This window comes from Alligator mississippiensis, chromosome 1, assembly GCF_030867095.1.
Source record: "Alligator mississippiensis isolate rAllMis1 chromosome 1, rAllMis1, whole genome shotgun sequence".
In the NCBI taxonomy this organism is placed as follows: domain Eukaryota; kingdom Metazoa; phylum Chordata; order Crocodylia; family Alligatoridae; genus Alligator; species Alligator mississippiensis.
This window is the reverse complement of record NC_081824.1, coordinates 621,957-1,029,670: the sequence shown is the minus strand read 5'-3', so window position 1 is coordinate 1,029,670 and position 407,714 is coordinate 621,957. Positions and strand designations below refer to the sequence as shown.

At 54.2% G+C, this 407,714-nt stretch overlaps 2 protein-coding genes and 1 long non-coding RNA gene across 15 annotated transcripts; 2 read left to right on the top strand and 1 right to left on the bottom strand.

Annotated features, from left to right (window-relative positions):
• Nucleotides 1–5,721: 5,721 nt before the first annotated feature.
• DTNB (dystrobrevin beta) lies at nucleotides 5,722–302,239 on the top strand. 13 transcript variants are annotated; one of them, XM_019497679.2, is made up of 24 exons: nucleotides 5,723–5,836; nucleotides 7,047–7,125; nucleotides 16,576–16,709; nucleotides 17,885–17,999; nucleotides 38,877–38,944; nucleotides 47,422–47,502; nucleotides 49,396–49,609; nucleotides 54,761–54,846; nucleotides 72,091–72,245; nucleotides 75,818–75,923; nucleotides 93,070–93,236; nucleotides 116,522–116,646; nucleotides 177,937–178,014; nucleotides 204,366–204,455; nucleotides 215,755–215,842; nucleotides 226,004–226,089; nucleotides 227,889–228,002; nucleotides 234,391–234,487; nucleotides 240,717–240,737; nucleotides 283,891–284,050; nucleotides 293,582–293,671; nucleotides 296,809–296,859; nucleotides 299,256–299,291; nucleotides 301,770–302,239. In XM_019497679.2, exons 4-23 carry the CDS (start codon nucleotides 17,992–17,994, stop codon nucleotides 299,258–299,260), a joined length of 1,890 nt encoding a protein of 629 aa, XP_019353224.1. In that variant the 5' UTR covers nucleotides 5,723–5,836; nucleotides 7,047–7,125; nucleotides 16,576–16,709; nucleotides 17,885–17,991; the 3' UTR covers nucleotides 299,261–299,291; nucleotides 301,770–302,239. The 13 variants fall into 13 exon arrangements, 12 of the variants coding, with proteins under 12 accessions (XP_019353232.1, XP_019353235.1, XP_019353224.1 ...); XM_059727618.1 differs by having other exon boundaries at nucleotides 296,806–296,859; XM_059727619.1 differs by lacking the exon at nucleotides 17,885–17,999 and having other exon boundaries at nucleotides 296,806–296,859.
• LOC132250633 (uncharacterized) lies at nucleotides 268,435–276,719 on the bottom strand. Its single transcript, XR_009462226.1, has 2 exons — nucleotides 272,663–276,719; nucleotides 268,435–272,568 (listed from the first exon to the last, which is right to left on the bottom strand). It is a non-coding gene; the product is annotated as an uncharacterized LOC132250633 (long non-coding RNA).
• A 55,838-nt stretch (nucleotides 302,240–358,077) lies between the features above and the next one.
• Nucleotides 358,078–404,526, top strand: DNMT3A (DNA methyltransferase 3 alpha). Its single transcript, XM_059727617.1, has 23 exons — nucleotides 358,078–358,269; nucleotides 358,652–358,904; nucleotides 363,965–364,011; nucleotides 364,885–365,031; nucleotides 366,220–366,393; nucleotides 367,199–367,231; nucleotides 383,565–383,777; nucleotides 383,873–384,031; nucleotides 384,116–384,223; nucleotides 384,993–385,149; nucleotides 385,517–385,666; nucleotides 388,002–388,046; nucleotides 388,624–388,703; nucleotides 388,882–388,994; nucleotides 389,156–389,339; nucleotides 389,513–389,597; nucleotides 397,513–397,658; nucleotides 397,779–397,869; nucleotides 397,961–398,109; nucleotides 398,421–398,506; nucleotides 399,436–399,505; nucleotides 399,647–399,765; nucleotides 400,044–404,526. Exons 1-23 carry the CDS (start codon nucleotides 358,204–358,206, stop codon nucleotides 400,183–400,185), a joined length of 2,817 nt encoding a protein of 938 aa, XP_059583600.1. The 5' UTR covers nucleotides 358,078–358,203; the 3' UTR covers nucleotides 400,186–404,526.
• Nucleotides 404,527–407,714: the final 3,188 nt, after the last annotated feature.

The following is a 407,714-nucleotide window of genomic DNA, read 5'->3' as shown; positions in this document are numbered from 1 at the left end:
CAGATGGGAAAAACCTTAGGAGAAAGTAAGTTTTTTATTTGATTACTGTATGCATGAGTTTAGCAAACTTCATGTCTTGCAGACTACTCATTCTTTGGACATATATTAGACTGGACAAAGCAACATTAAATATTGTAGAGAACAAGCAGGTAGTTGCTAGCAGGAGTAGACAAGATGGTGGTGTGATTATTCTATCACTACACTTAAAATGGAGGTATTTTCCTAGTGAAAATTTTCCTAAAAGCAGCAGGAAAGGGGTTCCTCCACAAGAACATGAAATGGAAGAATATATGTTTGGGAAGTAATACCTGCCTGAGTTAAAGATAAAAGAAAGTGATGAATTAGTAGAGAAAACAGATTCCCTTTACAGGAAAAAATACTCTTGTACAGAAAGGAGGGGAAGGCACTCTACCTTAAAAAAATGTACAACACTGACAGATCTCATAGGCAGCTGCCCTCCTTTCTCTTCAGTTTATCCAAATGTAAGTGGAAAAATGTTTTCCCTTGAGGGTGGAGAGGAGGGAAAACATCCAAGTGTAAGCAATGCAGAACTGCTTTCCTGAATTTACACATAACCTGAAACAAAAATTGTAAGGGCCCAAACCTGTGACATGCTGAGCACCCTACATTTCTATTGATTTCACTGTGGTTGAAGTAGCTTAGCCTTCTGCAGTCAGGAGTGTGAATCGTTCCTCTCCCTTCTGAAGCAGGGGGAATTAAATTTATTCAGTCATGAACAGTCCTTTGTCTGTATCAATAATGTTTGGACCAACAGTCCTCCTTACCCACAGGAGATCTCTCCCTGATAACAATGGAAAATGGTACAAAAGACCAAGGTGGAATACAGACCTTATATCTTCAATTACACTTCTAGGCTCTGCTCCAACATTGAGATGTGCTAGCATGAACCTCTATTCGCATAGAGGCCATCCATAGGTACATCCATTTTTGCACTGGCTTATGCTTTGTTCACATTCAGAAGGATTATTTCACATCTGTGACGTCTAATCTCCCGTTACCACTTCCTTTTACTTTGTAGCCTGGTAGTTAGGACACTCTTCTAGGATGTGGGATACTCAAGTTCAAGTCGCTTCTTTTTCTGAGAGGACTTGATTCTATATCACCCACTTCCCAGGAAAATACTCTAACAATCAAACTATAGATGTTCTGGTGTGGGATGCTAGGCATGAGTTTAAATCCTGTCAGGTAAACCCCAGCCTCTTATATCCCATATAAGTGCTCTAACACCGGACTATTAGGTAAAAAAGGGGACACCTCCTCTTCCTCTGCCTTTTTTTTTTTTTTTGAAGAAAGGCTTTGACACCTAACTCCATGAGAAATTACAGCTGTGAATCCTAATCAGACATATACATTTTCTTGCAGCCCACAATTAAATGTCTTAAATCTCTTGAGAAGAACAGCCCTAAAGCCACATCCCAGTCATTGGCATTCCTTTAAACAACTTAAACTTCGGAAAATCTCTTAAAAATAAGACCACCATTCAAACTGCAGCGTCTAAATCACCAACAAAATGCCTCAATACTAATTTAAACAACAATTTCAGATGGGGATGTCTGAAAATTGGCCCAGGTTCTCCGTTTGGAGAAAGTATGAATTTGATTGCTTTGCCTTCTACTTCAGCAAATTAATCAGGCCTAGGGTCAGTGAGGATCTAGTCAGGGGACTTCTGGAGGGACTGGACGTATTTAAATCAGCTGGTCCTGATGATCTCCACCCCAGAGTGCTGAGGGAACTGGCAGAAGTCATTGCGGGACCCCTGGCATGGCTTTACGAGCACTCGTGGTGCTCTGGGGTGGTGCCAGAGGACTGGAAAAGGGCCAATGTGGTTCCCATTTTCAAAAAAGGGAGGAAGGAGGACCCAGGAAACTATAGGCCCGTTAGTCTTACTTTGATCCTGGGTAAGCTTTTTGATGGAATTATTCTGGAGCATGTCCATGAGGGGCCGGCAGAGGAGGTTATGCTTAGGGGCAACCAACATGGGTTCATTAGAGGCAGGTCCTGTCAGATCAACCTGGTGGCCTTCTACGACCAGGTCACAAAATCCTTAGATGCAGGGGTAGCAGTGGACGTAGTCTTTCTGGACTTCAGGAAGGCCTTCGACACCGTCTCTCACCCCATTCTCATTAAAAAACTAGGGGACTGTGGCGTCGACACCTACACAGTCAATAGGGTCGCTAACTGGCTGGAGGGTCGCACCCAGAGAGTGGTGGTGGACGGGTCGTTTTCGACCCGGAGGGATGTGGGCAGTGGGGTCCCCCAGGGATCAGTCCTCAGACCCGCGCTGTTCAACATCTTCATCAGCGACTTGGATGAGGGGGTAAAAAGCACCCTGTTCAAATTTGCTGACGACATTAAGATGTGGGGGGATGTGGGCATGCTAGAAGGGAGGAATAGGCTGCAATCAGACCTAGACAGGTTACAGGGGTGAGCAGATGAGAACAGGATGGGTTTCAACACTGACAAGTGCAAAGTGCTGCACCTGGGGAGGAAGACCCAGCAGCAGACCTACAGGCTGGGGAGCTCCCTTCTCGTCAGTGCAGAGGCAGAAAAGGGCCTTGAAGTCATTATTGATGCCAAAATGAACATGGGCCGACAGTGTTGGACGCGGTCAGGAAGGCCAACCACACCTTGTGCACCCACAGATGCATCACGAGCAGGTCCAAGGAGGTGATCCTCCCCCTCTATGCAGCACTGGTCAGGCCGCAGTTGGAGTACTGCGTCCAGTTCTGGGCACCGCACTGCAGGAGGGATGTGGACAGCATGGAGAGGGTCCAGAGGAGGGCCACCTGCATGGTCAGGGGGCAGCAGGGCAGGCACTACAAGGAGAGGCTACGGGACCTGAACCTCTTCAGCCTCCACAAGAGAAGGCTGAGGGGGGGATCTAGGGGCCTGTTACAAACTTGTCAGGGGGACCAGCAGGCATTGGGGGAGTCCCTGTTTCCCCGAGCACTACCAGGAGTGACTAGAAATAACGGTCACAAGCTGGCAGAGGGCAGATTCAGACTAGACATCAGGAGGCGCTACTTCACAGTCAGGGCAGCTAGGATCCGGAACCAACTTCCTAGCAAAGTGGTGCTGGCTCCTACCCTGGGGGTCTTTAAGAGGGGGTTAGACGAACACCTTGCTGGGGTCGTTTGACCCCAGTACTTTTTCCTGCCATGGCAGGGGGTCAGACTTGATGATCTGCTCAGGTCCCTTCTGACCCAACCAACTATGAAACTATGAAGTTGCCACTGTGATGTGACGTGATGGACTAAAACCTCTCAAGACCAAGAAATACCAAGTTAAGGCAATGCAAATTTAGATTTCAGAAAACCAGAAAAGAAAACACCTGTACAATGCGAACTTTCCTCTGCCTGCTGGAGCTAACAATAATCATTGGGAATGATTCAGTAAGGAGCTGACATCAAAAGCTGGAAGGAGCTGATTGCCAACTGACCCCAATGACACCTTAACCTCAACCAAGTGGCAGCCCACTTTGAGGTAAAGTTTTTTGCTCTCAAAGCAGAGAGTGCAGAGAAAGGAAAAGGAGAGAAATCCTTGCCTGCAGCCTACTCTCCCCTGTGGAAAGACCTGCAACTTCTGTGGATGGATTTGTGGCTCAAGCACTGGACTCTTATGTCACCTCAAACCCGTCAATGAGCCATGGTAGAGATCATCACTGAATCGAGGAATTGCTGCTGATGACAACCACACGTGATTCTGACCACTCCAGCACCCATGTGCTGCTCTGTGACCACCCAACCAGACCTTTCTCCTCCATGATCCATTTTCCTGTTAAACTTGAAGGAGCCATGAGAAAGTGATGGTGCTATTTTAGGACACGTACCAGCTGGGGCTGGATCTGTAAAATTCCTATGCCAAATCTTGCCTTAGCACATAAAGGAATTCTACGTTTACATCTGCAGCATCAGAGGCTCAAACCAGCATGAAGTGGCCCAGTTACTCCAGGGATTTGTTCTCTCCTGAATAACGCCCCTTTGGAAATGGAAACAGAATGAAGAAGTTGCTTAGGGACGCAGGAATTGAATCATTCGTTTCAATGGGAGTTCTTGTGCTGCCTTTCATTCTGTGTTTGGGCCCTGTATCAGATTTCCCCTTTTTCAGTTCCCAGCTGTGATCTAAGCATTGTGTACCATCAGGCAATTGACATGCCCGTTTGCAGCCCCTCGCTCCATCTCAGCACCGAGTGCCTGCCACGTTCCCATTCCCATTCCTCACTGGTCTCGGCACTTCAGCTTTTGGAAGGGGGACTGAAATGCAACATACAGGTGTGGGGGCAGAAATGAAGTCCTCACACCTCGCTCTGCCCCTCTTCATATCCTTTTGAACACTTGTGTACTGGTCTGACTTATCAGTCCTCCTGCCACATCTGACGAGATTAATTCCTTCCCTCACTTGGCCCCGTTGTTCAAGAAGAGTGTGAAAAATACAAATACTTACCTGAGGCTTTTATCCTCATCTATTTAATGCTTATGTCTTCAACGCTACTTCTAGAGTGAAACTGGAGCCTGCAAATGGGTTTGAAAGTGCTTACAAATACCCGTCGGACCATCAGTTTTAGCCTTGAGGCAAAACTTGCAAAACGTAGCTGGGGAAACTGCGGGCAGAGGCTATCGAACAGGTGTGTAACGTGCTCCGAAAGCTGCCGCGGGCAGGGCTCAAACTCAAACACGCATCCGTAGAACGCTAATGCACGTAGTCCTCACGGCGCCACAGTTATTTTTCATACCGAGGTCATAAACCTGTGCAGAAATAACAATAATTCATCTTAAAATGTCACGAAGATCCGATTTCGTGGATTATTTTTATTGTGCGGGGCCTCTTCAGAGGGATGTCGCTTAGGGCCTCCGCACGTCATCGCGATCCGGACTCCCGGTTGCCCGTCAAGCCTCGTTTTAGGCAGCAAGCGCGTCTTCTTTCGTCCTGCGCAAGGGGCGACATTGACCCCCGGGCTTGGCGCCCCGCCAGCCTGCGCCGGGCCCAGTTCGGAGCTGTCCGCAGGCAGGCCGAGGCCTAGAGCGCGCTTTGCCCTCAGACGGGTCCTGGCGCGACCCCGGGAGGCAGGTGGGAGAGGCTCGGTGAAGCACGACGTGGCCCCCACGGCCTGGAAGCTGAGGGGAAACCTCCATTTCAGCACTTGCCAAATCTCACAGTTTTTGGCGTTGTTCTTAAATTCTGCACTTTGCGGATGTGACTGACTGAGGTCTTTTACATACATGTATATCCCTCTATGTATGTATGTATGTATGTATCTCTCTATACGTGTACATCTATAGGTATCCACGTCTCTCACAGCCCACAAACACTCAAGGCCTGTCCCCTCAGAGCCACGCCCCCCTACTGCGCCTGCGCGCTGCGGAGGAGGCGAGGGGGCCGCAGGCGACTGTTGGGGGCGAGGGGCGGCCGCCGATGATTGGCTGGGGGCGAGGGGCGCATGGAGGTGCTCGCTGATTGGCCGGGGGCTCGCGGGAACGCACGCGACGCACGGAGCGCGTCGCCGATTGGCCGGAGGAGCGTCACGGGGCGGGAGGGAGGAGGAGGAGGAGCAGGAGGGGGAGGGGTTGGGCCAGCGCTGCCGGCGGATTGGCTAGAGCGGGCAGAGGGGGCGGGGAGGGGCAGGCAGCCGCCGCCCCGGATTGGTCGGTGCGCGCGCGCCCCTGCGGAGGCGTGCCGCGATTGGCTGGAGCCCGCGAGGCGGCCGGGGACCGTTGGAGCGCAGCGCAGCGCAGCGGAGCGGCTGAGGCGGTTTCCGCAGAGGACGGGGACGGCGCGGCCGCCTGCTCCGCTGCCCCCGGGCCGCCGGCCGGGGAACGTGAGTGCGGATGTGGGGCGGGGCGGGGCGGGGCGGTGCGGGCTCGGGGCGTCCCCTTGCGCCAGGGGGGGTGGGGGCTGCGGCCTGGGCCCCCCCCCCAAACCCGTCCTGCCCCTCCCCTCCCCCCGCCCCGTCCAGCTGCCCTCTCGTCGTGCAACACCATGGCGGGACGGGAAGGGACGGGACCTGCCGGGGCCGCCTTGAAGCGTCTGCCCGCGCGCCAAGGGCAGGGCGCGTTGGAAGAGAGCATCTCCCTGCGCCCTCGGCGGCGAGGCCAGGGGCTCCCCACCTGTATTTCGCGGTTTGGGTGTCATACAAACCTCCGAGCCGCCCCTGAGGCCTTCCCGCGCGCCCCCCCCCCCGCTTCTCGGGAGAGGGTGGAGCGGGGCGCGGCGGGGAGCAGCCTCTTCGGGGGGTGGGGGGGTGAAACTTTCCGAGGAGGAGCGCGGTCAGGCAGGAGAGCGGGCGGCTAGAGGTGCGGGGGGGCGGGGGCTGGTAGCAGCGCACGGCCGCGCTGGGGCCACGTTGAGGGCTCGGCGAGTGGGCACGCGAGGGGAGAACCGGGGGTAACGGCCACTAGCTCCTGGACCATCGATTCGGGCTCAACGTCAGGGAACACTTCTGCACGTTTGGGGTGTCCAGATGTGGAGACTGGACGGTCCCGTCGCCGGGGTTGCCTGACCCCACGTGTCTTCCCTGCCGGGTTCAGGGGGCTGGACCCGACGATCCTCCGAGGTCGCGTCCGCCCTGACAAGCTGTGCGCCTCCGTCCTTGGAAGCTTTGAGGAGCAGGCTGGACGGACACGCGGCTGGGATGATCCTGCCTTGAGCAGGGAGCTGGACTGGATGCGACCCCGGGAGGTCCCCTCCGGCCCGACGTGCTATGGTTCACCTTAGCCGTGACCGGGTCCCGTGGCGAGAAGCAGACGTAACGTTCGTGAGACTTCTAGAGCAGCGGTTCCCAATCTGCGGCACGCGAACGCAGACAGCCCGCCGGTGGTACCTGTTCACAGACTGATTATAATGACTTTATATGACAAAAACGTGCCGGGGGGTACTTAAGCTTGAACTGAAAAGTTTGCTGGCGGTACTTCAGGTCGTATCGTGCGCAGCCTGTCGGTTTGGGAACCGCTGTTCCAGAGTGAAAAGTGAGCTGGGAAAATGGCGGACCTTGTTTATAGAGGACAAAACATTTCTTTTTCCTTTTTTAGGTTGCCTTTAAAAGTACAAAGAGGAAATTGTGTATAGAAAAGTGAAAGTTGTCCCTAGAAAGCTTCCTGTGTGATCCAGGTAATGCTGACTGTTGTAACCAGCCTGTGATATCAAACATATATGCGCATAGGTGCAGATACATTAACGAAATTATTGAGTTAGTGTCTCATAATGTATATTTAACAATTCGTCCAGGGCAAATGCTTAGTACAGAGCAGTGACTTGTACATCTAGACCTGTGAAAAATTCTTTGTAGAATGTCAAAAGTGCCTGCAGCCACATCCATGGTAGGGAAGGTTAGGCCTGATGAATATTGATATAGGAGACCTGCAAAGAAAACTTTGATGGTCTGGACAGTGTTGATTCAGTAGGTGGCACTCTTCCCTTTGGAACTGAACCATTATCCCAACATTGCACCCTTTTGGGTAGGACTGTGCTGCTGAAAGTACCGTTTTCAAGTGTTTAAAGCTAAATCTCGGCATTACCAATTGACTACATTTCAGCTTGGACTACCTCCCTCCAAAATATCCTTAGTAGTTTCAGATGGAGAAGCTTTTCTTCATGTCTTATGTTCTCAATTTTTCTGCAAAGTGTGACTGCTGATACTGGCTACCGTGATCTATAACAGGCCTGTCTAACTGGTGCTCTGTCTCTTAGTGGCTGGCCTCCCCCCGCCATTGCTCTCCTGTGCTGGTCTCTCCCTCCCTCTTCCAGCTTCCATTTCCTGCCCACAGCTTTGAAGGTGGGGCATCATGGGGTGGCCCTCGTTGCATGTTCGGTTGGCTCCTAGCTACTTAGAAGCACACCTGATCTCCAGCGGTGGGGACAAATATCTTTGTCAGGCGTGCCACAAAGTAAGCCCTGCATCCACCCTGAGTGTCACCCTTATCTGTTACCCCTGACTGATCTGTTGCTCTGCTTTCTCCCATTGCCCTGTGCTCCCTGCTTGACCTGTTCCTTTGCTTTCTATTCTCTGTCCTATCTGCTGTTGTGTTCCTTGGTTTCCTCCCTGATCTGTGCACTACACAGGAAGGCTTCCCATGCCATTTGTGGCATGCGCGCTGCAGGCTGGGACACCTGGACTTGGATGCAATTTTAATTATAGGCCAGTAATGCAAAACATGTATACATATATATTTCCAGACAAATCTTTGTAAATAGGGAGTTGAAATTCAGAGTTCATAATACTGAGTTGAGGGAGAGTAAAACAAAAAGGACATGGATGTTTCAAGTATCCCCCCAAAAATGTTACAAACCCATTTGAAAAATTCAGACTAGTATTATCAGGTAAGAGATGTAGAAAACTTTTGTTGTCATGTAATGACATCAGGCAAAAAAACCCCATACAATTAGGATCTTATTTTAGTTTTTTGTGATCCCAAATCATATTAGTCCAAACTGTAATAATTTTTTTAAAACATTTTTTATGTGGTTCTGTCCTTACTGTGTTACAGAGTTTGTTGTTTGGGAGTCTGACTGATGTATTTATATACCTTAATATTTCTTTTTAATTAAACTTTGAATGTCCTGGGTATGTAAAGCTTATTTTTGTTGGTTGTTTTTGGGGTTTTTTGTTGTTGTTGTTAGGGGTTTTTTTTAAGGATAGCTGTATAATGTTACGGACCATCTTGAACATAGAAAAGTTAGGAATTGTGTGGAAAAGTTGAATACTATCATATGAATAATTGGCTATTGTGTAAATACAGGCAGTGTAATTAATTGTATGGATGGTCTCATTTGTGACATTTCCTAGCTGTTGAATTGCCATATTTACTCAAGTAGAAGATGATCCAGATGATAAGACAACCTCTGCCCTGTGATTGGATCCTATATCTGGAAAAATTATATATTTATTATACTTCTAGGTATAGAATCTAATTCTTGGAGGTTTCCCTTGCATTTGTCCATTCCCACAGCTACAGCAGTGAAAATAAATCTAGGGAGTCAGGTAGCCCCTTTGCTCTGTTCACCTCCCCAGCTTTCCCCTCTGGCAAGCCTCTTCCCCCCTCATCTTACTGTCAGACCCTGCTCTCCCTGAGCACATGGAAGTGAAGGGCAAATTTGAAAATAATAACCTTGAAATTCAACATGTCTGTAGTGATTTGCATATAGTACCCATGCACTTGATTCATCCAGAATTGATGCATGTTAGCTTTTTTTAAAAAACTGTTGCAGTTTTTAGCACAAACACCTACTTTTATATATTACAAACTATGCATGGTATTAGTCCAAAGCCAAAGACTCATGATTTACCATGTAGTTCATTGTGCTGGACCTCACCTGAATCAACAGCATTTCAAGCCATGGTGACCCTAGAGCTCATTATATGTGTGCACTCCAGATTCCCCCCCCGCAAAGGAGCCATGCGCTAATTAACCACCACTTATGACTAGAACTGGGTGTTCTTGTCATGAGTCCTGGGATTCTCCAAAATGTATATGTAGATGACGTGCAAAGGAACTTGGTCTGGTGTTACCTCATGCAGGGCAGGGCTGCACTAATCATATATAGGGACGTACCTAAATCGCGCTGGAAGTGCAATGTTCAGCGGCTCTTTTAACCTTGCTCTTTTTGCTGTGTGCCCCCTTAGCCCCTTCGCCGATGGCTGAGGGACCCTGGTAGCCCTGTCGCTTGCTCCTGATTAGCCTTGCTTCCCAATCAGCGACAAGCAGTAGGGCTGCTGGGGTCCCTTGACCAATCAGCAGTGAGAGGCAAAAACCATGGAATATTTAAAACTGGTTTTTGCAGGGTCCTCTCAGCCAAACAGCGTGGTAGGGAAGAGTGGGAGAACGCCTCCAAAAGAGCAAGATTAGAGGAGTCTCTTCCTGTCAGTTTTGTGGCAATGCAGACTGCTTTCGTGCTTTCCCCCTAGCTGCTCCTCGGCCTTTTGTCTAAGAGCAAGCAAGACAAGGGGGGATCTGAACTCAAGGCCTCTGAGACTGGGGCTTACACATAGGTTGCCACCCAAAAAAAAAAAAAAGATTCCCATCAGCACGTTTACCCAGTGTGGGCCATGTGTTTTATAGTCATACTTGGTGCTGGCTGTCTTTAATCAACTTTATAGTTGGTTTCCATTGCTGAGCACATGCTGCTTTTGGCAGCAGTTTAATGACAGACAATGTATTTAATGAGATTTCCTTGTGTGCATTTATAAGACGGGGTGCTTTTTTTACCATGCCAGTTGGAGGGGGGGGGGAACCTTGTCGTGTAGTCGAGTAAATACAGTATTTACTTTCCATAATACTTTTTCAGTATAATTTGATTTTTGTAAATTTGTTTTTAACAAAATCAAATTCTGTCATGTGTAGATATGATGTGCAAAGCTCCTTATAATTAGGTTTTGAACTGTGGGTTTTCAGCGGTCTTCTATTCACTGAATGAAAGGATTAATTTTAGCAGCCAACAATAGGAATGTAATGTTATTTTCTATCTACTAGAAGAGGAAGTGGGATACTCTGTAACAGTAGGTTGCACATACATGAGAAGCCTCATTTTGGTATTTTAAGTTAATGAGACGTGGTTCTGTTATATTAGACATCTGTAGGCTTGTGAAATTTAGAGTATTGGCAACAATTTGTAGTTAAAAAAAGACAGTAGAATTCATCCAGTGATTCCTGTACCAGTACATTTTACTCTGGTAAAAGAATATTTTGCTGAAGAAGTGATCTATTGTGTGGCATGCTGAAGCTCATATACAGGAGACCCTCGCCATTCACGGGGGATATGTTCCAGAGATCCCTGCGAATGGTGAAATCTGCGAATACGTCAGGAGCACCGCGGCAGCAAGCTCAGAGCTCCTGCAGACGCTGCCAGCGCTGTTGGTGGCAGGGGCTGGAGAGGGGTGGGAGCATGGCAAGAGCGTGCGGGGAGTTCATATATTCAAAACTGCGAATGGCGAATCCAGGAATGGCGAGGGTTTCCTATAATAAAGTAGTGTTTCACTGATGCTAGTAGAATTGGGGGTTTTACCATCAAGCCAGTCATACGTTATATTGAGCAAAACATGGTTGCAAAGAGGTGATTCTCAGTGCTTCATAATCTGCCTAAATCTAGTGTGGTTTTCACTGAGCCCTCTAAAGTTGCCTCCTTTACAGAGTTTAAATTACTGCTGAATACCACAGAAGCACTGGAGTTCTTAGGCAAACTTGTTTTTAATAGAAAATTTTAGGTAACATAGCAGGCATTTCCCTCCCCCTGTAGAACATTTCCAAACAAAATATTTAGAGCAGGGATGTCAAAGATATGGCCTGCAGCCTGGATCTGGATCACAAAGCCCTGTCATCCTGTCTGTGGTACTTACTTCCCATGTACTGGACCTGGCTTCATACAGCACATACCTGGACCAGCCCCATGGGCTGGACCAAAGCAGATCCAGGACACATGGGGCCAGACCAGTATGCACACTGTAATAGCCAGCCTCACGTGCTATATCCAGCACGCAGGGCCAGTCTTTCAGACCTGATTTAGCCCACAGTTTGGCCCCTTACTAGTCATTTGTCTTGTGCACTGTCCCCATGCTACTCGTCTGGCTCTAGGGCCAAATTAGTTTGACACCCCTGGCATCAGGGGTTGATGGTGTATATCTGTAGAGTTGTGGTACATCTTCAGAAATATTCAGTTATTAACGATAAAATGAACAGTACAGGGATACAGGTAATTCTCCCACTGTCATAACATCTTTTATCACTCGCTTTTGCCTAGCTAAACTTGCAGCACTCATTCTTCATAGGGACAATTAAGTGTGGTTAAAATAAAAATAGATGAGTAGCAGCCTATAAAATCACATCTTCTATTCAGGGGCTTCAGTTATTTGCAATTTATTTGTCACTAGGATGACAGCATTGCCCACTAAAAAAACTGGTTGTATTATACAATATAGCTAAAAATGGAAATTTGCAACCTCCACAAATTTGTACATCAGCCTGTAACACCTTTTATAATCAGCTCATTCCACAGTCCCGAGTAGCTGTCATTTAATTTCTCTCAATAAAGTTGTTCTGCTCTACTAACTCACCTTGAGCGTTTATAGAATTTCAACATAACTTATTCTGGGACTCTCTTCCTTTTGAAAATTTGGAAGCAGTCTGGGTGTTGTTTTTGCAAGTGCTGGAGTGATTTAAGAGCATAATTTTCATTTCTAAGTCAGTAATCTGCTTTGGAAAATTCTGCTCCATACTACAAAACTCTTTGGGTAGGTTTCTTCTGGTTCTGTGCTGCTCTTGAGGTTGTTCCCAAAAAATAAATTTTGCCTGCTAATTCTTGCTCCCAGTGTCATAACTATGGCAGGGCAAAGGGGGCAACTGCCCCAGGTGCCAACTTGGAGGAGGGGGACAGAGGGCAAAAAAGCAGCTGCTACTGGCACCTGCACAAGTGCAATCATGACAACTGGAAGTCGCCTCTGCTCCTCTGCCCTGAGCATGCAGCTGTGCTTCTCATGCCAACTTTCAAGATCTTGAGAGAAATAAATGGCAACGGCAGTTCCCCAAGCATTATTACTGCATTTTGGAATCTTCAGGATTTTTTTGGTAGGTGCCTTGAGAGCAGCACTGTGCCAGTGTACAGATCATTTTCCTGAGTTTTCTTATCAACATTCCAGATGTGAAAATCTACAGAATTTTCTTTTTGGGAAAGTTACCTATGGTTAGAATTCTAATATGTACCTAGCTTTAATCATAATGGAAAATGGCTAGTGCTGTTGCCCAGTGGAGGCCACGCAATGCATAGAGCAGGGGTGGGCAAAACGCAGCCCGGGGGCTGGATGTGGCCTGCCAGGCCATTCTATCTGGCCTGCAGGGCCCCTAAGAAATTTAGAAAATTAATATTAATCTGCCCAGGGCTGCCTGTCATGAGGCCTTCGATGGCTTGCCGAAACCCAGTAGGTGGCCCTCTGCCCAAAATAATTGTCCACCCCTGGTGTAGAGCATTTCTTTTAGCCAGGCCTCCAGTAATAGTCTATCAGAGTAAGTCTTAGATTGTCCCCAGTTACGGCATTGAAATGCAAATCCCTGTGTGGCAACCTGTTTGTTCTTGTAGCTCTAAGATTATTTTATGTGGTTGGTCATTGCAGTGTGTGTTCTCTATTGCTGATTTTTCATACTTGCTTGGCCTTTTTTTTTCCTTAGGGAAAAGCTTATGATCATGAAATTGTACACATTCTATATAAGGCGGTCTGAGATGGCATAGGCAATCTTAAATATGTTTGTTCCTAGCTCTCAGACTTACGGTTTTTTGCACTACAGGTCTTTCCATCTCATAAAAGATGCTGCAGAATTAGAAAGGATTCAGAACAGGTTAACTCAGGGGTTGGCAGGGTTTTTTGGGCTGAGTGCCAAAAACCCGAGCAACCCAGACTCTGAAGATATTGGCATGCTGGGGTGGACAGCAGAGGAATTGTGAGAGGCCTGGTCCTTGTGGCAGCGCAGCCCCTGCCCCTTCCCTGCTGTCCACCCCGAGGTGCACGTGCAGTTGCTGCCAGCAACGAGCAGAGCTAGGCCTCTGACCCCAGTGCAGCCACCTGTAGGCTCATTGCTGCCTGCTGTGAGCATCCTGGGCTCTGGGCAGGCCCCTGCTGCCTGCCGGGGAGCCTGGGCTGATCACAGCAGGCAGCTGTAAACCTGGAAGCAGCTGCACTGCAGTCCGGAGCCCTGACCCTGCTCATTGTTGGTGACGGCTTCAGGCAGGCCCCTGGGAACATGATGGAGAAGGGGTCAGGGCACAGGGCATGGGGAGAGGGGCTGGCCCCTTCCCTACTGCAGCAGGCTCTGGCTGCACATGCAGGGGCAGCACAGATCCTTCTGGGATGCTCCTGGGCCATGATGGGGCAGGGGCTATGACCAAATCTGTGCTATCCTGAGGCAGTGGCCTGGCTCCCGGCTCAGTGCAGCAGGAACAAGAGCAGGGGTTGGGGCTGGGGCTGGCAGCACAGATCAGCCTGGCCTGCTGTTGCTTGGGCATGGGAAGAGGAGCCTCCTGGGCCCAAGGCAGCCACTGCTCATGAGCACCTTCCCCCAGCTCCATTGCCTGTCCCCAGGGTATGCGAACGGGGTGGTGGGGGCCAAAGCAACCCAACTGGAGCCCTCCTATGTGGGACTGCTGCACTCATGCAGTTCACCTTGTCCTTGGCACCTGGGCCCAGCAGGATGGGGATAGGAATAGGGATATGCCCTCTTGCTCCCTCACCCCACTCCCTTTCTGCCTCCCTCCCCTCCCCTGCAGGGATGCCAGGCTTTGTGGCCGCACAGCCCCTGGCAGTGGAGCACAGCCTCAGCCTCGTCCCTGCAGTAGTCCCTGAGGTGCACACAGCAACAAGCCGGGCCAGGACTCGAGACCCAGGTGTAGCCACTTCTAAGCTGGCTGCTGCCTTTTGCATGCTGCTGTGTTCTGGGCAGCTGCTGCTGATCATGGAGCCTGGGATGCTCACGGCAAGGCTTGCAGCCTTCTTGCCTCCTGCTGCAAGCCGCCCGAGCTCTGTGGCTGGCAGCAGCTGCCCAGAGCCTGGCTGGCTGTGGCATGCTGAGTAAAATAGCCTCACATACCATGCTCCGGCGTGCGTACTGGGGGTTGCCACCCCCTGGGTTAACCAAACTGTTTAGGAGCATGGAAAAGCACCCATTTAGCGTGGGACTGGAGAAAATGAGATTGTATTAGTCCCAGACCTGTTTCCTTCTGTCAGAATTCACTTTTTGGTTGGTTTCTGCCACTGGTGTCTGTTTCTCAGCTCAAGCTCAACATATCTAAAACAGTTATTAATCTCTTATCTGGCTGCCACCTGCCACTGATGACAGCAGTGAAATCCTGTCTGTCTTTTGGGTTCATAAGCCAGGCATCATCTTGACTTGGAAATAGTTTAGATATGAGGCCCAAAACAGAAGTCCACATCTTGCAGGTACTTTCTGCACAATGCCTCTAAGATATGGTCTTTTCTGTTCATTTGACAGCTGGCACTCTTGTCTAAGCTCTGATAATCTTGCATCTTGATGCTTGCAGTAGGCTCTGACAACTGCAGTTTTGCTTTACTGATACCAATTCAGAATGCTGTTGCAAAGTGTATTTGCTTAGCTTGTTGCTTTTACCGTGTTATCCCACATTTCAGTCTCTCCACTGTCTCCTCTTTCTCTATCGAATCAAATATAAAATGCTTGACTTTGTTGTAGAGGGTAGAGATGGTTCATAAAGGGCCTGTCAATCTGCCCAGGCCCAGACACTGCATTCAAGACCGCTGTTCCTTTGTTCTTCTACATAAGATATCTGTGCCTAGGTTTCTGTTCCCTGACACCCAGCTCCTAACTCCAACTTGAGTCCCTGGTTTCTGATCTGCTGGCTCCTGACCCTTGGCTTGGGGCTCCAGTTTAAACCCATGCTTCAGACCTTGACTACTCCTGGTCCAGTGGCTTGTGACTGTGCAGACCCTTGCTTCCTAACATTTCCTTCTCCTGACTCTTTGGTTCAAAGCCCCAACTACCAGCAGTGACCGACTTAAATATAGAGGGAAGTCTGGGTGACAGCGACCATGAAACCATCATGTTCACTGTCCAGCATAAGGCAGACAAATCTGATAGCAGGATTGAAGTCTTGGACTTCTAAATGCAAATTTCAACAAGCTCAGGTCACTCGTAGGGCAAGTGCTCTGGGGCCAGGGACTGCAGGCGAAAGGTGCGCGTGAAGAGTGGTTGTTCCTTAAAGACACGATCCTTGAAGCACAAAGGAAGTCTATTCCCATGCAGAGAAAAGGTAACAGAAGGGCTGGGAAGCCCTCTTGGCTAAACAGGAAAATCACCGTCCTCTTAAGAAAGAAGAAAGAGGCTTATAAACAATGGAAGCACGGGGCGGGCCCCAAGAAGGACTATTCCACAATGGCCCACATTTGCAGGGAACAGATAAGACAGGCTAAAGTGGGGACCAAACTTAAATTAGCAACAAGGACAACCAGAAGTCCTTCCTTAGGTACATAGGAAACAGAAGGAGAACAAATGGGAGTGTGGGGCCATTGCTCAGCAACTTGGGAGAGCTGGTTACCAGCACCCAGGAGAAAGCTGAATTTCTGAATGACTACTTCACTTCACCTAGGTCTTTTACCAGACCAAAGGGAATACTGTGCCAGGTAGAGTAGAGGATGAGCATGGTAGGAATGATCGCCTTCCTACCATTGCCGTAGATTGGTGTATGACCAATTAATAAAATTAGAAGTATACAGAGGGACTGGATGATCTTCATCCGAGAGTGATGAAGGAGCTGGCTGAAGTAATTGTAGAACCCCTGGTGAAACTCTTCCACACCTTGTGGTGCTCTAGAGAAGTCCCTGAGGCCTGGAAGAGGGCCAATGTGCCCATCCACAAGAAGGGCAGGAGGGAGGACCTGAGTAACAATAGGCCAGTCAGCCTAACTTCCATCGTAGGGAAAATCCTAGAAAAGTTTATCAAGGAGTCTATCTGTGATAAGCTTGCAGAAGATAAGATCCTGAATGGCAGCCAGCATGGCTTCATCATGGGCAGGTCTTGCCTTACCAATCTCCTCTCCTTCTGTGACCAGGTAACTCACCACCTGGACGCGAGAGAGCAGCTTGATGTTGTATACCTTGACTTCCAAAAGGACTTTGATTTAGTATCCCATGACGTCCTCTCGATACAATTGGAGGATTGTGGGCTTCACTCCAAGACAGTCAGGTGGGTGAGAAACTGGCTGCAGGATAGGACTCAGAGTTGTAGTGAATGGATCTGTGTCATCCTGGTGAGAAGTAGGCAACGGTGTCCCACAGGGGTTGGTGCTTGGTCCAATACTTTTCAACATCTTTATTAACGACATGGATGTAGGGGTGAAGAGATCACTGGCCAAGTTCGTGGGTGACACCAAGTTATGGGGAAGCATGGTCACACTTGAAGATGGGCGACAGATACAAGCAGACCTAGACAGACTATAAAGTTGGGTGCATCAGAACCTGATGAAGTTCAACGTTGAGAAATGTAAAATGCTCCACCTCGGGATGAGCAACCCCCGACACACCTACAGGCTTGGTGGCACCAAACTGACTAGCGCCATGAATGAAAAAGACCTGGGGGTAATAATAGACTATAATATGACTCTGAACCAGCAGTGTGATGCTGTAGAGCCAGTAGGGCAGATAATACTGTGGCATGCATCAATCAATGCATCTCCAGCAAAACCAAGGAGGTGATTCTTCCGCTCTACTCAGCGCTGGTGAAACCGCAGCTGGAGTACTGCATTCTGTTCTGGGCACTGCACTTTAACAAGGATGTGGGCAAGCTTGAGAGAGTCCAAAGAAGAGCTGCCCGTATGATCAGAGTCTTACATGGCAGGCCATATGAGGAAAGGCTGAGGGATCTGGGACTCTCTAGCCTGAGGAAAAGAGGGCTGAGACTGGACCTAGTAGTAGCTTACCACTACATTAGGGGAGTACATCAAAGGCTTGGTGAGCAACTGTTCACCAGGGCACCCGAGAGGAGAACCAGGAGGAATGGCCACAAGCTCCTGGATGATTGATTGAGGATCAACATAGTTTTAGGCTGCATCAACAGAAGTGTTAGGTGCAAGACACCAGAGGTGATACTGCCTCTCTACTTGGCACCAGCTAGGCTTCATCTGGAGTACTGCGTGTAGTTTTAGGCTCCATATTTTACAAAGGGCTTGGAGAATTTAAAGAGGGTCCAGAGGCAGATGACAGAAATGATAAAGGACTTTGAAGGCAAGTCATATGAGGGGACGTGGAAGGAAATAGGCATGTTCAGCTAACAGAAAAGGGACTTAAGAGGAGACATAATAGCAATTTTAAAAAATCTGGAGGGCTGCCATAAAAATGAGGGAGAATGTATTTTTTCTCTAGTTGCAGGAAGCAGGATGTAGACCAATGGCTTGAAGTTGCAGCAAAGCAGATTTCAATTAGATATCAGGAAAAACTCCTTCACCTGTTAGAAAAGTGGAACAGATGCCATGGGAAGGTATGGACTCTCCATCACTGGACATTTTCAAGAAAAGGTTGGACAAGCATTGGCTGGGAGTTATCTGGTATACTATGGGAATTCCCACATTTACTAACTTCTGGTGGCCTGCCAGTAGCCCAGTGGGCCAGAAAGAGCAGGTCCGCTGGCCAGATTCAGCCTGCAAACCATGTTTGACACCCCTGAATGACCCAGCTAGCACGGTGTACTGAATGGTCACAGATGTTAGTGTCTAGGCTTGTTTGCAGACAGTAAAAACCTAGCTGAGCTTTTATTACTAAGAACCAAACTAGTCTCTTTACTGTAAGAAAAAGGGCATTAGGAGTAGTAGTATAATATCACAGATGGTATCCTGACAGCATACGCACAGACTGTCTAAAGTGAGGGAGCCTGACTTGACCAGTGATACTCCACTCCTGACAGCATTTGACAGAGTTCAACACTAAGCGAGTCCTACAGCAAGCTTAAACCTAGAAAACAGAAGTATTTTTTAACAGTACATAATTAACCTAGACATTAATTTCAACTGTGCAACTTGTAACAAGGTAAAGCAGAACTCAGGAAGCAAGAGAGGATAAAATACTTACTTGAACAAAAGTGCCACTCACACTTGCAAGGAATTAATATGCAAGCAATGCCAACCCTTGTAAGTCAAAATAGACATATCCTGCAAAATTCCACTTGCCTTGGTACAGGGCCCATTTGTCAGCACCTTCTAGAGACATCATGTTTATTCCTAAAAGTTTATATCTTTCTTTGCCCCCATTTTCCTGAGCAGGGACCAGATCAGCCCGTCTGCCAGGACCCCCTCAGGTGCCGGGGGAGGGTCACCCAGGCCAGGTCAGTGAGGATCTAGTCAGGGAACTTCTGGAGGGACTGGATGTATTTAAATCAGCTGGTCCTGACGACCTCCACCCCACAGTGCTTAGGGAACTGGCAGAGGTCATTGCGGGACCCCTGGCATGGCTTTACAAGCACTCGTGGTGCTCTGGGGTGGTGCCAGAGGACTGGAAAAGGGCCAGTGTGGTCCCCATTTTCAACAAAGGGAGGAAGGAGGACCCAGGAAACTATAGGCCAGTTAGTCTTACCTCGATCCTGGGTAAGGTTTTTGAGAGAATTATCCTGGCGCATGTCCGCAAGGGGCAGCAGAGGAGGTTATGCTTAGGGGCAACCAACATGGGTTCATTAGAGGCAGGTCCTGTCAGACCAACCCGGTGGCCTTCTATGACCAGATCACAAAATCCTTGGACGCAGGTGTCGCAGTGGACATAGTCTTTCTTGACTTCAGGAAGACCTTCGACACCGTGTCTCACCCCATTCTCATTAAAAAACTAGGGGCCTGTGGCATCGACACCTACACAGTCAATTGGGTCACTAACTGGCTGGAGGGCCGCACCCAGAGAGTGGTGGTGGATGGGTTGTTTTCGACCTGGAGGGATGTGGGCAGTGGGGTCCGCCAGGGCTCAGTCCTCGGACCCACGCTGTTCAACATCTTCATCAGCGACTTGGACGAGGGGGTAAAAAGCACCCTATTCAGATTTGCTGATGACATTAAGATGTGAGGGGATGTGGGCACGCTAGAAGGGAGGAATAAGCTGCAATTGGACCTAGACAGGTTACAGGGGTGGGCAGATGAGAACAGGATGGGTTTCAACACTGACAAGTGCAAGGTGCTGCAGCTGGGGAGGAAGAACCAGCAGCACACCTACAGGCTGGGGAACTCCCTTCTCGTCAGTGCAGAGGCAGAAAAGGATCTTGGAGTCATTATTGATGCCAAAGTGAACATGGGCCACCAATGTGGGGACGTGGTCAGGAAGGCCAACTGCACCTTGTTATGCATCCACAGATGCATCTCAAGCCAGTCCAGGGAGGTGATCCTCCCCCTCTATGCGGCACTGGTCAGGTCGCAGTTGGAGTACTGCGTCCAGTTCTGGGCACTGCACTTCAGGAGGGATGTGGACAGCATGGAGAGGGTCCAGAGGAGGGCCACCTGCATGGTCAGGGGGCAGCAGGACAGGCCCTACGAGGAGAGGCTACGGGACCTGAACCTGTTCAGCCTCCACAAGAGAAGGCTGAGGGGGGATCTCATGGCCTGTTACAAACTAGTCAGGGGGGCCAGCAGGCATTGGGGGAGTCCCTGTTCCCCCGGGCACTCCCAGGAGTGACTAGAAATAACGGTCACAAGCTGGCAGAGGGTAGATTCAGATTAGACATTAGAAGGCGCTACTTCACAGTCAGGGCAGCTAGGATCTGGAACCAACTTCCTAGCAAAGTGGTGCTGGCTCCTACCCTGGGGGTCTTTAAGAGGAGGTTAGATGAGCACCTTGCTGGGGTCATTTGACCCCAGTACTTTTTCCTGCCAGGGCAGGGGGTAGGACTTGATGATCTGCTCAGGTCCCTTCCGACCCAACCTACTATGAAACTATCCACTTTGCAGCTGAGAAAAGCTTTAAAAAATATAGCTTGTGAAACAGTTTCCTCAACTAATATTTGGCTTATCACAATCATACACAAGGAGGCTACTGGCTATGATTACAAAGAATGATTCAGGTAGAGACCAAAGACTGCCACATACGAAAGATCCATGTATTGTAAGGCTGAAAGGGACCTTGGAAGATCATCAGGTCCAGGTCCCTGCACCAGGCAGGAAAGACAGCTGGGGCTCAGGTGACCCCAGCGAGGTGACCATTTGGTCTCCTCTGGAAGATTTCCAGGGTAGGCGATTGCATCACCTCTGGAGGGAGCTTATTCCACAGTCTGGACACCCTGACTGTGAATAAGTTTTTCACTTTTGGTGAAAAAACATTCACCTTTGGTATAACTGTATCACGGAGGCTTATTGAGTCTATGATCCACCTAGACTCCTAATTCCTTTTCCATAGTGCTGTCATTGCACAGCCACTGGCAGTAATATTTGAACACTCGTGGCGTACGGGCCAGGTCCTGGACGACTGGAAAAGGGCCAGTGTGGTCCCCATTTTCAAGAAGGGGAGGAAGGAGGACCCAGGCAACTATAGGCCAGTCAGTCTCACCTCCATCCTAGGCAAAGTCTTCAAAAAAATTATCAAGGCTCACATTTGCAAGAGCCCGGCAGGACGAATTATGCTGAGGGGGAACCAGCACGAGTTTGTAGCAGGTAGATCATGCCTGACCAATCTAGTCTCTTTGTATGCCTAGGTTACAAAACACCTGGACGCAGGAGTAGGGGTTGATGTCATATACTTAGACTTCAGGAAGGCCTTCCATGCGGTATCCCACCCCATACTGGTGAACAAGTTAAGAGGCTGTGACTTGGATGACTACACAGTCTGGTGGGTAGTGAATTGGCTAGAGGGTCGGACCCAGAGAGTCGTAGTGGATGGGTCGGTATTGACCTGGAAGGACATGGGCAGTGGGGTCCCTCGCTCCTCAGACCAGTACTCTTCAATGTCTTCATCAGCGACTTGGACGAGGGAGTGAAGTGTACTCTGTCCAAGTTTGCGGATGACACAAAACTGTGGGGAGAAGTGGACACGCCGGAGGGCAGGGAACAGCTGCAAGCAGACGTGGACATGTGGGTGGAAAACAACAGAATGCAATTCAACAAGGAGAAATGTAAAGTGCTGCACCTAGGGAGGAAAAATGTCCAGCACACCTACTGCCTAGGAAATGACCGGCTTGGTGGAATGGAAGTGGAAAGGGATCTCGGAGTCCTAGTGGACTCCAAGATGAACATGAGTCGGCAGTGTGACGAAGCCATCAGAAAAGCTAATGGCACTTTATCGTGCATCAGCAGATGCATGACGAATAGGTCCAAGGAGGTGATACGTCCCCTCTATTGGGCGCTGGTCAGACAACAGTTGGAGTACTGCGTGCAGTTCTGGGCGCCGCACTTCAAGAAGGATGCGGATAACCTGGAGAGGGTCCAGAGAAGGGCCACTCATATGGTTAAGGGCTTGTAGGCCAAGCCCTACGAGGAGAAACTGGGGCACCTGGACCTCTTCAGCCTCCGCAAGAGAAGGTTGAGAGGCAACCTTGTGGCTGCCTATAAGTTCATCACGGGGGCACAGAAGGGAATTGGTGAGGTTTTATTCACCAAGGCGCCCCCGGGGGTTACAAGAAATAATGGCCGCAAGCTAGCAGAGAGCAGATTTAGATTGGACATTAGGAAGAACTTCTTCACAGTTCGAGTGGCCAAGGTGTGGAACGGGCTCCCAAGGGAGGTGGTGCTCTCCCCTACCCTGGGGGTCTTCAAGAGGAGGTTAGATATGCATCTAGCTGGGGTCATCTAGACCCAGCACTCTTTCCTGCCTGTGCAGGGGGTTGGACTCGATGATCTATTGAGGTCCCTTCCGACCCTAGCATCTATGAATCTATGAGTCATCCAGCCACGTGTCACCCAGTTTGTATCTGTATTTTCAGTTGTTCTTCCTGAGGTTACTACACGGAAGAACAGAGATAGTTTGGCAGAATTTGTTCGTAGTAAATCCATGCTGCCTGTTTGTGATTGGCCTTTCCTTCTCCAGATTGTTGTATTTCTTTATGATGTGCTACTGTATCTTCCCAGGTACTGAGGTGATGCTGACTAGTCTATCGTTCCCTTGGTCCTCCTCTTTTTTAAGAGGAGTACTACATTGCCCCTTTTCTAGTCTGGCCCTTTTCCAATGACTCTGAGGTCTCTTGGCCAGTTCCTCCAGTACCCTGAGGGTTGGGAAGTACTGTATGTGGCGCATGGGGCTGGTCCACGCTCACAAGCAGCACTGCAGGCTGAATGTCAGTGGTCTGTGGGTGGGATCTGGCTCATGGAGCTCTGTCTTTGACACTGTTGGGTTAAGAACATGGAGAAGGCAGGGTAGCTTTTAGGGATGTGCAGAGCTTCAGTCCCTGATTAAGTTTGGCAGAGATTCAGCCCGATTTGATGGCCGAATCTCTGAATCAAATTGGGAGTCCCTTTTAATCTTTCCAAATCGAATCAGAACCCTCCAAATTGATTCGGAAAGATTCGGCGATTCGGACATAGATACAGCTTTAAATGTTTTCTACATACCTCATGGGATCAGGTGGCACATCAATGCTGCGATGGTGGGGCAGATGGAGCGTCCCACAGGAGCGCAGGGGGCTTCCCAGCGCACTGAGCAGCAGACCCAGAAGTGGACCAGAAGCTCTTCCGGTTCACTTCTGGGTCCACCGGGGAGTGTGCTGGGGGGCCCCCCTGTGCCCCACTGGCTCGGTGACTGCTGCCTTCTGGGTCTGGGGCAGCACCCAGGGTCCCCCACGGCCAATCACCGAGCTGGGGAGATGCGTTGCAGGGGGCCGACAGTGTGCTCCTCGGCGGACCCAGAAGTGGACCAGAAGTACTTCCGGTTCACTTCTGGGTTCACCACCGAGCACGCAGGGGGCCCTCCTCAGGGATGCTCCATCCGCCCCAGTATTGCTGCGTTTATGAGCTACACCTGCTTGGTAGAAAAAACATTTAAAGTTCTGTCTGTGGCCAAATTGCTGATTCTCTGAATCAGCACTGAATCTTCAGATTTGGATTCGGCTGAATTGAATCAGAACAGTGATCCGAATCAACGAATCGCATCACTGTCCCCGATTCAGGCCGAATCCAAATTGAATATGGCCCGTTTCGAACATCCCTAGTAGCTTTGCACCTTATAGACTATATAAGAGATGCCTAGGTTTTCATAAGCAACATCTTACTTAAGAGGCTATGAAGGGACTGCAGGGAGCAGACCTGAATAGAAAGCAGTGATTTGAATACAAAACATGGAAGGGGTGAAAAGAGAAGGGAACACTGCTCAGAGTTAACAGTGGATAGGAGAGAGAAAAACGAAGCACTTAATCCCCATGTCCTCCAGTGGGTTATAAAAGTTAAACCAGGTAATGGGATAAGGATCCATAGTCTTGGTTTTGTGCATGGGTGCTCAGTCCTAGGCCAGCAAGCCATATCTGGCATATGTTATCTGGCTTGCGGGGCTTCCCATGGGTTTGACGTTTGGGAGGAGAAGAGGGGCACTGCTCCCTTACTGCCAAATTTCTTGACCCACGGGGAGCCCCATGGGCCAGATAGCACAGCCCTGTGTCCTACTTTGGGCTCACGGGGCCTGATCTGGGCATGCAGAGGAGACAAAAGATTGAGCACCACTGGTTTACACCACACCTAACACATTCCAGCTCAGGGATGATATCTGTTCTTCAGTTTCTTGGTTAAGTTGTTTTTTAAAGTTTTGCTGTGTAAGAACAGCTACTCTGAGGTCAGCAGCGGTATATCTTGGGAAGGTAGTGTTTGGCCACGGGTTTGCGTATCTTTCTAGAATTGATGTCAAATCAGCATTCGTTTATTCATTGATGTCTAATGTAGACAGCAGTGGGGTACTGAAAGCAGGAGATGGCATATGTGATCTTAGATGATAGGTGAATGGTTCTTGGATGTTATAATTAGTGTTATTTGGTCCAGTGATAATATGATCTGTGTTGATGGGGCACAGGTGGCATCTAGGTCCAGAGAAGGTCTGGTGCCTTGTATAGGAGGAGTTAGGTAGTCTGTTGCTAAAGGGCCTTGTTACACAGTAATTTTAGGCAGCTTCTGGAGCTCTTAATCCCTTGACCGGCTACACATTAACACCTTTGAAGTGATTTAAAACGCTTGTTATTTGTCTTAGTTACACCGTTCGGGGCAGGATTAACTCTAGTTGCCTAATTTTGCTCCTATTCCATTAAGGTGTGGCCATTCTCCACAGCTATTCTGCCCAAGTTGAAGTCCTCCAGCATCCCAGGATGCTGTGGCCCCTCCTGAGTCAGGGTGGGGATGCTGAGGCACAGCAGGTCTTGTCATATATGTGTGTACTTTGTTTGATAAATCGAGTTAATGAAAACAGGTTTACATACGATTTCCTTTCTTTTTTATCTAACACCTTTAAACCACCTTCACTTAAAAATTTCATCAGTGACCTGGAAGCTGAGATGTAGTTTGCAGAAACACCAAGCTGTGGGGAGTAGTAGTTATGCTGGAGCTCAACAAGGGCACATGCAAAGTCCTGCACTTAGGAAGAAACAGTTCCACGTAGCGGTACAGGCTGGGGGTGACGGGCTGCGCAGCAACTCTGCAGAAAAAGACCTGGGGGTGACAGTGGACAAGAAGCTGACCAGGAGCCAGCAGTGTGCCCTTGTTGCCAAGAAGGTGAATGGCATCCTGAGCTGCACTGGTAGGAACATTGCCAGCAGATCGAGGGAGGTGATTCTTCCCCTCTGTTTGGCACTGGTGAAGCTACATCTGGAGTCCTGTGTCTGGTTTTTGGGCCCCCACGACAGAAAGGATGTGGACACATTGGAGAGAGTCCAGTGGAGGGCAGAAAAAATGGTTGTGGGTCTGGGGGACAGGACTGGTGAGGAGAGGCTGAGGGAACTGGGCTGATTTAGTCTGCAGAAGAGAAGACTGAGGGGTAGGGGTGCACCAATAGAGATTTTGGGGGCCAATACCAATAACTGATATTTAAGAAGGCATATGGGTCAATATAAATCCTATACAGCTGCCTTCAGGTGGTAAGTCCAGTGTAGTGGAAGGGGAGGGAAGGGGCATGGGGGGGGCAGATCAATGCCCCCTGTGGTAAGGGAGGGGGCAGGGGCAGGCGTTGCCAAGGAGGAGTGGGGGGGCGTACAGGACAGATCTGCAGCTCATGGGGTGGGGGTGGTTCCCGCTGCTGCTTACACCCTGGGAGGGTGGGGGGGAGCGTGTGTGCCCCTGGATCTGCCCGGCACAGGGCGGGCTGCAGCTGCGGGTTGGAGCTGGAGCCAGTGCTGTGCAGGGCTTTTCTTGCCCGGGGCTGGGCTCGGAGCTGGCTCCAGCGGCCCTGGGAGGAGGCTGCAGCCACAACAGATTTCACTGCAGCTCCGCTCCCGGCCCTGTGCTACTGCCTGGCACAGCCGTGGCTTTTCCCGGCAGTTGAACAGAGGAGGGGCATTCAGCCAGGGCTGTGCTGGGTGGTATCATGGGGCTGGGAGCAGAGCTGCAGCAAAATTTGGGGTGGTTGCAGCCTCTTCCTAGTGCCGCCAGAGCCTGCTCTGAGCCCAGCCCCTGGCAATTTGAACCCTGTACAGCCCTGGCCACCCCACAGCTGCAGCCTGCCATGGAGATCTGGGGGCACACTCCCTCCCCTCCCCTCCCCCCCTCCTGGGGTGCAAGTAGTGGTGGGAGCTGCCCCCACCCCATGAGCTGCGGCTCTGTCCCACGCCCCCCTCTTCCCCCCACCCTGCCCTGGCTGGGCAGCACCAGCCCCCTCCCTCACTGCGGGGGGCATTGATATGCCCCCCCACACCCTTTCCCTCTCCCCTTCCCTTCCAACTTCCCAGCTGGAGGCAGCTCTCCGTGCTGCCAGCTCTGCTCTGTGCTGTGCTGCAGCTATGTGCAGCATGGGCATTTATCGGCCAAACGATCATCCCCATAGGGACAATATCCAATATAGACAGTTTTCTTCATATCAGTACCAACCTGATATCGGACTAATGTATCAGTGCATGTCTACTAACAGAGGATTGAATAGCAGCCTTCAATTCCCTGCAGGGTGGTTGCAAAGAGGATGGAGCCTGGCCAGGGTCTCAAGTTGCAGCAAGGGAAGTTGAAGGTAGATGTTAGGAAAATCTTTCTCACTAGGTGGGTGGTGAAGCACTGAAACAGGCTTCCCCGAGAGGTGGTGGAGTCTCCATCCTTGGAGGTTTTATAAATCCTGGGTAGACAAAGCCTTGGCTTGGATAATCTAGTTGGAGCTGGTCCTGCTTTGAGTGGGGGTTGGACTACATGTGACCTTCTGAGGTCCCTTCCAATCCTAACTTTCTATAATTGTATGATTACACTGAAATGCCATTTTTGTACATTTTCACTGCTCTTCAATTTATAATTAAATACTGCTTGTCTCAGATAATTGAAAATTTATCTTCAGTAAATTGGAAATGAAATATTTACTATCTACTAATAGTAAAAATGTGTGAAATTAGTAACCTGAATAAATGTAAATTTAAAGCTAATTGCTTAAATAAGAAATTAAATGCGTGCGTTTTTGGATTCTTATATTTCTAAAATACTTCCATTGATGGTCTTTGAACTCAAATAATATTGTATATTATATAAAATATGTGTATATTATTTGCATTGAGATAGCTGGGAAAGTTTTCCTGAGATTTCAAAAATGTCCCCTTCCCAATTGTGAAGAAACTAAGACCAGAGAGAGACAAAGGGAGAGGCACTTTCCCTTCCCTTCTCCACAGAATAGCCATTAACTTGGGTGAAAGAAACCAATTCACTTCCCAGCTTTGCCAGTCTCCTGGATCCTGGGTAAGTACCCTGACCTCCAAGCTACTGGCTATTCTGGAGTGAGTCTCTCTTCCTGCTAAAACTGTTCCATGCTGTAAACATGCTGTTTTCTGGGGGAAAGCGAAAGGGAATGAGAGGGAGAGACTGAACTGAAACACTGGCTTGCATCCATAAATGCTTCTCACGTAAATCCCAGGATGTCATCCTCCCACTGTACTTAGCCTTGGTGAGGCCGCAGCTGGAGTACTGCATCCAATTCTGGGCTCCACAATTCAAGAAGGATGCTGAGAAGCTTGAGAGAGTCCAGGGGAGAGCAACGCTCATGATCAGAGGGCAAGCGAATAGGCCTTATGAAGAGAGGCTTAGAGCCATGGGACTCTTCAGCCTGGAAAAGTATAGGTTCAGGGGTGACCTCGTGGCTGCCTATAAGTATGTAAGGGATGTGCATCAGGATCTGGGGGAATGCCTGTTCACCAGAGCGCCCCAAGGGATAACAAGGACCAGCGGTCATAAACTTCTCCATGACCGTTTTAGGCTGGACATAAGGAAAAACCTCTTTACTGTCCGAGCCCCCAAGGCCTGGAATAGACTCCCTCCAGAAGTGGTGCAAGCACCTACTCTGGACTCATTCAAGAAACAATTGGATGCTTATCTTGCTGGGATCCTTTGACCCTAGCTGACTTCCTACCCCCGGGACAGGGGGTTGGACTTGATGATCTTCAAGGTCCCTTCCAGCCCTAATGTCTATGAAATCTATGAAATAATGTCTGTGAAAAGTAGTACCATATTTTGTTTTAAGGATACACATGCACACATACTACTTGTGTGTGTGGGTATCAGCATGTGTTAATAAGCACCAAACAACCAATGAGAATCAGTCTTTCTTTAAAAGTCTTAAAATTCAAATGCAAAATGAATTCAGAATTGATCAAGTTCTGGTTAAAATTGGTTCATCTGACCTCAAAGTAATTTAATCCGCAATCAAATACAATGAAAAGATGAAGCCTTGGGGTTAAAACAATGAAGAAATATTTAATTTAGAAAGTCGTAGATGTATATGGTAGTCAGAAAAGAAGCAACACCTTTGCAATAGTCATTATAGTTCTTGGGTTACTTTTTCCAGGGGCACAAAAATGGAAAAAAGCCATGGAAGGATGCAAGTGGGATGCTTGAAACATTGGGTACTTACTAGTGCAAGGGCTCCAGACCTTCACAATTATGCTCCTTCACTACAGTTTAAAGAGTGAAAGTACTTAATTAGGCCGTTACCTACAGCTGATGAGCTCCAAGAAGAGCGAAACCTTTTAAAATAGGTCCTGTAGTATTGGCCTAACAAGCTTTCCAAGTGTTTTGTTTTCATTTTTGTGATTTAGTAAAGGAAACCAGAAACCAATGGAATCCCCCAAAATAATCCAGACTCAGCAGTGACTAAAATTGAAAACAAGGAAGGGGGAAATAATTTTTTCAATTATTTTCTTTCAATAGTTTCTGTCTGGAGAAAATGAAGATGTAGAAAACTAACTGAAGTGGGGAGGAGAAAAAAGATGAGGGTAAGAGAGACACAGGGCAACAGTAAAATAGAAAGCAAGGAGGGAAGAGAAGAAAGAAGTGGAAGAAATGAAAATAAAAGAATTTGCACAATTGTTCTTACTGTTTAGAAGTTCTCTATCCTTCCCTCTACACAGTTTTGGATACTAGATTTCATGTGAAGTCTGTCACAGGGTTCATCATGAAATAATTACATATAGTTTTATTATAGCTGTTGCAATTTGCAAAGGGCTTTGAGGATATATGTAAATAGAATAGTGCTTCACATTTTATCAGTTTTTCAGTTCATTTCATACAGCTATAATTTTGAAGGTTAAAAGGTGCTGAATTAAAAAAAATCCGTGTTCCTGGATGTTTTTTGTAATCAGTGGGCATGTCTACATGTGCACTAATGCACTTTTTCTAATGCGCATTAAATTTAGTACTTCCAAAGTGAGGTACTAAATAAACGTGCGTTAGGCAGCCCTAATGCACATTAGCACATTTGCATGTTTTTTACTGATGCTTTATGTGCAGTAAACTTTTACTGCTCATAACGTAATGTCATGGTTTTTTACATGATGTTTTAAGGCACAGTAAAATAGTCTACTGTGCATTAGAGCGCATGTGTAGGTGTGTCCAGCATGTCCAAATTCTAGGTAAAATTTTTAACATGTCAAATGAGAGGCCATTCATCCAAAAGTGGTGAGGAGTAAGGATTTCTTTTCATGCTTAAATTCCTTTTATAATCCACCTGATTCACATTCTGTTTTTTAACACACAACACTTGAGTCCTTCAATACTTCTGTTCTTCACAAGTACATGGTATGCTTAATATTGTCAGTAGTTACCTCTTTTCTGTGTGAAATTTGATTTTCTTCCGGTAGATTGAGGCAAGCTCCTTAAGCTGCTAGCATTCAGGTGATGAATCAGGGCCTGATAGTATGGTTGTTATTGTTATTTACTCAGTTCCACAGTAGGCTTAATTCTGTTGATATTAGAGCTGAAATTATTCAATTACTATGTAATCCATTTGATTATTCATAGTAGTAATACAATTCAACCGAATACCCCCCACCACCCCGCACTCCACTGCAACCCCTCTGCCAAAAGACAAACAAAGAAAAACAAGCCCAGAGCTCTTTGTATACCACAGAGATTTGCTAATCATCCTGATTTCAAAACATCATAGGAAAGATTGTTGGTAAGAGCAACTATTTTTTCCTGTTCTCTAAGGGTAGGAATTGGGTACGAAGAAGGCCATTTTTTAGCTAGAAGATAACCAGAGACTAGTATCTCTGATAAGGGGTCTTCCAGCCTACTGTTCCCTCCTCTGCTATCACAGACAACCACATTATATAATCACTTGTAAACTGAGCCTGCTCTACTTAAATAGTTTGAAGTCTGTTAGCTTGGCTTCAACAGTAGTCAAGATCTTAGGGAAGGTACTGAAGGAAAGAACAGTGAAAGATATAGAAGGAAATAGAAAACAGGACAAAATACAACATAGGCTTATTATCAGAGGATGATCATACCAGATTGATTAATACAGGGCTGTCAAACTCATCCATCCCCATGGGCTGGCTGAGTGGCATGGGGCTGGTCTGTGGTGTGGATCAAGCCCACAGACCCCCTCCTTCTCCCCAGCATGCCTGATCTGGAATCCACTCTGTGTGCAACACGGATCCTGGAATGGGCACCACATGTGGCACAGTCTGGCTGGAGCGGCAGTTCTGCTGCACGCGGTGGCTATCCTAGCTGGCACACGTGCTGCTTATGGTGCCTGCTCCTGCTAGTCTGGGTCTGCAGCGCTTGTCGGTGCTGCGTTCAGCGCAGGTCCCAGACTGACTGGAGCAGGTTCTGGGTTGGGTGTGTGGTGGGAGAGGGGTCTGTGGGCCTGATGCAGCCCATGGACTGGCCTCATGTCATGTCCCATGTGGGTCTGATCACACCCAGGGGCAGCACCAGGGCTGGACGGTGGGGCTTCATGGGTGAGATCCACCCCATGGGTTGTATGTTTTACACCCCTGATTTAATATCATAACTGTGATGGCATAAACTTTTTGTATAAGGGCAGTGCAGTAGACTTGATTTACCTAGATAAAAGCAAAGCTTTTGGTACCATACCTGAATGGAGACCAACTTTGTTGGCAGGAGTGCCACAAATGATCTCTGCACCCTCCCCAAGTGCCACTCCCCTTCCCCTTCTGCACTGCTTTCTGTTCCCAGCCCTGTGCTCCCTGCCTGATTGGCTGCTTTGCTTTCTGCCTTATCTGCCACTCTGCTGTCCATCCCCTCCCCAGTCTGCTGCATGCCACACACACGGGCTGCCCGTGCCACTTGTGGCACTCGCACCACAGATAGGGCACCTCTGCCCTGCCTCTTGGGGAAATTATTGGCCAAAGAGAAGAGGACAAAGATCAATACTACAGCCGAAGTGGATAAAGAATTACCTCAAAGGGAGGCTCGAGCAGGTAATGTTGGAAGGGAGGTATCTGACTGGAGGGCAGTTACCAGTATCGTTCCTCATCTTGGCATGGCAGGTGGGAATGCCCACACGAAAGAGCCCATTGAGAATACTGAGTGCAGGCCACCAATGTTCAAAGAAATGAATTTAAATTGCTATTAACTCTAAAAGGGGCCACTATGCTGGTGAAGGGAATAGAGACCTTTGTCTTATAAAAGAAGATCTTCTGGTTTAGTTTTGCATTGTGGAGACTGGGAAAGGACTATGAGCACTCTTGACAAGTACGTGTGAGGTGACTATTGGGGAAGGAGGAAGAGCTTCTTAGGTTGAAAACCAGCACTGGCATGAGGTCATGGCTACAAACTGGCTCTGGATCCATTTAGATTTGATAGCTAGAAATCTTTTTTCCCAGGAGGGGCAGTTCTGAAATGGTGTAAGCAAAGTGGTGGGAGCACAGGGCCCGCATCTCTTAGCCTGAACCGGGTACGTTTGTGGAAGGGCTGGTCTCACAGGACAGAGGCGTCTGGCATGCCAATCGGTGCGTGTTACGTGGGTCGTGTGCGGTTCCTGGGTGAGGTACAAAGATGGCTCTTGTCATGGGGAAGGTGTCTGGCAAGCCCATGCATCAGGGCTTTTGCTGGTTGCCATTAGGGGCCAGGAAGGAAATTGCCTCCCTTCCTGGATACTGCTGGCTTCTGGGGGATTTCTCCCCGTCCCTCTGAAGCAGCGGGATGTTGGCCGTGGCTAAGGCTGTGGGGTTGTGCCTGGGCTGCAGGATGCTCCTGCTGGTACTAGACAACTCAGCGGTTCCTGGCTGGGGGTGGGGGTCTTGCTTCTCTGCTCAGGATCATAGCAGTTGCCAGGTAGGACGAACTGGAATGGACTGAGGGGGTGGGGAGAGGTGCAAGGCTTTGCCTTCTCCTGGATCATTAATTTTCCTTGTACTTCTGACCGTATATCAGTTAGCCACTTTCCAGTTGTTGCAGTGTCAGGATCTTGGCGGTGCCCTACTTCTATTCCTTTTACCTCTGGCATGTTATTAGGGTGTTCTTGACATTTCTTGTTCCATGTAGCTGTAGGTGAGGGCTTGCAGTGGCTGTTTAGGGGATTGCTTCTGTTAACAATTACCTGCAAATGCAGGGGTTTGGCTTGGATGGCCCTGCAGGCTCCTTCCAGTCCTACATTCCTGTTTGTTGCCCCTTTGGGATTCTTTTGTTGAACCTTCGCTCCGTGTTGTATGTAAAACACGACTCCTCTTAGAGATTGTTTCAGACTAAGCTAAGACCTGCAATGTAGATTACAACTTCTAAGTTTTCATAAATAACGTAAAAATGTCCCTAGCTTGATGGTTCTCAACCTTTTAAGGTCCATGGCACCCCTCCTTAAGCTCAAGACACCCCTTGGAAAATACTGGGTCTTAGTTTTCACTCATTTTTGACTACAGAAGTATAATACAGAAATCCTTATGTTGCAAAGAACTCAGAAAGCTGCACAACAGGTCAGACTGTTTTTAATGCTGTGAATTCATATTTGAAATCTCTGGATTTATCTTGCGAATCATGTTTTCCTTGCATCCTGGTTGAGAATCACTGTTAGGATTTATGATGAGCCAGGCCATTATATGTAATTCTTCTCAAGTGCAGTAAAAAATGAGGCTTTGCAGGGAAGCTTTGGTACCAGGCAAAGGGAAACTGGATTTCTTTAGTGATGGTCATCAATCCAAGACCGTATAACTGTGATAGGGCAGGAAGCAGAGCAGAAGACACATGAATATGTTATCCATTGAAGAGGTGCAAGAACTTGCATCTGTGCAGAAGTCAGTTCAGTGGTGAGATATACAGGGCCACACAGGTATTAGTCATAACCAGTCCAAATGCTGTGAGCTCTATAATAGATTTAGGTTGAATACAAAACGTTAAAAAAATCCTAGGTTTGGAAGAGACCTCAAGAACATGCATGTGACAATGTCAAACACTTGCTATGAGGAAGTGTGGGGTTTTAAGGTAACTAGTGCTTCCTTAATTGCCCCCCTTTGGGTATATACGTTATGATCTAGTGCTTTAAAATAGTTTTTGATGTGGCATCCTAGGATTTATAAATGACATCATGTAGAAATATATTGATTACCACTTGAGTCATCACCAAGAGTTAAATGTTTAGATCCATGCTGCAGATTCATAGATTCATAGATGTTAGGGTCGGAAGGGACCTCAATAGATCATCAAGTCCGACCCCCTGCATAGGCAGGAAAGAGTGCTGGGTCTAGATGACCCCAGCTAGATACTCATCTAACCTCCTCTTGAAGACCCCCAGGGTAGGGGGGAGCACCACCTCCCTTGGGAGCCCGTTCCAGACCTTGGCCACTCGAACTGTGAAGAAGTTCTTCCTAATGTCCAGTCTAAATCTGCTCTCTACTAGCTTGTGGCCATTGTTTCTTGTAACCCCCGGGGGCGCCTTGGTGAATAAATCCTCACCAATTCCCTTCTGTGCCCCCGTGATGAACTTATAGGCAGCTACAAGGTCGCCTCTCAACCTTCTCTTGCGGAGGCTGAAAAGGTCCAGTTTCTCTAGTCTCTCCTCGTAAGGCTTGGTCTGCAGGCCCTTGACCATACGAGTGGCCCTTCTCTGGACCCTCTCCAGGTTATCCGCATCCCTCTCGAATTGCGGTGCCCAGAATTGCACGCAGTACTCCAACTGCGGTCTGACCAACGCCCTATAGAGGGGAAGTATCACCTCCCTGGACCTATTCGTCATGCATCTGCTGATGCACGATAAAGTGCCATTGGCTTTTCTGATGGCTTCGTCACACTGCCGGCTCATGTTCATCTTGGAGTCCACTAAGACTCCAAGATCCCTTTCCACTTCTGTGCCACCCAGCAGGTCATTTCCTAGGCAGTAGGTGTGCTGGACATTTTTCCTCCCTAGGTGCAGCACTTTGCATTTCTCCTTGTTGAACTGCATCCTGTTGTTTTCTGCCCACTTGTGCAACCTATCCAGGTCTGCTTGCAGCTGTTCCCTGCCCTCCGGCATGTCCACTTCTCCCCATAGCTTTGTGTCATCCACAAACTTGGACAGAGTACATTTCACTCCCACGTCCAAGTCGCTGATGAAGACATTAAAGAGTATTGGTCCAAGGACCGAGCCCTGCGGGACCCCACTGCCCACACCCTTCCAGGTCGAGACTGACCCATCCACCACGATTCTCTGGGTGCGACCCTCTAGCCAATTCGCCACCCACCGGACTGTGCAGTCATCCACATCACAGCCTCTTAACTTGTTCACCAGTATGGGGTGGGATACCGTATCGAAGGCCTTCCTGAAGTCTAAGTATACGACATCCACCCCTCCTCCTGTGTCCAGGCGTTTCGTAACCTGGTCATAGAAGGAGACTAGATTGGTCAGGCACGATCTGCCCGCCACAAACCCATGCTGGTTTCCCCTCAGCATAATTTGTCCTGCCGGGCTCTCACAAATGTGAGCCTTGATAATTTTTTCAAATACTTTACCAAGGATGGAGGTGAGACTGACTGGCCTATAGTTGCCCGGGTCCTCCTTCCTCCCCTTTTTGAAAATGGGGACCATGTTAGCCCTTTTCCAGTCCTCCGGGACTTGGCCCGTGCGCCACGAGCGTTCGAATATTCCCGCCAGTGGCTCTGCAATGATGTCGGCCAGTGCCTTCAGCACCCTCGGATGGAGCTCATCCGGGCCTGCCGACTTAAAGGCATCCAGTTCTTCCATGTGACTCTGCACCACCTCAGGATCTACGCATGGCAGTCTGGCGCCTTGCTGCTGCCTCTCTACAACCCCAGTGAGAGACTTGTCGTGCCCCTCGCTTAGGAACACTGAGGCAAAGAACTCGTTGAGGAGTTCAGCCTTGTCCCCCCTATCTGTCACCAATTGTTTCTGCCCATTTAGCAGGGGTCCTATTCCTCCCTGGGCCTTCCTTTTACTCCCTATATATCTAAAAAACAATTTCTTGTTGTCCTTTACTTGGGTTGCCATCCTCAGCTCCATGGTAGCTTTGGCCCATCTAACTGCCTCCCTACAAGCACAAGCAGAGGAAGTATATTCATCTTTAGTGATCTCACCCTGTTTCCACTTTTTATGTGCTCCCCTTTTGGCCCTTAGGCTGCCCTGGATTTCTCTGGTCAGCCATGGAAGCCTCCTGGCCCCTTTACCTCTTTTGCCTCGCTCGGGGATCGTCTTGCTTTGTGCCCGAAGGATCGTTTCCTTTAGGCACAGCCACCCTTCTTGGGCACCCATCCCATCTCTCTCACTCGAGCTGATGGAACAGTTATCACAGTTCTTGCTCATGTCCAAGAAGCCTGTTTCAAGCAGACATATGGCATGGAAAATGTCAAACCAAATTCAGCGAAGTTCTGTGGACCTGAAAAAGTGTCTTACAATCAGAAGCGTTGGGCCACTTTCTGACTGTCTTGTTACTTATTCATATTCCCATAGTGCCTGGGATTCCTAGTTGTGGACCAGGCATCTATTGTGTTTGGCCCTATACAAGCAGAAGAAAGACTGTGTCTGCCTTAGAGACCATTGGGGAGTATAAGGACTCAATATTGCTCAGCACCATGTGCCTTAGTCTGCACACAGCAGCTGCCCTAGCCACTGTCAAGTTTTTTTTGCTTTGTTTTATTTTGTTTTGCTGTCAGTATTATGCAAAAGGAAAGTTTTAAACAAGATGTTGAACAGCAAAGTGATTTTGTAATTATTTATGGTGAGTTCCTCCCAAGTGTGAGAGAGAGAGCACAGGGCAAAGCGAACGAGACAGTGGTTCAAAATGGAGCCAATATTGGGGAAATTCTGATTTTTATTTTTTTTTTTGTGTGTGTATTCACACACACAAATCATAATGCATACCATATTTACTTGAATCTAAAACAAGGCATCTTTTGCCCCTGGTTTAACATGCCTTTCCTCTGCCATATTTCCTTTACCATCACAGCTACAGCATCACTCCAACACTCCCTGTCATTATGAAGCAGTATAATTTTGTGCAGGCTTCTACTTTGAGTGTCCTTTTTGTAGAGCAGTCCATATTCTAACAGGGCTCTGAGCACCCAGCTCCTCATGTATGACTAGCCAATTGCCTATCAAGAATGACAGGGGGGTGGTGGGGAAGGGGCTGGGATGGAGTGCTGCTACCTAACATCCCATGCTGCCACTGTTCTGCCTCTTGTCCAGTCCTCGGCGCGTCTTCGGAATCATGGCGGCGCTCCCCCACACTTGGAGCACTCTGATTGGCTGTTTCCATCAGCCAATCAGAGTACAAACAAAGCGTTACGGACAGACAGACTTGGGCTTTTATAAGATTAGAATACTGTATGAGAGTTCCCTATGGTTTGATACATGGAAGGACAGGTAGTAGGGCTGTGCCAGGCTTTGGTTGCTGATTCGATTTGGCAGACATTCGGCCCAATTCAGTGGCCAAATCTCTGAATCCGAAATGAATCAGGAGTCCCTTTAATCTCTCCAAATTGAACTGGAACCCTCCGAATCGATTTGGAAAGATTCAACAATTTGGACGCAGACACAGCTTTAAATATTTTCTACATATCTCAAGGTACCAGGTGGCTCATGAATGGTGACACGGTGGGGCAGATGGAGCATCCCACAGGTACGCAGGGTAGGGGCAGGGGGTCCCTAACGTGCTCAGCAGCAGACCAGGAAGTGGACCAGAAGCACTTCTGCTCGACTTCGAGGTCCGCTGGGGAGCATGCGGGGAGCTCCCCAGCACCCCCTTGGATCAGGGACTGGTGCCTCCTGGGTCGGGGGGGGCACCCAGGGTCCCCCTGCGGCCTATCACCGAGCCGGGAAGGTGTGTGGAGGGGTGCCTCAGTGCGCTCCCCAGCAGACCTGGAAGTGGACCGGAAGTACTTCTCGTTCACTTCTGGATTTGCCGCTGAGCACACGGAGGGCCACTCGTGCTCCTGTGGGACGCTCTATCCGCCCCAGCATCGCAGCATTCGCAAGCCGCTCCTAGTACCTCAGGTTATGTAGAAAAAACATTAAAAGCTGTGTCTATGTCTGAATCGTCGATTCCCCGAATCAGCATCGAATCTTCAGATTTGGATTCAGCCAAATCAAATCGGGACAGTGATCTGAATCAACGACTCGAATCACTGTCCCCGATTCAGGCCAAATCTGAATCGAATATGGCCTGTTTCGCGTACCCCTAGTACCAAGAGAAGAAAGAAAAGTTGCATATTGTTGTGGTACGCTACTTGAACTTTCCCTCTGCTCCCTATTGTTCTATACTTGGGAGCGTTCATTGTCAAGAAAGAACAGGTCATGGTCTTGAAGACCCCTTTCTTATAATTATTATCGGTGCACAAAGATAACAACGGCTAATATGCAGACCAAGTGGCATAGGCAGTGGGAGAAGATATTATGGGGGGGTGGGGGGAAGGCTGACCCCCGCCCCTCCCTCCCGTGGGGCTGGCGTGGCTGGTGCTGTGCACGGGTGGCGGTGGAGGAGCACACTGAGGGGGCTCTGGGTGCGGTGCTGTGAGATGGTGGTGTTGTGGTGCTGCTGCTGTTTCCGGCGGCTGTGAAAGTAGTTTGGCGGGGCTAAGCCCCGTTAGCCTCGGCCTTCCTCCGCCTATGCCAGGTGGACTGCTGGCAAAGGTTCTGGAGCGTAGGTATCGACCTTTTAATGGCATGCATCTAGAACAGGACATTTTTGAACTCCTATTGTAGAGGTAAATGTAATTTTTCCCTGGGTACATTTGATTGGTAAAATTGATTCCTTTTAGATTGTTCCCCCAACCTGGAACCAAGAGTTCTAGATTTTTGCATTAGTAAAATGACAAGGTACTTGTGTAAAATATAATCTGTAGCTTGCATTATCAGTTGATAAGTACAGTGCTTTGGGATCCTTCAGAATGAAACGTTATATAATGTAAGATCTTTGTCAGAAAATAAGCTGTGGAAAGAAGCTGTCAAAAGTCTCTCACTGAATGTATTTGATGCCAAGGCTAGGTATTAGGTTGGCTTATAGGTATAATGAAATCTGTCCTGCCATGTTGTATGAGGATGAGCTAGATGATTCCATGAGTTGTCATGGAATAACATAATTGCTGCTTTTCTTTTAAAAAGTATCTTTTAGTTAAGCTCTACTTAAATAGTTGGTGACTGGTGTCGAATCAGAACTTTCATATGGGCAGATGTTTTCAGCGAGACATTCAGCTGAACCACGTGCATTGTTTTAAGGTGATTGAGGAGCAGCAGAGGATGAGGAGTCAGACCCTTGCCTCTTGCCCATCTTCCTTGTGCCCCCCAGTGTCTGTCTTGCCCTGTGTCCCCACTTCCTGCCCATTGCCCTCCTGTGTCTGCCCCACCACTCCCTGCCTTCCCCCACCCCCTGCTCCCCTTGAAGTCTGCCCCCCTATATCTGTCTGACCTCTCCGCCTGTCCCCGCTGTGCCTGCCCTCTCAACTCGCTGTCCCCCCTCCTTTACCTTTGTCTTTTGACCAGATGTGATGAGAAAAGATCAACATTTTTCAGTTGAATCAAATAACTTTGCTCAAAGTTGGCTGTGTAGTGGAAGTTATATCATAAACTATGCATTTTTCATTCTTAGAATGATTGAGGAGAGTGGGAAGAGAAGGAGGACAATGGCGGAGAAGAGGCAGCTGTTCATGGAAATGAGTAAGTAACAACTTGAGGACATAATGTCATTAATGTGCTAGAGTAGAAAGTACAAGAATGTTATCATATGCCTTTTAATTGAATAAGGTATTAGAGCTGTGAAAAGTTATACATTCATAATTTTGGTACAAGAAGCCTTTATAACCAAGGCTACATAGTGAAAAACAAGTCAGGAATGCCGAAGCTTGTTTCCATGCAAATTTAGCTCTTTCTTTTACTGTCTATATGCCAATAAGCATTCTTTTATGTGCTGATCTTACAGTTTTTGTTTCCACAGGATCATTGCCTCATTCAGTGCAAAGTTTACCAAGTGCTTAGTGAAAGTGGCAGCTGATTTTCGCCATCATTTTAAGGGCAGGAATAGTAGCACATAGTAGCACATAATGTGTTTACACACAGGGCAGAGTTATGATTACATCTCTGATTTAGTTAGTTCATAAATGTGGAAATCTACCCTGCCTTCTACCTGATTTCAGATGAGCATGGCTATCTCCCATGGAGACATAACTTTGACATTTCAGGCTTCGTGGGACTATGCTTTGCCTTTCAGCATCTTTTTAAATTTTTTATAGGAAGGTATTGCTCTGGGGGTTTTGAATAATTAAAAGCATCTGTTCTGTTTGTGTGACGTCAAGCTAAGAGCAAGGGTCTGAATTGCTGCCACAATACAAATAATACTTTTTTGCAGAATATGTGATTTGAAGGGATGAAACTTACCTGTTCAGTGTATAGCATTAAAGAATAGGAACTGTTCTTGTATAGTGCTATCGCTAGTGAACATAGGACTGGAAAGTAGCTCCTGGGTTGAGACCAGTCCCCTGCTACCTTGAGTAACCAAATCCTAAAAATCCTTTCAGAAACTGAAACCTAATCTTAAAACTAGCTAACTGTTTTGCCCTCCATCAACCCCATTGCTAGAGGAAAGCTATTCCACAATTTCTTTCCTGTGAAGTTTCCTATTTTCCAGACTATTCGTGATCATTTGTTCTTTTGCCATCCTTTAGCCGAATTAATACTAAGACATGCTTGGATTAGAATTTAGTCCACACCCTAAACCACCACTCCATTTATCCCCTTTCCTAAATAAGCAAATATCTTATTCCACCCCAGCATATATTCCTAGTCTCTCCTTTTGGATTGAAGTTAGAGACTTCTCCAGGAAAGCTGCTACAGAATATCTTCAAGGATTGTCTTGGAGCTGAATCTTACATGCCTTCTGGGAAATTTGCTGAGCACATGAACTGGACAGGTATCACCAGTGCAGAGGAGGATTAGGTTTTCCTACAAGATGATAATAGACCTTCAGGACTAGTAACATAAATGCATTACAGAATTCCAGGATCGTGCACTGAAGGACTGATAACAAGAATTTCTGCTGTAAGCCAGAGACTAGGGAGGAGTAAGGCCTCAGTGTACTGATCTATCACATGGTGATTTTGAGTTACTAATGTGATACACCCATGTAAAAAGATCAGTGCACTTCTAGCAGAGGTGGGAAAGTAATTCCATTGCGCAAGGTACTGATGAGACCTTATTTGGAAATACATATCTGATTCTAATCACCAGGGATCCAGATGGGAAAATGGGGATTTTTCTCTTCAAGGAGAAAAACACGTATTTTCTCCTCTTCGTGAAACAGCGGGTTTCCCCTTGTAGGCTGGTAGAGTTCCAGTTCCTTGGGGCTGGGGGGAGCAGGAGGTGGGTGATCAAGCAGGTGGTGCCACCTGCATGAGCACTTGTACGCATGCACATGGCAGCATGGAGAGCAGCTCCCACAGCTCCGTCCAGATAAGTCTATGGGGGGGAGGGGAGGGTAGGTTGAGGCCACCAATGGGAGGGAGGGGGCCAGGGCAGGGCAGGGGCTGGGAGTGCTACCCAGTAGGGCTGTGCAAAACAGCAGCGTTCTGCTTCGATCAGGGATCGGGGCAGCAGTGGTTCCCCACATGAACTGATATGCCCCTGGCCCCCGTACTGGAGCTGGCCCAAGGAGTGTGCGGGGCCCAGGGCAAATCAGCTTGTGTGGGGACCTGCCCCCACCCTGGGATTGGGGTGGGGGCGGGTCCCTGCGCTAGCTGATTTGCCCTGGGCCTGCCTGCCGCTGGCCTCAGGGGCAGCACCAGCCTCCTGTGATCCCGGAGGCAGATCGGGGGCCCGCACCCCTGGGAGCAGTCCAAGAGAGCCCCTGCAGCCATCCGGGGGGTGCAGGCAGGCCCTGATCTGCCTGCTGGATGACAGGAGGCTACTGCTGCCGGCTGGGACCGGCGCTGAAGTCAGTAAGCCTGGCTTTGAAACTTGAAACATTTTGAAACTTTCGAAATGTTTCGAGTGCCTTTGTTTCGTTTTGAAGCTGTTTCAAAGGCTTTTGTTTCATTTTGATTTCGCTGTTTCGAGCTCAAAATGCATCAAAACAGCTTTAAAACGAAACACTGGGCAAAATTTTGCACAGCCCTATTACCCAGCCAGGGAGGTACATGGGGGTTGGGACATGAATGCATGGCCATGCGGGGGCAGAATGGAGCCATGGGTGGCTTGCCCTGGGGGCTGTGGGGGGGGGGAGCAGCTGCCTGCCTGCCACTGTGCACATTCCCAGGGAGGCGACATGGGGGGGGGCATGTGCTCCCCAGATTTGTGTGTGGTCTGGGGGAGGATGCAGGCTGCCCTCTGCGGGCTTGGGGCTCCCTGCACTGCTGCCAGCGGGTGGGACCCGGTGCAGGAGGGCAGAGTGAGACAGGTGGCAGCTGGGGCTCAGGCACTCCTGTGGTCCTTGGCCCTAGCCCTGTAGCCCTGGCAGCTGGGGGCCCCCTCTGACTGGGGTGGGGGGTGCAGGGGCCTGTGGATTGTGAGTGAGGGGCACCAGCAGGGCTGGTAGGGTGGGAATGAGGGGCGCTGGCAAGGGCAAGGGGCTGTGGAGTTGGTTCTTACCTGATTCGGGGACTTAAAAGGCCTTGGCTGCTGCTTCTGCAGCATGGTCTAAAAGGGGGAGTGCAGTTGTGTTTACTGAACTCCCTCCGGATCCACCCCTGGATCCACCCCAAGGCAGTACCTAGGATCTGCCCTTTGGGCTTTCTACAGCATTTGAATGTCTGTGAAATTCAGAGCAGTAGCAGCAGTCTATTTAAGAGGTCTTAGCATTCGTGTACGCTGGCACGTAGCTGAGAATCTCAACAGAAGAGCGCGCAGGTTTTGGATACGTTCTTTCCCTGTTATCTCAACCAGGAGTCCTTGTTAACGACGAGGAGAAATTGCCACTCATACCACCCTAGAGAACAGGAGCTGCAGCCAGCTGGAGAATATTACTAGAAGACAGATTCTGATCTCTTCATTTGGTGGTAATGACTTGAAGGTTTAATATCCTAGAAAAATAAAGAAAGGACCTCAGTAAGCCATCTAGTCCTTCCCCTGTCCCCACCATATCCAAGCCATTTCCATAAGCAGTTGTCTAATCTGCTCTTAAAAACCTTCAGTGATGGAGGCTCCACAGTGTCCTCAGTAACCTGTTCCAGTACTTAACTCAGTTTACAGTTAGAAAGTTTCTGTTACTGTCTACTCTGGTCTCCCTTGTTGTAGTTTTAAGCCTGCTAGTTCTTGCCCTGTGTTTAGAGGAAGTGATGGCTATATAAACTCTTGTTCCTCTTCACAGGAATCTTTTTACGTATTTGAAGATTGCTGTGTCTCCCCTCAGTCTTGTCTCCTTTGCACCAACATAAACCCATCTTTTCCCATAGTTCATGTTTTCTAGATCTCTGCTCATTTTTGTTGTTCTCCTCTGGACTCTGTCTAACTGATCCACATCTTTCCTGAAGTGCGGTGCCCAAAACGGGCTAAGTGCTCTAGCGGAGGCCTTACCAGTGCCGAGTAGAGCGATGGATTTACCCCGCAGTTTTTATATAGGACATGCCTGTTCATGTATACCAGTGCAGTGCTGATTTCTTCCACAAAAGAAGTACATTGCTAATTCATATTTCTTTTGGGCTCTGCTGAAACCCCTGTATTGAGGTCAGCATCCTATGGTCTCTGGGTCACATCCAGCCCGCCAAATGTTGTCATCCAGCCTGTGGAGCTGGGACATTGGTGGCTATTCTGCGTTGAGTCAGAGAGGCTGCTGGTTGGAAGCACAGTGCCAGGTCGGAGTGGCTGCTGGGTCGGGAGGCTTGCTAAAATGGAGATGCATCACAGCTACTGCTTCTCCACCATCCACAAGGTCTGTTACCCCGTCCCAGTAGTAAGTTTGATTGGTTTGACCTGAGTTGCTAATGACAAATCCACTCCGGCTGTTTACTTATGTTGTTTTCTAGGTGCCTATAAATAGATTACAAAGATTACAGTTCAGTTACAAGCAAGATTAGAGTCTTATACATTGAACTCGGTGACTGTACATGTGCGGGACTCAAGCTGCATGTCAACATGTACACATGATACTGCTCGCCAGCCTTCACTTCCACACTTTAAATGGTTGAGGTCCACGTACTCCCTGTCCAAGCACAATGCGAACAGGAGGCTTACTGTCCTGTGCAAGCTGCTTTCCGTCCAGTAAAAGTATAGAAAGAGATTTCTTTTTGTTTTCTTGTCTGATGATATTCATGGATGATACAGGGACAGGCTGGGACATCCACATGAACCATCTGAAAATGGAAGGGGGTGGATGTCATGAAGCTGAGAGCTGTTGCACTAGCCTGTGTAGTATTCCTGTCTATTTTATGGATTACATAGTGCAAATCATTTCAAATACAGTATGTCCATCATGCTATGTGGGCAACAAGATGTTTGATTATCCACTTTGGCTGCATACACACATTCACATCATCCAGGACAGCTCTCCCAGGTTTGTTATCCTGAGAGAAAAACTTACCTCTACAGAAGTTCAGATGGAGAAGCAAAGAGCCAGCACTGCAGATGCTGGGCTGCCCAGGGTCCCTAGTGCATGTGGCCCAGACTGCTTTGCAGGCTTCTTCTTTTTTTAAATGAATGTAGGCAGAGATTGCCAGGGTCAGCGACAGTGGGGGTGGGGTCTGTACCATGTACAGAAAGGTCCTCCAGCCTTTCCCTTTCCCATGCACTTTGCCACGAGTGCTGTGCTGTGTTGGAGCCCAGCTAAGGGTGAGCGGGGCATATGCTTCCCTGCACTGCACCCAAGTGCTGCAGCGTGAGTCAGGCAGATAACAAGCCAGGAGCAGAGTACACCCCTTGGCGGTTCAGCGCTGCACTTTTCCAGCCCAGAGCATTCGGTGAGACCGGTTCTGCTCCCTGCTTCGCTGGGACTGGCACACACTTTCCCTCCCCTGTGGGAAGAGATAGAAGCAAAGCACACTGGGATTGCAGAGGTCAGTTTTATGTCTGCTGCCTGTACAGAAGTTCTGTCTCTTGAGACATATTCTCTGGCAAGCCCTTTCACTCGGGTTGTTCCCAGGTTATTTTTCTCACCAAGTGGCCACTTTTACGCTGGGAGAGAAATTACAAAGCTCTGTACATTTGTAGTTTGTCCAGAGAGAGCAATGAAACCAAATATCTGTCCAAGCCCTTTGTCAGGAAGCCATCAAGTTTGAGAAATGGTTTCACAAAGGCAGGATAACCTCACAACCTATACTCCTTCCAGGGTTTATCAGTGTCCTAGAAGACTTAAGCAGGCATGCACAGGTGAACAATTGCAAGTGGTCAGTTAATTGATCTGGGTTAAATTCATACTGTCAACAAGTCATTCCCATGATAGACTTGTTTATAATGCTAAGTGAGCATTTTTTAAGAAGGCTTCATTACGAGGTGTCTTTGGTTGGTGTTGGTCATTCTTATAGTCAAAATGATTGTAAGTCAGAGGCTAGGAGACCTGGTACCAAAATCTATGCAACTATCCCCAGTGCTTTTTTGCCTGCCTGCACATAATGGCCCAGAACTAGAATCATAAAGAAAATGAGGGTTGAAGGGACCTCAGGACATCACTTCTAGTCCAACCTCCTGCTGAAAGCAGGACCAGCCCCAACTACATCATCCTAGTTTAGGCTTTGTCTACCTGGGTCTTCAAAACTTCCAAGGATGGAGATGCCACCACCTCTCTGGATAACCTGTTCCAGTGCTTTACTCCCCTCACTGAGAAAGTTTGTCCTAATCTCTAACCTCAACTTCCCTTGCTGCAGCTTGAGCCCATTGCTCCTTGTCCTGTCATCTGCCCCCACTGAGACCAGCCCAGCTCCATCCTCTTTGCAGCCCCCCTGCAGGGAGGTGAAGGCTGCTATTCAATCCACCTCGGTCTTCTCTTCTCCAGACTCAATCAGCCCAGTTCCCTCAGCCTCTCCTCATAAGCCATGTTCCCCAGCCCCACAACCATTTTTATTGCCCAACACTGAGCTCTCTGGTACACGGGAGGATAGTCCTGGCCAGTGTCACTTGTACCAGGGACCTCCCGGACTTTGCCAGGCTGAGATGGGCCCATCCCTCTGTGCTGGTCTGCACATGGAGCTGCCCATATTTCATGTGCTCAACCTACATCCTTTGCCTGCATCCAGTAGGTCTTATGTAAGGGCAGTCCCTGCCTGATCACATCCCCCAGCCCTCCAGAGCTTGTTGTGGGGTCCTTGCCTTCCCAGGCGCCCCAGTACTCTTTACTGCACTACTTCAGTCGGATACTTCACTAGGGTGGGAGATGTGAAACCAGTCCACCTCCAGACAGCCCATAGTCTCCAGGTCTACACACTCATGCTCCATACCAAACCACCCAGACACCAAATGGTGGGACACTTTCACTGAGGGTGGTGAGGGTCCCTGGTGGACCTGCCTATCTCTTTTATCCCGTGAGTCACTGGGGATCTAGGCTGGCAGCTTGTATGCAGAGGTGTCAGTGCAAGTATGTACCTGGCACACTTTACAGACTCTTCTGTGGTCCGAGGGAAACCCTGGAATACAGCTACCTCAAGTGCACCAGGCTTGAACCATTAAAAGTCACAGCCGAGATGGTATTAGTGGAGGGAGTCTTTGGCATCAAGTACAGGATGGATGGGAACCTTTACAGTCTCTCCCACCTCTGTCCCAAAACCAAAGTTACTTCGGCCTCGATTGTAGAACTTCATTATGCCGACGATCGTGCTGTCATTGCACGTGCTGAGGAGGACCTACCAACAGCCCTTAACTGCTTCTCTCAAGCATACCAGTGCCTGGGACTGAGCCTTAGCGTTGGCATACTCGAGTCCTCACCAGTGCTAACACCACCCGTATGGAAGTGTTGATTTTTCAGCATCAGGCGCTGTGGACGGGGCACTGTGTGCACATGTCTGATGTTCATATACCAACACAACTGCTTCACTCCCAACTCGGCCAAGGACAGAGGACATGCGGGGGCCAGAGGAAATGCTTCAAGGACACCCTTAAGGGGAACATTAAGATGTGTGGCATTAATGCCACAAATTGGGAAAAACTAGCTTGGGACAGGGCCACGTGGCAATGCCTTGTGAGAGAAGGCACATCTTATTTTGAGGAAAACCATTTTCCCCTGGAGGCAGAAAAATAACAAACAGAAGGAAAGGAACCAAGACCGAGAAACCTGTGGTCCAGCCCTCCCTTTAACCACTACCTGTGGCATCTGCCAGAGAGCCTGGCCTTCTTTGCCATCAGTGCACTCATTTAAACCCTTTATTTGACCTGTGGGAGTGATCATCCTCCACTGTGAGGGACTGCCACTGCCAAGTGGGTGCAGTACTTAGGAGAAGACTAGCTTGCTATCTCTGCTGCTTCATCTCTACAGTCGTTAACTAGATGTTCAGTGAATGGAGCTGTAGAGAAGGCGTCATGTAAATGAGATTTTAAAATGGCAACACTCATCACCATTGTCGCCCTGCTTTACCTCTGGCAGGTGAGGGGGCCGTGCCTCCTGGCTGTGCAACAAGGTTGATTGTGTAGTGCTAGGTGGTTCAGATAAGAGGTTAGGTAATAGATTGGTACAGGATGGTTTGGATAGGGATGACCTTGTCTTAAGCAGGGTGTTGGACTAGATGGGCTCTGGAGGGCCCCCTCAGTTCTACTTTTCTATGATTTACAGGGGGGAAAAAATCTAGATCATTTTCCTAACTCTTAAGATGTTTTTATTCTAATCATTTGTCACTGTGATGCTTATACAAGTTAATCCTTTTTTCTTTAAAAAAAAAAAAAAATGTAGTCCTCGTTCATTTATAGTTAGATCACTTTAATCTCAAAACTCTTGTGTCTGGCAAGAGAGACCTTACAATTGTTCACTTCAGCTGACTTTTATATACACTCATGGGTTTGCTAGGTGTGAATTATTAAGCTATCTTAAAGTCACGCCAGTTTATATTATGTTATTAATGTTCATGTCACTTAAGAATTTTCCTGTTCTTATGGGTGGGGAAGTGGGAAAATCTAATGGAGACCATTGCTTCACTACAGACATTTATTGAAATTATTTTGGCAGGTGAGTGGAATATTAGAAAAAAGATTTAAAAAATAAATGTGAATATTTTTATTGTTATTTAAAGGGGCCCAAAATTTTGATGTCATCAGACTTTCAACATATCGGACAGCCTGCAAGCTGAGATTTGTGCAAAAGAGATGCAATCGTAAGTCAGAACTATGCCATGTTTCATAAGCAGCTTGATTAGTACCTATGTTCTTTTTATTTTGACAATATATCACCAATATGAACTTACTGCTGCAAGATTGTAGACTGTATTCCTGTTTGTAAATCCAATTCGTCCTCTTTTGAAAGCCTCAGCTACTGTCCCTGGTAAGTTTGTCCTGGGTGCCTTTTTGGGGCAAATCCAAGTATGCTGCATCTTTAATTAACAGTTCTGGTGCCTCAAAGAGGAATCCTGGATTCTCCAGTCCCTACTTCACACAGGATTATGTGCTACGTTAAGAACTGTGTTCTTTCCTCTTCGCTATTTATAGTAATATCTGTAGTTGTCTGGTTATTTTTTTTTTTATGAGGACTGAAGGAAAGAAGGCAAAATCATCTTATTGAGCCACACTTCTTTCCTAAATAATCTCCAGCTTTCGATCTCAGTTACTTTGAAGTAACTTTAAGTCCAAATCACAATGAACACATTTCCCAAGAAATGCTTTTTGGCAGTAGTGCTTTCTTTTTCAGAAGACTCAGCCAGACATTATTGCCTTGTTTCACATTTAAGTGAGAGAGTTATGGCTAGGAAGTGTGATAAACCTGAGAGTGTGGGTCAGGATTTCATGCATTGTAGAAAGCTTATCTTTGGCTAACGGCTTTATCTAGCTCTTTGTTAAGGATTCACTTATTGGCACTTTTGGTTTATTACAGTTAGAGCGGTAACAAGTCGGTATGTGTATAATTTGTTTAAAAGGTTTATGAAGGATCCATGCAATCTGTGCCTTCTGATAAAGGACTGGGTATCTGTGTAAGGTCACAATTTGGTCTTAATTCAACTTGTGAAGTAACCTTTTTCGAGCTCTCAGCAAAATGTTCATGCTTTTAGTTGTCTATTCAAGAAGCATTTATAGTTGGTATAACTTCAGGTTGAGGGGTTGTGAGATGTACGCTATTCTGGTACATTGATAAGAGACCTGATTGTAGACTTTTACCTTAAATACATCGAGCTCCATATTAATCAGATCATAAAGTTATTGGTTTCTTCCTTGAATTTTCATTAACATTGATATGATTTAAATGTGAAAAGATTATTTTCTTTAAAAAAACAAACATTTAAGAGTTTTCATCAATCATTTACCTGCTTTACTTTGTACGATAGGAATTTATAGATGGATTAAACAGTGTGTTCAGAAAGATTTGTAAGTTATCGGGCAGATGGTCCCCTAGATTGCCCTCTGCTAAGCTAATGATTGCATCTCTGGCATCCCATAGATGTGTCAAGATATTTATTGTACTGCAACTTGGAGGTGTGGATTCAGTCACAAAGCATTGCTTTGACCTGGTTAGATCTGATACACTTCAGCAAAGAAGTCACTGGCTGTCCCTCCATACTCTGTCATATTTTAATTAGGATATCAGGTCCCTTCAGTATTGGGGTACTGCTAGCCAAACTGTCCTGTGGGTAGACATGCAGAGGATAGGTGAAGAAATGAAGGCTTCTTCTAATTGAAGTTTTTCTGGTAGACTCTGAATATTCATACTCGCTGCCCACCTCCCTTTAACAACAATCTCTCTAACATGCGAGAGAGAAACTGAGGGGTTAGAGGGTACCAAGCCCACTTTCTTAGTCCTGCCACCAATGCACTCAGGAATACTGAGGGAAGGGTTAGTGGATGTGAGACCACAGTAATGGGCACTACTTGGAGAAGGTGGTGCTACTTAATGCATGCTTATGATCGTGACTATTCGGAGGTCATCTGGAACTTTGGTTGCAACTAGCCTTTGTTTCTAAAATAATGAAAACTAACGTGGTATCTAAAAGTTGTGGCATTAAGAGTAATCTTGACATTACAAAATGTAATATTTACATTTCTTTCTCCTTTATCTTTAGTTCATCTAGTTGATATCTGGAATATGATTGAAGCCTTCAGAGACAATGGCCTTAACACATTGGATCACAACACAGAGATCAATGTGTCTCGACTGGAAACAATCATTTCATCAATCTATTACCAGCTAAATAAACGCCTTCCTTCTACTCACCAGATCAGCGTGGAGCAATCCATCAGCCTTCTTCTTAACTTCATGATAGCAGCATATGACAGGTTAGTAACACACGCACGCACGCGCGAATACACCTACATAATTTCTTAATTAAAAATATGGGCCAAAGGGACCTCTTAATGCTACCTTGTTTTGATATTAAGCCTTGATGCCACCCTGTAACAAAGAAGGAGCTGTTGTCGGTTTATGCACATTCACCTTTATGCTTGGTTCGGCATGCCTTTCTTCCTCTCTCTCGCATTTAGAGGTTAACCAGCATCTTGTAAGACTAGTTCACTGTCTTCTCGGACAGAAGATTTTATTTCTGCAGGATCTCTCAATCACTACAGAGTTAGTGAATTTAATTAGTATCTTCAGTTTCTTTTGGCATGTCATCTATAACCTTTCACATCATTCTTTGACTTGCTTGTTTTTTGCCATCCTACCTTTCCTTTTCTGTTCCCTTTTTTTCTTATAATAGTGCTATGACTGGGGAGCTAGTTGATCCTGTTGTGGAGTGGGTTCTCCCACTAAAACACAAAATGTAGCTTCATTTTAGACTCTCCAGTGCCTAGATTGTGTGCATGGTTCAGGCTTTGACCCTTTCTTTGTCTGACACAGAGTTCAAAAGTTCCCCTAAAGAATTAGTTGCAAATATAAATGTAATAGAAAGAATGGGAGGAAATGTTCATGATGTGATAGATATTCATGTTTCTAAGAAAGGGAGAAGAGCAAAACAAGGATACTGGGCTTCAGATAAGTGGATTTCAACTGAAAATAATAGGTAAGATCCTAGTAAGTAAGGCAGATTAAAGATCAGGGGATCTAGGGCACTTCCTAAAGGATGTAGCTTCTTGTTGAGCCTGTAGTACAGCATGATGGAAAGATATGAATAACCGAAGGAAACTGATGTGGCTGCATGAAGTGCTTCTTAGTTACCCACACTTCTAAACAAAAACACAGACAAAGGAAAGAAGGGCAAATTACTGAGGAGGTAGACCAAGGAATAGCAAGAAACTTTAGGGACAAAATTAGGAAGGCAAGGATGAAAAAGGAGGTGCAACTGGCAAGGCATATTAAAAGGCAATAAGAAGCAGCTTCATAAATATATCAGACAAAAAAGAAAGATCAAGGAAAGTGGGTCCATTGCTCATTAGTGAGGGTGAACGATTTAATGGAAGACACAAAGAAGGCACAGCTGCTGTATGACTACTGTGCCTCAGTCTGTGTACCTGTTACCAGATGGTTACAAAAGTGTATGTCAGCAAAAAAGAAGGGCTGCAGATCAGGGTATGTAAAGAGTGTGTCAGCTTTCGACAAATTTTAATGAATTTAAGTCAGCAGTGGTGTTTCCCTTCAGCGTCAACAGGGGTTTCCAGTATTCTGTGCCACTTGTTGCAGTCCTGTAGTTCTCTGGCCCTTTCCCAGAGTTGAATTGCTTCATTGAGTCCTTTCCCTTCAGGACTGTGCTTTGTTGCTGGAGGGTTTTGATCACCATCCCCCGTGGAACCTAGTTTAAAGCCCTCCTTGCTGGCTGGCCAGACAATGCCCAAAGATGCTCTTCCTGAGTCCCGTCTCTTGATGGCAGTCCTCCTCCCAAGAACAGCATCCTGTTGTCAAAGAAGCTGAAGCCTTCTCGTTGACCCACTGTCTCGGCCACACATTAACTTCCAGGATTCAATGGTCTCTGCCTGGACCTTTGCCTCCCACAGGAAGAATTGACAGAAATACCACCTGTGCTCCAAGCTCCTTAATCCTCCTGCCAAGACCGTGCTTCCACATACTGCATGGAGCACACAAGACCGGTCCAGGCACATGCTGCATTCAGTGTCCACGTGCTTGCTCTGGGGCCAGTCCGAATAGGGCCCACAGACTGTTCTTGTGTGCCAGAGCCTACGTGCAGGACTGGTCTGGTATGGGCTCCTCATGCAGTACATGTTCAGGGCTGATCCAGGGTGTGCACTGCATGAAATGCTCATGCCAAAACAACCCTGTGCACTGGATCCGGCGCACGGAGCCAGTCTGGGCCTGATTTGGCCCACAGACCAGCCCCATGCCTTTGTGGCCTGGAAGAGTTTGACATCCCTGATCTGAGGATATAGTGAATTACAAACTCAAATTGAGTCATTAATGTGGTGCTGTTGATAAAAGAAATGCAGTTTGGAGTTTGCATTAACAGAATCATTGCATGCAAGATATGGGAGGTGCTGGTACTATCATCCTCCATGTCTTGGATACTCATTCAGTTAGTCTTTAAAGTGCCATCCAGTCCTGCCTCATCCCAGACTAAGGTGGCTGACTACTTCTCTCTACTCAAAGAAGGATATTGAGAAACTGAGTGAGGGTACAGAGGCAAGCAATAGAGATGAAAAGGCTTTGCAATGCAAACTGTACAAGGAAAAGCTGAAGGAACTAGATGCGTTTACTTTGGAGAAAGGAGATGATCTAGACAAAGCAAAGCCTACGTTCTACCGTGGGTGTGTCCCATGCTTCTGGGCTTTGATGGTTGCCTCATGGAGCTGGGGGGGAGTTCCTCCCCTTGCCCATCCCTCTCTCTCTCTCTCCTTGGTGCTACATGCCAGGATTTTTTTAAAATTTTCCTTAGAGGTATTGAAGGTTGGCTGCAGCCAAGGCTGGGGATTTTGACTGTGCTGTGCCAATGCTTCTACTGGGACCAAAGCCAGCTCCTGCTGGGACCAAAGCTTCCTGGCTGGAGGACATTGCTCCTTTGATGAGGGTCAGACCCATCATCATGTTTGGGGTCAGGAAGGAATTTTACCTCCAGTCAGATTGATAAGGACTATGGAGATCCTTGTCTTCCTCTGTAGCAGGGGGCATGGCCCTCCACCCGAGATCGTTTGAGTGTATATTGACTACAGTTTATAGAAGCAGGACGTTGCCTGCCGTGGTTCCCCTGCTTTCTCTGTGGCAGGTTAGTGTGTTATGTCCATGTTGTGTCAGGGTTGATGGTAATCTTATGTAGAATTTAGATTACAGGTTGTATGGGATGGTTTGGATAGGGGTGATCCTGCCTCAAGCAGGGAGTTAGATGAGATGTGACCTCTGGAGGCCCCTTCCAGCCCTGCTTCTCTGGGATGTTCTTTCATTTCTGAAGCTTGGTGCTGAGGACCCCTTGGCTGGCACTGATTTGACTTTCCATCATCGTGTTCCTGTGTCCTAGCTCTGGGTGAAGCCTCAGACTTGGAGGAAGTGATCAGTGCCATGTTAGAAGGCCGTAACCTTCTGTTCAGGAAGCTATCAGTTGTTAACAATGTTATTAATATTTTTTCATTTTATTGTGGTAGCTTGGAGGACATGTCATGTACTGGAAGCCCACTCTGCTAGGTACTTTAGAAATACAGAACAAAATAACAGTCCCTGCAGCCAGAAATGGCTTATTTACACTGAGCCATTACAGTGAAGTTAAGCGAAGGCGTGCAATTGCAGCACACCCAGCTGTTTTGCAGAAACTACTCATGTTGACACTCAGTGCACAGTAATAGTGAAGTAGCTTACTTGACTTTACTTTAATGTCCTCATATACACAAGTCCAAACTCACAATCTAAAGAATTGCAAAGAACCCACTTTTGAAGATTTTAGTATTCCATTGGTAGAGGTCATTTATGATCTGATAATGTTGCCTTTTCATCACAAAGCATATTCATATGATTTCATGGAGAACAAAGCTCATGTCTCCTTGCAGAACTTCTCTCCAGGATTCAAGAGACAGTGCTAGGATCGGGAATGTATTGATTCTAGTCAAATAGCCCAGACAACCTATCATTGCCTCTGACTAAACATCTGTGATGCAGTCTTTGAGTGTGGAGATGAAGTCTCTTCTATGGAGTAACCTAGGTTGCTCCCCTCTTAAAACAGTTCCGCAACCTGGCAGTTGACGTGCTTAACCTGCAGCTCTTCATCTGGCTGCTCGCCTCTCAGTTACTAGGCCACTACCTAGCTGTTGTAATGTATTATAAAGTAGTGCCTGTTTTGGAAAATTATTTCTTATTGCTCCTGAAACTTGCTTTCATCCATGAGTTTCCATCCTGTTCAGATATGCTTGATTATCCCCAAGGACATTTCCAAGGTACAAATGGCAAGTTGTCATTTAACTCTCATTGAAAATCCCTTGTGATTTTGAAAATCTCCCTCTTGGCTAGCACTAATTACATTTCATGTACTGTGTCACTGTACTGCCCATCTTGTTGTAACTAATCTACATAATTTATTTGCATCATTGCCACTGAAATTTGTTTTTCATTTCCTTTTCCCTTTGTACATTAGCTTATGTTTTGTAAGCTGCTGTATCATATCTATTAAGTATTGTACTTACTATGGAACAGAGATTTCATATTTTTATTTGGGATTAAAGAGTTCAATATTCACACCTTTGTCATCCACACTTACATGCCTGCCACTGGTACTCTATTTATGCTCACTTGCTACTAAAGTAATTCCCTGTAACACTTCACACTAGTAGTGGTTTTGTTCTTAGACCAAACTGTGTTGTGGAGCCTGTTTAATCCTCTGAATTGCAGATTATTGCTTGCATTTCACCTTTCTGAAAAACAATTTGTGCCTTTTTACAAAGGATCCCTTATGTGGTTATTTCTAAATGCCACGGCTGGGCAGAATAAAATCTTTTCATACTTTTTCTATAGGAAATTAATTAATTTCTCATGCCGACATTAGGAAATGGTTGCCTGATTGTGCCATCTGTTCCCAGTAATATAACAGCCTTGGTAGCTTAAATTAGAAAAACGTACCATCCATGTTGGTTCCTGTCTTACGTGGCGTGCCCAGAACATCCTGGAACTTTCACCAAGCAATGAGTTACTTTACCTCCTGTTTCAGCATATTAGTTCTTGAGTATCCTTATTCTGGGAAGTAAGTGTTGAATATTCCCGACTCATTATTCCCATTATTCTTGCCACTGGTAGAAGCAAGAAACCTGTCGTAATGAGTGAGCATATTCTGAACTGTTTCAGAAATGTCGCAGCAGAATACGGTTTATCATTAGATACCTATTAGCTGTTCTAATTTATTTAAAATACCAAGTGTTACTATTTTTATGCTTATTAAATATTAAATACTTTAAAAACTAATGGTATTTAGAGCTAACACTAATGTGTTCCCTTCATGGCTCTTAAAGATTTTTTCTGTTTGTTTTCATTCCATATAGTAATTATTTTATCATGTAATTTCTTTACAGTGAGGGCCATGGGAAGTTGACGGTATTTTCAGTTAAAGCTATGTTAGCAACCATGTGTGGTGGGAAAATACTGGACAAACTAAGATGTAAGTATTTCTAAGCAAATCAAACCATTATTTGAAAAATTCTGTTTCTAGTGTGGATCACACACACTTTTATATTTCAACTGTTTTAAAACTTAATTATTCTTGCTCTGAACATTCAGCATTTGTTATATTGGAGTGAATTTTTCTTACTTTTTTTGGTAATGTATGCCATCTGCTGGCCATAAAAAAAATACTGAGGGTTTTGTTTTCATTGCAGAAGTATAGGTTTTCAGTGACCTTAAAATATGCATTTCTGTAATTTCAAATACTTTTGCGTTTCTTTAAACTAATAATTTTGAATTTTGTGAATATTTCTAAATTAAGCCTTGCCTCATGCTGCCCTGTGGATGGTGAAGCCACTCCTGGCTTGGCTGCCCTGTCAATCCTGCCTTCCTGGGATTTCACACATCTCCTTTTTTTCTTTCCATTGCTATTCTTTCTCTTCATTTTCCATTCCTTGCATTCGTGACCTCTAGTTCTGTACAAAAAGAATTGACACCATTTATTACTATTCCACTGGTACCTTGCTGTAAGGGGCGCAAACTAGTCCTGCATCCTCCCTGCGTCCACTCCAATTCCTTTTCCTTGCCCAAATGGCTACTTGCTTTCTGCTTCTTGCCCTGTCTGCCACCCTGCTGTCTGTCCCCTCCCAGATCTGTCATGTGCCATTTGTGGCACGTGCTGGAGGTTGGCCACCCCTTCTACAACTGAAGCTCGACTCTTTTCTCCTGACTCTTCCTTAATAACAACATAGTCATTTTAAGTCATTTATTTTTCTTTCCTTTCCACCCTAACTACCTGGGGAGATAGTAGTGTAGGCAATGCCAGGCTCTTACTCTCCCAGTTTAAATCTATGAGCAAATCGAGTTCACCTTCTATACAGTTCCTGTTTCTGAAGGGCTCGAATCTTCCTTCTGCTGTTTCTTCCAGTTCTGTTGATGACTATTCCCTCTGCCCAGGTTTTCCTTTATTCTTTAACTCTGGACTAAAAATTCTTTTCTCTTCTCTGGACAGGTTCTTCACCTTGTTTTCATCAAATGCGGTTTCTATTTTTTTTTCATGGACATGCCCATATTTTGATATCCATCATTCCTCATCTGATGCTCTCTGCCCTGGCGTGCATTACTGCTTCTGTGAACTTCACTCCAAATCCTGGCTTCCTTATTCCTTTCAAATAGTGCGTTTCCTCTCAGATGTCACCCATTCTGACTTCCTACCCACGGGGCATTATTCTCAAAAGTGCCTGCTTACTTATATGGTTAACTCCTTAAAAATCAACTCCTCAGCTTTCAAATACGTTGTCTCCATGCTAGGTTCTTTCGCGTCCCTGCTTGGTCTGTTCAGGCCAATCCCAAGTACTGATTCTTCCTTCCATCTGTTTTTCTCTTGTGTTTTTTTGAGAAATTAAGAAAATTCAGGGACCATCCTGATTTCCTTTGTTATTCCTCCATCATTCCTCTTTCCTTCTGTTCTGTCATATACCATATCTTTCTAAGCAAATGCTATTTTCCATTGCAGTTGACTCGTATCACAGCTCTCATGCCCCCTGCCCCTGCTCTTAGCCCAAGATCTTGCCAATATCTCCATAGCAAATATTGATGCCATCTGGCATGAACTTTCCTCCTTTCTATCCCCATCTGCTCCACTTTTTCCCTTTGCTGATCTCCATTTAGTCTCCATTCTTCCCCTTCTGTTCATTGTTACTGTTCATCACCTGGATCCTTTTCTTCAACATTTAGATACTCCACTGCCTTATCCAGATTAAAATATCTTGTTTCCCCTCTTTTATCCAACCCAGACTTGCCTCTCTGTTTACCCGTGCCCTTCTTGCTTTTGCTGTGGCTCTCCAATGTGCAGTCTGCTTTTACTGCCTTCGAGTGTTTTTGCAAGTGAAAGCATTAAGGAAACAAATCGACTCAGTCCTTTCAGAGGTCCAGTAAAAATCATTTTTGATTTGGCTTAGGTGCAAACATTTAAAAACATATAATAACTTGTAGCACACGTATAGATTCATAGATGTTAGGGTTGGAAGAGACCTCAGTAGGTCATCGAGTCTGACCCTCTGCCCTGGGCAGGAAAGAGTGCTGGGGTCGGACGACCCCAGCCAGGTGCTTGGCCAGGCTCCTCTTGAAGACCCCCAGGGTAGGGGAGAGCACCACCTCCCTTGGGAGCCCGTTCCAGACCTTGGTCACTCGAACTGGGAAGAAGTTCTTCCTAATGTCCAGTCTAAATCTGCTCTCCATCAATTTGTGGCCGTTGTTCCTAGTTACTCCAGGGGGTGCCCTGGTAAATAGAGCATCTCCTATTCCCTGCTGCCCTCCCCCGATGAATTTATAGGCAGCCACAGGGTCACCTCTCAGCCTTTTCTTGCGAAGGCTGAAGAGCACCAGGCCCCTCAGTCTCTCCTTGTAGGGCCTTGCCTGCAGGCCACTGACCATATGAGTGGCCTCCTCTGGACCCTCTCAAGATTCTCCGCATCCCTCCTGAAGTGCAGCGCCCAGAACTGGACACAGTACTCCAGCTGCAGCCTGACCAGTGCCGCATAGAGGGGGAGGATCACCTCCTTGGACCTGGTTGTCATGCATCTGCTAATGCATGATAAAGTGTGGTTAGCCTTGTTGATCACTTCGTCACACTGACGACTCACATTCATCGTGGAGTCAACTATGACTCCAAGATCCCTTTCTGCTGCTGTGCTGCTGAGAAGGTCCTCCCCCAGCCTGTAAGTGTGTTGGTGATTCTTTTTGCCCATGTACAGCACTTTGTATTTGTCTTTGTTGAACTGCATCCGATTTTGTTCTGCCCATTTTTCCACCTGTCCAGATCCACCTGGATCCGTTCCCTACCCTCTGTTGTGTTAACTTTGCCCCATAATTTTACCCCTCAGCCAATTTACCACCCACCTGACCATGTAATCATCTACATCACAGCTGCTCAGTTTATTTACGAGAACCGAATGCGATACCTCATCGATGGCCTTCTTAAAGTCTAGGGAGATGACCTCTACCTCGACTCCTGCATCTAAGCGTTTTGTGTCAGGCAGGATCTACCTGCAGTGAACCCATACTGATTTCCTTTCAGCATTAGTTCCCCTGCTGGGCTCCCACAAATGTGATCCTTAATGATTTTTTCCAGAGTTTTCCCGAGGATGGGGGTGAGGACGCAATACACGTCCTCAACAAACAGCACGGGGTCAGAGGAGGGGCAGACTGAAGTGCTCTGGGTCAGAATACAAGGGGGTCGGAGGGGAAAGGAACTTAGTGGTGGGGGTCTGCTACAGACCACCCAACCAGGGGGAAGAGCTGGACCGGGAATTCTCAGGTCAGCTCACAGAGGCAGTTAAGTCAAGGGACGTGGTCGTCATGGGTGACCTAAACTATCCAGATATCTGCTGGGAAGAGCAGTCAGCCAGGTCAGACCACTCACGTAGGTTCCTAGCCGGGATACAGGACCTCCATCTAACCCAGAAGCTGCACAGTCCCACAGGGGAAATGCCTTGCTGGACCTGGTCCTGGCCACAGGCGATGACCTGGTAAGGGAATTGCGGGTTCTTGACCACCTGGGCAATAGCAACCATCGCCTACTGGAATTCACCATCCAGCGCAGGGTGTCAAAGGCCTGCAGCAAGGCAGCAGCCCTGGACTTCAGGAGGGTGGATTTCAATGAGTTAAGGAGACTAGTCAGGGAGGAACTGAGGTCCCGGAGGGGAGGGGAGTTGGGAGTCCAGGAACAGCGGTCGTTCCTTAAGGAGACGATCCTCCAAGCCCAAAGGGTGACAGTCCCAATGAGAATCAAAGGGGGCAGGAGTGCTTGGAAGCCCCCATGGCTCACCAAAGGCATTCAGGAACGCCTGAAAGATAAAAAGGAGGCGTACACCCAGTGGAAGGGAGGGGCTATCACCAAGGAGGATTACACCTCCATTGTTCGGGACTATAGCGGGGCTATTAGGAAGGCTAAGGCGGAGACAGAACTGGGACTAGCGACCCAGATCAAAGATAACAAGAAGTCCTTTTTTAAATACAAAGGCGGTAAAAAGAAAGCACTGGGTAACGTGGGGCCCCTGCAGGACATGCCTGGCAATCTGGTGGTTGCACCAGATGGTAAAGGTGACCTCTTTAACAAATTCTTTGCCTCCATTTTTCTGAGCAGGTACTGGGACATCCCTGCCACTGGGATTCAGGATGGACTCAGGAGAGGCACAGCCAGGCCCAGGGTCAGTGAGGATCTAGTTAGGGAACTTCTGGTGGGGCTGGACGTGGTCAAGTCAGCAGGTTCAGATGATCTCCACCCCAGGGTGCTGAGGGAATTAGCAGAGGACATTGCGGGACGCCTGGCACGGCTTTATGAGCACTCGTGCTGCTCTGGCCAGGTGCCAGAGGACTGGAAAAGGGCCAGTGTGGTCCCCATTTTCAAAAAGGGGAGGAAGGAGGACCCAGGAAACTATAGGCCTGTTAGACTTACCTCGGTCCTGGACAAGCTCTTCGAGAGAATTATCCAGGAGCACATCTGAGAGGGGCCAGCAGGGGGGTTATGCTTCAGGGCAATTAACATGGGTTCATTAGAGGCAGGTCCTGTCAGACTGACCTGGTAGCCTTCTATGACCAGGTCACAAAATCCTTGGATGCAGGTGTCATGGTGGACGTAGTCTTTCTGGACTTTAGGAAGGCCTTCGACACTGTCTGTCACCCCATTCTGATTAAAAAAACTAGGAGACTGTTGCATCGACACCTACACAGTCAGATGGGTTGCCAACTGGCTGGAGGTCCGCATCCAGATAGTGGTGGTGGATGGGTAATTTTTGACCTGGAGGGATGTGGGCAGTGGGGTCCCCCAGGACTCAGTCCTCAGGCCTGCACTGTTCAACATCTTCATCAGTGACTTGGACACAGGGGTGAAAACACCTTGTTCAAGTTCACAGATGGCACTAAGATGTGGGGAGAAGTGGGCACGTGAGAATGGAGGGACAGGCTACAACTAGATCTGGACAGGCCACAGGGGTGGGCAGATGAGAACAGGATGGGTTTCAACACTGGCGAGTGCAAGGTGCTGCACCTGGGGAGGAAGAACCAGCAGCACACCTACAGGCTGGGGAACTCCCTTCTCATCAGTGCAGAGGCAGAAAAAGATCTTGGAGTCATTATTGACTCGAAGATGAACATGGGCCAGCAATGTGGGGACACGGTCAGGAAGGCTATAACCGCACCTTGTCATGCATCCACAGATACATCATGAGCAGGTCCAAGGAGGTGATCCTCCCCCTCTACGTGACACTGGTCAGGCCGCAGGTGGAGTACTGCGTTCAGTTCTGGGCGCCGCACTGCAGGAGGGATGTGGATAGCACTGAGAGGGTCCAGAGGAGGGCCACTCGCATGATCCGGGGGCAGCAGGGCAGGCCCTACGAGGAGAGGTGATGGGACCTGAACCTGTTCAGTCTCCACAAGAGAAGGCTGAGGGGGGGATCTCGTGGCCTGTTACAAACTAGTCAGGGGGACCAGCAGGCATTGGGGGAGTCCCTGTTCCCCCGAGCACTCCCAGGAGTGACTAGAAATAATGGTCACAAGCTGGCAGAGGGTAGATTCAGGTAGACATCAGGAGGCACATCCCTCCTGAAGTGCCGCGCCCCAAACTGGACGCAGTACTCCAGCTGCGGCCTGACCAGTGTCGCATAGAGGGGGAGGATCACCTCCTTGGACCTGCTCATGATGTATCTGTGGATGCACGACAAGGTGCGGTTGGCCTTCCTGACTGCATCCCCACACTGTCGGCCCATGTTCGTTTTGTAACTAGTAGAGTGGAAGTGCTAGACTTTAGGAAGGCTGACTTCAGCGAGCTCAGGCGTGTAGTCAATGATGCACTGCCGGGTAAGAGATTTTGTGAGATGGGAGCCCAGGAAGGGTGGCTGTGCCTTAAGGAAGCGATACTTCGGGCACAGAGGGAGACAATCCCGATAAGGGGGAAAGGGACCAAGAGGCTTCCTGGGCTGACCAGAGAAATCCAGAGCAGCCTAAGGGCAAAAGGGGGGGCATATAAGCAGTGGAAACAGGGCGAGATTACTAAAGAGGAGTATACCTCCTCAGCTTACAGTTGTAGGGAGGCAGTTAGAAAGGCCAAAGCTACCATGGAGCTGAGGATGGCATCCCAAGTTAAGGATAACAAAAAATTGTTTTTCAGATATATAGGGAGTAAAAGGAAGGCCCAGGGCGGTATAGGACCACTACTGAATGGGCAAAAGCAATTGGTGATGGACAGGGGGGACAAGGCTGAACTCTTCAACGAGTGCTTTGCCTCAGTGTTCCTAAACGAGGGGCAAGACAAGTCTCACAATGGGATCACAGAGAGACAACAGCAGGGCGCCAGACCACCAAGCATTGACCCTGGGATGGTGCAGAGTAACTTGGAAGGACTGGATGCGTTTAAGTCGGCAGGCCCAGACGAGCTCCATCCAAGGGTGCTGAAGGCACTGGCTGATGTAATTGCACAGCCACTAGCAAGAATATTTGAACACTTGTGGTGCATGGACCAGGTCCCGGAGGACTGGAAAAGGGCCATTGTGGTCCCTATTTTCACGAAGGGGAGGAGGGAGGATCCAGGCAACTATAGGCCAATCAGTCTCACCTCCATCCTTGGCAAAGTCTTTGAAAAGATCATTAAGGCTCATATATGTGAGACCCCAGCAGAAAAAATTATGCTGAGGGGAAACCAGCACGGGTTCGTGGCAGGCAGATCATGCCTGACCAATCTAGTCTCTTTCTATGACCAGGTTACAAAACACCTGGACGCAGGAGTAGGGGTAGGCATCGTCTACTTAGACTTCAGGAAGGCCTTCGATACTGTATCCCACCCCATACTGGTGAACAAGTTAAGAGGCTGTGACTTGGATGACTACACAGTCCGGTGGGTGGCGAATTGGCTACAGGGTCACACCCAGGAAGTCGTGGTGGATGGGTCGGTCTCGACCTGGAAGGGTGTGGGCAGTGGGGTCCCGCAGGGCTCGGTCCTTGGACCAATACTCTTTAATGTCTTCATCAGCGACTTGGACGAGGGAGTGAAGTGTACTCTGTCCAAGTTTGTGGATGACACAAAACTGTGGGGAGAAGTGGACACGCCGGAGGGCAGGGAACAGCTGCAGGCAGATCTGGACAGGTTGGACAAGTGGGCAGAAAACAACAGGATGCAGTTCAACAAGGAGAAATGCAAAGTGCTGCACCTAGGGAGGAAAAATGTCCAGCACACCTACAGCCTAGGGAATGACCTGCTGGGTGGCACGGAAGTGGAAAGGGATCTTGGAGTCCTAGTGGACTCCAAGATGAACATGAGCCGGCAGTGTGACGAAGCCATCAGAAAAGCCAATGGCACTTTATCGTGCATCAGCAGATGCATGACAAATAGGTCCAAGGAGGTGATACTTCCCCTCTATCGGGCGCTGGTCAGACCGCAGTTGGAGTACTGCGTGCAATTCTGGGCGCCACACTTCAAGAGAGATGCGGATAACCTGGAGAGGGTCCAGCGAAGGGCCACTCGTATGGTCAAGGGCCTGCAGGCCAAGCCCTATGAGGAGAGACTGGGACACCTGGACCTCTTCAGCCTCCGCAAGAGAAGGTTGAGAGGCGACTTTGTGGCTGCCTATAAGTTCATCACGGGGGCACAGAAGGGAATTGGTGAGGCTCTACTCACCAAGGCGCCCCCAGGGGTTACAAGAAACAATGGCCACAAGCTAGCAGAGAGCAGATTTCGACTGGACATTAGGCAGAACTTTTTCACAGTTCGAGTGGCCAAGGTGTGGAACGGGCTCCCAAGGGAGGTGGTGCTCTCCCCTACCCTGGGGGTCTTCAAGAGGAGGTTAGATGAGTATCTAGCTGGGGTGATCTAGACCCAGCACTCTTTCCTGCCTATGCAGGGGGTCGGACTCGATGCTCTATTGAGGTCCCTTCCGACCCTAACATCTACAAATCCATGAATCCTTTTTTACCTCTGCACTGACGAGAAGGGAGCTCCCCAGCCTGTAGGTGTGCTGCTGGTTCTTCCTCCTCAGGTGCAGCACCTTGCACTTGTCAGTGTTGAAACCCATCCTGTTCTCATCTGCCCACCGCTGTAACCTGTCTAGGTCCAATTGCAGCCTATTCCTCCCTTCTAGCGTGCCCACATCCCCTCACATCTTAGTGTCATCTGCGAATTTGAACAGGGTCCTTTTTACACCCCCTCATCCAAGTCGCTGATGAAGATGTTGAACAGTGTGGGCCCGAGGACCGAGCCCTGGGGGGCCCCACTGCCCACATCCCTCCAGGTCGAAAATGACCCATCCACCACCACTCTCTGGGTGTGACCCTCCAGCCAATTTGCCACCCACCTGACTGTGTAGGCGTTGACACCACAGTCTCCTAGTTTTTTTTAATAATAAAAATGGGGTGAGAGACGGTGTCGAAGGCCTTCCTGAAGTCCAGAAAGACTACGTCCACTGCAATACCTACATCCAAGGATTTTGTGACCTGGTCGTAGAAGGCCACCAGGTTGGTCTGACAGGACCTGCCTCTAATGAACCCATGTTGGTTGCCCCTGAGCATAACCTCCCCTGCCGGCCCCTCGCGGACGTGTGCCAGGATAGAATCATAGAAGTCGGGTCGGGCGGGACCTTGTAGATCTTCAGGTCCGACCCCCTGCCTGGGCAGGAGGGAAACTGGGCTCAAATGACCCCAGCCAGGCATCGAGCCACTTCTTAAAGACCCCCAGGGTTGGAGCCAGCACCACTTCCTGTGGAAGTTGGTTCCAGATCCTAGCTGCCCTGACTGTGAAGTAGTTCCTACAGATGTCTAATCTCAACCTACTCTCCAACAACTTGTGGCCGTTATTCCTTGTTATCCCGGGGGGCACCGGGGGAAACAAGGTCTCCCCCAAACCCTTCTTGTCCCCCCTAGTGAGTTTATAGACAGCCACTACATCCCCCTTCAGGCTTCTCTTGTGGAGGCTGAACAGGTTCAGGTCCCTCAGCCTCTCCTCGTAGGGCCTGCCCTGCTGTCCCGAGATCATGCGGGTGGCCTCCTCTGGACCCTCTCCATGTGGTCCACACATCCCTCTCGAGGTGGGGTGCCCAGAACTGGACACAGTACTCCAGCTGCGGCCTGACCAGTGTCGCGTAGACGGGGAGGATCACCTCCTTGGGCCTACTCGAGATACACCTGTGGATGCATGATAGGGTCCAGTTAGCCCTGCCGACCGTGACCTCGCATTGTCGACCCATGTTCATCTTGGAGTTGGTGATGACTCCAAGATCCCTTTCTGCCTCCGTGCTCTCAAGATGGGAGTTTCCCATCTTACAAGTGTGCTGCTGGTTACTACTGCCCCGGCGCAGCTCCCTGCACTTGTCCATATTGAAACACATCCTGTTTTTGTTAGCCCACCCTTGCAACCTATCCAGGTCTTGCTGCAGTCTTTCCCTCCCTGCTAACATGCCCACCTCACCCCAAATTTTGGTATCATCAGCGAATTTGAACAGGTTGCTTTTCACCCCGTTGTCCAAATTGCTGATAAAGAAATTGAACAGCACGGGCCCAAGGACCGAGCCCTGGGGGACTCCGCTGCCCACTTCCCCTCAGGTCGAATATGACCCGTTCACCACCACCCTCTGAGTACGACCCTTCAGCCAATTTGCAATCCATCTGACTGTGTAGGCATCGATGCCACAGTCGCCTAGTTTTTTAATGAGGATGGGGTGGGAGACAGTGTCAAAGGCCTTGCTGAAGTCCAGAAAGACTACATCCACGGCGACACCTGCATCCAATGCTTTTGTGACCTGATCATAAAAGGCAATCAGGTTGGTCTGACATGACCTGCCCCTAATGAAACCGTGCTGGTTGCCCTGGAGCATCATCCCCGATGCCGGCCCATCACAGATGTGCTCCTTGATGATCTTCTCAAAGAGTTTCCCCAGGATTGAGGTAAGACTGACCGGCCTATAGTTGCCCGGGTCCTCCCTCCTCCCTTTTTTAAAGATGGGGACCACATTGGCTATCTTCCAATCATCTGGCACCTGGCCCGAGCGCCACGAGCGCTCGTACAGCCGTGCCAAGGGCCCTGCAATAACCCCTGCTAGCTCCCTCAACACCCTGGGGTGGAGAGCATCTGGACCTGCTGACCTGAACACGTCCAGCCCCTCCAGAAGCTCTCTAACCCAGTCCTCCTCAACCTTAGGTCTTGAGGCGTTCCCCTCGAGTCCGTCTTGAATCCTGGTGGGGGAGTCCCGGTCCCTGCACAAGAAAACGGAGGTGAAGAATTTGTTAAAGAGGTCTGCCTTCTCCTCTGGCACAACCACCAGATTGCCCAGCGCATCTTGCAGGGGCCCCACATTTCCCGGTGCCTTCTTCATCCTCCCTATATATTTGAAAAAGGACTTTTTATTATCTTTGATCTTGGATGCTAGTCCTAGCTCTATGTCCGCCTTAGCTTTCCTAACAGCCCCCTACAGGCCTGAGCAGTGGAGGTATACTCTTCTTTGGAGATAGCACCCCCTTCCACCAGGTGTACGCCACCTTTTTGGTAACCAGGCATTCCCGGACGTCCTTGGTGAGCCAGGGAGGCTTTTGGGCACTCTTGCCCCCCTTGCTTCTTGTTGGGATTGTCACCCCTTGGGCTCCGAGTATCGTCTCCTTAAGGAACGACCACTCATCTTGGGCACCGAGTTCCCTGCCCTCAAGAACCCCAGCGCCTCTCCCACCAATCTCCTCAACTCGTTGAAGTTGGCCCTCTTGAAGTCTAGGGCTGCCGCCTTGCTGCAGGCCCTTGTCACCCTGCGCTGGGTGGTGAATTCCAGCAAGCGATGATCGCTGTCACCCAGGTGGTCCAGGACCTGGAGCCCCCTTACCAGATCATCGCCTGTGGCGAGGATAATTCTCTCAAAAAGCTTACCCAGGACCAAGGTAAGACTGACTGGCCTATAGTTTCCTGGGTCCTCCTTCCTCCCTTTTTTGAAAATGAGAACCACATTGGCCCTTTTCCAGTCCAACCACAAGACATAACACCCAAACCTGCCACAGGTAAAGCAAGGGGACTACACCAGCCAACAGGCTGTTGTTGCCAAGATTGTTAAGAAACGTATGAGAGATCCAAGAAGAGAGCCATGCCCCCCGGCTACAGAGGAAGGCAACCCCCCCCCCCCCCCCAAGGTCATACCAGTCTGACCATGGGGTAAAATAACTTTCTGACCCCAAATATGATGATAGGAGCAAGACCCTCCAGCCGGCAACTTCTGGGTTTGAGACCCAGAAGCAGCATTGGCACGTCCCAGTCACCACCCCCATCCTGGGCTGCAGCCAACACTCAATGCCTCGGAGGAGGGCTTAGCCCCTCAGATGCACTTAGCAGCAGGAGGGGGAGCTATTCTCTCCTGGCGCCGTGTGGCAACCAGCTAAGCCCAGTAGTGTGGCAAATTCCGTAGGAGAACATACATTCATAGAGAAGTAGGGCTGGAAGGGACTTCTGCAGGTCATCTAGTCCAACCCCCTGCCTGAAGCAGGATAATCCTTATCCAGACCATCCCATACAAACCTTACTCTAAACTCTACATAAGACTGCCATCAACCCATGCTGGGTGCTTGTTGTTTTCATTGCTGCTGTCCTTGTTGGGTGTGACTGATGTGTGACAATGTTGAAATCTCAAGAACTGAGAAAGAATCACAGACAGTGAGGGTGGAAGGGAGCTCAGGAGGTCACATCTAGTCCAACCCCTGCTCAAAGCAGGACCAGCCCCAACTACATCATCCCAGCCAGGGCTTTGTCTAGCCGGGCTTTGAAAACCTCCAAGGGTGGAGAGTCCCACCTAGTGAGAAAATTTTCCCTAACGTCTAACCTCAACTTCCCTTGCTGCAACTTGAGGCTGTTGCTCCTTGTCCTGTCCTCTGCCCCCACTGAGACCAGTCCAGCTCCATGCTCTTTGCAGCCCCCCTGCAGGGAGTGAAGACTGCTATTAAGTCTGTTTTCAGTCCCATCTTGTCTAGACTAAATGAGCCCAGTTCTCTCAGTCTTTCCTCATAATAAGTCATGTTCCTCAGCCCCCTCACCATTTTCATTGCCCTCCACTGGACTCTCTCCAACTTGTCCACATCCTTTCTGTAGTGGTGGCCCACAGCTGGACACAGGACTCCAGATGTGGCCTCCGCAGTGCTGAATAGAGGGGAAGAATCACTGCCCTCAATCTGCTGGCAACGCTCCTACCGATGCAGCCCAGGATGCTGGTAGCCTTCTTGGCACCAAGGGCACACTGCTGGCTCCTGTTCAGCGTCTTGCCCCGCGTCACCGTCAGGTCCTTTTCTGCACAGCTGCTGCCTGCAAATTTGCTGGCAAAAGTTGCAGCCAAGAGATTCCAGTACTAATCTTGTCTTAAAGAATGACCACAGGCTCAGTTTGTGGCAAAGATTCAGCCACGTTTATTGTTTACAGCCAGAGCCCTAACCCGTTTTGGCCTAGCCAGTATGTCAGACCAGGCGTTAATGTATTTGTGCCTGTGACAGAGTAGTTGGCACGACACCGCTCAGGCTCCCCTAGGCCACTGCAACAGTCCCAGTCTTTCCAACCCTCCTTTTATACAGTGATCAAAACAAATGACGTATTATATTCCATTTATATCTTGATTATCTTAAACCATCCTGTACCATGGGCTTGTTTTACATCCTGGTCTGGGTGCTCCCATTCCAGCCTTATTATCCTGGTACTTGGCTGTCCTACTCTTTGTACAGCCATCTGCCCCTCCTCGATGTTCCAGTGAGGCCTCCGTTCCCCTTCTTTTTGTCGTCTTATAGTGGACGATGGTCGTAGCTTAAGGGGGCGATCCTCCAGGCCCAAAGGATAACAGCCCCTGAGAGAAGCAAGGGGAGTAAGAGTGCTCAGAAACCCCCTTGGCTCAGCAAGGGCATCCAGCAATGCCTAAGGACTAAAAGGGGGCGTACAACCAGTGGAAGGGAGGAGCTATCACCAAGGAGGAGTACTCCTCCTCGGCCCGGGAGTGTAGGAGGGCTACTAGGAAGGCCAAGGCAGAGATGGAGCTCAGGCTAGCGTCCAGGATTAAGGACAACAAAAAGTTCTTTTTCAAGTACATTGGGAGCAAGAAGAGGGCACCAGGCAATGTAGGGTCCCTGGAAGACACAAACGGTAATCTGGTGGCCACGCCAGACAAGAAAGCTGATATTTTTAACAGTTTCTTTGCCTCTGTTTTCCTGAATAGGGACTGGGATATCCCACCTACCAGAGGTAGGGACAGTCTTGGGGATAGCTCTTATCAAGCCTTCAGTCAGCGCAGGTGTAGTTAGGGATCTTCTGGAAGGGCTAGACATTTTTAAATCTGCAGGTCCAGATGCCCTCCACCCAAGGGTGTTGAGGGAGCTGGCAGGGATCATCGTGGAGCCCTTGGCCCGGCTGTATGAGCATTTGTGGTCATCTGGCCAGGTGCCGGGAGATTGGAAACTGGCTAATGCGGTCCCCATTTTCAAGAAGGGGAGGAAGCAGGACCCAGGTAACTATCGGCCTGTAAGCCTCACCTCGGTGCTCGGGAAGCTCTTGGAGAGGATCATCCAGGAGCACATCTGTGGGGGGCTGCAGGGGAGATCATGCTCAGGGGCAACCGGCATGGGTTCATCAAAGGCAGGTCCTTCCAGACCAACCTAATTGCCTTTTATGACCAAGTAACTAAATCCTGGATGATGGTGTTGCCATGGACGTAGTCTTCGTAGACTTTAAGAAGGCTTTTGACACCATCTGTTACCCCATCCCCATCAATAAATTAAGCGACTGCGGCATTGATGCCTGCACAGTTGGATGGGTAAAAAACTGGCTGATGGGGTGCACCCAGAGAGTAGTGGTGGACGGGTTGTACTCAGCCTGGCGAGATGTGAGCAGTGGGGTCCCCCAGGGCTCGGTCCTCGGGCCCGCACTGTTTAACATCTTCATCGGCGACTTGGACAGGGGGGTGGAAAGCACGCTGTCCAAGTTTGCTGATGACACTAAGATGTGGGGCGAGGCAGACACACTTGAAGGGAGAGAGAGGCTGCAACAAGATTTAGACAGACTACAAAAGTGGGCAGATGAGAATAGGATGGGGTTCAACACAGACAAGTGCAGGGTGCTGCACTGGGGAGAAGGAATCCACAGCACACATACAGGCTGGGGAGTTCCCTTCTTGAAAGCACAGAGGCGGAAAGGGATCTCGGAGTCATTACTGACTCCAAGATGAACATGAGCCGCCAATGCGAGACTGCAGCCAGCAAGGCCAGCCGTACCTTGTCATCCATCCAAAGATGCATTTCGAGCCGGTCCAGAGAGGTGATCCTCCCCGTCTACGCGACTTTGGTCAGGCCGCAGGTGGAGTACTGCGTCCAGTACTGGGCGCCGCACTTCAGGAGGGATGTGGCCAGCATGGAGAGGGCTCAGAGGAGGCCACCCGCTTGGTGCGAGGGCAGCAGGACAGGCCCTACAAGGAGAGACTGAAGGACCTGAACCTGTTCAGCCTCAGCAAGAGGAGGCTGAGGGGGGACCTGGTGGCTGCCTACAAGCTCATCGGGGGGATCAACAGCAAACAGGCAGAGTTCTTTTCTCCCCAGCACCACCTGGGGTGATGAGCAACAACGGTCATAAGCTGATGGAGAATAGGTTTAGGCTGGAGATCAGAAGGCAATATTTTACAGTTCGGGTGGCCAAAATCTGGAACCAACTTCCCAGGGAAGTGGTCCTCGCCCCTACCTTGGGCAAATTGAAGAGGAGGTTGGATGATCACCTGCCTGGGGTCTTGTGACCCCGGCATTCATTCCTGCCTGTGGCGGCAGGCCAGGCTAGGTGATCTGTTCAGGTCCCTCCTGACCCTAGCTAGTATGAAAATATGAAACTACCCATCATCCTGGAAAAACACAATATACAGGCCAAAGGTAACTCAGTGGGGTACACACTGTGTTGAGGTTATACCCTTTTATACATTCATGCCATCTGTCTACACTTGTGATCAGCTTTTCCTCTTCCAGATGCCTGCAAGTGGTCTTCCTTAGGATATGTTGCAGTAACTTCCTGGGTACTGATGTGAGGCCAGCTGGTTTGTAGTTCCCTTGTAATCTTGTTCCAAAAAAATGCCTGAACTGTTTTAAAAGAAACTCATATCACTCCCTCCCCTGCCCCCCCCCCAAAAAAAAAAAAAAAAAGGCCTGAAGCAGGTGCCCAGCATCGAAAGCTTGAAGTTGAACGGTTAACGCTTGGGGTGCAGTTATGAGTAGCTGAAAAGCAGGTTGCATGGGAAATGCCAGGCATCTTTACCTAGGAGGTAACTGTCAGCGCAGTCTGTAATGATCATCTAAGTGTTGTCATGTAGAATGAGCCAGTTTAGGTTGCACGAGCTGTCTTTTTTATTTCTGTAGTTGCTGGCTTCCATGCTTTATTTTAAAGGCATAATTTACTCTTTTTGATTCAATCATAGATAAAATAGAAGAAAATAGAAAATAGATGGTCACTCCCCTCCCTTTGGTGCAGTGCAACATCCCCCTTTTCTTCCTCCCACTCCTCTGCCCAGGCTGTGGGCTCCCTGGAGCAGAGTTGCTAACTGTCCATAAATTTAGGGACACTCAGTAAAATATGAGGCTAAAAGCACCTGTCCCTAATGTCCAGAACAGCTTATCTGTCAGACTGAGCATTATTTATGTTGAAGAAAGCTATGTTAGGCTGCAAATTTTTAAATATTTTAAGGCAGGGGTGTAAAACACATCTGGTGCCATGGGCATCATATCTTGATGCTACTTCGTTCTTATATACCAGATAATTTTTACTGCCTCACTGATTTCCCTGTCCAATTTACCTCACTGTTCAAATGAAAATGCAAATCAGACCATGCAGATTTGGACCATGTATATAATTCTTCAGTTTAGTTCCTGCCCTGACCAAGCTCTCCCATTTATCCCTTACTTTTCCTTGCATCATAAGTGACAAGGCTGCACCTTCTTAGGTTGTCCTTTTCATGGCCTCCTGTGACGTTTCTCAGCTCCAAGCGCAGATTTCTTAGCGGTGGTGCTAACCTCCGGCCCCCGGGCTCAGTCTGCTTTATGGACCATGTCATCTAGCTCACAGCGTCTCCCACAGGGCCAGAAATCTGGCAGTGGCTGGGGGAGTGATGGCAGCCTTTATTGCCATTGCTTCTGGCAATTAAGGCTGCAGCTTCTCCCCTGCCACCCATGGGACGCTGGGCAGGCCGGATAACACAGCCCTGCAGGGTCACTCTGTGGGTGGATCAGACCTGAAGACTGACCCTGACTCTGGGATCTGGGCTATGGACTGGCCCCTCGGGGTTGAAAAGTTAAGCACCGCTGTCTTAAATCATGGCTTCATGAATGTGAAAGCAAAGCTTGGGGCATAAGCCTGGAAAACATCATATTATGGGGGCTGCAGGCAGAGAAGCAGGCTTCCTGCTGAGAGAGAGATGTGAGATTGTGAGATTTCCCTGATTTAATTCAGGGATGAAATCTACCATTGGTGGGTCAGGACGTCTAGGGGCCATCAGGTGTTTCTAACTTTTCCTAAGTTGCACTGCTTGACTTTCCATCACCTTACAGAGCTTGATTGTGGTTCTCATTTCATTATGGAACAAAGGGTGTGTTATTAAGTGTCGTGAGCGTACCCGAGGTAAAAGCCTAGTTAAGACAAAGCACTTTGTATGTTGCACATGAGTTATAGCACTCTGAGTTACGAACTGAGGGAGCCTAGAGTTTACCTGAACCTCTTTCTTCCTACTGAAGATGCACCTTGTATGGCTAAGAAGTTCCTTTGCATTTCTTTGTCTTTCCCAATGGCCCTCAAATAAAGGGCTTCTTAACCCACCTTCCTAGCCGTGGGGGTGTGTACTTCAGCCTCAAGCAATTCCAGTCGTCCCAAAGTTGTTTTCAAGTGTTATTTTCAAAATATTTTGAATAGTTTACCTTTTGAGGAAGCAAATGTTGAAGTGGAGTTATTTTTACTTAACTCTTTTTATAATACCTTCTGGCTTCTGCCTTTTTGCAGTTGGCATGTTAAGTTTTGAAGGTTTTCAGTACACTGGAAACATCTTTTGTATAAGAACAATATACAAAGTCCAGACATTGTCACTGTATATTTTATCTTGCAAACAAATAGCAGAAATGTATGTCCATTGTAGAAAGACAGTGGAACTAAAAATTGTGTTGAAAAAACAATGTTTTCCAGTAAGCTTGTATGTACTCTAAAGGTTTTACTTTTCTTTTGTTCTTCTTGTAGATGTTTTCTCCCAAATATCCGATTCCAACGGATTGATGATATTTACGAAGTTTGATCAGTTTTTGCGAGAAGTGTTAAAGCTCCCTACAGCAGTATTTGAAGGGCCTTCTTTTGGATACACGGAGCATTCTGTGCGGACGTGTTTCCCCCAACAAGTAAGATAACAAAATGGCGTTTTTATATTGCATGGTGAACTACAGGAAATCAGTGGATTTCAGAAAGAGGTGCTATTATAGCCTGCATGCGTGTTCTTTTTAGGGTGGTATACTGTGTGTACTAAAAAAGTTTTAAGTGGACCCAAGTAATTAAAAGGAAGGGCCAACCCTTTAGACAAGACAAGGAATTGGCACAACTTTAGTGCATGATTTAAATTAGCTACTTGCAAAGGAAATTACTTTTTGTGTACTTTGATCAGAGACTTTTTAAGGGGGAAAAAAGGGAGAGGGAAACCAGCTGTTATTTTAAAGCAACGATGTTCGAGCTTTTGGCCCCATGGGCTGGATGAGTGGCATGGGGCTGAACTGCAGACTGGATTGAGTCCCATGTACCAGGATTGGGCCCTGGCGACACCACCTCCCACCCTCACTCACCAGGATTGGGCCCCGGGAGCCTGGCACTGCCCCCCTCAGCCCCACACACTGGGATTGGGCCCTGGGGCCTGGTGCTACTGCTGCCCATCGCTGCACGCTGGACTTTGGCACCCAGTCTAGCACGCTGGGCCTGAGGCTCCCTTCGGGTCTGGAAGTTTGGTAGCACGCGAGTAGTGCCACTGCTCCCCTGCCGTCAAATTTCTGGGCTCATGGGAAGCCCTGCGGGTGAGATGATGCAGCTCCGCAGAGCGTGTCTGGCTCGTGGGCTGCAGGTTGAGCACCTCTGCTTTAAAACATGAAGGAAGGATATTTTACTTCTCTCTTCAGAATTAACTGATGTGCATTAACTTCAGTGAACTGATTGTCAGTTAACTGCGTTAAGGTCTGGACCTGAGGTTTTTATACCACTTTAATTAGTTTGCTTAAAATGTGATTTAAAAAAAAAATCAAAATAATTAAATTGATATAATTAAAGGTGTGCCCACCTTGGTATTTAGGGTTGACTGAAGGTCACTATCAGTTAGTCCAAGCTTGTCTTCCCCATATTTTCATGTCACTTGTACCTGTCTTTAACAACACAGAATATTAAAACAGCAGGCAAACGGCTACTGAATGATTTTTATGGATATGCTGTGCTTCGTCTCAAAATCCCAAACTGCTTTCCCTGTACCAGTGCAGATGGTTACTGTCCCAGCACAGAAGGAAAGGTTTTAGTTTCAGTTACTGCCTGACCTCTGTAAAGAAAGATGGACTGCAGGCTGCTTTCGATGTCAGACAGCTCACTTCCTTCTTTCACCATTTCATGTTCAGAATAGTTGTTGTGTCTTCAGCTCCTTTGCTAGGCAAAGAAAATTGGATTGCAGCTGTTGACTTGAAAAACGGGTATTTGCCCAGACATACAGGGAACACAAGATTTCTGAGATTTGTTATCATCCGGAACAGTTATCAGTGTAGAGTGCTACTCTTCAGCCTCTAGACAACAAGATTATTTGTTAAAGTCTTATCGGTGCTTGCTAAATAATTTCCTATATCTAAAAGACTGGATAACCAAGGTGAGGGCTTATCAATGATAAATTTAAGAACAGAAAAGCACACACCATCTTTTCCACACGCTGGTGCTGCAAGGACTCTGAGGCTAGGGCTCACACCTCTGGTAAGCCCTCAGCGTGAACCTTTGGCCTCCTCTCATTTGCCCACATTTCTGTGAAGGATTCCTTCTCTGCCGCCAGTCGCATCAGCTGTGAGGGTGGGAGAACTGGGAGCCCCCCAAAAGACCCTTTGTGCACAGCGTTCTTTCACAATACATTTTTGCTGAGATTGTACCCCAGACTTGTACCTTAGGTAGTTTGAGGGCTCCATGTAAAACAACCTTTTCCAAATCACAGGCTGTTTTTAGAGATTCAGTTAATATACCAGGTAGCAGGAATGGCTTGGCCTTTTATTTGAAAAGGGAAAAGCCCTTGAGACAATCTCTTAAACTGTTTCATTTGTTGAGACAATAAGAGAATATGAGACTAAGAATGAGAGCGAAGGGTGGTGTGGTTCCTAGGGATATTCTAAGTAGATTTCTGCTTGTGTTGTACTTTGCCATCATTGATCTAAGACACAAATATCTGGCAGTATTTACGGCACTTTTAACCCAGGCCTGTTCACATACCGTGCATTGTGTTAAAACTGTTCCCATCATTGATATCCAGGGCAGTAACATGGAGTTCCTTTCACAACTTTCCAAAGCCGTAGGCCTTGATGGGGGCATCTGCTTCCCTTCCCTCTTAAGGAAGGGCAGTCCTTTGCTCTGCATTAGGATTGGGGTTTCCCAGCGAGTTCCACTTGGACAAGCGCTTGAAGGACGTTTGGTGTTCGCTGACATTATTTGTGAAGTCTGAAGTAAATGACTTTAAATACCTCAGAACTCATGGTAGAGGTGAATACTTTATTAAATACTTCAGCCTTCTTCACCAGCTAGTGTTAGATTGCCATCTGCATTCGGTAAGGGATCTGTACTTCTCTTGGTTTTCCTTTACTTCTCGAGTCGCCTGTCTGAGAGCAGGGAATTTGGCTTTCACTGAAAAACGAGGGAGTGGCTGGGCAGGAGCAGCTTCTTCCCTTTCCCATGTTTTTAAGGCAATCCCTGTTTTGGGCTGTTTTGTTTGTTTGCTCTCCCCCAACCCCTGCTTCCCCCACTCTGGAAGCCCAAAGCACTTTTTCCTTTTATACAGTTTTCTTAGCCCTTCTTCCAGCCTGTTGTCTCCATTTGAACGTATTTTCATCGTTTCTCTTTCATTCTTTCTCCTTTCCTAGCTTGTTTGAGTTCAAGACTATCTACAAAACAGCAGGGCCTCGGACAGGCTGTTTTCTCGTGAAATGCCATGTTATTCACCTCTCCCCAAATCTTCAGCGTTGTTCTCCACTTCCTGAGATCTTAGCACAATTCTGCCCTGCCCCATTTTCTCTTAACTTTGTCTTCTGTCTCTGGCTTGAAGAGTTCTTTCGATTATCCCTTTCCTTGTCCTCTCTTCTGGTGCTGCCGGACTGTGTTTGGATTACCTCTCTTCAGTTCTAAACAACCATCTGTCTTCAGACTCAAATACCCCCTTAAAACACGCTCTTTACCGAGACTTCCTGCTGTAACTCGCAGGGTGCATCCGGACGAGCGCGCCCATGCAGTATGCGACATTGCAGACCCGTCTGTGGCGCCACAGACAACACGTGCCATGCATGCAGGTGTTTACCACACTTCTGATTTGCAGCGTTCAGGCTTTTGACACCGGGAGATCCTGGTGTTAAAAAAAATCCCATGCCTGAAAAAAGTGGGGTGGCACACCTGGCAGCAGCGTGCGCCACCTGAAAGTGGAGCCTGGCTGGCCAGAGCCGTGCTCCAGCTGCCAGCCAGGCTCCACGCGCCAGATTGCCACCACTGCAGCCCCAGGAGGTGAGGTCCTCATCTTGTTTGTGATGTACTGTCTATTTTAGACTGAAAATCCATTGGGCAAGGCACGTGGTGGTTTGTTCTCTACAATAGTGAACATACACTAATGGTACTCACTAAAAAAATACTGAATGACTCTTTTTTTTTTTTTTTTTTTAAAGAATTGTTCTCTATCATTAATAGAGTCATGCTTTTGTCTCTCTTACAGAAAAAGATAATGCTAAACATGTTTTTAGACACATTGATGGCTGATCCACCTCCTCAGTGCCTTGTATGGCTACCTCTCATGCACAGACTTGCTCATGTTGAAAATGGTAAGTTAAACTTTCATTATGTTCAGACTTGTTATTTAGAAAAGATTATATATGCTGTCCTTTTCAATGGATCTCAGCATTTGTCTTCCTTAGTACCTAGATTGTTTTCATTGTAAATGGTCTCAGTCCCAACAGATTGTTTGGACCTACATTTCAGAGGTGCTTATCACACACAGATCCCAGTGATTTTAGTGAGAGTTGTGGGTATTCATCACTTCTGCAAATCAGAACACATAGCTAGACAGAAAATATAGTGGTACGCCAAATCAATACTAGGTAATATTGTTTTCAACTTTAATTTACAGTGCAACTTTAAAAATACATGCATATCTTCTCAAAATGAGCAAGCTCAGTCTCCATCTTTTGCAGGATTTACACTTGCATCATACTTTGCACAAGTACTATCAAGTTATGATATTGGAGGATTTCTGGATGATAATCCAGGCTGTCCTTGCTGAGTGTCTCCTAAATGTTCCAGTTATTTTCTGCTTCCCACAGTGACCTGTACGAGTGTTGAGCTCCTTCATGTCCATACAAGTTTCTTAGCTAGAAATACCAAATTGTGCCTATATAAGGAGGTATTCCTCTGAAAATTTAAAAAGGCCTTATAAACTGAGGAGAGCTTAAAGGATAGTAAGCATGTTTCTTGTAACAGGTCTTTTGATGATGTGCTTTGAATGTCAGTCCTTGTGATGTTCTGTGAGGCATGGAACTAGCCCTGCCTTTTTAGCAGTCAACTTTCTTTGGAGGCAGTCATCTTCTACAGACCAAAGCAGACCCCACGAGAAATCAAAGCTCAAAGTACTTCCTAATGATGATACTATTCTGCTTTTCATCCAGATGTTCAGTTTTCAGATAAATGCTATGATTTGTAGAGAACAGATGAGTGGTCCTGTTGCTGTTTTAACTTGTTGTGCATTTATGTATGGTAGGTATGCATGGATGATAGCTTTTTGTCCAGATTTAAACCCTGCCCTTTCTTCATCCATAATCCATAATTTCCAGCTCTTTGTCATTAGAATGAGCATCTTCCTGTCCTCTAAAAAATAAAATTAATAAAAATCCTACCCCATTCCCTATTCATCCTTTCCAACTCTCCACTCCTTGAGCTACCTACAAGAGCTGTAGTAACTTCTTCTCTGTTTGTTCCATACTCATAACCTTTGACATTTTTGCCAGAGATACTGCTGAACACTTCCTTGGGTTTAACATCCTTCTCTCCCTTGGCTTTTGTTTCACTTTCCTCTTGCTAAGTTTATCTGGACTTGTCTTGTAATCTGTATTTGGACAGCACAGTATGAGGGAGCCCCAAACTCGATGAGTCACTTCAGGAATTACTGTGATAGAAATCATTTATGGTGAATTCTCCTACTGTTGCTCCAGTTACTCCTCTACTTACTTCCTCTGTCTTGTTGAAGTCTTAGATGATTATTTGGCTGACTCTTTTTTTTTTTTAGGGTACTTCTTGGACTTGCAGAAATTTAGCCATCGATTCTATGGTGATGACTTCCAAATGTATTTCTCCACCTTGTACGCATCTCCTTGCTTTCACTCTCCTATATATGATATTTCATTTTGAAGCTTTGCTCTTCAATAAAGAAGACATGGGGACTACTATTTCTTCATAAAAGTTTGGCCATCCATTTCCTGTAACCTGAACCCCTTATTGCCCCTGTCTCGGGTTAATTCATTTTCTGTTTTGGTTTTTTTTAATCCAAGTAATGATCAACTCTGACGACTTCTACCTCAATAACATGTTAAAAATCTTTCTATTTTTCTGATCTTAGCAGATAAACTGCTTCTCCCTGCCCTAAAGATCTGTTGCCTTCATTACTACACTCCCTTCCTTTTCACTCCGTCTGATACCTGCAGCTAGCCCTCTTTACTCGCTCTGTCCATATTTTTGTGGCAAAATTTTATCTTCCTTGTCTGTCAGAAGGACTGCAGTATCCCTTTTGTGAATCCTTCCATGGATTATACCTTGAAAGCTATAGCTAAAGTCAAGCTTTTTAGTTTGACATGCAAAGTCCTGAAGACTCTACCCCCATTTATCTCATCCTTTCTCCAATGCCTATCACTTCACCCACATTGCTTCCTTAGTAGTGCCAACCTCAGTACCCTTTCCCCTCTTCCAGCTTTGTATGTTCTGCCATCACTAAACTGTTAACATCTATAGTGTGCGTACATAATGCACACGTTCTTGCTGCAGTATAGAAGCTGTGCCCATGCCAAGCTAAACTACCGTGAGAGTCTCATCCAAACTCATAGTGAAATCTCTTTCAGGATTGACCATCTGATATCTTTATGACATACTTGATATATGTTTGGTATTGCAAAAAAAAACCCCAAACCAAGAAAAAACACAAACTACCGCATCCCAAGGGACTTGCAGCTTACATTAGATTTAATATGGAATGACAGGGTGAAGAAGTAGATGATAGTTTTGTGATTAGAGATTCATCTAAAACTGGCCTAAGACTATGGATCTGGGTTTAATTCTTAGTTGAGACGGATCTATTCAGGGATTCAGATTACATGGCATTATATATTGCTATGTAATCTGAATCCTTGGCTCTGCTGAGTAAAAATGGATCATATGAGGAAGAACTACTTGAAGTGCTCAGATACAACTAATCATCAGAATTCTTGGGGAAAGTCTGGAGAAGTGAGGTAGATGAGTTTTTTAAAAAGGTAAAAAATAAGATACCAGTGAAAGCTATAATACAGGGGTTCTCAACTTTTATGTGCCCAAGGGCACACTTGAATTTAAAAGAAAAAGCAGCGGGCACCAATATGAGTATTAAAGTTTAGAATTGAGAATCCTGGATATGCGCATGGGCATGGTGTCATTTGGGGAGAGAGTAGTAAGCACCACTCTGTCACTGCATCAGTCAGTCTCATTTTGCTGGCTGTTGCGTACAGCCTGTGAAAATTTTTTTTAAGTGTTGCTGTTCTGAGTTCAGTCAGCAATGACAGCATTTTTTGGTGGAATAATGATTTTTACTGATCATGAAAATGTGTGTGATCACCTGAATAAACCTTGGGGGTGCCATGGCACCCATGGGCACCATGTTTCACGTAATCTGGGCGAATTCCCCAGGTGTTTTCTCCTGGTAGAGAAACATACCCAGAGTTGTGTGTATGGACATTTGAATGCGAAAACCCTGAATTTTGGAAAGCTTGCAGCTGAGGGGGGGCGGCTTATGCGCATATCTGTGTTAGCTCTGCAGGCTCCCTCCCTCAGTCTGCTTGGCAACAGATGGCAGCAGTGCATAGACAGCCCTGATTGGCTGACTCAGGCTACCCACAGTCAGTCTGTGGTTCCCTGTAGCACAATGTGGAGATGGTGAAGGGAACATGTTCTGTTCCCTGCTGGAGTCCAGGAAGCAACACACTGTCTTCAGGTGGGGGTGGGGTGGGGTGGGGTGGGAAGGGATGCTAGGGGGACTGCGTTTTCTTCTGAGAGAAGCCACAACGTGTAGGCATCCAGTCTCCCAGGAGAAATTCTCCTGGGAGTGACTTAACCTTGATTGCTCCCAGGTTAGCTTTCTCCAGAGTGGCTCTTTTTACTCTAGGAGAAAAAGGCTGAGTATCTGTACGCTTGTGATTTCTCCTGGGAATGCAGTGACTTTCCCAGGAGGAACTGAATGCCTGCATGAGGCCTGGGTTGACTGATTAGGCCCATTTGTGCTAATGAAAATATAGAAAGCAAAAGACTGCCTATGCCTAAAAGGTTAATCTAAGACAAGTTTCGAGAGAAAAGAATAGAGGCGGCGGCAGTGATGGCAGGGTAACAGTATTACAAGCCCCTTTTCTCATAGACTGTTGGTACGTTGTGCACTCTTGGGTGATTTGTTAAAGAGTAATCATAGCCATAGTCTCGGCTCCCGACATGCTGGTTGGCTTTGTTCACCAAGCATTGGGGTATCAATGAATCCTCGAGTATGTTTAATTTTCCAGGGCTTTTTAGATGTGGTTGGGGCAAAAGGAGGAACCGGGATTACTTCCTATGACAAGAGAGCTAGGCAAGGGTCTCGTGGGAGGATGGCATTGCCGTGGGGTGGAGTTATGGTTCTGGGGGTGGTTAGGTTTGTTGCGGTAAAATGTGTGCCTCTGAGTGAAGTGGGAGGTATATGCCTTGACTTCTCAATTACTGGCTTTTGCGGTCGTTGTATGCGTTGCGTTGGGAGATGTAACTGAGATGCAGCGTAGGGTTTTTTTCTTGCATTACTATTTATAGAATTGTATTTTTGTCTTACTTTTTTAAGCATCATGGGCTCTGGCTGGCATTGTGTATCAGCGTAGTGCAGGTCTGGGGAGCGCGCCGTGCAGGAGACAGGCAGCCGACTCGATTCCAAGACGACTCCTAACCAGCTCCTGGTGAGCCAGGGGTGCGCTCAGCCCTCAGCATGGCAGCTAGAGGTGCCGCTACCAGTAGGGTTGGGAAATATTTCTTGAGGCTAGTTTTGCAAACGTGACATTTATAAACGTGGCTCCCTGAAACACAGTCTTCGTTGGCATGCTTCTTTCTTCAGTGCTTGAAGAATGATTCTGTGTCTTTCCGTTTTATTATGGATAGAGGCATTTTGTATAGAGCTCGTTCGCTGTGGACTTGAATTCTTCATTTGGCGCGTAGATAATGTTTCTCTGATAAAACAAGTCCAGTGCACAGTGACCTAGTCTTCAGTTCTCTGTCTTGCTTTATTGATTCTTTTTCTCTACTGTTAACACTTAATTTTTCATCCTTGGACAATGTGACTCTGCAACCAGTTTTTCATGATCCCTTGTTGGTTGGCAGTATGATGCAAACTCTCTTCTTGATTGCACCTTGTCACAGTAGAGCATTTCTGTTTCCTAACTTATCCTTCCAACCAGACATTTATCTCCTTCCCTGTTTCTGCCTATTCCAATTAAAGTCCTGTAGCAGTCCTTGCTAAGGTACTTCAGCAAAGCTTGATGACATCTGGAACTGTGGAGTTTCTGTGGCCATCTCTGACTGCTCAAGTGTGCTGTAAGCGAAAAAGAAAAAAAAAAAGGTGTGGACTGAGCTTGTTCCCTTGGAGAAATCCAATTTGAAGGTAGGAAAAATCCTCTTCTCTTAAAAGAGATCACATAAAGCTTACTTATTAAAGAAATGCTATTCTAAAGAAACCCAGAACATTTATTTTGAAAAGGCATGCTTCAGTTTTCAGTTTGATGTGCAACTTAAGATGAGTATTTTGCCGTACAGTTGGCCTTTGAATCCATTTTGGTAAAATTCCAGGGAACTAGGGCCTGTGCAAGAAAGTAGAAGATATCATTACTAAAGATGACTCCTGAAGTGGAAAAAAAACTTAATGCTTATATTGTTTCTCCCTCCCTCCCTCCTTTTGTCCGTGACAAAAGAAGAAATACAAGAAAGTGTACCTAATTGCATTAAAAGAAATGATCTTCCCCTTTCCTTTACTTTCCTGTCATCCTAGCTAGGCATTGTTACCTGAATGACGAGTAAACTTGCAAGTTGGCTACTGATAAAAGAAGCAGGAAACAGGTCTCCAGCCCAGTCTTTTATTGTTTTTGCCCCAAAATACAAAAACAAACAGTTTTCCCAAAGTCTCTCTGGCTTCCTGTGACAATATAGCACAATATAGGTTCTTACCTACACTGGCTGGGGAGATCAAGGTGGGGAAGGAGAGTGGCATGCAGGTAGGCAGCAGGTCGTCTTGAATTTCGGAGTTCTCCCAATTTCCCTCCAGCCAATGCCTTATATCTGTAGAACATGAGAATAAGCCATCTAATTTGGTTTTTTTCAGCTGTCTTTGTTTCACTTGGGAACTGGATTGAACCAGACCTCTTGTGGATTTGGAAGATGTCGCTTACTTGGGATTTATGTTCCCGTGAAGGTTAGACTTCTGAAAGGAAGGATTCCTTATCGCCTTCCTGCAGCATCAGGGAAGGCTGCTTGCTGTCAGCCAGTCTTTCTCTTCTCCAAAGTTTATGGTCTTCTGTAAAGAAGGCTATAGTTGTTTTCACAACTGATCTAGAAACTTAGCAAAAAGATGTCTATTATAGCAAGACAACATCGAATATATTTGGTTACACAGATTATTACTATTAACATTTTAAGATAAAGCTACGTTGTGGTAGATCTGTATTATTTAATGTATGATCTTCCCTGACAATGCCTCCTTTCAGGCTTTGTGCTTTAATTGGATCTCATTACTGGTTTAGCTGGACATGCTGATTGCTGCTTTTACTTTGCTGACCAAGCTGATGTCACGTCTGCAAAGGTTCATTCTGCGGCCGCTCAGAAGCAGGCTTTGGGGCCGTCTGCTTAGCCACACTTCTGCAGCTTCGCCTGGGCCCTTGAAAATGGCCAGCGCTGGCAACAGGATCAACATGGCTAGAAAAGTTTTCTTTTTCACCTGTGTCTGCACTGTAGGCAACAAATAGGTTCTCTGTGAACATTAACAGTTTGGGTTGTTAAACTCCAATTTCTTTGGTTTTATCTTTGAAGGATCATAGGAAAGTAGGGCTGGAAGGGATTTCATGAGTTCAGCCTAGTCCAGCCACCTGCTCAAGGCAGGGTCATCCCTGGCTAAGCCTTTCTAGCCAAGTGTCTGTTTGGTCTGCTCATGCCAGTCTCCAGGGATCACAACTCTCTAGGTGGCGTGTCCCGATGCCAGACCACCCTCGTACTCGCAAAGCTCTTCCTACCTCCAAATGAAATTTCCTCTGCTACAGTTTGAGGCCATTGAATCTAGTCCCATCTCCTACCCTAAATCATCCTTATGATTGCCCTTCAGGTATCTGATAAGTCTTCAACTACTTGAAGGGCAGTTATAAAGAGGATAGATGTTGGGCATATTTTATCATCCTGTTCCTTTGCAAAGAAGCTTCATCTGGTATTGGGACTTATTCCAACCACCCCCACCGCCCCCAAGTGAGGAAGATGTATTTTCTGTCCAGGGCTCTGAAGAAGCAGTTGGATTTTCAGCTTCTCTTAGGAAGAATTATATGATTTGTGAAGCATGCTTAATCTCCTGCTTAAACATTTCTGACTAGTTTGAGCTGTCCTAGTCAGGAGCTATCAGTTGCTCCTATTCTTCACATCGGATGACCTTTCATTGGAATGAATTTCGGTGCCTTTTTGGGGAGAAATGCCAGTGAGTTTCATTCTTCCTTCTGCCTTACAGAAGGATTGTCCCTCTTTTTAAAAGTGAGAGAGGTAATTTTGTCTTCTTGGGGTAAAAGATCAGAAAATGCTCTGATTGCACCCCTGAAACTTATAAATGTATTGATGTTTCTGCTATCCAAACTGTCACCTTGCTTCCCATTATCAGGGCACATTCAGAGCTGACCAAGATCCTACACTCCAGGAGCACAACTGGATTGCTTACGTCTTTGGGAGCACATCTCTCAGGGGCAGGCACTAATTTCGGGCCGCATTTTGCCACCCCGATGTATGTGGACCAGTGTTGATGGCTTGATGTACAGCCCCTTTTACTCTCCTTCCTCCCCACATGAGTAAGTTGGTAGCTGAATAATATTTGGGGCATTAGGTTGGATGGCATTCTTCACTTCTTGCCTCTTCAAAGAGTTTGTCAGAAGCAGAAACCACTCCATCTACTGCTCTTACTCCTCTCATTCGAGGCCTTTCCTGATTTATGGTTATGGTGATGAGCTTCCCCCTGAGAAATATGGACTTTCAGTTCTCCCACTCCCTTCATAAAGGTCCTAAGATAGGAGTCCAAAGGGCATGAAGACAGAGTGCCTCCTGTCACCTTCTCACTGCCCAGGTTTGCTCTCTGCTTTTCTACAGGGCCCCTAACTGTGGGTCTCATGTTTTCCTTCCCCACAGTGCGTCACTCATGCAGACATTAAGGTCCTTTGCTCTCCTGCTCTGGCTAAGAGAGCGAGTGTTCACATGAACCTGTGGCCCAAGGGGAGTCTGAAGGTCTCCGGGCCTGTTGGTCTTCAGCATTCAGAAACCTACATTCAGGGATACGGTAGTGCTGACAAATGCAGACGATAGAAAAATGTGGAGGTACTTTTCAAAAAGGCTGTCCCTAGCAAATACATTTTAGCCAGTTTTGCTTGGCACGTTAGGTATCAGAAATCAAGGCATACCTAAAAGCCAGAGCAAGAAAGATGGTGGAGAAAGTTCTTCACTGACTGATTTCTGGCATAACATAGTTCTGGGGTTTGTTACCTCTGTTCCCTGTGCCTTGACCAGGAGGATGATACTGCTTAAGACCAGGTAGCGTGAATCAGCAGCCAGAGAGAGCCTGCTTGCTTGCTCTTTAAAAGCCACCATCGGCTTTGAGAAATGGTATATGAAACTATACAATACGATTGGGCCCGAATGTTTTCATTTTTAGCATTTAGGAAGATTTAGTCACTGTTTTGGTGAAACTGCAGCATCTTTCTTGCTTCCTCACTTAGCCCTAAATTCTAGACGTCTTTCTCAACCATAGTTGTTACTAGTAGTTGGTTTTACAAGGATTAAAAACCCAACAATTTGGGTGTCATTTTTTCCCCTCAGCCTACCAGAGGAGGGTGCATTTGAATGTAGACCAGGTTAATTATTGGGGATTGATGCTTGAGACTGTGCTCTATTCAATTGTGATGGCAGTGAGGTTTGTGTGAACAATTCGATGTATTCCAGGAGTTCCTCTTTCCAGGGCTACCGTCCAACAAGTCTGTTTCTAATGTACACTAAACCCTTGTGCGTGACGACCCAGTTGTTGCAAAGGAATGCAGGAGGGAAGAACGAGGCTGCTTCTCTTGTAGTTTGGGCTGTTTCCATAAAGAAATCTAAGAATTGGAACCAAAGCCTTGAACCTGACTTTGGGTATGAGGGCTGATAGTGTACACCATGAAGCCTTTGGAGTGGTAGGCTCTTGCTTGCATGCGTTGTGAAATAGGCAGCTGCATTTTAAAAGCTTTTTTTAAAGCCAGCAACATCATTCCTAAGTATATTATGTTACAGTAATCTAATTTCCAGGTCATGAATGGGTGGATTACTGTGGTCATCTGGGGTTCTTCAGGGTAAAGTGAAGTCTCGTAGCTATATACAGCCTGCTTTACAGATTTAACTGTTGGCGTGGTATCTAGGAGGGCAATCTTAGAATAAACACATGAACAGAAATCGGTGGTGGCAAGTACTTCAGTATACGTTTCTCCCAACCTCACCTCTGTTTTCCATAGTTTCAAGCAACTGCTTTTTCTTAGGTGCCAAAACCTTCTTAAGAATGTTTTCGCACTAAAACCTCGAATAACCTCCTCTGACCTCATTCTCAAGACTTATTCTGTCCTCATCCTGCTTTCTGTTTACATTCTCTCCTTTGACATTTTAGCTGTCTTCTGTCCTTCTGCTTTTTCCGTTCTTTTTTATTACTAGTTGCTCTTAGTGTCATTTGACAGCTCTCTCCTGTGCAGTTTCTTAAAGGCTGTGTTTTAAAACTCTGCTCTTCTCTCTGTACATTGTCTGCTTGGTTATCATAGGACTAGAAGGAAATACCACGGACAGTCCAGTCTCCTGCATTTGGAGGGGATGAATTCAGAGGTGACTAGTAGAATCCTTGGCGTATAGGGTAATGTGTGATATAGGGCTCAGCAAACATACCAAGATACAAATATCCGGGGGGTGTGGATCCAGGCGGGGAGCAGTGGTGTGCACTCACCACCACCTGTCCACCACTCTTGAGTGAGCTGGATGCAGGGGGACCCCAAGAGCTGCTTCTGCCCCGCTCCATCTGTGGGCTACAGGGAGCAGCTGGGGACAGTGGCAGTGGCACACAGGTTTTTCCTTTCAGCCCCAGTTTCTGGTCATTGGGGGATACCTGGGACCAGGGGGGTGGGTAGGGAGCAGGTGCTGGAAGGAGAAGCCCACCCCCACACTGCTGTCACTGTCTCCAAAAGAGTACAGCTCCTTGCACAGATGCTCTCAGCAGCCCTGGCAGGAGCAGCTCATGTCTGCGCCAGATGGGCAGGGATGGCAGCGGTGGCGCAGGTCCCTCCTTTAAGCACCTGATCCCTTCCCAGCTTCCCTATGTCCCTTGCCAGCTTGGGGGCTCCAGGCACCCCTTTCCTTGCCATGACCCCTGTAGTCTGAGGGGTGGTGTTCCTCACCTCCTTTAAGACATTATAGCTTTGTTCATTTCTTCTGCATTTATATAGGCGTGACTGTCATGTCTATGTGGACCCTACTACTTGTCCAATCTGGATTAGTCTGCTGTCGTTTGGTCTTGTACCTCTCATTCTATCCTAGATATCTGAGCCTGTGGGATTCACCATAATCTGAAACTCAATAAAGTGGAGTGATCCCAATATTTTTATTCATAAACACCTTACCACTGTTTTCATTAATGTTATTTGTATTATCACAGTACCTAGGAAGTCCTAGTCATGGATTGGGACCCTATTGTGATAGATGCAATAGAAGTATAGAATGAGAAGAATTGCTTTTTGCCCCAAAGAGCTAATTATTCAAGAATCAGAGTAAAGACGGACATAGATGGCCAAGTGAATTCAAGATGATTTCAAGAAATTTAGCATGCTTAACTTTTTTAGGTGGCTATAGACAAGCTGAGGAGATGAGGACAGTATGTAATGGTTTGAGTTTTGGTTGGGAAGAGGTCATTAAAGCACAGGAGAGTCATAATCTTAAAGTGGAATGCAAAGGGCAGAAACTGGGTGGAGAAGGTTTGGGATTAAACTGGGGTAATTGTAAACAAGTCTATTCAATAAGCTGTTGAGGCTGGAGAGACTCATATGCTCAATGGTGGCTTTTTCTTAAAACTAAGGAGATTACAGTATACTTGTATACAGGAAAGAGTCAGAGAGGTGTGAGAAAGTTGAGAGGACGAGAGGTAAGGTGAGTGAGAGCGGGCATGAAGTAGATCAGGAAATGAGATGGGACACAGCTCACTGGCAAAAATGTACGGGTTCCAAGAGGGGAGCAGATGAGAAGCTTTTGAATCTCTGATAAGAGGAGAAGAGAATTGTAGGAAAGGACGAGGGAAGGGAACACAGAAAGTCGCATCGTATTTGCCAGTTTTCCCACGGAAGAACTTGATGAGATTGTGTGCAGAGAAAGAAGTTGAGGCAGGAGGAGGAGAAGCTTGAGAGGTGAGTCAAAATTAGCAAAAACACAGCTGCGCTGGTTCATTTTAAGCTGGAAAAGCAGAATTCAGCTAGATGGATGCCAGAAGTGGAGGAGGAAAGAATAAATTCGTGTAGTGGAGCACGTCAACCTGGTTCCATGACTCTTGCTGGAGATCTTATACAGTGTAAGAAGTGGAAGGGAGGGAGGTGGTATTGGGCAAGAACAAGGATAATCATGGGCAGGGATAAGAGGGGCAATAGGAAAGAGGGGCCAAAGGGCCAAGAGTGGAGGAGAATAAAGCATGGAGAGCAAATCAACAGCCAAATGAGTTGAAGAGAGAGTAGGAAAGGTGTCCACTGAGAGCAGATGAGAAATCATTAATATGGTTGGGCTAGAACATGTGGAATGGCTGAGAAAGTGGGTATGAGAAGGAGCCGATGGAGGCAGATTGCAGATAAATTCATATTCAGCTTATGGCCCCCTGTAGCCCACAGGTCCTCTAGTACTGCAGCCAGTCATTCCCCAATCTGCATGTGTGCGTGCATTTATTCAGTCCGAAGTGCAGGACTTCACACTGGTCTTTGTTAAATTTCATCTGACTGTGGGCTCATTGGAAAGAGCCCAGCAGAGGGCAGCAAAAATGATTCAAGGTAATTTCAGAAATGTTGGCTGTCATCTTTGAGAATTCATGAAGTTTTGTAGTACACACCTTTAAGAGAAGTAAGAAAAAGGATCCAAGGAATTACAGATTTACCTCGATAGCCAGAAACATTATGGAGCAGGTCATCAAGGCATCTATTTTGAAGCATCTGGAGGTGAACAGGATGTTCAGGACCAGCCGGCATGGATTCATCAAAAGCAAATCATGCCTATCTGACCTGACTTCCTTCTATGATAAAGTAACAGACTCTGTGGAATGGGGGGAGAGCAGTGGATGTGCTATACCTGGACTTCAGCAAGGCTTTTGACACTGTCTCCAATGACATTCTCATTAATAAGCTGAGGAAATTCACACTGGATGAAAGTACTGTGAGGTGGGTGCATAATTGGCTGGATCATCATACTCAGCGAATAGTCCCAGCGGAGGGCAGCAAACATGGTTATGGGGTTGGGGCTCGTGACTTCTGAGTAGAGGCTGAGGGACCTGGGCTGATTGAGTCTGCAGAAGAGAAGACCGAGCGGAGATTTGATAGCAGCCTTCATCTCCCTGCAGGGGGGCTGCAAAGAGGATGGAGCTGGACTCAGTAGTGGCAGATGACAGAACAAGGAGCAATGGGCTCAAGTTGCAGCAAGAGAAGCTGAGGTTAGATATTAAGAAGAACTTTCTCATGAGGATGGTGGTGAACCACTGGAACAGGTTACCCTGAAAGGTGGTGGCGTCTCTGTGCTTGGGGGTTTTCAAGACCTGGGTAGACAAAGCCCTGGCTGGGATGATGTAGTTGAGGCTGATCCTGCTTTGAGCAGGGGGTTGGACTAGATGTGACCTCCTGAGCTCCCTTCCAGCCCTCATTTGCTATGATTCCTCAATGGTTTAATGTCTGGTTGGAAAGAGGTATCATGTGGGGCTCCATAGGGATCTCTCCTGGGTCTGGCATTGTTTAATATCATTTCTAAAGATTTAGACCATGGGTGGGCAAAATATGGTCCGCAGGCCAGATCTGGCCCACAAGGCCTTCTGTCCGGCCCATGGGGCCCCCAAAACATTTAGAAAATTAATATTTATCTGCCCTTGGTTCCTGTCAAAAATGACAGGAACCAAGGGCAGTAGGACCCAGGGGAAGCCCGGCGGGCTCCCCCAGCAGTAGGGCCTGCCTGGCCCTCCCCTCCCCAGCCGGAAGCCCCAGGCTGAGACCGCGTGGCTGCCCCGCGCCGGCACCGCAGGTAAGGGGGAAGGAGGGCGGAAGGGCAGGGGTGGAGCCCGGGGAAAAGTGGCCCAGGGAAAAGCTGAGCGGGGGGAGGAAAAGTGGCTCTTCGCCCACCCTGTGCCTGGCGCCGCGTGTGCAGCTGCTCACACACAGCCCCCCTGGGGCTGCCTGCGCCTGCTCCGCACAGCCATGCACGGGCTGTGAGCTGCCCACACCTGCAGCAGGGGGTGCCCCCTCCCCACGCTCAGCTTTTCCCCGGGCTCCTTCCCGGCGCAGAGGAAAGCGGCCCCTCCCCCGCCCTGAGGCCAGCACCCCGCGCTGCAGCCGCTCGCAGCCCGCGCGGGGCTGTCATGAGCAGGCACAGGCAGCCTCAGGCGGGCTGCGAGTGGCTGCAGCTCGGGGCACGGGGCAGGCGAGGGGCTGCTTTTCCCCTCTCCAATGCTCAGCACCATCTTGTAACCCAGCCCCGCTGCCAGCCTGGGCCCCGCACCAGCTCCAGGCTCGCCCGTCAGGGCTGCACGTGGCGACATCAGCTGCGGCACCCTGCTTGCCGCATCAGGCAGTGTTTGCCACCACCGCCTCTGCGCTGTCCAGTGCGCGAGCTCCGGGCAGCAGCAGCAGCCAACACTGCCCAGCGTGGCAAGCAGGGGGGCCGCGGCTGCTGTCGCCACGTGAGCCCGGGGCCAGCGTGGGGCCGGGTTACAAGTTGTGCTGAACGCACGGAAAAGCGGCCCCTCGCTCACCCTGTCGCCGGCGCCCCGTGTGGGGCTGCCTGTGCCTGCTCCAGACAGTCTCGCGTGGGCTGCGAGTGGCAGCAGGGGTGGGCGAGGGGCCACTTTTCCCCGCGCTCAGCACCAGCTTCTTCCCTGCCAGCGAGCAGGGGTTGGGGCTGTGCACTGTCCCCTGCCTGTACCACGGGGCTGGGGGGCACTGGGAGTGAGTGGGTGGGGAGCCAGTGGGAGCACAGGACCTGCACTGGTGTCCCAGGGCTAGTGCTGGCAGGGCCCGGAGCAGGGTGGCAGGGGCGCTATGGAGCCAGGCCAGCTCCCCCCTCTCCCGGCTGGTGCAGTCCAGCCTGGCTCCACAGACCCCTGCCAGCCCGTGCCCCACTTTGGGCCTCACCGGTGCTGGCCCTGGGACATTAGGACATTGGTCCCAAGATGGTGACCAGGGGGTGGGGCACCTGCCAGGAGGCGGGGCACATGTCAAGGGGTGGCACTACCCATGCGGCCCTCGACAGCCTGCCAAAACTGGGTAAGCAGCCCTCCGCCCAAAATAATTGCCCGCCCCTGATTTAGATGGTGCAGTTGAGTGCATGCTTAGCCAACTGGTGGATAACACCAAACTGAGTGGAGTTGTGGATGCTCAGGAGGGGAGGGCTAGGATCCAGAATTACTTGGACAGACTCAGAAATGGTCTACGATCAATCGTATGAGATTCAACAAGGCCAAGTGTAAAAGTCGTACACTTGAGATGGAATAAATGCATGTACAAGTACAGCCTGGGGGATGGCTGGCTAGGCTGCGGTATGGCAGAAGAGGACCCGGGGTTACCGTGGAGCATAAGCTGCAAGACAAGGCTTGTTGCAAGAAAAGTCGACAGCAAACTGGGTTGTATCAGCATGAGCGTTATTTGCAAATCAAGGGAAGTGATTCTTCTACTCTCTTTGGCACTGATGAGGTCTCATCCGGAGCAGCGATCAGTTTTGGGCCCTCCATGTCAAGGAAGATGTGGACGCAATGTAAAGAGTCCGGCAGAGTGCACCAAAACATTCGGAGGCCTGAGAAGCATGACTTATAAGCAGAGGCTGAAAAAACGTGTGGTGGCCGAATCTGGAGAAGAGAACACTTTGAAAGAATTGAAATCAGTCTTCAGATACCTGCAGGGCGATTACAGAGAGGAAGGAGCTATACAACTCCGCGTCCATATGGAGCACGATTAGAAGCGATGGCCTCTGACTCTAACAAAGGACATTTAGGTTGGATTTTAGGAAGAACTTGCTCGCTGTGAAGGTGGTTAAGTGTTGGGACAGGCTACCTGGAGAGCTTGTGGAAACTGCCCTTGGATGTTTTAAGAGCTGGTTAAACAGACACTTGTCTGGGTTGGTTTTTATTGAGAGATCCTGTCCTGGGTAGGGGGCTGGGCTACGTGACCTCCTAAGGCCCCTCGCAGCCCTACTTTTCCTATGATCCTATTAATTTGGCAGCTGAAATCAGAGAAGGAGCAGTGCTTTCTGAAGATCTAGTTGAGGGAGTGCCCCTTTTGGTGAGTGGAGAATTGAACCAAGACTTCAAGTTGAACGAGGATAAGTGGGTACCGGAGATGTTGGATTGGTCATTGGTTGGCAAGCTGAAGTCACTGAGGACAAGCGTGGGAAGCTGTGCAGAGAAGACGTTAGCGGCGAGGAGGAGGAGGATGGGGAAGCATTGGGAGGAGAGTAGAAGACAGTAACATGAAAGGGAAGAGAGGAGATGCGTTGTTTCTCAGAAGAGCCGGGGATAGGGGAGTAGAGGGCTCCGAAACGGACAGTGCAGGCAAGGGGTGTAACACCCCCCCAGTCTGATCCAGGAGACCAGACCTTGAGAGATGGAAAGGGCGTCAGGAGACAGCAGCTGCAGAGACGGTGCAAAGGAAGAGTGCCAGATCTCTGAGAGAGCCAGGAGCTGGAAGAAATGAGATCTAAAGAGGTGGTGTGTGGGTGGCTGTGATCTTTTCAGAGGTGTAGCAAGAGGAGAAGAGGAAAGCGTGGCCAGGATAGGTGGAGGAGGAGAGGGTACAGCAGGAGGGCAGGTCAGCATTGCAATAAATATCCCTGGAGATGAGCAGATGGCAGCAGCGAGCAGATGTGAAACGATGTCTTCTGGTACAGAGGAGAGCAGAGGAAACGCTGGTAGACTGGCTAGCAACAGCAGAGGCATGAAGTTAAAGGATGGGGCGAGTGAGTGACGGTTACAAGAGATGACACCGTCCTCCTCAGTCATCCAAGGCTGTAGGCTCGTTTGCAAGTCAGATTTATTTATCCTATGTTTAGGCTGCAGCCAAGTCCTGTCACTTCTTATCAAAGTGCTGCAGCACCAGTGTCTTCCTCTTTCTTTCTCTCCTGACAGCCAAAAGCTTGTTCATAATAATCACTGATCCTGGGAATTGCCCCACGCAATCTATCTGTAAAAAGTTTTCTCATCTATTTTTATTAAAATATCTCTCCATCTATTTATTCATGTTTTTACTGGTTTTCATACTGTCAGGAAATCAACTTTAAGTTCCTTATCTTTATGAGTTCATGACCTTATAGAGCTTGGCCTAAGTCCATATCAGTGATGTGTTTTCCTTCTCCGTTATCTCCACTCCAGCAGCGATGCCAGTCGTACGTTTCTTCCGTTTCCATCTACGCGCCTTCCTTTTGCTGTCCCTTTTCAAACTCACTGTTTGCCAAATTACTGTCTTCACCTCATTTACATATTGCTCATTCCAGCTCTCCAAAAACCTCAACTTTATCATCTCCCATAAGAAGAATGAAGGATGAGACTAAATAATCCCAAAGAGGAAAAAATAGGAGTGATTGCAAGCTTTAGTGTACTCATACCTCCTTCCTTCTATCTTCTTTTGTCTTTTATGATCTTCAGTATTTGGGGTATGTCTAATTTAGATTGTAAGGGATGGCATCTGTACTTGTTTGAGGCTGCTAGCACAATTCTGAATATTCAAAAATTAATTCATGCTTTACATGTAGGTACTGGCTGGGTTTGACAGTTTGCAACATCTATTATTTTGTGATGAACTCAGACGACATAGATGCAAAATTCTCTCTGACATTGCCCAATTGTTTCCTTTTGTGTATTTAGTAGTTCAGTCGATTTAATTTTAAAATATCTTGAAGAAAGAATTTCACTGCCTTGTTTGGTAGATTGCACTGTTAGATTTGAAATCTTTTATATACTACGTGGGCTCCAGAAATTGTGTACAGTCTTCAGGATAAGACTGCAACTAAATAGGGATAAATTTAAATGGAAATAATTTTAAAACTGTGTAATATAACTGATACCTGTAAGTATTCATTTTCAACTTCTATTTTGATATTCAGGAATTTGAGAACTCAAATTTACTTTTATGGTTGTTGTTTTTCCAGATCATGGTAAAATCAATAGTTTTTTTAAGATTCTCTTATTGCTTCTTTCTTTTTCCCCCCCTAAAGTCTTCCATCCTGTGGAATGTTCATATTGCCGGTGTGAGAGCATGATGGGTTTCCGGTACCGATGCCAGCAGTGCCACAACTACCAGCTCTGTCAAAACTGTTTTTGGCGTGGCCATGCAAATGGCCCTCATAGCAACCAGCATCAGATGAAGGAGCATTCCTCTTGGGTAACTCACATTTGTTTGTAATGCTGACCCCACCATCTCTAAACACTTTTCTTTCGAAAGCTAGAAACATTTTCATAATGGACTCAGAGCCCCATGGTAGATCTCTGAACGCTGTTCACATAAGAGGTTATAGATAGGTCCATTGTACTTTTTATTGTTCATTTTGAGTAATTCTATTTGTCTGTTGAATGTTGTCATAGTCCTTGGTGTACAGAGTATAGAAGATGACACAGTCCCTTCTCTGGCAGAACTCATAATCGGATTTGCAGAGAATAAAGCGTTTGCTCTCCTTCTGTTTCCTTTTACTTCATAGCCTTTCCTAACAGCCTAATAACTCATTGTAGTTCCAGTGGCTTTGTAGACAAGAAAGCCAAATCATTGAGGGTGCATCCTATGCAAGGGAGGTATTTTTTCAAGACAGGTGTAATCCTTGGGGGGGGGGGGGGAATATATATATATATATATATATATATATATAAAATTCAGTTATATAGATGTATCAGATAAATTAGTTATATATATATATATATATATATATATATATATATATATATATATATATATATATATATATATATATATATGATAACTAATTTAAATGCCATCATCATGTGTGGAGCTGTATTGTAGATATTAGAGGCCCCAGACAGATGTTACACTTCAGAAATGATTAGTCTGTTAATTATATCTCGGGTAGTAACCCAGCCACACACTCAGGGAATTAATAGCACCAAAGAAAGGGAAATCAGCCACAAAAATATTGCACAAAAATGTGTAATATTTTTGTGTTTGCTTTCCATCACACCTTGAACTGAATGCATAGCAGGGTTAGGATTACACCAGGGTCTCAGACTAGCTCAGCTATGGTCCTGGCCAAGGATCAGGTGATTGCAGCAGGATTGGGACCCTTAATCCAAGAATCTTATCTAAGATATACAGGCAGTAAAGTTGAGATGGGTAACTAGACAATGTTCACTTCTCAAGGCATTACAGATCATCTGAGGACTGGAGATGCATACCTTATAGCAGTGGGAAGCCAACCTTTTTTGGCACGTGTGCCACAAATTAAGCCTTGCACTCTCCCCGCCTGCCAGTCTTCCCTGCGCTGTCTACTGCTCTGCTTTCTGCTCTTTGTCCTGGACTTCCTGCATAAACTGCTGCTCTGCTTTCTGCTTCCTGCCCTGTGTAGCTGTGCTCCCTGTTCCCTCCCTGACTCGTCACGTGCCACACACACAGGCTGTCCTTGCCACTTCGGGTGCATGTACTACAGGCCAGCCACCCCTGCCTTCCAGGGAGAGACTTAAAAAGCTCCATGTATTTAGTTTGTTCAGAAGAAGGTTGAAAAGAGTCTTGACTGCAGTCTACAGTTTCCTACATGAAGAGGAGATTTCTAGTAGTAGATTGCTTTTTAATCCAAAAGACCAGGTATAATGAGGTCCAGTGTATGGAAGTGAAAGACAGACAATTTCAAACAGCAAATTAGATTATTTTAATGGCTAATTCTTGCCTTAAAATCTATGCATTAATCATAGTTTATTTGGTATCTTATTCTTGGTGGTTTATATGGAAGAAATACTTTTTAAAGCATGATTTAAATAAAGAAAGTGAACATGTTAAAATGCAAGATAGCTACTGATCAGGGATGATCTAGGCATAGCTTTGCCTATGTTCTTCTGTGGTTATTTCTCATGCTTCTGGACCTTGCTGGTTGTTGCACGGGGCTGGGAGAGAGGGGATTTTTACCCTTCTGCTGCTACATCAATTTGGGAGTAAACACGGAGGATCCTGGCTAGAGGGTCTTGCCCCTCCGCTCAGGGTCAGACCAGTCACCATAGTTGGGGTCAGGAAGGAATTTTACCCCATGGTCAGATTGGTATGCACTGCAGGGGGGTTTGCCTTCCTCTGCCTTGGAGCTCGCAAGTGTATATTAACAACCTTTGCAGCAGCAGAATGTGGGCCACCGTGGTGCCCCGGCTTTGCCTGTGACAGGTTCGGGTGTTATGTCTTGTATTGTGTCAGAATTGACTGTTGTGTTGCTAAGAGTTAGACCGTGGATTTGTATAGGATGGTTTGGATACAGCTGATCCTGCTCAGGTAGGGGGTTGGACTAGGTGACCTCTGGAGGTCCCCTCCAAGCCTGCTTCTCCATGGCTCTGAGTAGTGTACGTGTATAGGAAGCATAGAAAAAAGCATAATAAGGATACAAGTGGATGAAAAGCACGTGGAAATAAAGCAAGCAAAAGGAAGTTTGGCAGAGCAAATGGAAAGATGTGCATGGGGGAAATAATGATGGATGGGAGCCTTGGAGGCGAAGAGAGAAACCCGAAATGTACTGTGTGATGTTGACTCTAGTGAAAGAAGAGTAACATGTCACAATCCCCTTCCCCCCACTTTCTAAGCAGTAGCACGGTGGATAGACGGAGGAAGAACAAGATGAGAAGCAGATTGCTCAAAGAGAAAATTGCAGCATTATTCGAAATGCATTAACAAATAAGCAAGGATTTCAGCTGTGGGTGTGTAGAGAAAAGGGAGCTTTTAGATGTGGTGCTAATAGAAAAACAAAGAATTAGCCACTGCCGTTTGTAGGAGAGGTACCCAGTACGATTCTGGAATTGCGTGCCCGTGTTAAGCAACCAAAAAAAAGGTTTGAAGAGGAGAAAGTGCTTTTTGTATTTGTTAGTTGTTCAGGTTAGTAGTAGTCACCATCAAAGGGACTTGAAACCTGGAGGCTAGATGAGCTCATCCAAGGGTGCTAATCCAAAGGGAAAAAAGGAGGGCAAGGAGACGAGTGTACAAGTCAGGGAGATTCCAGCAGAGTCAGAACGCCAGCCGGGACTGGGCTGGGTTTCAGTGCTGGCTGTGCCGAACTGATGTACGTTGCTGTGAGGGCCCTATCTTCTGGCCATCTTATTTCCAAAACTCTTCAAGGGTTTGTGTTTCACTTTGGTTTTTGTGGGCAGAGAAACCAGGAAAGTCTGGGAGCACTGTCATAACAGCATGGCTATTTTTTCATAAACTGGGAACAAAAAAAATAGAACACCCCAAAAGGAGACTTCTTCCACCAGTTCCTGCGAGCAGGACAGAGTCGGAAATAAAAAGGTTGAGTCTTGCATGTGGTCCAGCACTATCTTACCTCCGATGGACCTGGTTCAGGAAAGATCCACACAACTTCAGGCTGAGGCTCATAATCAAAACCTGTGCATTCCTGCACCATTTCAAATGAAAACCACACTTTTTGTTGCTGCTGGTTTTTTTCCTTTGTGTTTGATTTGATTGGGAGAAGTGATGTGGAGCTCAGGTGAGGTCCCAGGTGACTGGAAAAGGAAAAAAAACACAGTGCCAATCTTTAAGAAGAGGAAGGAGATCCATCTGGGGAACTACAGGCCAGTCATCTTTTCCTCACTACCTGGAAAGATCATGGAGCAGGGCCTCAAGAAGTCCATAGTCTGCAGAAGAGAAGATTGGGGGGGATGGAATAGCAGCCTTCACCTCCCTGCAGGGGGGCTGCAAAGAGGATGGAGCTGGGCTGTTCTCAGTGGGGGCAGATGACAGGACAAGGAGCAATTATTTCAAGTTGTAGCAAGGGAAATTTAGGTTAGACATTAGGAAAAACTCTCTCACTAGAGGGTTAGTAAAGCCCTGGAACAGGCTCCCCAGAGAGGTGGTGGGATTCCATCACTGGAGGTGTTGAAGACCCGGCTACGCAAAGCCTTAGCTGGGATGATGTAGTTGGGGCTGGTCCTGCTTGGAGCAGGGGGCTGGACTAGATGTGACCTCCTGAGCTCCCTTCAACCCTCATTTTCTGTGATTCTGTGGTTCATCAAGAGTAAGTCAAACCTGACCAACCTGATTTCCTTCTGTTATAAGGTGACAGGCTTCGTGGGTAGGGGAGAGTGCAGTGGCTGTGATATACCTTGATTTTAGCAAGATTTCTGACACTGTCCCTCAAAGCATTCTCACTAACAGGCTGGGGGAGGACCTTCTCAGCAGCACGGCAGCGAAAAGGGATCTTGGAGTCACTGTTGACTCCAAGATGAACGTGAGCCATCAATGTGATGAAGTGATCAGTAAAGCTAACTGCACCTTATCATGCATTAGAAGATGCAAGACGAACAAGTCCAGGGAAGTGATACTTCCCTTCTACGCAGCACTGGTCAGGCCGCAGCTGGAGTACTGCATCCAGTTCTGGGTGCCGCACTTCAAGAGGGATGTGGTTAACCTGGAAAGGGTTCAGAGGAGGGTTGAGAGCCCATGGGTAAGATACTATGAGGACAGATTGAGGGACCTGAATCTCTTCAGCCTCTGCAAGACAAGTGATCTTGTGGCTGCCTACAAATTCATCAGGGGGGACAGTAAGGGCTAGGAGATGCTCTGTTTACCAGGGCAGCCCTTGGAGTGACTAGGAGCAATGGCCACATGCTGCCAGAGAGCAGATTTAGGTTGGACATCAGGAAGAACTTCTTTATGGTACGGGTTACCAGAATCTGGAACGGGCTCCCAAGGGCGGTGGTGCTCTCCCCTACCCTGGGGGTCTTCAAGAGGAGACTGGACAAGCACCTGGCTGCAGTCGTCTGACCCAGCACTCGTTCCTGCCCAGGGCAGGGGGTCGGACTCAATGATCTCCTAAGGTCTCTTCGGACCCTAACGTCTATGAATCTATGAAACAAGATTGGACAAAAGTGCTGTAAGATGGATACATAACTGGTTGGATCATCTTACTTGGCAGGTAGTGATTCGTAGATCCATAGATCGTTAGGGGCTGGAAGGGACCTTGCAAATCATCAGGTCCAGCCCCCTGCACTAAGCAGGAGAGAAAACTCGGGTCAGGTGACCCTAGCGAGGTGACCGTACAGTCTCCTCTTGAAGATTTCCAGGGTAGGTGATTGCACCTCTGGAGGGAGCTTATTCCAGTCTGGACCCCCTGACTGTGAAGAAGTTTTTCCTAGTATTAAGCCAGAAATGGTCTTCCAGGAGTTTATGGCTGTTACTCCTGGTTTTCCCCAAGGGTGCCCTGGTGAACAGTTGCTCACCGAGCCCTTGATGTACTCCCCTGATGTAGCGGTAAACTGCTACCAAGTCCTCTCTCGGCATGATCAGTGGCTCAATGTCTAGTTGGGAGGAGGTATCAAGTGGGTACCCAGGGGTCTGTCCTGAGTCCAGTACTGCTCAACATCTTCATTAATAATTTGGATGATGGGATCAAGTGCACACTTGGCAAATTGATGGATTGCACCAAGTTGCGTGGAGTTGCAGACACTCCAGAGGGCAGGGCTAGGATCCAGAATGACCTGGATAGACTAGAGAAATAATCCTCAGTCAGCCGGATGAGATTCAGCAAGGGCTGCAGGTCCGGCACTTGGGATGGAATAAATTGCATGCACGAGTACAGAATGAGGAATGACTGGCTGGGCTGCAGTTCTGCAGAGAGCAACATGAGGGTCACAGTGGACTGCGAACTGAATATGAGCCAACAGCATCCTGGATGGTATCAACAGAAGTGTTGCTTGCAAATCAAAGGAAAAGATCTTTCCACTGTATCCAGCATCGACAAGGCCTCAACTGGATGGTTTGACACCCCTTATCTAACAAGTGAGATAACCAAATATCAGTGTTACCCTGTCACAAGTGTCCATCAGCCCAATTCTTACTGACAATGAGAAATACATGAAACTGTTTTTTCCCAGATCGGAGAGATCCATGTAGGATCCTCTGCAGATCGAGGCCTTGCTCCAGCTGTTTAATGTTATGAGCTAAAAAAGCTTTTATGAGGCTGAAAGCTGAGAAATTGATGGGGTCAGATAAATCGCTTGTGTTGGCCCGCATCTCTTTGGTTGCCTATGTCCTGTTCTGGTCTTTCTTCTCATCAGATTCTGTGTTTGTGGGAGAGGGCAAATGTAGCTGACATTGTTAAACCTAACAATCCTCCGGTAACGCTGGTCACTATTGCCAGTCTCCTTGCTTTCCGTTCCACTTAAACTCTTGGCACCTGTCATTCTTGGAAAAATCAAAGTAACAGGGAAAAGCATCCTCCTAAACAAACAGGCCAGCTTTTGCCCACACTCCTCCAGCTAAGATCAGCCACTGTCTGAGGCAAATTACATTGGTTTGGCCTCTGAAGTAAAGGGAAAGTGTCTGGAGATCTTGCCACAGCATCATGGTTTGATTTACGAGATTTGCCCACTTGTACTTTATAAAGGAGATTCTCCCCCATGGGTGTTTCTGCATCCGTCCCAACGGTAGGCAGAGTTGAACAGTCTCAGTCTCCTGGGCGCTCTACTTGCTCTGGCTTTATTCCTTTCATATGTTGTTAGCCTGCTGGTAATACCACAAGAGCTGCCATTTACTGGGTCAGACCCTGGGTCCATCGTGCCCAGTCTCCGCGCAGTGTTGCGCAGTGGCAGCGTGGATGCTGAAAGGGAGAGCGAACTGGGCATTTTCCACTGTTTTGCTGTCACTTGCAGCCTCCAGCATTTAAGGTTCAAAGCTTACATCTGCTTCACAGGCAGGAGTTTTGAAGCGGTGGAGACTGCACTCCTGTGACCTTGTGCTCCTGGAAATATGTTATCATTGATGCACTTACAGCTCAATAAGCAGAAAAGAATTTTCTCAGTGTTTTTACTTGGAGAATCATCAGTAATCATGCCAACTTTCCGTGCGCTATTCTGATGGAACAGCAGTCTTTCTCCTCCTCTCCCACCTACCTGTGCATTCAGCTTGATAGGACACAAACACTGAGACAGCTTGCAGATGAGACTGCAGGGAAAATAGGTGCATGAACGAACGTACTCCACAGGCTTTGCTGACACCTCCGGCGAGGCTAATTTTTTATGTGTTCCACATGTTTTTCCTGGCCTTGCTATACTCTCCTGCTGAATATCGCATCTCTGGGGAAGATGCCTGCATACAAAGAAGGTGGATCCCTAGCTCAGCACTGGACTGCACATTAGCATGGGCTGCCCTCATCCAATACCTGTTGACTAATTGTTGTCGGGCTTTCTCCCCAGTATATAAAGTGAAAATCTTTTAATAGACAGGTGGCACTTGACATTGTATCCCACACTGGTACTCTCATCATAAGCTAATAAACGACCACTCCCCATCAGTACCTCAAGTGTTTTTGTGGCCAGACATCAGCACACCATCGCCAAACAGCGAGAGGGAGGCCGAGATACTGCACATCCTTACTGCCTCTCAACTTTATGCTACCTGGACATAACCTGTCAGTCTGTCCTGCAAATACCAGGGCACTCTAAATAGGCTACCTGCTAGCATTGCTCATTTTCTTGGGGCATGCTTAATTCGGTATGTTATGTGAATGTGGGGTGGGGCAGCTGTCCAAATGGCTAGTCACATGGTCAAAAGCTGCCCTCTTTACTGTATGTTGGATTGTTAGAATAAGTTAAACATCTTGGGTATTTTGGCAAGAAATTGGCTGGCCGTTGTTGCCTGACTAGGTGAATTGCAGTGGTCTACTGGTTTGTTTCCATCAGGATACAGAACAACGAGCACATGTGGGAAGATGTTTTTTAATAACATTTTATGCTTCTCCAATACCTTTCCCCGAGAATCAGAAAGTACTTGAGATATGTAACTTGTCTCCCCGTTCTAGTTTTGAAAGAAAAGAGGTTCAGAGAGGTTTTGCTTGTCTAAGGCACGTTGGAAATTGGTGGCAAAACTGGAAATGGAACTCGCAGCTTCTGGTTTTCAGTCTGGTGCACTTCCAGTGGTGCTAGGTGGGTACGTTTATTTAGTATTAATCATGCTTTTTATGGCTCCGCTTAAAGGCCAACAAAGGGGCTTTATTTTACTAACCACCGTACAAACTGTAGCTTATGGTATCTCCTCCAAGCAGTTTATGCTATAAATATAGACAAGAGAGCCAAGGGATAGGAAAAGCATATAATGCACAAGCAGAATGAATAATATAATTGCAGGAAGCAATAAGTTAGTGTAAGAACAATTTAGTTTTTCTTTTGCTCATTGGCATACTCTTAAAAAATGATAGCATTTATGATGGTAGGCTTCTGCTATTCCCATGTAGGGGTATTAAGATCATGATAGAAACCAGGTTGCATAGTTTAGGACCTGTTCTGTCTGAGGCTGCCATGCTTTGTCATCGTGGTTACCAGCAGTGCCTGGTGCATCTTTGAACGACCTTTCCTGCAGCATTGCTTTGTGTGATGTTGTTTTCTAAGTGCTCTCAGGGGACAAGGGGCGTGAGGCTGAACTTCTTCCTGTTGAGACATCAACACAGGCCTCCGAAGTGGAGGTTTAAATAGGCCTTACATGATTTAATCTATCTCTAAGTCTGTTTTTCTGGTGGCCATTACATCAACTGGGAGTCGAGAAGAAATTTAGGGCTTTATGGCGGATTCCATGTATACAAGGACAGGGTTACTTAAAGATTTCACCCCCAGTTGCTGCCTAAGGTGGTCTAAGAATGCCCTAGAGATCGATTCATTCACCTCCCACTTTTCTTTCCTAAGCCTTTTATTTTTGTGGGGCAAGCAGAGCTTCACATAGCACAAGTGAAATCCATTTTATTTAGATAGAAAATAGTATTCAGCAACACAGGGTATTTGGGGCATTTTCAAGGGGCAGCAACTATCCGCAAAGATGGGCTGCTGACTAAGGAAGACGCTCCCTGGAGTTTGTTCTGTTACAGCTCAGGAAGACTCTGCTGCTTGTTCGGCACACTTTTTATCCCTGAAAAATATAGAGGCTCCTTCACAGATCTGTCACTCACTTTTCCTTAGCCTGGGCTTCCAGAGTGGTTGCCACTTTTACTACGTCTTTTAGGTACCAATTAGTTAAGTGGAACTCAGATACCTTCTTCTGAGCAAATTCTTGTTAGTCACCAAGCATGGACTCTGCATGGACAGTCGCTCAAAGAAGATGGAAGGGTTATTTACCCACAGTACATGAATTCTTTGAGTGTTTAGTCTCATAGAAAATTAGGGTTGGAAGTGACCTTAGGATGTCATCTAGACCAAACCCCATGCTCAAAGCAGGACCATCTCCAACTATACCATTCCAGCCAAGGGTTTGTTGAGCTGAGCCTTAAAAACCTCCAAGAATGGAGACTGCACCACCTCTCTGGGTAACCTGTCCCAGTGCTTCACCATTTTCCTAGTGAGAAAGTTTTTTCCTTATGTCCAGCCTCAACTTCCCTTGCTACAGCTTGAGCCCATTGCTCCTCGTCCTGTCATCTGCCCCCACTGAGACCAGCCCAGCTCCAGCCTCTTTGCAGCCCCCCTGCAGGGAGGTGAGGGCTGCTATTCAATCCCCCTCGGTCTTCTCTTCTCCAGACTCAGTCAGCCCAGTTCCCTCAGCCTCTCCTCACATGTCATGTGCCCCAGCCCCCAAACTATTTTTGTTGCTCTCTGCTGCACTCTCTCCAATGTGTCCACGTCCTTTCTGTAGTGGGGGGCCCACAACTGGACACAGGACTCCAGATGTGGCCTCCCCAGTGCTAAATAGAGGGGAAGAATCACGTCCCTGGATCTGCTGGCAGCGCTCCTCCCAACGCAGCCCCGGATGCCGGTTGCCTTCTTGGAACCAAGGGCACACTGCTGGCTCCTGTCAGGCATCTTGTCCCCTGTCCCCCCAGGTCCTTTTCTGCAGAGCTGCCGCCCAGCCAGTCACCCCCAGCCTGCACCAGTGCTTGGGATTGTTCTGCCCTAAGTACCGGACTTTGCACTTGTCCTTGTTGAACCTCATGAGATTTCTTTTGGCACAATCCTCCAATTTGTCAAGGTCTCTCTGAATCCTAGTCCCAACCCCCCAGCATATCTACTACTCCCTCCAGCTTGGTGTCATCTGTGAACTCGCTAGGGGTGCACTGTATGCCGTCTTCCAGGTCGCTCATGAAGATGATGAACAAAACCAGCCCCAGGACTGACCCCTGGGGCGCTCCCCTTGATACCAGCTGCCAACTAGACCAGTGTTTCCCAACCTTTTCCAGCCCAAGGCACACTTCCATTAATAACCATTTTCTGCAGCACTCCTGTTAAGGCATTCCCCATCCTCATGCCTGTTGTAGCTCATTGCCAGGGCAAAATTCTGCGGCACACCTGTTCATTTCTGACGGCACACTTTTGTGCGATGGCACACCGGTTGGGAAACACTGAACTAGACATTGAGTCATTGATTACTATCCATTGAGCCTGACAATCCAGCCAGCTTTCTATCCACCCTACAGTCCGTTGTTTGTCTCTGTTAATCCCCTGTAGGTGTGTGGTTCCCATACTGTAAATATGTGTATGCAGATCTGAAAAGTTCTTTAGCCAGAAGTATCCGTTGGAAACTGTGTCCTGCATTTCATATAATATAAATATATATCTGGTCAGTATTTCTGAAAATGAAGCCATTTACATTAAAAGGCTTATTAATATTTACATGTTTTTTGTTTAGCATGCCGATGGGGAATACCAAAGAAGTTATCCCTCTTTCACGAGACTGTTCTCATCAGGGCATTCTACAAGAATGATTTTTTTTAAAAACCACCTGGAAAGTTGTGGGTTTGCAAAACCTGTTTTCAGGTGCAGATATTTCCTGTTCTTTGTGGAGCATTCTTTCCATTGTAGACAGGAAATAGAGTATTTATGATTTATAAAGAGTTTTAATACTGTGGCCAAGCACCTGTTAAGAACTAACTAAACTTACTTTTAGCTATTATTTGTATTGTGCTTGTGTCCTGATTTAGGCCCTCATTGATATTTGTTCCTCAAGTAGGGATCCACAAACGGTCTGTTGAAGGTCTGGTGCTTTATATGATTTGAGTGCAGGCGTGCTGAGCTGACTGATCACGTTGGCAGATGACACAAGACTGGGAGGGCTTGTAAATACTTTGAAGGACTGGATTAGGATTCAGAAATATCTTTGAAATTAGAGGACTAGGTTATAGAAAATAAAATTCAATAAAGACAAATGACGGTTCTTTAATGTGGCAAAAGCTGTCTCGTTTCTGTTTGGCATTGATGTCATTCTGCCAAGCTTTTCAGGCTCTCCTTTTTCTGTCAGTGAGAGCTTGAAGTTCGGTATCACTGTCATGGACCCAGTCCTGATGTTTCTTTGTGGAGAAGCCCAGAGAGTCTTCACGCACTTCATGGATGCCTTTCTTGAGGCTCTCCCAGTGATCAGTGGTGTCAAGATCATCAGGAAAGTCAGAGTTTCTCCCTGAGGCACTCTGGAGATGATTATTTTCAGCAAGATCTTCCACGCGCTCGATACCGAACCTCTTCCTTGGCTGCTACTTTCTTTTACGCTGTTTTGGAGTGATGAGCATGGACCTGGCTGAGTATCGGATGACGATCCATCCCACTTCGATGATACAGACGGCGCGCCAGTCTCAGCCGTTCACCGTGCCGTGGTCGGTCAGGTGCCAGCGGTTTGAGCAGGGGTGCATCCATCGCGTCTTCCATGCGTCGCTCTGATGCAGTCGGGGGTCTGGGAGGAGGAGACCATGTTCCAAACACCTTCTCAGGAGAAGAAATTCATTTGAATTGACTTTCCGCACCCCTTCTTTTCCGCGTGGTCCTTTCCAGCGCTCCGAGTCCCTGCCCACTCTGGCATTGAAATCACTAAGGAGAGTATCACCACGGAGAAATACCTTACCGTCTTTGGGGACACACGACAGGCAAGAGAAATCTCGATGACCAGAGGTTTTTGTTCCTCTGCAGCCATTATGAAATATTCCTTCTGCGTCTGCCTGCTTCATCACTGAGGACTTTCGTGTTTGTTTTTGGATTGCTGTTAATCTGGAAACCTCGCTCTTGACCTTGCCACCACAGGTGACCCTACCCGGAGTACAGCACTCCAGATGGCATCACTCTCACAGTCATTGGTGGCATATCAGCCTCGCCACCACGTCAAGGTTGCGATCCGTGGGGGGGGTCGGTCAGCAGCGCCGCCGAGAAGAATCTGGAGGTTACGGCAGATCGTAAACTCAACGTGAATCAGCAATGTGATGCCGTCCGTCACTGAAAAAACAGATGCAATTTCTGGCCACATTAACAGAAGCAGTATGTGCAAGACAAGTGAGGTGATAGTACTGCTCTCCTTGTCAGTGGTTAGGCCACAAGTGGAGTATTTCTGTCCACTTCTGGGCACGGCGTTAATGAGAAGGATGTAGAGAAATGGGAGAGGATCCAACAGCAAGCGAGGGAGGATGCTACGAGAGCTGGAGTGCAAGCTGTACCAAGAAGAGTTGAGAGATTTTAGGCGTATTTAGTCTGAAATAGCACATCCTTCATCTCTTCAGGGGGTTGGACTGGATTGGCTCTCAAACTTTAGGCTCAAAGCACCACTTGTTAGATTGTGCATCTCCCCATAACTTTTGTGAACTCAGCAGCACCCCATTTAAAAAAGTAATTTATTCATTATAATGCTTACCTCCTTACCGAGGGGTGAGACAGTGGGGGCTGGAAAGCAGCCAGGCAGGGAGACCCCTTAGCTGCTTATAGAGTCGTAGAGAAGTGGGGCTGGAAGAGACTCCGGAGGTCATCTAGTCAACCTCCCACCTGAGGCAGGATCTTCCCTATCCAGACCAGCCCAGACAACCGTGATCTAAACTCTGAGCCCCGACGCAACACAGACCTCACACCCTAACCTGCCACAGGTAAAGCAGGGGAACCGGGGCAGCCACTGTCCTGCTTCTCACTCCTCTTCACACTTCTTGGAGCATCTTTCAAGGGAGTTCACAGCACCCTGATGGAGAATCGCTGGACTAGATAATCCTTTAGGTCCCTTTCAGAGCTGAAATTTGGTAGTTCCGTTCTGACACATAGCTGAAAGCCAACATCCACCCCAAAGAGCAAGGGCTAAGTCAGGATCATTAGCATAGCTAATGCTATATGCTGGACTATTTGCAACTGCAAATGAGCTATAAATAAGCTTTTTTCTCTCTCAGAAGCTGTTTCTTCACTTTACTGATTCACACACACTCTCAGTAGAGCGAGTACTTTTAAAAACATAATAAAGAGGGGTACTGAGTGCTACCAGCGTGCTCATTATCCCTTTCCACTTAGCTATTTGTGGTCATTGGGCTGCAGACACAGGAACTGTATTTTTTTTAAACAATTTGCAGGTCTAGTCCATGTTTCCCCGGCAGAGGGCACTCTGTCTACGGCCAAGCAGGCGCAGGGCTCTGGTAGCGATCCCATCAGATGGGGAAGAAGAATCTGCTGAAAGCCAAAGGGCAAATGCATGTGCTTTTATCTGCCTCGTCCTTTGCCTTTTGTGTAGGGTTTTGCCCTCTCTAAGGACAAGTTTCTTAGCTTTCACTTAGTTTGGTTTCCAGGAAGAACTTCTGTAGTACCAGTGGAGGCACAGGAGATTGTCTGCTCATTGTCTGACGTTGAAAGTTTCTCTACTTCCTTAATTTTCTGTCTGCAGGAATGGTGGGATTGTTTAGCCACTAGAATATACGGCCCCTGTGTCATTTGCACAATTATGGTGTGCAGAAGAGTTGTCAGAACAGACGGCAAGAAAAGAGAACCTATAACCTCAATTTTCAGTTAGCTTGTCTTAGTTTCTCAGTTCTTTTTCCTTTTTTTCAAACAAACTTAATGTTTATGACATGGAGGATCCCATAACTTGTGTTACCTTTATTTGGCATCGTCAATATGCTGGCTGCTTTGGAAAGAATTAAAGATAAGTGTCCATGGCCCCCAAAAGATTCAGTTGCCACAACATAAAATGTGGTGGAGGGAGTAAGAGTAAGTGCTAAAAGCAATGAGCTTGGTGCAGTTGCACTTGCATCTTGTTAATTCACCAATTTTACTTTCTTTGTGCACAAAAACGTTTGGCAAAGTAGGGGTAGGCAGAAGAAGGGTTTGTTAAACCAAGAAGTGAGAGAGGCTTAGGAAACCTGTACAGTAGGTAAAATGGGTCTCTGGGTATGTAAAGCACCAGTTTTATCATAGTTATATATTATTGATAACTTTCTCATAGTAAGTCTACTAAATACTTTCTAACTTTTAAAACATTTCTTCATTGTCACCAGTAGCTAGCTAACTTTTCTCCAGAAGAAATTGCCCAGTGACGTTTATATCCATCATATAAACTTTGACTATATTTTTCTGATTAGATACTTGCAGTAACCCTTATCACTTTTGTATCTGAGCAGCTGGTATGATAGATAACACAGGGACGTGGGATCTACAGCACGTGTGCAGGCGCATTGCAGACATGAGCAGATATCACTTCATTGGTTATGCTCATCTTACATTTCAGTTTTTTGTTATGAAGGCCAGAAACATGAGGTTTTTTTTTAATGAAGCTTAGAGTCTAACAGCACATACCTAGGATCCAGGATCCTAGATTAATGTGCTGACGGTATACCTGGAATACGGAATAAACCAGGGCTTCACGGAGTTAATCGCTGTTACTCAGTGAGGATAGGTATCTCGAAGTCATTGAAGGGACAGTAGAAAAGGTATTCTGACTTTACCTTGGGGCTTTGAAGCTAGAATACAAACCAACTGAAGAACACAGAACACAGAGCCAGGGCTGGTTTCTCCCTTCTTCTCTTTATGCTGTAAAACTGACCAGACATTTTGACTTCTGGTGAGTATTTATTTGCCTTTGAGTTTTCTCAGGAACCAGGAGAAGCCAGATGTACTTCTGGGTAGGCAGACACTACTGTAGATCATGCAAAGCTGGTTGATCGCTGCTCTTTCGAGCAGATGTCATCGCTGCTCATACAGCACTGTCGTAGCTTGGCACTGATACAAGTGATATCTATACCATATACATATGGCTGATGCAGTGCCTATATAAAGATAAGGTGTTGTTATAATTCTGGTTTCACTTACTATTACCCCAAGCTGCTGGTTCAATGGAAATTTTAATCAAAAAGTAAAAATACATGCCTTGAATTTGTGGCTGAAACCAAAGATGGCAGAAATATAAACCAAGGATCTAAGGCCCGCTCTACACGTGGAGGTAAAGGCGCAACGACCTAACACACGATCCACACAATCATGCCTCCTGCCATGTCACATACTTATGTGTGATCCAGCATAATATCCTATCACACCTTATTGTCGGTACAGGGGGAGCTTGGGATCGCCATCCTAGGCTCCCCCTGAACCAGCAAATGGGGGACTTGCAGCCTTGGCTGTGCCCCACAGGCAGCCAGGGCTTCAAGTCCCATCAGCTGACAAGACTCACGGTCCTGGCTGTGCCCTGCGTGCCACGCGTGCATGTGGAGCAACTGAGAGTGAAGCTGAGAGTCCCATCAGCAGCAGGACTGCGTTCTCCCAGATGTGGAGAGCATGGTAGGCACCCACATCTGGGAGATGGTAGCTGCTATGATCTCCCAGCTGCGGAGTGCATACCATGATCCCTGTGGCTAGGAGATAGCAGTCCCACAGCTGATGGGACCAGGTACTGTGGTCCCCCAGCTGTGGGGACACACCGTGCACCCCTGGGGCTGGGAGCTTGTAGCCGCCAGGACCCGCAGCTTCCAGACTCCCAGCCCCCGCCAGGCATGGTCCAAGTAGATATCAGAGAGAATGTCCTGAAGAAAGGATCTAAAAAAAGACCAGAAAACGTGGTACATCAGTATACTGGGAAGTAGGGGTTCCACAGGGGATTAGAAAGTGCTGATATTGCTGCCTGCTAGTGGGCAAAACGGTAGAGATATTTTGTAGACGTACCAAAGACAGGTTGAGTAACAAATTAAATACTGTGCTTAGATAGAAACAACCCATCCTAAATATCCCTCGTGTGAACCTTTTGGAGAAATGCAGACAAAGGATACTCAGAGTGCCTTATTGGTGAGATGCACAGTGGGAGAGATGGAAAAATGCTAACTTAGGGGATTGGAGGAAGATCAAGAGCAGGACAGCAAAGTCTTGGAGAGGTTCCTGTGGCTACTTTAAGCCACTTTATAGGAATGACCCAGGTAAAAAGAGAGACAAGGATTTTTGTGGTATCTTTATTAGACCAACTACACAGCTGGGAGAGCTGTTGGACAGCCTTTCAGGCATCAAGTTCCCCCAGCACTTAGACCTCAAGAAGGGTACTTGATGCCTGAAAGCCAACAGCTTTCCTAACTAGACAGTTGGTCCAGATACAATAAAAGATATCACAAAAAGTCCTTGTCTTGTACACTTACTGGATCATCATGGCTACAACACTCCCACCCACACTTCCATCTAGCAGTGTCTTCATTTAGTACCTGAGTTCAGGGGGCTACATCTCTGAAAGGATACATGGGAATTAAACTTCTGCATAATGAATGGTGGCATCTAATGGATGTGATGCCCTAAAGCTCTTATTATGCAGGAGACATCCTGCAAAATATCCAGAAAGCAGGATTGGCTGTCACTTCCCAGAAGAGTATGGAGGCAAAGCTGGAAGCAGAGTATCTTGGATGCTTGTTGGAGAGAAGGATGTTAGAAAGTAAGTAGATAAGTGGTAGCGATCAGGTTGTACCTGAAACCAGACGCACGCTTAGGGACATTTCCACATGTAAAACTAAAGATGAATTAAACCCTTAGTTTGGAATCCAGTGTGCAAAGGCTTTTCTAGATCAGAAACGCCATATTTGTTCTCACCGTTTTTCGGGGTGGTCTTAGTGCCTGTTGTCTTAATCCCTCCTGTTATGCAGGTGTGAAATGAAAAATGGCTTGCCCCCCAGAAGCTTACAAAATCTAGATCAGTTGAAAGAGAGAGCAGCTAATTGAAACAAATGGGGAAGATGAGGTTTAACATATTTTTCATTTTTCTAGCAAAGAGTTTTCCTTGTGAGTAGATGGTTCTCAGACAGGGCTAGTCTTACTGGAAGGGGAGATAAGGAAGCAACTGCCGTCTATATCAGTAGGAAGTTGTTTTTTTGGGAAACAAGATAGTCGAGGTATAAAATAACAGCTCTTTCATGTTGCTTTGCTTCTTCCAGTAGCAGCTACGCTGGGAAGCAATACTGAGGGAGCTGAGGTAGGTGGAAACTACCTTCCCTTCCTGGGGTTTCAGAGTGAGACTGCTGGGGCGGTTCAGTTGTGTGTGCAGGCAAAGAGGGCGGGGATGGTGTCACGATACCACACTGACTGATGTCTTCTTCTAGTGTCTTCAAGCAGGGGTCAGCAGTCTGGCTCAGGCTGGACCTGGCCTGTGGGGCCTCCAGATCCAGCTGCAGGAGCTGTGGCAGCATCTGGGTGGGCAGCAGGCTCTGGGGGGGGGTGTAGGTGAGGGGCAGCATACTTGGACCACCCTGCACTGCAGCCAGGGGACGGGTCCTGGCCGGGTCCCAATTCCCACCAGCCTCATATCCAAGCTGGGTCATCCTGGCCTCCTGCCGGAAAACACTGCCCACCCAGCCCTGAGGGGCCTGCGTAGAAGAGGTCACGGCAGAAGGCACTGTCTGATCTCAATAGGACACCTGGGCAGAGCAGGGTCGGGGGAGCTAGGACAGGATGAAAGGAGCACGAAGTGACGAGGGCAGTTGGGAGCACTAGTCCCCCAGCGTTGGCCCCGTCCAGTGCTTGCTCAAGCACAGAAGCGATCGATGTCCTTGAAAGTACAGAGCTCTCCAACAGGCTTCGTCTGAGTATAACCACCACGTCTGAGTTCGTGACATAAACACATTGCAGTCTAGGGAAGCCGTAAACAAGGTGTGTTTCCAAAATATTATTTATAGCCTCATGGAGAAGAGATCCTGTCTCAAGACTGAGAGCAGATTTTTATCATCAAAGCTGTGAGGTAACATTTTTGCATAATTAATTTCACCTAACCCACCTGAAGCACTCGAATAACTATTTCAGTGTGCAGGGGCCTCCTATAAATAATATATTAGAGCATAAGTTTTACCTAGCTCATTTTCTGGCTTGCGGTATCTTTTCAAGCTGATAATAAACACTTTGTTTGATCCAGTCTGCATTGAGGTTTGATCGCTTCATCGCAGGGAGTTACCAGCTGAGACTACCAAAGGACCCAACTTTCTGAATTCTCAAGGGAGGCAGACTCCCATAACCTTGAAAGTGTGCGTGGGTCAGGCGCTGCTTCAGGGTGCAATGCACGTGCATCTCCAAAAGGATGCAGTCGAATTGGAAAAGGGCAGCCAAAATGATCAGGGGTACACAGCAGTTTTCATACCAGAAGAGTCTACAAAGGCTAGGAGTCTTCAGTTTGGAAAAGAGCAGGCTGAGGAGGGGTATGTATGATAGAGGTCTATAAAATCATGAAGAGCGTGGAGCAAGTGCCCAGAGTGCTGTTGTTCACCAACGCCCTAGAAGTGTGTGTGGGGTGGGGTGGGGTGGGGGGGGCACCAGTGAAATGAGTAGGTGACAGGTTTAAAACTGACAAGAGAAAGTACTTTTTTACCCAGTCTGTAGTTAGGCTGCAGAAGCCATTGCTCTGGGGAGCGGTGGGGGCAGGCAGCCTAGCCAGGTTCAAAAAGGGACTGGACAAGTTTTCATAGATCCATAGATGTAGGGTCAGAAGGGACCTCAGTAGGTCATCGAGTCCGGCCCCCTGCCCCGGGCAGGAAAGAGCGCAGGGGTCAGGCGACCGCAGCCAGGTGCTTGTCCAGCCTCCTCTTGAAGACCCCCAAGGCAAGGAGAGCACCACCTCCCGTGGGAGCCCCTTCCAGATTCTGGCAACCTGTACTGTAAAGAAGTTCTTCCTGATGTCCAACCTGAATCTGCTCTCCGTCAGTTTGTGGCCATTGTTCCTAGTTACTCCAGGGGTGCCCTAGTAAATAAAGCATCTCCTAGTCCTTGCTGTCCCCCCCGATGAATGTATAGGGAGCCACAAGATCACCTCTCAGCCTTCTCTTGCGGAGGCTGAAGAGATCCAGGACCCTCCATCTGTCTTCGTAGGGCTTTGCCTGCAGGCCCCTGACCATACGAGTGGCCCTTCTCTAAAGTTCATAGATGACAGATCTCTTAACAGTTGTTGAACAGAATGGTTGAAAGGTTTCCTTGGGCATCTCCAAACCAGCAGTGATGGCTACCAGGGAGGGTAGTGAAAAGGGGATGCACTAAACCTTTTGGCTCTGTGGGCCAGGGGAGTGACGTGGCACCCATCTGTGGGCTGTATTGCTGCTGCCCCCTCCCTGCCTTGCATGCCGAGATTGGGTGCTGGGGGCCTGGCACTAACCCCCCCTGCCCCCCGTGTGCCAGGATTGGGCCCTGGGGCCTGACACTGTCCCTGCTAATTCCTGCATGCTGGGGTCGGATGCCAGATCCATCCTACGGGGCCCAGATCTCCCCGTGGGTTCAGAGATTTGGCAGCAGGAGAGCCGAGGAGTCACTTCCCTGCTGCCACATTTCTGGGGTCCCGTGAGCCGGATGGCACGGGGCTGCAGGCCAGAGGCTGAGCACCCTGCTCGGGATCAGTTCAGTTCAGCGCTGCCACTCTTGGAGACGGGCCTCTTCGCTATGCCATGGGAAAACAAGGGCTTAGGCCCACAGGGAAAGCTGTAAGCCCCTCTAATCAGGGAGGCATAGCAACTAATAGCTTGGGGCAAACAAAAGAGAAAACAGAGACGGGAGCGACCGTCATAGGTTATAATGAGAGATCCAAAGGGGACCACACTGGCCAGCTCCCACGGCCCCCTGAACCAGTTGCAGGAGCCTGTGGATGCAAACCGGTGAAACTCTGCCCAGAGGTGTGAGAAGGGGAGTCGCAGGAAAATAGCCCCACGCTTGCCCAACTTCCCTCTGGCCAGAGCTTTTTTCCTCGTCTGATAAATGGACAGCTTGGCCAGAGCCCTGTCGGAGACAGGATCCTGGGTAGATGGACCACTGGTCTGCCCCAGTGTGGCACCTCTTCTTAAATGACTGTTATTTCTGCCACTGGATCCTCAAATAAGAGTGAGCAAGAAATCTTAAAAGATCATTCGTTCTGCAGCTGCCAGCCGTCCGACGTTCCCCTCCCGTAGATAATATCGTCAGTCCCCAAAACTGGGATTCTGGAAAGGAACCTAGAGCTCTGCCGAGAGGTAATTTTCTCGGAAAAGGGGCGTCCTCATTTAACCCTTCGGATTGCTTTAGGTTTTGGGATGGGAAAAGTCCATCGCACACGTTGCTGCAGCATGCGAGTGGGAAACCCGCATGCCATAGGGAAGTGGAATCGATGGTTTGACCAACAATGCTCAACTGCTAAGTGCCAGTAGATGTAAAGCAAAAGTCTTGGCATTTTGTGTTCATTAGCTACACTTCTGACTTTTTCTTTTTTTTTTAATTGAAGGACAGCAGTTGTAATGTGATAGCATTTCAGTTCACGAGGGGACCATTAGCTTATCTCTTCTGACCTCCTGCCTACCACAGGCCATTATATTTCAGTTTTTTTTCTCACAACAAAATGACAGTTCATAATTATCATGAACGGCTATTACTTACAATATCTCTGTATCCAGTTCTCTAGATAAAAATATTCAATTTATGTGGCAACAAAACCGCCTCAAAATGGTGCAGTAAGCAACACAAATAAAGAAGAGGCCATACCTGCTGTGGAGACTGTAGTGCTAAAAGCAGGCACAGGGTAGCTCTGCAGCTCAGGCTGCAGGGTAGTGTAAAGATAGCTGAGTAAATGAGCTAGCTCGGGGAGGAGAAGCCACCGAGCTGGAGAGCGCAGAGAGATAACTTGCCTACTTTTGGCCCCTGGGCAAAGGGTTGGCACCTTGCACCAGTTCAGGTGTTCCTGGGGACGGTGATGCAGGCTGCAGAGATACCCCCGCAGCAGCTGGACACGAGGGAACGACCTAGCCAAAAACACAGCACCATGACAGTAAACAGGAGACGGGGTCTTGGGCCGGGGCGTCATCAATGCTTTTGTAACGAGCAGGAGGAAAGCACGGAGCAGAGACTACCAGACCCGGGAGAGAAAAGCATGGTTGCAGACCGTAAGGCAGCAGGTTTGGCAGAAGGCAGCGGCAGGAAAGGGTGGTTCGAGGGCACAGAGTTGGTGGGTGCAGATGGATGTAACAACAGTTTCAGCAAAATTGGACAGGGATATAAGCTGCTAAAGTGTCGTGGTTGGGTCTGCCTGCATCTGCAGTGAACAAATATGGCAAAAAATGTCGACGCTTTAACTCTTGCATTCAAGGTTAAAACTAGAGGCTGTAAGCAGATGCCTCATTTGAGGCAGTCCCGATTGTCCTGGATCAGACCACGTCGCCCTTCCAAGCTGCATTGCTGCCCTCGGCTAGCAGCGAGACGCAGCCTGACAGGCATGTTCCTGAGATGACTGGCAATTAGCTCGAATGACCGGCAGTTAACTAAGAGGGACACAGCGCTGTCCGGGGGAAAAGTGTTGGTGTATTTTATCTCGCATACTTCCCTGGTGCTTGAAGTGGTGCTCAGCCTATCCAGTCCCGTCGGCTGGGTGCATGGGGTCGGGCCAGGGGCCAGAAGCTCGTCTGGCTGGGCCACGCACCTGAGCTACTGCACCTGCCCCGATCCCTGGCTCTGCAGCCGGATTGGCTGTCGCACGTGCCGCTCGCCCCTTGTAAGCACACCTGCAGGCCGTCACGCAGCCTCGGTCTGTCTGCCCAGCCTCTCATTCACGGCTCTCCTCTTGTCCTGGCTCCTGAGACTGCTCTGACCCCGGTCTTGAATCGTTCCTGAACCTCCGCGCTGGCTCTGCTCTCTCTGGTTTCCCCGGCATCCCCGCCTGGCCTGGCGTCCTTGGCCCTGGATCTTCCTTGGAACTCGGCACTGGTTCTCTGACCCCGGCACCTGGCCTTGGCTCACGTCTCGGGTTGTCCCTTGCATCTCCCGTCAGCTCTGGGAACCTGTGCCCCCCAGATCACCCTAGTCGCCTACTGCAGGCCCGGCTGCCTACGTTCCAGCTGAACCCTCATGCATGTGATTTGTGTGGGGTTGGTCCGTGGACCTGATCCAGCTTGCAGGGTCAGTCTGCAGGTGTGATCTGGGGCGCTGGCCGGGCCCCGTGCTCCAGGTGTGGCTCCAGGTCTGGCTGCTGCACCGTATGCCAGCCCCTCCCCAGGTGCTGGACCTGGCCAGGGCATGGCCCAGTCTGCCAGCACACGAGGCCGTGCCATCTCTACTGCTGCGTTCCTCACGGGTCCAGGGGTTTGACAGCGGGGGAGCAGTGACATTGTTAATTGCCGTGGCTCCGGGAGTGATTAATATTGCTGCCACTCCCCCTCCACCAGACTTCCAGACCTACGGGGAGCCCTGTGGGCGGGACGATGTGGCTCTGGGCTGCATTTGGCCCACGGGCCAAAGATTGAGGACCAATCGACTAGTACATGTGTAGGCTCCTGAAGCAAGAGGCTGCCTTCCAGGAGACATCTGCACTCGCTGGCTTACTTCAAGTACCTGTGAGATATGCCGGATAAAATGTGCTGACAGTTTTTCCCTGAGACCTGGCTGCACGCGCCCGTAAGTTAATTGTGGCTCGTTTAACTTCATTGTGGTTCATTCCAGCGATAAGCCTGTCAAGCCGTGTGCTCTCCCTGGTCGCCCACTGGCAGAGGAACAGCAACGCGGCTTGCAAGGGCTTGTGTTGTAGGCTCTTGGTGCGCGTGCATTTAACGGCATGGTGCAATCTGGTCTCCAGTCCCAATAATCGTGCCTCCTGCCATGCATGCATACTTGATGCTAGCAGATCACAGCCTTTTCCTCTGATGGACTGAGCTTCCGCTGCTTTGGTACATTCACTTTTCTTTTGTTTACTAAAATTTGCCGAGTGGAACTGGTGACCTCATTATTTTAATCTATTTGCGTTGTGGAGAATTTACCTGCATGTATGCTTTTCAGGAAAAAATCATATTAATTTTTATCCTGCATTACTATCCATCTCCAGTCTGTACTAGCGAAAGCTTTCCAACTGCTAAGGAATCCTTAAGGATTTCTTTCCTTCCTCTTCTGCTTAAGTAGAACCTGCTCAGTTCTGGGGGGAGCGGTTGGCAATTCATAATGAAGCAGTGCATTGAATTTCAACAGGGCAGCTCCAAAAAGCCACTAAAATAGCTGAAATCCCATAACAGGCCGTGGTGATCTTTTGCTGTGAACTCTGATAGAAAGGTCAGGAATCAAATTTTGGATATTGCTTAAAGTTGGAAGGCTATCACCTTCAAGATCCCATCTTAAAGAGAACATGGAGATTAATTCAGTTGAGGCCCTTTCCACACGACTGGTCTTATATGACGTGCATGAAGTATTAACTTTGTACTAATCCGCTAGCCACAGTATAATTTAAACAAAGATGTTCTGTATTTTTAAAGCTGCACATTTTTCACTTCTGTGTTCTCTCATTCGACAGATCGCCAGTTTGAAATGTTCAATTTATTGTTTTATTCTTTTAAACAGAAATCACCTGCAAAGAAGCTGAGCCATGCAATTAGTAAATCTTTTGGTTGCGTACCAACTAGAGAGCCGCCGCATCCTGTCTTTCCTGAACAGCCAGAGAAGCCACTTGATCTTGCTCATATAGTGTGAGTAGCCATTTGTATGCCCGTTCTGTTTCGGCAAGCTTAAAACTACACGCATGATGCCACACAAGATGTATGTGGATATGTTTGATTACTGTACTTGGCTCCTTTAGGATCGTTTAGATTTACCACTGATTGTTTAACTTCTGTTTTTTATCATGGAGAAAGGGCCCAGCCTTGCAGGGTACTACGCAGCTTCAGCTCCCACTCAGCTCGAACGGGAATTGAACCTATTCTGCATCTTGTTAGCTCCGATCTCAGCTTCTATGGATTTTGCCATAGATTAAACGATATAAACAAAGCAATGTCTTTTATAGGTTGTATCTTCTTCTGTATTCATATTTTATGGAAGGGTTTTAAGATACCATTACTGGTCCACCTGAACTTCATGTATAACTCTCTATGGCTTTCTAGGAGTCTTGGATTTATAAGTTATTCATTTGTTTGTCTCCAACTTGTATGCCATGTTTTCCTGCTCAGTAGTGTTGTTTGTTCAGGTTCACTGTGGCCTTTTGTGAAGCTGGCAGAAGGGTTATAACAAAGAGCCATTGTGGCACTGATGCATTTGGACAGATCAGTCTGATATTTCTACTTCTTGTACTCATTAGTTTTGGGCATCAAAATTTAGACCCCAAATTCTGGCATCTCTTATGTGTGATAAACAAAACCTCCAAGAAGACAATCAGTAACTACCACCCTGCTTTCTGAAAACCCTTTTTTTCATATCAGCAAAAACTAAACAAATAGCTTGGAGAAGAATAAGGGGAGAAAGGTAAAATGAGGGGCTATAATTTAAATAAACTCACTAGTTTTGTGCACTGGATCCAATAAGGATACCAACATTGCAGTTTCAGGACAGAATTAAGCTGGTATGCTTCCTGTTTTCATGTCATGATTGGGATCTACCGAAGTTGCAACGAGCAAAAGGGATTTTTGTGGGCTGCTCACAGTGCACAGAGCCATTTTCACCGCGAGCCTGCCCCTTGCAGCTGATCGGCCAAGGGGGTCCCTGTGGCCCCACCCTTTGCCACTTATTGACGGCCAAGAGTGCTGTCCGTCATGTGGCCCCACCCCTCGCAGCCCTCTCAACCAATCTGGGGGGAGGAGGAGGTTGCCGTCTTGGCGGCTGCTCCCCTTCGTGCCAGCAGCCCCCCCGCCCCATCCCGACTGGCTGCAGGCTGGGCCGCACCAGCCATGAGGACTGCTGGCTCCCACTGTGGAGCCAGCATTTTATTTTTAGGAAGTCTTTCTTATTTTTGATTTTTGCAGATTTTACAGACGATGCCCAATTTTTCAGTTTCCACAAAATAGCAAGGTCCCTAGTAGGTCTCTAGTCATCGTCACAAGGAGCACTCTCTGGAGGGGTTTTCTCTGTTTTGTTGCACTTTCTGCATTGAGAACTAGGCTATCAGAGTTTTAATGTCGTTCAGTCCTTGATTATATTAATGCATGCTCTTTCCCTTTTCTAATGTCTTGTGATTTTGATTGACTGGCCTTTTATCATCCCCTTTTAACAGTTTTGGCAGCCATTGAGGAAGAGCTGAAGTGTATGTAGCCTGTCAAAATACAGACTATGGAAAGGTGAGAGTAGTCCAGTAGCGAAGGTGATCATAGCATAGTGAAATGCCAGTGCGTCGTCGTCGTCATAGAAAGAGCACAGAAGATACCGTAGCATGATATTAATAGAAGTAGGACTAGGTAATGGCACAGTAGAGGCATGTAGTCTATCGCTGAGCTTCTCGAAAGCTACAGTTTTGAGTTATGCTAATTCTGTCTTGGCCACGTGATTGGTTTTTCAGTGTTTGCATCACTGAACAGTTGTTTGCTTTTACCGTTGTTATTTAATTCCTATGCATCGGGGGTTGTTGGATCTGATTTAATGGAATATAATTGGACTCCTTTTCCCTGTAAAATTAAAGTCATAAAAAGAAATTTTCTTTTAATGCGACTGTTCATTTCCGAGCTAGGAGTGGTTTGTTCTCTTCAGTTAATGACTTGTCATGTTAACAAAACAAGCAGGGTATAAATGGTCTATAAAATTAAAAACGAATAGATAACTATGTGCCCTGGTTGAGGCATGTTAGGAAAAACCAGCTTGAGTTATTGAGCTTTTAAGGCTGGATTTGCTGCAGTGGGGATGCTGCCCGGTCTGATGGCAAGCAGGACTTTCTTCAGTGTTTATTTTTTCCTGTGACTCCAAGATCATCAGTAACCAAAATTTGCATTTCATTCTTTGGGTTCTTTGGGTTTCCTTCATTCTGATTGATGCATACAAGTTTTTAACCAGAGAAAATCAGGATAACTTCATTTGAAAAGGGCGAACCTTATTCCATGACTGTATGTGTGTATAACATCTGAGACGAGAGCGGTTCTAGTGAAGTCAGGGTGACTGCTTGTATGACCAAAAGCTGACGGTTCTGATCCCAAAACTACAAGAGGAAGAAGTTTTATCTCATGCACGGATTAACAAGAGCACTGAATCGCTTCATTTGACTGCTAGGAGATGTTACTTCAGTAATGGGTCAAGTGAATGTGTGCCAAGAAGACCAGCAGTGGTCAGATTTCCCTTTCTTTAAATGTTGACACATTCACCATTGAACCACTCTGCCTCCAGCCAGGCCCTGCGGCCTAGTCCCCAAAACCGCTGTTCCAGTAGTACCCTGCCAGTCAGGTGGTTTATTATGCTGCGGAACAGCACAAATGGAAACCCTCGCACCAAGGCTGGGCTATATGTGTTTTAGCTGAAATTCAATGAATATTTCAGGGATGCTTCCAAACCATTTCAGTTTCATTTTAGGAGGATTTTCAAAGCACTGCCACTGTCTGTTAAAATGATTTCTCGGCCACTTCAAAGGTTATTTCACTGGGTCTGGTTTTGCTCATGACAACCCAGTGGTGATATTTAATATTGAGCTCTAATTCAGATTAGTTTGTTTCCATCTAAAGAATAATATAATCTTCAGAGTCACTTAGTGAACTTTTGTGCATGCTGCACATCTTCTCTTCACACCTTCATCCTCTTGTATAGTTTGCATTTTGGGAAAATCCAGAGTAGTCCTGTACAAAAGGACGCTGTGCTGGGAGTCAGGACCTGTGGATTCAGTTTCCAGCTTTGCTTCCATCTGCCGTGCAGTTTTGGGCGAGTCATCTCGCAGCTTTTTGCCGCTTTCCATTTTCGTCCTTTTGATTTTTGCCTTTTTAGATTGCAGCTTTTCAGGGCAGTCGTTGTCTGTTACTACGTCTGAACAGTTTCTAGTACAATGAGGGCTCTTTATGTGGTGTTGCAATAGTAAAAACAGTGCATTCAAGTAAGAGAGCTAAAAAGTACTTATCTTCCATATTTCTTCAGGGGAGTATGATTTTACATTAGGGTATGAAGACATGTTCTATGTCCAGTCCACGTGGATGAGAATGTGCTTTATGGTGAAATACTAGCTTTCAAGGCTGTAAACGCTGTATTCAGGCTCAGATCAAGGCTACGAAAGCCGCAGCTTAGGTTGTAGCGACAGTCTGGAGGCGTTTGTGGAGTGATCGTAGGGTCCTTGCCCTCCACACCCACTAAAGAGGACCAGAAGGCTGTAGCAGCGGGATATTAATAAAGGTCAGAGAGACCTGTATGGGGGCCAGATTACAACCCACACTACGGTTGCACATCTCTCTTCGCCCCCTCATATTACATGGTGAAATGTGATGCCTGATCCCCCTCCCTAAGAAAAAAAAGAGAGAAGGGTCCCCAGAGTGTCAGAGCCAGGAGAAAGCCTGCATACGTTGCACCGGAGAGGAGACAGGCTGAGCTCCCGGTGTAGCAATGAAGGCCGTAGCACAGATGGCTCTGTTAGAGAAGTTTGGCTGCGGGAATGCAGGCAGCTGGCCTTGCTGCATTAGCTGGTTTGAGACACTCCAGACAGCTTCAGACTTGTCAGCAAGCACACAGGAATATGAGGACCCTCTGGCCAGTCCACAGGGCTGTGAGTCTGTAATAGCTCCTAGTGAAATTACCTTATTCAATGAGAATCGTCCCTAGGGGTCTGTTGAAATGGTGCGGCTCTCTCCCATTTGAGTGTGCTACCTGTGCCCCGCCCCCGTGGTAGGTCAGCTTCTCTGGTGGTGCCAGGAGAAAGACGAGCATAATACCATTCCCTTGAAGAAGGGTTGAGGTATCAGTTATGAAGGCAGTTGAGTTCCTAATGAGAGGGCTGAAGTGTTTAATAGCTTTTTTTTACTTCGGCCTTCATAAATAAAGTCAGGGACCAGATGATGAATACAGTTGTCACCAATGATAAGGGAGGTGGCAAACAGCCTAGAGCAGTGGAAGAACAGGTTGATTGTTTAGGGAGGCTGGATGATTTCAGGTCAGTGGGGCAGACGAGATGCACCCCGGAGTAGTGGAGGAGTGGACTGCGGGGATTTCAGGGACGTTGGCTGTCCTCTTTGAGGACTCCTGGAGCTCAGGGGAGTCTTGGATGACTGGAAAAGAGCAAATATGGTGCCCATCTTTAGGAAGGGTCAGGAGGAGGATCCAAGGGATTACAGATCAGTCAGTCTGATCTTGATACCTGGAAAGATCACTGAACAGGTCGTCAAGGAATCCTTTGAAGCGTCTGGAGGAGAACCAGATGATCAGGGACAGCCAGCATGGATTATCAAAAGCAAATCATGCCTGGCCATGTTTTTTTCCTTCTATGGCAAAGTGACAAACTCTTGGAATAGTGGAGAGCAGTGGATGTGGTTTATCTTGATTTTGTCAAGGTTTTGAATACTGTCTCCCATGACATTCTCATTAAATAGCTAAAGGAATACAGTACTTCCATCCACTGTGTAAAGTGGATACATAATTGGTTGGATCATCGTGTTCAATGAGTAATAATCAATGGCTCAATGTCTAGTTTGGAAGTGGTTTCAATTGGGGCTCCCCAGGGTCTGTCCTGGGTCTGGTATTGCTTAAAACAGCAGTTATTAACCTTTTTAGATGCAAGAGCTCCCTCAGAAAATGGCAAATGCCAGCTCTTAATTATCACTCATTTTTTGACTACAGAAAAATAATAGAGGAATTGTTATGCTTTAAAGAACTCAGAAAGCCCGCAGCAGATCATAATGAACACTGTGAATTCCTATGTGAAATCTGTGGGTTTATCTTGTGAATCGTATTAGCCCAAGTGTAAAAAAACAAAAAGTTGTGTGGCCCGTGTACCTGGCTGAGAATCACTGGTTTAACATCTTCATAAATAATTTGGATGATGGGATCGAGCACGTGTTTAGCAAATCTGTGGACAACAGCAAGTTGGGTAGAGCTGCCGACACTCTGGAGGATGGGGCTAGGAAGCCAAATGAGCTGGATAAATTGGAGAAAAGGTCTGAAACCAATCAGATGAAAACCAGCAAAGATAAATGCAAAGTCCTGCCCTGAAGACAGACTAGCCGCATGTACGAATACAGTGTGGGGGATGACTGGGCAGGCTGCGATACTGCCGGGAAGGACCTGGGGCTTACAGTGGACCATAAGCTGAGTATGAGCTGCCAGCGTAGCCTTGATGCAATAAGAGCCTACAGCATCCTGGGTTGTGTTGATCTGCAGGAGTGCCACCTGCAAGTCAAGGGCAGTGAATCCATGGCTCTCTCTAGCACTGGTGACACTTCATCTGGAGTATCGCGTCCAGTTTTGGGCCCTGGGAAGTCAGACCGTGTGACAAAAATGATGAGAGGTATGGAAAGCATGACTGACGATGAGGGAAGGCTGGAAGAACTCGAGTTATTTAGCCTGGAGAAGAGCAGGCTGAGGAGGGGTTTGATAACATCTTCAAATACCTGAAGGGCAATTGTAAGGGGGATGGAGATAGACTTCTCTTGTCACTTGTTGGGGACAGAACCAGGAGCAAAGGCCTCGAACTGCAGCAGAGGAAATTTAGGTTGGAGACAGGAAGAACTGCCTCGCTCTGAAGGTGGTTAATTGAAACCAGCTACTTAGAGGAGTTGCGAAATCTCCATCCTTGGACATCTTCAAGAGCAGTTCAGACAGAGAATTGGCTGGGTTCGCTTAGCCAGGGATGATCCTGACTTGGGCGGGGCCTGGGCTAGAAGACCTTGTTAGGGCCCTTGCAGCCCCACTTTCCTATGTTCCTGATGCTCATTTCCTAAATACCTTGGGCAGCATCCTACATTACATGTCCTAGTCCTGAGTGTCATGTAACTTTTATGATCCTGCTCAATTGCCTGCTGCGCACTACTTTCACTAAGGGAAGGCGACAGACACCAGCTTCTTCTGCAGTCCTCTCCAAAGCAGCGACTGTTTTCCACCTTGAAAGTCAGTCAGTTCACGTCTGATCATACGTACAAGCTCTTCCTGCTGAATTCGTATTCCACAGTTGCAGTATTAGAAAGCCCATACGTTTTTACTTGGAATAGAAATTAAAAGAGCATCCGGTCTTTCTTTTTTTTAATTTGAGAGGAAAAAAGATCGTGTCGTAAAAGGATCGTGTCAGCATGGCTGTTAGGTTGCACGGTTTCCTTGTGTTACAGCTCATTCAGTTCTTTGTCTTTGGTTTCCTATAAGATTTCCATCAGTATGGTTTTGAAATTGTGAGCCGGAGTTCTTGTTCTTTTCAAATATATAAAACATTGCGAAGTGTTTTTAACAGTGCTCTTGTTCTTGTTCGTCTTCTGCCAGAATCTCGGTTTGCCGTTTTGGATGCCCCAGAAATTATCTCTGAAGTTGGGAAGCTCAGATCCGTCCTTTCGGGATACTTATTACATGACAGCTAGAAGTGCAAAGTGTTATGGATACTGCCCATTTTGATGTTTTGCTGTCCTTGTCTTTGCACTCATGCTTGTTGAACCGCATGAGACTGCTCTTGGCCCAATCCTCCAGTTTGTCGAGGTCTCTCTGAATCCCAGCCCGGCCCTCCAGCATTTCTACTACTCCGCCACCTGCAAGATAGCACCAAGCGGGGGGGAGCGATGCATATGAAGACTCTGGATCTGATCCCACCTCTCCTCCAGGGTGCAGAGGTCTGAATGCTCCCTGGATGTGATGCTTTCTCTTTCTGTACTCATTCCCATTAGCTATCCTAGCTTTGTCTCCCCATGCTGAGGCATCACCTGGAGCACTGTGCCCCGTTTTGGGACCCAGCCTTAGAAAAGGATGTTGACAGATCGGAAGAAGTCCAGTGCAGCGCCTGGGAAGGATAATGTATAAGGAAAGGCTGCAAGAAGTAGGGTTATTTAGTCTGGAGAAGAGAAGACTGAGGGGGCAGCGTTGATAATACTCTTCAGATACCTGAAGGGCGATGTAAGGGAGATGGAGATCCACGTTTCCCGTCAGCTGTTGGGGACAGGATTAGGAGCACTGGCCTCGAACTGTAGCAGAGGAACTTCCGGATGGAAATGAGGAGGCGCTTTCAGACGGAGGGTGGTGAAGCGTGGGTACAGGTTACCTGGAGAAACTGGGGTCTCCATCCACGGAAATGTTCAAAGACGGGTGGGGCAGACACACGGCCGGGGTGATTCAGTCAGAGACGGTCCTGGGCTCCAGCTAGACCTTGTAAGGTCTACTGCCCTGTGATCTTGTGTTCAGCATCACCATTCTTACTTATTGGGTCATACCTAAATTCCCTTTAATCTCAGCCCTATCGTCATGTTATTACTTGCTTTTTCGTTTCTATCCTCTGGAATTGTAAGAGGAGAATGGGAGGCATGCCGGGGAGATAAGAGGTTGTAATATTTGGTTATCAATGTCATCTTGTGTAGAGAGACAAGAGAGGAAGCAGGAAAATGGACAGGTTTCAGGAGGGAATTAAAGCTGGTAAAGACTCCAGCCGTGAGAGTGTGAGATTCAGTCGTGTTGGGGAAGTCGAATCATTCAGCTCCGAGGATGGCAAAACTGAAGGGAGAAAGAGGACAAATGGTAGTGGAGGAAGGAAAACCTGGTTATGGGATTTTCTGTGGTGACATCCCACAGTGCCAGAGCACGGCCTGACTTGGGGACCGGTGGTGAACCTCAGCTCGAGTTTGACAGGACAGATATTGCAGTGAGTGAATGGGAGGAAAGAGTGACGCCTGGGGTGAATCCAGGACTGAAGGGACGAGAGAGCAGGACTGGGAAGGGCCAAGAGCCGATGAGACGTCTCGGAGAAGGGATGCCATCCCATTACACCAAGCCACCTGAATCCAGCAGGATCCGGTCCACTGTACAAAGTTCAGAGTCCCCTCCTCTGCCATTATTTGGTGCATTGGGATTTGCTGGTCTGAGACAAGCTGGGTCCCCTGTTCCAAAAGCAGCGATCTTCCATTTTGCGCGGTCCTGCGAGGATGCTGCCAGCGGTGCAGATGCGAGGACGTGGCGCGCGTATGAAGGCGGGTCGTCGCCAGCGCTGTTCTGAACAGGTCGTAAGCACCGGGAACGCTGGTCAGCCTTGCCTTCCTCAGCCTGCTCCGGGAGCAAGGCCAGAGTATTGGGCCGTTTTAGTGTTGCTCTGACGTTTCTGGGCGTTTGTGAACTGAAAGCATAGCCTTAATTCATCTTGCTTCGATGTAGTCCGCTGGGAATAACAACATTTACGCTTGTTTGTATTAATTATGGGATGGAGAATATTTATTACAGAAATTAATGATGACTTTAACCTAATGATTAAAGGGGATCGAAAAGCCAAAGAAGGTATGCGCGCAGATTATTAAATTAGCATTTCTGTCTGACAAATGGGAGGAAATGTTCGTAGAATAAGAGACAAGTAAGCAATGGTGAGACTAATTTTCCGCTGAACATGCATCAGTGGTAAATGTTGACAAAGTCCAAGCTTGATGAGAAGTTCGTGTTCATTTTAAAAAGTCTGCCGCTATGCACGTTTTCTTTTCGTGAAGAACAACCCAGTGCTTTGCAGCAGAAAGAAAATGCGGCTGTGAATAAAAATGTCTATTAAATGTTAATTGTAACCTAATAGTTTTGGAGCAAAATATTACATGAAAAGTTAATGTGAAATCCTAGTCCTGACACAGTGATTTATGAAAAATGGTATCTTTTGTCCGAGTGTTCCTGAACTGGGAAATATCAAAATATTTAATTTTGAGCCAAGTAATTGTATTGATTTTTCTTGTATAAGTAAAGAGGCAAACTGGATCTATTTAAAACCTGCAGAAGAGTTAGGCTCTGCCCTTGTGGTGGAATTGAAGCTAACGAGGCTCCTTTGCTAGTGGAAATTGAACAAGTAATTAGCTGACACAACAAACAAATAATGGGATGTCAATGTGACATTTAGTGCCAGATGCTGTAATAAGCTTTGCCAGCCTAGGAATGTGTTTGTGCAGTTAACATGCAGCTAACCACGACGTGATTGATGGTTTCAGGTAAATAGTTAGTAAACAGGAACGATCCCTTGTAATTCGGACTGCCAGCTGCAGCACCCAAAAGAAGCTCGTGCCTGACCCAAGTAGGAGATGATAAAAATGAATCTCATTTCAGGACAAAGCAAGAAAACAAGGGCTAGACTTTTTCAAAAGCTGTGATGGAGGAATCGGGAGCAAGACCTGATGGCAGCGTCGGTACGTGAGAGAGGAGAGGGGGGAGGCAGCTTGTGTGTGATCGTCAGTTGTGTTCCTATCGAAGGTGAAAGAACAGAGCAGACTTGGTCTAAACAAAGCTGCTTATTTTTTCCTAACTCTTGGCTTGAACCAGAGGCAGATCGATCATGGTGATATCCGTGGTAGTGATACTGCGGGGCGCGACGAAGGGAGATGAGTTAGGTGTGGAGACCCCCGTACATTTCGGAATAAATCCCTCCTGGTGAAAACTGCTTGTTCAGCCTGTTTTACTCTATTCTTTTTCAGAGCACCTGGGTTCTTTCTTACAAGAGTCACCATCCATCATTCAACTAGTAAAATCACTTTCCCCCCGCTGCTTTAGGATGTTCAGTTCCTTTTTCAATATGCTTTCCCTACAGTTTTCTGAATAAAGATGAAGCCCGTTGTCTTCACCTTGAGGTAGAGCCGTACTGCTGCCTACACCTCAGCTCACACATTTCCCTCTGACAGTGGCTCTCAACCTTTTCAGATCCAGGGGCACCCCTCCACAAGTGTCTTGAGTTTGGCGGCACCGTTCGAGAGCCCAGCGCTGCCATCGCTGCTGCGGCCAGGTGACACTTCCCCATGCACGGTGTGCAGAGCCGGGCTGGGAAGGTCTGGAACTAAGGATTGCATCCCGCCGCCTGGGAAAAACGCCCCTGTACCTGCTCTTCCAGGGCAGGAGGATTGCCTTACCTGGCCCAGGTGCCCCGCATCCAGCTCTTCCAGCCGTGCAGCGAAGGGCTGTGTGGCAGTCCCCACGGCTGGGCAATGCGAGCCGCTCTAGCCCTGCTGCTGCCGCTGGCCACTGAAGGGCTGTTTCTGCCATGCAGAGATCGGGGCTTGTGCCTCTCTTGCTCCCTTCTCCCCCCGCTTAGGATGCTGAGCACAAGGGCACTCTCCTGCCTTTATTAGGGTTATCTGGTAAACCTAAAGCAGACAGGAGTGCTTCTTTGCCTGCAGCCCTTCCCCGCGCGGAAGTAGAGGTGTGTGGGACAGGTCCACCTGCCCCGGGCACGGCTCTCTCCAGGAGCAGCATGCAGGGTGGACGGGGAAGCGCTGGAGCAAGAGGCAGTTGCATCCTGCACACGGGGAGGGCAGATCCCCTGGTTGCAGCAACAGCAGTGGGTGCTGCCACGTTGCAGAGCCCCAGGTGAGAACCTCTGCTTTATGGCTGTGACTTGCCCTGCCTCCATCTGCCCGGGGCGGTTCATTTTGCCCACGCCTCTTGCCTGGCTACCTGCGTTGTCTTTCTCCCGCTCTTGACTTCACGCTTCTTCCAGGATGTCTGCAAGAGCCTCCCGTCTTTGGTGCACCCTTCATCTGCCCCCTGTTTTTCAGTTCGTAGTTCTCTGTCGTTTTACTATATACTTTTCATGTTTGTTCCCATTTCCAAAGTGAAGAACTTACGAAGTTTGGACCAAAGCCGTATTCGTTATGTTTGCACCAGAAATTCTAGTGTAACCCAGAACGCTTGAATCAAGAAACACTTAGATATTTTTGTGTGTTGATTAAGATTGCTAACCAGCAGCCATCTTGGTTTTCTCTGTTAAAAATCCAAAATTATCTGATTTAAAAACCCCTAATCCTAATTTTTTCCATGATTATAATGAAACACTACTATATACATAGGTATCAATTGAACACAATGTTTTATTGATATATTTACAATTTTAAAGCACTTTGAAAGCCTACCAGTGCCTCGATCATTATAATCAAATAAATTCTAAATACCTATATATTTTGGCATTTGATTTTGGTTATTTTATCATGGAAAATCAGAGCTCGCCCTGTCCCCCTTTCTCCTTTAAAGGAGAATGTCCACATTTTTCCACGGCAAATGGAAAACCTGAGTCCCTGCTAATAACATATTAAAATGCTATGAAAAATTAAACAAACCATTTTGTGCAGTAGAACGTTTCAGTGTTCTTCATTCAATACATTGTAAGGCTTTATTAAGGGGGAGGCCTGTTGGCAAATGCAGTGAAAGCTGGACAGTCATCGATGAGTAGCTCCAAGTCTCCAGAGTGAGGAATAGACCCCCCAGACGTGGTGCTGGCACCGACCCTACACACTTGCCGGGGTGATCTGCCCCCAGCTGACTTCCTGCCCCTGGGGCGGGGGGTGGACCCGATGATCTTGCGAGGTCCCTTCCAGCCCAATTGTCTGTGAAATCTATCTATGAAGCATGGGGTTTTTTCCACTATTTCTTGTATTCTTCCAGCCTACATCGTGCCCTCCTCAAGTCTAAGCTCTGCTCAGACAGCAGACTTCTAGCTCTTACAGAGTTAATCAATAAAATCCTTATTGAAGCACTTCTTTAAGCCGTGAGTTTTCTGACCAGAAGCCAGAGTGTTTGATTATTTTTTTAAACAATTGCCCACTTGTATTTCATAGCACAGCTGTTGAGGTGAAATGTGCTGAAGAGGCGGTTTCAGACGAACTGTTTGTTTTATGTAGTCTGAGGGTCTCGGCAGAATGACATGTTTAGACCAGTTTACATCAGTTTGAAGAAGTAGTGGACAGATGTGGCAAGCCCCCAAATTGCATAACTTCACCCAAGTGAAAATTGCCCCTGAAAAAATAAGCATAAACCGTACCTATGTAAGCTGCATTTTTAGGTTTAGTCTGTCTGCATTCATCCTAGCGCAGCTGTTTGGTAAAGGCAAGGACTAATGTGCTCCCCTGCCACATAGGAGCAAGGCACAGCAACAGCCATCTACTGTCAGCACCTACCCCAGCATTGCTGCGTGTTTGTCCAGTCTTGGTTGTGCTGTAATTCATACTGATACACACCTGTTTGTGTTCATCCGTTCATCCCACTGCGACCATTTCACCCTCAAAACTCAGAATATTATTATTAATGTGTATTGGCTAGGCAGGGATCAAAGTACCTGAAGCAAAGAAGGTGACCCAAGGAATCTGTTAATTGTGAAGAACGTGCTACGCAGTAGGCAAAATAGAAAATTGTCCATTCCTTGAAGAATCAATGGCAATTAGAAAATGGATGAAACTCATTCAGACCCAGAGAAGATTTGATTTCTTTTTAAAGGCATCTTCTCAAGTTGCATAACGATGAAATGATGTTTGCAGAAGTGATGGGGATTTTGTGATATCTTTTATTAGATCAGCTGTATAGTTGGGAGAGAGGTAAGCTTTCGGGCACACGCTGCCCGTGCTCAGGACTTTCAGTCCAATAAAAGATATCGGAAAAAAGCCTTGCTTCACATACGTTTGCTGGACCACTGCGGCTACAACAACGCTCCACGCCCGCTGCAGTATTTATAGATTAATTTTTTGTGTGCCCATCTGAAGAAAACTTTACGCGTTTGTCTTCTCTGAAGAGTTAACTCAGGTCATGACTCGTGTCACCCCTAACCCTGGTCCCATCCATACACAAAAACCATTAACCCATATGTTGGTAGGGGAATGGAGGTGCGTAATCCTTCACTGTATCAGCAAGAGATCTTGATATTGGTCAACATACTGGCAAAACTGTTTTTAGGATTTGAACGTGTGTGTGTGTGTGTGGAGGGGCGTAATACATGTCAGCATTGAAGCGCAGCGTTGTTGAGATAAGCTGCTTGTACACCAGGAGCACTGTGCTGATGCAGTACGCAGGCAGCGCGCTCCTAGTGCATTTGGCCCTCGCTGAGTTAGCTGGCCTGGCAGCAGATGTAGCCGGAGGTACCAAAACCTGGCAGCTGCTCGCACGAATCCAGTCACTGTCGTGCAAACGTAACGTGCACAAAATGAACTGTTCCGAACAGGAGATTTTACCACACCGTCAACTCTCTTATGAAATCTGAACTTTCATTTCTTCCTAGGAGAACTTTTACAATCTTTTCTCCTATGCCTGAAGAAAGGTGCCTGTGCCTGAAAGCTTGCAAATAAAGAATTTTTGTTTGCTAACATCTAGTTGGTCTAATCGAAAATATCACCTCTACCACAAGTTCTGATTCCTTTTGCAGTGTGACCGCTCTCACTAGAGCAAGACAAGAGCATGAATCAGCAGGAGGCCTGTCGCAGACCGTTTGAGAAGTAGTCATTTCCAGTCTGTCTAGAACGGTGGTTTTCAACATCTTTTCATTTGCGGACTCCCTAAAAATTTGAATGGAGGTGCAAACCCCTTTGAATTGTAAGTGCGGGTATTCACATACTTTTGATTGAGTATAGTCATCTCTTGTGGACCTCTTAGACATAGTCTGTGGACCCCAAGGGACCACAGGTTGAAAACCACTGCTCTACAACTAAGTTGCTGTGGTTTTAGCTTTCATGTACCGTGGGATCCAGAGGGCAGATGACCAGTTGCCACATGTCAGCTGTCCCTTGGTAAGTCCCATCTCCTGTTCACTGATTATAATGTGATCATTTGTCTGTGTCCTCTTTCTAGGAAAGATAAAACTAGATAAACAGAGTTAATTTATGCAGTAAAGACACAGCCAGAATTGGGTAAAAATGAATATATTTCAGTTGTGGGGGTGGTGTCACAATAGGACTTTTTTGAGGCAAAGGGATGCTTTAGCAATAGAGATGCCATTGAAGTCAATAAGATGTAGAGAAATCACTGCAGGGCTCCTCCCGTGTGGTGACCCAATGTTAACAAGGGTTTTATAGCTTCTTCAGCACTGCAGTGATGAAATGTCAACACATACAAAGGAGTCTTTCTTTAAACTGTAAAAGGTTTTTAACCTCCTTGTTTTCAACTTGTACATGCAAAACAGTGTACCACTATCTTCCTTCCTCAATCTGTCATGGGGTGACATCAGTACACCAACTTCTGATTGCAGTTAAGCTACAATGTGTTTGTATTTTTCATAATCTTTTGGCTGCATCATCTGCTGAAGTTGGATCACCTCTACCACTAGCAAATCATAGAAGCGAAAGGCTGGAAGGGACCTCCAAAGAGAGAGTCCAACCCCCCTGCTCTGAGCGGGAATACTGCTGAGATCACACGCTCCCAGCAAGGCGTCTGTCCCGTCTCCTCTTGAAGACTTCCAAGGTTGGGGGCTGCACCACGTCCTTAGGAAGTCTGTTCCAGATCCTGGTCACCCTTGCTGTAAAGAAGTTCTTCCTTGCATCCAGCCTGAAACCATCCTCTGATAGTTTATGGCCATGGCTCCTTGTCCAGGCCTGCTTGGATCCACATCCTATCCCCTAATGTGTGTAATGCAAGCCGTTTCCCAGGTGTGGTTGATTTCAGGATCGCTTATTTTGGACCAAATTACTCACTCTTTTGCAACCCAATTTTCTTCACTGTCAGCTGGAAAAGAAGAGATGCCTATTAACATATCTCACTATCAGTCTGAAGAATAATGCAAGTAGAAGTAGTTGTAGGGATGATGCCAAGTCAGTGATGGAGAAAAAGAGGGAGATATTGAGGGGTAAAATTATTTGCATGGACAGACTAAAAAGAAAGGATGATAAAACAGCGTTATAATTTAAAGAAAAGGGTTTCCACCACACTTTACTCAGTGGTGTGCTGGGGGGACTCCTGCAAGCCCCTTCAATCCTGTAGCTAAGATTAGAGGGATGCTGGAGGCAATTTTTCTGGTCCAGGTAGCGTTCTAGACTTCCCTCTGGTTGATGCTATTTCATCCATAAAATACTTCTGAACAGTACATGGCTTTGCTTTTGGAATAGGCCTGACTGCACCAGCTGGCAGGTGTTTTCAAAGCACTTCCCTAGAACAAGCAGGCCAGATCTAGCCAGCGGACCCACGTCCTCCAGCCTGCTGGGCTCCCCGCAGGTGTGTCCTGGCAGCAGGGGAGCAGCGGCAGTGTCCACTGCTGTTCCCTTGCTGCCACCTTTCCAGACCCGTGGGGAGCCCAGTGGGCTGGGTAGTGTGGCCCTGGCATGAGCTTGGGCACGAGGGGCTGGGCTGAGATAGCATGGGGCTCAATGCAAGCATGCAGGGCTGGGCCAAGGTGACACAGGGCCTGATCAGGGTGAGATAGATAGGGCCTGGTCTGGGTACGTGGGGCCAGCCCAGCCCCTGGCCCCATGAAGCAGCCCCATGCCGCTCATCTTGCCCGCAAAGCTGAAAGGCTGAGCATCGCTGCTCTAGAAGGATAACCCAGGCTTCCCTATGCGATCTTCATCCCCTTATATTCTGCATGTCGAATGCTTTACCGGCTGGGTAATGAAAATTTCACAGGAGCAAAGTATGAATGATTTGAACCAAGGGTCTCTAGCGTCGGTAAATGATGCTGCCCTCCTTCCTTGGTTTTCATGAATGTATTTATTATATGGTTACGAAAATAAGCAGCCCCTCCTGTCCCACCTATCTGAGCAGTCGTAACCCTGTTACACTGGCGTTATCAAAGATTTCGAGGGACTTGTTGGGAGCCTTCCTTAAAACGTGTCAGCATGTCGTTTTTCTTTGTTCAAGGAGCCTTCGGTCTTAGTAAAGTGAGAGGGTCTTTTGGCTATCTGCGGTTCGTCCAAAATCAGCGTGACCTTCGCTTTTCCACGGGAAGTTCTGTCCCCTTAGATATTTAACACAAGAAAGTTCAGGGTACTAGGACATGTCTAGCGAGGCCTGGCTCACAGAATTTACCTGCTCGCTGCTGATCTAAACATATTAACCGCAAGGGGGGAACTTCATAAACGAGGTCCAGACATAATATCATCTTACAGACCCAGCACGCTCTCTCAGCTGGTGCAGAAGGGACGCTTGGAGACTTCACAAGAGTCTCTCCTTGGATCCCTTTTACGGTCCGTTTTTGTATCCTCCTCTGGCGAGGTGTCTCTAGCAGGGTGGTCTGAGCCTTTACGTGGGGCAGACAGCCCAGGAGTAGGAACCCAGCGGTGGGCGAGCAGCTGGCAGTTAAAACCCACGGGAGAGAGAAGAGAGCAAGCGGCGTGCGGTGGTTTGTAGCCAGGAGGCAGACTGCAATTCAGAGGCGCTTGCTTCTGGGACTGGCCAGAGCTAAAGGCCCTCTCCTGCCCCTTGGAGAAAGGTGAAAGGTTTTTCTTTGCTCCCTTTTGTTCGGCTCAGGGGTCGTTGCCTGTGTTCGGGACTACCGTGTGGACTGGCTCGGGGAGCCGAGCCCGCGGCGTGGGAACCGGTGCACCAGCCTGCACACGCAGCAGCTTTTCTCTTTCACTTCTGCGGCCTTAAAGGATGGATCATTCTCGTCAGCCTCTCTCCCCCCAGAGCAACAAACTACTGCTGTCTCCCACGCCACGTATTACTCTCCTCTTTTCCAGTGGTTGTCTCCCGAAAGGCTCCGGTACCCGCTTCTGCTGCTGCTCGGGGCTTTCGGCGGCAGTAAAGGCGGGAGGCGGTAGGATTTCTGGCAGTTCACCTCTCCCTGCGGGGTTTGAATAGGAGCGATGAAGCTGACCAGGCATCTCATTAATCTCACTCCAACCTTTCCTCCAAAAGTGTTCGGAGAAAAAAAAATCGGTACCTTGCTTTTCAACTGTCAGACGCAATAAAATTCCTCTCTTCCCTGGTGGCTGAATATCCGGTAGTTCCCAAGCGTGTTCCTGTCCTGCAGACGAGCCCTCTTGCCACAGCTTCTGACAAAGACCCTGCGTGATCTTTCAGCGTGTAGAGAGGAGCTGTCGATGTCTATCCATTTTCATTGTAAGGTGCCTGGGAGCCATTTTGTGAAGAACTGTGACGGTTTCCAGCTTGGCTCCCTCTGGCAAACTGGTCATCCTCGTGTTACTGGCCTGACGGTAGCCAAGAGTGCGCACGGTCATATCTTTCTTTTTTTATAAGCAGGTGATGGAAATTGTACTTTACAAGCCAAGTTCTGTTTAAAACGATCTAACTGATTCTCTGGGTTTGGGATTTAGTTAAGTCTATTTTAACAGGCAGTTTTCAGGAAACAGTAACTCAGTTTCTAACCTGATCTGGTAGGTAAATGAAGCTATATAATCATGAAGAATTGGGAGTCTTCCCTATTCAGGTAGCACCTCTGCTCCGCATCCATCGTAAAAGAAACAGTATGTTTTTTTGTCCAGACAGAGGAACCACCTTGCCGTCTATGGCAGCGTCCTGGCGTGCCTGCACTGCACAGCCCTACGTGCCCATCCTCTAGATGCATCGCTCCACGCTGGTACATTGGCAGCTTTTAGTTTGTCACGAGTGCACGTGGGAGCACGCCCAAGGGGTCTTAGCTCCTCGCCCGCTGGAGAAACTCCTAAGAATTGATCTGTAACGTACAATGTGAAGACTTACCCATCTTTTCTGGACGACTGTGCAGAAGTCATTTGAGCCTGCTAACCCCTTTGGTTTTGGTATTTCTCATTCTGTATGCTTCTCACTTCTGTTAAGTCCTCCTGCACACCATGCCATGGACTCATCAGATGAGCCGCTTCTGCTTGGGGCTGCAGAAGAGTTTACGTGGCAGGGCAAGGCTCTGGGTGGTACTTGTACAGCAGTTTCTGAACAGTTGCGGGTCGCTGGATTCAGAGGGCTAAATTCATAGCAGACCAGAGAGACTTGTTGCATGCTATAATAGTTGTGAATTCCCCAAATGTATGCATCTAGCAAAGTCTAGGAGAAATGCATTATCATAGAGACATAGGACGAACAGCTCCAAAATTTCCATAAGAGAAAGAAACGCATCCCGAGAGCTGAGTGAAGTTTGCCCCAGCCCGCTCTAATGGAGCCCATACCAATCGCGAAGCGTGTTGCATTTTCTCCCTGTTAGCCGACTACCAGAGATTGCTGCAGGTCCATAGCTAATCAGAGTAGAGTTGTCAAATTAATTGTTAGTGACGTGGTGATGACGTTCTATGAGGAAATTAGGAGTGTGACTTATCCATGGGTGGCGGACTTAACAGATGTGCCTGAAATAATCGCTTTCAAAGAGCAGGGTTCCTTCCCATCAATGGTACTTATGCCCATGGTGTGCTTGTAAGAAGATGCGTGTAAATATGTCAGCTGTAGAGGTTACCCTGCATCCTTAACCCAAATGCAGGCTCTTCAACACCAACCTAGGATGCATTGGAAAGGCTTCTGATTTCCAGGTGCTGAGGAGATCTGGCATTTACTGGTTGGGATAAGCAGGGACGTATTTCTCAGCTAACGAACACGAAGAAGGGAGGGTAGGGTGGCACTAGGGTAGGGAGACTAACTGCTTTAGACATGTATATACTTTTGCAGGTGACAGCCAACTTGTTGAATGCTATGGGTGGAGTTGCAGAGAACAGGGATAATAAATAGAAAGGAATTTCAATACAAAATATAGGGAAAGGGGGAGAAAAGGGTAGTGATAGTGATCAGTAGTGATACACAAGGCAATGAAGCCATTGAGGGACATACATAATGGTTATAAAAGCTAGTCCAGGTAATGGGACAAGAATCCATAATCTCTGTTGTGGTCTCAGTCCAGTCTATGGATGATTTCTTGTTCTGCAATCTCATGTTCAAATTGCTTTTTAAAGTCTATTGTTTAAGAACAGCTAACAGAGAGGTAGTTAGTGGGAAGTCAGGTGGAAGACGGTTACTCTGAGCTCAGTGTTAGGTGTCCAGGGCAGTCAGTGCTCTGCCGCGGGCTTTTGTAATTGTCTGGTACTGATATCAAATTGGTGTCCATTCATTCTTTCATATAGGAGTCAAATATAGGCAGCAGAGGGGCTCTGTAAGCATGCAATGGTGTACATGACAACGGTAGAGAAGCAGGTGAATAAATCCTAGATGTTATAATCCATTTTGCTTGGCCCGGTGGTGATGTGACTTGTGTTGATGAGGGAGCGCAGCTGGCATCTTGGTCCCTTCCAAGATCTGGTGGCGTGGTGGGAATAGGAGGTAGGCAGTCTGCTGAGTGTGGGGCTACCTGTGAAACAGGACAGGCTTCTCCCTCCCCAGGGCAACCCAGAGATGGTTGCCATTTTCCAGGAGAGGTTGGAGGTCATTAATGATATGTTGAAGATGTCCAAGATAAGGACTGTAGGTGATGATCAGAAGGGTCTGTTGCCCTTGTCTTGGCATTGGTGTTGTCGCAGACCCAAGTGGGGTCTGAGTCTGGCTATGGGTTGGGGATTGTATTGTGAGCGTAGGAAGCCCTGCTCCATGTAACTTGGGTGTGCATCCTGGTCCGTGAAACCGGGGCAGATCTTGGCTGTGGAAGATGGATCTAGTGACGATGGATCTCCTAACGATGTGGTCATCATTATGGAAGGTGTGTCCATATCTACCATTATTAGAGAGGACTGTGTCCACCCTCTAATGCCAAGGCTTATAACACCTTGAAGGATCTGGCAGAAGACATTTTAATTATGCACTTGACATTTGCAGACTGGTGGTGGAAGGTGGAGTTGGCGGGATGGCTGCCAACCTGGTTGGGTGTGTTGGCGTGATTGTGTCACGCTGCTGCCTGCACAACCTCTGCAGGGCAAAGGGCTCAAGTCACTGTTGGCTTGCAGGCCTCGTACAGGCAGCTAGAAAATGCCCCTGTCATCATGGGCCGAGTCCAGGGGATACTTTGGTATACCTACCACCCTCGTATTGCCAGGTGACTTGGTTGGCAAAGGATGGACTGTCATATTGTGACAGAGGAATGTAATATTGGTTACTTTCATATCAACCTTATTTGCTATCGATTGACTTTAGTACTGCTTCTCAGATATAGGCGTCATCCTTGCTTCCCAAGTTACTGTACAACCAAATCAATGTATTAGCAAAGGCAAAAGTGGGAGAGTATTAACACAACCACTGCAGACACAGCAATTGCCTGTCAGTGTCTGCACAATGCAAGTAAATGTGCAAAGTGAAAAGTCCAAACGTACGCACAAGAGGGAATACCGACCATCTCCTATCCAACACTCGCCCTTTCCCGTATTAATTGAGGTTGAGTTTCACGAGAGTCTCGAGGACCAGAGTGATGCAGCTGAGGGGTAAATAGCTGCTATGAGAACGGAAAGGCATGTTACCTTTTTAATGTGGGGACACTGCATTACGATGGAGGCACAGTGAGAGACTTGCGTCAACCATGCGTGCTTTTATTCCTATTCAGAAGTCCTTGCAGCAGAGAAGTCCTCCATAGCAGAAAATACTGAACTGAAAGACAAGCTGCAGTAAGAATTGCACATTTGCTTTATTAAAAAAATGAATCTGGTTATGACAACTACTGGGTGTGCGGTACGTTCCTCCAGCCAGCTAGTCATGCTGAGGATGACGGGCATCTTGCCATTTGGCTGAGATGAGTTGCTGTGTCCAGGAGCTGGAGCAGGCTCTGTGGAAATGAAAACTTAAACACTGAGCAAATGTACATGACCCAGCAGGTAGCTTCCCATACACGTGGGCACGAGGAAAGTGGATAAAGGAAGGGCAGGAGCCTCCAGATCCAGTGAACTGTGAGCGTGTTGTACAAGAGCTCTCTGAACACAAGCCTGGGTACCTGACCTGAACTACTTCTTTCTCTACGCTGCAAAATCAGACAGGCTTGTTTTGGGGGAGAGGGGAGAAGAAGCTCTCTAGTCATTACACACTTTCTCCCACACCCCTGACTGAATTTGCTTACACAAGTTCTGTGCACACCTAGGCATGCATTAAAGGTTTTGGGTGTGGGTGTTAGAGGGCTGCATGGGCAGCAACTTGTATCAGCCTTATGGAGCAGGGCATAGCCTCAGGGACTGTTTGGCTGGTCCGCGCTATTCATGCCAGCTACTCTTTTCACTCATTGTCTCCTGCAGATTTAGAAATTGAGGTAATCAAACGTCCCACGTAATCCTGTGACCACAGATGATTCTGGACCTGCCAGGATCCCTCAGAGTAAGACTCCCTTTCGCTGAACCGTTGCAAGCCTTGCGTTATTCAACCCATCTTCCATAAGTCACTGGTGGAGGACAGAGAGAGAGGAAGAAAGAATGACTTGCAAATATAACGTTTGGGGTTATGGCTCAAAATGTGAAAAAATAATCAAATTCCTGATGTTTCAGTAAAACTCCTTTTTGCTTTTAACTGTTTCTCTGGTTTCTGCAGCCAGTCTGCAGAATATTAGGGTTCTGTGAAGAGCATGTCTCCTCTGCAATTTTCAAATAAGCAGTGGGAAGAAAATTATCCAAAGGTAACGTGAACTATTTGAAGGTAAAGTCTCTTGTATGTGAGCAGTGCAGGGTGCTTCTAAATAACACTAAGGATAAGAGTTCTTTTTTTTAGGCTTCCCAAAAAATATAAAATAACATTTATATATCTGTTAAGATTCTGGCTGGAGTAGTCATTGTCCAGCTATAAGAGCAGCTCTGCAAGCCTTTAGATTAAAGAAGAGAAGTCATTTTCAGGCCCTTCAGCAGAGCCATAGTTTACATATTATCAATGTCATTTATGTAGGATCCATGATTCTAAAAGATTATTTGCCTCTGAATTGCTAACTTGTGCTATATTTGTAGCTGCAGCAGGTGGAAGTATTACAGAAGGATTAAGAGATGGCCTTTACAGTGAATAAGGGGCAGATCAGGTTGCTGGAAACAGATTTAACTACAACCATAACCCTTCTGAAGTGTCCCCTTTGCATCTTAAACTAGGCATTGTATTGAGCATCAGTCGCTTCCAGGGTCCAGGTGGCGGTCAGTACTGAAGCAATGAAGCCTTCTGCAGCATCGATGTTCGCAGAAAATGTTGTGCTGCTGAAGCTGCCAGCTTCTGAGTGAGAGCTAAAACTACCTTTATTGTCATTAAAGTTTTTATAATCCCCGCATCTCTTCTGCTACTATTAGAGGCAAGCGAATCGGAGCATTTTTTGCAGCTGGGACCATGCACTTTTCTGGGAAGCCGTAATTTCCCAGTTCAAACCTGCTTCTTGAACTTGCTCTGTTTTACTATGGCTTGCACTAAGCTGAAGGCTAGCTCCGCAGTGCTGAGGAGAGGCTAGTTGGTTTGGGGTGGTGGTAGTAGTTGAAGGAGTCATTTTGGCCTAAATGAGCACTTGGACTGAGTCTGGGAGAAGTAAAGCCGGGGGCGAGAAGTGTGCGCAGACCGTAAGGCACGAGTGCGGTTACACATCCAAGATGACCAGTCACAAGTCCAAATCTGAGCTCACCTTTAGACAGGTGAGTAGCACTTATATGGCTAAGTTAACTATGTGAATGGCATTTTGGGCCACCTACAGAGATGCTTTGATCCTAATTTTCCCACGAGGAAACACAGTTCCTCGGAGTTGCAGACCAGCGGAGGCGGAGGACCCTCCTGCCTTCTCGCCTGAGCACATCACGGCGAGGGCACTTGTCCAGGCAGCGGGAGCGCCAGCTTCTGGCTCTCCTCACCCAGAAAGGCCTTGATCCTGCATTTCCCAGCAAAGTGTTATGACCATCAGGCCAGGAGCTAGGCATCGTTGAAAGCACCCTCCGCCTCTTCTTCGAGCTGCTGCGCTGGGCAGCCCTGACGGGGGGAGCACTGCCTCCGGGGAGATGCCCTTGGATGACTTCAACGTCCGATGCCTCTCCACGGCTAAAATGTGGGAGCTGGGAGACGCGGGAGCCTGACCCGACCTTCTCCTCTCCGCACAGGAAGTGAAGGGGACGGGGGCCTTCAGGTGCAGAGCCGTGTTTTCTCCACGACAGACAGCAAAGCAAAGGGGGTGGAAATCGCCACATCCGATTCTTGGGCTGCAGCCACACGTTGGTTAGCAAAATAATGAGAATCCTGGGATTTTCTGGGCATACCCATTTTATATAAACGTTTCGTATCAGTTCACACGTGTCCACTGCCCTTTCCGCTTTGCTCCCAGCCAGGGTATCTGGAACAGTTTCTCTGAACGCCCGACCGAGTCTGCTTTCACGCGTCGTTGCAGTTTCTCATAAGTGTGCAGTTAAAGGTGGGCATCGCTAATAAGGACCTAGCCGAGATCAGATACAGGGCCTCTGTCTCTTCCCGTGTCCTCGCGAGCAGCGCTCCTGCAACGCTTTTGTGAGCAGCGGGATTCTCGTGTTTTCTAGGCCCCTAGACCTCGCAGCAAGGCAGCTCCCTTCCAATAAAGAGGTGAGTTTATTTCATTTTTTTTCTCTCTCCTGGTGCCTGTCAGCAGCCGCCCCAAATGTGTCTCCAAATACAACTCAGATGTCTTAAGCGGCCAAATAATTTATTTGTATAGATTTTGCAAACAGCTACAGGAGCAGCTTGCAGCTACAAACTGCCAGGACTATATCACATGGCAAAATGTACTATTAATAGCTCTCTTGGGGTGCAGCGCCATAGTATCTGAGCCTCTGAAGCATTAGTCTCTTTTCCCACTTCTCCAGCAGAGCGCAGTTTATCAACACTTCTGCACAACAAGCATAAGTGACTTTTCAAGGTCATACAAGGACTCTAGAAAAGGAGAGAACAGAACAATCTCTTGACTCCCCGATCAATACTTTAACAAGAATATCCTTTCAAGTAAAAGTCCTTTCACTGTTCCAGCTAAAAGTCTAGCTGTCTCTTTTTGTTAGTTCAATACATCCTGTTTTCAGGTCCCACAAAGGATTTGTAGATAAAACCTTTGCATTTGCTTCTCAACCCCTTCCCCTTCTGTGTGGAGCCTTCCTTCCTCTAAGCAAGCCGGATGATTATGTCGTTTCACTCTCATGTCAATTAGCCGGCAATTAGATAAGAGGCCAGATCCTATTTTACCTGTTAGACAAGAGTGGATGGTTCCTCCTTGTCCCTGGAGCATTGTTTTGACACCGTGTTAGGGCTGAGATGATGGCATGCTACAGAAATGGGTGTGTTAACATCTTTCCAGACTTGATCGTGGTGGGGTGGGATCTGGCAGCAGTGTTTTGTTAGTGATGTTTAAAAATTACAACAACTCAGTTTCAAGAAACCATCGTGTCAAAGCTCACATCTACTGGAGCACGAACCCAGGCTCCTGGCCAGCAACAGGTAGAAGAAAGCATTTTTGGCACTGGATGCTATTTGGGGATTTCATTTCAGCAGAGAACACGTAGAGGACTTACGAAGCTGTATTCATTAAACCCTTTTGGTGTAGAATTGCCGAAGCGCAGATGAAGCGGAGGGGCTGGTAAGCCGTGCCTTTGTTTAATTTGCACGTTGCAGTAGTTGAGAGGTGGTTTCTGCAGTTGACATGGAGAAAAAAAATCAATGTTAGAATCTGAGATTCTCTACATCATGCTATTTTTTTTTTTACTGTTATGTTACTCCAAGCTCGTTTCACCTCCTCATGTCATCCAGATCTGGCCTGCCGCGGTCTGATCCCATCCTCGTTTTACTGGCCCTGCACCAGTCCCCTGCTGTTGCCCAGCCATCCGACCGGGCTCTGTGTTTCACTAACGGCTGTCCGATGCCGAGCTGCCACCCCAGCATCCCAGCTCTGTGTCTTGATCCCCGCTGCAGCCAGTGCTTAGCTCGCGGCCAGATTACACAGTCCAGATCCTTGCTTGCTGGGGGGGGGTTTCTGTTATCATATTTTTTTGGTGGAAGTTTATAGAAGAGTTTTAAAAGACCTGTCGTGTGCGTGCAGGCTGGTGAGCATTTGGAGTCCTCTGAAAGCCCTGACCCTGTTTCTTCCACGGTCTGTGCATTCATTTTGGGTGATGTGGATGTGTCTGACCTGTCCGGACGGTGCCAGGTGTTCTGGAGCCCTGCGCGGTTCTTGGCACGGTATTTCTGAGGCTGCGAGCCGTCCCCTCTATCCCACTTCACCAGGGAAATAATAGCACAAGAGAAATGACAGCTACCTTGCAGCTGGGGCAGGCAAGGAGCAGGCAGGCGCCGGCATATTTGGAGCACACCGTTCTTCTCTCGCATCTCCACCCTCTCCTACGAAGAGACACTTTTTACGTCCCACCAGCTCTCTGTGCTGCCCAGCACTCGCCTAACGCTAACCCCTGGCCAGATGCAGCTTAACCACACACTATCTATTCAGCATCTCTTGATGGAAACACCGCCAGGAAAAACATCTGTTAACTACTTGCAGATCCCCGCAGTTGTTGTTGGTCTGTAAACCTGGGCTTCAAAGTATTTCCCGCTCTTGAAAAGCTAGTTGTGACAATTCATTCCTTAGTAATTCAAAGGGGAAGTGCACGGATGGCCTGAATTTGGAGGTAAATCCTCCAGCCCGCGAGAAGTCCTGCGGTGCATTTGACTCCCAGGCTTTGCAGCGACGATGAGGTGCTGATAGAGCGTTTACGTGGCTCCAGGGCTCCATCTTGTTAGCCCTTCTCCTCCACGTGTCCGTGAGGCTGCTAGGCGAGATTGTGCAGACATGTGGAGTGAGGCGCCTTCATAGATTTCGTAGACATTCGGGCTGGAAGGGACCTCGGGAGGTCATCGAGTCCAGCCCCTGCCCCAGGGGCAGGACGTCTGCAGGGATCGGGTGATCCCAGCAAGATAAACATCCAAACGCCTTTTGAAGGAGTCCAGAGTAGGTGGTTGCACCACCTCGGGGGGAGTCTGTTCCAGACCTTGGACTTTCAGACTGTAAAGAAGTTTTTCATTATATCAAGTCTGAATCGGCCTGCTAGAAGTTTGTGGCTGTTGGACCTAGTTGTCCCTCGAGGAGACATGGTGAGCAAGCGTCCTCCCAGACCCCGATGCCCCCTTATACACTTATGGGCAGCCGCCGAGTCCCCCCGAGCCTTCTCTTCTCCAGGCTGAAGAGTCCCAAGTCCCTCAGCCTCTCCTCCTAAGGCTTGCTCTTTTGGCCTTTGATCATACGGGTGGCTCTCCTCTGCACACTTTCAAGCATATGCACATCCTGAAGTGGAGGGCCCAAAACTGGAGGCAGTTCTCCAGCTGCGGCCTCACCAAGGCCGAGCACAGCGGGAGGATGACGTCCTAGGTCTTGCTGGAGATGCATCAGTAGATGCAAGCAAGAGTTTGGTTGCTCTGCCGGCCACGCATTGGTGGCTCATGTTCATCTTGTGGTCAATCAAGACCCCCAAGTCCCTTTTGGTTGCAGTGCTAGTGAGCACAGCACCGCCGAGCCTGTAAGTATGATGCTGTTTTTTTCTCCCGAGGTGGAGTACCTTGCATTTCTCTACATTAAATACCGTCAGGTTTTGGTCTGCCCACCTAGCAAGCATGTCCAGGTCGGCCTGTATCCCCAGCCTGTCCTCCAGTGTGACCGCTTTCCCCCATAGTTTAGTGTCGTCCGCGAACTTTGCCAGTCCGCATCTGTTGCCTGCAACCAGGTCGTTCAGTATGCTGATGACACCCCACTTCACCTCTCCTCTTCTGACCCTTGCCCTCCAGTCCCAGTCCTTTCCCAGTGCCCGGCTGCCACTGGATGCAGGTGAACCAAATAAAACTGAATCCAGACAAGACAAAAGTGATGGTGGTGGGCAGACCACTTGGCGTGGGAAGGGCAGGAGGGGGACTGAAATACCTGTTATTGATGGGGTTCAGCCTCCCCTTGCCTTAGGCTGCACCCGGATCTTGAGGTGGCGGCTGTGGCTACCGTGCACCCCCATTTCCAGGTCATCGATGAACATTTGGAACAAGAACGAGCCCAGCACAAGTCCCTGCGGGACCCCACACCGACTTCCCAACATCCTGAAAAGTGACCGCTGAGCCTTTGCGTCCCCGTCCACAGAAGAACCTTCCCCCCAATCCTGCGCGACACCGGGGTTTTTTACAAGCCTTTCACGCGCTCCTAGCCTGGGGATACAGGCCGACTACAGAGCAGCGCGTCTCGCGTCCGGCCCTGACAGTCGTATCTACAAGGAGCATAAATCAGCAGTCACGTGGGCAGATATGACCTGCTGGGGAGAGTCAGCGTGGGTTTTCTAAAGGGAAATTCTGCCTCTCCAATCTGCTGGAGCTCTCTGAGGTCGTTAGCAAGCACGCGGACAAAGAGATGCAGTTGACGTAATATATTTGGACGTTCAAAAAGCTTTTGACAAAGCCCCTCGTGAAACCAGAGCAAAAGTACTTTTTTACACGGTACGTAGTCCACTTGTGGAATTCATTGCCGCAGGCGGTGCTGGACACGGGGCACAGCCAGGCTCAACAGGGGACTAGATAAATTCGTGGGTGATGAATCTATTAATGGCTGTTGAACAGAACGGCTGGAGATGGTCCGTGGAGGGTCAAGACCCTCCGGCTTTGGTCCCAGCAGGAGCACGGGCATCCCCCACCCGCAGTCTGCAGCCTTGGTCGTAGCCAGCACCCACCCAGCGCCTCTGAGCAAGGCTTAACCCCCCCGACACGTAGCAGAAGGGGTGGGGGCGACCAGCAAAGCCCCGAAGCCTGGGACATCCCCATGGTAGAACAGGCATCGCTATGCCGAGATCATCCCGGAGCAGTGGCCTCCAACCTCTTCTTGACACCTCCAGCAATGGGGAGTCCGCACCTTCCCTGCCAGCTATTGCACTGCCTCCCTGCTCTGCCAGCGAGGCGGTTCCAGGTATCCGAGCTAAACTTACTTTGCAGCAGCCTCAAGCCGCTGGTCTGTGTCGTCCTCTGCAGCCAGAGAACGGGGGCTTTCCCTCTTCACTTCCGGCAGCCCGTCAGGTATTTGCAGGCTGCTGTCGTGGCCCCTCTCAAGTGCCTTTCCTGCAAGCTGAACCTGCCAGCTCCTTCAGCCTCTCCTCGTGGGCTTGCTTTCCAAGCCCTTGAATACCTTTGTGGCTCCCTCTGGACCCTCTCTGACCTCCCCATGTGCAGAACTGCACGCAGTATCCAGATGAGGCCTGATCAGTGCCACGTAGAGAGGCGCAATCACCTCCCATGTCTTGCAGCTAATGCTTCTGCTGATGCCGCCCAAAACCGCATTCGACTTTTGCATGCCTGCATCTCACCGAGGACTTGTATCGAGTCCGTGATTTGCTGAGACTCCCAAGTCCTTTTCCACGGAGCTGCCACCCAGCCAGGTGTCCCCCATTGTGCATTTGTGCTTTTGATTATTTCTCCCGAGCTGCAGCACCTTGCATTGTCTGCGTTGAACTTCATCCTGTTGCTCCAGCCCATCTTTCCAACCTGTCGAGATCCTTCTAAATTGCGCTTGTGTTTGTGCCCCTTCCCGGTTGTTGTCTGCAGACATGCTTCACAACTCGTCCGTGTCGGCATCCAAACTGGCAGCAAACACGCTGCGCACCACCGGGCCCAGGACGGACCCCGCGGGACTCCACGCCAAACCTCCTGCCATCCTGGCATGGGCCCGTTAATCATCCCCTTTGCTTGCGGCACATTGAGCCACTTGTCTGTCCGCCTTACAGTCGTTTTGTCCAGCCCGCGCTTCTCCAGTCTGTTTAGGAGACGGTCACCTGGGATCGTGTCAGAAGCCTTGCTGAAGTCGATACACGATCTCCGCAGCTTTCCCCTCATCCACCCGAGTAGGTACTTTGTCAAAGAAGCTGATCAGGTTTGTCTGATGTAATTTGCTTTTCATTAATCCATGCTGGCTGCTTATGATTAATCTTGCTTCCTCCGGATGGTTGCAAATGGCCTTCCTTAGGATCTGCTTTAAAAATTTCCCAGGTACCGAGCTGAAGCTAACTACTAACTAGTCTGTAGTTCTCTGGGTCCTCCTTGCCTGTTTGTTTAAAGAGGGGCACTATCCTTGTCCAGTCCTCTGGTACCTGGCCCGTCTCCCACACCTTCATGAAGATCATTGCCAAGGGCCTTGAGGTCTCCTCTGCCCGTTCCTTCAGTACCCCGGGGTGAAGTTCATCAAGTTCAGCTGCTTTGAATTCATTCAGGCCCATCAAAAGCTCTACGACGGTCTCTTGTGTTATCTTCTTCCTCAGCTTGCCACTTCCTTACCCAGATAATCCCTATTAATTCTCTGCTGCAGCTTAATGTTTTTGTGAAGACCGAGGCAAAGCAGCTGTTGAGCAGCTCTGCCTTCTTTGCACCTTCAGTTAGGTGTTCCCCCGACTTGTTCGCAGGACCTGCAGCTGCCTCGGTCCTTCTTTTCTGGCCAACGGACATATAGATCGTACCCTTATTATCCTTAACCTCCCTTGCCAGGTGCAGCTCGGTCTTCATCTTCCCCGTCCTGGTTTTGCCCCTGCAGGTTCTGGGTCTGTTTTCTTGGTGACCTGCCCGCTCTTGCATTGCCTGTGTGCTTTCCTTTTGCATTTCAGGTATTTTAGAAGCTCTTTGTGCAGCCGCATTGGTCTCTTGCCATTTTTCTTGTGCTTCTGTTGTGTCAGGACAGTTTCTTGTTGGGTTTCCAATCCTGTGCCCTTTAGAAGCTCCCAGCCCTCCTGGGCGCCTTTATCCTTCGGTCTTTCTTCCCACGGCACCATGCCTATTAACTCAATGAACCAGGTGGACTCTCCTTTTTGAAGTCTAGTGTCCTAATTTTGCTGTTTCCTGTCTCAGGATCTGTAATCGTGTCATATCATGATCACTTCCCCCCAAGTTGCCGATTGATCCCCACTATCTCCAGTTTACCTAATAATTTCCTGTGTGGCAGCATATCAAACGCTTGATCTAAGTCCAGATACGTTAGACTCTACTGTGGCTTGTCTAGAAAAGCAGTTCTCTCTTCTTGTTTTTTGGTTTTTATTTGTTTAAAGCATGGGTTAGTTGGTCATGCTCTGCCTCTTCTTAACTCACTTTGCAGTTTATCCTATTTTTCATTTGCTGGCACAATATGATGTGCAAAGGTCTGAACAGGGTAAGACTATATAGAAAATTGCATGTGCAATTTTAATGGCAATCCTTCCCTCAAACAGTTTGCAGTCTAAGCTATATTTGTAAAAACATGACAAATGTTAAAGGAATATCCTGTTCAGTGTTTGCACATATGCAGTGTCTCGGCACAAGAGTCTCTTTACCCATTGCGATTAAGTGGCTCCTACTGCACTTAATATTGACTTCCAGAAATGTTAGTGTTTGTGAACAGCTTTCGCTTACCGTAACATGCTTGTATATATGCAGAACTATCTTGATTTAGTCAAATGTAAAATATTTATCTGGGTGAATAGATGCACTTTACTTTGCGGTTTACATCTGCAGATAGAGATATGAAAGCCTGAAAGATGTGTCTTAATTACTGGCACTGGTACTACGCTTGTATCCAGTTGTGAGTTCTTGATGGCCTGTTGATTTTTATCTCTGCTTTTTTTTACACAATTGCAGCACTTCCCCGAGATCAGCATAATTATCTGTTCTGAACTTAGTTTCTTAGAAGATGATGGTTAGTTTCCTGGAAGGAGGCTCTTAGTTTTGTAGAGGAGACTCGACCTGACCCCAGGTGTCTTTCCTGCCTGGTGCAGGGGCCTGGACCCGATGATCTTCAAAGGGCCCTTCCAGCCCCTGACAATCTCTGTATCTGTGATACTTAGCACCCATACTCATTCCACTACTGTTGCGGATTACCTCTGACTACTATGACTGTTTTGACCTTTATTTTATAATACTTGTATCTGTAAGTGACTTAAAGCAAACTAATAATGAAAAATGAAATCAAACATACGTTATTCATAGCAAGATCTTTTCCATTATGAATTTATGACCGTATGTAACTGATGCATATATCCTTTTTGGTTGTTATGTGTTGTTTTTTGGTTTAAGTGTTGGATGTAGTATGACATGCATAGTATTTTTATTATTTTTTCCAAAGAGGCGGTATCAGTTTGACAGTTTTTTTATATTCATCATTTTCTTTAGGAATGATTTAATACTTATTAAGGTATGTCCATGCTGGTGGCTTTATTTAATTGACATAGGGCATGTCTACATGTGCATTAATGCACTTTAACTAATGCACATTAAATTTAGTACCTCCAGTGTGAGGTGTGGGGGGTGAGGAGGGGAAGGGGGGGCACTTTTAATTAGAGTGGCTGTCTGAGCTTGTTGAATGAGCTTTAGTTAAAGCACCCCTGATGCACAGGATGTGGAGGCTGGCTGGAGCGCAGTAATTACCACGCTCCAGGAGACTCAACTGATCGAGCCCTCTCCAATGCACCGTAATGACAGCACGTCAGCACAGCCTCCAGGCTCGTGTACTTAATTAATGCCGTGAGGCCGCCAAACACGCGGTAGCGCAAGTGCACGCATTTTAGGTGACGCTTAATGCGCAGTAGACTATTTTACTGCGCGTTAGCATAATAGCATGGCTTTTTTATGCAGCACTTTAATGTGCAGTAAAACAGGCTAGTGCGCATTAAAGCGCACGTGTAGATGCGCCCATGTTCTATGTAATCGTTAAATAAATCATCAAAACATATTTCCAGTTTGATCTGTTGGGTGATCACTGATTCCAACAATTTAATGGAGAGAGGATAAACTTTTCAATGTGTGTGAGGGTTTTCTTTCATGCCAGTGGTGTGGCTCTTAATGGGTTTTCATACCCTTTCCAAAGGAATACTGGGTCATTTATTAATATTTAGCTCTAAATTTCTTTGCTGCTTCAGAAAGCCCCGGTGCTTATCTGGGTTAAGTTGAAAACAATCCATCACAGCTCTTATCTGGCAAGAGTCAGTGCTCTGGACTCCCTATACATGGAATTAATACTTATTCTGAGTTCGTGTTTTTCTGAAGCGTGTCTAACAGCATCAGCGAAGCGTCTGCAGCAGGAAGATGTAGGCAGAGAGCTCATTTGGTTACTGCCATCCTGCACCCCCCAAACTAAAGGCTGCTAAACTAATTAGTTACTGTCTTAAGGGAGTTGTGGGAGTCCTCAAAATGCAAAATAACATCGTTAGCATATAGTGCAGCCGTGTGTCAAGTATCCGCTGTTTTTATTTCTTCAGCACCGTGGTTGCATAAACTGTTCCAAGGCCGACCCGAAAAAGCCCAGAGGAGACAGAAGACGTATTTGACTGATACCCCCCAGAACGAATGAAACTTCTGATTTATATCCATTAATGCGCATCTTCACTGTGTCAGACATAGCAAATTATATCTAATTCTGTCTTGTTCCAAGACGGTCATCCAGGAATCCTGCTTTAGTGAGTTAAAAGCTTTCTTACCACATAAAATATATATCAGCCCTTCTTTGATCAGAGCAGACCATCATCCAGCAGAACTCAGACCTGTTCTGCTCCTTTAATAAATGTTCCAGCGTCCCTAATGTTTCCTGCTTCATTAGGGAGTCCTTAATGTTACTGCTAATATGATTCTGATTATAAATTGTGGCACTGATTAGCGAGAACTCGCTTAGGCTCACGTCCCTGCCGTTCCACCTATTCCAGCTTCTGAGCCCGGTTGGTTTCTTGCATTTTCCACCCTTTGGGAATCCTTTATCTATTTTTTTTTGGCTGACTACCTGTGGTATGTTGTTTGTTCTTAATGCCTTGTCTTGACAACGTAGGCCCCTGGCAGACATTAATATAACGGTGCGACTGTATATGTATTCGTCTTGGGGTGCACAGCCCAACTGCGGGGTGCTGTACTGGGGCCTGTCACTGAAGCACCTAGCAGCAGAGTACCTTCCCGGACGGGGGCTGTAATGCATCACGGATTAAACCTGAAGCAGCGCTGTAACGCTGCTGCAAAAACGGCAAGTACAGTTTTATGCTGCATTAACAGAAGCATCGTGTGAAAGACGTTATAGCTCCACTCAACTCGGCGCTGGTTGGGGGCTGCACCTGGAGCGCTGCGGCCCATTCTGGGCACCGTGTTATACAAGGGAAATAAAGAAGTGAAGGTGATCCGCAGACAAACGATGAGGCTGATTCAGGGTTTGGCATCCAAACCAAACCAGGAAAGGTTGAGACAATTGAGCACTAGCGTGACTAAGGCAGTGACTGGGTCAACAGCCCTGATTGCTGGCGTGTGTGTGTGTGTGTGTGTGTGTGTGTGTGTGTGTGTGTGTGTGTGTGTGTGTGTGTGTGTGTGTGTGTGTGTGTGTGTGTGTGTGTGTGTGTGTGTGTACGGGGCGGGTAACAGTCGCAGCTGCTGCCAGCTGGCCGCGTGGTCCGCAACAAGACCCAGAGCCACCAAACTGCCCCGTTATGCCTCTGCAATTTTGGCATGTTTAATCTGGAGAAGAAAGGATTACTATTGGAGGGTTGCCATCAGGGAGAAGGGGAACCTTTTCCCTTGCTACAGAGGGCAGGACGCAAGAAAATGGGGTTGTACTGCAGAAGAGCATAGAAATATAGACTTGTAGAAAATTAGGCCTGGAGGGGACCGTGGAGCTCAGGAGGTCACATCCAGTCCAGCCCCCTGCCCCAGGCAGGACCAGCCCCAGCTACATCATCCCAGACAAGGCTTTGTTGAGTCAAGCCTTAAAAACCTCCAGGGATGGAGACAACACCACCTCTCTGGGGAGCCTGTCCCAGTGCTTCACCACCCTCCTCGGGACAGAGTTTTTCCTAATATCCAACCTCAACGTCCCTTGCTGCAGCTTGAGCCCATTGCTCCTTGTCCTGTCATCTGCCCACACTGAGACCAGCCCAGCTCCATCCTCTTTGCAGCCCCCCTGCAGGGAGGTGAAGGCTGCTATTCAATCCCCCTCCGTCTGCTCTTCTGCAGACTCAGTCAGCCCATTTCCCTCAGTCTTTCCTCCCCAGTCCTGTCCCCCAGCCCACAACCATTTTCATTCCCCTCTACTGGACTCTCTCCAGTGTTTTCACATCCTTTGTGTAGCAGGGGGTCCAGAACTGGACACAGGGCTCCAGATGTGGCCTCCCCAGTGCTGAATAGAGGGGAGGAATCACGTCCCTCGATCCGCTGGCAATGCTCCTACCCATGCAGCCCAGGATGCCGGTTGCCTTCTTGGCACCAAGGGCACACTGCCGGCTCCTGTCCAATTTCTTGCCCCCTGTCCCCCCAGGTCCTTTTCTGCAGAGCTGCTGCCCAGCCCGTCACCCCCAGCCTGCACCGGTGCATGGGGCTGTTCCCTCCTCAGTGCAGGACTTTGCACTTGTCCTTGTTGAACCTCATGAGATGTCTTTTGGCCCAGTCCTCCAGTTACACTAGGTCTCTCTGAATCCTATTCTCCAACCTATCTCCTGCTCCCCCCACCTTGGTTTCACCTACACAGTTGCTGAGGGTGCACGGCATCCCATCTCCCAGGTTGTTGATGATGATATCGAACAAAACTGACCCAGAGAGTCCAGCGGAGGGCAATGAAAATGGTTAGGAGAATGGGGCATGCCACTGGTGAGGAGAGGCTGAGGGAAATGGGCTGGTTGAGCCTGCAGAAGAGCAGACCGCGGGGGATTGAATAGCAGCCTTCACCTCCCTGCCGGGGGGCTGCACAGACGATGGAGCTGGGCTGATCTCAGTGGGGGCAGATGACGGGACAGGGAGCAACGGGCTCACGTTGCAGCAAGGGAAGTTGAGGTTGGATATTAGGAAAAAAACTCTCACAAGGAGGGTGGTGAAGCACTGAAACAGGTTACCCAGAGAGGTGGTGGCATCTCCATCCTTGGAAGTTTTGAAGACCTAGTTAGACAAAGCCTTGGCTGGGATGATGGAGTTGGGGCTGGTCCTGCTTGGAGCAGGGGTTGGACTAGATGTGACCTCCTGAGGTCCCTGCAACCCTCACATGCCGTGATCTTGGGGTTTGATGCCTACTGTCACCTTTGTGTAATGGCCGTTTTGGCAAAGTAGTGCTCCAGAGTGAACTGAGTTCTCACTTACCAGGCCCCGGCACAGCACTGCTTTCCTGTCTACTGCCAGTGGGAATGCAGAGACCCTTACAGGAGTGAATGTACTTGTTTCCCCTCCTCTTGACAGCTGCATCTAGCATCAGGACCCTGCAGTTAGGAGAAGGACCTGAGGCAGTTGCTGTGGCACCTGAGGGCATGTAAACCAGGGCAGGATGTTCCCCTCATACAAGATCTCTTCCCTTTAGTGGGGGGAAATGAAGAGCTACAAGAAAGAAGGGATTAAGTCATGGACTGGATTAACATTTCTCGAGAAGGCTAAGTTTAGAAGAGATCCAGGCGATAATAACCGAAGACTCGATGGTGATGGTTGTTGGAGGAACACCAAGACATGTGAGTGACATCTTTCTAGTCCTCCCTCCTCACCAGTTGGGTCGTGGAAACGAGTGCGAGTGCCGTGTCCCAGGGGAGCGTGTTGAGCCTATCGCTGAGTTGCAGTATCGTCAGGGATAACGTCGGGCACCGTGCAATGCATAACGATGGATTTGTTTAATTCATGCGAGTGATCCCACTTAGTAGAAAGGTAAGTTGTCATCCCCTCTGTTTCGATACCAGAGAAATCAAACACTGATTTTGATTCCTCTGCTGTCGCGAAGGTAGACTGGTAAAAAGGTAAAATAATTCTTCATCTTAAGTTACTCTGACTAGTACAGTGATGAAGAACTGTTGTACCACTTAGCCAGAGTCGAAACCAATATATTTTGGTTTTGTATATTCATAAATTAATTTTGGCCTCATAACATTTCTGTTTAGGTCATGACAAATCTAACACACCAGATGTTGTGGATTTCTGATGCATTGTTTCTAACTGGCAATGCTTTGTAGTAGTTGCCAAAAAAAATCTTTGCATCCTTCAAATATTTAGACTATGAGCTCCATTGTAATGAAATGCTGAGTGTGTTTCTCAGCAAATGCAATAAGGTGCGTTTTAGGCCAGCTTTAACTTGCCCTAAGTCATGAGATGGATTTCTGTGTACTTACATGCTTAAAATAACTTTGTTATATGTTACACTAGTAGGAAAAATCCAAATCTGACAGCACCTAAAGACTGCTGAAGGCTTCCAGGGATCTGGATCATTTCAGACATCTTCCTTTTAGGAGCTGATGTTAGGTTATCAGTGCCACTGAGCTGTTTTATCAGCAGCAGCATGGTGTATTGCTCCAGAGCTAAAACGAAATCCATCCTTTTCACTGAAGAGAAATCAGTTGATATTAATATGTAGGTATCGTTCTCTAATGTGCGTGTATTCTTATTGATGCCGTTTGGATAAGTCCCTTCTTGACTTACGACGGTTGGATACTAGGCACAGAGGCGTCTCCGTGAAGACACCGTTACTTTAGATGTTCACAACGTTATATCTGTATACGTGCACAGGTATTACATTTCCGTAGCTTCCTTGATGTGTTTTGTCTGATCCGGTAATGATTGCTTTCGTCCAGCGCTTCTCGCCCGTCGGAGACTTGAGGCCCCCTCCGCGGCTGCTGGGACGTGAGCGCCACCCCGCCCATCTCAAAACCAAGTGCATCTTGGGGCGCCCTTCGTAGGATCCCGCGGCGCGCCTGGGGACCCCAGCACCCTGGTTGGGAATCGCTGCTTCTCTTCTCACAACTATAGTTTGGGGCAGATGGTGGACTAACACAAGGGGCCTAAAAAATAGGTTATATAAAGTGAGAGTTGAATACTAACTTGAACGCTGCATAACGCCGTCACATCCTTGTGTGTCAGCAAGGTCTAGAAATAGTGACGTCGTTCCGGGTCAGTCGGAAAAGGGAGCGCTAGACATTGGCTCTCCTCGTACTCCAGAAAAGTAGCTGTAGTATCAAAAACCAAACCAACCGACCAAAAACACCAGCAGTAAAAGTTCATATTTTAACGTGAGCCACATTTCAAGCCTATACCCATTGATCTTGTTTTCCGTTTAGTTTTTTTCATTGTTTGTGGCTGAAACAAATGAGTAGGTTGAGTCAATAAATGGTTATTAGCTGGGTGGCTCTCTAGTCTAGCAGTGAAAGATATACCAAGGACTGATGGCTGAAAGCCAAAACCAGACAAATTTGCAATAGAAATAAGGCACACATTTTTAACCACAAGTGTGAGTAATCGCTGGAACAACCGACCCGGTGAAGCGGTGACTGTTTATCTCAGGGTGTCTTCAGGCCAAGCCCACATTCATTTCTGGAAGTCAGGCTTTCTCTCAGCACAACTTTGTTTTACTACAGTGGTAACTAGGTAGACACGGTTCTTTGGGTAAATCCGGTATCTTTTATGAGACCGAAAGGCCCTGGTGTGCCTGTGTCCTGAGCCCAGCGCGGCTGCAGCCTGCACCCCGAACTGTGGGAACTCGGCGAAATCCAGCGGTCGCTGGCGTGCAGGCGGTCGGGTCGGGCTGCGATGCCCTGGGCTCCTCTGATCTCGCCCTCTGCAGAGCAAACGTCAGCCCTCCCATGGAAATCATTAAAAATACACAGGAATTTACATAGCCTTTCTTATACACCCGTTTAACTCTTCTAGTGCTGCTCCATTTGCAGCACGGCTTAACGCTTCTCTGCGATTGCATCCCTAGTCGTTCCCTTTGATGGTTTTCTCACTCCTCGCAGCTTCCCGCCTCTCTCATTCTTCTCTCGCCTCTGAATCGCAGTTTTGTTAGACATGAAAACCAGCTGCCTGGTGGCTCGGCGGATTAGTTAGTGCATCTCATTCAACTGTTTGCACGCAGTCAGTGGGACGGCGTCTCTTAGTTCCAGAAATATTCGGAGTTACGTGCTCTGCTGCAGCGGCGCGATCCCCCGTGAAGCGCGGCGCTGCGTGACCCACCGAGGACAACAAAGACCAAATGTCCGAGCCTCAGTCGCTGGACGTCTGGAGCGCCGCGCGGCTCCTTGTCAGCGCCTTTGTAGTTCAAGTAACGCATTAGAAATCATGTAGGCAGCCGTTAATGAAAGGGGAGCCCTGAAGGAGAAACTGGGTGAAATGACTCTCTCTCCAAAAGTCAGCTCTGTCTGCATATCAGTATGGAAAGGATCGTATTCTGCATTGTACGCTTGTATTTTCCAGAAAGAATGACATGTTTTGAAGCATAACTATTGAAGGTACTCCTCCTGCGTGTGAGAGGTGCAATACATATCTTTGATTGTGTAGCATCATTATGCGGCTTTAAAAACTTTATTTCTGCACCTCCCGGTGCTGTTTCTAACTAGCAGGATACAGGGCACGCTTGGCTGCTGCTTTTCATTCTTGACTGTATTCAAATATTTTAAATTGCCTTGACAAATCTTCAGCTGTGTCACAGCAAAACAATTCATTGCCAGGCGCCTTATCTTACCTCAAACATTTTGTAGAATAAAACACCTTGTGAACAGGAGATCCTCGGTCACGTGGCACTTCTGTTTCCTTAGAGACAACAGCAGTGTAGTGCATTAGGATGCCTATTCAGTAGAGAAAGGAAGAGACATTTGCTACAGAGCGCAAAGGTTTGGTGTGTTTGCTTCCCTTTCTGTTTTGCTGCTTTAGCTTAAAAGGGCGTGTGGGATCCGTGCATGCTGTCCGGATGCAGGAGCTCGGTGTCAAGGCAGAGTCAACTTCCCCGAATAGGCTTTTAAAACGCGAGGCTTTTCTCTGTGGGTTGTGGTGCGCTGTTACAGGGGAGCGAGCGATGCCAATAAGCAAGGCTGGAGCAGGACCGTGCTGTCAGGTCGCGTCGTCTCTGTCCGCTGCAAACAGATTGCAGTCGCAGGTCGCAGCGGGCCGGGGACGGGCTGCTTTATTGAGCAGTCTTTCAATTGGGAACTTGCCGAAGGGTCCGTGCCCCTCGGCTGCCCCTTAGACCTTCCTAAAAGCGCAAGAACAAAGTCTGTATGAAGTAGCATCTCGCTGCGTGCCTGGTTCGCAGTCACAGTGGCTAGGGATCGAGCTTTCATCCAAGCGGTATTTTGTAGAAAGGAGCAGAGTTTTCAGGAACATTTTACCATGCCAAGTACTGCGATATCGTCTTCCGCGTTCCTAGGAAGAGAGATGTTAATGAATCGTGTTTCTGTCGATGACTAACTAACAATACTATCTAGTATTCCTGCTTGCATGTCGTTGCAGGCAGCAGGCAAGCGTTCCCATATGTCTCCGTATTTGCTGGCGTGTGCAAATAAATGGTATAACAGAACTAATTCATAGCCGAGCACGTCGCAGCTGTGCGCCGGGGCTCGCTGGGCTGGGCGCGTGTTGGTTACTCGCCGGCGTAGAGCCGAGCCGTTCTTCCCAGTACGTTTCCCTCGTTAGCACAGATCCTTTCTAAAACCTGAGCAAACTGTTTATACTACAGTTCCGTTGCAGACTGTTTGAACTTCTTAGCATTTGACGTTCTTGCTGATTATTTTGTCAGAAGCAATGTGTCCTGACCTGTACTTCAGGTGACTCAGAAACGTGGTGTTATTAAAATCGGTTTTCTAGTAATCACTTCAGTCAAACAGCTGCTTTTAACTTTACAACTTTTGAAGAGGGACAAAAATATCCAGACCCTTTCCCATTTATTCCGGTGACAGATGGTGATTCGAGAGCGGGGTGAGTGGCAGGAGCTGTTCTCCTGCCCGTGACAGCGAGTGAGATCCACCGCCCAGAGACGATAAAAATATCTCCTCCTGCCAGAGAGGCTGAGGTTGATGGATTATACACTGGTAACCTAAATTGTTAAATTATTCATTGCTAATTGTTTCTGCCTGCTTCCCCACACAGAGAGCTTTGGGCTGTTACTTAGTAATATTAGGAAAATTAGATATAATTAAAAAATAGATATAAGCCTCATAGGGACTTCTGGGGAAGTTACCTCAAACGTGTCTTGTGGGGGAGCCGTGACGGTCTTTCTCAGCCCGTTATCTGCGCCGACTACAAACCATCCAACTTCCTCCCACCCCACAACGCACACTGAATAGTTTAGGAACAGGTCCCTAGCAGGTTTGGGGGTTTTTTTTACTGTTTGTAACAAGAAAAGGAACAAAGCAATAATCATAGATTCATCTGACCTGGGTCACAACTGGGGAAGCTGTTAAAAGTGTCCTGGAGCCGACGTGATTTGCACCGACACGAAGGGCTGTCGCGCACTTCCACGTGCCGGCGGTTGTGCGGTGGGAGGGGATCGCGGCTCGGCGTAGGATTAGTTGTGCTTACTTTCCGGTGCTCCGCCGCGAGGAGCGTGAGCGCTTCTTTAAATTAATTTTCCTTTCCTTCTCATACATACTTGGTCAAACAGTTGCGGTCTCCGGCGAGGAGTTGCTGACTGTCCTCTTAAAGCTTGTCCGTGGCATTGTACAGCAGGCCCTCTCTCTTCCGGGAGCATAGTCACATCCATTATTTTAATACCGTATAATTCCTCAGAAAAACATTTAAAACGGGCAGTCTGGTTAGCTCAAGGAACTGGAAACAGGCTGTGAAGCCTCTTGCATCTCGGGCTTTGCCGTTTCAGTAATGACCCAAAGGCACTGCTTTGTGAAGGTCGTTGCAACAACGGGACGTATGTCATAAAAGAGACTCGGTGCTAATTAACCTTCTTGTTGGCGCACGCCGCAGGGAAGTGGACTAGTGAATCAGCCACGGAGACTTGTATTTCTTGTCGGCGGCGGAGGCTGCCTGTTCGGACCAGCATTTCGGGGATGGCTGCGATCAGGTTAAGACCGTCTGCAGCGTCCACTCCTGAGCCGTGCTCCACCTGCGGATGGGGAGAGGATTTGAGTCTAGAGTTCAGCTATAGTCTGTCTTCTGCCAAAAATAATTTCAGGCTCAATTTAAGAAAACTACTGGGAAAAAACGACACGATTCTGCTTTTTCCCTTCTCGGCCCCTCTGAAATGAGTAGGAGCAGCTCCTGGATGGGGACCTGACGGGAAGAAAGCTAAGGAAACAGTTTGTTTTAGGACTTCCTCCGCTGAAAGCAGTGCTCTTTTAATCTGTCTCTCTTCCAGTGCCATACAAGCTGGGCCTCAGGAGTCAGCACTGATGATGAATAATATTACAAGTTCACCTCTGTGCGTCTTCCTGAAAATGAAGTTCCCACCTTGCCGTAAAACTGTGGCACGATGCGTCAGCGCATCCGTTTGGCTTGAAATTAATTTTCAAGGTGAGCTGCGAAGAAGCATGTTTGCCCTCTTTCTCCTTGGCAATAAATAGATGGCCTGTTTTCTATTTTACATGAGAAATGTGAGCTACCGATTTCCCAGTTCTTGCTGGAGGATTTTGGTCAATGTGTGGCGGATCTTAACGGCGACATCCGTGGTGGGGACTGAACCCGAGGAGCTGCTCTCCCCGCTTCCCAGGTGAGAGGAACAAGAACCTGAACAGAACAGAAATGAAGTGGGAAGCGGTTTGGGTCTTTAGTCGCCCCGGGCTGCGTCTACACTTGCGTGGAAACCATGTTTGAAAACCAATGTGGCTCTACTCCGAGAGGTGACTGTGTACGAAAAAGGACGCTTCTTTACTTCAAACTGATCCCCAGGCTGACGTACGTAACAACAATACGTGTTGACGACTTTTTTCCTCGTTAATTCTGCGTCCGGGGGAGAGACCGTCAGGTTGTGTTCGGACTCGTACGTCACCACGAGCGGGGTTGCTCCCGAAACACGTCAGGAAACCGTTTACAGTCTGTCGGCTGCGGTTCCCCGATCCGTGTAGATCAGTGGTTTTCAACCTTTTTTCGTTTGCAGACCCCTAAAACATTTTGCACGGCGGTGCAGACCCTTTGGAAATTTCAGATGGAGGCGGACCTGTGAATTGTAAGTGTGGGCATTCACGTACTTTTGATCACAGTCAACTTTCGTGGACCGCTTAGACATGGTGGTCCAGGGGCCACAGGTGCAAATCCACTGGTGTAGATACAAGTCCTCCCTTGTTACGTGGGATGAGGAGACCTGCAGCTTTTGGCGCAATCATTTAAAACTTTCAAACGCTGGCTGAGTCGTCCTGCGGCTGGGGGCAAATCAGAGTTACGCTGCCTGAGTATCGGATCCAGCTGAGCTCTACGTGGTATAAGACTCAAAAACAAGAACAAAGGTGGTTTTCTGAAGCCATGGACAGCTGTTACATGTGCAGTAAGAAATATTCCCTTACAGTGCTGTAAAAAATGAGCGTACAGCCATATCGGTGGCTTGCCACGGGGGAAAAACATGGCCATTTTGCAATGAAATGTTAGCTGTTTTCAACAGCAACGTGTCGGCAGCACAGTGATTGCTAGCGCCAGAGGGAAGGACGCAGTCCTTCAGGGATCTGGGGAGCCGTGCCGGACCGCGCTGCCCCAGAGCGGCTGAGCCCGGGTCACAGGTTACCAGGTGGACTTGCTGCTCAGCGATGTCTTCCTGCTGTGATCTGGATGAAATTCTTCGTGGCCAACAGCCATGGCAGGAGCCCACCTCCTAAACCCTCCTGCCATGAGCAGCATACCTGTTCCTATCAGCTCAGGAGCATCCAGGTCGAGGGTGGGCACAGAGCAAGAGCTCTTCGCGCCGGCCAAGGGCGGGCAGGTGCGCGCGTGCTTTGCATGGTGCTGTGCAGTCCGCACTTCCCTCTGTCCTCGAGACGCTCCAGGGATAGGGGCCGCTGCAAACCGTGCTGGGATCCCTGCACACCAGCCGCCCCGGCCGTGGAGGGCTGGCAGGACATGAGCTCGCCGGCCTCTCAGCACACCAGCTAAGTAGGCCCTTGAACGGCTGTACGCACATTTCTCGTTGCATTTTTGTGGCCTTGAAAATGTCCTGGAAATTCTTAGCATTTGAACCGAACACCTGTCCACACCCGCAGGAGCCGCGCTGGCAGCCAGAGAGCGGGAGCGTGTTGCTGCTCCTGATCCGTCTTCCACCTTAAGTTCACTTGGCCAGATGTTGCTCCTCAGCAGCTCTGCTAGAGGGGCGGCTTAGGAGCGAACTCCTCTTTCAAATGCATATGTCCTTAACCAGGGGGGATGAGCCAAAAATGTCCAAATCCTTTTAACAGCAGAGGCTAAAGTAATCATTTTATAGCGTATAGACACGGTTTTCTTCTTTTGTGTGAGTTCTGCACTGCTGTTCGCCCGAGGTGATGATGTATGGCGTGCAGTGATATGCTGAGACCAGCTGGTGGTACTGTGTAAATTAAATTGTTCTGAGCACTTGTCTCCCAGTACATGCAGAAGCATGGTCAGGTACAGCTCATTTACCTTTTTATAAGCACAATATTAGCTTTCTTCCACTCCTTGGAAAATTCCCCAGTGTTCCAAGACTAATTGAAAATCAGCATTAATGGTGCGGAGAGCTCCCGGGCTAGCCCTTCCAAAACTCCTGGAGGCACGGCGTCTCAAGCTACTAATTTAACAATACAGCCGCTGCTGTTTAGCGCTCTCCAGCTACTCTTGGAATGGAAAGTGTTTCATCATCATCTTGTGATTAAAATATATCATTCAGCTTTTTGTTTCTTACAGAGCAAAATAGTCATTGAACACTTCTTTCTTCTGCATTGCTATTGAGAGCTCTACCTTTTCCATCTGATAATGCACCAAAACCTATGGGGGAGGATTCCCTTTGTTTCTAATACACCCAAATGTGCCCTTAGCTGTGCTGGCCATAGATTTCTCCATGCATCCTCTTGGGTTTTTATCAATTTAATTCCCATGATCTTCCCTTCTTTTTTCCATTTCTTACTTCTTTTTACATAGCAATAATGTCCTCCACTTTTGCCTGCTCGATCCTTCCTAAATAGATTTTAACCATTGATTTTTAATGCTCCATTTGTATAAATCTTTCTGCTCTCTCAGCTCTTAGAAACCTCTAGGCTGCATTTTCAGAGTAGTAAATTCATGATTCAGACAAAAAACCCCAGAGGAACTGGTTTTGCTCCAAGCTCCTTATTTGCATCCTTTCCAATCTCAGCGTCCTCCTTTAATTGTGAACCCCAAACTGGATGTAGTATTCCAGTCCTGCGCCTGTCGGACGCAGACGTACTGCAGCCTTCTCTGCCCCTTCTCAATATTCTCCTATTTATACATCTCAAAATTGCATTATCCCTTTTGGCCACAGAATCACGCTGGGAGGTCACGTTCAGTTGATTAACCACCACGACCCTCGCATCTTTTACAAAGTCATTAGAATCAGAAAATTCAGGGTGAAGGGACCTCGGGAGGTCACACCTAGTCCAACCCCTGCTCCAAGTAGGACCAGCCCCACCGACATCATCCCAGCCAAGGCTTCATCCACCTGGGTCTTCAACACCTCCAAGGATGGAGAGTTCACCAGTCGTCGTTTCCCAAGTTAGAGTCCCTGTCCTTTAAATATGCATGCATTTGCTTATTAGATATTTATTGCATTTATTATAAATAATGCTATTTATAAATTATTTAATAAAATTATAATTGTATGACACTACATATAGTTGTAAATAAGTATGTATAAATGGGAGAATATTTCCATTGTGACTTTGCTTTCATTAAAATACAGTGTTTGCTTATACCGAGCTTACCACGAGTTTCTTATCCTTCTGTATTAGGGTCCTGTTTTCCTCTGTGCCAATGCTCCCGTCTTTTAACCTCTTGCAGACTTGGTCAGTAATGATTCTTTGTTTTCTTCCTGGTCATCCCTTCATTGTTCAATAGCTTGGAACCAAGAACCAATCTCTGTGGGCCCTTACGTCAACGTTCAGCAGTGATTCCTCATTGACTATTACTCTTTGAGACCTCTCCGCTGGTTTTATCCAGTTAGCGCGTGCCATGTTCACTTAGTAGTGTCCTGGTTTCTCTCTCAAAACTTCGTGAATAACCAGTCCAAGCGCGCTACAGAAATGTGTTACGTCAGCAGTAACACCTACAGTCTAGGCTTCCGCCTTAGGAAAAAGGCCGTGACACTGCATCCCTCTGTCTTTCACAGGCAAGCTTGTCTGCTGGCTGTGAACTGCTGGTTTTGAATAGGATTCCCTTCTGTTTGCCCTCCCTCAGTGCTAGGTATTGAATAAATATACTGCACCAGTGCAACCCAAACCCCTGTAATCTAATTAATGTATTCAGGCTGGCAGTCTGCAGAAGAGAGCAGAAAATCAATATTTAAATTGGAGCAGTAAATAATGGGTCTTATTGATAAATAATACTCTACTGAAAAGGAAAAGTCATCCTTTTGACTTCCTCCTACCTTGTGATAAATGTTGCAGTAATTAATGCACAAGAGCTCATAGGATTGGGAGGGCTAAGAAATGTATCTCTTACACAGAGGATGCATCTACACGTGCGATTAATGCAAAGCAATAAACTCTGGAGCTGTTTGAGCTGCAGTACGCTGCTCCTGGGCACACTGTCTGCTTACCTGTGCCTGCAACAGCAGCAATTTGTGCAGGAGCGGGGCAGGCCCAGGATGGCAACAGGCTCGGGGGGTCAGCCCTGGGCTCTGTGTAGTGGCAGAGGGGCTGGCTGGGGCACGGGAGTGCTGAAAGCGCGGAGCCGTGCGCCTAGGTGCTGGGCAGGAGTCCACCCCCCGACTGCGTGGCTGGCCGGGCACAATTGGTGCTTGCGGTCACCGTCCACGTGTGCATTTCATCACAGTTAATTTTCCTGCCACAAGATAGTACTGTCCCCAATGGTGCTATCATACGGCAGAGTTAATTAATTTACTGCGCCCTAATAGCAGCGCACGTGTATACGGTGATGCTTTACTGCAGAGTTAATTAGTCTACTCCTCAGTAAAGCTCATGTGTAGATGCACCCCGAGTAGAAAACATATAAGTATAGGAAATGCTTGAAAGGAATATTCACCCTTCAAGTTCCTTGTTAGCAAGCAGTGTTTTCAGCTGACCTACTAATGTCCAGGTTGATCCAGTTCAAAGTGAGTGGCTGACGGGATTAAGGCAAGCATTTTTTAAAGCATTTCAAGCAGTTAACCTCTAGTTATCCAGCGTGGGTAAGAGAGACTGTTGGTTAGGAAAATCTGAAGCCTTTTTCTTTTAAAAGCTCTTTGCATTGCTGTAAGCCCAATAGGCTGCATTTCATGAATCTCTCTGGGCACGTCCACACCTGCAAGCACGTGCACTTGCAGCAGCTCAAATAGAAGCGGTGCAAATTTGAGCCGGGGCTTTTTGCCTCAGCGCACGTGCTCAGACGTGCAAACTGTGCCACTTGGGGCAAAATAACCCTGCCTGGCTCCTCCCAGCTCTGTACCCAGCGGGAGCTAGAGCCCGGAGCCAGCACCTGTGCTGTCCCCAGCAGTATAAAAAGCTGCCCTGGCAAGTAGCTCAGGGCTACTCGCTCTCAGGAGCTTCTGGGGCCCGGCCAGTTGGTACCTGGGGACACGACCCCTCGTGCCAGCCGGACTGCTGCAGCAGCCCTGAGAGTCCCCTGCCCCCTCTACCCGCTGCAGGGGTCTGGCAGTGGGGGCTGCTGCCAGGCCCGGATGGGGACTGCACAGCCAGTAGAGACGTCCGCCCCTCTGGGCCAGCTGCCACTGGGCTGTGGCTGCAGGGTTGGCCTCTGGGCAGCACTGCTGCCATGCGTGCCCCGTGCCCGGCCATCTGGGCAGCTATCGCCCAGAAGATGTGCTTGATAACCATAGTATTTGCAGGGAGTGAGGTCCCAGTGTGTCCAGGATGCTGGGTCTTCTCAGCACCTGGCTGTCATGTACCGTTTTGGTGCGTCTTGCACCGGTCTTTGTGAAATTGCCTCTGGCCAACCAAGGCTGTATTAAGGGAAGTAGTGTCTCTTGTGGTTGGCATTTATGTGCTTCTTCCTTTTCATTGCCCACTGGGGGTGTGTGGATGCTTTCAGAAACTACTGCACTTTCTGGAAGTCACACTAGTTTGTTTCCTGTCTGTGGGTAAGCCACAGTATCAATAGCCTCACAAAACACCACATCAAAAATTAACTCGGCAGCACCAAGCTGGTGTGCCACAGGCCCGGAGCAATGTTGGCTAAGCAGGCACTGAGAGCCAGGGGATAAGCTCCTGGCAGGCCTAGCAGCAAACCCATGCAACGGCGAAGTCTGCGCACAAAACTACGGGAGCAGGGGCGTTTGCAGCGTGCATGTTCAGGGGCCAGGCTTGGCTACGTAGATGAGCTCAGATATGGGTACACAGCTGTGTGTCCACGCACGTGGGGCAGTCGGAGGCTGAAGAGGCCAGGGCTTTATTGCATAGCACCTGCCCGCGTGCGTGCTCTTATGCTGACAAGTGACAGCGGGCCTGCAGTAGCACAGCCTGCTTTCACGGGGCGCTGAGCTGCCTTTTTGTAACGCAGGGCTGTCAGACTCGCCCTGTGCCCCGTCCTGGACCCAGACCGTGGATCGCCGGTGCTCGGGTTAGCAGCCCCTTGCAGCGGCAGTCGGCACAAGCCGCGGTGGCAGCAGGGCTGGTTCAACACAGCCCTCGCCCGCGCCTGCCTCCAAGAGCCATGCCCGAGTCTGTGGCAGGCCCCCAAATTCCCTGGGCGCCAGTACCCCCATCGGCCTGATGGAGGGGCTTTGCAGGCCAGATCCATCCTCTGGGCCGTGTGTTTAATTAGCACCCCTTGTTTAACTCATTAAGCACATCGGTGCGCTGTTAAAGGGGCGCTCTCGTTGTGGCCGGCCGCTCACAAACTTGTTCTTTACCCTGAAACAGCCAGACAGCATGTCTGCTAGATGGGGATATTCCTCCCTTTTCGTGGAGCTTAATTAACTCTTACCCTTGGGGGAACTTCTTTTTGTACTCTCTTGCAGAAACCAACCGAAGGCACGTGATTGTACCTTGTTTATTGTAAAAACAGATTGCCTAGCGTTCCCAGAATAAAACATGAGAAACGGGTCACGGTCATATTCCTTATGAAAAGGGCTGACACATCAAACTGGCAAGGGATAAAATTTCACATGATTGTTCATACAGTTGTCCCAAAGGACTTCTAAGAGCAGCGAAGTTAAGAAATATCATTATTCTGTATCCATTAAATATGTAGTAGAGAATAAAGTTTTAATTTTATCAGATCAAATTTTACAACCGATGTTTTTCTTACCTTCAGGGAAGGATTTGAAAAGACCATAAAATTAATATTGCACACATTGCTAGGCACAAACAATGCCAAGCGAGTTGTAATGAGTTGCTCCTTTCTTAAACTGCTGTACTGGTAATCAGAAAGAGTCCTTCGTATTTTAAATGTTTTTCCAGCTGACCGTTTTACTGGAAGAATTTCCGTGGAATATCCAGCTGTTTGCAGGATGTTTTTCCTTTAACATTTTATGCATCCAGGCTGCGATTGTGCGTTTCCCCCCTTTTCTCTTCCTTTCTTCCTTTTTTTTGTTGGTAAAGGTCTTGGGGTTAAGAAACCGGGGTTCAGTTTGGATTTCAGTTCTGTCAGATTTCCTGCGCAACTTTAGGCAAATCTTCTAATTTCTCTCCTCCTCTCTTTCCTGTCTGTAAAAGCAGTGAGAAAAATATTAATCTGCCTGCTGGGTGCACGTGTGAAGGCGCGCTCACCGGTGTGTAGGGGGCTTAGGTACTGCCCTGAAAAACAGACAGGTTCGCGTGAGCCAGGAGGCACAGAGATGTCTACAAACAGCAAACCGACCCAGATCAGCAATACTGTGCCCGAATTCAGGGTCTGGCTGGACCGGGACCTGGCAAACAAAACCCTGGCCTGGCTGTTAGCTGAGTTGCTCATTTCTCCAGGCACCGATACTGAGCCACCACCTAGAAACTCATCCTTCGTTATAAGTATTTTTATTTCCTGTGAGCCTTTGAAAACATTACTCATCGTGCTGTTAAAGTTATTGGAGTTGGGTTCCCAAGTCATATAGGCACCGCCCAAATTTTTACCTTTATAGTCTTAAGCGCCATGATGACTACCTAGTGTGTGCCTAGCCAGACACTGTCGGCGGAGGGGGGTCCCCATAAAGACTGTGCCATCTCTTCCACTGGGCGCCAAAATGGCACCAGGGGAAAAAGACAGTGCAAGCCCGCCTCTAAGCAAGCCAGGATTTCCCTGGTCACCTGCCGTCGTGCCGCGGGACACGACGGGACTCTTGGTATCGTGGATTCAAGAATATGGCTCAGCCAGTCTGAATGCGATCCACCGCACTTGGTGCCTCCTTTCATGTCCGCAGCATTAGACGGGCGCTGTTTTCTCCTCCGGAAGAGTCTGCGGGACGACGGGGTAGTTGCTTACAAGCACGTGTGCCTCTGACCCCTGCACAGCTGTTGTGCACAGCTGGGCGAGGGTGCGTGGGTGCCTGGAGCAAGAGAAGACTTACCTGGCTTCGGGGAGCGTGTATGTGTGTATGCAGAAGGGATAATCTGCTGTCTACGGACACCTTTGTGCCTTTGCTCTGTGAGCGAGGAAGAAGGAGAGCACGCGAGAGAAGGTGTATTTGAAAAGGGGAGATGGTAGGGGGGTTGGAAACAAAAGAAAGACAAAGAGGAACTAGAATGGGTGAAAGAAGGAAGATGGGTGCGTGGGTAGTAAAAGGAGAGAGGGGTCACAGTACAGAATAACCCTTTCCAAACTTCACCCACCTTAGACCTTGTCCCGGCACCGTCATCTCCACAGACACAGCTCTCCTCCGCCTCTCCGTCCTGACCTGCCTCCGGGAGCTGCTCCCAGGTGTCCAGATGGCGGCTTACGTTCAACGTGGCCAAAGCAAAACGCTCTTAGACTTTGCCCTTAAACAAGCTTTCTCTCTTCCTCATCCACTGATGATGTGGAGCTTCAGTACACCTCTCTTTCTTCCTCGGGACCCCTCACACACACACACAACGCTAGCTCTGCTCACCATCGCCCTTCAGATTCCTCCTTGGGATTCCCCTTTGTCACGATGCCCGCAGGAAGGTGGCAGTGGCCGGTGGGACGTTACGAGGCCACTGGCTATAATGCTGACCGGCGATGCTTGTTCTGCTGTTCCCTGGTAGTCCGGACCCCGCTGCGGTGCCTTGTCTCGTGCGTAGTTTCTAAGCTCTTTGGGGCAGGGGCCGTCTTTTTGCTGTTTGTGTAATGGAGCCCCGGTCCCCGACTAGCGGTGCCGGGCGACGATCCTATGAAGTATCCGCTGTCGGATGTCGCTGGCTTAGCACGTGCCAGGTTACTGCACCAGGCCCAGCCGGGTTTTCTATGCCAGCTTAGCACTTCAACACGTACACTGCAGCTTAAAAGCAAGTAAGCAAGCTTTTCTGCACATCCACCACATGTATACGTGTATAGATACAACGGTCAGCCTTCACGATCACCAGCTGACAGGTCTCATGCAGTCACCACAGTCATTTTCCGTTCTGACTATAACGAGGAGCAGTGGTATTTCAGACCCTGACAACCAGTGACTCCGAGCAAGCGTTGGCCTCTACTCCAGCAGTGACCAAAGTACGTGCAGGGTATTGTTTCCTTTCTCAGCGGTGGCAGTGGGTAGAAGGTGACGTAATATTTGTCGTATACGTGGTATTTTATGTCGCATGCACTCTTCGTCTCACCGGTGGGACAGAATCAGGACGTGGAGGTGACGTGAGCCACACTTCTCACGTGGGCAGACCCCTGACTTCTCCAGACTGAAGTCCAGGCCTGACCTTTGTCCCACTCCTCAGCCTCCTGGGGAGGCTCACAGACACGTTTTAACGGTGGGCGGTGTGCCCAGATAAATTTAACAGATTATTTTGCTTTTCTGATTTAGTAGAGTAATGTGACAGCCTTTAATCGGCGAGCATGATGGACTGAAACCTACGTTCTCCTCCACTTTCGTATCGTCCTCAAACATCAGTGATCTACGTGCGACCAGCACCTGGCGAGCGGCAGGTGAGGGAGCTGAATGACGGCGATGAAAGCCTTGCTCTGAGTCCGTTCAGTTGCACTTCGGGGAATTTTTCGTTTTCTCGACTGTGCTGGCCGAGGCGAGTAAGGAGTTTTCCTTGCCTGCCGCCAGACCAGCAGTGTCGCACAGGGAAGCGTTCAGACTGGGGAGCTGCCGGGCGAGCTCTGTTCGCATAAGGACGTTGGGCTGGGAGGGACGTCGGGAGGTCACCCAGTCCAGCCCAGTCCCCGCTCAAGGCTGGACTCTCCCAGCCACGCGTCAGTCTCACCTGCTTCCGGGAGCGCCTCCGGGAGCAGGAATTTGTAGACACGCGCACCATGAGACCTGCACTCTGCCAGCATTAAACAGATGACATTTTCCTCCTGGACTCGCTTATCGACTTCCACCACAGGCTTAACAGCTTTCACCCCTCAATCAGATTTTCTCGGGAATATTCCCGTACTAACGTCAACGTTTTCAATACCAGGTTCCCCATCACCCTACAAACCACCTTATAGAGAAAACCCACGGGACCACCCTAATCACCTCCATCAAACCAGAAATCGTCCCAAGCACGCCAAAAGAGCTGCAGTCTGCCCTCCGATCCTTAGATGCCACCACATCTACTTTGAGGAGACGCTTGCAACGCCTACCTGGCCAGCCTGAAGTCTGTCTTGATGCCCAAGGGGCACTCCTCTAGAGACCTAGGTTGTACCTTTGAACTGCCACCCCGATACCCTGAAGGTAACCTCCTACAATACAAAAAGAAACCCCCTGGGACCAGACTCCGCCGGTGGGTACCTGCAACCCTGCGCTGGAACCGATTAGAAGAATCATCAAACAATTACCGCCCATACTTAACAGAGATCAGACCTAGGGAGAGAGGTCCCAGCCCCTTCTCTCCTGGCTGTCAAGCAACCCTCTACCCTTGTCCAACTCATTAGGAGCAAACTCCCTGCTGTTCAACAGGCATCAAGAATCACAGTCTGGTCTTAACGATAGATGCAAAACTCGTCAACACCTCTTCGCTGCTACAGTAATCGACACTTCCTACCAGGAACCCAGCAATCCGACACATACCTTTCCCAAAATGTGACATATCTGATCCAGTGCACCACATACCCTCATATTCGCCCATCTGGGTGAAGCAAGACAGAAACCAGAATGAAATTTCACAGGAAAAAATCGAAGGGAGAGAGAGACAAGCGGCAGTAGGAAGGCATCGCGCGGGACAGCCGCTCCCTTGCTGACCTCGTTATCCTCGTGCTCAAGGGAAGCCTAGCCAACGCCTCCGAAAGGGGACTCTGGGAACAGAAATCCATAACTGGCTGGACACTGAGAGCCAAGGACTGAACACGAATTGACTTTATGGCGTACTATAATGTACTTGATTCCTGAAAATCTGTCTTCACACTACAGGTGATAATGACCCTCTTTCCTTTTGAAAGGTCTTGGTCTCTCATGAATCAAGCTATCCTTTTTTCTGTTCGTCGTTTTTTTTGCTACCCTTGAAATATCTTCTTCTCTCCAGTTTCACAGGCCTCGACATTGTTTTTAATCATTGCTATGCGCATTTCTTCCTTCAGGCCTGATGCTTCACCCATCACCCAAAGCATCCTTGTGGGTGGTAGCTTCACCATCACTTCCATGCCACCATCACCTGCTCTACAAAATGTCCAGGGATGGCAATTCCACATCTTCCCTAGGTTGTATTCACTGTACTAGGGTTGTTTGGGGTTTTTTTAACCCATCTGCTATTCAGAAAAGGTCGGTCAAATTCAGGCTGATTGGCGAGTGTGAAGGTATTATCAACTCAAAGTTCCTCTTATTAATTCCGGTCGTAGCTGTATAGATTTGACTGCTGTCTCTGTGCTGAATCCTGATCCCCAAAGGCTGACTGAAAGCCGAAAGGCTGGTGAAGTACGTACTTGGAAAACTATCTGCGGACATTCACAAGCAGGTATTGATCAGTCTCCCTTAGATTTCTCACTTAGATGGAAGATTATTGAGCACGGGCGAAGTTGCAATTCAATCACATTCAGACCTCATGAGCGCCCTTTATCCCGTCTGTTTTTAGATACACGTTTAATACAGACGCAGTGTTTTCGGTGGATAGCCGTCTCTTGCTGGCAGTACACAAAGAGAAGGGGTCATTGCTGATTTTATTAGGGCTACAGCAGTCGATTTCCCTTTAGATGTTGTTGACTTGTTATCAGACATTGGTGGGAGCACGTGGGAAAGGCAGTAGTGGGAGTCACTCTTCCAGCTCTGCCGGGTGGCCCAGGGATGGTACCGAGTACCTAACCTTTTTCCCCAAAGCTCTTGCATGTACGTGGAGGCTTCCACGTGGTCCCTGCTGGTCACGCTTGCCTTTGATTGACTCTTGCTAATGTATTTTCTAACCAGAAGCAGAGGGTTTTTTGAGATTTGTTTTGAAAAGGTTATTCCTTTGCTTCTGGGTGTTTTAGTAATGTGCGATACTAATGTGATGATGATTGTTAAGATACCACAGCAAAAGGAGCCTTAAACGTGTAATAGGAGATGGCAGGAAAGATGAAGGCCATAAATCGTAAACATATAGTTAGTTAAAAAGAAAGAATATGGACAAGGTTAGGGCTAAAAAAAAAAAAGAGGTGTAATATCCCTCCACTTATTTGGGCACAACTCACAGTCTTAACATTCACGAAAGAGAAAGATCCATTTAAAGAACCAGCCTCATGCATTTTAATGCATATATTATGGAGTTAAGACAACAGCAACAGGACTGGAAAACCTGCTTCCGCAACATCGGGCTGAGAGCTGTTGACAAGGAAGCGCTATACACGACCGGACACGGAGCAATGGACGGGCTCAAGCTGCAGCAAGGGAAGTTGAGGTTGGATATTAGGAAAAACCTTCTCGCGTGGAGCGTGGTGAAGCACTGACTGGGTTACCGAGAACGGTAGAGGAGTCTCCATCCTTGGAGGTTTTCAAGGCCCAGCTTGACAAAGCCGTGGCTAGAATGACGTAGTTGGGGCTGGCCCTGCTTTGAGGATGGGGTTGGACTAGACGTGACCTCCTGAGCTCCCTTCAACCCGAATTTTCTGTGATGCTACAAAATGGAAAATTGCTGAATCCTGGCTTTCCTGAAACCTCATGGACATGCCCTGCTAAAGGCGAGTCATTCTTGTGAGTCCTAGTTGCAGGTTTCTCTCTGAGCGTGTATTATTTGTATTCTGATGGCATCTGCGAGGTACACGCGCGCACAGGGAGGCGCAGTCCCTTCTCTGCAGGTGCACACGTCCATGTTCTGCATCTCTTCTCCCAGGAAGCTCAAGGTAACTTCTCTTCTGGTATTTCACCTTCCGGATATTTAAGTAACTCCTGAAACTGTTAATGGGAAACTTTTTTGGCTTGGCTGGTTTGGATGTGTTTGTTACCCGGTGGGACCCGGGTTGGTAAAGCTCTCTGCCCCCCGACTTCATCTTTCCAGACAGGAGATCGGGCAGGGTGGCGCTGCAGGAACTCAACCGATTCAGACAACCGTCTGAGGCGCTCTCGGAGACCGCAGCCGACTTCAGCAGATGCTATGAAAGCACTCGGTGAAGCAGGATCTGCATAGGAAAGCGCGTGGCTCTCTGAACCAGTTAGTCTCTAAGGTGCCGTCCGTCTGCCTGACTTCTGACTAGCGTGGCTCGCCGCTTGTGTGACGGTCCCCATAGTTGGCCCAGGAATATTTTTCTTTCTTCTCTTGTCCTGACAACTGAAGCAGATGCACCTCAGCTTCTTTGAACTGAAGCTGTATTATAATAGGGTTGACATGACGTTGCGCGTTTTGAGGCCGTTGTTTTCTAAACCATCACCTTGTTTTCCTTCCTGCATTAGCGGGCCCTTCGAAAGGCATCCTTCCATTAGCATTGTGCGCACAGGACTGCACAACACCGATCCCTCCAACAACATTGCTTTTCTATCTCGGTTATATAAGGAAATGAACTGCCACCCTAATAATGTTCATGTTTATTGGCATATATTCAGTAAAATGTCTAAATGGCCCCAAGAAAAGAGCTGGGCTGGAAAGGTTTTATTGTGTCTAGTAAAGAAGACCGAATTCTGCCAACAGAGATCTCTTAGCCAGATGTTTGTATTTAGTGTTTGGGTTTTTTCCTGTGCCTTGATCACTTTGAGTGGGGATATAGATGGAAAATTGAGGACAGTGATATTTATAGATCTGGAATGAACTTGTAGATAGGCCCCTTAATCATGCTGAAAGCAGAGTGGAAATGGCGAATTGCATCTGTTTTATTAGGAGAGGAGTTGTCTAACCGCAGTATTGTAATAAATAGTGGTGGCTCTGTCACAGAACAACAATACAGCGTGTGTTTGAACTCGTAGAAGATGGAAACAATTTCTATTCCTAATAAATACGGCTGGTTACCTTCAATTGTTCTGATTTAAATGAATTCTGCAAAAACGTTGGGTACCTCAGGGTATCGGGGATGTCACCATCTTTGTAGATAACGAGAGAGAACATTTATGCCTCCGATTTGGATTTGGGGCATCGCTGTCCTCTGTTCCCAAGTCAGACCCTCGTCATTGTTCGGTCGCCTGCGGAAGCGCGCTCGAATTCCTCCTGCCTTGCGTTTTGATACGCGCAGTTACTCGTTATTCACCCCACGTCGTGCAGATGAGCACTGTTACTGAGACAGCACCAGAAGTGCATATTGCACGTCACAAAAGTGGAGTTCAGAGGGAAAAAAGTTTTGGCCCAAAAGCGTGCAAAATCTGTTCTACGTTTCCTGATGTGTAGACACAGATATTCACTAAAGGGAAAAAAAAAACACCCTAATTTATACTGTTTATGTTAGGTCATTTCTTGCTAACTCTAGATTGACGTCATCTAGATTTCATGTAGTATTGCACAGCGTGCGTAACCAGAATGAAGTAGGAGAATGCCGAATTGATCGAGAATGAGCTTTTTCGGGACCTGGGAGAGAACAGAAGAGCCTGGCATGCTCGGCTCTTGCTCATCCTAAAACGTTGTCAGCAGAATTTGTCGCAAGTCGCAGCAGCTGGCAGCCCGGGGCCACGAGAGCACGCACCCAGCGTGGTCCCTGCGTGCGCGCTGCACGTCCCCGGGCAAGCAGCTCTCAGCTGCGTGCGGCGTGCACCCTGCGGCTCTCCCACCAGGGTCTGGTGCAGCGCACAGCGGGAGCGGTGCATGAACGTCTCCTTCTCCCACAATGCCATTCTTTGCTGTCTTGACTCTTCTGCTCGTTAACCCGTTAGTGTCAAGCGTCTGCGGTCCCCTGCAGTTCCTTTCCACGCCACCAGCATGAATTGCAAAGGGCTCACGGGCATAGTCAAGCTCTTCCTCATTATAACCAGTGCCATTCGTCTGTGCCGGCCCTACCTCAATGGCAGGGGTAGAAAGCAGAGATGCCTGGGCAGCTGCGGAGGAAGAAGTGCTAGGCGAGAGTAAACAGGGACCGGCACTTGCAAACTACCTGACCGCTGTCGAGCACCGGCTCCAAACTCAGGAAGGCGCAGCGGCAGATCACTACATCTCAACGGGAAGTCAGTACGGGGCCTGGAAGGCCACCGTCAGGGTTGTTGTCACCAAGTGTGCAGAGCCAGCAGGCACATCCTCCAGACCGAGAGGTTTGGTGTACTAGGATCCCAACCTGCAGTAGGGCAATCGGACTCCTGCTTATTGTACCCCCCAAAAGATTGGGGTACAAGGGGTGCTTCTTCACAGGGTGTGGGCCTGGCGTGCGAACATTAGGACAAATGCATGGTGCCTGCATGCCCCCGTACAAAGGTCTCTTTGAAATGTGGGGACAACCGTCCCTGACCGCCATGGAAATGCCTGGTGTCAATTCGGGGGACTGCTTTTACCCTCCCCTCCTGCAGCGTAGGGGAACCTAGACAGCAGCAAAGTGAGTAACACCTGAGAGAGCACCAAGACAGCTACAGCGAGCAAGCCGCAGGGAGGCAGCCAGGCAACACAAATCTGCCAATACTGGGAATTGCAGTCTCAAGAAAAGAGAAAGTGCAAAGTGCATCTTGGAACACGTCTACTCACTAATGGACGTGAAGCCGTGATACTCGTTCCCACTCGCCACTCCTGGGTCAGCTGGCACGCCGGAGGCATAGAAGTGTCTGTGCCTTTGGTGGTGCGGGGTGCGGGGCTGGAAGTAGGGGGTCACGCACTGGGCTTGGTATCTATCTGTTTCTGCAGCATCTCTGTCTGCCACCTCAGTCCCTGTACTGCTTTGCCCCCCTCTCCACCTGTCACTCTCACAGCATGTTCTCCTTCCACTCCAGCTCCCAGACTGCCTGCCGCGTCCACCGCCTCGCAGCCACGTCCATGCATTTCAGCAGACACACAGACACGGCCTCCCTCAAGCACCTCGTTCAGCTCCTCATCACTGTCAGCCTTGCTGCTCCTGTCGAGGGTGCCCTGCTCAAGGCCAGCGTGCTTGAGGATACTGGTAAAAAAGACAGGGAACTTGTGGGATTTGCACAGAGGAATAGACAGCTGTAAACACTCCCTATACACTTTCCTGGGCAGCAAGACTGCTCGTTAGGGGAAGGCATTGCAGAACCTTTCTGCTGCTGCCACCGTGCAAATATAGCCTCGCCGGATCCTGCTGGAAGGCAAGGTGGGGCTGCACCTCAGGGTAGGTACACACATACTAAGTCGACTTAAAATAAGGCAGCTTAACTAAGCCAACTTAAGTTAAGCCACATTGGAGCATAACACACATACAGCTCCTTGACATGGTGGCAGCCATTTTGTGAGCTAAGTCGACTTAGTTAACGAGGCTCGAGATAATACACCTCGGAGGTGCCACATTTAAGTCGACTCTGCTCCACATACATGTGTATGCTTTGACAGTTAGGTCGACTTTAAAAAAAGTTAAGCCGGCTTAACTGTCAGAAAGGTAGTACATGTGTACACACCCTTAGAGACTAACTTGTTCAGAGGCATCAGCTTTTGTAGGCAACAGCCGACTCCATTCTCCAAACTGGGTAGGGGAGTTCCTGCTAGAGGAACTTCAGGAGATTATTCTGGAGGATCGACGTACGTTAAATCAGCTGGCAGGAACCTAGAGTTTTGAATTAAAGCAGTGGTTTTCGACCTTTTGGACTCAAGTCGCCCTCTGCAACTTTTGTGAATTGAGAAGCACCCGATTTCAGAAACGAATGTATATGTTACAGTGCTTGCCCCCTTGCAGTGGGGGTGAGCCTGCACTTATCTGCCTAGCTCCTCACACCTTGGGGCGTCCTTCAAAGGATCTGGCAGCACCCTAGGGTACCCCGTCACCCCGGCTGGGAGTTATTGAGTTAAGAGCACTGTGTACGTGAAGGCACCAAACTTCTGTTAACAGGACACATTTTCTGTCACCAAAGCTTTTTAATGTAGGCCATGCTGGAGTTGGGGAAGGCACTCCCAACACTGGGTGGGGAGAACACTGAAACCTATATTGTATTCGGCATTAATTAGAAATAGCAGAGAATGCATTCGAATGTTCAGTAGCAAACTGAATGGTTCTGAACGTACCACGGTGTATCACTCCCAGCTTGTTACATTATTTTTCCACAGTGCTAGAATTGTTCTTCTGCTTCCTGGTCCAGTCCAAAGTTCCCTCTTCCAGACCGCTGCATTTGTCATTCATGTCAGGAAATGTTTCGGTCAGACAACATATATCGAGAGCAATGTGAGCAACTGAGACTTGCAGTATGCGTATTGCTGGAAAATCCTGGAAACTTGTCTCGGAAAGTTTCCATAAAGGCAATCATAATTTGCAAACCAATGCCAAATGAGAATAGTCTCTATAAGACGTACCAAGGGTAGAGTCTTCACAAGCTTACATCTTTGGCAAATAAATGATGCTTTCATAGTTGGGTCCGATTTCCACAAAAACTGGTAGTTGCTGAAATTTGGTACGTGCATCAGCTGGGGAGTCTGTCGTTTCCTAGTCCAGATCAGAAGCATTTTGTACCATTGAGTGTCATTTTGCTGGCATGAGGGGGCCACTTAGGCTGAAATACATCCTGCACCAAAATTTGCAGTTTGCAGGTATTAAAGTGGGGCTGGGGTGGTGTTGTCACCGTGATGCCGCAGGAGCTGTCTGAGAGGCAAGGTCTCTTTGTGGCATCTTTTCCTGGACCAGCAGCATCGCTGGGAGAGCTGTTGGACCAGCTTGTCCACCAGCTGTCCCAGCTACATGGTTGGTCCAATAAAAGATAGTACTACAAAAACATTCTTCCCTCTGACTGCAGTGATTTTCTCAATGAAGCCTAAGTATATCGTGGCCATTGCATTCAAATATCCGTTAGACTTGGACGAAATCATCAAGATGTTAGGATCACATTTTCCAAAATGCATGTATAAAAGTATGAAGGTCATTTGCAATATGTCTGTGTGTGTAGCTCAGGTATTCGTAGATCACAGACTTCATTTGAGTCTGCAGTGTGATGCAGCGGCACAAAAATGTGGTTTTGCTCTGCATCAATAGAAGCATCAGGTACGAGACACAGGAGGCGACCGTGCCTCTCTACTCGGCACTGGTTCGGCCTCATCTAGAGTACTGCGTGCAGGCTGGGGCTCCGCACTTCAAACAGGACGTACGTAAGTTCGAGAGAGTCCAGAGGTGGGCAAGAAAAATGATCGAGGGCTTAGAAAACACGTTGTGCGAGGAGAGGCTGAAGGAGCTGGGCATGTTCAGCTTGCAGACAAGGCACTTAGGCTGCAGGGGAAGGGGAAGGGGAAGGGGGTCTCGGGGAGTCCAGCTGCTGCCTGCAAGCCTGCACCTGGTTTCCGCTAGCAACAGCCCTCCTCCCTCCCAGCCCAGGTGCTGCTCTCCGAGTGGGAGGGGGGAGCAAGGGGAGCTCCTTCTAGGGGTTTCCCAGCCAGCGTTTGGGGGTGGGGGTGGGTGGATAGGGCCCCTCACTTCGGGGCGGGGGCTCCAATCCACCCACCCCACCTTCCGGCTGATAAAACCCCAGACCGAACTCCCTCTTCTCCCTTTTCCTCCCTCCCGCTCTGAAAACAGCACGGGCCGGGAGGCAGCGCAGACACAAGTTACCGAAGACACCGTGCTTTGAAACGTCTTCATCTGGACCCTCATGCAGATTTTCGCGGGTTCGGGCCCCTCTACAGCACTTGGCAGCCGTACGCTTGTGTCCGGTCGTGGCTGTCGAGCGCTCTCGGGGGCCAGATCCAGGCAAAGATCGTCCCTTCTGTCTGCACCCGGGGTGTCGGCTGCAGCCCAGGCTGGGGGCGGTGACGGTGACGGGGCCGTGCCAGTGCTCCTGCGGGACTTAAAGCCAGACCGATCATGCCCTTTGGGGTCAGGAAGGAATTTGACCTGTGCTTAGACCGTGGGGTTTGCTGTCTTCCTGCGTGGCGGGGGCCTGGCTTCTTCCTGGCATCGCGCTGGGATTCCTTGACTCTGTCCATGGAGGGCAGGTTGGCACACGCGTGTGAGAGTCAAGTCCTGCGTGGTGTACCGTGGACACTACTGGGGGGAAATATTGTTAAACGTGACTTTTTTTTTCTTAGTGATTTTTGGTGACCTGACTACATTATTAAAGCCATAGTGAGGGAAGCCTTCAGTGTGACATTAATCCACTTTCTGTCTCGGGTGTTGACATGATTTGCGTGGTCCCCGTCATTCACGTGCCTGAGCAAACTGCAAGGGTATAAAAATAGGAATAACTAATATTTTCCACATATCCTCATATTGTATTTATTCTCTGGATAAAGAAATTTGGTTTCCAGCATTGTCAGTCTGACAGCTGACTACCACCATCATATTCACTTGAAAACACGAGTGTAACCAATTTACACAGTACAGCATATATATATATATATATATATATATATATATATATATATTAAAATCACTTCAATTCACATGTTTTCTTGGTTACTTGTGGCACTTTTACATGTGCTCCAGGGATGACGGGGGTGGGGTGGGGTTGGTGCTTTAATTAGAGCAGCTCTGATTAAAGTGCCACCACATCTCACGTATCAGCACCCCCACACTTAAAAATGGTGGCGGGGCGCTTGAACTAAAGCTTGTTCGATGAGCTTTATTTAGTTCAAGTGCCCCCGCTGCTATTTTTAAGCGTGAGGACGCTGACACACGAGATGCAGGAGCCTGCTGGAGCGCGGTAATCGCAGCACGCCGGAGCAGCCTCCGCGCTTGTGTACAGGCACCCTGAATTGCTAGAAAATTGCAAATCTCACTAATGGAGTTATCAGTTTTCCAGAAAGCTAGATGCTCATTTTAACCTGATGCTTGAGCTCTTGAAAGCATTCTGCACACGGAGCAGCAGGACGTATAGGTCCCTCCGTGCACGCCATTCGCTGCTGCGGTTAAATATTTGAATAGCGTTTTACTTGAGACCTCGTATTGTTACTTATGCGACTCCCATCTATCCCCAATTATTTGAAAATAGGTGCACCAAGAGCATTTTCCCCAGGATGTACTTTTGTTGATACCTTTATCTGTATTACTTAGGCTTGTTTTAAATAATTAACCGGAAAAAAATATTTCTATTTTAGTCCTCCTCGGCCTCTGACTAACATGAATGACACCATGGTTACCCACATGTCCTCTGGAGCACCAACTCCAACGAAAAGGTCGGTATCCATTGCAGCAGTGGCTGTTTTTCGCTTCACAAGAGGTAAAAATAGAGAAAATGAATTTTTCATCACTGGTATTCTTCTAACTTGTTTCAAATGGCTCGATTTCTAGTTGGCAGCTGGTATCAGGTGGAGTGTCCCAGGAGTCAGTCCTGGGGCTGGTTTTCTTCAATGTCTTCATCAGTGACCTGGAAGATGGGATGCAGCGCACCCTCAGCAAGTCTGCAGATGCCACCAAGCTGGGGGGAGCAGTAGATATGCTGGAGGGCAGGGCTAGGATTCAGAGTGACCTCGGCAAATGGGAGGATCGGGCCAAAAAGAATCACATCAGGTTCAGCAAGGACAAGTGCAAAGTCCTGCACTGAGGAGGGAGCAATCCCCTGCACCGGTGCAGGTGGGGGGGACCGGGTGGGCAGCAGCTCTGCAGAAAGGGGCTCGGTGCTGGTGTTGTCCCTTGGGAAGAACCAGGAGTAATGGTCACAGACTCCTGGAAGACTGTTTCAAGCTCAACATCACTAAAAACTGCTTCACAACTGGGGTGTCCACACTGTGAAATAAGCTCCCTCCAGAGGTGCAATTGCCTACCCTGGAAATCTTCAAGAGGAGACTGGACAGTCACCTCGCTGGGGTTGCCTGACCCCAGTTGTCTTCCCTGCCTGGTGTAAGGAGCTGGACCCAATGATCTTCTGAGGTCCCTTCCAGCCCCTAACATCTATGAACCTATGAAAAGGACCTGGGGGGACAGGGGGCAAGAAGCTGGACAGGAGCCAGCAGTGTGCCCGTGGTGCCAGGAAGGCGACCGGCATCCTGGGCTGCATTGGCAGGAGTGTTGCCAGCAGATCGAGGGCAGTGATTCCTCCCCTCTATTCAGCACTGGGGAGGCCACATCTGGAGTCCTGTGTCCAGTTGTGGGCCCTCCACGACAGAAAGGATGTGGACAAGGTGGAAAGAGTCCAGTGAAGGGCAGCAAAAGTGGTTGTGGGCTGGGGGACAGGACTGGTGAGGAGCAGCTGAGGGAACTGGGCTGATTGAGTCTGGAGAAGAGAAGACCGAGGGGGATTGAATAGCAGCCTTCACCTCCCTGCCGGGGGGCTGCAAAGAAGATGGAGCTGGGCTCTTCTCAGGGGGCAGAGGACAGGACAAGGAGCAGTGGGCTCAAGCTGCAGCAAGGGAAGTTGAGGTTGGATATTAGGAAGAATTTTCCCATGAGGAGGGTGGTGAAGCACTGGGATGGGTTATCCAGAGAAGTGGTGGACTCTCCATCCTTGGAGGTTTTGAAGACCTGGATGGATGGGATGATGTATCTGAGGCTGGTCCTGCTTGGAGCAGGGGCTGGACTAGATGTGACTCCTGAGCGCCCTTCAGCCCTCATTTTCTGTGTTTCAATGAAATGTCGCTGCCACTGCAACGTGCGTTTCCAGTGCTCATAGAACAAGTGGTTGATTGCCAATGCTGGTTTTTCTTTGTTCTAAAGTGCAATTTCCTTGTATCCATACTTTTCACTACATAAACGTGACTAAGGAACTACTAGCCAACACTAACTTTTTTATCGAGCGTTACCTCTAAAGACGTTTTTGGAAAGGCTGGTCTTCTGGCAGCGCCGTTCGGGTGAGGGGACCTTGAGCGTGTTTGTCCTGGCTGTCAACATTTCATACAATCAGTGCGTTTCATTGCCTTTGCTTTTGCCTGCTCTTCCCACAAGGCACAATCCAGCCATGTAGTATCTTTTCTGAGGTGCCTGTATCTCTGAATTGAATTGGGGTTGATATTCAGTAGCTTTTGTATTTTAAATTAATATATGCATGTAAAGACACAAACGCATGCAAAGTCAACTGAACCTTGTATTTCTTTCATTCTTGCAAAAGTACGTTCAAGCAAGACAGGAAAGTCTCCGGTGAGGCACTGTTTCCTGTTTGTCCCAAACTGTACGGCAATTAATGCTCCCTGCAGGGAGCGAGAAACTGGACTTGAAAGGCTGTTTGTATGTTTTATTGAGGAGGTGCACGAAAGAGGCAAGGAAACCCCCTCGGGTCAGGGTTGCAGTCCTCATTCGAACTAAACAATATAGAAACCCCAGAGTAGTCCCTCTGTAACTTCCAGGACAAGATCAGTTGGCTGCACGTGTGAGCTAGCTGCACTTAGATGATTTCAACATTTATTTTTCTGAATACTTCCCCATTAAGTGTATGCATGGTGCAGACCCTGCACAGCATGCCGGACACGTTTGGGTTGACAAGGACAAGGACGCCGTTTAGCGAATTTGGGGGGAAGAGCGGGCTTGTCCAGAACCTGGGAGTTACAGACCGACTCCGCTCCTTAAGACAAAGATGCCCAAAGCGTAGCCCGTGGTGCTTCTCACTTCCTGGATTGAACACTACTTTGTGAGCAAAGTCTCTCGCATCTAGCCTGACTGACCTCTTGCCTCACGGGGCACCAAATGTCTTTCTAATAACAGACAACTTTTTCTTTAAGTGCGCAGGTTAGCATCTCCTGAGCGCAACCTCCCAGCCTCTTCGAGCTGCGGCCGGCGCCTCCTTGGTCTCCCATGCGAGAAGGCGTAGAGGGCAGAGCGCCCGCACCCTCCCGTGCCCTGTCCGGCACAGCGTCCAGCCTGCAAATCACCTCTCACCTTCTGCTTTGACATTTTTGACTGTCTTCTTTGAAGCAATACTTACCTTTCCCATTTGTTCCAGCCACGCTGGCCATTTCAAAGTACGTATATACACGTATATTCCAACTCGTCAGTCCCCTACCCGTCCACACTTGCAGTAGGGTGAAACAGGATATGTGACAGTCATCAGGCAGATTCCCAGCTGTCACGGTTTAAGCCCTGACCATCACAGATTTCCTAGCAGAAATAGAGCGGGCATAGCAGATGCCATTGCTGCAGCAAGGATATGTCTTTTCCTGAAAGCTGTTCAGCCCAGCTTTCATCTCACAGCCAAAAATCCAGACACCGGGCCTTAAAGTACATTAGTTGAGCGGTCTTTGAAAGCCGGTGTTGTAATGCAGAAGGAGAAAGAGCAACCAATTAAGATTTGAGAAGATTAGTCCTTGCAAGTGCCCCAGCAGGCAGGTACCGTATCGTGGGCTGAACCAGAGAACGAATGAGGAAAAAACCCAAATGGATGCAGCGTTGCAGGCTTCCTTCAGCCTGGGATTCCCCACGAGTTCAAGTCCCTACAGGTGAAGGAATACAACGGTCACTGTTGATAAATCAGCCAAGTGCCAGCATTGGTATCGAAGTCTGACATCTCCGTGGGTTAGGGCCGAGATGGGTGAGGCAGACCCTGCGTCTCCCCCTTCGAAAGGCATCGGGAGACTGCCCGAGCATTAAGTGGGGTCACCTCAACAGATGTCTGCCATGCCAGCAAGTAGTGATGGGACAGCCTTCCAAAAAATAGCAGCTGGGGCACAAATCTAGTGTTAGGATGAAGCTGGATCTGCTTGTGAAGTGGAGGATGTGATGCCAGAGGGATCGCATACTGGATTGGTTTATGAAGGGGAGTGCATAATGGCATAACCTATGCTAGCACGGACAGAGAAAGTCCCTTCCAGTTCTGTGTCCGGCCATCCCGCTGTGTTCGGGAACAAGCCTTACTGTGGGGGTCTCGATCGCTGTTAGCATCGGCGGGCTGGACCCTCGCGCCCAGACCTAGAGAGGGTCATTGTGAGCAGGCAGAGGCAGTCCTGCAGGCGCGGCACCAAATGGGTCGGCATCTGTCCCTGGTTTAGCAGTCACGCGGGCCCGGGCAGTCAGTCCCCATCAGTGACTTCAGGGCCTCCCAGGACTCGTCACAGGAATATGAGAAATTCAGATATCAAAGCTATTATGATTGAGTGCAATGCACAAGCTGTTCAACATTTTCTGTTCTTCAGCACCATCAAGCATCATTTCTCTGATTGTAGTGGAGCTTGGAAAAAGATTTCGGTCCGCTCCAGCCGCACGTCTCCCAGCTTCACAGCAAGCGCCGAAGCTCTCTCTACCAGGTGCCGTCTAAAGGCTTTGACTGTCGTCTGCCCATCAGGCCTACGCCTTTCTAGCAATCTGTAGAGCCCAAGAAAAGATGAGGGTCTATCAGAGGTACTCTGAAAGTGAAGCTCCTCAAGATATTTGACCTTTTCAGACATAAAAGCATTTTTATCTGGTCCTTTCCAAGTTGGAACTGCACAATTTCAGGCTTTTCCCCCCAATGTACAGTTTCTGACAGAGAGTAACCCTATTCCAAGCTCCAGCCGGAGTATATGAGATGCTGAGGGAGACGGCAGGGAAGTTTAAATAGTGGCAAAAGGCGCCCACGGGACATGCCAGCCTGGCCCACGACTGCAGGGTTTACAATACAGTGAGTCACTTGGTTGCGAGGACATCCAAGCAGCTGTTGAAGAGATGCCTTCCCAGGGGAGGGAGCTCTTCCATGCCCGGCGGCGATTCAAGAGCTAGCCTCAGCTCGCTCGGGCATCTGCAGCCCAGGCCCATACCGTAATCCTTTAAGGTACCAGCACTAGCGCAGGCAGCTGGACTACCCAAAAAAGTAAACGGCCTCCCTATTTCAGGACATGCCCCTTGCATCTGTGGCACACCTGGCTCCATTGGCGAGCGCGTTGAAATCCCTGCCGGCTAAAATGGTACAGGCTTGCCATTATTAGGCCCCGTGTCCCTCCACGATAGCACTTGCAGGGTCATTGCAGTTGTCCGTAGGCCGGGCAGGCCCCCACGAGAGACCGCTCCAAGGAGGGGCTGTGCGTCGGGAGGACGAAGGCCAGCGCGATGCAGCGACCGGAGCCTGGGCGAGTTCGGCCCTGGAGAGACGCAGGTGGGAGTCAACAACGCCTGCCCAGTCAGCTGCTCCGGCCAACTCGCTCTCGCTGGGAGCCTTTCGTACGAGATGAGAGATCTTCTTAAAAGACGTGCTTTCTGTGCCCACGGACATCCTTGCTGATCGTCGGCTCTACGAATAAGCACGTCACAGAGAGCCGGCTTTGCCCCATTTTCCATCACCTGAACTGGTCTCCTGTCCTGACAAGGTGTAATATTCCTGAATATTAATACTGAGACACAATAAGAAAGGCAAGGAAGTTTAGGCTTTGAGTTTTCTTGCATTTCTGTTTGGTCAGTTCGTGTGTATCTGCGTTTTTTCCTGGGCTTTATTAGGACGACTGCTGCTGCAGATTAAGGCACCATGTAGAAGAACATCTTTCATTAAAATCAGGGCCTGGTTTTCCTAGCTGGAGGCTCAGTCGAGTGTCAAGTCTTGTGAGAGCAAAATGAAGACTGCGAGTAGTAATCAATGAGATGTCTGTTCAGAGCCGAATTGGGGCCCCCAACTGTATTTTAATGTGCTGAGGCATAGCAAGTCATCCAGATTTTCCACGGCCCGGCCCGTTTTGCAGGCAGAATTTGTTCCTAAACACGGCCACATTTCTAGGCATCTGCAATGAATTACAAATGCAAATCTCCAAACTTAAATCCCTACCGCGACACAAACCATTCCCGAGCCCAGGGAGGCTCAGCACGCCTGAAAACGTGGTCCACCCGGAAGCCGTGTTAAGTAACATGAATAAATCTTTAATTGCACGTGTTAGGAATCTGTCTGACGTTTATAGTAACGACTTTCCCGCAGGAGAACATGGTCGTTGTGGTTGCTTAAGTGTTTCCACTCTAAAGAGATTTTTACAATTGCTTGTAGCCGTCACCCTTTGAACCGCCCCGCTAACATGCTCCAGGTTTGGTCTCTGCCTGAGCAGGATTTTTTCCCCCCAAAATGTGGAGCCAAACCGGATCGGCTGTTTTTGCAAGTAATGCTGGAAGCTGTACAAGAGGGATAATCCACGTTTGCCATTATAAAAATATAGCTAAAATCCTTTTGAACATCTCCATGCACCTTGAGGGAGTGGGTTCGAAAGCTGGAGTGCATACGGGTGCATGCCTGTGTGTGTAGGAGGCTGTTTCCAAGGACAGAGGTACGGCAGTTCAGTGCACGTTGCTTCGACTGGGTAGATTTTAAAACCGTGCCTTGCACGTACAGATGTAGTCATACTTTTTAAAAGAGGTGGCAGGCTCCGCTGCTGCGGTCCATTTGTTCATAACACTTCGTCCTCCGACTACCGGCAGTGCTTGGGAGGAGCCCGTTACCAACTGCCCCGCACAGCTCTGTCCTTGATGCTGTTATCTTTCTTTTAGCTCCCTAGCCCGCAGTAATCAGATTTGCTCTGCTGGCTTGACTTCCCTTCCCTGCACTGACCACCGAGCGTGCCTGTCCTCTTTATTCTCACGTCTGCTCTTGTTTCTTTGGCCTTTCCTGCTAGATGGCCAGCCACCCACTTCAGCTGAGCCGCCTAGTACAGGGCTCCTCACCCTTCCCGTCTTGTTCTGCCTCTCCTCCCCTGCCCCGTCTGACGTGTCGTCCCCATTGCAACGCCGTTGTTGCTTATATTCTGGTAGCAGCTCGAGGTGCGAGTTGGACCCGGAGCGCCGGGATGTGACCAGCCGAAGCAGGACGGTAAGACCGACAGCAGCGTTCAGCTGCGTGGTCTAGCCAGCGCTGAGAATAAACCCTATTTCACCAGATTTGCATGTTGGTAACTGAGGCTTGCCAGTGTTTCTTTACCTTGCGGCAGCTTTTCAGTTTCTAATTTGGGATATCGCAGTGCTTTGGGGAAGGGGGTATGATGAAGGTGGGAGGGAAGAGGAATTAGTGGGGGAAAGGGAAGGGAAGCAGGAGCACGAGGTAAATTGAGGGAAAACAGCTGCTAAGACGTGGGATCAGAAGTTAAATGCTGGGATTTAAAAAGAAGTTTGCCTCTGGCGTCTCGCTTCTCGCGGCCGTCCCGGGGCTTCTGCACAACTCGAGGGATGGAGGGGGCGTCGGGGGTAAGTCGCGGCCCCTGAAGTCTCCTGCGAGCCGTCACAGGGTCCGCACGGCAAGGCACGGTGGGAACCGCTGTGTTTGTGCACAAGCATTCACACATAAAATGACCCCGGCCCAAGTGTGCATAGGAGTGCTGCCAGGCTGGCCAGCACGGGAGGAGGAATTGGGAACCTACGGTGCAGCTATGCATTAATTGCCAGAAGCAGATTTGACCCAAAGCCCGTTACGTTCTCGCGTGCACGTTCAGTACATCTCCCAGGACTGCGCACCTCGAAGTGGCGCCCGGGGGGGCAAGGCCTCTGCCGCCCTGCTGCAGAGGGAGGGCGGGCGGAGGCACGGGCTGGCTGCTGCCCAACGCTGCAGCTCCTGAGCGAGATCTCCGAAATCTGCCCCCGCTGCCAAAACCGCGCTGCCTCTTGAGGTCTTCTCTCGCTCGGCTACCGCAGCCTTCTCTCGGGTGGCGTTTTTCAGGTCGGTGTCGCTTACTTCCTTTCCAGCAACGTTTCCAGCTCATCGCTTTGATTGCACGTCCCTCCAGGTCCTGAGGCGCTGCCTTGGCTCCTCATCTCTTCTCTCATCAGATTCAAATGCCCATCTTCTCTTTTTGCCAACACCTCTAGCGTCCCGATCATCTCCTGCCCTTCAGCCTGGATGATCCCAAAACTGATATTTTTAAAAGGAGCTAAGCAGTTTCTCACCGTTTGCTTTTGCACCCATTATTCGTCCGTACCTGCCTTCACTCGTTCTTGGTTTCCTATTGTTCCTCGCTCTGACATCAGCCGTGGATTGAAAGTTTGTCAGGGCATACATCTGTCATTTTCTGTTGCCTCTGAATGGCTGCGCTCTGTGCTGCTGCATAAATAACTGCAGATGTTGGCTTGGGTTACATCTTGCGATGCAGCCTCGTCGTGCGACGTGTCACTTGGGACACGTGCCCCGTTCTCCTTGCTCCCTGCTGACCTCTGTCCGGAAGCATCACGCGGAGAGGTGTAAGACGTTATACAAGCATTCTCCATTCCTTGAACTCTTCAAATGTTGGGTGTCTGTCTCTGTAAAAGGTATGCTGTTGTTCAAATGGAAGTTATGGTTTGGATGCCGGCACTACCGAACCGAGTCCCTGGCCCGTGTTCTGCGGGAGGTCACACCGGGTTATCATCACAATCCCGTCAGGCTTTGAAAGCTGTTAATACGTTCAATCTACTGAGAGGAAAAACCTGGGAAGAAAGATCCTTTATGGTCAGTGGAGCTGGTCGTGGCAAATCTCCCAAATGACGAGAGCTTTCCCCACGATCAGGCCACCGATAGGACGCTCCCTGAAGATTTACTTAAATTGTAAGTCCTAGGGTCAGAAACATGCAGGGATTCCCTCGGTCACCTCAGATGACGGGGTTTCTCAACGGGCTTTCTGTTTTACTTGGCCTGCCTCTGATACTCATCACAGGTATTCGTTTAGCATCATTGAAAGTACCGTCGTGTGTTAAGCTGGGTTGTTTCCACAGCTGCAGAGCCAAGTTTCATAGCAAACCCGTAAAACCTTGCAAACAGCAGTTCAGGATTAAAATACTGGACGACTGGATACGTGCCCTGGGATGTCCCTGTAAATGGTTGAAGTTAGGGATTGATAAGCTCTTCATCCATTCTTCATCCATGTGCATGGAGCACGTATATCCCATGCATAGAGGATGCCATTCCTCTGTCCACTGTTGTCCCCCGAGGCCAGGCCTGAGCCGTGGTGACCCACGTACCAGAGGCCGTAGAGGGCCGGGCAGTCCCTCGGTTCCTTCTTACAGCCGTGGCAGCGCCAGGAAGGTCCGGCAGCGCTGGTGGCCGCTGTCCCGGAGCGGCTCCGCGAGGCGTTCGGTGCTGATGGCCCGTGCTGCATTGCACCTTTCTGAAATAGTTTCCTTGCGACGTATCAAGGTCCTACAGCACATGAACGGTCTTAATTCACTGTGATGGTAACAATTACAAGCGGTTCATGAAACCAGATAGAGTCCATAATTGGACACGGACCTGTTCCCTAGGCTGTCACGTCGTTTGGTCATCAGATGATGCACACCTCAGAGTTGTAACCGCTTAGAGATATTCATGGATTTCTCATTAATTTAACGTCCAGAAAATATCCAAGAAGAATAAGACAGACTTGAATTCCTCCGGTCTCAGAGGAACTCAAAGAAAGACATCCACGTTCAGAAATATTTCCAGAGACGATATTTTCCCAAATGAGGATTTCAGATCATCTTATGCACATTTAAATTCTCACAGGGTTTTTTTTCTTGTTTTTTTTTTTATGTAACAACTTAATCTGTAGCTGATTCTCTGGTCTATATTATTCAGTGTCAACACACCATTAATGCATCCTTCAAAATCTCAGCGCCATAAAAGCTTCCCCACCCTGACCTTCAGCCATTTCCCCTGATCATATATCTCTAAAAAATATAGGCCAGGGAGTTAGCTTGCAGAATCAACATTTCTCTCGCAGCCCAGCCCTGTTTTTCCCTCGCCAGAGGGCAGGATGTTGCGTAAGGAAGCTCGCTCGCTGATCAGAAGAGACTGGATGTGCGAGGAGGCATTCAGCAGAGGGTAGAAGTGGAAGCACTTGTTTGAAAACCTAATCAGGGAAACACATCCACTGCCTGTGACTGACAAAGCAGGCTTGAGCTGGACCTTGCCCTTAAAACGAAGTATGAGCTAGCCCGTGTTTTTGTCTCGTTGCTGGCGGTACCTGCTGGAACAGGCTTCCAGTGAGAAAGTCCACTTAATAAGTGAGCCAGTAGCTTCAGCTTGAACGGTCTCAGCATGCATCTCGCGGGGAGCGCGCGACGGCCTTGCAGCCTGAACGGAACAAAAGCATGAATAATTTATTGAGTTCATTTAGGAGAAAGACGCTTCTTGCGAGGCACATGCCAAAAAAGTGCTCTTAGCTATGCTTACTGCTGCACATCTGTGAACAGCCGCCAGGATGCAGTAGCACGTCTGAGCTGTTGGCATGCTTCGCGTAGATCGCTTTCTCGTTCCTTTGTTTAGTGGCGCCAGTGTGGTCTTTGCCAGCTCTTCTTGTTACTTGTCCCGACCCACCGACCATGCATCGGTGTTATACCTGGACTGAGTTGCCACCGGCTAAACGCCAGGGCTGCTCAAGCGTCGTATGGCTTGTTCTAGTCCTGGTCCTTCCTTGCCCAAGCATGACTTGAGCACCAGCCTAAATGTCTCAAGCTCGAATAGACAAAACTAAGAGAGAGAAATGCGTTCTGGTAGTCCCGGTGACCAAGTCTTTCTCTTCCCCCACGTAACCGTGGAAAGTGCCACGTATCAGTGCCATTTGCATTATGTCTCGAAGAGATTCAAGGCATTGCTTGGCGGTTTGTTTCGCAGGAGATGGCCAGGCAGTGTATACGTATAGCCCACAGCAGACAGTACCTTTGGGAACAAAGGAGGATTATTTCAAAAGGAATTACTTACAGCCAATTTATCTTTTATTTTTAGTTGTGTATTCATTTACCCCGAACACTTTGAGCCCAGTAGTTACGAGTGGCAAGTACCAACTTGTCTATTCAGCGTATCACCGTTGATTCAAAACAACCCTTCCAAAACGTCAGAGGGACGGCCAGGTAGCACTTAAGTAGAGAGTGCTGGAGGCACGCAGTAGCGTCCTGGGCATTTTAAAGGACCTTTGCAGAATGCAGTCACAGCATGTTGCTCGTTTAGGGACAGGGAGATATTTTGTGCTTGACATCACTTGATTTAGGCTGAGTTTCTGTGTTTGCAGTATAATTGAATTTCTGCTTTCAGGCACATATTCTTTAATCAACTAAGTATTGCATTTAATTGCTATTAGATTTATGCCAAAATAGGCCATAGAATCATAGGAAATGAGGGCTGGAAGGAACCTCAGGAAGTCGCATCTAATCCAAACCCCTGTTCAGAGCAGGACCAGCCCCAGCTAAATCGTCCCCGCCCAGGCTTTGTCTAGCCAAGTCTTAAAAACCGCTAAGGATGGAGATCCCACCACCTCTCTGGGGAGCCTGTTCCAGTGCTTCACCACCCCCCTCGTGAGAGCCTTTTCTAATATCCAACCTCAACTTGAGACCATTGCTGCAATGGAGCCCATTGCTCCTTGTTCTGTCATCTGCCAGCACTGAGAGCAGTCCAGCTCCATCCTCTTTGCAACCCCCTTCGGGTAATTAATATGCAAGTGATATCCCTATCTCTTCATAAGGGCTAACTACAGACAGTCAGGAAGCCTGAGGCTGGATTTATTTGATCTCTGCAGGTTCGTCTAAGCTGCAAAGATTGAACCAATCAGCAAATGAACACACATTCACTTATGATTCAGGATATACAGCCACATGCCTGTAGTGACTGAAGCCAGATTCATAGATTCATAGATTCATAGATGTTAGGGTCGGAAGGGACCTCAATAGATCATCAAGTCCAACCCCCTGCATAGGCAGGAAAGAGTGCTGGGTCTAAATGACCCCAGCTAGATACTCGTCTAACCTCCTCTTGAAGACCCCCAGGGTAGGGGAGAGCACCACCTCCCTTGGGAGCCCGTTCCAGACCTTGGCCACTCGAACTGGGAAGAAGTTCTTCCTAATGTCCAATCTAAATCTGCTCTCTGCTAGCTTGTGGCCATTGCTTCTTGTAACCCCCGGGGGCGCCTTGGTGAATAAATCCTCACCAATTCCCTTCTGTGCCCCCGTGATGAACTTATAGGCAGCCACAAGGTCGCCTCTCAACCTTCTCTTACGGAGGCTGAAAAGGTCCAGTTTCTCTAGTCTCTCCTCGTAGGGCTTGGTCTGCAGGCCCTTGACCATACGAGTTGCCCTTCGCTGGACCCTCTCCAGGTTATCCTCATCCTTCTTGAAGTGCGGCGCCCAGAATTTCACACAGTACTCCAACTGCGGTCTGACCAACGCCCTATAGAGGGGAAGTATCACCTCCCTGGACCTATTTGTCATGCATCTGCTGATGCACGATAAAGTGCCATTGGCTTTTCTGATGGCTTCGTCACACTGCCGGCTCATGTTCAACTTGGAGTCCACTAGGACTCCAAGATCCCTTTCCACCTCTGTGCCACCCAGCAGGTCATTCCCTAGGCTGTAGGTGTGCTGGACATTTTTCCTCCCTAGGTGCAGCACTTTGCATTTCTCCTTGTTGAACTGCATCCTGTTGTTTTCTGCCCACTTGTCCAACCTGTCCAGGTCTGCCTGCAGCTGTTTCCTGCCCTCCGGCGTGTCCACTTCTCCCCATAGCTTTGTGTCATCTGCAAACTTGGACAGAGTACATTTCACTCCCACGTCCAAGTCACTGATGAAGACATTAAAGAGTATCGGTCCAAGGACCGAACCCTGCGGGACCCCACTGCCCACACCCTTCCAGGTCGAGACCGACCCATCCACCACGACTCTTTGGGTGCGACCCTCTAGCCAATTCGCCACCCACCGGACTGTGCAGTCATCCACATCACAGCCTCTTAAATTGTTCACCAGTATGGGGTGGGATACCGTATCGAAGGCCTTCCTGAAGTCCAGGTATACGACATCCACCCCTCCTCCTGTGTCCAGGCGTTTCGTAACCTGGTCATAGAAAGAGACTAGATTGGTCAGGCACGATCTGCCCGCCACAAACCCGTGCTGGTTTCCCCTCAGCATAATTTGTCCTGCCGGGCTCTCACAAATGTGAGCCTTGATAATTTTTTCAAAGGCTTTGCCAAGGATGGAGGTGAGACTGACCGGCCTATAGTTGCCCGGGTCCTCCTTCCTCCCCTTTTTGAAAATGGGGACCACGTTAGCCCTTTTCCAGTCCTCCGGGACTTGGCCCGTGCACCACGAGCATTCGAATATTCCCGCCAGTGGCTCTGCAATGACGTCGGCCAGTGCCTTCAGCACCCTCGGATGGAGCCCATCCGGGCCTGCCGACTTAAAGGCATCCAGTTCTTCCAAGTGACTCTGCACCATCTCAGGGTCTACGCATGGCAGTCTGGCGCCTTGCTGCTGCCTCTCTACAACCCCAGTGAGAGACTTGTCGTGCCCCTCGCTTAGGAACACTGAGGCAAAGAACTCGTTGAGTTCAGCCTTGTCCCCTCTATCTGTCACCAATTGCTTCTGCCCATTTAGCAGGGGTCCTATTCCTCCCTGGGCCTTCCTTTTACTCCCTATATATCTAAAAAACAATTTCTTGTTGTCTTTTACTTGGGTTGCCATCCTCAGCTCCATGGTAGCTTTGGCCCGTCTAACTGCCTCCCTACAAGCACGAGCAGAGGAGGTATACTCCTCTTTAGTGATCTCACCCTGTTTCCACTTTTTATGTGCTCCCCTTTTGGCCCTTAGGCTGCCCTGGATTTCTGTGGTCAGCCATGGAAGCCTCCTGGCCCCTTTCCCTCTTTTGCCTCGCTCGGGGATCGTCTTGCTTTGTGCCCAAAGGATCGTTTCCTTTAGGCACAGCCACCCTTCTTGGGCTCCCATCCCTTCAAAACTCCTACTCTGCAGTGCGTCCTTGACTAATCGCCTGAGTGCAGTGAGATCAGCTTTCCTAAAGTCTAGCACTTTCACCCTACTAGTTACCTTACCCACTCGCCGTCTTATGTTGAATTCTATCATAAGGTGATCACTGTCTCCCAGATAGCTACCGATTTGGAGGTTCCCTATCATGTCATCTCCCGTTGCCAATACCAGATCCAGTATGGCATTCCCCCTAGTGGGACCATGCACCTCCTGTGTCAGGTGGAGGTCCTGTACACAGGTTAGAAACCTGCGTGAGCGATGGGACCTTGTTGTCTGCGTCTCCCAGCAGATGTCCGGGTAGTTTAGGTCCCCCATGACTACCGCCTCTTTAGCTTTTATGGTCTCCGAGAGTTGCCTCAGGAGCCCCACATCTATTTCTTCCCCTTGGTGTGGGGGTCTGTAGCAGACCCCTACCACCAAATCCCTTTCTCCTTGCCCCCCATGTAGCCTAACCCACAATCCTTCTACTTCCTCAGCCTCGGATTCTGTCTTGATGAGGGTTGATGTATATTGCTCACTGACATAAAGTGCAACCCCCCCCCCTTTCTTCCCCGACCTGTCCTTTCTGTACAATCTATAGCCCTCAATATGTACCGCCCAGGCATGGGATGAATCCCACCAGGTCTCTGTTAACCCCACTAAGTCATAGGTGTTTGGTGCAAGCAGGAGCGCTAGTTCATCCTGCTTGTTCCCCATGCTCCTAGCATTAGTATATAGGCACTTGAGCCCTGCGACTGGCGCCTTTGCTGCCCCCCCGCTCCCAGTCCCATGGGGCCCATTGTTTCTTACCTTCTTGTTCCTTACCTTCTTGTTCCTTACCTGTTCTGTAGTGCTGGTCTCCCCATGGCTTTCAGGTTCCCAGTGTTCTCCTTCTTCAGGCTGGGCTGTCCTTGTGGGTGCCACATGGTTTGGTGGTCCACAGCTTCCCCTGCCCTCGTACTCCCCTCCCCCCGACGAGCCTAGTTTAAAGCCCGCCGGAGGAGATCCGCCAACCTAGTAGAAAACACACGCTTACCTTTGGGGGACAGGTGAAGCCCATCCCAGGGCACTAGAGCACAGGGGCACTAGAGCACAGCTCTCTGGCATGTAGCCAGCATGGGCCGTGTGCTCACTTCCTCTTCCTGCTGCCCCTGAGGTCTCTGAGATTTGCAGTCCAGAATCACAGCAGCAGGACTCTGCAGGGTTACTCATCACTTCCTCTCCCTGCTTCCAAGTGCCTCTGGGATTTGTAGCCCATAGTCACAACCAGCACTAAGTAAGCCAGAGGGGCAGGGTAGCTCTATACTCGGGGGAAGGTGAGTTTAACCACCCCCCCGGCCCCCGACCCCAGTTGGGGTTTGCCTGGGGGGGCAGTGAGCCAGCCCTCACTGCTTCAGCTGGGGAGCAGAGGGGCAGGGCCAGTCCTGCTCTCTGGGGCAGACGGCACAGTCCAGCCCAGGGCTGAAAAGCATGCTGGGATGCTGGGGGACTGTAATTTAACTTGAACCAGGAAGGGGTGTGGGACAGGAGTTTCATTAACCAGTTTGACCTAAGTCAGTTAAGTCTCACACGACATTCAACCAGGTTTATAACATCCACCCTCGACTTTCCTTGCTGCAGTCTTTTCCCCAGTGACAGCGGTGTCTAGCAAGGGTGTTTTGCTGTATTTCCAGGGCAGCAGAGCCCAGCTGAGCGCTCCTTGCTTTGTGTGTAAATAGCAGCATCATTAATAATTTCTGGCGCGCCGTTCACAGCTGCGCGCTCGCTTCGGGTGCTTGCTGCAGGGCTGGTCAGGGAGCTGCTCTGTTGGTTTCTTTGATGTGTTTCCTTCGCGCGAATATTGCGGGTAGGTTCACACGTGGTTAGTAGAGACGTGCTGGGGTTTGGCAGCCAACGTCTCTAAGCCTTCTGTCAGGGCTGGGCATCTTGTATCCAAAGCTAAACTGAAAGCAGCTGAAGGCCACGGGCACAAGAGCTCACAGCGGGGAGATTCAGGCTGCTTTGTTCTCTGGCCGCGCGAGAGAAGAAATGTCCTGGTTAAAATGCAGAAGAGTGACGAGTTGGACCCTGGGGTGGAGGGAGCAGATTGGCACAAGAAGCATGCTGGGGCGGCAGGGCGCGACGAGAGGGGCCGCGGAGACCGGGACCAGCGGGACGAGCCCAGGCCTGGCGGGGAGGTGGGCTGGGGGCTGCGACCTGAGAAGGAGCCCGGGGAGGGGAAACGGCACTGGTTCGGCTCGCGGGTCTCCGCATGTAGTCTCAAGGCAGCCCTTGTTAGACTCAAGGCACCCCTCGGAAAATGCCGCCCTTTCATTTTCACTCATTTTCTGACTACAGAAACATGCCAGAACAATGGTGGTGTTGCAAAGCGCTCGGAGACGGCAGCCGGGCAGAATTCCTCATCGAAATCTCTGGGTTTATCTTGTCGGCACACCGACCGGTGCTGGTGTCGCGCGGCACCCTGCGGGACCCCGAAAGGATCGCGAGGCAGCCCCGGGGGCTGTGGTACCCTGGTAGAGGATCACTGCGTTAGGCAGAGCGACTAGGAGGAGGAGAGAGGAGGCGGACAAGACTTTGCCAGGACCCAGGCTGGGAGAAAACGTCGGGGTCCAGCGCGGGGTTAGAAGTATGAGGGGTGAGGAGCCAAGGCCGTGGGTAAAGGGCAGGGCTGGGGCAGGCTGGCAGTGACGGGGGAAGAGACGGCAGAGTGCAAAGCACAGGTGTGAAGTGCCGGGGAGCGGGATGAGGAGCCAGGGATGGGGCAGAAATGGGACTGGGTTCGAGCAGGTGGTGCAAGGGCATTTGGCCATTGAAGCACGTTTCCCCCCAGAGCCCGGAGGACGCCCGCCGTTCCTCTGCTGCCAGCGAGTGCTTGTGATGCCTACGGGCAAATGTCACGCAACCCTCTCCCCGCAGGGCCGGGCCACAAACCCCGACAGCCTCCAGCAGCTGCCGGGTCTTGTGTCAGCTCGCGCGCTCCGGATCCAAACACGCCGGCCTGCTGATCGCTGCCCGTGTCGTGGCATTGCTGGGGGCTGAGCGTGTGAAGATAGCTCGTGCACAAACAGCACGTGCTTTTGGTGCGACGTGAGCCGCGCACGTAAACCCAGCTGTTCCCAGGTGCGCAGTCGCTGTTTGTGGATTCCCGGTTTTCTGGGTCCTGGTTTGCGACTCCGGGGTCTCGTTTGCAGCGCTGCTAAGTGCTCACAAGTGCAGCGGGAGCTGTGCTCCGACCGTGCAAAGTGCCGTGTACTGCCAAGTGCTCTGCAAACTCGGGTCCTACGCACCTCGCGTGGGGCTTTCCACATGAGCGGAGGGTTTTTATTTTAATCTCTCTGTGCCTCAGTTCTCCATTTGTAAAACCAAAATAGAAAGAGCTCCTCACCTCCGCAGGGGGTTGTGAAAATAAACTCGTTAGTGTCTGGGAAGCGCTCAGATGCTGCAGCGACAAGTGCCATGGAAAAGCCCAGGAGGAAACGAATGATCCTTTATTCAGAGCTGGTGCTCAGTGAGGAAAGGGGGCCAAACGTTGAACCGCGAGGATAAAACAAAATACTGATAGCCAATTACTTCGTAAGCACCTTCTATCCTGCGTCTCTGAACGAAGAAGCGAGTACCCTGTGGAGAACATAACATGTGACCGTGCCATTAGAGACTGCATCCGCGCGCATGTGCTGAATTTAAATTGGTCTGTGAGCTGGAGGCAGCTCTGTGCTGGAGCCCGCTGCGCGCGCCGGCTCCCAGGCTGCAAGGGGAGCGCAGCCGTGTTGGACTGCAGCACTGCACTAATGCGGCTGCAAAATTGCTGTATTGGGAGCCATAAGCAAGGCGTGTCTCAGCCCGTATAGACATACCTGCTACCTTGAAGGCTTGATTTTGGCATCGTCTAACTTTTGCATGCATGATTTTATAACCTTAACACTCTTTGGGCATAGCTTTCTGTCTACTCTGTGTGCATATGTGTGTGTGAAGCATAATTAGCAACCTGTAAGAGGTGCATAAAAGTGGCTTTTCCAGAATAGCTTATTTCTGTCACTGAATGTGTATGTACAGTACTACCAAAGGCATTTTTTGCTGATAGAGTAGCCACGGCTATACCTGCAAACCTTTTAGGACAAAGTGGAAGTTGCGGGCGGGACAGTTCCTCCCAGAAGCATAAGGAAGGCAAAAGGGATCACCTAAAGAAAGTGTAGTGTCCTGCCCAGTCTCTGCAGCTAGCCGCCCTTGAGAGGGAAGCAGCAGCATCTTCACATAACTTGTGTGATCCCTGTGCACATCTCGGTCCAGGGATGCAGAATGGGATCACACCCTTCCATGCCTTTAAACATGCATACAGGAGCAGGCAGTCTTGCTTAGAGTTTGTTAAAGCGACATTGTTCCCCAGTTACCGCAGTTCCTAGAGCCCCGTGGTTTTCCTTTCACCCAAGAAACTGTGTTTTGGAGTACATTAGGGTATAGTTTCATTGCAATAATACTCTATCTGGGAATGAGGAATGCGAAACCTGCGTTCCAGAATAGTTGTAAAGTACAAGATTACATGCTAATTCTCCAGTTATATCAGCCATTAGCTATTCCGTAATCTTAGCTACACATGGAGGATGCATAGAGTTTCACACAAGCCTGGTGCTAGAGCTGAGATTGTATTTTACCTTAACTTTCACATTTCTTCATTTCTAGCTTGAAGAACAGTGCATAACATTACATTTACCTTTTTTAAAGAACATTTCATCTCCCTATTATTTTAAATTAAAAGTAGGAAAGCTCCCAGCTCTGTAGATTACAGGCACCAGTGGGCAAAGGTCAGCAGGTGCCTCCCGGCACGGTCAGTAATCTATTTACTTGGAAACTTCAAAGGTATGAACTGTCCCACAGAAGATTTAGGTCGGATAATAGGAAAACCTTTTTCACCAGTCAGGTGGTCCCTGTTGAGTCCTGCAGGCATGTCACAGGGATGTACATATCCAAAAAGCCTTAGAGTAAAATTCTTCTTGTTTAGTATGTGCGCAGCCCTCCCACCTAGACCTCTAGCCGCGGGGCCCAGCTCTGTTGCATGAGGCACCATAAAGACACGGACACGAGGGCAGTTCCTGCCCCAAAGAGTAATTTCAGTGAAGGGCAAGAGAGGACAGATGGGCACAGAGAAAAAGCTATTGAATTAATCAGTACGCGACATAATGAGCATCTTTACATGTACTCGGGGTGGGGTGGCTCTCAGGAGCCGCTCTAATTAAAGCACCTGCAGCGTCTTGTGTAGTCAGCATCTTGCACTTCGAAATGGTGGTGGGGGCACTTTGAACAAGCTTTACTTCAAGTGCTCCCACTGCCATTTTGAAGCGCAGAGACGCTGAACGCATGAGACGCCAAGGGTGCTGGAGCGTGCTAATTAGCGTGCTCTGGCAGACTCTGTTAATTACAGTGCATCGGAGCAGGTGTCCCACATGTCTGCAGGCAGCCCGTGAGGGCCTAGGTGGATAGCAATGGCCATAGTTGGGAGGTGTTGTTATGCTGGATTCAAGTCTTAGACATAATTGGGATCTGAGGACCTAACCTGGTGGTGCTCAGCTTGCAGGCCGGAGTGACACGCTGGATGGGAGCGTTCGCTGGAGTGACCGAGTAGGGGAGCGGCGTTGATGAGGGGCATGAAGAGCTGTTTTGGACCTAGTGAGTTTGAGCTGATGGCTCCATGCCCCCAGGAGGTGTCAAACAAAGGATCAAAAATGCATCTACAGCCCAAAGGTGCCATTTGAAGGGCATGTCAGCAGACCCAGGCTAACTTTAAACTAGGTGGCTTGCCTATAGATAACAGTAGCATAGATCTTAGTTCTGCTTGGCTTGAACCAACACTGAAGACATCACAAAAAGCTTTCCAATATTCATTCAGACCTTTGAGTATTAGCCCATGTTGCTTGTGCATGTGAATATAAGTCTGAACCTGAGGTCTGGGAGCATGGATGAAGAAAACAGGGACATGTATAGTCATCTCATCACCACTTCCAGCTGAGAATAAAGCTCCAGGCAAGGACACATGATTTTTGGGGGTGAACATATAGCTTTGCAGAGTGTCGACCGGAGAGCCTTGCTACTGTGTTCCACAAAGCAGGAATCCTAGGAAGAGACCACGTTCACCTAATGAAGAGGAGAGGGAGCATTAAACATTGACTAACTTAGCCAGGACAGCTCTAATTTAGGTTTGAAGAAGGCTGATGATAAAATCCATAAAGTAAGCAATTATTATTATTATTAATACATTCCTGGGGCTGGAGTCTGGGGGGAGGGGAGTGCAGTAGAGCCATGCATGAAATGAGAGTGAGGATAACAGGCTGACCTACCAAATATTTGAGATGTGTACACACACATGCCCACAGGTTGAGAAATAAATCAAAAGAGCCAGAAATTCTCATTGCACTACCAGAGCTACCACATATCATTGTGTAGCAGAGACTTGGCAGGATAAATCATACGACTACAGTTTTGATATGGACAATAATGACGGAAAAAGCAGTGCAGGAGGCCACAAGCAGTCCACTGAGTTTCACTTCCCTGCTGGGATGTCAGCTTGAATGGAGCCTGGCAGGGCTCTGTCTTGGGCCTGTTTCCATTCAAGATTTTCATTAGCGACTTGAATGGTGGAATAGAGAGCGCACTATCACAGTTCGCAGACGGCAGCATCCTGCAAGTGCTTTGGAGGCCAGATCAGAACACAATTATCTGGACAAATGGGAGCGAGAGTCTGAAATCAACACAGTGCAGTTCAGTAATGACAAATTCAGAGTGCGGTGTGAGCAGGAAGAGATCAGCCACATGCTCAGCAGGAACGATCTGGGTAGGCAAACGCAACAGCAGGAAAGGATCGGGGTTATAGTGCATCACAAATGAAATAGGAGCCAACAGTGTGGTGCTTTTGCAAAAAAAAAAGGAAATCCTGTTCTGAGACTGTTTAACACCAGTGTTGTGTGTAGACACAGGAGGTGACTATACCACTCCACTGCAGCTTGGTGAAGCCACAGCTGGGAACACTGGGACCAGTTTCGGGCACCACACTGGAAGAAAAATATAGACCAACCGACGTGAGTCCAGAGGAGAGAAATGAAGACAGGAAGAGCTTTAGAAAACACGAGCGATGCAGAAAAGTTGTAGTTGCATTTTGGTTTTCAGTCCAGGGCTATCAAACTTGCCCTGCCCCCGGGTCAGATCAGGACGCCGTGGCGGGGGAAGCAGCGACGGCAGGGGTTAACACGGCCCTTGCTCCCCTTGCGCTGCCGACGTGTCGCCAACGGGCCGCAGTGCCCACGATTTTGGCCGCAAGCCCCACTCCGGAGCGCCTGGCTCCTCTGCAAGCCCCGCGGGCCGGGCGGCGCAGCTCCACGGGCCCGATCCCTGAGGCGTATGTCGGCACTCCTGGGTTTGTCTGAGACGAAGAAGAGTTGCGGGGAGGAGGTGGTGGCAGCGGCACACGCGCACGGCCTTCCCGTGCTTGGAAGATTGCTATACAGGGGGTAGTGACCACGTGCGCTGGGAGCAGTACAAGAAGATGCCAGCCTTAATTTACATCAAGAAAGATTTAGGGGGGATATTAGGAAAGCCTTTTTAACAGTTATGCTGGTAAAACACTGGAGCAGCGTGTCTAATGAAGGCAGAAACCCCCCGTTTTCAGAGGGTCTTAAGAACAGGTTAGACAGTCGTCTGTTCTTGGTCCTGCCTCAGGGCAGGGGGCGAGATAGATCATCTCCGGAGGTCCCTCCTGCATTTTTATTTTTCTGTTTTCTGCAAGATAATGAATCACACAGACAGTTTGCAAATGTGAGAGCGATTGTTTGGCCTGGGAAATGCAGACCCGTCATTCTAGCTTTGATATTCAGAAAGGTATCGGAACAAATTATTAATCGGTTTGTAGGCAACTGAAGAATAAGCTGATAAAGAACCAAAAAAGCCCGGATTTTTCCAAAGCAGATCCTGGCAAGGTTATTTCCTTTTTCTGACAGGATACTTGGCCACTTCCCTAGTGCCTAAGGGAAAAGCAGTAGGTGTGAGATACCTTGACTTGGTAAGTTTTTTGACACTTTCCCATGTGACAGTTTTATAAATTTATAAAGTAAATTAGAGAAATATTACACAGATGCCATAAAATGAGGGTACAAATGGTTGAAAGGCCGTGCTGTGCTGAGAGTAGTTTTCAACAGTTCATTGTCAAACTGGGAAGACGTATCCAGTAGGATCGCACAGGGGTCTGTGCTGAGTTCAGAGCTATTCAATATTTTCATTAATGACTCAGATGCTGGAATAGACGGTGTGTGGACGGTACCTAGCTGGGACAGATTGCAAGCCCGCTGAAAATAAGAGTAGGACTCAAAATGATTGTGATGAATTGGCAAAATGGTCTAAAATCAATAAGGTGAAATGCATAAAGTTGGCTTCCAAGCGCGCTGCGCGGGAAGGGAAAGAAGCAGAAGAATACAAGGCAGAAGAACTGCCTAGACAGCAATACTGCCAAAAAGCGTGTGAGTGCTATAGTGGACTCCAGACTGCGCTGGCCTCAGCGGTGTGATGCTGTTGCAGCAAAAGGAGATGTTTGTTGTCTTAGATGGAGAGACAGGAGCATCACGTGCGAGACACAGGGAGTCGTTGTTCGGCGCTGGTGAACACTTGCACGGAAAACTGGGCCCAGTTTTAGATCCCACATTTTATGAAAGATATGAGCCATTGGAGAGCAAAAGAAAGGTAAAATTTAGAAAACACGACCTATGAAGAAAGATTGAAGGACCTGGATTTGTGAAGCCCGGTGCGGTGCCACGGCGGTTTTGTGGATCCAGCTTTTTGTTTCCTCGCTTTTATTGCAAGAGCCTGAAAACAAAGCATTTTGGGGACGTCAGATCACAGCACTGGTCCCTGCCGACACGAGCTGTTCTCGCCTTCCCAAAGCTTTTTGTCAGTTGTGTTTGCGGTCTGGTGAATTCGGTCCAACTTCGCCGACAGGTTGGGCTGGCTGGAGCTGCCTTTTGGGCAAATGCTCCCCCTCCGACCCCTTGTCTGTTGTCCCCTTTCCACGCGGCGGGTCCCACTGCCGTGTGAGTTGTCCCTGGCTCCGCTCCTTTAGCAGTTTCTAAAGTGCCAGTGGCTTAATGTGACAAGAAGTGGGAGGCTTAGCTGGCAGGGTTACCCTCCGCAGGCGGCAGTAGGGATCGGGGGCGGAGAAGGAGACAGACGCGTCGGTCTCCTTGCTCAGGCTTTTACCGCAGGACCGCTCTCCGTGCTCCGCTGTAGCGGAGGGTGCGTGAAGGCAGGCGAGCGCTTGGGGATCGCGCAGCTGCCTTTGCCTCTATCTCGCCACGGTAGTACCTCCGCTGCCAGCCGGCGCGGCAGCAGGCTCCTCGGGGGGCTGTCTCCCACAAAACCCTTGCTCTTTTGCTTCCAAACCTACTGACTTCACTGACAATAAAATATTTGCCCAGAATGAACAGTGCCCAAGTCATAGATCATAGAAAATTCAGGGTGGAAGGGAGCTCAGGAGGTCACATCTAGTCCAGCCCTGTCCTCAAAGCAGGAGCAGCCCCAGCTACATCACCCCAGCCAAGGGTTTGTCCAGCCAGGGCTTAAAAACCTCCAGGGATGGAGATCCACCACCTCTGGGGAGCCTGGTCCAGGGCTTCACCACCTGCCTAGCAAGAAAAGTCTTCCTAATATCCAACCTTAACTTCCCTGGCTGCAAGGGAGCCCATTGCTCCTTGTCCTGTATCTGCCCCCACCGAGACCAGCCCGGCTCCACCCTCTTTGCAGCCCCCCTGCAGGGAGGTGAAGGCTGCTATTCAATCTCCCTCAGTCTTCTCTTCTGCAGGCTCAGTCAGCCCATTTCCCTCAGTCTTTCCTCCCCAGTCCTGTCCCCCAGCCGACAACCATTTTTACTGCCCTCCACTGGACTCTCTCCAGTGTTTTCACATCCTTTCTGCAGTGGGGGCCCACAGCTGGACACAGGACTCCAGATGTGGCCTCCCCAGTGCTGGATAGAGGGGAAGAATCACTGCCCTCGATCTGCTGGCAGCGCTCCTCCCAACGCAGCCCCGGATGCCGGTTGCCTTCTTGGCGAGAAGGGCACACTGCCGGCTCCTGTTCATATTGACCACTGTCCCCCCAGGTCCTTTTCCTCACAGCTGCTGCCCAGCCCGTCGCCCCCCACCTGCCCCGGTGCAGGGGATCGCTCCCTCCTCAGTGCAGGACTTTGCACTTGTCCTTGCTGAACCTCATGAGATTTCTTTTGGCCTGGTCCTCCAATTTGTCAAGGTCTCTCTGAATCTTAGTCCTACCCTCCAGTGCATCTGTGGTGTGCTTTGCCCTGCTGCAGCTTAAACCCCTGAAAATTGGGAAACAGAGTCAAGGTATGCATCAATACAGCCTTAACGCTGGCCTCTGAGTAGCCAGTGCTTCCACAGCGCACGCTCACTGAATAGGGCACGTGGGCGCTCCCGAGCCGCGGCTCTCAACGTTTTTGTACCAGGACCCATTTGTAAACATCCGTGCCCAGCCCCGACCCGCTGCCCCCAGGCTCCAGCCCCCCATGTGCGGGGCGGCACGGGGGGCCCCAAGCAGCTCGGGGGAGCTCTGCCAGCCTGCACAGGAAAACCCACGCTTTCTCACGCTCTTCTTCTTGAAAGGAGAATCCATTTTTGAAGTTTGTTCGTGACCTTTTCATATATTCTTGCGACCCACTTTTCAATCGCAACCCACGGGTTGAGAAGCGTTCCTCTAGACAGGCCCGGAGCCGCTTTTTGGCTAAGATGAGCCTTGAATTTAGATGAGAGAAGGAGCTGCCTGCGCCTGCCCCACACAGAAACACGGCCTTACCTGCGCAGTTTTACATCCCGTCTCCCTTTGCACACCAAGCGATCTAGCCCTGAGCTCTCGCCTACCGGTCATCAAACCCACCTGGCCGTGGACCGTCTCCAGGGCAAGACCGCCCCGGTGCAGGGCTGCCGGCCGGCCCGTGCAGCCGTACCTGTTAACGCACGTGCCGTCCCCGCAGCCGCTCCGTCCTGGAGGGCAGACCGCTGTCAGGTCGCGTTGTTGTGCCCCTGAACGCGGGATGTCTGCTTTTCCTGAACTTGGCCTTCTGGAGGGGCCTGAGAAGTTACCAGGCAACCTTGAGTCTGTGTTAATGAAACGCTTCGTTAGTGGATTTTGTGGCGTGGACGGTCTGTCGTGTGCATAAGAATTCGGCCCTTTCTGCTGCATTTTTCACTGGGGCAAAAACGTGTGAAATGTGCTACAATGGAAACCGCCCTCGCGGTCTTCAATACTGTGGTTGCAGCTCGATGCTTCCTAAAATGGGATCTGAAGTTAAGTTTTTCTGTACTTTGCTGTAGTCAGGCTTCACAAAGACACAAAAGTAGATTGCTTAAGTGTTCGTCTGCGCAGCTTTTAATGTTAACTCTCTTTCTCGTTACAAACCCATTGTTGCAAAGGTTGATTGCTGCCCACAGGGGTTTACGTGGGTAATTCCGTTTTGCTTTTTCATTATAAGGTCTCACTGTGCTTCAGGCAGATTTCTATACTAACCAGCTACACTTTTTATAAAGAAGGAAAAGAGCCTGTGTGTCCAAGAAACGTGAGTTTGGGTTGCAGCATATCCAGTGCCCTGCTACTGGAAAGAATAGCTGTCGTGTTTTAAAAGATCTCTGCAAACAACTACTCGAGTAGGAATGATTTGGGATGAACATGCTGAAAGAGCACTTTAAGCGTCTGGAGGAGCAAGAACTTATTTACATTTTTGGGGGGCGTTTGGGAAGAATGATGGTCTTGCATGGTCTCGTGTCTGCAGGGTATCCCCCATCCCCTGCACAGATGTGGCCTTCTCCCCGCACGCAGGAAGGATGCGCGGGGGGGAGCAGATACCGTAGACGGCGCGCTGTCTATAGAGACAGGACGGGATATCAGATCTAGCGCCTGCCTCGTGAATTTGGGAGCAAAATGTTGACTTTCTTGGCAGTGCCTTTCTGCTCTATACTTTCAGGGTCTCTGAGACGCTGCTGTGGTGAACGTGGTCTATAGGCAAATAAATACGTTTGCTGCTTTGGTTGTGAAGTTTGCCAAGTAGTTACTCGAGCAGGCTATTTTGGGTGGTTTTCCAACGATAAATCTTCTCGTGCTTGGTCTCCATATTTAGAAAAGGCAATTTGGGAACATGGAAATTACTGTAGGTCTGCTTTAAGTACCATAACAATGCAGGATTGCTTTACAAGTGCCCATTAGAGGCCGGTTCTGTTCAAACCATTCACTACGTCTTTTTCCTGGTTTCCCCCGTTTTCATGCTGTAACGTGCTGAACATCTCCTGTGTGCTTAGTGCTGCCACTTCCTATTTCCCAGGACAAAGCCAGGCCCCAGCTTTGTCATTTCTTTGGTTGCGTTTGCGGCTGTTCAATACCGGGGAATGGGTGGATGTCGGTTCGGTGCAGAGCGGAGCGGAGACGTCCAAGGACGACAGTAGTCAAGGTAAAGCCATCGCTGCCACGACCCGACATCCTCCCGTTCTGGTCCAAAAGTGGCTCTCCCAAGCTGACGGGTTGCAGCCGTGTTGGTCTAAAGACCTAGGCAGACGAGGTCCTTTGGGTAAATCCGATATCTTTTATTCGAGTTGGTCTAATAAAAGGTATCGGATTTACCCAAATTACCTTGTCTCTGAAGGTGAGTGAAAAATAGCACAGCCGCAAGCGCTGCCGTTTGACCGGGGCTTTTGCTGGTGCTGTCATCCACTAATGCAACTGCTTATGCCCCGGGGGGCACGGGGGCACGGCGGGACATTGCTATTAGCGCCCACGGGTTCTGTGTCAATCGTTAACAGCAACAGACCCCGCTTCCCCGTGACCCTCGTTGAAACCCATTTCCCTTTTTAATTGGTCATCGATTTGTGTTCATGTTTAACTGTGTGTTTTGTTAACGCTCATTAATTTTTTGCTTTGTATTTATTTTTGTTTTGTTTGCTCTTTTTGCCTTCGTGACGACTAGGTTACAGTACGGCCTGGATGCTGGCAGTCGATTAGCTGACGAGCATGCACTGATAGCGAGCTATGTGAACCGGCTGCAGAACGGTACACGGTTAGTGTTAGGAAAGCTTTCCGGGAGCGGGGGTGGCAACGATTACGCTGTTTCCTGTGGGAGAATTTACTCATGGGGTGAAGGTCGCTCCCGAGCAGCTGAAGCCTCTCGTTAAGGGGTTAAATGGGGCAATGTGGTGTGAAGGGCTTTTTTCACCCATTACTCCAGGGTGCATTTATTCAAATCCATCTCCTCCTCCCACTGATTTCAGGCTGGGTCCAGAGTTTTTTCTCAGGTTTCTCTTTTTGCTGCAATTTTGAACGTGCAGTTCTGTAAACTGGACGTCTTTGCTGCTGCCAACAACGTACGTGTAGTTCTAGACAAACGCTGAAATGTTTTAAAGCCTTGTGAACCATGGACACTAGACCCTCCCTTTTCAGATCCTATATAACACTGTACTCGGTCAGACGACGAGAAAGGAGGGTATCTACAATCTGTAAATGCTTCTGAGAGCAGGCCGGCCCGTGCCTGGGAGCGTAGGACGAGTGGAGACGTCCTGGGCGCGCTGTCGCAGACGGCTCCTTCCAGAAACTTTCCAAGAGGCGTCCTAGAAACATTAGATTTTATCCCCTTTTGGGAGACTTTACTGCTCTGCCGATGAGAGACGGTCTGCTAATTTCCAGCTTAAATTTATTCACGGCCACTTTGCACCCACTCGTTCTGCTGCCAGCTCTGCCCTGCGATTTACAAATCTCTTCTCCCTTCCTGGCATTTACCCCTCCCAGGTATTCGCAGAGAGTGAATACAGAGAGGCCCTTCTGGCCTTGTATTTTTTTCTAGCGTACGTAAGGTAAGGTCCTTTAATCTCTCCTAGATGGCATGCATCAAATGCCCCTGTCACTAATCTCCATTTCCGTATCTTTCCCAGAATTCAAGTGCTTTGAGAAGGTCTCCTGTTTCTCAGGCCCTGACCCAGTCATGCCTCCTGCCGTGCCACACGTGCATGGCAAGACACGCGGGTTTGGGAATCGGGCATAAGATCCCGATCACGTCCTGTCAGCACAGCCAAACGCGCCCTTTCGACTTGCCGGCGCACGAGGAGCTTGGGGTCACGCTCCCGGGCTCCCCGTGCACCGCCAGTTTGAAAGCGGGGCGCAGCGCAGCCCACGGGGAGTCAGCTGTCTCCTCGCACTCGGTACGCTCCCAGCCAGGCACGAGGCTCTGCAAGCGCCGGGCAAGGGATGTCAGTGCGATCCCTGCCTCTCCCCCTGCCTCCGGCTCAGCAAGTTCAAAGACAGGAGCTGGAAGCATGCGGGGCCGCCAGGTTCCTCGCTTTGACCTTGCTGAGTGATGGGAGCTCATCGGTTCCCTCTCCCCCCACACGTGTCCGGACCCCGGGCAGCCCCGGCCTGGTTTGGGCTGCCCTGTCCGCATGCTGACAAACAGCTATCACTGGCATCAGCCCAGGCAACCTGAGCTGCCGTCCCTTGCCTGATGCCAACAATCGCTGTTCGTCGACGTGAGGACTGGGGCATCCCACACACTCAGTGTACGGTGCTGTTACGTGTGGAGCATCTTTGTGGTGTGTCATTTTCTGGCACCATAAGTTGACTGAACACACGGTGCGTTGCCACTCGCAGAGTGCTGACAGTGTTAATCACACCATAAATGTAGCATCTCTCCGGGCTCTCGCTTGGGTTGAGTCTGCATGTCCGTGTAAGTTTTAGATTGGTAAATGCACATAGAGCCAGAGAAAAAGGGTCACCTCAAAGCCCTAAAAGATGGTGACGTCGTGCCACCATGATTTCAGTTCTGCCAGCTCAATGCTCCGGCCTGCAGGTCATCTTTGCCCCACTTTTGAACCTAACTATCTACCGAGGCAGGTCTCCGCTCCGCAGTGCCCGGAGCTGTGCAGCGGCCTGCCCTGCCGTGCCCTCTGGCTAGGATTTTCAGAGGAAAGGCCTATTCCATCATTCGGGGAGGGGATGAGCTTCCCAGGTCATTGAGAGAAGTCGGCTGTTCCTTGAAAGGTGGATCCCTTTTCTCTGCTAATGCCTGAGGAAGTCCAGTCACAACCCACATTTTCTGGAGGGCTCTGAGGTTAAAACTGAAGCATAATAAACCCAACAGCAATAGGAGCAGAGTGGAAAGGGGCTCTTCCACATCCCAGCGAAGCCTCTGCCCCGGTCCCTGTGCTTTGGGCCTGTTGCTGCCAGCCCAAATCCCACATGCAGATCATGCCTGTGTGAGCCGGGTGGGACTCTGCAGTACCACGGCTAATCATAGCCTCTTAATCAGCGCACGGGGGAGATGCTTTGCAGTGGGAGGATACACATGGGCAGTGATCAGTTCATAGTAATAACGACCCCCTCTTTCCTGAGGCTCCTTCCACATGTTACAGGTATCATGCAATTAACTGGTTAATTGCTCAGTCACCTTGAGACCAGCTACAGGTACTTACCACACAATAAAAAGCTCCAAGCAGCTATAAAGTCAGACCTCAACCTTTATAGCTGGTTGCTTCCCAGCTCTAATTTGCACGTGCAGCAGGGCCTCCCCACCAGCCGACCAGACTCCCGGGTGCGGGAGTGCACCGTGCCCAGCTGGGGCTGGGACTCCCACCAGTAAGGAGACGTCCAGCTCTGGACTCTGGGTCCTGCAGACACTGGGCTCCCGCAGCTCGCCTCCCAGTGCCACCCCGGCAGCCGCGAGGGGTGTCTGTGAGCTCCCGGCCCGGGGGCAGGAGGGGAGGGAGCAGAGGCAGCTTCCAGCCGTGGGAGTTTGCTTCTCGCTGGTGCACCGGCAGTAAGGTGAGGTGGGATCTGATGTGCGATCCCACAGTCACGCCTCCTGCTGTGCGTGTGTGGATTGTGTGGGTCACACATTGGATCCCATCGCGCCTTTACTTGCACGCGTAGAGGGGACCTGAGTGTCATAAACTTTAGGGCCAGAAAGTCCTGTGTAATAACCTAGTCAGACACCCTGTGCATCGCAGGCCCTCAGAGCCCGTCTAGGTTCCCTTGTATTGAGCTCAGTAACTTGAGTTGGGGTGAAAAATCTCCTTCAGAAAGACATCTAGTCTTGACCAGGAGACACCAACAGAGAGAAAATCCTCCTTCCCTTAGAAGCTGTTCCAGTGATTAATCACCATTAAACCACCTTAAATCCAGGGTGCTCATTTCACATTTTATTGCTTTTGGCTTCAGCTTCTTGCCCTGGCTTCTTGCACCTTTCCCTGCTACCGTAAAGAGCTGTTTTGCCCTTCGAAGCCCTCCCACCCCACCACGACCACCACCAGCTCATCTGGGGAGCGAGACGGCGCTGCTGCTGGAAAGCAGATGAGCACGGGCTCAAGCTGGTCCCTGCCCGGCCGATCCCCCGCACCCACCGCCCAGCCCCTCTGCAGGGAAGTAAGCACTATATCATACACCTTCGCTTTTGAAATTGGGTGCCACGGCATTCACAAAGTTATGGAGACTGCCTCGAGTCCAGCGAGGGGCGTCTAGAGACCCGAAAGGCTGAGAACCACTTCTCCAGTTGAACGCTCTCCCTCTAAGGCATCTCCTGGGCTGGAGGGACCGTGGCGCTGACCCACCTTGGCACTTCTTATGCTCTTTTATGTAGCCCAAAGCAGAGCCCAGATTCACGTTTAGGTGTATGTTTCTTCCAACATTTGACCCCTTCCTGCACCCGAACGAGATGTTCGTTCACAAGAAAAATGAAATAACGTGGTATGTAATGTTGTCTCTGCACATGATGTCTAATCACTGCTGTGTTTCCTGCAGGAGACAGAGAAGCCTCAGGCTGGGGCTTTTGGGGCGGCGGGGGGATGTTTTATTGGTTTTTTCCCCCCTTTAAAACTCTAGCTTCGTAGAGATTCAGGTGCAGCGTTCCTGGTTTAGGACGACACAAAGGAGAGTCTCCTCTTCTTGAAAGACTGCATCTCCACCGGATGCTCGCCGTAGGGTCTCCCGCTGCTAGTGGAAGACCCCCAGAGTCCGGAGCGGTGGGCGCTGCGGGGAGAGACATCACGTGCAGCTTCCCTCCCGGTTGCCGCTCGCGTGGTTCCCACCTCGTTGCTCATCGCCTCTCGTGTCGTGCCGCTCGCTTCTTCCTTGCTGCTCGTTTGGTTCCCCAAATCCCCTTGTGCTTCAGTGCTTGACCTGGGAGCTTTGGGATCTCTGCTTCCTCTGCCACGGCGCCTTTGTTGCATTTTTCCCTATTTTAGAGCCTTCTTGCATCCCACCTTCATGCCTCGAGTTTAGCATCCCTTCTCTCCTTGCACCCTGCTACCTGGTCTTGGTTCTCTCCTGATTCGTTCCACTTTGTTTCGCTGTTTCAGTCTGTTTGTATCTCGCTATGTCCCCGGATGGTCTGAAGTCTCCTCCTTTCTTTCCAGCACCAGGGTGTTTATTATACAGCTGTGTCTTAAAAGAGGAAGTGAGAAAGTTTCGAGTCAAAAGGTTTCCCCCAGAACAGGAAAACAGTGCTTCCCCTGCACGCATTAAAGAGCGTGACAAGGGTCTTTGGGTAAATCTGATATCTTTTATTAAACCAGCTAAATAATTAGCAGACGGCTACAACCAAAGCCCCGAAACACGGGAGGTTAAAGACCGTGGGGTGTTTGTATGATGCAGTGATGGGGGCCATGTCGTTACTCAAGAGATGTGGTCTTAGTAAAGCTGATGAAAGATGCGTACCTTTTCCTACGTGGAAGGTCGTTTCCTCTGTGGCAGGACCCATAACTTACCGAGCAACTACCCTCCCCGTATGAGGCTGTACAAGGCAGGGTGCTGAACAGACTCGCTAGAGCTTCCTCCCTTAGATGGTGTCACATCTCTGCTTTAACGAGTCTACGTTCCCGCCAGCATTTTCCTCACACCTGCATGCCCGTCTCTGCAGACCTGACATTAGGAGGTCTTTGAAATCCTCTTAGGAGCGGATCAAAGCCCTGCAAGACCGGCACTGCTTTTTCTTGCCCAATTAGTTTGTCAAAAGCAATGTTGTTATCAAAAGGGCCTCCTCTCAGCGGGTGTCCAGAGACATTTTCTCTCGTGCTGACCTAGCCGGTGCGACACTGAGCACGCGCACCAGGTCAGAAGCGAGCTCGGCCCGAATTTTTATCAGAGCCTCGTCAGGAAAGACTTAACCTGTCCCAAAACCAGAAAGCCCTGTTTGAGGTCAGGGTTATATCACTGTTATCTGTTTAAAAAAATATCAGTTATCAGAACGCTTCAGTGGCTGCAATGGAGTTTCTGTAACTATTGACAAAAATTGCAGTGTGTTTTTTTTCCCCTAAAAAAGGTCTGCCTTGAAATCCGTGAAATGGAAACGGTTGAGATTAAGAAACCTTGAGATTTGGTCTGTTGGTTTTTGAATCAGCACTGTTTGCTACTTACTCCCGTTTGCAGGCCCTTTGCAACCCACTGCAAACCAGCATCGCTACCCAAGTAGAGCAGGGAAATGCTGGTTTTGGCTTTGCGCACCCCAAAGCCTATTCCCCCATTCAGACAGGCCTCCTTCCCCCCGCTGCGGAGGGATCCTCGTTTATTGAGCTCTCTCTGAAATTACCTTCTTCTTTCGGTTGCCCGGCCTGTTCGAATCTGTCCCCTCATATCTGGCATCGGGATTTGGGGCTCTGTCTGTTGCTGCTGCCTGCTTTTTTCAGAGCTCCCCGATGTCTTGCTCCGCCGAGCTGCCTTTCTTTTCCTTCTGTCCGGGGCTACTTCTTCCTTGGCTGTCACTCTGGTTGCTTTTTGCACACCTGGTAAATGATAGGCAATATGGCTTATTTAGGCAGGGTGAAAGCACACAGTCTGTACTGCTGCTGCTGCCGCTCTCACGGGCCAGAGACGCCGAGCTGTAGGAGTACTGCCGTTCTTGTATTAGAAGAAATGCTCAAAAGAGTGAAAACCCCTTGATATGGCTTCACTCGCCTGCACGTCAATGATGTTTATGGAGCGAGTTGAAGGATCCTGCGCCTCTTCACAATCGCTATGTAATACGCTGCATTGTTCTTGCAACGTTGTCGTGTGATCCCGCTTGCTGGTTCATTCCCAGCGTGCCTTCTGCTTCCATGGGTTAAGGCTGAAATCTGCATCAATTGGCCTGTGGAAGTCTGAGGAACAAGAGGCACGCTTGCAACGTGGAGCGCTTGCACCTCGATGGATAACCGAGACAGCAAACAGCCAGAAAAACGAAGTGCCGTCGTCGTCAGGGAAGTAGGGAGACGCAGCACTGACGTCGCAGCTCTGTGCGAGACGAGATGACCGGATGAGGGTGAGCGGAGGGAAGAGGATGGAGGCTACATCTTTTTTCTGGAAGGGGAAACCAGCCCAGGGCAGGTGCTTTCACAGCACCAGCGCCTCCGTCGAGAGTCAGCTTATCAGTGACCGTATGGAGCTCCCTGCGGGCATTAACGAACACCGTCTGACCCTTCATCTTAAGCTCAGCAACAGCCAGTCGTCAGTGCATATGCCTCAACGCTTGACGCTGATAATGGTGGCAAAGAACAGTTTACTCCAACCTTGACTACATTTGGACTAAACCTGGCAAGGGGGACAAGGTCATTCTCCTCGTTGACTTCAGCACCCGACTCGGATGTGGCCTGGCACCCCGGAGTGGCACCCTTGGGAAGGAAGGAGTAGGAAAAGCCAGCTCCAACAGCATCCTTCTCCTGGAGCATGTCTTGTCATCACGAACACCGCCTTCAGTGACGAATACAGGAGCACAAGGATACACCCTCACGTGGCACCTCCTCGACTGTGTTGTTGTTAGAGCGCGTGACGGAACGGATGTCCGTATCACACGTGCCGTGAGAGGAACCGGTAACTGCTGGACGATGCCCACCTTGGCAGACCCGCTCTCGAACGTCCAGCTTGCTCTGAAACGCTGAAAAAACACATCGAAACCTGAAGGTCTGTAAGGGTCTCCAGCAGTGTCTCCATGTGAAGCTCTCTGCCCTGTCCACAAATGAAGGCGACGTTGAGGAAGGGGTTTTACACTGCCGTTCACGTGGCCTGTGCTGAATCCATTCGCTGCGCTACCCGTCAACACCAAGATTGGTCCGGTGAGACTGACACCAAGATCCAAGCACTCCCCGACTGGAGGAAAAGGGATCATTCTCCTGGGCAAGATGTCATCTCATCTCAGCGGAAGGAGGAGACATGTCCGTTCCTCAAAGGCCAACTCAACGGAGGATCTGGGAGATCACAAATCAGTGGTGGCGAGATAAAGTCAAAGAGATGCGGTTTTCTGCTTACAAACTTGACGTGCGTGGCCTTTTCCAGGCAATGAAAGCCATCTGCAGTCCTGCTTTCCTGTGATCACAGGTTGGCTCAGCGCTTCTCAAGGAACACAAATCTCTCCAGGGAAGATGGAAGAGCACTTTGAGGCACCCCTGAGCCGTGAATCATTCGTGGCAGATGCTACCGCTGAGTCCATCCCTCAGCACCCTGAAAAGGGGTTCTTCACCAGCCCTCCTGTCCTAGAAGAAGCACGGCGTGCCGTCCAGGAGACCGAGAACCAGGCTGCTGGATGAATGTCATAGCTGCTGGCATCTGCAAGGCTGGCAGCGAGGGACCAGTACTGAGACGCAACAAATTTATTCTATGAATTTGGACCAACAAAGAGATCCTGGAGACTTGAGGATGCCAACATAGCGACTGTCTTCAAGAAAGAAGACTTAGATTGGACATTAGGAAGAACTTCTTCCCAGTTCGAGTGGCCAAGGTGTGGAACGGGCTCCCAAGGGAGGTGGTGCTCTCCCCTACCCTGGGGGTCTTCAAGAGGAGGTTAGATGAGTATCTAGCTGGGGTCATCTAGACCCAGCACTCTTTCCTGCCTGTGCAGGGGGTCAGACTCGATGATCTATTGAGGTCCCTTCCGACCCTAACATCTATGAATCTATGAAAGGAGATGTGTCTGTGTGAGCACTATTGAGGTATCACCCTCCTTTCCACCGTGTCTTCCTGAACCATCTTCTACCTCGTGCTCAGGAAGATCTGCGGTCAGACCGTCCCATGGGCCATCAGGTCTTCGTTGCCCACCAGAGCCAAGAAAAGTGTCAGAAACAACATCAGGACCTTTTATACGTCCTTCATTAACCTCACTAAGGCCTTTGATTCCATCCATTGCGAAGCCTTGTGAAAAGTACTGCCCAGATTTAGATGTCCGGAAAGGTACATCAAGGTCCTGCGGGTTCTTCACAACCAGACGATTGCAACCGTCCTGTGCAGCAGGTCAGAGACAGATTTGTTTGTCATCCAAACTGGGGCCAAGCAAGGACGCATCGTTGCCCCAACTCTGTTCTCCACTCTTTTTGACGCTCGTCTTGGGTCTTGCTAAGGACTCCTTCCGTCTGGAGTTGACATGGAATAGCAGACAGTGGGTGGGCTCTTCAGTCTGGGGTGGTTTCACTTGAAGACCAAAGTACCCAAAAGAACCATCCTTGACCTTCAGTATACCAGCGGCTGCATCGTCCTTGCGCACAGCGAGGAAAACCTCCAGACCACACTGGATCTCTTTGGGGAAACCTTCCAAACTTTTGACCTGTCTCTCGCTCGACATCGAGAAGCCTGACGTGCTCTTTCAGCCTGCCCTAGGCCATGGGTGTGACTCCCCCTCCCCAAATTACCATCGAGGAAAAGAGCCTGGAGGTAATCGAGCACTTCCCTTACCTCGGTAGCCACCTCTCAGAAAGCGAAGATGGACAAGGAGATCCAGCTCAGGATCTGAGATCCAGTACGCTGTAATTACAGCTCGTCGGTGCAGGCGTCTGACCGGCCTAAATTACAGATGAAACCCAAACAGATATGAAAATAGGGAAGATGGAACTACAATAGAAATGTGCCACGGTCCAGAAAAATGTGTGATTTGAATATACATTGCCACCGGGGTGAGAGGAAATGAGGAAAACGGGGAGGGGACATTGGCTTAGTCCGCTGGCCTATTTTTCTGTTTGTCTTCATCTCTTTAAAACCACTTTCCTAGTTCTTCACATGACTTTCCAGGTTTCTCCTTCAGGTACGTCTAATTCATTGCCTTTGTTCAGATTATTCTGTTTATAGACACAGGCAGCCAAATTACGGTGCAAATCTAAGCCAGCATGACCTGCACCCAGCTTTACCCATTAAGTTCACTCACGCTGCCTCGGCCCGTAAAATACAACCTCTGACATACTGCCTTTGACTGCCCTCGCGGTCCAGAGACGTCCAAGGTAGTGAGTTTATAGTTACAGGTTGAAGAAATCCACATTTTAAAGTAAAAACTGCGTTTGGTTGGAGCTTTGCTCTTCATTCAAAATGAGCATTTCTCCGAGAAGTTACAGTCAAACGAGTGCAAACGATTGTGCACGGTGAAACAGGAGTGTAGGACTCCTGGCACGTTACACTGAGGACACGATTAAGCAGTTAATCACGTCTCTAGTAGTTACCCAGCCACACGTTAATGCAATTAATGGCACGGTAGAACGAGGAGTAAGCCAGACGGTTATTACACGTCTTTTGTGCAATAACCTTGGGGCTCACGCCTGCAACGCTGATACGTGGACGTGTGGCCAGACTGGCTGGAGCATCCAGCCCCCCGGGTGCATGGGAGCCCTTGCCGCCCGCGCGGTCCCGAGGCTGAGGCCAGGGTCCCATTGAGGCCAAGGGCTCCGATGGGCTCCCGCAGCTGGGAGCGGTGGTCCGTTGCCAACCCCAGCCGCAGGGCGCATCGGAGCCCTTGATTTTGATATCCCCCGCGACTGGGAATAGCGGCGGAGCAGGGCTCCCAGCCTTTGGGCACAGCTGGAGTCGAGGGCTCGGCCGGTCCCCACAGCTGCAGGCTCCCGTTGCATGACCCAGGCTCCGAGCCGCGGGCACTTGCCGGTGCAAGGGGACCCGAAATCAGGAGCCTGAGCTCCCCTTGCACCAGCAACACGGCGTGATGGGCTCAGTCCCAATCCCACCGTCACACCTCCGGCCGTGCACCTGCGGCGTGGCGGGAAGCAGCCTCGTGGGGATGGTGCATCACAGCCCATCAGTTTTAATTGAGCATCTGCCGGGGGCCTTGCTGAGCACCCGACAGTTGTTTCCTTTTCTCGCTGCAATTTAGGGAGTGGATTTTGATCCTGGGTTTGATTGCTGCCCATCACTGCATGCTTCCCCGGCCCGGTGCCGTCTGCGTGGACTCCACGTCAGGAACCAAGCGCTTCTCACATTTAAAACGCTGCGTGGTGACACGGAGCCGTCTCACTTCTCTTGAGACTGATTTTCTCCTGTTCCTTTTTTCCTTGTTTAAATAATTTACAACTGGTGACAGCAGCGGCTCTGACAAACGTTTCAGCTTGCCGCTGACGTGAGAAGCTGCTCTTTCAAATGGCTTTTTGCTGCTGGTTCATTGCACTGGAGCCTGTGCAACACCTGGTCGGAGCTGATAGCAGACCTTTCTGTTTTGGCTCGTTTAAATTCATTTTGCTCAAAGCTTGCAGTCTGTCTGCCAGTGCTTGGACATTTCAAAGGTGTTTGTGACGGTTTTTAGAGCTCGTTGCATGCTAGGATGCGACAGGCTGACCAGACGAAAAGTCCCGAGGACCGACCTCCACCAGCATCTTGTGATTTCTTTTCTTTAGCTTTAAACCTCCAACTGCTACCATTTCATTATGCTGTTTCTGTGGCCAGGAACTGCTAGAGCCGGGGTCCTTGAGCCCCTGTGTCCCTTGCGCTCCCAGTCGCTCCGCGCTGCGGGGTGCCCCTCTCCCCATCTGGCCTCCGAGGACCCGCTCCACCTCTGGCCGAAGTCAGGGCGGGCGGACCACGTCCCAAGGCCACGTGCACGCAGTGAACTTACCGTGAAGTTATGGTCCGAGCACTGCACGTCAGGGCAGCGGGGTTCGGTCAGGTCTTCTTGGAAACCATGCTCAGTTTGACACTGGCGGTCGCAGGTCCCACAGGCACGTGGCTTTCCCACCATCACTGCTCTGCTTTATCGTCCTTTTTAGCTCGCACACACTGGAGAGGCCTATAACAAACATCCTTAGGGAAAACAGAACAGGTTTCGCTAGCACCCTCTGTATATAGGTCTTGCTTTAAAAGTCTGGAAGATGCCCTTACTTGGAGCATTTAAGACTAAACTGGACAAAGCCCTAGGAGACCTTCATTTCCCGCGGCGCGGGGCATCTTGACCTGGCCCTGTGTTGGGGAGAAGGTGGGAGAAGGCAAAAGTCTGCATGATTTCTTACCAACTTTTCCATTTCAAATGACTGTGATTCTGCCTAACAATACTCCTTTTCCCCTTGCTGTCCACTGCTGTCTGTGCTGTCTGGTAATGAAGGTGTGCATGCTGATCGGGATATGTCGGCTTTGTTTTCCCTCGGCAGTGTCTTGGACAGCCCGAGCAGACTGGATGAGGAGCACAGACTGATTGCCAGATACGCCGCCAGGCTTGCTGCAGAAGCTGGAAATGCAGTAAGTAAATGAGCTGACTCTCATTCGAACTTCTCCATCTCCCTTCACGTTGTTTAAGATACCCAAGCGTTTTCAGAGCTTTACTTGGCATCTTCACGTGGTACGAGACTGAAGCAGGCTGTCGTGTTTTCTCTGCTCAGCTGATGTAAATCGAAACGTGGCTAGTAATATGGAGACAACCAGCTCGAGACGTAGGAAAGGAAAACAACAAGGGTAAGATAGTGGAAGTTATGAGAAGCGTGGAAAGACTGCCACAGCAGAGAGCAAATAAATTATAGATTCATAGATTCATAGATGTTAGGGTCGGAAGGGACCTCAATAGATCATCGAGTCCGACCCCCTGCATAAGCAGGAAAGAGTGCTGGGTCTAGATGACCCCAGCTAGATACTCGTCTAACCTCCTCTTGAAATTAGCCCTACTTCATCAAGAGTAGCAAAAACTACCAGTAGACGGAAATGCGATAGAGACAAAATAACGAGTTCCAGAGAGAATAGAAATCAGTTGCTGTTTCCGTTGGCTAATTATATAAAGTAAAACTTTAGGTGTGTGAATGTCACCCCTGTCCTGTAACAGCCCCAAGGTGTGGATGGATATCCCCTCGCACTCGTGGCAGTATTGGTTTTCCCTATCCCCGTGCAAGGTGGCTCGAGGTCCATAGCAATGCAAACACCATTGCCCTGCCTCTCCTTCTCCAGTAAAGAGAAATATTTTTTAAAGTCTCAAAATGGAAACCTCAGCGCCAACTGGGATGCAGATTCCAACCCGTTTTGGGGGGGGCAGAGGGCCCGAGTCTGGATCTCAGTCCCCAGGTGAGTGCAGTGAGCACGAGGCTGTTAGGCCAAGGGGCGGGAGGGCCACTGTCCTCCTCTCCTCTGTCTAACAGCCAGCACTCGCACCTTTTCTCTGCCTAGAGCCTCAGGGACTCGCACAACGTGATGTGATCGTGCCCGGGCAGCCCTGTTCCCTCCCAGGCCCGCATGCCCGCAGCGGACCCTTCCGGACACGCTTAGAAGAGAGGCACGGGCCGGTGGAGCTATGCCGCTGCAAACAGACTCGACGCTCTTAGTTATGTCCCCAAAATATACAGATGTGGAAGTGCTGCTTGGGCACAGAAAGGTGAAATAGGATTTAGCCCGTAGCATCTCAGCATCTCGCTCTGCAAGAAAGCATTGCCACCCAGTTGCAAATGCATGTTTAGCAATGGGAACAACTTCAGGAAGTTCAGATGAAAGTAGACGGGTAATCATGGAAGTCCTAGAGAAGAAGGGCCGGAAGGGGCCTCCAGAGGCCATCCAGTCCAACCCCTGCATGCTAGGCACTGCCCAAAGTGCTCTCCAGCCTCCTCTTGAAGCCGGCCACGAAGGGCCGGGAGGAGGAGGGAGGGCGAGCGTGGCTCAGTGAGCAAGCCACTGGCCTGGGAAGGAAGGGCCCTTGGCTTTGAGCCCTGATGCCTGCCTAAAGTGTAGTGGAAACCATCCCACTGCTGTTGGCCCATTTTAATCCAATGCCTAGTCAAAAGTCACGTCTTCGGCACAGTTCATTTAGACACTTCAAGGCCCTTAGACAAGGTGCCTTACAAAGAGCTGCTTAAGAAGCAGGGGCATGGGCAGCACGTCCCCACGAGGCTCACCTGTGGGCTGCCCAGTGAAGACCCCCTTGCAAAGAGAGCTGAAAAGTCAGGGCGCTCTTGTCTGGGAGGGAGACAAGTGCAAGGAAAACAGTATGAAAAAATGCATACAATAATAACTTGTAAGGAAGGACGATCGTGGGCTTCTCTCCTCCCTCGTAAACCTCCAGAACAAAGGGATCTACAGCAAAACATAAGAGAAAAAAGAGAACGTCAAAATCAACGGAAGGAAAGATCTTTCCACCGAGCGTGAGAGTCACCTGGAGCTCGTTGCCCCGGGGTGTTATCGAGGCCAAAACCACAGCAAGGTTGAAAAAGGGTTTGGACTTGTTTTTATGGAAAACAAGAATATCCAAGGTCATAATGGTTAATGGCTAATCAGAATTTGGAAGAGATTATAGTTTATGTTGGTATATTTAAAACAGGGGCGGGCAATTATTTCGGGCGGAGGGCCGCTTACTGAGTTTTGACAAGCCATCGAGGGCCACATGACAGGCAGCTGGGGCAGATAAATAGTAATTTTCTACATTTTTTAGGAGCCCCGCGGGCCGGATAGAGCGGCCTGGCGGGCCGTGTTTTGCCCACCCCGATATAAAAGGTTGTTATACAGAAGACTGATCAGTTCTCCAGGGCAGGACAGGAAGAAATAAGCTTATCTTGCAGCAACCCAGGGTCGGGATAGATATTAGGGAAAGCTTTCTAACCGCGAGGTGGTGGCGGACTGGAGCAGCCCATCCAGGGAGGCGCTGGCGTCTGGCCAGCGGGTTTTTCGGGGCAGGTTAGACAGACATGTGTCGTGTCAGGAACGGTGCGAGTATCCTTGACCCCGCTGCGGTACGGCAGGAAAGGCTGCGTGATCTCCGAAAGCCCCCGACAGTCCCATGCTTCTGGGGCCAAAGCAGCCTCTGGTAGTTAAGGATTAGGAAAACCAAACGCACGGTTGTTGCACTCTTGACTGAAGCGCCTGGGTCACTTGGGAGCTCGCGGGGCGGGATGGACCGAGGATACCACCTCGCCCCGCAGTTCCTGTGCAACGTCAAGTTAGTTTACACACGTAAAGCTCAGATAAGCGAAGTTTGGCTTTACCAAAACTTCTTTATTTACATTTTTCTTAGTCTTTTTACAGGGGGCAAACTTTGCTTAAACCCTGGTGTGGATGGTCGTCCATCGTTTCATAGGAGGAAAGGGTTCATTTTATACAGGAGCTCAGGTTTTGCAGTTAAAATCCACTTCTGTTTCTTCCTAAAGTGAAGAGCAGTAGGCACGAGGAGAGAGAAGAGCACCAGCGACAGCAGAGCGCGCGTCCTCTCGGACACGTGCGGCAGAGCTGCTGGCATCCTGCAGGCATGGCGTGGGACATGTGATCGGCCCAATTAGACATTTTAGACGTGGCTTTTATCCACGTTGGCTCTGAACAAGCTTTGGCTAAGTTACTCTTCATTTTCCTTTCAGGCTTTGGGAGGCAGATCCCTTTGCCCGGAAGCAGGCTGCCCGTGCTGCGTTTAACTTGCCAAACTCATCGCAGCAAAGGTTGTCTCCTGACCGGCTGAGCCAGACGTCTTCGACAGAAGGGAAACGAGGAAAAGGGAAAGTGGCAGGATGAATAAAGTGAGAGGATTAAGTCCGAGTGGAGTCGGGGGGGGTGATAGCATCCCTAGCGTTATTTAAGACGAGCCTTCAAGATTGTGCTGCCGTCGTACCTGATTTGGTCGGAGCAGCTTTGCGACTCCGGAAAAGGAAACCCGGCAGGTCTCAGTAAGCCCGGCCCTTGGGAAGGCAAAGGGGTGTAGATAGGATAGGCGCACAGGGCTGGAAGAGATGTCCTGGCTCATTAAACCAGTGCCCTGCTAATGCTGGCAGCTGCCTCAGATAATCCCTTCCACACATTTATCACGCCCTGTCTTACAGCTTGGCAGGTGTCTTGCCTGTGACGCTCCTCGTGGAAGGCTGTCTGCGCTCACCTCTCTTCCCCTACCCTGGGGCCAGCAGTTTCCAGCTGGTGTTGGGAAATACAAGGAGGCAAAGCTGCCCCCGGCGGCTCGTCTTGCTCTGAGAGGTGATGACTCGGAGCCCGTCTTCCCAGAACTGCAGCGGTGTCGGTGTCGGTGTCGGCGCGTGCTCACTAGCAGCAGGAGGGTGCAAAGCAGGGCTAGTCACGCCGCCTCTGCGCTGGGAAATTGCACGTTTCTATACTTCTGTGTCCCAGGTTAAATGCCCAGACTACTTTGGAGACACTAGGCCTGACCCCCAAGCACCGTAGTGTTGCTGTTCCCTGGGATATAACTGAAAGCTTATGCTAGGGGTCTGTGGCACATTTATATCAGAGGGTCCCAGTCCTCCCAGTAAGGGTTCACTTCCCGGCTCGTCTTTCCACCCACGACATAGCCATGGCGCAGCTGATCTACAGAGACCTTTGGAACCAGTTTTTCTCCATGGTATCGCAAGCTAAAGGCCAGCTTACAAAAAGGGCCAGGAAGAGATCCCCAGGACGTCTCTCTATCGTGAGGACCGGCTTCTGTCATTGCTGAATGTCTTCTCCAGCTGAGCTGCATGGGTTTAATTAGTTGAGGAGGAAAGTCCTTATGACCCTAGATGCTCTGAACAAACCCCTGCGTGCACGCGCACGGGACTGGTCTCAATGGCCAGGAGGCTCCCGTCTGTTTTACACTCCTCGCTCCGTTGGGCTGTTTCCTGCGTGCAAATAGGGTTTTCCTCTTCCTCTGTTCTGCAGAGAAAGTATTTGAGAGCGGACAACTGCTGCCGCTGCACTTGATTTCTGTTCCCTTTATAGTATGCTTGACCTCTTTTGTAAATGGGAAGCCAATGCAACAAGTGGAGTGCAAGAGTGATGTATTCGGTGTAACGTGCTGCTGAGCAGACAGGGAGCTGCAGCTGGTAGGCTTCGTCCCCAGATACATGAGTTTCTGTAATCAAGCTTGAGGGTCTACAATCACGGGCAGATCTGTGTTGAACAGGATGGAGCGTAGTCTTCTGACCAGCAACGAGCAAGCAAGCGTGGTGCTGTTTTGTTTGGCCTTTCTAAGTGCGATCAGAGGTATTGGGGGGCTGCGTGCATGCCGTGCAATCAGTGGGCAGATGCCTTCCGGCAAGGAGGAGAGACTGGGCTGGGACTTCTCCGCCTGCAGAGGAGATGATGGGGGGCATGGGTGTGAATGAGGGCTATACACTAATGACTGGTGTGCAGAAAGAGAATAGGGCTAGAGCAAGGGGACATGCAAGGACATGGCTGGGAGCACGTGTGTAACAAAGCACAGCTCTCTTCCCCACACAGCATCAGTAACTCGCAGCACTCGCTGCCGCAAGGTGCTGTAGAGGCCGACGGCTTCGCCAGGGTCAGGAGAGGATCAGATACAGTCATTTAGGATCAGCCCGTCAGTGCGTGTTGAACGCAGCACTAGGGCTGCAGCCTCCACGTTGGGCCTTCCTGGACCGCCGGGAACCTGCCTGCCCGCCCCGTCCAGCGCCCCGGCAGTGCGTGCGAGGCGAGCAGGTCAGCGTGCCCAGGCACCGGGGCAAACGGCATTGCACCTCGCCTCGTCTTTGCATCAGTCACTTAAATGAGCCGCTCGCGAGGGACTTTGGGAGTCGTTCTCCCTTCTACACGGGAACAAGAAGGAAGTAAAGGAAGTAAACTAGATCACGATGGTGCATGCACATCGGGGAAGCGGTGCTCTCCTGGTTTTCTGTGCACACCCCTCCGTGTTGTCAGGTCAAGTCCCCGTAGATAAAAGGAAATGAAAGCACCAATGTCATCTGTAATGGCACAGATTCATTTTCTAGGGCTGTAATGATGCCAGGAGATTTAGAGATGCAAAATAACGGTGTTGGAGAAATGAAATGCAACATCGGAAGGAAGTGAGGACGGTAGCATTGGTAGATTTGTTGTGTGTGTGCTGTGAGCACCAAAAGGAGACTAGCGCCTGCTTCTGATTCGACTGCCACCCACGCTAGACTGGCCGAGGTATTGCCTTTAATTCCCACTCCAGCGCGTGGGGACGGCCACGTACTCGAGCATTTCGAAACTCAGCGCAGGAGGAGTATTTGTTCTGGACAGAATGACTATAAAATATTATTATTGGGCTGCAGAGATTATGCTGGATCTGAACGCGGCGTGGGTAATCATTTTAGCACCCAGAATTCACAGAAAGGCTGGGCAAAATCAAGCCGTGCGAGAGTTCATGGGAATTGAGATGAAAAGCGATGCTGTGTCCCCAGAGGAAAGTTCGAAATATTTTGAACAGTGAAATTCAGTCATCTGTTCAGTCCCATGGTTCTTGCACGGCTTTCTGTAAAACCAGGCTTCTTTCTCATTAAGGTGGTTAGTTGGTGTCTTTGTACGGGTTCGGTAACAGACAGGGCTCCGCGAAGGAACACGTTTTCTCCGAATGCATTTTGAACCTGATAAGACAAGCAGGAAGACGGCCCAGAGACAAGCGTAGTACAAGAAAGCAGAAGTGACGGCGAGGCTCGTAATGACCGAACTTGAGGACAAGTGTGGGATGAGAGATGAGAACAGATATTTGGGGTGGCTTCATCCTCCTCCATCTGCCGAAGAAGCGGTGGCAGCCGCCTGCCCGGTGAGCTTAAACGTGGCTCGGTCGCCTGAAAACGAACGAGGTGCGTACTCTCCTCGTCTCTGCCGCTCGGGATTTCAGCTGCTCACGAATAACGAAGGCTGTTGAAATCCCCGAGTCAGTTTTAGAGCAAAGATCACACATCGCAGCCTTCAGAGAGGAGCGCTTGCAGAGGGGGAAAAGGTGCTGGGACATTCGGATCGTGACGTGCAGCACCGAGGACAGAGCCGGCGGAGGAAACATTTCCCAGTAAACGCCAGCCCGGGCCCTGGCGACTGAACCAGACTGTGTTCTCGCACAGCGAATTTGCACCGGCAGAGGTCCGGGCTCCCAGAGCCCCCGCCCGGCCGGCGCCTTCACCCCTTACGTAGGAGCGCCCGCCGTTGCTGTCGCACGTGGAATCGAATCAGTGGCGGCAGCTGTGGAATATTTTAGGAAAAAAGCCCGGGTCAAACAAGGCCGGGTAGGCTGATCCTGTCGGAAAGCGTGCCGCCTCTCCAGCGGCGGGATTGGGAATTGGGTGCTGCGCTGGTGCCGGGCTAGCAACGACATGAACAGCGGAGGGGTTTCTGTAAGAGCTCCCAACTATGAAATGCTGCAAGCGTCGAAGGCCTGGTGCGCGAGCGGTGCAGAAGCTCGTCTGTTTAGGGACCAGGCGGGGGATCGCATCGCCACGGTAGAGCAGACTCTGCCCTCCGCGTTGTCCCTGACCGGCCCGCAGGCCGTGCGCGTTCGCTGAAAGCACGCTCTCTGCCTCCGCGCAATCTTTGGTAAAACGGGAGCGAGGCTTTCCTCCGGCGCGTGGGGATGGATGAACAGAAGGCGCGAGCGGCGTGGGAATGACAGCTGCCCCTACAGACTAATGTGGGGCAGCACCGGTTCCCGGCACGGCGCAGGCACGGCTCGCCCCGCCACAGCTCCAGGCAGCCGACCGCAGCGTGGACGCGAACGGCTGCGCCAGGGCAGGGAGAGCCACGGCTGCCGGCTCCACGGGACGGATCGGGCCCGCGGGCCTTTAGACCGAAACGCTAGCTCTCTAACCTGTCAAGCAGCTAGGAACGTATGATGATCAGTCATTGCCGTTTATTTGTTAAGGAAACGAACGGGCTTGGCTTCATCCTCGCTGTTTTCCATGAGAGATTAGTGCATGCATTAATGCTTGCACTGTTTTTATAGACCAGTGCTTCATCAATCCAGGAACCATTACCATGCCCTCTGGTGTCCGCACCCATAAATATAGAGCGTGTAAGTAGTTTGTCCTACTGCTTATTAAAATGTAAAGTCCCTGTTGCAGTGTCTGTGGCTAAAGGAAAAAACGTACAACATCAATTCAAAGAACCGGGGGAAAGATTTGGATGACGAATGGCACCAAATCTCATTTGTCCACACGAGGGATGGGTAACCAGTTTGAGTGAAATGGATCCGGGAGGAAATCAAGTCTGCAGATGCACAGAAAAACGTGACGCGGGCTGTGTCGCCAAGTCAGCTGGGAAGCAACAAAGCCGTGTTAAAATAGCCTGAATAAAACAGTCGTGCAAAGGATCCAGCAGGCTGCTGCCAAAACTTCTTCCACGCCGCCTGAGCAGGGAGGGCGAGCGGCACGCGGGGCTCGCGCGTGCTCGGGCAGAGCACAGACCGGCGTCCGTGTAACGGTCTTGGGCTGACCGCGCGGCGTTCCTGGGGAAGTGTCGTCCTGCGCCGAGCTGCTGCGGGCGCCAGGATGGCTGCAGGCTCGGAAGGATTGCTGAGGATAGAGATTAGGGCTGGATAGTGTTTCACTGACACGGCCGGCAGCGCAGAGGTCCGTGTGCCTCAGCGGGAAAAGCAAGCAGCATTTGGCGTCAGGGAGCTGCCGGCGCGGTCTCTTTCGGGGGCTTGGTGCCGTGGCCCTGCTTGCACCCCGTCCTCTTTGGGGGTTAGGGAAGCTCAGAGGCTGTTTGCTGGGCCCTGCACGCTGGCGCAGGGCCAGGAGGCGAGCTCTCGCGTCCTTCCTTGTGTGCAGACTAGGCACGCTGTGCCCTGGAAGGGCTGCTAACGAGGAGACTTCAGCCCCGAGTGCTACCGGGAAGCCACAGCCCCCCTGCAGAAAGTGGATGTCCTGATTTGTAATGCCCGGCGCACAGGACGGCATCGGTCCGCAGGGCACGAGGAGCGCTCTCAGGGCAGCGGCTGGCTCCTGCTCCTGCTCCTGGACGTGCCGGGAGATCTTCCCGTGGGAGCGGGCCGGAGGCAGGCTTGCAGGCAGGGGGATGAACAGGTGCTGGAAGATCCAGGCCAAGAACTGAGGCTGCATGAGAGCTGTGGCTGCTGCCTTCCTGGCCGTGGTCCCACCAGAAACATTGCACAAATCCCGGTCTAGGCACATCATCTGTCTGAGCAGCCAGGTCACACACCACATTCCTGACATTGCCTGCATAGCTGTGTGTCCACCGCACCTGAAATCCCATGCTCTGCACTTGCTAGATCACATATTCTTCTTGTCGACCTTGGCTGAACTCCTCCAGGTTTTCAACATCCTTTTTAAAGCGCAGGCGGGGGTGCGTGCACGGCACTCCAGAGGCCGTCTAACCAGCAGTAGAAACAGAGGTAAAACCGCCTCTCTTTCCATTTGATAATCTTGTTTATACATCCAGGTATTATTCCTCTAGCTCTTTGTGCCACCACACCATGCCGGGCGGGCATGTCCTCTTGACTGTTCATAGTTTACAGCCCTCTTCACTATGACTTCCATTTCTCGTTCTTAAACGGCGATGCTTTTGTCTCTACTGAAATGCATGCTGTCTGCCCCCAGCGTATCAGTAATCTGGATCACCCCGTATAAATGGATTGCCATTATTTACCACTCCATCAGGCTTTACTGGTAAAATGTGTAGGTAGCACAACGATTTCGTATTTCCAGATCACTGATAAAAGTATTAAATAGAGTTGGCTTGTGGTCTGATCCCTGAAGATCTCCCACCAACTACACCCTGCGTTAGTGAAGGATTTCCCAGTAACACGAGAGATATAAATTATCCACTTTTAATCCCCTGGATGAGCGCTGTGCTGGTTTTGATAGTACCAGGATTGCAGCTTTTTTGTGCTGAGATGGCACCCGGTGCCGCATCTCCTCTAGGACCAGTCGGCGCGCTAGCAGGGCGGCAGACAAGGCTCTCTGGGTAAATCTGATATCTTTTATTGAGTTGGTCTAATAAAAGATATCAGATTTACCCAAAGAACCATGTCTGCCTGTGTCCTTAGACCAACACGGCTGCAGCCCACTCCCCTGAGACTTAGCAGGGCGGCAGCGTTTCCAAAGCTTTCTCCCTGCTGCTCAGGACCGTCTCAGCCAGCGTTGTTCCTTACCTTTTCTGAGTCTCATCCTGTTCAGTCCATTGCTCTGGAAACATCAACTTCTGCAATGTTAGGGTTTGCTCTTACAAAGACAAACGCACGCTGACTTTACACTCAGTGAAGAATTGCATTCACTTTAATGGGACTGCTCATTGGGTATAGTGTTAAGCACTATATATATAATTATTTGCATGAATTGGGACCTAAAAGACGCGCACTTTTTATATAAAAGATTCATGTTGGATTATACTTGAGAGACTCAGAGACTTTCCACAACACACGCGTTCAAATGCCTGGACATTTTTTCTCAGCAGAATGAAACTGCCGCAGGCCCGGGCAGGGGAAAAGGGGCTGTGGGGTTGGGGTTAGGGCTTGCAGCAGCACAGAACATTTTAACCAGCAAAAGTGTTCGATTACCATGTTCTTGTTCCACGTCAGTCTTTCTTTGCTAATAAACTAACTTGTATTCATTACTTGCCAGACGTCCCTACACTAAAGGATATCGTTCTGTCTCTTCGCAAGCTAACAGTACCCCGGCACTTCTGTACCCTGTTATGAAGCAAGGAAATACGTCGCTTATGCACTGTGTTTTTTTTATCCCGTAGCCTCGTCCACCGACAGACTTGGGATTCAATTTTGATGCCAACAAACAACAAAGGCAGCTGATAGCCGAACTGGAAAACAAGAACAGGTGAGAAGGCAGACGCTGTGCAGGGCTGCGTGGGGGACCCGGTTCGCTCTAGGCCTACATCGTTGTTTCTAGCAGCTTTACTGGCAACAGAATTAACCTCACGAGCGAGGCATCCAGTTCGCGGGGCAGTCGCTTCCCGCTGACACCGCTGCTCTGCTGTCGGTACCCGGGCTCGCTGGATTAAAGTCGGGCTGGGTATGTTTACGTGAGCGGCAGACGGGAGCCTGAGCTCCTGCCTTTAGCGCCTGCACTTGAAAACACTGACCTGTCTTACAGGAGAATTTGCCCCAAACGATTTATTCTATTTATTGCCCTCAGATGGAGCTCTCAATTCCTGCTGATGTGTTGGGAGCAAAATGGATGTAGCTAGGGGCCCCCGAGCTCGAAAATGATGACCCAGACGACAGTCTGCCCTATGGTCTGTGCTCCCAGGAGGCCCTTGGCTGTGTCCTACGTCCCGTGCTCCTGCAAGGTGCATAGAAATCACTGAAGAGGCTTGTTCTTCGAGCTCTGACAGCGTGCTCCCCGCTGCACAGGCAGAAACGTGCCGTTCCCGCCCCGTGGCGCTTGTGAGCTCGAATGCACGCTTGCAAAATAAACTGCTCGGACAACAGCAGAGCAGTCAAATCACGCCGGGGCCAGTGTGTGCAGGAATTGGGTCACTTTGAAAGGCTGCAGGGAGGGAATGTAATCTGAGAAAAGCAGATTTTTTTGCCTCGTTGGAGGGGCGTTCCAGGCCAAATAGGAGGCATGGCAGAAATCACAGCCCGGCAGTCGCTGTACGTGTCTGTCTCATTGTGGTGTCTTATTCCTACTTGGGCTCTGTTCCTGCTCCCCGTCCTTACCCTCGTGCCCCTCAGGCAGCTAAATGCTGCTCTTTGCAGAGTGCACTGCTGAATCGGTCCCAATCGCTAGCGCAGGTCCCCGCACGCGTGTCACCGCCGGTCCCCGCACGGCCAGGGACGTGGGCTGCATCTGAGAGGGGCACAAGGAAAGCGGGTGAGCTGACCGGTGGGCTCAGCGCTCTTCTGAAGTCTCCCCCAGCGAGAGCAGCTCAGGATCTGGAAAGTACAAGAGGAAGGGAGGGAGGAGGACTGGAGAGTCCAATCCTTCTTTCCAAACCAGAGGGGCTTCATTTACATTTTAATAAATGACTTCTTAGCAGTTAGTGATATGTTCCCTAACCTCCAGCAATACCGAGGGTGACAGCAGCTCAGAGTACACAGTGCGGTGGGGATGCTCCTTAATTGCCTTTCCTCTGTGAGACCTCCTGACAAGTTTATCTCCATTACCACGAGCGGCTGCAGCCAGGAGCTGTTATTTTTCACATTCCTGCTGACCTGCCAAGAAGACCTTGTGAGGGTGAGCATGAAATTAAACCAGTGTCATCCGCGCGCTGCGCGCCAGCCAGGCCTGTTCACAACCCCTCCTGCCGCAGAAACGGGCTTTGATGAAAGCCGAGCTCTGCCCCTTGGAAAGCTGAGCTGCTCACGTGGCCCAGCTTCAGGAAAGCTTTTGCAGGGATATTGCCAGCTGGTGCAGTAGCGGGGACACGGGTTAATCTTGTCCCCATCACCTTCTTGTTATCATACGTTTCCTAACCGCACTGGGGCAATATTTGGGACTGTCGCACGTGTCTGTTGGATTTGAGTCTTCGCCATTCATACCTGGCACAGAGGTGTTTGCACTTACTACCGAGCGGGCGAGGAAGCACGTTTGCAGCTTTGCTGTCGGGTGTTAAGGAGCAGTGCGCGTTCTCACCTCACTCCTCTTTTGTCCTCCCTCCCCTGTTTAAATAGAGAGATACTGCAGGAAATCCAGCGCCTCCGACTGGAGCACGAGCAAGCCTCGCAGCCCACCCCAGAGAAAGCGCAGCAAAACCCGACTCTGCTCGCAGAACTCAGGCTCCTACGGTAAAGGAAATATCTTACCCTTGTTTGCATTTGATATCTCAGCTCTTCAGCCAGCTTGGCCTGTTCTCTGGCACAGGTGATCCTGTCTGGTCCTGAGAAGGGCGTGATATCACCAAATCTTTGCAGACTCCGAGGAGCCATTTTAAATGCTAATGCCCGTTGCACTTGCTCCCTCTTTCGTAAGATGGATTTCAGAGCAAATAAAAAAGGTCACGCAAAGTGTGCTTCTTCTGTCTGCATAATTCAGGAAGTTGTTAGCAAAGGGGGCGGTAAAATTGGGACCAGCTGGTTATTACGTATGGGACATGGAAATGTCACTGGAGAGCGGTACCAGCGACTTGGTTAGTCACGGAGGTTTTGAAAGTGCCTGTCTGTGAACACGCAGCCACGCTTCCCGACTCGGGCAGCAGTCTGCAAAGCCCCTTTGCTCGCGCCTGCGTTTTGAAGTGACAAGGGAAGAGCTGTCGGTATTCACAGAATAAAGCATGTCACCGTCTGCGTCATCACAAGACAGTTCTCTGGCAGTATTTTACTTCATCCTCTTTTCCTAGCTAAACTTTACAAAAACACCACCTGAAACATAATGTGCGTCCTAACAGTTCAGCTCTGGCAGCTGCAGCCTGTGGAGAGCCGCCCCGTGTTTCTCAAGAGAGGCCCCGTGGCCGTGCTGCCTGCGCCCGTCGAGGGCTGTCCCCGAGGCGCAGTGCGGCACCGCGGGATGGCGCCGCTCTGCCCCCGGTCGAGGGCAGCAGGGTCCCAGCATCAGAGCCTCTCGACTTTTTGCATTTGCTTTTTCTGTGGAAGTGCCTGCGCTTCCGTGTCTTGCTCACCAGCCTTTCCTTTCTCTTGCTCAGCAGCCTCCCTCTAAAACAGCGGTGCGCGAGCTGGGGCTAGAGCCCGAAGGGGCTGGCTGTGCTCTCTAATAAGACACCTGTACTTGGAGGCACATTGAACTAACTGCATGATGATAAGAGTGGAGTGGAGTGGACTGGGGAGAGCCAGGGCCGATGGACATCCCCACACCTCCCAAGGAAGCCTCTCCCCTGCAAATTGCTCCATATTTTCTAGGCTGGTCAGAAGCTCTCCTGAGCAATCTCTATTTAATATCAAATCATCGCTGGTAAATTTGCAGATGACAAAGATTGGCAGAATGATGAATACTGATGAAGACGAGGCAGTCGTGCAGGGCAACTTGACTTTATAAGCTGGTCCCGTACAAACACTATGTGTTTTCATACAGACAAATGGAAAAGCACACCTCTATAAATCAAATATGAATGTCTAAGAGATGCTGTACCTCATGCAGAGGACATGGGCTTCACCCAGAGGTTCAGACTGGGCCGCCCTAGTAGTCTAAGCTGGCCTGCTGCAGAAGGCAGATGAGAGAGCGCCAGCCGCTGGCACCTGGGGATGCCCGTGCCCTCCGCGTGAGGTGCAGCGTCCCTTAGACGCTCGTATTTGATTTATAGACCCTCAGGCCGGGGCATCCGTCGTGTGCCTTTGTAAGGGGTGATGTCATAGCTAATTAATTTCACTGTTAAAAGTGTGCCTGATTGCTAGCCTTAATCTGTCCTGGTCAGTTGGTTCATTTTCCAGCCACTGGATCTGTCAGTCCCTTAGGCAGGTACAAATCACTCTCAGTGACTGCCTGATGCTGGGGGCGCACATAGCATCATAGAAAATTGGGGTTCGAAGGGACCCCGGGAGGTCACATCTGGTCCAACCCCTGCTCCAAGCAGGACCAGCCCCAACTACATCATCCCAGCCAAGGCTTTGTCTACCCGGGTCTTAAACACCTCCAAGGATGGAGATCCCACCACCTTTCTTGGCAGCCTGTTCCTGTGCCTCCCCACCTTCCTCATGAGAGAGTTTTTCCTAATATCCAACCTCAACTTGCCTTGCTGCAGCTTGAGCCCATTGCTCCTTGTCCTGCCATCTGCCCCCACTGAGAGCAGCCCAGCTCCATCGTCTGTGCAGCCCCGGCAGGGAGGTGAAGGCTGCTATTCAATCCCCCTCCGTCTGCTCTTCTGCAGACTCAATCAGCCCATTTCCCTCAGCCTCTCCTCCCCAGTCCTGTCCCCCAGCCCACAACCATTTTCATTGCCCTCCACTGGACTCTCTCCAATGTGTCCACATCCTTTCTGCAGTGGGGGCCCACAGCTTGACACCGGACTCCAGATGTGGCCTCCGCAGTGCTGAACAGAGGGGAAGAATCACATATGTACCTGGGGGCCCCCAAGCTTGAAAACGCTGACCAAGTTGACAGTCTGTCCTATGTTCTGTGCTCCCAAGAGGTCCTTCCCTCCGTCTGCTGGCACCGCTCCTACCCATGCAGCCCGGGATGCCGGTAGCCTTCTTGGCACCACGGGCACACTGCCGGCTCCTGTTCAGCGTCTTGTCCCCTGTCCCCCCAGGTCCTTTTCCGCACAGCTGCTGCCCAGCCCGTCGCCCCCCACCTGCCCCGGTGCAGGGGATCGCTCCCTCCTCAGTGCAGGACTTTGCACTTGTCCTTGTTGAACCTCGTGACATTTCTTTTGGCCCACTCCTCCAGTTAGTCGAGGTCTCTCTGAATCCTAGCCCTACCCTCCAGCATATCTACTCCTCCTCCCAGCTTGGTTCATCTGCAGACTTGCTGTGGGTGCATCCATCGCACCTTCCAGGTCATTAATGAAGACATTGAACAAAAGCGGCCCCAGGACCAACCCCTGGGGCTCTCCACTTGATATCAGCTGCCAGCTAGATCCTGGGAATTGCCCCACACAATCTAGCCATAAAAAATTCCCTCATCTATTTTTATTAAAATATCTCTGCATCTATTTGTTCATGTTTTTACTGGTTTTCATACTGTCAGGAAATCAACTTTAAGTTCCTTATCTTTATGAGTTCACGACCTTATAGAGCTTGGCCTAAGTCCATATCAGTGATGTGTTTTCCTTCTCCGTTATCTCCACTCCAGCAGCGATGCCAGTCGTACGTTTCTTCCGTTTCCATCTATGCACCTTCCTTTTGGCGAGCGGCTCTGCAGTCTCATCAGCCAACTCCCTCAGCACCCTCGGGTGCATCCCAGCCGGCCCCAGGGGCTTGTATGTGTCCACCTTTTCTAAATAGTCCCTTACCTGTTCTTTCATCACTGTTGGCTGCTCATCTCCTCCCCAGACTGTGCTGCCCTGTGTTGCCTGTGAAGACTCGGGTGAAGACTTCAGCCTTTTCCTCCTCATCCGTCACTAGGTTGCCTCCCCCATTCAGTAAGAGACCCACACTTTCCCTGACTTTCCTCTCGTTGCTGGCACGCTTATAGAAACTCTCCTTGTTCCCCTTCACATCCCTCGCTAGCTGCAACTCCAGTTGCGCTTTGGCTTTCTTGACTTCATCCCTGAGCAATGCTCTTCTACTCCTCCCCAGTTGTTTGTCCAAGTTTCCACTTCTTGCAAGCTTCCTTTCGGAAAGCTCGTGGCGATCAGGAGAGTTCCCTGAGCAAGTCCAGATGTGCTTTGCTGAAGTGCAGGGTCCTCACTCATCCTTCCTTTCCTCGGCGTCCTGAACTCTGTCATCTCGTGGTCGCTGCTGCCCAAGTTGCCGTCCACTACTGCATTCCTCCCAATTCTTCCTGTTTGTGAGCAGCGGGTCAAGAAGAGCATGGCCCCTACTTGGCCGCTCCAGCACTTGCACCAGGACGTTGTCCCCAATGCTCTCCAAAAATGTCCTGTGCTGCCTGCGCACGGCTGTGTTGCCCTCCTAGCACGTGTCGGGGGGATTGAAGTCCCCCGTGAGAGCCAGGGCCGGCGATCGGGGAAACACCCGCTACCTGTTTGGAGGAACCTCATCCACCGCTTCGTCCCGGTCTGGCGGTCTATAGCAGAGCCCACCACAGCACCACCCTTGTTGCTCTCCCCTCTCATCCTGCCCAAGAGACTTTCACCATGCCCACCTCCATGCAGATATTGCAGCTCTGAGCAGCCAACGCTTCACGGGGCCAGGAGCGGACAGCAAGAAAGAAGGGAGCGTAGCTTTGTGGTGCAGCGAGGAGGGGGCTTCTCGGGAAGGGGGTCCCGGGGTCCAGCCCCTGCCGTCCAACATCGCAGCAGGCAGTCTTTGGTAAAAACCAGAAGCGACCCTGGCAGCAAGGACCAGAGCCCAGGCTACAGCATTGCATTGCCTCCGGCTTTTGACCTCTTGGAGGAGGAATCCGCCGAGCCCACAGGATCCGGCTGTCCCCTGCATACAGAAATATCGCCTTCCCGTTCTTATCAGCATTCCCGCTTGTAAATCCAGGGATCACGTTAGTCCGCTCGCTCTGCACCGGGAGCTCGTCCTCACTCGGTTATTTCTTAACTCTTCTGCAAAGTCTCTGCCTTTTAGGATGCAGCTGCCAGTCCATCTGGCCTGCCGAGCTGCTTCCTAGACGTTACCGCCTGACATTCGACCGCATTAAAACACGTGTTGTTTCATTGCTTACCACCGGGCTTAGCCGGGCGAGCCCAGTGAATGGCAGATGTGGGAGTAGAAAATAAAGCTGTCATTAGTGATCCTACACGCGAGCCTGCTTTCTCCCACAGAAGCAGTGGGTGATCAATAATCGTATCCGTGCCTCACGTGGCGGGCGCACAGACCTGACGCATACGGGGCAACTTGAAGAAACCGTGGCACAAGAACGTGCTTTAAAGAAGCGATCGGACAGTAAACGACTGCTCGGTGTAGTCCTTCCCTGCAGGAATAACACCATGTCCTCTGGTGTCTGCTGCAGTCTGGACTTGTTATCAAAACTCAGTCTTAACACGAGAGAGAGACCAACCGATGCAGGGCCGGCCTGTCCACATCCATCTGCCAGGATCTTGTCATCTGCAAACTTCACCAGCTTTATAAATATTTTCTTGCTAATGAAGCTGAATAACACAAAGCCGAAACCAGGTATCTGTGGGCACATAGTAGGAGCACACGCATTTCCATTAATAATGTTTTGAGATCTGTCACCTGGTTTTTAACCTATTCGATATGCGCTGCGTCGCAGAATGTCAGCTCGTTTCCCGAGCGGTGCGTTAGCAAGTAATTATACGTACACAAATGAAAACCAAAGAGCTCAGGGAAGAAAGAGAAACCATCTCAGCCTCCAGTGTCAAATTAGGCTGGATTTTGTTAATGCATTTTGGGTGACCGCCCAAGCGCAGCCAACTCTTTATCTTCCCTTATTTCCGTGATATGCCAGTTCACCATCATTGTCGCGTACTCTGCGTATACGAAGATGCTGGCGGGGGCTGGCCGGGGTGCTCTGCGTTAGGCGGTCATCTCTCTCGGGAAATGCCATCCAGAGGTGCCCAGCCAGCCTCAGCGTTACACCGCTGATGGTCTGCCTCATTTCCAGGCCCTTGCTATCACGTTTTTCAGCTCCTAAAATGATTTGCTTAGTAAGATCCTTGTTCCGTTTTATCAGAGGGTACAGATGCAAGAGGAAAATTGATAGATTCAGAGCAAAGTCAGCCTGCGGTATAATTTATCTTGTCTCTAACCTTGGACTGGAAATCATCAGATAGAGGCAAGCCACCACACATGTATAAAACACAGCTCTTTCTGCCATGGACATTGGTTAATTAGTTATTTGATCGCTAACTTTGCTCATTATTATAGAGCCATGTCTGCTCAAAGAAAAAAGCTAAATGCATCTTTTTATCATACCAGATATTGAGCCTAATAGCATTTGATGCTGGTTAATCCTAGATGTGTCCTTATAGTAAGAAACGTCTGAATTCTTTCTGAAAATGTAAATGCAAACCACAAGGCTGATTTGTCTCTCAAATCTCTTAAAAACTAGCGTTCGTTGTCGGGAGCGCTCGCCACGTAACGATTCGATACCCCAAAAAGAGACACTTGTCCGAATGAACGTGAGCTGTGTTTGCGCAGATGTTTCGGGGGTCACGCGTCTGACGATCGGGTCGGCGCAGCTCTGCGGATTCGGAGCTCAAGCTGCTGACATCCCGTTGCCTCTTTCTTCCAGCAGTCTGCAGGCTTTCCCCCTTTTTTGATAATTCGTTCTTACTTGTCTGAAAGATCTGCCGGCTGCCCGTGTCTAACGGCATCATTAGAAAGATGCTGCCTTTCTTTTTAAAATGCAGTGGTAAAAAAAAAATAGGCTCCCCACTACCATAGTCCTGACTGTAGGTCCTTGGATTTTATAATGAGAAGCCTGGCTGTTGTGTCTCATGATATAATAGGCTGGATTATGGTCTCCGTGTTATTTTTCCCTTTAATTTGTTAACTGGAAGGCGGTAGTATCAAGTAAAGTGAAATATAACAACACGGTTTATGGCAGGCAGTCGACAGTGTGGGTTTCCTGAAGTGCCTTTGAAACGCCCGGCATTTCTCTTCTGACACTTTCTTCCATTAATTGAAACAGGCAGAGGAAGGACGAACTGGAGCAGAGGATGTCGGCGCTTCAAGAAAGCAGGAGGGAGCTGATGGTGCAGCTTGAAGGGCTCATGAAACTACTCAAAGTAAGCAGTTTTGTGGCAGAAAGGCAGCGCGTCCTTCCTGTCCGCGCGCCCGAGCTTTGTCCCTGTTGTATTCGACGGCTCCCGCAGCGCTGGCTTCGTCACTAGAGAGAGCCTGTAAACCATGGGATGAGCGTGCAAAGCGGAGTCCGTACCGGGAAGGGTGGCTACTCCGCTCGCTGCTTCCCATGTTGAAGCTCTTGACTGCCCGCTGGCTTGGGAGAGCTAAAGGGAGGAATGGTAGATTTGCTCGTGGTCCACGACCTGGGTAATGATGACACTTGTCCAGGCCAGATCTGAAACTGGAAGCTGCGGATGCTGCATTGTAGAGAGCGGCCTCCCACCAGTGTGGCAGGGGAGCTGCACGGGAAGTTGCACGCTCCTTCGCCAGGCCCTGCACTGGCTCCCGAGCTCTAGCGGTCTTCGTTTTCTGGGTCTTGCCTGCCTAGCGAGGGTCCGCTGTTCTCCCCCCATGCCCCCGTCACAGCTGAGTCCAGCACTGGACATTGAAGTCCTCCTCGCTGGAAGTGTGAACATTATTATTTTATGTCTGGATCGGGACCAGCCTAGTGGAAAACATAGCCCATGCTCCCGAGCTGGGGAGAGGTAACACGAGGTCATCTACATTAGCTATAGACGCAGCTTGCTCGCTCCTGAGCATTTAGGGCTTGTCTGCATCTGGAAGGAATTTCGTTTTAGTCGCAGTGATTCCTCTGCGCAGCGGCAATGCCAGGACAGCTCTGCAGACAGATACGAATGCTCCGGAAAACACGCGTCTTTCCTGGGAGCCGTTCGGCAGCACGTGCAGTGAGCTAACCTCCCCACGGTGACAAGCCCTCGTTGGGATGAATCATTTCTGGGGCACAGATTATCTTTGACGCGTGTGTGTACGGTGCCTAGCACAGTGCCTGTAGTTGTTAACACGATGCAAATCGTACCTGTACGTTTTCTCCGTGACGGGCGATTTCACACACCGCAGCGCGCAGGTGCTCAGCTTGGCTCCTGGCGCATGTTATGTTGAGCAGAGTCGAAGACGCGCCGCTGCTGTGGGCGTCAGCCAGACCCCTGGCTGCCCTGCACCTCTGGAAAGCAAAGCATGAGATCTCTGAATTGGGCACCCAAGACAGAAGTGAACGTTTTTGGCCGTGGGTTTTTATTCATTAGATGTAAACAAAATAAATTAGCAGCAAGTGCCGCTGCACGGCTCCCAGGAACTTGGAAGGGGAGTGGCAGCGTGCTCTGAGCGCGGGACCTTGCATCCATATTGGTCTCGAAGAGCACGCATACACCCCACCTTATTTTGGGGGGTTTAGCCTAGGGGCTGATTATGGGGATGTTATGCAGATTAGTGGTAGAGAGGAGTTTTCTAGTGCTGACTCTCATCAAGAAAGGTCTACGTTTTATTTAATTTTGGTATTTAGGGACTCCTGTTAATCCACTCATCTTCATTCTATGCTTTGAAAATGTCCATTATAATTTATTTATAGGAAAATATAAATTAAAAATTGACAAGTAGAATTCCCTTTTTTCATACAGTGCTTTGATTTTTTGCATTTCTAAACGGCCAACTATTTGAAGTTCATTTTTTATACATGCGCGGTAACCTTTTCAAAACAGGCTTAAAATTTAAATCTCCATTAACATCATAATGGGCCTGTATGCTGAGTTCATCCTTCGAACGTTTATCTTCAAAGCACTTTATTTACCCTCACTAATTAATTCTCCCCATAACCCCAACTGTAAACGTTGCCATCTGCATCGGATGAGCCCAGTAACTTCCATCAGCGGCAGCAGCAATCCCTCCATTTGAGGCTCGTCTCGACCGCAGCTCGTTGATGAGTTGAGAGTCCAATCCTTGAGCCACGGACGTGTCTGCAGAAGTTGCAGGTCTTTGCCCAGGGGAGAGCAGTCTGCACGGTGGGATTCCTCTCCTTTTCCTTCCTCTGCTCTCTCATGTCTCAAGGGCAAGTTGCTTTACCTCGCAATGGGCTGCCGCGCGGTTGAGGTTGCAGCGTCGTGGGGGTCAGCTGGCAGCCAGCTCCTCCCAGGTCTTGAGGTTGGCGTCCGTCCGTCTGCTAGAGTTTCCTCGGGCTGCTGCGGGATCTCAAGTCACAGCTAAGCTGGGAGCAGAGCGCTTGTTTTGGGAGTCAAGACCCACAACGTCCAGTCTGGGGAAGTTGGTGCTCGAGGATCGCTGGCTTGGTGCCGGTAACGCCGGGTTCAGGAAGGATGCTGGCGTTTGTGCAGCGATCTTCCCACTGGATGCAGAGGGTTTTGCAGGAGCGCCGTTGGCGATCTCGCTCCAGGCTCTCACGAGCAACCTCCGTTGGGCTGAAGAGTCCTCCAGCAAGTTGTCCAGTCTTGGCTTGAAGACATCCAGCAGCAGAGAATCAGCCACCTTCCTTGGGGAGTTTGTAGCACTGGTTTCTTCCCCTCACTGTTAGGACTTTGTGCCTGGCTTTAATTTCCAGCAAGTGGCTTTTGTTATGCCTCTCCTCGCTGTATTGCAGAGAATTCAGGGCTCAGTTTTCCTCTCTGTGGAGGCACTTATACGCTGTAATCAAGCTTTCTCTCAGTCTTTAGTAAATTAAACAGATGGAGCTCCCTAAGCTTCCCACAGCGACGTATTCTGTTCACCCTTGAATCACCCTGGGACTCGGTTCTTCATCCTTTTCAATTTTTCAACACCAGTTTTAAAATGCGGAGACTAGGATGATATGCAGCATGCTGGTTATCAGCGGGTGCGTCTACACGAGACGCTGAAAGCGCAGTAGACTAAGCCTGCTGTGCATTAGCAAGTCACAGCGAAAGCCAAGTCCTGTGCATTCAGTGAGTACCTGTTGTTACAGGTACGAAATTTAATGCACAGTAATTGCAGTGCAATAATGCACATGCAGACGTGCCCGGTCTTACCAGTGCCCTGCTCAGAGGCTTCCTATTTATACAGCTCGTACTCATTACCATCCTATTTATACATCTCCCCACTGATGACTGCTTTGCAAGATCTGTTCATTATCCAATTCTTAATCCATCTTAGGATGGACTGCCAACTCAGTTATGCGCTGTTCTCTGTTTGTACGTTTGCTTTTTCTTCTTTATATATTGCACTTTACATTAGTCTTTGTTGAATTTCATTTTGTTTTCTCTAGCCCAGTTCTCCAATGAATCGAGAGTCCTTTGAATATTAATCCTCTCCTTCAAAGCCTTTGCAGCCCCTCCCATCTGCAGATTGGATCAGTGTGCGGTGACAGAGTGATTAAGGCATCTCATTCTGGCTCCAACGGGGCAAGTTCATGCTTTGCTCTGGATTCAGACCAAAGGCAAGCCCCAGGTGACTCAGCTGTAAATGGGTTGGTTCCTAATCATTTGGACTGGGATGTCCACAGGGGCCAGAGCTGATAGCCTTCTGGATGCTGGCTACAGGCGCCAACTAAGCTTTCTCTGAGGACAGTAACCTTGAGAGGACTTTTTATCTTTAATTTTCTTCTTCTGTATCCAAGCCCTTAATGAAAATGTTAACAGCGAACCCAAAACCAGCTCCTCTGGGGACCCCACTTAAGGCCTCTGACCTGTCTGGCATCCATCTATTAAGGGTCACTTGTTGCTTGCGGTAATTCAACCAATTATGCAGCCGCATAACGGCAATTCTACCTAAACCACAGTTCTCCCGGTTACTTACGAGAATGGCACAAGGGACCGTGTCAAAAACCTGAGTCCAGGCGTAGCATGGACGCTGTATTGACTTTACCCACCAAATGCATTTCCCTGTTGCAAAAGAAATCAAGTGGTTTGGCCTGATTTGTGCTTGGCAAATCTCCGCTGGCTGCGAGCAATCACCGCTTCCTCCTCCAGATGATACCAAGCGAACATTTTATCCTTTTCTCCAGTCACTTAGCAAGTACTGAAGTCACTGGTCCTGAGTGTGACCGTAAACCGCATCCGACTGGAGGGCCTGGTGGCAGCGTGGTGGGGTAGCTCCGATAACATACCAGTGTTGCACCCTCCAGAGAAAGGCTAGTCTAGGGCTCCTCAAGACCTAGCCCCCACTGCCCGGGGGGTACTCCTTGGTTGGAGAAAGGCCAAGGGACGGAAATGCGCCCTTGCTGGGGTGCTCGGCGGTCAGCAGCAGTTCTGACCTGTTGCTCTCTGGCAGAGGCGCTCAACGCCTGGGCTCGGTCTTGGTGGGAGACGGAAGGTCCTGGGAGCTTCTGCTCCTCCGTACCCTTGTCTAAAGTCGTGGTGTGATGGTCGCACAACTTGGCACAAGCGGATTCATCAGGCACCCGACTAGACCTCGGGCATACGCCGTGATCCAGCGCATCGATGCTTGCCTACTACTATTGAAGTCGGGCTGACGTGTCTGTATTTCCCCAGATCCTCCTTTTCCCTCTTTTCACAACCGGGCGCTGTGTCAGCCCTTCTCCAGATCGTTGTTCTGCCTTGATGCTACACGGAGATGATAGTTGTGCCTCCCAGCCTCGAACCTCTTCTTCCAGTGCAGCCACCGGCTTGTGCGTAGCGAAGACAAAGCTGCACGTGTCCGCCAGGAAGCAGATAAAAGAGATGCATCCTGCGCAGCTCACAACACCTGCTCCTTCACTGCCCGTGCTTTCTTGGACCACACAAGAAAACCTCCTTAGACACTTCAGCAACAGCTCCTGCCTCGTGCTAACTTCAGAGTGGCACGGCTAGCTACCTCGCTCCCCCACCCCTCTTGGATGGGAAGGGAAACTGAAAACCTCCCGGCTCCCAGGTGAACTCCCAGGCAAACTTGTTTGGTTTGCTGCTCCTCTGTTCACAAATTGGCTGCCTTTTATAAGAGTGTGAGCATAAGCTGTCGCCCCGAACAAAGCCCACCTGGCTCGCACTCCAGTCAGCCACAGGACGCTCCTCCAGATCAAAGCACCGGTGCAGACAGACCCCCCCGGGCTGCGAGAGCGTCCCCCCCACCGCGCGCAGCACCCCCACTTCCCTCGCCGCCTCGCCTGCCTCGCCTCGCCTGCCTCGCCTCACCTCGCCTGCCTCGCCGCAGCTCCAAGCAACCCGGCTCTCCTGCTTCTCAGATCATTTCTGCTCCCCAAATACAGAACAAAGCTGCCCGTTGAGCCCCTCTGCCCTTCCTCGCCTGCGAAGGGTCACGGACCTTTGCTGCGCTGTCTTGTGGTCCTGTTACACTTTTAATAAAATCCCTTCTTCTTGTCCTTTTCCCTGCCAGCCATTCATTTCTCCCCACTGTTTTGAACTTCCCCTATCAGTTTGCTATCCTTTGCAACTTCTAATTTATATTTTATATTAATCACTATTTCCCCTTTTGCATTTTGCATGCATCCCTGTTTTATCCTAGTGCTGCCTGCACTTCAGCACTGAACTAGAGTGAGCTTTTAGCCAAATTTGTGTTCTTTCTTGATTCGGGTAGCAGGGCTTTTTGGCCATCAGAGAAACTCTTTTTAAAAACTTCTACTTTTCATTCTCACTTTTTTCCATCTGCATTTTCCTTTCAGTTGGTTTTGCTCTGGATTTGCTTCTGCTTTGGGGGACCTTTGCAAGCACCTCTTAATGACTACGGCGTGTTGCTGGGCGGGACTGCCCTTCGTTTGCTCATGTTGAATATATTTCGGTCACAGACACCAGCCCTTGAAACCACCAGCTTCCAGGCCTGGGATTAATTCCTATTTGTACGTCAACACACAGCTACCCCATGTTGGGTGCAGTCCCTTTTTTGGTAGAAAATTCTGTCGTTTTTGGAAACCTAACAATGGTTTACAGTAGGGGCGCTCCACCCCCGGCCCGCAGAGCTGTGTCATCGGGCCCGCGGGTCCCGGGGGCACGGGGCCTGATCCAGGCCTGGGAGCCGGGCCAAGCCAGCACGCTGGGCTGAGTCGAGCCCCACCTGGCGAAATGATTGCAGGTCTCCAAGGGGGGTGCAGGAAAGCAGGGTCCTCTGAGCTCAACATGGGAGCCAGCGCGAGCTAAGGGAAGGGCAGGTTTGCCACGAGACCCGCTCGGTGTCTCGCCCTTCGTGAGCACGGCCGCGGCAAACCGCATCTCCGCTTCCCCCCAGCTGCTGTTTCCAAGTCCCCCGTTTCCTTTTGTGTCTACAGATGTTTCTGCAATTTGCCACGAGCCCGTTGTGTCATTTGAGCTGTGGTGTGTGCGTGTTTATATTTCCTTTAATGTGATGATTAACCTCTCCTGTTTCTCTCTTCACCTTTTCTCTTGCCGACATTTGTAGGAAGAAGAGCAAAAGCAGGCAGTAAGTTGACTTGAATGTGTGGTCGATTTTTTTTTTGTTTCTGCATGAAAGCACAGTGTTTTTTGTCCTGTTGGGTTGTATGCAAATACACCGTGCGGCAGGGTTTGGTTCTGTTTGCTGCTAGTGCAAGACATCTTTCTCTCTCAAAAATTTCCCAGCCAGATTCATTGGTTCCCAGTTGAGCATGTTCCTGTCTTCTGCCAGCTTATTTTCCTCCTCTCTCCAATTAAGTAGCTTATTGCCATGCGTCCATGACCAGTGAGCGTGTGTCTTGGGGGGGTTTATTTTTTTTGGTGGTTTTTTTTTTAGAAATGTGCATGATCACCCCGACGGAAACGCAGATTCTCAGCTTGCTTTACTCCTGATTCGGGGGCAGTTTCTCTGGAGTCTTTCCACACGCTGGGACCAGCTTTCTTGTCTTTTCGGGTAACCTTTCATTCGCCTGTTTGCCACGCACAAGTCCATGCATGAACACTAATTAGCAGTGCCATACTCGAGGCATGGCTTCGTCATGTAGCCCCGATGCGGTCTCACCGGACTCGTGTTTTGTGCTCCATGCACGCTAAGGAGAGACGCAGATGCATCTGCTGTGGTATTGATTTCCATTTCCATTACCCCCCATTAAAATGTCCATCCAGTGTTACGTCTGCAATCCACTCCAGAGGGAGCCCTCTGACTTCCTAAGGAGCCGCCGTGTGCGCCGTCTCGTTTTTCCGGCGGATCGGATCGGATCGGATCGGGTCGGGTCGGGTCGCCAGCGCCTCCCTGTACATTCTTGTGCCTGCACGGGGGGGGGAGGGTTAACCCTTTGTTTGCACGGGGGGGGTTGTGCATTATGTGCCACCTTCCTTGCCGACATTAAAACGCTCGTCATTTATTTTTTGTAGGGAGATGTACATTTGGGCCCCTTCCCACCCCTGCAGCCGCCGGCATCGGCTCCCGGGGGGCCCCTCATTAAAATTCTGCCATTAAATTGATAGGAAGGTTGCGGCGAATTCCCTCTTTCTGCTGGAGTTCGCTCCCTCTTTGGATGCTACTAAATCACCTTTGTCAGAGAAGGCTCTTCCCCAGGGCTCATAAACATGCCTCTGAGGAACAAATTGTTTGCCTTAGGAACAGACCAGATTGCACCAAATGGCAGGTATTTGCAAAGGCTTTCCTGGAGGAAGATGACCCCCAAGGCACCCATACAAGGTCTTTGCTCTCCTCCCCCTTCAGACAGAGCAAGCTGAGCGCTGCGGCTATACATCATTATCTCGCTGTGGCTAATTGTCAGGAATAAACACGCTCAGGGAAGTGCAGCATCATGCTAATTTGTTTTCCTGCTGCTGCTGCTGCTTTCATCCTGGGGACGGGGTTTGGTTTAAGCACAAAAACAAATGAAGAGCTTCCCCGGTTGCCGTTCCCTCCAGCCCTCACTGCATGTGCCTTGGGACACGATGTTTGTTAGAGGCTCTGGGAGGACATATTTGGAGGAGTTCTTGCTAAAACATTGGCAGCACATGACTGCACGGCACAGGCCTGCTGCCTTGGAAAAGGGCTTCTGAGGAGAAGCGGATGTGGAGCAGGGGTAACCAGACTCAGACCAGGCAGAGACCACAGTGTTATTACGTAGGAAATAATCTGTGCGCTGTGCCTGGCTCGCATGCGCTGGAGGGGATGGCAGCTGCCTCGCCTTGGACGCAGCAGTGCAGCCTGAAGACACTGCGGGCCCCGGTCTGCGATGCTTTCCTTGGCGAGGACCCGGCGTTTGGGCTGGATGCTGACCGCGGCAGGGTGACGGTGCCTCTGCACCGAGAAGGGCAGATCTGGTTTGCATCTGAGAGCTCGCTGGGCCCCGGATTGGCCTCTCCAGCTTGCTTCAATACTTCTGCCTTCAGCCATTCATTCCAGTACATATAAATAGTCACATAAGCACGGGGGCTGGAAGATAGAGGGAGGGAGATGCAGCTGACAGACTCTCGTCAGCACCAGAAAATCAATTTACCGCGCTTTACAGCCCCAGAGACCCTCTGCTCGGCGTGGTGGGTCTGCAGCCACCTTGTCTTTCCGCGAGGGGTGCACGGACCCCTGACAGCCTGGCGAGGGTTAAGGGCTGGTCTGGACTCGGTGGTCCCCAGCGACTATGCGAACGGTTTTGACTTCCCACCTGGCTGGGAACCCAGCATCGGCTTGTCCCAAGTCCAGAGCTTGGGTGGCGAACGGGGAAAGCGATCCGAGCCACGCAGAAGGGGGGGTCCCAGAGGTCGGGAGTCACCAGCCCTGCAGGGCTTGGCAGGTGATTGCCTGCGCTCTAGCAGCAGGAATTGAGGTTGGGTTTTGGAGCCGGTTGCGGGGGACCGTCGGGCAGCTCGGCAAAACCGCAGCAGCCGGAGCCGACCCAGGACACCCTGCCAACTCCACTGGTGCCAGTAACACTTGGAAGATGGTCCCAGCACGTCGCTCTGCATCCTCCTTGCCTATTTGTACGGCTTTCAAGCAGTCGCCTACAGCAGCCCAGTTACTACCTGAGCAATGGCCCGTCCTCTTGGCCATGGACGGCGCAGGCTGCACACAGACGGCCCAGGACTGTACACAGTTCAAAGTGGCCATTTTGGACTGCGTGGGTGTCCCCATGATCTACCGCCCCCAGAACCTCTGGAAACAGCTGGATTCTTGCAGGGCGCGGACCAGCGCTGTGGCCTCGCAGCTGCGGCAGTGCGGCCGAAGCCAGGAGTACAACCCGGGTGCATCACGTGGAGCTCCTGACGGAGCACTTCGCTCACATATTCATGGCCAGCAAAGAGAGAGGAGCTGCTCAGAGGAAAGACTCCAAAACCAAACCTAGGATCAGTTGGCCATGATAAATAGAGAAACGATGGATCCTTATCTGGTGGCCAACTTGCACAGATTGAAATCCAGGCCTCCTATAGACGGGCAGCCTGACAGGAAAAGGACGGACCAGACTCTTAGAGCTGCAGCCCTATCTTCAAGAGGAAACCCTAGGTCATGGTCTTGACCCATATTTTCTGGTCCTAAGATTGCCGAGGGAATCAATCGTATCTCTGCCTCGTGTCCAGAGCATTGAATAGTTGCTCCTAAAACAGTCTCAGAAGTATTGAATGGAAATGGCTGGGCTCAGCCAGCTCCCTGGAGGAAAATGCTGTGTCGGTGTATTCCAGGGATATCAAAGGATACCTGCATCCTGCTCCCCGCCAGCACTGCAGCCAAGCTAAGGAGGAGGTGTATTGTGGTAGATGCTAACCTGCACATCCGCCTTCTTCACGTCACAGCTGTTGAAGGCGTTAGTTAGCCCACTAAAGATTAAAAGCATTTGGACCCCTGCGTGCTACCGTCAGACTGGCAGTCATGTGGAGCATTTCAGCAGGGCACTGAAAGTCATGGCCTGGGCAGCCAGCGCTGCGATCAGCTGTACAGTCCGGTCCCTGCTCCAACCCCGGGAGGAGGCCAGGACCGGGGCACTTTCACCGGAGGGCATCCCTTTAGTGCCCAGAACCGGGCACACGACAAATGGGCTCACTCCTGGGTGTTTGAGCCAGGTGTTTGGGTCCTCCTGTTACCCTTTGGGGGGATGCCCAAGCATGTGTTCACATGGCTGGGGCCCTGTGCAGCAGCGTGGCAGGCGAGGCAGTGCATTGCACTGCAATGAGAAGCGAGCTCAGGTTTACCCTACAAACCTCCCAGAAGCCTGGAGTGAGTGCCCAGGCACTTTGCTCATACCACGCGCCCTCTTGAGCTGGAGCTAGGGCCTCTCTCTTCAGTCAGCAGGGCTCGTGTAGCCTCCAGTTGGCACAAAAAGTCCCAGCACAGTGACTTGCTCCTGTCTTCTCTGCAGTTCTTGTGCCCCCGTTGAAGTGAACCAGCATAACCCACCGCTGTGTCAAACCTGAGCCAGGGCAGCAAGCCAGAGAGATGCCTCAGCCTGGCCCTAGGAAGATGCTGCAAGTTGTGCAATGGGAACACCGTGCTGTGTTTGAGCGGGGAGTTGCGGAGGCATCCCGAAGCATTTGGAGAGTCCTATCATGCTCGTATCCAAACCCAATGGCACCTCACCCAGTCCCGCGTTGCTGCCAGCTGCATGCCATCTCCACGTGTGATGTGTGTGCTGCGTCTGGCATGGATGGCTACTCGATGGACCTCGCCACCCTCGACCTTACCGAAGAGCATTGGCAAGTCCTTCTTATGCCTGAATCCTTGAACAAATTGCTTCCCCTGCTGTGCATAGTCCCTGTCAGTTATAAGCCATGCCTTTCAGCAGTTAATAGGCCACGTCATCCAGCCACGTGGCCATATGCCCCAGCTTACTCGGGTGACCGTCATTTGTAGCGTGACCGGGAGAGGAAGTGGGGCTCATCCTCGGGCCACTAAGGTTTGCAGCCAGCAGCAAAGGCAAAATAAGGAGAGGCAGAGCTGCCTGCTTTGGGTACGTGCCGGCGAAGCGGTTGCTCATCACTTAAGTGCGAACCTTGAACATCAGACCCAAGGAAATGGGCACCGCGGTCCTCAGGACCTGCAGAGCTTGCACTTGCATCGTAGCAGCGCGGAGGACGGCAGCCCCGGGAAGCGCGGCAGGTTGGGGGTTTGTGGAGCAGCCATCCAGATCTGTAGGAATGATACGTGCAGGCAGCCCGTCTCAGAGGAGTTCATCCTGCTGGGCTGGAGGCCATGTTGTTGCAAGAGATCAGTGTCAAGGAACACGCCGTCCTGTTCATGAGTCAGGAGCACTTTTCCTGGGAGGCGGCTTATTCTGTATTCAAGGGGATGGCTTGGCTGTGAAGTCGGCCACGGAGGGTACCCCGTTACCACCGTCTCGGGTGCCTGTTTGCTGTCATCACACTGCCATGCAATATGGCTAAGTGCCATAAAGGGCACAAGCCCCCGAGCAATGCCGTGGCACCTGTCCCCCCACCCAGCCCGGTCGGTGGGGCAGCGTAGGCCCCGAAACGCAGCCTGCCTCCCTGGGAGCGGGAGAGCTGATGTCTCCGGACTGTGCTTTAGGTGCTTTCACAAGGGGAAATCTCTCCTTACGCCGTCCAGGAAAGAGGTGTGAGCGGAGGGTCAAAGGGGGGTGGTGGTCTGTCCCGCAGCAGGTGTCAGCCCCGGAGGGAGAGGAGAACGCAGCCGGGAAGGAGACAGACCTCGGGCCGGCCTGCTCTCCGACTTGTCACCAGGGGCTTACCTGCAAGCGCTGCGGAGCCAGCCGCCAGCGGCCCGTGGGAAGGGGACAACGAGCAAATAATAGACCTTCTCCTGCAGGGAGCTGCAGCCATTTGCTCCGAGCCCCGAAATGACCCCGGTCACACTGTGGCTGGAGACGCAGACAGCAGGGCCGGCTGCCCCCGCGGGAAGCGCTGTCGGGTGCACAGCACGAAGCAGGAGGGAGGGAATTCTTGCTTCCCTCTAATCCCGAGCTGCCGTCATCCTAGATGGCGCTTGCAAAACGAGGAGATGAAAATGCCAGGCAGAAGAGCGATTTCGGAGGCAGCAGTCGTAGATCAGAGTCGCTCTTGCAACGTGCCCCCTTCATGTGTGTCCCTTCTGAATGACGTGCCTCTCTGCTTCACGCCACGGTGGGCTGCGTGCTCCCAACGCAGCCGGTGACGGACACGACTTTGTGCGAGCCTGGCCCTCCCTGGGAGCGATGCCCATGCCAGGCTCCAACGTCCCACCTGCAGCCATTTTGCACAAAGCTCTGCACAAAAGCAGCGTGGCTGGAATTGTTTTATCCTTGGGCAAAGCACATTTGTTCATGCTGGTCTAACTCAAAAACAGCTGGAGGAATGGCTGCTACTTTCAAAGCAGATTCACTTTCAGGAGGGGCCCAGCATGGAAATGCTAATCCCAAAGAATTTTTTTTAAAAGCATAGGTATGTGCAAACAGGTTAGGAATTGAAGCGGCGTCAGCGCTTTCTCGTTAGGATTCAGTTCTGTGCAAATGGCAGCAGCACCGTAGCTCAGCCGCTGTCAGTGTTATGGAAAATCATGGGCTGATCTTGCTAAAAGGGGTCGCGCATCATCAGAGAAATAGCAAATGTCACGAGGCTTGTTTTGTACTATTATGATGCTAATACATTTAAAAAACCCATATAAGAGCAGCAGGAGCCCCCGGAGTAGATGAGGGTGTCTTGTTCTGGTAAAGGATGTTGTATGTTCCTGCATTTCATGTTACTGTTACCCTTGTTCATCCCGCAAGACGTCGATGCAGTGAAAACGATTACTCAACAGAAGGTATCAACAAGCATCTCATTAAAACAGAATAGCCACTTACGAGTCCTTGAAAATGCGCATAATTTGGGGCTCAATTATTCCTAATGGAAGCCAGATCTATATTGGCGGCTGTGCGGAGCCACCCTGTCCTAGTGTGAACTCTGGCAGGCCGGCATCCACCCCTGGGATTGCTAATGCCCGTGGCAGCGCTAGTGGGGAACAGCCCTCTGCTCTCAGGGGAGCACAAGACCTGCGCCCGGCCCCTGCTAGTAGAGGCGCGGCAGGAGAGGGACAGCTTTGAGCCTGTGTCTGGAGCCTGGGTGCACTCCCGCGTCGGTACGCATGGAGCCATAGCGCTGCACGGGACCGCCGAGGGGATGCAGACCAGCCCCTGCTCAAGGCAGGATTCTCAGTTTAGCAATAATGTGAAAACCTTGGTAGCAGCAGAGGTTTTGAGGGGTCTGGGAGGTGTCCAAGCAGCTTGGACCACAGCTATTTCTGCCAGATGGGGGTTTAAGGCCACGAGAGACTTGCCATTTTTGCATAGCTGGGCTCACCCAGCTGTTTCATTTGCAACCCCCAGGTTTCCCTGAGAGAGGGCTGTCACTTTCTGACTCAGTCACACGTCCAGGGGGATGCACGTGCTTCTTGGCAGCAGAGAGGAGAGAGTCCTGCCTCGGCGTTCGGCCGTGGGGAGGTGCTCAGCTGCGGCAGCGGTGACGGGCTGGAGCGTAACGTGGGGGTTGCATCGTGGGTCTGCACTTCTTACACTTCCTCACCCGCTCCCTTCACTTTCAAAACAAAGCGTCTCTTTTAAAAACCATCTTTTAAAACTTTCAAGCAGCAGCTAAGCGGCCTCCTGCCCCCACCTCCCCTGGAACATACCAGACTTACCAAATGTTGTTTGACAATTATATCTTCCCATATGGACTGCTACTTGAGCAGGTTCTCGGTAAACTGTGCAACCCCCCGGCAGACAGACGCGGCGGCGCCGGAGCAGTGCACGGCGTGTCCTTCTGGAGTAGCGTACGGACAGGTGGGTGAGCAGGGCCTGAGCCCTGGGCCCTGTTTTGGGGGGAAGCACCCCCAGGATGGACTGGGGCACCTCCCTCTCCTGTCCCCTGCACTTCCCGGCTCGATCCCCGCCGCACGTGGCAGCAAGCGGGGCTGTGCGTCCGCGAGCGCAGGGCAGGCTGGCAGACGTGTCTGCAGAGCAGCGGCGGAGTTTGCTGCTGCTGGGAGGGGATGTCACCTTTGTTTTTGGTGCCAAAACCATGAGTTTTTTGCCCACTCAACATGCGCATCCGCGGCAAAAAATGAGGTGACATCTCCCGTCCGCAGCGGTGAACTTCAGCCGCTGCTTCTGCCTGTTCCCGGAGCCAGAAGGTGCAGGGCAGGAGGGAGGGCGGCTGCTCCAGGCGCAGGCCTGGCCAGGTGTGCCTCGGCCTCTGCAGAGTTTGTGACCTGTGTGTCCTGGGCCTGGGGACGGACGCTCGGTGTTTTAGTGTAGCCTCGTTGCATAGGTCCACGTATACAACCAGGCTCGCACTCCCAGGAAGAACAGGCCTTTTACTGCTGGAGCTCTTGGCGGGGTAGATGGCGCTTGGTGGAGGTCGAAATACAAGCTTGAAAGAATGATGTGTCAGCTGCTTTTTGCAAGAGCGGTCTTTGCAGAGGGCGGTCTGCGTGTGCGCCTGCCCGTGTCCCTGCTTGAGTTGTTTTCCGTGCGCGTCCCTCTAATCGCTCGGTCTGAACTTAAGTCGGCTTGTGGCAGTCGTGTGCAAGTTGCACCGACCGCATTGCTATTGATGGTGGGGTTCGGTACCTGCTTACACCCAAGTGTTCACCACCACCACGTGGGGAGTGGGACTAGTACCATTTCTTGGGGTATGCCCTAGCTGAGAGGAGCAGGCGAGGGAGCTGTGGTGCTCACCAATTCAGAAACAACCCAGGCCGATGGTAGCGAGGAGACAGCCCCCTGCAAGCCTGCTCCCCCGCGGGAAGGTATTCATGTCACGGACGGGCCGTTGCAATCCGCTCGCGTGGCTGTCTCAGCAGAGGCCACAAATTGAATTAGGTCGAGTGCTGAACCTGCACTCCTTAGGTATTGCCCCTTCTGAAACTGAGCCTTTTATTACATGCAGTAGTAGAAAAATGAGGATCTCCTGGTCTGGGCTCGCAGCCAGTGAAATCCAGGGCGAGGCAGACAGCATGCGGTCATCCTTTAGGCACATGACCAGGTACATAGTCATTCCCTGGGAGCGTGAGCTTCTAGCATAGGGTTTGTGCGGAAATACCGCTAATCACAGTATTACAAGCTCCATACGCAGATATTGGTTCTTCTAATGCAAGTCCTCGTGTCTCTGCGAGTTGAGGACCGGGGTGCTGTTCTTCCCGCTCCAGAGAATGGGGAAACTGAGCCTGAGCGATGGCCGCAAGGCAGCGATGCAATTAAAATGAGACTTGGAAAGGTCCTGGCTTCTGACCCAGCGCTTGCGGCATTAGACCGGTGATTCTCAACCGGGGCGCGGTGGGCTCTTCGGAAGGGTGCATCAAGGTGTGAGGAGACGAGCGCAGGATCCGGCGTGTCCCTGCCTGCAAGGAGGTAAGCGCTGCAATACAGGAGCATTCAAAATGAGGTGCTGCCTAATTCGCAAGGCACCTCGAGTCGAATAAGGGTGCCTCGTCTCTCAAAAGGTTGCGAACCCCTGCACTGGACAGTGTTTCTTCTCACCCCGGGCAGAGACGAGTTAGTGGGAGAGCGCGGAGGAAGCTCCCGCTGCAGCTGCCCGAGCTGTGATTTCATGCTCGAGTCCTACTAAACCTCCAATAAAATGGAAATTTTGTGAGGCTGATGCTGTGCAGAGAAAGCCGTGCGCGATGCGCCTGAACGTGCATCCGTAATACCTTCTCTCCTGTCGTTATCCAAGCATGGAGGGGTAATCAAAGCCACATGAAGGACATCTGGATCCAGCACAGGGTTTATATGGCACCTGGCCCATATTAATAGTGATGAGGAAATGGAAGTTTGGGATTTCTTGACCTCACATGAAATCCATTTCACTGGGCAAAGGTTGCTAGCACATGGCAGCAATTTGGGGCTCATTTCATCATCTTCTACACAGAGTTTATTGCTCTGCTTTGGCTTTTTCCCCTGCACGAAGTTCTCCCTCTCTTTACCTTCTTTCTTTTCAAGCGCTGTCTTTTCCTGGAGCATCTTCCTCAAGCACCATATATATATTTAGCAGAAGCACTCACGTATCTTCTAAGGCAGCAAAATCATCCCCTGGAACAGAAATTGCTCTCTTACTTGCTGTAAAATTAGATCTTGTTGAGGTAAGCGGTGTCCTCCACAATCACCACCTCCACCCCGGTTTGTCCTGTGTTCCCTGCACACACATGCTTGCACACACCCAGCCCCTGATTATATTAAAGGGATTTGTACAGGTACAAAGCACAGCCTGTGCCCACATAATTAGATTGTATAAAATATCACAATGAGCTGCATTTCAGGTAGCTCAGATGTAGGCCAGGGCAGTCCAGCTCCTTTAGGAGTTTGCATTAGGATATCTTCATCGGTGCTCCCACATCAGGGCTACACACCAGCCTACGTGGGGCTGAGCCGTTCTCCGTGGGGCAGGTGGCAGAACAAGGAGCAATGGGCTCAAGCTGCAGCAAGGGAAGTTGAGGTTAGATATTGGGAGCAACTCTCTCACGAGGACGGTGGTGAAGCGCTGGGACAGGTTACCCAAAGCAGTGGTGGCATCCCCATCCTTGGAGGTGTTGAAGACCCAGGTAGACAAAGCCTTGTCTGGGATGATGTAGGTGGGGCTGGTCCTGCTTGGAGCAGGGGTTGGACTGGATGTGACCCCCTGAGCTCCCTTCAACCCTCGTTTTCTATGACTCTATGATACTTTTCCTATCAGAAACGAAGGTGTCAGACCCCGTGCTTGTCCAACCCAGCGTAGTAGTGGATGAAGATCACAGTTTTCTTGACTGTTTTGTAATTATGGCTGATTTGAGCGGTACAGACAGAAAGGTAAGAAAGCGGCAGTGATTTGTGTAACTGTTTCAGAAATGGTATGTATAGAGACCCTGGAAACGATGAGAACGCGCTGGTGATGAGCAAATATAGTTTCACGCTCGCCATTGTGACAACGCTTCCCCGTCGTACGCAGCGATGGATGCTGTACCGAAACAACCGATATTCAAAAAACACGTGCACCGAAAACCCAAACAATTGTACGCGTGCAAATATTGGCACAAATGCTACCGTATATTAGGAAAGTGAAGTCATACCTGGAATCGATTTGCCCTAAGTGCTAGGTAGAAATACTTGTACCTAACAGTCGGATTTAATATAAGATCAGCTCCAGCTGTAGACTTGGCCTTTAATGGTTTCTTTCAACTGAAACCTCTTGGGGGGTTTCTTTATCAACATGAAACGGAGGTGGTTCTGCTCTATATTAAAAATGATCGTGTAATCCAAATTATGCTGAAATGCATGTATTTTATCTATAGTTTAGTCTGACTACTGTAAGTGTCCCTACAGTTTTGCAAAACTAAATCAAACTATCAAGAAATATTTTGCTGAAATCCAAGATCAAGTCAAGCAACACAGAAATAGAAGATTACAGTACATTGGCTTCCCTCGGTTACCCACGCTTTTGTCCTTTTTGAAATGAAGTTTCATGTTCTTTTGTCTGAACTTCTCCAGGTACAGACAATATTTATTTAGTGGAAATACTTCATCAGGAATGCCTTGATGAAGGATCTAATTTCCAAAGGCACCTTGGGGCTGGAAAGGAAGAGAGAGGAATCCGCTCCTACCAGGGCCAAGCCTCTCGCAAGAGATTAGTTTGAAAAACTTGCATTCCCACTTCCAGCAACCTCAGTTCTGCAGATCACGAGTGTTTCTGTACTCCGTTTCCGATAAAATCGTTTACAAAAGATACCGAGACACGGACGCAAATACAATACAGACGTCCAAAGATCTCCACCTCGGAGGATGCCTCCACGTGAATCTCACAGGAGGTGTTAGGCAGGCGCGACGGGACTCTGGGATAGTGGCTCGCATCCCACCAACGCCTCCTGCTTCCAGACAAGGCATAAGGAGTAAGGTGACCACAGCCCTCCCGGGGCAGGGAGCTGGAAGGTGGGGCTGTATCTGTCCCATTCGTACTTAGCTGCAATTAAATCCCTCCCAAATCTTCACGACACGTCCAGTCTCCTGAAAGATGACCGCTCTAGACATCTTTTACCTCTCTGCTCCCAACGTGAATAATTTGACATGCACGCATGCACCTCTGAGCACTCCCATGCATTGGTCTCCTCAACAGATGCGCACCCTGCTAGCTCGGAGCCTGCCCGTCCCGCGAAGGACTCATTTCTTTGGAAAGACGGACGCAGCAGGCGCGTCTTCGGCTTGAAGAGCCCCACGTACCACACAGATGTTCGGCAGGCCCGGCTTTCTATTCAGCAGTGTGCGATTCATGAGACGCTTGAATGGAGCTGTGTGTCTAAGGGAAGGCCTTGCACGCGGATGAGCGCCGGCTTCGCTGGCTCTGCAGGCTCTGGTGCCGAAGCTGACGCCAGGACTTCTGGTACCAGAAGCTGGTGTCAAGAGGGGCCATGTCGAACACGGGGGACTACAGACGAGCTCCCCGTAGCTTCAAACAATAATTGGCCATGTCAAATATAAAGCTTCCCAACCAAGTCCGTTACACCAGCGGGTCTCAGTCTTGCCAGACTTGAGGCACGCCTCTGCAACCCCATTTAAAAAATGAATGGATGCATTGCAGTGCTTGGCTCCCTGCAGAGGGACCAGGCGCTGGGGGCAGGGAGAGCCCGAGCCTCCCCTTATCTGCTTATCTCCTCACGCCTCCTGCGGCATCCTCCAAAGGACCGTGCGGCACCCTCGGGCGCCCCTGAATCCTGGTTGAGAACCACTGCGTTACACCCGGGAAAGCACCGCGGACTGGTGATCTGGGACAGCCTGTGGCACGGAGAAAGGCTTCAGCAGTGCTCACCCCAAAGTCTCTCACCTTTTGATGGCGGCTAGTAGCAGGAGGCAACCGTCAAGCCTTCTGGATCGTGAGAGGTCGCCAGGCCCTTCAATGCATGCACCGGTGCAAGAGCGGAGGCTGCGCGCACGGTCCAGCCCCCTCCGGGCCACTGAGACAGGACCCAAAGGCCAGACCGCGTCCGGACGTTCGGGGTCCCCGATGGGGCCGGTAAAGACTCTGCCGCTGAACCGCAGCCGCGGGTGTTGACGGCAGGTGGCTGCTGAGCAAAGGAAGCGGCAGCACCCTGCTCCCCTTTACAGACATCCCGAGCTTTTTGGGGATCTGTGCCCCGGGTCCACGTTGCGAGCCACAACGTCAAGACAGCAGACCGCCCTACGGGTCTAAGTACCGTGCCAAAAACCCCCTAAGGTTGCCAGCGTACCTCCTCCATAGCTAGCAGTGTAGACATCTGCAGATGTGCTGGGCCTGGGAACGGCCACGTAAGGTTAACAGAGCGTGACTTTTATGAAGCCGCCTTTCCCCAGAACAACACGAGACATCTGGGTGCTAGAGATTACGGCCCATGCCTTTCCTAATGAATTTCACACTTCCTTTCCTAACCGCACTCTTTTCTTGTTCCTCTTTGCTGACCCCGCCGAAGAAAACCTGTCCAAAAGCCGTGCTCTTTTTGCTTTGTCCGAGAGCCCTGGAGTAGGTGCCAGCAGACTTCACAATACAGTCTTTTATTCGCTGTTTTTCTCAACCCGGAGAAGAAAGGGGGTTTTCATCTTTTTCTGGGCCTGAGAAGACGCAACACGTAAATATGCCGTCTCCAGTTCAGGATGGCAGCGCTGGCCTCCGGGATCTCGTCTCTCGAGGCTGGGGACTGGGGCGCGGCTCTCGGTTTGCAGGCTGGGTACGTCCATCCGTCCATCAGACCCACGAGAAGTACGCGGGGTGCACGGCAGCGCCGGGCCGTCACCGGTGCGGGACCCGGGCCGCGGCCCGCACGGGAGGGAGCGCGCAGAGCGTCGTCGACAAAGGAGGTTCACGTCTCCCCTGCCCCAGGCGACTGGTTCAGGACGCGTACGAGGCTCGGAGCACGTCCTCTCCACCGGGATTGCTAATGACCTACGAGGAACCGTTCCTAATTAACTTGGAGATGACATAACAGGGGAGCCCTGATTGACTGTATTTTGGCAGCCCGAACATCCACAAAACCGGTAAATATCTGTCCCGTTTTTACCAGGAAGCCGTCACACTGCGTACGGTGTCCTCAGTGCCGGGAAACCCCACAGGCCGCATCTTCCAGGTACCAGCAACGACCGGGCAGTCGTCTTCAACGAGCACAAAAGGGGTCCCTGCATTTCATCAGCGGGTGCTTTCCATGGCAGACACGTTTAATATATCTCCTGACCCCTGACATGCTTTGCTGTTACCCGTCCGTGGTCTCCACGCCCTCGTGGCTGGACCTCCGTAGGCATCCTTCTGTAAGGAGGAGGTCGTTTTGAGACCTCGCCCGAAATTCAACGCTAACCTGAGTAGCTCAGACACCTGCGAGCTTTCTCTCTGAAAGTGCAGCGAATGCAACTGCCTATTCTGGACATTTCTAGAGGGTTTCTGTATTGCACTGACAGGACGATGCTCTCGATTTGCCTCTTGATGGAGGCATGTGGCTCAGTGACGCGGTTTGGGGAGCAGATCGCTCTGCATCGCCGCCTGGTCTCTCTCGGCTAGTCGGGCTTACTCCGCGGTGCTCTGTGAGATCTCCAGACTAGCAGTCCGGAGCAACTCGCCCGCTCGCGGCAGCTGGGTTTGGTGCTGGATTTGAGGGAGCGCGTCGTCAGTCTCCGGACGATGTCTTCACGCCGTGCAGAGCAGATGCTGGGGATCCCGTGACCCACCTGCTTCCCCGCTTGCCAGTGTCTTCGGGTAGCGTGTGCCTTAAGTTACGCCGGAGTTTGGGCTCAGATGGTGGTTTCTGGTGCGACCGCACTGTTTCATTGCCCTCACCGCCGTCCTCCCCTTCCCCGTCCCTTCCCTGCAGTCCCGCGCCTGCTCTTCTGGCCTTTGCTTGCGGCAGTTCTGCACGCCAGCACCGAATCGAAGTGCCGTTACCGACAGGCGCAGAGCTATCCGTACCCGTAACAGCAAAGACTGGAAACTCGGGCACCTAGCCTGCTTTTTTATGCAGAGTCAAACACGTCCGGGGAAAAAACCCGGGAAATTCTATAACCAATAGACTTCGTTTTAAAAAGTGGCAAAAGTTGCTAAGAAACAGAAAGGTACGTACATACCTGGCACATTTGCAAAGCATTCAGAGGCAAGGAAGTGATGAGTTAAGGATATTGCAACCTTTTACTTCCCATATTAACATAGGTGTTACATTTATCCATTGCCAAGAACTGCATAAATCAGCAGCCTTAACTCTGCCCCCAACTAATTATTCAACATAAGCACAAAGTGTTTCAGGTTCGTAGAAATAGAAGGTGCCCGTTGATCAGGTTCCAGTGGACAGGTGTAGGCATGGCTTTACATTTACAAACTGGCATCTTTTTTTAATCCAACTATAAATAACATTATTCTAAAAAAAGATCGTTTTAAATCTTTAACAAAAAATCTTTTGCTTGATTAATGTATTTATATTTTCCACTTTATTTTCTTTTAAAAAAAGCCTTTGAATTAGGTACAGAAATGAAGATAAATACATTTTTTGAAAAATGATTTAAGGTTATTGTGCTGCGATAAAAGATGCATGCCCATGTCCTTGAGAAGAAGCTGATGCGTGATGTGGAAGGTGTAAATCGTGTGCCTTCAGCTATTCAATTATTTCTTTGTGCTGCTTTGGTTTCGTTGATGCCGCGCAAGCGCGTCGCTCTCGATGAGCAACCTCGACGGGTTCAGGAGCGAGGGGCCGGGCACGCGAGTGGCGTGACCCCGGGCGCGCCGGTGGTTTCGCTGCAGGGACGTCCGTATTCCCCCCGGCGTGTTGGGAGGGAAGAGTCGACAGTGCAGTTCTCAACCAGGATGTCTCTGATCCTGACGGTTATTATTTATGTCCGTGAGAGTTACTTTCCTGCCTGGTGCAGGGGGCCGGACCCGATGACCCCCGGGGTCCCTGCCAGCCTCGCAACCTGTGAATCTGTGGGTCTCCAGGGCGGGCCGGCAGTGTTGGCGACCGCGGTAATGCACCCCAGGCAGATCCATCAGCACGACCACCTCTCCATCAGCTGACCAGGACAAGGGCATAAATAACACTTTCCATGCTACATTAGCTGCCTAATCTGCAGGTCACGTGCAGCCCACGAGCCCCTGTGCGGACACGGGAAGTCTGGGCCCGAGGGATGCGGGCGCCACGTTAGCTTGAAGGTCGCCGTGCCTCCGACCTGCGTCTCGGGAACTTGCACGCCGTGGCATTATCATCACCTCCAGGAGAAGCGCCGCGGCCGTGCTTAGTCCGTGGACCAGACAGCTTGCTTCAAAGGCACTTGCCTGCGTTTGAGGCCGGATGACAGTAATGCAGCAGCTGAGCAGTAGCGTTAACTTCCCAGGTCTGGATTGCTGATGTACTGGTTACTCTGGTCCCCACGCTGGTTTTCCCCCCGGCTTTGGTGTCCTCCTTTTAGAGACAGGAAAGACATGGTTAAACACTGATTTTAGCTTCTCCCAGGCAGAGAAGAGCCCACGGGTCTTAGCTGTTTGCTCTTTTAACTTCCCGGGTGAGGCAACCGGCCCGTCCTTCCCTCCACAGCTCCTCGGCTTGTTTTCGGTCCGCGCCAAATGAGAGAGAGATTTACAGCCGCTTTCCTCCTGCCACTTCTGAAAGGCCTTCTGCTCGTCGACAGCATCTCCTCCAAAGGGAACAAAGTGCTCGCCCTGCAAGAACACATCGCTTCCTCAAGTTCCCGGCGGATTTGGACTTCTGCCCTACCGAGCGGCACGCTGCGCTAGCATTCATGTGCTCTTTGCTAGGGCTGGATTCGAGGCCAATGTATATGTGGCTGCAATGTATGCTTCTGGCTTCAGCTGTTGACATGGCACCAACACTGGATTTTTTTGGCCCCAACCCAGACTACAGCAACACCTGCCTCGGCCGGGGACGCTGATCCAGTGCACGCACGGCTTCCCGGGGAGACGCCCCAGAACCCGTCAGGGCTGCACACGAGCGTGGAAACAAGTGCTCCAGGAAATGACGGCAGCCACGAAGTATTTACATACTTTCCTGAGTTTTCCACCCTCGCCCACATTCCCTCCGCGTTGGCCTCCTCTCCCTTTTCCCAGGAAAAGCTGCATCGTTCAAGCCTGGCAAACCTCCGCTCATCCTAAATCTTGCTGTTACTTCTGTGCTGCTTCTTGGACTCAAACCAGGACTGAGCTGGTCCCTATAGGTCTTCCATCCACGCTGCGTGTGCAAGCCATCGTTTTAAGTTCCTACCCTGCCGCCTGGCGTGTATCTCCGTTTGTGGAGCTCGAAGCAGCACCTTCGCACGCTCTCCTCGCTTCGTCCGCGGCCCCTTCGGCAGCTGCCGTATGTTAGACTCATCGAGGGGGTGGCCCACGTAGCTGTTCCCACGTGCTCGGGGGCTCAGCTAGGAACAGCACTCGTCAAACTCTCCTCCACCAAATTGCCTTTGCAGAGCCTCGCTGCCGGAGCCTGCTCCGCTGCTCGCGAGGCGGAGCATGCCTTTCCAGCTGCGGGGACCTGCCGAGGGACTCTGGCGAAGAAGTCCTGACACGGATAATTAACCTCCCCTCTCCCCCATAAAACTGATTCTGCAGAGCCCCACTGTGCGCTTTGCATGTTGTGCCGGGCTTTGGGGCTCGTAAGGCTGGGCGCACGGCTTGTGCACCGACGAGGCCAGAGGCAGCTTATTGGCATGATGAATAACCATCTGATCTAAGCTGCTTGGGCTGGGAGATAGTCAACCATTTGTTGAATTTCTGCTCTCCTGCGGCAAGAGCCTTGGGTGAAGAAGCTGGTCGTGGTAGAGGCAGCCTGTGTGGGACCAGCATCCTTCCTGCCCTTGTGCACGTGGACAAGTCTGTCTCCCGGCTGGGGCGTAGGAGGGTCGGAGCGGTGTTATAGCTCTGCCAGTCCAGGAAGCATGTCCGAAACAAGGGCTTTTTGATGAAAAAAATGATGAAGGGCTTGGAAGGCAAGAATGGAGTAGTTGGAGATGTTTCCTTTGGCGTCTCCACCCCAATAAATGGTGGATGCCAGGGGCGTGTTGAATAGGGGATAGATCTCTCTAGGGAAATCTGGTTCACTGTCACCCTTTATAGCATCCACTTCTGCCGCCGTCAGAGACGGGCTGCTGGGCTCGATCGCTGGTCTGGCACAGTACGGCGCTTCTTGTGTTCATACGAGGAGAAGCTGAATGAAACGGGCATGTGCAGCTTGCGGAAAAGGCGATTAGTAGAGGACATGATAGCAAAGAGCTATGCATTACCACCCCTGCAGAGGTGGTTTGCAGCAGAGACGAGTGTCTCCTGCACCCCCATCAAAGACGACCCTGCAGACATGCTCGTCCGGTGGGCATCACCCATCGGTGTGCCCAGGAGCGATCAATGGGCATCACCCATCGGTGCCCAGGAGCGATCAATGGGCATCACCCATCGGTGTGCCCAGGAGCGATCAATGGGCATCACCCATCGGTGTGCCCAGGAGCGATCAATGGGCATCACCCATCGGTGCCCAGGAGCAATCAATGGGCATCACCCATCGGTGCCCAGGAGCGATCAATGGGCATCACCCATCGGTGCCCAGGAGCGATCAATGGGCATCACCCATCGGTGCCCAGGAGCGATCAATGGGCATCACCCATCGGTGTGCCCAGGAGCGATCAATGGGCATCACCCATCGGTGCCCAGGAGCGATCAATGGGCATCACCCATCGGTGTGCCCAGGAGCGATCAATGGGCATCACGCATCGGTGCCCAGGAGCGATCAATGGGCATCACCCATCGGTGCCCAGGAGCGATCAATGGGCATCACCCATCGGTGTGCCCAGGAGCGATCAATGGGCATCACCCATGGGTGTGCCCAGAAGCGATCAATGGGCATCACCCATGGGTGTGCCCAGGAGCGATCAATGGGCATCACCCATCGGTGCCCAGGAGCGATCAATGGGCATCACCCATCGGCGTGCCCAGGAGCGATCAATGGGCATCACCCATCAGTGCCCAGGAGCAATCAATGGGCATCACGCATCGGTGCCCAGGAGTGATCAATGGGCATCACCCATCGGTGTGCCCAGGAGCGATCAATGGGCATCACCCATCGGTGTGCCCAGGAGCGATCAATGGGCATCACCCATCGGTGCCCAGGAGCAATCAATGGGCATCACGTATCAGTGCCCAGGAGCGATCAATGGGCATCACGCATCGGTGCCCAGGAGCGATCAATGGGCATCACCCATCGGTGTGCCCAGGAGCGATCAAAGGGCATCACCCATCGGTGTGCTGAGGAGCTCTCAATGGGCATCACCTTTCCCGGGGCACCGTTCCTCCTGCGCTCTGGTTGAGATGAGGCAGCACGTGTGGGCCCCGATCTGTGCCCGGATCATAATGACAATTGGGCTTTAGTTCCTTTAGATGCTCCCAGGTTGATAAAACTTTATCGGCGCTTTGAGGAAGGCATGACAGCCTTTGGGGATCTGACTGTGACATTTGCCTGGAAGGAGAAAGCTGCTTTCAGCCCAGCTCCCTTCAGATGTGCAGCAACAGCGCAGAGTCGCAAGCTGAACACCTTCAGGATTTCTGCGGTCCTTACCCAGAGTAATTATAAAGTCGGTATCATAAGAAAGCATTTTCCCTCGGAGAGTAACACAGCTTATTATTCCACCTGTAATGCTTTTCTGACATCCATCCTTCCTGTGAGGCAGGGTTAGCTTTGAGGAGCAAATCCCCTCTAACAGACTGAGCCGGTACGACTCTCTGGGTTGGTTCAGTCTATACTACGTGAGCAAACAGCCTTGCTCCACGTAAGCATCTCCCAGTTCGCATCGTCTGTCGCTAGGAAGTTCTTATTGTTTAAAAGAACAAAAACGATTCCAGGAAATTGGATTTTTAAATGAGCTTGGGTGTCCCGATGTTACTCCGCCACCTGTGCTGGTGCATTGCAGTACAGTCTTGTATCACGCGGGCGTGTGCTGTTTCTTTACTAATAAAATATAACATACACATTGGCGAGGTCCAAGTGTCTCCGGAGAAGGTCCTCCTACTTCCAGGCACGTGCACTGCCATCGTGGAGGGACCTCCAGAATGAGAGACGTTCCCAAAATAAGGCCGTTCGCAGCCCAGCCAAGCCCTCATCCTGTCTTTGGCTGGATGTGGCACAGAACGATCCTACAGTAAGATGATGAATTAAATCTTCCTGTCAAGCTTTCGCGGAGCTTCATGCGCTCCCTTCGTAAACTTCAGCCACTTCACCGATAATCCAGATCCTTGCTTGGCACCAGACTGTCTGGGACATAGTTTCATAGGGGTTCAGGCCAGAAGTGATTATTAGGTGACCAAGTCTGATGTGCATCTGACGTTACCTTTCATCTTTTTAGCCACATTGAGCCCAGCTCAATGTGGTTTCTCTCTTGGCTACCGCCTATCATACAGAAAAGGCACCTGGTCCCAGTTTTGAAGACATCAGGAGACGGAGAATCTAGTGCTTCCCTTGGCAATTTGCCTCAGTGCTTAACTCCCGCTGTTCAACATCTTTCCTGCTTGAACTTGTTGGGCTTTGACTTCCAGCCACTGGTTTTTATTACGTCTTTCTCTTATTATGGATCGTGGAAGAGCGCTGCAGGACAGCGAAGTCCCCAGGACGGCTCTGGAGGTGCTTCCAGTTGCAGTCCCAAGAGCGAGAGAAGGCAGAAAGCACGCTGAGATGAGGCACGGGGCGCGCAGGGGCAGGACAGCCGGAGGTCTGGTTTAGCAGAAAGCTGGACCCTCTTGCAGTGGGGTAGAGGGGTGTACGGACGGGACGACCCGCATCTCAAACGCAGAGACTAGTAGCCAGGAGGATTTTAACCTTGTACTGCAACGGGAAGCCACAGGCCGTGCCAGCTCAGCACCCTTTGACTGCTGCAAGGAAACGGAGCCAACACAGCGCAGAACCCCGCGCGGGGGCAAAACCTTCCAGCCGCTTCCATGCGGCACCGGGGATCTGAGCGGGAAGCCAGAGGAATTGGAAATTCTAATTAAGGAGGAGAAATGAGATGCAACTGGCACAGCTGAAACCTGGAGGGATGGTCTGCACGACCAGCATGTTAACATCCCTGCTGATTCCTGTCTTGGAAAGACAGAGCGGGCAGAAGGGATGTGTGCATGGCAGAGTTTTCTTTTGCATTATTGATACCTCCGAGCTGCAGGGTCTTGAATGAGCGTGGATCCATGTGCTGAGCGACAAAGCCACTGAGGGTGCTGGTGGGGTCCCGCAGACTAAATCAAACGAGACCAGGGCAAGTCACTTCTTCACTGCTATGTGCAGAAAGAGAAACCGGATTGTTCTGGGGGGTGTCCCGTCAGGCGGTGGAGGCTGGACGGCCCATGCAACCTGGGACATCACTGTGAGCTTTCTGACACACAAAAGTTTTGCACCCAGCAGAAGGGACCTCTGTTTTGACCCTTACTTGGTTGGACGAAAGTAAGGGTCAAAACAGAGGTCCCTTCTGCTGGCTGCAACACTTCTGTGCGTCAGAAAGCTCACAGTGATGTCCCAGGTTGCATGGGATTGAGCATGAGATTGAGCATCGGTCACTGGAATAGAAGTTGGTAGTTGTTTAGGGACAAGTGCCTGTGGGGTGATTAAATTAAACTAGAACTTCTCCTAGAAATTAACATTTTAAAATCAAAAGGCCTGACTAAAGTGCAGCCAGGAGTCCTTTAAGAGAGAGCTGTGGGCACGTCTGGCCTGCTGACGAGTACAGGTTTGATAAGAGTAACTGCGCAGATGCCGCAGCCTTAGACTCCTGTAAGACATTTGACTTAGTATCACATGACCTTCTCATTAAGAAATTAGTACTGTGCACCATCAATAAAGCCCATGTTAAATGGACTAGATAAGTGACAGGTCTTAAAAATAATTATTGAAGGGATATCAGTAGTAGACCCATCATTATTCAACAACTTCATCAATGGCCTGGAAGTAATATAAAATCGCTCCTGATGAAATCTGCCAACGACACAAAAATGCTGGTGAAACGGTAAATAATAAGGAGAAGAGGGCACCCTCACGAAGTGATCTGGATTGCGTGACAGGGTAGGCCCATTCAACACCGGATATAGTGTGCCCGTGCTGCCTTTGGACATCTCTGAAATCGTGTCTTTGACAATCGTGACGTCAGGACCCAAACTGAACTGCTCGTCTGCCAAGCTGTTGTCATCCCTGCCCCATTGCATGCACTATTGGGGTCAGAAGAAATTGGAAACGCCACTCACTAATATTGATAAGCAAGCCGTTGCCATCCCTACCCCGTTGCGTGGGTGTGAAAATTGGATGGCTTATCGGAAATACGTGAAAGCCTTAGCATGTTAGCAGCAGGGATGTCTTCATACAATCCTCCGTGTCAACTGGAAGGACAAGAATGAACACCTGTGCTCTGACTCGGACACCACCAGTCTCGAATCCACGTTCACGTGGCACCATGGCATCTCATAAGGGTGCCTGACAACCCGCTCCCAGCGGCACAGGGATACACGACAGGCATTGATCACCTCGAGCAAACTCGCCTCACTATCGAGGCAGATAGACGGGAGAGACAAGGGGAAAGAGCTGCGACCCAGCATCACCAGGACCCACTCCTTCCTCCCGGAGCTATCTGCCACGTATGCAGCAGAAAATGTGGCTCTCAGATCAGCCTCTTCAAGGTGCATCTACAAATGCATTAATGTGCTTTAGTTACTGCGCATTAAATCTAGTCCCTCCGGGCACTTTTACACGTGCTCTGGGGGTGGCGGGGGTGCTTTAACTAGAGCAGCGCCAAGAGCCGCTCTAATTAAAGCGCCGCCATGTCTTGTGTGTCAGCGTCCCTGTGCTTAAAAGTGGCAGTGGGGGGTGCTTGAGCAGGAGCTCGTTCAATGGGCTTTAGTTCAAGCGCGCCCATTGCCATTGTGCAGCGTGGGGATGCCAATACACGAGACGCAGGAGGCTGCTGAAGCACAATAATTGCCGCGTCCAGCAGACTTGATTAATCAAATCTGCTCCAATGCACTGGAATCCCAGCACCGTGGAGCAGCTTCCACACGTGTGTCTAGCCACCCTCCACTGGGAGGTACTAGGAAAATGTGCATTAGCCTGTCTTAATGCGCATTAACTAAAAAGCACGTTTTTTGTGATGTGATGTAATGCACATTAAAATAGGCTAATGCACATTAAAATGCATATGTAGACGCACCCTCAGTCATCTCCAGGCTCACCAATGACTTCCCTATTTACTGGAAGACTGTCCTTCCCATACTGAGGGATTTGCCACCAGCATCGGCACCATTCAGATGGTGCTTTTTAATACTGCCAATGGAAATGCGTGCGTCTAGGACTAAAAGACAGGCTGTACTTACAGCAAGGGGAATTATATCTTGAAAAGCAGGAAATCTGGAAAGGATTTAGGGGTCACAGCAGACAAGCAATGCAACAGGACTTTCTTACGTGACACTGGGCTTATCTACATGTGCATTTACGCCGGCTTAAATTTACTGTGCAGCAGGTGGGGATAGGCTACCGTCTACACATGCAGGCATTAAAGCACATTAATGCTGTGTGTGAACTGACTTGAGACTAAAGTTTAGTCCCAAGTCAGTGCAGACACGCAGCGTTACTGCGCAGTAACTAACCAGGCGCAAATTTGTGCTGAAGCCGGCGTAAGTCGCCATATTTACTGCGCAGTGCAGACTTACACCTGTAGGCGCGTGCCCATGCTGCGCAGTAAATGTGCACGTGTAGATGCACCCACTGTGTCTGTATGAGCAAACATGACCGGTGGACGTGTAATCAAGTGTATATTGACCGGGAGCACGGAGGTGTGTGTTGTAATGGAGCTGGGGAACTTCTCAGCCTTGAGGGTGGTTTGGCATCGGCGCAGGCACCTGGAGACAGACCCCGGGATGGGATTTTTAGTGAGGGATGATCTTGGCTTGAGCAGGGGCCGGGCGCAGGTGACCGGAGGTCCCTTCCGCCCCGACGCTCCTCCGACCCCTGCTCCCGCTTTCGTGGGGAAGTCACCAGGTACTAGAGGCCCTTTAAAAACAGGGCTTTTACTAAAAGGCCCCTTAAAAGCAGGGATGTTAACATGCTGGTCGTGCAGACCATCCCACCAGGTTTCAGCTGTGCCAGTTGCATCTCATTTCTCCTCCTTAATTAGAATTTCCAATTCCTCTGGCTTCCCGCTCAGATCCCCGGTGCCGCATGGAAGCAATTGGAACATTTTTCCCCCACATTCTTCGCTGTGTTGGCTCCGTTTCCTTGCAGCGCAAACGGTGCTGAGCTGGCACGGCCTGTGGCTTCCCTTTGCAGCGCTGGTTTAAAGTCCTCCTGGCTACTAGTCTCTGCGTTTGAGATGCGGGTCGTCCCGTCCGTACAGCCCCCTACCCCACTGCAAGAGGGTCCAGCTTTCTGCAAAACCAGACCTCCGGCTGTACAGCCCCTGCGCGCCCCGTGCCTCATCTCAACGTGCTTTCTGCCTTCTCTCGCTCTTGGGACTGCAACTGGAAGGACCTCCAGAGCCGTCCCGGGGACTTCACTGTCCTGCAGCGCTCTTCCACGGGTAGCTTTTGTCTCTTCCCTGGCCGTGTCACACCGGTCTCTCACACTCAGCCTGTGGCGACTTCCAAGTCTTTTTCCTCTAGTATCGTTTCCAACTGACCCGGCCGGGGAGCTTATAGGAGAAGTTTGTATAATGACCTTGCATCGTCTTGTGCCGTTCAGGTTCGTCCGATTTCCATTGCTCCAGTCCTTAGGGCGGTCACCTGGCTCCTCCTGTGCCGGATTCCTGTCCTTTTCTATGTGAACAATTACCTCCAGGTCTTTAATTATTCTCTCCTTCAAAATTTGTGCGAACACCTTGGCTGCTCTTGACGTCCATCTGGCCGGCCTCTCCTTAGGACAGAGTCGGAGGTGAGGCTTCGTTGCCTTCGTAGGATGGCTCATAGCCTCTGCTTATAGCCACTTCTCTACTACACGGGCGCCCGCCAGGTACATCCCCGTTTTCCACAGCCACGTTCCTTGATGGCTGCTTTGCTGAGCATCACATGTCCATGCCTAATTGCTTTGAACGCCCCTGGTTCTCTCTCTCATCTTAATCAAGAATCGCCCTTATAATCCCAAGGCCGGTCCCAGGGGCCGTGGGGGAAGAGCTGAAGGGGTGCAGCGATGCTCCCGCACCCACTCGGGATCCATCCCCGCTTCCCGGTCGCTCGCTACCTTCGTGGTCTCCGGCAGCATGGCGCATGCACCCGTCCCAAGAAACAGCAATAACACTATTTCTCTTTTTGCCATCTCCAAATAAACCAGTTTAGCAAGCGTGAGGGGAAAGGGCTGTATCTTTGTGAGCGAGGGCGGAGAGGTGAGCGAAAGGGGTTCGGTTTATAATTAGTCCTCTAAACTCGCGAGGCCCGCGGTCGTCTCAGGAAGGCTCCTACGCGCGGGGCCGGCCGGCTCGAGGAGTCGCGGATCTCCTCCCTTGTCGGCTGTCAGGCGGAGACTGCAGAGACCTCTCTCTGGGTGCTGGCGGATCCTGCTCGTGCGCGGGAGGTTTGACCAGACGGCCCCGCAAGCCCGTTCCAACCCCGGATCCCAAAACCGCCGTGATTTTCCCCTTCTGAAAGCGGGTCCATAACGTCGTCTGGCTCCTGCGAGAAGCCTGTCTCTGCCGTGAGCAACGGATGTAGGATGAAGCTGCTGCGGGTGTTTCTGGGCTGTTAGGGCGGGACAGTGTCCCGGGTAGCCTGTGCCAAGCCCGTGGAAAGTGTTTTTTGGATGCCGGGACCGAACCGGCGAGCCGGCGCAGTGCAGTGCAGTGCAGCGAGCAGACGTGCCCGCGCGGCGAAGGACCAGCGCCAGCTGGAGACGTCCCAGCCTGGACGGCTCCTTTCCAGGGGTCAGTTACAGGACCCGGCGTGTCCGGCCCATCGCGGCGCTCGTGCTGCGAGCCGGGTGGAATCGCGTCGTTCCCCAAGCACGGCTCCCCCGTTCTGCTGCCGTCTGCGCTAGGACCCTCTCGGCCTTTTATTTCTCTTAAATGCTTGAGAAATTCAAGCTGCCAGGCATTAATCAGATGACTTAATGTATACCCCAGGAATCTATTTTTCCTTTTTGGCAAGGACTAACCGTATTTTTCTTAGCGGCCAGAGCGGGCACAGGTCGGCGGATGCAGCTATCTCTTTACACCCCTCCCAAGGGCAGGCCTCACAACATGCCCCTTCCCAGACCCTCGCCCGGGACCGGGGCCTTGCGACAAAGGCAGGGGGGTCCTTCTCCGCGTCTCCTCCGTGGCACAATGGGCGACAGAAAGGCATCGCTCGCTTTGGGAAACAAGGTGGAAAACTTTTCAACAGCGCCGGATTGTTAACGAGTTAAAAGGATGAAAGTGTCAATTGAGAAGCCTGAAAACAAAACGAAGATAATTTTGACAGATAACAGTGGCTTTCAGTCCTGTGTAATACAAGTCAGCTGGGGGACCATATGGGAATTGAAACTGTAAGAGGCCTGGGAACCTCAGCAAGTGAGGGAGCAAACCCAGAGGAATTTATGAGGAAATACTCGAGATGGGTGAAAAGAACAATCTGTTATATATTGAGCGCAGTTACCGAATCCCCCGATGAGGCCCTGCTGGAAGGGAGACAGCACATGCCCCACAACTGTGGAAATGGGGGATGAAAGCAAGAATGTCAGGCTTTCAAAAGAAGCCAAGGGAAAAAAGGCCCTGTATGTGGTAACTGAGATTTTAGTGTTTCCTGATCCCTGCTCTACATCCGACAGCCGGGATGGAGGAGAAAGGAATGAAAACAAACACGGCTTCACAAATGCAGGGGTCCGCGCAGCGATGGTGTCCGCCAGAGCCGCGGGGAGGAGCGGCCCCAGCTGCCGCCGCGCGCGAGCGAGCGTGCGAGCAGAAGTGTCTGGAGAAAGTCCCCGTGCGCGGAGAGCGTGCAGCGCGTCGGCCGCACCGAGGCTGCCGTGAAAACAGCTGTCCCCGCGGCTTCCCGGTCGCACGCGCGGGTGCCACGCGCTGCCCGGTTTTCCGTGAGCCCTCGCGGCACGGGACGAGCGAGGATCGCCCCGGGAAAGCCAGCTCTGGTCCGTCTCCTGTCCTGCCCCTCCCGTTGCGCGTCTCTCGTCCGAGGGCCGCCGTCCGACTCGGAAAAGCGGGCGCGCGGGTCTGTCAAATTCCTCACCCTTCCCTACGTGGAAAAAAGGCAAGGCAATGTAAGAGTTGTTTTGTGTCTGCTACCAACTAATGGTAACGAGCGCTAATTGCTGTCCTCTCCTCCTCCCAGAACAGAGGCCAGCTTCCTCCTTAATGACTTACCAGCCTTGGAATATGAATTGCATTTCAGTGCTGTTGTTTTAATCTAAAAATTGCCTTTGATTATCTCTGGTATTGATGAGACTCATATATTTTTTTTTAAAGTATATATCTAAACTTGAAAAAATGAATGACGAGAGCAGCTGAGCAGTAGGATGCGGTGCCCAGGGGAGCTGTGGACACGCTCAAGGTAGAGACGTTGCGCGCGGTAGTAGGTGGTCGGGGGACGTGGACTCGGATGCCTCCGTTGCTGGATCCCCGTCCAGATGTTGAACGGAAGGACCTCGTCTAGCCCTCGTGGACCTGCAGGTCCTGAAACCTAGCAAGAGATCTGTCTGGGGCTTCAGTCGGGTGCGAAGATCAGAGTCCGCTCCGTCGTTCGCCATGGGCTGTCGGGGCAGTTGGTCAGCACGGAGTTTGCCTCGGGGTTGCCTTGAAACCCCACCTCCCTTCGCAGGAGCCCGATCTTCTTCCTTCCAACTTTGCTCTGGCCTGTAAGATGGTGGGCTGGCCCAGGGCGGGGGATGAGGCGCACAAGAGCCAAATCTTTTAAAAGCAAATTAGCTGCTTTCCTTTCACGCTCGAATTTGCAAAGCAGGTCTGCAGCTCAGCCCGTCACGCACACGTCATCCGCCGGCCTCCCTCCCCCGGCGGGTCCTTCCTCCGCACCACGTGTGAAGGTCTCCGCAGCAGCCCTCGTCTCCCCATCTCCCGTCACAACCCAGGCGTTATTTAAACGTATTTTTGTGCATCTCATTTAATTACGTGATCCTGGACAATTCAATACGAAAGCGCGGCAGACAGCGTGCTGTCTAACGTTCCCATCAACTCGCCTGCTCTTTTCGCTCCGACATTTGATTAGACAGCTGTGCTTTTCTAAAGAAGCCGGTGCCAGCAAAGGCCCAAAATAGTTCATTGCTGGTTACGGGGTTTTGCTTTGCTTTTTTGTTTTTTTAATGTGCGTGTATATATATATATATATATATATATATATATATATATATATAAATGCACGCACGCACGCATGCACGCACACATGCGCGGACCGTACCGTACCGTACGTCACTGTCAGGATCCCGGGAGCACTTTCCACACCGCGCTGTACCTTTCTCACGCTATTTTCCCCAGCAATATGTGAGCAGTGATTCTGCAAATCGGTAATGAAGAGGACGGAGCGTGTTTTATTTAAACATGCTGCCACAGAATGAAGGTAATTGTCCACACAAGCCATCTGCTACCTGGCTGCCTTCCATGTGCTTGGGAGACAGAAATGTATGGATAAAGTGCCTCTTTCATTCGGTTGCCATGATAACAGCCCTGCTTTAGATTTTAGTGGGGGATTTTATTAACGCTTCACAAAGGTTATTAGCCTACTGAAGTAATAAGCTTTTTATGTGTTCCTTTATGTGATTGTTCTTGTAGATTTTACTGTAATGCATAAAAAGGAGACAGGAAGTGCAAGGCCTGTTTGAAGAGATAGCCATGGCTAATGTGCCTCAGAAGACAATAAAACCTAATTTTCATACAAGAATAAGGTTAACAGGACTGATTTGTTAGGGTCCCCGAATATTCCCAGTCCGCTGACCGTCGTTTCAGTTTTAAACATTTGCTTCAAAGGAAGTTTGCGAGCTGGCCTTTGGCTGCGAGCTCGGCTCAGCCCAGATGAATTCTTTGCAAGTTAAAACACAGGCCGGGCAGATTCACTAGTTGGAGCAGAAGAAAGATTTTCCCCCTCCCTCATTTCTGGCAAACACAAGGAATTAACCTTTTTGTTGTAAAATGAAGGAGGAAAACCACAGGTGACATCACAGAGCTACACTGACGTTGTGAAGTCACCGGGGAGCAGCCTGTCGCAGTCGCACCCCGGGGCCCGGGAGCCCCACGCCGGTCCTGGTGCTGCCCTGCCGCGCGGTACCGCGCAGAGCGTGTGCACGTGGACAGGGCTACCTCGGTAAGCGCTCTTTCCCAGATGAGACGAATCCAGAGTCCCGTCTGCCATGTGTAGGAAGCTGCAGAGCTAAAACGTGCAGTTCCCATGGCCCTTTTAAAATACTACAGGGATTACTGCACTGCCCTGGCCAGCATGAGCTTCCAGTAAAATAAATTTGCATGTGTGTGACCTGCTGCTGCATTTGCTGGCCCAGCTGCTGCGTTCCCAGGATCTCTCGGGTTTCTCTGCGGAGCACTTGGAGGACGAGGCATCGCATCCAGCTCCCTTGACGGGCTCCAAGTTGTGCTTCCCTTCCAACAGTTTAAAAGCATGCGTACTGGAGTGAATGAGAAAGTGCAGGACTCTTCTTTTTCTCATTTCTCCTGAACAAGCAAACCAGTCTTCGTTGACCCAGCTTCCTCACCCCTGGCCTCTGTGTCTCTAGACAGCAGGAAGGGGACTCGGGACCTTGTCATTTCTCCCCCCTGCTCAAGACAGGACTATCTCTGTGCAAACCGTGTTGGACAAGCGTTTGTCTAGCCCGCTCTTAAAAGCTTCCCAGGGTGGCAACTCTGCATCTGTTCTGAGTTCGGGCTCCAGCGCTTACTAATCCCCACGTTAGACACGTCTTCCCCATCTCCAACCAGTATCTTCCTTGCTGCTATTTCAGCCCAATACTCCGTGTCCGGTGCCCCGCGCACACAGATAGTCTCTCACCATCCTCCACATCACAGCCCTTGCGGTATTCGAAGACTGGTCCCAAGCCCAAGACGCATACAGGGTACACCGTGTGTGACCCATCACCGACAGACGCCTTCGATGGCGGACATACCACCCCTTCCCCGGGCGACTTGCTCCATTATCCGGTAGTTAGGGATATACCCAACTCGAGGAGGGTACCGTTTTCGTGGGCTGGGCCCATCCAAGCCTCTGATTGGCCCGGGGGGGGGGGGGGCCGGTGGCTCCATCCCCCACTGCTGATTGGTTGTGAGAGCTGTCTCTCATGTGGCCCTGCCCCTCATGGCACCTATCTCGGGCTTCCCTTCATGCTGGCAGCCCCCCACCCACCCCCAGCGGGGTGCACAGCTGGGCCACAGCAGCCGTGAGGACCGCCAGCTCCTTCTGGGTAGCCACTGCTCTGTTTTTGGCAAGTTTGTTGGGGTTAACTGCGCCTTTGCTGAAGTTCGTCTTGCTGCGTGTAGCCCCGGTCTCCGATTTACACCTTTGGGCTGTAACCTTCTCCTCCCGAGCGTCTGCATCCGCCCCTGGCTCGGTGCTGCCTGCAGATGTGACCGGTGTCCTTCGCAAAGATGGTAAACCACGGTGGGCCCTGCTTGAGCTCGGCTGCCATCCTGGCACCGGTCCGTTAGGGGTTACTTTTTGCTTGTGGTTATTCAACCCATTATACATCCACCCAGTGGTCATCCTGTCCAGCCTATGCTCTTATTATAAGACTGGCATGTGGGACTCTGACAAAAACCTCCGTACGTCCAAGTATAATCTGTCCGCTGCGCTCCCCGTCACCACCACAACAATGACCCCGCTTAAGCTACAAAAAACCTCAGTGTTCGTGGGGCGGAAGCTGGCAGGGGACGGCTGAGATCGCAGTAAGGGAGGGGAAAGGACTGTTAGTCCATTATCTTTTGCTCCTTTTTGTTCCCATTGTTTCCCTGGCACTGCCGTTCCCCTTGGGAAGGCGAGGCAGAGAGGCCTGTGCGCGGCGCAGGCCAAGAGCAAGGACGTGCGTGGGCAGAGCTGCAGGCTGGCAGGGTTTGAGAACGGAAAGGATGTTACAGGCCGGGGAAACACAAGCTGCAGGTGAACTTGAGATGGGTTTTTGTAGCTTGTCACGATGAGATGATTTGAACTAGAAACCCGTCGGAGGATGCTCTCAGGGACGTCCAGGTCCCATCTGGCCTGTAGATCGCAGCCTGGTGCCCTCCAGACACCCCCGCACTGAGACCACGCGTTGGTGCCGGGTACAGCACGCCTCCCGGCGAGACAGCCGGTCTTGACCCGAAGGCACGACCCTCCCTTCGGGGGCTTGTTCCCGTGGCCTGGTAAACCCGTGCGCCTCCTTTCTCCTTTGGCCCCGTCTGCCCGTGACTTACAGCCGCCAGGGCTCGTTAGGTCTTTCTCAACTATGTTAAGGACTCTTTCCAGGCCCAATATGCTCTCCTTATGAAGTTTCTTTTCCAGCGTAATCAAGTAACCTCTCAATCCTCTTTGTGATAAGCTAAGCATGTTGAGCTCTTTAAGTCTCTCGCTGTAAGGCATTTTCTTCAGCCCTCGAGTCGTTCCTGTGCAGCTTTCCTGCCCCCTCACCAGTTTTTCAGCATCCTGGTTAAACTGTCAATGCCTTGACACCAAAATTAATCCCCAGGAGAGCTCATGAGGACTGTGGGTGAATTCTCCGTCAGGGGCTATTTTTAACTAAACGTTGGACTGTTTTCGAAAATCCTGATAAGGCACCAGGCCCGACGGCAGCCGCCTGCGCTGCTGGAGGATCGCAAGGGGAAATGGAGGACTGCTGGCAATAGCAGATACCCCGTCGTTGCAACGGGCGTCAGTGCCAGAGGAGTGGTGGGCTGCCACTCTTCAGAAAGGGCTCCCGAGGGGTCCTGGCTAGTACGGACCACCGCGTCTCCCTTCCTGCCAAGCCGGTGTGATAAAGGATAAAACCAGCAGGCACGTGGACAAGTGCGATCTGCTGGGGAGCGTCAGCACGGTGTTTGCAAAGGGAAACCCTGCTTCTCCCTTCTTCGAGGGTGTTAGCAAGCACGTGACAAGGGGGATCCGGTGGACATAATATTTGGGGACTTTCAGAAAGCTCGTGACAAGCTGCCAGGTGCCCGGGGTGCAGGCGCAGCACGGGAGGGGCGGGTGAAGGGAAGTAGGCACGGGCGGAGGGGGTCAGGCAGCGGTATATACATTTAACACGTTTTTTACAGAAGTAGGATGTTCTCTTTGCTTTACCTGAGACGGGTTTGGGTGTTGTGCCTTACGTGGCGTCAGGGCTGACTGTAGTTTTACTACGAGGTGAGATTATACATTCGTACGGGGTGGTTGGGATAGGGACGATCCCGTCTCGCTGGACTAGATGTGACTTCTGGAGCTCCCTGCCAGCCCCGCGGCTCTGCGGTTGCGAGAGCAGCGTGCCGTCGTTCCCGACCCTAAATGAGCAAAGGAATCCAAAAGCATCATCAGCCACGGACGCAAGTGAAATCTGAGATCAAGGTAACGTAAATTAAAGGGATGACCTCGTACATGAGAAAGTAGCAGAAGAAATGTCTTGCGCCGCATCAGTGTGCTCACACCTGGTGTCTGGCAGCGGCGGTGTCTGTCGTCACGCTCGTTGTGGTCCCACCAGTCCAGGCCCGTTGAAACGGGGGAAACGCAGGGCGAGAAGAATGGCGCCGGCAGACAGGGAAATGCAGGATCGTCTTGTGCAGCAAGAGGGTGATCCAAGTGCACTCCAGCGTCTGGAGAACACAGCACTTCGTGCCCCATTCAGCCATCTTCATGCTGGAAACGCCCGGGAAGGAGAAGAGCTTTCTGTTTTGTTGTGAAGAAAGGCACTGCAGCGTGAAGAGGGGCTCCAGTTACTTGTAGTGAATTTAATGAAACATCTTCAGCTTCAGCCCCAAGATACTTGACATGAACAAGCCAGACTCAAGAGCCATTTCAGGAGACTTAAACACAGATGGAGGAAGCACGGGAAATCTGAGTAAGAAGCCGAACGCGGATGAGAAACCTGCTCCCTCCGCTCCTCCATTACACTTCCTCCAGTGCTTCCTCTAGCAGATCCCTGCTCTCCCGCAGATGCAGTTTTGCCTGGAGTGACTTGCTTTCCCCCCCTAAAATAGGATTCAGAACAAAAGGAGATATTATAGGCTGGGTTTTATATAACCGCCTCCGTTTTCTGCCTGCAACACTTTCAGGAGCAGTTTTCTCATCACGGCTGCGTACCTGATGTGCAGGCGCAGCCAGATGTTCACATGTCTAAATGAATGAAGTTGCACGTGAAGTTACCGTATCCACAGATTTGCAGACGCAGAATGACAGCTACGGTCCGGGTGGATTGCGGCTCTCTCGTTCGTGCGTGCGTGCGTGCGTGCGTGCGTGCACGTGCACAAGTGTGTTGCAGAACAAAACTCGTGGCAGTTGTGCAGGTTAAAAAGTCAGATATCGAAGCAGTAGAAAGAAGGAGCCTCCGCAAACATCTGCCTGGGTCTCTTTTGCCCTTTTCAAGTCCCTCCTTCGACCTCTTGTTGGCCTGGGTGCTTACAAGACCTCTCCCAGACCCGAGGAAGGGCGTTTCGTGCTTGCACACTTGACTGACCTTTCTCCCGACTGCATGGTTAGTCCGATAAAGGTATCCCCAAATACCGTGCTTCCCACGTCCGGAGGACCTTGCCGGCAACGAGCTGCTGCCCTTCTGTTGTAGGGGACAAGAGAAGTGTGAGGCCACGTTAGGTGTGCACCACTGGGACGCTCCCCTTCTCCCTGCACCTCGCCGAGCCCTTCGCCAACGCCCCGGGCAGCGTGCACGCAGCTGGACGAGTACTTGCCTTTATCCGGAGCTGAGCAGGTCCTGGGGCCTAGTCCTTACAGCCTACACATCTCAGTACTACACTAATTAATCATAATCAGCCCCTGAGACCACAGGGCAGCCTTTTCACTGCTGTGTCTATAACCTGAGCCCTTTCCTTCCACGCTCTGGTTGACTCAGCCCTTTAGGGGTAACTGGGTGCATCTTGCCAGACTGCATGCCTGCAAAAAAAAACCCTTTCCCCTTCGGCTTCAGAAACAGTGAGTGTGCACACCGACTGCCACCCCCATTCCCGGGGGCCCGTGTGCCCGTGGACCCCCGGGTGCACGGCACGCGTGCAGAGGACCAACTCGCACTCAGCCTCCGGCGCTCGGCTGCTTTCCCTTTCTGCAGCCAAGCAAGGTCGAGCGCGGCGTGCACGGCTGCAGTGTAACCACCGCCCTGACTCATTCGGTTTCCCTGCGATCTCCTCCCCACGCCCATCTCCTGTATCTTTGCATGCACGCAGCTTGACAGAGTCCCGGGGCAGGGGTGCCGGCCCCGCTGCGTGGCAGCAAAGCACGGCGCAAGCACCGCCGGCGCCGGCCGAGCTCGATTTCTGCGCCTCGCGCCTTCCGTTCAAAGAGCACGCTTGTTCACGAGGCTGCCCGCCGAAAGAGTAGCCGCGTCTGCATATAAAACTGCACGTGCGCGCGCACGGCACACAACGTCGTAGGGAGAAAGATCCGTGCCTTCGAGCTGGTTGTCTTTCTCTTGGTGCCTGGCATTAGGGGGACGCAGCGTGTCCCCGTCGCGCTCCAGCCCTGTTTCTGCAATCTCGTGTGCACTTCTGCAGGAGCGAGGCCTTGCTCTATGCCCGAAGGGGCCAGCGGTTGCTGTACCGGCGAAGCTCGCCGTGCTCAGGCATCCTCCCGCGTCGAAGAGGCGGTGGCCGTGGCCCAGACGTGGCGCCGTGGGGCCTGCCGCAGTTCGGGCGCTCTCGATTTCGAGCGAGGGCAGGAGCAGTTCAGTCGCCCGGGCTCTCGCTTTTGCTTTTCCGAATAAAAGCGTCTCTAAGAAGCTGCTTATTTTTAATCCCTTTCCCAGCTGCCGCTATAAATGTGTCTCGAGTGATTAGCGGTGACCTGTAGTGAGGTCCCATCGTCGTAAGGTGTAAGCCGAAGACCCGATTTCAAAGCATCCAACACCCCCCGCCGCATCCTTCTTTGTTTGTCTTCAAGGGAAAGGTGAGTTCCCGCGGCTGCAACCGGCTGCTCGTGCGGGAGCGTTTGGCGCCTGGCTCGTTTCTGCTTTTTAATTCGTAATTTATGTGGAACCGTTTCTTCCTGTCCTAAGTGGCTGCCAAGACTGACACTTCACCTCTGCCGGGGGGGCGGCGGGTCCCCCCCGGGGCCGTGGGACCGTGCAAACCGCGCGATGCCTTCCCTTCCCTTCCCTTCCCTTCCGCTTCGCTCGGCCCCTGGGGCCCGCCGCTCCGTTTTCGGTGTGAATCTCCGACGAGCGGCGCCCCGCCACCCCCACCGCGCCGTGCCGGCTGAGGACATTTGTGCCTTTTGCCGCGCGGATCCAGCTGTTCTTTTATTGATTTATTTATATTTTGGTGGTGCAGAAAAATGATGAAATCGCCGAGGCCTCCGGAGTATTTTCTCTCCTCGCTAATGATTTTATCTTGGATCGTCTCTCCCTGCCCCCACCCTAAGTCACAGCGCCGCAGCAATGTTTTCTGACTCTCGTTTTAAAATCCCCTATTAATTGGGCCTCAGAATTATAGTTTTCCACATCAGCAGGATTACATGTTGTTCTGAGCAACAATAGCAGCTTCAGGCCTCTATTCACATTTGCAACGAGACGCAAATTAGGGGCCAGACTCTTCCACTTCCACCGCGCCGCGAGCAGCATCTCGCCCCTCGGGGAGACGCGGGCAGGCCGTGGGGGCTGCGGCAGGAGCGAGGCGGTGCAAGGGCGCTCCTCCGCTTTCCCTCGTGCCCTCTCCTCTGCGAGCCCGGCGAAAAACATTGGCGTTGGTTTGGGTTGGAGCTGGCGATGTTTTGAAGTGTGAAGGCACCGAGCAGCGAGTGCGAGTCCCGAGTCCTGCCCTGATCTCGCGGGCCGGCCCGGGGCCAGGGGCTGGAGGGGTCGCAGGGATAACGTCGCGCCGCGGGAGATCGGGGCCTGGGGGGTCTGGCCCCTGCCAGCTGGGCAGCTGGCGTGGCGTGGCGTGGCGTGGCGTGGCGTGGCATGCTGCAGTCAAGGACTGCGGTGACGTGGGAGAGATCGGGGAGCGGGGCTCTCACCCCGATTGCGCTGCGCAAGTGCTAGGCGCTGGACAGACGCATTGGAGGCACTGTCCAGTCTCTGCCCCCCGAAAAGCTCCCCGAGCTCTCACTCGTCTGTCACGGAGCCGCGGGGAAGTCAGCCCTCGGGAGATCTAGTCCCGGCGGGATCGGGCCGTCTGACCCAGCCCGGCCCAGTGTCCATTTCTCCTGCCCTAAAAGCTTTGGGGGCCGGCCCCTCACGTCGCGCCCAGGACACCCCGATCCACCACGGGCAGAGCCGGGGGCGAGGGCCGAGAGAAACAGGCTTGTCGCGGTAGTGGCCGTGTGCCGCTGCCCGGGCACCGCCGGCGTCCACGGTGCCCGGAGGGAGGGAGCCCACAACGTGTCGGCGAGCCCGAGACGATCGGTTCAGTCGTGGAGACGGGCCCCGGGAGTTGCGGCAGCAAGGTGGGCATGGGCGCTGCGCCGCGCCGAGCCGAGCCGAGCCGAGGCCGGTCCCACGCCTGCCGCAGGCCCCAAACCACAGCCTGAATTTCAGCCCACTCCAAAACCTGACTTTACACCGCGCTGCCGGGTGTCACCACGCTCCAGTCGCTCCAGCGACATCGTTGTTTCCCTGGCAACGAACGCACTTCAAAGGGGAAAAAGGCGGAGGGGGCTTAAACCAGAAGACAAAGACGGAGCGAACGGCACAGGCAGAACAGGTGGCCGTGCGGAGGGCTGCAAAGTTTGAACGCCGGGCATGTGTCGTGACTCGCACGTCTCCTCCCAGCCGGAGGCCGCGTCGTCTCCAGACGGCCGACATCGTGAACGCGTTTCAAGGGCAGAAATCCGTGCCCGTTACCTTGAGCCACCCTCCTCTGCTGCCAGGTGGGAGCTGGCAACCGGGCGCGGAGGGCCGGACTGTTCCTAGCGCAGCGCCGCACTTCGCGTCTCCCAAGCACGTCCCCACGCGCGATGCTTTTGGGACACTAAGGCGCGGCGGCTACGTGACTTGCCCAAGGTCATCCAGCACCTCAGTGGCAGTGCCAGGATCTTGTTCCCTTTTCACTTCCTCTTTATCAGCACTCATGAACTTGCTAAGTCAGTCTTAACTTCCAACGCAAGTAAGAGCCTGCCGGGCAAGGCAGCGCTTACGGCTGGAGCGGTGCCAGCCTCAACCCACCGGCTGTGTCCGCGACCCGCTGGGTTTGGTCGCTGTTCCCGTTGCCCGTGTGCTTACTGTGTTCCCACCCCGGCGTTATCAACTCTGCTTGGCTCTCACGCGCCGCAGAGAATTTCCCAGCCATCGTTTCTCAGCGTGACCGATGGCGGAGGACCGAGGGCGACGACGAAACTAGCTGCGAGGAGCGACTGCGTTGGCCGCGGGCCTTTCCGAGCTCGCAGAAGCCCTCGAAGAAAAGGAGCGTTTTCGGGAGGAGATGGCGGAGGCGTGCGACGAGCTCCACTGGAGCGTGCAGGCAGGCCGGGAGGAAGCGCTGCACGGGAGGTCACAGGACAGGAAATAGTTTGCCAAGCTCGCAGGCAGCCAAGTGCAAATATTTTTCGATACCAGCTGCGCGCCGTCATCCTGAGAGCGGCGGTCCCTGTCGTTCTGGGTCACGCGGCTCTCCTGCTCGGCTCCGGGGGTTTGCCCAGCAGCAGCATTTGCACGCCGTCCTCCCTTTCGAGGTCCCAGGCCACGTCCACACCTGGCCGACCTAGCTGCTGAGAGGGCTGGCTTGCACATTTCCTCTCCCTGACTTTAATATCGTCCTTCTGTCTTGGACAGAGTCGCCACCTGGTCCTTGTCACCGAGCTCCTACATGACACAGGCGTTACAGTCGCATGCTTGGTGGCTCTTCGGAAACGGGCTCAGTTCAAGCCCTAAAGATAGGACAACTGTATATGACTCTTCACGCGGGCGTTGCTCAAAACCAATACCCAGAAGAGTCTCAGACCTCTGCCCACGTCTATATTTTGCAGTGGCTTTGTTTCTAGGTTCCCCTTATCTCCTGAGGAAGTAAAACTTCGAACACTTGGTGCATTGAGAGACCATTTCTGCTGTCTCTGCGGGGCAGGATCTTGCCACGTGTCGCGCGGCTGTCTCGAGCTTTTGGAGACCGGTCCGGTGGGCGGGCAGTTTCAGTTCAGAAGTTCCTGAAGAGCCTGTCACACTGTCTGGATCCCCTGCAAACGTCTTCGTTAGCTCCTCCTCGGCGTCACGGCGCACGGTGCTGCAGCGAGGACGGCCTCGTCAGCCTGCGTGGGGAGACTTGCTCCACTGCCCATCTGCAAGGCAGCTGCTGGGAGCGTGACTCGTGCTTCCTACCAGCCAGGCTCTAGAGCCCATGCCCGATTTGGCGGCGTGGCTCTGCAGCCCCATGTTAGCATCCTTGGTTTGGGAGGGCAAAAGGAAGGCCGGGAGGGGAGAGGATTGCACGCCGTAAATATGCCCGGGGATGCAGATGAAGGAGGGAGAAGGACTGGTTACAGTGAAGGGCGGTGTCGACGTCAGAGCAAAGGGAGCACAGCCTGTCCACAACTACATGTAGTCTGGAAAGGAGAACAGTTTCAACCGTCAGAGAAGCAAGATGTTGCAACGGCTTCCCAATCTGGAACAGTGGCGAGAAAAACCCCTAAAAAACCTGAGGAGGTCACATCTAGTCCAACCCCCTGCCCCGAGCAGGACCAGCCCCAACCACATCATACATCAAGGCTTTGTCTACCTGGGTTTTCAAAACCTCCAAGGACGGAAACTCCCCGTCCTCTCTGGGGAGCCTGGTCCAGCGCTTCACCACCCTCCTCGTGACAGAGTTTTTCCTAATATCCAACCTCAACTTCCCCTGCTGCATCCTGAGCCCATTGCTCCTTGTCCTGCCATCTGCCCCCCCTGAGACCAGCCCAGCTCCATCCTCTTTGCAGCCCCCCTGCAGGGAGGTGAAGGCTGCTATTCAATCCCCCTCGGTCTTCTCTTCCCCAGACTAAATCAGCCCATTTCCCTCAGCCTCTCCTCACCAGCCCTGTCCCCCAGCCATTTTTGCTGCCCTTCACTGGACTCCCTTCAACGTGTCCACATCCTTTCTGTAGTGGGGCCCACAGCTGGACACAGGACTCCAGATGTGGCCTCCCCAGTGCTGAATAGAGGGGAAGAATCACTGCCCTCCATCTGCTGTCAACGCTCCTACCCATGCAGCCCAGGATGCCGGTCGCCTTCTTGGCACCACGGGCACACTGCCGGCTCCTGTTCAGCGTCTTGCCCCCGTCCCCCCACGTGCTTTTCTGCAGAGCTGCTGCCCAGCCCATCGCCCCCGCCTGCCCCGGTGCAGGGGATCGCTCCCTCTTAAGTGCAGGACTTTGCACTTGTCCTTGTTGAACCTCAGGAGATTTCTTTTGGCCCAGTCCTCCAATTACATGAGGTCTTACCGAATCCTAGCCCGACCCTCCAGCGTATCTACCACACACCCCACCTTGGGGTCACCTGCAGACTTGCTGAGGGTGCGCCACATCCCATCTTCCAGGTCGGTGAGGAAGATACTGAACAAAACCTGCCCCTGGGCACTCCGCTTGAGACCGGCTGCCAAATAGACATCGAACCATTGATCGCTACCCTTTGAGCTTGATGATGCAGCCAGTTTTCTGTCCACCTTACAGTCCGTTCATCCAACCCGAACTTCCTCAGCTCGCCTGCAAGTATGTTGTGGGAGACGGTATCATCCTTCCTCCCTTCCACACCACAGCAGCAGCAATCGGGGACTTTTTAAAGTGTCTAAAGCGGGTGAAAACTTCCACTCCTTCCCCTCCCTGCTCAGGCACATCTCCCCTCCCCTGCCCTTGCCCCCTCCCCAGCCCACTGTCCTGGGGTGAAGGGAGCTCCAGTGCTGCTCAGGCCCAGCTTCCACCAGGCTACGTGGGGGTTGGGGTCAGCGTGGCAGGCAGCTTCCCCATCCCCGTGCCTTCTCCCAGGCTGGCAGGAAACACCCAGGGGGGACCAGGCGGGGGGGGAGCTCGCCTGCCACTGCCCGTGCACCGCTGCTCCTACGATGTGGTCAGAACGAGGGTGCAGCCGCGCCGCTGCATCCCCCACGCTCGCATGCATGGGGCACACGTTCGAGAAAGGGGTCCAGGTGTGCAAAACTTCTCCAGGAGCCTCGGGGTGTGCGCTGTATGACCTGTCTTAAAAAATCTTCCAGACTGTGGTTTTCTCAGGGCATTGCCACTGCAAAAGCAGCAAAGTGGAAGAAGCTCGCATCGATAACATAGGCTGTCGTGGCTCGTTATGCTGTTAGTTTGTGTAATCTGCTGTATCCATTTGATAACGCGTGGTGCTTCCTCCAGGCATTTCCCCACGGTTAAGAACCTTTTCCCTTTATGGTAGATTTATCTTCCAGACCCATCGGTGACACTTCGTGGTATCCCGTGGAGAACAGGTTCTCTGGGCTGGCTCTTCCTTTAGTTAACAGTTAACGTGTCTGTTCTCAGCAACAGTCTCCTTGACTTTAGGTTTGCTATGTGAGAACTTCCTAATGGGATTTCCCTGCCAAGGTACATGGAAAGGCCTTCCCCTTTCTGACACAAGCTTCATCTTTACCCTGGGAGCCGTGCGGTTCACCACAGCCCCAGTCCTCACTGCAAACATTCGCTGTGGACTGTGGGAAAGGAGGTGCCTGCGTTTCTCCCTCTTCTGCAGCCAGTTTTCTCACACATCGGTCTGGAGGTCTCTGTGCTCCACTGAATGTTGCACGGCTAGTGAGAGCCCCCAGCACTGAATGTGGTAGTGTATACATGGTACAAACTAACATGTTTCTGGCCATAGGCCGGGTACTTCGTGGTGGTGGTGGTGAAGAGGAGCCTTCCCTGACACACGGGTTATGCCAGAATTGGCTCCTCTGGGGTTTTCTGTACTTGCCTGTGAAACGTGGTGCCGCACTACTGCGTTGTGCAGGTCACGGTGCTGGAAAAGGAGCAAAAAAGGCTGCTCCGATGGTTAAGGAAATGGAGAGCGTCTCTCATGAGGGGAGATGAAAAGAGCTTGGCTTATTGGCTTGCCAAAATGAAGAGGGGCTCTGCTTGCATTTTATACATGTGTTTGCTGGGTGAGTTTGAGGGATGGAGAAGAACTACGGGAGTGTATTAACAACATCAGCACAGGATCAGATGGTCACAAACTGGCCACGGAGACGTTTAGATTGGTAATCAGAAGTTCCCTAACGATCAGAAAAATGAAGTCTCCCAAACAACGCCGCGGGGAAAGAACCAGGGTGGTTTCCAGGTAGATCTCCCCAAGTTCCTGGCAGGGGTAGTACGGTGAGATGAGCGCGCTCGTTAATCAGTTATCAGTACACATGTGGTATGTGGGCCCCTGCATTTGCAGTCTCCACGCTGGGGTTGAGAGCTAGCTCTCTTTGGGCACGGGAGGTGTTTGGTGATGCTAAAAGCGTCTCTGATCATCTCTCGGGGCCAGGAAGGGATATTTTCCTCCCCTCGGGACTGCTCCACTGGATTTTTTTATCACTTTCCTCTGGACATTGGATATTGGCCGCAGCTAAAGGTCGACGCTTTGACTGGCATTTATTGCTGCCTCCACTCGTATCTAGAAGCCTTTCAGGTACCTGGCTGGAGGGTCTTGCTCCTCTAGTCAGGTTCAAGCCCAAGGCCAGAATTGAATTCAGAAAGGCATTTTCCCCCCGATCATATTGGTAGGGCTTGTGGGAGGCTTTGCTTTCCTCTGAAGCCTGGTCCTCTCCCTAGGATCCTCTGAATAGATAGTAACCAAATGACTTTTGTGCCATTGAGGTGCAGGGCGCTGGCAGTGCCCACATCTCCACTGCTGGGCGTGCTGTAGGGTGGGTTTGCTTTTGGTTTCGTAATGGCTTTTTTGGCCGTGGCACAAAAGAGTTGGAGTAAAGGAGCTGTAGGAAGGTATCTCTGACACTAGAGCCGTTGCACAACCAACCGTTGCCTGAAGACACAGGAGACTGCGCTCGGTGACATGCAATTGCAGCACACGAAAAGGCAAAAAACCGTGGTGTGTACAAAGGCCCTTCCTGAGCGACTTAGTCTTTAAGGTGCCACCCTGCCCCGCCTTCTACCATCCTTTTTAGTGGCCGTCAGAAAAAAGATACCAGGCCCTTTAGGCAATCAGCTTTTCTTGTTTCTCTGCCGCGTTTGTATGCAAATAAAAATACATCCCGTGAGCGCTCTCACTTGTCAGCAGGCAGTTCCTGGTGTAACACGAAGCTAGCCAGCTCGGCACTAGACGTAGATACTGCAAATTTCAGGAGCTTAAATGTCAGTCATGGCTCAAAAATTAATTCTCCTTTGTAAAGTGACAGTGCGAAAAAAAGGGGAAGATAAACAGATGTGAATGCACCGAGGGAATCTTCTGGAACATACTGCCGTGAAGGCCGAGTCTCTGCTTTCACTTCCTATAACGAGAAATTGCAGAGCCCTCGAGGCTAAAACGACCCTCTCTCGTCAGCTGTTGCTATTTTGTAACTCAGTGTCTGCCCTAAGGTCTTCAAGAAGGAGCTGGCTAAGCATTTGGCAGGAACCGCACATCCTGCAGTCACTCAGGGGGTTAGATGAGGTGACCCTCGGTGCCAGGAAGGCGACCGGCATCTTGGGCTGCATCGGTAGGAGCGGTGCCAACAGATCGAGGGAGGTGATTCTTCCCCTCTATTCAGCACTGGGGAGGCCACATCTGGAGTCCTGTGTCCAGCTGTGCGCCCCCCGCTACAGAAAGGATGTGGACACATTGGAGAGAGTCCAGCAGAGGGTGACAAAATGGTTGGGGGCTGGGGGACAGGACTGGGGAGGAGAGGCTGAGGGAAATGGGCTGATTGAGTCTGCAGAAGAGCAGACGGAGGGGGATTGAATAGCAGCCTTCACCTCCCTGCAGGGAGGCTGCAAACAGGATGGAGCTGGGCTGGTCTCAGTGGGAGCAGACGACAGGACAAGGAGCAATGGGCTCCAGCTGCAGCAAGGGAAGTTGAGGTTGGATATTAGGAAAAATTATCATCAGGAGGGCGGTGAAGCACTAGAACGGGCTTCCCAGAGAGGTGGTGCAGTCTCCGTCCTTGGAGGTGTTGAAGACCTGGCTAGACAAGCCTTGTCTGGGATGACGTAGCTGGGGCTGGTCCTGCTTGGGGCAGGGGTTGCACTAGATGTGACCTCCCGAGCTCCCTTCCAGACCTCGGTGTCTGTGGCTCTGTGACCCTTGAGGTCCCTTCCAGCCCCATGATCGTGTCGTTGGATATGGTGGCCCTGTCACATGGAGGCCGTCGGTCAGATCCACGTCATTCCCATTAAGAACACAAGGCATGCCATACTGGGTCAGACCCGTGGTCTGTGTAGCCGAGTAGCCCGTCCCCGACAGTGGCACGACTGCCTGCTGTACAGGGAGAGCGTCCGGCTGGGTATCTGAGGGAGCTCCCCGTTGAGCCGCATGTGCCGATCCTTCAGCTGCCCTAGCTCGACACAAAGGCTGCTGAAGCCAGTGGAAGGATCTGTATTGATTCCTGTGACCCGTGGATCCCGCCCCACGGCCTGTCGGTCGCGGGCAGACGTCGTCCAGGTTGCGGGCGCTCTCGCAAAGGTCCCCAAGGGCACAACACAGCATCGCAGACGCTGATCCAAAGAGAGTGCATTATTGGTATGGCAACTGTGCGTTGTTTTTCTTCTCGCAGGCGCAAGCAGCAGGCTCCCCGCACTCCTCGCCTACCCACGGAGCAAGTCGCTCGATGCCAATGCCTGTCAGATCCACGTCGGCCGGCTCCACCCCAACGCACGTGCCTCAAGACTCGCTCGCAGGAGTTGGGGGAGACGTGCAGGAAGCTTTTGCACAAGGTAAGCGAGGTACAAATTAAGACACCTGGAGGCACGGCTCGTAGCGTGCGTGCGCGACCCAGCGGGTTGGATAAAATAGCTCCTGACGTCATTTCCTTTGCATTACGCCAAGAGCGAAAGTGTATTTTTAGTCTTGACAACTTCAAAAAAGTCGTGGTGTGGCCTCAGTCTGCCGTCCAGCTTTGTCGCCACGATTTTGCACCTGCAGTTAATTAGCCACTCAGATTAAATACCTGATTGCACTCGCAAGTTAGTTAATTAAACTTCACCTCTCAGAGCTGTGAATCGCTGATGTAAAATCGGAGGCCGACTGTCAAACTCTGACCCAAAGGAGGCGGCAAGGGACAGAGCAGTAGCCGTAAGGGAAGAAGCTAAAATAAACAGTCCTTGCAATCCGTGTTAGCTAGCGCTCACTTGGCGCTCAGTCAGTTACCAGGTGAGAGGAGGATGGCATTTTGCAATGCAAATAAGCGAACATCAACCTGAATGAAGCCCTTAACCAAAATGCAAAGCTCTGAACCAGCCAGCTCTCTTTGATACAAACATAAAAGTGTCATAACTGTGTGAAGAGTGGAGGGAAAAGAGGAAAACAGCTGAAACATGAGATGAAAAGCAGAGAAAAAATTAAAGCGTGGATTGATAAAATCCACCTCTCGGGAGGCACCGCTCTCCTGAGTATCATCAGGTGGGATCCCCGGTTCTGGGACCCGCGGGCCCACCAGGCGCTAACGACCCCCTGAGCCTGGAAGTGCTCGGGCCCGAGCAGAGGCGAGGGGTGATCTCGCTCTTCTCTCCCCTGTCGGCTGCAGGTCGGAGCCTGCCGTCACCGTCACCGTCACCTTTCTTGCCGTGATTTCCCTCCCGGTCTGAAAGCCGTAGCGCTGAGCTGTGTTTTACAGCGTGCACCGCTGGCACGCAGGCCTGCCCCGGCGCAGTTTTACCAGTAGGCTTCGTGGCCAAAATCCAGCTCCACCTTTAGGTGGTTATTTAGCAGGTGCGGTTAACTTGAGCCCCCGCACCGAGAGCACGCGCGCGCGGCAAGCTAAGAGGGCGGTGCAGGGGACCGGTCACACGGGGATTGCTCCTTTCTCTCGCCTCTTCTCGTTCTCCTATTCTTAGGCGTCCAAAACTTCCTTTCATTTCTCCTAAAGAAGCCAGGGAGGTGGTACTCGCCTCAGCACCACAACTGTGGGCCAGATAGCTCGTTAGCGAGGCTCGCTACTACGTCAGACGGAGCCACAGGCTCGTTCCGAGGTCCGGTCATCCTCGGGGAAACCCTGCGGTCTGCTGCTCCTTGTGCATTAGCGTCCCCGTCATTTGAGAAGACATCCGACTCTGCCTCATGCATTTCTTGTTGACGGGGAAGGAAGGAAGAGTTCGTGCCTTCCTGAGCGCTTTGCTTGTCTCCAGGACCTGGCCACCAGCATGGCAGTGCCTCTAGACACGGCGCCGTCCGTACGTCACTCGCTGTCTAATGACTCGGAGCCTAACCAAGTCTCCATGCTGTTGACCCCTTGGAAGTGGGAAAGGACCTCATTCATGCCCTTTTATTTCCTACAAGAAATAGCGAGCCATACCGAGCACCAATAGGTTTTGCCCATCCAACGACCACTGGTTTACGCTCTTGAGAGGGTTGCCTTCCTCGCTTGGACTAACTGATGCCGGCGGGAATGAAGAAGGTGGCAGAGGAGCAGAAAGTGGCTAAACTGCTTGTTTAGTGGTAACACTTCACGAGGAAGGTACTGAATGAAGGGCTCCGTCCCCAAGCGTCCCCTCAAAACTTGAGACTGTTTTACTTGAATCAGAAAGACTGGCGGGGGCCTGCGGAGGTCACATCCAGTCCAGGCAGGATCGTCCCTATCCAAGCCATCCCAGACAAGAACTTGTCTAACCGGTTCCTAAGGTGACACACTCAGCCCTGTCGCACAAGCACAGGACGCTGATAACACTCGACGCTGCCCCAGGTAAAGCAGGGAGACAAAGGAAGCCAGTGTCCTGCTGCTGCAAAGGTTGTTAAAATATGCTCGAGCGATCCTAGGAAAAAGCCATCGCTGCGACGGAGGAAGGCAAAGCCTCCCCCCCACAAGTCCATACCAGTCTGGCCACGGGGTAAACTTTCTTACGTGGCAATTGGTCTGAGCCCGCACGGAGGGGCCAGACCCTCTCGCCACGGACCTCCGGGCTCTGGTCCCAGCGGGAGCATTGCACAGCCTGGGCTGCAGCCAACACCCGGTGCCTCGGGGCAAGGGGGAAAACCCTGACACCTGTATCAACAGGAGGGGGAAATCTTCTTTCCCAGCCCCGCGTGACAGCCAGCAAAGCCCGAAGCAAGGGGACATCCAAGCACCCTTCACCGTGCTCTGCAACCTGGGGTGGGAAGCACAACTCCGCGTCACCCAGAGCTCCCCTTACTGCATCCTCTCCAGGGACTTTCTCAGCCCTTTTAATCTTCATTCATCGCAACCAATCTTCCTTCTTCTGCTGCTGAGCTTGTCCTGTCCAGTACTCACCTGCTCAAGGCAGCACAGCTTTTCCCATGGTCTCCCAGCTCTGTACAGCACACTACTCCTCGATCCCCCCGACCCGTGCTTGCCCATCCTCTTCTAGAAACGCCCCCGTGATGCAGCTCCCCCAGCTTCCCGAGGCGGCCTGTTCCCATGTGTCGCTGCTCTAATGGTGAAGGTGTTTTTCCCGATACGCAAGCTACTTTGCTCCAATTTGAAACCATTGGTCCACGTCCTGTTCGCTGCGGCAAGAGAGGAAAGGTGTTCTTCTGTCATGTTTCCCGCACGGTGAGCGTCCCTGTTTCCTTCGACCTCACACAACTTGCTGTCCAAGCCCTTTATCACGTGTCACCCACCTCCAGACCTCTCGACCTTCTCCGTGTCCTGCTGCAGGTGTGGAGCCCCAAATGGCACCCAGCGCTCTAGATGAGGCCTGAGCAGCGCCGAGCAGGAGGGGCACCGTCCCGTCCCGCGTCTGGCACCTGATGCCCCTGTCGATGCAGCCCAAAGCCCCATTGGCCTTTTGCACGGCTGCATCGCTCTGCAGACTCGCAACGAGCCTGTGAACGGCAGATCCTCGTCCACCCATGCACAGAGGAGGCATCGGAAAAGCTCTAGCGTGCACGCCCTGGGCCTCTGCGAGCCCCTGACGGGAAGAATGCCTTTGTCCGATTCCAGCAGTGGAGATCCACTCCTCGCCCCTCCGAATATTTCCAGAAACAACAGCAGACGCGGCATTCCCATGGAGGCAGCGTGCCAAATACCGGAGGCATAGCACTCCATCTGCTGCTGTGGGTGGTCCAATTGCCTCAGCTGAGGCTTTGCAGCAAGTTTGACGGCCTAATCAAGAGCACCCAACTGATTTGTTGGCAACCGTGTTTCTTTCCCTTTTGTGCATTGACTTGCTTTCTCCCAGGCTGCGTGAAGGAAGAACTGCAACGCAGCGGGTCCAAGAGGTCATCCGGGAAGCCTGCTCCATCCCGTTCCCCCTCGCCCCTGTCCTTTTTCAGGAGAGGAAGTACCGAAACCATGGGGAGCTCCAAGCTGCCTGTGGCCCTGCTAGCGACGTACCGATGCCCGTGAAGGGCAGCGTTGGCTGGGCATCCGCTCGTGATGGCGGCAGCATTTCGAAGACTCGCCGAACGCTCAGTCTGGTGTTGCTGGTGATGTGCTATCGGGCATCCCTCAGGGAAGACGTATCAGCACCTCCGGCGCACGTCCCTTCTGGAAGAGCCCTGGGTGCCACGCCAGCGGAAAGATGGGAAAGCTCCAGATCCTAATGGTCTTCCAGCAAAGTTAGGGTATGTAGCCTTGAATGGGAGTCTACACAAGCTCTTCTGCCAAATGTGGGAGGATGATGTTGTCCCTCCAGATGTGACCATAACTAAAATCTACAAGGGCGAGGGAGATCTCATAGATCGCATTGCTACTGGCTCGGATACTGCTTAACTGACTGATTTTGGACACGCGAGATGGCAAGTTTCCAGAGCCCCATTACGGCTTGAGAGCGAGTCGGGGCAGTAGACACGGGTTTAGTTGTGCAACAAATCCAAGAGCTCCGTTACGGGCCACGACATCGATTCACCACCAGCGATCACAATCGGTGGAAAGGTACTGAACGTTGTAAGTGAACGTCCATGCCTTGGCTCCATGTTACCAAGAGCCTGTCACTGGAGGCTGGACCGAATACCCGTATTGGCAAAGCATCAGGCGTCACGAGCATGCTGAGCGAGCGAGCGTGGAACAACAGCGAGCTGACTGTTAAGACCCAGGTCAAAGTATATCACACTCGTGTCACTGTACGGGAGCAAATGCAAAACCGTGTCAAACCAGGACCACGTACGCAAGAAAAGCACCTGGACAGCAGCTTCCACTTGCATTGCCTTTGGCGCCTACGCCGAGCTCTTGGAGCGAGCCTCCCTTCCAAGCATCCACCCGCTTCTCAGTCAGCGTCGACTTCCGTGGCCAGGTCAAGGCAGAGAAGGGCCGCTGGCCACGTACCCAGCGAGCTCTTGTATGGAGGACTCTTTACAGGAGGAAGCCAACCTGGGCGTCCTTATCTCTGGGTCAAAGACGCTTGCGAGGAAGCTGGGAAGGTAACGAACATCGAGGCAAACAGCCGGGAGAAGATCGCTGAGGGTTGAAGCTCTTGGAAGCAGTCTGTTAAGCGTGGGGTGAAGGCTTTTGAGCCTGACGCGCAAAGGGAAGACGAAAGCTCAGGAAGAAGCCCAGAGCCTGTTCAGGACTGTTCAAGACAAACTTCACATCTGATCAGCGCAGAAGGGAGTGTGACTCAAGGACTCGCAGACGTTCAACGAGCGGATGCCTCGCTTGGCACAAACCTATTGACTCGCGAGACAGACAGATGCCTACTACTCAATCCAAGAGAGTTGTCATGATGCAACAGAGATTTCCATACGGCTTCCACCGCCACCGGGGAAGCTGTGATGCAGTCAGTCGACCGAGCCCCCGGAGCGGCACGGACCTGTCTGCAGGGACACGGGTCGTGGTCTTGCACCCACCCTTCCTCGCCCTGCGCGGCGCCGAGACCCTGCGCCTCCGGAAAACCCTCCCATCCTACGAGGCTGCGGACAGGTCGAAAGCACCACGCCGCCGCTCCGTGCAGCGGGTTGCGACTCAGTGGCATATCCTGAGCAGGACTGCGGCGGCAGACACAGGCAGTTTAACAGAGACTGAGGTCACGTAGCAGCCAGCAAGACCTATGTTGTATCCAGGGCTGAAAGGCAGGGTAGAGATGCGCCTTTATAGACTAACTAAATAGGATCTAGAGAGAGAGCACAAGGTTTTGTGAACCCAGATTCACTTCATCAGATGCTGTGAAAGGCGGTGCAGAAAGCAGAGTATGAGAGGAGAGGGAAAGGTTGCCAAGATGGAGCTGTGGGGGCAGGATGGGGCAGAGGCATCAAGTTAATTGTAGAAAACGAGGGTTGAAGGGAGCTCAGGAGGTCATGTCCAGTCCAGCCCCCTGCTCCAAGCAGGACCAGCCCCAACTACGTCATCCCAGACAAGGCTTTGTCTGCCTGGGTCTTGAAAACCTCTGACGATGGAGAGTCCGCCGCCTCTCTGGGTAACCTGTTCCAGTGTTTTACTACACTCTTCATGACAACAATTTTCCTAATATCCAACCTCAACTTCCCTTGCTGCAGCTGGAGCCCATTGCTTCTTGTCCTGTCATCTGCCCCCACTGAGACCAGCCCAGCTCCATCCTCTTTGCAGCCCCCCTGCAGGGAGCTGAAGGCTGCTCTTCAATCCCCCTCGGTCTTCTCTTCTGCAGACTCAAACAGCCCATTTCCCTCAGCCTCTCCTCACCAGTCCTGTCCCCCAGCCCACAACCACTTTCGTTGCCCTCCGCTGGACTCTCTTCAACTTGTCCACATCCTTTCTGTAGTGAAGGGTCTAAAATTGAACACAGGACTCCAGATGTGGGTTCACCGATACTGAATAGCGGGAAAGAATCATGTCCCTCGATCTGCTGGCCATGCTCCTCCCAATGCAGCCCAGGATGCCGGTCGCCTTCTTGGTGACAAGGACGCACTGCTGGCTCCTGTCCAGCTTCTTGTGCCCCAGGTCCTTTTCTGCAGAGCTGCTGCCCAGCCCGTCACCCCCCGCCTGCCCCGGTGCAGGGGATTGCTCCCTCCTCAGTGCAGGACTTTGCACTTGTCCTTGCTGAACCTCATGACATTTCTTTTGGCCCAATCCTCCAATTTGTCTAGGTCACTCTGAATCCTAGCCCTACCCTCAAGCATATCTACTACCCCCAGCTTGGTTCATCTGCAGACTTGCTGAGGGTGCATCCATCCCATCTTCCAGGTCACTGATGAAGACATTGAACAAAGTTGGCCCCAGGACTGGCCCCTGGGCACTCCACTTGATACCAGCTGCTGACTAGACATCAGCCATTGAGTACTACTCTCTGAGCCCAATGCTCCAGCAGTTTTCTGTCCACATTATAGTCCATTCATCCAGCCCGTACTTCCTTAGTCTGCCTGCAAGAATATGGTGGCAGACCGTATCAAAAACCTTGCTAAAATCAAGGTACACCACATCCACCGGTCTCCCCACGTCCACAGAGCCAGTCACCTTGTCATAGAAGACAATCAGGTTGGTCAGGCATGTTTAATGGTTAAGGTTTTCCCTAAGATTGCATAAAAAGTTTGCAGATTGTCAGTAAAAAACACTTCTTGGGTTGGTGACCCTGGTTCCAACGGTGCTGTACATGGATGAGGGCTGTTTCCTGCGACTGCTACCTGTGCGGTGGTCTGACGTAGCATTAGCATCAGCGAGGAAGAGGTCTTCCACATCCTGAGCGGTCTGGAAGCAATGGGGACTCTGAGAAAGTGAAGGTCTTCACGGCTGTGGGTTTGACTGGTGAGTTTTGTGCCTGGGAAACCCAGACAGTGTACAGGCTTTGTACACTTCCAGCAGCTGGAGGAGGCTTGCTTGGGGTGCAGAGACGAGCGACAAAGATGATCAAGGGCTTGAGAAGCAAGACATACGAGGAGGGGCTGAAGGAGCTGGGCACGTTCAGCTAGCAAAAAAGGCGCTCAAGAGGGGACATGACAGCAGCCTGCAAATCCCTGAAGCACTGCCATAAAGAGGAGGGAAAGCCCCGTTCTCTCTTGCTGCAGAGAGGAGGACATGGGCCAGTGGCCTGCCGTGGCAGCGGAGGAAGCAGCAAATCTTAGCAAAACGTGTTCACTGTCAGAGCAGGGAGGCAGCGGAGCAGACGCCAGGAACCGGTGGACTCTCCGTCACTGGAGGGGTTGGAGAAGAGGTTGGACAGTCACGGGGTGGAGATGATCCAGGTGCAGCGATGCCTGCGTTCGGTACGGGGATGTCCCAGGCTTCTGGCCTTTGCTGGTTGCCCCTCTCCTTCTGCTACACGCGTCGAGGTGTTTTTAAGCCTCCCCCAGAGGCATCGGGTGCTGCTGCAGCCCAGGCTGGGGACGGGGACTGGGCTTGGCCAGCACTTCTGCCGGGACCAAAGCCAGAGGATCCTGTCTAGAGGGTCTCGCCCGCCACTCAGTCAGGCTGGTTGCATGTTTGGGGTCCGGACGTTTTCTCTCCTGGTCCGAGCGGTATGGACGTGGGGCAGGGGAGGAAGGGGGCTTGATCTTTTCTGTAGCAGGTGCCCGGCCTCTGCCTGGATCCCTGCAGCTTCGGTTCTTCGACCTGAAACTTGCTTTCCTGAGGTCTCCAGAACATCCTGAGCATGCTTTGCAGCGCACTGGGCGCTGGAGACAGCACTGAGGGGCGACCGGGGACTCTGGAGTCTGCAGTACAAGGGCTTGGCGTCACTCGTGGCGATGGCTCCGTACAATCAACAGCCTGCGGTTGTGCCCGAATCACCGCCACTAGTCCCGCCACCCCCTGCGCTGATTAGGCCTCAGCTGGAGCGTCACGTGCCGCTCTGGGTACCACATTTTAGGAAGGGTGTGAAGATAAGCACGTGGCAGACATGATAGAGATGGGACCACGAAGTGGACGTGGAAGGGTATGTTGAGCTTGGAGACCAGGGGATTAAAGGGGGACATGATGGCACCTGTCAGGTTTTGGAAAGGCTGCCCTCCAAACGAGGGAACCAGGCGATCTCCCCGCCTCGGAGGGCAACGGGGTGCTACTGCAGCAAAGCAGATTTAGATCAAACCTCAGGGGAAAAAGTGATGAGGATGAGGAAACAAGAGAGCTGGGTTTGGCTGGACCCTCCTTGGTGGAGGTTTCCCAGGAGCCGTGCAGCCTGCGTCCGTGCGGGGAGCGGGACTAGACAGCCCTGGGAGTCTAAGTCCAACAGCGCTCGTGGAAGAGGGCCGTGAAATGAAAGGGTTTCACTAAACTTTGAGGTTAGGTTATTTTTGCTGCCGCCGGTTCTCCCAGAGGGGCGTGCAAGGGGTTTGCTTTGTGAGGGCATTTTTCTCCCGGCAGCACAGTCGTCAGGACACACCAGGCCTGGCCCACCTTTGCACGCCCTCGGCTAGGACCTCTGCTTGCTTTGCTGACAGACGCTAGCACCGTCTCTCTGCCCCCGCACGCAGCGCTCCTTCTCGGGGCCTGCGGGGCCCAGAGAAGGACGTTTCTCCTGCAGTCGGCCACGGCGGGGTCTGCCAGCATGGACCTCAGACATAGCTCCTCCGTGGGCAAGCTCCGCTTCTCCCGCCCCGAGTCGAGGCACAGGTGAGGTCCTGCTCATAGCACTGCTCAGACTCGCGGTGTCGCCAGCACAGTCTGTTGAGCCCCGGGGGCACGCACGTATGCACGTGTGCCGTCACCGATTCCTTCTGTCCTCAGCAAAGACAGAAGTGAGCGAGAGCAGACAGCGGTGCCCTCTCGGCATCGCCTGGCCCCCGCACCGGCAGGATCGGGCAGGCGAGGCTTGCCCGGAAAGCAGTCCCTCGCCTCAACTGCTTCCAAAGCCTGTGGCAAAGGTTCACATCGCCCAGTGAGGAACAGGGGCTCGCCAGCGGTGCGTGACGGGACGCTGGTTTCCAGAAAGCAAGTCTGAGAGGCAAGGACATTGCCAGAGAGGGAGCCAGCAATGCCAGTCTGGAGCTAGGCAGGTCATTTGCAAGGGAGCACGGTCCCCTGGGGAGGAGAGCTCCTCCACCAGCTTGCAAGCGTCGCCGTCCCTTGTCCCTGCCGTGCTGCGCGGGGCACGACGGACCGTGCGTCCGCAGCAGCCCGTGCCAGCGCCGAGGGGAGCACCGCGGCAGCGACGCCAGGGACAGATGCAAAGAAAGGATGAGATGGCTGCAAACCGGCCGAGCGGCCTGTCCAGCCGTCCAGCGGAGCAGGGCCCTTGTCAGGCCAGAGCCGGTCTCCCCGGCGGCTGCACCACAGCTGCCGTCAGCCTGGCAGCTCCACGGGCGCGGGCGCGGGGTTCTGCTCCCCGATCCCTGTCGAGAGGAAATAAACACCGGGTGCGAGTGCCCGGCGCCTCGGATCGAGCGCCCAGTTGTGAGTAGCGCGGGAAGCTGCAGAGCTGTTCATTTCCCACCTCCTTTTCTCCTAGGGACGAGGAGGAACCTCCGGAACGACTTGCTGGTAGCAGCGGATTCAATCACGAACACCATGTCGTCTTTGGTGAAGGAGCTGCATTCAGGTAAGGGTTTGGCTTTGCCACGCCTACACCTGCAGGGACGCAGAGCGACCAAAGGCAGGGACCTTAAAGCCAGGGGCAGAAGAGTTCTCCCATGGGTTTGATTTTCGGAGGAAAGGCGTATTTAAAAACCGTGTCGCAACATGACGCTCGGTGCGTCTCAGTGAGAAACCCAAAGATAGTTCTGGCAGCCTTGGAAACTCCACGTGTGCTCTGAACGAGCGTCTTGCTTCGTCACCAGTCGTAACGGCTGTCCTGCGCACGCAGAGCTGGCTGATACTACTGCGGATGATTCAGGACGCGGACGGGAACGCAGCTCGCTCACTCCTACTTGTGCCGATCCCCCCAGCCCAGCCGTAGTAAAAGCTATTCTGTGCCAGTCAAGTAGGCAGCTGTGACTCAGAGCACTTGCCAGGAAGCAGAGATGCCACGCTCGTCGTCACGTTTCTGAGAGCGGTCGTTCTCCAAAGACACGTGCTTCCAAGGGAAGGAGTTAGGATGCGTTTTTGAGCCAGTTCTCGTGCTCCCCGTTACTTAACGCGTCTGCAGTTCACCTGCCAGCCCTTCGGAGCGCATCTGAAAGGAAGTCCCGTTAGGTCAAGCCAGTCACAAATATCAGAGTAAAATATCCAAGCCCCTGTACGAAGAGTGCTGATTTTCCCGGCGTGCCTTTCACGTGACGGGCATAGTGAGTGTCGGTGAAAGCAGCCGAACCACAGCAACCCTACAGCAGGGTTCATAGTTTCATAGGAGCGAGGGTCCGGAGGGACCTGAGCAGACCATCTCTCCTGACAGGTGACCCATCCCCGGCCGGTTCAGCCTCATGGTCTTAGACACCTTGCGCTGCTTTCGAATGCATGGTCCATTTTCACATGGACGTGGGCCTGGATCACTGAATCCGGCCCTGGCTGTATCAGCAGCCACCTCACCTAAGCCCGCCATAAACTAACCAAGCCCCATCTCAAACAAGTGCGGTAGTTTCCCCGCGCTCTTCCTATTGGAGCAGCTCTCCTTATAAACCAGAAGCCCTGGTTATAAACCAGGTTGATATTTTACTGCCGGGCAGTAAATTCACCCAATCCAAAGCTTGTGTCTTGGCTGCAAAGGCAGCGGTGTAGTTAATAAAGTCTTTCATGTATTACAGCAACAGTCACTAGCGCTATTATCGTTAAGGGGTCTTGTGTTTCTTTAATAAATCACCCTGCACAGCAAGACACGGGTCTGTTCCCTTCAGGCTGAAACGCAGCGGACAAACTCTGAGCCCGAAACAGATGTCTGCAGTAATTTATTTTTCCCTCGTGCCAGTCATGCATTTTAACACTGGTGTATCCGCGAGCAGAGCCTGGCCCGCAGTGGCTTGTCTCAGGGGCCGAATCTCAGCGAGGCATTTTGATCTCCTGGCCCCTTTTGAAACCCAGGAAATGTTTGACAAACACAAACAAAGCAAGGTTTGTGCTGCCGACAGTCATCATGGCCGTGCCGTGCATCGTGCGTGGCATTCGCGGTGCACAAGGGACTGGCGATAAAATTAATTACAGGCTCTTATTTGATCATGTGCAGATACTCAAAGAGAAGGGTCCCTTGAAAGTATGTGAAATCATTTCATTCGTGTAAATTTGGGAAAGTATGAGTTATACTCGGCTGACGTGATTCAGTGGGATTTAACACACGTTGGCCAAAAACTAAACAATGACAACATACACCTCCTTCAAGCTGAGCCCCTGCCAGTCACCACTGCAGGCGTTATGCTGTGCGGTGTTGTGATCCACGGATGGGAGCCACCCTACCTGCCTTCAGAAACGGGTGTCCCATGAGAAGCACCCCACTTCGCACGGTCTTCATTAGCCAGGAAACAAGGGGTGCAATCCTGAGCTACAATGAGCAAAGTCATTCGAAAGCAGCGCAAGGCGTTGTGCGCCCAGTGCTTGCGGGCCGGGCGGCCCGGGCCAGCCTGAGGAGCAGAGGAGAAGCTCACGACCCAAGTGCTGAAGCTCGAGCTCCTCGCTCACGCTTGGTGCACGTCGGTCGGTGCTTGCTGCCCTCGGCCGCGAATGATGCCGGCAGCCGGGTCGGAGCCGCCGAGAAGGCGGCTCGGTGCAAACACTTCTGACTTCCAGCATTTATCCCAGGCCAGAACAGCGAGGGCGGCACCTGTTCCTACGACTTCCCTATCCAGGGCTCCCTGTGGCCGATTCACAATGCTCAAATTGCCCCTTTTATTGCAGTTATATTTTTCTCTTTCATTTTTCTCTGGGTCATAAATAAAACGGGCCGAGGGGCCATCGCCACCTGCGATAACCGTTGCCTGTTTACACAGTTCTCAGCAGCGATGCTGCACGCAGAGATGTGACCTGCCGCACGCGCAGGAATGTGCCTGTCTGCTCACATTCCCTGCAACGTAAATACAAGCCTTGCCCATGCGTTTTCTTCAACTTAACTGGAGTTAAATATAATTGAGCCATCTGCAGGCACGTCTTTTCCGTCGCTGAGACAGAGCGAGGAGCAGAGTCCGCTCTCGCTCACAACTGTGCCCCAGTGACTTCTGCGAGCGCGAGGGTCAGCGGAGCCTCCATATTTCCCCTCGGGTCGCCTGTAGCCTCCTCTAGTTTCCGTTTGGTCGTCCCGTGCTCAGCATTGACCTCTGCCCCGGTCCTCTCACAGCTGGATTTTGCAGCTCTGAGTTTCCAAGGGGGCTCACACGCGGGTGCACAAGAGAGTCCAAGGTGTTTGTGCACCACGTTGTACGGGGCCAGCACTGGTCCGTGGGAGACCGCAGGCACTGGCTCCTGCTGGCAAGCCCGCAGCGGGCTCCCTGGGCAGGGTGACGCGGGAGGGCAGGGGCATCACAGCGAGCCGGGGCAGCGTTCAGAGGAGCTGCCACTGCAGCACCCCAGAATTGCAGCCTCCAGGAGACCAGGCCCCGCTCCGGCACAGCCCCTCCGGCCCCTCTTTCGAGTCCCAGAGCCACGGGGATGCAGGGAGTCACATCGAGTCCAGCCCCTGCCTGAGGCAGGATCGTCTCCATCCGAACCAGACTGAACTGTGCCTCGCACTCCAGTTTGGGATGGTTTCCTACAGAAAACCTTCCCGAACAGCCCTCCCCCTGACCGCTGTCTTCTTTTTGTTTGTTTCTGAAGCAGAGGAAGGCGAGGAAGAAGAAGCGGAAAAGATGCAGAATGGAAAGGACAGAGGTAACGAGCACGAGCCGGGCGCCCCGCTGCACGGCGCTCGTGCGTGGGGAGCGTGTCGGCGAGCTCGCCACACCAGCAGGCCGGGATGCAGGGGCTTGCGGCACGCAAGGCTTGGGTTTCGACAGCCTAAGGAGGGTCATTTGCTGTAGCCCCCCACTTCCAGCCAGGCCGGGAGGCATGGTCGCCTCCCTGTATGTTATACAATTGCTCTCGCCGTTGCCCCTACTTGGACAGTGTCCATGCCCCCGTTCCTCTTGTCTCCGGTTCTGGTGCATCCGCGTATTTTCTCTGGGCAAGCAGCCACGTCCAAGTACTGGGAAAGCATGAGAGCGAGGGCAGGGAGTTAGCAGGTTAAAGAGCTACGGTACCGGGACCGCATCCCGACTGTGAGCATCCCAGTCAGGAAAACGCCACCCCAGCTCGGGCCGCGACCCTTGCTGGTTGAATCACGGAAATCAAAGTGTTCAGAAATAGCCTGCGGATAGCCCCGTGCAGGCGGCGCGATGGGCTCCTTCCACATCTAGCATGTGTGGTTCTGGGTGTAGGTAACACCAGCGAACCCTCCCTGCATGCCTCTTCTCTGCATGCAGAAGGAGCCTGGCCCGTCGCCGGAGTGCCATTCAGACACGCTCACCTGGCAGGACCCGGCAGAAGGAGCAGGTCTAGCTGCCGCTTCCCCACTCCCTCCCTTAGACGACCGGAGGAAACCCCTTCCCGGTGCCCGTGGCGGTGGGAGTGTTTCAGACGCAGCCGTCACGGGGGGCAGAGCTGCAGGCTCGCGCCTTCCACATTTCTCATTAAGGCTGGACAAACTGGGATCGCACAAGAACATTTCTCACCTGAGCCAAACGCTCTCCGAGCTTTAATGAATTTGGACGAACTTCCTCCTTGTGTCTCCTTCCACACATCTCTTCCCTCCTTGCTTCTGGCTGAGATGAAGCACAAGGCCCCGAAATTTCATGTGAGAGGCAGTTCTGCCAGGATTTCCAACCCTAATAGCTTGTGAGAAGCAGTCAGGGCCTGAGGAGCGCTCCTAATCCATCACCCTTGGAAACAATAGGCTTGTAGGGCTTTTTTTTCCCCCCAGCATGATTCTAACCCCAATGAAAACAACATTTTATGGTGTCATGTTGGCTTTAAACCATGCAAGTCTCTTATCCTTGGAACCATTCTCCTCAATTAGGTATTTTGGATGCTTAGCAGATGTTCGCTCTTCTTTTTCCAAGTATGTAATGTATCTTGCATTGGAAATGGGGAAGAGGGAGCTCGAATAGGTGAAACGTGGGGGATAGAAGAAGGCGTAATAGGGCCGGTTCTGTTCCATTACTCATTGCAGCAGCAGTGAAATTAGTAGAAAGGGAGCAGTGTAATTCATCCCCATGATTTTCATGCGGTAAGTATGCCACAGATGAAGTCATTTATTCATGTCCCCCAGTCAGGCAGTGACAGAGCTGGAAAAAGGCAAAAGACGGTGAGAGCACGAGAAGTGGAAAGGCGCGGTTCTCCTTGCCAGTTGCGATTGCTGGGATCGAGGTGGAAATCCTGGAAGTTCCCCTGGAAAAGCGTCATGGCCCGGGTGGAGGGATCAGGGCTCTGCTCCCAGCAGTCGCTGGCTGACGCTGTGCCCACGACGGAAGCGCTCGGGGCCTTTACACCCCTGGAGCGACCGCGGCGATGGCTCTCCTCATTCACGCGGGCTCCACGTGCGATGCACAGGTGTCCTGTTCTTCCAGCCGGCAGCGTCCAGATCCCACACCTGAGCCCTGGTATCCTTGGGTTTGTCAGCCTGCAGCTAGCTAGTCTTTCTGCCGTTGGCATGAGAGAGCAACCAGAGTTTGATCCTGGCCCGCGCATCCCCGAGCCACGATGGCTTGGTAGCGCTGTGCGGGTCGCCTGCCCGCTTGGGCAGGGCCATTGCAGGTGCTGCTCTTCTCCGGCCCACCTCCGAGAAAGCAGACAGCTGCTTGTTAGTCACCAGGACGTATCCACAAGGCCGGTCCCTCGAGGAGATGTGTTACCTCCGCGGGCTCGGCGGCATGCTGTCCTCCTTGCCTATGGGGTGCTGCCCTGGGGAGGTGCGCTCCTCCCTTTCCCACGGTTGGCGTGGGGAGGAGGGGAACCGTGAGGACGTGCAGTTTGCACGCGCAGACCTGGCTGGCCAGAAGGATCTGGTTTCCGGTGCACGGGGTGCACGTGGGGGCAGCCCACATCAAAGGTGACAGCCACGGGACTTCCCGCACATCGCTGAGGGCTTCGTTACTTGTCCGTGCATGTGCTCGCAGCCCGGAGAGGTGCCCAGCACAGCAGCACAGCGCCGGGGTTCGGGTTTTCCGCGTCGTTGAAACCAGCCCGTTACCTGCCTTACAAGTCTTTCTTTCCCCCCATGTGTGTTGCAGGTTAGACGGGAGGACGCGAGCTGCACAGCCGTTCAAGTGAGTACGGAGATCTGTCCCCTTCACGCTGACCCTGCTCTGGTGGTTGCGGCCGAGTCGCGTCACGCTCCGCTCCCATATCGCTCCTCGTTAGCGAGGAGGAGAGCATGCACCGCCAGCCTGTCCTGCCGCGGCCCTCTTAAAGCGTATCAGGCTTCTTTCGGTGCAATCAGTGGAAAATCTCCCCTTTGCTCCGGGGAGAGCAGGAGCATCATCACAGCCCTCTTGTTTTCATTCATAACGCACGGCAGGCCCATGCTAAAAACATCGCCCTGTCCCAGCGAGTCTGCCGCCGAGGTTACAGGAGGGCACAACAGGTAGGCAGATGAGCAGGTGGTTGGACCACGAGAGAGCCGCAGCAGGAGCAGATCAGGGCCCGTGTCTCGAAGAGCACGGCTGCGATCCCGGTCCTCCCGCACGTGGACGGGCTGGCTTGTGTTTCTGCAGTTTGCTGATCCGCTCCCGTGGTGTTCGGCACGGCCGCACGAGGTGATCTCTCGCCCCTTTGTCAGGCGAGTGGGGGGCCTGGGCCAGGGGGATGCAGACAGCGAGCCAAAAGCACTTAGCTCAGCGGGCTGAGGAAGGAGCGTGTAACATCTGGTCAGGATTTCTCAGGCCACACAGCGCAGTCCACTGCAGCTGCCACCCAAAACGGACTCGCTACCGAGGGGGGAAAGCGGACCTGTGTCGCTGCCCCGTCCTCGTGCTGGGCACAGCCCACCTGGGAGCCCTCGGGGAGACTCGGAAATTCATTAGGAATTCAAGTCTCGTCTGTCCAAGGAAACGATGTGGCAGATAGAGAGCCAGCAAAACGATCTCATGGGAGGGAGGGCTCAGCAGCGCAGGGGGGAAGATTTTAAGCACGCTGTTTAAAACCCGCTTTGTTTCTGTTCGGGTTTCCTTGTGTTCAGTTGGTTGTGAATGCCTTTTAACTCCAACCGCGGGGCAAGCCCGTGGAGAAAAGGACAGCCGCTCACCTGGGGTTAGGAGGGGATGGTCGCTCAATGCGCCAGCTGGTTCTTCCTCCAGCAAAACCAAGGAAGGGCCTGAGTGCACACCAGTGCACACCAGCCCCTTCCAGGTTTCCTGTATCCATCACGAAGTATGGCACAAGACAGAGAGCCCTTTTCCCAAAGGTCCTTCCCAGTCACTGGTCATTTCCCAGGCACAGTCTCGGCCTTTTCTGCCTTGTGGGGTCGCAGTCCCTCTGCTGCGACCTAGAATCACAGACAAGGGGGGCTGAAGGGAGCTCAGGAGTCACGTCTAGTCCAGACCCTGCTCCAAGCAGGACCAGCCCCGACCACATCATCCCAGACAAGGCTTCATCTAGCCGGGTCTTCGACACCTCCAAGGATGGAGACTCCCTCACCTCTCTGGGGAGCCTGGTCCAGTGCTTCACCCTCCTAGGGAGAGAGGTTTTCCTAATATCCAACCTCAACTTCCCTTGCTGCAGCTTGAGCCCATTGCTCCTTCTGCCATCTGCCCCCACTGAGACCAGCCCAGCTCCATCCTCTTTGCAGCCCCCCTGCAGGGAGGTGAAGGCTGCTATTCCATCCCCCTCGGTCTTCCCTTCTGCAGACTCAATCAGCCCATTTCCCTCAGCCTCTCCTCACCAGCCCTGTCCCCCAGCCCCACAACCATTTCCATTGCCCTCCACTGGACTCTCCAACATGTCCGCATCCTTTCTGTCGTGGGGGCCGACTTCTGGACTTCCCAGACCATCCGCTGAGCCGGTCCTCTCCGTCCCCTCGTGGGGGGCATCAAGGGGATCACTAGTCGGCGAAGGGTCACTGAGGTCAGGATATTCAGGGATGCCTTTGTCAGCCCCCCGGCACTAGCTCTGTGCGTAGTTAGGCTGCCGTCCACCCACTCTTCTCCGAGAAGAGGAGGAAGCACACGTAGGCTGGGCGTCCCTGGGCAGGTGAGGCCTGGCTGGCTGCGGTCGGTCACGAGCCTAGCAGGCTTTGGAGAGCCACTCAGTCGTGGCTGTCCGGTCAGGCATGAACACCCCCGGGGCCGTCGGTCAGGCAGCCCCGTGCCAGCAGCGAACACGCTTTCACGCCAGAGACTCGGTCTCCGAGCGGGAATGCCCCTGGCCCGTCCGAGCGGATGGCCCAGAGGAGCCGGCGCACGGGCGCAAAGCGGTCCGTGGATCTGTCCGGGCCAACTCAGCTCGGTCCTGGCAGCAGCGTCGCAGGAGGATTTGTGTGCCCCCTTCCATGTTCCCCGGTTCTCCAGTCTAGACCGCTGCGAGAGAGCTGTGCACACTGAACTGGTTGGGGATGGGGATGGGGATGGGGATGGGGATGGGGTGGGGGCGAGCAGACACGCCTAGCCAGGCGGGCCGGGAGCTCCCGGTGCAGGAGCCATGGTGCAGGATGCTGGAGAAGGCGAGCGGCCCGTGAGTACCTCTCGGTGCCCGGCGGCGCGCCCGCTGCCCCGCACCCGGCTAACGGCTGTGTGTTTCCAATGGTGCAGGCACAGAAGGCCATGAAACGAGCTCGCGTGCTAGAGACGTCTCCACATCCTTCGGAAGAGGCATGTTTCAGCCAACACATTCGCCATCGTGCAGCCGTGACAGATCACAACCCACCGCCTGCAGACGGGGCAGGGACCCGACCGAAGGGCTTTCTCCGGGGGCATTTTCTTCATAGATCCTTGCATGTGCGATTTTCCCTGGTGTTTAACAGCGCTAGCCGGACAGTGCCCCGTCGAGCCCTCGCCGGGCCGCGGGAGGCTGAAAGCAGCAAGCTGCGCTCCCGTCAAGCGTGCCAGCCTCCGACCCGGACGGTGCCATCATCTCATCACGTGCTGGTTGTTCCCTCGTGCTCTTTGACCCCCGGCATGCATGTAAAAACGGATTTAGCCCCATTCGAGCTTTCCTGTAACACAAAGGGAACTCTGAGCGCGGAGCCTCCAAAAAAAAAAAACCACACTTTCTAAAAATACCCTCTGTCTACTGCTGTTTGGTTGCCATAGCATTTGCCGTTGCACGGGTGTGCGAGCGAACGGCAGGGCCGGCCGAGGGGCGAGAGATGCGCGGCAGGCCGCCGACCCGGAGGAGATTCCCGGCTCCGTCTCGCGACTCGCGGACGCTCTGGCGTAAAAAGGAGGAGGAACGGCAGTGGCACAGGCCGAGGGCTGCCTCTCCCGTTGCATTGCAATCACTTCCCGTCACTAGAGGTTTTAATTTCTACCCCGGTGCTTGGGAACGGCATTTTTAGCGGAAGGCGCCGAGAGCCCGAATGCGTCCATAAATATTTCTCGCAGGTGACGAGCGGAGCGGAGCGGAGCGGAGGGAGAAACCCCGAAACCGAGTCCCGGCTTTTCGTCCTGCCTGGGCCCACCCGCGACGCCGGCACTCGGAAGAAGGGGCTCGCCGGGCACCCGCAGCCCGCGGGGAGAGGAAAACCAGACGGACGTGGTGGCTGCAGGTGTAGCCGAACGTATAAATATTGTGAGCGAGCTGTCGAGGAGGAGAGAAACATGACAGTCGCCTGGGCCCGTGCGTTAGCTCTAGCCTACCTGGTGCCAGACGCTTGCAGGGACGCGCGTGGGCACTGCACCCTCTCCGAAGGATTAGCCGAATCGCGCCCCGGGCTAACGGGACTAGCTGCCCGAGCCGGGACGGGACGAGCTGGGTCAGGGCTAGTGGCCGTGCTAGTGGGTAGGGACCGAGCCTGCGTGACTCCAAGGCTCGTGTTCTAGCTACGCCGAGACGTCTTCCTTGCCCCTTCCTTGCCCACGTCCTGTTCCCCTTTTGCCCCCCAGTGCCAGCGGTCAGGTTAGCAGGATGCTGCCCCCGAAACGTTTCCACAGCTCCAGCTGGGACTGCCAGGGCTCACACAGCAGAGCCCTTCGTGTCCCCTCGCCGCACCCTCCTCCAGCTCTGCAAAGACCCCGGAGGTTGGACCCCGGGAGCATGGGCAGGGGGCCGGCGGGAGTCTGTGTGCAAAGCAGCACGACTCTGGGGCCAGATCTGGGTGGGTGGGTGGGTGCCAGGCAGGTGAACAGCCTTGCTTGCACGCTCCCAAATGAGCCCCCAGGCTGCTTCGCCACCCCAAGTGCCCGGGCCCAAGGTGCAGCAGAAGGGAAGGGCGCAGGGCTGGAGGAGGGCGAGCTGAGACGCCGTGGAGAGCCCACCCAGCAGCTGCCCAGGGTGTATTCCCCCCACGTTCGCTCCCGTTGTCGGCCCAGCGCGCAAAGGCAGAAGCAGCTTGTCGGATGTGGGGCGCGGGGGGACACAGGTGAGGCTTGTCCAGGACGCTCACGGATGGGACGGGCAGCGCCAGACAGCTCAGAGCAGCCCTGGGGCCGTCTCCAGCCCACCACCACCACCCGGTGCGCTTGGCCAGCCCGCTCCGTTGCCACCGACTAGAAAAGGCATCAGCTCCCGTCTCTGATTTGGGAGGAGACGTGTCTCGTGCCCACGGAGTCGCTGCAGGCACGCCACGCTGCTGTAGCGTGTGCTATAGTGCTCCGTCCCCTGGACGCTGCCAACCCAACGTGCGAGGTCCACGCTGCGTGGCCAGACGTGTCACGTCGTGTCGTACGTATCGTGTCGTGTCGTGTCGTGTCTGCAACGGGCCGAGGCGTCTGCTCCGTGTTCGTATGTTTTTGGACAGATCAGCGGTGCTTTGCAGCCAGCGCCGGGACGCGGTCCGTGTACGTGCAGTGTGACCCCATGTGCCACGGTTCTGGATCACCTCACCCGCAGCGCCACGCGTGTTCACGGACTGAGCCTTTTAGCACATGCTCTGCATTACGGTGACCCTGGCGTCTGCGGGTCGGTTTTCAGGGGGCCGTAAGCCTGTTTCCTGCGGTGTGACGTTGAGAGGATGTCATCGATGTAGCTGGCTATCGCTTGCCCGGAAGGGAGTTGCGAGCCCATCGTTCTCGGTCAGCTCGGCGAACGCGGGTTGCAGCGCGCCCTGCAAGTCGCGGTCGTGCCCTGAGGAGTCAGGTGTCAGGAGCAGGCCGTTAACAGCCCCCGCCCGCGTCCCCGTCCATCGCTACGGCCTGAACTTCAGTTGCGCCTGTCCTCGTTAACCCGCAAACTGAGGAAAGCTTCGCTTTGCCGTCCGCACCCCGGTCAAGAGAATTGTCCTTCAACGTGGCCGGCGGCCCGGCCCGGCCCGGCCCGGCCGTGCGGGGTAGGGCCAGGGGGCACTAACGAGGGGTCGCTAAAGAGACTCTGGTGAGCTGGTTTCCGCGCACCTGTGATGTCACAGCGCAGCGTGATGTCACACGGGCGTGTCACCAAGCGCGGGGGCAGCTCAGCCTCGTTACTTGGGACTGGGACTGGAGGCTTCTACCAGTCGCCTGATTATGTGAAAGCCTCTGTACTGGGAGGAGCGCGCCGCGCCGCCTGCACCTTCCTCCCGCCACGCTGCGCCGCGCCGGCGCATTTGTTCAATGCAAACGATGTCACCAACGAGCAGGGAGGAGGGAAGGTGCAGCCGGGTGCGTCGTGGGTGAGCCAGGCCCCTGCGCCGGCTCGGAGGGGGGGTGCCGTGCAATGCAGCAGCGCGCTCCCCCACGCCGTGCCCTGGGAAGAGCTGCCTGGACCGGCCTGCGTTCATCGTCCCTGCGCGCCCGACCGTTCACCCGCGGTAGCAACGTCCTGCCACGCCATCCACGTGCGCCGGGTCGTAGCTAGGTGGGCTCCCGCGTGTGCCCGTTCCGAGTGTGCCACGTACACGTGCCGCTCAGCCTGGACCCCGGGCCCCGCGCCAGGGCCGCGTCTGGCGCGCCAGCTCCCAAAGCAACTTCTGAACAAGGCAATCCTCAAGAAAGACGCTTCCTCTTTCCCCTCGGACACGGGGTTTTCTTGTGCACGGTTTTTGTCAGGGTGGGTAACGCTGGTCCCAGAGTCGGTGAGAGACTCCTCGTGCCTGCAGCGGGCCGCGGCGCCCATTATGGGCTGGCGTGGACAGAAAGAAGCTGGCTCGGTGTTTGGAGCGGATCTGGGGCTGAACCGCCCTTGCTGGGTGCCAGGATCGTGGCTTTCGGAGAGGGGCGAGCGCGGGCGTCGGGGCCGCGTGCCAAAAGGCCTGCGTCCGGCAGACGCCCGTCGCGCGCGGCGTGTGCAGAGAGACGACTCCGCTACGTGCAGACAGGTGCCGCGGAGGTGACCGGGTGGCGTGGCCGCAGCGCGGGGAGTTGGCTCAGAGACGAGGATGGCAGCAAGGCCCCGGCTCCTTGTTGCGTGCTCCCGGGCTTGTTGCCCCGCGTTTCCCCCTGACAAAACCAGCACTTTGTTTTTGCACCAAATAACCATGTGGCCGGAAACCCAGGGAGCGGCTCCGGCTGCGGCCCTGCGGGAAGGAGGCGGTGAGGGGCTTTGGGAGCCCCTGGGCGGGCGTGGGGAACGTCGGGCTCCGCGCCACAACCGGCTGTGCCCATCGCCGTGGGAATGGCCGGAGGAGCGCGGCACGGGCCGGTCCACCCGAGCGGTGCGGTCAGTTTGCAAAGCTGGAGCCGCGCGGGCAGCCTCGGCGAGCAAGAAATCCCACGCGGCGACGGAGCCGGGGCTTTCAAAGAGAAACGCCAGCCACGTGGCACCGGCTGTTGGTGGCATCTCGGCACATGGCAGTGTGAGCAAGGGAGGGCCTATGCCAAGGGCTGATGCCCAAGCCACGCGTGGTGGTGCCGGGAGCCTGGGAGAGCCGTACCTCCGCGCCGTGTCCCCGTCACGGTGCTTCCCTGCAGGGTGTAGCAGGGCAAACGTTGCTGCACGTGCCCAGCTCCTTCCTCCACCCCTGCTCTCTTCCAGCCGCGAGCCGCAGGGCGAAGCCGGGCAGGGTGCGGGCAGCGCAGCGGGCACACACCGCCTCGACTCGCCCCTCCAGTCTGTCGCGGGGTCGGTGCCCGCCGCCGCATGTCTGTGCAGCTCCGCTGCGCGCGGAGCAGGGGTGCGGGGCACGGGAGCCCGCGTCCGTCTGGGGGTCTCGCCCCTACGTGCTAATGCACGAGGCTGTGGGCGCGTCGGGAGCGCACCTCTTCCGGATCTGTAACCTGGAAGCCATGTTGTGTCATCTGCCATGTATTTAATAAACAAGTCCCATCCCGGAGGGTCTCTTGTCTGCAGCGAACGGGCGCGGCAGCCCTGTCCCCGGCCAGGGCGCGCACCGGGGACCCCCGATCGAGCGCTGGATGCTGGCGTCGCGACGCCACGAGCACTGGTGCAACGGCCCCTGCCCACCACGGCCGTCCTGACCCACAGCCCTCGGGCGACGTGCCCTGACCGCGACCCATGGCTGGGTCTGGTCCCCAGGGCGCAGGGCGGCAGCACCGTGCGTCGTCCAGGCCCCCAGCATGTCCTCCCCTGTGCCACGGACAAACCCACCCAGACCAGAGCTGCGCGGGGAGGGGTCTTCGGTCCCCGCGGCGGCCCGCCGGGCCTCACATTGCAGAAGAAGAGGCACCGGCGGTGGTTTCTGGTGCAGGGCGCTGACCGCAGCCCGTCTGCTGCCCACCAAGCGCTCTAGGGAACGGGAGAGACTGTGGGAAAGATGCTGACCCCTCTGCAATTTGGGAGGAGACTGCTCCCGGCGGCGCTGCCCCGGCTGGAGGCAGGAGTTTGCATTCCTCGTCTCACGCAGAGCTGCCCGCGGGGCCTGGGAGCGGAGGTGGCTTCTGCGCCCCGCTCCCCGGGAAGAGCACCAGGCCGCGAATACCGGTTCCCTGCTCCCTGCCGGTGCCGCCGGCGTCCCCGCCGGCCCTTCCCGCCTCCCAGTTGCACCCCCGGGGACCCTCCGCTCACAGCCGCGGCCAGGAGGAGAGCGGAGAACGGGCTGGCCCGCGTGGGGAGGCCGGGGGCCGTGCTCGGGACCGTGGAGCCTGGCACATCACGTTCGCCGGCCCCCGGGACCTGCTCGCGCTCAGCCGCGTGGCTTCAGCGCTCGCGGGCCAGGCCTGGCTTCACCCCGCCAGGTCCACGGCCCTCCACGAGCCACGGCACGCAGCAGCACCGGCGTCATTGGCGCAGCGAGACCTGGCCCCGGCAGCCCTGGCGCAGGAGCCTGCACCTCGCCACGACCCATCTGCAGCCGTGGTACGCGGGCAGCGCGGGACCCGCTGGGGCATCCCTGGCAGAGCACCACGACGCCGGCCTTCGCTGCCCGGGCTGCTGCCTCCACCAGCCTCACCCCGCAGAGGAAAGGGGTGCTGCGGTGAAACCGGGCGCGGGCGGAGACGGGACCCCACGGCCCAGGCCACGGGGCTGCCCCTTCCCCGCCTCGTGCCGTCCGGTCTTGACCCCGTGAGCGGAGGGAGCCCCCCCAGCCTGGCCGGCCCCAGCGCAGCCATGCCGTAGCGCTGCCGGCTCCAGGCGGGCCGGGGGGCTGCGGCTGCGGCCGAGTCCCCGCGGGATAATTAGCACGCGCGACAAAGGGCCCCCGCGGCGCCGTTTAGCACACGCTGGCATCTAATGAAGAGGCGCACGCGGCTCTCCCGCGGGGACGGGGGTCGGGGCAGCTGCAAGAGGCCGGCGGGAGCATTAGCGCAGCACTGAATGGGCAGGGGCCGGCTCCCGCCCCAGCCCCGCGGGGAGCGGGGCCTAGGCAGCTGCTCAGGCCGCAGCCGGACCCCCCTGCTTTCCGCCCCGGCTGGGATGCTGCGGACGGCCCTCGGGCCAGCGTGGGCTCCTGGCTCCCGCGCCGGCCGCCTTGCCCTCCCCTCGCCCTGGCCTCGCTGGCCCCAGCACCTGCAGCCGGCCCAGGCTGGGCACCCCGGGCCGAATCCTGCCCCTGCCTCCATCCCCGCTGATGTGCCCCAGCGCCTCGTCCCGTGTCTGCACAAGCCCGGCGGTGCAGGCCCTCCGCCGTGCCGCCCCGTTGCTCCACGGCCTTCGCCGCTGTGCCTGTGTGCACACGCGTGTGTGTGTGCATGCACCTCCTCTCCCCCCCGGTGCCCCCGGGAGACCGTTCGAAGCAGCCGTGTGCTGAAAGCAGCCCGGGGCTGCCCTGGCCGCCGGCGTGACGGAGCCCCCCGCGCCGGACCGCAGGCCTCCGGACGCCTCGCTTTGCAGGGGAAACACGACTGGTCTCGGGGCTGTGGGAGGTGGGAGGCCTCCTGATACCCCGCTCTGGCTCCCTGTATAGCCCCTGGGCTGCTCCGTGCCTCGGTTTGCCCATCTGTAGCAGGGGGAGGATGCTCTGGACTCTTGGAGACTGGGACAGGGCAGGGCGTTTGCAGCCCCCTCCCTGCCCCTGCCCACAGCGCCTGGGTCTGTCCAGCACCGCACGACTGGGCCGGGGCCGGAGGCAGAGCCGGGCTGGGCTGGGGGCAGTCGAGGCGCGGGGGGGGCTGCCAGCTCACATTAGCGCCACTGGCTTGCATGGGCTCCTGGCCGGCGGGGGCTCCGGCTCCCCGGGAGAAAGGTTAATAGGGCAGGTCAGTGCTAATCCAGGCCTGGTGCGGGGGGATGCTGCCGGGAGGGGGGACCGACCCCCGCTCAGCCCCTGGCCTGCGAGCGCTGGCACCCACGGTCCCAGCCCCGGCTGCCCCGTGCCGGCCCTGCATCTCCAGGGCGCAGGCAGCCGCAGCCCCAACCCGCAGAGCTGACAGCGCTCCCGGCCCGCCGCACAAACAGCCCCCGAAACGTACAGCTCCGAGCGCAGCGGCACGACGCCAACTCCGGCCTCCACCCCCCGGCTGCCCCGGGGACACCGGTCGCCTCTCCTGCCTGCAGCCAACGAGGGGGGGCCCGGCAGCCTCCCCAGCACTGGGCGCATCCCACAGCCAAGGTAGGAGTCGTGGGCCCACAGCCACGGCGGTCAGACTCGCTGCCACAGGACTCGCGGCGCAAGCAGTCATGGGGCGGGGGGGGGCAGGAGCCGGGAGTGGTGCCCCCTCGGGGCAACGAGCCTGGCACCCCCGGGCCCAACTGCATCAGTGCCTCCATACATGCATGCACATGTGAGCAGACACGCACATGTGTACATGCACACATGAATGCATGTGCGCACAGTGAGCTGCCCGTGCTTGGCGGGTCTGGGATCGGCCCCCCACAGTCACGGGCTGGATGCCTTAAGCCATGCGTGGGGCTGCTAGATGGCAATGAATATTGTGGATGCACACAAGTGTGTATGCACGCCCATGTGAATGCAAACATGCATATACACACATCAATTCATGCATGCATACCCATGCGCACACACGTGCAAACGCATGTGCCGGCAGACATTCACACTTGTACGCCCACACAGACACACGTGCAAACATGCATGCACACAGATTGACATACATGCACAGCCCTGTGCCTGCACAAACACACATGCACATGTACACACACAGGCGCATGTGCCCCTGCTGCCCAGAGCTCACCCCAAGGCCCTCGTGCCCCACGAGCTGCCTGGGCCACGTCTGGGTGGGCGGCAGCCAACTGTGGTGCCCAGCCTGGTCTTCTGCCCCCCGTGCGTGGGCGTGCGAGGCACGTTCGCCGGCACACGGGCACTTGGGGCGCGGGGGCACCCGCAGGCCTGGCCGTGGCTTCCAGCCCCGCAGCCTGGCGTGGGCACGGGGGCAGGCAGGGCAGCCGCGTAGTGCCAGCGGGCAGCTCTGCCTTGGCAGCTCGTTAGCAGGCATGAAACGTGGAAGATGACGAGAGCCGTCCTGGCACCCCTCCCGGCACCGCCTTAGCTGGGGTCCCGTCGGGCTCCTGCTGCCCCCAGCCCCTCCTTGCCGCCCGCACGGCTCAGAGGATGCAGTGGGTGCCCCCTGGCCTGCGCCCACCCTTCCTGGCCTTGCACCGTGGCCCCCATCCCCTCCCCGCAGGGCCGTGGGGCAAGGGCCAGAGCCGGGGTGGAAGGGGACTGCACCAGGGCCTCTCCGGCCCCCAGCTGCCGTGCTGGAGCCGGCATGGGGCTGGGGGAGCGGGGCCAGGAGCCTTGGCGGAGAGGCAGCTGGTTTGCCAGGCCGCGCTCTCTGCAGAGGCCGGGGGCTGGCTGCCTCCACCTCCCACCCCCCGCGGCCCAGCGGCTCCCAGACGTCATGGAAAACCCCCGCGAATGCCGGGAAGGAGAAGGGAGCAGGCCGCTGCGTCTGCGCTGGGGCTGCACGTGATGCCGTGCACAGCCCTGTCAAGGCAGCCCCTCGCCACGGCTCCCACCGCACGCACACAGGCCTGCTCACGCCTGGGCGGCTGCACGCAGGGCCCCGACACACGTGTGCACACACAGCCGTGTATAGCTGTGGCTTCCACATGCACATGCAAAGAACCATGACACGTGGAGGCGCGCACAGCCCTGGCGACCCCGTGAACATGCATAGAGCCATGGCGCACAGATGCACACACACAGCCGTGACACTCAGATGCACGCACGCACTGAGCTACGGTGCACATGCACATGTGTGCACACATACATACACAGCACACAACCCTGAAGCTCCATGTGCATAGTTGGCTTGCATGCATGTGTGCGCACGTGCACGCATTTGCATACATATACATATGCACACATTCAACCACGCATGTGCACAGAGCCACACTACATGCCTGCCTGCGTGCACACGCCATGCATACCTCGCCTTGAGAGACAGATGTGCATACACCCGGTCACCAAGGGACACTGCTGACACCAGTGAACAGTTGTATGCTTTCGCTGTCACGTGTGCATGCACACACACGCTTGCACACACACATACTCTGTCGCCTCCCAGCCCCCCCCCCCAGCACCAGCTTCCCGGCAGGATCCCATTTCCTTCCCTCTTGTATTATTCAAGTGTCTTCCTGTGCCGGCCGGCGGGGACCCGTCAGGGCCTGCGCGGGCTGGAGGACGGGAGAGACGCGCGGGCCTGGCTCTCTCGCAGGCTGCCAGGGCAGCGCCAGCCCTGGAGTGAGCTGGCCCGGGCTGCTGTGGGCAAAGCCTCGCGTGATCGTGGCATGTGTGTTTGCCCACAAGACCTTGGACCTTGGGCAGAGGCAAAGGCGAGGGCAGCAAGGGCAGGCCCTGCCTCGTGGGAAAGGGCAGTGCCGAGCTTGGTCACCGGTCACGCCAGGACTCAGGATCCCGTCCTGGGGGTAGGGCGAAAAGTGCCCGGGGTCAAGGAGACCTAGGATGAAGGAGGTGGGAGGGGAGGGCAGCAGAGGACTCAACTGAATAATACAGCACCGGGCCCCTCGCGTGTTAGCAAAGCTTCCAGTTTCTCTACCTGGAGAAAAAACGTGCGCCGTGCTGAACGTGATGATGCCGCTCCTGCTCTGCACCCCCCTTTCCAAGACCCTCGCTCCACCCGTGGCTACACGGGGGTGCATTAGCAAGCTCCGTGGTGGGGGTCACTCGTGGACGGTGTCAGGCAGCCCCACGCCGCAGGGTTTCGCGGGGCAGGCCAGAAAGGAGTGGGTTTCCAGGTGGCTGCTGGAGGGGTTTTCACCTCCCCGTGAAGCACGGGGATTTGTCCTCTGCGATGGCCGGGGTGGCAGGGGTTGCCCAGGCCGTGCCGATGCCCTTGTGCTCCCAGCTGGGGGGTCTCGCTCCTCCTCTCAGGGTCAGACCAGTTGCCAGACGGGGTCGGGAAGGTCCGATGGGCACAGCCGGAGGGGGTTTGCCTGCCCCTGTAGTGCGGGGCCCAGTTCATCTCCTCGGACCTTTGCCCCGTCCCTGCGGTGGCCCGGCCCTCATCTCCCTGGCCTTTTCTGGGTGCGGGCTGTGCCGGGGCGGTGGTGTGCAGGCCCTGCCACTGCGCGCAGGCTGCGAGTGGTGAGTCTGTGCCGGTCACGAATGCAGGGGTGGGCCGTGAGACCCCTGCCAGCCCCATTGGGGGTCCCTCTGTCCTCCCTTCTCCCCCGGCCGTGCCCTGCAGCACCTCCCTAGGCGATGTCCAGCGGTGCTGAGCACCGCCACAGCGGGGATTTGACCTGGGCGTCTCCCAGCTGCGGGTGCCGGGAGCCCTCGGGCTGCGATTGCTCCTAGGACATCGCCCGATATGAGGGTCCCGGCAAGGCTGGTGCAGAGGCCGTGCCCCCGCTCCCTGCTCCGCAGCGGGCGATGCCCCGTCCTCCAAGCCTGCCATCGAGTTGCCCATTCACTCAGTCATGCCAGATCCTGCTGTAGGTCCCATTTTTTTTTTATATTTGGCCCGTAATTAACCTCGGCCCTGGTCTAAGTTTTGGCCCTAAGTTTGTGGCTGGGACCCACCAGCCTGGGGCCGTCCCCTGCTTTCCCTGGGGCAGAGCCGGGGGTGACGCCAAGAGCCATGTCAGGGTGACAGCGTTGCTTTTCTAGGAGTTTAGATGATGGGTTTGGACGGGGCTGATCCTGCCTCGGGCAGGGGTCGGACTGGAGCTCCCTGCCAGCCCCGTGGCTCCGGGATTTTCTACGGCGCTTTCATAGAGACCAGGATTTTGGAGACGGGGCAGGGGGTGCTGGGATTGGGCCAGGGGGCTCAAAGCTCTGGCAGGAGCAGGACACGGCTGTAAAATGTCTCTCCCCCAAGAGCTGAGTTCACCCTTCCCTGGGCCCCGAACGCTGCAGTTTCACAGGGTGAGTGAGCGAAGGTCCAAAGCCCTGAGTGCAGTGGTGGCTGCAGGGTCAGGGAAGGGTTAACTGGGCCCTTGGTGGCCACCCGTGACCCCTCCCCTAGGAGTGGAGGTGGGGGGTGCTGACCAGGGCACCCCGAGCCCCCTCTACTCCATGGGGCTGGAGCTTGACCCGACCTTCATTGCAGCGCCCCCTTTCCGGAGCACCTGGATCTCACGGGGGCTGCTCCAGGCCCGTCCCCAGTGCCCACTCCCATGCCCCGAGGGCTGGTGCTGGGAGTGAGCCGTGGGCAGGTTGGTGGCTGCATTTCTGGCTCTGCAGCACGTCAGTCCACTTGGGGAGGACGGTTAAGCTCCCATCTCCGCTCCCGGCTCTCTGGGGCTTCAGATAGGAGCGTGGAGGGAGCCCGGAGGGAAGGGCTCAGGTGCTGTGAATTGATTGGCCCCTTATGGGGAGCGTGTAGGAATAAAGGCGATGCCCCGTGTTACACGCAGCCCGTGCCGAATCCGTGCTGTGCTAAGAGCGCCAGGTAGACTGCATTGTGAGCAGTCACACGTTAAGGGGTTAATATGGTTTCTTCCCTGCACTGCTCCGCCCTGCCACTAGAGGGCCGATGAGCCGGGGCGTGGCCAGGAGCCGGGACCCATAGGCTCTGTCCCTGCTCTGGGGTGCGGGGAGACCGGGAGCAGTGCATCCTGGGATGCTGGAGGATTTCAAGTGACTCGTTTGATCTCCATGCAGCAGAGGGATGTTACCCTAACACGAGCTGGGTAGCGCGGCCTAGAGTTACCCCTGGCCTGATGGGCGTCGCTCTGAGACATTCAGAGGGCGCTTTGCACGTGTTAATGAGCTTCCATGTGTGGATGCTTGCATTCGAAGGGCGTTTCATGTGGGCTAAGTGTAACGTGTAACTTTGCCCTGAAGTAAAGGCTCTTGAAATAGTGTGCGAGTGCTCCAGCAGTGCTCCCGGCGCTCGCCATAAAGCTGCTGCTGCTCCTTCGGCAATCCCGCGCGGTCGAGGATGACCATCTTCCATGACCTGTGGGTCCAGACATGGCTGATGAGGCCGATCCGGGATCGACGGACTCTGTTGCAACTCAGACGCGTGTTTCCCCGTGGGGTGGGCGGCTCCGGGGTCTTGGTTCGGTCTGCAGCACGCTGTTTCTGCTGCGCCCGCTTCTCCATCCATGAGGTTTTCAAGCACTGCAGATCTTCCTCCATTTGCGGTGGCCCCGGGCGATCGTCTCCCACAAATTGACGTCGATGTTACATTTTTTCGAGCTGTCCTTGAGGATGTCCTTGAAGCGCTTTCTCTGCCCTCCTCTTGAGCGTGCCCCGTGGAGAATGCAACTTGCTTCGGGGGATGTCCAGCTGACGTGCCTGTCCCAGCGAAGTGATGCTGGAGGATCCTCACCTTGACGCTCGTGGTGTTTGCTTGTGAGATGATGCCTCCGTCTTCCCACTGGATTCAAAGGATCTTCCAAAGGCAGCATTGACGGCTCTTCTCCAAGGACTCGAGGTGTCTCCTGTCCGTCGTCCACGTCTCAGCTCCGTACAGCAAGGTGGGGATCGCGCCTGCTTGATAAGCCATGAGCTCGGCTTCAGATCTGATGTCGCGATCTTTGAACACCCATTTCCTCCAGTGTCCGAAGAAATCCAACATTTGAGGCGACGTTGGATTTCTTCGTCCGCGTCCACCTTCCGCGAGAGATGGCTTGCGAGGCACGGGAAATACTCCACGTTCTCCCGAGTCTCACCGGGAATCTTAATTACTGGAGCTGGGGACTGCTCGTTAAGGGCTTGTTGGAGGACTTTAGTTTTTTGAACGGTGAACGTCAGTCCCGTTCTCTTGTGCGACGGCGACGATTGCCTGAAGGTCTGCTTCCGAGTCAGCACACACTACAGCACCATCAGCGTGCCCGGGCTCGATGACCGAGGTCGGGGTGGTCTTCGTTGAAGACTGTCACGATCGTGGTATCGCGGAGGTCATCTGGCATCTCCTCCTCACTCCTGACCCTCAAGATTAGGGCGTGGAGCGGCGATGGGAGCTCCTCTCCCCCTGCTCGAAGTCCTCCACATGCTCCAGGTGCCGTTTCTTTCTTCATCTGCTCGTCACCTCGGCAAGGGTCGGAGACGGCCTCTGACCGGGTGTCATGGGATGGAGTTGAGGACACTTTTTGTAGCGGGGAGCCGGGGGCAGTTGTCCAGCTCCAGGGGCCTGGAAACCATCTGCAGGCTGCAGGGGCTCCAGCCCAGCTGCAAGCGGCGACCCTGGGCGCTTGCACACGTGATGCATTGTTTACACACACGCTACGAAACGGGACGAAAAATCGCCATTTCACTAGGTTACTCGCATGAGCAAATGCACGCGCACAATTCTTTTTGGTGGTAGATTTCCATTTATAGCGGCGAGTTAGACCGCCTCCGACACGATCCAGGCTGCTCAGGAGGACTGGGCCGGCTGAGGGAGATGAGGAGCGGTGGCGGGAAGTGCAAAGTCTCCCAGGGAGGGAGAGGCTTCCCGAGGGGAAGGAGCCAGGAAGAAGAGCGACAGGAATTGGGAAGAGAGAGACGCAGCTAGAGGGAGGGAGAGCAGCGTCAGGCCCCGGGAGGGGGAAGCTAGAAGGTGGGAGCCGAGAGCGGGGCCGCAGACGGCCCGAGGAGGACGACCGCGTGCGGCCCGAGCAGCGGAGAGCGGGACGCACCTTCTCCGGGGCTGGGAAAGACCCTCGAGGGACCGGGTGGATGGGTGGTGCCGAGTACAGATGGGTGCTTGGTGTCTCTGCAAAGCACGTGTGCTCGCGGAGGTTCGGGACCGTGCAAAGCATTAAAGACTTTGGAGCCGAGCAAATCCCCGAACCCGCTACCCTCGTCAGCAACAGTCATGATTAAGGTCTTCAAAATGCTCCTTGCAATGGGCATTGCTGGCTCCCCTTCCCTCGATCGGGTCTCCTCCATCCTTAGGTCTCGAGGGAGCTGGTCCCCGAGTGCTCGGACCGTAGACGGCTTGGGTGGCATCAAAAAAAACGGCGCCTATCGTGGATGTCAGCAAGACGTCGGCTCCTCTTCGCCTTGTCTCCCCGCCGCCTGGTCTGCGTCTCGTGGGTCCTCCTTGGCACCTCTGCCTTGGCTCGTGGCAGCTTCCGTTTCTTTTCCTTGGCGGGGTGTAACGGGGACACGGCGCACGGGTGCACGTCCTCACTCCCTGGCCCAAGCTGCAGGCTGCGGCGGCCCGCCGTGGGGCTCGGGGCCAAGGAGGGGAAGGCAGGCGAGGAGCAGGTTGGTTCGGGAAGTAGCAGCTGGGCCTGGCCCCGGGCACTCACTGGTCCGGCTCCTGTCGGGCTGGAGGCCAGAGCGGCGCCAAGGGGCCGGTCTCAGACTGTCCCGTCTTCGGGGTTTCCCTACTCCCCTGTGGTCCTGGCTCCGGGGCTGGGACTTGCCCCGGATGGGGAGGCACCACGTCCAGCCATGACGTGAACAATCGTGTGCAAGGGTCCTCTGCGCACCGCGCTGGAGATGGCCGAGCCACGGGGCACGCGGGGTCGAGCGCACTGGTCCTTCAGCGGCGCCGGGCTCAATGTGTCGGCCTCCCCGTGCCCGCGGATGGAGGGTGCCCCGTATCCGAGCATGGGTTTATTCCTGCCCGCGGACGTTGCATCTCTCTGGTCGGCGCAGGCCTGTCCGGGAGGTCGATCGACCAGCCCTTTCTGCTGTGAATGATGTGGGGTTGTGTGGCTCAGTGGTTAGAGAAGTGGGCTGGCACTGGGGACACTTGGCCACGCAACCTTGGGCAGGACAGGTCCCCGTGCTCCCTTCCCCTTCTGCAAAACAGGGGCAAGGGTCCTGGCCCCTACAAAACGCCCCAGGAGCGAGGGCTGGGACGTGGGGTAAGAGGCAGAGCGGTTCCCCCGGAGCAGTGCGTGCCATCCTGATGACGTCAGTGTGGGGACAGCTAGGAAATGGCCTTTTTTCCCCCCAAAAACCCCGGGAAATGTGAAAGACACTTGTGCAAAATGCATTAGCTGGAAACAGCAAAGTTCTATCAAGCAGCAAAATGTTCGTGGTTTCAGCCCCAAACATTTGCAACTGAAGGAGAATTTGCTTTTTTTGCTGGAAAAAAATATCTGTTTGGCGATTTCTGTTTCCATCAGAGAAGCACTTCAGCCCGGCCTTGCCCGCTGGAAGGGGCTGACGGACGGGATTGCTAACGAAGTCCCCGAGGTGCTTGGAGCTGTACGAAACGCAGAGGAAAGTGGGAGACGGCTCCTTCGACAGGACGAGCATTGCTCTCCTGCGAGCGAGCCGCAGCCGCACCTGTCGCCGGAGGATTAAACCCCCCGACACATGGGGTGGGAGAGGTTTTGGATGCCCAGACGTGGGCAGGGGCAGGGAGCACAGCCGGGGCGGGCGCTGCAGGCAGGTGTGGGGAGGGGGGTGTAATTGTGGGGCATCGACGAGGGGGCCTGCAGTTGATTCGTGTCCCGTGTGTTGCTTGTCTGTTAGCGTAAGCTCCCTTTCTGGGCGTACTATAATAATAATATTTATTATTCCATGTCTAATAATAGCAACAGCAACGACAAGACAGCATTGTTTATTATTGCTTTAACACGGGTATGTTAAGAAAAATGTGTTTTGTTGTTGTTATAACAATAGCAACAATTATGAATACAGTTAATATTATTAACAATAATAATAATAATATCATGAATCGTGTTACGAATAGTGTTGTTATTAATAACAGTATTATTCAGCCCTTAGCACAGCTTTGTATTCATAATTTGAACGTGGTTATATTCAGAAAAATGCGTATTGTTATGAGAATAACACTTATTCGTGTTACAAAGCTGTGCTAAGGCCTGGATGGATTTGGATTCAAAGGAGACACTAATAATAAGAAGCAGCATGCGTTTGTGGCGGACGTGTTGAAGACCACCGGGTGACTGGGCCGTTCGCGGACGCCGGGGGCCGGGGCTGCGCGTTTGCAGCGCTGCGTCGGTGCTTTGACGCGAGGAGCTTCTTCCGCAGGTGCAGGGGTTTCTTCATCTGACTGTATCAGACAGTCGGTTCAGCCACAAGCTGCTTCCAAACCGAGTACTCGCGCGGCGCTGGAGGCAGGCAAGCGCGTCTTCCTCTTCCAGCCGACGAGAACAAGGATGAGATCCACTAGCTCTAAAATCCTGACGAACCTTGTAACCGGGAGCGTGCAGCTCCCTCGCCGCGGAGAAGACTTCCTTCGTGCGCTACGTGGGCTGGAAGGATCCGTGTAGATCTGGTGGATATGTGAGGAAAGAAGGTGGGTTTTAATTCACCAATAAAAATCAAATGTAAATGGCTGTTTTGGTACATTTTCTTTAAAACCTTCGTTCCAATTTCCATCCGAATTAAGCACGATGCAAACCACGTTTCTAACCCTGCTAAGAAGAAATGCGTCGTTCACGATTTTCCGACAGACGACTGAGCGCCGGGAGGAGCCGTCGCCGGTGAAACGTGCAGCGACGCAGAGTCTCTTCCTGGCTGGTCTCTCGGGTGCGAGTTACCCCCTGTCCTGGCCCGCGGTCCCTGGCTGTACCTGGGGCAGGTGAGGGCAGGGGCTGGTGTTGCGGGCTTTGGCCCTGGTCCTTGTGCAAGACGGGTGTTTGCAGCAGCCTGGAGAGCAGGTTAGACCCTTGCCCGGGCTCGTGCAGACAGGGTTGAGCCCGCCTCGAGCAGGGGGTTGGAGGAAATGGGACCTTCGGAGGGCCTCAGCCCCAACCCCAGCATGTTTGCTTCAGGCAGGGCTCAGACCAGATGCCCGCTGGGCCCCTCCCCATCTGGGGAGTCTGTTGTGGTTACCTGTGTACCCCTATCTGCAACCTGAGCTTACCTGTGTACCCCTACCTACGGCCTGGGCTTACCTGTGCACCCCTACCTGTGGCCTGAGCTTACCTGTGCACCCCTATCTGCAACCTGAGCTTACCTGTGCACCCCTATCTGCAACCTGGGCTTACCTGTGTACCCCTATCTGCAACCTGGGCTTACCTGTGCACCCCTACCTGTGGCCTGAGCTTACCTGTGCACCCCTATCTGCAACCTGGGCTTACCTGTGTACCCCTACCTGCGGCCTGGGCTTACCTGTGCACCCCTACCTGTGGCCTGAGCTTACCTGTGCACCCCTATCTGCAACCTGAGCTTACCTGTGTACCCCTACCTGCAACCTGGGCTTACCTGTGTACCCCTACCTGCGGCCTGGGCTTACCTGTGCACCCCTACCTGTGGCCTGAGCTTACCTGTGCACCCCTATCTGCAACCTGAGCTTACCTGTGTACCCCTACCTGCGGCCTGGGCTTACCTCTGCACCCCTATCTGCAACCTGAGCTTACCTGTGCACCCCTATCTGCAACCTGGGCTTACCTGTGCATCCCTACCTGCAACCTGAGCTTACCTGTGCACCCCTATCTGCAACCTGAGCTTACCTGTGTACCCCTACCTGCAACCTGGGCTTACCTGTGTACCCCTACCTGCGGCCTGGGCTTACCTGTGCACCCCTATCTGCAACCTGAGCTTACCTGTGTACCCCTACCTGTGGCCTGAGCTTACCTGTGCACCCCTATCTGCAACCTGGGCTTACCTGTGCATCCCTACCTGCAACCTGAGCTTACCTGTGCACCCCTATCTGCAACCTGAGCTTACCTGTGTACCCCTACCTGCAACCTGGGCTTACCTGTGCACCCCTATCTGCAACCTGAGCTTACCTGTGTACCCCTACCTGCAACCTGGGCTTACCTGTGTACCCTACTTGCGGCCTGGGCTTACCTGTGCACCCCTATCTGCAACCTGAGCTTACCTGTGCATCCCTACCTGCAACCTGGGCTTACCTGTGTACCCTACTTGCGGCCTGGGCTTACCTGTGTACCCTACTTGCGGCCTGGGCTTACCTGTGCACCCCTATCTGCAACCTGAGCTTACCTGTGCACCCCTATCTGCAACCTGAGCTTACCTGTGCATCCCTACCTGTGGCCTGGGCTTACCTGTGCATCCCTGCCTGCGGCCTGGGCTTACCTGTGCACCCCTATCTGCAACCTGGGCTTACCTGTGCATCCCTACCTGCAACCTGAGCTTACCTGTGCACCCCTATCTGCAACCTGAGCTTACCTGTGTACCCCTACCTGCAACCTGGGCTTACCTGTGCACCCCTATCTGCAACCTGAGCTTACCTGTGTACCCCTACCTGCAACCTGGGCTTACCTGTGTACCCTACTTGCGGCCTGGGCTTACCTGTGCACCCCTATCTGCAACCTGAGCTTACCTGTGCATCCCTACCTGCAACCTGGGCTTACCTGTGTACCCTACTTGCGGCCTGGGCTTACCTGTGCACCCCTATCTGCAACCTGAGCTTACCTGTGCATCCCTACCTGCAACCTGGGCTTACCTGTGTACCCTACTTGCGGCCTGGGCTTACCTGTGTACCCTACTTGCGGCCTGGGCTTACCTGTGCACCCCTATCTGCAACCTGAGCTTACCTGTGCACCCCTATCTGCAACCTGAGCTTACCTGTGCATCCCTACCTGTGGCCTGGGCTTACCTGTGCATCCCTGCCTGCGGCCTGGGCTTACCTGTGCACCCCTATCTGCAACCTGAGCTTACCTGTGCATCCCTACCTGCGGCCTGGGCTTACCTGTGCATCCCTATCTGTGGCCTGGGCTTACCTGTGCATCCCTGCCTGTGGCCTGAGCTTACCTGTGCATCCCTACCTGCGGCCTGGGCTTACCTGTGCATCCCTGTCTGCAGCCTGAGCTTACCTGTGCATCCCTGCCTGCGGCCTGGGCTTACCTGTGCATCCCTACCTGCGGCCTGGGCTTACCTGTGCACCCCTATGTGCAACCTGAGCTTACCTGTGCATCCCTATCTGTGGCCTGGGCTTACTTGTGTACCCCTACTTGCAGCCTGGGCTTACCTGTGCACCCCTACCTGCGGCCTGGGCTTACCTGTGCATCCCTATCTGTGGCCTGGGTTTACCTGTGTACCCCTATCTGCACCCTGGGCTTACCTGTGCACCCCTACCTGCGGCCTGGGTTTACTTGTGGATCCCTATCTGCAGCCTGGGCTTACCTGTGCACCCCTACCTGTGGCTTAGACTTACCTGTGGATCCCTATCTGCAGCCTGAGCTGGCTCTTGGCTCTCCCCAGGCCTTTGCATCCTTCCTGGCTTCTCGCTGGCACCTTTGGGCATTGCTGCAAAAGGAACGATTTCTGCTAACAGGAACCAGCCCCCAGCGCGGTCTCTGCCCTTCTGAGCAAGGATACCGCCAGCGCACGATGCCCTCGATACAGCTCTTCCCTCGCTCGCTGCCGCCTGCTCGGGCCGTTGCTCTGCGGTCCCTTGTTAGCGCTGGGCGATGCTCCGTGGCGGCCTCCACAGAAACCCGTGCAATAAAGTTCCCTGCTCCAGCAGCGAGGCCGGCCCCTCCCTCCCTCGGGGTCGAAGTGCGAAGCTTCGGCCTAGTTAAAAACGCCAGAAAAGTGTTAATTCCCAGATGGCACACATTAAATAATGGCTGGCAGGGACACGCAACATTTAGTGTCTTCAAACCTCATGTGTGCCCGGCCAAATGTTGCTGAAAAACTTTAAGCAGGAAGAAGTATCCTCGTTGTGTCTACCAAAGGTGACTCTCGGCAAACAAGTGACAAATGGACGATGTCTAAACCTATTAAATGTTTAAAAAAAAGGTTTAAATAGTTCAAAAAAATAAACCCAACGTGCTGGGTACGTGATCAATATGTGAATGAAGTAGCAAACTCCTCGCTGGAAGAGCTCGCGCCTGCCGTGAAGTGTGTATTGGCTTGTAATTAAAGTATTAAAAAGCCCGATGTGGGCATTGAAGAAACGCCTCGATTTCCACCCAGCGCCCGGTCCCGGGAGCCCCGCGCGCATCCGCCCTGTCCGTCAGCTTCGGCACCTGGCTAATCGGCACGAAAACTTACTCTAACTTCTGGCCTGCGGCCCCGCGGTGGCATACACGGTGCGGGGGCCGGGAGGGCGCCGGAGCCAGGTCCCGTGGCAGGGAGAGCGCTGGGCACCCGTGCACACGCGTGTAGGCGTGCGCTGTCACATCCGGCGTGGCGCAAGGTGACTTGTCCCTGCTGGTATCGGGCTTTCCTCCTTCGCCTCCCGTGCCTCTGCTCCCCCTCTGATCTGCTGCTCTGCTTTCTGCTCCCCCTGCCACTCCGTGCCCCATCTCCTGCCCTGCTTTCTGCCCCCAGCCCTGCTCTCCCTGCCTGATCTGCTGCTCTGTTTTCTGCCCCACCCTGTGCGCTTCCTACCTGACCTGCTGCTCTGCTTTCTGTTCCCTGCTGCATCCAAGGGGCTGCAGCGTGCGTCAGTACGTGTCCAGACAGCTCGACCTCCCTGCCCGGCCCTGCTTCAGGGGATGCTCAGACCAACACTGCACTGGAAGCAGGCAGGGGTTTCCCCTCTGCTCAGACTGGTGCATACTGGGGGCCGGTTTGCCTTCTGCAGCGGGGCACGGGTCTGCCTGGGGTCTCCGGAGCAGCGATTAACAACCCTTTATAGCCTCCGGTGCCTGGGGCGGTCAGCAAGGATGCGTCACCACCGGCGTGCGAGAGCAGGCGTCTGCCCTCCTAGCCGCGTGGCTCATGAGTGAGGAGCGTGGCACCGCTGGGACGTGGTCTCGAACGGGCACAATGGGCCCCGCCGCTGTCGGGGCACGGCTGACCCACCCCTCGCTCTCCCCCGTGGAAACGGGGCCTCGCAAGCCGGGGGACCTCGCCACCGCTCCCGCCAGGCCCTTTCCGCAGCCAGGCTGCGGTGCCACGTGCTTTCCCAGTGGCGTACTACGCCCCAGGCTGCCGTGTTATCCGGTAATGATCTTGCCACGGCAGCGCGTGCCCCGCTTCTCCCTCCCGGCAGGTCTCCTCCGTTGTCTTCAGTCTGTTCCAGGCACGCAGAGCGTTTGCTTCGGGGCCGTGGCGATCGGGTCCCGTCGTGCCCGCCTGGGGCGGCCTGGGAAGCACCGCAACGGCGGGATTCGCAGCTCTGACAGTCGCGGGCCTCCGCTCCCTACGGCTCCAGCTGCGTCCTGCCGAGACGCGGCCCGTCGCTCGGGGACTTGGGCTCCCTGAGAGCTCGGCTTGACCCCCAGGCATGCTGGCCAGCCTGCGGCACGTGGGCAAGCAGCACGTGGCACGCAGCAAGCCCCACGGCCTTGTTTGCGGGAGCCGCGGCAGGGCACCGAAGTAGCTGCAAGCCCCGTGGACTCGGGGCTCCCCCTGCACAGCCCAGCCGCAGCGCGCAGCCGCTCGCGAGCCGGCACGCAGCAATCCTCCATTTCCCTCTTGCTCAGAAACACCGGCGTGCGTGCAAAGGCTGGCAGAAGGAGCAGGCGTGCGAGGGAGAGAGGGAGCGGGCTTCCCCTGCAGCTCCGTCGTATTAAGTCAGGGGAATGTAGCATTAATTATTATTATTAATTAATGACTTATTTCACCGTGCCCCAAAGCGCGCGGCGCGCCTTCCAGCACTGATTACAAGGCCAGGTCCCAGCCCAAAAGAGGTAATTGTCGGCTGGCAGACGTGACGTGACGTGCCAGCACAGCAGCGAGCCAGGGCCAGGCGACGGCCACGAGCTCCCCTGGCTGCTTCGTGGGGGGCGGGTGACTTGAAGGCCCCGGGGCAGACGCCAAAGCATGGCGTCTCGTGAACATAAGAGTAGTCAGAGAGACTCAGCCCCACGGTCCACAGCGCCTGGGCGCCGGCGCCAGCCAGACGTGCAAGAGACCCTGCTGCAGCCACGCGTGGGACGGTCTCCTCGTAGCACCCGCGAGCCTGATGTGTCTGCACACAGCGCCTCGCGTCTCGAGTGTTTGCCGTCATTGCTGTGGCCGGTCTCATCCCCCATTCAAACGCTGGGTCTGGGTTATTTTCTTCTCCGGTCCTGCTGTGCTCTGGGCCCGGATGAGATCTTTATTAGATTTACAGGCCAGCCTTCCCCAAAAAGGCTTCCAATAAAAAGCAAAATAGCGCCTAGAAGAGGATTCAGAGTTAAATAAGATACAGCCTCGTGTTAACAAAAGCTCCCCGAACCGTGCTCCAGCTTGGCCTTGTTTGCGAGATGCCTGCCCAAATGCAGAGCGTGCAGCGCTCCAGGAGACGTCCCGGCTCCGGCTCCGGCTCCGGCTCCGGCTCAGGGAGGCCGCGAGCAGGAGGGAGCTGCGGGGAACGTCGCCCCAAGCAGACCTGGTGCACGGGTGCGGGTGGCAGGCAGTTGCTCTTGGCTGACCTTAGGGATCGAGGTAGGGTGCTGGGGAGAAGGTGGACCCCTACGTACATCAGGCCCAGGCCGTTTAGGGCCTTGTAGGTCAAGAGCCGCGTCCTGAATTGCACCCGATGAGACTGTGTCTGGCATTAAACGGGTCTCCCCTCCAGGATCTAGTGGCTGTGCCCTTGGTCGGCACACCCGGTGTTCCTGACCCTCATCCTTGGTTGCCTTCTGCCACGTCCCCTCTTGTCCCCGCCCTTCCCAGACAATCTTCCAGTCTCACGGTCCGGCCAGGCCTCCAGTCGTCCCTGCCGCGCATCTCTGAACCCTGCTGTTTGTTTCTCCTAATTTCTTTTGGGGTTACTGGGAGGACCGCTGCGGTGGGTGGATGTGTCTTCTGCCCCATTCTCCATCCCCTTCCTATAGCCGCCGAGCACGGCGCTTGCTTTCCTGCCCGCTGCTCTTCCCTGGCCAAGCTGCCCCAGCCCCTTCCCGGGGGCTCGTATTCACGGGAACCCGGTCAGGTGTTGGATTCGCTCCTGTTGTTGCCTCCAAGGTGGGTTACTTTGCATTTGTCGGTATCAAGTTCCTTGTCCGCCGCGTTGCCTGGTTCAGGCTCGGTGAAGTTCACATCTGTCTCCTCCAGCGTTGACTGCTGGGTCATCGGCAGCCGTCCTCCCACCTGCTCTCCCCAGGCATCGACAACCACTTGCAGTCCTGCTCTGAGGACCCGGTTGCCAGTCCTAATCCTACACAAGCCACGATGCTACCAAGCCACAAGCTTAAATCCCCCCTGCTCCCCAGAGAGGTGGTGACGTCTCCATCGTTGGAGGTGTTGGTAGACGAAGCCTTGTCTGGGATGATGGAGTTGGGGCTGGTCCTGCTTGGAGCAGGGGCTGGACTAGACGTGACCCCTGAGCTCCCTCCAGCCCTCCTTGCCCGTGGCTGTCTGAGACGTGACCGCGGCGGAGCGCAGGGCGCCGGGGGGAGGCCTGGCAGGCTCGGGGCGAAGGAGCGAGGTGCTGGGCTGTAGCTCCGGGTGGAGAAGGGGCGTCAGGGCAGGGTTTGAGGGGTTTCCCCTTTTCCGGCTAGTCAGAGGAGGGGCTGGATGCGCTGCGCCCGGCCCCTGCGATGGGGAGAAGGGAGGCCAGTGGGGTCCCCCCACGGCAGTTTGGGGAGTCCCGTCATGACTACATCCCCTCCCCAGGGAAGCAGCGGGGACTAGGCCGTCCCCGTCCCCGTCCCCCAGGAGGGCAGCCGTGACCAGCCCCCCCAGCCTGAGGACGCCCCTCGGGGGTGGGGGCAGATGTGGGGTGCAGACAGGTGGGTGCGGGGGTTCACTGGTGGAGGGCAGGGCTCCGGCTGTGGGGGAGATGGAGCCGCACTGGGGACCTAGCGGGGAGCAGTGCAATGCAGTGCAGGGGCGTGGGCGCTGGGGGGCCTGCAGTCCCTGCTGCTGGGAGAACCCCGGTGTGTGCACACGGGGCTGGGGGGTTCCTGCTCGGGTTGGGGGGGGTCCTTGTAAGGTGCAGCCAGTGCTAAAGGGGGGCCCTGCCTGGCTGGGGGTCTCTGTGTAGATGCAGTGGATGCTGCCTGGGGTCCCTGCCAGCTGGGGGGGGTGCCTGGGGGCCCCTGGGTGATTGCACTGCCCGCTGCATCCGGGGGTCCCCCCTGGCTGGGAACGGGGCTCCCCATGTAAATGCAGTGCCTGTGTCTGGGGTCCCCCCCTGGCAGGGAGGAGGGTCTCCCTGCATAGATGCAGTGGGTGCTGGGGTTCCCTGTGTGAATGCACTGCTCACTGCATCTGGGGGGTTACTGGGGAGTCCCCATATAGATGCTGTGGGTATTTCTGGGGGTGCCTGTCCAGTTGGGGGGTTCTTTGTGTAGCTGCAGCAGCTGCTACTGGGGGTCCCTGTCGGCTGGGGGGGCCGGGGGGTCCCTGTATGAATGCTTCTGTGTGCCTGCTGCATCGGAGAGTCCCCCTGGCTGGGGCCACTGGGGCTCCCCTTATAGATGCAATGGGTGTTTCTGGGGATCCCTGCTGGCTGGGGGGGTCCCCATGTAGAGGCAGCGGCTGCATTTGGGGGTCCCGACCCAGCTGGGGGGGTCTCCCTGTAGATGCAGTGTGTGTATCTGGGGATTCCCATGTAGAGGTAACATCTGCATTTGGGGGTCCCTGCCCAGCTGGCAGTCCCCGTGTAGATGGAATGGGTGTTTCTGGGGGATCCCTGTCCTGCTAGGAGTGCTGGGGGGACCCCAAATAGATGCTGTTGCATTTGGGGGTCTCTGACCAGTTGGGGGTCCCTGTGTAGATGCAGTGGGTGTTTCTGGGGGAGTCTCTGCCCCCCTAGGGGTGCTGCGGGGGTCCTCAAATAGATGCCACTGCATTTGGAGGTCCCTGCCCAGCTGGGGGTCCCCGTGCAGATAGAAGGGGTGTTTCTGGGGTGTCCCTACTTCACTAGGGGTGCTGGGGGATCCCCAAATAGATGCCACTGCATTTGGGGGTCCTCATGTCAGTGCAGTGGGTGTTTCTGGGGGATTCCCACACAGATGGAAGGGATGTTTCTGGGGGGTCCCTGCCCCACTGGGGGTGCTGGGGGGGGTCCCCAAATAGATGCTGTTGCATTTGGGGTCCCCTGCCCAGCTGGGGGCCCCCATGTAGATGCAGTGGGTGTTTCTGGGGGATCCCTGCCCGACTAGGGGTGCTGGGGGGGTCCTTAAATAGATGCCTCTGCATTTGGGGGTCACTGTGCAGCTGGTGGGTCCCCGTGCAGACGGACGGGGTGTTTCTGGGGGATCCCTGCCCTGCTAGGAGTGCTGGGGGGGTCCCTAAATAGATGTTGTTGCATTTGAGGGCCCCTGCCCAACTGGAGGTCCCTGTGTAGATGCAGTGGGTGTTTCTGGGGGAGTCTCTGCCCCACTAGGGGTGCTGGGGGGAGTCCTCAAATAGATGCTGCTGCATTTGGGGGTCCCTGCCCAGCTGGGGGTCCCTGTGCAGACAGAAAGGGTGTTTCTGGGGGATCTCTGCCCCACTCAGGGTGCTGGGGGTGTCCCTAAATAGATGCTGTTGCATCTGGGGGAACCCTGCCCAGCTGGGGAGGTTTCCGTACTGGTGGAAGGGGTGTTTCTGGGGGATCCCTGCTCCACTCGGGGTGCTGGGGGGTCCCGAAATAGATGTTGTTGCATTTGAGGGCCCCTGCCCAGCTGGGGGTCTCCGTGTAGGTGTAGTGGGTGTTTCTGGGAGATCCCTGCCCCACTGGGGGTGCTGGGGGGGGTCCCTAAATAGATGCTGTTGCATCTGGGGGATCCCTGCTCAGCTGGGGGGGTCCCCGTGCAGACAGAAGGGGTGTTTCTGGGGGATCCCTGCCCCACTCAGGGTGCTGGGGGGTCCCTAAATAGATGCTGTTGCATCTGGGGGATCCCTGCCCAGATGGGGAAGTGTCTATACTGACAGAAGGGGTGTTTCTGGGGGATCCCTGCCCCACTGAGGGTGCTGGGGGGATCCCGAAATAGATGCTGTTGTATTTGGGGGGCCCCTTCCCCACTGGGGGGTCCCAAAATAGATGCTGTTGCATCTGGGGATCCCTGCTCAGCTGGGGGGTCCCCGTGCAGACAGAAGGGGTGTTTCTGGGGGATCCCTGCCCCACTCAGGGTGCTGGGGGGTTCCTAAATAGATGCTGTTGCATCTGGGGGAACCCTGTCCAGCTGGGGGGGTTCCGTGCAGACAGAAGGGATGTTTCTGGGGGATCCCTGCCCCACTGGGGGTGCTGGGGGGGGTCCCTAAATAGATGCTGTTGCATCTGGGGATCCCTGCTCAGCTGGGGGGTCCCCATGCAGACAGAAGGGGTGTTTCTGGGGGATCCCTGCCCCACTCAGGGTGCTGGGGGGGTCCCTAAATAGATGCTGTTGCATCTGGGGGGGCCCCTGCCCAGCTGGGGGGCCACATGTCGATGCAGTGGGTGTTTCTGGGGGATCCCTGCCCCACTGGGGGTGCTGGGGGGGGTCCCTAAATAGATGCTGTTGCATCTGGGGATCCCTGCTCAGCTGGGGGGTCCCCGTGCAGACAGAAGGGGTGTTTCTGGGGGATCCCTGCCCCACTCAGGGTGCTGGGGGGTTCCTAAATAGATGCTGTTGCATCTGGGGGAACCCTGTCCAGCTGGGGGGGTTCCGTGCAGACAGAAGGGGTGTTTCTGGGGGATCCCTGCCCCACTCAGGGTGCTGGGGGCTCCCTAAATAGATGCTGTTGCATCTGGGGGATCCCTGCCCAGCTGGGGAGGATCCGACACTGACAGAAGGGGAGTTTCTGGGGGAACCCTGCCCAGCTGGGGGTCCCTAAATAGATGCTGTTGCATTTGGGGGGCCCCCGTGTAGATGCGGTGGGTGTTTCTGGGGTCCCCGCGCAGGCGGACGGGGTGCTGCGGGGGGCCGAGCCGCGCGCGGTGCCGGGGTGCCGCAGGGCGGCGGGCGGCGCTAGGACCGCGCGGGCGGCGGGCGGGGCCGGCGGGCGGGGGCTCAGTGCTGCAGTGGAGCGGGCGGCGCGGGCCTCGCCGGGCAGGGCAGGGGCAGGGGCAGGGGCAGGGGCCGGGGCAGGGGCTGGGGCCGGGGCCGGGGCCGGGCCGGGCAGGGGCCGGGGCCGGGGCCGGGGCCGGGCAGGGCAGGGCAGGGCTGGGCCGGGCCGGAGGGCAGGGGCCGGGCCGGGCCGGGCCGGGCCGGGCCAGCGAGCGGCGGGCACCGCGCTGCCCAGGTAAGGCCGGGCGGTCCCCCCCCGCTTGTTGCATGGCTGCATTGCACGGGGGGGCATTGCACGGGGAGGGGGGCACTGCATTGCACGGGGGGGCATTGCACGCTGCGTTGCATGCGGCCCCCCCGCCCCGTGCATGGCGGGGGGCTGCGGGCGGCGCTTTTCTCATGCTTTTCTTGCATGCCCCCGTGGGGGGGCAGGCACAGCTGTACCCCCCCCCCCTGCACAGCTGGGCGATGCAGGAAAAATGGCAGCCTGACATGACCCCCCCCACCCCACCCCACCCCACCCCACCCGAGGGGGGAGCATCCTCAGCCCTGGCCCCGCACCCCTCACCTGTGGCTTGGAGGAGATGCTGCCAGCTGGGCTGGGGGCCCGGGGCCCTCCAAGCCCGGAGCCCCCCACCAGGTGTGCACGGGGGGGCACACAAGGGTCCTGAGGTCCCCTGCAGAGCCAGGCCCCGGGGCAGGGCGGGGGGCACAGCAGGCCGTGTCCCCTCAGCCCAGTTTTGGGGGGCTGCAGCGTCCCCGCTGCTAGGACCGGGCCCCCCCGCCTGCCCGCGGGGAGCCGGGTGCAGACGTGTCCTTGAGCGCGGATGAAGGGCGAGGCGGCGCGGGCACGAGTGGGGGGGCTGGGGGTGCTTTTGGGCGACCCCCCCGCGCCGTGGCAGGGGGGCACCACAGCGCTGGGGCCATTTAATCGGCCCTAGAAAACCCTCCCGCCGGAGCCTGCTTTTTTCCCTCCTCCTCCTCCTCCTCCTCCTCCCTGCATCGCCTGCTTGACTGGTTCATCATCCAGGCCTGGCACCCGGCCAGGCACAATCTCCTCCCCGCCAGGGCTCTCCTTTCTGCAGGGCTGGGGTCCGCCGGGGGGGCGCCGCGCCGCCCGCCCGCCTTCCTCCGCCCCGCGCCCGCTCCTCTTTTTATTTAGGCATTGCTTCCCTCCCCCGCCCGTCCCAAGCCGGGCCAGGGTCCGCGGGGCTGGCACGCTCCTCGGTCTCCGCGCACAAGTGTCATTGACTTCGCCCGCCTGTCAGGGCGCGCGCGCGTCTCCGCGTCCCCCCGCCGTCGCTCGCTCGCTCGCTCGGGAGTCGCCGCATCCTCTGGAATTCGCATCGCACGCTCGCGGGCTGCAGGATCGTCGCGAACCGATTGTATGTGCCGACGCGCTCGCCCCGCGCCGGGGTGGGGGGCCGCGGGGTGTCGTGCGGGAGGTGCAAGGCCGTGCGGCGGCCCCGTCCCTGCCGGGGGTATCTGGGCAGAGCGGCGGGATCCCCCCTGCCTCCCCCTCCGCGAGCACGGGCAAGCGGGGTCCCCGGGCGCCCACCCCCTTCACAGCGCCCGCCCGAAAGTTGTCTGCAAAAACCGGGATGCACAGAGGCTTTTCAGTGGCTCGGGATCCGGGCCTGAGACCGTGACGCATGCCGTGATGCTTCCCTGCCCGTTACCACAGACTTCCCCCTCGATGTTTATTGATGAGTTCGGGGGAGTGACGCCAGATGCGTGCGTGCGTGCGTGCGTGCGAGAGCGAGCAAGTGAATTTTTCCTCGTCGCCCCGTTCCTCTCTCTAATTCTTCCCTTTGTAGCGCGGCGATGGCGTCACCGCTGGATCGGTTTCCTGTATTTGCATTGCTCTGCTAAGTGGATGATTGTAGAGTTAGACCCGGTCAGTGCTGGGCCCTGGCAGGCGGCTTCCACCCGGGAGGATCCAGCCCGTGGACGGATCCGGCGCGCTCGGAGCCTGCGCGTCGGCTCTGCCGCTTCGCTGCGCCTGGAGCGCCCTTCAGAGAGGTTTCTAGCTGAAACCCTCCGGGAGGAGAGAAAAGGCCGGGACGTTTTTAAGCAAAGTCTTTGCATCCAGTGGCTGTGAAGATCTTGACAATAATGGAAGAGGATTTGACCTTTGTGTGTTAAGTAACTGCTCTCAATAACTCTCCTCGCAAGCAAGAGCCTTTCACGCTGAGTCAGCTCCAAACTTCCTAGCAGGAGTCTTTTTTTCTTAAAATGAAATGTCCACAAACATCTCTGGGAAATAAAGGCGGCCCGTCCCGAACCCCGGGCGCAGGGCTCACGAGCGGCACCGCTGCGGAGCGAGAGGAGAGGCCAAACCTTTTCTCAGCTGCTTAAATAATCTCTAAATATGTAAGTGCCTGAAACAGATCCCCCCGGGTGGACTGGAGCGACGGCCGAGTTCAGAACTTCGTTGTCAGGCGAGGCCGGGGCTCGGCGCTGCCCCGCGGGGATGTTTGCATTTAAAAAGTTGGCAGAATCCCTTCATTTGATCCAGCTTTGGAAAGTTTCTGGAGGGTGGGCGCCACCCCTTCCCCAGCGCCTCCCAGGCCGGCCAGCTTTGTTCCTAGCTCACGCCACGGCGGCTGGAAGCGCCGATCCTGGCCGTGTTTTGGGGGCCGCGCTGCTCGGTGCGCGAGCGTCGGATGTCTTCTGCGCTGGGCCTGGTCGGGATCCTCTCCTTGCTCCCTTTGGAGCGTGCTGGATCACGGGATCCCTGTTCGGCTCAGCGTCCGGCTCCCTGACCTTAGCGTGGGAGCGGTTTGGGAGGTTTCACTCGGGAGTCCCTCAGCGTGCCCGGGGTTCGTCGGGGAAAGCCGCTGGCGTGCGGGAGGTGCTCGCGTGCAAAGGGGGGGGTTCGCACCGCTCTGCGCCCGGGTAGAACGGGGAAGGAAAGGTGATCGGGAACACGGCGCCCTTCCCTGCCTCGTTCGTTCTCCGTGTGAAATCTCCTTTTCCCGCCGTGGCCGTGCCGCTGCCAGGGCGGTTTGCTAGAGCGCAGACCACGGGGACGAGGGCCACGCTGCTCCGAGGCGCCTGCGTTTCCTGCGTGGTGTTGGACCGCTCGGAGGGTCTTGAAGGGACGTCCTCCCCGGTCTGGCGAGCAGGGAGGTTTCCGGAGGGCCGGGGGAGCGGGCAGGTTTCCAGAGGCCTGTGCAGCAAATGTCGCGTAGCGTCTAGGGCTCGACGGGCTCGCGTGGCCCGGCCTTCTGCAAATCGCAGCCGGCGTCGTTTCACCGCGCAGCAGATGTAGGAGCTCGCGCTCGGCCGGAAAGGCGTCTCCTTTGGGCTTGAAGCCCTCGGGGTGATGGAGAATCCGCCACCTCCCTCGCTCGGTTTCTGGTTGAAATAGGGCAGCCCTCGGCCCTTGCGGGGGTTTTCCTCGCTAGATCCAGGAGCGTTCCCGCCCCTCGTGTTTTCTGCCGGTTTGGAGGCTGCGGTCAAGTCAGGTCAAGTCATCTGGGTCTCTGCAGAACCGGGGCGGGCCGCGCTCTCCGTCTCGCCGCGTGGCGTTGTCTCCTGCCGTGGGGTTTTTCTGCGGCTCTTCTCTTGCCTCTCTCCAGGTTTGCATCCTCCCTTTTCGAATGCAAACGGCAGGATTGCATGCAGCGCTCCAGCAGCGTCTCACCTGGGCTGTGCGGCGGTGCTGTGCGCTTCCAGCATATGCTTGAGGATGGCGTTCGGCCTCCTGTGGCTTGTGCACCCCCGGCCCTAAACCTGCTCCAGAGTCGGTGCTTTCCAGGACCCGTGACCCCGTCCCCGCTGTCCTGTGTCTAGACGTTGAACTTTGCCGCCTTGCGTTCGCAGGACAGAGCGAGTTACTGGTGGAGGAAGGCGTCCGTGCGCAGAACCGCGTCGTGCGGTACGGGGTTGGGTCTGTTCCACGTCCTCTTTGCCTCCAGGCTGTTCCCACCTGCCTCTCGCTTGCCTTGCGCGCGGGCATCTAAGGCACGTCATGTGCACGCTCCCCCAGCCTGGGGCACGGCTCATCGTGGCGTTTGGTTTAAATCCCTCGGGTGTCGTGCGGCATTTCCCGTCGGTCGTCGGGACGCTGCTAGCCAGCAGGACCGCGGTGATTGTGGAAGGACTCGCGGTGGCCGACGGAGGGAAGCCGCTCCCCGTCCCCTCCTCTCCCGGGGACCGGGGGTCGTGGCTGGCTGCGTGGGGCTGTCTGCGGCAGTGTCCTCCCCTGACCCGGGTGGGAGTCGAAGCCGGTGTGGCGCTGGGATGGGAGACCTGCGAAGGGACCGTCAGGTGCGGGAGCTGTCGCTGACTCAGGGTCGGTTGCACGCCTCTCTGAGTCAGTCGTTTGCTGGTGCCCCAGCGTGATGCGAGGGTCGGCCGCGATGCTGGAGGGGGTGTTGGTGACTCAAGAGGCGGCTTTTTTTTCCCTCTGACTCAATTCTGCACTAATTCCCCAGGACGGGGGTGGGGGGTTTGCTGTCACGGGGTGGGGGGGGCGTTGGTGACTCAAGGCACCACCAACAATGAGAAGCCTGTGCGGCGCTTGTCACACCGGAGCTGCTTTGGACAGGTTCCCGTCACTCCTGGAGAGCGGGTCTGTGTGCAAACAGGGCCGAGGCGTCTCTCCCAGGCGGGGGGGCCAGGTCGAACAAGGGTCTCCCAGCGGTTAGGCCACGGCACCCCGGGGTGCCTTGAGATCCTTTCAGGGGCGCCCTGCAGAGGTTGCATTGCAAGGTGTGCATGCATGCTCCCCAAGACAAACCCAGAGATTTCAAAGAGGAATCCAGGGTGTGCGATCGGTTCATGGGAGTATAGAAAACGAGGGTGGGAAGGGGCCTCGGGAGGTCACACCTAGCGCAGCCCCAGCTAGATCTGCGTCGTAGCGGGGATATCCTGTATCCCCGCCGAGGCCTTTGCAGCGGGGCCATTGCTGCAGCCTAGGCAGGGCTGCCTCGAGTCTAAAGAGGTCAAGACCCCAGCCGCCCCGTGCCCCCGGCTTGGCCTACGCCCGGCAGACGCGAGGGTGGCTGTGCTGGCAGAGGCGCTTCGAGGGGAAAGGTGAGGCTGGAGCCTCGGGCGCCGGTGCCGGTTGCAGATCCCTTGGCAGCGGGCTCGTCTGTGTCGCGGCCTTGCATCGGCTCGGTTAATTGCCTCCTGGCGTACCTCGAACCCGCTCAAGCTGTCGTGTGACGCGGGCACGTCTGGCACTAGCAAACATAGCCCGGAGACGGCTGCGTGTCAACCCGCCGGTCCCGATGCCCGGCGGGGGGTCGGGGCAGGGGTCCGGCAGGGATCGGGGTGCACGGCCCCGCTCTGCAGAGCTGCGGCAGGCAGCCGCCGGGTCCTGGGTGGTCCGCGAAATGGCTGAGAGCTGCGAGCGAGGCTGACAGCCGGCGTCGAGGAGTCCCTGAGACAGCCGGTTTGTCAGCGCTGCATGCATCGCGAGGTAACCTACTTTAAACTCCTCTGCTTCTCGCGGGCGTGACTGGCAGGGCCCGCGCACGCGCTGCCTTGTGGGAGAAGTGCCGCAAGGTAAGCCCTCCTCCCCCTCCGCTGCCATCACCGGTAAGGTCAGGCTGAGCCGTTAAATACCGGAGCGGAGGGAAATGCCAGCGAGTCCTTCCCCGCGCTTCCCAGGCAGGCGCCGGTGCCCGAGCCGGGAGCCGTCCAGGCAGCCAGGAGACGGATCGGCGCCCCGGCTGGGAGGCTGGCAGCCGGAGCGGGGTGAGACGCGGCTTGGCGCGGGCGGCACTTGCACCGTGGCACTGGGCGGGGAGGGTGGAGCAGCGCCCCGAGACCCCGGGCGTGCGGCCGGCTGACAGGGTCCGCGTGGCAGGGGAGCAGGGGCTCCGTACCCCGGTGCTGTGCAGACAGAGATGCGCCGCCCCCTTGAAGCAGCTCGTGCCAACGTGCGGGGGGTTCGCTGCGGGGCGGGACGTGGCTGCCTTGCCCCCCACACCCCGTCTGCCCCGTGCCTGTTTGCGCCTGACTGTTTCTAGTGCCGGAGCAAGGCCGTTTCTCAGCGGGGCGCGGGGACGACTGCTCGCCGGCCGGGGGGTGTTGGACAGACGGCAGGACGGCTCCGTGCCGCGCGCCGTGGGCTCCGTTGGCGTCCTGGGGTGGGAGGCACAGGGAAAGACCCCGCGAGCGGAGCCGGGCTGTGGGGCTCCAGGTCCCAAAGGGCGTCCCGGGACCCGGAGGGGATGGGGACCGAGGGGGCATGGGGCCACAAAGCCGGGGCAGGCGAGGCGTCGCCGGTTAGCCCAGGAGGCCTGAGGGCGGGGTGGGCTGGCCCTGCTGCCGGCCGCGGGCCCTGTTGATGCCAGGGCCTCCCTTGGGCCCTCGCTAGCGGCTGTGGGGCAGGAGCACGCCGGGGGCCACGGGGCATTGCCCCACGGCGGGGGAGCAGGGAGGAGGGGGCAGGACCCGGCGCCGTTGTGCCCCAGGCGCAGGCGGGAGAGGCCGTGGCAGCGCGGGCGGCGAGGGAGCGACCTGCACCTGCGAGGCCCGCGCGCCCCCCCGGACGGGCCGGGCCAGGCCGGGCAGGCAGGCAGGGCAGGGCAGGGCCGGGCCGGGGCGGGCGGGCGGACGGGGCCGGGCAGGCGGGCGCAGGAACGTGCGGGGTTTTAGGTTTCTGTTCCTAGAAGCCGCGGCCCGCCCGCAGCCCCCCACCCTCCCGGCTGGGAACAAGCTGCGGCTGGAAAGCTCTAGAAACAAACTGCAGCTCCGGTGCCAAAGGCAACAGCAGCCTCGGCCATGGCTAAGCAGGCAGCATTTTCCATAGCAACAGGTGTCCCCCGGCGCCGGCAGCCCCCGGCGCGGGGGGCGGGCGCGGGGGCCGTCTGGGGCGGCCGGGCCCCGGCCGGGGCCGGGGTCCCCTGCCCAGTGGGTCAAGGCTGCGCTCGTTAATCATTGTCCCCGGCTGCGGGGAGGGGAGAGGAGGGGAGGGGAGGGGTGGGGGCCGGCCCCGTCCGCCCGCCCGCCTCACCCCCCTTGTCTGTGTTTCCCCCCCGCAGGTGGCCGGAGGACGGACGGACGCGCGGCCGGACGGAGGGGCGGGGGCGCCACGGCCGGGGGCAGCTTGTAATCGTCCTCCTGGTCCCTCCCGGCAGAGCCGGTCTCGCCTCCGCTCCTGCGGGCTCTTTGTAAAACACACGACGCGACCCCCCCGGCGCAGCCCGGGTCCCCAGCACCCGCCCCCCGCCCCCCCCGCCATGCCCTCCAACGGGACCATCGACACCAGCAGCCCCTCTCCGGACCGGGAGGCGCCCGACGCGCACAAGGTAAGGGGACGCACCGCACCGCGGCGCGGTGGCTTTGGCCGCCCTGCCCTGCCCTGCCCTGCCCTGCCCTGCCCTGCCCTGCCCTGCCCTGCCCTGCCTGGGGCGGGCGGTGGAGGCCAAGAGCGGTCTGGAGCCGCAGCATCCCGGCCAGGCCGGCTCGTCCGCCCCGGCTCCCGGGGCCGCGGGGAGCGCCCGGCGTCTCCTGCCCCGCGCTGGAGGGGTGGGCAGGCGGGCGGGCGGGCGGCCAGAGCGGCAGGGTGGGATTAGAGTGGATTGAGCTATTTCTGGGCACGGCTGAGTGGGGGCGGGTGTCCCGGCGCGAGCAGGAGACCTGCTGTCAGCGCCGCAGCGCCCGCAGCGCCTGGGCCTCGGCCGGGGCAGGGAGCCGAATCGGGGCCTCCGCGGGCCGGATCCGTCTCTGCAACCCCTCCCCGCGAGCTTCGCAGCCCGGCGGGTCCCTCCTGCACGGGGAGAGGCGCAAGAGGGGGCACAGGGTAACGCCAGGGGCCTGCCCGCAGGCCCGGAGGAAGTGAGAGGCCGCGGGCGTGCACTGCCGGGGCAGGGGCGGAGGAAGAGGCAAGCCCCTGCCCCGGGGCGGGAAGGAGCGGGGCGCTGAGGGCTGCGTGCATGCACGGGGAGGGGGGAACGTTTGTGTACACGGGGGCAAAGGGGCGACAGCGTGCCGGGAGAGCCAGCGAGGCAGGGGGGCGGGAGAAGAGCTGGGGGAAGGAACGAGGCACTTGCAGGCTTGGGGCCGTGGGAAGGGGTCCTGCACGCGTGCCCAAGTAACGCGCGTGTGCATGTGCAAGTGCGGGGGACTGGGGAAGGAGCGAGAGGCCCAGACCTGCGTGGTGGGGGGGGACTGAGGGGGAGCCACAGCGGGAGAAGCCGGCCCTGTCTGGACAAGGAGGGAAGAGCTGGGATGAGCGCGCTGGGGGCATGATGGGGTGCGGCGTGTGGAGAGTGCGGGATGGGGGGCAGCAATGGGGGGGTGCTGGAGAGATGCAGGCAGCGATGGGGTATGATTTGGGGGGACATGGAGGCAGCGACGGGGTATGAGCTGGGGAGGTGCAGGGGCACTGGTGGGGTATGATTTGGGGAGACATGGGGGCAGCGAATAAGGTATGAGCTGGGGGGACGTGGGGGCAGTGCTGGGATATGAGTTGGGGAGATGGGGGGCAGCACTGAGGGGTGCATGCTGGGGAGACCCTGCCCCAGCCCACTGCCTTCTCCCTAGCTCCCCGCCCCTCTGCTCCTTGTGGGGGACCGTCCCGGCCCCCGTGCTTGGATGCCCTCCAGGTTTCCAGCCTCTGGACTCCCGACCAGCCGGCCCCATTGCTCCTGGCACCGGTGGCGTCCTTTACCCCAGCAAGCGCTCCTCCGCCTCCGGTCTGCCAGCCAGGCACTCGCAGACGTTGCTCTCCGGCCCCGCCGTGCCCTGCGCTGGGTCATCGTGGCTGCCTGGGTTCATCTTCCGTGGGTTTGGGCTCGTCCCAGACGAGGTGTCATCAGGGCCACGTGCAGGGGCAGCCGTGCGTCTCCGTCTCTGCTGGCAACACTCCTCCCCCCGACGCATCTCTTTCCCCGGATCAGCCGGTGCCGCCGAGGCTACCGCGCCTGCATCCCTTCTGGCTGCCGCGCTCCCAGCTCAGAGCATCCGTCCTCCTCCTGCGTTCCCGCACGCTCGGCCTTGCCCCCTGGATTCTCCTCCCGCTTCCCCGGATTTGGTCCTAGAAGCCATGTGGGGGGATATTCCGATCCTCTTCTGCCTGTCGATGCCTCTGGCTGCATTTTTCAGCCTGCACCTGCCTCCAGGGCCCAGGTCGTTGATGGAAGCACGGAAGAAGATTGCTCCCAGGTGCATCCTTTTGGGAGCTCTGTCAGCAGGGTGTCTCTGTGTGATACTTCGGCACCGCGTGGCCTCTGCTGCCCAGGGACTCCCGTCCTGGCTCGGAGCATCCCAGAGGACAGCGTGGCAACGGCCCAGCCGACGTCCAGGTCAATTGAGCTGCGTTTCCTGTCTCCAGAAAACACGGTCAGAAGAGAAGACCCGTGCAGGGGGCGTTGGGGCAGGAAGGAAGGTGCAAATGTCGTAGAATCACAGACAAGGAGGGGTGAAGGGACCTCGAGAGGTCACATCCAGTCCAACCCCCTGCTCCAAGCAGGACCAGCCCCAACTACATCATCCCAGCCAAGGCTTCATCCACCCGGGTCTTCAACACCTCCAAGGATGGAGAGTCCACCACGTCCCTGGGTAACCTGTTCCAGTGCTTTACTACCCTCCTCGTGAGTGAGTTTTTCCTAATATCCAACCTCAGCTTCCCTCGCTGCAACCTGAGCCCATTGCTCCTTGTTGCCCTGCACTGCACTCTCTACAACTTGTCCACGTCCTTTCTACAGTGGGGCCCACAGCTGGACACAGGACTCCAGATGTGGCCTCCCAGTGCTGACCAGAGGGGAAGAATCACCTCCCTCGATCTGCAGCAATGCTACCAATGCAGCCCCGGGTGCCAGTAGCCTTCTGGGAGGGGTGCGGGGGGCAGAGCCAGGTGCAGACGGGGCACCAGGACAAGGCACGAGAGCGGCCGCAGCGATGAGAGGGGAAGGTGCTGGGGTGCCCGGTGCGTGGGCTAGGGAGTGCCCAGTGAGGGGCCCAGCCGTGGCAAGAGTAGGTGTGTGCCCGCGAGGGCTCAGGGCAGAGAAACTTGGGAGAGTTGAGGAAAGGGCCCGGGCATGGGAGCTGGGAGAGGGATCGGACACTGCAGGGAGCAGGGATATTTGGTGCCTGAGGTCAGGAAGAGAGGCCCAGCAGGTGGGTGCTGGGGGCACAGGGGTACATGCTGCACAGCCGTGCATACACATGCATGTGCAAACACATGCGCACCATGGGCAAGAAGAAGGAAGGCTGCATGGAAAGGGGACCCACAGCTGAGCAGTACTTTCCTTTGCTGTGGGGGGCACGGTGGGGGGGCAGCAGCCTGCGGGGTGCGAAGACAGGGATGCTGTGCAGCGAGGCAGGTAGAGCAGGCCTCCGCGGCAGGAGGGGCTGTGGGCACAGGGTGGCATGGTGGCACGGGTGGCAGGCGTCTCTGGGCCTCGGAGGGGACAAGCCGTCCGTGTACAGCAGGCCCTGGGTCCCTCTCGCTTGCCAGGATGGTGCTGGCAGGATCATGAAGGACCTGGAAACTCCCCTGGGTGAGGGCGTCCCTGCCGGGCCTGTGGAGCTCACCACGCCACTGGGCGCCTGTTGCTAGCTGGCTCGGGTGCCCTGAGCCTGGATCCTGGGGGTCACCTGGGACCCCTTCTCCCTTGCCCCTCGCATCCAGCCAGCGCCCAAGTCCGCTCCCAGGGCTGCCAGAGCTTGTCCTTCTCTTCTGGCCCCTGCGGCTTCCCCCACCCTGGCCTGGGGGTCACGTGTCCACATGGAAACAGTCACCCCCACGCACTGCCTTCCCCTCCTTCCAGAGCACCCTGGAGCAGGGCCGGTGCCCTGATGCTGACTTGTAGCTCTTAAGCACTTTGAAGCCTTCAGGAGCAGCGCATGTGCATCCAGGACTACTAAAAGAATTGGCCGAGGCACCCTCGAAGCCATTGCTGCTGTCTAGTAGCACATCTGGAACGCTAGGGGTGGCCTTGCAGGCTAGACAGAGATGGATGTTGCACCATTATTTTCAGAGAGTAAATGAGACGACGTTGGAAACCAGAGCCTGGTTAGCCGGGTGTTGAGGCCGGACAAAGTCAAGGGAGGGCCGGGACAAGATGCCGTCAGAAGGGAATTCAAGGAAGGCAGCGTAATTAATACCTGTTGATATGCTCTTACAGAGACGTGCATTTGCTGAGCAAGCTCGATAGGTTTTTTGATGAGATTACCCATTTGATGGAGAAAGAAACCAGCGTTGGCATGACGTATGGTGCCTTTGAGGAGAGCTTCGCCCCAGTGCCTCCTGGTATTCTGCGTAGAGCACGTGGTTTGGGCTGGACCAGCATCACTGGTGTTAAATGGTTTGAAAACTTGCTCTCCGATCGATTGCAACGGAGTGGGTGGTCCCGGCCGGGGCGCCATGTGGGGGACCCACAGGGATCACTTCTTGGCCTAGCATGGGTCCATCGCTGCAGCCACTGCCTGGGGCTCAGCTAGACCCGCAGCTGGTAAAGTTTATGCGCCGCAAAAATGGGTGAGTGCCCAGCGGTCGTGGGAGCACGGCCCACCCCTGCTCACCCTCCTAGGAATGGTCTCCTTGCAGGAGAGCGCGCTGAGCCTGCTGGGTCGCCGCGCCGCGCTGTCGGGAAGGGGACGTGGGGCCTGTATACACGGGCCAGGCTGGGTCACCAACCTGGAGAGCGGGGCCAAGACCGGGTCGAGAGGCCAGAGTTGTGCCTTGTGCGTTGCACATATCTTCCTGCTCCACATGTCAGGGGTTTCTAACCCTACCCCCCAAGGTGCTGGTGCTGCAGCCCAGGCTGGGGATGGGGCTGGGCTGGGCCATTGCTCCTGCTGGCACCAACCCCGCAGGGTCCTGGCTGGAGGGTCTTGCCCCTGCACTCAGGCTCAACCCCGTGCTGCACTGGGGCAGGAAGGGATTTCCCCCCGGCTCAGACTGGTGCAAACTGTGGGGTTTTGCCTTCCTCTGCAGCAGGGACATGGCCTCGGCCTGGGCTCTCTGCAGCGCCCATGGCCTCCCTTTGCAGCAGCAGGACATTGGCGGCTGCAGCCCCCCCATCCCCCGGGCGCAGGTGCAGGGGCGATGCAGGGGGCTGTGTCAGGGGTGACGGTGTTGTTTTACAAAGAGTTTAGATGATGGATCTGTCTGGGCTGGTTTGGACAGGGCTGATCCTGCCTCAGGCAGGGGATGAGACCTCCGGAGCTCCCTGCCAGCCCCGCGGCTCTGGGACTCCGTGATCCTCACGGCGAGGACGGGCTCAGCGCTGGAGCAGGTGCCAGAGAGGAGGTGGAAACTCCGTCATCGAGTCGTTTAAGGGCAGGTTGGACGAGATGGTGCAGACTGGGTTGGACCTGCCTCGAGCAGGGGGGTGGCCTTGATGGGCACCAGAGGCCATGTCCTGCCCCGTGTTTCTATGGTGCTTTCATCTGATCTGCCTGCAGTGGCTGCTCGTGGGCGAAACATGGACGGTTTTGGGGGCCTCCTGTGACTCGTATCGTTCCCGTGTGTAGGACTTGGGCCATGAGGGCTAGCAATGACTCTCGGGAGAGAATGGCTGCCAGGCCCAGTCCATGCCCCCACTGCAGAGGAAGGCAAAACCCCCCAGTGCGGACCAGTTTGAGCAGGGGGGAAATCCCTTCCTGCCCCAGTGCAGAGCTGGGGGGAAGGGGGCAACCAGCAGAGCCCAGGAGCCTGGGACACCCCACAGCAGAGCACGAGCATCGCTGCACCTGGATCATCCCTGCCCAGCGCCCGCCCACCCTCCTTGGCACCTCCAGGGACGGGGGGTCCCCACTTCGTGGCGTGTCTCCCACGGCTGCCTGGCTCTGCCAGGGAAGACTTGTTTCCTGATCTCCGGTCTAAACTGACTCTGGCTGCAACTTTGTGAAGTCAAGCGAAGAAGAGGGCTCCAGAGACGCACCACTCGTTTGGACCTGAGCACACTGGAGGATTTGGGGTCTGCGAGGGCTGCTGCGGGAACGTGGCTCCTCCTGCGCGCGGGCACCCTTCCTGCGCGGCAGTCTTGTTCCACGTGCAGCACGTAGGAAGCACGTGAGTGTAGGTGTTTTTGGGGTACGGAGAGCTGCGATGGAGCCGTGCGGGGTAAGCCTGGATGTGACCCCGCAGCTTCCTGCCAGGCCCGCGGCTCTGGGATTTCTATGAGCCAAGCCGAGCCAAGCGGTGGCAGTGACAGAGGCATCGCCGGCGCTGGGAGCTCCCCCTGTGCTGGAGTCCTCATTGATTGCAACCTGCCCAGTGGTGCAGCGTGGTGGGAGTAGCGACCCAGAGCAATGGGCCGAAGAGCTCAAGGGGAAGGGGAGAGCGGACGGGGGTCGTAGCCACAGGGAACTGTTTGCTTTGCAGTGCGGCAGGAGGGTAGAGGCTGGACACGTCCATGGCTGCGGTCCTCACGGAGAGATCCCCTCCAGGCGATGTGCTTCTGGATGGAGCCGCGGCATGGGAGCAAAGCGCCAGCCTGCCTGTCCCCAGCGCCGCCCGGGAATTGCCGCCTGTCGGGTGGGGCGCGACCCCGGTGCCCGATTCCCCTGGGCCCCACGGCAGGGCTGGGCATGCCGGTACCTCTGGATGTGGCGGCAGGAGCGGGGGGGGCTGCTCCTGCTTCTTTGGACCAACTTGAACGTGGCGGGTCCCAGCCCCTGCTGAGCAGCGGGGCAGAGCCGGGCCGGCCCAGGAAAAGATGGCGTGGGAGACTGACCGGAGGGTCCCGTCCCCACTGCCCAGAGCGGCTGCAGGGAGTGGGGGGCGCTGAGTGTTAGCCAAAACCCCGGTGCACCGAAATGCACCACCGTTTGCTGCTGGGTGCAGTGGCCTGGGGGGTGAGAGGGGTCCCGGGGAGGGGACCAGAGCCTGGGGGCCGTCCGCAGTGTCGGCACACCCCTCGTCCCCTCTCCTGTCCCAGACACGGGGCTGGCAGGTTCTGACCGGTTCCTGACGCCTCTCGGTCCGACAGTGGCAGAGCCGGGGGCCGCGGCCTCGTCCTTCACCTCGTTATTTAACCCCGTTGCTGAGCGCCGGAGCCAGGGCAGGGTGAAAGCGGGAGCAGGGGGCTAGGCGAGACGGCAGCCAGGCCCCGAGGCAGCTGCAGGTGGGGAGACGTGCCGCCACAGGTTGTCTGGGCGTGCTCGCCAGCCCTTTGCCCTGCACAGACCCCACGAGGCAGAGCACGGGCTGTACTCGGGGCCGCGGGAGCCCAGCTCGCAGCGCGCTTCGGGGCCTGCCAGAGCTCGCACGGCTCGCGGGGAGACGAGCCGGGGGTGTCGAGGAGCCGCACGCGGCGCAGCGGGAGCGTTGCCTTCCCCTCGCAGCTGGAGAGACCCGGGGCGGGTTCGGCGGGGAGCGATCGGAGAACATGGCCGGCCTGCGAGGCTGCAGCAGCTGCGTGTGCTTTGCGCGGAGCAGGGAGGTAACTCGATCGCGGTCTGCAGGCCCCTGCGAGGAAGAGGTTTCTGGGAGAGGCTGCGAGCAGCGGTGTGAGACCCGGTGCGCGGGCGCCGTGTCCCGGCCGTCGGGGACAGGGATCAGTGCAGCTGGGTGCGGGGTCCGGGGCAGCGCGACCGGGCCAGGACCTGGGTGTCCAGCTAAGAGAGCCGGGGGCAACGAGGGGCCAGCTGTGCCCTGGTGCAGGAGGTGGGGGAAGCCTGGGGTGCCCCGACCCTGGGCAAGAGGAGCAACAGGCCCCTCTTCTGTCTCCAGCCCCCGGCCGGGGCCGAGAGCAGCTTGCGGGGCAGATGCCCCACGACCCTGGCGGTGCCGCGGGCAGTTCAGCCGCGAGCCCCACGGGGAAGGGGGCGGACACCGAAGGCCCTGCCTGTTGGCGGGAGCAGGTGCATCTGTCCCGGCGACCTGCCGGCGGAGCAGAATGGGCGACGCTCCACTCCAGAAGCAGCCGCATTCCAGGGGAAGCAGGAGCCAGGCCGAGCCGGAGCCTGCGTCACGCGGCCGCTCTCCGCCCACCGAGGTAGTTTCCCCGTGGGCTGTTGCTTGGCAGCCGAAGGAGCCCGGGCTCCAGGGACGCTCCAGGCAGCCAGGCCGCTCATTAAACCCGAGCAGGAGGAGGGGAGGCTGATTTATGGGGGCATGAGTCAGCGCCGAGCAGCTGGAGGCAGCGGGGAGGCCGCAACGCATCCTCTGCAGCCGCGCTTGGCTCGGCTTTTGCTCCCCCTGGGCCCCGCGGAGCCCTGCCTGGGGTTGGGGGGCACGCCAGCGCACCCCGGGTGCAGGGAGGCAGCGGCTGGACCGTGCTTCTGCCCCCAGAGCCCTTCTCCGGTGCACGGCTGGGGCAGCTGGTTCCTGAGCGAGCAGCACCCAGCCAGGCCCCTGCGCGCCTCCGGCTGCGGCAGGGCACGGTCTGCAGGGACCTGCCCCCCGTGCCGTCCGGCAGGGGTGGGTCTGGCACCTGGGGCCCGCGGCCGTGCACGCCGTGATGCCTCGAACCCGGCACCATCCACGGACAGGAGGCGTCCGTGCCTCGCTGGGGGTGGGGCTGTGCTGCGGGTGCTGCCTTGACCTGCCTGTGCTTAGGAGGGTGCCCAGAGCCCTCCAGGCTGAGCCCAGCCCGGGTTGCTAGCGGCCCCCTTCACGGTGCAGTCCGCTCCCCCACTGCTGCTGGCACGCGGCCCCAGGCCCTGCCCTCTCCTCCGCCATCCCCATCGTCCTGTCCACACGGCCGCTGGCTGCACGGGAGCGCAGCGCTGGCTTGTGCTCGTGTTCCCGTTGCGGGTGGCGAGCTCCGGCAGCTGAGTGACTTGCCCCGGGTCATGCAGGCAAAGCAGTGGCAGAGTGGAGACTTGAGTCCAGGGTGCTAAGCCCCGGGTGAGTGTCCTAAGGGCTGGGCCGTGCTTCCCCACATGCAGGAGTCTCCTCTGCCGGGACTGTGCTGCGCTGCAAGGGCTTGCATGGTTGTTCCGGTTCCTCCGGGCTCTGCGCAGGCTCGGGGCCGGCGCCGGCGCGGGGTGCGGTCCACGGGAGGAGTAGGTTCGCAGCAGTGGCGATGCCCCAGGGCAGGATGCCTGCGGTGGGGGCAGCAATGCAGCTGCATTGCTCTAGCTTGGGCCGGGCGCCTTCTCAGCTCACGGTGTGGGTAAGGGGTCCCGTGCCCCTCTCCTTTGGTCCCCCTCCCTGCCCCAGCCGTGTGCACCAGCCGGGGCATGGGTCATGGCTGACACCGTGGCCCCGCACCCCGTATATCTGCGTGTGCTGGCTCTGGGCTGCTCCAGGCCTCCCGACAGCTGGCACACATGCATCGGCCAGGAGCTGCCTTCATCCCGGATCCTGACCCGCAGCCCTGCCCTGGCGGTGCCCAGCCGCCTGTGTCCTGCTCTGATGTCTCCCTGCCGTGTCGGCGCGTCCCCGGGGATGGCGCTGTAGGGAGCTTGGGCTGCTCTGGACGTGGACCGGGCTGGCAGCTGACCCATGCTGCTGGGCCTCAACCCCAAAGGGCCGTGGCTGGAGGGTCTGGCCCCTGCGCTCAGGCATGGTTGGGTGTCGGAGAGGGGGATGTGGGGGAGAGGATTTATTGTAGGCTGTCTAACTGGGAAGAGGAGGTGGGTGAGGCACTCTTCAAGCTGGGATCTCTCTGTCCAAAAGCAGGGGGATGGCTCTGATGGGAGGCTGCCATTTTCCTGGAAGAGCCAAGCAGCCAGACATCGAATGTCAAGCCGGTTCCTGACTTGGGCGGAGGACACCTTTGTGTTCCAGGAAGTGGAGGCTACAGCTGGGGGATCCTCTGCCTGGATCTTGTCCCGAGCAACAGGGAAGGACTGGTGGGGGATGCGAAGATGACGGGTAATTGGGGAGGACGTGACTGTGATGCACTTGATTTCCCAGCCCTGAGCCAGGGAAAGCAGGAGGTCAGCGAAAACAGGTGGATTTCCTTTGACTCGAGGAGCTAGCAGGCATGGTGTCACGGGAGGATAAAGGCGCCCAGGAGGGCTGGGAGCGTCTGTAGGGCCGGGTGCTGGGAGACAAGTGCTGTCCCGACACGACGGAGGCGCGAGAAGAACGGCAGGAGACCCGTGCGCTGCACAGACAGCCTCGAAAATGCCTCAAATGCAAAAAGAAAGCAGACGGGCAATGCAAGAACAGGCAGGAAATAGCCAGAGCCTGCAGGGCCAAAACCGGACGGGAAAGATCAGAGCGAGCTGCGCCTGGCAGGGGAGGTTAAGGACGGCGAGAAGAGGTTTGTTGACCGAGGAAGCCGCGGGTCCGCTGTTACCGAGCCGGGGGCAGCTCCTAGCAGAAGATATGAAGAAGGCAGAGCTGCTCAACAGCGACTTTGCCTCGGTCTTCACAAAAACATTAAGCTGCCAGACACTTAATAGGGATTATCTGGATCAGGAAGGGAGGAGATAACCAAAGAGACCGTCAGAGAGCTGTGGATGGGCCTGACTGAATTCAAGTCAGCAGGGCTGGGCGAACTTCGTCCCAGGGTCCTGAAGGGACCGGCGGAGGAAATGGCAGAGCCCTTGGCAATGACCTTCATGCAGCCGTGGGAGACGGGCCAGGTCCTGGAGGACCGGAGAAGGGCCGGCGCGGTGCCCCCCTCTAGGAAGAGCAACGAGAAGGACCCAGGGAGCTACAAACAGGGCGGCCTCGCCTGCCTACCTGGGGAGTTACCGAAGCATGTCCTAAGGAAGGCCACGTGCAAGCCTCTGGAGGAGGAAGGGCTGATCACAAGCAGCCAGCATGGATTTACTACAAACAAATCGCGTCAAACTACTTCTTTGTCAGAGTAACGACGTGGGCGGACAAAGGGGAAGCTGCAGATATCATGTCCAAGGCTTGTGGCACTACTGGCTGGATGAAACTACTCCAGGTGGGCAGACAACTGGCTCGGCAGCCGCAAGCAAAGAGCAAGCGTCCGCGGGCCCGTGACGGGACGGCAGGTTTGGAGCGGGGTCCCGCCGGGGTCTGTCCTGGGCCAGCGTGGTAGTAGTGACCTGGGTGCCGGCACAGGAAGCCTCTTGTGCAAGTTTGCAGATGACGTGAAAGTGGGAAGGGTCGTGATCACGCTGGAGGAGGCGAGCGCGACTCGGAAGGATCCCGATATACCGGGAAGCCGGGCTGGAGCAACAGGATGAAGTTCAGTGTCAGCAAACAAAGGTGCTGCAGCTCGGGAGGAATAATTAAAAGCACAGATACAAAATGGGGGACGGAGGCTGAGCGGTAGCTGCAGCTGTGTGGAGCTGGACTGGGGAGTCCTGGGAGATCACAGACTCGCGAGGAGTCTGCGTGTGAAGCAGCCGCACAACAGACCGGCGCGGTTTGGGCTGCATCGGGTGCCAGACACGGGAGGTGATGGTGCCTCCTGCACGGCACGGCCAGGTCTCACCTGGATCCTGGGGGCGGTTTTGGGCTCCATGTTTCCAAAGGGTGCGGGGAAGTCAGAGAGGGGCCAGAGGCAGCAACGGAGAGGATCCAGGGCTTGGCCAGCCCTACGAGGGGATGCTCAGAGGGGCCACGACAGCAGCCTGCAAATCCCCGAGGGGCTGCCAGAGAGAAGGGGGTTTTCCCTCGCTGCGGAGAGGAGGACGCGGAGCAACGGCTGGAAGTGGCAGCAAAGGAGGTTTAGATCGGAGATCCGGAAACAGTTCTTCGCCGTCGGAGCAGGGACGCCGAGGGAAGGTGCGGACGCCCCGGTGATGGGCTGACTCCTCTGCTTTACGGCTGCGGGGAGAGCGCAAGAAGGAGCCGAATTAAGTCGCGAGGCATGAAATGGAGGTTGGAGATTAGGACGAACTTTCCCCGCCTCACCCTTTCCTGCTCCACGTGTCAGGGGTTGTAATCCTCCCCCAGAGGCGCTGGGGATGGGACCGGGCTGGGCCAGTGCTCCACCTGCACCCACCCCACAGAGGGTCTTGCCCCCGCGCCCAGGCTCAGCCCCGCGCTGCACTGGAGCAGGAAGGGATTTCCCCCCTGCTCGGACTGGTGCACACGGGGGGCTTGCCTTCCTCTGCAGCGGGGGCACGGCCCCCACGATCTCTCGGGCAGCTATTGGCACGGTTTCATAGAAACAGGACGCTGGCCGCCGCGGTCCCCTGCTTTCCCGGGGCAGGGTCGGGTGCGATGTCGGCGCTGTGTCAGGGGTGACGGTAGTTTTCCTAGGCGGTTGCACTTGGGTTTGTCCGGGCTGGTTTGCACAGGGCGGATCCTGCCTCGGGCAGGGCTTGGACTAGACGTGCCCTGTGCAGCCCCCTGCCACTGTGACCGTGATGGGATGCTGTGTCCACGGCCTGCCCCTTTGCCCGCCGGGCTCCCCGCATCCTTGCTTCCGTGGGCCAGGCCAGCAGCACGTGCCCCCCGGCTCGGCCGGGGCCAAGGGGTGCAGCCGCATCCTGGGGCGACCCCGTGCCCTGTGCCAGCCTGCAGCCCCCGCGCTTCGCCGAGCAGGGGGCTGCAGCCTGCCTCGCGGGGCGGTGCAGAGGGGCTCCCCTGGGATCACCCCGGGGGGCTGATGCGCCGCGGGGGTGCAGGACGGGGCCCTGGGCCAGCGTGGCCCGTGCACGCTCCTCTGGAAAGCGTGGCGGCCGGGGAGGCAGACGCGAGGCTGAGGCCGGCGCGGCGCTTGACACCGAGCCGGGAAGCGCCGTGGACCTCCAAGCTGTCCGGCTGCCAGCCCTCGTCCCCACCCCCCGCCGGCCCTCGCTCGCGGCCCCTTCTCCTTCCCGTGCTCCCCCCTCCGCTGGCCTCTTCCTGCCTCAGCTGCCGCGGGATCTTCCAGGGCCCAGGTGATGGGCGTCCCCGTGAGGGAGTGGCCCGGTCCCTCCTGACCCAGGGCCTGGCCGGACCCTGGAGCTGCCTGTCCCTGCCTCTCGCCAGCACCCTGGGCCCCGACGCGGCTAGCGCTAGTCTCCTGGTCCCGGCCCGCAGCCCTGCCCCGGGGCTGGGAGGGGGTCGCCCTCTCCCTCTGCAGCAGGCTGCGTCCAGGAGCTCAGCCTGGGTCGGCGGCAGATCCCAAAGCTCGTCCCGATGGCAGCACCGGGCCACAGCCAGTGCCCGTGGGTGTGCCACGCGGCGTGGCATGGCGCAGCGCGTGGGGAGCAGGTTCCTTTCCTCGGGACACGTCTGCATTCCTCCACCCGCCACGCTGAGCGCGTGCGTCTCACCGACACCCTGGGGCTGGGGCTGGGCTGGGCCGGGCGCTGCCTGAGCATGACTCCTGGCCTGGGGAGCTGGAGACGGGAGGCACCTGGTGCGGAGGCAGTGGCTGCACCCCAGCGCTGCTACGGGGGCGGGAGGGTCCCTCGGGGCCTGTTGTTGGTGCAACGAGGTGCAAAGCAGGTGGGATCCGGCCTGTGGCTTCCCACGCGCCGTGTCTGCTTGCTGCCTGCCCCGTGTCAGGCAGTTGACCTTCCTTTGCATCTGTAGTCTTGCGTATTCGATGCAGGCCCCAGGCCCGGCAGGCTGGATGGGAAAGGGTCTGCCAGATGCAGCATGCAGTGGTGCCGGTGACTCGGCCGGGGGCACGGGGCCGGCTTGGGGTCCCGAGGAGACCGGGGCTTGGCTCTTCTGGCAGCTGCCAGGTGCAGGCCGGACCCTGGCAGGCATGAGTCCCGTCTGCCTCCCGTCCCCCTGTGTCGGGCGCTTCCCAACCTAGCACTCCACCCCAGACCCAGCAACCCTCCACCCGGCCCCGAGCTGATGCTGCCCTCTCTCTCCGCCTAGCAGGGGGAAGAGGAGCCGGAGGAGAACCAGAGCAAGGAGGAGAAGCAAGAGCCAGGGACGCCCATGAGGAAAGCGGGGCGGCCTGGCCGGAAGCGCAAGCACACTCCGGTGAGTCCATGCGTGCCGGGCGTGGGGGCATCTCCCCGCAGGGGCGAGGTGAGGCTGGGCCGGGAGGTCCCATGAGCAGCCGTGCACGGGGCTCCGTCACCCGGGGGACGGGGGTCGAGCCCAGGACTCCTCTGTTGCAGCGGGGAGCGTGTCCCAGCGTGCTTTCGCTCCCACCCTGGCTGCTGCGCTGCGCCACGCCGTGCCACGCTGCACTCCCCCTGCTGCCGGCTGCAGAGGCGCCTCTTTCCAGGCCAGGCCGAGTGGCAGGACCCCGCGGGGTGCCTCGGACACGGGCCTGACTGGGCGGAGGGCCTCGGCGGAGCAGGGGGGACACGGCTGCCAGGTCCGGCCCTGTCCCCTGCTCCCCGCGGGGCCTCTGCATCGGCGCACCAGCATCCCGCATCGCTGCTCCCGTCGCCCCCCCGGCTGCCTCACTCGGGGGGCTGAACGGTTTGCTGGGCCCTGCATTCGGGTGCTCCCCCCTGTTGCCGGCTGGGCGTCCAGCCCTTGCAGCCTGGCCGAGGGGGCGGTGCAGAGGCGGTGCAGAGGTTATGAAGGCAGACGTGGCTCTGCCTCCCCCGGCGCTGCCTCTCAGTGCCCAACGTCCCCCGTCCCCCCAGCTCCCTGCCCAAAGCACCCTGCTGGGGCCGAACCTGCTGCGCCCCCGTCCCAAAGACTGAGGGTCCGCGGGTGGGCTTGGGGTCTACCGGGCTCTAGCAGCCGCAGGCGAAGCAGGGGTTGGAAGGGGGGAGAGTCAAGCTCATAAGTGCTGTGCGATGTGCCCCCGTGCCGGGAGCGTCGGGGGGCAGGGAGGGTGCAGGCGCTGGGACACGAGGGGCAAAGTCCGGGCCGCGGGCGGTGCTGGGCGGAGGTGCCAGCGCGCAGGAAAGCAAACAGCAGTGAGCGGTGGGGTCTGCACACCATTGCTCGGCAGCGGGAGCTTTCACACCTCTGCTGCCTGGGCCTCAGCGAGTGTCTGGGTGCCGGCGGGGGGGGCGCTTGAAAGCGAGCGACAGGCTTTGAAGACCGAGCAGAGGAAGCGAGCAGAGGAAGCGCTGAGGCTGGAGAACAAACAGCTCTTGCAAGGGGGGGTCCAGCGTCCTGCCGCGTACCCTCCCCGGCACGGGCTTGGCTTTGTTGTGCCCGCGTGTGCCCACCCAGCAGGAGGATCGGGGCCGGCCGGCCGGGCGAGGCCCAGAGCTGCGTGGGGCAGGGCCCTTTGGAGGGAGACAAGCTGGGTTGTGGAGCCAGAGGAAGCGGGGTCTGTCCTCAGCGGGGGCAGCGCGCGCCTCGCCCCGGGCAGGGCTGTGAATGTGCAGGGGCGCGCTGCGCGGGGCGGGGGGTGGCCGTGGCTCAGGCCCGGTGGGGTCACTCAAGGGGGGGGTCCCGGAGGCATTGCTGGCAGTCAGGAAGGGCTCTGTGTGCTTGGGCCCCTCCAGTCAGGGTGGGAGGGGGCAGCTGTTCCCCATCCCCTTAGCACCGAGGCAGAGTGGAGATGGGAGTGGGTGCCGTCCCCCTCTCTGCTCTGCTGTGGCCCCCCAGGCAGGCGACGGCGCCAGGTCCACCTCGTGCAGGGCGCAAGCTCGCACCGCCCGGAGTCGGCGTAGGCTGCAAAGCGCTCGCGGTTTGTCGGCGGGAGCCGGCGCTGCACCCACCCAGCGGGGCAGGGCCTCGAGCTGGGGAGGGGGCTGGCCGCCCCCTCCCTGGCTTCTGGCTGTCGGGGCCACGGGAGACGCAGAGCAGCAGCCTCCAAAGGCTTGCGGGGGGCTGAGGCCTGACGATCTTGTGCCCCCCGTGATCAGGTCCCGGCGAGAAGCACGGAGCCAGGTCTCTGGCTAGCCGAGGGGCCCAGCTCCGGTCGCGGCGCCCCGGCCGTGCCCGGGTGCAAGCAGCAGAGATGCTCGGGGAGGAGCCAGCTGCTCGGGGAGGGCCGAGCCGCGCGGGGCGTCGCGGGACCCAGCCCTTTAGAGGGGAGCTGATGAAACCGGGGCCGGCTGTGGCCTCACCTGGCCCTCGGGGCCCAGCGCTCCCTGTCCCTGTGCCGTAATTGCTGCTCCTCTGCGTTGGAGCTGGGTTCCCAGCTGCAGAGGCTCCATGCCAAGGCTGGGGCGACCATGCCACAGGGAGCCTCTGCCTGCAAACGGCAGCCAGGGAGCCAAGCGTCCCACGTGCCAAGGGATCGGGGCCCTGCCACGCCCCATGCGGGGCTGGGGCAGGCGCTCGGCCTCACCTCCGTGCCTTTAGCGTGTGCAGGCGGTGCCGGGCGGTGGGCAGAGGCGGTGCCCTGGCAGGGCTGTGCTGCATGGCAGGGACCCTGAGGCCGGGGCAGGGCAGGGCAGGACAGGCCGGGCGGCTCTGCTCTGGCCTGGGGCCGCTGTTTACTTTCTGCTCCCGGGAGCACGCCGAGGTCACTGGTTTCTAAGAATAACCGAGGGCAGCTGAGTCCAAATGCCGTGGCCGCCAAGGCCTCCGCCGGAGAGGCACACGCAGGCGGGATCCGCGGCCAGGAAGCGCCGCGCGCACCCACGCAGCCTCCGGTGACACAGGTGCAGGCGCCCATGCAGAGCTCCCTCTCCCCAAGACAGGTGTGAGTGAGTGTGCACACACACACACACACCCCAGGACACGCAGGTGCCAGCTTGCACACACCCTGCCAGGGCACACTGGCCTGAGAGTGCACATGCACACACCTGGACATGCCCTGTTTGGGATATGGGTGCAAGCACGCACATGCCAATCTCTGGCAGCTTACCCACACGTGGACCCTTCTGGTAGCACGCAGCCCCCACATGTGCCACTCTGGGGACATGAGTGCACACCAACACGTGCACTGCACCCCTCTGCTGACATGCAATTGTGCGTGCACATGCTTGGTCTCACCATCCCCACGCACGCATGTGCATGTGCTAAAAACACGGCCCTGTGTCAGCATGCCGAGCTGCACGGTGGTTGCTGAAGCGCAAAGGGGTCCAGAGCACAGGTTTTCCACCTGGATTTCCCCGTCCACCCGGGCTTACACCCTGCAGCGTGTGGCCTGGTCTGCGCCGGCCTGCGCCCCGTGTCCCTGCAGCGTGGTAAGGCCGGGTGTGCAGGGGCAGCTCTTGGAGGCCGGGGAGAAGCTGGGGGATATCCCAGCCCGGGGAGCTCAGCCTGTGTCTGCACTTTGGAGCTGGGGCAGAGGCGCTGGCAGCTCTGGGTCCCCTGGCTAGGGGCAAACCTGCTCTGAGCCTCCCGTCCTGGGTCTCCCCGGCTGGAGCCTGGGGCAGGGAGGTGCTGCTGTCCTGCTCAAGGCCTCCACGGGTGAGGCCGGCTTGGGTGCGTGCGCAGCCCTGGCGAGCTCCCCGTGGAGGGACTGCTCTTGGCAGGCCCCCAGCCACTGCCTGCCGGGGGAAGTAGCCTGGAGCCGGGCCGTGCTGCCCTGCAAGCGGGGAGAGGAAGTGGGTGGGGGGCCCGCGCGCCTGGGCCAGGGCAGGATCGGGGCCCTCGCGGTGACAGCACTCAGCCGAGTCCTGTGCTCCCCACCAGACGGGCCAGGGGAGGCCGTGCCCTCTCCACAGTGCCCCTGAGGCTGGCAGGAGCAGATCGCAGGGTGCGGGGAGGGCCTGGCGCGGTGTCTTAGCTGGGCGGTTCTGCTGACACTGCGCAGGGGGAGATCACAACACTGCTGGCAGCTGAGCTGCGGTCAGTAGGTTCCAGAGTCAACGCCCCGTCCGAGTGAGCGGGGCAGCTGGCCGTCAGCCTGGCTCTGTGCTGCCCCCACCCGGGCTGCCAAGCTCAGCCCCGGCCTTGACGTGTCCCCCAGGGCGCGCTGCTCCCGCCGGTCCCGCCGGAGGGGGTGACCTCTTTGCACCCAGTCGTGCCGGGGCTTTGGGGGGGCTCGCACAGGACCCGCTCCGTGCCCCGCCACGGGCAGAGGGGGCGGCAGCAGCACGCGCACGAATGCAGAGCAGGCTGCTCACGTGTGCCGAGGGCCGTTTCCTGAAACCGGAGCAGGCCTGGCCTGGGGAGAGCCGGCCGTGCCCGGCAAGGCCTGCAGCTCGGGGCTCAGGGCCGGCCGAGGGGAAGCGCTGGAGCGGGGCCAGGCTCTGTCTCCGCGCTGCAGAGGCACGGAGCAGAAAACTACATCTGCTCGTGCCCGGGGAGGGGCGTTAAAGGCGCTGCGTGCTTGCTCGGGGCCCGCTGCTGGGCGTGGGGAAACTCCTGCCCTGCAAGACCCCTGCCAGGCCCGTCCCCCGCTCCTCCAGGGTTTGCCCCGTCTCTCCCGACAGCCTCGTCGTTGCTCCTCATCTCTCCGCCCGTTCGGTCTGGCACCTTCCTGGGGTGCCGTGCAGCGCCCCGCAGCCAGCTGGGCTTGCCGGACGCTCGGGCCTCTGGGCGTGCGCGGGTGTTCGTCTCCCTCGGCTGCAGGTGGATTGTACCCAGCAGTTCGGCGTCGCGCCCTCCTGTATCACCAGCCCCTGGCCGCACGGCTTCGTGCACCTGGCCCTGGCACCGGGGGCCGTTCTGAGCTGCTGCCTGTTGTGTCATCGTCCGGCTGCCCCGGGGTGGGTGGCAGATCCTGGTCGGGGTGGGGGAGCTCCCCAGAGGTGAGGGGTCCAGTCCTGGCGCAAGGGGATCGGCTCGTGGGATTGCCTCCAAGCTGGACTACTCTGCAGCCCTGGCACTCAGGGCACACGTCTTCCCTGGGGCTGCTCTGCAGCGGGGGCACAGCCTTGGCTTGGGGTCTGTGCAGTGCGTATCCTGCCTGGGGCAGGGCTAGGACTGGACACGACCCTGCAGATCCCTGCCCTCCCTGTGTGGATCGCGGCCCGTGGCGGTGCTGCGTGCACCTGTTGAGCGGTGCATCGTCGGGCTGTGGAGGGAACGCAGGGGCTCGAAGCCAGCAGCCCCTGGCGCTGGCACTGGGCATGGGCTGCAGGCTGGCAGACCCCCTCCGTCCCAGTGGTGCTGGTCACTGTCTGCAAACTCCATTGACCCTGGCCCACACGGCCTTTAGAGCTGTGGTTTGCGGGTGTCAGCGGGGCTCCAGCTGGTTCCCCTCCTCCTCCTCCCGAGGCCGTGCCCAGAGCTGGGGGAAGAGCGGATGCTGGGCACCTGTCTCCTGCCCTGGGTGGGGAGAGGTGCCTCGGCCTCATTGGGGGGGGCATTACAAATAGGCATGCCCCATGTCATCGAGGAGTCACTGCTGGCTCGGTCTCACCACCTTTTTGCAGCCAGCACTGGTGTGAGTCACGTGTGCGCGAAGGAGGCAGCACGGTGCAGCAGTGTGACACCACGCATGAGAAAGAGCACGTGTGCACAAACGCGTGTAAGAGCCTGTTTGGGCAAGGACATGTGCGGAGCACGTGCGTGTAGGAGAACGTGTGGGCAGGGGTGTGCGCGCAATTGCATAAGAGCTTGTGCACACAAGCATGTTCACTCAGTTGTGTGGAGGCGTGTCAGGCCTGGCAGAGGTGCGTGAGGACGTGCCAGGGCCCTGGTTTGGGATGAGTCCAGGTGAACGTGCAGAGAAGCTGGGGTGCGCGTGCACATGTGTGTGAGCACTCGTGCAGCTGGCATGTCAGGCTTGGCTCGTGCGGCCGCCCTGCCCCGACACGCGGCTCCCTGCGTGGCGGAGCTGCGCCGCGGGGCCGGGGGTCACGGCAGGTCAAGCACTAAAGCAAACGCAGCCGGGCCAGGTTAGCCGGGGCCAAGGGCAGGGCAGCTGCAGAGCCCGTCTGCCCGGCCCCAGCCCCAGCCCGGAGGGACCAGGGCGGGGGGTGCCTCTGTTGTGTGCCCGGCATTCGCCGCCTGTTCGCCTGGGCTGGCACCGCTGTGCCCTGGGGGTGCCCCGCTCGTCCCGGCGGCAGGTCTGCCGGTGCCCCGTGGTCTCCTGCACCCCTCGTCCCCTTCAGCATTGCAAGCTCTGGGCAACCCCCGTGCCCTACCCCTGCCCTCGGGGCCTGCTCTGCCCCCGGCACATACCCCCGGCGCTGTGGGCCTCCGCGCCCCTCTTGCGTGCCATGACGCTGCCGGCGGGGGCGGCGCGGCGCGGCGGGGCGGAGAGGCCGCCCCACGGCGCGGGGAGCAGGGGGTGGGTGGCCTGTGACTGAAGGAAGTGACTGTGCTTGCGAGACCGTGTCCGGGCCAGCGTTCGGCAGGAAGCGTCTGCTGCAGGCACCGAGACGCCGGCGCGGGGAGGAGGCAGTGCCGCGGCCCCCGTCCGACTGCCCGTGCACGCGCCGGCCCCGGGGTCTCCGGCGCGCGGGCGGGCGTAGCACCATGGTAAGAAGCAGGTGCGCCCGGAGGCCTCGGCCGCGCCGGCCCCCGGCAGAAGAGGTGCGTGCGCGCGTCGGGGGGGTCCGGGTGCTTGCCGACACACCCCGGCAGCTTTGCTGGGCCCGCGGCGGTGGGCGAGGGCTGCGTGGCACCGGGGCCACTTAGTGGGTGGCTTGTGATGCACGCGCGCCCAAAATTTGGGGGCTGGAGGGGTCTCGAGCTCTTCGCCCCTGTAAAGCCTCCGTCCCCATGCCCGGGTCTGCCGGTCCGGTCGGTGCCCCTCGGGGCTGAGCCCGGCTGCCACCCCCGCCAGCCCCCCCCACCGGAGCTGAGCCCCGTGCCGGCACTGCCGTGGCGCGTTGCATTCTGGGACACGTAGTTTGCACGGGTGGCTGCAGGCTGCCTGGCGTCGTGCCAGCCCCATGCAGCGCCAGGCCTGGACCGGCTGCTTCCGGAGCAGAGCCCCCCTCCGCGCCTTCCCTCCCCCCCTCGACAGCCAGGCCGCGGCCCGCCCGGGGCCGGGGCCGGGGTCTGCGTGGCACCCGGCGGTGCGGGGGGTGAGGCCGGGGGCACGCAGCCTGGGCTGGGGGGGGGGGGGCGCCGCCCGGTGCCCACGGGGGCAGACGGAGCCGAGCGCGGGGCCCGGAGCACAGGAAGCGTTCCCAGCGGGGCACGTCACGCCCGGTGAGATCATGGCCAAGGCCCTGGCACCGGGCCCGTGTGGGGCCTCCTGGGGAGGGGGCCGGCGGGGCTGCGGCAGGGGGGTCCTGGCTGGTGCAGGGTGCGTGCACGAGACGGGACCCCAGGCAGGGGCTCGGCGCCGCCGCGGGGACCCTGCCTGCCCTGTTCCTGTGGCCCCGGAGCTCGGGTGCAGCCGCTGCGCAGAGAGGGGCCGGCGGGCCGGGCGTTCGTCCCCGTGCCCGGCTGGAGCGCAGCAGGGGGGAGCCCGGCCCCAGGCCGCGGCAGCTCGGTTCCTGGCCCGCGTCCATCCCAGGGCCGAGGACCCGCACCTGTCCCTGGTGCTAGACCGGGCTGGCCCCGGGCCTGCGTGGAGAGGAGCCGAGCCCCAGCCCCCCGCACCTGCGCCCAGCGTAGCCCCCGCCGCGCCAGCGCGCTTGCACTTTCACTCTCCTTGGCCACAGAAACCTCAGAGCACCGCCAGGCCCTTTCGCTCTGACTCCTCGCCCTGCGTCCGCCACTCCCCTCGGGCCCAGCCGGGACAGGGCTCCTTGCTGCCACCCCTCCGCCCCAGCGTCCGCCCCTGGCTGGGGGGCTGCAAAGGAGGGAGGAGGGAGGTGGAGCGAGCGGGGACCTGCCGGGAGCAGGTGCCGGGTGGAGATTCCCTGGCGCGGCCATGCTAGCAGCCAGGCACCGGCCAGCGCAGCCCCCGCGTCCAGCCCTAGTGTAGACGGCGCGCCTGCTTGCACGCAGGAGCGGCCCTGCGCCATCCCACGCCCCCCGGCCTTCATGTCGCGCACGTGCCCGGTGCCGTCTCTGTGTCTCCCGGACTCTCACGCAGGCACACACGTGTGCTGCCTTTGATGGCTCGCAGACGCCCTGTGCCGTGCTGTCACGCCCACGCCCCAGGCTTTCATGTCACCGGCAGGCTGGGTGTGTCGGGAGGTGCTGGCGTTCGGTCTTGCGCACGTGGTGCCAGGGCTGCCTCTTTGCAACACGCATGTGCCAGGCGCTGTCGCTGTCTTGTGTGTGCGGGAGGGGAAGCAGAGCCCCGGAGGGTCCTCCTGCCCGGCACCCCGGTGCCTGGCCCGGCTCGGGCAGAGCTCGCAAGGCCGTGCTGCTTTGGGAGTCAGCGCGGGCAGTTTAGAAACATCAGCTCAGGGCTAAGCAGAAAGGCTAACACCACGTTAGAGGAGCAGAGCGCGTGGGGAGCGTCCAGGGGAAGACCCGACGCTGGTTTGGGTTCGGCGGGGTTTGGCAGCAGCTGGACGCCCCGAGGCGCTGGGCCACGGCCTGGCCTGGCGCTGATGCGACCGGTCCAAGCCACCCATGCAAGGAGGCAAATGTTAAAGACGGGGCCGGGAGACCTCCGGGGAGCTGCACGGGGTGCTGGACCACCCCGTGGTGGCAGGAGGGGCAGCCACGCAGCAGAGCCCTCCATGGCCATGCGGCGTGTCCGGGGGGAGCTCGCCGGAGCAGGCAGCCGTGCCTGTGCGGGGCGGTTTGGACCTGATGAGAGGAGGGCTGGGAAGGAAGGGGGAGGCCTGGCTTGGCCCTGGGAGACCCGGTCCTGCGACGTAGTGGGCAGGCCGGGCACCGTGTGCTGCAGCTGTGTGAGATGGGACCTGCTGGGCCGGTCTTGGGGATGGAGAGGGGCACCCCGGGACCCTGCGCCCCAGCCAGGGTGTCCCGGGCACAGCCTGGGGCCTGCCGCTGCCTGGCACACGGAGGCCTGGCAGCTGCTAAACGGCCTCCCCGTGCAGCAGCTGCAAGGGATGGAGGCTGGGGAGGCCTGGGCATCCCTGCCCGGCTCGCCCGGGCCAGTCACTCAAGGGTTAAGCTGCAGTCCTGCAGTGCCTGCGCATGCTCAGGCTGCGCGCTTGGCCTGGGGCGGCGCTGGCCCCACCGCTCTGCCCTCCCCGAGCTGGCGGTTAATCATTGATGGGAGCGTCTGGGGGGCTGGCCTGGGCGGAAAGTGTTCACGAGGCCTTTGGCGTGACCGGGAAACCATGCTCCATCCGTGGGGACCGCTGGCCGCTATCTGGGCCCTGCCGGCTTCCCCCCCGTCAGGCCCCGTGAGCTCCCGGGGCCGGGGCCGGGGCTGTCGTGGAGGGGTCGTGTTGTCACCCTGCGGAGCCCGGGCATGCGCCCCGGGGGCGTCCAGCGCCTGCCCCAGTGCTGGGTTGGGAGGAGATGTCCCAGGAGGGCCGGCTCCGGCCCTGCTGAGATGCACAGAGAGCGGGGCGTGTGGGGGGAGCGTGTATGGCATCCTTTGCCCCCGGGCCGCGGTGGTCCCAGAGGGGTCCAGGAGGAGCAGGACAGGTGCGGGGCTGGGCTCTGAGCTGGAGCAGGATGAGAGCAGGGTGGCTGGGCTGGGGGTGGGTTTTGGGGTCTGCTCCGAGGGGCTGGTGCCGCGCAGCCCCCGGCCCCGCGCTCACCCCCTCTCCGTGCCCCCAGGTGGAAAGCAGCGAAGCATCCAAAGACACTGCCTCAGTCCCAAAGTGCCACCCGCCCTGCCAGGAGGCTGGCTCTACCGAGCAGGTGCCCAACGGAGACGCCGAGACGGACGGAGACAGCGGCACGACCCCCAAGGGCAGGCAGCAGCCGGCCGAGGACGAGACGGACAGCCTGGCGGACGGCGAGCCGGGCCGCGCCCTGGAGAACGGCCGCTGCACCCCCAAGGACGGCCTGGACCCCCAGGCCGATGAGGGTGAGCTGGCCCCTCCCGCCCCCCAGAAGGCAAGAGGCAGGGGGAAGGTCTCCGAGAAAAGTAAGACCTCGGCATTTAGGGCAAGGCGTGACCGCCGGCCAGGCCCTGTGCACCGGAGAGGGGCTCTCGCAGGCCTGACCCGTGCGGTTGGGAACGGGGCTGCCCGCAGCCCCCGGCACAGGGAGGGAGCCCGGCCTCCAGGACCAGCCGCACCCTCTCCTTCCTGCCCGAGATCTCAGCCAGGGGAAGCCAGTGGGTGGGTGTCTCCATGCTCAGCCTCCTTCCTGCTCACCCAGAGACACGGCCCACCCCGGGCACGCCTCTGTCAGCAGCGTGCAGCGTGCACACGCCCCCTCCCGGGCAGCCGTGTGGGGGAGGGGGTCTGTGCACATGCGTGTGTCTGTGCAGGGGTGCGTGTGCACGCACTGAGTGCACAGGGCCTTGCTGCTTGTCCAGAGCCCTTTGCCCTGCTGGGAGCAAGTAGACAGACACCCGCGTGCGGGCACACACGTGGCTCTGCTCGGTGTGGCTGGCACGACAGTCGTGCTGGGGAGCAAATGGCATCCTGGTGTGTGGGCGGCTGGGGATGAGGTTGCCTCTCACCCCAGCATCCCCTCTGGCACGGGGTGACGCTCACTGCCGTTTTCTTCTCGCCCTGCTCCTTGGCCCCGGCCAGCCCCATGCACCCGTGTCTGCTGCCAGGCCCTGGCCCCTAGCTGGGTTGGGGAAGCCTGGCTCAGCTCAGGCGGCTCCTGCACGGGACGCGTGGATCTGCCCCAGGCTTGTGCTCTCCCCAGGGGCTGCTCTTGGTGCTGGACGTTTCCAGGTGTGCGGAGCTGACACGGTGTCGGGCCCCGCGTCCTGGGGGAACTGTCTTGCTTGCAGTTGGGCCCCGAGGCTCTAGGAGGGGAAGCCTGATGCGATCTGTAACACTCACGGGGCACGACGCCCGCCGTCCACCCCCAGCGCCTTACTGCCAGCCCACAGCTGTATAGCCCCCCTCTGCAGTGGCATCTCTGCCCCCGGTCCCGGACACGTGTTCCCAAAGCTGGATGACATGGCACCGCCGGAGGGAGACAGCCACCCTGTGCATCCCACCAGCTGTGCAGCAGCTGGACAAGTGAACCAGCCTGCGGGATACTGTTGGGCAGCTCCCCATGTCCCCTGACCCCTTCTGGGGTGTAGGGGAAGTCCTGCTTCCTGTCCCCCCCGCCACAGCCGGTGCATGCCCGAGCTCGCTCGCATCCAGGGCTGCCTCCTGTGGGCTGCTGCCCGCTGTCCTGACTGACCACCTGCCCGGCCCCTGGACCCAGGGCATCTCCCCCTCTCCTTTCGGGTCAGCTGGCACCACGCATCTGTTGTTTTTGCAGCAGTGACGCCTGCGGGAGCCCTGCTCAGACCCTGTTGCTCTGGGCTTCTTCCTGGGCAGTGCCCACTGCCTCTGACCACCAGGCTTGGGGTCTCCTTGGGGAACACGGTCAGGCGTGGACCCATCACCTGGGTGAGCACCTGGGCGTGTGCATGTGTGTGCTTACCCCAGCTGTGCAGGAGGGCAGGGCTGTCCTGCAGACACACATGTGCCGAGGGTCTGCGCAGGCCGGTGTTAGTTGTGCCTGGGCCCCTGCATCCTTTGTGATGAGCTGGGCCTGGCACTCTCTCCTGCTTGCCTTTCCTGCAGCAGTATTAGCTGTCTCGCCGTCTCTGCAGAGGAATGGGCCTTTACTCCTGGTAGACTTCCTTTTGTCCCTTATGCGCTTAAAAATGAGACCGTTCCTAGCCCTGCCTTTAGCTTCCCTTACCGGCGTCCTGCACGCCAGAACTCCTGGTTTATTTTGGTCGCTGTCTGTCCTCAGGGTTCCCTTGCTTTTTACATCAAATTGCTGCCCCCGCTTTCCTCTCGCACCCAAGACAGGTGCTTCGCCAAAGCCACGCTCCTTCTTGGCTGCGGCGCCGTGGTCTTCCGGCCATCTCGGTCCGGCTTTCCGCTGATATCTCCGTGAATTCTTCTTCCCGGTCCGTTGGTGCTTGTAATCCCCGCTCTGCTCCAGGAAGTCGGCCGTTGCGTGGCCCCCAGGAGACGTGGTGCTGCATGGGACCGTCCCTGCTGACCGCAGTCAAATTGTGACGATGGTCCCGAAGCCGGCGTCCGGCTCTCAGGCAGCGATCGCTCATCTGTGTCCATCCCCTTGTTGTCCAGACAGGCCCCTAGAAAACTCTTGCTCTGCTTCACAGGGCACTGATGAGGCCTCGTTGCAGCCTGGGTCTCCGCACGAAGGCCGCTGGAAAGCCCTGCTTTCCTCCCCGTCTGCGAGAGCCGGTGCTGGGGGAGCAGCCCAGCCCGACGCTGGGTCCAGAGCAGATTCACAGCTCTCAGCCCCACGTGCACCCAGGATCCCACGGCTGAGCTCTCGGTGCCTTGACGGCATCACGCTTCCACCCCGCCGTGGCCGGTACAGGAACGGGGATGGGAAGACCAGGATCCCGGATCCCGTCTGGAGGGTGTCCGGCACCAGATGGCACAAAGGAAGCTCAGATGGGCATTGGCCCCAGCAGGCCCAAAATACCTGAAACAAGGCCCAAAATAATGTTGCTGGATGTTGGATGAATTGGCCCTTAGTGAGTGGGATTGTGGGGCAGCTCTGGGGGTGACACGGGAGCCTGGGTCCTTCCAAGGTGGGGCCGGCTCCGGGTCTGAAGGGGCCGTACTGCACGGTGCCTGCAGCCGCAGCGGTGCACGTGGCGTAAACCCGCTGCTGCGTCCGTCGTGCCGGTCCCTGCCCGGTGCTGAGAGCCCGCGCGGTCTGCCTGCAGCTTGCGCTCGCCCCTGGCCCGTTCATCGGCCCGGCGCTGCGTTTGCTCCCTGTCAGGGTCCCACGCGGTCCTCTCTGCCCTGATCGCTGCTAATAGAGGCGTCAGATCCTGGCCATCGGGTGAGCCCGGGGCCTGGCTCTTGCCCTGCTGGGACTGAATCGGTCAGCCATGCTCTTTGCTTTCTGCCTCGTCCTGGCTTTGGCTCCGAGAAGATGCTTTTCCTCTCGCCCGATGGCAGTGCCACTTCTGTAGCAGTCTCTTGTCCAGGACGTCGGCAAAGCACTTTGGAAAGCTTAATTAAACGCATTGCTCACGGCTCCTCCATCCATCTCCGTTGAGGCGTTCAAAGCCTTCTAGGGAGGCACAGGCCAGGAGCCTGGCACCCAGCGCTTGACGCCCGGGCTCTCGGGTCTTTCTCCTGGCTGCGTCCGGGGGGAAACGCCCCGCGGCCGCAGCTGCCCTGGCCATGCCGGTGCTAGCGCCGAGCGTCCCGGGCAGAGGGGGTTAATTCTGCTGCTGTCAGCCGCGCCTGCCAGTGCCTCTGGTCCCTGGGGTCCTGCCAGCACACGCGTGTGTCCGTAGCCGCTGCTTTCGATCCCACATCCTTCCTGGCATGTCTGGAGAGCTGCCCTGTGCTGCGGCTCCCCGGAAGACCTCCCTCCTGTCTGCCTTCTGATCTGGGCTCCTGGCCTCTTCGACCCCCCCGCCCCTGCAGAGGCCCAGTTTGTGTCCCAGGCCCCAGTGGATGGTGCATGTGCGGCCCGAGGCAGGTCAGCTGCTTCTCCCTGAGGCTGAGTGTGCAACCCCGGGGGCATGGAGGGCTCCTGGCTGGGCAGGGAGAGCGGAGGCAGCAGGGCAGGGTGGGGAGCAGAGTGCCTGGAGTGGGCGCAGGGCACGCACACATGCATGCAGGCTCACAGCAGCTGTGCAGAAAGGCAGGGCTACAGATACGCACACACGTGCGTGCACACGCATGCTTGCTCCAGCTATGCAGAAAGGCAGAGCTCTCCTGTAGACATGCAGACACATGTACACACGTGTGCGCTCACCACTGCTGTGCAGAAAGACGGGGCTTTCCTGCAGACATGCACATAGTTTCACACACAAATACATGTATGCTTGCCACAGCTGTGCGGAAAAACGGGGCTCTCCTACAGACGTGTGCACACATGCATCTGCATGCTCACCCCAGTTGTGCAGCAAGGCAGGGCTCTCCTCCAGAGACACACATGTATGCACACACATGCTCGCTGCAGCTGTGGAGGAAGGCAGGGCTCTTCTGCAAACACGCACGTGTGTGCACATGATGCACACATAGTCGCTGCAGTTGTACAGGAAGGCAGGGCTGCCCTGCAGACACATGCATGCTCACTGCAATTGTGGAGGAAGGCAGGGCTGTCCTGCAGAGAGAAACACGTGTGTGCACATGATGCACACATGTTCACCACAGCTGTGCAGGAAAGCAGGGCTCTCCTGCAGACACACACATGTGTGCTCACTGCAGCTGAGATCTCCTGCAGACACGCAAGCGCATACGTACATAGGCACACTTGTACTTGCTGCAGCTGTGCAGAAAGGGCTGTCCGGTAGACACACACACATACTTGCTGCAGTGGTGCAGGACATGCACACACACGCACACGCATCCCTGTGCCCCAGTGCATTCAGGCCACCCCCAGGCCCACTTGCATGGCCTGCTCGGGCTCCCGCCACAGCCCGGCCGGGCTCGGCACCCCAGAAGCAACCGGCGCTATTTTTAGCTGCCTTCCTGGCAGCAACTCGGCGCACACCTTTGAGGCCACGCGGTGCACTGGTGACACAGGAAACCGGAGGTGCTTCCCCTCCCTGCCTCGAGCCCCGGCCACGTTCCCCTGCCCAGGGGGCACCATTGGCTGCAGGCAGTGTGGAGCCCTGGGGCCAGGTCCGGGCTGCCAGGAGCACTGGCTGCAAGCAGAGAGCCTGCCCCCACGCCAGGCGCAGGGAGGGATGGAGAGACGAGCCCCTTCATCCAGCCACGTGGGGCTCACCCTGACTCGTGGTGGGGGGCAGCCCTGCAGTCAGCTTAGGGGAGGTGAGGGGGGGGTCACAGGGAAGGGACCCTGCCGCTCATGGGTGACCCCGGCAGAGGCAGGGCTGGAGTGGCCTTGGCCCAGCTGGCAGCATCCGTGCCCACATGCTCCGGCTCTGCCCAGCTGGCTGGTGGCACCGACCCGCTCCCGGCTCACGTGCTCTCTGCTCTGTGTTTGCAGGCAAAGAAGAGAAGGAAGAAAACACCTACGAGACGATGAAAATGGAGGCAAGTATGTGCTGGGGCTGCCTACCCCCGGCCCTTCGCTTGCTGCTCCCCATGCAAGAGCTGAGGCGGTGGGGTGGGGGCTGGTGGCCGGGGGGCTGGAGCGCGCTGTGTCGTGGGTCGGGCACTGCCGAGTGGGATCCGGCTTGGGGCCCTGCCAGCGCCGGGAGAGCCCCGGGGCCTGGTGGGCAGCGGGAAGGCCCCGCACACTGCACGGCCCTCGGGCGACCTGCACGGACAGCCAGGTCTGAGTCTGGGACGCGGAAGAGATGGGCCCTGTGTCCGGAGCTGCCAGATGGGGTGTGTCTGTGTGTGTGTGCGCGTGTGCGTGTGCGTGCACGCGCGCAAGCATGCAAAGGATGAGGGCATGTATGTGTGTGCATGCAAAGGGTGTGCGCAAGCATGCATGCAGTGTGTGTGTGTGTGCAAGCATGCAAAGGGTGTGCACATGTGTGTATTAGTGTGTGTGCATGCGAGCAGTGTGCAGTTTGAAAGTGTGTGCGCGTGCAAGTGTGTGCACGAATGTACATGTGCACGTGAATGTGTGTGCATATGAGTGGGTACCTTGCAGGGAGGGGGCAAGCGTGAGTGCATGTGCACATAAATGTGTGCGTGAGTGCGCCTGTGAGTGTTTACATGAAAGTGTGTATGCGTGTGTAAGCATGCGTGTGTGTGCGATCCATCCCAGGTGACACCAAACCTGGGGGCAGAGCGGGGTCTCCTAGGCTAGGGACTGCGGGGACCGGATGCCAGGGTTTCACCCCACTGCCCCACGCCCGGCCGTGCCTCGGTTTCCCTCGCTCTCCCCCTCCCGCCGCGCCCCGGCCTTCCCGCGACTGACACCCGTCAGCCCACGTCTCCTCTCGCCGTGCACAGGGATCGCGAGGCCGCCTGCGTGGAGGCCTGGGCTGGGAGTCGAGCCTGCGCCAGAGGCCCATGCCACGTCACACCTTCCAGGCCGGGGACCCCTACTACATCAGCAAGAGGAAGCGGGACGAGTGGCTGGCCCGCTGGAAGCGTGAGGTAAGGCCCGCGGCAGGTCTCGGGGCCACGCTCCTGGCCCGCGCGGTGAGGAACGGGGGGCAGAGCCCTTGGGTTGGTCGTAGGCACACGACTGCAGACAGGGGCTGCTGGGGGGACTCTCCGCAAGCAGTACAGTGCCTGTGACACACGCCAGACCATGGCTGCATCGCATGTGCATTCGCCAGCCTGTGGAGGGTCCCGTGCACAGCCCCTGTGAGCAAACAGCGCCGGCAGCCCCGCTCGGGCACGCGCAAGGGGGCCAGTGACCGGCGCGCTCGGCAGGGGTCAGGCAGGATGTGGGTTGCAGCAGGAAGCCTGGCCCGGTTTCTAGACTCTCACTCTCGGCAAAGCAGCTTCAGGGGGAGGGCAGAGCCCAGCCCAGGCGGAGGAGCACGTGCGGGGCAGGCCCCGGCCCCGGCCCCGGCCCCGGCCCCAGCCAGAGGGCTGCAGGCCAGGCCGGGTGTTGGAGGGGAGGGGAGGGGAGCGCAGCGCACCGGCTGCCAGTCCCCGGTCCTCTCGGGCCGCGGCTCCAGGGCGGAGGAGCCTCCTGGCTCCGGGGCCTGTGCTGGCAGAGCCGGAGCAGCGTCTGGCCAGGCGTCTCACAGCCCACGACCACAACACCAGTAATTTTGGGAACCGAGGCCTCAGCAAGATGACTGCTGCCCGGCCCGGCTGCGGCTGCTTTCACACGCTGCGGCCGGCCAGGCCCTGAGGGGTCACTCTTGTTTCTCGGTTCCCGTCAGCGCCAGGTCCAGGCCGCGCTGTGCGGCCCCACACCGCAGTGCTTGGGGCGGGGAGGTGGCTGGACACGGCGTGCACATGCACATGCACACGCACCCCCGTGCCCTGCTGCCACCGCTGCGCCCCGTGCTGGCCTGTGCCCGGGACCCGGAGCTGAGGGGCTGAGCGTGGGCGGGGGGCGCCCGTCTCCCCCCTCCCTGGCAGGGCAGCAGCGCTTTGCTTTCCGCCGGGTTTCACTGCTGCCATCGGGGTCCTTTCCGCCAGCATCTCAGCCGCTCTCATGGCGTTTGTCTCCTCCATCCCGAAACCGGAGGGGAGGGGGCGAGTCCTCTGGCTTCACCACGTGACGTGACGAGGCTTTCTGTGTCATCACACGCCGTGACTCCATGTTCCTCGTCTTTCCCCATTGGCTCCTTCCCTCTCATCTTCCTCCCCGCGGCCTGGAAGGCAGAAGCTGGTGCCGAGGAGTGCAGTAAGGACCCTCCAGGAGCGCAGCCCCGTGCGGGCAGGAGAGTCCCGGCAGGGCCAGCTCCCCCACAGCCGGCCCCGCCAGCGTCACCTGGGGAAGGATCCAGGTTTCCTCGCAGCCTGGGGCCTCTCGGGCATGTTCGCGAGGCGCAGGTGCCTGCAGCAGCACAGACTTGCCTCTCCTTTGCTCATCCAGCATCCATCTCCCCGAGCCCCAGGGGATGGGAGCGTCATGCAGTGCCAACACTGGAGGGTCAGAGCCAGTGAACCGGGGCTGCGAGGGGGCTCTGCCCCGGGCCTCGGGAGAAAGCGAGCCATGTCTGCGCCGCGCAGGAGCGGGCGGCCCCGGCTAGGCGCGGCAGGCGGGGTGGGCGCATCTCGAGCTGTGCTGGAGGAGTGCGGATCGAAGGGGACACGCAGCCTGTACCAGTTTCCACGGGCCGCCCCCGGCCCCCTCACGTCCTGCATCCACGTCTAGTCTCTGAGACCTTCCCGGGGACGGTAGATAGCGGGAGCCCCGGGAGGGAAGAGGCTGCTGCTGCCCCCGGGGGACCGCGGCTGTGGCTGTGTGGTTGTGTGCTGGTGGCCTCTGCGGCATGTGCTTGGGGTGAGCCGGGGGGGCCACGGGGAGCGCAGGGTTCTCCGGGCCACGTCCCTGCCCTGGACACGGACCCGCCTCGTGCACACGCCGCGTTCTCGTCGCAGCCCTTCAGGGATCGGCTTCTGGGCGGGCACGGGGCAGCCCGGCGCGTGCGAGGGGCCGGCAGGCAGTGGCTGGGATTCCCGGGACCTCTGTCCACTCGGCGGCAGGGGCAGGGCACGGGCCCCTCGTCCTTCCCCGGGCCGCCGCCACGTCCCGCCTCCTCGGCGCGGCGCGGCACGAGGAGCAGCATCTGACGTACGGGCTGATGTGGCCACGCTTGCTAACACCCTCCTCTCCTTTACCTCTCTCCCACAGACTGATAACCCGCCGGCCTCCCAGCTTCACAAGGTTCGTGGCATGGGTGTCATTTCCTTCTGGAGGGTGGCGAGAGGGGCCGGACGTGTTTTGTGCTGTATAGTGTTGAATGTGACCTTGCAATCGTGTGGGGCTCGGTGCTGCCGGACGTATCGCAGGGCATGCCCCGCCCTTCGCACGCACGCATGTACACACTCGCCCCCCACCCAGCTCACGTGCACTCACCGGTGCATGCCAGGGGCGTACATGCGTGCGCGCGCTCCTACGCGGGCGCGCACACGGCCCCCAAGAGTCACGTGCCCCACAGTTACACCATCCATCACCGCTGCTGTGCTCCCGGGGGGAGCGTCCAGGCCCCCAAAACACCTCTCTCCATATCTTCATGCCAGCGAGACCCGAAGGGGCCTCGAGAGTTAGGGGGTTCAAGCAGCGTGTCAGTCCTAGCCCGTGGTGGAAGGGAGAGCTGCTGAGAGATGTCTGGTTGTACGAGCGCGGTGGAGGCTCTGGAGATGGGCGCCATGGTAGATGGCAGAGAGAAACGGGAAGGAGAGACGGTCTCAGATGAAGGTCGAGGCCTTAGGCTGTATGCGTGTTCCCCGTGGAAAGCGCTGCGGAGGAGCAGGCTCCTGGCATGAGCTGGTGCATGTGCTGGTGCTGGTGCTAGTGCTGGGCTGGCAGGGGGCCGGGGCAGCCCGTGGAGGGGTCTCAAGTTGGTTATGGCAGAGCTCGACGTGCTGCCCGGCCCTCGGCGTGCATCGCACCTCGCACGGGACGTGCAAGCAGGCCCGCAGGGTGGCAAGAGTTCTCAGCAGGGGTGGGAAAGCCGTGGCCTTACATTGGTGTGAGCCGGGAGGGGGTGGCAGGCGCCGGGTTTCCAGCAGTAGGAAACATGGGAGGAAGAAAGGGGCTGAGGCTGGCCGAGGGGGTGCCGCGCTGTCAGGGCATACGGGACACTTGAGGGGCTGTCCCCTCATGTGGCGCACCCGGCCCTATGTGCAGCCCTGGGGAGTAGCACTTCCTGGGGGGCTGGCAAGCTGCTCTAGTCCTGAGGCAGGGACCCCCATGTCAGGAGGTGACGTTCGGCACCGGGCAGACGTGGAGCATGAGACGCCAAACGCCTGCCAATGTGAACCCTGGTGCCCGACCGGTGCAGAGCCCTGCCCTCGGTCTGGATTTCTGGTGCTCCTGTGAACGCCCCCGAACCCACGGCCTGCGCCCCTTGCACCCTTGTGCGACCGTGCCGCACCCAGGAACGCACCCGGGCCGAGGGCTTTGCCACGTGGCGCGTGTTCTCGTTTGCAACTCTCCGTTTTAGCCTGTTTCGTCGGGCGTGCCTTCCGCCAAGGGGCGTGCAATGGGTTTGGCTCGAAGGGAGGCTTTTTGGGTTACCTCGGGCAGCGGTGTCCGGAGCTCTGCATGGCCATGGTTCACGGGCAGAGAGGTGGCAAGGGACAAAGGCTGCTTTGGGGGGAAGCAGCTGGCTTTGGAGGGGCTGGTTTCCTCTAAGGAAGCCAAGGCTGAGCTGGATCCAAACCGTAGTGTGTGAAGGGCTCTGAGAGGAGGGGAAGCTGCCGTCTCGGGCTCTGCTGAGATGACCCCAAGCTGTGGGGAGGAGTAGATACGCTGGAGGGTAGGGCTAGGATGCAGAGAAACCTCAGCTAATTGGAGGATTGGACCAAAAGTCATCTCATGCAGTTCAACAAGGACAAGTGCAAAGTCCTGCGCCGAGGAGGGAGCAATCCCCTGCACCGGTGCAGGCGGGGGGCGACGGGCTGGGCAGCAGCTCTGCAGAAAAGCACCTGGGGGGACGGGGGACAAGACGCTGAACAGGAGCCGGCAGTGTGCCCGTGGTGCTGAGAAGGCGACCGGCATCCTGGGCTGCATTGGGAGGAGCGTTGCCAGCAGATCGAGGGACGTGATTCTCCCCCCCTCTATTCAGCACTGGGGAGGCCACATCTGGAGTCCCGTGTCCAGCTGTGGCCCCCCATTGCAGAAGGGATGTGGACACGTTGGAGAGAGTCCAGCGGAGGGTAACAAAAGTGGTTGTGGGGCTGGGGGACAGGACTGGTGAGGAGAGGCTGAGGGAACTGGGCTGATTGAGTCTGGAGAAGAGAAGACCGAGGGGGATTGAATAGCAGCCTTCACCTCCCTGCAGGGGGGCTGCAAAGAGGATGGAGCTGGGCTGCTCTCAGTGGGGGCAGATGGCAGGACAAGGAGCAATGGGCTCAGGCTGCAGCAAGGGAAGTTGAGGTTGGATATTAGGAAAAGCATTCTTGCAAGGAGGGCGGTGAAGCACTGGGACAGGCTCCCCAGAGAGGTGGTGGCATTACCATCTTGGTGGTGTTGAAGACCTGGCTAAGACCAAGCCTTGGCTGGGATGAAGAGCCACGCGCATGATCAGAGGTCAGGGAAGCAGACCCTACGATGACAGGCTGAGAGCCCTGGGGCTCTTTAGCCTGGAAAAGCGCAGGCTCAGGGGTGATCTGATGGCCACCTACAAGTTTATCAGGGGTGACCACCAGTATCTAGGGGAACGTTTGTTCACCAGAGCGCCCCAAGGGATGACGAGGACGAATGGTCATAAACTACTGCAAGACCGTTTCAGGCTGGACATAAGGAAGAATTTCTTTACTGTCCGAGCCCCCAAGGTCTGGAACAGCCTGCCGCCGGAGGTGGTTCAAGCGCCTTCATTGAACACCTTCAAGAGCAAACTGGATGCTTATCTTGCTGGGATCCTATGACCCCAGCTGACGTCCTGCCCTTTGGGCGGGGGGCTGGACTCGATGATCTTCCGAGGTCCCTTCCAGCCCGAATGTCTACGAAATCTATGAAATGATGTAGCTGGGGCTGGTCCTGCTCTGAGCAGGGGTTGGACTAGACCTGGCCTCCTGAGCTCCCTTCAACCCTCCTTGTCTGCGGTTCTGTGAATGCAGGAGTTGGGAAGGGAGTCTCAGGGAGGGGTTGTTATTACCCAACTGTGCCCTGAGGGGACGGGGACGGTCTTGGCCCTGTCTGGAGATGAAAGGACCATGGCCACCAGTGTGGAATTACAGCCTGACCCCAGTGCCCAGCAAGGACAACCGGCACCTTGTAAGCAACCAGCCAGGATTTGCTCAGGACAGAGCCTCCCCAACCAGCTTCGTCTCCTGCTGGGGCAGAGCAGCGAGCAGGTGGACGAGGGGAACGCACCGCGCTGTGCACCCGGGCTTCCCACACGGTCCCGCGTGACGCGCTCGTTGCAAAATGGAGGAAACTGCTGAAAGGCGGATACATAATTGGCTCAATACCCGTAAGCAAAGTATAGGCAGAGCCACGTCGGAGCGGCAGGAGGGACTTGCCGGGGGTCTGTCCGTCTCGACGTGTTTTTTATTAAATAATTTGGATGCCAGAATAGAGAGTTTCCCCATCACTTTTGCAAGTGACCTGAAACAGGGAAGGACCACGAACCGGCCGGAGGATAGGAGTGGATTTGGAAGGGACTTGATAGCCGGGGAGCTGGGGTGCAGGATGAAGTGCGCGGCGGGAGAACAAGCCAGCGCGCGGGTACGAGCGGGAGACGGTGACGGGGCCGGGGGAGATCTGGGGCCCGAACGCCGTTCTGGGCTCCGTCAGCAGGAGCATTAGGCGATGGTGCCTCTTTCTCAGCACTGCTTGGGCTCATCCCGAATGCGGCGCGCAGGTCTGGGCTCCCGACGTGAAGGACGGGGAGACGCTGAGAGCGCCCGGAGGCAGGCAGCAGAAAGGACCGAGGGGCGAGGAGCAGCTGCATGTTCAGCCAGAGGAAAGGCGACGAAGGGGGACATGGCAGCAGCCCTCCGATATTTGAAAGGCTGCCGTCGCCAAGAGGGAGAACAACTGTTCTCCTTCGCCGCAGAGGACAGGACACAGGCTCGTGGTTTTAAATTACAGCCGGGCAGATTGAGACGAGATCCTGCTTGTGTGAGCAGGGCGGGCAGGGCTGGCAGCTCCTTCCCCGAGGACACGGGAAGCTCGCGGTCGCTCTCCGGCCCCGGGACCTGGGGAGATGAGCGGCTCTTCGCCCCGCGACGCGTCTCGGGAGGCAGAGGTTGCGTGTCCGAGGAAAGGGGGACGCTGGTAGCCGTGCACATGGCTGCGTGGAGGTGAGGGGTGCAGCCTTGGCCTCGGCCCGAGCCCCGGGACGTGTCTGAGGGCACTGAGGTTGGGAGAGATTTGGCTCCCGTTGTCCCATCGAGTGCCCAAGGGCTGGTCGTGGGCTTGTCTCAGCGATGGAGAGGACCGTGCCCCCCGGCACCGGTCTGAGGAGTCTCGGCCCCGGTCACGCAGCTGAGGAGACCTAACAGGGCTGTCGGAGGAGCTGGGGAATTGGCACCTGTCGCGTCCCCGGCCATGCACGGCCACGGCGTCTGCTCCTCCAGAGACATAGCCCCTCGGGGGTCTCCTGCCCCTGGCCACGGCTGAGAAGACGGGGCAGCTTGGCCTTGCCCCTCCGCTGAGATGAGGGACTTGGTTCGCGGCTCCCGTTGCGGGGTCTGAGGGGATGGGGGAGATCCCGCCTGGACCCTGCATCAAAGGGTGTCTGGGAAGGGGCAGGGGGTCGCCCTGCTGCGTGATGAAGGAGATCGGGGGGTGGTGGAGGGGGAAAGGGAGCGAGTTTTGTGCCTCGCCGGGCTTCGGAGCACGTGGGGACTGCTGGCTGCAGTGGCCCCGTCGCCTGCCCGGGGCACCCTGGTTTCCTGGGCTGCGAGGGGGGTTCGCGGCGCAGCCCGTGCCCGTGCCCAGCTGGAGGGCGTCACGGCCATGCGTGCAGGCATCTGGCGCCAGCCAGGCTGGCAGGAGCCGGCGGCACCGAGGTGGGAGGCAGCGGGCCTGCAGCTCGGCAGGGGCCGTGCCAGGCTGTGCTGGGTCTCGATTCACGCTGGGGCCTGGACCCACCCCCCGGCCACCTCACGGCTGGGCTGTGCTGCAGCCTTCCCGCAGCCCCCAACCACCGCTGCACATGAGAAATGCACGCGTGTGCAGGCTTGTCTCCGTGCACGGAGCCAGGGCGGGGCTGTTGCAGCCGGGGAAGGCGTGCACGGGGCTGCGTGCACTGCAGGGGGAATTGCACGGGCGTGGGGACCATTGCACACAGGACACGCACGCGTGCGGTGGGGGTGGCAGTTGAGGCGGCGCCATGCGGCTGCTTCCCAGAGCTGCTGGTCTCGCCCTCTCTTCCTGCCTCCATCCATCCATCCCTCCCTCCCTCCCTCCCTCCTTCCCTTGCTCGCTGTCAGCTGTGTCTCCCTAGTAACAAGTCCCCTCCGCCAGCTCGGGGCTGCGGGCCGGGTGGCTATTTATAGACCCGAGCGAGCGGTTGCACTGGGCACTGGCTTCCTACCCAGCGAGGGGGGCACCGGGCAGCCGGCCTGGCCCGGCCCTTCTCCGCTCTGCGGCCGGGGGATGCTGCGGCGGGGTCCGGCTCCCTGGACGGGGTGACCCTGCGCAGTCGTGAGCAACAGGCAGGAAACCCTTCTAGGTGCCCGCGGCCGGAGGGGGCAGCCCTGGGCTCCACGCACCTCCTCGGGGCAGGGGCCGCTGCACGGGGGAACCAAGGGCAGGTCTGGATGGGCAGACAAGGCGAGGGCTCCCCCGGCTCTTCCTTCCTGCCCCCGGGACCGGGCTGGGGAGGTCTTCCAGAGAGCTCGTCCAAGCACCTGGAGCGAGTTTGCAAGGGGGCAGCAGGCCTTGCAGGAGCCCCGTTGCCCTGGCTCCCCGTAGGGGTGACGCCTGGGTTTTAAAGGCATTAAGGCCTCGGTCGCTCTCTCCTTCTGCGTGGAGCTTGGTGGCTGGGCCTGGACCAGCGATTCTCCAGGCCGGACGCGGGGTCTCCCCTCCCAGACCCCTGACTCGGCCCCGGGCCGGAGAGGTGAAGCCAGTGACGTCTCGGTCCACGGAGCAGGGTGCGACCGCGGTCCCGAGGCTGCAGCGGTGCTAGGGCAGCCCGTGGCCGCTAGGTGGCAAGCGAGCCGGTTGCACGCACCGGGCTTGGAGGGCGCAGGCCGCTCGTGCCCCGCGGGAACTGCCCGTGGCAGGGCTGACACACGCGGCCCTGGGCACACCTGCGTACTCATCGCCTCGCTGCCCCGTGCTGTGCTTGCCCCCAGGGCCTCGGGGGTGATACACCGCGCAGGCCGTGCCCGGGGGAGTCCTGGCCTGCGCCGTGCGGGGAAGCTGGGAAGTTCGAGGGGCCCCGAGTCTAACCCCGGCATCTGATCCAGGCTTCCAGCTGGAAGCTTACTCTGCGAGGGGCTGAAGTTGTGGAAAGGCTGAAGGAGACGGCCCTAGAGCTGTCTAGTCGGGGGGAGAAGCCCAAGGCGGTGTGGTTTCGGACTGCAAGTCCCTGAAGGGCGGTGACAGGTGGGATGGAGAGGGGCCTTTCTCAGTGGCCGCAGAGGACGGGACTGGGAGCAACGGCCTTTGGCGGCAGCAGGGGAAACTGAGGCTGGAGATGAGGAGGAGACATCGGAACAGGCTGCCCGGTGAAGTTGCGGACTGTCCATCCTTGCAAGTGTCCAGGAGCAGGCTGGACAGACCCTTGCTGGGATGGATTAGTCAGGGATGGTCCTGCTGGACTGGGTGTGACCTCCCGAGGGCCCTAAAGCTCGGACCCTGCGCTCGCCGTCAGGCCAGGCTCCAGACCAGGCTGTGCTTGGCTCAGGGAGGGAGGTGAGAGACGCATCCCCTGCGGGTTTGACTTGAGACCGGGCTTGCTTGGGGCCCCAGGGCTCGCCACTTTGCCCTTGGCACCCCGCAACGGGGAAGCAGGCCACGCTGCCTCGTCCGTGCTGGGGAAGGCGAAAAGGGAGAGGCGAAGAATGACCCGGCCGTGTCCCTTGAGACCGCGGGCAGCAGCGACTGCCTGTGATTCAGGTCTGCAGCCCCTGCCCTTGCTGCAGGGCTGTGGGCACGAGGCTGGGCAGCAGGGTGGGATCCGAGTCCTTGCGCCGCACCCTCTGCCTTGCAGCCGTGCATCCCTTGGAGAGCCGCGGGTTTACCCTGAGTTGCTGGGGGGTCCCTGTGCCCTTGTCAAGAGCTGCACGTGCAGCGAGTCCTGGATGCTGCAGGGAGGCAGGGCCAGCTGCGGATGACTGGACGTGCGGACAACTGGCTTGTGCTGGGCTCGGTGCAGCGGGGAGGTCGGCAGTGCCAGGCCCCGAGCAGAGGCAGGTCCCTGCAGCAGTGCCCGGGAAGGGTCCAGAGAGACAGTCCCAGCCTGGGAACAGCAGCCCAGGAGGGTGGGGTGCATGCATGCTGCAAGCAGTGCCCCCGGCCTGGGGTTATGCAGATCCCACTCGCCTAGGCTGAGCCCTGCCAGGCCTGGCCGTCCCCGTCCTGTGCAGGCGTCACGGCAGCCTTGGGCACAGGGCTGCCACGACCCAGACGGCAGCACCCGCCTCGGGACCAGGGGACCTGACCAGTGGCCTGAGGCTGCTCCGAGCCGGGCCCGTTCCTGCCTGGCTGCACCGGTCTGGGGAAGGGGCTTCCTGTGGGATGAGTGAGTCCTAGAGCCGTGGGGCTGGCAGGAGCTGCAGGGTCACATCCAGTCCAAGCCCTGCCCGAGGCAGGATCAGCCCCGTCCAAACCAGCCCAGACAACCCCCGCGTCCTGCCTTGGAGCTACATGACAGTCACTCTGGGCGCAGACCCAGGCATCACCCCCAGCCCTGCCCCCGGGATACAGGGGGGCCGCGGCCTCCAACGTCCTGCTGCTGCAAAGGAGGTTAATATACACTCAGAAGACCTCAGCCTGAGGTCGTGCCCCCACTGCAGAGGAAGGCAAACCCTCCAGTGCAGACCAGTCTGAGTAAGGGGAAATCCCTTCCTGCCCCAGTGCGGTGTTGATCTGAGCCTGAGCGCGGGGGCAAGACCCTCCACCAGGATCCTGTGGGTTGGTGCCAGCAGGAGCATTGGCCCAGCCCCAGCCTGGGCTGCACCCAGCGCCTCTGGGGGAGGCTTAAAACCCCCCGAGACATGGAGCAGAGCTGCTGGTGCCCCCTCGGGCGCTCTGTCCTGGCTGCCACGGGAGGTTTGCACGGGCTTGTGTTAAAATGCATGTTGTCTGGACAGAGCCAGCTGTCCAGCTCGCTCTGCCCGTGGCCCCTGAGACCCCTCCAGCCACGGGCTCATCCAGGGACAAGCTGGCCAGTGACTCCCGTGCAAGCCCTGCTGGGGCTGGCGGGTTTACCTGTGGTGCTCAGAGAGTTTGAGTGCTGGCACCGACCCCGTGGGGTCCTGGTGGAGGGTCTTGCCCCCGCGCTCAGGCTCAGCCCCGCGCTGTACTGGGGCAGGAAGGGATTTCCCCCCTGCTCAGACTGGTCTGCACTGGGGGGGGGGGGGGGGGGGGGTTTGCCTTCCTCTGCAGCGGGGGCACGGCCGCGGCCTGGGCTCTCTGGAGCGTCCATGACCCCCCACCAGCAGCACAAAGTTGGCGGCCGCGGCCCCCCTGCATCCCGGGGGTGGGTGGAGGCGATGCCTGGGGCTGTGTCAGGGGTGACTGCCACGTGGCTCCAAGGTCAGACATGGGGTTTGTTTGGGGGATTTGGACGGGGCTGAGCCAGGCTGGGGATGGGGACTGGATGTGATCCCACAGCTCCCAGCCCGCCCCGCGGCTCTCCGACTGAGGACTGACCAGGGAACGGGCCGTGCCAGCAGCGCCAGGGCCCCTCTAGGCCATTGCCAATTAATTGCCTCCACATAGCGAGAGTTTTCTGTCCTTCCCAGACTCCTGGTGTCAGGGTGGAAGCAACTGGTGACTGCCGTCTTCCCATGTCCTCCCAGCCCCTGCCTGCTCGCCGAGCTGGAGCCTGGGCAGCCACTGGCTCTGTCCCCCCTCCCTTGGCAATGCTTGTTCGGTAGCGGTGCAATGCAGCCGCCCCCTTCGGACACCCCGTCTCCTGAGCGGTCCCTCCCGCCACCCGGCTGCCTCGGCCGCATCCTGCTGGCTCGTGCAGGCAGAAGGGAAGGAGCGGTGGGCAGAGGGTCTGGGGCTCCCTGTGCTTCCGCCCTGTTGCTGGCTGCCCAAAGCCTCCCCCGATCTCGGCGCTTCTGCACCAGACCACGGTGTTGGCCTTGTGCCGGTGTGGACTTGCCAGGCAGGTTTGTCATCCCAGGGAAAGCTCGTGTCCAGCTGCATGTGGCCGCTACTACCCCCTCTCTGCTCTCTCCGTTCCCTGGGCAGGCTCCCCTTTGATGCTCTGCTTGGCTGAGATGTCCTGGGTTTGCCGCAGGGCGGAGGCCAGCCATCCCGGGCCATGCATTTCCCTCCCAGTGTGTCCCAGTGCTTGTAGCTCATGGACCACAGGGTGCTGGCTGCAGCCCAGGCTGGGGATGGGGACTGGGCTGTGCCAGCGCTCCTGCTGGGACCAACGGGGCCGATCCTGCTGTCCCGGGCCCTCCGGAGGGTCCAGCACGGCCCTTGTGCTGGCGTTTGCCGGGTAGCATGGAGTCCGGCGTACCTTTGCCATGCGTGTTCTCCCGCGGTGGAGGGGGCTTGCAGCACATGGGATCCAGGTGCTGTCCTCGGTGAGCTGGAGCCCACCGGGCCGGGTCCCCTGCGTTCCCCTGCAGACGGGAGCGCGTCACGTCGGTCTGTGTCCCCGTGCGGGGAGCATCGTGCCGCAGCGGGTCCCGGGCAGTGGGGGCTGCGCGTGCACTCGGGGCTGTTTCCAGGGCTTTCTTTGCGGCTGGGGCCTGCAGAGCCTTCACCCGCTTCTTGGCTCTAGGCGCGGGAGGTTGGCCGTGCCCTCGTCCTGCCTGGCCCTGGGGCAGGCCGGGGGTCTTGCCGAGAGGCCAGTCTGGTGCTTGGGAGAGGTGAGACGTGGGGACCCCTGAACCTTGTGCTCGCTCCTGGGTTCGGGACGGCAGCAAGGGCAACCAGGCGACCCCGACACCCCTGTGCCCTGCTCCCAGCATGGCTCTGGCCCCTGCCTGAACCCTGCCTGACCCCCAGCCCCAGGTCTGCAGGAGCCTATTGTTTTCCCCTAAACACAGGCTCATTTCCAGGGGCCGGGGACCCTTCCAGGCTTTTGTCCCTGTGCTCTGCAACACAAAGCAGCTCCTCACAGGGTCAATGTCCCGGAGGAGCCAGGCAGACAAAAGGCGACGCTTACACCTCCCTGTCTCCTAAGCACCCGGCCTGGGGCAGAGGTGGAGCAGAGCAAGGTCCCTTTGCTCAGGCCGGGGCTGGGGTGCAGCCGGGCTCCCTATCACTGTTGCTGGCGCCTGTGCCCCTTGCCCCCCGGTGCAGGGCGCAGCGGCCATGTCCCAGGGACCGTCCGTGCGGCGCATCGGGGTAGACGGAGCACTCGTAGCCTCCGGAGGCTGCGCTGATTCTTCATCTCCAACGCAGACGGCTTCGGCTGGTCGTGTAAGAGCCCCGAGGGAGTCAGCTGCGTGCCTGGGCTCTGAATCAGTGCCAGGCCCGGGCAGGGCTTTGCACCCACTTGCCTATGTCCGGTTAAAAATATACCTGGGGTCAAACCGGCACTGCTTGTCACAGAGGCACAGCCAAGATCTGTGGCGCCGGGACCCTGCAACTCAACGTCTCAAACACCCCCACATGCTGCCAGCGCGGGCAGCTCCGTGCGCTGAGGGTCCTGGCTGGCGGGTCTTGCTCTTCAGACTCAGACCAATGCTGCACTGGGGCAGGAAGGGAGTTCGCCCCTGGTCAGACAGGTCCAGACTGGGAGCTTTTGCCTTCCTCTGCAGCAGGGACACGGGGTCTCTCAAGTGCAGACCCCATGCCTGGCTTCACCTGGGGCAGGGCTGGGGGCTCCGGGCAACCGGCAGGGGCAGGGGCAGGGGCAGGGCCGGGCGGGCTCCCTCATCACCCCACAGCCCCCGCAGGTGTTGGGGCAGAAATGCAGCTGGCCCTGTTTAGGCTTCCAGGGTATCGCGCAGTGAGGAAACCCGCTCCCGCCACAACCCCGCAGCCTCCTCCACCCCTGCCCCTTCCCCTCTGTCTGTCTGGGGACCTCCTCGTCAGCAACAGGAGGCAAAGTGACTTCCCCAGGGACGCAGAGGGTATCGGTAGCAGAGTCCCTGGAGCCGCCCTCCCAGATCTGGGTGCTCCAACGCCCCGCAGTGGGAATCATGCGCCGTCAGTTCCAGGCATCTCCGGCAGCCACGGGGACCTGCCACGAGGTCCTGCTCCCCTTTCTCTCTCTCAGCTTGATCCCTCCGCTACACAGGTGCCGCCCTCGTCCTCACGTCCCTGTGGCTGTCGTCACTCCAGGGCAGGCAGGGCTGGTCGAGGTCTCTGGCAGGAACCATCCCCCAAGGCCTGCTTTGCTGGGTCGGTTTTTCAATTGAATTTTAAGAGCCACCTGCTAATGCAGTGGACAAGGTCTGGGGCAAATCCTGGCTCCTGGCGTGGCCAGAGCAAGCGTGGGCTGTTGTTCTGACCACACCGGTCTGTGGCGGGAGCAGGATCCTGCATGGCCGGCACAGTCAGCCTGCAGCGGCACGGGGCAGTCCGACCTCGGGTGATTCTGCTCTTCCCTCATTAGCCCGTGTGCCTCGTCCTGCTTGCAGACACGCAGGTCAGAGCCTGGGGACTGATACAGGGGCTTTCGTGGCTGGACACCATTTTTGCACTGCCTGCAGGCTCAAGCAGACCTTGTGCCGCAGGCTCACACTCGGTGCCTTGAGGGTTACCTCTGCAGCCGGGATTGGAAGTGTCCAAATGGAGCTGCGTAAAGGGGTCCGGGAGGATGGGCTGCAGCCTCAGGGGGGTTGGGGCTGTTACAGATGGGATTGCAGACCGCACAGGGACCCAAATACCTGGGAGCACACGATGCCCTGGTCTGGCGGGTGGCATTGGGTTCGTTCACCCTGGGCCTGCCAGCAGCCTCCCCCTCTGCTCCCTCCTAGGCCCGGGGTGACCCCAATCTCCAGACCTCTTGGGGGGTCCCCACCATGTGCCCTTGCCCCAGCTGGCCTTGCAGGCTGGGTCCGTGTTGTGGTGCCAGGGCTACGTCTCGCCAGCGGCTTCCACCCTCCTGGGGCACAGGTCCCTGGGGCCAGGGGCTGCTGGTCATGCTTGGCTGCAGTTTGGGGTTCGGTGCTGGTGCCAGATGGGGTGAGCCCCCCCTTGCTGGCTGAGCCACGTGGCCAGGGTGGGCCGACCTGGCATGAGGGTCATGGGGGGTTTGCTCCTCCAGGGCCCTCTTGGGGTGCACGTAACCCCTGGCAGCAGCTGGGCCGGGGCTCCGGGTGTCCCTGGGCAACAGGCCGTGTCTGCGCGGGGCCAGGAACAGGTCAGGCCAGGACGTGTCTGGGGGGGGGGTTGGACAGGGCTGATCGTGCCTGGGCGAGCTCCCCCGGCTGTGCTGCACGTGCATGACCGGACCGGGGTGTCCCGCTGCCTGCGGAGCGGCCCGTTTGGTGCCTGGGGGAGGAGCGCAGGAGGCAGGGAGCCAGGCGTCCCCGCTCTCATCCAGCTCGCCGGCTCCTGCCAGCTCCCCGCTCTGCCCTGCTCCTTCCACCCGGCCCCAGGCACCTCCGTGCCCCTGGGAGTGCACCGCGGTGGGGAGCTGGGCAGAGCAGTCGAAGCTCCCGGCTCCTTTCGAACCAGCCTTGGCCAAATTTCCCCATCCCTGGTTCATCACCAGCGTGGGTGACCGGCCAGTCCTCCTCCTGCCATAGCGTGGCCAAGACTTCTTTTCTCCTTCACTTCATCCCCACCCTACGCATCATTAATGCACCGGAGCCGCACAACTGCTCTGTCGTTCACATGTGCCAGGTCCTCCTGGGTGTACGGGTATGTTGCACGCGCGAGGAGGTGGTTGGCCATCTGTGGTGCGTTGCCACGCACACATGTCGGTCTCTCCAGAGCGAGTCCTGTGTCGTTTAGTCCACGTGTTGCGGGGGAGCTTGTACCTGGGTGGACAGGGTGTTGGGTGGCTTGAGGTGAGACTGTCTCATCCCACATTTTGTGGTGTTCACGTGTCCCCCGGCACCGCTCCCACCTTCGCACAGTCGCGCGTCTCCTATCAATGAGTTCCTTCACTTGAGTCGCTGATGCCTGGGTTGCCCCAAGGCTTCATGAAGCAGCTGCGCCTGGTTATGTTGGGCGTGCTAAGCCTGGCCGAGAGTTGCCTTCTGTTTTAGTTGCAGGGGTCGCGTCCCTGGTAGTATTGGCAGCGTGCTGTACTGTGACCCGGGGGCACAGGGGACAAGACGCTGAACAGGAGCCAGCAGTGCGCCCTTGTGCCAAGAAGGCGACCGGCAACCTGGGCTGCATTGGTAGCAGATGGAGGGCAGTGATCCTTCCCCTCTATCCAGCACTGGGGAGGCCACATCTGGAGTCCTGTGTCCAGCTGTGGGCCCCCATGACAGAAAGGATGTGGACACATTGGAGAGAGTCCAGCGGAGGGCAACAGAAATGATTGTGGGGCTGGGGGACAGGACTGGAGAGGAGAGGCTGGGGGAACTGTCTGCAGAGGAGAAGACGGAGGGGGATTGAATAGCAGCCTTCACCTCCCTGCAGGGGGGCTGCACAGAGGACGGAGCCGGGCTGTTCTCAGTGGGGGCAAATGACAGAAGGAGCAATGGGCTCCAGCTGCAGCGAGGGAAGTTGAGGTTGGATATTAGGAAAAACTTTCTCAGAAGGAGAGCGGTGCAGCACTGGACCCGGCTCCCCAGAGAGGTGGTGCAGTCTCCATCCTTGGACGTGTTGAAGACCCGGGTAGACAAGCCTTGTCAGGGATGCTGTAGTTGGCTGGTCCTGCTTGAGCAGGGGTTGGACTGGATGTGACCCCCTGAGGTGCCTTTATTGTCTCTGATCACCCCGTTACTGGTGTCTTTGCCGAGCCGAGGGCACCATCGCCTGCCGGTGTGGCTCCTGCCCCCCACGCTCGACAGCAGTGTGCACCAGGTGTGTGTCCTGGTGCAACTGGCTCCCCCGGTGTTGCTGCCAGTCGCGTGATTGCACCCGTGCCAGAGTGGGCCCGGGACGGGGCTGTGTGTGTGTGCGCGCGAGGGGGGCTCGTTGCCAGCCAGGCCCGTGCTGCCCCGGCGGCGAGAGCCAGGTGCAGGGGCGCGCTGGCTGCCTGGAGCGGGAGACCTTTGTTTCCCCTAAACACAGGCTCATTTCCAGGGCCCGGGGCCTTCCCGGCTTTTGTCCCCGCGCTCTGCAACACAAAGCGGCGCCTCGCGGGGTCAATGTCCCGCAGGAGCCGGCAGACAAAAGGCAGCGCTTGCCCCCCTGTCTCCTGGGCCGGGGCCGGGGCGGGGGGTGGAGCAAAGCGCGGCGGGGCGCGGGGAGTGCCCGGGGCAGCCTGGCACGACCGCCCGCAGCTCCCAGCCGGCCGCGCCGCGTCGCGGGGGCAGGACGGCGGCACGGCGCGGCACAGGTAACCGGCACGCGTCCGCACACGCGCTTGCACGCGCGCACAGAGGAGAGGCTGGACGGGCTCCGGCACGCGCGGGGCGGGGGGGGTCCCCGCATGGTCTCTAACACGCCCGCACGCACGAGTGGGTGACCCCCGGCGGGCGGGCTGCGTGGAGTGTTCCCGCACGCGGGGGTAGGCGGGACGGGCTCTACCGCACACACGCACAAGTATGCACGCACGCACGCACTTGCGGGGCCGGGCCGGGCCGGGCCGGGGCAGCCCCGCTCGCACCCCGCACCGCTCCGCACCGCTCCGCTCCGCGCGGGCGCAGCCAACCAGCGGCCCCGCCGCGGTCACGTGCGCGGAGTTCCCAGACAAAGAACCGCTCGGCCGGGCCCGCGCTGCCCCGGGCCGGGAGCGCCGCGCCGCGCAGTGCCGTGCGGGGCCCGGCCAGGTCGGAGCGCGCGCGGGGAGCCCGGCGCCGGGCAGGGCAGAGTTGGTGCTCGGAGCCCCGCGCCGCCGGGAAAGGGGCCGGGCCGGGCCGGGCCGGGCCGGGCGGGGGAGCCCAGAGGCGGTGCGTGGAGCTGAGCCCCGCGGGGCCGAGCCGGGCGGGCCGGGGCAGCTGCACGAACTTCCGACCCCGGAGCAGAGTTGGTGCGGGGCCGGGCCTGCACGGCCGGGGCCGCGCCTCGAGCGGGGGCTCGGGGGCCAGCTCCCGCGTTTCCGCTGCGGGGGGACGCCGGGCCGGTGCTTCCAGCCCTGCAAACGTGGGGCTCAGCCACGAGTCGCGCCGGTCCCAGCATCCCTGCTCCGGTGCCAGGCGTCCGGCTCGGGAGCGCTGGGACCTGGGGCCTCCCCGCCGCCTCGGTCTCCCTGCCGGGCGAGCGTGGGCTGCAGAGCCCGAGCGCTCGGGGCCGGGTGCAGGCCCCCACCTCCGTCCGGGCTGCACGGCTGGGGTGTCCCAGCCCAGCCCAGCCTGGCGCGGGGGGGCGAGAGGCCGCCTGGACGGGCATCCACAGCCCAGCCGGAGCAACCGCGCCGTCGCCTGTCTTCTGTCCAGTCTCCTCCGAGGCCTGGGGCCGGGCAGGCACTTGCCCCTGCCCTGCCCTGCCCTGCCCGTGCCACCTCTGCTGCGACTCCGTCTGAGTCTGGGGGCAGGCCTGGGAGTGGGGGGAGAACTGGCCGAGGACCCTGCCCTGGGATGGCGGGTGCTTTGCCTTTCTCCGGGGGGCTGCTTAACAAGGCTGGGACCTTAACGAGGCTGGGCGCAGCTCCTGGAGCTGACGGTGGCTTGGCAGCCAGGAGCTGCAAGCGGGTGCTGGAGGTGTCCGGCCAGCGTGCGGCTCGGGGAGCAGAGGCCTGCCCTTGCGATGGCACCAGCCCGGTTTGGCGAGAGATCTCTCCAAGGAGCGCCAGGGCACGAGCCGGTGCCAGCGCCCATGCCGCAGCCCTGCTGCAGGGCTCCCTGGGGGCGCGGGCAGCTTGGGCAGCGGCGTGTCTCCCCACGGCACACCCGAGGCCAGCGCTGGGAGCCACGGCTGCTGCCTTTTGGGCGCTGGGGAGCCGGCCTGTGCCCCGGTGCATTGAGATGCAATCAGCTTTGGAACGAGGGGGGGTGGACTGAAGCTGGGGGCACGCACGGGTGAGGGGCTGCCCCAGCCCCACCGCTGCAGGGCGTGGGTGTGACGTCCTGTGCAGCATGGAGCCACTCGGCACCTGGTTGCATGGCTCTTGCGTGGCTTTCTGGGCTGCCCCTTGTCCCCACCGGGCTCCCCGCCAAGGGTGTCAGTGCTTTAGCTGTCCACGGAGGCTGGTGCCAGCTCCACCCATGCCCTGCCCTGGTGCTGGGCAGAGCGAGGCAAGAGCGAGCGGCGGGTGGACGGACAGGTGGGCTGCTCCAGCCTGAGCCCTGGCAGGGCCGGGCCGATGACGTGGTCGGGGCAGCTCCCGGGGGCAGAGCCCGGGGCGTCTGGGTGGGTGGCACTGACGCCCGGCGGCTCCTTCTCTCCGCAGGCTGAGAAGAAGGCCAAGGTCATCGCCGTGATGAACGTGGTGGAGGAGACGCCCCGGGCAGAGCCCCAGAAGGAGGAGGAGGCCAGCCCGCCCGCCTCGCAGCAGCCCACCGACCCTGCCTCGCCCAATGTGGCCACCACGCCTGAGCCAGTGGTGGCCGACGCCGTGGACAAGAGCACGTCCAAGTCGGCCGACGACGAGCCGGAGTATGAGGTGAGTGCCGCGGGGCCGACGGGGTGGGGGAGCCCGGGCATGGCCCTCCAGACCACCCCCCAGCCCTGACTGTGCTCTCTCCCGCGGCCCGGCAGGATGGCCGCGGCTTCGGCATCGGCGAGCTGGTGTGGGGCAAGCTGCGCGGCTTCTCTTGGTGGCCCGGGCGCATCGTGTCCTGGTGGATGACGGGGCGCAGCCGCGCGGCCGAGGGCACCCGCTGGGTCATGTGGTTCGGAGACGGCAAGTTCTCGGTGGTAAGTGCGGGACGGGAGAGACGGGGCCGGGGGCTGCCCCAGGGCCAGACCCTCCGGATCTCATGCCCGCTCTGGTCCCCGCAGGTCTGCGTGGAGAAGCTCCTGCCCCTCAGCTCCTTCTCCAGCGCCTTCCATCAGGCCACCTACAACAAGCAGCCCATGTACCGCAAAGCCATCTACGAGGTCCTGCAGGTGAGCGGGGGCTGGGGCTCTGCTGTGCTGTGCCACGCGTGGCCCCTGAGCCCGGACAACCCACCTGGTGTCCCTGGGGCGTGGCCTGTTTTGGGGTGGGCTGGAGCCACGGGCGCCAGTGCTCCTGCTGCACCAACCCCGCAGGGTCCCGGCTGGAGGGTCTTGCCCCCGCGCTCAGGCTCAGTCCAACGCCACACTGGGGCAGGAAGGGATTTCCCCCTGCTCAGACTGATCCGCACTGGGGGGTTGCCTTCCTCCGCAGCGGGGGCACGGCCTCATGAGTATATGAACCCCCTTTGCAGCAGCAGGACGTTGGCAGCCATGGCCCCCATTTTCCCAAGGGCAGGGGCAATGCCCGGGGCTGTCAGGGGTGACCGTAGTTTGCTCCGAGGTCAGACACGGGATTGGTCTGGGCTGGTTGGGACGGGGCTGATCCTGCCTCGGGCTGGGCTTGAACTGGACGTTACCCATGGGGCTCCCTGCCAGCCCCTTGGCTCCGGGACCCTGAGCTGAGCCTGTTATCTGCCTCCTGAGGGAGTGAGCTGGCACCTAGCCTCCGGGCTCGAGGAAGTGGTGCCCCCTGTGCTGACTCCTAGGCCCCCCAGCCGTGCCTTGCCCCGGGCTGGGGGCACGTCTCCCCCACCTCGGGGCAGTGCCAGAGGCCGTGCGGGCTGTGCAGGGAGTCCTGGCGGCAGGGGGACGTGGGAGGCGGAGGGCCGCAGCCCGGGCCTGGGGCACAACAGGTGACCAGCTGGAGCGGTCCCTGCAGGTGGCCAGCACCCGGGCAGGGAAGATCTTCCCGGCGTGCCCCGAGAACGACGAGACGGACACGTCCAAGGCGGTGGAGATCCAGAACAAGCAGATGATCGAGTGGGCTCTGGGGGGCTTCCAGCCATCGGGGCCCAAGGGCCTGGAGCCGCCGGAAGGTACGTGCTCGCGGGGGCAGGTGGATCCGGGGCGTGGCGTGGGCTGGTGCGTGGCTCGATGTCTCCCCCGGGTGTTCCTGCAGTCCCGGGTCCCGCGTCTCCGCAGAGGGTGGCTGGGCTTCTGCACCACTTCCCTGCAGGCTCCGAGCCCAGCCCGGGGCAGCACGCAGGGGTGTTGGCACCGCACCGCAAGTCCAGCCAAGCAGACCTGTCCCTTCCCCCAGCACCCCTGGGGCTGCCATAACCTGCCTCATGGCTGCAGACAAGCCCAGCGGGATCGGTCTCTGGGAGCACCCGGCCTCGGCGGGGAGGGCAGGCTGAGGCCCCCTGCGGCCCTCGCTCACGGCCCCCTTTTCCCCCGGTGCAGAGGAGCGCAACCCCTACAAAGAAGTTTACACAGAGATGTGGGTGGAGCCAGAAGCCGCCGCCTACGCCCCCCCTCCGCCCGCCAAAAAGCCCCGGAGAAACACAACGGAGAAGCCGAAGGTCAAGGAGATCATCGATGAGCGCACCCGAGGTACCTGCCGGGTGGTGGGGGGCGGCTGGGCACAGTGCCGGGGGCCGGGGCATTGCTGCTGCTGTTACCAGGCCCTGCCACGTGCTGGCATTGGGCACACGGGGAAACCTGGCCTGCGGGAGGGTCCCGGGCTCCCCCACCCAGTCTGGCCTGGTCTCCCAGGGGAAGAGGAGCTGGAGCAAGTCCGGTCCATGCTCCCCAGGCCCCGAGGGGGTGCTCTCTCCACGGGGCAAGGGTCCGGCTTCCAATTCCAGGCTCATCCTGGACAAGACGCTGCCTCTGGAGCGGGGCAGACCTAGTGCTGAGCCCAGCCACCAAACCCCCAGCAAAGGGAGCCGGGATGGCAGGGGGTCTTGAGTGTCCCCTCTGCTGCCGGGCAGAGCCTTCTGTTGTCTTAGTCGGGGGGCCGTATCCCCGATAATATTGGCAGCGTGCTGTACTGTGACCCGGGGGCTACAATGGCAAGAAGCTGGACAGGAGCCAGCAGTGCGCCCTTGGTGCCAAGAAGGCTACCGGCATCCTGGGCTGCATTGGCAGGAGCGTTGCCGGCAGATCGAGGGCAGTGGTTCTTCCCTCTATTCAGCACTGGGGAGGCCACATCTGGAGTCCTGTGTCCAGTTATTGTCCCCCCTACAGAAAGGATGTGGACATGTTGGAGGCAGTCCAGTGGAGGGCAGTGAAAATGGTTGTGGGCTGGGGGACACGACTGGTGAGGAGAGGCTGAGGGAAATGGGCTGATTGAGTCTGGAGAAGAGGAGACGGAGGGGGATTGAATAGCAGCCTTCACCTCCCTGCAGGGGGGTTGCAAAGAGGATGGAGCTGGGCTGCTCTCAGTGGGGGCAGATGGCAGCACAAGGAGCAATGGGCTCAAGCTGCAGCAAGGGAAGTTGAGGTTGAATATTAGGACTTTGTCACCATGAGGGTAGTGATGATGACGATGAAGTGAGTGTTGCCACACTCATGTTGGAAGCGTGAGGGCCAGAAAACCAGCAACAGTAGAATAGCCAATGTCCGTAAGACCGTGGGCACCTGAAGGAGGGCCACGCGGGCATTCGTGATGATGTGGTCAGCCACCTGAGCTCGAGCACCGCAGCTGCAGCCAGCGTCGCTGGAGAGGCCCCAAGGGTGCATGCTTGCCTGCTCTGAGACGGTTAGGAGCAGTCCAGGCCCCGCGGGGCGGAAGCTGGGGTTGGGGATGAAGGTCTGGAGCCGCGGCTCTCGTGCAGCATATCGCCTGCTCCACAGGCTGTGGGTGACGAGCCATTTGCAGATTCGATGAGCTTACTGGCCTGAGCGGAAAACGGGTTCAGAGACATGAGGCAGTTATTGGTTTTCTGGCTTATGGCAGCTAGGCTGGGGTACAGCGAATGGTCTGGATTTGGGGCTTTGGGGTTAGGGCCAGGGTAGCAGCTTATTCCCAGATGCAGGGGGTTGTGCCTGAGAGAACTGGGAACCAGTCAGCTGGGGTTGGCATAAGGTATCCGGCGATGATCCTCACGATGCTGTGATGGCTGGAAGCCGCTGGTGTGCGTGCCCCGGCCCCAGACAGCCGCACAGCGCACGACAGGAGCACATGCAAGTGCCCAAGCGCAGGTGCAAAGTGTTTAGAAACTTGCATCCCAGCAAGGCAATGGATTAGAGCTCCTCTGCTGTTAACCTTGCCCTGGACCGCTTCTAGGTGCTGGCCGTAGGTGGTCCGGCTTGACTCCTAAATAAGTAATGGTGTGACAATTTTCAAGTGTCTCGTTGCCAATCTCCACTTTGGAGGGTGGTGAAGCACTGGAACAGGCCCCCCAGAGAGGTGGTGGAGTCTCCATCCTTGGTTTAACACCCGGATAGACCAAGCCTTGGCTGGGAAGATGTAGTCGGGGCTGGTCCTGCTTGGAGCAGGGGTTGGACTAGAAGTGACCTCCCGAGGTCTCTTCCAGCCTGAATTTTCTATGATTTCTGTGGTGCCCTCCCGCTCCCCTCTCATGTGGGGGCAGCACTGGGTGCCGGTAGTGTTTGAGCGTCCATGGGGTGGTGCCAGAAGGGCCCCAGAGGCAGTGGCCTGGGCCTGGCAAGATCAGCCCCGACGCCCGTGCCAGGAGCACCAGCAGAGCCCGGGCTCCGTGTGGGACCCCAGCCCAGCCCTGCAGCCCCACTCCCTGGCGCTGAGCACCCTCTCCGCCCTTGGCACCTGCCCTCTGGCCAGCAAGCATGAGGCCTCTGTCCGGCGCTGGCTCTGGTTCCAGCTGACCCTTTCTGGGCTGGGTGATTTCCCCCCCCCCCGCCCGTGGGCCCCAGCCCCAGGTGCCCCCTACCCCACTGACTGCATGCTGCCTTCCCTCCCCAGAGCGGCTCGTGTACGAGGTGCGGCAGAAGTGCAGGAACATCGAAGGTGAGTCGTGCACCGGGCAGGGACCCCTCTTGCCGCGGGGCCGCACGGGGCTGGGTGGGACGGTGCAGCTCCCAGCAGGGGCTGCCTCCCCACCCCTGGGGCCCTGCCGGCAGCACTAAGGAGGGGATGGGTACAGCCACGGCTCAGGCTAGGGCCTAGACACCCCCCGAGCCCCTCCCCGGCTGCTTTCCTGGGGCTGTGGGCAACTGGGATGGTGTAGGGATGGCAGCAATGGCTCTCACAGCCTGGTGAGCATGGCCTGTTTGCACCCACGCAGGGGGCAGATCGGGGCCAGTTGGGCCTGCATGGCCCTGGATTGGGGGTGGGAGCAGGGAGGGGACCAGCCCGGGCTGCGGTATCTGGGGAGAGCATCCTGGGAAGAAATAGGTAGGACGGGACCCCCACAGCCCCCAGCCAGGATGAGACTCCGGTATAGCCATGGCCAGGCTGAATACCAGACCCCAGCATGAGGAGCCAGGCTGCGGGGTGCAGCGATAGCCAGTGCTGGGAGATGGTGGGAGGACACGGGGACAGCACCCAGTGCAACCTGCCCACCCCTGCACCTCTCCTCGCCCAGATATCTGCATCTCCTGCGGGAGCCTCAACGTCACCCTGGAGCACCCGCTCTTCATCGGAGGGATGTGCCAAAACTGCAAGGTAGGGGCTGTGCTGCGCTGGGCCCTGCCCCAGACCCCGTGTCCCCCGGGGCCAAGACCCCGGCTTCACTTCCCACCCAGATGGGTCTGCGAGGCAGGTGCCCCGTGCCTGGGCTGGCCCAGGAGACAGGAGCGGGGGAGCCAGGGGCTGACAGCTCATGCTCCGCGTCTCCCCCCAGAACTGCTTTCTGGAGTGCGCGTACCAGTACGACGACGACGGCTACCAGTCCTACTGCACCATCTGCTGCGGCGGGCGCGAGGTGCTCATGTGCGGGAACAACAACTGCTGCAGGTGGGTGCCACCCGGATCGGGGCCCTGCTTGGCAGGGAGGAGAGTCCAGGAGGGCCTGGGAGATGGGGTCACGCTGAGTCTTGCCGGCAATGGAGCTGGGGTGGGGGGGAACAGCCCCCCATATCCGCGGGGGAGCTGACGTGTCCCCACCCCCGGCCCAGGTGCTTCTGTGTGGAGTGCGTGGACCTGCTGGTGGGCCCCGGCGCGGCCCAGGCGGCCATCAAGGAAGACCCCTGGAACTGCTACATGTGCGGGCACAAGGGCATCTACGGGCTGCTGCGGCGGCGAGAGGACTGGCCTTCCCGCCTGCAGATGTTCTTCGCCAACAACCACGACCAAGAGTTTGTGAGTACTGGGCGTCTCGGGGGCACGGCCGCGGCAGCTCCCAGCCCCGAGGGCCGGGCGGGCGGGCGGGATGCTCGGGTCCAGCCTGGCTGCTCAGAACTGCGGTGGGCGGCAGTCGCGGCCTGCACCCGCAGCACAATCCCTTACGCCGCCTCGTCGCGTGCTGCTTCCAGGACCCGCCAAAGGTTTACCCGCCAGTCCCGGCTGAGAAGAGGAAGCCCATCCGCGTGCTCTCGCTCTTCGACGGGATTGCCACAGGTGGGTGCGAACGCGACCCTGCGCTCCGGGCTGGGAGAGACGCAGGCGGTTCCCAGCCGAGCTGGACGCCGGAAAGAGCCGTGGCTCGCTTGGGACTAGCTCCACGCACGCAGGGAAGCAGTTGCTTGTAGCAGGGGGAGACACTGCCGGTCCCCGCTCCTCCAATCCCCTCGCTGCTCTGCGCTGCCCGCCACTGCCAGAAAACCCCAGTGAAAGCCAACAGGGAACGGCAGGTTCGGTGCCGCAGGCACGGAGCTTTAAATTGCTGCTTTAATCTCCCTGCCGTTGTCCGGTAAAGTTCTGGATCTTTGTTCCCAGGCCCGTCCATCTGCTGAACGGTATTAGCAGTTTCTGTGCAGACTGAGAGGTCAGAAACGTGGGGTTTGTGTTCTCCCACCTGTCACCGGGTGCCCTCCTTTCTCTTTGCGATGGTTCTTTCTGGAGCGCGGCGGCGGTCTAGCGTCACCCGCACACTTCCCACGAGGGCATTCGGTGCGGTGGATGGGACGCACGTGTCGGTCCTGACGGGTTCATTGTGGTTTGGTGGCTCTGGAGATGAGTTGGTGGGTTTTGCATTTATTTATTCATTTGCTGAACTTGCCATCCTTCCCAGCAAGAGCTTGCAGTCAGAGGGCAGCGTAGCAACAAGAAAAGAAACCACTTAAAAGGGAACTAGAACAAGAAGATATCCCCTGAACAAGGGGTCAGCTTGGCTTGGCTTGGTAAAAGCCCGCCCAGATAGGACTCTTACATTGCTTGCTGCCGACAGCCAGGCTCGGGCTCCGGCAGGCCTCAAGGAACAGCCTCCCACCTGGTTTTGCCACGCAAGGACGTGATTTTTTGGGCAGGGTTGTGCACGCATGGTGTTTGCTTCTGGGGAGGAGTTGGGTGATGTTTGGAGGTTGTTTGCAAGCCTGGAGCTTGGGTGGGCTGTGGGAGGGTTTGTCCTGTGGGTTGATTTTCTCCAAGTGTTGGCTGCAATTATTGGATCCTTCTTACAGGTTTATTATGGCGGGGGGCGGGGGGGCTCTACTGTAGCACTTGCTGCAGGGGATTGTGTAGCTCGCTCAAAGATAGGGCCTGTTTCTGCATCAGAGCATCCTCGCCGGGTCAAGACTGTTTCCGGTTTGGCAAAGGGGTATCCCAGGTCCCCTCCGGCGGTGCCGTATCAGGGGCTGACTAGAGATTGCAGCTTTCTGGGAGCGGCAGTTTGGGGGTTTCTGGTTTTGTGAGCAAAAGTGCTGTCGTCCATGGGGTTTTGCATACAGTTGTTCACAAGGGAGCATTGTGGTGTCCAGAAAGTGAGTGCTGGATCTTGGTGATCAGAGGGGTATTGTAGAGCCACGGGGCTGGCAGGGAGCTCCAGAGGTCACATCTACTCCAACCCCCTGCCTGAGGCAGGATCAGGCCCGTCCAAACCAGCCCGGATGCTTCCCGTGTCCAGCCTCTGAGCAAAACGAGTCACCCCGACACAGCCCCAGGCATCGCCCCTGCCCCAGGGGAAGCGGGGGGCTGCGGCCGCCAGCGTCCTGGGTCGTGGGTGTTGCAGAGAGCCCAGGCCCAGGCTGTGCCCCGCTGCAGAGGAAGGCAAAACCCCCCAGTCTGAGCAGGGGGGAAATCCCTTCCTGCCCCAGTGCGGTGTTGGGCTGAGCCCAAGCGCAGGGGCCAGACCCTCCAGCCAGGACCCTGCAGCGGGGTTGGTGCAGCAGGAGCATTGGCGCAGCCCGGCCCCAGCCCCAGCCCGGGCTGCAGCACCCAGCGCCTTGGGGGGAGGCTTAAATAAAACTCCAACACGTGGAGCAGCAGGAGAGGAAAAATTCCCGCCCCCAGCCCCGAGCTTGTTGAACCTGTGGTAGAAATGAAGAAGCCCGTCCGGGTGTTCGGTCCAAGGGATGGCAAACACAATCTATGCAATGCAGGTTTGCTGGCGCAGTTTTCCGAAACCTCTCTTCAAGGTGCCTCATGCAGAGGCGGCATCGTTGTGCCCCAGTGTGGAGGCCGTGTTGACTACGATGGTGTGGATGATGGATGGCCGGTGCGGTGTGTTGTCCTCGGACATGCAAGCACGGTCCATGTTCTTGTGGGTGTTTTGGGCAGACAGCTGCACGCGCGGAGGGGGCAGGACGAGGCGTGCGGGCTGCTGCCATCCAGGGATGCCGCTTGGCGAGGTGGGTCGCATTCGGGATCTTGAGAAGTCTGCAATGTCCTCTGGGTGGGTTGCTCTTTGAGCAACAAGTGCCGTGAGGACGGTTGCACCGATCCTCGCTCCTCGGCGAGGGCATGGCCGTTGGGCAGGATGGGTCTGCCGGGGTTACCTGGTGTCTGCGTCTTCGGTAGCGCGGACGTGTTCTGCGGCGGGGAAGTGGGGCGTCGGTAACAGGCTTTTCCTGCAGCTGCTCGGTGGAGGAGTGGAAGATGTTTGAGTCTCAGGGTGACTATTGGCACAAAATCCTTCCAAAGCTCTTCGTGGTAAATTGGCATCGGAGCAGTCATCCTGCCGGTTGAGGATGCCTGGGGCAGCTCCTCCATCTGCTGGCTGCACCCCTGATTCCCTGCTGGATCTCGGGGGGGCTTTTCTCTCTGCAGGGGACGGGGTACTTTGCTGTGAGCTTTCTTCCAGAAGACGCTGACATTGTGGTCCGCGGCGGCTCTGTCCCTGGGAGCCATCCCTCCAAGCTGGGGTTGTGCTGTAGATTCATTAGAGCCTGGAGCAAGATGGTGGTCGGCCGCAGCTCTGTTCTGCTTGCGGGAGATTTCTTTTAAGGCCAAGTCGGCAGCAGATTCGGCAAGCGGGCAGCGACATGTGAGCGTCTTGGGTTGGTCCCGGCAGCATCTGGAACAGGATCGCAGGTGCTGCGATGGGTGGCTGATGCCGTGATCGTGATTCCTGGTGATCGGCTGGATGGGATCTCGCGAGGCTGCACCTAATCCAGGATCAGCCCTGACTAAACCATCCCAGTGCCGGGTCTGCGCACGCTGCTCTCGGCAGTTTCCAGGTGTGGAGATTTCGCAGCTTCACTTGCTCAAACCATCCTCAGAGTCGGGGAGCTCCTCCTCGTCTCCAGCCTCAGTTTCCCCTGCTGCAGCTTGAGGCCGTTGCTCCTAGTCCCTCCATCCTCTCTGTCATCGCCCTTCAGGGATTTGCAGACTGCGTCTGATCCCCGTCAGGCGTCTCTTCTCTGGATTCAACGCCCCAGGCTCTTTTCAGCCCTTCCTCCTCAGTCTGGCCTCCCAAGCAAGACTTTTCTGTCGCCGTGCGCTGGACTCTCCCGTCTCTCCGCGCCCTCCTTAAAGGCAGTCCGTGTTTCTGGCTGGGAGTTGGCTGTTGCAGTAGCTGCTTCTCCTCTTCCTCTGTGTTGGGAGGCCATCGCCGGGCTTTTCTGGTGTAGGGTCTGCTGCGTAATAGCAGAGTTAAATCTCCTGGTGCAGGCATGCGTGTGGAGCAGTGGTTGCTGCTTTGGGGATCAGTTCACATCTGTGCACGAAGCTCTAACGCCAGGGGCTGGGAGCAAGCCCCCAACTCAGCCCGGCCTGCCGTGGTGTGGGTGCGCTTTGGGGGCCCCAGGGCCGGGGACCTGTGGCTGGGGGCGCCGTCACTTCTGTGCTTGCCCTTCTCTCCTGAACACGAGTTCAGGGAACGTCAGTAGCCGGTACCGGTCTGCAGCATGCTTGCCTGACTGGGGGACCCGCACGTCCCAGGGGCCGGGAACGACGAGGGGCCGTGGACGAGGCAGGAGTCGGGGCACAGTCGGAAAGGCTCCGGTGCCTGCCCAAGCAGAGCAGGGAGCTCAGTCCTCCAAAGCACCAACGAAAGGAGAAGAGAGGGCAATAGAGTTCTAGCTATGTAGCAGAGCGGCCCGGGGGTGGAGTGATGCAGTGTGGGATGCCTGGAGGGCATCTCAGATCTGACCCATGAGCCAGGATTTGGTTTTTCCAAGGACACTTCTGATCCACCCCAGCTGGCCGTAAAGCAGCTTAGCTGGCCTCTGCGCCTGCCCGCTTCGGGTTTAAACCATTGCAGTTGTTATGTGCGTCCGTGGCCTGCAGCTGGCGGAGCGCGTCAGCGTGTCCTGCCACGGTTGGGGAAGGTGACGGCTGCTGAGCTTTGAGGTCCACCTTTCTGGCCACATTGCATGGTCAGAGGGGCACGCTTTCGGCTGAGGGCTGCGGAGACCCAGGCGCCGGGGGCTGCTGCTGCATTTGTCGCATGAACCTAGGAACAAGGAGGTTGTGGTCGTGAACTCGGGCAGGTCAGGACCGCACCTTAGAGACTGACTTGTTCAGAGAGACTTTTGTAGGCGGCAGAGTCCATCGGAGTCCACGAGACTTAGTGCAGGAAACTCAGGGAGTTGAGGTCACTTTTCTTCCTTCCCTGTTGTGGGTTTTCCGCAGTGGATGGTGAATTCCTGCATCCTCCAGGCTGTGCCAAGGCGGGAGTGTTGCTGGACCTGTTAGGCCAGGAAATATGCCAGAAGTAAGGGTTGTGGATGACACTGAATGCTGCTGGTTATGTAACCGGGGTCAAATACTGCCAAATATTTAATTTACATAGAGGTGAGGGCCCCTTGTACCTGGGTTGCTGCAGGTTGGCTGCACACATGCATGCACACAGTCGTGTGTGCATAAGCGCACATGCATGCACACACGCTTCACTTAGGCATGGGCTCCCCCAGCCCTGCCCCTCTCTCCTGAGCTCTCCCAAGTCGTTTTCCCTTTCCCAGCCCCATAGGGCCAGGAAGTCAGGACCCCACCCCACGGCGGGGGGCCGCGGGGTCCGGCTGCCTGCTGGGTAAAGCTCCTGGGAAGGACTGGACTCTGGAGGCTTTGGCAGATGTGAGCTACAGAAGTGAAAGCTGCCGGTTGCATCAAACACTGCAAGGCTTTTTACGCTGGCGTGTTGGGGCAGCCGGGGTCGTCTGTGCGGGGCTGCAGTAGCAGGAAGTCCCAGGGAAAACTTTCAAAGCTTCGTGCTGGTTTTGTGGTGCCAAGTGTGTGCCACGCACAGGAGAAGGCTCGTGGCATTCACGGGCTGGGTGTCAGCTGCCGTCGCAGGTGGATTGTCGCGGTCCAACAGCCAGGAAGCGCCGGCTGCCCTGCTCCAAGGGCACCTTCCTTGGTGCTGTCGTCCTGCTTCGCTTACGGCAACCGCCTCGTCTCAGAGCACAGGCTCTTTTAACGAAGGCGGGGGCAGCGGCGACCATGGAACCAGCTCCATCTCACCGCTGCCCACTGACGCTGTCGGTACCCGTGGGCCCCGGGATTGGGACCTCCGGGACAGCCTTCGGGTGTTCATCGACCAGCACTGAAGGGCTGTTGGATCAGATACGCAGTGAATGCAGGACAGGCCTTGCCTGGATACTGGGTGCGGTTCTGGGCTCCACGTTTTAAAAGGACACGGAGAAGTCAGAGAGGGGCCGGAGGCAGCAACAGAGATGATCCAGGGCTTGGAAGGCAAGTCCTGCGAGGAGAGGCTGAAGGAGCTGGGCACATTCAGCTTGCAGACAAGATGCTCAAAGGGGCCACGACAGCAGCCTGCAAATCCCCGAAGGGCTGCCAGGGAGAAGAGGGAAAGCCCTTGTTCTCTCGCTGCAGAGAGGAGGACGCCGCGCAATGGCTGGAAGTGGCAGCAAAGCAGGTTTAAATTGGAAATCCGAAAACACTTCTTCGCTGTCAGAGCAGGGAGGTCGTGGGAGAGACGCCAGGGCAGGGGGGACTCCCCGTCGCTGGAGGTGTCAAGGAGAGGCTGGACGGGAAGGATGTAGGTGCGGCCATGCCTGTGCTCTGCGCGGGGGTTTCCCAGGCTTCTGGGCAGTGCTGATTTTCCCCCCACACGTCCTCTTCCGCTCCATGTGTTGAGGGGTGTTAACCCTCCCCCCGAGGCGCTGGTGCTGCAGCCCAGGCTGGGGATGGGCCGGGCTGCGCCCATGCTCCTGCTGGCACCGACCCCGCAGGGTCCCGGCTGGAGGGTCTTGCCCCCATGCTCAGGCTCAACCCGACGCTGCACTGGGGCAGGAAGGGATTTCCCCCCTGCTCAGACTGGGGGGTTTTGCCTTCCTCTGCAGCGGGGGCACGGCCTGGGCTCTCCTCTGCAGCACCCGTGACCCCCCGGCAGCAGTAGGACCTTGGTGGCCACGGCCCCCCTGTATCCCAGGGGCAAGGGCAGGGGCGATGCCTGGGGCTGTGTCAGGGGTGACTGCCGTGTGGCTCCAAGCTCGGACACGGGGTTTGTCTGGAGGGTTTGATCAGGGCTGATCCTGCCTCAGGCAGCTGGGCTCAGTGCAACCCATGGAGCTCCCTTCCAGCCCCGCTGTATGATTTCCACGACCACAAAAATGAACCTGATGGCATGTTCCTCAGAGGGATTTATGCCAGCGATGCAGAGACAGCTGGAAATCCTCACGGGCTAGCACTTGTTTTTGCACCCGACTTGTGAGGCTCCCAGCAGGATGTGGCTTGGAGGGCAGGAAGGAAGCCTTCAGGGTGCTGAAGGAGAAGATATTCACAGCGAGGGTATCACCAGCTTCCCCGTAACAGCTCCTAAGCCAGCATCTCACTCCTTCCCACGCACAGCAGAGAATCGCTGCCCGCCCAGTTATAAACATTGTCCCCGGTTTGGGACCCCAGGAGGTTATTTCGGCTGGGCCTGACGGTGCTGCTAACCTGGCCTGGGCTTGGTTGATGCCTGTGCATCCACACAGTCTGCATTATGGATGCGCCGCCTACGCAATGCAGCTCTTTGTGGAGCCACGGAGGCTCTGAGCGCTTCCCCTCCCGTGCATCGAAGCTGAGAGGCCTCGCCCGTCTCCATTACGGACCCTAGTAGCTGCATCAAAGCACGTGCTCTGTCCTGGTGCAAAGGGTCGAATCCTCCCCACAGGGCAGGAGCTGTGCCAGCGCCTCCGTGCACTGCTGCACGTGTTGGTCCATTGGGGAATCGTCCGTCTGAGCGGCAGAAGCAGACCGGTGCCCCCGGGGCTGCGGAGCTGGGGCTGTAGACAGCTCGCAGTCGGGAGAGGAAGGCGTGACCGGGTGTTCAGAGGAAGATGACATGACAGTGGTGTAGATAAAGCAGTTGAAGCCAGTGAAGAAAATGCACCGCCAAATGCTGGAGGCACTGGTGCAGCCTGCTTGGCTTAAGGGCATTTAAAATGGACTCCGGTCTTTCCGAGCCGCTCTGCAGGTCTGATCCCAGCGCAGTCTCACGTGTCCAGGCTGACCTGGGATTTGGGGGCAAAAGTTGGGAAGAGTTGTCCACCCTTGACTGACGCTCCCATTTCTACCGACAGTAACTCCTTACGGACCTTTAGAGCTGAACGTCTTGACTTCACACCAGCCATTAACTCGCTTGCTCCTTCATCGTTAGCGCCTTGCCTGCGGAAGGTCCTAGGGCAGCTTAAAGTCTCTCTCTAGCTGTCCAGATAAAGTAGTGCTTTTAAAACATTTGACTGAGACTTCACAACGTTTGACTGGTCAGTTGGGCAGATACCAGCCCTAGAGAGCTCTGTCCGGGTCCCATAGTCCGGCCTTGGCACAGCCCATCCCAGACCACTCGGTCCAGCCCCCCTCAGTGCCCTTCTCTGCCTTGGCCTGAAAAAAGCACCGGCATCCCTGGTACCTTGTGTCTGCCCTGGCCCTGCTGGCACAGGGAGCCTCAGCTCTAGGCATTTGGGGTCGGGGGCCAGAGCCAGGCCCATGCTGGGCAGGGGCAGCTGCCCGGATCCCTTCGTCCCGTGCGGGGGGACTAGTCCTGTTCGGTGGGGGCCGTGCCCCATGTCCGTGTGCGCAGCCGGGCAGGTCTCCTGCAAGGAGCTCTGCCACGGCTCAGCCCCTGGCCTGCCCGCCTTGTCCGTCTCGGGGAGGCTGCTCAAGGGCGGGGGGCCTGGCTCGGGCCTGACCCCCCGGTCTGTGCCGGCAGGTCTGCTGGTGCTGAAGGATCTGGGCATCCAGGTGGACCGCTACATCGCGTCAGAGGTGTGCGAGGACTCCATCACCGTGGGCATGGTGCGGCACCAGGGCAAGATCATGTACGTCGGGGACGTGCGCAACGTCACCCAGAAGCACGTACGTGAGCCCCTGGTCCCCTCCCGCCCCGCAGCTCCCCTTCCCACGCTGCCTTGGGGCTCCTCTGCCCCCCGCGCGGCGGGACCCCCGGCGCCCTCACGGCTGCGGTCTGTGTTGCAGATACAGGAATGGGGCCCCTTTGACCTGGTGATCGGAGGAAGCCCGTGCAACGACCTCTCCATCGTCAACCCTGCCCGGAAGGGCCTGTACGGTAGGTGCCGCGCCGGCTGTGCCCGCTTGCCTTCGTGCCCGGGGCCGGCGCCGTCCCGTGACGCCGCTTCCTCTGCTTGTCTCCTGCGCAGAGGGCACCGGGCGGCTCTTCTTCGAGTTTTACCGCCTCCTCCATGAAGCCCGGCCCAAGGAGGGCGACGACCGGCCCTTCTTCTGGCTCTTCGAGAACGTGGTGGCCATGGGCGTGAGCGACAAGCGGGACATCTCGCGCTTCCTCGAGGTGCGTGGGGTGGGGACGGGGGCGCAGGAGCCTGGGGCAGAGTCCGAGGCCACGGGGCGGTGCTTTTCCGGCTGAGAAGTCGGGCTGAAGTCGGCCCCGTGGCTGCCGGTCTCCCCATATCTTGGCGGTGCCACCCTCGGGGTTTGCTGCTTTGAGCTCCTTTCCATGTCTGGCCGGGCACGTGGCCTGCGCGACGTGGCGCGGAGCCATGGTGAGGGCTCGGCCTGCGCGGTGTGGGGGCGGGCGGCAGGGCGAGGCGGTGCCTCGGGTCCTGGCTGCAGCCCTCACCGCCGCCGTTCCCTGCCTTGCAGTCCAACCCCGTGATGATCGATGCCAAAGAGGTGTCTGCCGCGCACCGGGCCCGGTACTTCTGGGGTAACCTTCCCGGTATGAACAGGTTGGTGAGAACCCCGAGTGGGCCGCCACGACCTGGCGGGCTCCGTCGCGCCTCCGCGGGTGCTGGGCCGCGGGCTGTCCCGGGCCACGGGCCATCCTGCTCCCTCCCCCCCCCCGCCATCAGTGGTTCAGTCCTGGTCCCGTCCCATCCTTCTGCCTAGCCTTCCCCCACCCCCATAATTTCAAGTGGTTTAGTCCAGGAGGCATCTTCCTCCCTCCCCCTTGAACTTGTCAACCCCTGTTTCCAGTGGTTCAGTCTGAACCTCTTCCCTCCCCCCCTGTTTCCAGTGGTTTGGTCTAACCCCCCCTTTCCAGTGGTTTGATCCCAGAGTCTCCACAACCCCCCTTTCAGTTGCCAGTGGTTCAGTCCAGGAGTTGCCTTACCCCCCTTAAACTTCCCAACCTCCATCTCTAATGGTTTGGTCCAATAGTCTCCACATTGTACCCCCCTGCCAAATGCCAGTGGTTCAGTCCAGAACCTGTCTCCCATCCCCCACTCGCCCCCCTCCCCCACCACCCAGCCCCTGTTTCCATTGGTTTGGTCCCAGAGTCTCTCCACATTGCACCCCCTCCCCAGAAAGGCTGGTCATTCAGCCCTGAGCCATCCTTACCCGTGAACTCCCTGACACCCCCCCAGCCCGCCAGTGGTGTGGTCCTACGGTCACTCCACATCCTCTCCCCTGCCCAACGCTAATGGTTCAGTCCAGGAGCCCCTCTGCTTGCCCCCTCCCCCCCGTTTTTGGAAATGGGTTGGTCCGGAAGCTGATTCCGACCCAGCCTGCGCGGTGCCACATGCTGGTGCGCACACGCGGCGCGGCACACGCATGCACGCAGCAGCACGCACATGCATGCATGCGGCAGGGGGGGCATGCGGCGGGAGCATGCACACGGGGTGCCGCACCCCCGGGTGACACGCTGCTCCCCCCACAGGCCCCTGGCATCGACCGTGAACGACAAGCTGGAGCTGCAGGAGTGCCTGGAGCACGGCAGGATAGCCAAGGTCAGCACCGCGGGCACGGGGTGGGAAGGGGTCCCTGCAGGCAGGGCGCAGCCGTCTTGCACCCCCAGGGCCCAGGGCAGCCAGGCCGCGGCGCCCGCTGGCCCTGCCCGTGGTCCCAGCCCGCGCCCTCCTCTCTTCCAGTTCAGCAAAGTGCGAACCATCACCACTCGCTCCAACTCCATCAAGCAGGGCAAGGACCAGCACTTCCCCGTCTTCATGAACGAGAAGGAGGACATCCTGTGGTGCACGGAGATGGAGAGGTACCGGGCACGGGGCGCCCTGAGCCGCGCTGCTCCACGGACAACGGGGCGAGGGGGGCAGGGCTGGGGGGCACCCATGGGCCTTTCCAAGCATCTGCCACGGAGCCGTGCCCTGCGCCAAGCGCCCCCGGCAAGGTCAGGGCACCCGGGGGGGCCTGGCCCACGCACACAACCCGCTCCCGGAGCTGCGCGTCGCCGCGGCCAGGCCGCGCGGGACCTCCCCGCCGGCCGCAGGACGCCGGCTAACCCGCGCTCTCCCGTGCCCCGTTTCCCCGCAGGGTCTTCGGCTTCCCAGTCCATTACACAGACGTGTCCAACATGAGCCGCCTGGCCAGGCAGAGACTGCTGGGCAGATCCTGGAGCGTGCCAGTGATCCGCCACCTCTTTGCTCCCCTGAAGGAGTATTTTGCCTGCGTCTAGAGGGGACGCGCGCGCAGGAACTGGTGCCGCGGAGCTCCCCGCAGCCACCACCGCCCAGGAGAGCAGCGACCACGCGGACGACAGAAGAATCAGCACCCGGACGCCAGCACGGGCCCGCCCCGCCCGGGCCCCGGCGCCCCCACGAGGCCGCCCGCGCCGCCCCCCCACATTCAGCTTTTAGCCTATTTAAAAAGAAAAAAAAAGGAAAAAAAAGAAAACGAAAGAGAGAGAGAGAGAGAGAGAAAGCAAGAAAAAAGCCAAGCCTTTTTTTTTGGTAACCCTTTAATTCCCCACTCGTTTCTGGACGGGTCTTTCTGCGAGCTTGGTTCCCGCGGCTCCCGGCCGCCAGCAGAGACGAGGGAGGCTTGCCCTGTCCGGAGCAGGAGGGAGACGCCACGCCGCGGTCGCAGAAGCCCAGAGAGGGGCCCGCAGAGGAGGAGGAGGAGGAGGAGGAGGTGGCGGCAGCCCCGGCGGGCGTCCGAGGGCCGCGCGGGCAGGTTGGGCCCGGCCGGCTCCTTCCCTCCCGGCGCTGGAGCCTCGCGCCCGCCCGCCAAGACAAGCCGCCGCGCCGGGAAGCCGAGAACGCACGCGCCACATCACACCCTTTTCTACAGTATCTTGGGTGCCTACCATACAGGAGACCTTGAAGAAAGATCCTAGAAGCCGCTGTTACCTCTTGTTTACAGTTTATATATATATGATAGATATGAGATATAGATATATATATATATAAAAGGTACTGTTACTACTGTACAACCTGACTTCATAATGGTGCTTTTCAACAGCGGGGTGAGTCGAAACATCAGCTTCCATGTTGCCTTACGGGCCGGGGCTTTCCGGGGGGCACGGGGCAGGCCACGGCGCGGCCCCCCCGGGCGGCGAGCGCGGGACGGGGCAGGGCCGGGAGGCAGCCTGGGCCCCCAGTCATGCAATAACCTTTTTTCTCTTGTCTCAAAGGAAAGCCTCCCGTCCCCGCCGGGGGGAGGAGAGGGGCCGGGGCCCGGGAGAGCGAGCCCCCGCGGGAGAATAAACAACGTACACGCGTACTGGTGCTGTTCTGCGTACGTCGCCTTTGTGTGTTCTTTTCCGAGGGGCGCCCTCCCCACCCAGCCCCAGCCGGATGGCCGGCTCCGGGGATGCTGCGTCCTCGGAGTCCACGATCCTGCTTGCGTCGGCGGCTCCCCGTGTGCTGGGGCGCGGGCAGGCAGCCGGCGCCAGGGAGGTAGGGCGAGAGGCCGCGGGGGAGAGCTGGGGACGGTGCTACTCCGGTGTCCCCAGCCCCGGAGGCCAGGCCGGAGCAGCAGTGCGGGGGGGGGAGCTGGGGCCGCTACCCGGCCCAGGTGCTATGTTTGCAGAGGCGCGTGGCCAAAGCTAAACTCGTAGGGCCACGTTCTCTGCTGGAGCCGCACCCCCACGCCTGCTGAGGGCCTGGCCGCCAGGGAAGCCCACGGGGCAGGGGCCTGTGGCTCCGGCAGCCCCCCAGGGCTGATGGTGCTGGGCTGAGGGCCCCCTGCCTTGTGGGCCATGCCCTCCCCCGGGGCACACGCCCCCTCTCCCTCCCGCGGTGCTGTAGGCTCACGCCCACGTAGGCATGTGACGCACCCCGGGCCTTCCAGCCGGCTCCTACCCACGTGCACACAGGCCATGGAGCACGCCTTTCCCCATGCACACGCGCACCATAGCACACACCCTGTCACCCCGGAGTGTCGCGGTGAAGGCACATGGCCCCTCCTGTCCGCACGTGCAGACGTGCTGCGAGGAGGACCCCTCTGTTAGCATGGACACACATGCATGCACACACACGCACACATGCCAGGCAGTGCTGGCAGCTCTCTGCCCACCGGGCAGGTTCTGCGTGCAGGCCTGCATGAGTACACGCCCTCTTCACGTCCGGTCCTCTGGGGCGGCTCGTGCTGGCGTGTGCGCGTGCACGCCTGCATGCATGCAGCCCGGGAGGCAGTGCGGCGCTGGGCTGCTGCAGGTGCTTCCCCACCCCCCGTGAGGCAGGTCAGGCCAGTCATGGGCTCCTCCCAGCCCTGGGGTGTGGGGGTTCATGCCCCCCAGCCCAGACTCTTTCATGCCCCAAAAGGGCACCAAGCTAAGCTAGGGCAGGACAGGGCAGGCTGCAGTGCCTCCCCGGGCACAGTCGTGCCCCTTTAGAGCCATAGGCACAGAGATCTGCAGAGGGGAGCAGGCAGCGGGACGTGTGGGGCTTGCCAGGATCCAGCGGGGACTGGGGCCTGGCTCCCTGGCAGGAGGGCTGTGGCTCCACGATCATTCATGCAGCTACACCGGAGCTGCAGCCTGGCTGCCAGGGACGCCCCCAGCTCCCTTGGCCCCTGGGCGCTGGGTAGGCCGGGCCATGGAGGGCAGGAGCAGGGTGCTGCTAACCTTGGGCACAGCTAAGCCGGGACGGAGCAGCGAGGGCCTAGTGTAGATACAGCCCCGCAGCCACCAGCCTTCCCCAGGACCCCGTGGGCTAGCACGGCCCTTGCCTCTTGTGCTCGTGGCTCTTGGGGCAGGAGGGGCTCAGGGCTGATGTCTGCGGGGGCCAGAGCTGACGGAGAAGGGCAGGCGCAGTCGGGGCAGACAGAGCCGCAGGGAGGGACCGGTGCTACGGCGTGGGGGGCGGCTCCGGCCCCCGTCGCCATCTCCTTCCGTAACTGTGAATGGTGCTGGGGTCTCTCAGGACGCGGGGGCACGGCAGCTTGCTAGCGCGGGAGCAGGGCATCCCCCGTGCCCAGGCTCCCCCTGCCTCACCCCCTTGCCCGGGGTGGGGACAACATAGCCAGCGGAGTCGGCCACGGCTCCTGTGCCGCCCGGGCCGCGTGACTGGTGCTAACGGGGCAGCTCCAGGCCCCCGAGAACTGCACGCGCCCCGGGGGGACGGGGACGGGCTTTCTGGGGCTCTGGACCGCCCGGGGGGGGGCACAGCCCAGCCTGGCACCAGCTCTTAATCTTTACGTTTTGGTAAAGCAGGCCGGACGCGCCCCGTCCCCGCGCCGGGCTCCCCCGTCTCAGCCCGGCCGTGCCCCGGGGCTGCGCCGGGGGGGCCGTGAGCCCCGCGACCCGCGGGGAAAATCAGGTCCCTGTGGTCTCTCCACAAACTGGAAACTCTGGGAAGGGACCTTGGGCCAAGCTCTGAGCCGTCTGTTTCTCCCCTCCCCGCTCCCCGCCTCCGCGGGGCTTTGGGGTCTTCGGGGCCATCTGCCGCCGGCCACGGGGGCAGGCCCTGGAGTCCTCCAAAGCCCAACGCGCAGCTTTTTAGTTGAAATAAAAAAAGAGGATAAAAAAATCCCCTCCCCCCTGCCCCCCAGATCGGGTTGCAAAGCCCAAGATCGTCCCTATCCCCAAAATACAAAAGCCTAAATCCCTTAAAAGAATCTGCCGCGGGAGGAGGTGACAAAAAAAAACAACAAAAAAAATACAAAAAAACAAGGTGCTAAAACATTTTATTAAAAATATATATTGTTAAATTAAGTCTGCTGTCTGGACAATGACTGTTTGTTTTGTTCTCTTGTAGTGGAGTTTCAAAGAGCACTATTATTTTCCTCTTCTATATTATTATGAAAACAGAAAAAAAAAACCAGAAAGGCATTTTAACTTTGTACTTGAAAACGAAAAAGAAAAAAAACCGACAAAAAAAAACAAAACAAAAAAAAAACTAAACGAAAGAGTTCATGTGTTTTAGCCTAGGCATTGAAGTAGCTGATGCTTAACTCTTTGTGGGAAATCATGTATTATTCATCCTGACGAATAAACGCTGTCGCGGACTTGGTAACCCCCTCGACCCCGTCGCTTCGCTGCGCTCGAGCCCTGACATTCCATGCTGCCGGCGCCCGCCCTCCTCGGTTCTTTCCTTTGGGCCCTCGGGCCCGGCCGTCTCTTGCCGCTTGGTTTGGTTTTGGTTCTTCTCCTCTTTTTTCTTTGTTTTTGTTTTTTTTTTTTTTAATTTTTTTTGTTTGTTTTTTGTTTTTTTAGGGTCGCTTCTATATTTATTGACAATAACTAATGTGCATTTCACAGTATGGTCCTCTGCGGCGGCCGGCCCCGGCCCCCGCCCGCCTGTTGTATCTGTGTAAGTAAATGCTCGTGACATAGCTGTTCTGAACTAATTAAAAAGGTCAATGCGTGCAGCAGATGTAGGGAGTCTGTCCGTTTTCGCTTCCATCCCACCTTTCTTTTTTCTCTTTGGTGCCCAGACAACTATAATAATAAAGAAAAGACAAAAAAAGCTCCTTTCTAATGTACTTGTGCTGGAGAACACTTGAATAAATGTACTGTTTTGTGCAAAAAAAAAAAACAAAAAAAAGGAAAAAAAGGAAAAAAAAAAACCCCAAACCTCTCACCGTCCTGTGCTTTGTCGCCGCCAGGGGTGGGTGGGAGGGAGGGAGCGAGCGAGCGAACGGAGGGTTTTGGACCTGCCTGGGTCCTGGTGCCAGCCAGCCGGGTCCCCCAGGAGGTGGACGTGGGGCGCTGTGGGCAGCGGGGCGAGCCGTGCAGCAGTGGCTCCGGGCAGCAGGTTGTAGGGAGGGTCGTGCCTGCATGTGGCAGGGCCCTGCCTGGCTGGTGGGTGGGTGGGCAGGGGTCCCAGTGGTGGGGCTGGTGCAGTGATGGGGCTGCATGGTGCAGGGGCCACAACCACAACCGTGGCTCAGGCTGGTTCGTGGCACAATGAGGGGGCAACCGTGGGGCAGAGGACGTAGCCACTGGGCATTGTGCTGCTCTGCAAATGCATAGGCTCCAAGCCTGCAGCATCCAGGGATTTCCCAGCCTGGCCACGACAGGAGCCACAGTCGCCACGCAGGCCCCAGTCCTGTCTGCCACGGACCCCGGGTTTGAAATGGGTTCAGCCAGGTCTTCCTGCCCAGCTCCCAGGGCTTGGGGGCAAAGCCCTTGTCTCCAGCAGCCCGAGCCGTGGGACACGCACGGGGTGGTGTTGAGGCCCGTTGTGGCATTCTCCGGCCCCAGTGCTGAGCAGGGTGTGGGGCTGCGGGGTGGCCCTGCTGCCTGGGAAGCGGCAGGTGCAGCCACCTGGGCTGGGCTGCATGTGGCCCGGTGGTGAGCTCTGTCAGGGTTGGCTCAGGCCCTGCCAGGCTGGTGCTGGGTGGGTGCAACGTGCAGGCTCCCCAGGTGCTGTCCCAGTCCCACAAGCACTGTGGTGGGTGGCCCCAGGGGTATCTGTCCTCCCAGCAGTGGCAATGCAGGGGCAGTGCAGCACGTGGCAGATCATTGCCAGGAGGACAGAGACCACGAGGAAGAAAAGAGCAGCCCAGGCTGCAGGGTGGAGGTTGGCAGGGGTGGCGTGGCCAGCAGGTCTGCACCATGTGGCCAGTGCAGAGCAGCTGGAGGACCTGGGCCACGTGGCCAATGCATCCCAGATGGTGGATGTAGACAATGTGGCCAAGGCACCATGGCTGGTGGGTGTGAGTAACGTGGCCTATATGTGGCTGGTGGATAGTCGGAGAGTTTTTGATGGGCCTGAATGAATCCAAGTCAGCAGGTCCTGCTGTAAGTCACCCCAGGAACTGGCAGAGGAGATCTTGGCGATGATGTCTGTGAAGTCGTGGGAGACAGGCCACGTACCAGAGGACCGGAGAAGGGCTGGCGCAGCGCCCCTCTTTAGAAAAGGCAAACAGGACCCAGGGAGCTACAGACTGGGGGCGAGCCTCGCCTTAGTCCCTGGGAAGCTGCTGGAGCAGAGCCTTAGGAAGGCCACGTGCTAATGTGGAGGAAGAAAGGATGATTGCAGGCAGCCAACGTGGATTAGTGAAAAGCAGGTCGTGTCCAGCAAACCTGGTTGTCTTTGCAAAAGTAACGACTTGGGTGGATGAGGATATCGTGTATCCGGGCTTCAGCAAGGGTTGTGACAAAGTCCTGCATGACTTTCCCAGAAAACTACTAGGTAAAAGTACTCCAAGGTGAGCAGGCAACTGGCTCAACAGCCACAAGCAGAGTCATTGTCAGTGGATCCATGTCCGGATGGCAGGTTTGCAGGGGGTCCCACAGGGGTCTGTCCTGGGCCCAGCATGTTTACTGACGATTGGGGTGCTCGTGTAGGCAGATGACGTGAAAGTGGGAAGGATCGTGAACAGGCTGAAGGATGCGAACACAGTTCAGAGGGATCTCGATAGATTGGAAAGCCGGGCTGGAGCAAGAGGGGGGAGTTCAGTGTGGACAAACGCAAGGTGCTGCAGCTTGGGAGAAATAATCAGTGACAGAAACGCGGGGTGGGGGAAGAGGCTGGACGGCAGCAGCATGGCGACAGGTCTGGGAGCCGTGAAGGTTACAGACTCACTAGGAGTCGGCTGTGTGATGCAGCGGCAAGGAAGAGGACCGCGGTGTTGGGCTGCAGCAATAGGAGAAGTAAGCTAAATCACAAAAAGGGGGTGTATAAGATGTGAAAACTTGCACAAACAACTAGGGAGGAGTATAAGAGCATTGCTCAGGCATGCAGGGATGCAGTCAGGAAAGCCAAAGTGCAAATGGAGTTGCAGCAAGGGATGTGAAGGGGAACAAGAAGAGTTTCTACAAGCATGTTGGTAGCAAGAGGCAGATCAGTAAAGTGGGGGTCCCTTACTGAAAGGGGGAGGTACCCTTGGGACAGAGGAGCCAGAAAAGGCTGAAGTGCTTGATGCCTTGTTTGCCTCAGTCTTTACAGGCAAGGGCAGCTCCCAAACTACTGCACCGAGCAGCACAGTTTGGGGAGGAGGGCAGCAGACCTCAGTGGTGAAAGCACGGTTAGGGACCGCCTAGAAGAGCTGGACCTGTACAAGTCCATGGGGCCGGATGGGATGCACCCGAGGGTGCTGAGGGAGTTGGCTGATGTGATTGCAGAGCCGCTGGCCATCATCTATGAAAACTCATGGCAATCAGGAGAGGTCCCAGATGATTGGAAAAGGGCAAATCTAGTGCCCACCCTTGAGAAAGGAAAGAAGGATCCAGGGAACCACAGACGAGTCAGCCTCACCTCAGTCCCTGCAAAGGTCATGGAGCAGATCCTCAAGGGATCCATCTCTAAGCACTTGGAGGAGAAAAAGGTGGTTAGGAACAGGGAGCCTGGCTTCACCCGGGGCAAGGCATGCCGGACCAACCTGACTGCCTTCTCCGACGAGGCGACTGGCTCTGTGGGTGTGGGGAAAGCAGTGGATGTGGGGTACCTCGATTTCAGCAAGGCTTTTCATACCGTCTCCCACAACATACTTGCAGCCAGGCTCAGTACAGGCTGGGTGAACGAACAGTAAGGTGGATAGAAAACTGGCTGGAGACTTGGGCTCAGAGGGTAGTAATCAATGGGTCAGTGCCTAGTTGGCAACCGGTATCAAGTGGATGCCCCGGGGGTCTGTCCTGGGGCTGGTTTTGTTCAACGTCTTCATCAGCGACCCGGACGATGGCACAGAGCACGCCCGCAGCAAGTCTGCAGATGACACCAGGCTGGGGGTAGTAGATACACTGGAGGGCAGGGCTAGGATTCAGAGAAACCCAGTGTAATTGGAGGACTGGGCCAAAAGAAAGCTCATGATGTTCAT

Excerpts from the sequence above, each read along its gene's own strand:
- DNMT3A (XM_059727617.1), top strand. The coding sequence starts at position 358,204 with ATGCTCCATCCGTGGGGACCGCTGGCCGCTATCTGGGCCCTGCCGGCT. Across the intron at positions 385,667-388,001 it reads CATCGATGAGCGCACCCGAG|AGCGGCTCGTGTACGAGGTG; the intron begins GTACCTGCCGGG and ends TTCCCTCCCCAG. Across the intron at positions 399,766-400,043 it reads TGGTGCACGGAGATGGAGAG|GGTCTTCGGCTTCCCAGTCC; the intron begins GTACCGGGCACG and ends GTTTCCCCGCAG.
- DTNB (XM_059727618.1), top strand. Across the intron at positions 178,015-204,365 it reads GCACCAACTCCAACGAAAAG|GTTACAGTACGGCCTGGATG; the intron begins GTCGGTATCCAT and ends CGTGACGACTAG. Across the intron at positions 284,051-293,581 it reads GCAGGAAGCTTTTGCACAAG|GGACGAGGAGGAACCTCCGG; the intron begins GTAAGCGAGGTA and ends CTTTTCTCCTAG.